The sequence below is a fragment of the Globicephala melas genome, chromosome 20, assembly GCF_963455315.2.
Source record: "Globicephala melas chromosome 20, mGloMel1.2, whole genome shotgun sequence".
NCBI lineage: Eukaryota > Metazoa > Chordata > Mammalia > Artiodactyla > Delphinidae > Globicephala > Globicephala melas.
This window is the reverse complement of record NC_083333.1, coordinates 37070139-37646854: the sequence shown is the minus strand read 5'-3', so window position 1 is coordinate 37646854 and position 576716 is coordinate 37070139. Positions and strand designations below refer to the sequence as shown.

The 576716-nt window shown below is 47.5% G+C and overlaps 6 protein-coding genes and 3 long non-coding RNA genes across 55 annotated transcripts; 5 read left to right on the top strand and 4 right to left on the bottom strand.

The window, feature by feature from the left end:
- Positions 1 to 17883: 17883 nt before the first annotated feature.
- Positions 17884 to 65163, top strand: WNT3 (Wnt family member 3). The gene is made up of 5 exons (XM_030850029.3): positions 17884 to 18104; positions 56370 to 56611; positions 60104 to 60369; positions 60966 to 61453; positions 65033 to 65163. Exons 1-4 carry the CDS (start codon positions 18025 to 18027, stop codon positions 61443 to 61445), a joined length of 1068 nt encoding a protein of 355 aa, XP_030705889.1. The 5' UTR covers positions 17884 to 18024; the 3' UTR covers positions 61446 to 61453; positions 65033 to 65163.
- On the bottom strand, positions 21215 to 27269 carry LOC115849113 (uncharacterized). Its single transcript, XR_009560341.1, has 3 exons — positions 27196 to 27269; positions 23669 to 23756; positions 21215 to 21416 (listed from the first exon to the last, which is right to left on the bottom strand). It is a non-coding gene; the product is annotated as an uncharacterized lncRNA (long non-coding RNA).
- Positions 65164 to 70691: 5528 nt separating the features above from the next.
- Positions 70692 to 227372, bottom strand: NSF (N-ethylmaleimide sensitive factor, vesicle fusing ATPase). Of its 2 annotated transcripts, none has more exons than XM_030850057.2 (21): positions 227240 to 227372; positions 202037 to 202122; positions 199999 to 200098; positions 197631 to 197670; positions 182637 to 182803; positions 179797 to 179904; positions 179249 to 179324; positions 176449 to 176604; positions 140789 to 140988; positions 126963 to 127128; positions 125812 to 125886; positions 125439 to 125626; positions 118712 to 118807; positions 115140 to 115296; positions 111913 to 112046; positions 100701 to 100767; positions 98397 to 98476; positions 78061 to 78195; positions 76633 to 76746; positions 72807 to 72862; positions 70692 to 72353 (listed from the first exon to the last, which is right to left on the bottom strand). In XM_030850057.2, exons 1-21 carry the CDS (start codon positions 227249 to 227251, stop codon positions 72308 to 72310), a joined length of 2259 nt encoding a protein of 752 aa, XP_030705917.1. In that variant the 5' UTR covers positions 227252 to 227372; the 3' UTR covers positions 70692 to 72307. The 2 variants fall into 2 exon arrangements, with proteins under 2 accessions (XP_030705917.1, XP_030705915.1); XM_030850055.2 differs by having other exon boundaries at positions 70692 to 72318.
- Positions 227373 to 237071: 9699 nt separating this feature from the next.
- Positions 237072 to 436350, top strand: LOC115849110 (ADP-ribosylation factor 2). 36 transcript variants are annotated; one of them, XM_060290060.1, is made up of 16 exons: positions 237072 to 237158; positions 239010 to 239176; positions 242214 to 242324; positions 248007 to 248131; positions 408080 to 408167; positions 417590 to 417709; positions 422323 to 422408; positions 429436 to 429542; positions 430326 to 430446; positions 430654 to 430807; positions 431101 to 431161; positions 433520 to 433592; positions 433806 to 433942; positions 434166 to 434301; positions 434489 to 434530; positions 435032 to 435318. In XM_060290060.1, exons 2-16 carry the CDS (start codon positions 239029 to 239031, stop codon positions 435170 to 435172), a joined length of 1650 nt encoding a protein of 549 aa, XP_060146043.1. In that variant the 5' UTR covers positions 237072 to 237158; positions 239010 to 239028; the 3' UTR covers positions 435173 to 435318. The 36 variants fall into 36 exon arrangements, 23 of the variants coding, with proteins under 23 accessions (XP_060146043.1, XP_060146052.1, XP_060146059.1 ...); XM_060290059.2 differs by having other exon boundaries at positions 237121 to 237479; XM_060290058.1 differs by having other exon boundaries at positions 237121 to 237544.
- On the bottom strand, positions 340741 to 349811 carry LOC132594102 (uncharacterized). Its single transcript, XR_009560241.1, has 3 exons — positions 349712 to 349811; positions 343141 to 343304; positions 340741 to 342835 (listed from the first exon to the last, which is right to left on the bottom strand). It is a non-coding gene; the product is annotated as an uncharacterized lncRNA (long non-coding RNA).
- LOC132594101 (uncharacterized) lies at positions 366823 to 385441 on the bottom strand. 2 transcript variants are annotated; one of them, XR_009560240.1, is made up of 6 exons: positions 385144 to 385441; positions 382853 to 383209; positions 379782 to 380001; positions 371952 to 372079; positions 371431 to 371714; positions 366823 to 370615 (listed from the first exon to the last, which is right to left on the bottom strand). It is a non-coding gene; the product is annotated as an uncharacterized lncRNA (long non-coding RNA). The 2 variants fall into 2 exon arrangements; XR_009560239.1 differs by having other exon boundaries at positions 371431 to 372079.
- A 130-nt stretch (positions 436351 to 436480) lies between the features above and the next one.
- SPPL2C (signal peptide peptidase like 2C) lies at positions 436481 to 445088 on the top strand. The gene has a single exon (XM_060290057.1). It carries the CDS (start codon positions 443067 to 443069, stop codon positions 445077 to 445079), a length of 2013 nt encoding a protein of 670 aa, XP_060146040.1. The 5' UTR covers positions 436481 to 443066; the 3' UTR covers positions 445080 to 445088.
- A 24750-nt stretch (positions 445089 to 469838) lies between these two features.
- Positions 469839 to 572615, top strand: LOC115849115 (microtubule-associated protein tau). 10 transcript variants are annotated; one of them, XM_030850040.2, is made up of 13 exons: positions 469839 to 469995; positions 526527 to 526646; positions 530205 to 530291; positions 532832 to 532918; positions 536754 to 536819; positions 544416 to 544471; positions 547082 to 547279; positions 548351 to 548501; positions 551477 to 551742; positions 561479 to 561571; positions 565518 to 565599; positions 567515 to 567627; positions 571878 to 572615. In XM_030850040.2, the coding sequence occupies exons 2-13, from the start codon at positions 526544 to 526546 to the stop codon at positions 572091 to 572093; spliced, it is 1518 nt and encodes a 505-aa protein (XP_030705900.1). In that variant the 5' UTR covers positions 469839 to 469995; positions 526527 to 526543; the 3' UTR covers positions 572094 to 572615. The 10 variants fall into 10 exon arrangements, with proteins under 10 accessions (XP_030705900.1, XP_030705904.1, XP_030705906.1 ...); XM_030850044.2 differs by lacking the exon at positions 532832 to 532918; XM_030850046.2 differs by lacking the exon at positions 547082 to 547279.
- Positions 540938 to 544409, top strand: LOC138842467 (microtubule-associated protein tau-like). The gene has a single exon (XM_070044472.1). The coding sequence runs from the start codon at positions 541053 to 541055 to the stop codon at positions 542199 to 542201; it is 1149 nt and encodes a 382-aa protein (XP_069900573.1). The 5' UTR covers positions 540938 to 541052; the 3' UTR covers positions 542202 to 544409.
- Positions 572616 to 576716: the final 4101 nt, after the last annotated feature.

Sequence of the window (576716 nt, the reverse complement as noted above, 5' to 3'; positions counted from 1 at the left end):
GGGAAGTGACCGGCCCCCAAACCTGGATTCCAGGAACCTCCCTGCCAGCTAATCCCAGAAAGTGGGGTGGGAAGGAGCAGTGCGGGAAGACGAGTGACCCGAGAAGGCTGGGAGGGACGGAGAAGGGAGGACCTTCCTGTTCTGACCCCCTGGCCAGGCAGACGGAGCCGAGGGCGGCCGCGGCTGCCAGCCTTCTGCAGGAGCGCCCCCTGCTGCTCAGCGGTGCCGCCCGTTGCGGAGGCAGCCGGTGGAGGACGATGCTCCGCGCTGGAAGGGCTGTTCTCTAGGCGAGCCGAGACGCCCCCAGAGTAGAGAGCAGGGAGGACCCGGAGGAGTCGCCCCAACCTCTTCACTTTGCACATGGCACGCGAAGCTCGGAGGAGGAAGTGACTTGCTCAAGGGCTCTCAGCGAGCCAGCAGGAGGCGGGTCTCTCAGATGTCCTGCCTGACACCGCAGAGCCCATCTCCCCTCCTCTCCTACTTCGAGTTCCTGAGCCCAGAGGGCGCCTCCCTCCATGCACTGCGCCTGGCCAGCCCCCCCCCACCCCCACCCATTCCTCCTCTCCAGTCCCTACCCGCCCCACAAGCCCATCTCCTCCAGGAACCCTCCGGCACTGCAGCCCCAGAACTCTCCCTTCTCCGAAGCCCTATTGCCTCCAGGGGCCGCGATGACTTTCAATTCGGAGACATGGCTTTGTCAGGCAGTTGGCACGGTCTTGGGAACCATAAATGAGGCCTCTTTCTTTGGAATTCTCTACTCACCTCCCCGCCAGCCTCTCCCCACGCAGAAGTGCCTGGTATAGGGCTGAACTCACTGGGTGATGAATGTTGATGAACGTCTTTTTCTTCTTCCCACTGCAAAGCAGCCCAGCAGTATCTGTAGCCCTGGACAGCCAGGATGCCTGTGCTGGCATTGGGGATCTCCTTCTGAGCCAGTGACCTTGGGCAAGTCACTTGAAATCTCTCAGAGCCCTGGTTTTCCCGACTGTAAAATCAGGCAGGGATAAAGCTATTCTTTGGGCTGGTTGTGAGGATTAAATGAGGTAACGTGTACAGTGTGCCTGGAACATTGTAGGTGCTCAATAATTGGCAAGGTTGATCAGTCAGGCTTCCAAGGAGCCTTAGCTTGGTCTCTCTGGCCTCATCCTTCTTCTAGCTGGAATCCTCTTTCCTAGATGTGAACCTTCCAACCCTAAGCTCCCCACCTCCTGTCCGCTGTTGTAAGCGGCATCAGGGAAGGGGACACACAGTGGCTATGTAAGGATCATAGGAAAGGAGGGTGCTGTTGGAAGACAGAAAAGGCTACACAGTGGGGGGTAGTCAAGTCACACTGCCAGGCTGATGCTTCTACTAACAAGGCTCTCAGGTACCTGGGTCTGCCTCTCTCGCTCCCCTCTTTGTGCTGGCTTCCTCCCCCTGCACTCTTTCTAAACAGGTCTTTCTGCTTCTGCTTCTATTAACTCCTCGTTCCTGTTTCTCTCAGAACTTACAGCCTGCACATGGCTCATCATGACTGCTGTGACACCCCCATGGTGCCACGGCCATTCAGCTCTGGGGCCCAGTGGCATCTGCCATGTATCCTAACACATGTCTGAGGGGAAAAGGGGGACCCCACACTGGCACTTCCGGGATCTGTCAAAGGCTGTGGCCAGTTGTGAACTGGCTGCCCAAGGGTCAGGCAGCCACACCTGGTCCAGTTGGCTGTGGTCGTGGGGACAGGGTATCTGCTGCAAGCATGGCCACCAACATAGTTGCATGAATAAATATTCAATAGACACTGTTATTATTAATAATAACAATAATAATAGAAACTCATGGAAATTCATTTGAAATTCATTAGTAAAGGAAACAACCTCTTGTGAGCTGTTCTAGGTGGTGAACAATTCCCTCTACCTGCACAGACCTCATGCCATATTATCTGTTCTGTACACCCAGACTTTATGGACTGCATCTGCTTGAAGCTTGATATACTCATATGCTTGTTACAACAAATACTGCTCCAGGAAGCAGTCCCAGGGTCCCCAAACTTGACCGAGGCTATTGAGAGGACTTTCCCCTTTCCCCAAATGATCTTTGATGTTATTTTAAAAATGAATTTGTGATGTGAAAAAAAAAAAAGGCAGTCCCTGCTCTACATCTTCCCTTGGGCTCACCCAAGGAGCTCCAGACTCTTCCTTTCCTCTCCCTCCTTCCCTTCCCTCCCTCCTCCCCAGTTATGAGGTCCTGCCCCAGCAACCAGAGCAAAAGCCTGCACCTTCAGCCAGGAATCTCTGAGAGGAGACAGCAGGACAGGGGGACAGTGAGGGCTTTCACTCCCTGTTGCCCCTCTGATGAGTGCTGGGAGCAATGAGATGGGGCAGAAAATGTTCCTCCACTTCCAACACCTGCTCACTCCCTTGGGCGGAGGTCTCAAGGAAGATGTGATGTACGTGTGGGAAAGGCTGGCAGGACGCTGCCCAGCCACCATGAAGTCCCCCCGAATGATTTAGAAACAGCTATTTCCTCCTCCAGGCATTTTATTTCCAACTGTCAGAAATCGTCACTGCAGATATGCCTGTGATGCGGATGGTGCCCTCCTATGTGGGGTACCCTTTTGCAGTGCACAACCTGAGCAGTTGTACATGGCAGTCCTAACGGTGTATACCCGATCGTCCTCTGCCCCATGAGTGGGAAACTGGGCCTTGCTGACCATTAGCTATCTATCCCCCCAAACATTCCTCCATACCCATTCCGAGCGGGGTCACCACCACCTTTCTGTGTACCTAGCCCCAGCCCTTTGGAGTCACCCCTCACTCCCTGGCTTCAGATTGAGGTGGACCTGGATGCATGTCCCCGTTCCAGCACTTACTAGGACTGTGGCCTTGGCTAGGTCACACAGCCTCCCTGGGCCACAAGTCCCTTATTTGTTGTTGTTGTTGTTTTGGCCATGCTGTGTGGCTTGTGGGATCTTAGTTCCCCGACCAGTGATCAAACCTGGACCCAGAGTTCTAATCCCTGGACCACCAGGGAATTCCAACAAGTCCCTTATTTGTGAAGTGAGAGTGGTGCCAGGTCTCATGTGGGGCTTTACTGAGGATTAGATGGGACAGCAAATGAAACCCACCAAGACCAGGGCTCGGCGCCTGCTGAGTCCCCAACATTAATCCCGCTCCCCAAATTTCCCCATTTACACTCCAAACTCTGGCCAAGGAAGAGCATCAGTATCTGGCTAAATGGGTAGGTTATCTCTGTAGCCCTGTCGTTGCTGGTGGAGTTCGATTATCCAAGTTAAGGGGTGTAAGAGCAAAACAGATGATATGTGAAATACTTGCAAGAATCCTAGACTGGGTTCTTCCCGAAGTGAAGGTTACTGAAATCCTTACCCCTGAATTTCTGTATTTGCACATCTGACTCTATTTATCCCAGGGAGTTACTGAGCAGCACACCTTCACGTTAGAAGGACACAGCTCAGCGGGTGGCTTCCAACCAAGACATCAACCAACCTGTGGCCCTGGGCACCTCTGCTCCCCTCCAGCCTGGCTCACCAGGGAGGCTGATCACCTTCCACCGTGGAGGAATTGCCCTAACATATTGAGTATTTATCAGGTGTCAGGCACTGTGCTAATTCATTTCACTATCTTATTTACTCCTCCCAATTTCTTCAGAAATTGACTTTACAGTGATCACCTGAACTGTTTTTTTTTTTTAAAGGGCTTCAAATGCTTGGCTTTTTATTTATTTATTTTTGGCTGTGTTGGGTCTTCATTTCTGTGCGAGGGCTTTCTCTAGTTGCGGCAAGCGGGGGCCACGCTTCGTCGCGGTGCGCGGGCCTCTCACTATCGCGGCCTCTCTTGTTGCGGAGCACAGGCTCCAGACGCGCAGGCTCAGTAGTTGCGGCACACGGGCCTAGTTGCTCCACGGCATGTGGGATCTTCCCAGACCAGGGCTCGAACCCATGTCCCCTGCATTAGCAGGCAGATTCCCAACCACTGCGTCACCAGGGAAGCCCTGAACTGTTTTTAATCATTGACATTTGCAGTATTACATACTTTTCTTCCTCTCATGAAAAAGATAAAACACAAAGATATACAAAACGTGTCCTTGTTCTTTGCCCTTAAAACTCCATAGAAATGCAGAGAACAACCTCAGACTTCCTCTGGGTACATCCCTAGAAACCAGACTCTTCATTCAGAGTAGTTCAAAAACTACCACCGGTTCCGAGGAATGCAGCTCGTGTCCCTGGGAGCCCCAGGTGGAATTCGCCACGCCCTGTTCCCTCTGCATCTTCTTGTGCTTCCCTCCTGGAAAGGAGATGAGGGTTTACTAGCTGAGGCAAATTTCAGGATCTGTGGTGAGCTGTTACACCAACTGCCCCTAACCACCGCCCCGCACCCGGCAACACTCATTGTCTGCGCCTCACCAGCTGCTGTTCCTAGAAGCCCCAGCAGGTGTCACTGTGACCCCGGCCATCCTCACAGGCCCCGGTTCTGGGTCGGTGCACACACACGTTTGTGGCCTGGGGGACTCTCAGAGGTGGGACCTCACCGCTAAGGAGTCCCACAGGGAGGGTCTTGTCCCAGAGAGAAGGGCCCTGTCTCTGCTTCACTCTTTTCCAGGACCATTTTAGGGAAGGGCTGTGGTTCAGTGAAGGTTCAACCTCATGGTCAAGGGGCTGAGGGTGCAGAGGGTGGAGAGTGAAGGGCACAGAAGGGATCTAGACCCTCCTCCCTTCCCTCCAACCCAGCGGGATCTCTTCTTCCATTGCATTAGGAGAGTGTCCCCCCCACCAAGCCCCCTCCCCACTTCAACCTCCCTGACCACCAGCCCCGAGCTTTGGGGACTAATCTTGGTGACTGCTGAGGGCCCCTCAGGATCAGGAATCACTATATTGATGAGGAGCTAGAAGGCACAAAGAGGGCTGTAGGTCAGGGAGGCTTCCTGGAGGAGGTGAGTGTGGACCCAAGAGATTAATTCATGGCTCTGCCCCACATTGAGAACAAGGGAGATGAGGGGCCAATCTGGGGGATTCAGTACTGTCTTGGGGGAGAAATGCCGATGGGTGAGTTCATCAGTGGCCATTTGGGGAGATGTTTCTGGGGTCAGGGTGGGCTTCTCTCCCCCCACAAGTCAGAGAAGCAGGAGCCACAGAATAAGAGGGTGTGAGGGGATGGGAGAAGCTGGGCAGGAGTTATAAGGGGAAAACAGGACGCTAAGCTGTGAAAGCGGAGAGGGAGACTTTCCTTCGAGGCTAAAACTGGGTCCTGTGAATGGGGGAGGGGTGTGACAGCCCAGGGAGTGGGAGGGGGCAGGGAGGAAGGACTAAACCCCATGCCCAGCCTTTAGAATAGCACTGAGCCACCAGGGGTGTTTGCTTCCTTGAGCCCTTGGCCTTTCTTGGAATAGAACGTCAGTGACAAGCCAGGGAGATGGGCTTTTCCACGAAAGACTCTCAACACCTCCCGTTGTAAAACCCAACCAGAGGACTTCCCTGGTGGCGCAGTGGTTAAGAATCCGTCTGCCAATGCAGGGGACACGGGTTCAAGCCCTGGTCCAGAAAGACCCCCCCATGCCGCGGAGCAACTAAGCCCATGTGTCACAGCTACTGAGCCTGTGCTCTAGAGCCCGTGCACCACAACTACTGCAGCCCGCACGCCTAGAGCCTGTGCTCCGCAACAAGAGAAGCCACCGCAATGAGAAGTCCGCGCGCGGTAATGAAGAGTAGCCCCCGCGCGCCGCAAGTAGAGAAAGTCTGCGGGCAGCAATGAAGACCCAACACAGCCAACAGTAAATAAACAAGCAAACAAATAAATAAAAATTTATTTACAAAAGAAACCCAACCAGACCTCAGAGGGCCCAGCAGAACTTCCCGGATCCCCTAACGGCCCATCTCTCCACCCCTAACCCTAACCCGCCTGCCCTCCCCCAGAGGCCCTCAGGCAATCAGTACTAGTCACCACCCACCCCTCCAGCCACTGAGCAGGACACCACCAACCCCCTACACCCACACCCCATTCTCCCCTCTGAGAGTTTGCAAGTTTGTCCTTTTCGTTATCACCTCATGGAGATTTGGCCCTTCTGGAAACAAGTCTTGACACCTGGGGTGGGGCCTGGCCCCGGGTGGATGAGGACAGGAAAGAAGAGAACCAGGAAAAACACACGCTTCAGTAGGAACAAGATGCAAAAGAAGTTGGAGGAAGAGCAAGCCTTCGCACCAGGAGCCGCAGCAGACCGCTTCTAGTGAGCAGTCTCACCCGCCTGCTTTCTCCAGGAGTCCTGTTTTCCTGGACACTGCCTCGCATGGAAAACATCTCAATGCAGACACACATGCAGAGTAAGAGATTCCTTTGAAGATGCAGCGACTTCTCCATTTTGTGCAGAACTGGCCTCTGCTGAGCTATTTCACTCCCTCATTCACTCCCCGGGGGCCAACTCTGAGGGGCAGCAGGGGATGCAGGGCTGCCCACTGCCCGGGGCAGGAAACAGGTGTTGGAGCCCAGGCAAGCCTCCGGCAGTGCCCCTGAAATTCAAACAGAACTTCCCAGACGCCCAGCTGGGAGGTTGGGGCGGGCTGGCTAGCTGTGTCTTTCCAGCACTAACACTTTGATGCTTCGAAGGGGGTTGGGAAGGCTCACAGGACTAGAACTCAGACCTTAGCGGCTTCCGGGGGAGCAGAAGAAACCCCTCCTCCTCTAATTTGACTGCTACACGAAGCAACAGATATGGCAGCCTGTTTTCAGGGGGGCACAAGAACACAATGTTGAAGGAACCCTTATACCACGGAGCCCACACTCAAGTCCATCACGACCGGTCGGGCCTTCAGATGAGCTGCCAGGCGCACCTAGCAGAGGGTGCCCTGGTCTCATTTACTGGCAGCCCTTGGGCTGAGCGCACCACGCACAACCCTCACGGTTGACATCCATCGATTGACCGCCGGGGCCTCGTGTTGCCAGCGGCCCTCACCCTCCATTTACCCCCATGGCTGTGTGGCAGACTCCTCATGGAAACAGACGCAGTCACCAACTGACCAGGCTGCAAAGACACTGTCCCCAGGTGCCAAGGCACAGCCTAGGGCAGCCTGTTCCCACGTGGGATATGTGACAAGGACCAAAGGGCCAGAGTGCAGGCAGGGGGACTTGTCAGCCCCCCAGCCTACCCTTCGAAGTCCCCGGTTGAGGATTCCCAGACACCTGGACACCCCCAGGCACTAAGGGCCCACCCTGAGCCCACAGAATACTGTGACCTGCCTTGTCGGATTCCCCCAGTAACCCCATCCCGATGCCACCGGCCCTGCCAGCTTCCTGGGGACCCTGGCTGGTGAGTTTCACCCCGGAGGTGGCTGTGGCATTTTGGTGGCCAGGGCCACCGCCTTCCCGAGTCCTTTTCCGTTGCTCTGTAGCCCAATCTCGTTCATCCATAACCCTCAGGAGCGGGTGGCAGGGCTGGGGGCTACAGGGGCTCTCTCCAGGCAGCGGCGGGGGCGGGGCCGGGGGCTCCCCTAACTGCAGAGGCTAGCCTTACACACCCAGCAACACATGTCCCCCTTTATGGACAGGGCTTTCTCTCCTTGCTTAAAGGCAACTGTGAAAAGAGCAGGGCTGATTCTAGCTGCCTAGCCGTCTCCTGGCAACAGGCCTGGCAGGAGGTCTTTCTTTCTCCACCCCCCCACCTCCCTTCTCTCCTCCACCCCCCACCCCTTTCTTTCCCCCCTGTGTCTTGTGTTGTGTATCATTAAAACTTCCCTCCCAGCCACTTCGCAGCCAACAACCAGGCCCTTCTGGGGCCAGTTCCCTTGGGGCAGCTCAGCCAGCCGGGCCCTGGGGGTGGGGGACCTGAGGGGTCAAGCCCCCAGAGAAGAGCCTTTGTGTTCTGGAACCAAGGCTTAAACTCAATTTGGCAACCTTCGGCATGTTCACGAGAGCAGCCACTAGAACTGCCTCCACCCAGGCACCTCTCCCTTCTCTCCTCTCCTCCCTCCTTCCCTCCCAGGGCTCCGTCTCTCCTGTTAGTACCTTAAGCCTGCCAGTAGGGCCCCTGGGCACTGCCCAGCCCTGCTAGAGCCTCACCGGGCTGGACACCAACAACCCCTCACCTAGAAGGACAGTCCCAGCCACAGGCCTGCAGCCAGCGCTGGCCAGTGTCCTAGTCCGCCCTGAAAGCGGCAGGAACGCAAAGGGTGGTGGTCGCGGGAATCATGGGGAAGGGGGCCATCCAGTCCATGATGTCAGGACCAGAAGGACTCCTCACTTGGCCACTGTAGTCTAGAGAGACACCGGGACCCAGAGAGGGTAAGTGCCTTGCCAAGGACACACAGCCCACTGGGGAAGGCTGAGGCCGCGGCCCTGGTTTCTGGTCTCCCTCTTCTGTAGCTCTTTACACCCCTTACGGGAGGGAAACGGGCGGCTCTCTGAGGCCGACGCACCTTCTGGGGCTTGATCTGCTTCCTCAAGTCCTTCTGGCTCCCCCATACAGAGAGCCTCTGTCAGGCCTGGACTGGAGACTCGGCTTCCCCCTCCACCCCTCCCCCGACGGGAGTATCTGGGTCACCAAGGCCTGGTGCCGGGCCACCCCGTCATCCAACACATTCGTAAGGCTGGACGGCCGGCCCCAAGGCTCCTATCTGATACCTCAAGGCAGGGATGATGCTGGGGTGGTTCTCAGCTCACAGCAGGGGTAGCTGCCACTGAGGACTCCAGTGCCCTCCCATTCTGCCAGCTTCTGGAGCTAGGTCACCCCCCGGGGCCCTGGCCAATCATCAGGTGCCGGCCCCTAAGGTGCCCTGACCACACAGTGGGACTTGCTGGGCACCCTGAGTGCGAGCGCTCAGCTCCGTTGTCCCCACGATCCAGTGTTTTCCAGAATCCAGGCATTTCCATGCCGCCTTCACTTCACGGGTGTTCTGCTATTACCACTTTTCTTTAAATTCATTTGCTTTCCTTTTAATAACTTCAATTACAGAGGAAACTTTAGATCACTATGATTTTCAACAATTTCTTTCTAACCAGAGGCTACGCCCCTCCAAAGACTGAACGTGTGACCTTCTCTCTTTATTACAAAGGGACCTCAGTAAGCGTTGCTTTAGCACCAGACAGACTCTCTCCTCCCTCGACAATAATCAGGAGGAGTGAAGGGAACCGGGATGGGAAATGTGAATAGATGAGATTTCTCACGTGTGACTCCACGTGATTTAACACCACGCTTCATCTCGTGGGGCATCCATGGTCCTCTCCGGCCTCTGAGAAACATTACCATTAGCCATGAAAATGCTCTTGAAATTCTAGCCTTTGGCCAAACTGTATTTCAGACTTTCTTAAATTCTGGAGCAGAAAAAAAAAAGAAAAAAAGATAAGAGAAAAGAAAGTAAAAGAAAAATATTTTGGTTATGCCACGTTCTCTGATTTGGGTTTCAGAAAATGATTTCTCCTCTTAGCACCACCCTCTTAAATATGTAGAACAAAAGGCAGAGGGGAGACGGTCAAACTCGGGGTAGGTAAGGAGGACGCGCGGAAGGAAGCCTTTCGGACCACGCAAAGCAGGGAAGCTGGGAACATCACCGTGGTCACCATCAGCCTTGAATCAGGAGACGGTCTGGTCAAGATTTTGCCACTTGTTTGGTCACAAGTTAATAATAAGTTTTGGGGAACCAGCATTTGTGGTCAACTGTATGCCCCCAGCTCTTGGGGTAAATTATGCCATTTGACCCTGTGAGCTGTGGTATTAGGACATGTACCCATTTGCCAGATAAGGAAACAGGCGCACAGGAGTCTAAATAACTTGCCCAAAGTCACAGCTAAGCAGTAGAGTCAGGGTTGGAAACTGCCCTTGTCTGATCACAGAGCCCATGCATCCCCACAGTACTATTCTGACACCCTCTCCCCCAACCCGAGGCCATCTGGCCAGTGCGGACAGACCCGAGGAGATCCTGGCCCCTCAGATAAAAGGGTGAGTCTGATGCGCAGAGGCCTGAAAACGGTGCGTAGAAAGTAGAACCCAGCTCTCTGTTCACAGATGAGTCTTCCGCCAGCCCCTCCGAGCAGCCCCAGAAAGTGGTGCATGGATGTGTGGGAGGGGGGAGCCTGAGGAGGCCAGCGACTGTAGGGCCGAGATCACAGGTGGAGGAGGAGAGAGTGTGGAAGGGAGGCAGGGGAGTTGCTGCAGCTTGTTTTTCTTTTTTTAAAAAGTGAAGATATAATTCGCACACCGTGAAATCCACCAGTTTACAGTATACCATTCAGTGGCTTTTGGTATATTCAGTAAGTTGTGCAAACATCACCATTATCTAATCCAAAACATTTCATCACCTCTAAAAGATACTCTATACCCATTAGCAGTCAAGCTGCAGTTTCTTAAGGAAAAGGAAAAGGCAACACCAGATGGAACGCTATTCCGGATTAGTTTTAAGCCCCACCTCAACCCTACACACCCTCCCTTTTGTTGTTTCCTTCTTCCCCCAAGCCATCTCCGAGTGAGTCTCCCAGCTCCAGGCTCCAATTGCAACCTCATTCCCAACCAGACTAAACCCCCAAACCAAGAAAAAGAAAACCAACCAGCCCTTAAATTAAAGCAACTCAATTTGTAAGTCAATGAACAACACTTTACCTAACTGCCCTATGCCAGACACTATGGGCAGGAGGATACAGAATTCAGTTAGAAGGACTTTGGGTGCAAGTAACAGCCTGAAGTAGCCTAAACAACAAGGAAAATATGTTATTTCACATAACAAGAATTTCTGAGGCAGGACTCCCCTGGGGTCAGCTAATATGTCAGCAATGGTGTCAGAGACCCAGCTTCTTTCTCTCTTTTTCTTCTTTTCTTCCTCTGCTAGTCAGCCTCATCCTCAGGCAGCTTCCCTCATGGCACAGAATGGCTGCTGCAGCTCCAGACATCACACCCAGACACAATAATGTCCAAAAACAGGAAAAAGGGACATGTCTTAGTATCATTCTAAGAGCCCCAGAAAACTTAGGGCAGAAAAGTTTTTGTACCCTCCAGCAGACCTCCCCTCATGTCTCATTAGCCTAAACCGGGCCCCGTGCCTGCCCTTAAACAAATCCCTGGCAAGGGGAATGGGTGTCCATGATTGGCTTAGATGAATCAGAATTTAACCACTGAGCCAGGCTGGGGAGCCAAAACAAACTGGGGACCCTTGCCAGCCTGGAGCAAGAGGCCACCAGCAGTGTGGGCTACACTACAGCCTAAATAGAAGTCTTTGCCTTTGAGAGGCTCAAGAAAGAGCAGCTGACTGTCACAGAGGAATGGAAGGGGCACTTACCCATCACTTAACATGTCCCAGGTGCCATTTCTGACACTGCAGGAATCACTCCACTGAACAAGCAACAGCCCTTTGAAGCAGGTGTTATTATACCCATTTTGCAGGTGAGGAAACAGGCTCAGAGAGGGTAGGTAATGTGCTCAGTGTCACACAGTTGAGAGGCAGCACTGGGATTCATTGGGGTTGTGGTGGTGCCATGAGATCTGGGCTCTAAGACCACCACTCAGACAGAGGGTCTCTCCAGACAGATATATGAAACTCCATTCAAGCCTTACCTGGAAGCCAAGGCAACTGAGCAGAGGAGGTGGGCTATGCCAGGTGTGGAACAATGCCAGACAGGTGCCCCTGGTCTGCCCAAGGACTCGCCTACACCTGTGCCAGCCACAGCTACCTGTTCCTGGGTACCTGCTGGTGAGGCAGCTCTGACCCCATTGCGAGCTCACTGGATCCACATCCACATGTCCAGGCTCCTTGGACCCAGAGCCAATGGTTGGGCCCATGTGAGTTTCCAGCAATGGCTGCTACTGGCTGCATTGTTTTGTGGGGAAGGTAATTAGCTGGCAGAACTCTGGAGGGTGCAAACCAGGATTTGACCAGAAATTTCTGTGTCATCTCCAAGGATAACAGCAGGCATTAGGCTTGCTCTATCCCATCTCCCTAATGGGCCCCCACAAAAGTCTCCCCACGAAGATGCCGGAGATGAAAAGAATCTTCACATCTCTTACCTTGGTTTAAAGGAAATATTTATTTGATCTTCTGTTGGAAAACTGTGTCTCCCACAGATGGCAAGGCCTGGACAGTTTTTGGTCATCAGCGCTTACCCTGTGCTCTATGAAAATGTGTTGAATGAATGAGCCATCCCCCCACCCTGTGCACATAGAGCACCTACTGTTCTCCTGGGGTCCCCTTGAGGATGGACCATTCCTCCCCCAGAGCTTGGCCTCAGGCTTTGCCCACAGCAGGCGGAAAGTATGTGTTTGTGGGTGATGGGAAAAACGGAAACACTTTCCTGCCCTGAAGCCCAGGTGAAAGGGGGCCACAGCCTGGCTGAGGTTGGAGACAGAAGAAAGCAGAGATGGTTCCTGGGTTGCATCTGGGGCTCCCCTTCCTGGTTATGTCTCACCCACTGGGGAATGGAAAGAACACTGGGACCAAGAGAAACTACGTCAGCCACGCACAGACAGCCACGCAGAGGTCTGGCTCGACTTCCTCAAGGAAGAAGCACTTCCCCGGGCAGGAATGGGCCTTGGGTTAGAGCCCCAAGGCCTCAGGCAGGCCCGTCATGTCTGGGTGTGGGCTCAGGGCTTGGAGGCAAAGGCAGAATAATGAAGGATGGAAAAAGACCGAAGAGTTGGAAGAAACGGAAAGTGGGGGAGGGAAAGAGGGGGCAGAGATGGGGGCTGGCAGCACGAGGCCCACCAAGCCCCAGGTGTCCTGTGTTGTGGTAACTTCCCGACAGGCTGCCAACCCCTGATCTCAGCCCGCTTGGGGCAGTGCAGGTGTCATCTGAGGGGGAAGCAGGTGCCAAAGCCGGAGTAGGGTAGCTAGGGGGGAGTGGCGAATTCCAGGTGCCAAGATCTCAAGATGGGGACCCCAAAGGGCCATAAGGAGCTCAGACAATGGTCCCCCATCTGAGGCCTCAGCCGCTGCCTCCCCCCTTACTCCCTCAGCCAGTCATCGGCGGCGTTTATTAGGGGCCTGGGCCAGATCCCGCTCTGGGTGTTGGGCCTTCAGCAGAACTGAGATTTTCGAGTAGGAAAGAGACAACATTAAATGGGCAACTTAACAGACACATTCAATATGGAATATATGAAATACAAGGTCAGTGTTTAGGGCTATGCAGAAAAATAAAGTGGAGTAAGAGGCCCAGAGGAACAAGGTGGGGGAGCAGCTAGGAGGATGGGGCTGAGGGTCTCGCCGAAAAGGAGATTTTGAGGTGGGTCTCAAGTTGGGGTGTCAAACAAGATTTTCCTGAACAAATCCTTCTGGCAGAGGCTCCTGGGCGCCTGAGGAGCTGCTTAGCTGAGGCTGACAGGAGCAGAAAAAGCAACCCAAGACAGCCACTTACTCCTCAGCCCCTAAGAGGAGGAGAAAGAAACCCAGTATTTATTATTCGCCATCCTCAGTCTGGCGTTCTGTCAGCACGGTTCTCATTTAACGCTGACAACTCCCTATGAGATATAAAGTATTGTCTCCACCTCGGATGGCACAGAGGAGGCTCAGAGATAACAGGCAGCTGGCCAGGGGTGCCCCCAGCCCATTTTTCTGTTGTCCCCTCCTTTCTAAAGGACTTTGACCCCAAATCCCTTTCCAAAATGCCCTTGGGGAACTAGAGATGACTAAGACAGGAGGAACTACTGGGACAGGGAAAACCCCTTACCGCCCCACAGGTGGCACCTGTGATCTTGGGGTGCTGGTGGGCCAGGCCAGGAAGGACTCAGTGACATCACCCTGCCGTTTGCAGCCTTCCGTGTCTCGACACAACGTTGAGGCAGCTGCACGGAACCCGCCTGATGCCCAGGAGTGGGAGCCTGGGGCCTCACATCACCCCGCCCGCGCCCGCGTCCTGCATCTCCGGCGTCCTGCGTCTGTGGCGCGGCCCACTCTCCCAGGGGAGCCACCTGGGTGGGGAGGAGAGGGGAGCCTGAAGCCACGCACACCTTATCCCCAGCTAAGCTCGGGGATTGCGAAGTAGATTAAAAGCATTCACTCACGAGGATGCCTACTTAACTGGGATCCCCAAAGATCCGGGCTGCTCACCGACAAAGGCTCCGGCTCCCAGCCCGCCGGGTCGGGGGCGGGGCGGAGCCACCTTCCTCGCCTGCAGACTTCCTGCCTTATTATCAGCACCGCCGCCAGGGGGCGCGCCGGGGCCGGGAGACCGAGAGGCTAGTGGGCTCCGGGTCGCCTTTGTGCGTTCGGTTGGCGTTTGTTGCTCACCTATGTGCTTACCCAGTGCACGCTTCCGGCATTTCCAGGACGCTGCCTCTACACTGGGCGGTTTAAAGAAATCTCGTTTGATTAATTCCTGCGCCACCACCCACGCTGTGGACCACCTGCCTCCTGGTTGCCCTCTCCGGTTGTCTAGCTTTCTTTCTAGTGGCCTCCAAGGAGAACCTCGCTTGAAACCGTTCTGCGGCTCCTGTAGCTCTTGGGGTAAAGTTAAAAGCCCCTCTCTCGGTCGGAGTCCGTGGAGGGAGCTCCCACGCGCCCCCTTCATGCTGTTCCCCGCGGGAGTCGCGAGGTTGCAGACCTTCCGCACTTGCTGCTTCCCCCGCCCGCAGCAGCTTTGCCCTCTCCCCTCACCCTCCCCAGGCTGGTCTGGGCTCCTGGCTCCTGGGCCCCAGCAGCCTTCGGGCAAGTTTCGAGCAAAAGTGAAGCGCACAGCGCTGGATCGAAGATGTCCTCCTCCTCCCTCCCCGCGATAGACGGGTAGCCCGCTGCGGGCGGGGATAAGGCTGGCTGCCCCGTCCTTTGTCTCGGCGGTGCCTCCGCAGGGGGCCCGGTTGAGCGGCGCTGAATACACAGCGGCCGACTGCTTGCCCCGGGGGAGCGCACGTAAAAGGGAACCTCGGGGCAGCTAGAGAGGTGGAGGTGGGATGGAGATGGGCGGTCACTCGGTCGGTCTGAGGTCCCGGACACTCACACAACACAGAGTGCTTCCCACGTGCCACCCCTCAGCCCCCAGGTCCCTTTCAAGAGGCCACCCTCCCACTCGGGCGGAGGCCTCGGGGTCCAACGCCCGGGAGCCTCCACCTCACCCGCCCTGGCTGGCCTTGGAGTGAATTTAACCCTTTCCCCACCGCGTGCAACCCTTCGTGCGGTTCGAGTGCCCATGGGAGAGGGCGTTTCCGTTCGTGACACTTGGCTCTGGGGTGCCCTCCCCCTCCTGGGCAGGGACCATTCCTGTGTTCCCACTGGCAGCGTTGGGCCGGCAGGAGGAAGGAAATTAAGCCTGTGTTGAAGGAAGGACGCCTGGCAGGGGAGGGAAAGGCTCAGGAATCCCCTCTTCTGGGGAGCTTTCAAATGGGGGGAAACCCCCACACAGTTTCCATTCTCCAGGGCGCCTTGCCCGGCCGCTAGCAGGTTCCCACATCGCCCCATCTAGTCCTCTCCTTCTTCACTTCCTCAGTGTGAGGCTAGCAAAAGTCTGGGACTCCACCCTACTACCCACTTGTGTCCCTGTCTCTCTTCCATTCTCTGCCCCATGCTCAGGATCGGGATCTCCGGGTGCTGGAGAAGGCATCAGGATAAACGCATCCCTTCGGGGAAAGGCCAGCCTTGCCTACACAGCCCAGGGCCACTGGCCAGGCGAGCCAACCCCCCACCCCACCTGCAGCCTCGGGCATCTCCTGCCCCCACCTCCCAGGCTGGCACCTATGGAATTTGGGGACCCAGAAATGACCCCGAAGAGATCATCTAGTCCATCCCCCACCTGCCTCCTGGCCACCCTGAATCTGCAGTGGTGTCTTGGTGGCCAGGGAAAGGTAGCCCTCCTCAGCTCTCAGAAAAACTGACAGGCAGGATTGGAGTTCCAGCGGGCACGTCTGATCAGAAAACCAGCTGAGAGCCCCCGTTGGGGAGGACAGAGCTCCGGGTAGGACTTAGGGTGTGTGTGGAGGGCTCTCTACCCCTAGAGTCGGGGCCCTGAGGCTCCGCAGTCAGGGAAAATGGCAAACCCTCCGCAACCCCCTTTCCAGGTGAATCAGAAATACGGCACACCAGAATCAGCCCGCCACGGGGCCATCTCTGAAGGTCCCCATCTCTGCAGCCTCCACCCCGTCTGCTGTCCAGGGCAGGTTGGGGTTTTCTCTTCGCCTTGTTCATCCTTCCCCATCTCTGCCTCTCCCTCCCCTCTTCTTCCCCTTCTTTCTCCGTGGGCTCCCTCTGCTAGTCTCCCCTCCCTCTCCTCTCTCTCTCTCTTTCTCTCTCAGGCCCTCGCTTGTGCTCTCTCTCTTTTTTCACTACTCTGTCTCTCCCTTTTCTCCCCTTCCCTCCCCTCCTCTCTTTCATCTCCCCCCCACCCCCCCTCCAGTCGAACACCGGGCTAGGAACGCGGCAGAAGCTGTGACAAGCCCAGGCGGCTCTCCCGACCCTCGATGCCCCCGGGCCAGTTTTCCAAGCTCCCCGCGCCCATCACAGCCTTGTGCGGAGAGGGCTCTCGGGATGGGCAGGGGCAGTGGGTTCAAGCTATGGGCACGGGTGGCCCAGATCAAAGGCTAGGAATGTCTGGCCCTGGCGTGGACTTCCTCCAGCCATGACCCCATCTGGCAGAGGGCCTGCCACTCCCAGCCTTGCAGCACTGGGGGTCAGCTCATTTGCTGCCCCTTCTGCCACAGTTCTGGGAGTCACTGCCCTCAATCCCTCTTACTGCCCTCGCTTTCTTTGCCCCAGGCCCAGGGATGATGCTCCAGCACCCATCCCTCGCCTGGGGTGCCTCTGGGGGCCTTGAGTGGCCTGGGAGCAGGGCTGCGGGGCAGGTGCCCAGGTGACAGAGGTCAAGGCCCCCCAAATCTGGCTTCCGTCTCAGCACCACTTAAGGCAGACCTAATTCCTTGACTCTGGAGAGGGAGAAGAGAGAAAGAACCCACGGAGGCCTTGGAAGGACTTCTTTCCTATGGCGAGGGGTGGGGTATTGGGATACATTTGGTGTCCACACAGGAAAGGGGGACGTTATCACCAAACCCCAGGTTGGAGCCCAGGGCCTCAGGCAGGAGAGTTGGGCAGGGAAGGGGGTCTCGATGGCAAGGAGGTCCTCCGAGGACCCCAGCTGCTCCCTATTGGGGCTACTGCGTTTCACGCGCCCCAAACTGTTCATCCACAAGATCCAAACGGGACCGCGGGTCGTCCTTCTGACCTGAGCCTGAGGCCGGGCCTGAACCCCTCTAGGAGGAGAAAGTGACCCGGCTCCCCGCGCAGGAAATGCAACTGGCTGCTGGTGTCAGTTGCAGGAAATGCAAAGGCAGCAGGAGGTCCCGATACCGATCTGATCCCTGACAAAAGACTCAAATGACACTCGGCTCTGTCCCCCGGCGCCGCCCGCAGCCAGACCTTCGAGCCTCCGCGGACCCTTCTGCGCGCCTCTCGGATACCCGGGAAGCGACCTCCCGCGGCTGGGTCGCGTGGCCGGCCCGCTCGCGGGCTCGGGAGGCTGGGAGGGGTTGCATTTTCCAACCCCCTCCGAGACCCTCGGATCCTGTCCTGCCCGAGCGAAGCTTCTGGAAACATCCCTGTGCTTTCTACTCTCGATTCCTCATAGGCCCAAGTCCCAAGAGGTCACGGTCTCCCGAGAGAAAAGGAGCCACCCATCAATACCCACGCCAACCTGGCACCACGTGAACGCCCCAGTCACAGCCCCGGCTCCCTAAACCTGGCTGGCGGGGGGCCGCGGCGGTCCCGCGCCAGCAGAGGGTCCAACGTGCCGTGTCCCCCCAAGTTCCCACTGTGTCCGGGGTGCGGGCTTTGCCCAAGTTTGCTGGGCGATGCCCTTCCCAGAGCCCGACTCGTGGGCCGGGCGGGAGGGGCGCGTGATTGACAGGCTGAACTACAGACTCATCTCTTACCTTAGGCCGCGGGCGCTGATTGGCTGCTCGCTGACATCCTCAAACCCGGCTGCTCCGCGCTGGGCTCGGGAGGGGGGCAGCTGCGGGTGGAGGTGCGCTTCTGACAAGCCCGAAAGTCATTTCCAATCTCAAGTGGACTTTGTTCCAACTATTGGGGGCGTCGCTCCCCCTCTTCATGGTCGCGGGCAAACTTCCTCCTCGGCGCCGCTTCTAATGGAGCCCCACCTGCTCGGGCTGCTCCTCGGCCTCCTGCTCTGTGGCACCAGGGTCCTCGCTGGCTACCCAATTTGGTGGTAAGACTCGCCTCTTATCTGCCCGCGGCCAGATTTCTCCGCGGAGCCCCAGGGAGGTGGGGGGCGCTAGCTGGGGGTGGGCTGCGGCAGGGCTGGGGCTCCTTTCTTCTTACCTCCCTCCAGCACCCCGACTCGCCCACCTCCCTGGATTTTCTGCTGGTGTCGCCTTCAGAATCCAACTCCTGGTTTCTCTGATAATCACCATTTTCCCTGCTACTCGCTGCAGAGGCTGGAGGACTTTCCCCGTCTCAGAATGTCTCTTATTCTTAGATCCTAACCCTCCACCCGTCCCAGTCTGGGGGCCCCGAAGACCCTCCATTTGCTTGCAGTTGGCTTTCTGGAAATCCAGCGATGTCCCTGGGGCCCAGCCACTCCTCTTCTCCATTTTGGGGTCTTCATGGGCAAAATCATCCTGTTCCTTCATTGCCACCCTCACCTCCTCCGGCGCCTCCCTCAGGAGATTTCCCCACAATAACCCCCCTGTGCCTTCAGATTTTAGACCCCAGTCGCTTCAGGGATCCCCCAGGGCAGGGGGGTGGGGGGTGGATTTCATCAGATTCTCCCCACTCTGCTCTAGATGAATCTGGAGCCTCAGAAGTGAATATGGTATTTGCTGATCCGAGATGCCATTGAATTCAGATTTAATTCATTTCTTGCTTGTCCATCCTGGCAAAAGCGGGGCTTCTTGAAAATGTAGTTGTTTGGGAGGGGGTGGGTTTGTTCTTTGACCAAAAACCCAATTCTCCATGTCAAATTCGTTCCTTTTGGAAAAACCCGAGGACCGAGGAGAAAGGGAGAGAGGGAGAGGAGGATCCCGGTCCCCGAGAAATGTGGATACAAAAGACATTTTTAGTAAATAAGGCTGGGAAACCAGGCGCGGTGTTTTGGCGGGGGCCGGGTGGGGGGCTGTGCGTGTGTGGGGGAACTGGCCGTGGAGTAAACAGCCCTTTGGGAGCCCCAGTTCCAGGGAGTCCCCTTGTTTTCCAAGCGGCCTCATCGACACCCAGCAGGTCCCAGAGGCCAGAGGGGAAAGACACACTGAAACCAGTTCTCTAAATTACACCCCGCCTCTCCTCAGTCTCCAGCCCCCTGCATTCCGGAAAACTTTAATTAAAGAATCTTCCCCTCCTGGATGTAGGAGAGGCTCGGCCAGGGGGTTGGGGGGGGGTGTGGAAGGTGAGGAGGAAGAATTTGGGATCTGTGAGTTAGCAGAGGGACTGTGGCCCTGGAATGAAAGTCAGAGAGGAGTGCCACCTGCGTGTCCCCCTTTCCCTTAACCACCCTTTGCCCAGCTTGGGATAGGGGGAGCAGAGCAAGGAGATTTGGGGCCACACCCCGAGTCTGCCTGCAGCTGTTTGGGGGTGGCAGCATTTGTGTCTGGGTGTTTGGGGGGGTCAGGATGGGAATAAGAGCAGGGTATGGCCAAGGGTCTCCATTTAGAGGGTACTGAGAGTTGCTCCCAGGACAGACATCCAAGGGGAGGTCTTTCTTCTGCCCAGCCCTTCCTTCCCCGTGGCGATGGGCTGGCCTGAGGCCTCCTGTACATAAAGAAGTCCCCAGGGTGGCCGGGGCAGCCAGGGATGCCAGGTTGGGGACTTTGCCAGTTGCGAGGAAGGCTGCTGCAGAAACCAATCCTGCCCCCCTGGCCCTTCCCGACCCTCTTCCCATCCCCTGCCCAAGGCCATGCTGTTCTCTTCTTTCACAGGGACCTTGGGGGTGGGCGGGGAGGGTGGGAAGAGAGGGCTTGGAGCCCCATAGGCTGCAGGAACCAAGGGGGGAAGACCAGCTTCCCCTATCCTATGAACTGGACAAGAGCACTTCCGGGGTCAATGCTGGTGGCTGGGGGGTCTGCTGTGTAATGGTGTATTGGGGAGCATCCCGATAGGGACCACCCAATAGGAAGATGTTGGAAAAACCTGGAAAGCCAGGACATTGGCCCTAACATAACGCTGGACACATGGCTTGTTTGGGGTTGGCGGGGACAGGGATGCTGCTTTGTCTGAGCTGTGTGTGTGTGTGTGTGTGTGTGTGTGTAGGTCTCTGACCCTAAGGAGTGTCATCTGTACACTAGTGTGCCTCTGTGTGAAGGAGTGTCTGTACCTGCAACTGGATGACTGTGGACGTGAACTTGTGTGAGACGTGCCTGAGGGTCCCATGGCCCGTGACAGGGTGTACTGTGTATCTGCACACAAGTGTCAGCAAGTGGTTGATTCTATGTGAGCGTGTGTGTATGAGACAGAGAAAGTCTAGAAGTATCTATGCCCATGTAAAGGTCAGCACCTGTGTCTGCTTATGACACCACATGACTATGTTCATGACCAGGCATGTGAGCGGTGTGTGTGTGTGCGCGTGCGTCTGCATGCGCGCGCGTCTGCATGCGTGCACGTGTCTTCATGATTGTATGAGGGGAGAGCTCCACAGATGTCTCTGTGCATGGATATCAGTGCTCATGGCCATGAGCTGATTGTGAGTATGAGTGTGGCGAGGGCTATGTCTGAGTTTGCCTGTGACCCTGTCCTCAAGTGCTAGTGACCATGGCTGGGCCCATGGCTATGGATAGGTTCGCAGACATATGACCTGTAAGTGTGAACGACATCCCAAACTTGGGTGCTTGGTGGGCGTCCATGGTCCTGGAGGGACAGTCCAGCAGACACAGACAAGGGTCTAATGAGGAAGCTGCAAGGGCCACAGTGACCTGGGATCCAGGGCTGGGCAGCATGGAGAAGGGGGACGGCGCAGAGCCTTCTTTGGCACAAGCTCATCCTGTCTGTCTGAGGACTGTGGTCACCAGCCCTCCCCTCTTACACCGTTTGTCTTTGGGCTTGGAGCTAGGGTGGTGGGTGTCATGTTCTCAGGGCCGGGGCAGGGGGCCAGGGCTGGGACAGTGACAGTAGAGTAGAGGGGCCTCAGATTCCTATTCCTGCTCTGCCCCCAGGGCAGCCAGATACCAGTTCTTTAGCCCATCACGGCCTGCGCTCTTTGGCCCTCCCAGCTCACACATTCCCTAGGAGAGACTTTAGGGGGAAATAGTTCAGCTGGGATTTCTGCCCCCATCACCCCTCAAGGAGGGCACCCCCATCCCAAGCGTTCTGTGCTGCTCAGGCCCCAGCCCTGAGAGAAGGTAGACCAGAAGCCTGAGCTACAAGGGGCCTCAGACAGAGGCTCATGGAAGGAAGAGACACGTTCCAGGGCCTCGCAGCCAGGTAGTGGCGGAGCTGGGACAGGAAGCAGTGGCAGCAGCATTGATTTCTATAATTCTTCTTGTCAGTCCCAGTTAGCGCCTGGTAGAGGAACTTGTCTTTCTTTTCCTTCCTGGGGGAAAAATGAACGATCTTATTAGGGCCCAGCCTAGTACTGCTGCATTCCGGAGGCAGAGGCCCTGATGGAAGGGGCCTGTGCTGGGGGTCGGGAGCCCACCTCTGTGGGACACCTCCCTCTGGGTCTCTGTTTCCTTACTCAGGAATCACCAGCCTGCCCCTGCTTCACAGCTTGGGTGAAAGTGCTCCGCAGAAGTCAAGGGCAGTGAGCTGGGCAATAACAGCTGAGTTCTCTCTCCGCCATCCTGGGAGCCATTTCCCCACTCGAGCACTTGCCCTAAGCCCTGCCTCAGTTTCCCCATCTGTCCGATGTCCCGCTGCCTCCCCCACCCACTCCCACCTCCACCCGCCTTTCAGAGGCTTGTGAACATGTTCAGTCAAACCCCGTGGGGGTCAGTGGGCTGGGCCCAGGGAGGCACCTGGAGACTGCGGGGGAGGAAGGCCCCAGGCCAGGTGTTAACACTTGTAACAGGCAGGAATTACAGCTGGCTGGGGCTGGGGCTGGCGAGGAGCTGAGCTGGCTGGAGGCTGTTGATCCCACAGACAGACAGACAGACAGATGGGCAGATACCAGATCGGATGGCCAGGCTTTAACCGGGTGGTCTCTCCCTTCCAGTGCAGGCCTTACCCTGGGGGGATGTGGTGGGGAAATTAATCCAGGTCTCTTGGAAGTGAGTTAACAGCCCTCCTGCCCACCCCACCCCCCATTGTGGGCGGGGCTTGCTGTCCAAAGGGAGCAAAATTGGTTACTGATCTGTTTGTCTTCTGATGGGACCACATTTTCCCTAAAAAACAAAAACCAAACCAAACCAAACAAACAAACAACGACAAAACGCAGGTCAAATGTTACTCTAATACCAGGAGCCTGGAGCTGAGTTATGTTCTTGGAAGAACCTGCTTTAATATGTGGGGGGGAAGGTATGGGGGGTGGGAAGGGGTAGCAGTCGGGGAAAATTCTCCCAGAATCTCAGAGCATTTTATCAACAGCTCTGTGGCCATGAGGTGAGGGATGGGTAGTATCTGGGCCCTGAGCATCTCCCTCACCCCAGGTATCCTGAGGGGCTCTGGTCTGGGGAGGGCCTAGGACAGCTGCCTGGTGGAAGGAACTTTTGCGGGGAGGTCAAGAGAGGCAGGAGCTGGACTGCAGTGCCAAGTCCTTTAGTGGGCACGCTCCCCTCCCTTCCTGCAGCTTTCCCAGTGGCAAACCCGGCCAGGCCCTGCCAGCACCCACACCCTGTGGCATCTAGGTGCTTGCTCAATCCCTGGTGCAGGTGGAGAAACTGAGGCAGACAGAGAGGGCCCTAGGTAGAAATCCCCAAAGAATAGACGCAGCCAAGCAGGTATCTCCCATCCTTCCCACTACAGAACTTAATGCTAACAAACCTGAATGGTACTCAGGCAGATGTAGGATGGAGAAGGTGTTATGGCCCAAGCGGGCGAAGGGAGCTATGAGCTTGGGGTTTTCTCTAGACTTTGAATAGCTCTCTCCTGGGTCTGGGCAGGAGACAAGGAGCTTGGGGTTGGGGCAGGAGAGGTGACTCTTCTCAGAGGATGTAGCTATCGGACGCTTCCAGGGAGCGTGGGAAAAACCAAGACCTTTCTGGCTTCAGAATGTGGTCAGCCCAGGGGTTGAGGAGGACCTGGTCTTCTAGCCTTTTCTGCCCACCCTGCCATGAGCCACAGGATCCTTCTAAAGCCACCAAGGGGGGAAAGGACAGTCTCTACTCCCTGTCCCTAGCTGGGGGAGGAGGTTAGCCTGACCCCTTCCTCACAGGTTAGTGCCATCCTGATGCTACAGCTACACGTTCATGTTACTTGGGTGCCAGGAAGTGGGTAGAGCTTGAATGGAGGGATCTGTGTCTGGGTGTGGCGTTTACCAGTGACTGGCTGTGTGACCCAGGAAGAGTCCCTTTCCTCTTCTGTGCTTTAAGCCCTGTCCTCCCTCTGGGCTTCATTTTTCTTGAGCAGCCTGAGGGATGCCTTCTGCCTCTTGGAGTCTACAGGGCTATGACAGGGAGCTGATTCACGGCCGTGAAGCAGGGAGCTCCAGGTGGCCCCAGTGCCACTACCCCCGGGAGCCTATCTCCCCCAACCCTCCCTCGCCATTCAGACAGTCAGAGCCTGCCTTAAGCAGCCCAGCCCTTTCGTTCTGCAGCCCCATCTGACCTACATCCCAAAGCTGGCTGCCCCACTACTGCCAAGCCTGCCTGCTTGCACCCCCAAACCTCATTTCCCCCAAACACTCACGTTCCTCTGGAGCCAGGCTGCCTACGTTCACGTTCACACGCTGGGTAACCTAGGGCAAGTTCACCTCTCCGAGCCTCAGTTTCCCCATCTGTAAAATGAGAACAGTGACTGTTTCTACCTCACAGGGCTGTTGTGAAGATTAAATGAGTGAGTACACATAAAGCTCCCTAAATAATGCCCGGCATGCCGGAAGTACTATATACATGTTATCTTCACCCCCTGTGCACAAGCTATTTTGACTCCTTTAAGTCCTGGATCTAAACTTGCCTCTTCCAAGAAGTCCTCCCAGGTTGGCCCCACGTGGCTCTGTTTTCTCCTTATCCTCAGAGGCAGCTTGCCCTGTTATACTTGGTACTGGTGACCATGAGCCTGTGGCTTTATACTTAACCTGAGGAAGTTAGGCTGGGCTAACCTAAGCTCAGCTGTTTGCCTGCCCAGGAAAGGGGTGGGTAGAGAGGGCACTGTAGTCTCCCCTAACCCTCCTCCCATCCTACAGTTTGCTGGACTCTTGCAGCCACTGCCATTTCCAGCTGAGCCACCTTGGGCTAGGCCAGGGAGGGGTAGGGGAGGCAGGTTCACGGCAGGGGGGTTGGGAGGGGGGGAGTGGCACTGGGGCCGCCTGGAGCAGCCCGAGCAGAAGTTACTCCTCCAGGAGCTGAGAGATGATTCAGAAGGTGATTTATAGACGGAAGGCAGAAAGCTTGGCTCCTGGCAGAGGCCTGCTGCTTAATTACATTCTTTGGGGGGTGGAGGTATGAGTGGGGCAGCAGCAGGGGAGCACCTTCTACTCCTTCCCCCTCCAGATCTTGTCCCTGTAGCTGCCCCAACTCCAAGCAGGGTCCCTTGGTCTCATGCTGCTAGAGAGGGAATTCCCTGTTCTCAAGAGAGACTAGGCCGGGGGGCAGGAAGAGCTTCTGGGGGTCAAGGGGGTGGAGAAAAAGGGAAGAGGCCGGAGTCCCAGCTCCTGGGACTCCTGCAGGGGAGTCTGGGATGCAGAGGGGGCTGGAGATCACTTGGTCTCCTCCCTGCTCCTGGGCAGGTGAATAGCTAACCCACCTGGGCAGAGGGTTTCTAGAATCTTCCTGAGGGTGCAACCCCATACTTTCCCCCCAGTGGCCTATCCTACAGCTGCTTCAGGGTTCTTCCTTCAAGTTGGCTTCATTTCTGTTGCTTGGTTCTCAGTGGGCTGGGGGCTGGGGATCTGGCTCTGTGCTCAGAGACTGAAACCCAGTTCTTCGGCGTTAGGCAACCTGTGGTACGTGGCACAGTGGCCGCCTTAGATCCAGAAGGTTCTCCAGGCAGGGTCAGCCTTGCATCGGAGGGAGAGAAACTTTCTTATCCTCACATTAAACTAATGTCTCAGGGAGTTGCCACAATTCAACTGCTAAAGCTAAAATCACTTCTGTGCCGCTAACAAGCAGTCCCCGTTCTGTCGGTTACCGGCTGTGGTGATGTCTGGGTTCCCTCTATGAACACTGACCCGTGCGGCAACCAGCCTGACATCTCTCCACTGTTCCTCAGTTCCCATGCAGCCTCCATCACAGCTTTGAAACCCCCAAACTCCGCCTCTAGTTCTTGAGGCCAGCAAGGTGTGTGTCGGGGGCAGGGGGTAGGGAAGCCCAGGCCGATGGAGTCTGTTTAGCGTGCACAGCCGGGAGGAGTTGGCAGGGGTCAGGATGGGGACACTAGACAGCTCTCTGGTTCCCCCTGAGGCGAGCCTTCTCAAAATGGCCTCATTATGTGTGTGGAGTGAATTCCAGAAATGTCAGGCACACCCATACATCTAGGGGAAGTATGTTGGGAGACAAGAGGGGGCAGTGTGGGGCGGTGGGAGGTTTCTGGGCAGGGAGTTAGGAAACCTGAGACCCGGCTCTGCCACTGGTTGCAGTGTGACATTAGGCAAGTCCCTTCACTGTTCTTGACTCAGTAAATAGGGGAGTTGAACAAGCTGCTGGCCTTGGACTTCCAGCTATTCGGATTATCTGTGTCTGGTACGTGGGTGGGGGCGGTCACTTGAGAGCTGACCTCAGGGCAGTGTGGGGAGGACTGAGCCCAAAACTTTATACTCAAACAGCTGTGAGGTCATGGATGAGTCTCTAACCTCCCCGGGCCTCGGTTTTCTCATCTGCAAAATGGGCCATGATAAGGCTATTAAGAGCTTCAGAGGAATACTCTTTACGAAAGCCCTTGAGAAACATGAAGTTCTTTCCAGAGAAGCTCTCTATCATTGCTGGTCCTACCAGAAAAGAGGAGTAAGAGCCAGCCCCTAGTCAAAGGGTGCTAAGGATGGACCTGGCAGGACCCTCTGAGTCTTTGAGCTTGAGATTTGGTATTTCCAGCAGAGGAGGAAGGAATGGGAGCCGGACAGGGGAGTTCTCAGCTCCTTCCTGAGGGGGTCTTGAGGTTCAGTGGGGAACACCAAGGGGAGAGAGCAGAGGTCGGAGGTCAAGTGGCCACAGGGCATGCCCAGGTTCACCCGAACTAGTGCAGAGATCACAGGCCTGACCTGGGCTTAGCCAGGTGTAGGATTTCTAAGCAGGGACACAGTGGTGGGAGATGGGAGTAGAGGTTAGGAGGAGGAAGGGGAAAGGGCCAGGAGCTGGAAGGGGCTCTTCTGAGGTCTGTGGCCGTCAGGAAATCCAATCACCTGGATGGGCACCAGCAAACTGGGAAACCATTCACTCAAGCTAGGCTGGAAAAACAGGAAGGACCGTGTGTGTGTGTGTGTGTGTGTGTGTGTGTGTGTGTGTGTGTGTGTGTGTGTGTGTGTGTGTGTGTGTGTGTGTGTGTGTGTGTGTGCCTCTCTCTCTCTCTCTCTCTCTCCCTCTCTCTCTCTCTCTCTCTCTCTCTCTCTCTCTCTCTCTCTCTCTCTCTCTCTCTCTCTCTCTCTCTCTCTCTCTCTCTCTCTCTCTCTCTCGGTGGTGAGGGGGATGGGAGCAACAGGACCAAACGCCCTGCCCCTGGGCACAGAGTCCCACTTATCTGCCAGAGCCAGCTGGGCCAGCGAGGAAAACCAATCTCTCCTCGCAGGGCCCATTGGGAATGCAAATAGGGGCTGCGGCAGCGGGAGTGAGCCAGCCTCCTGCATCCTGTCCGGCTCACCACGAATCTCCCTAACCTGGCTTTCTGAGGCTGTCTCTCCCCTGCTCTAAAACCTCCCATGGTTCCCCACTCCTTGTCTGGCACCGAAGCTCCCTAGGCTTGGCCTCCACCCATATCAGCTGTACCTTTCTTAATCCCCCACGAGCCTCCCAACATCCCTCTGTGCCTGTTCATGGAAATACTTCGCCCCCTCCTCTCTCCCCTCCCCACACGCAACTGCTGAAATTCCATTTTGCTTTCCAGACTCAGACCAAAATCCTCTTCCTTTGGGAAGCCCTCCTAGATTCCCGAACCATTGCCCTGCAAGCAGGGAATATGTCATCACTCCCTTCCCTCCCCACCTCCCCCCAGCCATGCCATGTATTCCCACCACCTTCTCCCACGGGCTGTGGGCGTCTTCTGCTCCTCTACCAGACTACAGATACCTTTTAGCCGCCTCGTGCTCTCCTCCCCCAGTGCCGAGCATATGGTGGGGGTCAGTAAACAAAAACACAGCTCCGTGCTGCATGTAAAGGCAAGCGGGCAAAAGAGGTTCTGAAGAGAGCCAGCTGCACACGGTGAATCACGACAGTGCCGTGAGCGGACTGGAGGAGCAGAATGAATTAAAACCTCGTCCCTGGGTGTGACCCGGGGTTCAGGGCTCCGAGCACAGTGCTTCTGCTGACTTTGAAAGGCAGCTGAAACTGATTCCCATTGCTCAGCTCAGGCCCCACGTGGCTAACAGCCCCTAGGTTCAGAGGGTACCCAAGAGGATGGGACCCTGATCTGAGTAGGCTGCCGTCCCAGAAGCTGAGGTGCACCTTGTCTCCGTGGGCTCAGTTCCCCTGGGGTTATTTTTTCCATCCCAGCTCCATTTGCAAATGTTTGCTATCCGTGCCATATTTCTCCCTCACAGCTCACACGATGCTTAGGTGTCTGAGTCTTTAGCTTAAAAATCCCATTCGGTGGGACTTGTTTCCCTATCCAGGCGTGGGTCAGTATGTTTGTTAATGGTGTGTATGTGCCGGTCCCTATACACCCATCATGATTTGGAACGAAACCCTGCCCATTTTACAGATGAGGACTCAGGTCACAAAGCCTGTGCTCTGAACCCAGGCTCTGTTGGGCCCAAAGCTTTTTCCTTCTACCACCATTCAGACTCAAAAGTGGATTTCTTGGGAATTCCCTGGCAGTCCAGTGGTTAGGATTCCACGCTTCCACTGCAGGGGACCCGGATTCGAGCCCTGGTTGGGGAATTAAGATCCTGCAATCCGGCATGGCCAAAAAAAAAAAAAAAAAAAAAAGTGGACTTCTTACATGCGGCAGGAATTTACTTATTCATATTCTATGTTGGTCCTCAAAGGATGGCTTTGAGTCAAGATTACATTTGACCTTCAACTTGAAAGCTGCTGCTTTGTGTTTGTTGATACTATTTCTGAACCTCTGGGAGGTCTCTTATTTGGGGACATGTGCAAGTCACTGGCAAGCTTTCCACATCTACGAAACTGGCAGTAGTGGCGCTGTGACTGTTTTGTTGCCTGGGTGGGAGTGGAGGGAGGGTGGCCTTGGGCAAGTCACTACTTCCCGGGCCTTCGTTTTCTCACCTGTGAAATAGGAAGACGGTAGAGTCATGACCTCTCACCCCTCACATTACTTCCAGCTGTAAGATTTCTCATTCTACTTAATCCCTTATGCTCCTTTGCATCCAGCCCCCATCACACATACCAGAAAACAATAGGACAGAATCCTCTTTCTTGCCCCAAACAATTCTTGTGTTAGTATCTCTGATATAGATGATTTTTTACTTGACCTTTATACTTCAATATTCACCTTGATCTCTCTCTGAGGAGCTAGGATGATTCCTCCTTGCAGTTAAAGTATGTTTCCCTTTCTGTCCTGACTGTGAGAAAACTAAGTCAAACGTGAGCTCAGTCCTTGCACCTGTATTGACCTTGACTTGGTGTATTTGTCATCTTTTTCACCTTAATCCTGATTTTCTATTTTCATTTTATTATTCAATCCCATGTGTTTTTTTTGTTTTTTGGTGTTTTTTTTTTTGCGGTACGCGGGCCTCTCACTGTTGTGGCCTCTCCCGTTGCGGAGCACAGGCTCCGGACACGCAGGCTCAGCGGCCATGGCTCACGGGCCCAGCCGCTCCGCGGCATGTGGGATCTTCCCAGACCGGGGCACGAACCCGTGTCCCCTGCATCGGCAGGCAGACTCTCAACCACTGCGCCACCAGGGAAGCCCCCAATCCCATGTGTTTTGTGTTATAAATTCCTTGAGGGCAGGCACTGTCTCCACACCACTGTCTTCTCTGTGACTGGCAAGTACGTAGTAGTTGCTCAATAAATATTTGTTGCCTTTGGAATTTGTTGCCTCAGGCACTTCAAATCCTTCTGGAAAGAGGCAAGGCATACATAAATTTAAAATACTGCTATATCAGAGAGCTGGCCCTCACTGGATTGTTTTGGGTTGCAGGAATTCTGATCAGTTTCTTTCTGTTTCTTTATCGTCAGAGTGTCCTCCAAGTCTACAGAAGCTTTTTCTTTGGGGAAGTCACCATCTTTTCTTTTCTCCATGATCTTCTTCATCCTAAACTTGAAGCTGATACACAATTTTCCTCTTGGGAAGCTCTCTTATTTCTGGCCAATGATTGTGCTTTCCTCTTTCCCTGTCTCCCTTCACCCCTGGTTCCTCCCACCTTCCTTTGCCCTGGAAGGCAGCCAGTGCTATTGAGGCCATTCTGCAGGTGACGGGATGCCCTGGTAGCATCCACCCTGTCTCTCCAGCTGGGCTGCTCCCACCTCCCGCCCCCCAGCCATCGTGAGAACTGCTGTCACTGTGGGCACAGGTGGGAAGGAAGAGAGAGGCCCTGCCGAACATCACACACAGCCCTCGCTGCCAGCCAGGCCCTTCCCATCAGCAAAACCCTAGCGGGGCACTGGCTTGACCTGGGAGGTGCTAAGCCCCCATCAGTGGGGGGAGCTTCAAGGAGGGACAGAGAATGGCTGGCGAAGGGGGGCCAGGCTGGCCTCACCCATCCGCCAGCAAGGTGTCCTCTTAGCCTCTCACCTCCTCTCTGCTTCTGCACCTCTGGGACCACCCTCCTCAGCCCCTAGACTTCAGGAAGGAGAGTGCTGAACCACAGGCCGGGTGGTCCTCCATCCTAACTGAAGCTTCTGCAGGAGAGACTCTGCAGCCTTCCTCAGCTATCAGTAAGGAAGGAGTCTATGACCTTGGCACTGTCCTTGAAGCTAAAAGAGCCCCATGAGATTGGCATCTTCATCCCCATTTAATCTGTGAGAAAATGGAGACTCTCAGAGCCCAAGCAAGGAGCTGGGAAGCAAGTGGGGAGGCAGGATTTAACGTCCAGCTAATAATTTATTGTGTATGGTGTGTGCTGAGGGAACACAGCACACACTTGAACTCATCCTCCCAACACCCTCGGGAGGCAGATACTCTTGCTATCCCCATTCTACAGATGAGGAAACTGAGGTCCTGAGGAATCCACTCCATTGCCCAAGGCTCCACAGCTGGCAAACCCCAGAGCCCCAACCATGACACAAACTGCCTGGAGCCGAGCTCGCCAGGCTTTGACACAACATCTCAACAGTCAGGAAGTTCCTCCTTAGGTCTGACTGCAGTCTTTCCTGACTTAGTCCAAGCCCAGATTCTCTCATTTGGTCTCCTGGGGTCATGAGCTTCATCGTAGATTTTCAGCTTGACTCAAGGACCAGGATGCATTGCTCACTGAGTCTTCCTTTTTCCAGAACAATCCCTCCCAGATGACCCAGTCTCCTGCACACCTTTAACCATCTTGTTCTCCTTCTGATCTCTCTCCAGCGTCTCTACGTCCTTTTGCCAGTGCTGTGACTCATAGCACAGCTGTTAGAACAGGGCAAAGGGGTCCTGCCAGGCCCTTCAATTTAGACGGCTCCACCCTGGTGTCCTAAGGCTGCACCCCTCCCCGCAGGGCAAGGAATCTGGGGCCCAAGGGGTCATACCCACACCACCTCACCCCCAGCCATGCTCTGGGTACTCCGAAGTATCTGCAAGGCACCCTGAAGAGCCTGGCTTCAGTGGCTGTGAGTCTACTTCTGGGCTGGGCGGACCTCTGCCTGGGGTTCATCCTATCAGGTCAGGCCATGCTGCTGGTGTGTGTGCCCCAAGGGATGAGAGTGGTAAAGGAGAGGCCGTTTGCAGGGCCTGTGAACGGAGCCTGGCGGTTCAGTCGGGGTGACCAGTGTGGATGAAGCAGGGATGAGGGGGCTGCTGGCTGTGAGCTGGGGGCTGGTTCTCTCCATGTCACTTTCTAGCTCAGAACGCCGTGGAGAACCTAGCCTTCCAGGTGGTGAATAAGACGATAGAATTTTTTTAGCTTATTATTGAAGAATACCTAAAGAAAAGTACATGAATTATAAGTGTACAGCTCATCGAGTTGGATAGAATATATATATATATTTTAATTGAAGTATAATTAATTTACAATGTTGTGTTCGTTTCAAGTATACCACAAAGTGATTCAGTTATACATATATATATATATATATATATTCTTTTCAGATTCTTTTCCATTATAGGTTATGAAAAGATATTGAGTATAATTCCCTGTGTTATACAGTAGGTCCCGGTTGTTTACCTATTTTATATATAGAAAAGATATTTTATTTAACAGTTTGTTAACCTGACATGAAATTTTTAAATATTGGGCGCCTGGTGGATGAGGCTTCCTTTAGTACTCTCACCCCAGGTCCTGTAAGTGTTCCAGCCAGACCTGGGGACTTGGACAGGAAACGGGGTTCCCCGGGGTCTGACTAGCACAGAAGCTGGAAGAAGCCCTGCTTTCTCCATCTCTGCATCATCTTATCATCTTTCTCCATTTCTGCATCATCTTCCTACCTTAGTAGGCTGACTTCCTTCTACATCAACACTTCTACCTCCCTTGTAGTCTGTGGTCACCTCTTAGCTTCAAATCCCTTTTGATAAACTGGGACCTTGTCTTACACAGTCTTGGCCTCAAAGGATTTTCCTTCATAGTTGGTCAGTTTTGTCTTCTTTCTTTATTTATCTGTTTAATAAAGACATATAATCCAGGCTGGATTATATTCATTTTTTCTCTTTCTGATTTTTTAAAAAATATTTACTTATTTATTTATTTTCTTTCTCTTTTTTTTTTTTTTGCCTGTGTCGGGTCTTAGTTGCGGCAAGTGGGATCTTCGCTGAGGCATGCGGGATCTTTCACTGCGGAGTGGGCTTCTCTCTAGTTGTGGCACGCGGGCTCCAGAGTGTGTGGGCTCTGTAGTTTGCGACACGTGGTCTCTCTAGTTGAGGCATGCGGGCTCAGTAGTTGTGGTGTGTGCGGGCTTAACTTCCCTGTGGCATGTAGGATCTTAGTTCCCCGGCCAGGGATTGAACCTGCGTCACCTGCATTGGAAGGTGGATTCTTTACCACTGGACCACCAGGGAAGTCCCAGTTTTGTCTTTTTTTTTTTTTTTTTAAATTTATTTTGGCTGCATTGGGTCTTCGTTGCTGTGCACAGGCTTTTCTCTAGTTGTGGCGAGCAGGGGCTACTCTTCATTGAGATACATGGGCTTCTCACTGTGGTGGCTTCCCTGTTGCAGAGCATGGGCTCTAGGCGTGTGGGCTTCAGTAGTTGTGGTACTTGGGTTCAGTAGTTGTGGCACTTGGGCTCAGTAGTTGTGGCACATGGGCTTTGTTGCTCCGCAGCATGTGGGATCTTCCCAGACCAGGGCTCGAACCCGTGTCCCCTGCATTGTCAGGCAGATTCTTAACCACTGCACCACCAGGGAAGCTCCCAGTTTTGTCATTTTTAAATGGCCCAACAGAAGAGCATTCAACCAGCAGGTCTGACTGTGATGTTCCACCCTCTTTTTTTTTCTTTTTTAATTAAAATTTTTTCTTTACTTCTTTTAAAAAATTTTTTATTGAAATATAGTTGAGGGCTTCCCTGGTGGCGCAGTGGTTGAGAGTCCGCCTGCCGATGCAGGGGACACGGGTTCGTGCCCCGGTCCGGGAAGATCCCACATGCCGCGGAGCGGCTGGGCCCGTGAGCCATGGCTGCTGAGCCTGCGCGTCCGGAGCCTGTGCTCCACAACGGGAGAGGCCACAACAGTGAGAGGCCCGCGTACCGCAAAAAAAAAACCCAAAAAACAAAAAGACATATAGTTGATTTACAATGTTGTGTTAGTTTCAGGTGGTGTTCCACCCTCTTTAGCACGGCCTGTGAAACCCGGAATGATCTCGCCCCTTCCTGGCTCTCCACCCTAACTCACCTCCCACCACCACATCCTCACCCTATGACCTACTTTCACTGCACAGGCGAGAGCCTGGACGTTGGGTGACAGCAGTCCTGGGCTCTAGATCGTTCTGCCTTTAATATCTTGGTGACCTGAACCTGTCTGAGCCTCAGCTTTCTCTCTGTAAAACGAGGAGTACAGGATGAGGTAACACATGAGAGACTTAGTATAGTGTCTGCTGTCCACCCTTTGCCATCAATGTTGCTTTATCATTTGGGTTGTTCTTACACTACCTCCCACCTCCAGGCCTTTGCGTTTGCCCCACCTTCTTTGGAATGACTTCTGTGAACTCCCCTTCGTTCTTCAAAGCACAGTCCAGGCACCACCTTCTCTGTGCTTCCTTCTTTCACACCTGGCCCCAGCGCAGCCCCTTCCGGGTGTATCCGTTTCATTGATTAGACTGTGAGCGCCCCGCAGGCAGGACCGGGTCTCCATCACCTCTGCGCCCACATCACAAGGATAGCGCGGGGCACACACTGCATCCTCTATGACGGGTGGTAGGATGAAGGGACACCATTGAGAGTCACCTGCCAGTTGCAGGCTCAGTCTGCAGCCCCAGCTAGATTCCCATTGCCTCTGTGAGGCCCTCCTAGGAAGACATGGGGCCCCTGTCACTAGTTACCTCTTCACGTGCATCTGGCTTGTCTTCCCAACTAGAGGGTCAGCCCCTTGAGGGCATGATTCTGCTCTGTATTTCTTCATATCCCAAGTGAGCCCCACACGTCATCCTGAATATTGCAGGAGCACAGCTGGTAATAGTATTGGTTGGTTGGCTAATGCTCCGGGCTCCTTCCCAGGCAAGCTTGAGTCCAGGCTCAGCTGGTTCCCACTCTCTGGGACAGTTTTCCCCTCACTCTGTGATTTCCCAGAGAGTCCAGCTCTGAGCTTCTAGCGTCTGTGCTGGAAGGCAGCATGGTGTTCCAGGAAGAGGAGTCAACCCGGCCTTGATGTGAATCTCAGAAGTGCTACTTAATAGCTCTGGAACTTTGGGTTGTTAAAAAAAAAAGTGAGCCTCAATTTGTTCATCTGTAAAATGGGAGCAAAGATTCCGATCTCAGGGCAGTTGTGAGGAAGAAATGAAATAGTACTCAGGAACTGAGTTAAAGATGAAGAAGTATTAAATGAATTAAGGATGTTCTGAAGTCATTCCAATGTATCAAGGGTCATAAGATATTCTATCCCAGACCAGGCTTCTTTGGAATAGGAAGATCTGAATTCCTTCCAACACAGGAAAGGCCATACTCAGGGAAAGCTGTACACTTCGTGGCTGTTGGAATTTTTTCGGGGGGGGGGTCCTAGGACTGGTCTGTGTAGGTTTAATGTGTCCCTAGTTAATAGCTAGACACTGGCCATTTCAGCCCTGCTAAGCACAGTGAGAAAGTTTGACTGGGGTACCAGGCGGCCTGGGTGGGATGCAGGCTGACCCAGGGATGGCAGTCACTGTACACTTCCAACCTTTAGGGGAGAAGAGCCTGCTGGACCATAGGAAGGAAGGGGAGGAAACCGAAGCACAGAGTGGCCACATAATGCTTTTTGTTCTTAAAAACATTTTTGATTGCAGACTGATACCAAATGTTTTTTTATGATGTGACGCTTGATGCACATGAGAGAGTGAGCATACCATAAATACAGGATATAATAACAAGATAAAAACAACCTGGGCCTTACCACACCTCTGAAGAACCAGAATATGATCAAGGTCATTGCATCTATCTGTGGGGTTCTCCCTGTCCCATCCCCGTATCTCCCTCCAGGCATGATCACATTCTGAATTTTGTATATTTATTCCATCACTTTATTATTTTTTTAATTTTTATTTCTTTATTTAATTTTGGTTGCTTTGGGTCTTTGTTGCTGCATGTGGGCTTTCTTTAGTTGTGGCGAGCAGGGGCTACTCTTTGTTGTGGTGCACGGGCTTCTCACTGTGGTGGCTTCTCTTGTTGCAGAGCATGGGATTCAGTAGTTGTGGAGCGCAGGCATCAGTAGTTTTGGCACGTGGGCTCAGTAGTTGTGGTTTGCGGGCTCCAGAGCACAGGCTCTGTAATTGTGGCTCACGGGCTTAGTGGCTCCGCAGCACGTGGGATCTTCCCAGACCAGAGGTGGAACCCACGTCTTCTGCATTGGCAGGCAGATTCTTAACCACTGCGCCACCAGGGAAGTCATTATTCCATCACTTTAAAATAATAGTTATTCCAACTAGGAATGCCTAGACAATATATATTTTTTGTTTATTTTATTTTATTAATTTTTTTTATTGAAGTATAGTTGATTTACAGTGTTGTGTTAGTTTCAAGTGTACAGCAAAGCGATTCATTATGTGTGTGTGTGTGTGTGTGTGTGTGTGTGTGTGTGTGTATTGGGTTGGCCAAAAAGTTCGCTAGGGTTTTTATCATAAGATGTTTTTCTGTTCCATCTCCTGTCAGTGGGCGAGTGTCTTGAGGTGCACATGAGGGAGAGTAGCTCTCTGGGAGGGGTACCTACCCAGGAGTAGAAATTTGGGGCTGCAGGACGTGTGAAAGTTCTACTTTGCAAGCTGATGCTAAACTGTTTTCCAAAGAAGTTGTGCCCATCTGCACTCTCATGTTTGCTCTACATTTTCACTGACACTTGAACTCGAGTGAGTTCACTCTTGTCAGTCTGGCAGCTGTAGAATGTGGTCTGTGGTCTTCGTTGGCAGAGGTGGGACTGCTTTAAGGTCCCAGAGTTGGGAGAAGCAGAGGCAGGGCTGGGACCCCGGGGATCATGTCAACACATAAAAATGTGCATTTGGGGGAATTCCCCGGTGGTCCAGTGGTTAGGACTCTACTGCTTTCACTGCCAGGGCCCGGGTTCAATCTCTGATCAGGGAACTAAGATCCCACAAGCCGCACGGTGCAGCCAGAAAAGAAATGTGCATTTGGAGGAACATATGGCCACGGCTGGTGTGTCTGGTGGACATCCTCCCCGACCGCCAGCTCCTCACGTTTTCGGCCCAAGGGCCAGAGGGCGCCACTGGCCATTTGGTGGCAGGGGCAAAAGTAGCTAACAGAGCTCCAGCCTTCACTTCCCTGGCTCACCTCTTCCCCCCACCATCTTCCCCTTCGTACCCTCACTGGGCGTGAACGCCCTGCCCAGTATTCAGAGATAAGGCCACTCTTCCCAGGAGTCCCCATCCCATCAGCCCCACCAGAGCCAGGGCACATTTTCCTCCTGGCCCCCTCTCTGCCCTTCTGTCCCAATGGGCCACCCTGCCTGAGTTACAGCAATAGCATCTCTCAGGTGCCAGTTTATGCTTTTTTTTTTTTTTTTTTTTTGCGGTACGCGGGCCTCTCACTGCTGTGGCCTCTGTGGCCTCTCCCATTGCGGAGCACAGGCTCCGGACGCGCAGGCTCAATGGCCATGGCTCACGGGCCCAGCCGCTCCGCGGTATGTGGGATCCTCTCGGACCGGGGCACGAACCTGCGTCCCCTGCATCGGCAGGCAGACTCTCAACCACTGCGCCACCAGGGAAGCCCTATGCCATTGTTTTCTTTTGGCTGTGCTGTGCAACTTGCGGGATCTTAGTTTCAAGCGTGGAGTCCTAACTACTGGACTGCCAGGGCATTCCCTCAGGTGCCTTTTCAGGGAATACCAGCAGGTGACCTTCTTCCCCCAAGCCTTCATCCAAGTGCTGGGACTCCCTCCTGAAAGAAAAGCCATGAGCTCTTCAGTGCACATCAGAAACCAGATGCGGCTGCCATCACCTACTGGCATCTCTGTCCTCACTGTTTGGTCCTTATTCATCCTCCCTTCCTGCCCTGGAGCAAAATGCTACTTCTTCCTCGGGCCTCCATTATAAAGATAAAGGGGTCTTAGGACCCCTTTCCTGACCAAAAAATTCTTTTCCATCACTCCTCTATCTGGCCATGACCTTCCTGGAATTTTTCAAAATCCCGTTCAGAGCTGTCAACTTCCTGGGAATCTTCCCAGTCTAACTTCCACCCTCTCTCCCAGGTCTTCTGCACACCTTTTGGGTCAGAGCAGGAAGTTGCAAACTGTGTTTCTTACACCAGTCCCACGTAATCCTGCTGAGGAGGGCTTTTGGTGTCAAATAAGTTTGGGAGGTGCCACCTGCTACTTCCAGCCTCTAGGTGTTTGTGGTGCTCATTAGCATATTAGCATCTTGTATTAGCAACACAGAGAGGCCTGCAGGCATGATCCTTGTTTTCATTTGTTTAGTCTGTTTTCCAAAAATATTTACTCTCTCAAGTAACAACTTACTACCTGTTTGGAAAATGTGATCTAGGAGATTCTCCTGTCCCTTTTAGTGTCAGTTTGTCCTTGTGGTCTTATTCATCTCAGCAATTGGGCTATGATTCCTCTGACTTTTAAAAATCATTCTGTGTGAACTAGTTCAGTCCAGAGCACCCATCCCAGAGGGTCTTGAGTTGAATGAATGCATGAATGGATGAATGAAGCAATCAGCTAATCAACTGATCAATTTAGCTGAATCCCCTTTCCTGTGAGGCTGGCAGAAACCAGGCCCAGCTGATCTTTGTACCCTGGGGACATGGGTCTCTCTGGCCAGTGTCAGACCCTTCCCACAGTATTTCTACAAAGCCTAACCCCATCACGCCGGTAGAATGCATCTCTTACATTAGGTCTCCTATCGTTTTCGTTTTAGGCATCTGTCTCCCTATGAATCTGGGAGCCTCTGCAGGGCAAGGACCATGTCACACTCACCTCTCTGTATTCCCATGAACGGGTGCTCGGTCCCCACCTGCTGAGTGATGAAGCTCTCCACCGACCTCTTCCAGAGAGCCGGTAGAGCACTGTGGTTAAGGCTGAAGGCTCTGGAGTCAGGCTGGATGCGCTCCAGACTACCTGGGTAACCTCCAGCAAACTACGTAATCTCTGCAGTTCAATTTCCCTCCCCGGTGAAGGTGATGATAACAGTACCCTCCTCACAGGGTCGCTGGGAGGATTAAATGAGTTAATACGTGTAAAGCACATGAAATAGTAGCTGGAATGGAGATGGCATTGGTCTGGGTTAGCACTTATAACAATAGCAACTACCATCCATTGTGCCAGGGATCGTGATAAGGGCTTTACCTACATCCTTTCGATGACTCCTCCCTCCAGCCTCTTTGAAGTAGGTGATGTTTACAATTTTCCACCTCATGCACTGGTGGTAGCAAAGGGACCAGGACTCAGGTCAGCCAGATCGACCCGTAGTAGGCGACGCTGCTCTCCACTCAGGGATTGGGCGTCTCCTCTACCTCTTTTCACCTATAATTAACCCTAATGAGAACCTGACTTGTCCTCTAGGCTTCCCAATAAGACGGAAATCCATCGCAGGGTGGGGGTTTACGTGTACGCATGCGCATAACAGAGCACGTTCGCGCGAGAACGAGAGAGGCCGCGGTTGTTGCCAGCACTTTCGTGGCTGACCCAGAAAGACCAAGATACTGAGGCAGGACTTTGAGACTACACGGCGGAAAGTCACCCGTGAGTCAGCAATGCTGCTGAAAAGGCAGAGAGGTCCTGGAATTGCTTGGTATCACCGCCCCCAGCACCTCGCCGCGGGCCCCGGGTGAGCCTGGGAAATGTTCGCAGGCAGGACGCCTGTGGTGGCGTTGACCCGGTTTGGTTATCCTGGTGAAAGATGGAAAGATTCCTGAGGGTTATAAAGGGGCACCCGGATTTGCGGGGGAGGGGGCGCATCTCCCCGACTTCTGAAATGAGCAACCTGGAGTCCCCTTCCGCACGTGGCAGCTGGGCTTCTCAGACCCCGGAGGCGGACTCCATTCTTCCCCAGCGGTCGCGGGGTTGACCGTCCTCCTCTTTACGCGCTGGCCAGGGCTTTGTTCTAGCACCTTCCCCGGTCTGGCCGCACAACAGAAGTGAGAAGTGGGGGCCTCGGGAGAGGGGCTGAAGCTGGTTATGCGAACCGGGAGATTTAAGATGCACATGCCAGAGGCTGTTTCTCTTGGAGCAGAGAAGGTTGGGGGACTTCATTCCAGGCAGGTGAGCGGCTGCTGCCTCAACACCTGAGCACAGGTCACGGGGGCCCAAATGGCGGCCGGAGGGCTGGCGGTGCAGTGAGCGGGGGAGATCTCCCACCAGCTGTCATGAGGCAAAGGCACCCCCGAATGGAAGCAGCCAGTGGGTCTGGCAGAGGGAGTGAGAGAAGGGGGTGCTGAGATCTTCCCGGCCTGGAAAGAAAAGGGAATTCCCAGGGATCCCTCTACTGACTGGGCTAGCAAAAGCTTGAGTCTGGTAAGGTGTCAGCTTTTAGATTTTTATCCTCTCCACATGGTGCAGTGTGTTTGTTCTGTGAACAAAGGAGAATCTGAATTCCCTGAAGGCTTGGAAGCACCCCCTTCCCCCAGTTGGCTGAGTTGCCCAGCACCTCAGCTTCTGGGACCCCAAGTGAACTCCCCCATCGGGGCCATGGAGCCTCCTGGGGGCCTTTGTTTTGTTCCAGCTTCCCCCAGCCTTCCTTCCAGCTCTGAGGGACCCCTTTCTAGCGGGGCAGCCCTGTGTAGGGCCCGGGCCTCTTTCAGGTCCATAGGTGGTCCCCACTTCCCTGACTATGGGATCTAAACTCATCAGCTGGGACCTCAAGCCCTGGCCTCCTCCCTCTTTGCTCCTCGGGTTTCAGTGTTTTGAGTCACATCACTGTCTCAGAAGTGCCCTTCCTCTTCCTTTTCTGTCATAAAGATCTACCCCAGAGCACAGCCCTTTGAGGTCTTGTGGATTACCCGCACCCATCCCACTCTGCGTGTTCCTTCCATCTCCACCAGGACGGTCCGTGTGCTGGCTGGTCCTCTCTTCCTGTGCACGTGGCCTGCCCGTTCCGTTTTACCCTCCTCCAGGTCAAGGACGTGACACTGTCCTGTGCCCAGTTCCGTACAGAGCACACAGTGGGTGCTGAACCAATGCGTTCTGCTTGAATGAACTGGTCATCACCAGTGGGTGGAACCTCCACAGTGGAGCAAAGTAGCAACAGTACAGGATTTGGGGTCAGACAGACAAGGGTCAAACCCCACCGCCACTTACTGGCTTATGGTGCCCTGTCTGAACCTCAGTTTCCTCATTTGTAAAGAGACAGTATTTACCTCCCAGGGCTGTTGTGAGGATTCACTGAGATGCCATTGATGCTTTGCAAACTGGAAGGTGCTGGAACATGTGTCATCTACCCTGACCTCTCTTGGAAGAGGTCCTGAATTCATGTGTCCTGTCTCACACACAAACCTCTTCAGCCCTCAGATGGAGGTCTCCTCTCCCCGGGGAAGCCTTGAGTGTGGGTCTGGCCTTGTCTGAGATACAGAGAAGTAAACCTGGAGTGTGGAAGATGCATGACAACATTCAAAGGAAGAAAGATCAATAGGCAGGGGCCCCCACATTTGAATTTATAGGGCTGTAAATCCAGGGAGCAGCCTGAGTAGCCCCCTCCCCCTCAGCCTTCCACCAGCACACTCCATACAGACCTTGTCCTAATGTTTCACCTCATTGCTCTAGTGGCCAACTCAGCACCACCATATCCTAGCTGTGTGACCACAGACAAGTTACTTAGCCTCTCTGAACCCATGTCAGATGGGGATAATAATAACCTCATAGGATTCTTTGGCAAATTAAAATATATGTTCTATGTTAAGAGCTTTACATGGCTCCTGGCACTAGTCAGGGCTCAATAAATGTTAGCTATTATTAGTAATAATAATAACCATTCTGAGTGCCCCAGTAAATTGGTCCCCTCACTACCTTACACAGTTCAGTAAATTATTTCCTCATGACCTTATTAACCACTCACATTATCTTATGCACCACTGGGTATGCACCTGTAAAAGCCTTCCGCTTTATTTTATTTACAGCTCTGCATGTCCCCATTACATCTCTCTGTTTTGTGGCTACCTTCTCCTGTCTGTGGTACTCAGGCCTTCTCTTAGCCCAGGTGATTTATGAAGGACCCTTAACTGGAGCTAATTGCTATGATATTTTTCCCCTCATGTTGAACACACATCCTATTAGTAGAGAAATTGGTAATTAATTTTTAATTTTTTTTTACTTTAAATGTCTGCTGTGTGTGTGTGTGTTTGTGAGAGAGAGAGAGAGAGAGAGAGACTGATTTTATCCTTTCTGTCCAAAGTGTATTTCCCCTGGAAGAAATACTTTTGTAACAAATGTGACTAGGAACACAGGACTGAAAATATGGAAATTGCCTGTGGCACCAGCACTCGTGCAGGGATGCAGCTGGTCTGGTGGGACAACGGCGTATGCAGTGAGCAGAGGTGAGGGAGGGGAAAGTGAGGACAGACCGAGAGGAGGCATGTGGACAGGAGGGCTCCACCATGGACGTGTGGAGAGAAAGCACTGCCGGTGAGATATGAGTGGGGAACTGGAAATCCTAGACAAAAACAAAGTAGCTGTGGTCAAGAACAAAGAAAGATGGGGAAGAAAGGAGGAGAAAGGCCTTGGTACCTGGAACCCCAAGAATGTTTGGTGGCGTCCTGCATTTCTGCAGAGAGAATTTCCGCTTAACAGACATATATCCCACCACTGCAAGGCTAAGAAAAGGACACAGGATTGAAGGCTTGGGTGGGAGGTCACTAGATGAGGCTGTAGGAGGAAACGATTCTTTTGAAATATACTTTCTATCTTGTCTTTTTCCAGTGCATGTTAGCGTGTGTTTTGTAATGCACCTGACAGGTGAGCATGGTGGCAGGCTGGCGTGTGATTTAGACCTAATGTATGTAAATGGGGGGGCATGCCCAAACACTTTTTACTGATGTGTTGCCGGATCCAAAAAGTTTTGCTTCCGTTCCCATAAAGATGGAGATCTGTTGGGAGGCCAGGAGAGAGACGATGAGGGAGAGCTGCTTCATGAGAGGATGTGGACAAAACCGTGGTTGTAAAGGATGGGTTAGTGCTGGCGCAGGAGGAGGTAGGACCCCTGGGGATGGATGGCAGAGGGCTGAGGAGGCCCAGCTATGCCCCCGCCCGACCCCCGGTGACCACTGGCAGGTTCTGAGCCTTGTCTGTGACCGAGGACAGTGTTTCTCCTCCATCTTGCCTCCTCTTTTATTTTTTTGGTCCCCGACCAGGGATCCAACCGGTGCCCCGTGCAGCAGAAGCGTGGAGTCTTAAACACTGGACCACCAGGGAGGCCCCTTGTGTCCTCCTCTTATAATGGAGGAAGGGAGGCTACCACAGAGAGGAGGGGGCACCCAGACCAATTAAATCCCTTTCTCTGGGGATGGGGCCCCAGCATCAGTAGTTTTAAACTCCCCCGGGGCCATGTGACATGCAGCCAGGGTTGAGAGCCGGTGACCCACCCCTCTGAGTGCTGGAACATTTAAAGGTCCTGCATGGGTCTGCGGTAGACCCGAATATGACTCCTAATAGGTGCTGAGTAGATGCTTGCAAAACTCAGGCGCCTGTGGCGAGGGGGCCCTTGAGAAGAAAGGACAGGGGGAGTGAGTGCAACGACACTGCAGAGGAATTGGCGGCGGGACTCCGGGACTGATGAATTTGGAGGGGCGCAGAGGAAGATGTTGAGGCTCGCTCGGGCTGCCTCGCCTGAGGATGGGGATGGGGCCGGGAGGGAGGGGCAGGCACCGCTTTGAACTTGCGTGGAGCCTCCCTAAACAGAGCTGGGGGTGGGGTAGGAGTCCAGGTGCCGGGCAGGGCTTTTTCCCACCTGCGCGTGCTCAGCGCCGTGGGGGGACCAGGCTCAAGGAAGCGCTCCTGGGAACGCGGTGGACGTACCCGCCCTGAAAGGCGGGGAGTGGACGGCGCCTTGACCGCCCAGCGATGGCGCAGCGCCCCCCCACCCGCCCCGTCGGGTGCACCTGCTGCCGCAGGGGCCACGGCGGGTCCAGAGACTCGGCCACCCTCCGTGCTCGGGGCGGGCGAGGCCAGGTGCGAGCCCCACGCGGGTCGTGTCCAGAAGTCCCCACGAATTAGTTGGAGTTTATGTTCCTTCTAACTTTTATTATGAAAATTGTTAATCAGGAAAACAGAAAAAATAATTCCAGGAGCACCCACGTGCACACCTCCTAGTTCAAGTGTTTTTCATTTTGCCGTAATTGCTCCCCCCTCCCCTTTCTCTCCTCCCTCCCCGCCCCCCATCCCCTACACAGTGTTTGGTTTGCTGAACCATTTCAAAGTTATAGTCATCATGACTCTTCACCTCTGTATTTTACAATGTAAGGATGACGCCTATGACCACATACCATTATCACACTTAACCCAATTATTAATGATTCCTAATGATTCACATTTCCCCAATTATCCTCAAAATGCCTTCATGGCTAGGATTTTCAAACCAGTTTCCAGTTATTTGATTGTTCTGTCTCATAAGTTTATTTTAATCCAAAACATCCCTCCCCTCCTTCCCCCAACACACACGCACACACACGCACACACACACACACGCGCACACACACACACACACTTTTTAAAAGTAACTTGGACTTTGGAGAGTTCAGGCCTGTAGCCTTGTGAATTTGTCTGGTCGCTTCCCCATAGTGTCATTTGGTTTGTTCCTCTATCCCTCGTGTTTCCTGATAGCTGAAAGTTACTTCTAAAGGCTTGTGGAGATTCAGGTTAAACATCTTTGGCCAGAGAACTTTCCAGGGTATGCTGGATACTTCACATTGCATCATCTTATACTGTGCTGTTGTCACACTCTGGAGGAGGTTTTTAACGATCCAGCTTCCTGGACTCCTCCCCTGATAGTCTGATTCAGCAGGGCTGGCTTTGGAGCCCAGCTGTCTGTATTTTTCAAAACCACTGCAAGTGATCTGAGTCCCGTAGTGCCATGGCCGCACCCACGAAGAGCAGCCAGCTGGTGAAATCATGCTCTTGGTCCTCCAGAAGGCGTGGTGTGAGGGAGTGTGGGTGGGATGGTCGAGGCAGGTGAAGTCCTCAGGGCCCCAGCCCTCACCAGGGCAGGTGGTCCTTGCTGTCTGGGTGTGAGGCAGGGTGGGTGGGCACGCCGGCCCCGGTCAGGGAGGAGCACGGGCTACCTGGGGCAGTGCCCAGGCTCAGCTGGGAGCTCATGCAACACCAGGGGTGCCCCAGGCACCACAGGGCCTGACCTACCATGAATATTTGTTGAGTTGAAGACATAGGGCTTTCAGAGGAGCCCTAGGGAGCCACTGTGAGAGTGAACTCCCAGCCAAGCAGCTCTGATTTCCAGGTTCCCTCCTGGGCTTCTTCCTAAGATGCAGATAAAGGATCTCCAGACAGTGGAAGCAGAGGCTGTGTGATAAGACCCAGAGGACCAGTGCGGCCGTCACCTGCCCTCAGCTTGTCCTGGTGGCAGCCTGTGGGATTTGGGGGAGGTGAGGAGGTTGGGGTAGTCAGGTGGAGCCGCTCAGTGTGGCGGAAGGAGGAGGTGTGCTGGGCCTGTTGGTGAACAAGCACTCTGCCCGCCCAACCTACAAAAACGAAAGAAATGGTTCCTCCTCTCAAAAAACTGTTTTAGTGGAAAAACACAGCGTCAGTGGACGATTCAATGGAAAGTGTCTGAGTTTCCCTCTGAGGTATATATAAGAACTGGGAAATACCCAGAGGGAACAGTTTAAACTGGACACATTAAGAGGGGCTTTTAAAATTGGATCTTGATGGATGAATAGGAGCCCAAAGTAATAAATAAGAGGGCTGATGGGCTTCCCTGGTGGCGCAGTGGTTGAGAATCTGCCTGCTAATGCAGGGGACACGGGTTTGAGCCCTGGTCTGGGATGATCCCACATGCCGCAGAGCAACTAGTCCCGTGTGCCACAACTACTGAGCCCACGTGCCACATCTACTGAAGCCCACGCGCTCTAGAGCCTGTGCTCGGCAACAAGAGAAGCCCGCGCACTGCAACAAAGAGTAGCCCCCGCTTGCCGCAACTAGAGAAAGCCCGCACGCAGCAACGAGGACCCAACGCAGCCAAAAATAATAAATAAATAAAAATAAATAAATTTATCAAAAACAAAAAGAAAGAAGAAGGAACTGCGTGGTGGAAGGGAAGCAGAGTTGTGGCTGGGGGCATCTCAGGCCTGGACTGTGCTCCCTGTACTGTCTCAAGCCTGGAGGTACCCTGGGCAAGTCTGGGCTTCAGCTGGAACTGGACCAGATAGCGGCCAAGGTCCCACCAACCTGGACACTGTGCGGCCTGGTACTGTGATAGAGTAACTAAGGCCTGTGGCCGCTCACAGAAGGCTTTATAAAGCCTCTCTAGGGCATCTCATGTCCCTCCCCCGCCCCGCCTCCTCCATCTAGCAAGAGACGGCAGGGGAACCTTCTCAGGCGGACACTCTCATTCCCCAGGCTTTTATCAAGCATCTACCTTTGTACTCAGTGAGCACCCCAGAGACCTGGTCCCACCGTGGTTTCTAGAACGCTCAGCGTCTCTCAAGTTGCTAAGGCTGGACTCATTTGGAGAGAAGCCATTTGGTTACCTTTGTACCCAGTGAGCACCCCAGAGACCTGGTCCCACTGTGGTTTCTAGAACGCTCAGCGCCTCTCAAGTTGCTAAGGCTGGACTCGTTTGAAGAGAAGCCATTTGGCAGAAGTATCCTGAACCCCAAGCCAGTCATTTAACGTCTTCAGGCCCCAGCTGCCTCCGCTGTGAAACAGCATAACCACCTGTGCGGGTCTGGGGGCAGAGACTGGGCCGCAGCTTCCAGCTCTGAAGGGTCAGGACTCAACAAGTGTGACGTGTTTTGTTTTGTTTTAATTATTTTATTTATTTATTTTTGGCTGTGTTGGGTCTTCGTTGCTGCGTGCAGGCTTTCTCTTGTTGCGGCGAGCGGGGGCTACTCTTCGTTGTGGTGCGCAGGCTTCTCATTGTGGTGGCTTCTCTTGTTGTGGAGCACGGGCTCTAGGCGCGCGGGCTCAGTCGTTGTGGCGCACGGGCTTAGGTGCTCCACGGCATGTGGGATCTTCCCGGACCAGGACTTGAACCCGTGTCCCCTGCATGGGCAGGCGGATTCTTTTTTTTTTGCGGTACGCGGGCCTCTCACTGTTGTGGCCTCTCCCATTGCGGAGCACAGGCTCCAGACGCGCAGGCCCAGCGGCCATAGCTCACAGGCCCAGCTACTCCGCGGCATGTGGGCTCTTCCTGGACCGGGGCACGAACCCGTGTCCCCCGCATCGGCAGGCGGACTCTCAGCCACTGCGCCCCCAGGGAAGCCCGTGACATGGTTTAAAGGGCTCGCCTGTGAGTTCCAAAGTGCTCGAGGAAGCCGGTGCACTTGGGAGTGCGTCCCTCTGTGTCACCTGGAAACATTGTCCGCCAGGGGTCTTGGTGCCCCTCGGGAGACCCTTTGGGGGTCTGAGGAGTGAGGCCCTGGGCCCCCTTTCGCTTCTCTCTGGACACCCACCTGGGCTCAGGCCTAGTCTTCCCAGGCTAATACCTGCCTGAAGGAAGAGGCCGAGAGCTCGTGTGTCCTCTCCGTGCGAGGAGGACACAGCCCTGAGGACCCAAGCTGGAGCTGCTGACGGGCCAGAGAGGCAGGAGCCCCTCCCCCTTCTCCAAGGCCTCTGTCCCCCTGCTTCCTCTCAGTTCTCACCCTCTCTTCCTCCTCCCCAGGTCTGACCATCCCGCCCTGTGCCACCCCCCTCCCCCTGCAATTTGCCTGAAGGGGTCGATCCCTCTCTCTTACCTCCTCCCCTTCTCCACTCTGATCAACTCCACTTTCCTATGAAATTGAGAAGGCAAAAAAAACCCCTAACGCTCACAACACAACAAAAAACAGGTTTCAACATTTTACAGGTTTCAACATTTTTCAGGCCGCCTTGTCACATCTTATCAGATCAGCCAGGAGCCTCAGGCCAGGCACTCTGGGAGCCGCTTTGGAGAACAGAAGCTGTAACATTCCAGCCGAGGCCCTGCCCCACCCTCTGCACCCCTCTCTTCCCTCCCCCCTCCCCATCTTCTCCCCAAAGAAACGTCCCACAGGGCCCGCCCCTCCCTTTTACTGGGAACTCTGCAAGACCTTGGCTTTGAGTGTCCCCCCACTCGCTTCTCTCCCTTCCACGGCTGTGGCCCCTCTGAGCTCTCAGGTGGTCTGAGGTGCCCACTTGGTCCTGAAAGGTGGCTTCTAGAAGTTGGGCAGCAGAGGGGAGTTGTCATAGCCACTCACAGAGTGCACAAGTGGCCACTTGGCCAGTAGGGCCCTGAGTTGTGCTGGAGAGTTTAGGGCACCGTGGCCAGTCCTCAGGGGCTGCTGCCAATGGGAGGGAACGGCTTTTCACTTTGGTTCCATTTGGGGGGGGGGGATGCGTGGGTTTTGTCACCCATGGCGATGCGGACTGCTGGCCTGGAATACCCCCTTTCCCCCACATTCACACCAGTACAGATCCAGGAAGTGCTGACCGAAGTCCAAAGGGCCAGATTTCAGCCAAAACAACCTGAGGGAGCGACCCAGATCCTGGGTCCCAGGGCGAGCGGGACGAGCTCCCCGGGGTGGAGTGGGGGGCAGGCTGGGAGGTCCCACTGTGAGCACGGAGAGGTACCTCCACCCCACCCCGCAGGAGGACAGGGCTGTGAACTGAAGGCTTAGGATGCATCACCCAGGGAGGAGGGTGGGGACAAAAGTGGAAGAGGGAAGGAGCAGAGGAGAGGAAGGAAGGAAGGGCGTGGTGACTCGCTCTGTCCAAGTCTATTGGCTGCACGTCTCCTGCTCAGGAATACCTGCAAGAAAACAGACCCGGGTGCTTGGTGCCCGTGTTGGCAGAGCCCAGCCCGACCAGCCTGCCTCCTGCCGGGTTTTGAAAAGCCCTCTCCACCTCTTGGCCTGAAGTTCTAGCCCCCCTGGTGTGAGGGCCCTGTCTCCACCCTCGTGCCTCCTCCCTCCCTCCCTTGGCACATGGCATCCACCGCCGCCACCATGAGGCTCCCCGATTGTCTCACCCTTTTTCTGGGTGCCCCCTGGGGGAGACAAGGCCTCGAGTACTATTCAACTGTTAGCTCCGGGACGGATTCCTAGATCTGAACTTCTAGCCTTGCTCTTTCCCTTGGGCTCCAGCTCTGCACCCCCGGTGCTGTCTGGACCTCGGTGCTTGCAGGTCTCACCAGCCCCACAAACTTCCTCTTTTTTCCCCAGACTGCTTTGCCTCTTACGTCCCCTTTCTCGGTTGACGGCATCTCCATCTTTCTGGTCATCCTGGCTCAAAATCTTGGTCATCCTTTCCTCCTTCCTGTTGTTTCCATGTGACCCATCCTTACTCACTGCTTCTGTTTTTTTTTTTTTTTTAATTTATTTAATTTATTTTTATGGCTGTGTCGGGTCTTAGTTGGGGTGCACGGGCTCTGTAGTGTGTGGCCTGCGAGCTCAGCAGGTGTGGTATGCAGGTCTTAGTTGCCCCGCAGCATGTGGGATCTTAGGTTGGGATCGAACCCACGTCTCTTGCATTGGAAGGCGGATTCTTAACCACTGCACCACCAGGGAAGTCCCTTCCTCTCTGCTTCTAAGGCCACTGTCCTGAGACCCAGAGCCACAGGCCCTGCTAAACTAAATGGGAGGTGCTCGGGCCCCAGGCCAAAGAGGTCACCCCTGACCCCTGAAACCTGTTCCCCTGGGGGACTGTAATACGCAGACAGGCCTGAGACTCTCCTTAGCATAGAGTGTCACCCCGGCCACCTCACCCCCACTCCTCTCCCAGTCTTGGGTCTCTTAGTGCCCACCCGCTGGCCCCATTCTGCAGTTAGACGTTGTCTAATAGGTTAATATTCCAAAGCCCAGCTCAGGAATCTTCAATGATTGCTCATGTCGCCAGAGTAAAACTTGGCACTTGGGGCCCCCTTCCCCTCCTCTGCTCCTTTGTAAGGTCCCTGGACTCCAGATGGGGTGGGCCCACCACCGTTCTCTCCCACCTCTTGCCTGGGGGCTCTTCCCGGGCACCCCAGCTCCCCCTGGGGGAGCCCCAGCCATCCTTCGCCAGCTCAGTGCCTGCCAGCGTGCTTCATGGTCACCACTGCCTGGGACTCGCTCGCCCCTCTTCCGGGATGCCCCCACTCTTACCATGTGCTTTCTGGCATGAGGGTTACTCGGGTGCTAAGCTACAGGTGGCTGGGGACCCTTTGTCACTCATGGCACCCAGACCTAGTAGGTGCTGGACAAACGCTTGTTGGTCTGTAACTGACAGATGCCTCCTGGTCTGGGTGCCCCATGGGTGTGGCTCAGTTCATCTCCATGTTTCCAGTGCTTGGCACTCGGCCCCATTCAGTGGTCACTTAAATGTGTGTTGAGTGAATAGGTGGGGAATGAATTTGTTTACCAAGGGAAGGCTTTAACCTACTCTGCTAAGGGCAGGCACCTCTATGCACTCCACATGTTTACTGCTCTTGGGGTCAGGTTCTTGCAGTTGCTTCTTCAGTGACTCCTCTCTGGACCTTGGGTCCCAGCTCAGTGTGTGGATGCTTTCTACCCTCACCCTTCCCTTCCTGTGTATAAACAAGGGTGGCCCTGTAGCTCTTCTTGGGACACATGAGAACCAGAGGACCCATCCATGCCTACTGAGTGAATGGACCAGCTGCTGACGGGAAAGGTCCAGGGAGATGTTGATGAAAGGCACCTGCTGGGGTATCTAGGCCCGCTCTGAGGACTACGGGACCACGTGAGCCCTTTGGACTCAGAAGCAACTCCCTCCCCTTGGCTCGTACTGAGATGGGTTCAGGGTTGGGTTGGGTTGGGAGGGTGTAGAGCTGTGCTTAGCACCCGTGGGGCCCACATGTGCTCCAGGGAGGATAAGCGGATGGGTAGAAAAAAGTGGGAGCTTGTGACCCTTGACCTAAGGCCCTCCTCTTGCTTTGTCACAAGCTCCCTGCCAAAGCACCGAGGTGAGTGGCCCTTGCCATCGTGTTTAAGCTCTTTGGAAGTTCTAGGAGTTGGGTGCATCAGGGCCCACTAGGCCCTGCCCTCCCCTACCGCACTGGGTACATGTGCCCCTGAACTTGCCAGGCTCCCCTCATGACGTCCACCAGCCCTGAGTGGCCTCTTGAGCTAAGTGGAAAGGTAGTAACCTTGAGCTCCAAGGCCAGTGCTGGATCTTTACTTTCTGCCCATTTTCAAGATCTTCTTTCCCGTTCTGGAAGTTTCCATCTTGCCCCAGGCCAGGGTTGGGCCCCTCTGGACCCAGGAACAGGAAGGCCATCTGTCCAGTACTGTCCAGGAGCCAGCTGGTAGAGCACCAAGCACTGGGCTATTGTTTCCAGAAACACGGTGGTCACTCTGGAGGAAAGAGACAAAGGACCACAAAGGAGGTGGTTCTGATTCCTCCCTTTTTCCATCTCCTTCCCTTCCTCCTGAACTCATGGCAGTCAGCTTAGGAGGCACCGGTTCTTTGGGTCAGCATCTTCAGGTGGCCTGTCTGGGGCTAGCAGAGATGGTCAGTCCTCGCCGTTGGAAAAGGTGAGGCCGAGAGGACCATGACTCCAAGAAAGGCATGACCAGGGGAGGCTTGGCCACGGAGCTCACGCTGAGACTGGAGAGCAGAGGTGGGGACCCCGGAGCCTTTCCCTGGGCTGCACCCTTGGATCCACCTTCCACAGCCCCGCCCATATGTGACTGTGTGACCTGGGAAAATAACAAACTCTCTCTGGGTCTCAGTCTTCCCATCCAGGGGAGGAAGGAATTAGATAAGACCAGTGGTTCTCAGACTGCATCCTGCAGAGGGGCCACAGGTGAGAGCAAGGGGGAAGGTCAAGGGATAGGTCTCTGGGCCCCTGCCCTTCTTTTTTTTTTTTTCCTTCAATTTAACCATTTTTAAGTGTACAAATCAGTGGCATCAAGTAGGTTTGCAATGTTGTCCAACCATCACCACTGTTTCCAGAACTTTTCATCGTCCCAAACAGAAACTCATACTCATTAAGCTGTGACTTCCCCTCCCAGCCCCCAGCTACCGCTAACCTACTCTTGGTCACTGTGCATTTGCCTGTTCTTGGTACCTCATGTAAGTGGAATCATACTATATCTGTCCTTCTGTGTCTGGCTTGTTTCACTTGGTATAATGTTGTCAGGGTTCATCCATGTTGTAGCCTGTATCAGAGCATCATCCTTTTTTGTGGCTGAATAATATTCCACTGTGTGGATTTACCATGTTTTGTTATCCATTCATCTGCGGATGGACACTCAGGTTGTTTCCACCTTTTGGCTGTTGCGAATAGTGCTGCCATGAACGCTGGTGTACAAGTATCGCTTGGATCCCTGCTTTCAATTCTCCAGGATCTATACCCAGGAGTGGAATTGCTGGGTCATATGATGATTCTATCTTTAGCTTTTTGACGAAGAGTCCCTCTTTTTATCTGTTTTATGTACCAGGGAGGGTGGGGGGAGGATGTATATTAGGAAAAAATGGCTAACAAATAAGAAACACCCTAAACTAGATGACTCCTGAGGCCCCTCCAATCTCTCAAATACTATAATGTTGGAAGAGTCGAAGGTCAAAAATGTAGGAAAGTGTGAGTGCAGGGGAGGGCACCTGGCTGGGTGTAGGGCTCCAACCCACGTGGCTCGTTAAGGGGAGCAGGGCGGGGACAGCACGTGGTCCCTGCCGGCAGGTCATTGCTGGGTGGACGGCAGAGTCTGTGGGTCCACCGCGCCACGGTCACTGAACAGGCTGCGCCGCGCGGGACCCTTGTAGGCCTCTCACTATATGCTGTGTGCCTAGGCTGGCTCAGCACTGAGGTGGCCTGTGCTCACCATGCAGGCCCACCTTCAGCTTCTGGAGGCCGAAGGCGCTGAGCGGGGCGTTGAATGGCTTGATGGGGCTGGGAGGCTGATTAGACCGTGCATGGCATTTAAGCCTGGCCTGTTTGGAGAGGGGGTTTCATCCTCAGAGGTCAACATCGAGGCCTCTGGAGCAGCCTGTCGCTGGCTGGCACCTGCCACCCATCCGCCTGGCTGCCTGTGTCTGTCCTCGGCCCAGCTGGGCAGTGGGTGGTTGGGCGGAGGATGAACTGTCCTTAGGGGAGGGTGGCAGGGCCCTTGGGCTGGGCAGGGCCAGGAGCTGGGTATAAATAGGCCTGGCGGTGCCCTCCCCCCTCCCCCTCACCAGCTGCCAGTGCCAGGCAGGTCCCCACCTCCCTTGGGAGCCCAGCCACTCTCTCGGGTCCTAAACGTAGGAACTTCCTCAGCGGAACTGAGGAATCTTGTCCTGTATGTAGGTGGAACCTCCGGATGCCTGGAAGCCTGGGGAGTTTGGCTGCAAGACTGGGGGTGGATCAGACTGGCCTTTGGGGAAGGAGTCGTTCTTTTATTCCTCCCCTGGAGAATCAGCGAGTACCTGGCATGGGCCTGGCCCTTTGGTCGGCCAAGTGTGCTTGTGTGGGTGCTTGTGTGTATGCGTGTGTGTGTCTGTGTGTCTGGTATGGTGAGAGGTGTTGGTGGGGGATGGGAGGAGATGCAACACAACCTCTATCCTCAGGGAACTCACACTAGCACAGCCAGATGGAATTGGAAACAAGTCAGTTCAGCCCTTTGAGATAAGGTCTGAGTGAAGTAGAGGAGAAACAGAGGGAGGAGAGGTTACTTCTGTCTGGGGGCCCACGAAATCCTTCAGAATGGAGGCGGCCCAGGAACTAGAGGTTGAAGGATGGGTAAGATGTTTGCCGGGGACTTGGGCAGTGGAGAGGCGGATGGCGGGCGCTAGTCAGCCAGCAGGCCACTCCCACTTGGGTGCGAAGAACTGAGGGGCATGAGGCTCACCGTGTGGCCTCCTCCAGGGGAACATGCACTTCGCTGGTGGGGACAAAAGGAGCTGTGAGTCAAGTTAACGCATCTGTGGTGGTGGAATCTCAGACATGCGCATGTGTGGGTAGGAGGCTCACCGGTCGGGTGGCAGGGCGTATTTGGGGGAGGGCAGCTCTCCTGCAGAAATCCATCCCACGGCCACAGCCCCATTGGCCCCAGCACCAGCCCTCAGAGCTAAACCCCCATCCCTAGAGGCCCTTGCTCATCACCGGCAGGACGTCCAGATCTGAGCTGAAACCCTTGAACGGAGCATCCTGGAAAGGTCCCTATGCCCTTGCCCTTTGGGTTAACTTTAACACTCGGCCAGATCACAGATGTCCTTTCAGCCACGCTGGTTAGGACTGAGCTTCCGGGAAAGGGGCCAGCCTTGCATCCTTCCCAGTGATGGATGGGAAGGGGCTCTGAAAATTCCGATGTGTTCTGTCAAGTCAGGGATGGGAGGGCTGAGAAATGAGGTTGATGACGTAGCAGGGGACAAAGTGCTGGGGACAGCCCCTAAACACATGGTAACCACCATGACCACCACGACTTGAGGGCTTCCTATGTGCCAGGGGCTTTCTATCCTTTATCCCTCCCATTATGTCTATTTAACAGGTGAAGAAACTGAGGCACGAGGGGTTAAGTAAACTGCTTGAGATCAGCAGCTCGGAAACAGCAGAGCTGGATTTGAATGCAGGCAGCCTGGTTCCAGGTGCACGATGGACCTGGACAGCAGGAAGGAGACAGGGTTTGGTGGGAGGAGGGAAGAGAACTCATCGTCTCTGAGGCTGGGAGTTATTCTTGGAGGATATCATCCCTGGAGTCAGACAAATCTATGGTTGCCCAACTTCTCTGCCTCAGTTTCCTCATCTGTAAAACCGAGATGACAGTACCCACGTCATAGAGCTCTTGTTGAGGATTAAGCGACATGATATCTGTGAAGCGCCTGGCATACACGTGCTGAATAAGTGGTTGTCGTGATGATCCTAGTGTTGAATGCGACTACAGAGGAAAGGAAATCTGCTTGGTCAGAGGAGAGAGTGCGACTGTCCAGGAGGAAGGATTCACAGTCAAGGGCTTGGTGCCCTGGAGGGGAGCGCAGGGGACCGTGGCATCTCCCTACTGGGAGATGTTTGGGGGACGGCTCTGGCCTTTGCAGCCAACCAAGCCCTGCCGGCCAGTGTGTAGGGCTTGGGCATTTTGCTGGGCTGGGTAGGCCCACCTGGGACCCACTGGGGTGGGGATGCTGGTGAAATGAGGGAGCAGGGAGCCACTTGGAGGGCTGGGATCAGGGGCAGCCTCACGGAGTGGAAATGAAGAGCCAGCCGGGGCTTCCCCCCAGCCCAGGCCCCCCCCCCCCCCGCAGCGGCACCAGCCGCACCTGGCTCCATGCATCTGGCTGTGTGGCCTTGAGCAAGCTGCTTCTCTCTGTGGGCCTCTGCTTTCTGATCTGTATGATGGGCTTTGTGCTCTCTAAAGGCATCTCTTGTAGGTTCTTATTCTGATCCAGCTTAAGGTGCCCAGGCCTGCAGAAGTGCCAACGGGTGTAGGGCAAAGGCCACTAGAGGGCAGGGAAGGAGGAGAGGGACAGAGGATGTGGAAGGAGTAAAGGAAGGAGCCCTGGGGCCCTGGTGTGGTTGGTAAGCAGACCAGTAAATGGGGGACGACATGGGACAGAGCCCCCTGGTGCCAGAGGTGATTGTGACACAGGCCTGACCAGGTTGGAGTTTGCAGTGGGTCCAGGAGGCCAGGTTGAAGGAGCGCGTGGGCTCCTCAAGGTCAGTCCATCCCTCTAGAGACAGGCATGGATGGAGCTGCCTTTTGGGGGGAGACCGGGGAGGGCTCTGGCCGAAGGGGAGGGACACGGAGGCTGGGCAGTTGGTGCCAGGTCTCCCCATGATGCTCTGGGACACTCAGGGACCAGGCCGGGTATGAGGAGGTGGCAGAGAATCGCCAAATTCCTTTAGAGGGGTCCTCAAGGCCCACACTCAGAACCAAACCCAGGTGAGGCCATGGGGCTACCTGGCAGCGACCTCCATCCGGCCCCAGCTCCCCTCTCCAGCTGTCTGCATATAGGGCTTTGGGGCCTAAACGTCAGAGGAGGGAGTGGGAAAGGCATGGCCTTCTTCCCTTCCTCCCATGATGGCCCAATGCTGAGTCATCTGCACTGAACCCTGGCTCGGTTTCTCTATCCGGTGGTTGCAGTGCCCCTGGGGCAGCTGCAGGGCAGGCCTGGATGTGCTGGTTAAGAGCACGTGGAGAGGCAGCCTGAGCTGGGGCGGGAGGCTCACCTCTGCTGCTGCACAGTCCTGCAGACTTGGGCAGTTTACTAAGCTCCCTGGCCTCAGTTTCCTTGTCTATGAAATGGGATGTTGACGATGATAATGAAGTTCCTACTTCACAGACTTGCTGTGAGGTTTCCATAAGGTAAGACATGAGCACTCAGAACCGGTCCAGCACATAATAAATGCTAGGTGTTTGATTGTCATTATTATCACAGTAACCAGTTTATAACTGTAAACAGGGCAGGGGCTGGAGAGGGCAACCTGCAAAGCCCTGTCAGATGCTGTGTGTGTCTTGGTGCGCATCAGGGGGCTCTGGGCTGACCTGCTCTATCACTCAGGTCCAGTCTTAAGGCCCAGGGTGCAGACGGGCCAGGCCTGCAGTCACTCCCACCCCTCAGGACCCAGGCAGGCACCGCAGAAGGCAGGGTGGTCCGTGGTTAGCCCCACCTAGACTGACAGACTACTGACTGAAAAATGAGGGACATTAGAGTGACGTGATTTGATCAAGGTCACTTGCATTGGATGGGGGGAGTACGATCTGAGGTCTTCTCCCTCCTGACCCTGAGCTAGACTTTCATGAAACAAAGCCAAGCTCCAATCTCTGGTCAGAAAAGAGATGGTGCTCCAGAAACTTCTAGGGAGCTGCAAAGATGGTCACAGAGGCCCTGGCGGACAAAGACCTGGGGAGAGACACTGGGAGGCTCTGGGCTGGGCAGGCATCGTCCCAGGGAAGAGGCTGAGAGGCATGGCCACAGGTGGTATGTGTGTGTATGTGTATGTATGAGTGCAAGCTTGCACATGTGCAAGCTCCCTGCTAGGACTGAGGCTTCTCTACTTCCTGCTTTCTCTGAGATGTGATGGGGATCAAGCCAGCTCCTGCCATCTTCATCTCCGTAGATTTTGTTTCCTTCTGATGGATCATTGAAAGTCTCCATGTGGCCCTAGAAACTGAAACTCCCAACCTGACCTCTCCCCATCAGGGAAACTGGCCCAGAGCCTGGGAGGGACTTGACCTGGGCCTCTAATACCATCTTTCCATCCAGGGTTCTTTTCATAGTATTGCATTGCTCCCAGGTGCCCCTGCAAACTGGAAATGCCCATGGCAGAGGGCCGACTCCCTGGATCAGAGCTCTGCTCTTCAAGGGACAGTATACACGCCAGGTCGAAGGTAGTGCGTTCAGATGCCAGGTTTCTCAGGGCCATGGCTTCAGGCTCACAGGCCCTCCATGGCTCCACCTACCCTGAGTACTCACGGAGAAGAAACGATGCCCACAGTGGGCCGCGTGCTTTGTGCCTGCAGTGCCACTGCCTTCTGTCTGCCTGCAGGTCCCTGGCCCTGGGCCAGCAGTACACATCCCTGGGCTCACAGCCCCTGCTCTGCGGCTCCATCCCAGGCCTGGTCCCCAAGCAACTGCGCTTCTGCCGCAATTACATCGAAATCATGCCCAGCGTGGCCGAGGGCGTGAAGCTGGGCATCCAGGAGTGCCAGCACCAGTTCCGGGGCCGCCGCTGGAACTGCACCACCATCGACGACAGCCTGGCCATCTTCGGGCCCGTCCTCGACAAAGGTACCGTCTCTGGGTGGGTAGGAGGTGTGCGGGGAGGTGGGGGGAGGGCATCAGGGCACAGTCACTCTTCCACATCAGGGCGTCTCAGCTCTGAGCCCAGGGTCACCAGGGGAGGGCGATAAAGCTGGTCACGACCGGCGGCCTCCACAGAAATTGGGCCAGGTCCCTCTCTGGCCTGACCCAGGCTGTTGTCGGTGGTTGCCACACCTTCCCAGGTGCTGCTGGGGGCTGGGCAGCCTTGAGATCCCATCCCGAGATCCTAGGGTAGGCTAGGAGGCTGCAGCCTTCCTTTCCTCCTGGCCGGCACAGAGGGTGGCCCCAGGCTTTGATGTGGACTTTCCTGACGTTTTCCCAATGCTGTGTTAAGTGCTATGTAAATCTAGTTTTGGGGTGGGGTGAGAGCATTGTCCCCCTTAGGTCCCTCCCATGTAGAAAATTCTGGAGTCGAGGAAGCTGCCTCGTGCTGGTGGCACTGCATTGCCCCCAGGTGCTTCCGTGGGAAGCTTCAGCTGGTCCCCATGCCCCTGATAGCTGGATATGCCCACGGATTGTGGTGGGGCTAGAGGGTGTGCTGGCTTTTGGGTAACTTGCATCTTGCAACCTGTGAGTCGCATTGGCTGTGTCGCAAATGAATGGGATTCACATTACTCGACTTTGAACATGAAGGCACTGGGAGAGAGGCATGAGAGGCACAACTACTCCCAAGAAGGGGATTTTGGGGCTGGTGAGTTCTGGGCTGAAGTTGGGCTACTATTTGAGCAATCGCAGTGTCTAGGAATGTAATGACCCAGCTGGCCTCCCGGGAGCTACCATTCCTTTTCCTCAGCAACTTGAACCCTCCACCGACCACCACCAGGGCTTTGACACCCAAACAGGTGAACCGGGCCCTCCCTCCTTTTAGAAGAGTTGCATTTACAGACAGAAAGGAAAGGGATCTGAGAACCAGCTGGACCTGGGGAAGGGTTGGGGGGGAGTGGCAGGGAATGAGTGGGGCGAAGCCGAACCCCCATTTTAGAGTGGAGTCCCCCTTTACTGTGTCTCAGGTGCACCTCGTAAGTCCGACCTACAGGCTATTGTCATGGGACAGAAGGGCAGTTAGCGAATCAATGGATGATGATTCCGCTTACGCTTCTATTACCAAAGCTAATTATTCCTTGTTTACATAAAAGGTTTGGCCTCCAATTGGGGCCAAGTGGCGGTGGTTTGCAGGTTTGCATTTCAAACCTGATCTTGCCGGCGTGTCAGTCTCCTCGCCTTCCGGTGCCCCACCTCGGGCCAGGTAGTGCTTAATCAAACAGCCTGGCGTCTAGACGCGCTCCCCAAAGCAAGACTCACCTTCTGATTGCTCTTCCCCGCGCGGGACGTTAGCCTGTGAAAACCGGGTCTCTGAGCTTATTATCCCTTCACGTCTGTGTTTAACGTTTTAAATCACCGTTGTAGGTTCTAGGACTTGCCTACATCTCGAAATTGCAAGAGGGCAGTTTTGTGTGGGGGGAGGGAGGGAAGGTGTCAGAGACACTGGGAATCTGAGGGAAGCTCTGCGGTCTCCGGGAGGAAGGCCCCCGCATGCACGCGCGCCCCAGCGCCCAGAGCCCGGCGGGAACGGGTTCGAACGCAGCTCTAGGCTCCACGCTCGGGCCCCGCTTCTGGCGAGTCCCGCACCCCTGCCGTGTGGGCCGCCAGGGTAGACCTCTGCCCACGGCTTTGAGACCCAGGGTGGCAGGGAGGCGGTCTGCTCCGGGGCGCGCATCTTCCGCGGACGCCGGGGACCGACTCCCCGGGGATGGCCCGCCCGGAGCGGAGGCCGGGGCGGGGCTGCACCCGGGCGCGGGGGGCGCAGGGGTCAGCGGCCGGAAGGCGAGGCTGCGACGGCGGGGTGCGGGCGGCGGGGGATCGCGGTCCCCGGGCGGGGCGGGCGGCCCGGAGGGGCTTAGGCGGCTTGAAAAGGGGCCCGAGAGCCGCCCCCCACCGCGCGGCCCATCCCCGCGCCCGCTGCGGCCGCCGAGCCATTCACACGCCCTCTGGCCATTCGGCGCGGCGCGGGGGCGGGGGGCGCCGCTTCAATGGGGATTTCGCGGGCCGGCGCCGGGGCCGGGGGCGCGGCCCGGCCGCGGGAGCCGCCCGTTGCTACGCGGTGGCGGCCGGCCCGGCGGCCCGGGCCCGGCGGCCGCATTATGCGGGTAATGCGGTGTGACACCGCGCGAACAAAGGCGGATTGAGCGGCCCAGCGGGCCCCGCCGGACGGGGACCAGCACAGCAGGGCTGTCAGCGCCGCTCCCAGGCTAATCCCCGCCCCGCCCCCGCCGCCCCCGCGTCCCCGGGGCTGGGAACCGAGCGCGGCCCGGGGCCCGGGCGCCGCCGCCGCCGCGAGAGGCCGCGGGCCGGCCGGAAGCGCGGCGCTCGCCCTCGGCGCCCCCGGCCCCCGGGTCGCTGAGGGGTGGGCAGCCGGGGTCGGAGCCGGGGCGCAGCGCCTCAGGCCTCGGCCGCGCCGTGTCGCAGTCGGCGCTGGCTGCGCGGGTCCACTGCCCAGGCGGGGACCGCTCCCACTCCCCGCCGGCCTGCTCGGGAAGGGGGAGGCACCCTCCTCTGCAGGTGGCCCACGAGGGCCCCGGGGCCTCTGAAGAGATGGCAGTGGCCACGAGGGGTTACCAGGCTCCCTCGTACGCCGGAGCTGCCCTCAGCGCTCAGGACCAGAGCCACAGCCCAGGAAAGGAGGCATCCAGGCCAGCAGCCCGGCGTTTTGCAACCTGCCTGGCCTTGGGCAGGTCACCTCCCTGCTCTGGGTTCCTCACCAGTAAGGAGAGAGATGGTTGGACTGCAGGTCTTTCAGGCCTTTGCCTCCCTAGTTGTCAATGTCTGTATCTGCTAAATGGGCCTGTAATAAGACTTTCTGCCTCCCAGGGGTGAGAGGATTAAATGGGGTAAAGCACACGAAGGGCAGAATCTGGTGCAAACCCAGCACTCAAAGGTAGTTATCATTATAATGATGTCGGCGGGGTTGGGGAGGCACCCTGAGAATCTCTTCTTTCTCTTTGCTGTACCCTGGGACAGAAGCAGGGAAGTGCCCTGTGTCCCTCCATCCTCCCGGGAGGGGCTTGGCCTTCTCAGTCCAAAACCTTGGCTTTGTCTGGGTGGAGGACAGGAGAATGGAAGGGGGAAGCTGACATGCTGACCACTGCACTCCTGGTCAGGAACTCTGGTGGCAGAGGGAAGTTGTACCCACCTGCCAGAGTTGCCTTTCCACCCCTGTTTCTAACAGGCTCCACTCTGCCAGCTGTTAAAGCCCTGGGTTAATCAGTTAGCAGCTCTGGGCCTCAGTTTGTTCATCTGTAAACTGGGGATACCCACTAGGGGCTAGGCCAACCAAAGAGGAAAAGGCACTTCTTCTCCCTTGGGGCTGCAGAGCCCCCTTTCGCAGCTGGGGAGGTCAGGGCAGGGCAACCGCGTCCCAGGGCCCGGCCTGAGCAGCGCCTCCCAATGCCTTCCCCACAGCCACCCGCGAATCGGCCTTCGTGCACGCCATCGCCTCAGCCGGCGTGGCCTTCGCCGTCACACGCTCCTGTGCCGAGGGCACCTCCACCATCTGCGGCTGCGACTCGCATCATAAAGGGCCGCCTGGAGAAGGCTGGAAGTGGGGAGGCTGCAGCGAGGACGCCGACTTCGGGGTGCTTGTGTCCCGGGAGTTCGCGGACGCACGTGAGAACAGGCCGGACGCGCGCTCGGCCATGAACAAGCACAACAACGAGGCTGGCCGCACGGTGAGTCCTGGCCGCCCTCACCCCAGCCCTGCCCAAGACCCCTTTTCCGGACCTGTCCCTGCCCCTCCCTGTGGCCCTTGTGCATTCCTGGCTCCCTGCTCTCCTCTTTCCCCCTCCTTTCTCCTCGGACTGCTCCGGGTCCCCACCCCCACCCCACCCTGGGGATGCGGCAGCCCGCGAGCGCAGGTACCAGCCAGCCCATCCGGTGCACTTCAGCTGCCTGTGTAGGGCTGTGAGACCCATGGACCTGGCTTTGAATTCAGCCTCCATCCTTTCTTATGGTTGCTTGACCTAGGGCTAGTCACTTAAGCTCCCAGCCAGTTTCCCTATCTGTTACATGGGAATAACAATTCTTATTTTCTAGGGCTTTGAGAAGTGGATGTGATTTCTGCCAGTGCTTGGGGTGTGAAGGGGAGGGAAACAAGGTCATCATCCTTCAGGTCTGAGCCTCAGTCCCCAGTCAGTTCTCACCCTGGCATGGTGTAGGAATAGAGAAGGCTTCAGCGATGGGGGTGGGTGGGTCAGAGTGGGAGGGCCTGGGTGTGCTCCCAGGTGGGGTCAGTCTGGGGACCAGCTGCTACTCGTCCTCTTTCTAGACCATCCTGGACCACATGCACCTCAAGTGCAAGTGCCATGGGCTGTCGGGCAGCTGTGAGGTGAAGACCTGCTGGTGGGCCCAGCCCGACTTCCGCGCCATCGGGGACTTCCTCAAGGACAAGTACGACAGCGCCTCGGAGATGGTGGTGGAGAAGCACCGGGAGTCCCGTGGCTGGGTGGAGACCCTCCGCGCCAAGTACGCGCTCTTCAAGCCGCCCACCGAGAGGGACCTGGTCTACTACGAGAACTCCCCCAACTTTTGCGAGCCCAACCCCGAGACGGGCTCCTTCGGCACCAGGGACCGGACTTGCAATGTCACCTCCCACGGCATTGATGGCTGCGACCTGCTCTGCTGCGGCCGTGGCCACAACACAAGGACGGAGAAGCGGAAGGAGAAATGCCACTGCATCTTCCACTGGTGCTGCTACGTGAGCTGCCAGGAGTGTATCCGCATCTACGATGTGCACACCTGCAAGTAGGGAGCCAGGTAGGGTGGCCCGGTGGGGAGGCTGGGGTGCCTTGATGCAGGGCACTGGGTTTGGCTGTCTCCTCTTCTTGGCAACCCTGTTCTGTTTCTGGGCGGTCCAGGACACGTTTCCAAAGCCAAGGTAGGAAGCCAGGATTTCCCAAGCTTCAGTGGGAACGGTCCTTGGGCAGTGTCTTGGTGGATTACACAAAGCACAGATAATAACCAAGTGTGTACACACGAGGCTGCAATTGATTAAATTTGTGTACAAGTTAGTAAGTAAATTAGGAGCCAGGTCAATTTTTCGCACAGCCACTAGCTATCATTATTTAACATATGTGGAGCCAGAGGAGGGACTGTGGGGTTGGAGGCTGGGACGCCCGACTTCTGGTCTTGACTGTGCTTCTAACTTCCTGTTCTTTCACTTCTTTGGGCCTCAGGTTTCTTACTGTAAAGTGAGGGGGTTAAAATACTTGAAATAGCAGGCCAAAAAGTCTCTTGTGCCCCTGAGGCAGAGTCGTTTTGCATCCACCTTGAACTTAAAGGGCAGGTTTTTGTGCAAGCGTTAACTCCTACCATCCTCAAGGAGGTGGGCGGGAGGAAGCGGTGTATAAGCCCATATCCCGGCAGATCTGAAGCTTGGGTGGAGCGGGGCACACTCTCACCGTGTTTATGGACGGTGATGGGGAGGAGGAAGGAGTCAAGCTCAGAGTGATGGTGGTGAGTAATCAAGGGATCAAAGGCTGGTGGATTAGGCTCCCACGCTCCCCAGAGGTGGCCTGCGCGGGAGACACTCTTGCCCGGCCCTCGGGTCCATAGGTCCCCAGGACAGGCCAAGATTGGCGTGTGGTGGTCCTAGTCTTGGAGGGTCTCTAAGGCCCAAGGGAGGGTTTCTCCCCTTTCTCTGCCCTGAGAAGGGGCCTGATCTACAGGGGTCCGAGCCCTGGTCCAGCTTCCACCACTCGCCCACCTTGTGACCCAAACAAGACCATCTCCTCATCTGTCATCCTCCCCAGAGGTGCCGTGAGGAACAAAGTGAAGGACACTGGAGACGGTGCTTGAACTGTTGTGAAGGACTCCCCTGCCTGGGTCATCGCTGCCTGGGGCTGTGTCAGCGAGGGCACCCCACTGGGCGATGCGGTCCCACACAGGGCGGGACTGGGGGAGGGGTCGGACTTCTGTGCTGCATGGAGGGACCTCACGTGCTGGGGAGAGCTCTGCTGGAGGGGTGGCTCAGCCAGTCTGGGAAGCCCCTCTGTGTAGCTCAGGTTCCGTCCTGGCAGGGGCAGAGTCTGGGAAGACAGCAGGAGGTACCACTTTCCTTGGTGTCTGAATAAAAGCAGTGTGGGGAGTGGAAAGAGGACAGAGGCGGTTCTACCTCCACCACTTTCCAGCTGGAAGCCCAGTTTCCTCATCTGTACAGCAGTGGTGATGATGTGGGCCTAGCAGAATTTTCCTGCGGTTCAAGCAAGCCAGCAGATGTGAATGCTCGTCTGAATAGGGTGCTAACAGAAAGTGATAAATGCCATGAGAGCCAGGACATGAGGGCAGTCATCGTGCAAGGAAACGGTGTCATCACTTGGGCAGTTTCATCTACTGCTTTTCAAAACGGTGGAAGAGAAGTCAGTGGATAAGAGAGAACGCCCAGGCTCCCTGTGGCTTGTCAGGTGGAAGAAATGTTTGAAACCTGCGGTGCTTCCTTCCTCTGATGTCCACTCTGGCCAGAGGCAACAGTGTCCCCGCTGTCAAGCAGGACACGGCTCTGGCCATTCTGAGAGGAGGCTGGGGGGAAATCGGAATTTCGGAACACTAGCCCTGGAGGGGGCACAGAGGGCCGTTTGTCTAGCCTGCCCATTGCACAGAGCCCAGGGCTCTGCCTCCAGAAAGGCCCCATATGTGGGTCCTGCAGAGGCCGCAGCGGCAGCAGCCCAGGCCCCGGCAGTGGCTCTACGGGGCTCCAGGGTGTCACAGCTCTGTTCCAGCACCTCCCCTCCCCTCCCCTCCCCTCCCCTCCGTGAGCAGCCGAGAGAAGCCATCTGCCAGGTGGGAAGGAGATGCTGGGTTTGCCCTCAGTGTCCGTAAAAATCCCCCGCCTGCGATCTGATACTGATCGTAAGAAGAGGCAACCCTCTCCATCAGCCTTCTGTTCCCCGTTTCTGAGACAGAATGGCATTGCCCCCAGTCTTATGGAAAGTACTACGTGGATGTGGTTTCAACATGCCACACCCAGGTAGAGGGTGGCCCCCCGGGCCCTCATATATGGACACTCTGGAGTCCTTGCTCTGGGACAAGTGGAGAATCATCCCCCAGTGTGGTGCCTTTCTGACAAACACTCAGTTTGGTGAGTGATTTGGGGCAAGTTGTTTTGCCTCCGAGCCCCAGTTCCCTCACCTGTGGACTAGAGGTCATCCATACAGACAGCCCTGGCACAGGGTCCAAGGAAGCAGCAAAAGATTCCAAGGCTGAGTGGAGCTGACCTCCAAGGGCGACTTTCCCCCAGGCCTGCTGCTGGTCTGGAGCCACAGGCTGAGACCAGTTACCTTTCCTGTCCTTTCATCCACACCGACACTCTGCAGGCAAGATGAGAACTTTGGAGACAGGCTGGCAGGGACTTCAGGGAACAGAGCCTGCAGCCTTCCTCTTGGCTGCACTGTCTCCAGTGCAGGTGGGAGAGAGAAGGGCGCCCCAGAGCAGGACGTGTACCCTCCACACTCTCGGGGAGGAGCCCCAGTCAAGATGCTTTATGCCACAGGAAGGCCAGAGTCCTGGGCCTTCCTTGTGGGGAAACCTCTTTCCATTGCTTGTAGATTTTGTCCGGTGTCTCAGGCTAACCACTGATTTCCTACCTTACGAGTTCCAGGTTTATTCCTTGTTATTCAGATTCTGTGAGCACAGTAAGCTGGAAAGGGCTCTGCGTGAGAGTCAGGTGGCCTGGCTGACCCCAAGTCCTGGGTCTGTCACTATCTTGCAGCGAGACTTTGGACGTGTCCTTTTAATCTTGCTGAGTCTGTTTCTCTCCATGTAAAAGTCTACTGGCCAAGGAGTTGGGGTTGATTGGGAACACCCGTCAGAGCCCTTTGGGCTTAAATCCTTTGTGACATGTAAATACAAATACAAATGAAGAAAACGTACACATCGGTGCTCCTATGAGAAGGAATTATTCATAATGTAATAGATTATCTTCTGTTTGGACAGCTTGATACAGAAACACAGTGTACAGGAGTTTATGAAGCTGGGAATTGGGCCCTAGATCTGCAAGGTTTCTTCCAGTCTCTATGCAAGACAGGTTCCTATGTCAGTCTCGTTACCTGCTACTGGGCTTCCTGTTGCCCAAGCCCCAGCTAGAGGGTGGAGAGGTAGGATGTGGATCCCAGCGTGTAGACGCTGAAGCTCTACTGCTCTGTAGCTCCCACGCCCTTCCTCAGTGGTAGACCCCAGGTAGCGGAGGGAGCATGGAACAGCCACTGGAGTCTCCTGTTACCTCCAAGTTCAAGAGAAATGCTGAGACACCTGATCAGCAGCCTCTGAGCTTTGCACCCTGTGGGTGGTCTCTCTGGGAAAATAATCATGTTCCTAATTCTTCCTCTTTACTTTCCAAAGGGCACTGGGAACGGGTGAAGCGTGTGGCTGGGCAGATTCACCGAAGTCCTCTGGGAAGCGGGACCCAGAGCCGGGCTCAGCCCTCAGCATCAGACAGCAAGGAATCCGGACTGTTGCCAGATGCACGTGTGGTAAATTACCTGGATCCAACCCGCCCGCTGCCTGGGAGGCCTCCCTCCCTTCTCTCTCATCTTAAGTTTCTCACCCTACTCTGGATGGTGTGTGGTTTTTAAAGAAGGGGCTTTCTTTTTAGTTCTCTAGGGTCTGATAGGAACAGACCCGAGGCTTATCTTTGCACATATTAAAGAAAATAAAAATGGAAAAAAAAAAAACCCCACAGAAAACCACTTCTACTCCAACAGAACAGGCTGGGCTCATGTGAGCGCTCTGCCTGGTGGTAAAGACATCAACGTGGGCAAGATTCTGTTTCCCAGCTGCTTCTTCTGGTGACATTCCAAGATGCCTGCGAGGTGAGAGTTAGGAAGTAGGACAAAGCCCTGCAGTCTCCTTTTCTCTGTCTACTCCCATTCAAATCTGATAGACTTTCACATTCTGATAAAAGCCATAGGTTTAGCTGGGATCAAGTGGTAGGGAGGCCCAAGGCAATCGTTAGAGTCAGGTTTTGAGTTTGAAGAACCGGGAGTTCCAGGCGGCCTGGTAAAGCTGTTTGAAGAGCAGCGGTATGTTCTTCTCAGTCCCATTTTCTCTGTAACCCTGTTCTGCACGAGAGGCTCTTGGGAACTGCAGTCAGATCTCAAAAATCTTTTTCTACCATTCTGCAGTTTCCACCATTAACGCAGTACTTTTTTTTTTTTTTTTTTTCTGTAGTGAACGTTGTAAATAGGTTATGTGTGTGGGGCAAGCCTCCTCTAGCTCCAATGGCTTCCTGAAGAAAGTGGTATCTTTAAAGGGGCCATTCTGTCCCTCCCAGCCCTGCTCACCTGCAGATTCTCCATAAAAACAAACTCCAGGTTGAGCAGTTGGACTGTAGGTCACCTTCGTATAAATTAGACAAAGGGTCAGAGGGAGAGTAGCAATATATTCCTGAAGTTCCAATGTTGTGGCTAGTAGATGGGGAGGATACCGATGATTCCTTCGTTTCCTCTCCTATAAGGACACGTCGTCCTGCATCCTTGTCTTTCGTTGGCCTGCGTGAGGAAACAGAAATGCAGAGTTCCTTCACACAGGTCTTCCGGCCTCACCTGTATGCTGACAGCATCAATCCGTGCAGACACCAAGGATCAGCATTAGGTGTTCAAAGTGGGGCAAGCCGTCACTTGCTCCCTTGGGTAAAGCATCTCACAGCTGAGTCCTCCTTGATCCACACGGGTCCTCTGGAGTGTCCTAGAGGAAGCGAGCACAGTGGAGGCAAACGGGTCTGATGGTACGAGTCAGTGCAACAGCTCTGCCTTAAGAGTCAGAAAGAAGAGATGCAGCAGGGGCACAGTACAGAACACAGTGATTTCTTCCTCTTCCCCCTTCTCTCTTTGCCTAACACTGACCTAAGGTACCGGGTCAAGCCATCTTCCTATGTGCTCAGGCAGGTTCGCCAAGACGACTGGCTAGAAGCCATGCCTGCACTCTTGAATCTGCTGGCAGTGAGCCCTGCTAAAAAGATACACATCCCATCCCCTCTAGAGAGTCTGAAATGCCCCTCCCCATCTCAGACTGAAGTTTTAAATCATGTCAACCAGATAATGCTTGCTTTATGTGAGAATTCTTTCAGCAGAATGGATACAAATTTTCAAAACAGTCTTTTCATATCTATGTATTCTGTATTAAAAGTGATAAAGTCATGTTTCTGGGGCGTATTCAAGTAGCTGACAAGTAATTATTTAATAATAGTACATTGAGTGCATTGTAATTATTCTCGCCATAGTCAGGTAATAGTATCCAACAGAAATTTCCTACCAACCTGCTGTATCCAAAGTTTTGTAAAAAGTTGTAGAAGTTGTTGATCTTTTTGATTTTATATTCAAAAAGTCTCTTTTTATAAATATTATTTATTATACAATGTATATACCTTTGAGTTAACTAAGATTATATATTATATAAATATATATATATTTGGAGAAAATATATTTCATCATGCAGTTTTTTTCTGTTAAGTCATTAAAGAGAAGGTAAACAAACTTAAAACGGATACATTGTACAATGTGTGGAGTTTCCAGATTAATGCTTAGGAGGTCAAGAATATGAGATTCTGAATGTGGTTGCCTCCACTTTCACTCTGAAATTAGTGGCCCAAATTAAGGTAATTTCCTTTGTTTTCTAAGCAAGATCATCTGAGACGTCATGGTCAGTAAGTCTGATCTACTAAAGGACTTTCTTACAGGCTTACTTTGTTCTAAATCAGCTTCTAACAAAGAAAGAATTTCCAGTTTTAGAAGTCAGCAATTGGGGCAGTAATTCACCTCATACACCCCAGCACTTCCAATGCACAAATTAATGTCACAAACAAACACTGAGATACGGCTCGAGGCCCACAGACCATGGGGTTGGCCACCGACTTAATCCCTTTCTAACCCATGTTTTCAACTCCATTTATTGGGAAAATAGGATTTGCTTTACTGAAAATGAAACTTGAGTGGACATGGCTCTCCCCTGCTAGTTCCACTTGAGAGCTAAGCTTCGGAAAGGGTAGGTTGGCGGGAAAGAAGACATGGTGTGCCCTGGGCTCTGGAACAGGTGTCGTTTGAAGGTTTAGATCTGTTTGGGCAGAACAGACCCACTAGTGGGCATGCTCTTGGGAAGGCCATTCTCTCCGTGGACTGAGGCTCCTAGAGGACTCACCTGAAGCTAATAGGTAACGCCTTTTCATCAATGAGATGCTGTAGCTCAGTCTTATGACCACAGGCAATCCTTTGGTCTTCAGACCTACCCATAAAATGTCACCTTCGGTTTACTTGGCACAGCAAAAATGTTTTCTCTTCCTTTTTCTTTCTCCTGATTTACCTTTAGTAGGAGTAAGTAAATTCATCTCACGTCACAGAAAAAACAACAGAAAAATAGAGGGGTCTGCCTTGTGCGGTGGAGATGGGCTGCCTGTGCTCTAACCTTAGATTAGGGATGGCTACTAGAAGTTCATGAACTTGCTTTTGCCCGTGACATGTCTTTATTTAGTACCTGAAAAGCTCAAATCACAAAAATGGTGGTTTCGGCTGTGCAATGAATCAGACGTGGAAAGGATACAGATCTCCCCGTCTCATGGAGCTGCTCATCTTTGTATTTCACTTTTACATGAAGCTAATACTCATCTACCCCAGTATTTTGGGCACTTTTTTTTTACCCTATAAAATCGCCAAATATTTAAATGGCCCCTGGTCACACTCACCAAGGCCATTGGTAATCCTTTCTATGATTAATTATATTCTATGATTTAAGAGAATACAGTTTATAGCAGTGCTTGAACATTTAGTTTCTCCATAAGCATGAATACTATTAAACATCTAAAAACAAGAGGAAGATCCGCCCCCCCAAAAACAATCCAAAAGAAAGAAAAGAATATAATGGGAATCATTGTTATCTTTCAAAGCAGTATTATTTTATGAAGAAAGAAGGGAAGGGAAGTGTGTGAGAGAGTTCAAGGATGAGGGGATGAGGAACAAATAAAGGCAGAAGGAAGAAGCAAGGCTAGGGGAACGATGATGGTGAGATTATTCTAGGTGCGTCAGATGGTGGTGTCCAACGAGCCAACGGTGTATCCACACCGGCCCTGGGGATGTGGAAGTGTGCTAATGTGCGTGGCTCACCTACACGCACACACAAGTGAACTTATTTCAGCAAAATTATGGCTGCTATAGTGTCATCATTTCTCCTAGCTCAACAGAGGACTTTCTAAGAGGCAAAAAATGATCTTACCATTAATCTTATACTCCCCAAATGGAGTGACAGGGTCAGCTGTGTGGAGAAAATTTCAGCTGGGAAAATTTCAAACCTGAATCCCCCTTGCAAACTGTCTCCGCTCCTTGGGATTCTTGCCAATCGCAGGCGCCATCTTCTGCGTCTTAATGTCACGGTGTCCACACAGCACACGCCCTCTGTGGGCCCAGCTCCAAGACCCAGTCTCGGCACTGCTTGCCAGCTGAAGAGAAACTTTGGATCATTTTGCAATAACTTCTGAAATCTACATGCTTTTTCGAACTCTCGTACACACCTTTCCCAGTCACTTCTTTGAAGAGGCTTATGGATCAAGTTGCCAGGCAAGGAAGATGAAATCTTGCTTTTTCCTTCTGTGTTTGGGCTGGGTCGGTTGTTTATAGCTGACTCAGTGCTTCAGCAAGTCTGTTTACCAGGATTTGATTATTATACACACTTAAATCTGCTTCAAGACTTGTTGCTGAAACTTAGGGAGGCTGTTCACTGTAGTTTTTAGGATATGAAAAAGCCTTAAAGTAAAACAAATTTCAGGTTTGACCTTCATTATCCAGGTTTTCTGTGTTACATTAAAAAAAAAAAAGGTGTTTCAGGGAAGTTGTACAACTTTAGAAAGGATAAAAGAACCTCCTTTTCTGAGGTTTTAATTACATCTTCTGATAAAAAGTAGCCTGCTAACAGTTCATCCACAGAAGAAGAAATCTAAGGCAGCAGGTAGTGGAGTCTCCTTTGCTTCCTCACCAGGCCGTGCTGCAATCTCGAACGCTCTCTGCCCAGCATCGGCTTTGAAGAGTTCCGGGATGGCTTTAAGACGTTCTCAAGGCTACGCAGGGACCAGGTGACCTCAGGGTCCTCCTCCCAGGAGGGTGTGGACAGCTCCTGGGGAGCTGACCCTGCTGTTGGAGGAGCCCTGAGGTTGACCTCTCCCCACAAGCCTTGCCGATTTTCTGGGTGGCTTTTACTCCTAACCCGAGCCACCTCTAAGGATCAGGGTTTAGGCTGAAAGATCTGATAGCTCAGAAACATGCAAATGGATGAAGGATACCAAAACGAACCATGTGAAGAAATCTCACTGAGAGTGTTTGAGTCCCTTGGCTTGTACGTATCATAGGAAGGAGTAATTCTACTTGAGAAACAATTTTCCCTTCCGGTTTATTACTAACCCGCTTACGGCTTTGGTACACTTCAGTTTTCTAGTAAAGGGAAATAAGTAAAAGAGGTATAAAGATTCTTATTGTGCACTAACCTTATAAAATATGCTATCAATCTGCATTTCCTTTATTTATTTATTTTTAACATCTTTATTGGAGTATAACTGCTTTACAATGGAGTGTTAGTTTCTGCTTTATAACAAAGTGAATCAGTTATACATATACATATGTCCCCATATCTCTTCCCTCTTGCGTCTCTCTCCCTCCCACCCTCCCTATCCCACCCCTCTAGGTGGTCACAAAGCACCGAGCTGATCTCCCTGTGCTATGCGGCTGCTTCCCACTAGCTATCTATTTTACATTTGGTAGTGTATATATGGCCATGCCACTCTCTCACGTCGTCCCAGCTTGCCCTTCCCCCTCCCCATATCCTCAAGTCCATTCTCTAGTAGGTCTCTGTATTTCCTTTAAATTAACTATATTTTCTGAATGATTAAAATCAGAGATTTTAAAATAAAAATCATCTATCTCCTTACACTAGTTAAAACAAGGAGGGGCTTTTCTGATCCCTTTCTTCATACACTCATATCAGTTATGTATATTGTTTTGTACAAAATATTTGGTCTACAGAATGTTTTCAAGTATATGTACTCTTTATTGCATTCCTTCATTTGCATTAAACAATATTTATATTTTTTCAATATAGTTTTGGACAAAACACAAAGACATTAACCTTATTTAACAAGACACATAAGTTAATACAATGTGTGCTGCTTTCATGGGAAGAGAAAAAAGAGGCAAGATCTAAAACAGATAAGGGAATCCAGGATATTGGCCACCAGCAATCACAGAATTTCACAATACAATCCACCTAAAAAAACACAACAAAACAGCCACAATATAAGCTAGGGATGAAAACCCAAAAGAAAGTAGTTGTGACATACAAGTCTACCGAAAATATACAGAGAGCAAGACCTAGAGATAATTTACCTTCTACCATGGGGACAGATGACATAGCTACACCCAAGTACCTGATGCGTGACAAGCCTTACAGGTGGTGTTAGGTACCTTCAGGTGGCTCCTGATTGCTTGTCCTAGAAGTTTAAGCAGCAACGGAGAGAGAGTGGCATGTTCCACAAGTCTCCTCACCAAACATGACGACCTGATCAAATGTCTTCAAACTCGGCTTACACCACCGTCCTCCTTCTCTTTGGAAGAAGTGCATAGTGGGGAAAGGAAATGTCTTCAGTGTATTGGAATGGATGTTAAAAGACTGAGGGGAGAGGACTAGAAAGTGGTTTATTTTTTCTGGAAAATAGTGTTTTATTTATGCTAGGTAGTACAGATAATTTAAAGGAAGGATACATTCTAAGTAAGTCATTAAGCTAAGGAAAAAGGAAAAGTGGTGATACTAGATAAGCCTTTAATATTAAACTAAGGGGTTGACCCATTCAGAGTTGGACACTAATGAGTGCTGAGAGGGTTTTAAGTTACTTTCATGAGGCCTTTCTGTTTAGGGGTGTGTGCTTTTTCCATACACATCTCTCACAAGCTGTTAACAACATCTACCAAATGGTAATGATTAGCATATCTCTTGCCACAGAGCAAATTACTTATATTAAGGGGGTGTCACAGCCAACATGGTAATAATCTGACTTTCTGTTAAGAAAGATCTCCTGACTGCAACTTGGAAACATCTCTGAAAATGACTGAGAACAGCATCTTAGAAATTCAAAGCCCTGTTTCTTTAGGCAAAGATAACCAGGCTTCCGGGAGAACCTTTAACCGTATATCCAATTACCTTTAGTGTTAGCACAAGGAAGTTACAAAATAATCCCTTTGAACCCATACCTCTATTCACTGCTCCTGGTTTACATGTAGAAAGTCTTCCTTCTACTCCGTGAACTGCTGTGTTGCAACATCGTTGCGTTTATTGAGAGTCTTTGGCTGACGGTGGTGGTAGGGAGCTTAGAATGTGTAGTGTTCACAAGCACAGTATGTTTCCCACGTTTAAAGACTGAGCAAGAAGGAATCGGCTTGCACGGAAAGGTGAGCACAGCATATTCTAAAGCAAATCTATACCTTCCACGAAACTGGGTATCTCAATAAGCACAAGGAAGCGAGTTTCACTGCACTAATCATGCAGAGCGAGCACGTGTTGAAGGTAGGGAACATTTCACTTTGTCCAGTATCTTGAGTAAGTCGAGTGAAGATCCCAGGCCACCTTCACCTTGGTCCCTTTCCTTGGTCACTTTGTATCTGAAAATAGTTCATTTTCAAAGTCGAGGGGGCTACTGAAAAAGACATATCCAAAACACAAAAAACAGATGACGGTCTGCAAAAAGCCGTTCATCACAAAACCACACTAAAAGCTTCTTAGTGGCTTTTCTACATTTTTCACTATGTATTTGCTATTAGATGAGCATTTCACAAAAGAAAGTGGTTATGCTCCATGCAATTTAAAAGCAGGTTCCAATAAATATGTACCACTGAGCTTTTTCCTGCCTTGTGACAAGGAAGTTTTGCAAAGCAGGACAGGGAGAGCAAACCAAAAGTACAACCCATTTCCTTGCTTGGTCTCCTAGACCTACAACACAGCCAAGAATTCTAATAAATGGAAACAAACTTGTCCAAGAGAGGTTGAGAATTCAAATTCACATGCACTGTACAGCAACTCTTAGAATAGGCACATGGGTTTAAAAGAGTGGGAAGTCTGGCTGGCGGTCTTAAGTGTCGCATGTACTTACGCTCCTTCTTCTCTCAAGAGGGCCAAGAATTTTCTCACACGGTATTCAGGATCCATCTAAACACATCAGAAGAAATAAAGACAACGGGTTAGTGGTGCCTTCTAATAACGATGCACTTACTTCATGCCAAGAAAATGATCGGGTTTATACTTCCTTAGCGCTTTGCTGAGTCACAGAAATGTGTTACCTCCTCCTTGACCAGTATTCTGATACACAGCAAAGCAGACTGTGTCACTCAAGGGAAGTGAATGGGATTTCCCAGCATAGAGAATCGCCATGCACGAGGTTGCGAATGACCCAGCTGGTCATCCACAGGCACCTCAGTTGAGCGCTTCCTTAGCTAGCACCGGGTGAGGAGGCAGCACTGAGAGGCACCAAGTGTGAGACCGGGGCTGCCCATTCATGGGGGTGCACACGGCATCCAATCCACAGGGTTCATCGAAGGCATCAAAGTAAGACCAAAACTGAAGAAACCAATTGGTGTTGATTAAGCAACTAGAAAATAGCTTATTAACTCTATATAATGGACACTTGAGCTTTTCTTAGCCTTGGTCTCTCTTGCATAGTTTCTTCTTTGCAATTAATGAAAAAAATTGTGCTGAAACTAAAAAAAAAAAGAACAGTGGGGCTGATTCCTCTGACATGCTCTCTGGATAATCCGGGTCTCTTGTGACTGAGAACCACATTGTGAGTCTAAAAAAAAGATGGGGGAGTTAGTTCTGGCTCAGGTTGTAGGTTCAGGTTGTTATTATTAATTATCCCTACTCATTTTCATTTCATATTCATATTTCTACTAATTTGTTTAATTATATTCTCATTGGTCCACCAGAGATGTGAAGTAATCTAAAAAATGATCATTAGAAACATCTTTAATGGGGCTCCCCTGGTGGCGCAGTGGTTAAGAATCCGCCTGGCCAATGCAGGGGACATGGGTTCGAGCCCTGGTCCGGGAAGATCCCACATGCTGCGGAGCAACGAAGCCCGTGCGCCACAAATACTGAGCCTGTGCTCTAGAGCCCACGTGCCGCAACTACCGAGCCCGCGTGCCACAACCACTGAAGCCTGCGCGCCTAGAGCCTGTGCTCCACAACAAGAGAAGCCACCGCAATGAAAAGCCCGCGCACTGCAACGAAGAGTAGCCCCCACTCGCCACAACTAGAGAAAACCCTGCGTGCAGCAACGAAAACCCAATGCAGCCAAAAATAAACAAATTTATAAAAATTTAATTCCTTAGGATTAATTTTTATTGTAAGAAACACAATCAATTTTTATTGTAAGAAACACACCTAACTTTTAAAAAATGTTCCAGGGCAAGGAGTCTGTTTCCCAAGAGGGAACTCCCTGCCCTCCAGGAATAGCTTTCAAATGCTCAGTGCAGCTGTGGGTAAATGTGCAATTGGACTCCCCCCTCCAACCACTATTTTTTCTTTTTTTAAGATTTCTTCTCTTCTATCCCAGAAAAACATCTGAACAGAAGTTTCAAATGTATCAAAGTTAAGAGGTCAGACTACAAAGGACTAAGAAAAAGTGTGAATATTTAACAAGAGAAACATTTTTCCTCTTTGGGAATAGAATTACATATGAGTCAATTGTCAAGTTCTTTAAAAAAAAATGGAACTGGCTGGAGTTCCGCTGTAGTCAGTACTTGCAGGTCTTTGCCCATTAAATATATTTAATATGTGTGAGCAAGGACTTACTGACTTGCCTGTAGCTATGGAATTAAAAGTCAAGAGAAAGGGAGGAAAAAAGTAATCTAGATAAATGACTTTATTCCCTCAGGTGACATCCAGTCAGAGCAGATCCTCAGCACTGTGCAAGTTTTAACAGAATTGTGTATAGTGAACAGAGAGGTAACATGACTTACATTCTGCTAAACTACATGCCTCTTCACTTAGGCTCGGTCTCTCTAAGGCAGATCTGAAGAGAATTCACTCAGCTGCACCAAATCCATTTGATGTGAAGGGGTTCAAACTCAGAGGCCTATGAAGTGTCAGTCGCTGAAGATTAGGCCTGAGTGCCCCACTCTCACTTTCCACCCCACATACAGAGGAAGCATTAACTTGATCACTGACCGGTGGGCATCAAAGGAAGAGGAAGGGGTAGGGATTGGGGAGAAAAACCCACATAGTTTCTTCTATGCAATTATTGAAAAAAAATTGTGCTGAAACTTAAAAATTGAAGAGTAGAGCTGACTATCTGACAAATTTATCTTTTCCAAGGAAAGAGCCAATGTATATGCACCTTTACCAAGAATAATCCTAAGCAAAGTGGTTTGTCTGTAACTTTAATTTACTGCTCAAAATGAAAAATAAATAAATTGGCTTTAAAAGAGTCCAGCTGAAAGTTCAGTAAATTAAACTTTAGGTTTCTGAAAGCTACAATTTTATTTTAAAATAAGTTTACCGGACTTCCCTGGTGGCGCAGTGGTTAAGAATCCGCCTGCCAATGCAGGGGACACGGGTTCGAGCCCTGGTCCAGGAAGATCCCACATGCCATGGAGCAACTAAGCCCGTGTGCCACAAATACTGAGCCTGTGCTCTAGAGCCCACAAGCCACAACTACTGAGCCCGTGTGCCACAGCTCCTGAAGCCCATGTGCCTAGAGCCCGTGTTCCACAGCAAGAGAAGCCACCGCAATGAGAAGCCCACGCACCACAACAAAGAGTAGCCCCTGCTCGCCACAACTAGAGAAAGCCTGCGCACAGCAATGAAGACCCAATGCAGCCAAAATTAAATAAAAATAAAATAAATAAATTTATATAAAAAAAGAAATTCACCAGCAAAGATTAAAAAGCATTTGCTTCGTGATTCCAATTTGTTATTGGTCCAAGAGCCTATTTCAGAAGTAAGTGAAACTTAAATTTCACCTCATCCACCCACAGCTCGCACTGCTGGAAGAGCAGGACTGAGCATAATACATGACTCTCAGAATGCAGCCAGCCTGTCCACCTAAGACCTGGGAGAGATTCATTCAACGGAAGTTTACTGAGTGCCCAACTATGTGTCCAGTTCTGTTCCAGGGGCTGTGGATTTAGTAGGGAGTGAGAGCCAAGGTCCCTGAACTCACAAAGCTTGGAAGTGATTTATTATCTAACTAGTATGTCAGATAAGGACAAAAAGACACAGGATGTGCACACGGAGGGGTGGAGTTACAAAAAGAAGAAAGGGAAGTTGCCCGTAGACGTGAGAAAGTCCCAAAGAGGTTTCATCTGTTTTTGCCCAGGCAGTAGCCAGGGGCTTAGTTTTCTATGTGATCCTGGAAGCTTCAACCCTACAGTAGTTTGCATAAAATTTCTAGGAGCCCTGCCAGGGGAGAATATACACAGCTTAAGTCTAATCTGTACACTCAATTACCTTGTCCCTTGAAACTGTCTCCCAGGCCCCTTTTGGTGTCTGTGCGTCGCTTCCTGACCTCTGATGGACAACGCCATCCCACCCCCCGACCCCTGTAGATAACTGGCTGTGACCCTGCATAACTCATGGACAAACCGGTGGGACACTCAGGACCCTCACCTCTAAAATGAGGGGGCAGCAGAACAATTGTTCTTTTAAGTCCTTTCTAGTTCGAAGATCTAGTGACTCCCTAAATTAAAACTTAAAGTAACTCTATATTCTTTTCTTCTATTTTTGAATTTTAAGAAGTAGGAAAGAAAAGTACCAATAAGTTATTGTTTGATCTCAGAAGCAGGCTACTAACACCAACCTGATTCTGGAAATAATATAAAAGAATTATAATTTAAAACCTCAGCGAGAGGGAATGATAAAAACTCTTGGGATATATCGTGAAGCTTCTATGTCTGAACCATACGGAGAAGCAAGCATCTTACCTGTAGGGACATCTCGATCAACATTAGTAACTTCTTGATTCCTATCCACACCTTCTTCCCTTTGACTTGCTGTGCAATTGTGGTGCGTTCTTTATCCCTGAAGTTGCCCAACAGCTACAAAAACAACAAAAAAAAACGAAAGCACTTCTGTAAGTGCATCAACAACATTAGTTAATTCCCACATTTACCCTTAAAAGAACAGTGATAAGAACTACCTAACTGGTTCAAGCTGACAGAATTCTCTCATATTTTAAAATCTAACCTGACTTGCCTGAGATCCATTAGCTGCAATCATGAAAATGAAAACTGGTATCCTAAGCTCTGTTTTCTTACGGACCTTGATTATAATTTAGAGATATATTTGCTGGGGGAAAAATAGCTCCAATCCATAATAAATATCAGTTAAAATTTTTAACATTCCTTTCTAGGAATAATCTGTTATGTGTCAAAGCAGACTAAATTTAATTCTCTTACTCAACCCCAGCACAAAAACTGCTCAAACAGGTAAGCTGGAAACATTTATCATATAGATAGTTTCTATTTTGTTGGGAATATGCCCCAATTGTATGGGTCTTGAGGATTTTAAGAAGCCTTCCTGGGCTTCCCTGGTGGCGCAGTGGTTGAGAGTCCGCCTGCCGGTGCAGGGGACACGGGTTCGTGCCCCAGTCCGGGAGGATCCCACATGCCGCGGAGCGGCTGGGCCCGTGAGCCATGGCTGCTGAGCCTGCGCATCTGGAGCCTGTGCTCCGCGACGGGAAAGGCCACAACAGTGAGAGGCCCGCGTACCGCAAAAAAAAACCAAAAAAACAAAAAGAAGCCTTCCTGACTCACTGCTGAACAAGTCACTAGATAATATTTTCTAACACCTCATCAAGTCATTTGTGCACATTGATATTAATCAAAAGTTTAATAAAGGATATATATTTTTTAAAATTAAAGACTATGTTATCCTCAAAAAAATATTTCCACATTATGAACTTGTTAATAAAGGGGTTGCTTTTACTTCTATAGCTTTTTTCAAGTTTCTAAGGCTTTAACCATTGCTCCAATTTATTAAATGCAAGTAAATGGGCTGAAAGCAACTATGAATAACTGAATTTTCTATTTCTTGATTACTCTCCTCCCTCGCCCCATTCCAAGTTTCTGGTCCATGTAATCTATATGCATTAGTGATGCTGGGCACAAAGTAATTCACTCCTGGCAGTTTGTATGCTGCTTCCACCAAGGAATGAGGAATTACTTCACTCTCACTTATATTTATCTCTTCTTCCTCTAATTCCTGAAAATGACTGCAGGTGTATCCCAGGTTCCGTGTTCTAGGTTAACACAGAAACTAAACACCAGGTGCGATGTCTGGGGCACCCTTAGCATTAATCCAGCCTCAATTCCTTTCTTTGAACGGTGTGCACTCCACTGGCTCATTCTCACCTCCAAAGCCTCTAGCAGCTGCTCTCCTGTGGCAATGCTGGGCACATGGATGGTGGTGCTGAAGGCGTTAAGCATTTCCATCTCCTGAAGGACATCTTTGCGGCTCGTGGTCCCAATGATAAGAAGCTTGCGGCCCTGATCATAGGGAGAAAATGTGTTAAAACACATGCGAAACGACTGATTAGGAAACTAGAGTAAGCCTGAACAATATCCATTTATTTAATCGCAGAAATGCAAATGATTAGGCAAAAGAGAAGGAAAAAAATTCAGAATTGTCCTCTTGAAAACCCTTCTTTTTGGGGCCGTGCTGCGCGGCATGTGGGATCTTAGTTCCTGCCTGCAGTGGAAGCGCAGAGTCTTAACCACTAGACCGCCAAGGAAGTCCCTTGAAAATCTTAAAAAAATGTATCAACAACATGATTCAGAAAGAGCAACACTTTCTTCAGCATGTGGTTCAGAAAGAGGCAACTGTTCTTTCTCCTTATCCATATCAATAACATCATCGATCAGTAAATCAGGAAGATACACAAACCAAACAGCAAGATACCTGAGTATATGTTTGTAATTCATTTTTCACAGCCAACATAGTATCAATATATGTATGGTTGGGAAAAAAATGAAATGAATGAATGGAAACCCCATGCCACCCACTTAGCAAGGCTTTATTACGGTTTTTAGGAGAGGTAGGATAATAATAATAGCTTACATTTATGCAGCAGTTAACTGTGAAAGGCATGGTGCTAAGTGCTTTACATAATTGTCTCACTTAATATCTTTAATTTCTTTTTAATTTTTAACCCCAAAATATACAAGGCATGTTAAAACTATAGCAGGCCTAGGCCACCATTCCTGATTCCCTCTCTCCAGAAGCAACCATTTTCTACTCTCTTAGTTTTTCTTCTTGTATTTACTTCCTTATCTTTAAATAACAATGGTACACTATTATTTTGATTTTTCTTTTCAGCTCTAAATATTATTTCCTGAATTCCTATTATGGAAGAGGGAGAGTTAATATTAATTTTGCACAGCCCCCCACCCCAATATGTCCTTTTTCTCATCCTTCCAATTATTTCACAGTCTTTAGTTAAATCTATATTCAGTATTTATTATGATTATATAAATATGATTTACAGCTAAGCCATGTAGTGTACTATTAAATTTCCTTTCTTGGGCAACATTTTGTTTTTATTAGAGTTAATAATTGCCATTCCCCCCCTCAACCCCTTTGCTTAGTTTATCAAATACTTACCACACGTTCATCCCAAACAAATACAGACACGGATATCATACCAATATGTTCACACATGTTAGGGAATTTTAAAGTTTTGGCTGTTTTTTCTCAAAGACATTCCCCTCCTGGAGTCCTCTGTTCTCAAAGTTCAATCTGAACTGACTGTTCTCTAGGCCTGCTGCACAGCTGTAGCCCTAGAACTTTCTTCTCTCCTCTGTTAGATCCCCTGTCTCCTCACCTTCCTTTGTTTTTTCATTTATTCTCTCTTTCCATGGTACATATACTTCAAAAGCTTCCTGAGAAAGGGTGTATGGGAGGTAAAAATTTTAAGACCTGGAAATGCCTTTATTCCACCCTTAATACTGTACACTTTATACTTGATAGTTTGGCTAGGTATAGAGAACAAGGTTAGAAACAATTTTCCCCACAGAATTTTCAAGGCATTGTTCTATTGTCTTTTAATTTTCAGTATTGCTGACTAGAAGACTGATGCCATTCTGATTTTCTGACTCATTGTTTCTAACTTTTAAAAATAAATACAATTTTAAAAGAATCTTTTCTTTATCCGTATGTTCTATAAGTTATGAACCTTGAGATAAGTCACTCTTTCTTGTTTACTGAATGTTTCTTTTTTTTAAAAATTACATCCTGTTATATTTCATGGATACTACCTTATTTTAGATCTCTGTGAATACTACACATTTTAAAAAATGTTTTCTTCTTTTCTCTGCTTTGTCTCCTGTGAGTTCCTTTTTCTTTTCTTTCCTTTTTTTTTTTTTTCTTATTTGTTCATTGGTGGTTTTCTTCAAGTGTCTGGTGATTGTTGGATTACTATTCATACTTAAGAGTTAAACTAGTGACTGGAAGCTCTGAGAGCTTCATGATAGGATGATAAGACTTGGCTGATTACTGGGCGTCTCTCAAAGGTCAGGATGTGTACATTTTCCCCGGAAAATCTTCCAGTCTCCTTCCTGAGGGTTATGGAGACTAGTTCCCAACATACTGCATGGGAGTCGATGGGGGAAGGAGTCTGGGTGCCTCACCACTCAATATGGAGACTTCCATTTACTCCTATTTGCAGTATGGCACCTCTTTAGATCAATCTCTCATTCAGTGTCCATTATAATCCTAAGAATTAAGTATGAGCATTATCTCTATTTTACTGATGAAGCTACTGAGTCTTATAGATTTAATAATTTGTTCACGGTCTAATAACTAATAAATGATGGAGCCAGGAATGGAAACCAGATCCAGAATCCAAAATTGTATACTGCCTTTTTTCACGAAGAAAAACACGTTTTAAAAATGTTTACTCAGAAAATGGAAGAGGAATGGATTTTAAACTATGTCACTAGATTTACGATACACACTCATTCCACAGATGAGCCTTTAATACAATTAAACCTTTCACAGATCTTAGAAGCCAGGGCATTAAAATAAATGAGAAAATTTAAAAATTATGTGAAAATTAAATGTAGGAAAAGATTTTAAGAAATTGAAGATCAGATGCCAAAACAATTTCAATTGGGGTTTTGTAAATATTAAACCACTATTGCTAATAAGGTGTGCTAGCCTTCCTCAGTCTTACTGATTGCTTTTGTCCATCTGTTGTGCCAAGAATGGATGATGCACCAACATAAACAAAGGCCTACCAAAGAAACAAGGTTGAGGCTTTCTGGTATAATTAGTAATTGGCATACCAAATGCCTGTGCAAAGACTGTGAGAGAGAAGTATACCTCTGAAGTATACACTTAAAGGGTAATCATTGTTATTATTCAAGAAACCCACTAGCTAAAAATCAAACACATTGTCAACAGACCTTTACCAAGCTCCTGGATGAATACGGAACAGACCTTGTATATACAGAGAGACAGATACAAAACAGATCATTATAATACAATACGGAAAGGTAGAGGTATTGCACATAGAATGTCATGGTAGAGGGAAGAAACGTGTGGCAGAGAAACATCTTCTTTTTCTCTGGAGGAGACAATATCTGAACTGAGTCTTAAGGAGTGAGTGGGGTGATTAGGAGACGAAGGGGAAGGACATCCAAGCCAGAAGGAGCAGAAACAGATAAATCCAAAGGCAAAAAAACAAAAACAAAAACCGGAGTGCTGGGGTAATTACGAACACATAAAGACATATAAGCTTCTACTATGGAACAGAAAAGTGGTGCATTTACACTCGAACTATTTTTCAACTATTTTAAAATTCTGTTTGTAAACTTAGGAACATATCCTTGAAGGCTCATAGATGCCAAAAGCCACATAGACTGGTATATCTTCATTACAATTAAAGATAACTGTTACTTTGCTTTTTTCCTTAGGTTTTTAATGTTCCAGAGTCCATAATTCAAACCCCCTCATCTTGCCCCTCTCTTACAGAGGACAACACTGGCCCTAGAAGAATGGCTTCTTACCCATTCCCAAAGGTTGGAATTGCCATTTTCCTAGTGAAACTTTGTCTTATGTTACCAGTGACTATGCTCTCCAGAGTGTTAAGACTGGGAAATGTAGAGCAACTTATAATGGAGATGTTAACTTATGTTCTGCTTTTCTTCTTGTTTAACAAGACTGCAAACACTGCAGAGAGGTCATGACCCAGGGAAGTTCAGGCCTTGACTTGTTGGCATCATCTTTAAGAAAACACTGAAAACATTACCAAATAATTAAATTGTGCTGGGTCATTCTGTATATTAATTAGTGGTAATACTCGTGAGGACGCTTTACCATGAAAAACCAGCTCTGAATATATTATCATAAATCACACTGGAGAACATTTTGGAGAAAAAGTTGCTAGCAGCATGAAATGAGAAGGCCAGCTTTAAAAATAAAAGTAGAGCTTAACCCAGAAAGAGAAATCCAACTACTAGTGGCTACTAGTCTGAGTCTATAACGCCAAAACATGCCCCTTGATGGAAAGAAAAAAAGCTGAGCGACAACTTACTTGGAAAAAATTGTTCCCAGCATACTCTTCACTGAGATTTTCTAGTCCTGATGCAATAAAGAAAAGGCCTAAATAAAACGACTATCTGCCAATCGGATTATGATAAACATTGTTCCAAGGTTAAATAAGTATTAGTTAACTAATTCTTAGTACCATAAGAAGCAACTCAGGTGAAAACATTACCATGAAAAAGGCAGGGCTCAGTCAGGTGTTGATCCTTCAGAAAAACCACTTCTTTACATGATGAAGAATGAGCCAAGTACTAAGCAGTATCTAAGCCTTTTGCCACACAAAGGACTAACCAGATAATCCACACCCTTTCATAGGTCCTGCCCATTGATTGGCCCCAATAAACTGATTTGCAACAAAAGTTCATGTGGAAGAAAGCTTTTTTTTCCCTCCCTTAAATAAAAATGCCACCAATATAATACTGCAGTGAAATGGAAGGGCTGATTTTAACCTGCTAACAAAAGTAAAGTCAGTTATGCAGTAAAGAAAGGCCAATTATTTCCATATCATTCAATGCTGAGCAAGGGCAATACACCCTTGCTAAGAAGAATGAACTGTGAACAACTGGAAACCCTGAAATGGATTAAGAAGTGAGTGTGCCGGGGGCCTTAAACTTTATTTTCTCGTTGTTAGAATTTGAGGCTTTTGTAAACAAAAGTGAAATTTTTCAGAATTCAGAATTTATAAGCCAAGTTAAAGATAAAATAGGTTAGTTGATCAGACCATTAACATGAATTGACTTTGTTCAGGTATTTATGGAATTATGAGATTCAGTTTGTGCCTCTAAAGTGAGAACAATCTGGCTGGGGAGACCAAGTAAATATTCAGGGACCACTGCCAAGTAACACACCAGCAAACACCAATGAATAATGGCTGAGGGGACACAGCTTATGGGCACAGCTTCACTGGCATGGGGTCATCCGGGAAGATTCCTACAGTATCATAGAGACACTGATGAAGAGGAGGCCCTGGAGGAGAAGGGACAGGCCTTCCATGCTCCTAATTCCCATGTGGGTGGTGGAGGCAGCTGAGCCAGAGCCCTCAGGGCTGAAAACGAAGTCTTTTTAGAGAGATGGGGAGTAGGCAGCGGACAAAATGAAGACTCAGAATGCCAAAGTAGAAAGGAGATTTAGTATAAAAAGCAACAGGAAACTAAAGAAGGTGCTGGAGGAGGAAGAACTGTGATGACGAGAAAGATGATCCCAGCAGCTTCATGCCGGGCAGTCCAGCAGCCTGTGAGGGGGCTGCTGTGGGAAAGACGGCTCTGAGAAAGGGTCTCAGAGTGAGCGCGCCTGGGAAGGGTCGGCGCCTCATCATCAGTGATGCACACACGTGCCTTCCATTTCAACGCAAGCCCAGGGTGGGCAGAAAGCAAGGGAGGAGAGGCAAGTCCCCTGATGGACAGGTGGCTTGGTACCATACAAAAAGTACAGGCTCCACCATTCATAGCTGAGTGATTTGGGCTAGATTACTGAACTTCTCAGCACCTGCTTCATCCTTAACCATAAAAACGGGATTAAAAATCCTACCTACTTGTCAGAGTAGAGCATGAGGTGAGAATGTGTGGGAGAGGGAGGCCTTTGCCATCACTGTCAGAGGAGGCAGGAGTGAAAGGAAGTGAGTGCTTGAACGATGGTCTTGAGAGGAACCTGAAAAACTGTCCTCTGCCTGGGATGTCAGGAATCTATGACATCGGGCTGGGTGGGCGAGCAGTGGGGCACCTGAGAATTCCTCTCTTCCCAACAATGCACGGCACTGGCCGCAAACGATGCCAAGAGAGTGCATTCTCCCAGAAGGCCAAGATTCACTCTGCGTTAGGGGGAGATGAGCGCACCGATCTTCAGCTTAACGACAGTTAGTCAAGGCCCAGACGAGGCCTGAAGCTAAAGATCAAACGCGCCTCAGAAGCAGCCGTGACAGCAGGTTGAGGGTGAGGGGCCTCGGTGAGAGGCAGGGACTCTGAGGAAGAAATCAGCTCAGGGCAGAGGATGTGAAGCTTTTCTGGTAAGAGGTGCTTCAGTTTGTCACACTAGCTTCATTCTTGAAATGGGAGTAATGTCTGATATTTTAACTTAGTTTGTTATTATTCAGTGCAGATTAAATAAAAAATTCTATCCACCATAGAGCTTATACAACTTTACCACTGCATTTATTTGCACGTCTGAATCTTGTTTCTAGCTTGTCAGCTCCCTGGGGGCGGGGCCATGTTTTATTCATCTCTGTCCTTGCAGGTCTTTAGCACAGCATGCCTGGCACACAGAAGATACTCTGATGTTCCCTCTACCTAGAATGCTCTTCCCTTATACATCCACATGGTTCTCTGCCTCAAAGTCAGGGCTCTGCTCCGGTGTCACCTTTCCCACAAGGCCCACCCCCCCCCCCCCCCCCCGCTTCATCTCCCTTTATCCTGCTCTTTCTCCCCACAGTAGGATCACCTCTTAACATACTATATACTTTACTCATTTACTGTCTTTACTTATGTATTCTATTTATTGCTGGTCTTCCCTCATAAGGACAGGACTTGTGCCTGTTTGGTTTCACTGATGGATCCAGGGCTAGCATAGTGCCTTGAACATAGTGACAGGTTGATACATTTGTGTTGAATGAATGAATGGTGATCTCAGTGTAGGTTTCAAGGGCTGCAGATCACTTCTTCCTTGTTACACGTCTCTTCTGGCCCTGAATAATGCACACTATACCAAATGTTCAACAGGAAAATAACTACCATTTCAGAGTCTATACATCTGAGCCCCAAGATAACAAGTCAACAAGTTTTAAAGAAAACAATCCAGAATGATCAGCATGTATGCTTCATTTACAACATAACTAGATGCAAAGGATGTCATACCGCTTTCTTTTAGCTAATCAATTGATCGTCAATAGTTAAGCTATTCATAACTATTCATAATACAGACTTCTCTGACAGAGAAAAGATAAGACTCATTAGAAGCCATTAATTTAAGCTAGCGAGATAACTATCATTAAGCATCTCCTACAACTCTTGGTTTCCCCAAATCAAGGGAAAAATTTGACTACTATTAAAAACAACCAGAAGTCTGGACAGCGAAAGGAGAGGAATGGGGCCTCTTTGCATATCCTGCATGCATTTGATTTCTCACGCTCAAACGTCTGTAACTTCTTTTTTTGGTAGTTAAATGTTTAAGTTGAATACCAAAGGAAGGATGTTTCAAATAAATCATGTTACAACTAGGCAGACAACTACATTGAAACTCTCCATTAGATTTTACCCTGAAGCAAATTCTTGGCCTACTGTCTTTGTAACCATCCTCCTGGTGCTGTAGGCAGGACAGAGGACAATAAAGAGGGGGAATTCATAATACATATTGAATATGAAATGAGGAACTTCACCCCAAATAATTTTTTAAAATTACTATAGGCAAGAGCAGACCACTCTGAGATATTAAAGAATATCCTAGTACCAGTTTGTGAAAAAGACATGGAATCATCAGATTTTATACTCGGAGCAGCTCTGAAAGCTTGCCTAGTTCTCTCCTCCTCCCTCTCCTCTCCTGGCTATTTTGTAGGTGAGAAACGGGGGTAAGATTTTACATCCAGGGAGGGAGCTGAAACCAGAGTTCAGGCCTCACCGATATTCCCACTATGCTTTGCTGTCCACTCTTTTTTTTTTTTTTTTTTTGCAGTACGCGGGCCTCTCACTGTTGTGGCCTCTCCCATTGCGGAGCACAGGCTCTGGACGCGCAGGCCCAGCGGCCATGGCTCACAGGCCCAGCCGCTCCGCGGCATGTGGGATCCTCCTGGACCAGGGCACGAACCCGTGTCCCCTGCATCAGCAGGCGGACTCTCAACCACTGAGCCACCAGGGAAGCCCTGCTGTCCATTCTTATTTGTGTAATTTTTAACTTATATCAGCAATGGCTGATCTCTTAATTATGAGTTAGATATATCACCTAGAAATTACGACCTCTGAGCTCTTAGGAGAAAAGGTTAAATAAATTAAGAAAATAAAGACGTACTGATGTACGGTATTCTTAGTGCCCAGTTTTGTAGGTGCTCTCTCATTAGAAACGTAACTAAGATGATCACTGACTCATCAGCAAATCCAAACTCTTCCACCTGGCACCCACAGTACACTTTCCCTCCCTCCCTCCGCTTTTAGCTGAGATGCCCAAAAATGACCCCTGTGCTCTGATCAGTTCAATTCTCTTCTTCTTTCTCATTTAACTTCTACCTCTGTGATTTTTATCCATAGCATTCCTCTTTATTAAAATGCTTTCCAGAGTTTTCTACCAGTTCGCAATTATCCCTTATGTTCAAGATATTTCAGAACTTGTCTTCTCTCCACATTCTGCCCTCCTTTAACCCTACACAACCCAGTTTGCTCCTTCAGGCTCCACCCTCTCTGAGCATGGATTCAATGTGCCCAGTAAAAACACCTCATTTATCTGGAGGCCAATTTACTGAACAATTTCAACTATCTAGAACATAGCCAAGAACCAAGATACATGCAAAATTCTCTAACTTCTAGAACTGAAAAAACAATAAATTGAGGTTCAAGTGACTACTCACAGGTAGTACCAACTTATCCACTGGGCACAGCGGGCACAGGGGCAAGGGCCCACAAAAATATTCTAATTTCTTCTAAAATCAGAAGAAAAATAAAAGAACTTTCAGGTTGAGGAAAATGTTTTAAATTCCAACAGTTGGAAAATAAAAGTTTAACATTTTCTTTATGAAGAAAGGGATCCACGGAATTCACGACATGGCCCTGCTGGCAGGAAGCTCCTCCGCCTCTCATCAGAGTCTAGTTGCTCTCACTTTACAGACAACTCAAGGGTCCTGGAGGTTGCCTTTCTTAGCTCACAGCTAAGAAGCAGCAAATTAGACGAGGGGGAATTGTCAGAGGCAGGCAGACTGACACAACTGACTTGAATTCCTCAAGTAAAAGCTGATAGCAAAACCATTAAAAACAAGAAAAAGTACAACAAACTCAAAAAAACAGGGCACACTAGGTCTACTTAATGACTCCCAGGGCAGAGTCCTCTACATTCCAATAGTTCTTGCATAATCGCCATGTGATTATGGTTTGTAATGAAGATCCTTATTCATTGACGTAGTGTTTATAATACTTCGCTTCAGACACCAAAGATGTATGTAGCATTTCTTTCCTTTTAAAAAAGGCTAAAGTATAACAGCAATTAATATTTAAAGAGGTTCAGCTTCAGTCATTTCGGAAAAATGAAGCCTTTGATTTCTTACTAATTCCTATTCTTCCCTCCAGTGAAACTGAAGATGCCATATGAAGCCTAAGATAAGTAACTGTACACAAAACGTATCCTTAAATTCCCAAGTATCAGTTCGTATGTAAATAATAAAAATGTGCTAGTTCTGGCGCAGGCATATCCTTCACCATCTCTGCCCACTGCTGCAGAGCTGGAATTCCTCAGCACAGCATAATGGTCCTGATCAATCTCCCTTTTACTCATCTTTCAAGACCAGGATCAAGAACTACTGTTTGTGAAATACTTGCAGATTTTCTCGGGTAAAATGGACCATACTTTCCTCCATAGTCCACTGGAACCCACATAAGTTATAAAACTTAACTATTTACATCATCATGTTTACAAATCTTTCTCCCTCACTGGATTGTGTCAGGGACACTAGTTGGCCTGCATACAAAGAAGAAAATAAATACCCCTCCTAGGTGGATGAATTAGAAAAAAGCAGTCATCTAGGTATATGTAGCCACCCTTGTCCCCATCTCCTAAAGCCCCAGCACCTTATATGAGTAAAAAGGCACCCCTTTTCCTCTTCCTCAGGCTAGGGTTGCCAGATAAAGCCCTGAGTATAGGTATGTCCCAAACAATGCATGGGATATACTTACACTAAAAGATTATTTGGTGACTTTCTGAAATTCAGATTTAACTTGGCATCCTATATCCTCATCTACTAAATGTGGCAACCCTACTCAGCTGGGCAGTTACAGCCCACGTCAGGGTACACGGCTCACAGGGCGACTGGAGTGTGGGCTGGATGTTAACCCCCACTTGCCAGTTGACCTTGTGCACAGCTTGTGCCCAAACTGCGCAACTGAATAGGTGGTCCTGGATTATGAGCTCTTTGAGGGCAGGTAGCATGTCTTACTCATCTTTGTTATTTCTATAGTACAGAACAAAAGTTTATGAAATGTACATCCTAATAAAAGCATATAGAAAGAAATATTTCAAACTTGCATTTCAAAAGAAATATTTTTGGATAGAAAGAAACTTCTTATCTCCTTTCCATGAAGCTTAGTAGAACTGTCACCATCTATCCTGGTCAACCTTGGTCACATTGGCATTCAACCATCGTTAAGTTCAGACTGGAAGCACAGCACTGAGCTGTGTCCAAGGACAACCGTGAGAGTCAGGAGGCACTTACATACACACTTTTACTTGCAGGACCACAGAGTATCTTACAGACCAGACCTTAAATTAAATCAGCCTTAAAGAAAAAACAAGGCTAACAAAATATATTGCATACAGACAAGCTTAGATACAAAGGTAGATTCATTTAACGGTTATTGTTAGTCAAGCAGCAACTTAGTTGCAAAGGACTGGAATTTTGAGAGTTATACTGCTGAGTTAAAAATAAAAATGCCTGGGCTTCCTTGGTGGCACAGTGGTTGAGAGTCCGCCTGCCGATGCAGGGAACACGGGTTTGTTCCCCCATCTGGGAGGATCCCACATGCTAGGCCCGTGAGCCATGGCCGCTGAGCCTGCGCGTCCGGAGCCTGTGCTCTGCAACGGGAGAGGCCACAAAAGTGAGAGGCCCGCGTACCACACACAAAAAAATAATAAAAAATAAAAACGACTGTATACACATTAAGTTTTTATTTTTCCTGATTATAAAGTAACAAATGCTTATTGTAGAAAATGTATAAAATGTAAGAAATTATAAAGCAGAAAAACCCACCTACGATCTACCATCTAAGAGCAGTTGTTTTTAAGATGGAGAAATAATAGAACTTCCGTTAACTTTTGTTTTTCTCTTCATTCTTTTCAAAAATTCCTTTTTTGTACATTTTAAAATGAACATCAGCTAATAGAATAATAAATGCATTAAAATATTGGGAGGATGAGCTCAAACTTTATTTTCAAAATTTTGAGGCAATCACAGAAAACAATTTTGGCATATTTCCTCCAGTCCTTTTTTCTTCATAACTGAAATCACACTTGGAGAATAACTGAGGATTAAGTGGAAGGTGATTTGATCCTTAGGCAGGCAGTTTCTGACACGGGCCCACTTTATATAGATAATGGATCACTAGCAGGGCGGCCACCAAGCTTTTCATCTCCCTGCTCTGGCTGGTATTTCTCCCTGTCCTCCCTTCCCATTATTACTCCTTACTTGGGGAACTGGCACCCTTCTTCTACCTGCTCCAGGGCTGGCCCCAGCAGTGTCTGTAGGAGCCCGATGGCTGGCAGCTAGAGGGAAAGGAAGCTGTCATTCCTGCTGACATTTCTAGGGCTGGCTTCTTCCGTAGCAGCCACCTGGAGCCTAGCTCCTTTGATATGGGTTGGTTACTTTGTTGGTTTTACATATTTTTTGTGTGAGGAAAGACAGAGTCAGAATTTTCTTTAAAGTGAATAATAAACTAACAATTGAGTTGTGATCTGCAGTTTACAAAGAACTATAATCAACATTTATCTTATTTAATTCTCACGATCTAAATATTAGTTAAATATTACTACTGTTCCCATTTTACTATGAGAAAATTGAGGCTCAGAAATTAAGTGACTGAATTCAAGTTCACGTCTTCTAATTCTAACTCCTGAGCTCTTATTTACGCTGCCAATGCCATTCTACATGTAGACTCACCATCTTCAAGATATCCATTCAACAAATATCATCATCTATGTAGCCTAAATAGGTCTGCAAAGAGAGAGAGAGGGGAAGAGAAGAAGAGAGGAAGAGAGGGAGGAAGGAAGGGAGGAAGGAAGGAAGAGGAGAAAGGGAAGGGAGGGAGGGGGGAGGGAGGGAGGAAGGAAGGGGGGGAGGAAGGAAGGAAGGAAGGAAGGGGAGGAAGAGAGAAAGAGAAAGAAAGAAGGGAAGGGAGGGTCTAGGCAGATTGTCTGGAGCTTTCCTTGTGAAAAGCACTCTTGACATTTGCCATTCCCCAATGTGAGAGGTAAGCAGGATTGTCAAGATGAAAACGTGGTTACAGACCAAGCTGTGACATGAAAAGATCAAGGCCTTGTTCCATCTACATTCCAATAACTATCAGGAATACTGACAGATTGTTTTGGACCCTCTGTAAGGTTCCTCTTATTGGTTCTTCTCACCCAATAGTTGTTATGTCATATAGTATAAACCCTTACGGATCTTCAAAGATCTGTGTATTTGTTTTGGGGAAAGGTAGGTAGAAGAGAAGCTGTGAAATGCTATCCTGTTCCACCTTGGATTAGAAAAAGAGGTGAACTTTAGTCACAAGCAACAGGTAGCTACAGGGAAAAAGGAAGGAGGGCCAGTCCCTGGAGGCTAAGGACAAGTGTAATGGGTAGTGTACTTGGGATCCCACAATGGCCACAAGCCCTGGCTCTCTCTCTACTCCTCACGCTGTTGAACTCTGAAATTCCTGTTTCTACTTCATTCTCCCTTTTATAATAGGGATCTCCAATCCCCAGACCAGAGTATTTGTCTTAGGACTCAGGAAGCTTCTAAATTTCAGTGAATGGGCGATGGGGAAGCAGGGTGCCTTTACTTCTTTTTCCAGTATTGCAAATGAGAGAAGTTGAACCTGGGCATTCCAACTTGAAACACTAAACTCACTTTCCATGGAAATTTGCTATATACAGTTACATTCTTTAGTTTTCCTATCTTAAATGCTAAAGAGGTTCTGTGGACTATCTAAAGGCACCTCTTTTCTTAAAACAACAGCTGGGAAATACATTTCTAGTTCTATACAACAGCCTTAATAAAATACTAAACCCCTAAGAACTTTGAAACATTAAGAAAACAGGAAGAAACAGAATCTTAGATGTCAACCCCTAGGCTCCAAGCAATGGGAACATTCAAATCACGCAAGAGAAACATTCATCCTTTTTTAAGGATAGGACTTTATAAACTGATTCTTTACAAATGACATTCTCTGTGGAAACAGCATACTCTTACTTCTCAGTAACTCTATGCTTTTCACAATCAGGCATTAATACCTTATATCTGTGCAGCCCGCAGGTTTACATAGAACTTACATTATGTGAGTTGGCCGTCACTGTGGTAGGTAAGGAGGAATTATCTTCATTTTACAGATGAAGAAATAGACACAAAGGTATTAAGGGACTAGTTCAAGACTAAAATGCCAGGGCTGTGCTAAGACTCAAACTCAGGTTTTCTGACTCCAAGTCCAATACAATGAGTAAGTTGTGCAGAGAGGATACTCATAACTAGATTCATGGCCCCATGGAACATTATGATGGTATAACCAACACTTTTCTAATGCTGATGTCAAGTCACAGTAATATATTTAAGGCAGTGAGAGGATATTTTGTCTCAGCACCATTAGCATTTTTCTATGATTAAAATTTAGATATTTAATTTTGAGCTACCTGAAAATGGTGTATGTGTGTATATATATTTATCTTATAATTTTTTGCATTAATTAATACATATTTTAGATGTGCTCTACTGAAAAAAACAAAAAGCCCTATTTTGAAAACATGGTTTTATTTAGCAGATATCTGCAGCAATGTTTCATGAAAGGACTCAGCAAATTTCTTTCACTGTTTTTTCTTTTTTTTTTTTTTAACATCTTTATTGGAGTATAATTGCTTTAAAATGGTATGCTAGTTTCTGCTTTATAACAAAGTGAATCAGTTATACATATATTAATGTTCCCATATCTCTTCCCTCTTGCGTCTCCCTCCCTCCTACCCTCCCTATCCCACCCCTCTAGGTGGTCACAAACCACTGAGCTGATCTCCCTGTGCTGTGCGGCTGCTTCCCACTAGCTATCTATTTTACATTTGGTAGTGTATATATGTCCATGCCACTCTTTCACTTTGTCACAGCTTACCCTTCCCCCTCCCCATATCCTCAAGTCCATTCTCTAGTAGGTCTGTGTCTTTATTCCTGTCTTACCCTTAAGTGTCCATCAACAGATGAATGGATAAAGAAGATGTGGCACATATATACAATGGAATATTACTCAGCAATAAAAAGAAACGAAATTGAGTTATTTGTAGTGAGGTGGATGGACCTAGAGTCTGTCCTACAGAGTGAGGTAAGTCAGGAAGAGAAAAACAAATACCATATGCTAACACATATATATGGAATCTAAGAAAAAAAAAAAGGTCTTTCACTGTTTTTTGATGAACTTGAAATTGTTCTCTCTCCCTCTCTCTCTCTCTCTCTATATATATATATATTCAATTTACATAGAACTTTCTGAGATAACCTAGTAAGTAAAGTACACTTTTAGAGAATTTTTTAAACTATAGTAGCCATCTAACGTCACTGACTTAATAAATGAGAAAACTGGGCTACTAAACAGTCAGTCATCACACAGATTTTTTATAAAGAAGTCCGATGCAGAAGTCACCACATCAGTGATTACAATTAATGTGTCTGGCAAAATTACTAAACCTCTCTCTTAAAGTGGTTATATATCTTCTTGAGTCATACTGTAGTCATTAGCCAGAGTTAATTTTGAACAGATAGACAGAGAGATATTCATGTTTAGGCCTGTGTGATTTGGAATCTCTTCCATTATTTGGTTATTTTGCTAAAGCAACCCAAAGACTGAACAGTTGCTTAATATCACCAAGACTCCTAATAACATATCCGAAGTAAGATTGCACTGAGATGTCATATAAGGATTACAGAAAAAGCAATCTTGTAGAGAGACTGGTGATCTTAAATTAAACCCATGGAGAAACAAATATGTCTGCCTGAGTTCCCATCAGGAATTTACTAACAGTCTTATTGTTAGTTATACCCTTCCCAGCTCTAAGCCCTACTTCTTTCTTATCAGGTAATATTCCTAAGTGCCAGAGCAGTAAGGAAGTAATTTTTTTCAACAACTTTATTTTTCAGCTAAAATTCTAACAACTGTCAGGTCCAAGTTCTACTTCAGTAATATTGCTATTAATTTAGAGTGATCTTCTTTTGTAAAAGTTTACAGTTTCCAAAGAATTTTCCAGCTGGCATGTTGCGAATGAATTATAAGTGTTCTAAGATACCAATTCTCGTCAGCCCTCCTTGGGAAGGCTGGGTGGCACTTGGCGTGGCTGCATCTCTGGCCAGCTGTGAATGGCCTCATCCACTTACCCAAGTACATCATCAGATGTTATCATTTTCTACATGCCATGATATGAAAAAGGCTGGGAAGCACTGAAGTGAAAAAGGAGTGGTTCTCCATTAGTTACAAGGTTATTCTGGTACATATGGATGAAGTCTTCCAAACTGATTTGCAAAAGTGTCAGGTAAACATTAAAGCAGTCAGGTTAATGGGCTTAACTACTCTCACACTTGTTGAGGAAACTGGAAGTCATGTCATTTTACAGCTGAGGAGTTCCTTTTCAGGCACTTTGTCTCCCAAAAAGAAAAAAAAAGAAGGTGCCAGAAGAGACCTATGAGGAAAATCATAAAGCCGCTGGTGCTGCAGTTTCCAGGAAGATTTACCTGGCCTCACTGCATTACTACTGCCTCTTCCTTGACACGAAGACTAAGGCTTTCATCCTCCTGATCCTGAAAGGCACATTCCCTTCGACTTCCATAAATCTGCAAAGCTTGAAAAGAGCCCCAGTGTCATCAAGCAAAAGAGCCGGCTTTAGGAATCTCACTGGAAGGAGGGGTGTCTTCAAGCCTCTCACTGCTAAGCCGGACATTTCCTAACACTGGACAAATTGTACGTCCAGCTCAGGGAGGGTGAACTGCAGTGGTCTTTTACCCTCCAAGCCAATTGTTAGCTTTTCACAAGAATCAGCAGGGAAGCACATGTGAAACCTCTGTGGTGATGGTGAGCACCCCCATGCCTTGTGTGACTCTGCATGTAGATGAAGCAGGCTGGGAGCTTTCTTAGCTACTGCTGCTGAGTTCTCAGAGCAGCCCTTTTCTGCGGCGTGGCTCCCTGCTGGGACAGCCCTTTTCAATTTTTCTATCCCCCCTCGATCTCTTCTCCTGCAGAACACAGGGAAACTTGATTGAAATAAAGACTTAGGGAACATGTTTTATTTTCTCCTGTTCAATCCATTTTAGAAAAGCTTTTAATTGGTTTTAAAAAGATGCTAAACAAAATGTGATGATGTTTTTCAGTCTTCATGAACTACAGATACCACTTTTTATACTTTCAAAGGGCTAATAAATCAATCATGAAATTAACTCTCCAGCTAAATCCACTGAATACTGGGTTCATTAAAAATCTATGCATTAACTTGGAAAAATTTAAAATTCAAAGAAAATTATCCTAGTAACTGAAATCTGACTTGAATTTTTAGTCCTACACTGAAAATCCAAGACCAAAGCAATCACAAAGGGAAAAAAGGAAGGCTTGTGAACCAGTTTTAATAAGCCAATTTACAATGAGGGAGGGGAGATGGGGGAGGGGAAGAAGTAGAAAAAAAGAATATCTTGATACATAACAACATAGTACCCCTGAAGGGATTCTTTTATTTGAGCATGTGCACACATGCACATACAATTTTTCTATGTGAAAGCTGAATTACAACAAATGCAAAACTAAGGATTCTGTGACTGATATGATTACTGTATTGTATGCATGTACAGTTTCTCTTTTGAAAGAAAAATGCCTACAACTTTTCTGTTTTCTTGACAGTGATAAAATAATAGCTTTCTACCAGTCTATGCATCTCTACAACATTCAGATTCATATACATTTAATATTTAATTGAAAACATCTGAAAAACCTACATGATAATGGTTTGGTAAAGTGAATGCTTCTACTTTAGAATGACAAATAGTCTTGACCCTGGATCAGCCTGAAAAATTTTCCCTTATTGTCCTGAGAGAATACAAACTAATTTAAAAAAGCAAGGTGGTACAGAGAAAGCATATTTTTATTTTGTTAAATATATGCCAACTAGAAATATTTTAAATGTTACCTTCTTCTGCCACTGATTCACTTATACAGCAGGTCATCTAGCAGTCCAGGTCAGAGTCACCAAATTCTGATTAAGGACAGGCTGGTATTCTCTTAAAAGAGAATCCCCACCATTTCCAATCACTAAGGCAACTAGATCTATCTTCTACTTCTTACATGCTCCTATATCCTTCCTTTCCAATCCTTAGAGAAATTCATTCCACAGCCCTTTTTTAAGGATTCAACTCCTGTTTCTAAGATTTTTTCCAATCTGGGCCATGTATGCTGTATGCTCACTCCTTACCTCTAGCTCTGCATGGAATCCTCCTTTCACCATTTAAGCTTCTGACACTATCTATCTATGTATCTATCTATCTATGTATCTATCTATTGTAACCATTTTATCAAGATGTAACTCATATAACACATGGTTCACTGACTTAAAGTGTACAATTCAATGGTTTTTAGTAGATTGCACGGATATGTGCAACCATCACTGGAATCAATTTTAGAACGTATTCATCATCCCCCAAAGAAACCCCGCACCCATTATCAGTCACCTCTCATTCTCCCTATCCACCCCTCCAGTCCTAGGCAACCACTGATCTGTTTTCTATCTCTATAGATTTGCCAGTTCTGGACATTTCATATAAATGGATTCATACAATATGTAGTTGTTTGTGACTGGCTTCTTTTGTTTAGCATGTTTTCAAGGTTCATCCATGTTATAGCATGTATTAGTACTTCATTTCTTTTAAATGCCAAATAATACTCCATTGTATGTATATACCATAGTTTATTTTACTTGATGAACATTTGGGTTGTTTCCACTTTTTGGCTATTATGAATAATGTTGCTATGAATGTTCATGTACAAGCTTTTGTGTGGATATATATTTTCATTTCTTTGGGGTATATACCTAGAAATAGAATTGCTGGGTCATATGGTAACACTATCTTTAACTTTTTGAGTGCTAGACTGTTTTTCAAAGGCTGCACAATTTACCTATTCCCACCAACAGTGTATAAGGATTCTAATTTCTCCATATGCATATCAATACTTGTTATTATCTGACTTTTTGATTATGGTAATCCTAGCTGATATAAAGTGATATCTCACTGTGGCTTTGATTTGCATTTCCCTGATGGCTAATGATGTTGAGTATCTTTTTGTGTTATTGGCCATTTGAACTTTACTTATTTTTGAATGTTTTCACTTTAGTCATATCTTGCCAAATATAAACTACAGCAATACTAAATACTCAATCCCACCAAAATGAGGGGACACTCAAAAAATATTTAAAAGTTTATATATATATGTGTGTGTGTGTGTGTGTGTGTGTGTGTATATATATATATATTTGAATAAGTTATTCATGAAGCATATCTGTATAAACCTCAGTGCCAGATGCTGTAAGATTTAAAAGCATAAGATAATGTTCCTTTCCTCAAGGGTGTTAACAATTATTTTTATAAAACAAAAAGTTATTCCTAAGCCTTTATTCAAGATTTTGCAAATCATTTGTCAATATGTTCTATTTATTTCTATTAGTATCTATTTTGGATTACAAATAATTCTCAGGGGATGTCTCTGTTTAAATCCATGTGTATAGTATTTAACAATGTAAAGGGATAAGCAGTTTAAAAAGTACCATTGAAAAATTATTCTTTCTTCTCTCAAATGGCTTGTAGCATAAATTATTTTTAGCTAAAAACCTGAATATTATAAGAAGTAAATTTTAATACCTGGGAAAAGTCTCCTAATCTTATAATTTTTTAAATGCTGATTTCATAAAAAGGATTTTTTTTGTGTGTGATATATATATTTTAAAAATTTATTTATTGGGGTTATTTTTATTCTAGAAACTTTAGATATATCTATATACATTAAAAATTTTTTAACATCTTTATTGGAATGTAATTGCTTTACAATGGTGTGTTAGTTTCTGCTTTATAACTATATACATATTTTTTGAAGGAATCAGAAAAGAAAAAAATTCTCACTTCTCTAATTTCAGCTTCAATATAAGCTAAAACTCCAACTCCTGGGAATAACAGTTTACAGAAAAATGATTTGAAAAAATCCTTTCACCGTGCAAATATGTAGTAAATTTTCAAGGTTGTTGTATGTTTCTTTTCACTAGTTTAGGGAAATAAAAAAAAACCCTAGAAAGTCAAGACAAGTCCTTTACCTTTAGGCCTAACACATACACACATATAATTTTAACTGTTAAATTAAATATTAGATTCACCAGCTTAACACTAAATATTTTCCATACAGCTTAGTTTATATCTCTAACTTCAAATATGAGATTCCCATACAGACATTAAGATGTTTTTTTAAGTTAGTGCTTCACCCCTTTGTATCTGCCTTTGATTGGCATTTCTTCAAGGTTACAACATGCAGAATCAACCAAGAGAATTCATGTCTTATGTCATAGCCAAACATGCTCTGGCAGCCTCTACATAATTAACATATTTAACCAACCCTCATAGGTTAGTTTAAATGTGTTAACCTATCAAAATCACCAGTCTCCAACAGCCACATGAGTAAAAACTACAACCACATGAACCAAGGTTCTGGCTATAAACTCACTCTTCAAAACTGCCACATTACACAAGAAAAATAACTCAAGCTCATCCTTAAAAACTAAAAACAAAACAAAACTCCCTACAGAATGTAAATTACCCCAAATACAAATTCTTAGGAAAACTTATGAAACGAAAAACAAAACAAATGGGAACATGTGTTTAATCCCTTCTACATTACTATCATGTATTAATATCTCTCATGGGAAACGGAGGGAAGTAGGGATGTGTAATATGGTGGTGAAGTTATAAAGCAACACAGAATACTAACTGAAACTGGGATTTTGAGATCTTCAGAAAAAGAACAGAAAATTTCTCTGATTAAGAAAAGTGATTAAGAAAATCATTTACCTTAAGGCAGAAGGCCAGACCAGACAACCTTTCAAAATCTCTTCAACAAGAAAATTTTATATGTTTATGATAATCTGCTTATTTAGAGAGTGCACCGTTGTATAATTTACTGGAGAAACTCTGTGAAAATGTTCCTTATATTATTTTTACCTGAGGAGGCGCCTTTTTCAGTAACACAAGAAGAGCCTGTAATACCAGATTAGAAAATCGAGGGCCAATAGGGACATAATCTGGAAGAGAAACATTGCTATGTTTAGGGATTCGATATACATATGCACATATTCCAAACATTCTGATTTTTCTGCATAAAGAGTCCTGGGGGGTGGTGGTGGGATGAACTGGGAGATTGGGATTGACATATATACACCAATATGTATAAAATTGATAATCAATAAGAACCTGCTGTATAAAAATAAGATAAAATAAAATTCCAAAAAAAAGAGTAAACACAGTCCTAAATAACAGTCATGCAACTAACGATAACAAGACAAAATATCTACAGTAACTTAAATGCTTAAAATAGTACGTAAGAACTCTTATCTGTAAATTTTTAAAAAGCATCTAAATATCCATTTTGAGTTCATGTAGACATCTCTGTCTGATATTCAGAGACAGTTTTTTTTTTTTAAAAGAGGAAAAAAAAATCCCCAGGAGTATTTACTAAACATTTCCAAGAAGTTACTGCAAGCCATGGTAATACAGTGAGTACACAGGCAACAAAACATGATACTAGAAAATGGGTAGAGGAGGAAATGGCAAGTAATAAGAATGTAAGTAAGGTACTTCAATACAACTGAAATGATGGTAAAGCCACTGAGATTGGTCCACAGATGGTGAAGAACAGTGAACTTCTCAAATAACTTTCTACCTGTTAAAACTCCTACCCATCCTTCAAGATTTGACACTAATGCCACCCGCTTTGCTTTCTCTGCATGTTGCACATGCACCCTTGCCCTGTGCTTAGAGCTGCCTTCAGGCATCAGCCCTCTGAAGTCAAAAGTGATCCTCCCCTTTCTGAATATCCAGAACACATGGCACATTCTACTTTGTATTAATTTTTGCCAATGTATGTCATAATGACAGCATCTTACTACTTATTTTTCTGAAACCCTAATAATTCTAGCACAGTGGTAAGGGCTCAGCAAATGCTTACTGAATAAATGAACAAATAAGTACGGATAATAACTATTCATACAAGTGAAAATATACTCAGAGGGCACACATTCCTGACATAGTACTGTTGCTATGACCACACATCTCAATTGTGTTTAGATAAAGGACTTTACACAGAGCTATGAGTATGTGCCTAAAAGCTTTTAAAGAAATAATCCCAGAAACTGAGCTGAAGTGTATCAAAAATAGCAGACCCAAAACCCAGGTCACTAGATAAAACTATTGATTTAAGAAGACCTCATAGATATACCTGCTTTGCTTTGTAATAAACATTGCCTTAGGAAACAGGAAAATAAAGAAGTAATAGAGGATGTAACACAAGTCTGAAAATCATGGGAAACACGTAGTAAGAACAGTTAACGTGAAATCATTACTACACCATTATGGACCCCTTAATGAAGAAGGGGTTAGTTAACCAGGTGTTGGCAGTATTTTCAGATATTTATTAAGTTACCAGGTAGGTTCAATTTCAATCAAGTTTATTATAGCATCCTGAGCCATTGTTACAATGAATTTATTCCAGATTTATCTATTTTTTTGCAATGAAATAAAATGTAAGAGTAATAACACTGTTCTGGCATTTATTTGTAGAATACCTCTTATGAGCTGAGTACAGGGACTGTTTTATTCATCTTTGTATTCTGTAGGAGTGCACTTAAACGTAGGAGATGTTTAATAGGTATTTTAAAAAATTACTGTAGAGCACTTTTAACTTTCAGAATGTTTTCAACTTTCACAATATTATCTCATTTTTGTCTTTACAATTACTCTGTGGGATGAGTAAGGAAGAGAATACAGTCTCTTTTTTATGTGAGCAGAAACTGATGTACAAAGAGATTACAACTTCTGCCCCAAGTGTTACAGCTAACCTGTAGATTTCACTCCAGCCCTAAACCCTTCTTTCCTTAGTTCTGTCAAAGTTCACAAATGGAATCCCTAAGCTACAGGCAGCTCAGAAATAGTATACAGCAAATATATCCATCAACGAAAATTACTAATCATTTATTATGGGCAGGGAACTCTGTGGAAGATACAAAATAATATGAGACATGGGCCCTTATAGGAAAGTAGTTTATAATGCAGCTACGGTCATAAGGCATATTTAACATGAATACCATTGTTGACTTCAGATATAAGCGATAGTGTTATATTTCCTTATTAGACAAAGAAAGGTATTTCTATTGCCCTATAGATTATAAACACCTGTATTTTCTCTTGTAATTTGTGAGACATTAGCTGTAATGCGGCAAGGATAGTACGATGGCAAAAGTCATGACTCACCAAGCAGTCTCTCAATGTCATCCACAACCACACAACTGAGCTGGGATTTATATGCATCATCAAAGATCTAGAAGAAAGCAAAACCATTTATTATCTCACTGCCCTCCATAATTATGACAATTTCCAAGAAGATAAAATTTAGCTAATTCCTGACCAATGCTCAAACAAAACACAGTAAAACACCCAATATTTCTGACTACACAAAACTAGAATTTAATAGAGCTTCAGAACTTGAAGAGTTCTTACAATTTAAAAAAATAAATTAATTTATTTATTTTTGGCTGTGTTGGGTCTTCGTTGCTGTGTGTGGGCTTTCTCTAGTTGTGGTGAGCAGGGGCTACTCTTCGTTGAGGTGTGTGGGCTTCTCATTGCGATGACTTTTGTTGCTGTGGAGCATGGGCTCTAGGCACGCAGGCTTCAGTAGTTGTGGCTTGGGGGTTCTAGAGTGCGGTCTCAGTAGTTGTGGCGCACGGGCTTAGTTGCTCTGCGGCATGTGGGATCTTCCCGGATCAGGGATAGAACCTGGGTCCCCTGCACTGGCAGGCGGATTCTTAACCACTGCCCCATCAGGGAAGCCCAAGAGTTCTTACAATTTAAAAGGGAGGAAACTGAGGCCCAAAGCAGTTAAATGACTTGCCCAAGATGTCACAGCTGGATCATGGCTGAGCAAGGGCAGGGTAATGCTGCTTTCAGCTCTAAGAGCTGGATGTGTCACATTGGGGCGTGCTGAGGAACAGCTGGAATTAATCAACTGACAAATCCATCAAGTTTATCATAATGGTCTCTCCTATCTATGTCAGAAGCATGACTTCAGTGTTATGACTCAAGAGCTAGATGGAGCCACAGGGATGTGCAGGGTAGAACTGAATATCATTTTATTATCTATAAGAATTGTGGCCTGTCAAACAGGAATAACACAGAAAGCAGAGAATTCTGTCAACTCAAATCAGACCACAGCAACCAAAGTGTTTACAAAAGAATTAAAGCTGGTATAAAGGATCAGATAGATGCATGTTAGAACTAGACAAAAGATAACAGGACATTATCTTAAGATAACCAAAGAAATGCAAATTAAGCAAACAGTGAAGGAAGCTGTTATATGCTGGCAAGGATGTAGCAATTTCAAGCCAGACAGAAGAATTAATTTATGTATAAATTTAATGTAAGTGCTCAAGGCCTTGAGACCAGCCTTTTTGTAAATGTTGGGCATTCCTATTCCAGTGACCATAACTGGGGCTCAGTGATCCCACTGGTGTCATCTGTAAGAATTAATTCCTGTATCCCAGCCTAATCTGATTGATAAGTAACCTCAGTGCACCAAGATGGTAACCACGCCTCTCCCAAATTTGTTTGTAGTAGCACAATATTCCTTACTGGGTATCTTTTAACTATAGAAGATTAAGAATTAGGTATAGAAATAAAGTAAATTAAACCTAAAATATTAATCTTTTTCATATTAAGTTTAAAGACAATCTGTGAATAGTTGGTCTTTAAACTTCTGTAACAATTAACTTACCATGTTAGATTAACAGATTAGCCTTGCTAGTTCAATTTAAAATATGCAGTTGAATAATTAATTTTGATAAACTTTTATGTTGGAAGGTAAAATATAACTTTAATAGCCCTCCAAATGGTAATGGTAATCTGAGATTCACCATAGTTATATTATTAGTTTTAATTTATTACTAAGTAAATGTACTTATAGATTTACTTTGAAATTTAGAATGTTTTGTTTGTTAAACAACTGAAGTACGTCAAAGAGAAAATAAAATATTTTAAATGTGTAAATATTGTTTAAAATATTTAAAGAAATTTGTTATAAAAGTCTCTTTTTGAACTACCTTTTACTAGACTTACAAATAGAATAAAAGAAGTGGACTTAATTTATTTTTATTTATTATGTATTTATTTATTTTAATTATTTGTTTTTATTTTTGGCTGTATTGGGTCTGCATTGCTGCGCGTGGGCTTTCTCTAGTTGCAGCGAGCAGGGGGGCTACTCTTCATTGTGTTGCGCGGGTTTCTCATTGTTGTGGCTTCTCTTGTTGCACAGCACGGGCTCTAGGCTCGTGGGCTTCAGTAGTTGTGGCGCACAGGCTCTAGAGTGCAGGCTCAGTAGTTGTGGAGCACAGGCTTAGTTGCTCCCCGGCATGTGGGATCTTCCTGGGCCAGGGATCGAACCCGTGTCCCCTGCATTGACAGGCGGATTCTTAACCACTGCACCACCAGGGAAGCCCCAGGGGTGGACCTTTTTAAAGTTTAAGTTTTCTTTTGTGTTGAAATACTGGATTTTAAATTATATAATTTTAATATGTTGAATTTTAATTTTTTAGACCTCAAATTAGCTACACATGGTCTTTTCTATGCTCAAAAGTCGCCCTCAGAGATGCAAAAACAACAAAAACAAAAGCAAAATAATAACTCATGTTGACAATCTAGATGGTAAGTTCCTCCCCAACATACTGTGTATATATATATATATATATTTTCTTTTTTTTCTATATTATTTAAGGTAGGAATTGTCTTCCTCAGTATTATGTTTTCAGGATCTGATGCCTCACTGGTGCCTAATAAATGTTTGCTGTATGCATGCATGAAAGAATGCCTCTGTTGCTTTCCTTTGCACCATCCCCCATACCCCTCAGTCACCCTCCCACATTGTATCAAAATCTCACCTAGCCTTTCGTCCTTAGCTACCTGTCTCCTCACTGGACTGTGAGGTGGAAAAAGAACTTTATTCATGTTATCCTCAGTACCCAGCATAGAAGAGTATTTAATAATAATATTTGCTCAGTGGATTCAATGGTTGAAACAACACAAGTTCTAATTCCATCTTGCCGTAAGTCACTTGTTTCTCTTCTCCTTTGGTATAGCATTTTGTATATTGTGTATATATTAACGGATTCATTGTATTCTTCCCTATATTACACTAGATTTTAAGCCCTGTGAAGGCAAGTACTATTGTATTTATCTCTGTATCCACATCACTTCATATAATGCCTTATCAGAAAGTAATCAATAAATATTTACTGAAGGAATAAATTTAAATTTATGCATTAAATTCAAGTAGAAATACCAAGTAAGTAGTTGGAGATGTAAGATTGAAGTCAGGGTATGGACATCACCCTCAGGGCAATGACTGCTGAAACCATGAGAGAGGCATGTGATCTTCAAGGAGAAATGGTAGAACTAGAAGAATAAAGAGCTAAGGACTGAATCTTGGAGTGTTGTTCTATGCATTCATTCAACAAATATTTTTGAATTCCTATTATGTGTCAAGCACTAATGAAGGCAATGGAAAGAGTAATGAGTAAGGTCACATGTAACTATAATAAAGCATGGCATCACGATGTTAGAGGAAATACAAGACGATGTGCTGGTATACAGCACGGGAGCGGTGGTAGTCCTTGGGGATACCCTACACATCCTGGTTCTCTCTCTGGCACATGGTAGGATTGTACTTCCTTACCCCCTCTTAAGTTAGGGATGATTATGGGGTTTGCTTTGGGTAGTAAAATGTGAGTACAGAGTATATCACTTTCTGAAAGGAGCTTTAAGAGCCACTGCTTGATTCATCATACATCCTTTATCCTGCCTTGGCTATCATGGAATCGCATATGAGATGGAGTCTCTATTACCTATTAGCTTGAATCTCTGAGAAACTATGGCAGAGCTTCCCCTCTGAGTCATGACGGACATGTAATGTGGGCAAGAAATAAACTTTGTTGTGTTAAGCCCCTGAGATTTTCAGCGTTGTTCATTATCGCAGCATAACTTAGCCTATTGTTACTGATAAGAGCTTATGGAGTCAACGATGGTCTCCTAAATTTAGGAAGTGACATTTAAGCTGAGACCTGAAGGATGAACAGTGCAGTAAAAAACAGGAAAGAAAGTGTTCTAAGCAGAGTGTACTGATTATTACGAGGCACAGAGATGAGAAAATTTAGGAGCACTGCAGGAACTAACATACAGTCAATAAGAATTAAAATGAAGAGGTGTCAGCGTTGGTGCTGTGTGTATGGGGAGTGGTGGGTGAGAGATGAAGCAGAAGAGAAATGGAAGAGACAATGGAAAAGTTTAGAAGCAGTTCCACTGTGGTTCTTTGCTCTTTTTTGAAAACTGGACCATATAGCAGCCAATGTGGTATCCTGCGAACTCCGGTGATTTTAAGAAGTCACTGAAAAAAATGCTTGGCTCTTTAAAACATTTGTTCAGAATTCTACTAAGGGCTCTGATGCAAGCATATCATTCTGTCTGACAGGCTGTAATATCGTGGATTAAAGCCACAGGGGCCCAAGACATCATGGACTGGCTACTTGCATTAGTTTTACACTTTCCCTGAATCAGCCCTTCTCCCTTCTTAAAGCTTACAGGGCTACAGGAACCTTATTCAGGACTCTGCTGGGGTCTAAACTGATGATAAATTTATATGCAGTCTCACTAACTTATCTCAGATACTGTGATTCACAAAGCATTACAAATCACTTCACAGCTGACCACATGGGTTACCTATAACATTTTAGAAGAAAAATACCTAGAGCAGTCTTTAATTTAGTTTTTTTTACAGACAGCTCTTAATGTACTAATTACTACCACGGGGATAGGAGTACTCACAGCAAACTCTCTTAACAACATACTAACCATGACAAACGCTATGCAATTCCAGTTGTAATCTGACCAGTTTCAGTTAACTCTGCTTTAATTTAAATACACACACACACCTTTCACTTCTTACACACCCATTCTTTTCCTTATGTAGTCACGAGTGTAATATAAGGTCATCACTCTTTCCCTGAATCCATGTTTCTGCCTAGTCTCCTCAGCCTCTTCCATTCTTGGCTTCCTGGCCCAATGCTAAATAAGGAGATACTCAGATTCCACTGGCAAATATATGCGTTTAGCTGCCAGACTAAAATCTAAGTGAGATATTTACATACTGAGCTGGGAAGTTCTACCATAACTTTAGGTAGATAAACCCAAAAAGGAGGAGAGGTACAAGAAGGAAAGATGAAAGAAAAGTAAAATTGTACAAACTGCCGCAGCTCGAATTGAAGAACTGAAGTGCCAAACTTGCCGTCAGTAACAGCACACAGCAAATACACAGTGCATGCTCCAGACCAAACGCCCAAACAACATTTAGCCAGGCGGGCTGAAGCTGGGGCTACTAGTGGTATCTTACAGACTCTTTAAAAAATTAACTTAAATTTTGATCCTTTCATTTAGTAAGATGAAAGTATGATGCTCAAGTCTTTTCTTGCTGAAGAGGTTATCAGAAGGGGATCATAGAAGTTATCATGCAAAGCAGGACACTTGAAAGGTGGGAGTTGTTAATAATCATGCTGGAACAACAGGTAAAAACCATGATTGCACACAGCACATTGGAGTGTACGGCCATCCTAGTTCTATCAGGGAGTTTCCTGTAGAGCAGGTAAAATTAGCAGAATAGACGTATTCTTAGAGTCAGGTGAGAAGTCTGAAAGAGAAGGCTAAAGAAACAGAATGGAAGAACGGAAGAAAGGAAAAGTGTGGAAAAGAGTGTCAATAGTCAACAGGGAAAAAATGAGAGGTCTATTCTAGAAGATGAAGAACGTCTCTAGAAAACAGAGTTCCATAGTCTATCTCTAGCTGTGGACATAATGAGGTTGTCATCGTTAAACTCTCTGGTGCCTCCACTGTTGGGTGCAAAGGCAGGTGTAGTGGGTCATGAGAGACAACGTGGAATGTGTGGGGCCTGGGACTGCAGCAAAGGCATGCTGGAGGCCCTGTGAGAGGAGGTGTGGGGCTCCTGCTGCCAAGGGTTTAGGGGCAGGTCTGTTATGGTCCTGAAGGACACAGCAAGCTCTCAAGGCACAGAGCCCACTCCTGGAATCTTCAGACAAGCTGGGAGCCACCTGTGTGCAGGGGAGGGGCAGCAGCTGCAGACGCTGGAGTCTACACGAATACAAATGGGAACACGACAGCATTAGCTCCATGTTAATCCCAGCCTTTCAGAATCACAAACCACAGCAAAGCGTGTACTAAGTAGATTCTGTCCTCCTTTTTCTATAACCTCTTTAGCGCTCTGAGGTAAGTGAAGCCAAATTTTCAGGTTCTTTGGGGGCTGTAAGAGCTCATCTCAGTTCTGAAGTGGCTAGCATGAAGTACCTAGTTAGTAGAAATCTGATGACAGTAGGAATTTGATGACTTAGAAAATCCCTAATGTAGTAAATCTGTCAGCAATTAGTTGAAAGAATACTCTAATCATATTTGGTAGCACATAAAAACGTAAATGAGCAAATTCAAATTGGTGCTATCAGTAATAATCTCTAGTTTCTAAAAATAACTTGGGAGCAGACCAAGCAAACATTAGTTGTCTTCTAATGAAACTGCCTCAGGAAGTGGACCTAAACTTTTGGCAAAGCACTCAAGCTTCCTGGAATGACCTTAAAATCCCTTATTTGTTCTCCCTGCTTTTCAGGAAAAATTCTTAAATTTTCACAAGACATGAGCGACAGAGTGGGGTATTTTTAATAATATAAAAAGTCACAAGATCTGAAAGTTAAATTCCACTATAGAGCTACATACACCATCTTCCTTTGTGTGCCAAACAGATACAAACGTCAAAAGACAGAGTGTATTAAACAAAAACAACAAGTGCTCGTCCCCCAGCAGTACAGGGACCTGTAGTCACTTCCGGGGTGTCCACTTCTCTCAGTTAATGCATGCACAATCTTCAACAAATCAGCTACATGATATATTAGGATGTTAACCAAAAACATCCAAATTCTGTTGCTTAGTAACTGCTGTCAAAAGATCCAATTTCCAGCTCTGCTCTTTGTATGGACTAAACCATGAAAAGAGGAGGATTAGGCACCATGATTCTGTTCTGTGCAGACTACAATTTGCAGTGGGATTTACAGGAGGATATTCAAAGAAGATTATTTCTTTCTTGCAAAGCTAGTGGAAAGGAAAATTTCTTCCATTAATTTTCAGTCCTTTTAAAAACAAGACTATATTATGCTATTAATGGGTATAGTTTTATAAATCACTAATTTTCTACTTAATTTTGTTCAAACAATGTAGTCACATCGGATTGTTCTATTTCACCTCTGTACTGATTGTATACTCGGAAAGCACCAACATTAGGTAATTAGTTAAAATCAAATTCTACTGCTTTGTTCTTTTGTTCATTTAATGCCATTAATAGAACTAGTAAAATAGGGTTTTTTTTTAAGTATAGATGCAAAAATGGATAAAGGAATGAAAATTTTTAAACAGAATAAAGTTGAGGAAACAAAAATAAAATGGGGGAGAAGAGAAAGATCTGTGAACACTTCAAATATCTTAATGGAACACATAGTATCCCCCCCAGAATGTAAGGATAATACTTCATACAGACTTTGCTAGTATTGAGGAGTTTATCTATGGAGAAAGGATTTATTAAGCAGATTAAGTATAAGGTGAATTTTAAATTAATTGAGAATAAACTACTTTCATATATTTTAGCACCATCTGTATGTGAATAAGAATACCTTAGTTGCAATTAAATCTTAGATACTCATTAAAGCAAGCCTAATGGCCCTCTCTACTAACAAAAACTCATCTCTTGGTTTAAGTAATAAAATGGTATATAAAGATATTCTATGACTTAAGTGTTCAGACCACCTCTCTCTAAGAAAAATTAATGTGTTATAATATTTCTGAGTTTCACAAACTATTGCCATTGCAAAACATTTTGAAAAATCTTTAAAACTGAGGATCTAGTCATTAAAATGTAGGTGAATAAATGATTTTAATGCCAATCTTTTACCTATCAAATTTGCAAAAAATATATATATATTTTTAACATCTTTATTGGAGTATAATTGTTTTACAATGTTATGTTAGTTTCTGCAAAAAATATTTTAACAACATCAAGTTCGGGCAAGAGCCCAAGGAAACGGACATTCTTATATGATGGGGCCGCAAGTATAAATTAGCACAACTTTCTTAAGAGGTGGGCTTTATAAACATTAGTATTTTTACATAAGTTTTAATAGCAATACTTATAAAAATTTGAAAACCATTAATATTTTTACCTTAGCAATCTCAATTCTGAGAATTTATCTTAAAGAAATGTATGTGCAATAATAATAAGTAAAAACAACCACTATACTTTACTGAGCACATATTATATCCCAAGGCACTATGTGATACCGTACATAAATCACCATCTCATTTAATTCTCATAACAACCCAATGAGGCAGCTATTAATATTATCTTCATTTGGTAGATGAGAAAACAGAGGCTTATATGTTAAGTGACTATAAGAGCTGGTAAGAGCAGTGGAGCTGGGATTCAAATTCAGGTCTATTTGAAACCTAAGTCCAAATTCTCAGCCAGTAAATCAGGATGCTACTCTCAGAAAAATGTAATAAGAAAATGGGGGCAGTGATTGGGAGTTCTACAGAATATTGTTTATAATTGTGAAAAAACCTGGAAACAACATAAATGTTCAACAAAAAAGCAATGTTTAAATGGATATTATACAGCTATTAATTTAACATAATATTGAGATACATTTAATGACAATGAAAAAATTTCATATTAAGTGAAAGAACCAGGTTTAAAACAGTATGTCCAATGTGATCCCCAATATATGTGTGTGTGTATGTGTATCTGAGTAGAGAAGAAAATAGAAGGACAAATATGGGCTTTATTTTCTTCTGTATCCTTTTCTGCATTTTCTAAATTATTTTTGAAATTGGGAAAAGCTACATTTTGGGGGTGGGAGGGAAGCACTTAAAAGGAAAGAAATGTCTTCTCCCTAATGATAAAGAATTATAAATTATTTGTGCTTTGAAAAAAAAAATCTTTCCATCTTCACACTAAAAAAAAAAGAAGGGAAGAGAACAATGGTGGGAGGGAGACTAGAACTACTAAAGAATGGCATTAATATTTCATTTTCAAAAGCAAACTGGAAGACTTAGCACCTTTAGATGGGTTTGAGCCCTCAGGCTTTTGTCAATCTATCATTAGGCAACAATGTGAAAACTATTTGCAGGGAAAGATTTTGCAGTATTTCTAATATATTTCTAAGACACCTATGCTTCATTCTTTTCTCTGTTCTGTTCTTTAGTCACAAGGAATAATATTTTTCCCCAAGGAAAACCCAAAAAGTCTTAATATGAATTTATTATACTGTTGAAGAAGAAATGATTTTTGTAACTTTAAGGGTACAAGGATGATCCAGACAGTGAATCATGAATCCAAACCATTTCAAGTAAGCTTGTATAGACACTTATTTTTATACACCTTAGCCTTCTACTCATCTGAAACCCTACCTTGAAAGGCTTCAACAATTTAAAGATTAAATCATAAGTTATTAAGCCATTAATTTAACCATTTAAGCCTCTAAAATCAGCACATATTACCTTCCCCCCCTCAAGTCAATTTGCAAGAGATTGAAATAATAAAAATGATAATATCTCACACTTGCAAAGCAGCTTTGATGTGCAGGAGCCTAAAATACTTCAAAAAAAAACTTTATAGAAAAAACCAGGACCATCCACCCACATCTCAGAGTACATGTGAGGTAGAAGCTGGCAGCTGGTAGAAAGCAGTGGAGTAATTTACCATATGCACAGAAGACGACTACTTTGAACAAGTATAAGGAATAGATGGAGTTAGGAAAATAGAATCAGCTGTTCAATTAAATGCTAAGTTCAATGGCCACCAATTCCAAAGGCTATTTAAATTTTCAACAAAAGCGGTTTAAAGGTTCCCTTTAAAGGGAAAAAGACCAAAAAATAAAGAAAAGCAACCCCTACCTACATTAGGGAGGTTACCGGTCCTAGTGATTCTGTCCAGATTTTCCTGGGAAGGATAGATACTACAGGTCTCACTTCAGACACAGAATAAACAGACTATGATATTTAAGTTCTTGTATCTACAACATTTCCCTCGCTTTCACACTCAACTTCAAAGACCTTACGCAGAATATTTACCTTGACGTTTTGGTGTGGAATCCTGTTCCAAGCTCCGCCTCCTCTATCCATTTCAAGCAATCTACACAAATGATTTTCTGCTACCTGCACAAACATGAGACTAACTTCTCAAACTTATATTTTTTGGGAGTCTGCTTTTGAAAGAATGTATTTTCCTCTTCAATCTCTTCCCTAAAGAAAAACTAAGGTAATTCTATCCTACATCTTTATAAAGTGAGGGCCTAAGAACAAGGTAAAAGAACATCTGAGCTGTCTTTACTAGGCAGCAAGCCCATTCTCAAGATTCTTTCCCCTCATTCTGATTTTCTCACATCTCTTTAACTTACAGTAAGTTCTTATTTATAAAAGATCAAGCATGAAAAAAAGGATTTAAGTAAAATAAATACTTCAACTAAATATATAAAAAATAATCTTTCTTCACTGTCTGGGAGTACGCAAAATCAGAATATCAATGGAAATTAAGTGAGGTGAAACAGGCATTAAGAGTGTTCAGCATTGATTTTTGTTGTTTTTCTTTTCTGTTTTTAATGAGCAACCACCTACTATCCTAAATGCCTTACATGGTACCTGCTTGAATGTAAGAGCGATGAACCAGACGATCTTAGAGTTCTTTCAGTGCTAGGATTCTATGTTGTTCTAACTTTCACCAGTGGTTCAAAGCAGCTGTATTAAGAAGGTGACAAATGGCACTTGGAGAAAGGCAAAAAGACAAGGACCGCACTAAGTCTGCCAAGCAGACTGATTACTATCTAATATACCACCATCTTTCTGTAGGGGTTTTGAGAATATCTTTCCAATGATACACCTCTGTTCTTTCCCAAACTATACAGTCAATTTAATTGACCCTAGTCTGACTTTATACATTGATGAAAGAACTTAAAAATTCCTAAATGAATTTGCTCCACTCTACTCAAACAATCTTAACTGTGATCTTTCAATCAAGTCAATACAAACTTAAGAAATGAAAATTAATCATAATACACACTAAACAAAGCATAATTTGGAAGATAAGGATACTCTAATAAAAATGCATTACGAAGTTAAATACTATGTCTAAAACAGTTGCTGTTTCCCACCAAATTCTGCTGATAATTTAATTCTATTTGAGAAGAACATAACTGCCATGGCATATATATATACACACACAAGGACAGATATATATGTACATGTGTACGTACACACGCACACGCACGTGCACACACATCTAAGAGATAGGAAATTAAAATGAAAGTAAAAATCCTGATACCTTCTTCATGGCCTGACACTTGGCTGTCTCAGAAAAGCCAATCATCTTATCAGGAGAACAGATCTTGATGAAGGGGAAGTTGGATTCCTCTGCGATCTTTGCAGCCAAAGCAGTCTTCCCACTGTGAGGAGGACCTGCATAACAATACGAGCAAGTCAGGGGAAAAAAGCCAACCTAAGCAAAGAGGAATAAAACAAGTTTAAACTTTTATCCACAATGTACTGAGGCCTCAACTAGTTGCTCATTAACATTTCCTGACACAATTTCACGGCAGACATGTTTTCTCTTATTTATTAGCAACTAAATTTAATGAACTGATTAGCACTTCTCAAAAGTATACTGAAATATATTCCTTCTTTCTTTCTCACATAACCTTAATCTTTCAAACTTCTGGCTAAATATACAAAATGCAAGCGTTTTGCTTCTTTAAAAAGAAAGAGAATGCATTCGAATGCATATCAGTACCTATGTTACTAGTTCTATCAAATCATTTGTCTGACAAAAAAATACAATCTTCTTAGGAGGTGATATTAGGGGCAGAGAAAACTGCCTTATTAGAAGCAAACGTGACTTAAAGAGCTAGGAAACTAAAGACTCAGGTCTTCTCATGAAAGCAACCAAAGCTACTTACTTATATTTAGACATCTCCTCCTTCCATTCTGTGTAATAAAAGATGTGCCCCTCTTCCAACCATAAATTGACCAATCATTCTTTCCCATCTTCTCAGGAACCTGACATTATTATTATTTTTTTTAATTTTATTTTTTATACAGCAGGTTCTTATTAGTTATCCATTTTATACATATTAGTGTATACATGTCAATCCCAAGCTCCCAATTTATCACACACACACACACACACACACACACACACACACCACTTTCCCCCTTGGTGTCCATACATTTGTTCTCTACATCTGTGAGGAACCTGACATTATTGACTGTACCCTCTCCCCTATATGTTCCACCCCTCCCTCTTCCCTGGAGCCTTACCAACGGCATTTAAACATGCTCTAGTCTACTGACAGTTTAATAAACAAAACAAAAAAAACCTCTTTCTTGACTTCACTACTCTCAACACTACTCTGCCTTCTCCCTTCGAAATGGAACCTCCCTAAATAATCATTTACACCAGCTGCCTTCACTCTTCACCTTCCATCCATCCTCAAACAAACGCTATGGCTTCCATTGCCATTACATGGGACAGGCTCCCATCAGGGTCACCAATGACCTCCACGTCGCCAAATCCAACACTTTATCTGTTGGCCTCTCAGGAATATTTGATACAACTGATAACTCTCCTCTTTATTTATTTTTCTTTTTTTCATAATCAATTTTTATTGGAGTATAGCTGCTTTACAATGTTGTGTTAGTTTCTACTGTACAGCAAAGTGAATCAGCTATACCTCTCTTCCTTCCTTAAATACTTTTCTTGGCTTCTGTGACAGCACATTCTCTTTTTCCCCCCTCTTACCTCTCTGGTTATTTTTGCTCAATCTCCTTTGTCAACTCTTCCTGCTCTACTTAGTCCTTAAATGTTGACACACCTCAGAGATTAGTCCTAGGCCCCCCATTTCTTCTCAACCTACCCTTTCTGTAAGTGACTTCATCCACACCCATGGATTCAACAACAGTCTACATACTGACAACTCATGAATGTATACTGCCAGCGAGACCTCTCTTCTAAGCACTAGACCCACATATCCAGTGGGCTACTCAACATTTCCCATTCAATTATCCTACAGGAACCATGAACTTAATGTGTCCAAAACTGAACTCATGATCTTTCTTTCTGAAATGTACTTCTCCACTAGCGTTCCCAGTCTTAGTAAACAATAGCATTTACCAGCCGTGAATACCAGAAACCTGGGGATCATGTTTGATCTCTCCCCATTTTCAATCTACTTACTATTTCTAAGCTTCAGCTTCCTTATCTACAAAATAGGGATAACAGCAGCATCTGCCCCCACAGGATTGAAGTGGGGTTTAAATGAGAAAGTATATGTAAAGTGCTAGTAGACTGACTGGCAAATAGTTAAGAGTTCAAAGAATGTTAGCTTAATTATGCTTAATAATTAATTAATCATTATTATAATTATCATAAAGTCTCTTTTATTCTCCCTCCTAAATATTTCTCAAAAGGGTCTACATAACTCCATCTCTCCTACCACTACAGTACTTCAAACCATAATCAGCTCTCATTAAAACTAATGCAACTGCTTCTCACCATTGGTCTTTCCTGTGTATTTTCGCCACTCTAATCCTTTCTCTATCACAAAGCAGTCATGACGTTTTGAAAATATAAATCTGATCATGTCACTTCACTGCTTAAAATCCTACAAATGGCTCCCCACTGCCCCCTGGACAGTCTAAATCCTTAACATGGTCTACAAGGCTTTGCACGAACTGGCTCCTGTCTAATTCTTCAGTCTCATGTCTTAGCCAATCTCCCTTTCTGGTTCAGTCTCCTTCCAGCCCAGGGCTTTTTCACACGCTGGTCCCTCTGTTTAGAACATCTTCCGCAGTTACTATGCACGCCCAGCTTCTCCTCGTCCTTTAGGTCTTGGCTGAATGTGTTTCTCTCAGGGAGCCCCCACCCCTAGCCCTTTGGAAGGGGCTGGATTCCCCTGTCATGTGGACTCACTGAACTTTTCTGTTGTTCTACTAATTATAACTATAAAAAATAATTGGTAGAATGTCCTTCCTTTTTTGTCTACTTGGTAAAATCCTAACTGATCCTACAAAATCTAAATTGAACACTTTCTTTGACCACCCCTGGGCAAAATGACTTGCATTCACATACCCTTACACACATACATGGTAGTTAGGTATTTGTTTACATGGTTTTTTTCATGACCAGACTCAACTCTGTGAATGTCTTTGTGTCTCCAGCAACCAGTTCAATGCCTAAGACACAGTAAATACTCAGTGAATATTTTTTTAATTGAATTGAATATTATGTGGTATCATAGAGTCTATTAAGTAACATAGAAATTTAGATACAATCTTATAAGAAAACTAGTTGCTATCATTCATTAGTAACATTCTAACCCAAGAAGATTTAAATTCGTGCACAATATCGGAACACAGAATGGATTGCTATTTTCAAATCATGAACAGGTTTAGAACTGAAAATAATTCATTTTTCTGGAATGTGCTAAATGGCTTTGTAAAAGTGCTTCTTTTTCTTTTTTCAGCTTTTGATGCTATCACATCATTTTTTCTCACCTTCCAGAAGGACGCTAACCAATGGTGTGCGGTCACTGTTTTTAGTCTGTTGGACCAGCAGCTCCCCATCTTCTAGAACTCGAGTAACTGGATCACCCCATTTGATGATACCATTCATAATGTAACTTGCATAATCCTCTTGGTTTGTGCCAAATGCCTATGAAGGAAAAGGACAGTTTAAAGCATTTTCAGCGTCAGTATTAAAAATTAAATATTTAAAGGTATAAAGGATGAGTAATAATTCCTACATGCTAGGGCTATAGCAATATCCCATATTAATATAAAAAGCCTGAAAAGAAAAAAAAAACTTTTATAATTTCTCATTTAACTTTTTACCCAATTGGAGCAAAAACTGCTTCACGTGACTTAATGGAATAAAAAATATATTTAGGCTCAGATTCTGTGAGGGCTCAAGCCCTCGCAATCCCTGAGAAAGGGTATGTTCCAACGTGCTTGTTTCTATAAGGAGTACATGGGTTGTGGCCTTCTGTCAAGAGCAAAGAGAAAGAGAGAATATGGATTTAGAAATTAGAAACAGTTGGCTCAGCACACAAAGATACTATCCTAACACTGACTGTAGGTGTCAGATATTAAAATGGAAATATGAAATGGTAATGAGGAGATCTTGTCCACATACGCTTGGTGGTAGGGGGTATAAGTCGAATCGCACCAAAAGGTAAGTGTGTGTGTAAATGTAAGATTTAGAACGAGCTAGAAATGAGCAGAGGTAATGAAGATTGAAGGGTTAGGGAAAGGAAAGAAAAGCAATTGCTATATATAATCATTTCATTTGTACTATATATGGGGGCATAAATCACAACCCTTTTCATTTTCAACTTCTAATCTCAAATTGTAACGCTCATCAAACCAGCTACCAAAAGTAGTTAAAAACTTTAGTACTTATTTACTTAATTGAATAGCACTTCCACAAGGTTAACAGGAGAAAAAATGAGTAGGAAAATATAACCCAATGTAATATAAAGCTCATATAGCTTGACAATTTCTAATTTAAAAAAATTATCACAATCCTAAAGTCAAATTTTCACTCCCCAATGTATGGAATAACTTTAACAGTTCTTTAGAACTTGCACCTAACAGAAAGTCATCTTTTGTAATACTGTTTATAAACAGTATACAGTGGTCTCATCACTCTATTACTTTGCCACCAAATCATTTTTCAGACCACTCTTTGGTCCTTGCATACACTAGTGCTTTGATTCCTGAGTACAGAGTAAAGTTCTTATTCCCTGGTCTGAATATGGTAAATGCAGTGGCTGTGTAAAAAGTTATAAAGGAAGAGCCTAATAAATACTGGTTGGAAGGCTGTTGTAGGAAATATGTAGATTGGCTGGCTTTTGTCTAACAGAGCTGAGATACGTGAACCAGAAAACAGTGACCCTCCCAAGCTATATAATATGTATGAGTCATCCTTACTTATCCTGTCATTTCAGTTTTTGTTTTATCCCCCAGACCCCTGGAATAAATAAAAGTTACTGCTTACTTAACTAAGTTATCTTAGTTGCCCCTTTCCTTGTAGCCAAATTACCTGCCTTGAAAAAATTTTAAGATAGATCAGTTAGGCTGGGCTCTAATATTTTTGGTAACTATTACAAATAATAACAGCAAAAGATTAAACCATTTCCACTGCTGAGTAACTTTTGAAAAGTCAGTTAAAAGTCAGAATAGTCATAAAAAAGCAGACAGTGGGCTTCCCTGGTGGCATAGTGGTTAAGAATCCGCCTGCCAATGCAGGGGACACAGGTTTGAGCCCTGGTCTGGGAAGATCCCACATGCCACAGAGCAACTAAGCCTGTGCGCCACAACTACTGAGCCTGCGCTCTAGAGCCTGTGCGCCGCAACTACTGAAGCCAGTGAGCCACAACTACTGAGCCCGCGAGCCACAACTACTGAAGCCCACGTGCCTAGAGCCCATGCTCTGCAACAAGAGAAGTCACCACAATGAAAAGCCCGCACACCACAACGAAGAGAGTAGCCCCCGCTCGCTACAACTAGAGAAAGCCCACACGCAGCAACAAAGACCCAACGCAGCCAAAAATAAATAAATTAATTAATTAATTAATTTTTTAAAAAAGCAGATGGGCTAAAACAAGTTGATTTTTGTCTTTAAAGGAGATACTTGCAACAAATAATTATTATCAAGGATATATAAAGAACTTATACAGATCAAATAAAAATAAACAATACAACAGAAAAATAGGCAAAACACGTGAATGGCATCTCACAGAAGATACTCATATGGCCAATAAACATATGGAGAAATACTTCACAGGTAATCAGTGAAATGAAAATCAAGACCAAAATGTGATCCCATTTTACATCCAACTGAATGGCAAAAAGTAAGTCTGACAATACCAAGTGTTGTATAGGATGCAGAGAATAGGATCTCTTTTACATTATTGGGGAAGTGTTTATTGGTTCAACCACTGAAAAAAACAGCTTTAAAGTCTTAGTTTGAATTGTACATTCATATACCCAGCAACCCAGCAATTTAATTCCTAAACATATATCTAGGAGAAACTCATTCAAGAATGCTTTAGCAGCAGTTGTTTGTAATAACAAAAAACTGGTAATGTTCCAACTGCCCATTGACAGGAAAACAGACAAATTGTGTTAGTCACACAATGGAAGGCTATCCAGCAATGAAAATAAATGAGGCATAGCACAATCATATAGATGACTTGATAATAAAATACATAATAAAATAGCAAGTCTCAAAAAATCAATACATACCATATTTTATTTTACACGCTGTAGACTAATGACAGTATGTCATGAATTAAAGATTAAGGTTAATCCAATTCTGTGCACCCAAGGTCCATTGACGAAAGAAAAACAACATACACACCTTTTTAAGGTTCTACAATTTGTTTTTGTATTAATATAGGACTCCAAGTAATGGTTACTCAAACATGAGTGGTTGTTTTATAGAAAAATGGGTTAATGACCTTATAATGTATTCTAAAACTCCAACTATGACTACTGAGTTTTGAGTATATTTTAAGAAAATTGACACCTTTTTAAAAAAGGGCACTGAAAATGGTTAAAAGTTTTAGAAACTATAGCAGTTAGAGGAACTGGAGGTATTGAGCAAGAAAAAGGGATGCCTTGGAGGAGGGTGGGGAAAGGGAGAGAGAAAGGAGATGAGAATTACTTTTAAACATAATAACTAACATATGAAGGATGGATGAATTAGGATGAATTTAGGTTTCCGTAGCTTCAGATTATATAAGAACTAATGAGAAAACTATTTCTAGTTCAAAACAATTTAAGAACTAATAATTAGAAAGTCTCAAAATTGAATGGTCTGCCTTACAAGATGGTGAGCTCCCTATCATGAGAAATATTTCAGTAAGTCTTGGTTAATTACCCAGCCATCAGAGTTACTGAACAGATGTTTCTTATATTGGACAGTTCCAGTACTGAGATTTTATGATTTTTTAAAAACTACACGTGATATAACCTTCCAAAATATTGAGTAAAATGGCACTTATTTTTCCCCTGAATTATTATTATTATTTTTGGCTTATACATCACTCAGTATTCATACTCACTGGTTTGATATCATTCTCCAAAGAAGCAAGGAAGTCTCCTCTTGTCACCTGCAGGCTCTCTGCTTTCTCCATGTCCACTTCCACTTTAGTACTGGCCTGATTAGAAATGAAAACAAAACGTTAAGGACTTCCAAGATTTAAGAATACTTTCAGCCTAAGAATATAACACCTGAGGATATAAAAGGCATATTTCCACAGACAAAAAAAATCTCTCTCAAATTCACAAACATACATACACACACACACACCTACATATACATATATTATGCCTTTTGCCTGAACAACTCCACTTCTAGGTGTTTATCCCATGAATATACTCACAAATGTGCACAAAGTTATATGTACCAGGATATCTACTAGAGTAATTTGTAATAGCCGAAGACTGGAAGCAAATTAAATGTCCATGAAGAGGGTACCAGTCAAGTAAATTATCACATATCTTTACCAAAGGACACTGGATAGAGTTTTTTTTTGTTTTTATTTTTCAAAATGAGGCACGAGGAGGAGAAACTATATAGAGAGGGTCTCTAGAAACAGTGGTTTTCATCCTCAGCTGCCTATCAGAATAACGCCTAGAGTCTTTAAAGATATACACACACACACCCCTACATACTTATACAGATGCCCAGCCCCACCCTGCAGGATTTTGATTTAAAAGGTCCAGCAGAGGGTCCATGCATTTACATTTTTATAAAGTGCACAGGTGGTTCTGATGCTCAACCAGGTTTGTGAACCATTATCCTAGGAGACCAAGGACCTACAACTTTGATTTTTACTCATACTCTCTGCTTGAGAATCTATGTGCCAGCTCCAAATATTCTGCTTATTGCACCTGAAGCTACCACTTAGAACAGACATCTGGAGAAGCATCAAGGCCTTTATCAGCACTTGGAGCTGCCTGGACCTGATGAGTGATTGAGATACCAACACACTTTTTTTTTTTTTGTTTTTTTTTGCGGTACGTGGGCCTCTCACTGCTGTGGCCTCTCCCGTTGCGGAGCACAGGCTCCGGATGCGGAGGCTCAGTGGCCATGGCTCACTGGCCCAGCCGCTCCGCGGCATGTGGGATCTTCCTGGACCGGGGCACGAACCCGTGTCCCCTGCATTGGCAGGTGGACTCTCAACCACTGCGCCACCAGGGAAGCCCCCAACACACTTTTTAACGTGACTGGGCTCACTCCCAATAGCACAAGGCAAGTGAGTCTAATTTTTAAAATGGTACTATGGGCTTTAAAAAAACATATCTTCAAAAAAATCTGACTACAAAACCAAAGCATGTTAAGCAGTATCAACCTTCCAAAGGTTATTATAAAATATGAGTCATGTTCCTTTAGGAATGGACTGCTGAGACAAATAAAATGACAAACATTCTGTAAAACTCAGCCTTATGGGACAAAAAGAACTCCGTCAGAAAACTAGATCAAGATGGCAAACAGAACACTTTTATTTGTCTCCCTTCCTGCCCCAAATCCCATGAAATGACAGAAAGTGAGAGAGAATGGTTAAAAAGCATGGAACATGTATCTGGAAGTTTTAACACTGATCTAAGAGGAGTCTCAGAAGGAAAGAAGAGAAAGAATGATAGAGAAAAAAACAATAAAAGACAGAAGAAAAAAAAAATTTCTCCGGCTGAAGAGAGGTGTATCTTTGCAATTTAAAGGTTTCAATGAGTGATCAGGGTAAATGAAAAGAAACCCACATCTGTCTAGACACAGTGTTGTAAACTATCAGAACACCGAAGGTGAAGAGAAATTTCTAGAACCTTTTTGAGAGACAAAAACAGGTCACCTGTAAAAGGAACCAGAATAAACACTAGAAACTAGAAGACAATGCAACCATGTCTTCAAAAATCCATCTGGCTATCTATCTATCCTAGAAAATGATTCTCGTATGTACACAGGGAGGCACAGGCAAGCATCTTCATAACAGTGTTATGAAATACTATTATGATTTCCTTTTAGAGTGAAACTGAATTCAAATGACAGAAACATATAGCAATATGAAGGGAAAATCTTGTCTATCTTTCAGCATTTGCTGAAAAAAAAGGACAGATTTCAGGACTGCAGCTGGTATGAACCTTGCATTTTTACTACTAAGAAAGGACTCACCCAATGGATTAGAGTGAATTAAGATGGCTGGGGGACAGTTATTTTAGAACAATTTGTTTTTAGACACTCCAGGAATTTCAGAAGTCACATAATTGTAAGTAATCAATACTACAATGATAAACCTTTCATACCTATTCATTAAAATAAGTTTAAGGACTTCTCTTGGCCAACTTTTACTATTTTACTATTTTGTCAAAATCTCAAAATGTTATTTAAAAAAATCTACAATTCTGAATTTTTATTCATTCAGAAAACCTTTTCTTATTTGTCTGAATTAGTGTGATTTTTTCTGCATTTTATTTATAACAGCTAATCAATATGGAAGAGGCAACATCTTTCAGCTTATACCTGCAGAAACTAATAAACTTGTATTTCAACACTAGCAAATATCCAGTGGTCACACTTAAATTTCATAACCTTTTAAATCTGACCTTTCAAAGTTCTTATCATTCCTCTTAAATTAAGGGTAGAATGACCTTAATCATTCAAAATTCTACAGAAAATAAAAAAGAATTTTATTGAAATTCTGAAAACATAAATCAGCTGATTCAGTTGTAAAGTGTGTGTGTGTGTTTGTGTGTGTGTGTGTGTGTCCTCAATTTATTTCCTTACAACAGATTAGAGCAGAAGAAATTTGTGTTATCTTCTCTACCTGAAGCAGAAATTCCTTTCAAGCTAAAAACAACCAAATGTCACATGAATTTTAGTTGACCACAAACATGGATTCAAGCACAAATGACATGCACATCAGGTGTTCATGACTGGATTTTCCACTTGCTTCAAAAAACCTGAAAGAACAGTTTAACAGGGAAGACTTGTTTAGTTTATTTCACCTGACTTTGTTTAAACCTAATTCTTTTGAAAAGGAAGCAAAATAACACTAATAATGGCTTTTTTCTTGGCCATGCCAGTAGACTTGCGGGATCTCAGTTCCCCGACCAGGGATTGAACCCAGGTCCTGGCAGTGAGAGCACCGAATCCTAACCACTGGACTGCCAGGGAATTCCCAATAATGGCTTTTTATAATACAAACAAAGAACATCATAATAAACAGATGAATGTTGTGTATAAGTTCTACACCAACTGAGGCGCTTCCACAAACAGTATTTGATTTCATTTTTACAAAAACTTGATGAAATAGGTAGTTATTTCCCCTTGACAAATCAGAAACAAAAAAAGTGGGAAGAACTGTAACACATAACCACACCTTCTGACTACAAAACTTGTGATTTTTCCACCGTTTCTCATTGCCTCGTGTGTAAATAAATCCAATACATGCTTAAAGAAAGCACGTTTCTTGACAATGGCTTAGAGACACTTTGGGATAAGATTATTGTGATAAAAATGACAAATGACTAAATAGGATAAAAAATCCAGTGGCTAATGCATATGAAAAATCTGATACCTAATAAACTAGCTATTGTGGATTATAGTATCAAGAAGCACTGATGTGGTCTGAGGTGAAAGATCGGTATGGTGGGAGCAATTTTCACATCATTTATACAATTTTTCTTGAAGTCACCATCACTTTTTCTAAGACATTTCTTACGACAAGGAGAAAGAATGGATGAATGAAATGAATGGGTCCATTCTATAAAGGACCCAATACTATATTTCCACACTATCCAGTCCTTTGGCATTCTCAATTTTTTTTTGTTTTGTTTTAATGCAGTAGTACTAGTATCCTCCTCCCCACTGGGCCTCCGGTATTTTAAAGAGGTTTACCATCTTGTCTAAAGTGGCCTCTTCCATTATGGCATTCTTGAGCTAGAACAAAGTCAGTTCCATTATGTAGGGGTATTATGGCTTATAGATAGAGTTTGATACAGAATACATATTTACTAATTTAAAAAATATTTACTAAACAGCTACCATATTCTCAGTATTAAGACCTATATGAAATACTGTGGGAGATTCAGAAATGAATAAGATGTGGACTTAAAGTCTACAACAGGGGTTGACAAACTTTTTCTGTAAAGGGCCAGATAGTAAATATTTTAGGCTTTGTGGGCCATGCAGTCTCTTTTGCAAATACTCAACTCTGCCATTGTAGCATGAAAGCAGCCACAGACAATACATAAATGAACAAGGGTGGCTGTGTTCCAAAAAAACTTTATTTATAAAAACTGGTGGTTGGCTGGATACGGCCCATGGGCCACAATTTACCGACCCTTGGTTTAAAACCATTGCCAGGGTATACCCGAATAAAACATACTCAACCTGACTGTTCAGGCTTTTACTATTTCCTGTGTGAATTGTTATACAAGTTCCCCTCTCTTGTCTTATGTCACCAACTTCACTCCCCTAAATACTCCACTCGACAAAGCTGCCAGAGTGAGCTTATGTTTTAACACTATGTCACTGCTATTCTTAAAACTCTTCAATGGCTTAGCACTACTCACAGAAAAGAAGTCCATACTTCTTAGCACAGTATAAAAGGCTCTTTGTGCTCCATCCCCTGCTTTAGCCTCCTGACTTATCCCCCACGTCTCTTTCTACCTCCCCTTCCCTACCTTTTATGCTGCAGCAGTACTGAATTACTGTAACACACCATGCTGTTTGTGTGTCTCTGTTCCTTTGCATATTTGTTCTTTCTACCTAAAATGCCTGACTCCATCAGGAAACATATCCACCCAGAAATTCCTCTGTGAAGGCTCCTCTCACCCGACAAGCTGACCACACCTGACACCTTTTCACTTCCTTACCCCGTATGTACTTTCTATTACTGCATGTGGCGGATTAGACTGTGAGCTGCTCAAGGGTAGGCAATTGGAGCATTAACCCCTAGTACAGTGTCTGGCACACACTAGGCTAGATAAATCCACTGATCGAAAGTCAACAGAAGGTATTGTAAATGATGCGCTACTATTTCTTTTTTTTTTTTGGCTACACTGTGTGGCTTGCGGGATCTTAGTTTCCCCACCAGGGATTGAACCTGGGCCACTGCCGTGAAACCACCAAGTCCTAACTACTGGACCGCGAGGGAATTTCCGATACACTACTAGTTCAAGAAGGAACAGAACATACCATTCTTGAAAGGGAGAATGAGAAAAAGTTTGAAGAAAGTGGTGGTATATGAGCCAGGTATTGAAAAGATAAGTAAACATAGAGGGTAAACGTTCTCAGTGAAGAAAAAAAAAAAAGAGGTAACAGCAGAGAAGTAGAAAAATACATTAATATCTGATGACTGGTAAATATTCAATATTTTAGTTTGGCTAAAGTGTATGGAGGGTTTCCCTGGTGGCGCAGTGGTTGAGAGTCCGCCTGCCAATGCAGGGGACACAGGTTTGAGCCCTGGTCTGGGAAGATCCCACATGCTGCGGAGCGGCTAAGCCCATGAGCCACAACTACTGAAGCCCATGAGCCTAGAGCCCGTGCTCCGCAACAAGAGAGGCCACCATAATGAGAAGCCTGGGCACCAAAACAGAGAGTCCCCGCTCGCTGCAACTAGAGAAAGACCGTGTGCAGCAATGAAGACTCAACGCAGCCAAATATAAAATAAATAAATAAATAAATTTATAAAGTGTATGGAGAATAACTGGGAACACATCAGGAAAGGCCAATTTAGGGTCAGATCTAAGAGGACCTTAAAGACCAGACTAAGACTTCTGTACTTTGTTCTGTAGATCATGGTGAGTCACTGAAAGTTTCTGAAGAATAGAATGGTGTGAAACAGGAAGGTTAATCAAACAGAAGACAGGTGGTGGCAATGAGAACTGAAAGATACTGCCAAGATAGAACTGACAAAATTTGGCAAATAACTTGATATAGGACACAACAGAGTGGTAGAAATCTTGGAGTTTTAAGCTTGGGAAATTGGGATAAACAGGGAAGTAGGAGCAGGAAGGAAAGTAGTAAGAAAAAACAACAACAAAAAAGTGAATTTGGTTTTGGAATATTAAATTTGAGACCTGATAACATATCCAGGTAGAGGTATTTGGTATAAATCTGAAAGTGAGAGAAAGATACTTTCAAGAGATGAGACATAAATTTGGGAGTCATCTAACTACAGGTGATAAGTAAGAAGAGAAGTGATGGTAAAGGATCAAATGCACTTTATCAAATTTTATTTACCAAAATGAAAGTATCCTTTGTATTTCTACCAAAGTATCAATAACATTATTGTATTAATTTGCAAACATATCCATTTCCCTGACTCTCTACTCCTTGTGGGAAAAGGTCGTGCTTTATTATCTTTGTGTCTCCTGCTTAATACCTTGAAAATAGCAGGTATTCAATACATTTACTTAATGAAGCAGCCCCCGTAATTCTAGCATGTAGAAAATCCAACTTCCTATGTCATGATACAAGTCAACACAGCACAAATTTTTAAAAAATTCTTCAAAATCTTCATCTTCACATGTCTGTATCAAATGGTGGCAACCTAAGGTAAATGGGTCAGTGGTTACCATGGGGCAGATGCTACCATTATCTTTTTTCCAACTACTCGGAAGATTTAGCAGTTGACAATTAATCCCTATACCTTTTACCATGTCTATTCTCCATCAAAAGTCAGTATTACCCTAGTCCTTAGTATGCTTAAAAGGAAAGAGAAAGAATACTGGCATGGTATTTACAGGGCTGCAGACTCCTAATATATGGTAGTTGATTTCACTGACCTTTATGTGTCTGTTCATAGCAGTGGACTGCGCTGCTCGCACCAGACCCTCGAGCTCAGCACCGCTGAAGTTCTTGGTCTCTACGGCCAGTTCTTTTATGTCTACATCAGCAGAGAGCAACTGATGCCCTCTCATCCTTGCTGTGTGGATGTGAAGGATCTGGAGTCGGCCTTTCTCATCTGGTAAGCCTGATAAAATTGAAAATAAAATAGACATTATTATAATCTTAATGTTTTTCTTATAGGTACTCAAGCGTGTAAATACCTGCTTCTGATATACAACTTTTCTAATAAATATTAAGTTATATGACTTTGCTCCTGCTAATGAACTCTAATTACACTCCCCTCCCCCAATCAGTGACAGATCTATTTACCTATCTCCATTTTAACTTCCAGTCTTCCAGGTCGAAGGAGAGCCTCATCTATGAGATCTGGTCTGTTGGTCATTCCTGAGCACAGTTGTTAAAACAACAAACAAATTATCAGAATTCAAAAATAAGATAAAATGCCCCTTCAGTATGTGTAAGAATAGCATTTTCCCTGACAAGCTAAGAGGACATTTTATAAAAGTCAAATAGAAAAGCAATCATTTTCAAAAATATCATTTGTTCTCGACCTAATGAAAATACCTGGGGACTTTGCTTTAGTATTTCACTACTGTACAGGCCAGTGGAATATAAATGTAATGAAATCTTCACATATTTAAAAAGAAAATTTTAGGTTCAGAGAAGGTAAGTAAACTATCAAAGTGAGAGAGGGGCAATGTGAACATGATCTGTCTGACCCCAACATCCCTTCTCTTTTTTGTAGGCCAATGGTTTTCAACCTTCATAAACGGCAGAATTATTGTTTTGTTTTGTTTTCAAAGTCATCTTAAGAAGAACTTCAGTACATAAAGCAGTTAAAAAGATAAGTTATAATAGGGATGCATGATCTGAAGCTCAAACCCTGGCCGCACAGACCCTGAAGTAGCTCTGAGGACTCCTGGAGGCCTACAGGACCCAGTTTGAAAACCACTGCATTACATCGTGCAGCCTTTTTCACCTGTTAACTATAAGTTTAAAGCCATGAGTTGGGACTTCCCTGGTGGTCCAGTGGTTAAGAATCCGCCTTCCAATGCAGGGGACGCGGGTTCGATCCCTGGTCGGGGAACTAAGATCCCACATGCCACAACTAGAGAGAAGCCCATGTGCCGCAACGAAGAGCCCGCGTGCCGCAACGAAAGATCCCACATGCCACAACTAAGACCCGACGCAGCCAAAAATAATAAAAAATAAATTTAAAAAAAGAGTGAGGAGTTTTATTAAAAGAAAAAAAGAAGCCATGAGTCACTAAAACCCATTTTTCATTTGTCCTATTAAGGCTAGACATTAAAATAGTGAAATTCTTCAATATCACTTGATTCTAATTTGGAAACACTGGCAAAATAGTATAATTACAAGCTACACAAATCTGAATTCAGAACCTAAGTATCTAATGTTTTTGAAATCATAGTACCTTTTTTTTTTAAACCAAGCAAACATACCAATGACTAAGATGTTGTTTAGTTGCTCTACCCCATCAATTTTGGACAGCAACTGGTTGACGACAGTGTCATGAACTCCTGTGCTACCAGCCATGCTCCCTCTCTGTTTGCAGATGGCATCAATTTCATCAAAGATGATGATGTGCAAACCACTGTTAGCACCAAGCTAGTGAAAGAAATAACATTAAAGATCATAATTTGAATATATTATTAAACAAACTAATCAAAAGAGCAAAACAAAGCTTTTGCGCTTTTTGACTAATAAATGTAGCCAGTATAATCATGATTGCTGCCCTCTCAAAGGTGTTGGAACTGCAGTCTCAGAATTCTGCAAAGTGAAAAGGCATTCCAGAACCTCATATTTAATAGACATAAAACGAAAACACACATTATATACTGATGAAAATGAATAGTCCATCATAACTAACTATTCATTCACACACATTTCTTATCTCACTCTTTGAAAGAAGAACTGTCAAGCATTTCTTAGGTCAATGAACGGCAGCTCCCTCCCATTTTCCCTGAGTTTTGGTGAGAGGATAGCCCCCAAAGCAGTAAGTTTAATATTTGTCACACTATATAGCTGAAGAGTAACTCCACACAGAGGTAGACTGGGAATTGGGCAAATGGGAGAAGATACTGAACTTGATTCATATTCAGTTATATCGTATGAAAACAGATTGCTTCTTCTGAACAGTAAAGTGAGAACAGAGACAAAGTTTATAAAAAGAACATGGTCAAGCAGATGCTGTTTCTTCTACATAGTGATTTCTGTTTTACTTTGTCAGATATAGAGTTATCATTAAAAGAAATCAGTTTATATATTTTGAACTTTTAATAGATGCAAATACTTTTAAATGCCAATAGTTCACTAGGTTAAGTTAACATGGACCTTCTAGCAATTTATATTTAAGTAATTAAGCCTCTTGTTAGGAACCAAAGGGGGAAGTGCATTGCAGAGATTTTTTTTTTTTTTTTAACAAAAACCATTAGGGATTAGCAAAACAAAACAGGTGAAAATGAACATAACCTAAATATGACAACATACGGATGGTATAAATGATGGGCATAATGAGATTCAAGATTAGATATGGTTGGTATTCACTAAAACTCTGGCAAGGATATTTTTTTTTTAAATAGACTTAAAAATTTTACTATGAAAGTATTAGATGTTAACTGAGCAAAAGTTATAAAACAAATAGAAATAAGTTAAAAATAAACTATATTATGTTGCTTAAAGATAAATGCTGTTAATGCAGATTTATTTGTTTTAATTTTATTTTAATTAAAAATTGGAAACTCACTGCATCTTGCATTCTCTTGAACATTAACTGTTTTTTAAAAACAATTTAAAATTGTTATTTTGGGTTCTAATTGCAAAATACATGATCACTATAGAAAACTTGGAAAAAATACCAAAAGATGTAAAGAAATCTCAATCATCCAAAATTCAACTAGCTAGAAATAACTGATATTATTAATTTGGTACTACATAAAAAGTTTGTATCTCTTTTTTCCAGCCCAGATATTATCTTAAGCCCTTTCCCATGTCTATAAATACAGCTATACATTATGAGTTTTAATGGCTCCATAATATTTCATCATATGACTGGTTTCACAATTTAATTCCCCTACTCCACATTAATTCTTTACTGTCACATATTTAACAATTTCTAAGTTTTTAGTATCAAGAAGTTGTTGCAATGAACATTTTTTTTTTTTAAAGAAGATATTGGGGGTAGGAGTTTATTAATTTATTTATTTTTGCTGTGTTGGGTCTCGGTTTCTGTGCGAGGGCTTTCTCTAGTTTTGGCAAGTGGGGGCCACTCTTCATCGCGGTGCACGGGCCTCTCATTACCACGGCCTCTCTTGCCGCGGAGCACAGGCTCCAGACACGCAGGCTCAGTAGTTGTGGCTCACGGGCCTAGTTGCTCCGCGGCATGTGGGATCCTCCCAGACCAGGGCTCGAACTCGTGTCCCCTGCGTTAGCAGGCAGATTCTCAACGACTGCGCCACCAGGGAAGCCCGCAATGAACATTTTTATACTTAAATCTTTGACAATATGTATGATTACTTCATGAAGGCAAATTGTTATGTTAAAAGGTGTTTTGAGTATTTTAATGCTCTTGAAATAGGCTTTCAAATATTTTTCTAGAAAGGTTTTTATCATTTTGTAACAATCCTACCACCGTATATGACAGTGACTATCTTGGTATATCCTCGAAAGTAATGAATACTAGAAATTTTTTAAAGTAGTTATCAACTTGATGTATGAATAATGGTATTTTTCAATCATTTTAAATTGGCATTTGTCTAATTATTGACGAGGCTAGCACTTTTTAAAATCATTTTTTTTACCACTGATAATTTTTCTCTTATTTCTTCATGTCCTCTGTACATTTTTCTGTTGGGATTTAATAATTTTTATTGATTTATAAAAATTATTTATATATTAAGGGTATTATTATATTTGTTATAAACGTTTTATCCCAGTTTGCTATTTGTCTTTTAATTTTATTTATGGTATATTTTTGATAAATGGAAGGGTTTTAAAAAATGTATTTTTACTATTTAAATAGCCAACATTATCAATTTTTATTTTTATGATGTTTTCCATTACTTTTATCCTTAAAATCCTCTCCCATTACAGACACTGGTAGTCACCTACATTTTCTTCTCTTGTAAATTTTTACTTTACATATAATTCTTTAGTCTATCTGGAATTTTATTTTTGTATATGGTACAAGTGAAGTAAGAATCCAAGTAATTCTTCAAAGAGTTAACTAACTGATCCAATATTGTTGACTAAATAAACTTTTCTTCATTGACTGAGATGCCATTTCTATCAGGCTTTATATTTTCATATGTGCTAGACTATTTCCAGCCTATACTATGGACCATAGCAGTGGTTTGGGCAAGCTCTTACCCTCCACACGTTCTTCTTCTTTTTTATAACTGTCTTGGCTACTTTCAACCATGTTTACTTCCTGACGATTATTAGAATCATTCTACTAGAGCAAAAACAACTTTCTCCAATGAAAAACAAACAAAAAAAGTAAAAAATAAATAAAAAAGCCAAGCTTTGATTGGAATTAGATTCAAACTCTAAATCAGTTTAGGAAGTACTAATATCTTTATAGCACATTCAGTTCTTAAGAATATGTCTCCAATTATTCAAGTCTTTTACATCTCCCAATAAAGTTTTGTACTTTTTGTCATACTAATTCATTCATAACATTCCTAACTATTTATGTTTTTTGGTTGCAGTTGTGCATGGGATTTTTACATTATATTTCAAAAACAGTATATATGAAGAAATATTAATTTTATATCTGGCTACTTAACTTTCTTCTAACATCTAAGTTTTTTTAGTTGATTCTTTTGAATTTTCTAAGTAGACAATCATATTACCTGCAAATACAACTTTGTGTCCTCCTAAATCACAGGTACACTTGTTTTGGGGTGTGAGAAATTATTCCTGAACAAAGACATGCAGAAGGAGAAAGAGAGGGCCTAACAGATAAGAATTTAGAAGCATGCAGGGCCACTTGAGCAAACGGCTAAGAGGCAATCCAGGCCCTATAAAAGGGATAATAAAATTTACCTAACGTGAGAAACAAAAGTTATAGTACTATCACAACAGGGAGCAGGCCTTTCTATTGAACTCTCTCTCTCTCTCTCTCTCCCTCTCACACACACACACATACACACACACACACACACACACTTGCAAAAGCAGAATGCTCTTTATGTAAGATGATTTTAATCCTGACTTTAGGATGGAAACGGAGAAATACTTAGTTGGAAGGTCAGTGAGAAACAATGGTATGTAAATGAGGTAAACAGAATCTGTAAGAGAGTTTTGGTGATGGGAGTAGTGATGACTAAAAAGCCAAGTCGTAGGTTTGGTTACTGCCTGCAAGTAGAAGGGGAAGTAACAGCAAAGGTAAGAAATTATCTTGTAGTTATGATAAGAAAGCTGTAGAAGGGAAAAGATGGAAGGGAAAAAATTTTTTTTAAGTTGCTACCATAAGAAGATTAAAGAGTTAACAGGACATCTAATTAGAAATGTCCTCCAGAGAATAAGATATAAACTGAACAAAACAGGTGAGAAAGATAGATCTGAGAGTCATCTACAAATGGTAAAGAAGAGTATAGTAGCAAACTAGGTTCTGTAAGAAGATGAATCATATAATTAAGCTGGAGGCATATAAAAGCAAGACAGATTCTGGGCTACAACACCAGAAGATGACTCCAATAAAGGCAACCCAAAGGAAAAAGGATCAAGCAAACATGACAAAGATAAAAGATGAAATGTTACATCAGAAGTAGGAAGAAAAACAGTTCTAAAAATGACCTGAAGGAAATTGGATTGGATCTAAAACACATCTGAATATATATTTAAAAAAATAAAAAACAGATAAAACACTGTATGATCAAGCAATTCCACTCCTTGGTTTATAGCAGCTCTACTCATAACTGCCCCAAACTAGAACCAACCCAAATGCACTCTAGTGGGTGAGTGAATAAACAAACTATGGTACATCCATAAGATGGAATACTACTCAACAGTAAAAAGGGATGTTTGATACATGCGACAACTTGGATGAATCTCAAAGGCAATATGATGAGTGAAAGAAGCCAGTCTGAAAAAGAAGAAACTGGTCATAGTTACATACTATGATCCCATTTATATGACACTGGAAAAGACAAAAGTATAGGGATGGAAAACAGATCAGTAGTTACCAGGAGTTATTAGCAAAGGGACAGCATGAGGGAATTTTGGGGGGTGATGTAAATGTTCTGCATGTAGATTTTGGTGGTGGTTACATGAAACTATACACATGTTAAAATCTATAAAATGGTACACCAGAAAAGTTAGTTCTACTTCATAATAATAAACAAAAAATAGATACAGTATCTTATAATACTTACATTTTATTATTCACTATTTGGAGTACTGTTCATTCTTTAATGCATTCTTATGCAAGATGATACTCATGTGTTCATTAAGGTTCCAAAATTTAACTAAGTTTCATTATATTTTTTCCTGAACATAACTTACAAATTGTTCTCTTTCCACAATTGTTTTAAAACTAAATTAAAACCTGAAAAAATTAACTTTATTTCTCAATTACTGTCATAATTATTGAACAGATGTCTGATAAGTGATAGCTTGTTGCTTAAAAAAATTTCAACACCAAAAACTATTCACCTTTCCATCTGTAGAGAAGACAGAGAATGAAGAATTGGAACTACAACCTTAGCTTTGCCAAACACTTCTATATAGTAGAGCATTAATACTTGCTGTCTTCAAAGAAAAACTAGGACACTCCTGTTTGTGACTAAGAAGCTGTGAGATTCTACATTATTTTTAGAAAACATTTTTATTCAAAGTTGTCTGTCAATACAGCATAAAACAAAAAGCTGTTATAATGTATGAATTTTGCTATCAATGTGCCTTACGTTACCACTGGAATCATGACTTCCTTCTCAGTCGAACCTCAAAAATCATCTATGTGGAAGGGAAGCCAGAGACAATAAGGATACTGTGCTTGATTTAATGATCACAGGAGCAATCTTCCCTAACCATAATTCAGTACAATTCTGACCTTTTCAGAACCTTGCTAATCTTACGACTTGTCATCAGGTCCCTTCCGCCAACCTACTGAGTATGATAACATCAATTTCTACAGGTGTGTTACTTAAATAAAGGCAAGTTCTTACTGCAATAAATTAAGAATCAGGTAAGGAAGATGTCAAGATTAATGTTCACAGATTAATATAGCTGAATTATCAATAAACCCTTTACCAAAGAGTTTAAAGTTCCACAATGCAATTCTCTTCAACTCACTGACTTCTAGCTCTGTTCTTACCATTTGCAAAGTCTTCCCCCATAGAAACAGAGCTGATGCTGTTGAGCCCCTGGCAACAGCCTTGGAAAATGGCTGTTCTATATTTAGCTAGTTTGACCTATATGCAAGTGTTCATCTTTGTCAGCCTGGACTGTCCAGAATCACAGAGGTGATGCTTTTCTTTATTATGTAACATATATATACTCTCCATGGGGTCATTAACCGAATATACCAAGCCTTTCTGGATGCAAGGATTGAGAAAAGTATATCAGAAAAAGCTGCCTATGATTAATATCTACCTAGAAATTCTTTGCCAACTCAGTTTTATTATTAATAGTGTCATACTTAAACTGTCTGCAAGTTTAAAAACAGCACCAAAGATACCTATGCAGCCATGTGGAAACTATCACAACAAATTTTATAAAATGCTTCTCACCTGCACCTAATAATTTAATCCTCAGTATACCATTAGGGTCCACTTGAAAAACAATTTCAGTTTTTAATTTTCACTGTTAAGCAGTTTTAACTATTTATAAAGATTGATATCTCATGACTACGTTTTTTCTAGAAGTATTCCACAGGAACAAAATGGAAAATATATTTTTTTAAAAACAGAAAAAAAACCTCACTCTATCTTGCAATTACTGTATGGGTCCACTGGATCTTTTCATAAATCTAAGATATATTATACTATTTCAAAATTCTAGAAATTATGTCATCATTACTCATGTGGGAAGATCCCACATGCTGTGGAGCAAATAAGCCCATGCGCCACAACTACTCAGCCTGCACTCTAGAGCCCGCAAGCCGCAACCACTGAAGCCCATGAGCCTATAGCCCGGGCTTCACAACAAGAGAAGCCACTGCAATGAGAAGCCCACGCACTGCAAGGAAAAGTAGCCCGTGCTCGCCACAACTAGAGAAAGCCCACATGCAGTAACGAAGACCCAATGCAGCCATAAATAAATAAAGTTAAAATGATACTTTAAAAAAATTAGATTGGGGCTTCCCTGGTGGCACAGTGGTTGAGAGTCCGCCTGCACATGCAGGGGACGCGGGTTCGTGCCCCAGTCCGGGAGGATCCCACATGCCGCGGAGCGGCTGGGCCCGTGGGCCATGGCCGCTGGGCCTGCACGTCTGGAGCCTGTTCTCCGCAACGGGAGAGGCCACAGTGGTGAGAGGCCCGCGTACCGCAAAAAAAAAAAATTAGATTGGCCATTCTAAAAGGTGTATACAAATCTAAAAATAAAAATATTTTGCAATTATGGAGTGCCTGGTGTCCATCCCGTCTTCAACAAAATTATAAGCCAAAGATTTTTTTAAAAACTCTTCAAGTATTGTCTTGACGACGCAAGTAGAAGAACAAGAAGTAATGATAAGCTATAATCTATGAGAGATGTATTTGAAATGTAGAATCAGTGTACAACTTCACGCATGACAACTGATGAACAATTAGTTACATACAGAGGCTCCTGCGCATTTTGGGTATATATCTATCGATCAATCAGTAGATATCTTCAAACCCAGGAAAATATGGAATAAAAATTTGGTTTGCTATATTTAAGCTCTATTAAATATTTTAATAGTCTCTGCTTCCCTTTATTTTTGTTTGTAAGTGATCTGTAATCAACTTAAAAACAATTTTTAAAAAGAAGTTCTTTCAACCCAGATAGTAAATGGTAATGACTATTTTTCTTGGTATTCTGAGAGGTAAAAAGATATCTGAAACAAAAAATATTGTAGTATTAGGAACGAATTGTAAAACTGAATTGGTTCTGGGACTGTCTGAAGAGTTGAGATCAGTTATTAGACTTGCAATAATATACCAGGATGCAATGGAGCTGAGATGGCTAGAGATCTGAATATGAACAAGAACTTAATGGGATATAGGGAAGCAGGGGAGAAAACCACCTTGTGTAAAACTGAAATGATTAAGCACCCAACAAGTAGATTTGAAGCAGCAGAAGGGTTGTTATAAAGGCAATGTTTAAAATTTATTTTTACCATCAACAAAAATAAAAAGTAGGAAATGACAGGATAAATTAGATTTAATAAAGCTTACTAGATTAAAAAATATATATTATGTTTCTGGGTGTTATGCATATTGATCCATGTAAGTCTGTTATTTATTTTAATGTCTAAGATGATATTCCATTTCCTACTGAGAAGAATCAAGATGTTTCTAGCTTTCCCCCCATTGCATATAGTGCGGCAATCAACATTCTGGTACATGTCATTTGGTGCACAAGTGCAAGAGTATTTCTCTAGGGTAGAACTTGAAGTAGAACTTGAAGTAGGGTTGAAGTAGAACTCATGGGTCATGAGGTTTGTGCATCTTCATTTTTGTAAGATGTCAAATTAATCTGCACAATATTACTATTTTTCTAATTTATACTATGACTAGTAATGTATATGAAGCCCTGTTTCTCCATAACCTCATCAACTTCTGGCATTATTGGTCTTTGTAAATTTTATCAGGTTGTTTATAAGGTGATTTCTCTTTTATTATGCATTTTCCTGAGCATTGTTTCATCTGCTTATCGTCAGTTGGGTTCTTCCTCTGAGAAATTGCCTATTCATATCCTTTGCCAGTTTTTTAAAAAAATTGTGGTGTTTGTCTTTTTCTTACTTATTATACAGGAGTTATTACAGAGAATTTATTATAGAGGAATACCAATTTTTTGTGGATTATATGGGTTGCAAATATCTCTTCTAGTTTGAGACATTTGTATCCAGTGTAATTTGTCAGAGAGAATTTTCTTTATATTAATGTAGCCAAATAAACTTTTTTTTCTTTTATGGATTTAATTTCTATATCTTATTAAGAAATTCTTCCCTAGCCTCAATTCTTAATGCCTTTCCCTAGTTTTCTTCTAAAAATTTTCTCTTAAGTTTTAGTTTTGTTTTTTGCAAATCTATTTTGTAATTCTGTATGAAGTGAGACAGGGACTGCATTTTATCTTTTTCCAAACAGAGAGCCAATGATCTCAGTCCCATCTTGGAACAGTATATCATTTCCCCTCTGATTTGTATTGCCACTTTTCACGTAACAAGTTCTTCCTGTGTTCCTCTATTTCCATGGTCTGTTTTTTCATGAATATATAAAATTGTTTCAATTACTATAGGTTTCCAGTAAGTCTTGCTATCTGAATAAGTAACTTTTCATTATTCTCCAAAATTTTCATGACTCTTCAAGCATCCAAAAAAAAAAAAGTCAAATTCCAAAAAAGTCCTGTTAGACTTGACTGGAAAAGCACTGAACTTACAGATTAATATGGGCAGAACTGTCATTTTTATGATAATGTCAGGATTCCCATGTGAAAATGTTCTATCTTACCATTTATTAGCTCTTGAAAAAAGATTTTCAAAAATGTTTATAATTTTCTCCTTTAACGTTCCTGTTAGATTTAATCCTAGTTATCTTATCATTCTGAATGCTATTCTAAGTGAAATCTTTTTAAAAGTTACGTTTTCGGTATCTTCACATTTTCTTCGAGTCTTGTTATTCCTTTCTTGCCTTCTAAAGTATTTGAGTTTTCTTTATTCCTTCCCCCACTCCTCCCTCATGCCTTGGAAAAGCTTGAGAACTATAAACAATTTTCACATAAACATTTACTGAAGTTTTATGTTAATTAATATGTCTAACTTCTTCCCAAATAATACAAGGATCTTACATGGATTCAACCCACTTCCCACGTTTTGTTCCATATTTTAGTTCTATCCTTAAAAAGATATATTGATCATCATTATTATTTTGTACAGTGAATCCTTCTTAAATTTAACCTCTTTTAAACGTTTTTATTGTGGAATATGACATACATAGAGGGAAAGTTCCACAAATGTGAATGTATGTCTGAAGGAACTGTCACAAAATGAACATCCATGTAACCATAACAAGACACAGAAGAGTGCCAGCATCCTGGCAGTGCCTCCTCACCACCCTTCCCCAACATCCCTCCCCTCCATGCCCCAAAGGCAACCACAATCTGATTTTTAAGGTAATTATTTCTCACTTTCCTTTATAGTTTTACCAACTTAGAAGCATGCATCATTAAACACTGTACTTTAGTTGAGCTGTATATAAATGGAATCAAATAGTATATATGATCCTTTCTTGTGTTTTCTTTTGCTCAACATTTATTTGTTAGATTCACAACTGTGTACAGCCAGTCTATTTTTATTACAATACAGTACTTTATTGTATATTTACATGACAATGTAAATTCTAAGTTGACAGCTATTCTCTTAAAAAATGACATTCAACTGATTTCTGATTTTTGTCATTTCTGTTGAGAAGACAGCTGCCAGCTAATTGCTGTTTATTGGAAGGTAATCCTTTTTTTTCCTCTAGCTGCTTTTAAGATTTCTCTCTCTCTCCTTTTTTTATTTTCAGCCATTTAACAATGATTATAAGTGTAGAATTCTTCAGTATTTCTTTTGCTTGAGGTTTATATCACTGCTAGAATCCATGGACTGATGTTCTTCACCCATTTTAGAAAGTTCTAAACCCTTTTCTCTTCAAATACTGCTTTTGCCCCATCGTCTTTCTCCTGACTTTCTGGAAATTTAAATTGTGCACTAGACTTTCTTGTGGTATTTCTCTCTCTTCATTCCTTTCATCCTTTGTCTGTAGTTATTTTTGTCTAACATCTTTCAGTTCACTAATTCTCTCTTTAGATGTGTCTAATCTGTTGTTTAAACTTGAGTTAATTTACTGAATTTCTCATTCCCAGAATTTCCATTTGATTTTTTTTAACAGTTTCTAGTGCTCTGCCAAAATTTTCAATCTTGTTTCTCTTTGAATGTAATAAGTATACTTATTTTAAAAGTCTGTATCTGAGAATTCCAGTATCTTGAGGCCCAATTTCTATCATCTTTTGTTTCTCTTTCTTCATGTTGTTTATGTCTTTGTGTATCTGATTGCTTTTGATTATAAGCCAGGCACTGCATTTGCAAACTATAGAAATAGTTTATGGCCTTGCATGATACTACCTTCCAGCAGGAAGGATCTACAATTCTGCCAAATGTCTGGGGGCACTAGTGGTTTAGGAACCCTCAGCCTAATTTTAGAGAATGACATGACTCAAAGCTGATCTGTAGCCTCTGTAACAGCATGTCTGCTTCTGGTTAACGCTTGCTCCTATGGTGTAGCCCTTCAGAGTCCCAACTCAAAATGAGGCATGTTCATCAGACGTCCCCTCTTTGTGGGCCATAGGCTCTAATCTCTGTCCCCCTTATACCCACTAGCCCGTCAAGAGGGCTGCATAGCTGTTTAGCAGCTCCCTCCAGAAATGGCTAATTTCTCCAGAGGAACAGTGACCCCCATAAACTGGGACCTTTTTTTCTGGGCCTCCATTCTCCCCCTAGATCTTGTAAGCTCTCTGATACCTCCAAGCACATTAAAAAAAAAAAAAAAATTAAACATTTTGTTGAGCTTTTCCAGTAGTCTTCAGCGGCAGGCATGATTCAGACTACCTAATCTGCCACAACTAGAAGTAGAAGTTCCAGATTTTATCTACATTTTTACCAATTTCATTGCTCACCATTGTTTCTCGCATCCACTGCTTTCCTTCTGGGTTCAATTTTCTTCATTCTCAAATATATCCTGCTTCACATTCTTCCAACAAGCTTCTGTGACTAGTTAATTCTATTAGACTTTGTCTGAAAAAATATCTTCATTTCATCTTATTCCTGAATGAGAATTAAGCTGGGTATAAAATTTTAAGTTGACAGTTATTTTTACTTAGCTCTGTGAAGATATTCTTCCACTCTTTTCTGGTCTCTCTTGCTGTTGTTAAAAAGTTTACTGTCAACATAATGGATATTCCTTTGGATGTCATCATCATTTCTTTTTTGTTGATACTAAGACATTTCTCTTTTTTTCTTTGGCATTCTCCAGTTTTACTACAATGCATCTAGACATAAATTTCTACTTATCCCATTTGGGCTCATGGTGCTACATGAATCTAAGTATTTATGTTTATTAATTCTAGAACATTCTCAGCCATTCTATCTTTGAATATTGCCTCTACACTATTCTTTCTATTTGGACTTCTCATTTTAACTCTGTTATCTCAACTTCTCTTTCATATTTTCCATCTCTCTATCTCTCTGTGCTACATTCTGGGTGATTTCTTTAGATCTATTCTACTGTTCATCACTTCTCTCCTCAGCTGAAACTACTGCTTATGTTTAACCTAGTTGCTGAGTTTAAAATTCTGATGATGACATTTTCCATTTATTGGAGCTATTTTAGCTTCCCCTGTGAGAATCTCTTGTGGCCTGGCTTTGTTGGAGTATCCCTTGGGGTGTGCTTATATCTAACAACCCTATGTGTTAACATTGGCCCAGGATTCATTTTAAAATTAATTTCTCAATTTTGGGGCCCCAGACTACATAGTGGGGTGTTTGTGTGTGTGTGTTTTCAAATCCTAAACATGAGTTAAAGATCCATGGGTTAGAATTCCCATGGCAGATTCCTCATCTCCCACTCTAGAACCCAGGCAAATAGTTAAAAGGTTTTGTTATTTCTCTGTGCTGGTAGGGAAATATTTTCTAGTCATGCTTTTCATTGATGACAGAGCTGCTTTGAAGGTTCCAGTTCCTAGGCCACACCTTAAGTAAGTTCAAGGACTCATTTTATGTCCCCTATTGGATGATAAAACCCAAATGCACACATTACCAGAACCAAAAGCTGCAGCTCATTATCTTTACTACTCTAGTTTTCAGTTTTCTTTTGATTTCTGAAGACTTCCTTTTCTTTCCTGAGAGCTCAATTGTGCATTTGAAATTATTTTAGCTGGATTATATTTTATCCAGCTTTTGAAGATTTTTGTAGAAGGAAGATTTTCAGGTTACCTAGTCTACTGTATTGTCAGAACCAGAAATCCCACAATACTGTTTTTAAACTTTCCTTTAATGAAACAAATATATTAATACTAGTATATTAGTCAAAGTTTTCCAGAGAAACAGAATCAATAGATCTATAGATCTAGTCTATCTATTCTATTGGTACCTGAAAAAAAAAAAGAATATATATATATAAAATCTATCTACCCATCTATCTATCTAGAGATTAAATGTAAGGAGCTGGCTAACATAATTATGTAGGCTGACAAGTCCCAAGTTCTGCAGCTGGCAAACTGGAGACACAGAGAGCTGATGGTGTAGTTCCAGTCCAAAGGCCTACAAGCTTGACAGCCAGGAAGAGGTGTTTCAGTTTGAGTCTGAAGGCAGGAAAAAACTGATATTCCAGGTCAGGCAGTAGGAAATTCCCTCTTACTCAAGGGAAGGTAAGCCTTTTTGTTCTATTCAGGCCTTCAACGGATTGGATGGCATATTAGGGACAGTCTACAGAATCAAATGGTAAACACAACCCACACAGAATAATGTTTAACCGATGTCCGGGCACCCTGAGGCCCAGGCAAATTAGCACAAAATTAACCATCACAATTAGTAAACTCTGGCTTGATTTTTAGTTAATTTTATTTTTTTCTAAGACCCCAATCAAGTTCTCCTTTGAGACCTAACAACTTATACCTGTCACTACAGCTGAGTTAAGTCAGTGGTAAGTAAACTAGCTTTCTGCACATGAACCTTACACATACTTAATTCTACAAGTCTCTTTATGGATTTAATTTCTCTCTTTTAGGATAAATGAGTTCAAGTCTCTGGAAGTAATGTGGAATAAAAGTGTCACTTAAATACATATTCATGATCTGTTTTGCAAAACCTTTGGCTCATATAATCATCTATCTTTGTATTATGAACATGTGGATATTGACATCTGCTCACAACATGTAAATCTCCCATAATCCCAGTTCAGTGACATAACTCGGTTCAAAATAAATTTTATCTGCAATTTCTTCAAACTATAAATCACAGCAACAAGTCTTCCACCATATCTCTGGGTTTCAATCATCATATAAGTGATAACAAACTTTCACTAAATTGTACTTATGTTAACATTACCCTCCTTTGCTCCTCTTCAGCATCAGCAAAGAGTTTACGAATGTTAGCCTCTGATTCTCCCACATATTTGTTGAGGATTTCCGGCCCATTGACCACTTTAGGCTCTCTTGCATTCAACATCTTGCCAATCTGTCGAGCCAAGAGAGTCTTACCACAACCTGGAGGCCCATATAACAGGATGCCTTTAACATGTTTGCAACCTAAAAAGGAAAAGAAAACAGTCTTACATCAACTAACTAAAATCCAAGTAAGACATCAAAGTTTTCTTTCTTCTTCACATGAATGTCAGGAAGAATACAGCAATAGCATTAATATATATTAATACCTAGGTGCTATGAACAGAACAAGAATGAACTGAAGATCTTTTTAAAATAGAAAATCCACAAACAATTCCTACACCAATACCAAAAGTTGAGGGGGAAAGCTGCCAATTAAAGGTCTTTGGAAAAGTATATTTGAATTATCATTGAGAACGAATACTTTTAACTCTGAAAATGTCTCTTTGACCTAAATACCTAATTAGGAAATATTACTTCTTTTTCATTATCCTTTACTTTAAAGCCAGGGGGAAAAAAGATCTGTTTTTAGGCAAGTTTAACCCAACACAGATCTATTATGATACGACAGGCTACGGAAACTGTATCTTAGTCAAAGAAATTACAGGTCTACCTGTCAATACAAGCACTTGAAGAAAGGGCAGACATGTCTGAGTTGGGTGGGTATAGAGCAATCCATAGGATCCAGATGGATGTTACAGACTTTGTGGATGAAGTCGAATGCCCTATTTCACGTGACTATGCCAAGTGAGAAACGTGTTTTCTCAGAGCCACCAGGATGAAAATGAAACTGAAGCTTTACGAGAATAGTATTCAATTCTTTTCTAGGCAACCATTGCTAAATGCCTTAAAGGTATCATTAACGATAGCAAAATAGCAAGACTAATGATTTAGACTCCCTGGGATTTCTTTAGCCCACTCTACACAAGCATTTACTCCATTTCTTAAGATTAAGATGAAATTTGGTTTCTGTTTACTCACTCTAGGAATTCTCACCTATTTAAGTTTCACACTTAAGATGCATGACTCTTTACTTATGCGTTTTTTTCTTTATACTACACCAAAAAAGCACTCTGTGAAATAATGAATTCTTAGATTTCAAGCGTTACACTCAAAACTACAGGTGAACAAGAAAATTTCTGGAAATGGGATACAGTGTATTTTTATGGAAAATGTCCTCATTTGGAACAAAAGCCTTAAAAAATTATATCTTTAAGAAAAATTACGACAATACATCAAATGACTCAATAAAGGAAACCACAAGATTCAACCAACTCTACTAGAAATTTTAGATTCTGAGAAGGAAGATATTTTGGGTTGCCAGTACAGCCATTGCTTCTATCTTTGTTTCAAAAAAAGACTCCCTTTTAAATCCTTAAAAGTAATGAGATCTGTGCTTCTGGTTAGACTTGTAGAGACAGGGGGAACTTAGTGGAAACCCTTAAAGGCTTAGATTCTTAACCCTTCTCATCACAGAGTAAATTCCTGTCCTAAGAACTGTGGCCCAGGGACTTCCCTGGTGGCTCAGTGGTTAAGAATCCGCCTGCCAGTGCAGGGGACACGGGTTCGATCCCTGGGCCAGGAAGATCCCACATGCTGTGGAGCAACTACGCCCGTGTGCCACAACTACTGAGCCTGTGTGCCACAACTATTGAAGTCCACGTGCCTAGAGCCCGTGCTCTGCAACAAGAGAAGCCACCGCAATGGGAAGCCCGGGCACCACAATGAAGAGTAGCCCCCACTCACTGCAACTAGAGAAGGCCCGAGTGCAGCAACAAAGACCCAATGCAGCCAAAAATAAATAAATTAAATTAAAAAAAAGAACTGTGGCCCATAAAATGTCTTTGCCCTTGTCCCACCCTTGGGGCATGAGGGGTAAGGAGATAAGGGGATAAGCCTTGAGCTTCTCCTAGAGGCCAACACCACCAGGCACTGTCAGCATCCAAGCCACTGGGACACATCTGATGAGGACTTTGGAACCTGGCTCCTAGCCTTCCTCTCCAAACCAACTGCTACTATCTTGATTTGAAACTATTTGTATAAACCATTAAAGAGGCAGGTGGTGGTGGAGGGAGTGAAACAGGCACAAGGAGGGGAGAGCCAGGAAGGATAAAATGAAGACTTGCTAAGTACCTACAAAGTACCAGCCCTTAGACACATCTCTCCAGTCTCAACCTTCTCCAAGTTTATCAGCTTCCTTCTAACCACACTTCCTTCCATATTAAGCCATGCTTTCTTTCAAAGACTCTCACCTCCTCAGCATTCTTATACTTCTGTTATACCTACCCTATGAACCCTGAACACAATATGGCTTTACTGCACCTAAACATTGGCCAGAGCATGACCAGAGAAAATTACACCACTGTGCTGACTGATATCCTAACAGTCTCATGCTATCTGATTTCAGTTCTACTCTCACTGCTTTCTCAATATTGCATGCCACCCCTTACCTGTTTCTGTTCATCTCCCATATCTCCTTAGTTATTATCCAGACTTCACTGTTCTCTTCTCAAGCACTACCCATGCCATTAATTCTTAGAGATGATCTAGTTTCCTACTTTTCATATTAAAAAAAAAAAAAAAAAAAGACTATCAGGTATGAACTCCCTTCAGCTCCCTGCTTCTTTTTTTCTCTTTTTGGCCCCCCTCTTTTTTTAAACACTGCAAATTTATTATTTCACAGTTCTTTAAGTCAGCAGTTTGGGTGGGTTTGGGTGGCTCTGCTCCATTTTTCATAAGACTGAAATCAAGGTGTGGGCCAATGGGGCTCTGGGAAGAATCCACTTCCAAGTTTACGTGGGTTGTTGACAGAATCTATTTTCTTGTGACTGTAAGACTGAGATCCCTCTTTCTTTGCTGGCTGTCAGCTAGGGGTCAGGTTGATCTTTTCTCCTAGAGGCTGCCTACTTTCCTTTTGACACTTTCCATGTGTTCCCCCTCCAGCAAGTGACTGAGTTTCTCTTATGCTTCAGTTCTCTTCAGCTTCTCTTTCTGACACATCTCTCTGCCTCTTCTGCCTTAAACTACCTTATGTGATTATGTTGGGCCCACCCAGATATTTCAGGTTAATCTCCCTATCTTTTGATGAGGTTATTAGTAATCTTAATTACATCTCCAACCCCCCTTCACATCCCTGCTTCTTTATCTACAAATTTATCTGCAGGCATCTCTTTTCTCAACCTCAGCATCAGTTCTCAAAGAAGGAGCTTCCTTCCTCTTCTCCAAAGTTTAAATTGCAAATATTTGTTTATATACTTTCTTTTCTCTTAAGACTATAAACTATTCAAGGGCAGGTACTGTCTCATCAATCCTCAATTGCAGACACCCAGCCTAATGCCTAGTACATAATATGTACTCAATAAATGGCTGAATAAGTAAATTATTGATTCTTTTCCTAAAAAACTCAGAGAAAATGGGGGGATAGAAGATGGTTTTTAAAAATTATTTGAAGCTCTTAAATTATGAACAGTATGTACTTTCATGGCTGAACTAATTTAAATACCTAAAAAACACCTTTGCAATGACTGCGACTTACAAATTTAGCAAGACAAACTACATAATACATAAATACTAGATTTTTAACTCTGTAACTCTGTTTTTGTATGTGGGAAATGCTCAATTTAATGTGTTTTGAATTAAATTGACTCAGATGTCATAAAATAAATAACCCACAAAATATTACCATGAAGCTTGAAAGATAAAATGCATATCCGTGGAACTTATATATAATACAGATCTGTGAAATTACAGAATCTATTCAATATAACATCAATAAGAATGTCATAGAAACTCTAGTCTGCATGAGAACCATAATTCCTTTAGGCTGTCAAGAAAGCACATCAAAAATATACAATGGGGCTTCCCTGGTGGCGCAGTGGTTGAGAGTCCGCCTGCCGATGCAGGGGACACGGGTTCGTGCCCTGGTCCGGGAAGATCCCACATGCTGCGGAGTGGCTGGACCCGTGAGCCATGGCCGCTGAGCCTGCGTGTCTGAAGCCTGTGCTCCGCAACCGGAGAGGCCACAATAGTGAGAGGCCCGCGTACCGCAAAAAAAAAAAAAAAAAAAATATATATATACAATGACGTGAAGATTTTCAAAATCCACTTCCACAAAGGAAGCAGTTACTTGAATAAGCAGTGGAAATGGGACTTTGTTATTCGTATTATTATCATAGCCTTTCTGACTTATTAAATAAGCATTGGTCTCTAATTTAAATGAGTCATAAAAACTCTGCATAAGTAATTCCATTCTACAAAAGTGTATTAAGCTCCTGTTTGGACTAGGCACGAAACTAGGTGTTTGGGATACAAACATGAAAAAGGCAGTCCCTACCTGCAGGGCATTTCTGATTTAGTAGGAAAGACAAATAAAAATAGGTTATCTACAATATAATATGACATTATCAGAGATGTGCATGAAATGTTTTTTGGAACCTAGCCAAGAGAGACTGATTCTGCTAGAGTGATGGCAGAAAATTAGGGATGGACACAGGGGAAGAGGTAACATACAGTCTGGGTCTTGAAGGCCAGTTCGAGGTTCATGGTTGGGCAAGTGAAGGGAAATGGCACCCTAAAGAGAGAGATTAGCATTAGATTAGACATGGCAGTATGGACCTAGAAGCTGTCCTCTCAGAACAACCAGTTATCACCTTCTGTGGCTGGGAGCCTTGGAGGTGAGTGCCTGAGTAAGGGGGATGACAAGTTCCCAACTAAGGAAGGCCTTGACACCAAGCCCGGGAGTTTTTGTTTTGTAAAAACCCAGTGTTTTTTAATCAGGGAGGATACATAATGAGATGTGTGTTTAAAAACTAACCGGCGGTGGAGTAGACGAAGGACTAGAGAACAAAGATCAGAGGGTGGGAGTCTAGTTGGAGGTATGTTCTTAACCTTTTTCTGGGGACACTGCCTCACTGGCTGACTCTGGATTTTTGCCAATTAAGTTTTCCTTTTCCTATCCCTCCAAGTCCCTCCAAGCACATGAACAACTGGGTCCAGAGGCCTCAGAAGGCTGCCTCCCTACTGATACCCCAGCTTTCCCCTGAGCTTCTCCAGGACATTAAGGCCTAGCTCTGATGCTGGGGAGCCTCTGATCTCTGGCTGCTGGACTGTCTGACTGCGAGCTGTACTGTTCCTTTTTTTTTTCCCTTTATGTCTTACATGCCCCCTCACTACTCAGAGATCAGTTCCCTGGGTTAGGGAACTACATAGCAAAGGGCAGGCACAGAAGAATGAGAAATCAGTGGAACTGACTTGTTTAAAATGTCATATTCTCTCATTCTATCTCTCATTTTCTTTCCCATGGAATAGTCTAATGGACCTGCCCAGAAAAAATGCCCATGTACAAAAATTTGCATGCAATTTTGAGAAGATTTTTTGATCCTCTGGGGTCCAATCATGAAATTCAAATTAAAATCCCTGAATGTACTACTGAAATAATCCAGACAAGAGACCAGGAATGGAAAGAGGTAATAATCTTAAGAAATAGTAGTAGGAAAAGAATGGAAGAGAGGAGAGATATTCATCAGAACTTAGAGACCAAATGAAAATAAGAAAAAGAGGAAGAGTCAAGGATGACCTTAAGGCATCTAGCCTGGGGGCACATGGGAAAAATGATAGTAATCTCAGAAAACAACCAAGAGGTTAGCAAGAGGAAATCATAACTTTGTTTTTGGCTATAAGGCATTTGAGATTCAGGCAGTAATGTCCATTAAGAAAGACTTGTTGAAAGCTCAGAGAAGATATCAAAACTACTGGTTCGATATTTTTGAATGTCCGCTCTGGGCACATGAAAAGCCTCAAAAAGCTTTAAGCAGAGGAATGTGACAATAGGGACAAATGCTCCAGAGACAAAGGATGAGGCCTGGAAAGAGAACATCAGATTTAAAAATCAGAAAGTTCATGCTGATCTGGGTCAGATCATTTTGGGTTGTGGTAGGAGAAGGAAGCTAAGTAGCATAAGCAAGAACAGACAGAGATCACACTTTCAGGAACTCTGGCAACAAAGAGTAGGGATTTAAGGAGACAACTGCAAGGAAACTTCTTCTGAGACTAGTTAAGTAAAGAGAAGAAGAAGAAGAAGTAAGAAGAAGTAAGCTGTTGGGTTCTGTTTACTATGTGAAGTAGGGGGCTTAGGTCATCTACAAAATGCAGGATGAGGAGATGATATTGGGAAACATGGTAAAGGTTTGGAAAGAACGTGGGGAATTGGGAAAATGTGTGGGGAAATGTGCTTGAGCAGACAGATGCCATTGGGTAAGTGAGCTCAGCATACGAAATTCAGGTTACTGAGGGACTCTCCTCTTTGCTGTAATTATATAAGCAACTTACAGTTAGGTAAGGTAGGTTCTTACTCAATTATATAAATATAAATTTTATCAAAGCTGGCATAAGAATATTGACTTTTTTGGTTTTAAACATCTCTTTTTTTCAAAACTGAATCTTAAGGTTTAGCAACACAAGGTAAAGTATTAATTTAATTTGAAGTTTATTATCTAATTTTAGCTAGAGTCTATTATCTAATTTTTGCTCAAGTCTATTATCTAATTTTCCATCCAAAAAAATCCAAAACTATCACATGGCCTGTTTTCAACATTCTCCCTCCATTCTCCACCAAGTTTGAGGCTTTAGTCTTCATTTCTAAGTCATTCGCACCTTTTCTCCTTCCTCCATAACTCATATAAGTAATAACTAATGTGGGCTAATAGTATAATCACATATAGTGCCAAAGCAGTTCTTCTCTTCATTTCCTGAGTTCAGTTATTTAACTGCTCCTGTTAATCATCTTCCTAAAAATAACTAATTTTTATTTGGATGAGGCAAAACATAACAACTCTTGGTTACAGTAACATAAAGGAAGGTGGTAGTGAAAAGTGTAATTCAAAATGGCCAAAAATGGCTTTATATATTTGGTTTTGGAATTTTAAGTTGCTAATTATATTTGAATATAGGAGTAAATGAAGTTCTGGGATATCATGTTCTTTGATTCATTCAACAAATGCTACATTTGGAGGTGGGAAGATGAAGCAGTTCTCTTCTGATTATTTCTATTTTCTCAGTGAAATAAAGATTCCAGGTCATCAGCTGCTGGTGAGGATGGAAGGATGGAAGAGGTGGTGTTGGATGTTTGAGAAGAATGGAGAGGAACCAGTCATCTCAGAGAGTAGGTGAGGAAACTGATGAGACTAAGGAAATACATCCCTTCTCAGCCTTTTGGCTAAGTTCAAGTGTAGATTAAGTAAATACAGAAGGAATGCAAGGAAATACTGACTCCAAGAAATACTGAGGGCTCGCTTGAGATTTGGTTCTTAAATTTAAAGTGAGGTCTAATACCATGGTTTTGTGTTTTTCTTAAGCCATATTTAAGTCTGGGTACTGATACAGAGTAAGCAGGTAGCTGAGAAACACCTGACATATACAAGATGAGGAGCAAGGCTGTTAAGGGTGTATGTGAGGAGGGTGAAGGTGATAGACCATGGAATCTAAGCTGGGTAAAGACGACAAAAAGGCTGGGAAGTGACAGAGTAAATTAACTGGAAGGTCCCCATGTCAAACTTGCTGGAGTTGGGGTAAGGGCTATGCTAGAAGAAAGCAAGGAAAAAACGGGAGGTGGCTAGAGAGCAAGATGCTTAAAACTGAGATCCCCGAAGTAGTGGTTATTAGTGATGGTGCAGTCTTGGGTATGACCAAAGAGTGAGCAGCTGAGATGGAGTGAAAGAAAAGTTAAATGGAAATGAGAACTCCAAAGAACTGTGAAGACAGACTGTTGAACAAATCACCAACAAGGATACTGAAGTCGCCAATGACACACAGATAAATAAAGCAAACAATGAAGATTACAGTTAGAGCAACAAGTAAGCCAGACAACTTCTTTGTCTGGCTCCCCTGTTCATTCGTCTCTAGCAGGGCTACTCTTGTTCTCTTCCATTTTGTTCTCCATATGTTAGGGACAATGAAAAGTATTAATATCTATTAATATATCATTATGTAATAGCTATTAATAACAGTACAAATAATGTAAAACACCAAAGAAATAAACATAGCAAATGGTAACGCCATTGTTTACTAAGGATTTAAGTGAACATGACACTGGAACCTCACTATAAGACTACATTCTGTAAATAATTTAGTATAAGGCTTGTTTGTATCTCATTCTAGAGCCCTTGTCATAAAGTATTTTTAATGATTTCCTAAAATATGAACCGCAAAGCTGCATTTCAATTATATTTCACAACAGATATTTGTCAAATGGATGAAAGTATGACTTGTGGTCAGGTGCCAGATAGGTGAGGACTGATTGGATTAAGTGCATTAGGAAATAAATCAAGTGAAAAAAATCTCTAGAGAACATTAAAAATTACTAAGAGTCCCATTTTTCTGACCAGTGATTCTCAGACTTAGATTTCCAAAACTAGCTAAACAACTTCTTTTTTAAAAAATATCTGGAGATTAGTGTTGTCATTGGGTTGCTTAGTTTTTAATTTGCAAGGTAAAGATTTCTTAAACAAAAATATCAAACCTGGCATCTTCTATCAGCACCACTTCATATAAGAAAATATACTGTAATATCAAAAGGTAGGGTGGACATAATCTCAGAATAAAGGACAGTTTTTTGTATTAAATAAATTCAAAAGTGGGGGCTCTGGAGTCAGCTTGCCTGGATTCAAGTCCTGGTTCTTCCACTTACTAACTGGAAATAATAGCAACTACCTCAGAAGATTATTATGAAGGTTAAGTATAATGCACATAAGGCACTTAGAATACTTCCTGGCACATAGGAAGATCTCGTAAATATTGGCTTAATAAATATTAACTTATTTTTTATCACCTTGCTATAGAGGAGTGATGAAATGGAACCAGACTCCCAACTGTTAATGTGAGAATTAGATCATTGTTAGGTGACCATAAAGCTTGAAAATAAGTGACAATCTTGCTTGTGAAATTCTTTCTGAGACTATTGTGACCATCTGGCCCCTTAGGCACTTTATCTAAAACACGAGTGTCACTTGGACACTGCAAATTATAGTACCCATTCCTTTGATGAATCTCAAACTCCAAATTAACACTGTAGTAAATGAGTTGTAACACAGCAGTTTCACAAAGATTTTACTAGTGTTCAGTAGAGCAGGATTCTCTGTAGCTCTAGTCTCTCTCTTCCAGGTGGATTACTATCAGAGTCAATCCTGCCTGCTTCTCTTATGCCTTAGGCAGAATTCAATTCACACCTATTTCTCAAGCCTTCCAACTTCATTTAGGGTCAAGATGTAGCTCCATCCATAAAAACCAAGCTACCACAACTATCAGTTCCATGTGTACACATCCTTCTATCATCTTTCTCCCCAACCTGTTCTATTACAATAAATATTTCTTTTCCAAAGTTCCCCTTATCCTCCCAATTGCACCCACTCTCATAGCCCTTAACTACCAGATATTAGAAAGCTGCCTCTCCTCTTTCTTACGGGGGCACACACCTCACTCTGCTAGCACCCACCTGGGATGATTTGGTTCTATTGAGAGGAACTGGGGCTATTTCTGGGTTCTTCACCCAAAAGGTCATTTGCAATGCTAGATTACCACTGCCCATCCTTTGCCTCTTAGTTTGAGGTAGATTAGTATGATATGCACTTCTCACCTTAATTCTAACTACCACTCTCTGCCAGTTGAATTAGCAATTCTCCAACAATGTAAAAATTTGCAGCCCCAGGTATTGATATTCACTGATACTGATATTCAGTGATTATAATCATACAAATTTTGGTGGAGAGAACTTTAGGAGGCCTTAAGTGTGTGCTATGAATAGCTTGAAATGATTTTTGACCTAAAAGTCTAAATATAATAAGAACTTATCCATTATAATAAGGCTTATGTAGCCCCTCTGATGAAAATACATGAAAATATGTATGAGACGTAATATACTAATTGTAATCTCTTTTCTTAAAATAGCTCAATGAAAAATACATAGCCTATTTCTGCAGTAAAATGAATAAATAGTAATGTTTATAATCTTTCAAATATTATCCATAAAAGTGACAAATTTGTATTTGCTAATCTCTTCATTTTTAAAAAGCAGTGAATTTTCTTTGCTTTCCTGAGATTATATCAAAGGCAAGCTGCACTGAGGAAAAATTGTCAGTCAACTTTTAGGTATCCAAAAGAGGAAAACATTACAGCAAACACTAACTTTACACAAGAGTAAGCAGAATAATAATAAATTAGGAGGAATGTCTGTCAAATTAGCATCAGGATAAAGAGTGTTTAATTTATTTTGTGGGAACATGATCTATAAAGAGAGAGAAGTGTGAAGTGGGTTTTGTGATGTTTAAAGGGGAATCCCAAGTAGCTTCCAGTTCAAATGCAGACAGATTTGCCAAGTTTGCCAAAATAGGGAGGCTATCAACAGACTAGCAGCAAGTCAGGACATATTCACAAGTCTTGCAAGCCTCTCTCTGCAGTTGTACAAACCAGATTTGAATGCTTATTTTTAAATCATGCATGCACTTGCAGAAAACACAATCACAAATTAACATCAATATTTAATCTTTTAAAGTTTGCATAATTCTAACTTCTCCTAGAATTATGAGTATTTTCTTAGTTCTATTCAACTTCTCATTTTAGTAGTACAATATGATTATTTACACTAAGAAACAGTTTTCCAACCATGCAATGAGGACCTGGAGAATAGCTTCCATCAACTCATAATATAGGAGGGCTTTTTGTTTGTTTGTTTCAAAGATCGTCAGTCAGCCTCTAAAACAAGTTATCTATATTTGCTTAGCTGGGCACTTAGCAAATCTTTAAGAAAAGGAGATACTTAAGACTAAAAACACAACTTCTGACCCCATTTGAGCAGTCAGGTCTTTGATCGTCTAATCTCTGGGTATCATTTTGTCCAGCAGAGACCTGCTGTTGCCCCATCAACTTTAAAATGCCAAGAGCACCTTGAGTTCCGTTATGATAAAGTGGAAAAGGCCTGTGCCCTAAGCACCAAGCATCTATGCAGGATGCCTACCACCCAACTAGTCTATATCCAAATTAGTCACCTGAGATTCACTATAGATCCTCTCATTAGATAGCCTAGAACTAAAGATGGGGTATGTGTAGTAACTCTCCAAACTAATCTTTGCTGACACCCCCATCCGTTTTTTACTCCCTCAGAGGGTGTGGCCTGGTATTTCACAAATTCTTGATGACAAAGATCATGCTTCTACTATAGCAGGTCCTGCCTTGCTGCCATCTGGCAGCATGTACTCTATTAGTTTCAGAATTTTACAGCTTTTCCTTTCCTCTTTTTTTCCCTCTGTCTCTTAGCTTTAAACCCATTTTACTTGCAGTCCCCAATGGAGCCTCTTAAAATGCAGATTTTCAAGCACTACTCCTAGAAATTTGAATTCATTAAGTCTGGAGTGGAGCTGGGGAAGCTATTATTTAACAAGCACCTTCCAGGTGACTGTAATGCAGGCCAGAGGACACTTTGAGAAACATCATTCATAGTTATAACTGACACTACATTAAGCTGCCTTCTAAGAGTTCTTAGGTTTTTATTTTATTTAGTGTATATGTTCTATAGCATTAATTAAATCATAAACTAATAAGGATATTTTTTTATTCCTCGACAAGTTGTAGCTGTTGAAGAGCAAAGAGCTATTCTAACAAGATAAAAGTTACCAAGAATAAATGTAAGGGACTTCCTTGGCAGTCCAGTGGTTAAGACTCCATGCTTCCACTGCAGGGGGCACAGGTTCAAACCCTGGTCTGGGAACTAAGATCCCACATGTCACGAGGCGTGGCCAAAAAATTAAAAATTAAAAAAAATAAATAAATGCGGGACTTCCCTGGTGGCGCAGTGGTTAAGAATCTGCCTGCCAATGCAGGGGACATGGGTTCGATCCCTGGTCCAGGAAGATCCCACATGCTGCGGAGCAACTAAGCCCGTGCACCACAACTACTGAGCCTGTGCTCTAGAGCCCGTGAGCCACAACTACTGAGACCACGTGCCACAACTACTGAAGCCTGTGTACCTAGAGCCCGTGCTCCGCAACAAGAGAAGTCACTGCAATGAGAAGTCCGCGCACTGTAACAAAGAGTAGCCCCCACTCGCCACAACTAGAGAAAGCCTGCGCACAGCAACGAAGACCCAACGCAGCCAAAAATAAATAATTTTTAAAAAGAATAAATGTAAGATTTCTACACTTGAGTACAATTGGGGGAGATATGGTTTTGTGAGAGATGACTTGGGGGTTTTACTCAACAATAAAGTCGGTATGAGTCAAGATAGAATGTGGATGTCAAAAATGTTAATGCAATTTCATCCTGCATTGAAAGGAGATTGATGTTTTGAACAAAGGATGGATAGTTCTGGTCTACGGCATGCCACGGACTACACTTGCAGTACTCGAAGTACTCCACTGATTTCTGAGTTTCACAACTTAAAGCAAACATAAACAGATGTTAAAGTTCAGAGAAATGAGAATAGAATGGTAGAGGAATAAAAATTAAGTTATAAAAGAGTTTACTAGAAGAACCAATCAAGCTGGGAGTTTTAGCTTAGGGAAAACATGAATCTGAGGAGAGTTTTGTTCTGGACAGAATAGCTTTCTTCACATACCTAAAGGGCTTTCACAGGGAAGCAGGATTATCCTTGTTCTGTATAGTCTTGGGGAAGAACTAGGGTTTGCAGAGAAGCTACAAGGACATGTATTTCATCTTAAGTTAAGGAAGACTCAAATCAACAGCTGTCCAAAAAATGGAACGCAGTGTTCAGAAAGAATGAGTTTCCTGTTATTGAAGGAATTCAAGCTTAGCCTAAAGAACTTGGCAGAAGTTATTCAACAGAAATGGAGAGAAAATGTAAACAAAAGACAAGTATGTGAATTAAATGACTTTTAAGATCCCTTGCAATGCTGAGATTCTATAATTCCTTTGATATTCTGATAGAAACAGCTAGTTTTGCAAAGATAGGAATATTTAAAATAAATACTCCAGGATGGGAACAAAGGAGACCGAAGGCTAGTAAGACAATAAAGAAGCTATTGCTGTAATTCAAGTGTAATTTACTGAAGCTATGAAAAAGATAAGAGGAATGATCCAAAAAACAAAGCAGAAACAAAATTAGGAGCTGTCAATAATGGATTTGAAAAAAATGCATGCACACATGAATAGAGCCAACTGATCTTTGACAAATAATCAAAGGCAATACAATGGGGCAAAAATAGTCTTTTCAAGAAAGTGGTGCTAGAACAATTGGACATCAACATGCAAAAAAAAAAAAATTGATACAGACTTTATACCCTTCACAAAAATTAATGCAAAATCGCTCAAAGACCTAAATGTAAAACGCAAAACTACAAAACTAAATGTAAAATGCAAAAACTACAAAAGTATAAAACTTCTAGAAGATAAAGCATGACCTTGGGTATGGCAGTTACTTTTTTTTTTTTTTTTTTTTTTGTGGTACGCAGGCCTCTTACTGCTGTGGCCTCTAGTTGCGGAGCACAGGCTCCGGAGGCGCAGGCTCAGCGGCCATGGCTCACGGGCCCAGCCGCTCCGCGGCATGTGGGATCCTCCCAGACCGGGACACAAACCCGTGTCCCCTGCATCGGCAGGCGGACTCTCAACCACTGCGCCACCAGGGAAGCCCCTGGCAGTTCCTTTTTAGATACAACACCAAAGGCAAAATCCATGAAAGAAAGAATTGATAAGCTGGACTTCATTAAAATAAAAAACTTCTGCTCTATTAAGAACAATGTCAAGAGAATGAGAACACAAGCCACAGAATGGGAGAAAATATTTACAAAAGACACAACTGATAAAGCATTATTATCCAAAATACACAAAGAATGGGACTTCCCTGGTGGCACAGTGGTTAAGAATCCGGCTGCCAATGCAGGGGACATGGGTTCGATCCCTAGTCCGGGAAGATCCCACATGCTGCAAAGCAACTCAGCCCATGCGCCACAACTACTGAGCCGCACTCTAGAGCCCGTGAGTCACAACTACTGAAGCCCACATGTCTAGAGCCCATGCTCCTCAATAAGAGAAGCTACCACAATGAGAAGCCCACGCACAGCAACGAAGAGTAGCCCCCACTCACTGCAACTAGAGAAAGCCCGTGCACAGCAACGAAGACCCAACGCAGCCAAAATAAAATGAATTTAACAAAAACAAACAAAAGAACCCAAAATACACAAAGAACTCTTAAAACTCAACAATAAGAAAACAACCCAATTAAAAAGTGGGCCAAAGACCTTACAGACACTTTACCAAATAAGATAAAACAGATGGCAAATAAGCATATGAAAAGATGCTCTACATAATATGTCATCAGAGAAATGCAAATTAAAACAACAGTGAGATATCACTATACCTATTTGAGTGGCCAAAACCCAGAAGACTGACAACACTAAGTGCTGGTAAGGCTATGGAGCACTGGGATTCTCATTCATTGTTGGTGGGAATGCAAAGTAGTACCGGCACTTTGGAAGACAGTTTGGCAGCTTCTTACGATCCTAAACATATTCTTTCCATTTGATCCAGCAATCGCTCTCCTTGGTGTTTACCCAAAGGCGTTGAAAACACATCTAAACTAAAACGTGCACACAGATGTTTACAGGAGCTTTATTCATAACTGCAAAACTTGGAAGCAACCACAATGTCCTTCAGTAGGAGAACGAATAAATAAACTGTGGAACATCCAGACAATGGAATATTATTCAGGACCAAAAAGGAATGAGGTATCAAGCGACAAAAAGACATGAAGAAACCTTAACTGCAAATTACTAATCCAAAAGGGCTACTATATGACATTCTGGGAAAGACAAAACTATGGACACAGTAAAAAGATCAGTGGTTGCCAGGGATGGGTGGGCGTGGCACAGAGTATGTTTAGGGCAGTGAAAATACTCTGTATGATACTATAATGATGGATACACATCATTATATATTTGTTCAGACTCAGAGAATGTACAACACCAAGAGTAAACTGTAAGGTAAACTGTGGACCTGTGTGTGATTATGACATGTCAAAGTAGGTTCATCAGTTGTAACAAAGGTACCACTTTGGTGGAGGATGGTGATAATGGGGGAGGCTGTGCATGTGTGGGAACAGGAAATCTCTGTCCTTTCCCCTCTATTTTCCTGTGAGCCTAAAACTGCTCTAAAAAAAAAAAGTCAATTAAAACATGCATACAAAGCAAAAATGATATGACTGATAAGGGATTAATATCCAACATAAACAAACAGTTCATACAACTCAACATCAAAAAAAAAAAAGACAAGCCGACTGAAAAATGGGCAGAAGAACTGAATAGACATTTTTCCAAAGAGGAAATGCAGATGGCCAACAAGCACATGAAAAGATGCTCAACATAGCTAATCATCAGGGAAATGCAAATCAGAACCACAAAGAGGTATCACCTCACACCTGTCAGAACGGCTATCATCAAAAAGAACACAAATAACATGTTGGTGAGGATGTGAAGAAAAGGGAACCCTTGTACACTGTTGGTGGCAATGTAAATTGGTGCAGCTACTGTGGAAAACAGTATGGAGGTTTCTCAAAAAACTAAAAATAGAACTACCATATGACCCAGCAACTCCACTCCTGGGTATATATCCAAAAAAAACGAAAACACTAATTTAAAAAGATAAATGCACCCCAACATTCCTAGCAGCATTATTTACAACTGCCAAGATATGGAAGGAACCTAAGTGTCCATCAACAGATGAATGGATAAAGAAGATGTTGTGTGTGTGTGTGTGTGTGTGTGTGTGTGTGTATGCACACACATACATACACAATGGAATACTACTCAGCCATAAAAAACAACGAAGTTTTGCCATTTGCAGCAACATGGATGGATTTGCAGGGCATCATGCTAAGTGAAATCAGTCAGACTGAGAAAGGCAAATACTGTATGATATCACTTATATGTGGAATCTAAAAAATACAACTAGTGAATATAACAAAAAAGAAGCAGACTCACAGATATAGAGAACAAACTAGTGGTTACCAGTGGAGAGGGAGGGGAGGAGTAATACAGGGGCAGAGGAGTGGGAGGTACAAACTATTGGGTATAAGATAGGCTCAAAGATGTATTATACGACATGGGGAATATAGCCAATATTTTGTAATAACTGTAAACAGAAAATAACCTTTAAAACTGTAGTAAAAATGTGTAGAAAAATAAAAATAATAAAAAGTTAAAAAAAAAAAGCATGCAAAGCAAAGGAAAAAGGGGAGAAAACATGACTCCAAGGACCTAGAAAATAAAGGTAACTGGGAAGACAGAACTATTTGTGGGATGGGGAAAAAAATGTTTAATAAATGTAACAAAGTTGTGAACATTTCAAGAATTCACTTCAGTAAGAATTCTAATGGGAGATGGTGAAAGCATCTGGAGATACAGTCATACATTACATACATCTAAAAATCACCACTAAATGCTTGGATAACCTTTTATAAGCCTCCGGAAAATAGTGAAGCTTATTCTAGAGAATGGGTAGTGTGGCTTCACATCCAAGTTGTGAAATCTAGAAAGGAAACCTAATAGTAAATCAACTCATTTAAAATGCTGAATCAAGAAGCCTAAAGAGCACCAGACTGGGAGTAAGGCAACCTGCATCCTAGCCCCTACTGTGACTCTAGCTTAAATAAATTGTTTACCCTCCTGGGGCCCCAAAATCCTCATCTATGAAATAAGAATGACATAAGCTTTTAAATAAGCTTTTCTCAAACTGGCGTTCCTTGAAACATTAATAGTTATATCTTTATGTCCATATGTTTGTTAAGTAAGTTTAAGTAAATTTGGAAAATGTCAGACTAGATAATTTCTATGGTCTGCTGCTCTAACATGGTGTAATTCTGATCCAAATATATAGTTACCTTAATGAATTTAAATCTAATGTATATACAGATATACTATTTGCTTTTGATTATCTCATAGAGAGGAGTATCAACGAATGTAAAATGGGTGACAATCCTTTTGAGAAAATTTCATACCTCGACAGTGGCGATTGAGAGCAGAAAGCAAAGAGTCTAATAACAAGAGGGACAAAAACTGAGAAAGGACTGGATAATTAACGTAATAAATGTAAATAATGCTTTTCATTCTGTTTGTCTATCCTTCTAAATGATCTTTTCCTTCAAATTCTTAGACAAGGTGCTAAGAACAGAATTACCCAACTACAGGTTCAACCCATTTGATTTTTTAAAAATTCATTTTTAGGCAAAATGGAGAAAAGGATTCAATATTTTGACTGTGGCAATAAACTATCATCTTTATGTTACACACAGTGTCTCACCTGGAGCCATTACTACATATAAGACAAATATGAATTTTGAATGGCTGAGTTCTATATCATTTAGTATGACATATGGCCAGCCTTCTGTAGCCAGATAAAGAAAGATCAGACTACAGAGAATTTTTAACACAATAAAGTGGGTCTTCCTATCTCCCTTTTTCTAAGCTTTCACAGCTACAGTTGGTTGCCTAAATGAAGGGTTATGTTCTGGGCAGTTTTTTGCTAACATTATTGTTAATTCTTTCTTCCACTTCCCTTCCTACAACAACCTATTCTCTATAGTGTCTATCAAGATGGTGGTTGTTTTTCTAAGTCAGTATACCACATACAAGAAGAAACTGATGAGATTTATAGAAGGAAGTGATAGAGCATTTATCAGCTCTCCTCTGATGGAATGTGATAAAAAGTAAATATAAATCAGCCAAAGTATGAGTTCACAAACAAAGAAAACATATTTCTAGGTGTTCCCTTGACTACCTTATCAACAAACACTGTTCAAAATAGGTAATTACAAAATAGCATATGAGGATAATCTAAGGCGTAAACTATTTTGAACAGCAACAAAAGTTTAAGATAAGGATTTGATTAAAGGGAATAGATTAAATATTTTTGTCTTTCATAAAATTACTTTTTGGCAATATAATCATACCAACCACCATCTACATTGTACCTTGCTCACTGTGAACACTATGTTAGAAAATTTATACACATTAATGCTATACTGACGATAAACATACAAAGTAAATAATTTTGCAGGTGAGGGTACCAAGACTCAGAGAGTCTAGGGCCCAGGGCCCTTAAATATTAAGAGGCCCAGGACCATACAAGTGACAAGTGGGGTAATGGTAGACTCAAAGCGAGCCTTGTTTTGGCATACCCAAGAGACTTCTTACTGCTGAGGAAGAGATGCTAATTTACCAGTACAGGGCTTATCTGGATACAATTTTGCTAATACTATTTATCTTAAAAAAAAAAAAGTTATCTACCTGTTCTTTCTTGGAAAAAAGCTCATGACACACTATTAAGTAGAGAAAAAAGTTACAGAAAAATGACTAGTATGATCCTATCTAAACAGAAAAATAACCTATACATGAGTACAGACAATCAAAAATACATATGTGTATAAATGCCTAAGCAAAATACTTTCCCCTTCTTATTTCTGTAGTCTAGTTCCATCTGGGGCCAATAAAAGAGGTCTTTCCTAGATTAAGAAGGAATCTCAGAGGATCAATGTAGATTTAGTAACTTTTTAAAGACATGGCTCAAGTCTTTACTCCTTGAGTAAAGTGCATCAGCAGTGCATCTGCTGCTTCCTCATATTGCCTACTTCGTTAATTTGGTTCACAATGTGCCTTATACTTTACACAACACTGCTCTGCGGGACTTCCCTGGTGGTCCAGTGGTAAAGAATCCACCTTACAATGCAGGGGATGCGGGTTCGATCCCTGGTCGGGTAACTAAGATCCCACGTGCCGCAGGGCAACTAAGCCCACGCAACACAATTACTGAGCTCATGGTCCTCAACTAGGGAGCCCGCGTGCAGCAAATTACAGAGCCCGTGCGCTCTGGAGCCTGCACAACACAACTAGAGAGAGAAAACCCACACGCCACAACTAGAGAGAAGCCCGCGCGCCGCAGTGAACGATCCTATATGCCTCAACGAAGATCCCATGTGCCGCAACTAAGACCCATCGCAGCCAAAATAAATAAATAATAAATAAATCTTAAAAAAAAATACTGCTCTGGGATGTGCAAATATAGTGTTAGTCCCAAATACACTGTAAGCATCTTGAGGGCAGGACTTGGGTCTAACCAACTAAAGTGTTACACAACTGAGATTAATCAAGTTCTCGGCGTTTATTCTTTTCCTGAAAATTTATACTATGAGCCAGGCACCAGCACAGGAGCAGAACATACACTAGTAACCAAATAAACAAGGTCTCTTCCTTACTGAATTTATATTATGCTTGTGGGGGGTAGGGGCATGCAGGGGGCTGGAATATATGTAATAAGCAGTTATGCTACAAGGTAATAATGCATAAAAGAACACATGGAATTACTGGAACACCTAGGAGGACACTAAAGTAAAAGCATTCTGAAAAAAGTGAGATCAAAGCTGAGGCCTAAAGGATAAACAGAAGTTGGATAAAAAGATGGTGAAAAAGTACCCTCGGATATAGAGGTAAGAAACAGTAGCATGGCAAATTAGACGAACTGAAAATAGCACAGGTTGGCTGGAACCCAGAGCATGGGAGAGGGGGCAGAGGCTGAAAGAAAGGGTGGGAAAGTCTGGCAGGGGGCAGACCACATAGGGCTTGTAAGCCATGGATGGAGTTAAGGAGAGCTACTAAAGAGTTTTAACCAGTGGAGTGACAGGATCAGACTTGCCTTTTTATAAAAATCGCTCCAGTTACAGTGTGGAGAATGGATTAGGGAAGGGCAAGGCTGAAGGCTTAAGGAGCAATTCAGGCAAGAGATAATGGTGGCCTGAAGGAAGGCAGTGGCGGGGGAGATGGAGAGAACTGGACAGATTTGAGATTCTGAGAAGACTGCAGCACTGACAGGAAATGGGAGGTGAGGGAAAGAGACGAGTTAAAGAGGGTGCCCAGATTCTCAGCTAGAGCATCGCCTGAGCTAGAAAACAGAAGTATGTTTAGGGAGGATGGAGGGGGCAGTTGAATGAGTTTGACTGTGAATTTACTGTATGATCATGAGATAGCTAAGAGGTTATGCTGCTAAGAGCTCTAAGTTAAGACTGTGATGGAATATGCATATTTGAGAGTTAATGGCATAAAGACACTAATTTAACCTGTGGAAATGGATGTGATCAATTTGGGGGAGAACAATTACAGTGAGGAAAAGAGTAGCTCTAAGACAGACTCCTGAGGAACTCCACTGTAAAGGACACAAAAGAGACTGAGAAGGGACACCCAGAGAGGTAAAAGGAAGATCAGAAATCCTTGGAGGGAGAAAAATCAAGTAATGAGATTATTTCAAGAAAGAGTGTTCCACAGTGTGTTTCTTAAATGTGTGTAGACTGACTGAAGCTCTCCTTCAGTAAAAGTAAATATCAGCAATTCTTCCTTCTATCCTCAATTCAGCTTCCAGCTTTTTTGTGGTGATGAAAATATGTGCAATGATTATTCTCCACTCCCCCCAAATGAGGTCCTCCTGATTTTCTTATTTCTAACATTTCCTCACTGAGACATGAGTCTCACCTCCAATTTTGTCACCACAGTAAATAATGACCAAACTCTGCCAATTTCATCTTTGTAATTGTTTTCACATCTTTTCTTCCCTTTCCATTCCCACTGTCACCGCCCTAATCCAGGTTCTAAGTACCATACAACTGGACAATTATGGTCTACTGGTCTCCCACTTCCTCTCTAGAGCAATGCTTTTCACATAGAATAACCATATTAATTATTTAAAATATTAACTTTAATTGCTTTATGCCACTGCTGAAAATTCCCCAATGATTTCCCATTATAATTGTTCACAAATTTCATTCATTTAGCAAATATTTATGTAGGGTAGTACTTCTCAAACTACCTATGCTAAGGTCCTGTTGTTTTTCTTTTTCTTTGAAGTTTTCAATCCATTGCAGACCAATATTGTAAAATGCAATAAAAAACGTTGTGGTAATGTTAAATTCCTAAAAAAAGTTTCTAAATTCTTGTTTTCAATTTTGGTATTTATCTTATCGTGGACTGGTAACAACAGTTCATGGTCCAGCAGTGATCTGTAGACCATATTCCAAACAGCCCCAGTGTTGATAATACATGGATAAAAAGACATTACAGTTCTGCCTTCAATGCATGCACTCAATGCAGGGCAATTCTGCAATTCAGGGGAGACATTTTTGATTGTCACACAGGAGGAAGGAGGGAACTACTGGCATTGAGTGAATAGAGCCCAGAGATGCTGCTAAACATCCTATAATGAACAGGATATACCCCCTCCAACAAAGAATTATCCAGCCTAAAATGTCAAAAATGTCAAGGTTGAGAAACTCTGCTTTACAAGTGTAATGCAAATGAATAATTAGAAGACATTAAGAACAGAGCTATACACCCGAGAACTTGCAGTGTGTTTCACTGGCATAGTTTCACCCATTGTTGGAGCCCGTTGGGCTGGCCAGCCTCCCGCCTCTCCACCAGTGTGTCATGCATTCCTTCCGCATCTACCTACTTGAAAGCATCCCTCCGTGATGAGGATGGGGTGGTGGTCCACAGAGTCCAGTGCCAAGAGGGAAAACCGTGTGGCTGACAGGGTCTTGGTGCTCTGGCCGGGTGTCAGGCCTGAGCCTCTGAGGTGGGAGAGCCGAGTTCAGGACACTGGACCACCAGAGACCTCCCAGCCCCATGTAATATCAATCAGCGAGAGCTCTCCCAGAGATCTCCATTTCAACTCTAAGACCCAGCTCCACTCAACGACCAGCAAGCTCCAGTGCTGGACACCCCATGCCAAACCATTAGCAGGACAGGAACACAACCCCACCCATTAGCAGAGAGGCTGCCTAAAATCATAATAAGTTCACAGACACCCCAAAATACATCACCAGACGCAGTCCTGTCCACCAGAAAGACAAGATCCAGCCTCATCTACCAGAACACAGGCATCAGTCCCCTCCACCAGGAAGCCTACACAACCCACTGAACCAACCTTACCCACTGGGGGCAGACATCAAACACAACAGGAACTACGAACCTGCAGCCTGTGAAAAGGAGACCCCAAACACAGTACGTTAAGCAAAATGAGAAGACAGAGAAATACACAGCAGATAAAGGAGCAACGTAAAAACCCACTACACCAAACAAATGAAGAGGAAATAGGCAGTCTACCTGAAAAAGAATTCAGGGTAATGATAGTAAAGATGATCCAAAATCTTGGAAACAATGGAGAAAATACAAGAAACGTTTAACAAGGACCTAGAAGAACTAAAGAGCAAACCATGATGAACAACACAATAAATGAAATTATAAGTTCTCTAGAAAGAATCAATAGCAGAATAACTGAGGCAGAAGAACAGATAAGTGACCTGGAAGATAAAATAGTGGAAATAACTACCACAGAGCAGAATAAAGATAAAAGAATGATAAGAATTGAGGACAGTCTCAGAGACCTCTGGGACAACATTAAACTCACCAACATTCGAGTTATAGGGGTCCCAGAAGAAAAAGAGAAAAAGAAAGGGACTGAGAAAAAATTTGAAGAGATTATAGTTGAAAACTTCCCTAACACAGGAAAGGAAATAGTCAATCAAGTCCAGGAAGCACAGAAAGTTCCATACAGGATAAATCCAAGGAGAAACACGCCAACACATATTAATCAAACTATCAAAAATTAAATACAAAGAAAAAATATTAAAAGCAGCAAGGGAAAAGCAACAATGACATACAAGGGAATCCCCATAAGGTTAACAGCTAATCTTTCAGCAGAAACTCTGCAAGCCAGAAGGGAGTGGCAGGACATATTTAAAGTGATGAAAGGGACAAACCTACAACCAAGATTACTCTACCCAGCAAGGATCTCATTCAGATTCAATGGAGAAACTAAAACCTTTACAGACAAGCAAAAGCTAAGAGAATCCAGCACCACCAAACCAGCTTTACAACAAATGCTAAAGGAACTTCTCTAGACAGGAAACAGAAGAGAAAGAAAAGACCTACAATAACAAATGCAAAACAATTAAGAAAATGGTAATAGGAACATACATATCAATAGTTACCTTAAATGTAAATGGATTAAATGCTCCAACCAAAAGACAGAGACTGGCTGAATGGATACAAAAACAAGACCCTTATATATGCTGTCTACAAAAGACCCACGTCAGACCTATGGACACACGCAGACTGAAAGTGAGGGGACAGAAAAAGATATTCCATGAAAATGGAAATCAAAAGAAAGCTGGAGTAGCAATATTCATATAAGATAAAATAGACTTTAAAATAAAGAATGTTACAAGAGACAAGGAAGGACACTAAATAATGATCAAGGGATCAATCCAAGAAGAAGATATAACAATTGTAAATATTTATGCACCCAAAATAGGAACACCTCAATACATAAGGCAACTGCTAACAGCTAAAAAAGAGGAAATCGACAGTAACACAATAACAGTGGGGGACTTTAACATCTCACTTATACCAATGGACAGATCATCCAGACAGAAAATGAATAAGGAAACACAAGCTTTAAATGACACAACAGAGCAGATAGATTTAATTGATATTTATAGCACATTCCACCCAAAAGTGGCGGAATACACTTTCTTATCAAGTGCACATGGAACATTCTCCAGGACAGATCACATCTTGGGTCACAAATCAAGCCTCGGTAAATTTAAGAAAACTGAAATCATATCAGGCATCTCAACACTATAAGATTAGAAATCAATTACAGGGTAAAAGAATGAAAAAAACACAAACACATGGAGGCTAAACAATACGTTACTAAACAACCAAGAGATCACTGAAGAAATCAAAGAGGAAATCAAAAAATACCTAAAGACAAATTACAACGAAAATACGACAATCTAAAACCTATGGTATGCACTAAAAGCAGTTCTAAGAGGGAAGTTTATAGCAATACAAGCCTACCTCAAGAAACAAGAAAAATCTCAAATAAACAATCTAACCTTACACCTAAAGGAACTAGGGAAAGAAGAACAAACAAAACCCAAAGTTAGCAGAACGAAAGAAATCATAAAGATCAGAGCAGAAAGAAATGAAATAGAAACAAAGAAAATGATAGCAAAGATCAATAAAACTAAAAGCTGGTTCTTTGAGAAGATAAACAAAATTGATAGGGCTTCCCTGGTGGCACAGTGGTTGAGAGTCCGCCTGCCGATGCAGGGGACGCGGGTTCGTGCCCTTGTCCGGGAAGATCCCACATACCGCGGAGCGGCTGGGCTCCTGAGCCATGGCCACTGAGCCTGCGCTTCCGGAGCCTGTGCTCCGCAACGGGAGAGGCCACAACAGTGAGAGGCCAGCGTACCACAAAAAAAAAAAAAAAAAAAAAATTGATAAACCATTAGCCAGACTCATCAAGAAAAAGAGGGAGGACTCAAATCAATAAAATTAGAAATGAAAAAGGAGAAGTTAGAACGGACACTACAGAAATACAAAGCATCATAAGAGAATACAACAAGCAATTCTATGCCAATAAAATGAACAACCTGGAAGAATGGACAAGTTCTTAGAAAGGTATAACCTTCCAAGACTGAACCAGGAAGAAACAAAAAATATGAATAGACCAATTACAAGTAATGAAGTTGAAACTGTGATTAAAAATCCTCCAACAAACAAAAGTCCAGGACCAGATGGCTTCATAGGTGAATTCTATCAAACATTTAGAGAAGACCTAACACCCATCCTTCTCAAACTCTTCCAAAAAATTGCAGAGGAAGGAACACTCCCAAACTCATTCTATAAGACCACCATCACCCTGATACCAAAACCAGACAAATATACTACAAAAAAAGAAAATTACAGGCCAATATCACTGATGAATATAAAATCCTCAACAAAATACTAGCAAACAGAATCCAACAACACATTAAAAGGATCATGCACCATGATCAAGTGGGATTTATCCCAGGGATGCAAGGAATCTTCAATATACAAAAACCAATCAATGTGATACACCATATTAGCAAATTCAAGGATAAAACCCATATGATCATCTCAATAGATGCAGAAAAAGCTTTTGACAAAATTCAACACCCATTTATGATAAAAACTCTCCAGAAAGTGGGCACAGAGGGAACCTACCTCAACATAATAAAGGCCATATACGACAAACCCACAGCAAACTTCGTTCTCAATGGTGAAAAACTGAATGCATTTCCTCTAAGATCAGGAACAGGACAAGGATGTCCACTATTGCCACTATTACTCAACATAGTTTAGGAAGTCCTAGTGACGGCAATCAGAGAAGAAAAAGAAATAAAAGGAATACAAGTTGGAAAAGAAAAAGTAAAACTGTCACTGTGTGCACATGACATGATACTATACATAGAGAATCCTAAAGATGCCACCAGAAAACTACTAGAGCTAATCAATGAATTTGGTAAAGTTACAGGATACAAAATTAATGCACAGAAATCTCTTGCATTCCCATACACTAACAACAAAAGGTCAGAAAGAGAAATTAAGGAAACAATCCCAGTCACCACTGCAACAAAAAGAATAAAATACCTATGACACAAACAGATGGAGAGATATACCATGTTCTTGAATTGGAAGAATCAATATTGTGAAAATGACTATACTACCCAAAGCAATCTACAGATTCAATGCAATTGCTATAAAATTACCAGTGGCATTTTTTACAGAACTAAAACAGAAAATCTTAAAATTTGTATGGAGACACAAAAGACCCCGAACAGCCAAAGCAGTCTTGAGGGAAAAAAACGGAGCTGGAGGAATCAGACTCCCTGACTTCAGACTATACTACAAAGCTACAGTAATCAAGACAATATGGTACTGGCACAAAAACAGAAATATAGATCAATGGAACAGGATAGAAAGCCCAGAGATAAACCCACGCACCTATGGTCAACTAATCTATGACAAAGGAGGCAAGGATATACAATGGAGAAAAGACAGTCTCTTCAATAAGCGGTGCTGGGAAAACTGGACAGCTCCATGTAAAAGAATGAAATTAGAACACTCCCTAACACCATACACAAAAATAAACTCAAAATGGGTTAGACACCTAAATGTAAGACCGGACACTATAAAACTCTCAGAGGAAAACATAGGAAGAACGCTCTTTGACATAAATCACAGCAAGATCTTTTTTGATCCACCTCCTAGAGTAATGGAAATAAAAACAAAAATTAACAAATGGGACCAAATGAAACTTAAAAGCTTTTGCACAGCAAAGGAAACTACAAACAAGACGAAAAGACAACACTCAGAATGGGAGAAAATATTTGCAAATGAATCAACGGACAAAGGATTAATCTCCAAAATATATAAACAGCTCATGCAGCTCAACATTAAAAAAACAAACAACCCAATCCAAAAATGGGCAGAAGACCTAAATAGACATTTCTCCAAAGAAGACATACAGATGGCCAAGAAGCACATGAAAAGCTGCTCAACGTCACTAAATATTAGAGAAATTCAAATCAAAACTACAATGAGGTATCACCTCACACCAGTTAGAATGGGCATCATCAGAAAATCTACAAACAAATGCTGGAGAGGGTGTGGAGAAAAGGGAACCCTCTTGCACTGCTGGTGGGAATGTAAATTGATACAGCCACTGTGGAGAGTAGTATGGAAGTTCCTTAAAAAATGAAAAATAGAATTACCATATGACCTAGCAATCCCACTACTGGGCATATACCCAGAGAAAACCATAATTCAAAAAGACACATGCACCCCAATCTTCCTTACAGCACTATTTACAATAGCCAGGTCTAAATGCCCACTGACAGATGAATGGATAAAGAAGAAGTGGTACATATATACAATGGACTATTACTCAGCCATAAAAAGGAACGAAATTGGGTCATGTGTAGAGACGTGGATGGATCTAGAGACTGTCATACAGGGTAAAGTAAGTCAGAAAGAGAAAAACACATATTGTATATTAACGTGTATATCTGTAACCTAGAAAAATGGTCCAGGTGAACTGGTTTGCAGGGCAGAAATAGAGACACAGATGTTGAGAAGAAACATATGGACACCAAGGGGGAAAGCGGGGGCTGGGGTGGTGGTGGTGGGATGAATTGGGAGATTGGGATTGACATGTATACAGTAATGTGTATAAAATAGACAACTAATAAGAACCTGCTGTATAAAAAATAAATTTTTTTTAAAAAAAGGAATCCTAATTGAGACAGTTTGTCCACTCAAATTTTAAAACCCAAACAGAGAGAGATCTTTATGCTTTCAGTCAATACCCTCACTGCCTTGAGAGAAATCTGAGATTTTATAAAATACCTCTACTCTTAAAAAGAAAAAAGGGAAGAAGGAGGGGTTGGGGGGAAGGGGGAGAAGCAGGAGGGGGAAAAAGAAGAGGAGGAGAAGGAGATGAAAAGGAGGAGGACAAAGAGGAAGGAGGAGAGGTAGTTTAACTCTTTAGCAGAGGAAGAGAGGCCAGAGAAGTTTAAACAGTTGTCTGATATCTAAATGCAAAGGTCAGATTTCTGTAGTTATTAACTATCTCTATATATTAACTATCTCTATATATACTCAATATGTAGAATTCTACCAGATCACTAAAGTACTGGATAATTTCTGAGTTTGAAGGCTGTCATTTATAAGTGCATATAGGAAATGGTAGGGGGTGAGGCCAGACCTATAGAGCTTCAGTGTTTTAATAATTCCTCCCTTCCTTTTCACCCCCAAACCTATTTTGTCTAAGTTCTCACAACCTTTACATACATGGAAAGCTTTGTAAATTTCCTTGAGAATTAATTCAGGAAGAAAGGCAAACATGGAACATATGTACTCATCATAGGATATTCTCTGACATAAAATTCAAGGCTTTATTGACTACTTGATTCTTAGATCTCTTCAATATCTGGAGAGGCAGTTCAGAATATAGACCCTGGAACCAGACATCCTGATTTCCAAACCCAGTTCTGCCAATTACTAGTTGTACAAACTTAGTGAGTCATTTCCTTTACCTCTTTTTCTCCTGGTTCCTGGACCAGGAGAACCAAGTTCTAGTCCTAGTTCTGCCTGTGACTTGCTTAGTGACCTTGGGGCACAGTTTCTGCATCTGTACAGAGAAGGAGTCAGGGGACTGTAGTAGATCAGTTCTCAACCAAGGGTGATTTTGCCCCCAGGGGATGTTTGACAATGTCTGGAGATACTTCTGGTTGTCACCACTAGGGGTGAGATGGGGAGTGTTACTTGGCATATAGTGGGTAGAGGCCAGTGATGCTGCTAAACATCCTACAATGCAAAGGACAGCCAGCACCCCATGACAATTATCCGGCTCAAAATGTCAGTGGTGTCACAGTTGCAAAACCCTTGGCTCCAGCTCCCTCAAAGACCACCACAGAGGTCCCCAAGAAGTGGGGCTGAGAAAGCCCATTTTAACGGTTTTATGTTATGGGCTTTCATGAGAAAAGAACAATGTAAGAGTTAACAGCATGGGACTTTCCTGGTGGTCCAGTGGCTAAGACTCTGGGCTCCCAACGGAGGGGGCCCAGGTTTGACCCCTGGTCAGGGAACTAGATCCCACATGCCGCATCTAAAGATCCCTCATGCCGAAATGCAGATCCCACATGCCGCAACTAAGACCCGGCACAGCCAAATAAATAAATAGAAAAAAAAAAAAGAGTTAACGGCATGGACTCTGAGGCCAGACTGCCTGAGTTCAAATGTGACTCCACCACTTACTAACTATATGTCTTGGACCAATTACTCAACCTTTCTGACACTCAGTTTCCTTCTCCATAAAATGGGGACAATATAGTATCTACCTCATAAGGTTGTTGTGAGGATTAAGTAAGTTAATATATGTAAAGCATTTAGAAGGGTGCTGGCCCTATATAGGTATTAGCTAACATCATCATCACACCTAAATATGGGGATAAAATGGAAAAAAACACCAACCATTTCACTTTAGGAGTCACATGAGTTAGGTTCCTCAGTGGAAAGGTTTTGAAGGCTGAACAAATTCAAGCACAGTTCCTCACACTGTCAGAAACTCTGCTCTCCCTCCTTCCCATCTCCCACTCTTTCCTCTCTAATGCTTTCGCAGCTGCTTAAGCACTCAGATGCAAATGTTCTCACGGTTTGGAGGCAATACAAACTACTTGTACCCATTCTATAATGCAAAAAGTAATTGGAGGAAGTAGTTTGTTACACACCAAGAAATTGTTTTTATCTTTTAGTAGAAAAGGACAGGCACGTCTGCCTATGCTCTGTAAGGAGCTGCAATTAAAGCCCTCGGGATCCAGGCCTCACCCTCTTCTCCACTGAAACCTCATGAAAGGAGTGGGTCATATCCGTCCCCCTGCTCCTTTGCTGTGCTGTCAGGGGAGCCGCCACAAGACAGAAACAGCCTGTGATAGTACCTTTTTGTTTGTTTTTTAATTACACAAGTAGAAATATAATATCCCAGTTAAACATTCAGAGAAGGGGTACACAGAGTGAAAGAACAAAAATCTCCCTCTATGTCCATCCTAAATTCCCTTTCACAGAAGTAAACAATTTTTTCAATTTAATGAGTCCATATGGACTTCTGTAATGCATCTGCTTCAGATTTTTTAAATTACTAAAACATACCTGTACATTTAGAGCTATACCATTTTAAGATTCGCCTCCCTCTATTTCATAATGAGGATGGGAGGATGCAGCATAGTTTATTTAATCATTTCCTTACTGGTGGACATTTAGGTAAAAACTTAGACTTCAACTTCAGAGTGACCCGATTATTGATTTATAAGTAACTCAACTGTAGTTGCCAGCAAATCTAATCCATTGGTGATTCTACAGAGAGCTCTGCCTCCCCAAAAGAAAGAAATCACTCTAAAAGTCTGTTTATAAATAAAAAATGCCAACTGAATTTACATATAATTTGACTCTGAGATATAAGCACAACTACATTATTTCTATTCAAATGTAAGTAAATTTAACCTGAAAAATTAAAACCAATGGAAAAATTAATTCAAGGTTAAATTTTTCAGCTTATTAAAAGGCACCCATAGTATTTTTAGGTTGTCTGCTTTATTTCTATATCCTGCTCTAGAGATTCTGGAAATCACATGATCATAAGGCCATTTTCTTCTTCTAATTAAAAAAAAAAAAAAAGATAAATTCCCCAACCTGAGTTAGAATTAGTAAATTATTACATTCTTCATATTCAAGTATCATCTATAAGTACTCTGTGGAAAAGCAGAAAGGGTAAGTTTTGCATCTCTGACTAGTGAGCAATTGCTTTCTTTTTCTTTCTTAATAAATTACAGGCAGACTTGAACAGATGTCAGGTTGGCATTCAAAACCTAAAATATAGCTGAAAAGCAAGTTATGACTAATACAAGGAAAAAAGATGAATGTCAGGAAGCTTCATTTTTTTTTTTTTTTTTTTTTTCAAATTTCAGATAAGCTCTTTAGCCTTAGGGTTCCTTTTACAGAGCCCTGGAGTTCGGTAAGATGTCTTAACCACCATGTAAATTGCAATCTCTCCTCATGAGTTGGGGGTGTGAAAATGCATTTTAAGAGTGTCAGTGTTTATGTTAATCTTAGCAAGAACTCCCTCTCTCCCAAATATGGCATGTACAAAACCGTAGTGCCCTTTCTTCCACTGTATTTTATTTGCACTGTTCTTAGCATGTGAAAGATGTCTGCATGTGACTGAAAGGCTCCTTATCTTCTCCGCAGCTCTACTCACAGAGTAACTGCAGTTTCACTTGTGATATCAGAAATGAGTTGCTTTCCTCTAGAATTTCAAAAGAAACCTTAAAAATACAGATTGAAAATGGGCTTAAAGAGGGAGGCACAAAAAGGGGGACCAAAAAGAACAGTGTCAGTTTCAAAGAAAGGGCATACAAAACTCTAACCAGTGGCTTTCCTCCCCACTGGTCAGCCTGCAATATCTACAAGGTACAGGTCCACCCAAAGACAGGACAAGGCTTGAGGCCTTTAAGTCTCTACACTCTTTTCCTTTCAGCTCTAATACAGATAACTTCTGCCAAAGCCCCTTTCCTTGGATACATGTGAACCTAGTCCTAAAATTATATTACAATTCTTTAATTCTTTAACAATTATTTCACTGTTCTTTGAAAAAAAATTGTTACTGTTGTTTTGCTCTGACATTTATAGTTTAGAGGTAACTTGCCAGGGATGCCAAAAAATGAAGTTTCTCTGTGGAAACTATCTTTTCCAACAAAAGAGCTACAATGAGAACTGAGGTAATCAATTATTTATCCAGAGCACTATGCACAAAACTGCACACAAGGGAATAAGCGTGGTCAACGTCTGAAGAGGAGTACATGCATATGCCATCGACACCTGGGTGCACCCAAGGACTGCTGAGTTTATTCACCCATACTTCCAGATGCTGGTTTTTGATGCCCACATTTCTATCCTGGGACCCAAAAGGTACTTCTATATTATCCCACAAAGGATTTAAGGTCTTTCCTAACTTAACGGCTATCACTGTAGGCATTAGAGGATATTCTAACTAAATTGCTGAGGGTATCTGCTAAGTGCAAGGTTTAGGTCTAGTTTTCCTTGCTAATGCTTTCATGTGCTTTCAAGGAAGAGCCGCCCCATGTGGGTTTGGGTGAGTCCAACTGCTCCAGACAAAGAAAAAGTTAGTTACACTGATTAAATACTTACACTGATTAAAACAAGAACAACAAAAGTCTAAACTGATATCCCCCCAAAGTAATCCCTTTTCATACTTCTGCATATGACCTTTCTTCCATTCTCTATAGGGTGGCTGTATGTGACTTCTTCTTTTCCCTTTTAAGGCCTTCCTTGACTTTAATTCTATAAAAATGTTACAACAAAAACAGGAAGTACTTGAATGCATTTCAAGAGAGAAACTAACATTTTGGAAACTCTAGGACACTTATTTCATGGGTATTACCTCATCTGATCCCTATATTTTCTGCATAAATGTGTGCCTCTGGTTAGTCCTTTAGTCTCTCTGTATCTCACTGGCAACATTCTGTATTACCTAAGGTATATTTGCAGTTTTCAAAAGCAACATGAAGTTTTTCAAGCAAAAGGAAAGAACTATATTACTTACAATTCTCAGTCTCATAAACACAATGACAGAAGATAATTCTAAATTTATCACTTTGTGAACTTGAAACTTTGATATATAGGCAAAAAGATTCATTTAGTTAAGATTCCTGTTTACAAAGTAGACATAACTCTAGACTCCATGGTAAAAACAATGATTTGGTCTCAAGCCAAAAGTAAAAATGTTCTCTGCTTAAACAAAATAAAATAGTCCCATAACCTATGTTAATTATTCTTTTCTAATCCCTATTTTTTTTCCATTTGAATTGATTTAACCAATCATATCCAGTGTCCAGTGAGATCTCACAACCATATAGGTTGACGATTTAGTTAACAGAGAGAATGAGGAAAAAAATTAGCCAATTTTGTTTCCACCCGGCAGGGTAAAAGAATACAGGATATATATAAAAAAGGACACATGTAATGTCATTTTATTTATTTATTTATTTTTAATTAATTAATTTATTTTTGGCTGTGTTGGGTCTTCGCTGCTGCGCGCAGGCTTTCTCTATTTGCAGCAAGTGGGGGCTACTCTTCGTTGCGGTGCGCGGGCTTCTCACTGCGGTGGCTTCTCTTGCTGCGGAGCACGGGCTCTAGGTGTACGGGATTCAGTAGTTGCGGCGCACGGGCTTAGTTGCTCCGTGGCATGTGGGATCTTCCCGGACCAGGGATCGAACCCGTGTCCCCTGCATTGGCAGGCGGATTCTTAACCACTGCGCCACCAGGGAAGTCCCTGTAATGTCATTTTAAATTAAATGTAGCAATCTGTTCTTTTATATACCTTCATCAAAGCCCAATGAGAACTTTAAAATCACACTGCACTTAGAAGGCAATGAAATATTCTATTATGTAATTCCCCCAAAATTCAAACGAAAAAAGAACATTCTATTGGAAAATAAGGAATGATACGTGCACAGCAAGAGAATTATTTTTCAGCCATTTTACCATAAAATAAAGTAGCATAAGGACACTGAGAATCTTAATTCAGAATAAAGAAAAAAATGTCTTTCAGTTCAGCTCAAAAGCCAATGTACCTTTAGACTTAATGTCTTTTAAATCAAATTGATAACACAAGCTTCTGGATAGCAAAATGCCATAAAGCAAAAAAAATTTACTACATTAAAATAAGAACTCATTTATGCCTAACTAAGTCAGTATAAAAGTATTAGAAAAGTAAATCCATAAAAAAAGGTTCTGGGGATTTCCCTGGTGGTGCAGTGGTTGGGAGTCTGTCTGCCAGTGCAGGGGACACGGGTTCGAGCCCTGGCCTGGGAAGATCCCACATGCCGCAGAGCAGCTGAGCCCATGTGCCACAACTACTGAGCCTGCGCTCTAGAGCCCGTGAGCCACAACTACGGAGCCCACGTGCCACAACTACTGAAGCCCGTGCAGCTGGAGTCTGTGCTCCACAATAAGAGAAGCCAATGCAACAAGTAGCCCACGCACTGCAACTAGAGAAAGCCCAAGCACAGCAACGAAGACCCAATGCAGCTATAAATAAATAAATAAATAAAATATAGTAATTCTTTGTTTGCCTAAAATAAGTTAATGGTTAATGTTCCAATTAAATAAAAGATTTATTTAAAAAAAAGGTTCTGGGTAGTAGTACTCACCAACAAAACTGAAATTCAAGGTCCTTGGTCAAAAAGCACATTAACAACAACAAAAAGCATACTATATAATTCAACTAATTTCAATATGGATTGCAAAAACAGATTAAAGTCACTCAGAAATCCCAAATCTGTTTTTTTTTTTTTTTTTTGCGGTACGTGGGCCTCTCACTGTTGTGGCCTCTCCCATCGCGGAGCACAGGCTCCGGACGCACAGGCTCAGTGGCCATGGCTCACGGGCCCGGCCAACTCCGCGGCATGTGGGATCTTCCCAGACCGGGGCACGAACCCGTGTCCCCTGCATCGGCAGGCGGACTTTCAACCATGCGCCACCAGGGAAGCCCCCAAACCTGTTTTGATTTAATTTCAAACTCTTCAACAGCTGGCAGAGTCACAAATTGACTGAAATGAGTTTACTCCTTTACGTGTTATCTCCTCAACCTCAGACAGAGGCCCTAATGAGCAGGGTTTGGATAATGCACAAACAGGAACCTAGTATCTGAATAACTGAATCCTCAAAAGTTTCTAAACCGTGAGAAAATACTTATACTATAATTAAAAGATATAACTTATAGAGGCAGTAATTTTTCTACTTGTTGGCTGAAGAGTATACATGCTCAAAGAAACAATCATTAGACTATTTCTATATGGGGCTCAGGCTTGAAAACTAGTAAAAATATTCCACAAGAATAACTTAGAACATTTGGAATTACCCTTTAATCTCTGCTTATACCCCAAGTATACTTAAACAATATTTCCATGTCTTTATTTAAAAGTTTTATGGATTTATTGTGCCTCAAAATACACATTACCAAGATAGTGAACTACCATACTTTTAACTATTTTCCAAATTAAAATTCTGTTTTTTATGGACTTGGCCTTTGTATCTTTCAGATAAAAAAGTATGCTATTGCCATTTCAAGGTGTATAAAACTCAGGTGATGAGGGTCTCTGTCATTTTCGCTTAATCCAAATCCAAACTCGACCTTTAGCCAGTGAACAGGTGTGTGCTGTGCCTGTAATTTATCAGAGTGAGCAACCAGGCAGAAAAGCTACCAACAATAGGAGGTTGATAGAACCAAGCACTTAGTGCCTGGAAAGCAGTTCTTATCCCCACCATGATGAATGTACTTTTATCTCCCAGTAGCAATTTAAAGATAAAGAATGATGGAGGTGAAGGGAGTAATACATTTGTATTCCTTCAGTTTTTTTGGATACTGTTTTTAATACTAATAGTCTTCCAGAAGCTGTTATGTTATAAATTCCTTTCTCAGATATTCTGTTGCTCACATTCCAATCCAACCTATGATATGGATATGAAAACAGTCATGACAGCATTTCCACCAGGGCAAATAAAGCCATTTCACACACACAGATAAATTAAATAAACCTTCAAGAAAAAAGTGATAAATGACTAGTGCATTTCTTTGTATGCAACATGGAAATTCCAATGTCTATCCTGCATCTGTCCTTTTGCACAAATTTAAAACATGTCAAGTATCCATTTACTAGGTATGAAGATGCACCAACTGGGTAATAAAACAGTACAATAAGAAGAAACAACAGCTAATATTAGAACAATGCCCATAGTCTAATCGGTAATGACTATTCAGCAGGGTAAATCTGACCTCTAGTGAATCTTTACAGTCAGATGAAATCTCTAAATATGACCTATTAAAAGATTCATAAATATATAAATAAAATGAAATTTATAAATATGTCCTATAGAAAAACATACTTGAATACATAAAATCAAGCAACCACAAATATTTCTATGATTTCCCCATAAAATTAAAATGTAATTTAAAAAATCCTAATACTTCAAAGTTTTTTTTTTTTAACTTTTTTTTTTAAGTTAAAAATACTTTGTCGGGTCTGAAAAATAATTTCAAAACATTACTGAAAAGAGACTATCACATCCATTTTTTTAAAAAAAATACAAAATTTTATCAAAATTTCCTTTTTAAACTCACCCATCTGCTCCACAATCTCTGGAGGAAATACCCGGGAAGCAAACGCTCGTCGAAAAATATCTGAGAATTCCTTGTCCAGACCTCCTATTCCCATTTTTTCAAAGTTCCAGTCAGGATTGATAATAGACTGGCGATTTTCCTTGGTTTTAGCTTTGCCTATGTCAAACAAAGATAATCAAATGTGAGACAAGAATTTCATCACTAAATGTAAAAAGATAGAACTCCCTGGGTATCCTCAGTGAATAAAGAAAAGCTACCCTTATACAAAGATGAACAACATGCTCTTAGCTGATTTCTAAGAAGGATGAGTTTTGCTATATTCACTACTTTGTCTGGTCCCCATTTAGGGTCAGTAAAACACTTTCAAAATGACTAGCTAAACTCATGCTGTAGTCAATCCGTGGAGTCTGGTCTTATTAACCTCTAATCCTAACCAAGTTAACTAACTTGGTTGATTAGAAGAAATCAACCATGTGCATGTCTGATGAAGAAAACACTAGTTGCCAGAAATGCAAATGAAATCTAGCAGTCCCTCAAGGCTCCTAGAGCAAGATTTTAAGATACATATATTTATCTAGACTAAGTATATAATTGGGAATATAACCCCTCAGTCTGAAAAGATGCACTAAGTTTGATGCCTTATTTTTGCTTTTTCTTCATTTGCACACAAAAGTCTAAAATCATCCTAAAGTCTTTCATGATTTCAAAATTCATGTTTTCAAATTCTTTCGCAAATGAAAATTATCTAACTTAAAGGTCATAGTGCCCCCTAAAGTAACTCAAGAGAACCACATTAACTATCTCAAACACAAAGAATAAAAGTGCCTTAGTACATTCCACTATAAACAAAAGAAAGAAATATTATAGTTTTTTTTAAATTAGGGGATAAAAGGTCACATTAGAAAAAGTTTACCCTAGATGCTATTTGTATGGTTAGTTTTGTGGACTTAAACATTTCCTTTATGAAGCTATCAAAAATATTTTTCTTACACTCTACTGCCCTCTTGTGGTCAAATTTCCTGCATGTTAAATCACTACACAATTTTACTTTCCAATGGAAAAAAAATTATCAATTACACCTTTGCATGAATTACTTAGAAATATCCACATTGTACGAAAGTCATGCGACTCTCTTGGGATAATATACCTTAACGAAATGTGTACAGAATATGATATACAAAGAAATCACTCCAGAAATGTATTGGATCAATAATAGGAGATTATGATATATCCTACATCCATGAAACAATATGTATAGTCATTAAAAATTATATTGTAGAAGTGTATTTATTAAGATGCTTGAAATATGTTAAGCAAAAAAGAACAAATTATAAAACAGTATGAAAATATAATCAACTTTAAAAATTTTAGAGTGTGTTATTTTTGAGTATCCACATTTCATGAGCTAAATATTTTATTTTATAATTAAGAAAAAACAGTAAGGGAGGAATGATAATTTATGGATCAAGAGAAAGGCCACATATTCGAAGTTAAATGACTTTGGATATAATGGTGTGCAACCATTGAAAATCATCTACCTTGTACTGGGTTAGACATCACATAGTTAAGTCAACCAAAAATAAGAATTACTACATAATTAACAGCATCATTATTCTGGTGAGTTACTATTTTTAGAGATCTTCATTATTTTAATATAATAAAAGTAGGGCTAACGTACAAGAGTAGGACTGAACTATGAATCTGTTGGAAAGATGCTCTTTACCTGTACATTCATCATTTAACTCAATCAGTAACGGATGTGATGCTAGTACTACATTTAACACACAACCAGCTGAGGGACATCCTACAAAATAAGTGACCAGCTCTCAAGGTCGTGAAAGACAATGAAAGACTGAGGAACTGTCAGAGACTGGAGAAGACTATGGAAACTAACCCACTAAACGCAATGTGGAATCCCGAGTTAGATCCTGGAACAGAAAAAGAACATAATGAAAAAACTGGTGAAATCCAAATAAAGTCTGTAGTTTGGTTAGTAGCAATGGAACCACGTTAATTTAGTTTTGGTAGCTGTACTATGGTTATTTAAGATCTAACATCAGGGGCTTCCCTGGTGGCACAGTGGTTGAGAATCCGCCTGCCAATGTAGGGGACACGGGTTCGATCCCTGGTCCGGGAAGATCCCACATGCCCCAGAGCAACTAAGCCTGTGTGCCACAACTACTGAGCCTGCACTCTAGAGTCCGTGAGCCACAACTACTGAGCCCACGTGCTGCAGCTACTGAAGCCCATCCGCCTAGAGCTCACGTTCCACAACGAGAGAAGCCACCACAATGAGAAGCCCGCTCACTGCAACGAAGAGTAGCCCCCGCTCGCCGCAACTAGAGAAAGCCTGCGCGCAGCAACGAAGACCCAATGCAGCCAAAATAAAATAAAATAAAATAAAAAGATCTAACATCAGAGGAAGCTGAAGGGTATACAGGAACTTTCTGAACTATTTTTTATGGAACCTCTGTAAGCCTGAACTTACCTCAATATTAAAAGTTTAAAAATTAATTTTATCTGTATCTTTTCCCTTATTTTTAATGTAGTTACTAGGAAATTAAAAATGACATACATGGCTCACATTATATTTCTATTGGACAACACTGACCTAGTGAAGGTTTTAAATTCTTTTCTACATCATCACATTTGACAGATATGACACTCCATGATTTTGTGATAAGCCTTCTCAAGGGAGGTGTCCCTATTCTCCTTCCCTGCTTAAAAATCACTGTAGTTGAGTCACATAACAGAGATAGTCCCACTTTACTCAGAATCTTCTAAAAACTGTAAATCTTACCAATAAGATTGAGTGATGAATTTTCTGCTTTTTCAAATGCAACTTGACTGTTTCCAACAACCAGTCCTACTTCAATCTGTATAGAAAGACAGTAATTAGTAGTTAGTCTAATAGCAGACTTCTGGACTTCTCAAAGCAAGGCAGAAAACAAAGGGGAAATGAGGTCTCTCTGAGCAAAGTAAATCTTCCAAACTATCAGCTAAGTTACATTTATTTCTGTCATAACTACCTTCTATTATTCCTATTTTATTTCAACACATATATTTTTGATAACACCTGTCTTATTATTTATTTACAATAAATATCACTTGCATTCAACCAGAATTACAAGTATATATACAAATTTCAAATTACTATTAGATCTGCAAATAAGTATATTTTACACTATATTTTAATAAATATGCTGGCTAGAAAAGCAATTTTTTCCCCTACTATCTTAAAAGAAAGAGCGCATAATATAAAAGAAATCACTGAGGGAGAGAATGGCTAGGAAAATTATATTAACTTGCATAATGCACATCATAAAGATTATTAAAAATAAAACATACCTTTTGTCTTTTACCTGTCGCAGGCTCTCCCTTCAGGATGCTAGGATCCATGGCTTCAATGTCTTTTACCAGTAAGCCAAAAAGCTTTTCATTGAAGCTAAACACAAGCTATGTAGAAAAGAAGGGGAGAAAAATCACTTCACGATTCAATGGCTTGATTCTCACATCATCATCAATGTTTTCCAAATGCAGGCAAGCAGCTTTCTCTTGTATATCACCACGAGCAAACTACCCACATAACCAATGAGAGGTAACCACTCGTTACCATAACCAACTAACATTTATTGAGTATCTGCTGTGTGCCAAACAAACATTACAGGAGGTTGTGTAACTAATACTCACAAAGTCTCTTGCAAACAGAAAGTATTCCTCAGTTTTACTAGGAAGGAAGCTGAGATCCAGAGAGGGGCTAAACAATGGGACCTAGAGTCACAGTAAACGACAGTGCCAGGATGTAAGCCTGGGTGTGTGACTCTAAAATAATGCTTTTCTACAACCAATACAAAGTGCCTGCCATTCGAGTGCAGAGACAGCTTCTGAATGGTCGTTCATTCACCAAATATTTATTGAGTACCTTCTACAAGCTAGGCCCTCTTCTAGGTACCGGCATATAACAAAAATATAATAAACAAAGCTGACTGTCAATCCTGCCACTACTAATTACTACGAATGAGAATAAATACTAAGAAAAATGATTTGAAGTAAGATGTTTACTTCTTCTCTGTATTATGGAGGATTTTGTTTCATGGGTTTATAGACATCTGCATGTTACTGGGTTTTAAATTATTACAAATACCAAAGCATTTTCTATTAAAATACAAAAGCTAAAGGAGAAGGTAAAAACAATGAAGTTTAGTCAGGCAATTTGAGCACAACTATCAGTCAGAAAGTGTAGGAATCCAGAAGGACTACGGAAAAGCCCCCAAAACAATGGACAGGTAAGTCAACAAATTATCAGCTAATCTCTGCCATCCTGGGGAGCCTCCTCAATCCATCTAATCCAAAGTAGCAGCCCAGTGGCTCTCCAGTGCATCATCCCATTTTACTGACATCAAAGTACTAAACAGTACGTGGCATTTCTTATTTTCTGTCTTTCCCAACTAGAAAGTAAGCTCTATGAGGGTAGGAATTCTGTTTATTTTGTTCACTGCAGATCCACCGGGATACTAAAATAGTATGTATTGAACACATACTGGGTGTTCAATAAGCATTTAATTAATTAATTGATCAACTGACGAATAGGTTCTTGTCTCAGCTACAACCCTGGCTGAGAAGGTCATGGACCTTCGCTGGACCTAAATAAAATTCCTCATTTGCAAAATGAGGTTAGACAAGATAACCTCTGAGATTCATTCCAATTCTAGTACTTTTAAAAACCATAATAAATGCTCTACATCCTTTTCCTGTCTACCAGTAATTGAGTTTACACTTGTAAAAGTTTGATATTATGATGTATGGTGTATGTATGTATGTACTCTCAAATCATTAGAGTCTCATTTCTCCAGCTAATGACACTCCATTCACTCCCACAGGTCTTTCCTTCTACCACTTCTCTCATTCCCCATCTTACAGACCTTCCCACGTGAGAGACGCAGAGACAGTCTACATAACTCGTTACAGATCAGAATTCTATAAGCTGGGATTCTCAAACTTTTTGGTCTCAGGATCCTTTTATATATAAGCCTAAACATTTTTGAGGACCCCCAAAATTTTGTTTATATGGATTATATCTCTTGATAGTCACTGTATTAGAAATTAGAACAAGAAACTTATTTTTCAAAAAACAATTAAGTACATTATGTGTTAATAACATATTTTTGTTAAAAAAAATCCCTCCATTTTCCAAAATAAAAAATATAAATGGGAAGAGTGGCACTGTGACATTTTCGAGAATCTCTTTAATTTCTTGCTTAATGGAAGACTGATGGACACTCATGTCTGCTTCAGCAGTCAGTGTGCTATGCTATACCCATCACACAGTCTACAACACTCCACTGTAGACTTGTGAGAGAATAAGAGGAAAAGGGCACATAATGTCTTGATATTATTATGAAAATAGTTTTGACTTCGCAAACCCCTTGAAAGGGCCTCAGGGACCCCCACAGGTCTCTGGACCACAGTTTGAGAACAGCTGCTACTAAGCTATGGGAGGAGGAAGGAATTAGGAATGATTAAGAAAAGTCATAGAAAACGAGACAAATGTAATGGTGAGGTCAAAAGAGCAATGATTATTTATGTGTACAAAGAGCAATTTATGAACTCATACATTTTTTAACTAAAATTTTAAAAGAACAGAATTTCTTCCTAGGAGGTTAAACAATATGATATTAACTGAAGTCCAAAAAAAGGGAGCAATGTAAATATCATTTTCAAGAAAAGAAAATCTGGGTTTCAAAAGTTCCATGAAAAAAACTAAGTATATATATATATACACATATACATACACACACACACAATTTTCTTAAGATTCTCAAAGAAGTTCATAACCAAAAAAGTTAAGAATTACTTTTCTACAGAAATATATCAGTAAAAGAGAAAGACATCCAGAGACAAATGTCCCACAATAAGAAGAAATTTGAGACATGTGTGTCTATAGTATTTCCAAATTTACAGAAGGAAAAGCTGCTGTAATTATATATGACACTAACCTAAAAGCTACTTTAGAATTTTTCTGAACAGACTGCTAGAGGTTCAGCAAACATATTTCCCTCACTTTTTATCATTCATCTTAGATATAGCTGTTCACATGCAAAGCTCCTCTCAGTTTTTAAAAAACAGAATTAATTTTCCACAACTGCAGAGATTAGAATTTCTAGAAATGAAAGAAAATTTAAAACTACCTGTTGTCCCACTGAGAATGCCTGGTTGTTGAACTGCTGAATAAATTCTGCGGCCATCTTGTCAGTATCATAAGGGTTAGAGTCGATACTTTTTTTCTGCAGGAAATCAATTTCGATGGTCATTGTGCCAATACATTGTTTGGCTTTGTCAAATGTATATAAGAACACTAGAGAAAAAAAGAAGCATTTTTTAAATCACAGAGACACCAAATACTTGCTGTGCTTCAAGTAACTAAAAGTTTCTATAAATGAATTATAACAGAACTTGACCAAAAGGGGATTTTACATGGCCTTCACTGGAGAGACACATAAGCACAGATTTTTTTAAAATAAGAATAACCACTAGAGATGTTCTTCCCTCTGACTTAATTAGAACATACTGAACAGCACTGTCCTATACTTCTACCCCTCACCTGACTCTTCTAGGGAAATCACAGCCCTCCCTACACAGCCTCTGCATCTTCCTCCTTCTCATTAAACAAAGGACAAAATGACAGTGGGAAGTCCCAGTGGAGTTGGCATAACATACTGTTTCCAAACAAGATTTTTGTTTGACACAAGGGAGAGCTAAGGTGAGAGGTGTGTGAGCTCTTTTGCCCTAACAAATTAGAATGTAGGACACACACACACACAAAAACCTTGAGAAAAAAAAAATGTTTACTAGAGGGATTTCCTCCAGAGCAACAGAGTGTAACATTTCTTTTTTTAATACTACAGAAATATTTACTGAGCACCTATGATATGCAGGGAACTACAGTAAGTTCTACATGTATAACAGGACAAAGGCCAGGTTTTTAGCTCTTCTTTGTATTAACAGCACCCAACAGTGCCTGTAGGATGCTTAATATATTCATGAACTGTTTAAATGAAACAACAGCAGCAAAATACCTATCGTCTCCATGCTAATAACAAAGGAGGCAAGACAAAGGGACTTTGGAGTCTGTGTGCTTCAACAGAGTCTGTTAGTAACTAGAAGACTCTTCTGTGCCTTGATTTGTCGGTAAAATAAGACTGCCTAGATAAATCTTTATGGTCCTTTCATACTCAATTTCTGTTCTAAACTTATCTCTTACAGTCTAGCCACTTGAAGAATGTAAAAGGATTTTCTGTAAATCCTCTGAATGAAATTGCTTGAGTAATCATATTTTTATATTTTGGTTTGCCATAATAAAGGAGACACACATATTTTAAAGACAAACATTTCAAAAGCAAAATAACAAAGAAAGCCAGGGTGAGGGTTGGGAAATTCACCGAAGATTGAAGAATAAGTTCAAATCTCAGCTGAAAGTTTCAGAATACTCTCTGACCTCCACTTCTGGGTGTTTTGTTCTTTAACATTTCCTAGAAAGTACAGGTTACATTCTGAGTACCTTTCATAAGCAAGAGAGCTTAGTTATTTCCCAAATAATGAAGATATTTATGGGATGAAATAATGTGAAAAGGAATAAGTTGATTTAGCAATTCCATTTCTGGGTGTCTATCCCAGAAAGACTCTTGAACATTTGTCTAAAAAGAGATTTATAGGGCTTCCCTGGTGGCGCAGTGGTTAAGAGTCCGCCTGCCAATGCAGGGGACATGGGTTCGTGCCCCGGTCCAGGAGGATCCCACATGCCGCGGAGCGGCTGGGCCCATGAGCCACGGCCGCTGAGCCTGCGCGTCCGGAGCCTGTGCTCCGCAACGGGAGAGGCCACAACAGTGAGAGGCCCGCGTACCGCAAAAAAAAAAAAAAGAGATTTATAGGGAGGTTCACTGCAGCATTATTTCTAATAGTCAAACACTTAAAAAATGCTGATCAGTAGGGAAATGATTAATAAAATGTGGCATATTCATAATGTGGAATAATGTATAGCAATTAAAATTAAAACTTGATGTATATTTAATAAAAACAGATGGTCCATTAAAACATAATATTGAGTGAAAAAAGTACACTTCAGAAAGATGTGCACAATATAATACCATTTTGTGCATTAAAGACTCCAAAACAATTCCATAATGTCATAATGCATATATATGTATGCATATATATACATATATGCATTTATACACGTGTATATACATGTGTACATCATCCTTATATCAAGAACTTTGAATAAGTGTATTAAAATATCATCATCACTGACTATAGTTTTCAAATGCATTTTAATTTAAGGTCAATGTTCCTCAACAGAAAAGACCAAACTGTTATAATTTCAAATGCTAGAACAGTACCATGGACAGTTTCATAGGCAGCACCATGGCCAGCACCATCATCAGCCCCAAAGGGACAGATGCCCTGAAGGTTTCAACCAGAAGCAAAGGGCCAGAAGGTTGAGAATGTTTTCTTATTTTATGATTAATAGCATTTTAATGTCAGACTAATAAAAAATATTTTTATAAACAAAAGAATTATAGCCAATGCTTTGAATAAACAGACATTACAAAGACAGGTAATGGGCAAAAAACATGTGCTAATTGAACATCAGTCTGCAGTACTTAAAATATGGCATTTCCAGATGGAAAGAAGACAATGATTCTTCTAAGAAGATTTAGTCTGAGGACTAAAATCATTGACTTGACTAAAAAAAATGTCTCCTTGCAGACAGAACTCCTGTTCAGAATCTTTGAATTAGCACTTCCCTTCATACCAACTTCCTACCCTTTCTTTGCCTACATCTCTACTTACACTGAACCAGCTTTCTATCTTTATGCTACATCATGACATCACTCAGGGCCCCAAATCCTTCCTTGCCTCATGCTTACTCCACCTTAGTCCCACCTGAACACTTAGTTTTATAATTTTGCCCATTAGGTCTGTTTGAGTTGCCTTTTAAAGAACTGACTTTACAATCAAGATAAGCATTTCTGGTAGCAGGAGAATGCTTTAAACACAATTCAGGCCACAAAACACATTTCTCATTTCATCTTGAATTTTCACTTCTTCACAACAGAATTTATCTGCATTAAAAGTTAAATTTACGCACACTCCACTCTATATTTAGAAAAGTTTAAGGAAATTAGAAACCTAAGCTACTTACACACCCATTTTCTCATTAGATTTAACAAGTGTTCATTTTTATTTCTGCCACTGTCCACAAATAGGGAACCCTGGCTTCAGGAACTGACCTACTTCCCTTTGGCACCAAACTCCTCCACTGTCTCAGCTTCACACTATGCTTCAGGTGAGGCAGTGATAGTTAAGGGAATTACTTATGTCAGTGTTTCCAAAAATGTGGCTGATAAGAGCTACTTAAGGGTGATTGTTAAAAACACAGATTCATGGGGCTTCCCTGGTGGCGCAGTGGTTGAGAGTCTGCCCGCCGATGCAGGGGACGCGGGTTCGTGCCCCGGTCCAGGAAGATCCCACATGCCGTGGAGCGGCTGGGCCTGTGAGCCATGGCTGCTGAGCCTGCGCGTCCAAAGCCTGTGCTCCGCAACGGGAGAGGCCACAACAGTGAGAGGCCCACGTACCGCAAAAAAAAAAAAAACACAGATTCATGAATCAGACTTCCCAAGGGAGGGGCCTGGGAATCTTTTTCTTTTTTAAAAAACAAATTCCCTAGGTGTTTCTCTGAGGTAAGTTTAGAAAGCACTAATTATGCAACTACCAGCTACCTATATCTAAAGTAATTTCCTTTATTTTCACCCCAAGTCAAAAAATTTTCTCTCTCATCCTACTTCTGCAAAGAAAAGGCCAAATAAAGATATTCCCAATATTTAAGTTCCCTCTAACTCAGAAAAAAAAAAGTATAAGTTGCCATGTTCCTAAATGAGGAACAAGATATTCTCTCCTTCCACTTTACCAACTTCTCTTCTCAGGCATCTCGACTACAGACAAACCTCGTAATGTGTTCCAAGCAACTGCTTTCAGTATTTGTTTTCTTTCAACCAGTTTAAAGTTAATATATCTTTGAATATCTTCAAAAGCATTGGATCTAGAGGATCTGAATGTGAATCTGAACATTCCCACACATCTTCCTAAAACCCCGTGGAAACAAAAAGGTGAACAAATAATGCTACATACGTCCATACCTTCAGCATTACTTGGAGACAGAGAATACCATGAAACTCAAATTACTTGAAAGTAGAGAAATATGTAACAAAATTAGACAGAGCTCCCATTGAGGAAATAAAGGAGAAGGGAGAGCACTACATAGAGAAAATATAGAGAAAATCACCCCTCGAAAGAGAAAGTCCAACACCAAAAGCCAAAACACTACACACAGGTTTGGGACTTGGTAGTCCATGACTCCAGGTACAGGGAAAGGACCTGAAAGTAAGTAGTACTGGAAGTGACAGCATCAAAGAACCACTGGAAAGAATCAGATAAATAGAGAAGGGATGGTGTCCTTTGAGATGTGGCAATGAAGGGAAGAAGGCAGTAAGAGAGGAAAATTAAGGATCATGCAGAAACCAAAGAGAAATAAGCTATGCCAACCAACCTCTCTACCTTCCCCTCCACCTCACCATTATTCCTTATTAAAGAAACTGCACTTCTCTGCACTAACAGAAAAGAATGCTCTTGCACTAGTAATTTTGTCTACAAATCATGTGAAACAGAAAAAAATAACTCCACAAAGTTACTGTAAAGAAAATATAATAACAAAATATTGTAGCATTTCAGCTCATGAAGCATCTTCCCTAAAAAGATCAACTATGAAATAGAAAATGTATGTAACATTTTAAACTAAATTAAGTATCCTCAAATAAGTATTCAGACATATAACAAAACACCTAAAATCAGAAGTTTAAAAACTAAGACCAGAAATAGACAAATAAAAGAAATGCAATGACAGCTTATCAAACACAGGAAAGAAATTGAGGAAAAAGACAAACTACTCAGAAGTGAATAATAAATTACAAAGTGCCCATGGGAGAACAGATTCAAATTAATATTTAATAAGAGGCAGTGAATAAAGACAGGAAAATAACCAAGGTAGTAAAAATAAGGCAAAGAAAGAATTTGCAAAGAATAGAGAGAAAGTAGTTGAAATGGAAGACAGGCTGATAAGGCCTAAAATACATTTATAATTGGAGCTCCTGAGAAGAAAATCAAAACAACTGGGCCAGAACTAATACTTAAAACCATAATCTAAGAAAATTCTCTGGAAATAGAGAAAACTTAAATCTACATATTGAAACAAAGCATTGTATACCTGGGTTGTTGATCCTAAATGACCAATTCCAAGAAATATCCTAATTAAGGATATTAGAATTTAAAGACAGAAAAACCCTCAGCGTTCCCAGGCAGAAAAATCAAATTCCTTATAAAGATAAGAAATTTAGACTGGCATCAGCCTTCTCAAGAGTTTCATACAAAGCAAAGCAATGCGATGCACTATTTTCAAGAAATTCAAGGGAAGAAAACAAGCCAAGAATTTTATATCCAGCCAAGCTGTCCTTAAGATATCAAAGGTATAAAAAAAATCAGTTTGAATATTCAAGAACTTAGTAAACACTGTACACATATATACTTCCTGGAGGGATCTACTCAATTTATCCAACTAAGTAGAAACTGGCAAAAGGACTGATCATGATCATTTAAGAGATTTAATTGCAGAGTTAAGGCTAAAACAAGTGTGGGGTCGTACGTGGAAGAATAGCATGAAAATACCATGCTCTTATAGACAGAAATCAACTAGCATGGTCGCTATAATTAGTGATACTGTACTGCATATTTGAATGTTGCTAAAAGAGTAGATCTTACAAGTTCTCAACACAAGAAAAAAAAGCTGTAACTATGTAAGGTTACAGATGTTAACTAGACTTATTGTGGTAAGCATTTCACAATGTATACAAAATATCAAATCATTATGTTGTATACCTGAACTAATATAATATGTCGATTATATTTCAATTTTTAAAAATTTGCTTCTTCCAGTAGAAAAAAAAAGAGAAGACTTAAAACTTGAAAAAAAAGAAAACAATTAACAAAATGGGAGGAGAAAGGGGAAGGCAGAATATTACAGTTAACTGTTGTATAGGTAATAGATGAGAGTCAAAGGATATCATTTAGAACGGACAGGACAGTTTTTTGAAAAGGTTAAGTAAGGAAAAAAAGAGGAAGTACTAAGGGCACTACGAGAGGTATAAGTGCAGATGTAATCACTAAAACAAAAATGTAAACATTCTTAAATACCAAAATAAATTTTAAAAAATAGCAAAGAGGTTGGTTCAAGATGGCGGAGTAGAAGAACATGCTCTCACTCCCTCTTCCGAGAACACCAGAATCACAACTAACTGCTGAAAAATCATTGACAGGAAGACAGTGGAACTCACCAAAATAGATACCCCACATGCAAAGACAAAGAAGAAGTCACAATGAGACAGTAGGAGGGGTGCTATCACAATAAAATCAAATCCCATAACTGCTGGGTGGGTGACTCAAAAACTGAAGAACACTTATACCACAGAAGTCCAGCCACTGAAGTGATGGTTCTGAGCCACACAACAGGCTTCACAACCTGGGGGTTTGGCAACAGGAGGAGGAATTCCTAGAGAATCAGACTTTGAAGGCTAGTGGGATTTGACTGCAGGACTTCGGCAGGACTAGGGGAAACAGACACTCCACTCTTAGAGGGCACAAACTAGTGTGCACCTCAGGACCCAGGGGAAGGAGCAGTGACCTCATAGGAGAAAGAACCAGACCTCCCTGCTAGTGTTGGAGGGTCTCCTGCAGAGGCAGGGGGCAGCTGTGGCTCACCATGAGGACAAGGACACTGGAAGCAGAAGTTCTGGGAAGTACTCCTTGGCGTGAGCCCTCCCAGAGTCTGCCGTTAGCCCCACCAAAGAGCCCGGGTAGGTTCCAGTCTTGGGTCGCCTCAGGCCAAACAACCAACAGGGAGGGAACCCAGCCCCAACCATCAGCAGACAAGCGGATTAAGGTTTTACTGAGCTCTGCCCACCAGAGCAACACCCAGCTCTACTCACCACCAGTCCCTCCCATCAGGAAACTTCCACAAGCCTCTTAGATAGCCTCATCCACCAGAGGGCAGAGAGCAGAAGCAAGAACTACAATCTTGCAGGCGGTGGAACAAAAACCACATTCACAGAAAGATAGACAAGATTAAAAGGCAGAGGGCTATGGACCAGATGAAGGAACAAGATAAAACCCCAGAAAAAGAATTCAGAATAATGATAGTGAAGATGATCCAGAACCTCGGAAAAAGAATGGAGGCAAAGATTGAGAAGATACAAGAAATGTTTAACAAAGACCTAGAAGAATTACAGAACAAACAAACAAAGATGAACAATACAATAACTGAAATGAAAACTACACTAGAAGGAATCAATAGCAGAATAACTGAGGCAGAAGAATGGATAAGTGACCTGGAAGATAGAATGGTGGAATCCATTGCTGCGGAACAGAATAAAGAAAAAAGAATGAAAAGAAATAAAGACAGCCTAAGAGACCTCTGGGACAACATTAAACGCAACAACATTCACATTATAGGGGTCCTAGAAGGAGAAGAGAGAGAGAAAGGACCAGAGAAAATATTTGAAGAGAATATAGTCGAAAACTTCCCTAACATGGGAAAGGAAATAGCCACCCAAGTCCAGGAAGCACAGAGAGTCCCAGGCAGGAAAAACCCAAAGAGAAACACGCCAAGACACATAGTAATCAAATTGACAAAAATTAAAGACAAAGAAAAATTATTGAAAGCAACAAGGGAAAAACAACAAATAACATACAAGAGAATTCCCATGAAGTTAACAGCAGATTTCTCAGCAGAAACTCTACAAGCCAGAAGGGAGTGGCATGATATATTTAAAGTGATGAAAGGGAAGAACCTACAACCAAGATTATTCTACCTGGCAAGGATCTCATTCAGCTTTGACAGAGAAATCAAAAGCTTTACAGACAAGCAAATGCTAAGAGAATTCAGCACCACCAAACCAACTCTACAACAAATGCTAAAGGAACTTCTCTAAGTGGGAAACACAAGAGAAGAAAAGGACCTACAAAAACAAACCCGTAACAAATAAAAAAAATGTTAATAGGAACATACATATTGATAATTACCTTCAACGTGAATGGATTAAATGCTCCAACCAAAAGACACAGGCTCGCTGGATGGATACAAAAACAAGACCCATATATATGCTGTCTACAAGAGATCCACTTCAGACCTAGGGACACATACAGACTGAAAGTGAGGGGATGGAAAAAGATATTCCATGCAAATGGAAATCAAAAGAAAGCTGGCGTAGCAATATTCATATCAGATAAAATAGACTTTAAAATAGAGAACGTTACAAGAGACAAGGAAGGACACTACGTAATGATCAAGGGATCAATCCAAGAAGAAGATATAACGATTATAAATATATATGCACCCAACATAGGAGAACCTCAATACATAAGGCAACTGCTGACAGATCTAAAAGAGGAAATCGACATTAACACAATAACAGTGGGGGACTTTAAAACCTCACTTACACCAATGGACAGATCATCGAAACAGAAAATTAATAAGGAAACACAAGCTTTAAATGACACAATAGACCAGATAGATTTACTTAATATTTATAGGACATTCCATCGAAAAACAGTAGATTATACTTTCTTCTCAAGTGCGCATGGAACATTCTCCAGGATAGATCACAACTTTGGTCACAAATCAAGCCTCAGTAAATTTAAGAAAACTGAAATCATATCAAGCATCTTTTCTGACCACAATGCTATGAGATTAGAAATCAATTACAGGGAATAAAACGTAAAAAACACAAACACATGGTGGCTAAACAATATGTTACTAAATAACCAAGAGAACACTGAAGAAATCAAAAAATACCTAGAGACAAATGACAATGAAAACACGATGATCCAAAACCTATGGGATGCAGCAAAAGCAGTTCTAAGGGAAGTTTATAGCTATACAAGCCTACCTCAAGAAACAAAAAAAATCTCAAATAAACAATCTAACCTTACACGTAAAGGAACTATAGAAAGAACAAACAAAACCCAAAGTTAGCAGAATGAAAGAAATCACAAAGATCAGAGCAGAAATAAATGAAATAGAAACAAAGAAAACAATAGCAAAGATCAATAAAACTAAAAGCTGGTTCTTTAAGATAAACAAAACTGATAAACCATTTGCCAGACTCATCAAGAAAAAGAGGGAGAGGACTCAATTCAATAAAATTAGAAATGAAAATGGAGAAGTTACAACAGACACCGCAGAAATACAAAGCATCCTAAGAGATTACTACAAGCAACTTTATGCCAATAAAATGGACAACCTGGAAGAAATGGACAAATTCTTAGAAAGGTATAACCTTCCAAGACTGAACCAGGAAAAAATAGAAAATATGAACAGACCAATCACAAGTAATGAAATTGAAACTGTGATTAAAAATCTTCCAACAAACAAAAATCCAGGACCAGATGGCTTCACAAGTGAATTCTATCAAACATGTAGAGAATAGCTAACACCAATCCTTCTCAAACTCTTCCAAAACATTGCAGAGGAAGGAAAACTCCCAAACTCATTCTACGAGGCCACCATCACCTTTATACCAAAACCAGACAAAGATACTACAAAAAAAGAAAATTACAGACCAATATCACTGATGAATATAGATGCTAAAATTCTCAAAATACTAGCAAACAGCATCCAACAACACATTAAAAGCATCATACACCATGATCAAGTGGATTTATCCCAGGGATGCAAGGAATCTTCAATATACACAAACCAATCAATGCGATACGCCATATTAACAAATTCAAGGATAAAACCCATATGATCATCTCAATAGATGCAGAAAAAGCTTTTGACAAAATTCAACACCCATTTATAATAAAAACTCTCCAGAAAGTGGGCATAGAGGGAACCTACCTCAACATCATAAAGGCCATATACAACAAACCCGCAGCAAACATCATTCTCAATGGTGAAAAACTGAAAGCTTTTCCTCTAAGATCAGGAACAAGACAAGGATGTCCACTATCACCACTATTATTCAACATAGTTTTGGAAGTCTTAGACACAGCAATCAGAGAAGAAAAATAAATAAAAGGAATACAAATTGGATAAGAGTAAAACGGTCACTGTGTGCAGATGACATGATACTATACATAGAGAATCCTAAAGATGCCACCAGAGAACTACTAGAGCTAATCAATGAATTAGGTAAGGTTGCAGGATACAAAATTAATGCACAGAAATCTCTTGCATTCCTATACACTAATGATGAAAAATCTGAAAGAGAAATTAAGGAAACAGTTCCATTTACTAATGCAATAAAAAGAATAAAATACCTAGGAATAAACCTACCTAAGGAGACAAAAGACTTGTAATGCAGAAAATTATAAGACACTGATGAAAGAAATTGAAGGTGATATCAACAGATGGAGAGATATACCATGTTCTTGGATTGGAAGAATCAATACTGTGAAAATGACCATACTACCCAAAGCAATCTACAGATTCAATGCAATCCCTATCAAATTACCAGTGGCATCTTTTACAGAACTAGAATAAAAAATCTTAAAATTTGTATGGAGACACAAAAGACCCCGAACAGCCAAAACAGTCTTGAGGGAAAAAAATGGAGCTGGAGGAATCAGACTCCCTGACTTCAGACTATACTACAAAGCTACAGTAATCAAGACAATATGGTACTGGCACAAAAACAGAAATATAGATCAATGGAACAGGACAGAAAGCCCAGAGATAAACCCACGCACCTATGGTCAACTAATCTATGACAAAGGAGGAAAGGATATACAATGGAGAAAAGACAGTCTCTTCAATAAGTGGTGCTGGGAAAACTGGACAGCTACATGTAAAAGAATGAAATTAGAACACTCCCTAACACCATACACAAAAATAAACTCAAAATGGATTAGACACCTAAATGTAAGACCGGACACTATAAAACTCTCAGAGGAAAACATAGGAAGAACGCTCTTTGACATAAATCACAGCAAGATCTTTTTTGATCCACCTCCTAGAAGAATGGAAATAAAAACAAAAATAAACAAATGGGACCTAATGAAACTTAAAAGCTTTTGCACAGCAAAGGAAACCATAAACAAGACGAAAAGACAACCCTCAGAATCGGAGAAAATATTTGCAAATGAATCATCAGACAAAGGATTAATCTCCAAAATATATAAACAGCTCATGCAGCTCAATATTAAAAAAACAAACAACCCAACCCAAAAATGGGCAGAAGACCTAAATAGACATTTCTCCAAAGAAGACATACAGATGGCCAAGAAGCACATCACTAAGTATTAGAGAAATGCAAATCAAAACTACAATGAGGTATCACCTCACACCAGTTAGAATGGGCATCATCAGAAAATCTACAAACAACAAATGCTGGAGAGGGTATGGAGAAAAAGGAACCCTCTTACACTGTTGGTGGGAATGTGAGTTGATACAGCCACTATGGAGAACAGTATGGAGGTTCCTTAAAAAACTAAAAATAGAATTACCATATGACCCAGCAATCCCACTACTGGGCATATACCCAGAGAAAACCATAATTCAAAAAGACACATGCACCCCAATTTTCCTTACAGCACTATTTACAATAGCCAGGTCATGGAAGCAACCTAAATGCCCACTGACAGACGAATGGATAAAGAAAATATGGTACATATATACAATGGAATATTACTCAGCCATAAAAAGGAAAGGAATTGGGTCATTTATAGAGATGTGGATGCATCTGGAGACTGTCATACAGAGTTAAGTAAGTCAGAAAGAGCAAAACAAATATCGTATATTAACGCATATATGTGGAACCTAGAAAATGGTACAGATGAACCAGTTTGCAGAGCAGAAACTGAGACACAGATGTAGAGAACAAACGTATGGACACCAAGGGGGGAAGCGGCAGGGGGTGAGGGTTGTGGTGTGATGAATTGGGCGATTGGGATTGACATGTATACACTGATGTGTATAAAATGTATGACTAATAAGAAAAAATTAAAAGTAAACATAAAAAAAATAGCAAAGAGGACTCACCACATAAATACAACTAAAGCATAAAATGAAGGAATTGAGGGCTTCCCTGGTGGCGCAGTGGTTGAGAGTCCGCCTGCCGATGTGGGGGACGCAGGTTCGTGCCCCGGTCAGGGAGGATCCCACATGCCACAGAGCTAGGCCTGTGAGCCATGGCCACTGGGCCTGCGAGTCTGGAGCCTGTGCTCCGCAGCAGGAGAGGCCACAGCAGTGAGAGGCCCGCGTACCGCAAAAAAAATAAAAAATAAAAAATGAACGAATAGAGAACAAAGCAGTCATATCAATAACTGAGAATGGGCTTAACAAACCTATTAAAAGAAAAAGATCTTCAAATTAGTTCATAAAGCAAAATCCAACTCTACGTTGTATACAACAGACACATCTAAAACAGTGATTCAAAACGGCTAAAAGTTAAGAGATGGGGAAAGGTATTTTGAGCAAATTAAAAACAATAAAAAAGCAGGGATTATGATCCTAATATCAAAATATAATTCAAAACACATTAAACAAGATTAAAAAGGATACTTTATAATGCAAAAAGGCATAATTCACAATAAAAATATAACAGTTATGAATATCTACATACCAAATAACACAGAAAGTACTGTGTAAAGTAGAAATGACAGGAGATGCAAGGAAAAGTAGAAAAACACTAATAATAGTAGATTTTAACACACCATTCTCAGTGCAAGACAGGTCAAGTGACCAAAAATAAGTAAGAATATAGAAGATCTAAACAGCAAGATCAATAAAGTAGAGCTTATGGATACACAGCAAACAGTACACGCTGATAACAGAGAATATATCTCCTCAGTGCACATGAACCATCTTCTTTCCATGTGCGTGTGTGTGTGTGTGATGAGAACACTTAAATCTACCCTATTAGCAAATTTTAACTATCCAACACAGTATTGTTAACTACTGTCATCACGCTGTAACTAGATCTCCAGAACTAATTTATCTTGCAAAACTGAAACGTTGTACCCTGCGACCAACAACTCCCCGTTACACAAATGTATTCTTCAAAAATGTCACCATCGGGCTTCCCTGGTGGCACAGTGGTTGAAAGTCTGCCTGCCGATGCAGGGGACACGGGTTCATGCCCCGGTCCGGGAAGATCCCACATGCCGTGGAGCGGCTGGGCCCGTGAGCCATGGCCGCTGAGCCTGCACGTCCGGAGCCTGTGCTCCGCAACAGGAGAGGGCCACAACAGTGAGAGGCCCGCGTACCGCAAAAAAAAAAAAAAAAAAAGTCACCATCGTGAAAGGAAAGAAAACTGAACATTAGAGAAATGATGACTAAATGCAATACACGATCCTGAACTGGATCCCACACTGAAGGGGAAAAATACTATAAAGGAGATAATTGGGACAATTAACAAAATTGGAATATGAACTATAGATTAAAGTTTCAAAGTTTCCTGAATTTGATCACTATTACGAGCACATCTTTTTTCTTAAGAAACACACACTAAAGTATTAGAGGTAAAGAGGAATGATTTCTGCAACGTAACCTCAAATGTTCAGGAAAAAAATGGGTGTGTGCAGGTGTGTGTGTGTGTGTGTGTGTGTGTGTGTGTGTGTGTGTGTGTGTGTGTGTGTGTGTGTGTGTGTGTAGAGAGAGAGAGAGAGAGAGAGAGAGAGAGAGAGAGAGAGAGTAAGGACAGAGAGAAAAAATGATTTTAAAAAATGACAATTAGTGAATCTGGGTAAAAGTAGTACATAAGAATTCTCTGTATTATTTTTGTAACATTTCCATAAATATGATTTTTTTTTAGGTCTTAAAAGCTGGCAGAAAAAAAAGCTGACTTAATCACACTTGCATTTTCTTTTCTCCCCCTACTGAACCCATTAAGTTGACATGAAATTACCTGACAAAAAGACTCATACTCCATTTTCCCAACTTTGCCACAATGCCTAACTAACAATCCCAGTTTTTACTTATTAGCTCCTTAGTTTATAAACCACAAGTGGTTTAGTCTTTTTTTCCCCCTGAAGTCATAAGTTGCCTTCCATGCCCTTCCCTAATGAACTATGATGACTTTATAACACATTTCATTTTAAAAAGTGCATTGTTTTCTTAAGTATTGTCACCCTTTCTTCTCCTTACCCTAAATCATATTTATCTTTCCAAACAAAGACATTAGGAAACATATCTCAGTATACAGTAAAATGGAATCACCATGTAATACCAATTATTCCTCTTCAACATAACTTTGACTTTTAAAAAAATTTTCCATAGCCATAATTTCACCAAGTCCTATTCAGCTTAATTCTAGGCAAGTCAAATAACCTCCCAGCTATTTTCCTTCACTCCTGAATTCTCCTCACTCCTCACTAGACTCCACAATGATACTAGAATTCTTTTCTAAAGGTAGGATTTTGTTGGGCTCGTTCAGAAATTCTCAGGAGCTCTAAGTGTCTTTGTGTAAAATCCAAAAATCTCAGTATGTACTTCTAGGCCCTCCACTAACTTCACACTCTACTCTAATCACTTAATACAATCCATTCAGGCAAATCATTTCAGTCAGACAAACATACTTATGAGCACTGCCTATGATTTGCTTGCTTCCAACTCAATGCCTTTTATTTATGTTATGTCTCATCTTAAGAGTCTTTCTTCCTTGTCTCTATCATGTCATGCTTTTCCCCTACTTCATAATCATGCTCAAAATTCCAGTGCCTAGAAAGATTTCTCTGGCTAATTTTCCAATCAATTCATCCACTCCTGCTCCATCTTAGCACTTTTACAAAGAGCTCCTAAAGGTAATATTTGTGCACAAATTTACCTTGTACATCTTCTGTGAGGTATGAACATGTGGATATTCCTTTCCCTACTAGACTGTAATTTCCAGATAGAATAACAAGTAGATAAAGAGGTAGGTTCCATAACTATTTACTTTCCATTCTCATAGACCTAACTGTAATATGGATGAAAGTGTAATGGCCTGAGAAGTAACAGAAAATTGTACAGATATCTATAACTATGAGAAAATCATAAAGAAAATCTACCTCAGGTAGCTAAAAAATATACCTACCTTCTATTTCTTGCCCAATAGAAAGTCCAGCCCATTTACGCTGTGAGATAAGAGAGACAAAAAGACACTTAACACAAAATCAATCAAAATTAGAGAAATGAGGAAAAGAGGATTTCTTTGCATTTCATTAACACGTTCCCAGACCAAAACATGGCTGTTAAGTGTTGAATTGTATCCCACAAAACAATATGTTGAAGTCTTAGCTCCCGACACCTGTGAATGTGACCATATTTGGAAATAGGGTCTTTGCAGATGATTATCAAGGTAAGATGAGGTCATACCGAATTAAGGTAGACCCTAACCCAATATGGCTTCCTTATAAGAAAAGGACACAGCATACGGGGAGAAAGTCATGTGACAATGAAGGCAGAGACTGAAGTGATATATCTACCAGTCAATGAACATCAAGGACTGTCCGCAACACCAGAAGCTAAGCACGGAACAGATTTTTCCCTAGTGCCTTCAGAGAGAGCCTGGCCCTGCTGACACCTTGACTTCACACTTCCAGCCTTCAGAACTGTGAGAGAATACATTTCTGTTGTTTTAAGCCACCCAGTTTGTGGTACTTTGTTACAGCCACCCTAGGAAACATATGCTATAGTTTATTTATGCCTGAACATCTATCCTCAAAACATATAAAGCTTGCCTTTTTACAGTAAAGCTGGCACCACTGAATAGGATGCTCCTTTGCACAATATAATGCTCCTGAAAGACTTCATAGTATCAGATATTCCAGCGTTCTAAATGTACTGTGGATAGTTATACTGTTTGATACAGTAGCACAAAAAGAAAGACGTTCAATTCATGAAAACTAAATTAAAACTTATCAGATAATCTATACTGAAACCCAAGCAGGGATTCAAATCATTAGATGGTCATGACTATTCTTTGTGTACTAGCCAAAAGAGTGTCAGGCATTTGGCTTTAGCTTCTCTCCAGTACTGACTGGCAAGAATGTATGGAAGCAGGACAGACTGTGTTCAGGCAGGAATTCAAGACTGGCTTGGTATAGATTCAAAATTAGCAGTTACTGACAAAACTCCAAAGAACAGTGAGAAAAATAATTTTTGACTGGAAATCAAAAGTTTGTCTACTCATCTGAACTTTGTGGATTTTGTGGTGGGTAGTTAAGAAGATGCTGCGTTTTGAATATGTGCAACAAGTGCTCTACCTTCCAGCTTTCTTACCACCTCTCCACCCTTCACCTCTCTCTTCTGTAGTACCCTATCCCACTTCTGGCCAACTGGAAATTTAGTAGCATACTGGTTAAGCCCAGACTTTGGGTCACAAAGCAGCCATAATTAGGTTCTACACCCAGAGACAGCCTCAAGGACGATAATAACAGTATCTATCATTTGGGGTTGTTAAGAGAATTAAACGAGTGAACACAGGCAAAAGCACTTAGAATAGCACTTGGCCTAGAGTAAATGTTGGGAAAATTTTTTTAAAGCAGAGACAAGGAAAAATAGTTAGAAACCCCATTTCTGGCCAGCAGAATCTCAAATGCAGCTCTGTAAAAGCTGGTTAACTCTAGAATATTCCAAACCTTTGATCTATAAGAAGCAAATGCGAAAGGTAGTCCTGATATTGGAGAGGCATCTGAACAGAGAAAAAGGGAACAGTGAGTGAACACTTCCCATAATTTTTGAGGGATTCAAGAGATCTTTAATAGTTCCCTAACAAGTGTTTGATCTCCTTCCCTAAACCTCCAGGTGTGGGAGGGCAGAAATCAATGCTTATTAGCATACTACAAGGAGGTAAAGGTTGCATTTGCATCGTTTAGGACTGGGGACCAGCAGCATGAGTAAGGTGACAAGGGAGGAAAGGATACAGACTCCTACTGGCGATGCTCCTACATTATATATTATGTGCCTGCAATAGTGCTAGGCAATTTCCCCTCCATAGAATCCACCAACGGTTATAAATGTAATCATAATCCTTTCACTTATTACAGAAGCCCAGCAAGTTAGGTTGTAATTTGAGATAACAGCTACTCATATCATATTCTTTAGCCTAACATCATTGCATTTTAAAATCACTATTAGATGTCAATTTTAGAAGTAAATGCTATTTTTATATATTTTATACATTTTCTGTTACCCCGTGAGCTAACATTAAAATAACTTGACACTTTGATAGTTGATATCACTGCAGAATTCTTTTAAATTAGGGGGAAAAAGTCAAGGCAATAAAAGGTAGACACAGTAAAAATTGGCAATTAAGAATATATCTTTTAATTCCTTACATAATACCTAGATGGTTTTCCTCAATATGAATCAATACAGTTACAGTGTGACACAGCTTGCTTTAAAATGAATTGATTCTTCTACGACTTTCAAGAATAGAAGAGAATAAATTCCTGAGTTACCTGAGGTAAGCTGAATGCAATGCTCCCTGGAACCACAGATGGGTGGGTCCTCAGTGTAAACGTGTACCTGTGGTTGGGGGAGGTCCTAACCATCACGTGCCTAAAGGACAGAAACACAGTCAATACTCCACATCAAAGGAAATAAAGAACATTAATTCCAAATGTGCTCATTTCCAACAAACGATGTTTGATGAGTACTGGGTGGAAACATGGCATTATATGAGTCCTGAAGAAACAGGACCACAAATTTCATTTCCAAAAATTGTCAGCAATTCAAAACGTTTTCCAGGAATAAGGACCACCTCAGGCCAAACAGACATCAAGCAGAATCAGGACCAAGTTCAAGAGAGTACCTACCATCCAAAACCTCAACGTCATTGCATTTCCAGTTTACATAAAACTGAAGACAGTAATTTACTTGATATTAAGTAAAAATTAGATGAATTTCCTCTCCTGAGACTTATTTCACATTCTAACTAGACTAAAGGAAGGAGAACCAAAGATAGAATAAAGCCAGGATATAGCAGTCAAAAAAAAAGTTAGTTTTTAGGACTATTCATTAAATCTCTTTGCAGATTCCCACAACAGGTTGAAATAGTAACAGCCTGTAATATTAAAAAGGTGGTAAAAATGAAAAATTTTCACAAAATGTATCAGCTTCCATACAGATATCAATATTTACTATTTCAAAGCATTTTGTGCTAATTCACCCTGCTCAGAAGTTACCTGTAAACAGATGAACTATAGTTATCTCATGGTCATCTCCTATACCAAGAAACTACCAAGGACTGTGTGTGAGATAGAAGCTTCAAACTCTGCTACAATAGCACTATCTTTTTAAAAGTTATCTTTTAGAATGCTATAATTTTTAAAATATTAATGGTTAATGTTTCTAATGTTTCTAAAATATTAATGGTTAATGTTTCTATTCTATATGGTTAATATTTCATATCGTTTTGTCAGTAGGACACAAGTTCCTTGTATCTACTATACTTTACGTAACCCCCTCATGTGTACAGTGAACATCTAACACGTAAAAGTATTCCATAAGCATATTCTCACACTGATTGTCTGTAGTGCAGTTTATATGTAGAAAGTTCTATGTTCAACTTAGAATCACAGAATTTTTAGGACTGGAAACAATGTTAATACAATTATGTAGTATAGTCCTTTACTCTGAAGCGGAAAACCACAGATGATTAGCAGTTCTAACCCTGTGAAACTCATGTATTTCTCAGATAGCTTTAGAAACAGAAAAAGGCTCAGTTAAAATCCCACTTCCTTCCTCATTTCCCTAGTCTGCCTTCTGGAACAGCCCCTTCATGTCCTTATCTCCACCAACCTTAGAAGCACATGGACGGCAATGAACTTGGTAGCAGGGTACTTAGAAGTTCTGCCAATGGTGATGTGAATCAGTTAAAAATAAATGACAGTGAAAAATGCTTGTAAAGATTCTACAACTGTTGTGCATCTTCCAATTTTCATGTCTCTTGGATTATCATAGTAATAATGATCAAAACAGCTAATATTTATTGAGGACTTATTAATGTGGTAGACTCTGTTCTAAGTGCTTTATTTGTGTAACTCAATATTCACAAACACCCTGAGGAAGATAGTACCACCGTCCCCATTTTACAGATTAGGACACTGAGGCACAGTCAGGGTATATAACTTACCCATGGTCACCCAGTATATAATTGGCAGAACCATGATCCAAACTCAGACAATCTGACCCAAAGCCAAAAACCTAATGACTACGCTATATATGATTCATATATCCAGTATGTTTAGTTCTGCTAAGAAAACCAATGGAAAAATAAAGTCATATATAAAAAACTATATATCATTTAGAAAACATTTATCAAAATTTGATACAGTAAATACATGACTCTTTCTCATCTCCCATTTTCCAATTCAGCAAGAGGAATTAAAAAAGTATACTCAAACGTTTCCCAAAATAATTAATTAAATACGGACTCTCTAGAAGTTTCTAAAATACCATTTAGCAGGTTAGAAGAAAACAAAGTCAGATACTCACTGGCCAGACTGGAAATCCTTTTCATTCACAACTGCACAGTTAGTTAAAGATAATTCATCTGTAGGACATCTTGCAGCTTGCATACTCTGTAAGAATCAATGATTAGGAAAATAAAATTAAGTCACCTTTTATTTTCTTAAAGAATATTTTATGCTTCCTTGTCCTCTATTCCCCATCACCTGTAGTAAACGCTTACTGTTTTTGACCCCTAACTCTGTGGTAACAATAAACCCTGCCTTTCGGAAACTGCTCCCTCCCCATTCCACGTGCTTCTGTGGGCCTGCCAATCACAGCACACGTGCAATCACACAGAGTACTATCCCATCCACGGGACTTTATATAGACAGGCGCTAGAAGACAGGCACTCTCCCTCGCATCACCACCACACGAAGGAAGCCTTTCTGCTCTAAAAGAAGAAAACTATCGCAGAGAAAGCAAAGGTGACAGAGACACAGACAGACACCTTGAGACTCAGACCTGACAACGAAGTTAAAACCCTTGAGACCAGTTCTGAAAGTTGGTTGAGTCAATAAACTCTTTTTTGCTCAAGCTTATTTGAGTTGGTTTTCCATTTCTTCCAAAAAAAAAAAAAACAAGATTTTGACATAAAAATGCAATGATGTAAATTCAATACATTTGAAAAAGTATCTCCTCATAAGAGATCTCAAGTGGCTATGAACCATTTCTTCTATAGACTAAGAAAAGCTATCTTCCAAATACCTCCCAACAAAAATAATTACAGGTATATTTAAAATAAAATAGCAATTAACAGTCCTTTTGATCAACATTGATCAACAGCTACTAGTAAAACATTCCTTCATATAATGTATGTAACCAATAATCCTTCCACCATCCTCTAGGGTTTCCTAGTTATTGAAATATGACACTCATAGTCTGTTTATGACTAACGTACTCACTCTTCAAACCTCAAGCCAAAGCTGATTCTTCTTAAATTTGTCTCCCAAATACAAATTTATAGAGGAAAATAAATTACTCTTTGTCTTGCTTTTGTTTTTAATAAAAGGCTAGTTTCAATACAGCTACCCCAGTTGTTCAGAGCAGTGGTCTCTAAAGTGGGGTATGTGCACCTGAAGGGTTTGCTGGATAATCCTTTGGGGTATAAGAAGAAAATATCAGTTCTTCTATTTATATTTATTTATACCCATTTTTATTAAAGATGAACCCCATGCTAAGTGTATATTCTGCCTTAAGATATAACCTAATGACACTAATAATATAACCTAATGACACTAATAAAGTCTTCATAATCTGCCAGGCCTTTAAAAATTCAGTATTTACAGCAAGAGATAAACTTCTCTAATTTTTCCACCTATGTTTAAAGTCACATCCTATTGAATCTAGCAATTCACAGCATTGTATTAAAGTTAAATAACTGTTGAAACTGCTAAGGTTTCCTGAGAGAAAAGACAAGAAGCTATGACCCACAGTAAAAATGACTAAAATGATACATGGAAAATAAAATGGTGACAAACTAGTATTCTTCTATTGGTAAAGATAGCCAAAATCTCTTAGAAAACTCTAAAGAGCTGAAGATATCAGGACATGTTATAGAGTGTAGGAGGTCTGCTATATAGTAGAATTAAAATATAGTTATTTCTTTCATCTTAGAAGATTTGCTAGGTAATTGCAAAACACACCAAGAACTACAATTTTGCGAGTCACTAAAGGAAAGATGTAGTGAAAAAGACACAGTCTAAACTATAAATGAAACAATACGCGTTATGGGAAAACTGTAACCACTGATGGAATGGCTGTTTTGACTGGAATAAAAAGAATAATTCCAGAATAAAGTTACAAAGACAGCACATTAAGTGAAAGTTGTTCACTGTTTCATTCACAGGTAAACTGTTGCTGCATACAAGTCAGAGCCAAAAGTGTGCACATGTCCTTCATGATGTCACTGAGGTCAACTTTATCAAAACAAGACCTTTACAATATAGAATCTTTCCTACACTCTGTAAAAGGCCAGGAAGCAGTGTAAAATCTTTTTTTTTTTTTTTTTTTTTTGGTAAACCATATAGGGATTCACTGGTTACCAAAAGGTAAAGTGCTACCAATAAGATATTAAAAAAAGAAAGAAAAAGAAAAGAAAAATTCACCTTGCTCCTACAAGATAAAAATGAACAAAAACAAAAAGTAAAAAATACCTTGTGCTAACGAATAGAGCACATTTCAAAAATGGTTACTGAGAAACATTTCCATTGCTAAGCGATTCTGCTATTGAAAACAATGTATATTACCTAAAAACAAGCAAGAAATAAAAACTCTCATATCTGCATGCTTTAAAAAGTTAGAGGCAAACTTTTCTAATCTTTAAAAAAATCATCTAAATGATTTTTCAATGATTTTTGAACCCATTTATTAGTACTATAAAAGTACAATACATTCTGATTAGTCTGCAAGAAAAATAGATGGAAATTTACCAACCACATTTCACACATTTCAATAAAACATTTCCATAAATGGTACACAATCTGGGGGAATTTCAAAAGTACAGCTAAATTTCCCCCATTCTTATCTATGCTTTGATGGCCATTAAAATCAAGTAACAAAAAACCCCTAAATTTAGGGCTTCCCTGGTGGCACAGTGGTTAGGAATACGCCTGCCAATGCAGGGGACATGGGTTTGAGCCCTGGTCTGAGAAGATCCCACACGCCACAGAGCAATTAAGCCCATGCGCCACCATTACTGAGCCTGTGCTCTAGAGTCCGCGAGCCACAACTACTGAGCCTGCGTGGCACAACTATTGAAGGCCGCGCGCCTAGAGCCCGTGCTCCGCAACAAGAGAAGACACCGCAATGAGAAGCCTGCACACTGCAATGAAGAGTAGCCCCCACTCGACACAACTAGAGAAAGCCTGCGCACAGCAACGAAGACCCAACACAGCCAAAAATAAATAAATAAATTTATTTTTTAAAAAAACCTGAATTTAGAAATAGACCTCTGAATAGCTGTATTACAAAATATTAAACCTAGATTTTAAAGAATAGTAAAGCATCACTTTGCTTTCTGAATTATTAATAAATAAAATTAAGAGAATTTTCTACAGTTCATCTTTAGCTCATCCTTCTTTTTTGTGTATGTTTTACTATGTATATAAACTATTAGTGTATCACTTAAAAATAAATAGGTATATATACTGGGGATATAGGATCAAAACGTATTTTGTGTATGAGATCTATGAAATCACTAATTTAGAACATGACACAAATAAGGTCATAAGTTTGCTTTCCGAATGAGATAGTATTTTTGCCCATGGTCACCATTTGACCGGCCACCTGACCAAACTGTGCAGAACTTTGTTTCCCTCTTACCCTGGGGTCTCTCTCACATACAAGCTTCTTTCTTTTTTTTTTTTTTTTCAATATTTTAACCCCGAGGCCCTGCAAAATCCAGAACTGCTTTCTATGACATTCAAGTTCTTTTTTTTTTATCCTATAAATTTATTTATTTTTGGCTGCACTGGGTCTTCGATACTACGCTCAGCCTTTCTCTAATTGTAGCGAGTGGGGGCTACTCTTCGTTGTGGTGCGCGGGCTTCTCGTTGCGGTGGCTTCTCTTGTTGCAGGGCACAGGCTCTAGGTGTGTGGGCTTCAGTAGTTGTGGCTCGCAGGCTCTAGAGCGCAGGCTCAGTAGTTGTGGCACACGGGCTTAGTTGCTCCACAGCATGTGGGATCTTCCTGGACCAGGGCTCGAACCTGTGTCCCCTGCATTGGCAGGCGGATTCTTAACCACTGCACCACCAGGGAAGTCCCACTTCTTTCTCTTATATTCCTCTCTTCCCTAACTCTGAGCCCCTTGTCCAGCCAACTCCTACTTATTCTACAATTTCTCAGCTCAGACATTACATTTTCTAGAAGACCTTCCTAGATATCTTCTCCTCCTATAAGATAAAGGTCAAATGGAAGAACTTAACTGTATTTTTATTATCTGTTTACACTGCGTAAAAGACATAAGGTTCTCAAGGACTGAGACTACATCTTGCTCGGATCTATGGTTCCCAGGGCTAAGACAGGGCATGGCACACAGTCAGTGCTCATTAAACATTTGTTGAATAAATGAACTTACAGATCAATACAATCTATCCCAACTTCAGAATAAACAATTCAAAGAACATGGACACAAAGGACATTTCAAGGTTACTTAGGAAGTGATATAATTTAAATAAAATTATCTAATAGTTCAAAATTACACAGAATTGATATAGCCAAAGTTACGTAAAAATTTACAAAATGCTAAGTTAACCTTTTCATTTGTAAACTTGTTTACTTGTCAAAGAGTTGGTGTCCTTTAAATAAGAGTGAAAAAATCTGTAAAAGTCATCTGGCTGGCCAACTAAAACAGATGCTGTGAGCAAACGGCCTCCCTACTGGAGTCTAGAAGCATCTGTGTTTTTATGGTAAGCCAAGCACGGTATCTCATTTTCTCATCAAAATATGAGACCCTATAAATAGTAGCTGTTTACTTATCACAATAATGCCAAGGGAACATTCCACAATTTTTCTAACACTGACCTTGCCTCTAGGAAACAATGATAAAAGCCCAGCCACGACGGCCACATAGCTATTATGAAATGAAAATACGAAACTGACAGGCAAATTTATATAAGTTTAGTTATCTGAGGTACTAGAATATTTAACTGTCTGAAGGCTATAAAATGTTTTCATTAACAACTTGAAATGTAAAAAATTATTAACTCATTGCTACGCAAAAGAATGAAAATCTCAACAAATTTTTAATGAAAACTTCAGCAGAAGTAATTATATCATTACTTTGAACCCTCTTGCACTGTTGGTGGGAATGTAAATTGATACAGCCATTATGCAGGTTCCTTAAAACACTAAAAATAGAACTACCATATGACCCAGCAATCCCACTACTGGGCATATACCCAGAGAAAACCATAATTCAAAAGACACATGCACCCCAATGTTCATTACAGCACTATTTCCAATAGCCAGGACATGGAAGCAACCTAAATGTCCATCAACAGACGAATGGATAAAGAAGATGTGGTCCATATATACAATGGAATATTACTCAACCATAAAAAGGAATGAGGGCTTCCCTGGTGGCGCAGTGGTTGAGAGTCCGCCTGCCAATGCAGGGGACATGATTCATGCCCCAGTCCTGGAAGATCCCACGTGCTGCGGAGCGGCTAAGCCTGTGAGCCATGGCCGCTGGGCCTGCGCGTCCGGAGCCTGTGCTCCGCAGCAGGAGAGGCCACAACAGTGAGAGGCCCGCGTACCGCAAAAAAAAAAAAAAAAAAAAAAAAGGAATGAAATTGGGTCATCTGCAGAGACGTGGATGGACCTAAAGAGTATCATACAGAGTGAAGTAAGTCACAAAGAGAAAAAAAAAATATCGTATTAACACATATATGTGGAATCTAGAAAAATGGTAGAGATGATTTTTTTTTTTAAATAAATTTATTTATTTTTGGCTGCTTTGGTTCTTCGTTGCTGTGTGCGGCCGTCTCTAGCTGCAGCGAGCAGGGGTTATTCTCCGTTGCGGTGCATGGGCTTCTCACTGCAGTGGCTTCTCTTGTTGCGGAGCACGGGCCTTAGGTGCACAAGCTTCAGTAGTTGTGGCACGTGGGCTCCGTAGTTGTGGTGCACGGGCTTAGTTACTCCGCGGCATATGGGCTCTTCCCAGACCAGGGCTTGAACCAATGTCCCCTGCACTGGCAAGCGGACTCTTTAACCACTGCACCACCAGGGAAGCCCGATATAGATGATCTTATTTGCAAAGTAGAAACAGAGACACAGACATAGAGAACAAACGTATGGATACCAAGGGGGAAAGGGGGTTGGGTGGGATGAATTGGAAGATTAGGACTGACATATATACACTATTGATACTATGTATAAAATAGATTACTAATGAGAAACTACTGTTTAGCACAGGGAACTCTATTCAATGCTCTTTGGTGACCTAAATGGGAAGGAAATCCAAAAAAGAGGGGATATATGTGTACATATAGCTGATTCACTTTGCTGTACAGCATAAACTAAAACATTGTAAAGCAACTATACTCCAGTGTAAATTTTAAAAATACTCCTTTCTTTTCCAATTACATATCTGCATGAGACAACAGATTGAATGCAGATGCAGATGTGTGAGAATTACAGCTGTCTTCTAAGTCAGAGATTTGCAAAAATGTAAAACAGTGCCACTCACTATTTTTTTTTTTTGCCTTGTAAACTATAGTTATCTTTTCATAAAGATAGGTTCTTTTTTTTTAAACATCTTTATTCGAGTATACTTGCTTTAAAATGGTGTGTCAGCCTCTGCTTAAAGATAGGTTCTTTATGATAACCTGTAATGGGCTTTAATGTTATTTTTAAATGACTCCATCAATAAATATTAAAAAATTTTTTAAATATATAATCCTTATGCCAAAGGAAAAAAAAAGTTATATCATTACTTACGTGAGAGCCTTTAAAGTGCAGAAAGAGAACTGGCTTCTTCCCATCAAAAAGAAAAAAATTGGGCGGGGGGGAGCAGGTAATCAGGACTCCTCTGGGCATCACTGCATAGTTTTCAAATTTAAATAACATACTTTCATCCAAAGGTCCACTTTAAAAATTGGATTTTTAAAATATATGCTTTATTGTTTACCAAAGAACTCAGTAGGGCAAAATAAATAGAAAAACCCAAAGCGTGTAGTACCTGATTATAAGACCTCATTACAGATAACTGCAACACTCATGAATCCATTGGTCTTCTCTGTGGTGCTTCAGGCCTAGGTTACATCTGTCTAGAGACACAAATTCCCCCACAGGAAAGGGAAGTAGGACAGAATATACGAACTTGCCCCAGAGCCAGCTCAGCTAACAAGTCTCACTCAATTTTGTGCTTCCTGAAAAATAACATTTTATAACTGCACTATTCAATAAAGTAACCACTAGACACATATGGTTATTAAAATTAAAACTAATTAAAATTTTAAAATTCAGGTGCACTAGTCACATTTCAAGTGCCACATGTGGCTATTAACTGTCACTGAAGAAAGTTTCATTAGATGGTGCTAGTCTAGAGCAGTGTGAGAAAGGCCATCAGTAATCCGTGTCTTCAGGCCTATGGAACCACTCTGCTATAAACTCCTGAAATAATAATTTCTATTAAAATTGTGAAGTCCTGTGGGACTAGAAGTGATGGACAGAAATAAGCTAAATTTGTGTGTCCTATAGTAATCTTGCAAAGAGCATGGAGGGATACCCTTCACATTATCCATCTCAAATCAGTAACTATTCACATAGGTGACATCCCTTAGGGCCTTAAAATTCCTTTCCAAACTTATATTGAAAAAGAAAAAAAAACCTGAGCTCCCATTTTGGTTTTTTGAGGGAAAAAAAAAACACAAAGGAAAATATAAAAGGCTGACAGCACTAAATAGTGGCAAAGATGTAATGCAGTTTCTTATAAGGTTAATGTGACCCAGCAGATCTACCCCTAGGTTTTAAGCAAAGAGAAATGAAAACATACAGCCACACAACGACTAGTACACAAACGGTCACAGCAACTTTATTCATAATAGTCAAAAGCTGAAATAACACGAAGATCTACCAACAGTTGAATGGATAAACAAATTGTGGCACAGCCATACAATGGAACACTACCCAGCAATTAAAAAGAAACTACCTACTGATATATGCAACAACATGAGTAAACCTCAAAAACATAATGCCAAGTAAAGCCAGATGCTTATATAATATAGGATGAACTCTTTTGCATCACCTTGTAATTACATGAAATCATAGAAGAAGCAAAATTAATCTAGAGTAACAACCACACACACACACACAATCAGTGATTGCCTGGGGCCGGGGTGAAATGAACAGCAGAAAAGCATGAAGTAATTTTTTGAGATAACAGAAATGTTCTATATCTTGATTGTATTTTATTGTATATAGGTTATACCTCAATAAAGTTGAGAAGTGATGGTCTGATTTTTTAATGGCTGGGCAATCACCAATAATTCCCATGTAAAGACAGTATAAATGTTCAAACTAGAAAACATAGTTTAGGTACAAGGTACATACACACATGCAACAAAGACCTAGACCTTGGTACATCTGTACTCAGGTAGGCCTACTGGAAAAGAAAGCCAACTAGGTCTGCAGAACAGATTCAGTTCTCTCCCCAACCAGTCCTCATCCAAGCTGTAGGAATAAACAGAACTAGGAGAATGGCCAGATCTACCTCTAAAGGCCAGTCTAAGGTTGCTGACCATATTGGCCTGCTAGTCCTGGGCACAGGATGTGAAAAGAGGAAGTATAAAACCTACAACTCCTGGCATGAATGTCCCATACTAACCATCAGATTGGCAATTCTTCCTCCTGAGAAAAGTAAGATTGTTTGTTTTCCCTGTAATAATTCTTCCACTAAGACGCAAGGGAATTTGATCTAAAGTTCTACTCTCCCTATGGGCAGGAATGGAAACAGGAGGACATAGGAATAAATGCACAACCACCCAAACATACACAAGAGAATTAAATGAAGTATTCTTATTCACTTGATATAGAGTAAATAATAAATCTCAGCTATTATTATGACCATCATAGAGATATTCAGTAAAGAATTATTTGTAATAGAAAAAAAAAATCACAGTCTAAAGCTAAATAAATGCCGTGAATAGGCGCATGGTTAAAAGTATCACAACTATGCAGCCATTTAAAAGGTCAAGGTACCTCTGTATGTACTGACAAGGGAAATGTCCACAATATAGAATTAAGTTTTAAAAAAGAAATAAAATAGCATGTAGAGTAAGTTTTTAATAAAAAAGATACACACTAAATTAGTTACCACTGAGGTGAAACAAGAAGGTATAAATGAAACACCTTCGCTTTTCACAATTCTGAATGGTTGGAACTGTTTTTTACAATAAACTGTTTTTTACAATAAATAACCCTTATCTTAGGAAAATAATTTTAAATATAGAGAACTTTTATGTACAAAGTTGTCCTCTACAGGATTACTTTAACGGTGATGAATTAGAAGCAAACTAAAAGTCCTATTTCAAAGTGATGGTCAATGAAAACTAAAACATATTCACTTAATTAAATATCATATCCTCATAATATTCAAATCACAGGATAGTATATGTATACATGTATATATATACATATATATATATATAAATTTTACTTTATAGTTTTATTTTTTTAAGTATAGCAAAGAAATTAAATAAAAACACACCAGGGCTTCCCTGGTGGCGCAGTGGTTGAGAGTCCGCCTGCCGATCCAGGGGACGCCAGTTCGTGCCCCGGTCCGGGAGGATCCCACATGCCGCGGAGTGGCTAGGGCCGTGAGCCTGTGCTCCGAAACGGGAGAGGCCACAACAGTGAGAGGCCAGCGTACCGCAAAAATAAATAAATAAATTAAAAATAAAAACACACCAAAATGTAAAACACAATTGTGATTGGACAATGGGACTATGAGTGATTTATTTTCTTCCTTTCTGCATTTTCCAAGTTAAAAAATATAGATAGCTGCTATTTTACTACCCAAATTAAAATTTTTGTATTAAAGTTAATTGATGGTATATTTCATTTCAGACCTCTGTTTCTGCATAGACAGTGATGACCTCACACATTAGGAAAATAACTGGAAGGACATGCTTAATAAAAGGACACTGTCATTATTCATGAAATATAAGACATGGTCTCATAATTTGCTTATATGTGTTTTTTCTTCATAATTAAACCATGTAGGTTAAATCTAATTCTCTTTGACTACAGTGTGGCAAAGATTTTTGTATATAAATTAAGAAAACATACTTTTTAATAAACTCTGTAAGAAATTACAAGATATGGTCTGAAACACAGAATCTTTTGATAGATATACAAAGAGTTAAAATTTTATTTATACTGGGCAGATTAACCAATGACTGAGCATCAAAATGAACACCAAGTCATAAGCCAGTTAACTAAATCCTTGGCTCTGTGAATAAATAATTTCCTCTCCAAGACTGCATTAACTTGGGAACATTCATTAATGCCTCAAAATACATTACTTTAAAATTTGGAGAAGTACTTGGTACAATAGTTAGCACATAACAGACACTCAATAAATATTTGTGGAATTAAAAAATTGGTAGGGCTTCCCTGGTGGCGCATTGGTTGAGAGTCCGCCTGCCGATGCAGGGGACACAGGTTCGTGCCCCGGTCTGGGAAGATCCCACATGCCGTGGAGCGGCTGGGCCCGTGAGCCATGGCCGCTGAGCCCGCGCATCCGGAGCCTGTGCTCCGCAACGGGAGAGGCCACAACAGTGAGAGGCCTGCGTACCGCAAAAAAAAAAAAAAAAAAAAAAAAGAATATCCAAGTAAATGTAGAGATATATGATGTCATTCTATGCAATGACTTAATACTGTAAGGATATCATCAACTCCAAATTAACCTATAAACTTAATGTAATTATAAGAAAATCCAATGGGACTTCAGCAAATTCAATCTAAACTGTAACTGGCAAAGTTTTATAAATGTAATAGACAAAATGAGAAGGGAACAAAATTTTTTTTTAATTTGTGAAAGTAGCCAAGAAAAATTTCACAAAGAATGAGACTGGCCCTACTAGACATCAAAACATGCCGTACACAGTAATTAAAACAATTTAGTGGAATTCCCTGGTAGTCCAGTGGTTAGGCTCCACGCTTTCACTGCCGAGGGCCGGGGTTCAATCCCTGGTTGGGGAACTAAGATCCTGTGGCCAAAAAAAAAACTAAAAATAAAATAAAAATAAATAAAATAAAACAATGTATTGTAGTATTAGTACAGAAACAGTTCAATGGAGTAGAACAAACAATCCAGAAATAGAACCAGGTGAGAACTTGATATGTGAGATTTAGAATCAGTAGAGGAAAGCTGAACTATTCAATAAATGGCACTGAGGCGAATGATTATCCACTTGGTGGCTGGACTGGAGGAGAGTCAATAATAACAGTTAATGTGTTTTGAGAGCTTATTACACGCCAGGCGCTGTTTTAAAAGCTTTACACACCTGCAAACACCCGGCCCTCGCTCTAGCTAACATTTTTGTTTTCTCATAGGAAAATTACTTCTCTCTAAATGATTTTTAAAATATGACTCATTCTGAATTTTGTATACTTAGAAGATAAAAAAATCTAATTTTAAAGTGAATAAACTAAAGATTGTGTGTTTTAATCCTATAGCTACCTCTAATTTGATTCAAGCTCGTACTGTAGCTCCATTTGGTCACATTCAAGGATCACAGCATTCTATTCTTAACCTTACAGAAGCATCTTAAGGCACATATCTCAAATGTATAAGGAGGTAGAATCCCTCATCTGTAGGTTTGATGGCAACCCGCCTATGCAGCCTTTGGTCTTTCGCCTCTTGGGTCACTGACAGTAAGCCTCTCTCATTCCAGAGGCAGGTCCACACCCCTCATAGTGACTTAAAAAGCAAAAGTTCCTTAATTCTCTTACCTCAAATTATCAACCTTTCTCTCTTCACTTTACAACCAAATTTCTCAAGTCTCCTTCCTTGCCTCCCATCTTCTCATCCTCTGGCAATCTTCTTTGAAATCCTCTCCAGCAACTACTTTACTGCAATGGCTCTTCCAAGTCACCAATGCCTTTCTAATTGAGAAATTCAGTGGTATCTCCCTCTCCTCAGTATTCATTTTAATTTGTTTCTCTGGCTGTCCTAACGTCATCATTAACCTTTCAATTCATTCAAATTCACAATTTCAAGGTCATTCTCCCCTTCACCATCCAATACACTCACGCACGTGCACACACATACATAAATTGGGGCCAAGACCTATTAATTCTACTTCTGCACTGTAACTTCCATTTGATTCCTCCCTTCCATCCTCACAACTGTTGATCTATTTCAGCCAACATCACCTCTCTCCTAAAAAAACTGCAATAACCTGATTGGTTTCCCTGACTCTAATTTCTCTTCTCCAATTCAATCTTCTGTCTGCCACCAGACATGACCTAAAACTAAAAATGTGATTCCTAAATAATAAAGCCCATGTATTGATACTTCATATTCCTAACTCCATACCTTTGTTTTATACTACCCCTTTTGCCTGAATTTCCTATTCCAAACCCCTTCCACCTATGGAATCTTACCCATCTTACAAAGCCAAGTCTATACAACTCTTTGTTTGGTTCCTAGTAAGACTGGGTATCTCCCATATCTCTATTATTTGTGCTTCTCCAACAGCCTTATCACTACTTATCACCAGCTGCCTTAAACTACTTAGTTGAGTACCACTATTCTAAGCTCTGGCATGCCTGTGCCACCCAGTATATGCAACGTTAGTTGAAGTGTTTATTAGCATTTTTTGAGATACACTTCTGCTATGGTTTGATGTTTGTCTTCCCAAAATCCATACGTTGACAACCTAATGCCCAAGGCGATGGTATTAGAAGGTGAGGCCTTTGGGAGGTGAGTAGGTCAAGAACCCCCATGAATGGAATTAGTACCTTTATACAAGAGGGCCCAGAGAACTAGCTTGTCCCTTCCAGCAGGTGAGGATACAATGAGAAGTCTGTGACCCAGAAGAGGGCCCTCACTCAACCATGCTGGCACCCTGATCTTGGACTTCCAGTCTCTAAAACTGTGAGAAATAAATTTCTGTTGTTTATAAGCTACCCAGTCTCTGGTATTTTGTTACAGCAGCCCAAACAGACTAAGACAAGTTCATATAACATAAAATTCATCACTTTAAAGTGTACACTTCGGTGATTTTTAGTATATTCACTACATTGTGCAATTATCATCACTATCTAATTCCAGAACATTTCTAGCACTCCAGAAAGAAACCCTGTACCTATTAGCTATTTAATCCCCATTCTCCCCTGCCTCATCCCTTGGCAACCAGTAATCTACATTCTCTTTCTATGGATTTGCCTATTCTGAACATTTCATATAAATAGAATCATACAATCTGTCATCTTTGTGATTGCTTCTTTCAATTAGCATAATATTTTCAAGATCATCTATGTTGTAGCAAGTGACAGCACTCCATTCCTTTTTGTGATCATATTCCACTGTATGGATAACCCACATTTGTTTTATCTATTCATTAGCTGATGGACATTGGGTTATTTCCACGTTTTGGCTATTATGAATAATGCTGCTATGAACATTCATGTACAAGTTTATGTATGAACATATATTTTCAACTCACTTGGTTATATAGCTAGGAGAATTGCTGGATCATTCTATGTTTAACTTTTTGAAGAACTGCCGAACTGTTTCCCACAATGGCTGCTCCATTTTACATTTCCACCAACAGTGTATGAGGGTCCCAAATTCTCTACACTGTCACCAACACTTTTTTTTTTTTTAACTATAGCCATCCTAGTGGGTGTGAGGTAGTATCCCATTGTGGGATTTGATTTATATTTCTCTAATGACTATGATGCTGAACATCTTTTCATGTGCTTATTAGTCATTTTCACATCTTTTTTGGAGAAATATCTATTCAAATCCTCTGCCCATTTTAAAATAGAGTTTCTTTTTATTGTTGAGTTATAACGGTTCTTTATACATTCTGGATACTAGACCATTATCAGACATATGATTTATAAATATTTTCTCCCATTCTGTGGGTTGTCTCTTCACTTTCTTGATGCATGATAATTTTAAATTTTGATGAAATCTAATTTATCTATTTTTCCCTTTGGTGCTTGTGCTTTTTGTGTCGTATCTTTTTTTAAAAAATCACTGTTTAATGCAAGGTCATGCAGATTTTCACCTTTGTTTCCTTCTAAGAATTTTATAGATTTAGATCTTTGACCCATTCTGAGTTCATGTTTGTATGTGGTGTGAGGTAAGGGTCCAGGTTCATTCTTTTGCATGTAGATATCCAGTTGTCTCAGCATCACTTGTTAAAAAGACTATTCTTTCCCCACTGAATGGTCTTGGCCCTCTGTTGAAAATCAATTAACCATAAATGTATGGTTTTCTTCTGGACTCTCAATTCTATTCCACTGGTTTACATGACTATGTGACTATCCTTAGGCCAGTGCCATATCATCTTGATTACTGTACTTTATAATAAGTTTTGAAATCAGGAAGTGTGTCCTCCAACTTTACTCTTCTTTTTCTTTTTCAAATTGTTGTGGCTAAAATGGCTTTGCAACTCCATATGAATTTTAGGATCAGCTTGTCCACTTCTGGGAACAAAGCAGTTGGAATTTTGAAAGAGGCTGCACTGAATTTATAGATCAATTTTGGGAGTATTCCGATCCATGAACAGATTTTCATCTACGTTTCCTTCTAAGAAGATGTCTTTCCATGTATTTAGATCTTTAATTTCTTTCAATGTGTTTTATAGTTTTCAGTGTACAAATCTTACAATTCTTTGGTTAAACTTAGTCATAGGTATTTTGTTCTTTTTGATGCTATTGTAAATGGAACTGTTTTCTTAATTTTATTTTCAAATTGTTCATTGCTAGTGTATAGAAATGCAACTGATTTTTGTACATTGATCTTGTATCCTGCAACTTTATGGGATTCATTTTTTAGCTCTACGTTTTTTTCTTGTAAATTCTTTCATCTGTATATAGATATAATTTTCTTTCTTTCTAATTTGAATGCCTTTTTTACTCTTTTACTTAACTGCCCTATCTAGAACCTCCAAAATAGTGTTGAATAGAAGTGTAAGACAGCAGACATCCTTATCTTGTTCCTGATCTTAAAGGGGAAAGCTTTCAGTGTTCACCAGTAAGTATGATGTTAGCTGAGGGTTTCTGTGTTAGTTGAAATATATTTGTTGAACTGAATTTTGAGAGTGCCAACTCATAAGGTTGCTCTGAGAGTCTAACAAGAAAGGATCTGTGAAGGTGTTTTCAAAACTGTAAAATACCATTCATTCAATTTAAGATATTCTTATTTAGTAACTTAGTGTTCTTACTCTGAAAAGTTTACTCCAAATGTTCTTAAAGAAATCAAAACAATATTTGTGAAGCTTTTTTTTTTTTTTATTCCCAACATCCTGATGAAAGTTTGGCACCTACGTTCTTTTGAAGGGTGAAGAAGGAGAGAAGAATTTTTGCAGAAGGAATCAGAACAAGGATCCCAGGCCTTAGAGCCTCTCCCCAGTCCCAACCCCTAAGTCCCACAGCTCTGGGCTCTTCCCTTAGCGAGACACAGGGCATTCAGGAAAGTATAAAGTTAGAGATGCAAGACAGGCAAGAAGCAAGAGGCAGCATGGTACAGAAGGTGGAACACAAGTTTCAGTAGAAAAAGTTAGCTGTGATTTCAGTTGTTCAGAAAAAAAAAAGAAAGAAAAAAGTGAGATACCCGAAAATATTAGAAAGTCTACTAAATTTCACATCTTCAAAGCTGCAAAATCTATTGATTTACATCCATATTAATCTAAATTGCTGATGTTAATCTGAGTCACTATAATTAAACATGCTAATAATTCATGATGCAAGTGCCTGTAATACTGAGAGGTTTCTCTGTTTAATAAACTCAGCTTGATAGTATAAGAATAATATAATGGTATTATTTATATTTTTTGGTTATTTAGAAATAATTATTTATAAATAATTGAGTAAAAGATTGGCTGTCGGAAGGCAAAAAGGAATTACTACCCTACGTTTGTTCAATGGAACAAATATTTAATGAATACCTATAATGTTCCAGGCACTGTGCTCTGTGCAGGAGATGTTCAATTAACAATGAAGTAGTGGCTACTTTTTATATTTTTTGAATACTGAATAAAAATAAAATATTTATTAAAAACGTAAGATATAAAATACCAAGAAACAATCACCATGTTCCTACCACCTAGTTTAAGGAAAAAAACATTACCACTTCTTTAAATCAACTTTTTATTAAAGAAAACACAGATACAGAAAAGTATCTGTGTTTGGCTCAAAGAATTTCTGCAAAGTGAACACACCCAGAGTAACCAACACCCAGTTAAAGAAAGAGAACATTACCAACATCCCATACTGCCCCCTCCTTACCACTAGCTCTTCACCCCCAACCACAGATAACTGCTATCTTGTTTCTACCACCAGAGATAGAAATCAGAGTTTAGCCTGTTGAAAACTTTATATAAATGGAATCATATAGCTTGTATTATTTTGTGTGTGACTTCTACCCATCAATATTATGATTGTTAACACTCATCCATTTTGTTGCATGTAGCAATAGTTCATTTTCCTTGCTTTTTACAATATATAATTATATGAATATACCACCATTATTTATCCATGAGTTGTTTCCAGTTTTTAATTATGAATACTGTCACTAATAACATTACATGTCTTTTGAATAATATATGTATGCATTTCAATTGGATAGCTATACTCCCACCCCCACCCCCACATACACCCACTCCAGAAGAACTGCTGGATCACAAGCGTACATGCACACGCTCAACCTTAGGGAATTTTGCCTAAGGTATACAAAGTGATGTTTTGATATAAGTATACTTTGTGTAATGATTACCACAACAAGCTAATAAACATATCCATCACCTCACAAAGTTACTTCTGTGTGTGCGTGTATGGTAAGAACACTTAAGATCTACTGTCTTAGCACACTTCTTTGGCGGTCCAGTGGTTAAGACTCCGCGCTTCCAACACAGGCAGCGCAGGTTCGATCCCTTGTCAGGAACTAAGACCCCACAAGCCACCCAGCACGGCCAAAAAAAAAGAAAGAAAAAGAAAGATCTGCTGTCTTAGCAAATTTCAAGAATACAACATCTTTTAATTAACTGTAATTACCATGCTATCTAGCATTGCAAATATTTTCCATGGAAAGGTCTGTCAAGGTACCTAATTCTCCATACTGCACGAAATAACTTACGCTTTCTTAAACGTCTGAAAATTGGATACAGGTGAAGAAGGTATTAAAGGAAAGGTAAGACAATAACGCTAAAATCTAGAAATAACAAGGTTGAGTATACATTTGGAAGGAAATCTGGAGAAAAAAATCTCGAACAATTTGTTAAAGTAAATTGGAGAGCTCAAAATCCTAAGTCAATGGTCCTCAACTTTAGCATACACCATCTTCAGAACTGTTAAGGGATTGCAAGGGCCCCACCTCCAGTATTTCTAATTTAATCAACCTCTGTGGGGTAAGAGAATCTGCACTTTTAACAAGTTCTCAGGTGATGCTGATTAGCTGGTCTGCAGATTCCACTTTGGGAATCATTGCACTAAGAGAAATAAACTTCATAAAAACAGAAATAATGGCAGGTTCATTTCCTTCTATAATAGAAGAGAAGAAAATACGGAAAAGAGACTTCAATAATGCTCTTGGTCCATTTCATCCTTTAACTTGGTAAAACTTTATAGTTAAGTTTATTTTGATGCTTTATAAGTAGTAAATTGATTGGAAGTCTATATAAACAAAAAAGTTATCAGACTCAATATTTGCAGATCGAGAAAAGGACTGTATCGGAGGCCAGCAGCTATTTAAAGTTAGATCTATGCTATATTAATGACTTGGATAACAGAATAAACAACAGTATTCAATAGTTGGCAGAGAACATAACATTAAAATCCAACTACAGACACTGTCCAAAATGATAATTTACTAAGGTATACAGAAATAAACATTCCCCCATTCAACAATCATTTACTAAATAACACTTTCATGCCAGGCTTTGTTCTAAACAGTGGGATCTAAGTCTGCTATCATCTCAAAAAATTTTGTCAATATTATTCTCTAGGAGAAAAGTAACTAGGATAACTAAATCGTTTTAATCTCCGCACTCAGATTTTTTTTGGAAGACCCAGAATTAGTGATAAGTTTTATTTTCATTGCTTGTCAAACCAAGTAAGAAAATGTTTGCTCATATGCCCATAACACTAAAAACACTTTACACTTTTAAAAAATCCACCAGCGATGGGAATTCCCTGGCGCTCCAGTGGTTAGGACTCTGCGCTTTCACTGCCGAGGACCCGGGTTCAATCCCTCATGGGGGAACTAAGATCCCATAAGCCACTTGGTCAAAAATAAATTAATAACAAATTAAAAAATAATAATCCATCAGTGAAATCCTAAAATTCTCTTTAATATTTAGTGATTTTATAAAGAAGTGAATGTTGGGTTTCAAAAATGACAACTTATTTCTTACTTTAATAATTTTCCTATTTTCTCCATTACCAAAGATCTACATAGCTAGTGCAAAATACATCAGAATTTTAGCACTTCATTCCGAATTTAGCAAAGGACCAAAACACCCTGCATTACTCATAAACAGCTAATGCTAATTCATCTGATTGCAAATCTATAGGGCACAAAGTTGCAATAAATTATTAGCACTTTTTGCTTAATGGCAAAAAAAAACAGGAAAGAAAGGAGAGAGGGAAGAAAATCAGCTTATCAGCTTCCTAGAGTAATTCAGCTAAATTTTATTGAAATGATCTTTGTATCTGCCCGTATAAAATACTATAAAGAAAAATGTAAATCAATGGCAAAAGATAAATATAAAATTTTTTTTAAAGGAGGGATTAAGTTGCTCATAAACTTCATATGGAAAGGGCAAGAAATGCCAAATGAAGAAAAATGAGGGGGACTAACACTACCAGATAGCAAGAATAATTTTAAAGCTATGGTAATTAAAACAGTGGTATTGGTGCACATATAGACAAACAGAATAATGAAACAGAATAGAGTCTAGACTTACAGTGGATATAAAACAGAGGTAGCATTACAAATCAGTGGGAAAAAGGATGGAGTCAATACATGACATTGGGACAACTGGTTATACATATGGAAAAGATAAAATTAGCTTCCTAATTCACACCAAACACAAAAATAAATTCCAGATGAATCAAACACCAAAACCTTTTAAAAGAAAATCTTTCTAATTTCAAAGTGGGAAACGATCTGTTTTAAAACATACAAGTACACTACTTATAGAGGTTTAAAAAAATGGGTAGTTATAACTAAAATAAAATTTAAATCTAAAACACTGCAAACATGAAAAGATCACCACTGAACAGCCCAAAAGAAAAAAAAATGGGCAAAGGATATGCAAACGTAATTCACAGAAGAGGAAACTCCGAAGACCAATATGAAGAATGCTCAATCTCACTAGTAATCAGGAAAAAAATGCAAATTTAAACAATATTATTTTACCCCTATCATATTGTAAAAATTAAAACGTCTGCAATATTAAGTGCTGGAGAGGACATGAGTATCAGGTACTCATATACTGCTGGTAAGACTGCAAACTGTTATAACTAGGTAAAGATAAAGGTCACTGATCACCCAGCAATTCTATGTAGCTATTCTACATAGGGTACATGTCCACGTCTCTAGACCTATACCTTAAAGAAACTGTTACACTCATATGTAAGGAGACATATACAAGAATGTGTGCACCAGGAGAAATAAAATTGAAAACCACCTAAATTGTCCTCTGATAAGAAAACAGATAATTGTGGTATATTTACAAAATAGAATACTACACAATAAACAGAATTAACTAGCTCTATGTAATTTCAACATGACTAAATCTCAATCACAATTTTAAATGAAAAAATGCACGCTGTAGAAGGAAATATACATTATGACACCACTATATACATTTTTAAAACACAAAAAGCAATATATTAGTTATGGGCACAAACATACGTAGATGTGAACAGAAAGGATTTATACCAACTTTAGGGTAGTGGTTACTTCTGGAAAAGGTCAGTGGAATCAAGAAGGGATACAAAGGGGATTCAATTGAATCTATAAGGTTTTATTTCTAAAAGTTAAAAGATATAGAGCAAATTTCACAGTATGTAAACTTCCCTGGTGGTGCAGTGGTTAAGAATCCGCCTGCCAATGCAGGGGACATGGATTCAATCCCTGGTCCGGGAAGATCCCACATACCGCGGAGCAACTAAGCCCAGGCGCCACAACTACTGAGCCTGCACTCTAGAGCCCGCGAGCCACAACTACTGAGCCCTCGTGCCACAACTATGGAAGCCCATGCGCCTAAAGCCTGTGCTCTGCAACAAGAGAAGCCACCGCAATGAGAAGCACGTGCACCGCAACGAAGAGTAGCCCCTGTTGGCCGCAACTAGAAAAAGCCCGCGCACAGCAACGAAGACCCAACGTAGCCAAAACTAAATAAATAAAATAAATTTTTTATAAAAAGAAGGGATACAAAGGTGATTCAACTGGATCTATAAGGTTTTATTTCTAAAAGATACAAAGCAAATACCACAATATGTAGACACAATCTGGATGATGGGCACATAGATATATGTATGTTATACTATTTTCTGTACTTTTCATCATGCTTGAAATCTCTTAAGGCGCATATGAATTATTCTTGTTTAAAGTGCATAGAGCTAGAAATAGTTATAGTCACACAAGGAATATTTAGTTTGCATCATAAAAAAAATAAGTTGAAAATGAGTTTAAATCACTAGGAAATTGAAGGCAGTGTAAGGTAGGTCTCAGAGCCCATTCAAGGGCATTAATACTGAAGTAGGATAAAGGACCTCATTAAGAGATTTTTACCTATACACATACCCAGAGTATGGACCCTTAAGAACAGCCTTATAGCAAGTGACTAGTATATTGCCAATGTAGCTGTTTCCAAGGATTCACTGCTCTAACAATTCAAGAATTTTCAATAGTAAAATAATATACTTTCACCTTACACCTTTGCACCCTTACTTAAATACCTGAAAAAAGAATACATCCATCTTAAGCATAAATTCCTCTGGGTTTCAGAAAGGAGCTAGTTGATAGTGCTTAAAGAGTTCAATTTTATTTTCTAAAATGTATTGCATTTGAACATACTTTATAAAATCTCCACTAGAGTGATACACAAAAGCAATAACTACTGCATACAAGATTGCAGAGAGCTGATATGTTCCGGACAGTAAAACTCTTTTTTAGGAAATGGGACTACAAAACATTTTATATTATTTGTTTTGACTTGTGGTACTGCCCATGAGCTGTCCCCAATCTAGGACTTGTGTTCCAATCTGAAGGTTGGTTATTTGGTAAAGATGTCATTCACCCATAAAAATGTTATAAACGATCAGGTTTCTGGACTAGGTTACAAAAATTTTTTCAATATACTGATACTAAATATACTAGCCTGACCTAGACAAACAGCCAGATTAGGTAAAACTTACCTCTAACATCCTTCTAAACCCCTTTCAACAGCTAAGAGAGTTCCCTCTCTTAGATTCCTATTTAACATCATCTTACTCCTATTTCTTAAAACAAATTACCTCCACTAGATGTAAGAATTTATGAAGAAAACAATCCCTTGGTTTTATTTTCATTAATGTATGTGTATTTTTAGAAAGGGACTGCTAAATTTCCAGTAAGTGAGATTTCTGGCAATTTTAAAAGAGAGAGTACAAAAAAGTTCAGGCACTGTGGAAAGCCTATCTTCTTCTCTTTCCTTTTTCTTCAGGAGTGGGGTGACAGTGGTAGTCTAAGGGGTCTGGAAAGCAACACCAAACAGAGAAGCTTTACTAAGGAGCTTCTCCCTGCCTAGAGTCAGCTCTCCTCAGCTATTAAGGCTACATTTCAGATTCTTTCCTCTGCTTCTGATTCCCTGATTCCAGAGCAATTGCAGCACGAGAGTTCTGAAAGACGGTGTGGAGGCCTAGGGCAGTGGCAGCCATCTGTACGTGGAGGTCTTTTATAAATAAGAGTCTATAGTCAATGTAAGTAATAAGAATTATAACTTTAGAATCTGATTTATTACTAGCAAAAATTTAAAACAGCTGAGAAAAACCTATTACCTAATTGAATCTTTTGAAAGGTCAAAAGGAACCAGATACGTTTAAATTAATTGATCGTGTTATAAAATGTATCCAACTTGTCATTCCATATTTTTCTCATATAATAAATACACTAAAACAATAATGACAAAAATTATTTTCTTTTAGGTTCTTTAGTTTTGAGATTAGGGGCTTCAAAGTATTTTAAGGATTAACCAATTTCTGATGACCTAGATGCTATATTGAATAACATCACACAGTTTATTCTTCAGTTTCCCAGATGGACTAAATATGATGCTTTCTTTTTTGGTCAGGAAAAGCAAAGGCCAAGATACACAGGTTACTAATGCTATCATCAGCAACACTGATACAAATCTTCAATAACAGAGTGAACATAAATACCGTTTACAAGCTGATGTCAGAATGCCAAAATTAACTAAACCAATCAAAAGCAGTAAAAACTCAAAATAGCTTTTCTCCCATAAAAAGAGAATTACAACAAGGCTGACTGTATTTGTTAAACATGGATAGGTAGTTGTTAGACAATTATGGCTATAGGAAGAAAAGATAAGACCACTCAAGATGGGCCAAAGGTGCTTAAATTTTCCGAAAGATAGAAGGTAGTTTTTCAAAATTAAACTTTGACAGCAGGCAAGTTCTAGGTAAAGTAAATCTACTCTTCTTTATACCCTTGCAACTAAGTTGATGAACTGACCTGAATTCAAATGCTAATCCTGCTTCTTGCTGGCTGTGAACCTGGCAAGTTACTAAGTCCCTCTCTCTGAGTAAAACAAAGTTAATACTACCTATCTTGCAGGGTGGTTTTGTCATGATTAAATGAGATACATTTGTAGCTAAGCAATGGTACCCAAAGCACTAACCCTAGGCCCCAGGCAGGTGCAAAGCACTGATGATAGTAAGTAAAAAACTAACATGGTCTCTGCTTTCATGGAAAGCAAAGTCTAGTGGTAGAGGCAATCACACTAATAAATTTTAAATGACAGACATAAATATCTAAGGAAAGGAATTCAGTTCTTCAAGAGCATATTAACAAAGGATCCTGACTTAGTGGGGGATCATCAGAACAGGCCTCCCTTGAGGAGCTGAGTGATCTATGAGTAAGAGGTAAATGGTTGGGAGCAGAACATCACAAAGAAAGGAAACACACATGCAAAGACCCTGTGTTCAAGGAACTGAAAGGCTTATATAACCTGAGCATAGAGAGTAAGGCAGTGAGTAGAGATGCAGGAGCAGAATCACAAAGGGCCTTCAAGGCCCAGTTAAGGATTTAGTCTTCTCCCAAAAGTAATGACTGTTACTGAGGGAGGGGTTTAAGTAGCAATGGGCACGGGAGGGAATAATCAATGTGGTGAATGGCATAAGGAGGCCACTCGGGAGCTTCCCGAAGTAGTCCAGGCCAGCAATGATAGTAGTTTGGGAAAAGGGGGTGGAAATGAAGTTGTAGAGAGGTTGACAGATTGGAGAGATTTTTAGGATGTTAAAATGACAGAACCCATGTGACTAGTCCAGTGGGTGTTTTGGATACAGTTTAAAGCAGTAATGCCCAACCCAGATTCTTTGGCCCTAATAATTAATAATACCCTTTTCTGAGGGGGGAAACAGAACTCAGTGATGAATTTTCCTTGAGGGCAGAGGATATGGTAAGAGACATAAGTATAAAGAATGACCCACTCGCCCCCTCCTCAGGTTTCCAGCTTATATAAGTGGAATGCATTGTGATGCCATTCACTGAAATAAGAAACCCTGTAAAAATACTAATTAGGTGGGCTAAGACCATGGGTTTGAATTTGAACAAGTTGAGTTTGAGGTGCCTTGATTTTAAATAGTCAGTTTGACATACTGATCTGAAACTTAAATGATAGGTCTGCACTGCGAGTAAGATACTGAGAATCGTTGGCATCTAGATAGTAGTTGAAGCTGGGCTTAGAAGAGATTGCCTGGGGAGAAAACAGAGTGAGGAGACAGCCTTGAGGAACATCTGCACTGAATAACAGAGTAGAGGAGGGTGAGTCTGCAAAAGAGCAGTCTGACTAAAAACAGGAGGGAGGCTGAAGCCAAGGGAAGAACATTTTCCATGAAGGAGGCAACGGTCAACAATGTCCAACGCTGTTGAGGCATCAAGTAAGACAAGGAATGAAAAATGTCAGTTAAGTTTAGGGGCACGTTTCAGTGGGATGATAGGGCCAGAAATCAGGCTGCAGTGGGTTGAGGCGTGGGTAGGTGGCAAGCAAATGGGAGACAAATAAATGGAGACAAGATTTCTAGCTGTAAAGTGGGAAGAGAAAAGGTGACAGCTGTGGGAGTGGAGGGAGGGTTTACGATGGGAGAAGCCTGAGTTTGTTAAGAGGGAGCAGGTGAATATAGAGGAATGGGGCTCCTTAGAAGCGGGGGAAAGAGAATCTGAAGCACATTTGGAGCAGCTGTAGATAAAAGGAGAGGCTGCGGGGAAAAGAAGAGAAACAGGCCTAATTATATGACCTTTAAGGTCTCTTCTCACTCTAGAATCTCCCGACTTAACAATTTCCTTTAGGGAGAACATTTGCGTGTATGCATAATCTATGCAAATTTATTCAAATATTCCAGTAGAAATAAATCAGTCAAGCACATCCTTATCCCCTAATGACGCAGTTAACGTCCCCAGGTTTATGACCAGTGTAATCTCTGGGCAGGATCCATCCCTCAGAGAGGTTTTTGCTCAACGCACACTGCAGTACACGCCAGAACAGGCCTTATCTCCCCTCGCCAAACCCATACTACCCCGCGATCTCAGAGGCTAAAGGAGGAAGTAAAATTTAAAACCCTGAAACTACAACATATCCTGCTGCATTCGAAACGGCTGTCATTCATAAAAGGAAAACGCGACACTCCAAATCCATCCCCACTCCAAGCTCAAGGCATTTCTGCCTGAGCCGGCAGTGACACGTCCCCCAGATGGCCGGGGTTCAACACTAAAAGTCATTTGCACCCCCTCTTCCTTTCTCAAGACCTTTTATTGTGAAGAACCAGAAATGGGTTCCTTCTGGTCCCTGTCATAGCCCTCGCCCCAATGCAGCAGACGGATCCCCCGCAGTTTTTCCAGAGGCGGCACCTAATAAGCCCTCGCAAGAGGGTGCGGAGAAACCCCTAGAGCCCTCAGACCGGCCTGGGACGGCCACGAGCCTGCCGCTAGCTTGAGAAGAGAGGGGGACAAGCCCCAAGGGATGTAAAGGGAGGATTAAGGGAGACCTAGGAGACCCGGGTAGCGAGGTGGTCTCCTCCCTCGAGCTTCTAACGGGGACGGAGTTTCTGAGGAGGGCTAATCCCCTGCCACCGCTCCCTCTTCCCAGCTTCTCTGGCCTGCCACCCCCCTTCACCGCCCCGTTTGCTCAGGCTCATTCCCCTCCCCTGGGGCTGTCTGGACCTCCAGTTACCCGTGAGCCAGGCACCCCCGCCTCGAACCGCGGCTCCTCGAACTGTACTCACCCGGCCCGCCATCTTCGCGAACACGTCCGGCTCCGCCGCTGCAGCCCGGCGCTCTGAAGAGCCCGCCCCCGCCGCGCGCGCACTCGCTGCCCGCTCTCGCGCAGGCGCGCAGCCGTCTAGACGCCGCGCACGCGCCCCGCCGCCCCCGCCCTGCAGTGCACGCGCGGGCTCGACGGCAGCCCGGGGCGGGCGGGGCGGTGGCGCCATTTTGAACGCGAGCTTCCGGGGCGGAGGGGCTTCTGGGTCTTTCACGTGTCTGCTGCCGACTTTGTCCAGAGCTCGTTTTGCGAATCTCATCACAACTGGCCGTTTGCGCCGGACTTTATAGGAAGTATAGGACGTTGATGCTTTTAATCACTGAGCCCCTGCTTATCTCTGCCCTTTAATGGCCTTTTAACTTTATGCTTCCAGACCCACTTAAGTGTGAAAATGTACGTAAGAGCACCCAGCACGGTTACTGGCCTTCGCCCCTGGAAAGATCAGTAATGTGTAGTTGGTTCTGAATTCAAATTCTGCGTGAATTCAGGCTTTTGTTTGTAGGCGGATGTGTTTCCTAGCTCCTGAAAGTGATGAGCCTTGGCATTTACATTTAGCTTATGTGTAGCCTGGAGAACTCAGGTTAAGATTTTCTTCAGGGGCTTCCCTGGTGGCGTAGTGGTTGCGAGTCCGCCTGCCGATGCGGGGGATGCGGGTTCGTGCCCCGATCAGGGAGAATCCCACATGCTGCGGAGCGGGTAGGCCCGTGAGCCATGGCCGCTGGGCCTGCGCGTCCAGAGCCGGAGCCTGTGCTCCGCAGCGGGAGGGGCCGCAGCGGTGAGAGGCCCGTGTACCAAAAAAAAAAAAAGATTTTCCTCAAATGTGTAAGTGAATTGTGACTGTTTGTATATCTTTATATATTAGTTTATTATTAAATATATTTATTAATAAAGGTAATTTGTGTCTAACAACTTTTGTCAATTCCCAGTGTTCATTTTAGACAATATATACACGGTGGAATTTGAATAAACTGTGCCCTAAATTCGGCCTTTTTTTTTTTGACCTTGATGTTTCCTTTCTACCATACCATTTCCTCAGAATAGATAATAATAACAGCTCTCTACAAGAGGAGAGGTTCTCCCAAATAGGGTCTCTGATGATCTTATTGCTTCTACTATCTTATATTTCTCTTTATATTTACACAAGACAGTAATAAAAATTGATCAGATGTGTTACCTTTTCAACAGTTAATTAGAAAAAAATAGTTTTTTCTAATATGAGGAAAGGAAAGAAAGAATTAGAAGAGCTGGGCAGGCTTTAGCGATTTAAAATGGAAAACTAATAACAATAAGTGACCTGAAGATGGGCAGGGGGACAGAAGAAAAAGGTCAGGTAAGTTTCGTAAACTCTCACACTGTACCTGAGAACCAGAGTGTGCTCTTGGACAAATCAGATGTTAACTAAATCATCGATGGATCAGAGAGTTTATCAGGAAGGACAGGGAACTAGTTGAACTCTGATCTATTAACTTGGAAAAGCTATAAAAATAATTTAAATAGATTGGGGAGTTGGAAGATTCTCATCCTTTTCCTTTCTCTGCCACTAACTCCCCACCTCCCTTCACCTCTCTGAGCCCCAGTTTCCTTACTTGGAAAGTGAGAGGTGTAATTTGATGAGCTTAACAGGTTGTCTTACATTTTTTGATACTTTGAATCTATAAATCAAGAGATTTTGCCCAAATAATTACCAGATCCAGAAGATGACATTGGCTCTCAGTACAATGATCTGACGTTATTTTCAAGGCCAGAGAATAAGCAAACGTATTTACCACTGCTTTGTTGTCTTGTTTTGCTAGGTAAACTAGATTGCAGGTGAAAATGTCTTCAATCTCTACACCGAGGAGGAGTGTTTATCACGTAGGAAAGACAGGTTTGCTGGATGCTGGAGAGGTTCCACTGTGTCAGCTTACAAGCATATCTCTGCACGATAAGGGACTCTTTGTATCCTCTCACAAGTGGTATAAATTCATTAGAATCATGTGCACAGCCCTCTGCAGGGTCTACCAAAGAAATCATAAGAAGACATGAGCTGCTGCACTTGAGGTGCTTAGCATCCAGCTGGAGGGGAGACATTACCCCAGGTTGTCACATGCCTGTGCGTCCCATCTGTGCCTTGCTCTAATATTCAAGGTTGTCTTAGAAAGAGAGTGGAACTGATTCTGCATCCCCTTCTGGCAATCCTTGCAGTTATGGTTGATAGATAACAAATATTTTTGCTGCCCCAAATTCATTCCCCTTTTTTTCTGGTCACAGCTACCCTGGTTCATGCAGCCTTGAAAGCATTGTCAGTCAATGCACCCTGCCGTCCCCTGGCCTAGGAGGGAGCACAGAACCCAGGCTCGGTCAGTCAGATGCTCTCTCCCAAGCAACTACAATCTGGACCATCCTGAGGAAGAAAGACAGAAAATAGCAAGAGCTGATTTACCCCAATGGTGATATTCTGAAAGGCCATCCACTAATTATCTAGACCTGGAATTTACCTGATTTCTGTCTTTGGCAAAATCTGGTTGTCTCTCTTTGTCTTGATTTCTGTGACTTAATCAGTCTTTCCTTTCCTCAAAAAACAAAAAGCAAAACTAAACGAAACTCCTTCAGTTTGTCATTGATCCCTGAAATCCTTAATATACTTTCCTCTCACGGTGATGAGAAAATAGGTAAGACAGCCTTACAATGATTTAAATTTAACCTAAAGTGCAAATGTCTAAGGTCATTTTCTAAGGTCTGGAGGGATTTTTCGGGGTAGAGGAGGTTGGTGAGGTGAGACTAGGGATAGACTAAGAGAGGAAAAGGGGACTAGGTACCTGAAAGGTGAGGAGAGAAGATGACGACCTGATGAAATGGAGATAACAGTGCCCAGGATAAAGAACAGTGAGGCACGTGGGGAGAGGGGTAAGGGTTTGACCAAGGTCAGCTCTTGCTGATTACAGCTACTATGTGACCCATTGTGATGGTTAATTTTATGTGTTAACTTGGCTGGGCCCCGGTGCCCAGATACTTGGTCAAATGTTATTCTGGATGTTTCCATGCGGGTATTTTGGGATGAGATTTACATTTAAATCAATGGACTTTGAGGAAAGCAGATTGCTCTCCATGAGGCCTCATCTAATCCACTGAAGGCCTGAATTGAACAAAAGGCTCATCTCCCCAGAGCAAGAGAGAATTCTCCAGCAGACTGCCTTTGGACTTGGACTGTAGCTCTTTCCTGAATCTCCAGCTTGCCAGCGTCCCCCATCAGATTTTTGGACTTGCCAAGCCTCCACAATCACATGAGTCAATTTCTTAAAATAAATCTCTCTATATATACACATCCTGTTGGTTCTGTTTCTCTGGAGAACCTGACTAATACACTATGTTTCCTGTCAGTGACAAGGAAGCGATTCCAGACTTTTATGTAGTGAAACTTGGTATCACCTGTTGCTCCCTGTTAGGTATCGGGCATCTATAGGTGGAGGCCCAATTCGAAGTCTTGGAAACCCCATGGATATAATTCTATTGATATGTTCAAATTACGTCCAGTTAAACATCACTTAACAAGTGCTCCATTAGAATGGGGCTGAGTAACTTTGGGACATTCTGGTTGTAACAGTGATGCTTAACTAGGGGGAAGTAGATTTCTTCTGTGTTTTGAGGAGTGAGAGCAATAGTAAGCTACATAAAAGTGAACTGATTCACTGTTACCCAGTTTATTTAACAAAGCAATGTGATGTTTTGCTGATTTCCACAGTAGTCAAAGGAAAACTAACTTTAGTCTGTGGAAGCCTAGGGTTAAACAAATGGCACTGGGGATAGAAAGGAGTTTTAATCACTTCAAAGTGTAGGTTTCAAAGATCTTCCAACAGGACTGCATGCAGGAGTTTCGGGGAACAGCGCTGTGCATTGAATTCACCACTGCATTGTGACTGTCAGAGGGTATCCTCCAGGGGGTGTGTGTGTGTGTGTGTGACAAGGACCTGCACTGACCCCTTGCAGAAGATATCCCTGTGAAGCAGACAAAGGTGGTCTTAATAAATCCTTTGATACCCTCCTCCTCTTTCCCAAGTTCTTTCAGCAATAATAACCTAATATATTACTCTTTCCAGGAGTGTATGCAATTGAAGAGAACATTGCTGGGGAGCAATAAAAAAACAAATCTCTAAGGGCAAAATTTCAGAGACTGGGACATCTCTATGTGGACAGCGATCCTTATTCTTGCCCTTCCAATCATAACCCACAGGCCAGCCACCCATGTCCTCAGCCCAGGCTTTCAGAGAGCCCTGTTGAAAACTTGATATTATGGCCCCATCATAGCCAGTTTTAGGAAGATGCAGCTGCCATCTGTTTGTTTTCTGTCAGAGAAAACTAGTTCCCAAAAGGATGGATAAGGCTAGAGAACAGAGCATAATGGAGAAAGAATATAGAGTTCTTTTAAAAGAAGGAAGACCAGCTGATGCAATGCAGCCTTTTAGCTGCAGTCAGGTATTTTATTGTTGGGTTATTTATTTATTTATTTTGATGAGTATGTCTTTTCTCTTTGGAGGATCAAGGACAAACACCTATACTCACAAAAATCAATTCATTCTGGAAAGTCTCAGTGGGCAGAAGAGATGATAGAATCCTACTTGGAAAGGAATGAATGTTGCTATGGAAACCAGCTGATCCTTTAGTGCAAGCCCCAATGCACTTGCCAGGCTGCATAACCCTGCATAATAAACATCGTGGGTCCAGAGAGCTGCCTGCATCTCTTTGAAAAAGAATCATTCAGATACTGGTCTGATGAGCTTTTATGCATCGTGAGAGAAGGAAGTCACAGTCTCCTGGGAGTGGCTGAGTTGCCTAGAACTTCAAGACACCAGAGGCCCACAAACCACATTGCGGGTGACTGTATTTTCTCCAGAGGACTCCTGAGAAAAAGTGAAGGGTGTCTTAAGGTTTCTCCTAAGGGCAAATTTACTGGAGAGGTTTGTTTCTAGGGCAAGGAGTATGTACAGCAGGACTTTCCAAGGGAGGGAAAATACATCTCTCCAGCAGGAGCATGACCAGAATAGAAGGATAAGTTTAGTGATACTTGAGGGGAGGTGGTCCCGGTATACTGTGTTGCATTTAAACTCTCTAAACTTAAATATATTCATGTGAGAACTGGATGAGGTAATTATCATACAGTACCTAATACATTAAGCACCTGACCCAGCAATTATAAGGCAAATACTAACTACCACTACCAAGAGTGCTAAAACTAATACTAATAACACTATTAACCAATTTTAAAGTCGAACTCAGAGGCAGGGAGCTATCTCCAAATAATATGCTTCTCAGGATGAAATTATCTCTCTGCTTCTCCCAAGAGCACTTTGTACTTTCCGTGCTGCACAAATAACATTATATTGATGAGAAGTGTTTTCTATTAAGAAAAAAAAACCCCACTCAATCAATATCACCATAAGCAATTTGTATTTATAGAGTTGCCAGAGTTTGAGCTTGTTAAATTTCCCGAGTACCAATCATGATTTCTATTATTCTATTACACTTCCTTCATAATTATCAAAATTTTGTATTTTTTAAAAAATAAGTTGTTTTGCCTTATAAAGTTAGTACAACATTTTCTCACAATCACTTAAAAAAAAAAATCACAACCTCAACTCCTGAATACAATCACTAGTAAGTTAGGTCTCTTTTCCTTCTAGCCTCCTCCCATGCATGCCCCATGGATATTCTTTTTTTTTTTTTTTGGCCAAACCAGTAGCATGCGAGATCTCAGTTCCCTAACGAGGGATTGAACCCGGGTCCCTGGCAGTGAAAGCATGAATCCTAACCACTAGACCACCAGGGAACTACCCCCATGCATGTTCTTATTAAAAAAATAAGCTCTTCCTCAGCTAACAATGTGGTTATGTCCCTATAAACCATCATAAGTTGAAAATATCGTTATGTGGAAAATGCATTTAACACACCTTACCTACCTAGGCTGAGCCTAGCCTATTTTAAATATACTCAGAACACTTACATTAGCCTACATTTGGGCAAAATCATCTGACACGAAGCCTATTTTGAAATAAGGTGTTGAATATCTCATGTAATTTATTGGATACTGTACTGGAAGTGGAAAACAGAATGATTGTAAGGGTACAGAATGATTTTAAGTATATCAGTTGTTTACCATTGTGAACGTGTGCATGACCCACTGACCCTGTGGGAGCTGTGTGGCTTCGTGTTAGATGATTTTGCCCAAATGTATGGCATATCACTGGCCCAGAAAAAGATCAAAATCCAAAATTTGAACTATGGTTTCTACTGAATGTGTACTGCTTCCCCACCATTGTAAAGTCGAAAAATCATAAGTCAAAACTGTAAGTTGGGGGACTTCCCTGCTGGTGCAGTGGTTAAGAATCCGCCTGCCAATGCAGGGGACACGGGTTTGATCCCTGGTCCGGGAAGATCTCACATGCTGCGGAACAACTAAGTCCGTGCACCACAACTGCAGAGCCTGCACTCTAGAGCCCGCGAGCCACAACTACTGAAGCCCGCGAGCCTAGAGCCCGTGCTCCGGAACAAGAGAAACCACCGCAATAAGAAGCTCGCACACCATAACGAAGAGTAGCCCCTGCTCGCAGCAACTGGAGAAAACCCGCGCACAGCAACAAAGACCCAACACAGCCATAAATAAATAAATAAATAAATGGACCCTATTTTTTTTTTAAAATTGTAAGTTGGGGACCATCTGTTTATATATATGAAATATATATGTATATATGAAACATATATATGTGTATGTATGTACCTACATAGTTGTAATCCTTTAGCAATTGAGTGCCATATGGACTGGGACTTTGTTTTATTCACAGGCTTGATGCAGCTCATGTGAAAATAATGCATATTCTCAGGCTGTGAAGGTTGGAGGCAAAAAGCTCTATTGTTATCAGCCTAAACATTGCTTCTGTAGGCACAAACAATGGTAGGTTAAAAAAAAAAATCTTATCTTTGCTGTTTCACCTTTTTTTCAGGTTATGATGACTCCATTCGAGCAAACAAACTTCATAGTTGCTGGCAAAACTTCTTTACATCTTTTCTTGCAAGTCATCAGGACATAAATAGATCATTCATAGTACAGGAAATAAAAATACTAGTAAACATTTGGGGAAAAATAAACCAAGTAATCAAAGAATTGAAAATTAAACCAACATAAGATACTCTTTTTTTTTTTGGTTATCAAGTTAGTAAACAAAACAAAAACACTAAAAACCCTCTTTTTAAAAAGAGCTTACCTAATGATGAAGTAAGTAAATTTGGCTTTCACTTGGTTGATGGGAATGGAAATTTTTATAATATACTCAGAAAATAGTTTGGCACGTAATATGTATCAAGAACCTTAACAATTTTAATGTTTTGACTGAGTGATTGAACTTTTGGAATTCTTTTTTTTTTAATTAGCAAGGAATGCAGGAAGGGAAAAAAATGTTAGCTGCAGTATAATTCTTAAGAGAAAAAAATTTTTAATCTAAATATTGAACTATGATGAAATACAAATTTGTACTCTAAAGCAAGTCAAGGAAAATTTAAACTTAAAGTATTTCCTCAGGAATTCCCTGGTGGTCCAGCGGTTAGGACTCCGAGCTTTCACTGCCGAGGGCCCAGGTTTGATCCCTGGTTGGGGAACTGAGATCCCACAACCTGCGTGGCGCGGCCGAAAAAAATTTTCTTTTTCTCTGCCCTTGGGCCTCCTCTCTCCCCTCTACTAGGGATTGTGTATCTGCGTTACACATTCACCAAACCTCCTTATCAGCAGAAATACCTGCTCAACCATAAATAGCAACATTCTCCTAGCATCACCAAGACAACTCCCCTCTCTGCTTAATTTTATAAGGGGCCACTGTGACCTATGACCCACTACTCGCTTTGTCCATGTAGATCTGGATTCTGTAAACTGTCAATAATATGTCATTTAGGGACTTCCCTGGTGGCGCAGTGGTTAAGAATCCACCTGCCAATGCAGGGGACACGGGTTCAATCCCTGGTCCGGGAAGATCCCAAATGCCTCGGAGCAACTAAGCCCTGGCGCCACAGCTACTGAGCTTGCGCTCTAGAGGCCGCAAGCCACAACTACTGAGCCCTCGTGCTGCAACTACTGAAGCCTGTGTGCCTAGAGCCCACGTTCAGCAGCAAGAGAAGCCACCGCAATGAGAAGCCCGGGCACCGCAACAAAGAGTAGCCCCCAATCCCTGCAACTAGAGAAAGGCTGCACGCAGCAACAAAGACCTAATGCAGCCAAAAATAAATAAATAAATAAATTTATTTTAAAAACCTATAAAAAGTAATACGTCATTTAATGTACAGCCCCCTCTGTCTCAAAAAATTTATATAACTGTGCTTTGAACTTTAACGGGCAGAACAGTTCTTGGAGCTTTCTGAGGGGCTGTTCCTGGGTTATGCTCCTTAATTTGGCTTTAATAAAATTGTCCATGTCTTTCTTAGATCAACCGATTAATTTTTTTCTTTGACAACTACATGAAAATGATTAAATAAATCAGAATATCCATATGATGGAATATCACACAGCTATCAAAAACGTTTGTAAGAAAAATGTTAAACAATCTGGAAAATGCTCAAATTAAAATATTAAGTGAAAAAGACAAAATTGTACATATTCATAATCTGAACTATGTAAAAATTTCATGGAAAAATGACTGGAAAGGAATAAACCAAAATGGTAGCAGTGATTGCCTCTGGATGATAGGATGATGGGCAATTTTTTTCCTCTTCCTCCTCTTTTTCCTCTCTCTCTCTGGTGGGAAGTGTCTTTTTTTTTCATTATATTTTTTAAAATGACTTTTTTTATAGTTAGGAAAAAATATAATTTGAAAGGAGTCATGTAGAAAAACCTCTCATATGTACTTATATTTACCCTCATATATACAGTCATTGTGATCAGGAAAGCATTTGATTAAAAAGATTAAGGTATCAGACAGACCTAGGCTTAAAACTCTGCCCGGTTACTTAATTTTCCCCTTTGTAAAATGGGAATAATAGTAGATTCCAACTAACGGGGCTTTGTGGTCACGCAGGTGAAGTCCTTAACATATTTCCTGGCACATACCACGTTCAATAGATGTTAGTTTCTCTGTTTATGTACCATTAGGAACAGTTATGTACCATTTACGGGCGTTTGTAAACTTTTTAGTGAACCAAGTTGGCATTAGGGGGCTGAGTTATTGAGGGTATTTCTCAGGAATTGAGGACTGTGGTTCTGTGCTCCTGAACGCAGGTGCAGGTGGCTAGTATTTTCCCCAACTGTTGAAAACCTGTTCAAAAGCAGGGCGGCTGTCTAGCTTCAGACTGAACAGGAAACCTTCCTTATGCCTAATTTCGGTGTCTTGTCTGGATGTTTCCCACACAAAACAACGCCCCAAACTAGTTTCTACTTTTAGCTCAACCTCAGCAAATTTCCTTAAATAGCACTACGAGCTTGGCCCCGCCCACATGCCCCTACCCAGTTGGTCCGAATGGGGTTAGTTCAATCCTTTGAATTTTTCCGAGTTGATTGGCGGAGCAAACCGGAAATCTTTTTACTTTTTTGATTGGTCGTGCACAGCCTAGGGGCGGGGCATGTGGGCGTGTCTCGCCAGGACCCGGTGAGCTGTCATTGGAAGATTAAGCCGGCATTTCCAGAGCTTCGTGCCGTCGCCTAGGTCGCGAGGGGCGGGTGTCCTCCCTCCCCGGCTCCTATTGTCCTTTGCATTGGCAAGATTTGTTGTCACTCACGGAACCTCGCGCTCACTGGTACAAAAGCTCCAAGAGGCGACGGGTGATTGGTTGGTTACTGTTCCCGCCCCAAGCCTGTCGCCATTTCGCAGAGAGGATCAGAAATCCTTTAAAGGCCGCGGTATTGGTACCCGTGGTCAGTTTGGGGACCGGTGAGTCGCGGAGTGGGGAGAGCGGGTTGCGGCACTCAAGGCCTGGCTGGATTTCCGCACCGTCAGAGGTCGGGAAGCTAGAGAGCAGCGGGTGGCTTGCAGAAAAGGATCTTGTCCCTTCTCCGCCCTCGTGTAGGCCAGGGGCTGCGGGGATCGAGAGAGGCTTGGCTCGTCCGTCGCTGGGCCCTCTGCTCTCCCCGGGGCCCGGAGGTCGAGAGGAAGCGGCCTGGCGGCTGGGCAGAAAGGACACTCGGACGCCTTCCCCGGGGACCCAGCGCGCGTGCCTGTCCGCTGCGCACGCCCACTTGGCCACCCGCTCTGGTTCGTGTCCTGGAGATCTCCACGCAGTTCTCCCTGATGGACAGCTGGTGCTTGTGGTAGGGGAGGTGAGCGTGCCAAAGAGGCGCCAGGGTCGCCGGCGTCTTCCAGAGGGTCTCTAGCAGCGCAGCGGGCTCTGGCCGCCTCTGGCAGATGAGTAGGAAAAAGAGGAAAAGAGAAGCAGGAGGGAAAACCTTGGAGGTGTGCTGTAGTTGGGAGGAGGAATCAAGTATTTGCTTCATAGGACATCTAAGTGGCAAGTACCTTCCCTCCCCCAGAATGTTCCTCACTGTTTTTTTCTAATCTGTGAGATTTATCTTTTTTCGGAAACGAAGATAAGGAATCTTTAGTTTTGTCGCCCAACAAGATTTTGAGTGCCATAGTGCATTGGACTTCTATATACTTTCTGTATGGCCCCTCTATGAATGATTAAAACATTCATCATTATTCTTTGGTTGTAGCAGTTCCCCTGTACCTAATTTATGTACAGGATAAATGCTCTGCTCTTTTTCCCAGGTCGTAGAATAAAATGGTATGTGCTTAGACATCATCCATGAAGTTAAGCTACTGTAGGACACAGTTGAATTTCAGAGGTGGGTCTCTGGAACTTGGTGACCTCCCCTCTGAGGTCCCTAGGGTCCCAATGAATAGGAGATGGGCTGTCCTTATTCTGTCTTAACCCTGCTCTGCCCAGGAATAAAGTTTTCCTATGGTTAGCAGTTTAAAGGGAAACGAGGATTTTTTATTTCTCTTTGAAGGATCTTTGTAGACTTCCAGGAGCAAGGTTAGAGTTGTAGACAGTACAACTGGGAAGGGGCACAAGGAGATCTGGGTCGCTGGTAATCATCTTTTTTTGATTTGGTTCATGACATTTCACTGAACTGTACGTTATCATTTATGTTTATATGTGCGTGAATTGTTTCCAAAAAAGCTAAAAATAATTAAGAGTAAGGTGATGGTCGACACTGGATGCTATGGTGTCTCCTCTACTCTTTGCCTAGTTAATTTCTCTGTTAGCAGTGCAGTTTCCCAGTGCTGTATTTCCTCACCTCTGAAGTTTTTTAGGTTCTTTTCTGGGTCTTGATACTGTCTGCTAGCCAAAGGCAGCTACTGAATTTCTAAAAGGTGCTGATATTTAACCGGCCTGAAAGACTTTGCTTCACATCGGGTAAAATAAACTGGTTCTCTGCGTCCCGAGTTCTCCTTTCAGAAGTGTTAGTTGTGTCTGTTGTGACATTGCTTTCATACTTAAGATGACTAAAGCCTGCCACCATTGAGACTGTGCTTCACGTATCCCACTTGGATGCTGCAGTGGAAAAGAGAATTTTTTGGCAAGGCATCAAAAGGCTTAGTTGAGTTTCCCTGTGAAAACAAGATACTCTACTCCTTACTGGCCAAACTATACTTAAAATTGTTCAGTATTTACTAGGAGCCACCTCTAATGGAGACTTGTATTTCATGTATATATCTTGTATTTATGTTTCTATATCTCTGCAAAGAACAATTACTTGATTTGCCTTTCTTTTCCTTCAGGTCACAGAATTCAGTTACAATGGGGAACGTTTTTGAAAAACTGTTTAAAAGTCTATTTGGGAAAAAAGAGATGCGGATTCTTATGGTGGGTTTGGATGCCGCTGGAAAAACCACCATCTTGTATAAATTGAAGCTGGGAGAGATTGTGACTACCATCCCTACGATAGGTATGTTAACGACCTATGACAAGACCAGTTTACACTTTAGTATGTTATACTTTTACATACTTCTTGCATTATTGAATTTTTGGGGGGAAAATCTTGTCTGCCCCAAGAGCGGTTTTGAGGCCAAAACCAGGTAATATACAATTTCCTAATTGCTCCCTGGCATCTCTGGCACATTGCTAGGTTTACAGGGGAGTCATACGAACACATTTAGGTGGAACAAGTTTAACCCTATCTGCTTGGCCAAAAAAAAAAAAAAAGATAATGATTATTAAAATCCATCTTTCTTCCAGCTGGCTTTTCTAAGTGGAAGCATCTCTCCATACCAAGTATGTTCCTAGTGTTTAAAGATGTAGTATGATTTTTTTTGAGCTGGTGGTCAAGTGAAGAATCTGATTTGTTCAAATGCTGGAGGACTATCTGGCGGTGTAGTTATTCCTGCGAATCAGCACTGTGTTTTGTCAGCTATTTAAGACTTTTGCAAAGGCAGGGGTTTTTTTTGTTGTTTTTTTACAAATTTATTTATTTTATTTTATTTTTTTTTGGCTGCATTGGGTCTTCGTTGCTGTGCGAGGGCTTTCTCTAGTTATAGTGAGCGGGGGCTACTCTTCATTGTGGTGCACAGCCTTATCATTGCGGTGGCTTCTTTTGTTGCAGAGCACGGGCTCTAGGCGCTCAGGCTTCAGCAGTTGTGGCTTGTGGGCTCTAGAGCGCAGGCTCAGTAGTTGTGGCTCGCGGGCTCCAGAGTGCAGGCTCAGTAGTTGTGGCGCACGGGCTTAGTTGCTCTGCAGCATGTGGGATCTTCCCGGACCAGGGCTCAAACCCATGTCCCCTGAATTGGCAAGCGGACTCTTAACCGCTGCACCACCAGAGAAGCCCCTCAAAGGCAGTTTTGACAGCACTTAGTCTGTGCCTCATCAGCTGCCTCCAGATCCAAACTCCTGAGCGAGAATAGCCTCCCCAGGATGGCATGTGAATGTCAGTAGTGTTCCGAATGTTGGATTAGGCACAGGAGCCAACGATCAACTTCCAACTTGGGCAGTTAGCTGCAGAGATTGCAGCACTTAAAGGAACAGGAAACCAGATGGAGAAAGTGTTCATACCCATAATTTTAAAAATGTTATTAGTCCAAAATGAAATAGCATAATTACTTGGTTTTCTCCAATTATAAAAATAATTCATGCTTCCATAATGTCATACATACAAAAAAAATCTAAACGAGTGTTAAAAAACACTGTGACTTTGGTGAATATCTTTGTGAAGTCATATGCATGCTGTCTTCCAACTTACTCTGCGTTAAACAATGTGTTTGGATCTCTTTCTATGTCATTTCCTCTCTGTGGAATGCTTTCCTGCCTTCTTTTTTACCCCCCCTCCCCGCCTTTACGTAGCTAATGCCAGCTCATTCTCTCCCTCTCAGTTTAAGCATCATTTCTCAGGGTCGCCTTTCCTGATCCCTTGGACGGGTTTTCCCCTGTTTTAAGTTTCCATAGCAACCTGAACTTCTTAGTAACTCTGAGCACATTTGTCATTGCTTGCTCACTGTCTCTCTTCCAAAAGTGTGAATAAGAGCAAGAATCATGTCTGCGTTGTTCACCACTGTCCCCAGGCGCCTAGCAAAATGCGTGACACATAATAGATGTCCAGGAAATATTTGGTGAATGAATTGGATACTGATTTTGTGGTAGATTGTTAAACTAATGGTGCCCAATGAATCATGCCACTCAGTAGCCATACCCCTGTGCAGTCCCCTTCCACAGTGGTGCTGAGCTTGGTTGGCCGTGTGACTTGCTTTGGCCAAGGGCACATCAGCAAATGTGATTCACACAAAGATTTGATAAGTGCTGTGTCTTGGGGTTTGTTCTTTCGGAACACTACCACCACCACGTGAGGAAGCTCAGTGCTCCTTGGGAATAAAAAGACCACCTGGAGAGAGAGACGTCCAGCCTAGCCCCCAAAGGACTCAATAGTTGAATGCATCTACAAGAGGAAGCCCAGGCAACCCACAGAATTGGGTAGGGGGGAAAATCATTGTTCTAAGCCACTATGTTTGGGGGCTTAATAATCAGTACAGATCCACATGAAATTTTAGTAACTAGATAGTATTCCATTATGTGGCTATATGTTTAACAAATTTCCAGTGATGGATGTTTAGGTTATGTGCAACAGTTCTATGTAAATGATTTTGAACTAAGCATCATTTAAAGATCAATCAGATGTGGCTGAGCTCACTAAAGAGACTGAGAAGGTACAGCCATGGAAACAGAAGAAGAAAAATGGGAAGCCAGGGAAGAGTTTCAAGGAGGGAGTGAGCAGTAGTGTCAGATATAAAATCAAATCACATAAAAACTGGAAAGCATTTGTCAGATTTATTGACATGGTGACCTTGGTGACCTTGGCAAAACCAGCGAAACATGGTAAAGTAGAACTAAGGTGTATTGGGTGAGAGCTGACAAAGTTGGCACAGTGAAGGTAGCTAAACGTCTTAGAGAAGTTTGACTTTAAAAGGGAGAATAGAGGGTGGTGGCGCGTGAAGGTGTGGAGTCATCTTTTTTGAAAGATGCAAAAGACTTAAACAGGTTGGAGATTTTGAAGGTTCCGGACAGCGTGGGTGAATTGGATCCAGCACATGGGGGGATGGGATTGGCATTAGCTAGTTGCCCCCTTCCATTGCTCCAAGAGGGAGGGAGAAAAGGGTGGGTGAAGATGTAGTTGGGTTTCTACAGTGTGTGGTGGGAAGTGGAAGCAGTCCCATTGATGGCTCTTGTTTGCTCTGAAGTATGCAGGAAGAGCTGCTGGGAGGGGAGGGGAGGGGAGGTGTGAGGAGGGAGGCCGGAGGGAGTGGAGAAGGTTGGAGACACCTGTCACAATGCATGGGGGAGAAAGCTGACTAACACATTCTGTTTTGTAAGCTATGGATCTTTGACCGGCAAGCTGCGTTGTAAATGAAAAGTACTGTCCGAATGTTAGCTGAAATTATTTCGAATTGTTGAACCAGGAGAAGTCTTCATTAAACACTTTCTCCACCTTCCCAATTTAGGTTTCAACGTGGAGACGGTAGAATATAAAAACATCAGCTTCACAGTCTGGGATGTTGGTGGCCAGGACAAAATCAGACCTTTGTGGCGACATTATTTCCAGAACACACAAGGTAGAGATTATCCAGTTCTAGCCTTGCAACCATTTCTGTTAAACGCACCTAAAGGTCGACGCTTGAAGCAAAACCTTGCGGCGCGCTGCTTTATTTGGACTGTCAGTCATTCCTTCTTTTCTGCTGACCCACTTACACTTACTGGGGAGGTTTCTTTTTGAGAAGTGGTCCCTGCCTTCCTTGAAAAAGTACTTGGGCGTTAATGCCTTATATAGGAATCTCCTCTTAATCCAGAACAGTTAGAAAATGGTTGTTCTAATGAATTTCATCTTTTGGTTAATTGAAAGTTGTATGTGCCTTTGATGAAGTACCAATTTTTGAAGAACTTGAACTCAGTACACTCTTTTAAACCTGTGGAGAATATTTGAAAATCATCCCTATGGAGAGAAAGAAGTGAACAGGGATGGCTGGAATCCCAAATCCCAGCATCCTCTGTGGCCACAGTGCCTCCCTACTGCGCTGTTATTCTACAAGTGCTGGAATAAGCATGAATATCCCAGATCATTACCTTATTTCCTTATCACTGGTTTCTTAAAATTTGGGGTTTTAACGTGTCCCAGTCCCCTATCAATCTATTTGAGTTTTTTTCATTGATTGTATTTTGGATAAATGATATACCTTACAGAGTATCACCTGTCAAGATATCTGTAAGCTGTTCATATGGTTTTTACACCCTGATTCTCACGTAGAATCATAACCACCTGGCATCTACATACTTATTTTAGAATTTATTTGGACTCTTTTAATTTTGAAGATTCTACTACCTATGGTGTTTTCATTGCATGTGTTTCATAGTAAAGACCCATATTTATTGATATTTTCAGATCAAATACCCGAGTCGACTGTCCCTTTATATTTTGTATCATTATTTTAGGTATTACCTTTAACACTTAACTCTATTTGTACTTATTTCCTTAGCCTATAGATTTAGAATGTCTTTCCTCAAAATAGAGCGTTTATCTTTTCTTTTTTCAGTTTTGTTAGTGGAAAATTTAAAGCAAAAAAGGAAGAGGATACTTAACAAATCCCCACGTACTCATCACCCAGCTTCAACAGTTATCAGCGTTTTGCCCAGAGTGTGTTACAGCAAATGCCAGACATGATGCCTTTTATTCATACATCCTTCAGTGTTTATTTCAAACTGATAAAGACATTTTTAAAACATAATCTCCATGCATTATCACACTTCCAAAATTAACATTCTTTCTTTAGTATCTGGTACCCAGTCCTTATTCAGATTTTTCCAGTTGTATCAAATACGTCCTTTTCACATTTGATTTGTTTGCGAAGGAATCAAAGTTTACACGTTGCCTTTCATTGTTATGTCTCTTTAGTTGTCTGCTACTCTCCAACAGTTTATCCCTCCATTTTTTTCTGTCATTCCATCTGAGTCTATTAAGCTGAAATCCTTCTAAACAAAGAATCCCTTCATCAGGTATTTGCTTTCTCTGAAATATAGTTTATATGAGAAAGGCAGGAAAAATGTTTAATTCTTTCCCTTTATTGATTTTTAGAGAAACAACTCGATACCCTAGCAACCTTCCATGATGACTCTTAGATTTTTATGTCTTTGTGTTTCAATCCGTTGCAGACAATATGCTTTTTGATACTCAGAGTGCCCATTTAACCTGGATTGGCACTTGCCATATTGGTCAAACTATTGTAATTCCTCACCAGTGATAAAAGTAGAAAATGTGGGTTTGAACCACAGCTCTGCTATGAAACCTTGGGAAAGTTAGGTAATCTTTCCTGTCTCGATTTCCTCATCTATAAAATGGAGGTGAATACCTACTGTGCTGGATCATTTGGCTTGAATGAGATTAATTTTATAAAATGCTTAGTTCTGTGGTTGGAAGGTAGTGGGCACTCAGGAACCTGTATTAGTCTGGGTTCTCCAGAAAAACAGAATCAGTATGATGGATGGCTATCCATACATGTTTGCACATATGTTTTTGTGTATATATATGTGTGCTTGTATGTGATTTCTTATAAGGAATTGGCTTACATGGTTGTGGAGGCCGAGGAGTCCCGGGATCTGTAGTTGGCAGAGGCTGGAGACCCGGGAGAGCTGATGATTAAGTTCCATTCCAAAGGCAGAAGATGCATATCCCAGCTCCAAGACGACTGAATTCTTTCGTCCTCTCTTTTGTTCTAATCAGGCCTTCATTGGATTGGACTAGAGCACACTGAGGAGTGCAATCTGCTGTACTCAGTGTCCTGATTCAAATGTTCATCTCATCCAGAAACACCCTGCCACACACACCCAGAATACTGTTTGACCAAATGTCTGGGCACCCTGTGGCCCAGTCAAGTTGACACATAAAATTAACTGTCACAGAGTCCAAATTACTAGAGGTTTTTTTGTCCTCATTCTCAGGCAGGGTTCCCTTTACCCACCTTATTAAGAGTTGTCACACTCAGTCACCAAGTAGAAATGCCTGTTTGTTTTCAATCTTCTATTTATAACAAGCCTAATTTTTTTTTTTTTTTTGCTGTCCCTGAAAATTGCATAATACTAAAGTGCTGCCCACATTTTTCTGTGGATGTATAGTTCCCTGGGCTTGTGGTCATAATTAACGTGGATGAGAAGGATTACTACATTTCTCTTCTCCATGCCCCTTCCCTACGCCAAAGGGAAGGTGATTTTTATTACAGAAAAATTCATACTTTTTCCTTTCGTTTTTATTTTATTTATTAATTGGCCTACAATATTATGTTAGGTTCAGGTTACTACATAGTGATTCAATATTTTTGTGCATTACAAAATGATCACCATGACCCTCTAGGTCCGTCCTATTGCTGCAAATGGCAAGATTCTTTTTTATTTAATGGCTGAGTAATATTTCTTCCTTTTACTCTTCACATATTAGAAAATCCTGTTGGCTTCTCTCCAAACTATATTCAGAATTGACCACATCTCCACCACTGCCCCTCCAGTCCCCTGGACCCCAGCAGAGCTGCCTAAATGAGCTCCTTTTCACTCCATTGACCCTTTAAGGTCTTCCTCACAAAGGAGTCAGAGTGATCCAGTTAGAATGTGAGTTATATTACATCAAAGGAGTCCTATAACAAGCCTAATTTTATTGAGTTTCAGTAACTCCTGCTGTGATGGTGGAGAACTAACTGGCTGTATTCTAGGACCTTGTGGTGGGTGGTTTAGACGCTTCATGAAATTAGCAAATGGTGACTTTTGAAGAATGGATTTGCTGTCTGGTGGGTCCAAACACTTCAGCCATTAGTAATCTTGCATGTTGCCCCTATTTTTCCTGCCAACTTCCCAACAGTCAGGCTGTCCTTTTTATTTTTTAATTTATTTTTATTTTTATTTTTGCAGTACGCGGGCCTCTCACTGTTGTGGCCTCTCCCATTGCGGAGCACAGGCTCCAGATGCGCAGGCTCAGCGGCCATGGCTCATGGGCCCAGCCGCTCCGCGGCATGTGGGATCTTCCCAGACCGGGGCATGAACCCGTGTCCCCTGCATAGGCAGGCAGGCAGGCAGGCGGACTCTGAACCACTGTGCCACTAGGGAAGCCCCAGGCTGTCCTTTTTAATTTAAATTTTCTTCTCCCCACTTCTAAAAACAAATTACAGCATACTATTCATTTGTAAATTTACCTTTTCTAGGTTTTCTTAGTTCAGAAGTGTAGTCAGTCTGATGGCTAGGTTCTTTTGTTTCTCACATAAGGATCTAAATAAAAACAGTATAAAATGGAACCTAATATTTATAAACCTTTCTTTCTATTAGAAATGGCAAAGGGATGATATGTCAGCTTCCACCCTGTCAGTTTTGCATTGGAGACTAAGGATCTCCTCAAATTTCAGGATAACCTCGTTTGCTTAGTTATGATCAGAGTCCAGAACTTACTGGCAGCCTGTCAAATCTTTGGGGGGGAGTTTTGAATGTTTTCCATTTTTTTGGTCTGATGTGATGTAACAGACATGACTTTGAGTCTCGTGTAAGCCCCAGACATTCAGAAGCTGTGGGCACTCCTGTCTGCCAGAGTGGGCTGCTCCAGACAGCTGGTCAGGCAGCTGTTGGGTGGGCCTGGGAAGCACAGAGGGAAAGGGCCGAGGGCCAGCACAGATTTTCCCTCCTAGACATGGTGGTGCGATCTCAGTGTCAGAAGGAACCCAGAGGTCCTCTCATTCCACTGCCCTTCCCGTCAGCAGAATCCCTTCTGCAGTGTCCCCACAAGTTGCCACTTAAGCTGGGCACAAGCATCTTCAGTGACAGGCACGCTCCTGAGGCAGCCCATTGCACCTGCATTTCTCTTGACTCCGTATCGCCTTGACCTCCTGTAATTTTACCCACTGATCTTCCATCTCCTTACAAGTCGAACCTCTCTTTATGTCACAGCTTCTAGATATTTGAAGACAGCTGTCAGTCCCCTCAATGAATCTTTTCTCCAGGCAAAATATTTCCAGTTATATAAATTTGTTTTTCATATGTCATGGTATCTAATTCCTTTGCCATCCTAGTCATTCTTTGTCCCTCCAGTTCACTTGTGTCTTAGAGTGTGGGGTCCAGCACCAACCACGTAACATTCCCAGGATGTTCTGACGGACGCACTGTAGCATCGGCTTTTTGTTGCCCGTATTTTAGAAACTGAGCTGCTGTCACTACTGTTGATACAGCCTAGGGTCAAGTTAGTTCTTTTGGCAGCCACTTCCCATTTTTGTCTCACAGAAGGCTTATTGTCAGCTAACCATCCAGTTGTTATTACGATTAATGTCACGTGGACTACTGCTAAGAGAGTCTTTTGCATCCTGTGTCTGGAGTGTGTGCTGGATCCCTCCTGGGCACCTCCTCTGAGATCCTATTGGCCCCGCCTCTACCTCCAGCCAATGTGGCAGTGACCAGATCTGAGCAGGTTTCAGCCACCTTTCCTGAGATACAGTGTGGTGGTCCCTTTCTCTGACCTGTCTTTTGCTTCCTGGGATTCCTCTGCTGCTGTATAGTGTGGGATGCTGGGAAGACTTCTGATACCACTACCTGGGGTTGGGCCATACGTCACAGGTTAAGGGCACAAGACTCCCTCACTTCAGACACCAGCTGGAAATTCGGGACTCCCCAGACCACCCTCACTTCTTTCCAGCTGTCTGCAAATTTGGCAGTTCCAAATATCCCCTCAGGTTCAATATTCATTAAAACAACTCACAGGACTCAGGGGAGTGCTATACTTACAATTACAGTTCTGTTATGGCAAAAGGATACAAATGAACCAGCCAAAGGAAGAGCTGCATAGGGCGAGATCTGAGAGGTACCACCCACAAAGCTTGCATCGTCCTCTTCCCATGGGGTCAGAATGCATTACCCTTCTGGCACATCGCTGTGTGACATACGCAGAGCATTGCCAACCAGGGAAGCTTATCTGAACTTGGATGTCCATAGATTTTTATTGGGTCTTCATCATGTAGGCATGATGTAGAAATGAAGTGATTAAAAATAAGCCTAACCTTTTCTCTCTCTATTCTTATTATTGTTAATCTGGTGAAGGGCTATGATGCCTCTGAAAAAGGCTAGTTGGGTGTACAGGAGGCTTCCCAACTCTAAAGATTATATATCCTTCTGTATTGATTGCTTTCGGTGAAACCACATGTGTAAGCAGGGAGACGCTGTAAGGATATAAACAGCTGCCTTCCCAGGTTCAGATTACTAACACACTTGTGCTTTCTTTCTAGGTCTGATTTTTGTGGTCGACAGTAATGACAGAGAGCGCGTCAATGAAGCCCGAGAAGAACTAACCAGAATGTTAGCCGAAGATGAGCTCAGAGATGCAGTTTTATTGGTGTTTGTGAATAAACAGGTATGTCGCTAGCTTTCCGAATCCTGGGACTGAAAGGTACTGCCAGCTGCTCACTTAAAAACAGAGATATCTAATTAGCTGCCTGCCTTCCTCTCTCCTGTCCTTAGCCTTTCTCTCCACCTCTTTGTTAACATGTCTTAGATTCATTCACTCGCTCAACAAATATCGACTGAGCATTTACTAAGATCTAGGCATTGTTTTAGGTATTGGTGATATAGATATAGCAGTAAACCAGACAGACAAAAACCTGTGTTCATGGAGTTTATGTTCTAGTGGGAGGAGAGTCAGTCAATAAACCACAGGTAATATGTCTGGGGGGAGTGTCGTGGAGGAGGGGGCAGATGCGGGGAAGGACTAGAATGCCTCTGTGATAAGGGGACATCTGATAAGATGACACCTGAAGGCCGGCAGGAAGGCAGCCAGTGCAGCTGGGACGGGATTGGGGATGGGGGGAAGCAAAGGAGGAGATGAGATTGGATCATCTGGGGCTATCCTTGGGGCAACTCGGCTTCTGTGTAAATATAACCAAAAGCAGTGAAAGAGGAGTAGGAGGAGGTTGTAGAAACATCCAGCCTCAGGCAGCTGAACTAAGCGTGGAAAAGAAGGCAGAATCCCGTGGAATGTACCAGCCTGAGATAAACCAGGGGCATGTTTTGATGTGTGTCCCCGCACTTTCTCCTCCATGCGTACATTCGTTATGTAATCGAGATCTTACTGTTTGGACAGTGTTGCATCCTGTTTTGTCCCTTTATTGAAGGCATTTTCTCTTGTCATCTAGCCCTTTGTAAACATGGTTTTAAATGGTGGGTGGATCATCATTCACTCGGCCATTAGATTCGATGTCAGTTTGAAGTTCACTAGTGAACACAACGGACTTTCATAAAAGAAAATGACATTTGTTCTTTTTAATTATAAAAGCAGAACATGCTCATGGTATAAATATGCAGACAGTTCACAATATCAAGTGAAACATTCTAGCCCCACTCTTCAGGGTAAAACATATATTCCTTTGCAGAGATAAAACTTTCTGTGCCTGTATGAGCAGTTATATGATTGTATTCATATTTAAATTCTGGAGATCATATTCTGCATTCTGGTTTTTTTTTATATAACTTTTTTTTCCCCCAAATGTATTTATTTATTTATTTATTTATGGCTGTGTTGGGTCTTCGTTTCTGTGCATGGGCTTTCTCTAGTTGTGGCAAGCGGGGCTCACTCTTCATCGTGGTGCGCAGGCCTCTCACTATCGCGGCCTCTGTTGTTGCAGAGCACAGGCACCAGATGCTCAGGCTCAGTAATTGTGGCTCACGGGCACAGTTGCTCCGCGGCATGTGGGATCTTCCCAGACCAGGGCTCGAACCCTTGTCCCCTGCATTGGCAGGCAGGTTCTCAACCACTGCGCCACCAGGGAAGCCCTCTGCATTCTGTTTTGTAACCTGCTTCTTCACTTAGCATATCTTTGATGTCCTTCCAAATCATTGCGTCTAGATCTACCTTGTTCTTTAATGCTAATTTATTCAAATTTGGTTTGAGCTTACTACGTGCTAGGTGTAGTTCTAGGCACTTGGAACACATCAGAGAACAAGATAGAGATTCCTGCCCTGGTAAAGTTTGCATTCTAGTTACAAGAGGCAGATAATAAACACACTAAGTAAGTCAATTTTATAATATAGTAACTTGTGGTGAGGGCTGTAGGTAGAGCAGAACAGTTAGGAGGGGTCACGGGGCTCAGGTCACAAAGGCCTTGCAGAGCATCCTGAGGACTCGGGCTGTTACCCCGAGAGAGACGGAGATATCACAGGGTTTTGATAGAAGAATGACTTTCACTGACTTTCACTGACTGCTGGGTTGTGTTTAGACTTTCTGGGAGCAAGAGCAGAAGCTTGGAGACCAATTTGGAAGTAATTTCAGTAAAACCCAAGTGAGAAGTGATGGTGGTGGGATCCAGGTATAGCTGTGCAGGTGGTGAGAAGTGGCCAGATTCTGGATATATTTTGAGGGTAGAGCTGGTAGGATTTCCTCATGTGGAGTTTGTGAGAGGAGAGAGAGAGAGAGAGAAAAAAAATTAAGGATGATTTCAAGGTTTGGAGCCTGAGCCACTGGAAGGCTAGAGATAAGACTGTGGCTTAAGGGCAGATGTTGGGGGAAGAGCATAATGTTCCATTATGAGGATATAACATTTGTCAACTGACTTTTGAATATTCTCTCTCAAGGATCTTCCCAATGCTATGAACGCAGCAGAGATAACGGACAAGCTTGGTTTACATTCCCTCCGCCAGAGAAACTGGTACATTCAGGCTACTTGTGCTACCAGTGGAGATGGGCTTTACGAAGGCCTGGACTGGCTCTCCAACCAGCTCAAAACCCAGAAGTGACGGGCAGCGCTGTGTTCCCTGTGCGTCGTGGCAAAGTCAGCTGGCCTCTGCTGTGTGCGTGTGTGCGTGTGAGGAGCTGAGCGTGGGCGCGTGGCCGGGCGTGGGAGCAGCTTCCCACATGGTGCCTTATACGCCCTCTAAGGAAACCAGTCCTACATGGTACAAACAGCCAGCGTTACATTTTATATGCCACCTTCCATTTCCATAGCTTTGGTGACCAGTTTTGCAGTCGACGGAGGAGTCCCGAGGGCTCCCTGGTGCCCGATAGCCAGAGTGGTCTTCGTGGTGGGAAGAAGGGGGAGGGTGGGCCGTGGACTGACTTCCTTTGTGTGGTTCTAGTCCAGGTGTGGGCTCTCTGCATACCTGGGGGTCCTGTCAGACTTGGCATCCTTTCGTAAAAAGGAAGGAACTGTCATTCTTTCCCATCACTGCCAGAGCTAGCAGCTCACTTCTCAGTGCTTTAAGGCAAATGATCCTCAAAGACAAAAAGGCCCTTGCTTACCGCAGATGTTAAGTTGTTAAGATGTTAAGATGTTAAGATCTGAGCTTAAGTTATTTTCCAGCCCAGACACCCTGGTTTAATGTACTTCATTGGGAGGAATCAGTGATCTTTTTTCATTAGAAAAAACCCCCGTAACACTAGACCCCGTAACAGTAGAAATCATCTAGCCCTGCCCTTCCTTGCCTCGTATTTGCCAAATGGAGACCGTTTGGGGATGGGAACCCAGTGCACGGCCAAGGCTTTTGCTCGCAGGGCCGCTTTAAGGAGGGGAGGCGCCGTTGTGTTTGTGTCCCTACATGGCTGTGTCCTGAGGCTGCTGCCGCCACGCCTCTGCGCTGAGTGTTCTCGCTCCCGGGCTGGAATCGTCACCGTGTACAGTATCTTAGCCCAACTTGCAGTTTAGGTTAGCTGTGTTCCCAGAACCACACACCTGTGAGTTCTGAGAGTTTGTGAGAGAATCAAGAGGTTCATTCGGGGAACGAGACTCCCAGCAGCCGAGTTGGTTGGTGCTAAATTTCGCTATGAAGAATGTCTCGTCCAGACCACTCTCCGTGGCACTGACTCCTTCTTCTGGTTGGCAGCAATGTCTTCCGTGGAAACGTGCTTTATGTTATCCTCAAAATTGTAACAATGGCCTGGAAATGAGCTGGATTCACTCAGTAGTCTAGAGCTCTTTTGCTCAGACACCTGTTGGCCACATTTGTACCTAAGCTGTTCCACGACTACCTTTTAAAATTCCTTTTTCAAAAAAAATCTTCATTTCAGATTACAGAGGAAGAGAATGTAAGATGAATTTTAACAAAAGTAAACCTTGTTTACTGATAACAATGAAGTTGCTCTTACTAGGAAGAAATTTCGTGCCATGATAAATGTGGAGTTTTTTTCCTTAAAACATTGACTTTAAAGAATGTTCCTTGCAATACTGGCAATGAGGTCCAGATTTGATTTTTAACCATGGAGTTAAGTCCTGAGAAAGATTTAGATTGTACGCCTCAAATTGGCAGGGACCGTGTCTTAGACGTTTGTGTTTATGCTTAGTACCGTGTATGTGGTACGGTGCTGTGCCTCATTAAACACTTGTTGATTGGTTGGACAGTAAAGAACTTGCTCTGGAGGAGGAGAGGACAGCCATGTGCTGGATGTCTCGAGCTACTACTTTAAAATCCCTTTCCCTCTCCATCTTAGCAGACTTGCTATTGAAAACTCCCAGGGCACTTGGTACGAAAGGCAGAGCCCGCAGAGGTGCTGTCCCAGCCCTTCTGCTTTCAGCAGTGCTCCCCATTCTTACCTTACATGACACTTTCAACTACTGTCTTTCTCTTTCTGTGAATTTGGAGCTGGTTATTTGGGGTTTATGGGGGGGAGCACTTCAGTGTACTGGGTTTGAGCAAAGACTTGGGTCCCTGAAAGCCATGTTCACATCCCAGCTGTGTCCTCACTAGCTGCTTGGCCTCAGGCCTGTTACTCTTTGACTTCATATCTCTGAGCCTCAGTTTGCTTAACTGTTAAATGAGGATAATACCTACCTCATAGGGTTGTGAGACCTTTGTATGCCTTGCCTGGTGTTTCCCTGGGGATATCTTGATGTCTAAGGTGTGAAAAGCAGTGCTGGCCACAAACTGATCAGTATTATTTACAGGAACAGTTAAGTGGGGTGGGATGGGGGGCTATGTTTAATCTTTCCCACTCTATTCACCTAATCCTGCTGAATCCTCTGTCCTTTTCTAACCATGGGAAGTGCTAATAAGACCATTTGGGATGCTTGTTTAAAAAACCATATTGCTGTGTCCCACACTCACTGTTTTTCTTTTTTTTTAAAGTGTGATTTTTAGCATGTTCAGAGAGTTGTGCGACCACCCTACTAATTGTTCATCACCCCCAAAAGAAACCCTGGATCCATGAGCATCCAATGCCTATTCCTCCCTTCCCCACGGCCCCCGGCCACCACTAATTTACTTCCTGTTTCTGTGGATTCACCCATTCTGGGCAGGTGAGGGGTCTGGGGAGCTGGTGGGTGCTTTGGGAAGTGCTGAGGTGCTGTTGGCCTGAACACAGCTTCAGTCCTGAGGCATCAGCCTGATGACAGATGAGGCAGAGCCCCAGGGAAAAGACTGCCCCAGAGTTAGGTGACTGGAATTTATTACCTTGAGAGAGAAAGAGGTGCTTCTAATAATTATGCAGGGACGTGGGGCATAAAAGGGGATGTATGGTTGTCCTATCAGAATGACGAGAGCTCTGAATCTGGAATCAAAGGCCAAGGCTGAAATTCGAGCTCTGCTCGTTCACTAGCTGGGTTCAACTGGACTCAACCTCTGACTCCCAGTTTCCTTGCCTGGAAAGGAAGTTCCCAGGCTTACCTGGGGTGCAGCTCTGTGTGAATACTAAGAATATGGGGGTAATGGTGGGGGGTCCATGAGTCAATTCTGTATATTGTGGGTCATGTACTTTGATCTATTTAAAATGCCTTAACAGGGCTGAGAATATTTGCATGTGAGTTTCTGAAGACAGGTAGCTTTATACTCCTGTGGAGGTAGATTTCAAGTGAAAGGAAGCATGACATCTTGAAGTGACCTGAGTCCCTTGTCCACGGGTATCTGGAGGTTGTCAAACAGTACACAGAAAATCTGACAATATGCTCTGAGGACCCTTTTTTCTTTTGAAATTTTTGATATTCTTTTCACCCTTTCTGGCAGCAACCTTACTGAGATACATTTCCATAAAGTTCCCCCATTACACTTCGCTGGTTTTATTCGATAGTATCCTCCCAGATTTGTACAACCATCACTGCAGTCAATTTTAGAACATTTTCATCACCTTGAAATGGAACCCTGTAGCCTGTAGCAGTCACTCCCCATTTCTTTCATACCTCTCGGCCGTAGGCCTTTACTAACCACTGGTCTGCGTTCTATCTAGATTTGGTGGGGACCCTTTTTTTTTTTTTCTTTAAGCGGTACGCGGGCCTCTCACTGCTGTGGCCTCTCCCATTGCGGAGCACAGGCTCCGGACGCGCAGGCTCAGCGGCATGTTAGATATTCCTGGACCGGGGCATGAACCCGTGTCCCCTGCATCGGCAGGCGAACTCTCAACCACTGTGCCACCAGGGAAGGCCGGTGGGGACACTTTTTAAACTTTGCTTTTTACCACTAGGTGAACTTGGAGGAGTATCACAGTTAAGAACTTTTCTCCTATTTTGATTTTCATTCTTTTACTCTAATGCACGGCATGGGAAGGCTTCTAGGAGGATGCTGTGACCAACACGCAAGCGTTGGAGGGACCCCTGAACTAGGTGACTTCCAAGGTTGTGTCCAAATCCTTAGACCAGCTACTAATTTGGTCAGTAAATAGCTTGCTGCAGCTCACTGCCACTAGGTGGTGCTGCTGCGCCACCCCACTGACACGCAGCTCTTGCCGGGGTGGGTCGCCGGGTTCCCAAGTGTGGGAGAATCCATCCTCTTGCTTGGACAGCAAGAGTGACCCAGAAAACTACAGCCAGGGATATGCCTGGAAGAGAAAGACAAAGTAGGCACTCAGAGCACCCAGGAATTGACTGCCAATAATTATAAAGGTGGCCCCGACAATTGTAATCGTGAAGCAGTAATCTCTGCTATTTACTGAGCATACTGGGTACTCTTCTAGGCACTTTGCACATATCATGTCTAATCATCACACCCAGCAAGGCACTTGTATTATATCTGCTTTGCAAAGGGGAAAACCAAGGTTCAAGGATACAAAGTGATTTGCTGGTGGCCACGTGATCATGATTCAAATGCAGGTCTGGGGCACCAGGGCCCATGTCCTTCCAGTACATACTACTGCCGTGGGCTCTGGCCTCCAGAGGTTGCCAGAGGTGGAGGGAAGGCAGCAAAAGTGCCCAGTGGAGACGTCTGGGGAGGGACACAGCAGCACGCGCAGAACTGTGTCAGCTGACACGCCAGGGGAATGAGCGGTGGATGAAGGGGAAGAGCCAGGGCACAGACATGCGCTGAGGCCAGTGGAGACCCAGACCTACCCTGGATGCTGATAATGTTCTTGGGAAGCAAAAGTGATAATCACAGTGTTCTAAAACTGGATTGTGGCGGTGGTTGTGTAACTATAAATTTACTAAGAACCATCCAATTGTTTGCTTACCGTGGGTGAATTGTATGATACATGAATATTCAGTAAAGCTGTACGAAGTTTATAATCAGGAAACCAATAGCGATGAGGGTGCCAACTCGGCAGGTCTCAGCAGTGCTGTAGGCACTTTGAGAAGAGAGGGAGAGTAGCATCTCAGAGTAGAAAGCCTGACCAATGGCTGTCCAGCATCTGCTTGAACGCTTTCAGTGTCAGGGAGCTTAGTACCTCATAAAGCAGCCCATTCTAGCTTGAGATGACTCTCTCTAATCCTTAGAAAGTTGAAATCTATCTCTTAGCCTGTTGTGCAGAATAACCCTCTTTGCGTTGCCATATACCATCTCTTTCAGCGCTTGAGGACAGTCGTTGCATTCCCCCCAAGTCATTTTTATCCTGTATAGAAGTCCCCGAGGTTTTTCATAGGACAAGATTTCCAGCCTCTCCTGTTCTCCTAGTGGCTCTCCCTGCCATACTTGCTTTGATCTGTCAGCATCCTTCCTAAAATGCGGGGCCAGTGGTGGGCCCGATATTCTGCAGATGCCAGCCCAGTACTGTGGTTAACAGATTGGATCCTAGAGTTAAGGCTCTCTGGATTCAAATCCTCACTCCACTACAGGCCAGCTGTATGACCATGGTTAAAAGTACAAACTTCTCTGAGCCTCAGTGTCTCCGTCTGAATTATTGTCAGGGTGGTGCTGACTCTCATTTTCTGAAGGGTTCTGCTGTCCAACCCCTTTAGGTGGGCTTGGCCTGGCTTGGTGATGGCTAGAGTAAAGGACAGCAATCCAAAATAGCAAGCTGTCACAACTGCTAATCAGCCCAGTGGATACACACAAACCAATAGGGGAAGGGGATCTGCCATCTCTGCCTACAGGGCTTTCCTCCCAAGGAGCTTTGGTCCCTGGTAGAGGGGGTGTGGCGATGGGGAAGGAGTGGCAACCAACATCAGCTGATGGGCCCGACTCAGACGCTCAAGGAGTTGCTTCCTTACATATTTGTAACTCCCTTCTTTTTCTTTCCTCAACATTTTTATTTGAAAATTTTCAAACATACAGTTGAAAGCAGGATTTAGAAAATCTTCACCTAGATGCAACAATTGTTCACTTTGTTCCATTGGTTCTTTAGATCTCTGTTTATATACACTTCTTTTGCTGATTCATTTGAAAATAACATGCAAACACCATGACTCTTTACCCCTAAAAATTTCAGCCCAGATCTCCTAAACGTGAAGATATTCTGAACATAAACACAAGAGAATTATCACACCTGAGAAAAGCTGTACTCATTTCGTAATATCTCATTTCCAGTTCATATTTAAATTTCCTCAATTGTCTACCAGTTGTCATTTATAGCAGGTTTTTTTTTTCCAAACCAGAATCCAATCAGGTTTTATCCATTACATTTGTTTATTTTTTTAAAATTTTTATTTATTTATTTATTTTTGGCTGCGCTGGGTCTTCATTGCTGCGCGCAGGCTTTCTCTAGTTGTCGCGAGCGGGGGCTATTCTTCGTTGCGGTGCGCGGGCTTCTCATTGTGGTGGCTTCTCTTGTTTCACAGACTCTAGGCACATGGGCTTCAGTAGTTGTGACGCACGGGCTTACTCGCTCGGTGGCATGTGGGATATTCCCAGACCAGGGCTCGAACCCGTGTTGCCTGCATTGGCAGGCAGATTCTTAACCACTGAGCCACCAGGGAAGTCCCTGTTTATGTTTCTTTAATCTTTTTTAAGCTGTAGCAGTCTGTCCACCTATTTCTTTTTTCTTGGTGTTTTTTTTTTTTTTTTTTTGGCTATGCCGTGCGACCTGCGGGATCTTAGTTCCCCAACTAGGGATCGAACCTATGCCCCCTGCAGTAGAAGCATGGAGTCCTAACCACTGGACCGCCAGGGAAGTCCCCATGGCATTGTTTTCAAGAGAGTGTCTTCTTAATCTCACCCTTTATCCACTGCACAAACCCCTCTCCCAAACAACCCCCAGGGTGGGGCTCACTGGACAATGTGTTGCTCCACAATTTAGTTATTGTTATTCCAGCCCTTTGCAATGCATTCACTTGAGTAAGAGGACACCACACTGAGACCCCTAGGCTGGGTCTACATAATTCAGCCTTAGTCAGGTCAATGGCTCCATTTGGTTGAAATCTAACTTGATTCACTGCTCACCTCCCCCTGAGGGTCCCAGGAATGTAAACACCCTAATTCTCCCACCACCACTGTTTGTCTCTTATGATGTTGCCCTCAATTCACGGACTCCACACATTATATTTCTGCTCAGTCTTACATACAAACAGACTTTTCCCTCTGCCAGGATGATTGACATCCTTTTTGATCAAAACGATGCAAGAAGTATCAAGAAATCACTCATGTAGGCACAGCACAGTACTGGCATACAGTAAGCACTCAATAAATATGAGCTGTTGTTGCTGGAGCAGTGTGCGCTGGGACCGTTCTTCCTCGAAACTCCTGTGTAGCCGAAGGTTGCCATTGTGCTTTGGCAGATACTTCATGCTAATGTAACACATTAGCTTCTGATCATTTCCAATCTCTTTGTCAGATCTCTTCCATGAACTGCCATGAAGCCACATCCCTCTTCTACATTTGTTCGGCTGCTTTCAGGAACCTCATTAATGACACTTGTCTCTTTTCATTTCTTCTAGGCCCTGGCCCATCATCCCAATCTGTTGGCTTCATTTTTTTTTTTTTTTGAATTTTTGAATATTATTTTATTTATTTTTTTATACAGCAGGTTCTTATTAGTTATCCATTTTATACATATTAGTATATATATGTCAATCCCAATCTCCCAATTCATCACACCACCACCACCCTGCCACTTTCCCCCCTTGGTGTCCATACGTTTGTTCTCTACATCTGTGTCTCTATTTCTGCCCTGCAAACTGGTTCATCTGTACCATTTTTCTCAGTTCCACATATATGCGTTAATATACGATATTTGTTTTTCTCTTTCTGACTTACTTCACTCTGTATGACAGTCTCTAGATCCATCCACATCTCTACACTTGACCCAATTTCGTTCCTTTTTATGGCTGAGTAATATTCCATTGTATATATGTACCACTTCTTCTTTATCCATTCATCTGTCGATGGGCATTTAGGTTGCTTCCATGACCTGTATATTGTAAATAGTGCTGCAATGAATACTGGGGTGCGTGTGTCTTTTTGAATTATGGTTTTCTCTGGGTATATGCCCAGTAGTGGGATTGCTGGGTCATATGGTAATTCTATTTTTAGTTTTTTAAGGAACCTCCATACTGTTCTCCATAGTGGCTGTATCAATTTACATTCCCACCAGCAGTGCAAGAGGGTTCCCTTTTCTCCACACCCTCTCCAGCATTTGTTGTTTGTACATTTTCTGATGATGCCCATTCTAACTGGTGTGAGGTGATACCTCATTGTAGTTTTGATTTGCCTTTCTCTAATAATTAGCAATGTTGAGCAGCTTTTCATGTGCTTCTTGGCCATCTGTATGTCTTCTTTGGAGAAATGTCTATTTAGGTCTTCTGCCCATTTTTTGATTGGGTTGTTTGTTTTTTTAATGTTGAGCTGCATGAGCTGTTTATATATTTTGGAGATTAATTCTTTGTCCATCGATTTGTTTACAAATATTTTCTCCCATTCTGAGCATTGTCTTTTCGTCTTGTTTGTAGTTTTCTTTGCTGTGCAAAAGCTTTTAAGTTTCATTAGGTCCCATTTGTTTATTTTTATTTCCATTCTTCTAGGAGGTGGATCAAAAAAGATCTTGCTGTGATTTATGTCAAAGAGTGTTCTTCCTATATTTTCCTCTAAGAGTTTTACAGTGTCCGGTCTTACATTTAGGTGTCTAATCCATTTTGAGTTTATTTTTGTGTATGGTGTTAGGGAGTGTTCTAATTTCATTCTTTTACATGTAGCTGTCCAGTTTTCCCAGCACCACTTATTGAAGAGACTGTCTTTTCTCCATTGTATATCCTTGCCTCCTTTGTCATAGATTAGCTGACCATAGGTGTGTGGGTTTATCTCTGGACTTCCTATCTTGTTCCATTGATCTGTTTCTGTTTTTGTGCCAGTACCATATTATCTTGATTACTGTAGCTTTGTAGTGTAGTCCGAAGTCAGGGAGTCTGATTCCTCCAGCTCTGTGTTTTTCCCTCAAGACTGTTTTAGCTGTTCAGGGTCTTCTGTGTCTCCATACAAATTTTAAGATTTTTTGTTCTAGTTCTGTAAAAGATGCCACTGATAATTTGATAGGGATTGCATTGAATCTGTAGATTGCTTTGGGTAGTATAGTCATTTTCACAATATTGATTCTTCCAATCCAAGAACATGGTGTATCTCTCCATCTGTTGGTATCAACTTTAATTTCTTTCATCAGTGTCTTACAGTTTTCTGCATACAGGTCTTTTGTCTCCCTAGGTAGGTTTATTCCTAGGTATTTTATTCTTTTTGTCGCAATGGTAAATGGGAGGGTTTCCTTAATTTCTCTTTCTGACCTTTTGTTGTTAGTGTATAGGAATGCAAGAGATTTCTGTGCATTAATTTTGTGTCCTGCAACTTTACCAAATTCATTGATTAGCTCTAGTAGTTTTCTGGTGGCATCTTTAGGATGCTCTATGTATAGTATCATGTCAAGTGCACACAGTGACAGTTTTACTTCTTCTTTTCCAATTTGTATTCCTTTTATTTCTTTTTCTTCTCTGATTGCCGTAGCTAGGACTTCCAAAACTATGTTGAATAATAGTGGCGAGAATGGACATCCTTGTCTTGTTCCTGATCTTAGAGGAAAAGCTTTCAGTTTTTCACCATTGAGAATGATGTTTGCTGTGGGTTTGTCATATATGGCCTTTATTATGTTGAGGTAGGTTCCCTCTATGCCCACTTTCTGGAGAGTTTTTATCATAAATGGGTGTTGAATTTTGTCAAAAGCTTTTTCTGCATCTATTGAGATGATCATACGTTTTTTCTTCCATTTGTTAATATGGTGTATCACATTGATTGGTTTGTGTATATTGAAGAATCCTTGTTTCTCTGGGATAAATCCCACTTCATCATGGTGTATGATGCTTTTAATATGTTGTTGGATTCTGTTTGCTAGTATTTTGTTGAGGATTTTTGCATGTATATTCATCAGTGATACTGGTCTGTAATTTTCTTTTTTTGTAGTATATTTGTCTGGTTTTGGTATCAGGGTGATGGTGGCCTCACAGAATGAGTTTGGTAGTTTTCTTTCCTCTGCAACTTTTTGGAAGAGTTTGAGTAGGATGGGTGTTAGCTCTCCTCTAAGTGTTTGATAGAATTCATCTGTGAAGCCATCTGGTCCTGGACTTTTGTTTGTTGGAAGATTTTTATTTTATTTTATTTTATTTTTAAAATTTATTTATTTATTTAGGCTGCGTTGGGTCTTTGTTGCTCTACATGGGCTTTCTCTAGTTGTGGTCAGCGGGGGCTACTCTTCACTGGGGTGTGCGGGCTTCTTATCGCGGTGGCTCCTCTTGTTGCGGAGCACGGGCTCCAGGCGCATGGACTTCAGTAGTTGTGGCAAGTGGGCTCAGTAGTTGTGGCACGTGGGCTCAGTAGTTGTGGTGCACGGGCTTAGGTGCTCCACGGCACGTGGGATCTTCCCGGACCAGGGATAGAACCCCTGTCCCCTTCATTAGCAGGCAGATTCTTAACCACTGTGCCACCAGGGAAGTCCTGGAAGATTTTTAATCACAGTTTCAATTTTATTACTTGTGATTGGTCTGTTCATATTTTCTATTTCTTCCTGATTCAGTTTTGGAAGTTTATACTTTTCTAAGAATTTGTCCATTTCTTCCAGGTTGTCCATTTTATTGGCATAGAGTCTCTTTGTATGGTCTCTTAGGGTGCTTTGTATTTTTGCGGTGTCTGTTGTAACTTCTCCTTTTTCATTTCTAATTTTATTGATTTGAGTCCTCTCCCTCTTTTTCTTGATGAGTCTGGCTAATGGTTTATCAATTTTGTTAATCTTCTCAAAGAACCGGTTTTAGTTTTATTGATCTTTGCTATTGTTTTCTTTGTTTCTATTTCATTTATTTCTGCTCTGATCTTTATGATTTCTTTCATTCTGCTAACTTTGGGTTTTGTTCTTCTTTCTCTAGTTCCTTTAGGTGTAAGGTTAGATTGTTTATTTGAGATTTTTCTTGTTTCTTGAGGTAGGCTTGTATTGCTATAAACTTCCCTCTTAGAACTGCTTTTGGTGCATACCACAGGTTTTGGATTGTCGTATTTTCATTGTAATTTGTCTCTAGGTATTTTTTGATTTCCTCTTTGATTTCTTCAGTGATCTCTTGGTTGTTTAGTAACGTATTGTTTAGCCTCCATGTGTTTGTGTTTTTTTAATTTCCCTGTAATTGATTTCTAATCTCATAGTGTTGTGGTTAGAAAGGATGCTTGATATGATTTCAATTTTCTTAAATTTACTGAGACTTGATTTGTAACCCAAGATGTGATCTACCCTGGAGAATGTCCCATGTGTACTTGAGAAGAAAGAGTAATCTGCTGTTTTTGGAAGGCATGTCCTATAAATATCAATTAAATCTATCTGGTCTATTATGTCATTTAAAGCTTGTGTTTCATTGTTAATTTTATGTCTGGATGATCTGTCCATTGGTGTAAGTGAGGTGTTAAAGTCCCCCACTGTTATTGTGTTACTGTCGATTTCCTCTTTTATAGCTGTTAGCAGTTGCTTTATGTATTGAGGTTCTCCTATGTTGGGTGCATATATATTTATAATCGTTATATCTTCTTCTTGGATTGATCCCTTGATCATTATGTAGTGTCCTTCCTTGTCTCTTGTAACATTCTGTATTTTAAAGTCTATTTTATCTGTTATGAGTATTGCTACTCCTGCTTTCTTTTGATTTCCATTTGCATGGAATATCTTTTTCCATCCCCTCACTTTCAGTCTGTATGTGTCCCTGGGTCTAAAGTGGGTCTCTTGTAGACAGCATATATATGGGTCTTGTTTTTGTATCCATCCAGCGAGCCTGTGTCTTTTGGTTGGAGCATTTAGTCCATTCACGTTGAAGGTTATCAATATGTATGTTCCTATTAACATTTTTTAAATTGTTACGGGTTTGTTTTTGTAGGTCCTTTTCTTCTCTTGTGTTTCCCACTTAGAGAAGTTCCTTTAGCATTTGTTGTAGAGCTGGTTTGGTGGTGCTGAATTCTCTTAGCGTTTGCTGTCTGTAAAGCTTTTGATTTCTCCATCGAATCTGAATGAGATCCTTGCCAGGTGGAGTAATCTTGGTTGTAGGTTCTTCCCTTTCATCACTTTAAATATATCATGCCACTCCCTTCTGGCTTGTAGAGTTTCTGCTAAGAAATCTGCTGTTAACCTTATGGGGATTCTCTTGTATGTTATTTGTTGTTTTTCCCTTGTTGCTTTCAATAATTTTTCTTTGTGTTTAATTTTTGTCAATTTGATTACTGTGTCCCGGTGTGTTTCTCCTTGGTTTTTCCTGCCTGGGACTCTGTGCTTCCTGGACTTGGGTGGCTATTTCCTTTCCCATATTAGGGAGGTTTTCGACTATAATCCCTTCAAATATTTTCTCTGGTCCTTTCTCTCTTCTCCTTCTGGGACCCCTATAATGCGAATGTTGTTGTGTTTAATGTTGTCCCAGAGGTCTCTTAGGCTATCTTTATTTCTTTTCATTCTTTTTTCTTTATTCTGTTCCGCAGCAGTGAATTCCACCATTCTGTCTTCCAGGTCACTTATCTGTTCTTCTGCCTCAGTTATTCTGCTATTGATTCTTTCTAGTGTAGTTTTCATTTCAGTTATTGTGTTGTTCATCTCTGTTTGATTGTTCTTTAATTCTTCTAGGTCTTTGTTAAACATTTCTTGCATCTTCTCGATCTTTGCCTCCATTCTTTTTCCGAGGTCCTGGATCATCTTCACTATCATTATTCTGAATTCTTTTTCTGGAAGGTTGCCTATCTGCACTTCATTTAGTTGTTTTTCTGGGGTTTTATCTTGTTCCTTCATCTGGTACATAGCCCTCTGCCTTTTCATCTTGTTTATCTTTCTGTGAATGTGATTTTTGTTCCACAGGCTGCAGAATTGTAGTTCTTGCTTCTGCTGTCTGCCCTCTGGTGGATGAGGCTATCTTAGAGGCTTGTGGAAGTTTCCTGATGGGAGGGACTGGTGGTGGGTAGAGCTGGCTGTTGCTCTGGTGGGCAGAGGTCAGTAACACTTTAATCCGCTTGTCTGCTGATGTGTGGGGCTGGGTTCCCTCCCTGTTGGTTGTTTGGCCTGAGGCAACCCAACCCTGGAGCATACCTGGCTCTTTGGTGGGGCTAATGGTGGACCCTGGGAGGGCTCACGCCAAGGAGTACTTTCCAGAACTTCTGCTGCCAGTGTCCTTGTCCTCACGGTGAGACAGAGCCACCCCCTGCCTCTGCAGGAGACCCTCCAACACTAGCAGGTAGGTCTGGTTCATTCTCCCCTGGGGTCACTGCTCCTTCCCCTGGGTCCTGATGTGCACACTACTTTGTGTGTGTCCTCCAAGAGTAGAGTCTCTGTTTCCCCGAGTCCTGTCGAAGTCCTGCAGTTAAATCCCACTAGCCTTCAAAGTCTGATTCTCTAGGAATTCCTCCTCCCGTTGCTGGACCCCCAGGTTGTGAAGCCTGATGTGGGGCTCAGAACCTTCAGTCCAGTGGGTGGACTTCTGTGGTATAAGTGTTCTCCAGTTTGTGAGTCACCCACCCAGCGGTTATGGGATTTGATTTTATTGTGATTGCGCCCCTCCTACCGTCTCATTGTGGCGTCTCCACTGTCTTTGCATGTGGGGTATCTTTTTTGGTGAGTTCCAGTGTCTTCCCGTCGATGATTGTTCAGCAGCTAGTTGTGATTCCGGTGCTCTCATGAGAGGGAGTATATTGGCTTCATTTTGAATCTTGGATTTTGCCATTGAATGTATCAGTTCTCCCTCCAAGTTTGACTTTCTGCAAATTTGATATCATGACTCATAAGTCATCATCCCAATCACTGATAAGACATATTGAACGAGATTAGGGCATGCCATCAGAAACCTCCCTCTAGCTTGATTCATTCATGTATTTGTATAAATAAATAAATAAACAAATATTTACTGAGCACCTAGAATGTGCTCTGGATTGGGCACTCTTTGATTATTATTTTTTTTAATTTATTTTTTGGCTGTGTTTGGTCTTCGTTGCTGTGCGTGGGCTTTCTCTAGTTGCGGCAAGCTGGAGCTACTCTTCGTTGCAGTGTGCAGGCTTCTCATTGCGGTGGCTTCTCATTGCAGAGCACGGGCTCTAGGTGCGAGGGCCTCAGTAGGTGTGGCGTGTGGGCTCAGTAGTTGCGGCGCGTGGGCTCTAGAGTGCAGGATCAGTAGTTGTGGCACACAGACTTAGTTACTCTGCGGCATGTAGGATCTTTCCGAACCAGGGCTCGAACCTGTGTCCCCTGCGTTGGCAGGCGGATTCTTAACCACTACACCACCAGGGAAGTCCCTGTTTAATTCCTCAGATGTGGATATTCAGCCACCTACAATTTGGTAGTCATACTTTAAACCTAGCCCTTATTCTTCATCTTGCCCATCAGAAATCCTGAAAAATTCTGTCAGGTGCTTTGCTAAAATTAAGTATACAATTTGTATAGCAATGTCTCCATGTACCAATCTATTAATAAGGAAATGAGGTCAATTTGACCAATTACCCTTAATAAGCCACCTTGGCCACCAGCAACACCTGCCATCTTTGATAAGGGCTCAAAACCTAGCTGACTACAGATCAACAGCAGACATACCAATCTGTAATTTCTGGAATCCATTTTCTCTGTCAAATCTGGGCATCTCCAATTTATCCCCACCCCTCTCAGCCTCCTGATTTCTCAAGATTTACCAGTAGGGGTTCTATAGCATACTGGAAAATTTTCAGATATATTTAGTTGGAATCAAGAGCTCGTGCAAAGCAGCAAGAGTGCTGCATTGTCTATCTTGGGTCCCCATTATTCCATAATCATGTTTGTTAACCTTTCCAGGTTGAATATTATTTTCTTTAACAAAGGAAGTGGAAGAAAATTAGGAGAAATAAGGCTTTAACTTTTTTCAGTGTTTTATTAACATCACATTGTCTGCCTTGGACTGTTATTCTTGCTCTGAAAAAAATTTTAGCTTTTAAAGGCTGCTTTTGTTACATTTACATTTTATTATAAACTCTCATCATTCTGAGATTCAATACTACTACTACTAATATGAATACCACTTAATATTTATTGAATACTTACTGCGTTCTAGGCACTGTGCTAAATGACTTAACACATATTCATCTCATTAGTAAACATTTCTGAAACTATCCATTCTCATAATTTGTCCTTTAGTTTTTCTCATTCTCAGCCTCTTAAAATCTGGGTTTAGCCGTGAGCTCCTGGTGCAACCACTTGCGTTTCTTTTCTTTTTCTTTTTTTTTCACTTATTTATTTTGGCCACACTGCACAGGTTGTGGGATTTTAGTTCCTCAACCAGGGATCGAACCCAGGCCCTTGGCAGTGAGAGTGCGGAGTCCTAACCACTAGACCACCAAGGAATTCCCCACTTGCATTTCTTTAAAAGCTGCGTCTCATTACCCTCTCGTGGATGGGTGGGTCCTGCCTCTGAAGCCAGAATGATCCGGGTTTGGGAGGAGTCCTGCCTTCCAAGACCTGCAGGAGGGGTGGTTCCCTGGGGCTGAAGGGATGATGCAAGGTCATGACTCAGGCTAAATGTTGTCTTTGTAAGAGAAGCGAGAAGCTAAAAATTAACCAAGGAAGGATGCAGAAGATGGAGAGGTAGGTTGAGCATCGAGACCTAGGCCCTAGGATGCAGGGAAAGGGAGTCCAAAGGTTAAAGTTTGGGAAGCTGGGCGTGGTCAGGAAGTGGAGGGACATCATTCCAGATGGGGGCTGTACCGCTGTGAGCCCATCTGTGAAAGTTCATTTTACTAGTCAGCTTGACTGGGCTAGGGGATGCCCAGCTGGTTGGTAAAACGGTGTTTCTGGGTATGTCTGTTGAGGGTATTTCCAGAAGGGGTTAGCATTTGACTCAGTAGACTGAGTGAAAAAGATTCATCCTCACCGGTGTGGGCTGGCATCATCCATTCTATTGAGGGCTAGAACAGAATAAAAACGTGGAGGAAAGGCGAATTCTTTCTCTTCTTGAGCTAAGACATCCATCTCTCCTGGCCTCGGACATCGGAATCGGAGGTCCTGGTTCTTGGCCTTGGTCTCCAGGACTTACACCAGGTTGACCCTCCTTTGGCCTTCTTTATGCCACCAGCTTTCCTGGTCCTCCAGCTTGCAGACAGCAGATCACAGCACATCTCAGCCTCCATAATTGTGTAAGTCAATTCCCATAATAAATTTCCTCTCATATATCACTCTATATCCTACTGGTTCTATTTCTTTGGAGAACCCCACTGCACCATCATTTCTTCTTTTCAACAATGAGGGTCAGAAATGAGTCCAGAGGAGTGGCTCTCTCTACTATTTCTCAACTTGCTGAGGACTGAGGCCGGCCATAAACAGGTAGAAACTTACAGGACGCTGTACTTTTAGCAGAATGAGTCTTTCTTATGACTTCCCCAGAGCCGAATTTCCTCACCACTCCTGAATCTTGACTCTGTTCCATGCTGTGATTTGCATTTAAAAAATCCTAAAGATATAGCCTCCTTGCTGTGCTGTCAACTCTTGGAGATAAGGGCTCGTTTTTGCAATCCCTTTGTTTTTGTGAAATTGCCTCCTAGGACCTGGCACTGGGTAGGTGTTTAACAAATATTTGGTGAGTTAGTGAATGAAATCAAAGTTCTCTCCTTATGCTCTTCTGGCTGGGTCGTGTAGAGAAAAGTCCCAGGGCGATATCATTTCTAGTTCTTTCTCCTTTAACGACCTTAGAAATTCTCCACAACGGATCCATTCTCAGATGTGAGGATTTCCAGGCAAGTGATTTGCACACAAAGACTGCTCAATATATGTTACTTGTTCGTCTAACTAAAGACCCCAGAAGAGGCTAACACCCCAAAGGAGCAAATATTTCTCTTTTAGAGCTTCCATTCCAAAGCAAACATCATAGGGATGAGCAGGCAGAAGGCAACCAATAAATACTTGGTGACTAATTAGGGAGTATAAATGTGCAACAGTGGAAATTAGAAAGAAAAAGAGCTGCATTACAGATAGTCAGACGACAAAGTTATCCAGAACAGTAGAATCTACCTCTGTGAGCTCTGGGTGTAGGAGAGGAAGCGTTGGCTGGCGAGGCCGATCTTCCTTGTAATTGGCTTCCATTAGGATAATATTGCAATTAGCCTGGGATATTATAGCAGCTACCTTCTAGTCTTGGGACAAACTCCTGGGGGATTTAAGTTGGGTGGTAAAAGCAGGTTGTCCCAGGAATAAATAACTTCACTGTGAACCACTTCTGAGTCAGCCCTTCCCATGTGGCTAACGGATGCACAGCTGTCATTGTAAACTTGACTGGGTCGCTTTGTTTTGTATCAATGACACTTAAACACAAGCTCGAGAATCTGGATGGCCAATTAACAGAACATGGCTCAGGAAATTCGAAGTTTCAAATTTCAGAAAAATCAGTGAGTTTAGACAACTTGAGTATTTTCTCCTCATTAGGGCAGACAGCATCAGCCTCCAAGTTCTGGCTGACGAGGACTTGCTGTGAAGACAGGCACCAAAGAGAGTAAAAAAGAGCGTTCTCAATTATCTTGTCAGTTATTGAGGTGTTTAAAAACTCCGCCTCACCCCCCTCAACAATCCCACTTAAACAGCTCAATTTCATGTGTTTAATCTGCTGACAGACCCAGGAGAATGGGCTGTCTGGGGATGTCTGGTCTCCCTGGCTGGGGTGCGTATGGTTTGGCAGGTTCAAGGTCCTCTCTGCCTGTGACAGAACCAAGCCACCAATTCTTGCTCTCTGACCCCTCCAACCAGCAGATTTTCACTTCATTCATCCCATCTCATCCACCACACTTCTTCTCTTTCTTCTGTGACAAGAGAGACAGCTGTAGTGCACAGAGTTTTTTGTCAAAGGGTCTGAGCTGGAATCCCTGCCTGGCTCCACTGCCAACTAGTTAGGTTCTAGCCTTCTGAGACTCAGTTTCTCCATCCATAAAATGGGTACAATAATATCCTCCCGAATTACTCAGAAGGTTGCTGGAAAGGAGTGGTGACTATGTGACTGCCCTAAGCTTTAGACAGCTGCCTGGGCGCTGGTTTCTGGCCTACAATCATTACCAGACACTGACTGATGATCAGCAACCCTTAAGATCAGCCCCAGTAGCCTCCGTGTTGATGCAGGGTTCCCTGTAGATGGCACTCTGGCCCTGAGAGTGGTGCTAGTGATAAACCAGGGCAGGTGGGACCACACCCGGGAGTTTGGCAATCCGTGAGTCCAGCCTGGGTTTCCACTTCCTGTACATCCTGAATCTGTGCCCGCACGAAATGTCTCCCACTGCCACCTTTGTCTTCTTGTAGGGCCAGTTATCTGCTAAAACCAGCAGTCCTCTATTTCTCGTTTTCTGCCCTCTCCAGTGGATGGAGCAGTGGGTGTCCCCGGCCTCCTCTGCCCCCGCCTCTCCTACTTGGCCATGCCCTTTGACCCCTGTGAACCCCTGCAGCCCATGATGTGTCTGCAGCTCCTTCGATCCCTTTGGGGCATCTTAGCACTTAGATGACTCCCATGGGCTTCCTTCCCCTGTGACAGAGGCTGCCATCTCTGCTCTTGGAAACGTCCTTGTTCGGACTTCATTTCTCATCTGAGATGAAGCTTTGTAGTCTGAGAAGGTATCTAAGCCAGTGCTAAAAGAGAGGGCCCCAGGACCCCTTGCGTCACTAAGAAGACAAAGGCTGAAGGGCATGGCTTGGCTCCAACAGGTAGGTTAGGTTGGAATCCCAGCCCACCAGGGGATGCCCTACACCTCCCTTCCCTCCTGCACGGAGAAGAGAATGATACCTGCCCTCTAGGATGCAGCAACAAAGACTCAACGAGATGAGTCACGCAGTGGGCTCGACAGAGTGCCGGGCACAAGGTGACATTCAGATGAGGGTGATTACTATTCAGTGAGGAGTAGAGGTGATGGCTTGGGACATCAGACCAGGGAGAATACAAGGCCCAGGTAGTGAGGGAGGACCGTGGGAGGGAAGTGATAGTGGGTTCTGGAGAGGAGGGTTTCTTGGTGGCCTTTGAAAGCCACTGTGGGAACCCACCCTCACTCAGCTGACCCCCTGGGGGCAGCCCGGCTGGCTGGGATCTGGGCACTGGGCAAAGTGAGCTGACCGTCTGGATGGCTGTTTTTGTAGAGATGGTGTCCGAGGCTTTGAGAGCCGAGCTCCTTTGACCCACAACTGGCAGTGGAGGCCAAGGCCCCCTAGAGACCACCACACTCCTGATAGGGAACGCTCAGGCCAGCAGACTGCAGGAGCCAGTGGGCGCAGGATCGGGTCTGCAGGAAGCCTGTGCAGAGGCCTGAGGGCCCGAGCCTGCGCTGAGCAAACCGCGAGGGCACTGTCTCACCCTCCTGGTCAGTGATCCCCGTCCCCCAGGGGCGCCATCTCCTCTGTGTCCCATGAAGATCCTTCCCTTCCCCGGCTGCGGCGTTTCTCACACGGCGCGGTTAGAAGAGCGGGTTCTGAGGCCAGGCCCCCTGTGCATTAGCAAGTTGACCTTGAGTGAGTTACTTAGCCCTTTTGGCTTCAATTTCCTCAACTGCAAAATGGAATTGTTGTGAGGGTCTGTGGAGTTAATTCGTGTAAGGTGTTGCAGTAGGGCCTGGAGTTTAACACGTGCCCCGTATGTGTGATCTGGAACCACTGTGTGCCCGGGGTCCTCGGTGCTCTCAACACCTCACCTCGTTCTCTCCCATCTGAACATCAATCTTTCTGTCTGTCTCTCTCTCTTACTCTCCTCTTCCCTTTCCTAGCACAGTTTTCCTTCAACAAACACGTATGAAGGGCCTGCCACATGCCAGGCACTGGGGAGGGGAGGGTTTTGGGCCACAGAGATGGAATACACAGTGAGTCCTGGACAAGACTCTCCAAAGCTGTGATCTGTCCACCCTGCTGCTGTTTTTACCATTGCTACCATGGAGCCGGTCACCCCAGCCCTGAAGACTGGTCCAGCCCAGCCCCCACAGAGACAGGGCTGCCCCCTCCCTTAGGCTCCCGGGAGAGCTGGCGATTCTGCGGAGGGGCAGGGGGCAGCGGAGGTAAGCGTCTGGCTGGGAATGAATGGGGCTGGTGGCTGACAGCACGGCCGTCAGATCCTGAGCTCCTCATCCAGGGACAGCGTGCCTCTGCCCTGCTAATGACAGAGCTGTCACTCACAGGACACCATGGAATCATGCAGGACCAGACACGGCTGTCTCTCCCCTGACAGGGTGACACATGTCACAGGGGCCTGGGGAGCTCCGAGGGGAGAGTTGGGATACCCTCCCCCCAGTTGGGTCACACAGAAATGTCCTTACACACCTCAGTGCCTTTGCACAGGCCGTTCGCTCTGCCAAGCCTGCCCTCCCCTACCTTGGGCCTTCTCCATCCGATGGTGACTCACGTGTCCTTCAAGACTCGCTTCCCGGGTCACCTCCTCTGGGAAGCCTTCTTCAGTGCCCCAGGATGGAGGGAATCCCTACCTTCTCCGCGCTGCTTTGGCGTCCACAGTGGTCATGGTGAGTGATGGTTATTTGTTTAGGTGTTTGTTCCCCTGCCACACACAGTGAGTCCTTGAGAATAAGGGCCAAGTCTCAGGTGTCTCTGTATCCCAGGGCCGAGCCCATAGTTGGCACTCCACAAATGTGTGCTGAGGAGTGGATTGTTCTTGCTGCCACCATCCACCCTGCACAGTCTCGACGCTAAGCAGGATCCAATCCCTGCCTGATGCCTGGCCTAGAGCCACAGAACCGCTTTAGTGAGGGCTTGGGGTTTGGAAGGCCAGCTGGGTAGAAGGATCAAGAACAAGGGGATCTTTTCCTATTGAGGACCAAATTTAAGCTCTTTTTTCCTAATGAACTAGGAGAGACCCATTTGGAATTGTCTCCAAATGTACACGATGAATTTGAGCTCAGAGCTAGCTCTTATTCTCGTCTGAGGTGATCCACAAAACGTGAACTGCACCCACCAAAGGTGGAAATGAGACAGGATCTCCCAGGCAGAAACCCAGGGAGAGTCCTCCCACAGACTACAGAGGGAAAAAACAAAAAGCAGCTTTATTTCAATTTTGTAATCAAAAACATAAAGTGTTCCGTATGTTTGATCTTAAGATGGAGAAGAGAGAAGAGAAAATGACAACAAATGAAGGAAGCAATTAAGAAAAAAATTCCTCCCGTTCTTTGTGATGGTCAGTTAAGGAAGAAAGACAAGGAGGAAGAGAGAACAGGAAGGGGAGAGGAAGGAGGGCAGTGTGCAGAAAAAATGACGTGAAAGAAGAGAGAGGCCCTGAGAGAGAGGGTCTTTGAGAAAGCCAGAAGAGATGAACATAGAAACACGCATCCCCACAGACACACAGACACAGACTCACATACACACCCCCACAGACACAGACTCATACACACAGACACACACAAACACACACAGACACACATGCACACAAATAGACACACAGACACACACAAAGACACACAGACACATACACACAAACACACACACATTTGATCTCATCCAAGACTTACTTTCTAAAATTAGTTTTGTTTGTTGTTTTTACCATTGAAGGGGGCAATTCTGGATGTATTCCTCTGTTGTTTTCTGACCTCTAGAATGAAAAGTTGCTGGTGAGAAGTCTGATGCCATTCTTAGTATTGATCTCTTTGTTTTACAATCTGATATTATCCCCCCCTCTGGAAACTTAATATCTTCTTTTATCTTCATACACATCACCATGAAAGAAGTCTGGGCCTCCATTCATTCATGTGTTGGATGCTCAATGGACTTTCAAAATCTGGAAATGCAGGTCCTTCAGTCCTGGGAAATTTTTTAGTGTTATTTCTTTGATAATACATTCCCTTCCATTTTCTCTATTCTCTTTCTTTTGTTGGGCCTCTCAGGTAGATCTTCTGCTTTCCCTATTTTTTGTCTCTCTTATTTTCCATACTTTTATTTTTTTCCACTTTCAAAGATCTTCTTGCCTTTATCTTCCAAACCCTTCTATTGACTGTTTTATTTCTGCTATCATATTTTCAATATCTAAGGGTTTGCTCCTTTTTTTTTTCTGATTATTCCCTTTTATACAACAGTATTTTGAGGGTTCAATTTACATACCATAAAATTCATCCATTTTAAGTGTATGATTCAATGATTTTTAGTAAATTTACAGAAATGTGCAACATCACCACAATCCAGTTTGGATTATTCCTTCTCGTATAGTCTTTTGTTCTAGTTTCAGGGTGAAATATGTCCTTTTATCTCTCTGAAGATATTCATGACCACTTCTTTTTTTTTTTTTTTGCGGTACACGGGCCTCTCACTGTTGTGGCCTCTCCTGTTGCGGAGCACAGGCTCCGGACGCGCAGGCTCAGCGGCCATGGCTCACGGGGCCCAGCCGCTCCGCGGCATGTGGGATCTTCCCAGACCGGGGCACGAACCCGTGTCCCCTGCATCGGCAGGCGGACTCTCAACCACTGCGCCACCAGGGAAGCCCGTGACCACTTCTTTGATGTTTTCTTTCCTCCAGGTTCCTCTCTTTGGTTGGTGATCAGCTCCTGTCCTTCATATTGCCGATGTTTCTCAAGTTCTTGGTTATCCTTTGCAGTCCACTAATATTTAAGAGTAAAGTATTAAGAAGCATCTGGACATTCTCTGCACGGGTGTCATTTGTCAGTTGATGAGCTTCACCATAGGAGCTCTATAGAGGCCATTTCTTTGGGGTTCCCCAAATGTCAGTAGCAGGTCTTTTTTAGGGGCCATTCAATTTCTCCAAAGAAGAATCCAGCAACTACCTCTCTGGGGTGGGGGTGGATGAGTGGGGTGGCGTCGCAGATCAGTTGCCAATATCCTCGGAGCTGTGTGGCCCTGGGGGTACAACCATTTGTAGATAGGGTTTCATTTAGTCCTCCTATTTTCCCTCTGGTGCCTGGCTCCTCTCCTGTTCCTGTGCTTTCTTTTTTTTTAAGAGGTATTTAATTTTTTAAAATTAATTAATTAATTAATTTATTTTTGGCTGTGTTGGGTCTTTGTTGCTGCGTGCAGGCTTTCTCTAGCTGCAGTGAGCGGGGGCTACTCTTCATTGAGGTGCACGGGCTTCCCACTGCGGTGGCTTCTCTTGTTGCAGAGCACGGGCTCTAGGCATGTGGGCTTCAGTAGTTGTGGCACGCGGGCTCAGTAGTTATGGTTCACGGGCTCTAGAACTCAGGCTCAGTAGTTGTGGCACACAGGCTTAGTTGCTCCGCAGCATGTGGGAATCTTCTCGGACCAGGGATCAAACCCGTGTCCCCTGAATTGGCAGGTGGATTCTTAACCACTGTGCCACCAGGGAATTCCCGATTTGGGCTTTAGACTCTCAATTTCTCCACTGAATAAACCCCCTGCTGGGGTAGGGAAAGGTGATCACCTACCTGTACCAAATGGGTGTGGGGACCTTGGGCATCTTTCTACTGATCCCCCAGTTTCCAGTTGGGCTGAACTTGTCCAGTTTCCATTTCTACAACTCATCCTTGTCTTTTGTGGTCCCCGGTCAGTACCTGCAATCCCTTTGTCTTGCCAAGATTCCACAGCTTGAACTGGCTCCATTCTCATTAGCATCCCCCCTGTGTAGGCACATGGTATTCAGATTTCTCAGCTCTGATAATTCCTCCACCTGCTTTCCATCTTCCAAAAATCTGTTGACATCTTTTGTCTTCTGCTAGTTTTTTTTCTCTTATTCTTTTCATTCCTGTGGGCTTATACCTTTTTTATACCTTGACGCACATTTTAGTGGACTTTCAGAAAGAAACAATGATAAATCCATGTGCTTGATTTGCCAGGTTTAACCTGTGGGATTAAAGATTTTTCATGCTATGTTGTGTTTTTGCAGCTATAGACATAAGAAAAAACAAGAGGAGGTCTCCTGTATTCTATACCAAATATGTTACAGAGTCTCTTCTTATCAGAGCGATCTTTCTAATCTGGGTCACTGGTTCTTAAAAAAGATGTGGGAAACTGAGGGAAATCCTGAAAAAGGAGGCTTAGATGATCAAAGGGATGGACTTTGGATCCAGGGGAATGTTTGAAGGTGTTGGTGATGTTTAACTGGGAGAGGAGGCTCAGGGATGGTTTAGTGATTCATTTGAATTCATTTTCCTTAAAGTGATTTCTGTCGTGATGCATCCCCCACTCTCCTACTTTGTGTTCGTGTGAACTTCTAAGTTGCCATGGAAGAGGCAACCTAAACTTGAGAGAGTGGGGGCTGGGGGGAGAGACCAAGACTGTATTAATCAGGATAGGTTAGGCTACACTGCGGTAATAATTCAATGCTGGAATTTCAGTGTCTTAACACAGTAAAAGTTCATTCCTCCCTAATTTCTCCATCTTGTCCCTGCTTGGTAGCTCCCTCCAAGAGGTGGCTCAGGGACCCGGGCTACATCCATCTCACAGCTGTATCGTCTGGAATACACATTTTTCCCAAGGTTCTGCAGAAGGGGAGAAAGGACTGGAAGTTCAAGCAAGATGTTTTTAAGGGCTGAGACTGGAAGGGGTTTATATCACTTTTACCCATAACCATTGGCCAGAACTCTGTCATATGGCCCCACGTTACCTGTAAGGAAGGATGGGAAAGGAGGTCTTCCTGTGTGCTCTGGAGGAGGACGCAGTGTGGTAAGGACGTTGCATTGTCTTTGCCATCTGTCTACTAGGTTTTCTGAGGGAGATGCCAATATTCTTAGGGGAAGGGGAAGTATGGTCTCTGTATCCACAAAGCCTGAATGGAGGAAATGATGTTCCATTAAAGTAGGAGGCAGCAGTCAGACTTAAAGAGAACTTTCTTGATTTTAAGGGAATCAGACATTAGAAAGGCAATTGGGAGGTGACATCTACCCTTGCAGATTCCTGAGAAAAGAGGTCCTGGGAGTTGATGGGTCTACCTGCTTGCGGGATGAACCAGATAATCTTTTGGAATTCCACCTAGTGCTGGGATTCTACTTTCAAATATGCAGGCCTCAGAGTTTGTAAAGCTGGAGCACAAGGACCAGGGGTGGATCCAGGTTTTGTGAAGCCTGAAGTTTATACCACTTTGGGTGCAAGTAGAGGGCCTCAAGCATAAACTCCTCTGGCCAGGAGAGGCCCATTGTTCACTGGAATCAATCGATTCCCACACACCCGCCCCCAACAGACTTGCCCTTCCAGATTCTAGATCACCCTCATGATTTTTTCCCAGCTCTTTAACTCAGCAAAAAGTTGTTGAATGCATACCGTGTACAAGGCACTGGGCTGGGCCCTTCAGTATCTGCCTCTGTCGCAGGGCTGAGTTGGGCATCAGCCCAGGGGGTGTCGGTCCTGATCTGAGAGGCTCCTGGGTCTGTGCAGGCAGCATCAGGGCAAAGGAGGAGGGGGAGGACGGGCACAGAAAGCCAGAAGGGAGAGCAGGGCCACGTGTGACCTGAGGACAAGGGCATTCTTCTGTGGACGTCAAGGCCCTGTGCTTGGAGGAGAAATCCATGCTGCTCTCTGTCTTGCTTCTAAAAGGAAATGTTCCTGCAGAAGCCTGCTGTGGATTGGGAGGCTCGGCTGTTCCTGCGGCGCCCCCGTCAGACACATCACTCCTCTCCAGGGGCTGGAGTAGAGTGTCACCGCAAAGAGTCAGCAGTCTGCGCTCAGACGCTTGGTCTGGAGCCCAGCTGTCAGCCCTGTCCCCACTGCTGTCCCCAGCACTGTCTGGGCCTTTTTGAGCTGATCAAACTGCGGTGTCTGGGAAACTCCAGAGCAATGCTAAGTCCTGTATACAACCTCCAAGTGTTTTCTTTTCTCTTAGAATTTTTAACCAACAGAGTCACAAGCCAGCAGTGGTTTCTGAGGCCCCCTCTCTAGTCAGAAGACCAGGCCACTGATTTGCTGGACAACTTGACAGACACTTTCATCTCCCGGGGCCTCTTTTTCCTCACCTGTAAAATTGAGAAAATAACCCCTGTGAAGGGTGATTTTGGTCACGGTGGCCAATGTCACTATGGGTCTGGGGGACAGGAGGGGACATTGACATCTCATAGTTTATCCTTTGGTCCAGCCGCACAGGTGCTAGCCAGGGGTCCCAATCAGTTAGGTAGAATGGAGGTAATTGGGCAGGTAGGGTTCTTGGAAGCCCCAAATTTGCTTTATGGTTTGTGATGTTCTCACATGGTTTGCACTGGGCCGTGGCCTGGCAAGGTTGGACGGAAGGAATAAAAACAATCAACTTCCTTAAAGTGACTTGCTTGGAAGTTTTTACATGGAGACACACTGTACTGAACAGACCCGTAAATGCATTTTTAAAGCCTTCCTGATGAAGCAAATGCAAAACTACTCACGTTAGCTATACCTCCATGTAAGAAGACTCTTAGGGAAAGAAGAGAGGTTTTCTCAGCCAGAGAAGGTGGGCAGAGGAAGAGGCGGGGGAGATGTCAGGGTGGCCAGAGAAGGCGTGGGGAGGCTGATTTGGGGTCTCCTCCAGGGTTCACTATGACACCGATTTCTACCCAGAAGCCTCAGAGCCCTGCCCTCTGCTGTTTACACTAGTTGCTTCCCAAACTTCTTGGGTGGACGTCTAATTTGGGGTCTAAATGACTTTGGGGCTTCATTGATGGACTTTGGGAGATGCCAAACCATTGATATATGCAAATTTCCTGTACGTGAAAAAGTTTCACGTGGCTGGGCTTCGAATTTTTTCTGCAAAGAGGGGCCTGACTTCTCTCCCGATTCTCCCACGGGTCAGGACCCAGGACAGAAACCCTCACTCTAGACCAGTGGTCTCCAACCTTTTTGGCACCAGGGACCGGTTTCGTGGAAGATAATTTTTACACGGACTGGGGAGGGGTGGGAGAATGGTTCAGGCAGTAATACGAGCCATGGGGAGCGGCAGATGAAGCTTCGCTTGCCGTCCGCTCACCTGCTGCCGCATGGCCCGGTTCCTAACAGGCTGCGGTACCAGTACTGGGGGTTGGGGACCCTTGCTCTAGACCATGCTGGGGGCCAGAGAAAGCAGGCAGCTGGGTCACTGGGAGGGTGGGAAATATAGGCCACTCCCAACTTTAGAGGGAGATGGGGTACCCAAAAGAAGATGGAAACTTGAACCTCAGAACGCATTTTCCTCTAAGAGGCCTGCCCCTGTGGCAGTGACGCTCCCTGGCAAGTAGCAAGAGCCTCCAATGTATGGACCCATTCAGAGCCCCTGACTGGGACCCAATGTGAGCCTGGGACTGTATTGGGTGTGGGGCACAAGAGGAAGATTAGACATGGTTTTTGTCTGCCCGTGTGGGACTCTCAAGTCTAGGGGCCTAGGTGCCCAGAGAAATGACAATGCGATGTGGTGAGTGCTATAAAGGAAGGTAAAGAAAGGTCAGGCCACACCGAGGGAGGAAAGGTTAGCTCAGTCTGGAAGCTGGAAGGCCACCTAGAAGTGGGAGCGCCATGGGCCTTAGGGCCAAAAAGACTGGGGTGTGAGACCAGGCTGTGTGACCTCTGAGAACCTCAGTTTCATTTTCAGTGGGATGTAATGAGAACTATTTAGAGTTGTTGGGAGAGTCAGATGAAGTCGTGGTCACGCAGCACCTCCCTGGATTGGACCTTAGAGTGGGATTTGGCTTTTGGAAAGACCTAGGAGCAGCAAGGGCAGCATGGGTAGAGGCATGGCTCAGGAGGGAACATTGCACTGACTCAGCAATGCTTCCCACTTGGAGAGACTGCTCCCTTTTGATGGTCCTGCCTGCTGTGGATTCAATGACTCAGCAATTCAAACATTTGTGCATACTGGTGATTAAGCAAGAGGACTGTTTATAAGATAGGGCTACCGGCAATCATAATAGTTGTCGGTTACAATGAATGAGAGCTTCCTACGTGCCAGGCCCCGCATGGTGTCTGTGGATTAACTCACGATCATTTGATCATGTGAAGGGAAGAGATTGGGACAACCCCCTCACCAGAGGCCTCCGGTCACCTTCGGTTCCAGTTCATTCCTGCCCCGCCCCCATTCTCACCCAAGCCTCCCCACCCCTGCCCCGCATAAGCCATGATCCTCTCCTGAAAGTCCTAGGTCAGAGCCAGGAAGGACTCTGGAGATATGCCTCATTTTATAGAGCAGGAAACTAAAGCCCTTGAAAGGAAAGGATGTGTTTTCTAGACCACAGAAAAAAGCCTCAGAGCCTAGCAGGTGCTGGATGGATCTAGGCAGGGGGCGGGGGTTAGCTTGAATTTAAAGCCCACATGATCTGGGTTGGAGGTCTTCTGGGTAAGCTCAGACCGGTGATACGCTGGGCATCCATGTGTTCCCCAGATTCACATCCGGGCCACTCCTTCCGAGCAGCCCTTGTCTTCAGTGACCCAGGCCACCTGGTTTCCCCTCAGGTCAAGCAGCTGAGGTGGGAGGCCCAGGCCTGTCCAGGGCTCCATCTCGGGCCTTGTGGATGCAGGAGACATGGTCTGGGTGCCGTGGACATGGTGAAGTGTGAGGTGATGGGAGCTGCTCACTGCAACACTGTGTGAGGGACCAAACTCTCACCCACCTTGCGTCCAGCCTCGGTTCTTTTGGGGATATACCTAGGAGTGGAATTGCTAGGTCAAATGGTAACTCTGGGTTTACCTTTTGAGAAACTACTAAGCTGTTTTCCACAGAGGGTGCACCATCTTACATTCTCACCAGCAAAGTACAAGGGTTCCAGTTTCTTCACATCCTGGCCAGATTTTGTGATTTTTAAAACAAGATTCTTTTTCCTCTCTTAACAGCGGCCCCTGCAGGGTCACCCCCAGCACGTTTTGTTCTCTTTAGGGCCTGATCTCAAATGGCCCCATTCTCACTCCCGAGTCTCCTCAGCCCAAGTGTCGCTGCAGTAACTCAGGAACAAGGTGCTAAGGCAGCAGTTCTCAAATTTTGCACAAGATCCCCTGGAGGGCTGTTAAAACACAGGCCGCTGGGCCACACCCCTACAGTTTCTGATTCAGTAGGTCTGGGCTGCGGCCCTGGAAAATGCATTTCTAACAAATTCCCAACTGGTGCTGACGCTACTGCCAGGGGACCGATCTGAGAACTAGGCTTCAAGGTAGTACTTCGTACATTTTGTCCTAGGAGGTCCCTGCTTTGTCCTTTCCCTTCCTCATTTATATAACAGTAGCACCCCCATACCTCAATTATACTTTAAACTCTCCCTCCCCCAGATCTTGTGAGGCTGGGGGTGGGGAGGGGAGGGGACAGGAGGGCAGTGATTCTTCGTCTTCTCAGTTCTCAGACCCTCAGCCCAGCCGCGCTGCTCCATCTAGAAAGCGAGTGTCCCCTGGCTGCCAGCATCACAAACATTGAGGTCCCAGTGTAGCCTTGGACCAGCTTCAGTTGGCTTTCCGCTTTGGATCTATTCTTGGTGAGAGACTGGTATCTCATTTAGTGTGTTAAATGGATGTTGGGAGTTGAGTGTGATGAAGATTGCCCTGGGAATACTCCCCCGAGGCCTGGTGTGAGGGAAGAAGACCAAAAGCCTGGCCTCTCTTCTGGGGTGAAGGGCCTCTCATCTGGGCTCCCCTTCCCCCAACTCTAGCATGGAGACCTTGACCAACTGTTGGCTCCTGGATTTGGCAAACAGATTCCGGCATCTCAGCTCCAGCCTGGTTGCCCACTTTGCACGACAAATCACTTCCTTTATTTGGGCCTCTGTTTCCCCATTGGTAAAACGAAAGACTCGACTACAGCAATCATTTTCAAAGCGTGTCCCACAGAACCCAGGGTTCTGCTGAGGGTCAAGGTATGTGTCAAATCCATCACCTCTGCTTAATTAGAGTGGCCTCACTTGCCTTTATGTCTTCGGGTTCTATATAAACATCTTGATCTCCAGTGGCCTCGGCCTGCAGCATCTTGAAGCAGGATTTCGGTTCCCTGGCCAGAGATTGAAGTCAGGCTGCAGCAGTGAGGGTGCTGAATTCTAGCCACCAGATCACCAGGGACCAGTGGCCAGTGACGATAACCTGACCTGTCGGCTTTGTAGAAATGAATTCCCACAAAGAGACAGAAAGTAGTGAAACAAGTAAAGTGTTTATTAGAAGGAAAATGGGTACGTGTGAATAGACACACAGGGGCGACTCAGAGAGAGAGTTGCGCCCTCGTGGTAGTTTGAATCACTTATATGGGGCATTTCTTCTGGGTTTCCTTTGGCCAATCATCTTGCTTTGCCTGGTTCTGAGTCCATATTTGGTTTATCTCAGGATCCTCCCCTGTGTACGTGCGCATCTCTCAGCCAAGATGGATTCTAACGAAGAAGCCTATGGGTAGGTTGCCATCACTTACTATGGGGGAGGTTGACGTCCCCTCCCGTTTTGACCTCCAAGGAGCCTTTCTGCTCATGTGGAGTCGGGGAGGTCTCCTTGACTTCGAGAGTGAGAAACATGTGGCCTCTTGCCCGGGCAGGGCTCAGCGCCTCTCTCACTCCTGCTGTTGTCTTCATCTTGGAGTATCTGGGGCCCACCTATCTCCTGCCTCAATCTCATTTGGAAGACCAAATTTCTGCTGCTGAAACGTAGTTTGAAAATCACCGGCTTAGATGGTCTCGAAGATTCTCCCCATTCTGGTTTTATCTTCTATATTCTGTAGTTCTTTGGCCTCTGTATCTTTTTTCAAGTCCAACCTGTGTGTGACTCAACCTTGAGATTCTTCCTTGAGCTTCTGAAATTCGGTGCTCAGGAGTGTGCTTCTTCCAGGACAGATGTGGGGGGCAGGCCTGGCAGGTTGGCCTCTGTTCCAGTCGACTGATCTGTTTAGGGGGGCGTCTCCAGGCCAGGTGGGAGGGACTGGGGTGGGGAAGGAGGTTTGAGTGGACACCAAGAGCCTGTCAGTGTGTGTGTGTGTGTGTGTGTGTGTGTGTGTGTGTGTGTGTGTGTGTTTTCTACTAAGAAGAAGCCATTTGCAAAGGAGTAGGAACCCATTTCACAGCCCCTGTGACAGGCCTATGTGAAACCAGCAGACTCCCAGGCCCAGGGATGGTGAGAGGGTGAGAGTGAAGGTCGAGGGGGAGCCATCCATGAGGGTGTTTTCTGGATATCAAACTGACCTCCCTCGAGTGAAATTGGTACAGGGCAGCCAGTAAGCATGATTAAAGAGCTGTCATCAGGACAGAAAAAGGCATCCATGGAATACTTCTTTGAGAGCCAGAAAGGTGGTAGGAAGATGGTAAACGTCACTGAATTGAAGGAGCTGAGGCCATTTCTCCTGGAGAAGAGTAGCAGGGGGTTGGGGCAGTCAGGGGGAGCTATCTATTACCAGGCTCAGGTACATAAGGTTGAGTATCCTTATTCCTGGGAATGTGATGCACAGTCTTCTGGAGTGACTGTGAGAGAGAGGTAGGGCTAAATCATTTTACAGACCCTGAAGCCGCAACTGAAGGCTTCTCAGGCTGGAATATATTATGCGTGGGAGCACCTCCTGTGATTCGCCATAAATTGTGGCACCATGGCCACTCTGGAGACACTGAAAATATTCAAAGGGGAGAAGGAGGAAGGGAGTTGGATGACAGGAATGTGTGTATGAAGGGAGTGCCCAGGCAAGGGAGAAACAGGCAGCTGTGGTGAGAATAACGCTCCCAGCCAGGACCCAGGTTCTAGCCCTGCCCTGGCATTCCTTAACTGCGGCAATTTGGTCAAAGGCCCTTACCATGTAGAAGAAAGGGCTTTGCAGCCAGACAGAGCTGGATTTGAATCTTAGCTCTACCAATTCTCAGCTGGATGACATCGGGCAACTTATTTGAACTCCCAAGTCTCAGCTTCATTATCTGTAAAGTGGGAAATAATAATACCTGTGGATGTCACCGTGTTTGTTGCCCATCCAAAACCTAATCTCTCCTTTTTCCTTAGATTTTGTTTAGATGGAACATGCTCTGGGAAGGAGGGTCCCTCCTGAAATTTCAGTGGATAAAGTACAATTGGTCTACTCCAAGCATGGTCATGTCATTTTCTTTTTGTTATTGATTAGTTTCAGGGTGGGCATGTGACCCAGTTTTAGGCAATGAGATATAAAGGGGAGGCTACTGGGGGACTTCTGGGGAGGATTTTTTTTCTTCACATGCCAAGAAGTCCTGCTCTCATTTTCCTGCCATGAATGAGATTGGGTGCTGATGTGATGCTTGGAGCTGTGGCAGCCATCCTGCAACCATAAAGTAATAAGCCTGAGAAAGAAAAGCTAACACAGCAAGGATGGTGGGGCAGAAAGATAGGAGGCTGGGTTGTTTTTTTTTTAACTTTTTATTTTATACTGAAGTATAGCCAGCTAACAATGTTGTGATAGTTCCAGATGCACAGCAAAGAGACTCAGCCATACATATACATGTATCCATTCTCCCCCAAACTCCCCTCTCATCCAGGCTGCCACATAACATTGAGCAGAGTTCCCTGTGCTATACAGTAGGTCCTTGTTGGTTATCCATGGAGACTTTGTTGGTGACTTTGTTGAGATGTTGCATCAACCCTGGGATCTCTCCAGACTTCTTTTCTGATCTGGTGAAGAAGCTTTATTCCATAAGACATTAGCAGACACACTGTAATCTACAGCCACAGCATTCCTTCCAGTAACACAGCGATCTCGGGTTCGTTGTGAGAATCGAATGAGATAATAATATATGGGAAAATTCCAAGCCCAGGACTTGGCTCAGAGTAGATGTTCAGTGTGTGCTGGTTTCCTCCCTCTTCTGTATTTTCATGTCTTAATTTTAGATTTTATTTTTCTACTCTACCAGCCTCACAGGATTGTGATAAGAAACAAATGAGATAATTGTTTTTTATTGCCACAATAATGCTGTAGTAAAAGATAACCACAAAACCTCAGCGACACACGACAATAAACATTTCTTTAGCTCGCAAGTTTGTGCCTTCGTGATGTAGGCTGGCTTCCTCATAGGGCTGGTGATTGGCTGGCTGTTGCTGAGGTGATGGGGCAGCTGGACCACGTACCTCTCTTTCTCCACAGGGCAGCCCAGGTATGTTTACAGGGAGATAGCAGAGGAGCAGGAGAGGAAGTGGAAACTTGCAGCACTTTCTCAAGCCTCTGCTTCCTTCCTGTTGGCTAACATCCCACTGGCCAAAGCAAGCAGGAGCCTATTTGAATAACAAAGGGAAGGAGGAAAAATTGGGCTAGTTTTTGTCTTTGTGTTTTTTGCAATTAGTCTACAACAATAATATATATGAAAGGACTTTGCAAGTTGTAAGGGGCTCTACAAAAGATAGTGATGATGAGGATGATGATTTAGACAATGGCCAAAAAAAAGAGGAATGTTACATGAAATGTCCAGAATAGGGAAATCAATAGAGACAAAAAATAGGTTAGTGGTTACCTAGGGCTGGGGGAGGGGGTGGGGAGTTTTGGGGGTTGATGGCTAAAGGGTGCAGGGTTTCTTCTGGGGGGTCATGAAAATGTTCTTTAAAAAATTTTTTTTTTTTGGCCGTGTGGCTTGTGGGATTTCAGTTCCCTGACCAGGGACTGAACCCAGGCCACAGCAGTGAAAGCACTGAATCCACCAGGGAACTCCCTGAAAATGTTCTAAAATTGATTGTGTTGATGGGTACACAACTTTCTAAATCCACTAAAGGCCATTGAATTATACAGTTTAAGTGGGTGCGTTGCATGGCATGTGAATTATAGCTCAATAAAGCTGTTTCAAAAAAGGAAAAGAAAGGAGGGATGGGGCTTCCCGGGTGGCGCAGTGGTTGAGAGTCCGCCTGCCGGTGCAGGGGACACGGGTTCGTGCCCCGGTCCGGGAGGATCCCACATGCCGCGGAGCGGCTGGGCCCGTGAGCCGTGGCCGCTGAGCCTGCGCGTCCGGAGCCTGTGCTCCGCAACGGGAGAGGCCACAACGGTGAGAGGCCCGCGTACCGCAAAAAAAAAAAAGAAAAATGAGGGATGATCCTGGATTAAGGAGAGGCGCTGTGACTCACTAGGTGGTGGCAATATCTCCCATTTCCTATAAAGCTGCCAGGGCACCACGATGGGAGACCATTGAAAAACCAACTTGTTAAGGTTTTCTCCACCTCCGTTGGAAATAATCTCTGACTTTATAATGGATTCTGTGCAGAAAATAAGATTCTGTTTGCAGCAATCCACTGCTTGGCCAACTTTAGGACAGCAAGCCCCCTAAGCCTGGAGAGGGACCCGGGGTCTCAGGCATGTGGAATGTGGAGGCTTTTTACAGGCACCACGTGAGGTGTGGGGACATTAGCCCCAGGCCTGTGGAGGGAGGAAAAAGTCTTCTACACTCTTAGGGTCCCTGGCTGGGTCTGAAAACAAAACTGACAAAGACAGAACAACAGGAGAAAAGCATAAAAATTTATTTAACCTAAGTTTTACATGATTCCAGCACCTTCGTAAGGAAATGAAGACCCAAAGAAACGTTAAGCCTGGGTGTTTTCATGCTAGGTTTGCTGAAGAGTGGACAGTCATGTTGAAATATGATAGGTCAAAGAGTATGAACAAGTGTAGTAAACTGGGGGAGACTTAGCAAGGCCCATTCGTCCAGATTCTTCTCGGTGTCCCTCTGTCTTGGAGATAAGGATGCTCCTTTCCTCTGGGTATAGGGAGGGCACCTCTCATGGGAGGATCTTAGGACCTGATTCAGGGGAGAAAGACGGGGGAAGGTCAGAGATACTTTCCTGCTTCTGATGTTTTCTCAAACTTTCAGCTTAAAATATTTGATATGCCAAGGTGCCGTATTTTGGAGCAGAGTGTCCAGAACCCGTCACCTGCCACCCCAGCTGGAAGGAGCATTAAGGACTTCTGTTCTGTTGCGTGTTTGCAGAGGTAGGGTGTGTGGAAAGGGGACAGGCTAGAGCATGAGGACCTACAGGGAGAGATGAAAGCCATTGAGTTATGAGTTGAAGAAGGCAAGCTCAAAGGGTGACTTAACACCATCTTCAGGAAACAAGTGGGCCACGTCCAAAGGCAACTCTGCTGACTCTTTGAACTTGAGTCCTGACCCTGCAACAGGCCCTGTGCTTTGTCTGGAGATCCACAGCTGGCTGGCCTGGGCGGGAGGGGAGGCTCCAAGACTGACAGCATCCCAGCAAGTGCATGGGTACCTGGTTCAGGCTGACGTGAGCTTCCCCTTTTCTCTAGAACATCTCCCTCCACCCTCTTTGGCTGCCCAGCTCCTACCTGCCCTTCAGGACTTAAGGAAGACATCTCCTTCTCCAGAAAGCCTCCCCTGATGCTCTGGGTGCCCCTTTGAGCATCCGCGGCACCCTCTAGCTGAATGCTTATCAGGCTGAATTGAATTGTTTTCATGTTAGACTGTAAGCTCCCTGCCCTAATAATCCCAGAGCCCTTACATCTGGCATAATGCCTGGTCAGAGAGGGAGGAAAGGGAGGAAGGAAGGAGGGAAGAAGGTGAAAGGAGAGGGAGGGAGGGAGGAAGGAAGGGAGAAGGAGGGAGAGAGGGAAGGAAGGGCTCCACTGAACTCCGGTGAGGGGCTGATTAATCTGGCACGTGGTGCCCATTTCTGAGGCAGGCAATGACCATCTGATCAACCACTGGCATTGCCTTGGTCCCCACGGCCCCAGCACTATGGTTTGCAGACATCTTGGACCTGCTGGGATAACCCAGGGAAACTGGGAGCTGTGGCAAAGTCTGGACCCAGGGCCTATTGCACTGGTTACATTAGCACAGAATAATGACATATGTCATGGGTTGGGTTCTCCAGAAGCAGAGGCTGGGACAGAGTTTACTGGGGATCAACCATAGAGGGAAGGGGAAGCAGCAGGGCCAGGCAGAGGGAGAATCGGGACTGTGAGGCCCGACAAAGTTTCAGCCAACCCGGGGTGGGGTGGGGCTCTGAAGCAAGCAGTCAGTGTGCCCTGCACCCCAAAACATGATGGCGCCCCTTCTTGCTCAGCTACCCGATGAGGGCTTCCCTGGGAGGGGCTTGACCTGGGGCAAAGCCACTCTCTGTAGCTGAAGCTGTGTGCTTACCCGGCACACCCCGCCTCCCAGCCCCCTGAAGCTGGCCAGCCACCCCTTCCTTGAAGGGGTTTCTGGGTGGCAAGTCTCCGTGTCTCCCACAGTAAGAGAGTCACTGAAGCTACAATTCATCGAGCCCTTCTGCCAAGCTGTACAATAATCATCCTTTACAGGTGAGGAAAGTGAGGCTCAGAGAGGTAAAGTAACTTGCCTGAGGTCACACAGCTAGGCCAGAAAGTGGGGGAGCTGGACAACCAGACAGGCTGATTTCAGAAAGTCCACTTTTAACCACTGATCTTAATTGCTGAGATGAAGGGGCATAGTTATACACGGACAAAATGGATACTTTTTCACAGTGAGTTCTTAAAATAGAAGCACTCTTAAGGGTATATACGGGTGGGGTGTTGTTCACAGGAGACCCCTTCACCTGTTTACCTCACTGCATGCTTCTCACTGTCCCCAGCGGGAGTGGAAAAAACTGTTGGTGCCCTTCCCCCATCGCTATCATCAGCTGATCCCACTGAGGGAAGGGACAGCCTTCCAGTACGGCCCCCTTTCAAAGCCCCATTCTGCCCACTGAGCTGGGGCTCGGGAAGCACATTCAGTGAAGAAAAAGCCTGCAGTGCAGTTCCGAAGATGTGGAGGGGCCGAGGGAAATTGCCTTGCTGAGAGAATTGCTCACATTTTCACACTTTTGCAGAGAGGGCGGCTCAAGGCGAGGGGGGCTGGGGGCTGGAGGGAGGCGGACCTGGGGGCCAAAGCACCTTTCTTTGTCCTGGGTCTCACTGGGGGGTTGAGGCAGTCTTGCCTGAGAACCACTGCCCCAATCCAGCGGCATCATCTTATATTGCAGGAAACCAGAGCCCAGGGAGAATAAACACGTTGTCCAAGTTGACACCATCAGTCTGAGTTGGAGGACTCATCCAAGGTGGCAAAGTAGCATTAGGATCCGGTTTTTTGACTCTAGTCAGCCCTCTGTCCGTGACCCGAGGAGACTCTCAGGGCTGAAAAGAGGGCACCTGCTGTCTGTCTGTAACTGCTATGATTTAGATGGCCTGTCTATGAACTGGGTTGAAGATGTGATGTAGGGGACACCCTGAGGTGTCTCTGGAGAAGCGGAGTTTCAAGCTTACCCAGTTTGGGAGGCAGCACAGGCGGCAGTTGTAAATGCGGGCTTTAGCGGGAAACAGAACTCCACCGACTAGCTGTGTGACTTTGAGCAAGCTACTTTACTTCTCTGAGACACACTTTCTCCATTTATAGGATGGGGACAAAAATACCTTCCTTGTGAGACTGTTGTAGGACTAGAAGAGATTATGCATGTAAATGTTTAGCGTTATTCCTGGCACAGAACTAGTGCTAAACAACAGGCACTATTACAGTATTTTTATCTCCTCTTGGTATTAGATGCACTTCTGAGCCGTTCATAGCGTCATGTGGGGTATTCTTAGCAAAGCGAGAGGCAGGAACCCAATAGGAAGATAGAGGGCATTCCAGGCACGGGGAATGGTTACGGAAAGGCCCCAAGGTGGGAGTGACTGAGCTGTGATGAGATCTGGCTCTGAGGGGCCATTCAGATACCACCAGCCCTGCCCGCCTCCAGACTTTGCCTCCCAGAACCTCTCCCCTGTCCCAGTTGCTGAGCTCTGTTCAGCTGCGGGTGGAGTTCTCGCTGCCTTCTGTTACTTTGGGGAAATGGCCTCTGTGTGAGGGCAGGCGTGCCGTTTACATTGGTAGCACCCTAGGTGCCTAGGCCCCTGCGTGGCACACAGTAGGTACAGCCAGTCTGGCTGAAAAGAAAGTGACTTCTGATAAACATCAAAGAGAGAGAGGGCAGGGAGGGCCGTGGCGAGAAGGCTAGAGAGCTCGCATCCGACGCTGTGGGAAACAGGAAGCCGTGGTTGGCCAAGCTGAGACTTGTCAACAGGAGCCCTCCAGGGGTTCCTGGGGACCCGGTACTTCTCTGCCCCTAAGGCCAGCTGCCCTGGGCGGAAACGTGCCTTGGCCCCAGGCTGGGCTGGGAACGCTCCCTGCCCATCATGGTCACACCCTTCCGCGTGTGTCTGATGCAGCAGCTCCTACCCCAGAGCTTGCAATCCGTCCCCTCGCTCACTGCCAAGGCTGGGCCCAGGGTGTCTGAGCCCACAGCAGCCACCCTGCCTGATAGTGCTGGGCAGCCTGCCCACGGCCCAGGGAGGCGGGGAGGAGAAGGAGGGGACCGGCTAGGGAGAGGCAAGGGCTCCCCTGTGTCCTCACAGGCAGGTCTCAGCCGTGGGAGAGCTAGTGGGTCTGGAGGGGGAGCAGCTACGGGTGATTTGGGGTCCACCCAAGCCAAAGCGGTTACAGCTGCATTCAGAATCCCGATGTCACTCTGTGCATCTGTAATAACAGCATAACAGTGTTGACAAAATGCTTTCCCGTGACTTTCTCATTTAGGCTTCTCAAGCCGTGTCTTAGCCTCTCTACTTGCGTTCTCGGGGCTCGGAGATGTTTTGCCAGGTGGGCCACCGGGGGAAAAGTGTTGGCTTTTCACCTGTTGCTTATGATCCCTAATCTACCCGTGCCTGACCTACCCCATCCAAATAAAGGGGCACAAGGACCCCTGCCGCGGCTCTCCCATGCTCCTCCTGGGATCAGGGTGTCATGGGGCCGGTACAGGGAGCACACTGTGATTTTCATCCAAGGCCATAGACCCAGTCTGGGGGTGCCACTCATTCTCTGAGCTCCCAGGTTTGTCCTCCCCCAGGGACCCCTCCCCAGGCTAGTGTCTGCCCCACCTCCAGCCCCCTCAGGGCAGAGAGGCTTCGGAATCCATCTGGAGACAGAGAGCATGGGGTAGATGTGCTGTTTTTAGTTCCATGGGAGAAGTCACAGCTGGGGTGGTAATTTCTCTGCGGTTTCTCCCCTCCACGGGACATCTGTTGGCACGCTTTGAGGAGACTCTCATCAGAGCCGGCAGAGCCTGTATTTGGAGCCAGCCCCACAGGTGTGCCTGAGCCTCACAGCCCCTTCCGCCTCTCTGAGGCACTTGGCTTTGCTCTGAATCAGGGGAGCCCTTTCGGGGCCTGTGGTCAGGCCTCTCTGCCCTGAATGGCACCTGCCTGTGTCTTGGTCACAATCTTGTTTCACGCTCTGAGCCAGGTGGTCTCCTCGATACAACCCCTGACCCCCGCTCAGTCACCTCTCTGACCCTGCGCCAGGCCCTGTGCTTTGTCTGGAGACCCACAGCTGGCTGCCCTGGGGGGGAGGGGAGGCTCCGAGACTGACACGGGATGCTTGGGCTCACAGGGGGCCTCAGAGCTCATAGAGGGAAACCCTCATTCCTCGTGGGGAGTGATTGTCAGGGCTGGAATCCCAGACTCGTCAAATAGAGAGACTGGGCTTCCCTGGTGGCGCAGTGGTTGAGAGTCCGCCTGCCGATGCAGGGGACACGGGTTCGTGCCCCGGTCCGGGAAGATCCCACGTGCCGCGAAGCGGCTGGGCCCGTGAGCCATGGCCGCTGAGCCTGCGCGTCCGGAGCCTGTGCTCCGCAACGGCAGAGGCCACAACAGTGAGAGGCCTGTGTACTGCAAAAAAAAAAAAAAAAATAGAGAGACTGTGATATTTGGGGAAAAAATGATTTTAGGTTTTGTAATGAAAAATGTTACTATATTTACCTGATGACAGGACATGCCTCCTACACAGCGAGACACTTGGTAGGAAGAATGGTAATTTAAAATAGGCAGCTTCCAGGTGCATATACTTAATAATACCCTGCTCCCCACCCCTGAGCCATATCCGGGGCTACCAAGCTGGTCTTTGTTCTTGCCCTGGGCACCAAGGTTGCCAGTTACGGTTCCGGTGGTTGAGGGTGCACCAGAGAGCAGGTGTTGCTTGAGCTGAGTCCTGAAGGGGGCCAGACCTGGCCAGGGAATGCGGGATTGGGGGTGGGGGATTCCGGGTGGGGGATGGAGGTGCGAAGGCTCACACCGTATTCAGAAGATAAACATGGTCTGGCTGGGCAAAGGCTTAAAGGAGAGAGGGCAAGAGATGGTCCTCCAACGGTAGATGGGGCCAAATCCCGCGGGCCTTGAACGCCACGCTAAGGAGGTCACAGCGTCCCGCCTTCAGACCTTTGCTCATCCTGAGCTATGAGTCCCCCAGGAGGAGGGCCGGGAGTGGGGTGAGATGGGCAGGGTACCCAGGGAGCAAGCTTTCAGGAGGCTGTCATTCTCAGAGTCATGAGAGGGCAGGGCTGGCCCCTGAGAGTAAGTGATTCGTTGTTTTGCCCTCTCACTGCCCACTGGCCTCACCCTAAACCTGACCCGCTCAGGAGACAGGTCCCATTCTGTAAACCTTTGTATCCCACGGACCTAAAACAGTGCCCGACCATAGTAGGTCAATAAGTGCTCACTGAATGGATGAATGAACTTTTTTTTTTTCTCTGTCTGGATTGTGTTTGCCTTCCTCATGGCCAAAGTGTCATTTCTTTCATGGCTTACTTCTTCCCTGCAGCCCCTCCAGAGAGCCCTTCCCTGAGTCCTCAGCTCTTACGTTGAATACACGTCTCGCCTCCCAGCCAGACGGTGGTGTTCTGCCTTGGACAAAGGTGTAGACACGTAGGTGCTCATGCTAGGGGCATCATCAACCTCTAAACCTTTCCTGGGCAGGCTCAGTAGTTCTAGAATATCCTGGCCCCTTGGATGGGAGGGACCAGCTGCAGCTGCTGCTGAGACTTGAGGTCTCCCTTCTTCCCCTCTCCTTCTCTACTCTTCCTAGGGCCAGACTCAGAGAAGGTTCTGGAGGCAGTGGCTCCAAACTGCCCCTCCACAGTATCACCCTCTTATCCAGCCTGCTTCCTTTGTTCAGCCCCCTTGGACCACTCCCAGCTGGCTGCTACTCATGCAATTATGAAGGTGCCAGAGGTCTTCTGATATACCCACCCCCCCCGCCTTTCTGACTGATGGCACTCCTCGCCAGGCTAAGAAAGGACGTTCTTGGGCTGTTGAACGTTCCTGGACTATTGAATCTGGGGGATGATTAATGATGCTACTTGGGAAAGGTTGAGGCGTCGCCCTTCTGTCCAGTGGAGGGTCTGTTTCAATCAGGGAGTTACTCTTGCTGCCCAGAGGAGCCGATCATCAGTCCCCTCCCACGATTACTGACTGCTGAAGGGAGGACAGGCGTGCGGCATCGAGTGGGCACCAGGAAGGGGGCCACTGCTTTGGCATCCTTCAGGAGCTGGCATCCTGTGGATTTTATCTCAGAAGGCACCAACCTCTCAGGAACGTTGTTCCTAGAGGATCTGTTGCACAGGTGAACCTTGAGCAGCTGCAGACAGAGGACGAGACCATCTGCAAATAGCAACAAAGGGCTGGAGACAATGCCAAACCCCAAATTTCCTGTATGGTGAAAACAGCTTGGGGGTCCCAGAGGAGTTCCAAGGTCTGCAAAACGAAGAACAAATTCTGCTTCAATCAAGGAAAGAACTGGAGTGTCCTCTGCCAATCCTGACCATAATAGGTACCTACAAGCTGCTCTGGTTGTTCATCATGCTTGAGCTGGGAGGCAGTGCAGAGTCCTGGTGACGAGCTCTGCCAGTTTTCTAGCTGTGCACCCTCAGGCAGGTTGCTTAACCTTGCTGGAACATAGTTTCCTCATCTGTAAAATGGAGACAATAATTGTACCTACCACAGAAAGTTGTGATGATGAAATAAGCCCTTCGAAGAGGGCCTGGCCCATCGCAGATGCTGTGTGCAGATATCAGTCTGTGGTTTGTCTCTTCATTTTCATAATAGTATCTATTATGAAAATAATAATAGAAATAATAATAATAATTGAATGGTAGAAGTTTTAAAAAAATTTATATAGCTCAACTCATCACTTTTTTCTATTATGCTTGGTCTTTTTTTTGTGCCTTGGATGCAGAATTTGAACCCAGATCTGTGGGCATCAACGTCCTCCTTCCTATTACATTTAGTGTAGTGTTTCCTCAAAATCTATCCTCAGACCAGTGCTATGCTGGTACCACCAGAATCACCCAGGGAGTGTGTTAAAACGAAAGAGTCCTGGGTCCTCACCCCAGGGAATCTGCCTCGTTGGACCAGGGTAGACTTGGGAATCTGTATATTTAACAACTCCCCAAGTGACTAGGTGAGTGGCCATGTGTGGAATGGACTTTACTCAGGGCCCCAGGCATCCCTGAGTATTCCCGTTTGGCTACGTCTTGGCTTCTAGCTGGCTCCTGCAAAGCACTGCTGACAGTGGTGCTTCTTGGTCTGTTTCTTACTGTATCCCCGCTTCTTTCTTCCTCCTCAGTTCCTTGGCGCTGTATCCAACAATCAGCAGATGATCAAAGCATGCTTTTGAACTAACCAACCTACTCTCCACCAGTAGTGGGGAAAGGCAACCCCACTCCATGACTGGCACTAAGTGGGACCAAGTAGAAATTGTGTAATTACTGACCTTGGTATGAAGTGCTCCCATGCAGCCCCGTCCGGAGCTGTGGATGGCCGCTTAAGCCAGTTTCCTCAACCTCTAGCCCAGTCAGAGGGTCTCCCACCTGGAGAGACTGTTATGTTAAAGTAGCTCCAAGATCGGCACACTGGAGCGGAGCAGGACACTTCTGCAAGTGAACAGCTGTGCCAGCCTCCGAGTAAAAGAAAACTCTATGCATTTGCAGCAGGGAGTGGGGAAGTGGAGTGTGTTCTGGTTTAAGAGCGAAACAAGCACGTAGAGGTTTTAGCAATTTTTCTCTGACGTGTCAGATTGTGACCTGCTTTCCCCAAGCACACTGGGTAGTGGATAAGGGAACTAGGATCTGTTGAGCCCCTTCTATGAGCCAGGGATTCATATTTTTAATTCTTCCAATAACCCATAAGGTTGATATTATTATTCGTATTTTACAGATGAGGAAACTGAGGCTCAGAGAGGCTATAGAACAGCCAGGAAGTGCTGGCACCAGGAGTTAGAGTATAGCTGACAGGACTTCCCTGGTGGCGCAGTGGTTAAGAATCCGCCTGCCAATGCAGCGGACACGGGTTCGAGCCCTGGTCCGGGAAGATCCCACATGCCGCGGAGCAACTAAGCCCGTGCACCACAACTACTGAACCTGTGCTCTAGAGCCTGCGAGCCACAACTATTGAGCCCACGTGCTTCAACTACGGAAGCCCACGCTCCTAGAGCCCGTGCTCCGCAACAAGAGAAGCCACCGCAATAAGAAGCCTGCGCACCGCAACGAAGAGTAGCCCCCGCTTGCCACAACTAGAGAAAGCCTGCGCGCAGCAACAGAGACCCAACACAGACAAAAATAAATAAATAAAATAAATAAATTTATTTAAAAAAAGAATGTAGCTGAAGCTAAGCTACTGTAAAAAGAGACCTCAACATACCGTGGCTTAAACAATGTTGGTTGATATTCTTTCTTCCTCATATAACAGCCCAAGGTTAGTAAGAAAGCTCTTCTCCAGGCAGTCACTCAGGGACCCAGGATCCCACCACCTGTGGTTTCTACAACTGGAGTGGCAAATGTTTTTCCGTAAAGAGATAGGTAATGAACATTTGGGGCTATGCAAGGCATATGGAGTCTGTCCTTACTACTCAACTCTGTTGTATCATGAAAGCAGCCACAGACAATATGTGGATGAGTGGGTGTGGCTGTGTTTCAATAAAACTTTATTTATAACAAACAGGCCACAGGGTGGATTTGGCCCAAGAGGCTTAGTTTGCTGACCCCTGCCCTAGAATAGCGGTTCTCAAAATGTAGTCCCAGGGACCCAGCAGCATCAGCAGCATCTGGAAACTTGTTAGAAATGCACCTTCTTAAGCCACTCCTGAGACCTACAGAATTAGAAACTCTAGGGGTGGGGCCCAGCAGTCTGTATTTTAAAAAGCCCTATGGATGATTTTTTTTTTTTTTTTTTTTTTTTTTGGTGGTACGCGGGCTTCTCACTGTTGTGGCCTCTCCTGTTGCGGAGCACAGTCTCCGGACGCGCAGGCTCAGCGGCCATGGCTCACGGGCCCAGCCTCTCAGCGGCATGTGGGATCTTCCAGGACCGGGGCACGAACCCGGGTCCCCTGCATCGGCAGGCGGACTCTCAACCACTGCGCCACCAGGGAAGCTCACCTCGGGATGATTTTTATACATGTTGAAGTTTAAGAACCACTGTTCCAGAGCCCTGGCTGCACGAGAGCATCACCTGGGGAGCTTTCAAAGTTCTCAATGCCCAGGCACATCCCAGAGTAATTACATTAGACCCTATGGAGTAGGACCCAGGCATCAGCATTTTTAAAGCTCCCCAGCTGAGGCTAAGGTGCAGGCAGCATGGAGAAGCACTGCCTTAGAGCACTGTCACCATCTGCATGGTCACTGGCTTGCCACCTGGCCTACTGCCACACCTGCCTCTCCAAGGATGATGTCCTTTGCTCCCTGAGATCTGGGTTTTGATCTCTTCCTTCGTCTTACCTCCCAAGCCCCCAGCACCCTGGCCCTTTCCTGGGGACTCTACATGGGGCTTCATGATATGAGAGGACCTTGGTTCAAGTTTGTCAAAGTAACCCATCTCTGGCAGGAGGTGGGCAGGAGGAGGGGACGACTTCATGGGGGGTGAGTAGTGGAATGGAAAGCAACCAGAAGAGGAGGGAGGTGACAGCAGGAGGAAGACTTGGATGTGGAAACACCTAGCACAGTGGCCTGTCGCTGGGGCTCAGTCAAGTCCAGTTTTCTTCCCCATCCATGCTCTAGGGTGACCGAGAGCAGTTTCCATGTATCCCGGAGCCTTCCTTTATACGGAGAGCACGTACGTGGCGCTTACTGTGTGCCTGTACTCTGAGTGCTTCACATAACTGAACTCATATCCTCACAGCAACCATCTGGAATAGGAACTATCATTACTCCCATCTTATAGTTAGTGAGACTGAGGCTTTAAGAGGTTAGGTACAATAAAGATGTTTAAAAAAAAAAAGAGGTTAGGTGACCTGCACAAGGTTACACAGGTAGTAAGTAGCAGAGCTGGGATTCAACCCAGGAAGTCTGGCTTCAGAGCTGAGCTATTGGCCACTATGCTCTGTTACCTCTCTTCGTAACAGTCACAATGATATTATTATTCCCATTTCACAGAGGAAGAAACTGAGACCATGAAACTGGCCCAAGGTCACAGAGCCTGGAGGTGGTAGAGGTAGGATTTGAACCCAGGTCTCTCTGCCACCAAAGTCCTTGGATTTGCCAGTTTGCCCCACAGGCTGGTTTGGGTTCCCTCCCATCTTCCCTCCATCTGTCCACCCAGAATATTCTGGGTTTGCATGTGTGTGGCTGACTCACGGGGGAGAGGAGGGTGCATCCTCTGGAGTGAAAAGGCAGATTTCTTTTCTGTTCAGAGCCTTCTTGGGTTGGTGCTGGGAGAGCTGCCAAACCCAGCTGACAGATTTCCTCTGCCAGAGCTGCGGAGTGGGTGGGCAGCCCCCAGGGACCCCAGGAGGCCCTGTGACACCAACTCCTCAGATGAGTCGCAGCACTCAAGAGAAAGACGGGCATGCCTGCTTCACCTGCCTTAACTACAGTCTCTTTCCCTGAGGGAGTTTACTGGTTCCAGTTGCCAAAATCTCTCCACACTTCCTCTCTGCTCTGGTCCAGAGCTGAAAGGAACCCCAGGAAACCATTTGTTCCAGGCTTGCCTTTAGGCAATTGACATAATCCTGGTTGTTCCCATTTTACAGATTCAGTAACTGAAGTTAGCTGTGGCTCCTCATTGGATTGTCCTCTTTCCATCAGCCCTATAATTTCCCAAACATCCCTGATGGTAAGAGTCACCTGGGGTACTTTGTCAACTCTCTAGATCACTGGTCTTCTGCTCTGAAAATTCTGATGCAGTAGGTTAGAGCTGGGGCACACGTGATTCTCATCATCAGGGATGATGGGAAATACTGACTAGAGGGACCCCTACTGGGTGCAAGGATTGTCCCGCATTTCAGGTGCAGCCCTGACTGGCTGCCTCAGCTATGCCCCAAATAGTAGTAATTTGCCCCTTGAAACATGGATGAGCAACATTTCACCCCCAGTCTGACTCAGGAAATCAGGAAGGGGCTGGAAGGATGGTGTGGGTGGAGCCTTCACCCACTCTGGCCAGTTCTGCTGTGTCCTCCAGGGGATGTTTGCTGAGGGCTATTAGAGACCTTCCAAATGTCCTCAGATTTTGGATATCTTATCCCCACTTCAACCAAGTCCTCCAGATGCTGAGGGGCTCCTACTGGCTGGAGGGTCCCTAGCTCATTTGTTTGTGGTCTGTGTAGGGAAAGCCAAGATGTGGTGGTTTTAAGATATGTATGCAAATTCTTTGATACTCCATCCTGTAGGTGTGGAGTTTGATTCCCTTCCCCTTGAGTGTGGGTGGACTTAGTGACTTCTCTCTAATGTGTAGAAGAAAGTGGAAACAGCAGCATGTAACTTCTGGGACTAGTCATCAAAGGTGCCATGGTGGCCTTCTCTTTCTTGGGGAGAAAGCTGACTGCCATGTGGTGAGAACACTCAAGCCACCCAATGGAGAGATGGTCAGAAACTCTCACCTGGTGAGAAACAGGGGCCTCCTGCCACAGCAAGTAAGAACGGAGGCCTTTGGCCAATAGCCACGTGAATAAGCCATTTGGAGCAGAACCACCAGCCCTGGTCAAACCTTCAGATGACAGCAGCCCAGACCAATGTTTTGTCTGCAGCTTCATCAGAGACCCTGAGCCAGAACCCCCCAGCCAAGCTGCTTCTGAACTCTGATTCACAGAAGCTATGAGATAAGAAATATTTGTTGTGAAATAATAGGAAAAAATATATCTTGGTCTTTGTCTCTGGTTCCTGACACAGAGCTTCTAAATCCCTTGGACATTCCCGGATGATAGGAAAGTCTTTTGTTCTAATGAGGCAACTCTTGGTGGGCTCCTGGAAACCTTCAGGATGGTGGCTGGTCACCGGAAAAACCAAGGCACGATTAGATGTTTGGAACTTGCAGCCCCATCTCCCCATCCTTCAGGAAGGGGAGAGGGGCTGGAGATTGACCTGGTGATCGATCATGTCTACATGAAGAAGACTCCATAAAAATCCCCCAAATCTGGGGTTCGGAGAGCTTTCCAGTTGGTGAACAAATCCACGTGCTGGGAGAGTGATACACCCGAACTCCATGGGGACAGAAGCTCCTGCACTCTGAACACTTCCAGACCTTGCCCTGTATATCTCTTCATCTGGCTGTGTATCTGTACCCTTACCATATCCTTTACTATGTAATAAACCAGTGAATGCAAGTAAGTGTTTCCTTGAGTTCTGTGAGCCATTCTAGCGAATTATTGAAGATGGGGACCAAGAAGGAGATCCTAGGAGCCCTGATTTATGACCAGTTTGTCAGAAGTACAGGAGACAACTTGGGGTTTGCAATCGGTCTCTGGAGGTGTGTGTGTGGGATGGGTCAGTCTTGTGGGACTGAGGCCTTTATCTGTGGGATCTGATGGTCTTTCCAGGTAGATCCTGTCAGAATTGAGTGAAATTGTAGGACACCAGCTGGTGTCAGACACTTGCTTGATGTGTGTTTTTCCTGTACAGTTGTTTTAAGTTTGGGGTAATTTTTTTTTTTTCCGCCATGGGACGCGGCTTGCAGGGTCCTAGTTCCCCGACCTGGGATCGAATCCATGCCCCCTGCAGTGGAAGCTTGGAGTCCTAACCACTGGACCCCCAGGGAATTCCCTTGGGTAATTTTTTTTCATACAACAATAGATAACTAATACACAAAGCAAAAGCAGAAAGACCCTCTACAAGCTGAGAGGGTAGTGAGAGAACTGAGGCAGGTGTGATACCGAAAGACCTGCCACCGCTTGGTGGACAGGGAACCAGCATTTGCAGGGCTGGAGATCAGCGCTTTTAGGTGCGCCCTTTCCTTTGCTGTTAGGGCTCTTATCCTGCCTGCTGTGCACGTGAGGCTCAGAGAGGTCAAATCACTTAACCAAGGCTGCTCAGCTGGTCGGTGGAGGCGCCAGGACTTGAGAGCAGTCTGTCTGCCCTTGGCCGTGCTTTTTCATCCTCCACGCTGCTTCCGTGATCTTGGTGACCTTGGGCAAGTCTTTCTGAGAGCTTTGCACAGAATTTGAGCAGGCGGCTTACACATCCATGAGAAGATTGAAGCTACCGCTCCCTGGCCCTCAATGCTCTGATACAAGGTGCGTGCACAAGGCTCACACAGCCTTCGCAGTGTAGGGTGCCCCGGAGTAGGGTGGCCCTGTGTGCTAGAGATCTAGTGACCCAAGGATGAGTTTCAGCAGCTTGGCTTTGGGGGCCCCGTGCAAACTCGCAGCAGCCCTCGAGAGCACCCTCTACCCCACCCTTGCCTCCCCCTGCTGGACACACAGACACCCGCACCCAGGCATCATCCCCTGCCCTTGGCCTAGCTCCTCTGGTCACCTTTATCCACACAGAGGCCAACAGCGGGCACTTGTTCAAGAAACATGTGCTTGGGGTGATGAACCTTGAGGCCATCCTGTCACCTGGACCCTCAGGTGTGAGGCTCTCACCACTTACGGGGACACGACGCGGGAAGCATTGGCCGAGGGGCAAACCCAGCCTTCAGGGGTGGGTTCTCTCCTGGAGAGTCAGGTCAGGAGCACAGGGATCTGGGGCAGTCTCGGGAAGTAGGTTGCTTAGCAGTTGCCGGAAGTTTCCGTCCATCTCCCGGGGCCTTGGCCATCACCCTTGGCATCTGACTTCTTTCTTCCACACCTCTTTCTGCAGGCCAGGACAGATGCCACTCCAGGACCCCTCCCCACAGCTCCATGCAGGCCTTCGATGGGCCACTCCTCAGCCATGTCTCTCTGATCCACAGCTTGCATCCTGGCCGCGACCCCCGCTCCCACCTCAGCGCCCCCCTGCCCGCCCCAGCGCACATTCTCACCCCCTCGGCTGACAGCCCCCATTAGCTCCACGCTCACAAGTAGTGGAGCTCCCCCAGGGAGCTTCCTGCAGCCCCACCCCACCTTGCCCCCCACCCTCTTCCTGAAGAGCCCCCACGGGCCCCTACGCCTACTCTTCCAAGCCCTCCGCTCTTCCCCAGTCCACGTACTGCGTCGTCCTCTTCACCAGCCTCTCTCCAAGTGGGTTGAGTCCGGGGTCGCTCCCAGGGCTGAAACCCCTTCTGTAGACAGCCCCACTCCCCTGCACCCACTCCCACACTAGGAGTAGAAGAAAGGCAGATGGATAGGGGTGTCTGCACAGCTTGTGGGGGGGTGACGTGTGGAGACAGGCAGGTAGGGCAGGCCCCAGGATGGACAGATGGACAAGGCATCCAGCTTTCACCTCTCCCCGAATGGCCACAGGAGGAATGAGGCTGCCGCCCCATGCCTCTCGCAAGATGCTGAGAGTGTGAATGAGAACAGCTTGTGAGGGGCTCTGACGGGCAGGGCCTGGTGAGGAGACCTTTTGTAACCTTCCGGACCTGGCGTTGAACCAGCGGACAGGTCACATGACCCAAGTTGCTCTGTCCCTTTAGCCTTCCCAGCTCACGTCCCAAATGCCCCTTCTCTCTGCAAGGACTCTTCAGTCTGGGGAGGGGACATGGATTTGTCTGGGGAGGGAGTGGTGGTTCTGGGATGCATGGTGTATGTGAAACCTTATGCGTATGTGCGCACGTACGTTTTTTTTCCCCAGAGTGTCTGCAGCTTCTCGAAGGGCGTCTGTGACCCATGAAAGGGCCCACCTTGGTACCAGGCTATCCAGACTGGGCTCCCATGTATGTTTAGTCCCAGCAAATCTGGTTTCCAAGTTTAAGGGCTGTCAGCATTCACCCTGAAGAAGCGCTCACCTCTTCACGTTGAAACCCTAACACTTAACCTGCTTTGGGAGATTTGAGATCAGACCTGCCCGGCAGGTGCATCCTCTATCCTTCTCACCCTCCCAGGCACACAGGTTTCCCTGCATTTCAAAGTGGACCAGCCTCGCGTTCCAGCCACACCCCAGGCTACAGGAAGTGTTCCCAGCAACAGGGAAGTCATCTGCCCCCTGCAGACATCCTGCATCTCAGCAGCCCCTTCTCAAAGGCTTTTTTAGAAATCTAATGGCCATGGGTTCTGCGTTGTGTAGGAGTTTTTGTATGTTTCCGGGACCTGAATTCAGCTCCCTAAAATGAAGTACAAAGAGGATTGCTCTTTGGCTAATGGCCTTGATCACGGCAGAAATGACTTTTGTCTTGATCTTTTCTAAATTCTTCCTCGATTCTGCTTTGATATGAGGTCTGAAAGTTGACCACAGCGCGCTCATGAAAGCCAAGTACAGCAAAGAGGGAGCTTTCCTCAGGACTGCGCTGTCCCAGTAGAACTTTACCTTATTTTTTTTACATGTAACAAATTCCTGAAAGCGTCTATGAATATCAAATGTATCAAAGTTGGATGATGCCCTTATTCTATACAAGAGGCAATGCGGTCTAGTGGTTCAGAACATGGACAGCCGCCCTGGTTGCATGGGCATAAATCAGCCACTTCTTGGTGTTTGGCCGAGAGCTCTCTGTGCCTCAGTTTTCTGAAACTGAGAATGATTATAGTAACTACCTTGAAGGATTCTTGTGCAAACTAAGTGACTGAATACGCTTAAAGCCTTAGAACAGAATCTTATTGCACTCTGTGCATTAATGATTGTTGTTGTATGTTTCAAGGTGTATTCTTTACTCAGAGAGCTGAAAAGAATGATCGACTCCCTAATTATATCTTGCCTCTAAGACACAACTAATGACAATTTATTTCTAAGACTTTTTTGGAGGGCTGCTGCCATGCGGCTTACAGGATCTTAGTTCCCCAACCAGGGAAGGAACCCGGGCCCTGGCAGTGAAAGTGCTGAGACCTCACCCCTGGACCAAAGTCAGGGAATTCCCAAGACTTTGTTTTCTTTCCCTCACGTGTGAATCCAATCAATAGGCTCAGGACCAATGAACACTCATTGAACCTAAAGATTTGATGCTTTCAGCATCCTGATGATTTTCATCTTAGTTTCAAAATTATATTAAGTTTGTGAAAACTTTTGTTTTTTATTACTAATACTTGCACTTTTAATTTCCTGGTTTTGCTCATTTTTTGCATCAATAAACACAACAACATATTCAAACAATTGCACCAACATGTCATATGGCACAGGTCAAATGGGATGCGGATGCTTTAAGAATGGGATTGTTGGCTGGTGGTTTGTGTCACCTTATAACAGCTCAACATGTTTGCCAATATACGTGCAAAACCAAATCTGGCGAAGGAAAATAAATTTAGGGATGTTAAAGTCCAATGTAATATGATGATGGCAATGGCTCGAGAGGCAAAGACCACTGAGGCTGGCACATGTTTCTGGGTTCAGGTCATGATCTGTTTGTTGAAAGCACAATTTGTTACCATGAACTTGGAGACAGGTAGCCTTCCCTTTAATAGAAGACCCATTCCAAGAGAGCTGGCTATAAAGCAACCATTTATAAAATGTCAGATTTTTTTAAAAATTCACTTTAAAATTAAGATGGTCTTCAAAGGAAAATGGACTACTTTGAAAAGTTTTGGTGATGGGCCAGGTCTATGTCATGCTGGATTGCGGGGAGAGAGATTTGAGAGTGCTTTTCATAATTGCTGTTCCTTCCTGTAGCAGAAGCTTCAAAGGAGGTGATTCTTAAGGGGACTTGTGGTGAGTTCTGCTGTGCACCCTGCTTAAGAAGTTACAGGGGACAGCACATACTCAAGGCTGCTTCCTCACTGTGGCCTGGACCCCTCCCTTCTTTTGTTCCCCTGGAGAGTGTCTTGCATCATAGCTGATAACTCTCACTAACATCTCTAATTCTTTTATCCCTCATTTCTTTGACTTCTCCTGTGATTGTGGTTAGTTAGGTCGAGTTGGAGTTCTTCATTCTCCTCACAATTAGGGTTTATGTGATCTTGGTATTCTCCTTACTTTGTTGGCTAGATTCTAGAAGCTGGAGAAGACACATGTGATGTTGAGCGGCATGAGTGGCAATGAAACATCAAGAGAGTCCTGATGGAGACTTTCACATAATAATGGGATGGCTTTGTATATAGAAGCAACCACTGGGCCCAGAGACGGAGTACCATCACCAGAGAGCGCTTCATAAGGACAAAACACAGAATTCCTTCCTTCCCCTCTTGTGGTAATGCCCCCTACTTTTTTTTTTTTATAAATTTATTTATTTGTTTATTTATTTATGGCTGTGTTGAGTCTTCGTTTCTGTGCGAGGGCTTTCTCTAGTTGCGGCGAGCGGGGGCCACTCTTCATCACGGTGTACGGGCCTCTCACTGTCGCGGCCTCTCCTGTTGCGGAGCACAGGCTCCAGACGCGCAGGCTCAGCAGTTGTGGCTCATGGGCTTAGTTGCTCCGTGGCATGTGGGATCTTCCCAGACCAGGGCTCGAACCCGTGTCCCCTGCATTGGCAGGCAGATTCCCAACCACTGCGCCACCAGGGAAGCCCGCCCCCTACTTTTAAATTCTGGGATGTGAGTTGTTTTAGTGACGGGGGCTTGCTAAATTGACAAGGGATGGCAGCTGTCATAATGTCAAGTGGTGTTTGGATCATATGAACATTTGTGAATTTTTTTTCTATTTCCATCCCCTATGCCTGTCATGCCAGTAGGCATGTGAGGTCAATCATACCTTCTCAGCTTCTACAGGTCAGCCTGGCTACCACTGTCCCTACATAATTCTGGGGACTCCAAGGAGGTTCCAGAGACCAAGGGAAGTCCAGTATTATGGTCCTGGCCAGACTGGGATTTCACCCTTGACCTTCTTCTCATCCTTATGCTTCTCCAGACCATAAAGATTTCTCCTACTCGGAACACCTCAGCTGTATCCTTGCCAACCTCGTTAGTCCCAAGGCCTCAAGTCCTTAGATTAGGTGGTTCCAGGAACTCCTGCCTACCTCCTCTCCCCCGGACCCCTGGGCATTTGTCATAGCTGACAGAGCCAGACGCCATGTCATATTCCTTCCACCAGTGGGAATGGGCAATTAACATGTGCAGTGCTGCCCGTTGAAAGCACCTGCCCTCGAGAGTTCTAGAAAATAAACTCTTGCCCAGCTTTATCGATCCTGGAATCTCACATTTTAGTAAAGTTCACTGACTTCCAAGGAGGTGTGAAAAATTGTTCAGGCCCACTCGGAAATCCATTATAAGTGGTTCTGGCATTTACAAAATTTTATTATTTTCCCGACTATGAGAGTAATACATGCTCATTGCAAAGAATTAAGAAAATACAGAAAGGTGCTCATGGAAAGAAGCAAAAGCTCCCAGAATCTTCTCTCTCAAAAATAATCATTATTAGCATTTAACGTGCCGCCCTTTTTTCTTTTCCTGTGCACAACTATTTATAAGATTAGGTGGTACGTTATATACAATTCTGCATCTTGCTCTTTTCATTTTATACTACCAGAGCTTTTCCCTATGTCATTATCTAGTTTTCAGAAACGCCATTTTAATGACTACATGATATTTCATTGTCTGGTTGTATCAGAATTTACGTAGCCAGTTCTCTATTTGCGGGCGTCTAGGCGGTTTCCTATTTTTCGTGATTATAAATGGTGCTGTGGCAAATATTCTCGTCCAGGAAATCTTTATCTGGGTTTCTCATAATGGCCTTAGAAGAAATTCTCCGAAAGGAAATTATGGAGTCCCAGCTCTGCTGTTTGGTACCTCTCTCTTTACAAATGCCCTGGGGAAGTGAGTGACTCCTGTCACCCCCTGAATTGGTGGCCTTTGCTGTTGCCTCTGAGGCCTAGACAGGAGGACCTTTTATTCATGTCGGAGAGAGATGCAAAGGGGGCCCCTGCAGCCTCCCCAGGCTACTTACCTGAACCCACTCCATGCAAAGCAGAGTTCCCCCTGCAGGAACCATTTCATAATTAACTTAGAGGCTAAAGCATATTTAATTAGCCATGAAAACCCTCCCAGCCATCTGCCTCTGTTTTTATTTTGAGGAAAATGGCAGATCTTTTTTTCCTTTGCACTCTCTTTTTGGGGATGGAGCTCATTTCCAGCATCTTGGTTCTTTTTTTTAACGTCTTTATTGGAGTATAATTGCTTTACAATGGTGTGTTACTTTCTGCTTTATCTGAATCAGCTATACATATACATGTATCCCCATATCTCCTCCCTCCCACCCTCCCTATCCCACCCCCTAGGTGGACACAAAACACGGAGCTTATCTCCCTCTGCTATGCGGCTGCTTCCCACTAGCTCTCTAGTTTACATTTGGGAGTGTATATATGTCCATGCCACTCTCTCACTTCGTCCCAGCTTACCCTTCCCCCTCCCCATATCCTCAAGTCCATTCTCTACATCTGCGTCTTTATTCCTGTCCTGCCCCTACGTTCTTCAGAACCATTTTTTTTTTTTTTTTTTAGATTCCATATATATGTGTTAGCATACGGTGTTTGTTTTTCTCTTTCTGACTTACTAAACCCTGTATGACAGACTCTAGGTCCATCCACCTCGCTACAAATAACTCGATTTCGTTTCTTTTTATGGCTGAGTAATATTCTATTGTATATACGTAGCATCTTGGTCCTGTATGGAGCAGAGCCCCTGCTCTGCTGTGGTGCACCAGAGTGGCAGAGCTAGGGGCTTAGCCTGAAGTGGCAGTCAGGGTCAGAGGTCACGCAGGCCTCTGCGTGCAGGAAGGCACTTTAAAGGAAAAGACCAACACCCTCATTTCTCAGGTGAGGAAACGGAGGCCAGGAGAGGCTCAGGGTGAGTCCGAGGACACTGGGTCTGAGGCCCTACTTCTTTGCTCCTTTGTTGTGCCCTCCAGGGAAGGGGTATGGCTTTGCTTTCAGCTGCACTCCAAGGCCAGAGGATTTAAATGGAATCCTAAGGGCTATAATGGCCCACAGTGTCGGAGCACTTTAAAATGTGCAAGTTGCATTCCCAGATCGCATCTTGCTGGACACTTACCCCAGCCCCAGAGCACTCAAGGGAGACTCAGGAGGTCACGTGACTTGCCTGTAGCCACACAGCTTGTGAGTGAGTCTGGAGACTGAGATGGAAACATTAAGTGCTTTGATCTGAATTGCTAATATGTCAAAATGCCTTTCATTTCCATGGTATTCCTTAGAAGGCCCTGACCAGGAGCTCACGGAGGAAGGGTCCAATGGAACGTTAGTCCAGTTACTTCTCGTGACATCACCTCCTCCAGGAAGCCTTCCTGGAGTCACCCCCCTACCCAACTGAGTTGGGAGAGAGGACTGATTCTCTGCCCCTTTGTCACCTCACATGTACCTCAGTATTACAGCTTAAAGCTCTCAACTTCCTATTGTCCCCAGTTCTAGCAAAGAGCCTGGCTTACACTAATACATCAATAAATGAAATTGAATTCAATGAGACTGAAAGTGGACATAGGAGTGATTGCTTCAGTAGTTTCCCCTCCTCCTTCCCCTTCACTTTGGCAGGGGGTCATCTGTGATCCTTCTGGGGGGTGAGCATCATGTATGCATGGGGATGGTCCCTGAGGGCTGCCATATGGACCCACTCATGCTGCCAGGCTGGCCGTGTGCCCCAGATCCTGGAACTGTCAGCAGAGATGGGGATCTAGTCCACAGACTCCAGCCAGGTAGGGGGTACTGGGGACATCCACCACCAGGTAGACTTGTGCTTTTTGGGCAAATCATTTCCATCCTCTGAGACTCGTTTTCTCCTTTATCAGGCGAGGCAATTAGCCTGGACCCTTTCATCCCCGATGTTCCATGTCCTGTGACTCTATTTATCATGACCCCTGGGAGAGTCCAGGAGTGACAGGATGAGGGCCAGGACAGAAAGATGGAGAAGTCAATTCCAGCAAGAGGTCGAACGGAGCGCTGGACCCGATAACCTAGCAAAAAAGGCATCCTGCATATCAAAGTTCTGAGCCAAAGAGGAAAGTGCAAACCTTCGAAGAGTTCCTGGATCTAGTTCAATGTTCCTGCCAGGCTGAAAATCTCTCTCCTTTTTTTTTTTTCCTGTGGTACGCGGGCCCCTCACTGCTGTGGCCTCTCCGGTTGCGGAGCACAGGCTCCGGACGCGCAGGCCCAGCGGCCATGGCTCACAGGCCCAGCCGCTCCGTGGCACGTGGGATCCTCCCGGACCGGGGCACGAGCCCGCGTCCCCTGCATCAGCAGGCGGACTCTCAACCACTGCGCCACCAGGGAAGCCCCTCTCTCCTTTTAAGATGTAAAAGATTTGCTCCCTGAGACTATCTTCAATCATATTCTATCCCTCTCCAGCCACTACAGGCAACACTGAAGAAGGGGGAGTCTGTGGTGATGAATTAGGAATCCGTAGATATTCCTCCAGAGCTGCCTGTTAAACTCAAAGCACGTTTTGGCTCCGATAAAATCAGATCAACCAAGAAAATCCCTCAGTGGCAGCGCACTGGGGCACCCCCAACCCAGAGCCTCACTGCTGTCTCCCCAGCGTTACGCGCCTCGGTGCCTCCACACCCCCTGGGCCTGGGCCAGCTCGTCGCTGAAATACAGCGAAAGGACAGTGGAGAACTTATATTTTTTTCCTCTCAAGGGATGACCCACAGAATAGAAAAATAAATCAATGGAGGAAGATGAAAGTAAAATGCAGCTTCCTTCAGGGAACATTAGGGTGAGAGAAATAGAAAACGTTTCCATCAATTGCTTTTAAAAATCAAGAATGGGGAGCATGTAACTCTAGTCGGTAAATACAACCAGTAATAGAAATACACTTCAGTTATCTACTGTGGTCAGTTATTGAGAGAGGCTAAAGACAGAGGAGGAGAAAGAGGTTCAAGGAATGGGGAAGGGGGAGAGAAGCAGACTCAGAAACAGGTGACTAGAAATAAGAAAAATATTGAAACCCAGAGAGAGGCAGAGAGAGAGAATGCGAGCAACAGATTCAAAGAAACAAAAATGCAGACAAAAAAAGAGAAGCGTGTACACACAATGCACACGCACAGGCACTCAATGTGAAGAGAGACAGAGGTGGAGAAGCCAAAGCAAGAGAGAGAGACACCTAAAGAGAGGTATGAGAGGAGATGGCAAAATGAGCTCATCAAGGAGAACATCTATTTAAAATAAACAGGGCCATCTACAGTTGGTTATTTTTTTTTTAAAAGAGACAAACATTACCAGAATTACTTCTTTTTTTTCAGAATTCCTTTGTAATGTGTTTTCATTCCTATCTAACTTTGAGAAGCACGTACACTCTTTCAACCCCATTTTCCTCACGTGCCACAGCAGGAAACCCCTCGTTCATTGTTCTGGGAAGGAAGACATCAACCTCAGATGGTAGCCTTTTAAGATGATGCCACTGCTATGTTTTCACAGCGGCAGACCCAGGGAGTCTCACCTTTCACTGCAGCTCAACGGCCACATTCAGCTCAATCCTGTACACCCGTTGAAGTAAACCTTGTTTGCTCAGAGATCACTAATTCGGAATCGGGGATGATTCCAGCAGGGCCAGAGCTGCCCGTGCCACTCTGTCAGAGTTTGCTGATCAAATGAGTGAGGGAATAAGATGGCAGCAGATGTGCTGGGTGGAGAGCACCAGGCACTCTGGCCACATTGTGCTCAGCAACAGCTTCCCAAACCTGCCAGCCACTCTGACACCTCGCAGCCAGGAACACCCTCTCCTTCCTCCCTGCCTCTGCCTGGTAAAATCTTCCTATCCATCGCTCATCAGTCAGTTCATATGTACTGAGCATCTCCTCTGCGAATCCGTCTCCAACACCCCTATACTCCCTGGGAGTTAATCGTTCCTTCCTCTGGGTTCTCATTAATAACATCGGTCGTTGCTATGCTGCAGGTTTGGCAAACTCTGTTAGAGCAGACTTTCTCAACCTCGGAACTGTTATTTGGGGCTGGGGGCTGCTTTGCTGTAGGGCTGTCCTGTGCGTTGTAAGATGTTTAACAGCATCCCTCGCCTCTACCCACTAGATGTCAGTAGCCCGACCACGCCAGTTGTCACAACTGAAAATGTCTCCAGTCACTGCCAGATGTCCCCAGGAGGCAAAATTGCACCCAAAGATGCAGTATTAGAATGAGCTGTTTGGTGTGTCAGCCCTCAGAGAGGGTGCATCCTCTGGACCCGCAGTGCTAGAATGGTGCCTGGCGTGGAGAAATCACCTGGATCCCATGGAGGAAGGATCCAGACCCTTGGACTGGGACCCTGGGCAGGCAGACGTTGAACTGGCCAGCTGTGCACATTGGTCATGCTAATCATCGCAATAGGAGCGTATTGGCACTTGAGGTCTGTAACCAAATCCACAGGTCTCTACTGAATGCTAACCTACTATGAGCTGTGGGGGACACATACAAGGAAAATAAAAGCTTCTACATTTAAGGCACATGCAATGATCTAGTTCATCAGAAAAAGCCTGTAGCCACGGGATGCTGAGGTAGGAATATCAGGCAGCTTAGAATGAGGTTCTGAAGCAGTGCGGGTTCCTCTATAAGGGGTTAAGGACTTAGACCAGAGTGGTCTGCTACTCCTGTGGAGGGCGTAGGACACTATGTAGAACTCGACCTGGGCCTTTAAAGATGGGTAGGACTTGGATGAGGGCAGTGGAGTTGGGATAAGTGTGGCGTTGCCTCAGCAGGAAGCATCCACCCCGTGGGGCAGACCTAGCCAGCCTGGCCCAAAAGTTGGTTCTTGATTCAGGGAGGTCAAGTGTCTCCAAGTATGTCCGGAACAGCTTTCATTGGGGTCACCTGGGATACTGGTCACAAATGCAGATTCCTGGTCTGCCAGGCTCAGTGAATCAGTTTCGCTGGGGTGGGCCCAGGACTCTGAATTTTTCACACACACACCCCCAGATGATTCTGATGCTTGGTTGAGTTTGAGACCTACTTCCTTGAGGGGAGGGCCATTGAACAGGCTTAGTAATAACCTTGGTCTTCCATTGTGTGCAGCCTATAGGGTTTACACAGTCTAACAGAGCATATGAGTAAACAGGAAGTAGAGCCAGGCTACCAGGGTTCAAATCCTGGTTCTGTCATTTCTAGCTGTTCAATCTTGGGCAGTTCAATTGAAACTTCTGTGCCTCAATCTTCTCTTCTATAAACTGGAATCAACAATGTCGCTGCCTCGTAAGGTCTTTGTGATTACATACATGTGTATTTGCTTGGCATGGTACCTGGCAGTTAGTAAATGCTCGCGTGGTAACTATTAGTCATCGTCATCATTATTTTAGCATTTGATGCTTGCTAAAGGTTTCAGAGGGCTGAAGCCAGCTTTCTTTAAACTATGGTCTGTCGGGAATTCCCTGGAGGTCCAGTGGTCAGGACTCTGTGTTCTCACTGCCGAGGGTCTGGGTTCAATCCCTGGTCGGGGAGCTAAGATCCCACAAGCCTCTTGGTGCAGCCAGCAACAACAACAAAGTATGGTCTGTTACCCACAGCTCTCCTCTTCTCCCCTACCTTGCTGCTAGTTACTCCCAGATCTGAAGTTACACGGGCCCCTCCCTCCTCCGGTAGAAAGCTGAGCTCTGAGGCTTTCTGATGAGGTGAGAGGCAGCCTTGGGACACAAAAGAGTGTCCTGGTGGGGTCAGGTCCCTCCCAGTTTGCAGTGTGAGAGGAGACACTTCTTGCCTCCCCGGCTCTGGGGTGGATGGACATATTGGAGGCCCAGAACCTCCTCTTGTCATTGCCAGATGGCAGTGTCACTCCTTAGCAACTCTCACCCTGGGGGGTCCCAAGTCAGAGCAGAAAAGAAGGGAGGGCAGCAAACTGCTCCATTGTATGAAGAGCCATGGCCCCAGACTTCCTATTTGTACTAACATGACACGGTGTCTAAGACCTGCACAATGTCCTCCTCTGAGCCTCACAAGAACCCTGAGAGGTGGGTGGGGAGGTCTTGCCCACCCCATTTAAAAAATAATGGCTTTATTGGGCTAAAATTCACAGACTATGCGATTCACCATTTTGAAGTGTACAATCCAATGATTTATATTCTATTCCCAGAGTTGTGCAGCTGTCACTACTGTATAATTTTAGAACATTCCATCACCCACCAAAAAAGCACATTTTCCTCACTCTTAGCCCCCAACCTTCCCCCAGCTCTTGGCAACCACTTATCTACTCTCTGTCTCTATGGATTTGCGTACTCTGGACATTTCATGTAAAGAGATTCATATAATATGTGATCTTTTGTGTCTGGCTTCTTTCACTTAGCATAATGTTTTCAAGGCTCGTCCATGTTGTAGCATGTAGGGAATTCCCTGGCGGTCCAGCGGTTAGGATTCCATACTTCCGCTGCAGGGGGCATGGGTTTGATCCCTGGTGGGGGAATTAAGATCCCACAAGCCTCGCGGTGCGGCCAAAAAAAAAAAAACAAAAACCCAAACATATTGTAGTGTGTATTAGTACTTCATTCCTTTTTCTGGCTAAATAATATTCCATTATATGGGTATACCACATTTTGTTTATTTATCAGTTGATGGACATTTGAATTGTTTCCATGTTTTTGGCTATTATGAATAACACTGCTAATAAGCATTTGTGTACAAGTTTTTGTGTGATCATATGTTTTTATTTCTTTGGGTAGAGCCCTGGGAATACAACTGCTGGGTCATATGGTAACTCTGTGTTTAAACTTTTGAGCGATGGCCAGATGGTTTTCCAAAGTGGCTGCACCATTTCCCATTCAATGTGTATAGGGTTCCAGTTTCTCCATATTCTCACCAACATGTGTTATTACCTGTCTTTTTGATTATAGCCATCCTAGTGGGTGTAAATAGGCATCTCAGTGTAGACTGATCCCACTTTATAGATAAAGAAATCAAGGCTCAAAGAGGTGACGCAACTTGTCCAAGTACACTCAGACAGACAGAGGTGAAGCCAAAATTCAAACCAGACATGTCTCACTTCCAAATCCACATGTTTTTCTATTACATCAGGCAGCCCTCCAACTGGACAACTTTGTCTGGGCCTGGCCCAGTCCCTAAGTCCAAGTGGTTCTTGGGATTCACACCTGTCACGGGACAGGGACACTCTGGCCACGAGCTGGTCGTTGTCTGCTCTCCTGGCCAGGCTACCAGCCAATGCTCATTGAACCCCTACTATGGGCCCAGCTCCAGAGATGTAAGTAGAATAAGAAAGGCATAATCCCTGCTTTCAAAACGGACGAATTCCTCAAGATGCTACGTCAAATAAAAGATGGATTTTTTAGCTTCTAGATTTACAATGTGCCAGCAAAGGGCAAAAAGGTGGCCTGGACAACAGGCAGGAAAAGAAGAATGGAGAGACCCCTGGCAGGAGGCGTGGAGGATGATGGTCTGAGCCAGCTTAAGGAAGATTTGGTGCCAAGGCTGGGGGCATGGCCAGAAAGGAGACGGCCAAGTTAGAGAGGTAGGTTGGACTGCTTTCCAGGATGGGGTTTCGCATGTAACTGAGGAGTGATTAAGAGGGAGAAATAAAGAAGAGGGTTGGAAGACGGAGGGGAGAAAGAGTGAGGGCTGGTCAGTGTAACAATATCACATACATACCTTCCATTTACTGGGCACTCCAGGGCTAGGTACTCTGTTGAGTGCTTTGCATATCCTACTAGGTAAATGTGAATATTCTTATTTTACAGATGAGGAAACCTAGGCTCAGAGAGGTTAAGTGCTCCAGCTAAGGCCACGCAGCTGGTAAAAATCGTCTGACTTCAAACCCCGTTCTCTTAACCACTGAAACATCTACTGAGTGAATAACTGAGGGATCTGATGGGGGACATGCTGCCAGGGGTACTGGAAATGGCGACCTCGTTCAGCCTCCTTTCTAGAGGGCTGGTAGTTTTGGAAATAGAGGGGTTTCCCTCTATTTAGAGCTGTGGAGCTGAGGGGTTTTCCTGTGATGGTTTCAGCCTGTTTGGGCTTTCACACTTCAGTTTATAGCCTCAGCCACGGAGGTTTGCTTACTTATTTATTCTTTTTACAGGAAAAAAGCCAATGAATTTTCAATAAATTGGGCTTGAGTATTTGACCAGTGACTCAGAAAGGTTTCCAAGTCTTAGGGTGGTTGAGGGGGATAGAACATTCATCCCCATCTATCCCGAAGGAGGTGGTGCTGCGGAGAGTGGGAGGGCCTGGGGGTTCCGTCCGGGGCCGGCACAAGAGGGCTGAAGATCAATCCCACAGGCTCTCTCTGCAGGATCTCCAAGCTCTCTGGGCATCGTGTCTCTCAGGGGACAGCAGCTGGTGAAGGCGCTGCTAGTGGATAAAACATCTAGCTGCACGAGGATGGAGTAGCCCAGGGGCAGCACAATTTTCCTGTAAAGGGCCAGATAACTTTAAGCTTTGCAGGATGTCTGTGGTCTCTGTTACATGTTCCTGTCCTCTTCCTTCCCCTGCCCCTGCCCCCTTTTCTTCTTCTCCTTCTCCTTTTCCCATAACCATTTAAAAATATAAAAACCATTCTTAGCTCATGGGCTTTACAAAAACAGACTGTGGGCCAGATTTGCCTGCAGGCTAGTTTGCCAGCCCCTGGTTGAGATGTATCTCAGAAACTCGCTTGGATGCATTACTTAACTTCTTGGGGTTTCATATAATATATTTATTGAACACCTACTGTGTGCATACCAGAGAATGTTCACATTCATTGTAATGGAAAAAACATGACAATAAATCAAGAAGCTTAGTTCTAGTGGATGTAGGGATGAGGTAGGAGGAACAGCAGTGGACCTGGAGAGAGCAGACCTGGGTACCTGACCTGCTTCAGTTCCCCTGGAGCCTGCAGAACCACATCTGTAAGATATGTTAAAAGTAATGTATTCTTTGAAGGATTAAAGAAGCTCGGGAGGAAAATAACTTTGAAAAGCACTATATAATAGGAGCTATATTTAGACAGTTGGAGAGACACAAACCTATGCATAGTTGATTGACAGTATAAAGACTGTGTAAATCTATGATATCAGAGATGTCACAGGTTAGGAGAGAAAAGAGATTGACTGAGATGCTGTCATATGGGACTTACTATTTTGGGTACTTTCACCTGTGTTAGCTTGTGTGTAATTTAGGCAGTATATCAATTAGGATTGGGTTTGGCTGCTTCCTATAAGAAGCTGAAAATAATAGTGGCCTAAACAGGATAGAAGTATGTCTCTCTCTCTTTTAAAATGCATAGGTAGGCAGTCCAGAACTTGTAGTATAGCCCCATAGTGTCAAGAACCCATACTTCTCCTTTTGCTCCATCATCCTTGCATGTAGCTCCCGTTCCCCAAGGTCATCTCATGGTCCAAAATGGCTGCTAAGCTCCCTACCTTACATCTGCATTCCAGGCATGTTAAAGGATAAAGGAACAAAGAAGAACAGGGCTAAAGGACACACACCGGCAGACTTTTAAGGAAGTTTCTTAGAAGCTGGCTCTAAATACTGCTGTTTATATCTAATTGGCTATACCTAGCAGCAAAGGAGGCTATGAAAATCAGTCTTTATCCTGAGTGGCCGTGTGCCCAGTTAAAACTAAGAGGTTTTGTTTTTAAATAAGAAGACAGCGGATACTGGCATAGGCAACTAGCTATGGCTACTGTAAGTAGCAAATTCAAAGAAAGGACAGGTATCTAGGTGGCCAGATCAGCGAGGGCTTCATCAGGGGAGCAAGACTGAGCCTGGCCTTGAAGAAACTGATTGTATTTTAAGTGGTAGACATGAGTGGAATGGGCATTCCAGGCAGGGGAAAGAATATAAGCAAAGGGAAATGCACTCTGTGTGGGGGAAGATAGTGCGATATTAGTCTAACCTGGAGCACTCCTCTAGAGGAGGTTTGAGAATTAGTGCTGGAAAAGATAATATAAATAAACAGTAACCAGCGATCCTACCACCCTGGGTGAGGTATGGTCCTTGACCACTCTGTGACTCCCCAGAAGCTCCTCCCCTCGTCACTCACATAGCCTCCTCCTGCCAGGGCCGCCTCCCCGCCCCAGGAGATGGTCCTTGGGGCCTCTTGGGTGCGCCGTCTCAACACAGGTCCTGTCCATCCACCTCCCCCTGCATCCACCTGGTCCTCGGAGAAACTTGGTATCTTTGCCCCACTAAACTCAGCAGGTGGGGATTGTTCCCTGCTCAGTGGTCTCTCTTAATTGACACAGTCTGCTCCAGTAAGTCTCTTGACTTTAGACTTTTTCAGGGGCGAGCTGGGCCCTAGTCTCTATATTTTCTCAGCTCTGGCGGGGAGGGGAGGTCACAGGTCAAGTTTTTCCAAGATATCTTTGATTCCAGGTCCACAGTCGTGTCTGGCCAATGGAGTGCCTTCACTTGGCTTGGGGAGATGGAGACAGGTGGGTCCGTGGTTACCCCAGCTCTCACCATTAGCTGAGGAGTCTAAAAAAACCCACCTCCCTCCCATCACCTCCATCTCTAGCCTTCTCTTCCACATGGGCCGAAATGTATAAGGGGCAAGCGTTGTAGAACCAGCATGGGGCCAGTCTTAACGAGTCCTACCCGGGTGGCTAGGCATCTCCCTTCAGAACGTGTGGGCACTTCACACCTGAAGTCCTCAGCCTTGGGGCCTCAGGCGAGATTCCAAGACAGCAGAGCAAGCCCTCACTGAACATCTTGATTACATTTATTGAGCGCTAACCATGTGTCAGGCACCGTTAGCTCATCACCTATGATGTTATTACAGGTGAAGAAACTGACAGTAGAAGCGAGTGAGGACTGGAATATCCTGGAAAAAAGTCTTGAGAAACAAGGCCAAGAAAGAGAGGTGGGGCCCGACCGCAGAGGCTCAGAAGCTCAGACTTTCTCCTCGGAGCACTTTGGATTTTGAGCAGGTTGTGATGGGGTCTCAGTTGTACTTTTGAAAATTTGGTCTCAAAGCAAAGCGTGGGATGGATTGGAAAGAGAGGGCAGATGTCTTCCCATTAGAATGTGAATACTGGGCCGGGCTGGGGTTTGGGGAGGAGAAAAAGGAGGAGGAGGAAGGAAGGGGAAGGGGAAGAGAGGAAGGAGAGAGGAGAGGGGACCGGGGGGTCAGGAGGCAGAGGAAGGAGAGGCAGGAGGAGGAAGGAGAGAGGATTTGGGTGTTCTGTTTCTTTCTTCATTTGCTCAACAGGAAGCATACAATTCCTGAGCGCCCACCACATGTGAGAGGGGCTCAGATAAGCAATGCAAGGATCATCCGTGGTCCTGGCAGGAGCTCACAAAGTGGAAGTGGACAAACGCAAGGCCCTTGGGGGCTTACATAGAGCCTTCACAAATATAACCTCACTCGATCCCTGCACCTGTACTGTGCAGTAAGCGGGATGTGTATTCTCATACCCATTTCATAGATGAGAAAGCTGAGGCACAAGCAGGTTAACTGGCTCACAGTTGCACAGCTGGGTGGGGGCAGAGCTGGGGCTCAAATTTAATGCTCTTTCTGTTACATCAGGCACATCTGGGTACAGGAAATGTACCCAGAGCTCTGGGGGATGTGGAATTGGGCAGAACGATTAAGGGCTAGGTTCTAGAGTCAGATTGCCTGGCTCCAAAGCCTGACTCCATCTCGAACTAGCTGTGTGAACCCTGGGCACGTTTCTTAACCTCTCTGTGCTTTAGCTCCTTCACCTGTAAAATGGGAAGAATGGTGTCTACCTCGTAGGGCTTCTTGAGCGTCACTCGTGATAGCACACACAAAGTGCTCAGCACAGGCCTGGCCCAGAGTAAGCACTCTTATGTGATTCTACCATTATAGAATCACTATAAAATATAATTATTTTGAGGTGAGTGACACAGGGAAGACAGTCCAGGCAGAAACAACGAGCCAACTCAGGGGGATGTGGCAGAGACCCGGGCCACTGTTAGGACATGTCTTCTATGCCCAGACCCCCTATAATACCGTGTATCTAACCTTTGCTTCCTCTCTTGCATCCTTCTCCCATCCTTCTCTTCCTATCCCTTTCTTTGTCCCATCGATTTTTCCCTTTCTTCCCTGCTGCTCCTTGCTCAGTTCTGCTGGGAGCCCTGAGGGCTAAAGACCTTGCTGACACCTCCGCACCCGCTCCATGTGACTGTGGGCCAGGAGCCAGCCTTCCCAATTGCTTTGACATCTACTGAGGGGCACTCTCCAGAAACATCAGCCGTTCACCAGGTCTGCTAAAGGACATGGCCGAAGCATCTGGTTTTCCTGAGGGGAGAGCCTTCTGCAGGCAAACGTCTCCCTTCCTTCTGCTATTTCTCCTGATCCTCAGCCTATATGATCTCCTTTTTATTAAAAGGAGGAAATGAGAGAGAGGGAGAGGGAAAGGGGAGGGAGAGGTGGAGAGAGAGAGAGAAATATTCTTACCGTCTGCTCTGTGGTTTCACAGAAGGTAATCAGGAAAGAGAGGAGGGTAGGACCGGGCTTTGTGGTTATCACAGCTATTAGCAGGAGCTCATCTGTTCATCAGCCTGTAAAAAGTTCCCAGCGTTGGCCAAGGTAATTACCAGCCTAGGTGGCTGGCCAGGTTGGGGCATGGGGGAGGTGAGACTGTCATTTCCAGTTCACCAGCCTCCATTTGCTTCTTGGTCAAGGGGTTCAAATGAAAAGGTTGATTAAGAATCAGAGGATTTGTTCTTCAGGTTAAGTCACATATACACAGCACAAAGGCCATATCCATACACGATAACTGCTTTTAAAAACCAGTCCAGTTCCACATGTACGTATTGACATACGCACCTCCTCTCCCACCTCCACCTGCCAACCACATCGCCATCTTCTCTGGACCAGGTGTCTGCTAGGCTTTTATCATTACAGAGGCTGAGCAGCAGGTGCGGCATGGGTGCTGCTTTTTTGGTGCTCACTTGGGAAATGCGGCTCATACCCCAATGGCAGCCCACAAATACCTGGGCTCCTTTCATGCTAGCCGCTCACCTGCTGTGTGTCCCTGGGCAAATCACCTCCTTTGTCTCAGGGCAGGTGGGAGTAGATCAGCAGTTCCTAATCATGATGGCCTCTGTGTGTGTGGGGGTAAGGTTGTAACAGAACGTCTTGGACAACTCTTTATGCCTCCTCCTGGGATTCTGATATGTGCCCTCCACCCAGTGTGGTCCAAACCGTTGGTCCAAGTTGTCGGTCCATGTAGTGGATGATGTGAGGTGTCACCCTGATCTCTTCTTCAGGACCAAGGTCTTCATTCCTCTAGCTGTTGGGAGTGCTGGCAGATGCCTGTCAGCTGAGTCCCTCTCCAGGACTTGCCCTCAGCCAAAACAGCCATCTCACTCAAGGTCATGCCACCTTCCTGCTTCCTGGGGGCAGCCGGCATCCAACTCTGAATGTGGGGATGTAAATACCCATCGCTTTTGCCTCAGCACAGGACAACTCAGAAGTGTCATCCCAGCTCCAGAGCTCCCTGTAGAACTGGCTGAGAATTTTGTTGACGCTTCAGCCCAGTTCAACTCCTCTCTCTGCCCAGTCCCACTTTGTTCGCTCTCCTCCCCAGCCCTCACTCCCAGGTGTTGCTGCCAAAAGTACTTTCAATAAGTTTCCTATGTGTAAATTTATTGAAATTTACAAATCTCCATTTCAGAGTCTGTTTCCCAGGTAACCTATTATAAGACAATACAAAAAAATTGAGAATCACCAGATTCGATGCTCACCAGGGCCATCCATTCATCCATTCAGCAAACAAATGCTTGGCTCCTAGGCTAACTCTAGCCCTAGAAGTCTTCCTGAATGAGGAAGTATTCCCAGTGGGCCTTGAAGGGCAGGCAGAATGTGAAAGGAGGAGGAGAGGCAATAAATTTAATGGAATTGGTGTGTGTGTTGTGCTGGTTCTATTTGTTTTATCTCAGCCTGTGGAGCATCCACCACAGTGGAGATGCAGTAAGCACACGGATTTTTGAAATGATCATGGATTACCAAATTTACTAATTCCAGCTTTAGAATGGTAGTATCTGACCTCTACTGGGTGCTGGATTATTGCCCACTGAAAATTCTATCTTTCTTCTGCCATGTGATGTGTCACATTGGCACCCCTTCTTTTTTTTGTTTGTTTTTTTGCGGTATGCGGGCCTCTCACTGTTGTGGCCTCTCCCGTTGCGGAGCACAGGCTCCGGATGCGCAGGCTCAGCGGCCATAGCTCATGGGCCCAGCCACTCCGCGGCATGGGGATCTTCCCGGACTGGGGCACGAACCCGCGTCCCCTGCATCGGCAGGCGGACTCTCAACCACTGCGCCACCAGGGAAGCCCGGCACCCCTTCTTTAAAGTGGTGACCCATCTCCACCCCACAGCTAATATCAAAAAGCCAGAGGAAACTCCCAGCCCCATAGTATTATTTGCAACCTTTGTCTTGAACCTGCCAGCACTTTCCACTTCGAATCTTCTCTGAATTGTCCCTGCAGGCCTCAGCTGCTGGCCCCTTGTCTTGTCCCCTGCCCAGGGCTTTGCCGACTTTAATGACTGAGGTTGCCTTCCCAATCAGGCTTTGACTCTCTCCTTATCTGCATCCCAAATGTGTTCTTCATCCCGTCCGTCTTCTGCCAAGCCAAGGGTCTCCCCAGCTCAGGCCAGCCCAGGCTCTATCCCAGCGTCACCCCAGGTGGCCAGGTGTTCTGTTGGCCTATAACCCCGTGACTACAGACCATGTTGGGCACTATTGAGATGGGTATCTGCAGCTCTTTGGGGTGCTTGGGGACTGTGGCTCTGGCTGGGACACAAAATTCAGGTGGTCTTCTCATTCTAAGCACAGCAAGAAATGTAGTGAAATCCCTTCCTTTCCAGGGTCCTTCTCCCACGTTTTCTTCTCCCACCTGGCATGGTGTGGCTTCTGGCTCCCGGTGCAGTCCCCCCAGGAGAAAGGTGTGTTTGAGGGGAGCTGAGCCCTCAAGGAGGCAGCTGGAGGCTTTGTCTTGAAAGAAATCAAACAGCCTGGGAAAAGGAGGAAGAGAGGAGAGGTTCTGTCCATGGTGCTGAACAACAATCGCAGAAATAATTAGCCGCTGAGCTTCTATTCACGGATTGGCACTCAGCTGTGCACTATGAAGAACCCAAGGGACACAGGGAACCCAGTTCCTGCCATAAACAGTCTTTTAATCAAGCTGGAGACAATAAAACACGCATGTGAGAACACACAGGATTAATCCTAAACAGTCCATATAATGATGGGTCTCAGAAAACTGCACAGGGGGAAGGGCTCTGGCCATCTTGTTAAAGGGATCCCTGAGACAAGCCCTGTTTTAGGAACTATGCCCTTTAAGGGGGGGGAACCCCACTTTATAATGAAATGTTCTTTCTTTAGTCACCATATCATTCCCTAGAGTATTTAAAGCCTAAAGGTCTTGGATATAAAATCAGTTGATCTAATTGCAGCAGTGCAGTTTAAATTTAAGTGCTAATGCTACGTTTGAAATGTAAACATATGATTGGTTTCTTAGTTATGTCTTTAAAAAGGATTGGTAGGCAGGGACTTCCCTGGTGGCGCAGTGGTTAAGAATCCGCCTGCCGGGCTTCCCTGGTGGCGCAGTGGTTGGGACTCCACTTGCCGATGCAGGGAACGTGGGTTCGTGACCCGGTCTGGGAGGATCCCACGTGCTGTGGAGCGGCTGGGCCCGTGGGCCATGGTCGCTGAGCCTGCACGTCCGGAGCTTGTGCTCCGCAACTGGAGAGGCCACAGCAGTGAGAGGCCCGCGTACCGAAAAAAAAAAGAAAAAAGAATCCGCCTGCCAATGCAGGGGACACGGGTTCGATCCCTAGTCTGGGAAGATCCCACATGCCACAGAGCAACTAAGCCCGTGTGCCACAACTACTGAGCCTGTGCTCTAGAGCCCACGAGCCACAACTACTGAGCCCACGTGCCACAACCATTGAAGCCCGCGAGGCTGTAGCCCGGGGTCCACAACAAGAGAAGCCACTGCAATGAGAAGCCCGCTCGCCGCAACTAGAGAAAGCCCACGCGCAGCAACGAAGACCCAATGCAGCCAAATATAAATAAATAAATAAATTTATATAAAAATACAAAAAGGATCGGTGGGCAATTTTTGTCTGGGTGCCCAGCCCCAGACTGCATGGCCATGGTCTCAAGCCCTGCTTGTCATAGTCACGCCCAGCTGTCCCTCTCAGCAGGAGGCTCCAGAAGGTCATTGCTGAGAGAGTGCTGTCCCTCCTCAGTCCCTCCTCTGCCCGCAGCATTCTCAGGACCTGAGCCCATGGCGACAGTGCCCGTCCCCCTTCTCCACCCTCAGCATGTGCCCTCCCTTGCCTTGAACGGAGAGAGGCTGCAACTTGGGACTCCCTCTTTAGCTAGGGACCTCCCTGCCTTCCCCACTCATTTGCAGGAGGGATAGGAGGAGGCAACTTGCCCATGTCTTCATCCAGACTGTATCTTTGTGAAGGTCTACTACTCACAGAGGAAAGGAATTGCTTTAGCTCTATCACTGGAATTGGAAAAGTTGGTATTTCGTCAGACCAAAACACTGATCCCTGACTAACTTGCTGAATGAGGGGCAGGTCGCACGTCTATTGGTCTCAGTTTCTCCTTTAAACTAGAGGAATTGACTGGATGGTTGAGCAGTGTTCCTGCTGGTTCATCCTTGTAGTCTGTGAATCAGAAAATGTTGGCTAGGTCGTTACTCACCTTGGACATGTATGGAACCCGTTCATCGAGCTCACTCCCTGAAGTCTTAACTTCCTGATAGCTAACACTCGGGAAAGTTTCCATCCATGGGCATACTCTTTATTCTCATATGGGACTGTTGCTTTCAATTTTATTTCGTTTCTTACCAGTGGAGCTGGGTTAGATAACACGGACCCTAAAGGAACCCTACACCCGTCTCTTTCCTGAAACCTTAACCAGAGCCAGGCTCACTAGCAAGACCCTTTTTAATTTCTATTAACTCTCAAGAGAAAAGGCAGTGGGTATGACCAGCCCCAAAGCCTCATCACCTTGGAAGGAGAAAATAGAGAAGAAAGAATAGATCTTCACCCCTCCAGACAAAGGTTTCACTCTCAAGGCTTCAGGAAGGGACTAAGTAATGCCAAGAGGAGGCTTGTGCAGGTGGGAAAGTGGGATAAGACATAAACCCTGATTCAGTGTGTGACAAGGATTCCCCAAGAAGGTTTCTTCATAGAAGCTTTCAGAAGAGGCACTGAATCAGGATTTGCAGAGAGATGGGGGTCCTCATACATTGTAAAGACAGAAGCAGTCACTGGCAAGTTGAATGTGTTTGGGGAGCAGGACAGCTGAGTGGGCTCCAGAGGGCTGCAGCAGTGCAGTTTAAATTTAAGTGCTAATGCTACGTTTGAAATGTAAACATATGATTGGTTTCTTAGTTATGTCTTTAAAAAGGATTGAAGAGAGTGTGAGATGTGTCCGGTGAGGTGCAGGACTGTGGGGTGGGCAGACGACCAGGGCCTTGCATGCTGGAATCTAGAGTTGCTCCAATAAGAACGAGAGAGATGTTGGTCCTGATGCCATGTCTCTGTGGGTTGGGTTTTTGTCCTGGGACTCCCAAATTTGGGGAGACTTTAGGGCTCAGACATAAGTTGGTGTGAGTGTGTGAATATGTGTGGAGGAGATCATGGAGATGGAATTCATTTGAGTCATTTTGGTTTGATCCAAATTAGTTTTAATTTGGTCCAGAGTATTAGTTCAATGTTTATTAGTAATTAGCTCCAACTCAGCCCAGGCCCCAGGGACTGGCTGTCAGGCTGTGTAATTGCTTCCCTGCCAGGAAAAAAGAGAATGGGGCTTCAATGTTTGGTAAATACTGGGTTGGGGAAGAGAAATGGAATATTTTTCTCTTCAGTCCATCAGTTTCATTATTCTCAACTGCTGTCCCAGTGGATTCTGCGTCCCCTAGACATCCCTGAAAATTCTGCCACATTTGGTATGGCTAGCGACAGGAGAAGAAATGCTGGGAGGGGAACCTGGGAGAGAGTCTAAGCCCTTCTCAGAGGAAAGTCAGCCATATCTGGATGGGCAGCGGGACTGCACCAGTCATGTAAATCCAGCCATCTCTGACTTACCGCCTCCGGCCCCAGTTTCTACCCTACTTTTCCCCTACTTTCTGCCTTTAGCAGAAATCCATGAGCCTTCCCTTTCGGGGGCTCCAGAGACTTCATTTCCAGGTCTCCCTCTTCCTGCCCAGCAGCATCAACACTGGAGCCAATGCTGAATCTCCCCACTCCCTGCCCCCTCCAGCCCCATATGCACCAGGGGCCAGTCTTGGGAACTGCAGGAAGGGTAGGGAAAGCATGCAGGGTCTGTTGACATGAGTGAGTCACTCTGAGTGGGAGTAGATGACGAAGAGAATATGACTCAGGGAAGGGAATACAGTGTGGGTGAAGGCAAGGGGTTTGCACATTCTTACCTGCTCAAGGAAATATGGAAACTCAGGGGTGTTGGAGTGGGGGTACCCACTGATGGCTTGACATTCTCAGGTCTCTCTTGAGGTCACTCGTGTATATGGCATTGTCTTCCTGATCTTGTCCCATCTGCATTCTTTGGTGCTTCCCTGTGTATTTTGTCTTCATCTCTTTAGTCCTTCTTAGTCAGTGAGGTTGGTGAACAGAAGTTTCAGGGAATCTGTAGCCAATGACCCCCAAGCTACTGAACTGGGTGCACATCCATCAGAAGAAGAGGGAGCTAGTGGCCAGTGTCCTGGCCTGAGTTTTGGAGCAGAGTCTGCCATGGAAAAATACTCTTAAGGGTCTGTCTTAGTCACTGGACATAGCAATAGCCTGTCTGGGACTCTCTTTTTGGAAAATAGGGCTAGGAATATTATCTTGGCTACAATAAGATGTTGCCTTCCTTCTGTGGCCAGCACCTTGAAAGGAGAAGCAGGACAAAATAAACTGAAGAGGCCAAACTATACAAGGAAAAAGAGCAGGGGGTATTGCTACAAGCCACGCAGGACTGGCAATCACCTGCCTCAGGGCCTTTGCACATGCCATTCCCTTCAAATGGAAGGCTCCCTTCCCACCCCCAATATATCTGGGTGGCCAATTCCCTTACCTCTTTTAAATATTTGTTCATATTTCACCTTCTCAGTAAGGCTTCACTGATCACACTATTTTAAAATGTCACCCCACACCCAGCATTTTCTATCCTCCTTTTCTACTTTATTTTTTCCCCATTATTACTTATCACCATCTAACATGCTGTATCTTAGACTTATTTCTTATGTTTATTGGATACCTCCTTCCACTAGAATGCAGGGTTCACAAGGGTAGGGATTTTTGTCGGTTTTAGTCATGGCAGTATCTCCTGTATCTAGAAAAGCACCTGGCATGAAGGAAGTGCTCTATAAATCTTAGTTGAATTAGTGAATTAACAAAGACAATTCTGAGTGCTCTTAGGACAAGTTATATGCCCAGCAGTGAGTTACCCACTGTAGGAGATGAAGTGGACAAGGTCTCAGAATGGGATTTGGGAGAGCTGGGCTTGAGCCCCAGCCCTGTTCCCCCCCAGCAGTAAAGAGAAGATAAGGCAGCTCCCCGCATCCTCCCAAGTAGCTGTGAAACTCAGGCCCTGCGATGGAAGTAAAAGCATGTTGCAAATTATAAAGGGCTGCCTCTCATGGCCCCTCTCATTCTGGCGCTACCATTTTGTCTGGGGCTTAGTGATGGTGTCGTCAGGTGAGGATGGTGTAATTAGAGATTTCTTGGGGGAAGTGAGTCTTGAGCTGGGCTCTAAGTGTACAGGGAACAACAGTGGCAAAGGCCAAGGGGAACAGCCATTTGGGGTGGGAGAGCAGCAGGGCCTCTATGGAGATCGTTTCTTTTAAAGTCTTTTTTTTAAAAAAATATTTATTTATTATTTTATTTATTTATTTTGGCTGTGCTGGGTCTTCGTTGTGGCATCTGAACTTCTTAGTTGCGGCATGCGGACTCTTAGTTGTGGCATGCCGACTCTTAGTTGTGGCATGCATGTGGGATCTAGTTCCCCGACCAGGGATCAAGCCCGGACCCCCTGCACTGGGAGCGCGGAGTCTTACCCACTGGACCACTGATGCTAATTCAAGATGCAGGGGACTAGGGTAGCTTCTGCTGGGGCCACAACTTCTAAGGCTGGTTGCCCTGGCTGAGCTGTGTTCTACTTAAGGCATGCTTGTTACCAGGAGCTGTAACTCACTGACTGCCTGGGTGTGTTGCTGCTTGGCAAAGAAAACAGGCAACCTCAGGGCAGCAGAGATGGGCCTCAGAGGCTGAGCTGGAAGGTCTGAGACTCCAGCCCTTCTCCTGGGGCCCAGCAGACTATTCACTTTGCACAGAGCTATTTTAACTGCCCCTGCCTTCTCCCTACGTTACAGCTTTTTGGTTGCAGTCCCCATTCCTGACCATAGTTTCTGTGTGTCTCAGTGATGTTCTCAAGAGAGCGCATTTCTGGTGCCCTTGAATCAGACCACGGATGAAGCAGTCACTCGTCCACCACTCATCCAAGCCCCTGTGGCCTGGAGGGGGGCGAAGTCACATGGCACATGGCTGGCGGGCGTATGGCTTCCCCTTTCATGTCAGGGGGCGGGGAGAATTGATTTAGAAAGGCAGTCGGGCAGAGAAGGCCAAGTGGCTGGGGCTGAGTACAAGTCCTCAATACCACTTTGCAGGCAGGGCTCCCAGGGTAGATCCTGGGAAAAGGAAACAGGGCCCTTCCCAGAGTGACCCTGCCTGAACTTTAAGCTTTACCTTCATTGTCGCTTTACTCACTCACGAACCCTCAATGTCTACCTCTGCCCTGCCCACTTCTGCCCATGCCGTCTCCCCGCCGGGCTCTTCTCCACTGATTGAAATCCACCCGTCCTTCAAAGCTCAGTTCTGCCCCATCTCCTGCCAGAATACTTCCTTAGTCTCTCCGTTCCCTTGATCCCACCCCTCCTCTCCTTCTCTCTTACGGCTCTTCAAGAATGATGAAGCAGAAGAGGAATTGGATAGGAATTTGGGTCCTAACTTGCTGTGTGATTTTGTCCAAACATTTTACCTTGTCTGGGTTTCTTCACTCAACTGGGGAGGTTGAACCAGATGAATGACTTTCAGTCTATCTTTTTCCACCCACGAGTGCACATGCTTGCCTCTCCCTCTGGCTACTCCAGGACTACTCCAGGGGCTGTAGTAACACAAACCCTTATCCCCCTCTCCAAAAAGCTCATCAGAACGATGACCAAAAATGGCATTGCAGGGATACCCTCGCCTCTGTCCTAACTTACATCACAACATTCAAAGCTTTTGCACCTGATATTTAGGAATGATTTACTGAGCACCTGGGTCACTGTCTTGAGAAACTCCAGGCTTCCCAGGTCTCTCCACTCAGGGGCTAAGATGCTCTGATTCTGGCTTTCTGGGTGTGCCCAAGCACTGGTCTACTCAGGGAGAAGCAAAGCTGGGCCAGAGCCTGGTGTCCAGTGTGCATGCCCTTCACTGCCAGGGACCCCATTGCCAACCCATTTCCCCCATTGCCACCTCCCCCTGCCTGAACCCCAGACTATGGCCAATGGCAGGGAAAGTGGGTCAAATGCCCAGATTCCTCCTCTGGGCTCGAGCAGATCCAGCTCAACGTGCTCCCCAGCCCTGCTCCCTGGGGCTCTGAGCTGCCTTTTTCCATATCTCCACGTCCCTTTCTCTGGTCTCCAGTGAATACTGCCATACAGGGAGACTGATTTACCATGCCTTGCAAAAGTTGAGAGATGCTAATAGACCCCCTGCGGATGACAGGATGGGGCAAAGGCTGGCATGGAGAAGGCAGACTGCACAGAGGCTCCCACCCTGGCACTGAGCACTGCGGGCTGCGCTGGCTCCCACACTTCAGAGACACCCTCATCAAGGTCATTCCTACCTCTGGGTGAACAAGCCAGGCTCAAGGGCACTGCTGGCTTGCGCTGCGGGGGCCTCTAGGCAGCACAGAGGGCCTCCCTGGCGAACCCAGGTTGGAAATTTTTCCTGCTCTAGGCACAGTCCAGCACTGATTTCAGAGCCTGCATGTGGTGCTTGCTGGTGCAGGGTGCTCTGCTCTGATGGAACTTAAAGCCCCAGGAAGGAGGAAGAAAAGTACACTTACTAGGACCTGGGGGGTAATGGTGACTCCTTCAGGCATCATCTCATTCGTTCCTCACTTCCCTACAGCCCTGAGCTGCAGGCAGCACTATTCTATATATTTACAGGGACATTGCCTACAACCCAGAGACACCAAGCAGCTGGCCCAGGGTAACACAGCTGGCCAGAGGCAGTGCAGGAATTCTGCCAGGCCCATTGCCCAAACCAGGGTGAGAAAAGCCAGGAACTGGAACCCCGTTTAGGGTGGACAGAACGGGGCATGTTTCTTCCTTCCCTTGCCCTGGGTGGGGGTGAAGAGCCTCTTCCTGCACCAGCTCCCACTTGCCTCTCTTGAGACCCCAGCCAGGGCAATATCTTTTCTGTTCAAGAAGGAAGAGAATCCTCATCTTCTGAAGGCAGAAATCAATAATTTACGAACTACGGCTCCAGCCAGAGCAGAGAACAATTTCTTTTAAATGCTTCTTAAAACACAATATTAACAAGTCTTCTAATGGGTGAAAATATTTGAATTAGGGGAAATGAATGTTTTACGAGTTGGCTGGGGAGCAATCCCCGGAGATGGGCAGGAGGCAGGAGACAGTCTTGGATCGGGACTGGCTGAGCTATCCTGGGGCTCCAAGCCTGAAGCCACAACTCAAAGGGCAGAGCAGGTTCAGAATCAGGTGCAGCAAAGGGCCCCAAATGGCCTCCATCCCCGACATTTGTTAGGTGATGGCCACGGGTGTCCAGGTCTAAAACTACTGCAGATTTTAAATTCTGGCTTCTTGGGACCTGCTCCCCTAGAATGGTCCTCCAGACCTTCCCGCCCAGGTGGCTGTAGGCAGAGTCATGCTTTATGGAATACTGTGTTACGTTCAACATATATCACTCTCCCGGCGTCACTGTGCAGCCGAGGATACTGCCCTGCCCTGCTGACTGTGGCTTTGCCGATAGATTGTAGCTCATCCAAGCAGAGGTCTTAAATGTGCTTGCTTGGATGGCTTGGCCTCTTGGGCTCCAGCCCTGCACCCTGAGAAGAGCATGCCTCGTGCAGCCACTGCTCCTTCAACCTGGGTCCCGGGACGAGAGACAGGTGGGGCAAAGCTGAATCCCACCACAGCTGGCCTGCAGACTCGTGAGCTCATTGTAATAAGACACTGAGATCTGGGGGGTGGTTTGTCACAGAATCAGCATCATCACAGAAGAGTGAATACACCTTCCCAGCCCCTCTGCCTCCACCCCCTTGTTGAAGCAGTATCTCCTTGCCCCTTTGTCCAGGCCCCCCATTGTCAGATGCATTCCCCTGGAAGAGTACCCACTTTCCTGCCAGACATGCTCCTACCGAAGAGGGCAAAGCAAGTTCCCCCAACTTTTTCCATTATGAAAGCCCTTTTACATCATCAACCCATGTCTCAGACCCCCAAGGTTCAGCAGTTTTATTCTGGTCACCATCGACTGGGACCAGATTGGGGGGAGGGACACAGTGTTAGAAAAAGCAACTCTGAATTTGTTACCCTTTAAAACTGAGTTGTTTTTCTCCAATGTAGCAGCAGGTTACAGACATTTGAAAATCACAAACAGGAAAGCCGTAGTAGTTATTCTGTCGTCGTTGGATACACTACAGATCTGTGGATTCTTTGCAATCTGAGACTCCGAGGTACCGGGAAAAAACGTGAATTTTACTGTAACATAGACCACTCACCAGCAAGCCCCTTAAACACTCTGGTTTTCAGTTTTCTCTTCTGTAAAATGGTGAGAAGCACACCCGTGCTGTAGGGTTTTCCTAAATATTACGTTTGTGAAAACATTAGTGGCAAAGCACTTGGCGGACATGGGAGGCGCTTGGCTAATCTTCTTTCTGTTCCGTCTTTGCTGCTTATTTAGCCCTGTGACCTCGGGCCAGATTCAGAGCCAGCTGTGGGCCTCAGTTTTCTCATCTGCAGAATGGGGAGCACATACTTATCTCCAAGTATTATTGGGAGGATGATCCAGAGTTCTGAATGTAAACGAACCTGGTGCACAGTAGGCACTAAACTCGTTTTCCTCTTTCTTTCTTCTTTGCCATCCCCACATATCTTTTTTCATGACTGTGTGCAAGTCACACCTTCTCCAAACAGCTTTCCCAAGACCCCCACTCTGCCCCGGAGCCTCCTTTAGGACAAAGCTCTTCTCCAGGAATGCATTCATCACAAGCTAAAGACCCAATAGCTGATGTCAGTAACAGAGAAGTCCTAATCACAAATTGATTTAAGACCCTGTTTACACCCCTTAACCATGATCATGTGTTCCTTTGACCTGCAGTCCTGAACCTTAATTAAAGCAATTAAGCGCTGGGCAGTGAGTGACAGTCTGGATTTCTCAGCCCTCTGCCAATTTCACACTTGCCTCCGCTACCGGAGGCCAGACTGGGTCAGCCCAGCTACACCTGGTGTTCATAACGTGGCCAGGCTCTCACCTAAGTGACTTGATCACTCTTCAAAAGGGAACTGGAAATAGAATCTCACCAGGCAGGGACAAAACAAGGCAAGAGGAGTGTTTTGCTGAAGCAGGGACCACGCGACTTTTTTTTTTTTTTTTTAGCACAGACCTCCTATTTTCACATCAGTAACTGGGCCACAGTGACCTACATCAGCCTCCTAGGGGCTAAGATATGTTCTCCTCTCCCACATGTCCTCACTAATATCCTCTTACCCCGAACTTTGCTCTCTGTTCTGAGGACAGAGGCAGGATATTAATATTACTAATAGTTAGGATTGGCTCCGCATTCATTTGTGCCAGGCATGGCACTGAAATGTAGTTCAAAGTGTGGTGGCTAAGAGCTCCATTTCTGGGCTTGAGTCCCAACTCTGCTGTGTGACCTTGGACAAATTACTTAACCTCTCTGAGTCTCGGTTTTCTCATAAATCAAATGAGGCAGTAATAGCACTGGCATTTAGGGCTGTTGTGGGGGCAAAAGGAAGTAATGCTTATAAAGTGCTCGGTGCAGTGACTGGCACATCAGAAGAGCTCAAGAATTGTCAGATATCATTATACTTTGATGACGAAATGACTTCTCCCAATAACCTATGGACTAGCTGAACTTATACCTCTTTTACACACGAGGAAATGGAGACTCAGGGACGTTAAGTAACCTGCCCAAAGTCACACAGCAAATAAGAGGCGCTGAGCCCAGCTCTGTGTGGCTTCAACCCTTGCTCACAGCCCTGGGAAGCCACTCTGTGTCAACGAAGGAACAAATGCCTCCTGGGTGTCCAAGGTGGGATCCCATCTGAGAGCCCCATCTGGGGAAAAGCAGTCAGGCCGTGAAAAGACTGAGTTCAGAGCCACAGACCTCGGGGTTGACAACAAGCTCCATGCCTCACTGGCTCCGGGCCTTCACAAGTTCTTGGCATTACTCAGCCTCAACTTCCTCCTCTGTACAATGGGTGTGAACGCCTGCCTGTGGTGGTGATCGGTACACGCACGCTGGGGGCAAGGTGGTGCAGCACAGTGCGTGGCACAGAGCGGATGCTCATGAAATGTGAACTCCTCTTTCTGCTCCTCTAAGGGTTTTGGAGTTGAGAGTCCCTGCAGTCACACCTCAGCCAGGCCACCTCCCACCCTGCTGATACATGGTGCTGGTCTTAAGTGAGACTGCAGCCCATCAGTTCCCGGACACTTCTGTGCTGAACGTTCACACAGCACAAGCTCGACTGTGGGTGACGCTCTACCAGCTCTCTGGGTGACCTTGGCGAATTACTACTCTATGTGACTCAGTTTCCCCACCTGTCCCATAAATGGTTTGGCCTAGATTGGGGGCCCAGTCAGCACATCTTGGACGGTGGGCTGCATCGGAATCATCTAGAAAAATATTTTAAAATACAATTTCCTGGCCCCATCCTCTGGAAGATCTGCTTCACTAGGGGGGGAGGGGGCCTGGGAAACTGTATTTTACTTTTTAAAAATTTTATTTATTTACTTTATTTATTGGCTGCATTGGGTCTTCGTTGCTGCACGCAGGCTTTTCTCTCCAGTTGCGGCGAGCAAGGGCTACTCTTCATTGCAGTGCGTGGGCTTCTCATTGCGGTGGCTTCTCTTGCTGTGGAGCACGGGCTCTAGGCGCGCGAGCTTCAGTAGTTGTGGCACACGGTCTCTAGAAAACAGACTCAGTAGTTGTGGCTCGCGGGCTCTAGAGCACAGGCTCAGTAGTTGTGGTGCACGGGCTTAGTTGCTCCGCGGCATGTGGGATCTTCCCAGACCAGGGATCGAACCCGTGTACCCTGCATTGGCAGGCAGATTCTTAACCACTGCGCCACCAGAGAAGTCCCTATTTTTTTACTTTTTATTTTATTTTTTAAAGATGAAAGGGTGTTTTTTTTAATGAAGTATAGCTGATTTACAATGTTGTGTTAGTTTCAGGTGTACAGCAGGTGATTCAGTTATACATACCTATGTATCTTTTTTTTTCAGATTCTTTTCCCTCATAGATTATTATAAAATATTGAGTATAGTTCCCGGGAATCTGTATTTTTGAATGTTTCCCCCCCAGTGATTCTGTTGCTCAGTCAGGCATGGGAACCATCAGCCGTTTCTAAACTCCTTGTGGCTCCCCCAGGCTGCTGTTCCAAGCAGGGCCACGCTGCCTCTCTGTGTGCTCCCCTCCCTCTGGTGCCACCCTGCACCCCAGCCTGGGCTGGCTGGTGAAGCAAGGGATTAGGACATGATGGTTGGAAGGAGGAATGACTTTCCAGGTCAAACAGGAACTTTGCCAGATGCCTTGGGGCAATCACATGCTCCCTGGGAAATGTTCCCATTTTCTACTGGGGATGAGGTACTTCTCAGCTGGGAAAATTCACGCCCATGTGGTTAGATTCCCTTCATTCCCCGCAGACCATCCCACCCCAGACACACATACCAAGGAATCGAATCTGTCCAGGCCTTGGCTTTGCCCATGCTTTGAAACAGCTGGGGGTTTGGAATTTGCTAGGGCTGGGGTGGTGGGAGGGGCAGCTAGACTTTTTCATTAATTTCCGAGAGGTGGGTGGGGTCCCACGGGAAATGTTTTGGTTTTTTTTGCTTTTGCTGTTGAGAGTAATGGGCACCAACCATCAGAGTGGGGGTTTTTTTTGTTGTTTTTTTTTTTAATATTTATTTATTTAGCTGCGCCAGGTCTTAGCTGCCTCATGGTAACGTAGGATCTTTAGTTGGCATGCGGGCTCTTTTAGTTGTGGCATGAGGGATCTAGTTCCCTGACCAAGAATCGAACCCACGCCCCCTGCTTTGGGAGTGCGGAGTCTTAACCACTCGACCACCAGGGAAGACCCCAGAGTGGCCTTTGAAATAAGAAGACCAACACATGATGAGCAAGAAATAAGGGTCAATCATGACAGGAAAGCTGTTAGACTATGGAAAGAACTGGGTTTGGTTTTGTTTTCAATGATTTTATTTGTTAGAATCAGAACAAAATCCAAAACTTACAAAAACGGTTTCCTCTGAAAAGTGCCACCTTCAGTTCACACACTTAGGCCCGCCCCACAGGCAGCCACCACTCCACTTTCTTACAGATCCTTCCAAAGACGGTCTATGTCAATCAGTGCACGTAGGAGGAAATTACTCTTGTTCTCCCAGAAAAGGTAACATATTATACACATTCTTTTGCCCCTTGATTTTTCTAGTTTACTTGTCTTGAAAATCTTTCCAGTTTGGCACAGAGAAGCCACATTTTTTAAACAGTTTTGAGACAGTTGCTGGTATTCCATATTATGGACAATTCATTTAGTAAATCCTCTATTAACAATTTAAATCATTTTCTAACCTTTTGTTTTACAAGAGGTGCTTCAACACAACAGCCCTGCAAGTACCCACTTCTGTGCTTAATCTGTGAGATAAATATTTGGGAGCAGAATTTCTGGGTCAGAGGGCATATGAATTTTTAATTTTGTTAGGGTCAAATTGCCTTCTTCAGAGATTGTACCAATTTACACTCTTTTATATAGCAATATAAAAGTGTGTTAAATATTTTTTATCTTTGCTGATTTGATAGGTGAAAAAAAGTGCTGTCTCCTTGTAGGCTAATTTGCTTTTCTTTCATGAGCGAAGTTGAGCATCTTTTCATGTGTCTGAGAGCTGTTTGTTCTTCCTTCCTTGTGAACTGTTTATACTCTTTACTTGCTAACTTTGCATCTGGAGTGCCGTTCCTTTTTCTTATGGATTTGGAGGAATCTTTACATATTAAGAAAACAACCCCTTTGCCTGGTGCTAAGAGATGCCAGCTTGTTGTTTGCTTGTGGTATTCTTTCCCATGGCAGAAATTCTTGACTTTTATGTAGTCCAACTTATCAACCTTCTCTTTATGACTTCTAGGTATTGTATCACATTTTAAAGGTCCTCCTACCTCCAAGTTAACGTTTAAAATCTCAATATTATTTTTCTGGTGTCATTTTCTTCTTTTCTGTTTACGCCTTTGATGGATATGACATTTATTTTAGTATAAGGTGTGAGACAGGGATCTAAATTTTTTTCCAGTTGTTCCATGCTATATAATAAATAATCCATCTCATCTCCAGTAATTTGAAACACGATCTTCACCACGTACAAAATTGCTGCTGCTGTCTGTTTTCCTGATAGAGTTGGGTTATTTTTTCCTGTTCCATTGATCTGTTTGTCTATTTATGTTGTTTTACTCACCATAGCTTTACACTGTTTTAAATATCCCATCGGTATGAGCCCCCTCACTATTCTCTTTTAGGTTTCTGCCTATTCTTGCTTGGTGATTCTTCTGTATAAACTTTAGAAAGAGCTTGACTGATTCGCAAAAGGAAGATGTTTCAGTGGTGGTGTGGGTGGTACGCCGCTTGCCCCCTCTGGTCCTGACATGGAGCGCCCAGCAGAGAAGACGCGATGGTGCCGGGCAGTTACGTGTGACTCCTTTTTCCTTTCTCTCCCTTACTCAGGTAAGGCTTTCTGGAGGAAGAGGAGGGGTAGCAGAGAATCTCAGAGCAAGGGATAAAAGAGGCCTCCTGGCACCACTTTCTGGGGAAGAAGAGACAGACCCAGAAGAGGCTTCTTGGAAGAGGAACCAAAATCAAAGCTGCAGAGAGGGTTCCTTGCGGAGATTGGAAAGGAGTGGGTGGGTGAGGAGCTCAAGGCCAGCTGGGAGGCCCTTGCCTGGCCGGGGCTGGCCTGGAATTGATGAAAGGTGTGGTCAGAGAGAGGCAGTCAGCCTATGAGTTAAGAGGCTGGCCTTCAGTGAGCCAGCTGCCCAGGCTGCCTGGAAGATGGGCAGAAATGGAACGGAAGCCAGAAACCCCAATGGCCTCTCCAGGCCTGTTGGCTCCCAGAGGCCCTGTCTCATGTTCCTTCTGGTGACACAGGGCCCCTCCCTCCAGGGGAACCATGACATGGGGTTTTGACTTGACTGCTGTGACCAGGTGGTTACATTTACTCATGGAGAGGGATCAGAAGCTGGATTTTGAGAGCCTGTGATGGGGTTGTGTGTCCTGGGCTACAACAGAAGCACCTCGAGGGGATGTTGCAGTTTTATGAGAAGCTGTGATTCTCTAGACCAAAGAAGGCAGCAGGAGCTCAGTCCTGGGAGCAGGGGGTGTGGAGTCGGAATGCACCACGATGGGGAGATAGCTAGCACCGGGGAGAGAAGGGAGGCTGGATGAGCCTGAGCTTGGGTCCCAATCACAGCCCTATCTTCTTCCGGGAAAGGATGGATGAGGAAGGAAATGAGTGCATGGGTGGAAATGAGCCCAGATGGTTCTCTGTCTGCCCAGGGCTTCACTCATTCCCAACCAGAGGAATTCTCACTCCGGGAAGTCCTCCCAGGTGAGGACCCCCTCTGCCCCGAGCAGGCTGGTAGACACTGCTGTAGACATGTGCAATGAGCTGCTTTTGCCCCGCTGCAGCGGCCTCCTTCATAGCCCCTGTCCGGAGTGGCTGGGACCATCTCCTGCCTCTATCCATCCTAAAGCTGGTTCTTCTCTCTGCTCACTTCTGGGCTAGGCTGGGCTGGGAGTAGAGTCCTTCCCTAGTCTCTCCCTGCCTGTAGCCAGAGTGAGCCTTTAAAACACAAAATGGATCATTTCACTCCTCTGTCCTCAGCCTTCCAACAGCTTCTCATCACTTTTAGAATAAAATCCAAGTGCTTCACCAGGGCCCACAGCAGAGGCTGTCTGTGCTCACCGAAGCCTCCGTCCTCCCCTTGGTCCTACACGCAGAGCTGCAGCCTTCCTCAGCCTCCTTGCACAGTGGGGGATGGGGGAGGATGGGGGCATGCAACTGGTTTTTGCCAATGGAATTCGAGGGGAGGTGACACGTGTGCCCCCCCGGCTGAGGCAGTTGAGAGGGGTGTGCCCTCTCCCCCCTTTCCCCATCTGCCAGCTAGAGATGGGGGATCCAATGAGGACTCTGAGAAGTTGATAGAGCCCCAAGATAGGAGGCACCTGGATCCCTGGGCGTGTGGAACAAACACCCTCTACTCCAACTCTGAAGACAATAACTGAGCTGTTGCCCAAGCCATAAAAAATGAACCTTTATTGTGTTTAGCCATGAAAACTTGGGTTACTATGTGTTACAGCAGCTGGCTTACCCTGACTCGCACAAGACCCGACACGGTCTGGCCCCCCTCTGCACTCACCCGCTTCTCTCCCTCTCCCTCACTCTGTCCTGGCCACCGGCCTTCCTGCTGCTCCTCAGACACTCCAAGCTCATGCCCACTGCAGTGCCTTGCCATGCATTGTTCCCTCCTCCTGGAATGTTCTTCTCCCAAAGGTTTTTTTTAATAAATTTTTTAAAAATTTATTTTTATTTATTTAGTTTTGGCTGCGTTGGGTCTTTGTTGTTGCATGCAGGCTTTCTCTAGTTGCGACGAGCGGGGGCTACTCTTCATTCCGGTGCACAGGCTTCTCATTGCGGTGGCTTCTCTCGTTGTGGAGCACGGGCTCTAGGTGCGTGGGCTTCAGTTGTTGTTTCTGAACAAATATCACCTCCTCAGAGAGAGAACCCCTGGCTACCCTTTTAAGCAGCTCCGCCATCACTCTGCATCCCCTGACTCTGCTCTATTTTTCTCCAGAGCAGTTATCATTACTTGACATTCATTATCTATCTCCTCCTGTGTCTGTCTGTCCCTGGTGCCTAGAACAGTGACTGGTACATGGTTAAGTACTTAATCAATAGTCTTTGAGTGGAGAAATGAACAGTCTTCTCTCTGATTCTTTATGTATTTCATTCTCCGTTTTCTCATCCATAGAATGGGGGGTGCATGTTGAGGAGGACGATGCAGGTTAAGTGTGCGGCACAGAGACTTCACACGGATGCCCCAGGAAGTGCAGTTTCTAGTGTCCTTAGGGATATAGAAGGCAGAGGCTGCAGAAAGAAAAGTTTGAATGGTGTGATGGCACCTGCCCTCCCAAGAGAGGGGGTGGGGCTGAGCCAGCAAGCTCCGGATCCTTGGCTCGGCCGCCAGCTGCCAACACTGACAGGCACATGGAGCTTCACCGTTGCAGGTAATTGAACTAATGGAGTGAGCTGATGGGAAGGAGGGAGGTTTAGGCTGCACTTTATGCGATAAACCACAGACTTGGCATCTGAGAGGCTGTAGCCACAGGTGGAAGGAGTTCACCTGCCAGCCTTTCCAGCCTGCAGGGTGGCGACCCAGGGGCTCCTGCACTTGTGACCTGAGGGAGATGCACAACTTCAAGATTGCCCTCTGGTTGTTGGAGATGGAGATGGGCTTTCAAAGAGAGAATAGCACAGGTGAAGGCATGGAGTTATGAAATAACAGAATAACGGAGTGCTTGCCAGTTAGGATGGTGAGAGGAAGGTGTCATTGGTGGCCCTAGGATGGTGGGTGGAGTCAGGAACTGACCTCAGAAAAGCCATGTGGAGAGGGCTGAGCGCTAGACTAGGAGCCAGGAGACCTGCCTTTCAAATCCCAGGTCCGCCATGAACCATGGATCCTTGAGCAGGTCATTTACTTCCTCTGTGCTTCAGTTTCCTCATCTGTTGAACTGAAGATAGAGCCCCTTACATGAGGCGAGGTGGAGAAGGAGGGGGTGCCTGTGCAGCTTGAAAATTGCAGAGTGTTTGGTTACTTGGACTGAGAGGTAGACAGGAACAGCTGAGACATTCTCCTGGGGCAGCTGTGGTGGGAGGGCTAAGGGTCAACCGGGAAATGACTTTGCTGAGAAGAGAGAGGGAGAGAACAGAGAGAGGAAACCCAAAATGGGCTGCAGGGGGGAGGAAAGGAGCTGGAAGCCGTTCCAGCAGGCGACCAGATGTGGCCAGTGGACAAGATTGCTGGTGTCTCATGACAGAGTCCATCCAGCCGCTTTCTGTGGAAGCAGTGAGAGTGCAGACTGGGTCCCTGTGGCTGTCGGTAGGCTGTGCACCAACACCCTGGTGTCCCACCATCTAGGTACATGGTAGGACTGCGTCCTCCATGCCTTTGAAGCTCTGCATGACCACGTGACTGGCTTTGGCCAATGACAAGTGTGTGGACATGAGAGCATCACTTCCAGGCGGAAGCTTGAAGAGCTAAGTATGACTCCCCACGGAGGCGGACTCCATCAGCCCCCCACCCATACCCCCTGGACCTTTCTTTTACCTGCAGCGTCTGCATCTCGGTGCCTGAGCACTTTCTCTAGAACCCCAAAGACAGTCTGCCTGCATTCTCAACAGGCCCGAGCGCCCGGCAGTTACAAACCACCACCCCCATCAGCCCCCACCAGTGACTGGGGAGTTGAGATGTAAATACCCCAGCTCTCTCACCCTTCAGGTGGGCTCACCCTTAGCAGGCAGGTTCCTCATCACATGCTGGGGTTTTCCATTGGGATTAAGTTCGTCCACCCACAGGGGCAGCTGGCTTCCTTTCCCTGTTGCGTTTTCCCACTCCACACCAGTGCTCCGTGCACCTCCCAAATAAACTCTTTCTATGCACGTCTTTGTTCCTGGGTCTGTTTCTGGAAGGCCATGTTCCTCTTTCCTGCTGTCATGACAACCCCCTGAACAAGGAGAGAGTGGCTGCGTTGTCATGCCAGGCCTCGGGGCGCAGATAACTAGAAGCAGAGCCCCCAGTGGACTGACCGTGGACAGGCTTCAGGAGTAAGAAACCCAGGGGCCGCCATTTGTGCCTCTCACCCGCTATCCTCTCGGGTAAAAAGTTCAAATTCCTGGCAGGAAGAATCTGGCTGGCTAGCTCCAGTCAGATGTCCTCCTTTGCTCCAATTAGCTAAATCCAGGAGTGGGGAAGAAGCTGGGGCATGCTGGGGCCAGGCCTGAGGGTGGCCAGTTCCTGGAGGATGGGGAGGTGTGAGTCCGCCATCCACTCACACCTCCTCTCCGAAGGTCTTGCTGTTCATTTCTCCAGAGAGCAGGGGTCTCTGTCACTGAATTCAACCCCCACTGAGGTTCTAATTGATGTGTCCCAGGCACCAGGTGCCATAGAGACAATCCTCACACCCCTTGTTAAGACAAGGGGGTCCACCAACCACAGCATTGATCTGACTGAGCTAATCAGCACAGTTGCATGTGGACAGAAAGTGCTAGAAGTTTCCTTCATCTGCTCCCCAGGTTCCTACATGGAAGGCTTCATGTTTGTCAAAAATTCCAGAGCTGATTTTCATTGACTCATCATATTAAGATTCTGTCAGTGGAGGGGATTCCCTGGCGGTCCAGTGGCTAGAACTCGGCACTTTCACTGCTGGGGCCCAGGTTCAATCCCTGGTCAGGGAACTAAGATCCCGCAAGCTGCGCAGTGAGGCCAAAAAAAAAAAAAAAAAAGAGATTCCATCAGTGGAGTTTTTCCTGGAGATGGAGGCCTGCCCTTTGACTCAGCTGTGGAGCTGCCCACAGTGTTCCCTCAGCTCAGTCTCTCCCCCCACCGCCCCTCCTCTCCCTGGGGACTCCCTCTGGGGGCCTCCAGGCCCAAATATCCTCCTGCTCTTGGAGGGAGCCTGGCCAGAGGCCCTGTTGTTATTTTCACTCCTGTTCTCATAACAGTCCCTGTGGAAGGAAAGAAAAATGTCACCTAGATAAAGACACAGAGCATAAAGAAGAAAAAGACTGAAGAGCGACATGACATTTGGGAAAGTTTAGATAAGAATGGCCTGGGCAGGGCTGAGCTTGAGGGGAGGAAGGTCAGAGCCTGGGGGAATGGGGACGTCAGACGAATGACAGGGTGACAGGAGCTGTCTGGCCCTGGGTTCCTCTTTCATAATGATCAGAGATTGCTCCCTGAGCTCTGCCAGAGCGCTTGCTATATGCTAAGAAGCTTCCATTCATTGTCACATTTAATCCACATGACGACCCTAGGAGGGCGTTACTATTATTCATTCAGTGGATGATGGGGAAACTGAGGCTCAGGGAGGTAAAGGAACTTTCCCAGGGTCCCCTATCCAGCCTGGACACTGTCTGACATCCATCTGACACCAAATCTTACCCACCAAGGCCCTGAGCTACCAGGACCCCTCTGGTTTTCAGGTTCAGAGTAACTGAGATGTCTGAGATAGTAAAAAGCTTAACCTAAGCAGGTGAGACTTGCTTAGCGAGCAGTCCTCGTGCTCCTGGAGAATAGGGTGGCAAACTGGAAAGAAACTAGCTTGCAAGTCAGAAATAACAGTGTCCACCCTGGCTCTGCGTCTTACTATCATGTTACCTTGAGTAACTTACTGTACTATTGTGAGCCTCAGTTTTCTCATCTGTGAATGGACTAATAATACCTACTCTGTAGGGTGTGCTGTCTGGCCCAGCTCAGGTACTCAGTAAGTGGGAAGATTGTCCCTACGTTATGGCTTCCCCGGCATCTTCTTCTCCAGCGTGCAGGGTTTCAGAGCCTCAGTACAGCCCCGATGACCTTTTCGCAGAACTTTCTGGTGGGGAGCCAGCTGCACACACACACAAGCCACCCCCTCCCCCTGGTACAGACCCATCTCTGCTCCAGCTTCTAGAAAAGGGGAGGGAGGGGACTTAACGGCTCAAGTAGCCAAACCACTGGCTGGGCAGAAATGCAGCCGGCCTCAGCGGTGACTAGAACCACCAGGCCTCACTCCTACTGTCTTATCTCTGATCCCCTGGGTGTCGCCTCCTGCTCAGGCACCTCCTCCCACGCTGCTGTTCCAAGGCCTAATACTCCACTGAGGACCAAAGCTCTTCTCTCCAATTCCAGTTACAAACACACTAACAAGGAAAGACTCCAACTGGCCAGACTTGGGTTACCAATCTGGGTTACCAATCTTGGGTTACTCGACCAATCATTGAGACCCAGAGGCAGAAAAGGACCATGAATGGCCAGGCTTTGATCAGGTGATCACACCCAGACCAATCATTTTTAGCAAGATGGCCACTCCCATGCAGATCCCCTAACTAGAGCAGGAATGGACAGTTCTCTGTCCAGAAAAAAAAGGGGATGAAAGGTTCTGGACAAATTAACACATGTCTTGTATTTTTCAAATCCCAGTTCTCTCTGCTTCTAATCATTTCCATCCAATACTGAAATTTACATCCTGCCACCTCCTGTCCCCTACCCTGGTGCTCAGGTCTCTGCTTTCTGCTCGCTGGACACAGCTAGCCTGAACCAGCCTGGCTGAAAAACCTGACAGGTTTTCCTGAGTTCAAAGAAGTCCTCCCTTCCTTTCAAGTGTCTTCAACGCCTTCCCTCCTCCGCTGCTTTAGCAATTTCACTATTGGAGATTCACTTTTTAGCTTAATAGGGCTTGTTCCCATTAAAATGCACATCCTCTGTGAGCAGGCACTCGCTGTCTGAACAATTATCTCTGATTTAGTGCTAGAGGTTTTTTTCGCTTCTCCCCATTTGGGCAGGGGAAAGGAGAGAGAGAGCGTGAGAGGACTTGCCTGAGGCTGGAGAAGGGAAGAGATCGGATGCAGAATGAGGAAGCTGACCACTCTCCTGATTCAACGAGTCTATCCTAGGTGAGTCCAGGTGCCTGTCTGGAAGCCTTGGCCATTCCTATTTCATCTTGGAGAAGTAGCAGCTATTTTTCCTTTTTCCCCCTCTCTCCCAAGTTTAAATTTATTTATTTACACCTTTCAGTCTTGAGATAATTGTACCTTCACATGCAATTGTAAGAATTAATTCAGAGGAATCCCACGTGCCCTTTGCTCAGTTCTCCCCAATGGTAACATCTTGCAAAAGCATACAAGAATATCACAACCAGGATACTGACATTGCTACAGGCAAGACACTGAACATCTCCATCACCACGAGGATCTTCATGTTGTTATTTTATAGCCACATCTACTTCCCTTTCCACCCTACTCTCTCTTTAATGGGTGTCAACCACTATTCTGTATTCATCTCTATAATTTTGTCATTTCAAGAATGTTATAAATGGAATCATACAGTGTGTAACCTTTGGGGATTGGCTTTTTTTCACTGAGCATAATTCTCTGCAGATTCATCCAGGTTGTTGTGTGTATCAATAGTTCATTCCTTTTGATTGCCTAGTATTTCATGGTAGGATATGCCACAGTTCAACCATTTCCCTTTGAAGGACAACTAGGTGGTTTCCAGTTTATTATAATTAAAGTTGCTATGAACATTTGTGTACCCGTTTTTGTGTGAACATGTCTTCATTTCTCTATGCAAAGGAGCTGGGACTAATTATTCCAAAATGATTTTTAAAATTACATATATACAATATACATTATTTACATTGGATATATTATTTATATTATGCAATTATTTTGGAAGAATTTTAGATTTACAGGAAAGTTGCAAGGATAATATAAACAGTTCCCTTATGCCCCTCATTCAATTTCCCCAAATATTAACACCTTCCATTACCATGATACATTGTCACAACAAAGAAATGACATTGGTACACTACTATTAGTAGTATTTGGATTTAGTATTTATTTGGATTTCACCAGGTTTTCCACTAATATCCTTCTTTCTGTTCCAGGAGCCAATCTTGGATCCCATACTGCATTTAGTCATGGTTTAGTTTTATGGTTTTTGCACTAAGGCCTCAGGGATGTGGCAGAAAGCTACTGTGGAGGTGAGGTGGGGACATGAGGGAGGCTTTAAAAAAAAAACTATGGTATAATTTACATCCGGTAAAATTCAGCCTTTATAGTGTACATGTCTTTGAGTCTTGATAAATGCAGACAATCATGTAATCATCACCACAATCATGACACAGAACATTTCCATCACCCCCCAAAATTCCCACCTGCCCCTTCATAGTCAACCCTTCCCCCATCTTCAGCCCAGACAATCACTGATCCATCCCTACAGTTTTGCCTTTTCCAGAAAGTCACATAAATAGACTCACACGACATGTAGTTTTTTGGGGTCTGGTTTCTTTCACTTAGTAAGATGCACTTGAGATTCATCCATGTTGTTGCGTGAATCAAAACTTCATTTCAGGACTTCCCTGGTGGTCCAGTGGTGAAGACTTCACCTTCCAACGCAAGGGGTGCGGGTTCAATCCCTGGTCGGGGAGCTAAGATCCCACACGCCTCGCCGCCAAAAAACCAAAAACATAAAAGAGAAGCAATATTGTAATGAATTCAATAAAGACTTTAAAGCTGGTCCACATGAAAAAAAAATCTTAAAAAAAAAAAAAGACTTCATTTCTTTTTACTGCTGAGTATGGGTATCCCATTGCATGGATATGCCAGTTTGCTTATCCATTTACCAGTTGAAAGATCTTTGGGGGGCTTTTTGATGATTATGAATAACGTCTCTATAAACATTCATGCACAGCTTTTTGTATGTATATAATTTTCATTTCCCTTGGGTAAATACCTATGAGTTGGATCGCTGGGTTGTATGGTGAGCGTATGTTTAACTTCATAAGAAACTGACAAATTGTTTTCAAAAGTGGCTGCACCATTTTGCATTCCCCAAAAGCAACGCATGTGAGTTCCAGTTGCTTCACTCAGCCAGGCTTTGGTATTGTCCAGTTATTATTATTGTTGTTGTTGTTATTTTAGCCATTCTTTTTGATGTGAGTCAAGAATTTTATAGCCCTTCTTTCTGTCTCTGCTGCCCCCCTCTCCCCGCCATGGGTACCAGAGAGGAGGGGGTGTGGTCACAATCCGGAGAATGCAATTATTTTAGATTTACAGGAAAGTTGCAAGGATAATATAAACAGTTCCCAGAGCCAGAGAAACAGAGGACTGGCTCTCAGAATTCCCCTGGACACTAGAAAGTTCAGGACTGCAGTTTTTAGGAAGGCATGACCATCAGCAAGTATGTCAAGGAGAATCAGGACAAGGGCTAAGGTGGGAGGGGCACTAGGGCACAAGGCTGGCAGTGAAGGGCCTGGGAGCATCAGTACAGAGTGGCAGGACCTGGAAGACCTAGCCTGTCCACTCAGGGCTTGCTGGTAGAGGGAAGGGGTCTCCTGGGGCCCAGGGTAGGCCCCATGGTCTCAGCACCCTCCCACTGCCCTCCGAGCCTCCCAGCCATTTCCTACAGAGAGAACTGAAATCTCCTGGGATCCCAACCGGCTTGAGAGGGAGAGGGAGGGAGCCTGGGAACCAGAAGCCTGGCTTGGGGCCCAGTTGTGTGACACCTGAATCTTGGGGAAGGTGGCTGAGGGGCCAGGCCACTGGAGCCTCCCAGGACAGCTGGGGACAGGGAGGGGCAGCTCAAGTTTCATCACTGCTTGGTGTGTTACCTGGGCCCTGACTGGGCAACAGAATAATGCCAGGTCCTGGCCCCTGAGGGGTGATACCTTTCACCAAGAAACTGCCGTCCTTCCACGCTCCACAGGGACTACTCTGGCCCCGACTTTGGGTCCTGTGGCCTAGAAGTAAAGAGACCAGATTTAAGTCAGGTCCCAGGACATGAGCCTAGACACTCAGCTCTGGAGGGGATATGTGGGGTGTATACGCGCCTCTGTGCCACATGTGTCTGCAGCATGCAGAGGGTGTCATGTGGGGGATGAGTAGCCTCCAAATATTTGCTTTCAGTTTATTAGCTGTGTGACCTTGGACAAGCAACTTAACCTCTTTGGGTCTAGGTTTCCCTAACTTTTGACTCAAAGGTTTGGTGATTTTCAAATTTCACTGAATATCAGCGTCACCTGGGATTTTTAAATACCAGCGTCACCTGGGATTTTAACTACAGATTTCTGGGCTCCACCACAGACTTAATGACTCAGCATCTCTGGGTGTTTAACAGGTTCCTCAGGTGGGTTTTTCTGTGGCCAGCGAGGCACTGATATCTCTAGAAGCACAGCCCAGTAGTCCAGTAAGTTCAGCCTCGGGCAACCTCTGTCGAGAAGAAAAAAAAAAAAAAAAAAAGGTCATGAAGAACCTAGGGGCAGGACGGCAATAAAGACGCAGACCTACTAGAGAATGGACTTGACACGGGGAGGGGGAAGGGTAAGCTGGGACGAAGTGAGAGAGTGGCATGGACATATATACACTACCAAATGTAAAATAGATAGCTAGTGGGAAGCAGCCGCATAGCACAGGGAGATCAGCTCGGTGCTTTGTGACCCCCTAGAGGGGTGGGATAGGGAGGGTGGGAGGGAGGGAGACGCAAGAGGGAAGAGATATGGGGACATATGTATATGTATAACTGATTTACTTTGTTGTAAAGCACAAACTAACACACCATTGTAAAGCAATTATACTCCAATAAAGATGTTAAAAAAAAAGAAGTTATGGAGGCCGGTCCAGAGAGAGAGAGAGAGAGGAGCCAGAGAAGGGGAGCCAATCAGAGACCAGGAAGGAGGAGGAGCCAGAGGGGGAGCCAATCAGCGACCAGGAAGGAGGAGGAGCCAGAGGGGGAGCCAGTCAGGAGAAGCAGATGCTTCAGGACTGGGTTTTGATGGGGAAGGAAGATTTAGTCTGTACAGAGAGAGAGCTGGGCTGGGAGCCCAGGAAGAGAAGTTTCTGAGAAGAGAAGCCAAAGTAGTTTGGCTGTTACTGTCTGGGTGTGGCTTCTCGCATCACGAGACAGTAAGAAGGGGACCACCTCTGGGTTTCAGGAGGAGAAGGACAGGGAAGGGCGGGCAAGGGGGCACCTTCCTTGTCTGCTTGGAGACTCTGAGCAAGTCTAGGAGAAGCTGCCTCTGCCTGGAAGGACACTGTAAACCCTGCAAACCCCGAATAGCTCCTGGGACATAAATGGCTGCTTGGACCCTGGCCAGGCCACCCCCTCTGTACCTGACTCGGTTTGGAGGACCCAAGAGTCCTGGTTTGCTGCTTCCTGGCTCTGTGACTATGGACAAGTCCCTGAAGCTTTCTGACTCCGTTGCCTCATGTGTAAAATGGGGATAATAATTACAACTGCCCTACCCCTCATGGCATTACTGTGGGCATCACCTACGATGAGGGAGGTAGTAGCGCTGTGGGACCGGCAGCATGGGAGTGGGCACTATTGGAACCCTGGGAAGGAAAGGATTGGCCTCACTGCTGTGCCCCATAGTTGGAATGTCCGTGCTTAAAATAAAATCACACAGGCCAACTCCTTGTAAATTGTTATACAGTTACAGATCATCTCCCCTTTGATGCCCCACTTTCAGGGGTAACAATTACTATATGAATTTGGTGTGATCCTTCCACTTAAAAATATTTGGGCCCATGGAAAATATACAGTATTTTGTGAGTGTGTGTGTATGTGTGTGGTTCATTTCACATAAAGAGTGTCACAATGTCGTATCATTCAGCAAAATGCTTCTTTTAACTCAAGATTTTATGTCTGAGATCTAATTAGGTCACATCCTTTTATCCGACGTGTAGCATTTCACTGCGTTTCTCTTCCACATGCTGTTTGGCCTGATCTCAGAGCTTTCTTGTGCCTTTTCTTGTCTCAGGGCAGCCAGATGAGCTGCCTTTAGCCAAGCCCAGCAGGGTCAGTAAGAAGCCGGAGGCTGTCGAGGAAGCCTGAGGGTGAGTCGTCACCTCCGAGCCTGGAGAGAGCATCCTCTGTGCCTGACCCTGCTGGTTCATCCACAGCCAGCGGGAAGGAGAGCGAGAGTGAGCCAGAGAGAGAGAAAGAGAGAGGGAGGGAAATAGAGCTGAGGCCCCTGCTGCCAGAGAAGACCTTGGGTGGCCATCCTCCCATTGTAATAGCACTGCCCCCTACCCCTTCAGACGAGGGTCAGGGACCTTTGTCCGGAATCAGGGCAGGGGACATACTTTGTAAGACCCAGTGCAAAATAAAAATGCAGGACACCTGTTTAAAAAGTATGACGACTGCATTGACCCAAAGGCAGCCTCCTTCTAAGTGTGGAGCCCTGTGTGACCCTATGGAAGTGCTGCCTGAAACCGTCCCCCGGGGTGTTGGGAAGAGGGAAATTACTGTCATTTCTGAAGTGCTCGGGGACTTTGAGCGCGATCACACGGAACCATGGCGGTCACTGCTCCGAACAGGTTGGGAAGAAGCTCTGATTTGCTGGAACAAATAGACGCCTCAACAAAAAAGAGGCCTCCCATCCCTGGGAGGCTGGGGAGCAGAGAGGGTGCAGAGCCAGCTGGTAAGTCAGAAGGCCCGGGCACAGATCCTCCCTCTGTCCCTGTTGTGCTGAATGACTGTGGGTTTGTTGCTCAGCTTCTCTGTGCCTCAGTTTCTCTATCTGTGATATGGTGTCAATTAGGCAGGATTGCTTTGAGGATTAATCCTAACACTCTACCGAGAGCCTTAGAAGAGTGCCCGGCATGTGGTGAGTACCCAGTCAGTGTTAGGCACTCTTTCCTAGAAAAACAGAATTGGGGATGAGGTGGACAAAGACGGAGGGAGCCCTGGATCTGGAGTGAGGAGGCCTGGGTTCCACCCTCAGCTCTACTACTGACCACTGTTGACCAAAGGCAGGCCACCCTCCCTTCTGAGTCTCACTAAAATCCAAGGGGTGTGTGTGTGTGTGTGTGTAGGGGGGTGACATGTCCCTTCCAGCTTTATTATTCTGTTTCCAAGGGAGCCTACCCCTCCCTCTCATTGGCTTATTCAGTTATTTATCTTTCTTCTAGATTTAAGAAGTTCTTCCTCTTATCTGACTGCAAATCTTTCTGCTTTGGTTAAAGTCCGTTTCTCCTTGTTCTGCCCTTCATGTGAAAACAACTGGTCAGTGACCCATTTTATAGACTAAGAAACTGAGGCACATGAGCCATCTGCTCTCCAGATGGAATAATCCCAGTCCTTGTCTTTGATTTCTCCTTTCATTGGCCCTTCACTGTATCCCCTCCCCAGGAACCTCCACCTCGTCCTACATTTAGAGACACACACAGGTCGCTCCTGTGAGCCAGGCACCGAGCTACATCCCTCCCTGCGTCTTCCTGTTCAGTCCCTCATCTGTAAGGAAGCAGATCTTGTTCTCATGTTTATAGCTAGAGAAGCAGGCTCCTGGAGCCTGGGCTGAGAGTGTCCTTTGTGGATGACTTCTAAGACCCCCTAATGCTGTGAGGCTGAGCCCCCGTCCTGTGGGGCCCATCCTTCCCTGGAGAAAGTCTTCCCCTCAGCAGTCATGATGGAAGTTGTCCCTGCTAAACCCACGCTTGGGCATGCGCAGCTCTGGGCATGCCAGCTGCAGCTGTGGCCCCCTCGCTGACACTCAGGAAGACCCATGAGAATGCAGACATCTGTGAGAGACCTTGTTGGGGGAAATCCTCAAATCCGGGCTTCTCTCCACAAACCAGGTCAGGGCCCCCATCAGCTCCAGCCCTATTACAATGCAGTTTGAATATTTATTGGTGGGGATTGTTTAACGTACATCTCCCCCTAAAATACAACTCTTGGTTGTATTGGGTCAGGGGGCTTGGCTCGTTCACAGATGCCTGGCATGTGGAAGTGCTTAGTAAGTGTTCACGGGTGAGCAAACCATCCACTGTGATTTCTTTAAACTTCTGGTAAATGTTGGCTTTTCACTCTTACTAACAAACTCCTAGAGGCACAGCTCTGACAGGATCACTACGACCTCATACCAATTTAGAAAAGCGCTGTTTCTGTATCACGTTGTGATGATACATTCATTCGGTCAGTAGGTACTGAGCACCTACTAAGAGCCGGGGCCCCGGGGAGAGAGCAGGAAACTAGCCAATGTCCCTGACCACATGGAGGTCACATCCTAGTGGGGAGACTTTTAAAAAGCAAACACCACTCACGGCTACGCGATAGGGTTAGGCAATGCTTTATGCTATGGAGAAAAATCAAACTGGGAAAGAAGACAGGAGAGGGGTGGGGTGGATGGGGTCCTATTTTAGACCCAAGGGTCCATGAAACCCTGCAGAAGAGCTGGTATTTGAATCAAAGCTGCCACTGAGAGTGAATCAGGGGATTTGGAGCAGGTGGCCAGGAGGATTCAAAAAGAATTCCTTGAAGTCTCAGGCTTCTGCATGAGCCAGTGGGGACACACTCGGCTCACCATCAAAGTGAATTAGAAACTCATCCAGCTCAGAGCCTGTGCCAGAGTCATCCAGACAGCAGTGGCCTCTTTCAAAGAAAAGAGTTTACCGAAAAAGAGGGCAGCATGGCATCCTGATGAGGACCGGGGGCTTTAGAGTGTTAGGCAGAAACATGTTGAAATCCCAGCTCCAACAAGATTAAGTTTCATGTCTTAATCACCCTGTGCCTCGATTTCTTCATCTGCGAATGGGGCTAACAATAGTGTCCCCCACCACAGGGTTGCTTGTTCAGAGAACTAACCTGTGTAAAGCGCTTAACATTCTCTTCGCTCCCAGTGGGGCTCTTCTCACTCATTCATTCCACAATTCTCCCACCTCCTAGTTGCCAGGTACTAGGTACTAGGCTACCCAGAGGAGAGACACTTGAGCTGTCCAAAGGTGGGACAGAGGGAACACCCATCCAAGAGGCAGAGCCCTGGGCTTTAGGCTGCCATTCCTACCTGAATGAACTTGGCCACGTTGCTTTGTCTCATTGGGCCTTAGTTTCCCCGACTTGGCAATCACTAGGTAGTCAGTGGTGGGGCCTGCCACCTCCAAGGACCCACCCCATTGGCCAAGGCCCCTCATGGGGACGTGGAGGGAGCAGCCTACACGGGGGCAGAGGGTCCGAACATACCTTCACAGGAATAGGGCATCTGGGGCATGTTCAGCAACACTGAAGGTGTCGGAAGTTTCGAGGGAGGCTCCTGAAGGAGAAAGCCACCCGGGGAGGTAGCCGGCGGGGTCAGATTGAGGAGGAGGACCTCAAGGGGGAGAAGGGACTTGTCTCATTTCTTCCCAAGTCCTGTTTTCCCTTCTGGTTCTGGGAGTACTTATCAAGCGTATTTGGGGGCTCCCACACTTTGGGCATGCCCTCTCCTCCTTTCCAGCCCCCTCTCCTCGGAGTGCCTCATTCCCTGGTACTGTCCCCTTCTGATTCCTCTTCCTTCCCTCCACATCAAAACTTACCCATCCTGTGTACCTCTCCCTCAGGGTTATGGGGAACTAGGCTCTAAATAGTGTTCATTCACTTATTCAAAAATCTTCCCACGAGTTTTGTGCCAGGAACTCTTTGGGCACTGATAGCATAGTAGTGAACAAAACGAACAAAACCCCTGCCCTCTGGGAGCTTGCATTCTAAAAAGTTAAGGGACAATAATGATTTAGTGCAGCATCTTGTTAAAATTCGGTCTCATTCGGTAGCTCTGGGGTGGGGCCTGAGAGTGGTCCAGTGTTGCTGGACCACAATTTGAGTGGCAAGGGTTTACGTGTTATCCCTTGCAGGGGGATTAAAAACTGGAAGAGAACTCCCTGAGATGAAATGATGGCGTTCTCCCTGGAAGAGAATTCTCTTATCCAAAGGAATGGCTATCTAATAGTGGAGCCCTGGATTTGTATAAGTGGTGGTAGGCAGGTACCTGAGGACATATGGCGGCCATTGGCCTGACCTTATGGGTGGCTGCTTTCTTTGCCTGTGTAAAAGGCTGGCTCAGCTTTCCAGCTCTGGCTCTTTAGGTCCCCACTGCTCTTGTTCAGCGAGGTTGTGGGTGAGAACATCTGGAAGGGATTCCCTGGAACTGGAGGGAATTTCCAGGCAAATGAGGCTCTGTCACCCCAGCTGGGAACACCCACCCCTGCCATCTGCTCCAGACATCATTACAGAGTCTGTGTGAGAGGAATCCGGCCGTTTCCATCTCCTCCAAGGGAACATGCGTGTCCTGCCTGGGGCACATCAGCAGACTGCCCCTGCTGCTGCTGTGGCCCTGCTGGGAGCCCGGGTTCCTGAGCGCATGAAGCAGGTTCCTTTCCTTTCTCCCTTTCTCTGCAGGGAAGTAAGGTGCCTTGGAATTCCAGAGATGCTCTGAGTGTCTTTCCAAGAATAGTGATGGAGGGAGAGACTGCCCTGGTTGTCAGAAGCAGTGCCGTCAGGCCAGAATTTTCTCATCCTCACGAGGCAATGTTGGTCCAATACCCTCTGTGCTCTGCCTTATGCGACACCTCGGTAATACCCACTTCTGTGTGCAGGTGGCCCTGTGTAGCAGGGGCTTTACAGCTTGACCTCATTTGATCTGCTGGAAGCTCTGTGCAACTGTTCTTATTCTCACCTTCATACAGATAGGGACGTGGCAGCTCAGAGAGATCAGGTTACCCACAGGAAATGGCAGAGCCAAGATGTGAACCCAAAGTCATCCAATGCCAAGGCCCAGTGTTAACCCCTCGGCCGTATTGCCTCCCTACATGTTCCGAGAGCAGGTGCTGCCCAAGAGGGACAGCAGGGCTGGGTGGGAACTCACCGAGCTGAGAGTCTAGCCTCTCCCTCTCCTCCAGCCCCGCGGGCAGCTCCTTGCCCAGGGCTATGGGTGGCTGTATCCGCCACATTTGTCACACGCATCTGCAAGAGACGAGGCAGCACTTGTTAATGAGAGTGACAAATGACTGTCATCAAGCCTGGGAGTCACTCAGCACCAGAGATGGGTCTCCAATTGTGACGTCCTCATTAATAGCACATATTAGAGCAGAACGCCTAACCCAAACCAGGAGGCCCGGGTATGCATTCGGGAACTCCCAGGGGACCCCAGGGACGCTTGCCCGGTCACAGGGCAGCAGGGTGGGGGAGCCAGGGCTTGGGGTCTGCTCTCATGGAGGGGGTCTGAGACCGCAGTGTCTCTACCCTCCATCCCCAAGCCCCACCGCCATCAGAGGATATGGGGGGCAGTGAGTACCATATTGATGCTAAAGTTGTTATTTTCTTATATTCCCCTCCCACCACCACCACTGTCTTCCACTCCTTCCTCCTAGCATGGATGCCCCTGGCCCGGGAGCCCTCTGCTGAGCCGGCAGGTGGATTAACAAGCCTTGATGTGTAGAACTTGTGCCCAACCACGGTGAAACAGAACCTCCTGCCCCTCCCAGCTGGCTGGGACCATAAGACTAAACAGGCAACACGATCGCTCTGTCTTCACCTGCTCCGCTGCCCTCTTTGTCTGCTGTGCCCTCAGCTTTAAACCCGAGCCGGGCAAGTGTGATCAGGGAGAGAGGGCTCCGTGACCACGATTGGCCGGAGATTAGGGGCCCCTGAGGAAGGGCCTTTGTCTCTGTATTTTGGTTTCACAGCTTGGGGAGATTGGAGATAGAGTGCATTCCCTTGAGCAGACTGGCTGTGAAGGTTCTATAAAAGCCAGGCAGCGCTCTTGCCTATAAATGGAGGACAGACACTGTCATTTTATGGGGCTGAATCATCTCCCCTGTGGGGGAGGGAAAAGAAGACAGGCCTAAACTCCCCCCTCCGAATGAGGCAGCTGTTGGGGTAGGGAACAGGGTCTCGAGATGCTTGGAGATGGGTCCTGGCAGTGGACTGGCTGTGTGTCTCCAGGCCGGTGAGCCACCTCTCTGGGCCTCAGATCCCAGAGGGAGGAAGGAGGGAGTGATTTCGGAAGATGAGGGTGCAGGGTGTTGGTGACAGACGTAAGAGTGACTGGGGAGGTGGCTGCAGGTTGGAGGGAAGAAGGAAGGGGGACTGGGAAGTAGGTGGCGGGAGAGACAGGACAGGCTCAAGTGTGCTGTTCGCAGAGACTGGAGGGCCCCCTTCCACTGGCCTCCTCCTCTATCTCCTGCTTCTTCCTCATAGCCTGGGTGCTGCCGTGCTGAGTTGGCAGATGGGTTGAGTACAGGACTTGTGCCAACCACTGTGAAACAGACGCCACAGGCCTCCAAAATCCTGCCCATCTCCCTGCCCCCTCCAGCCCTCCCCCACCCCACAAGGGGGGCTACTCAACCTCCATCTGCAGGGTTGCCCCCTCTCCAGGCTTTGCTTCTGACTCTGTTCCCAGATTGAGGGTCAGAGGGTCCATAGATTCAAAATCAAGTCACCTCTTACCTTCTTTTTTCCATTGAAACCTGACCTTCATCCTGGGCCTGGTTCCAGGCATGGGTTTGGATCCCAGCTCTACAGCCTTTAGGTCTACAACTACCTTCTGCCCTGAGTCCCATCTCCCTCTTTTGTAAAATTATTATAATAATAATGCCTCCCTCCTAGGGCTCTTGAAGGATTAAATGAGAAAACCAGAGGTCCCAGCAAAACGCCCAGACACGGTAGGAGTTCCTCTCCCTCACCTCTCCTGATCAGCTCCTTGGGTTATGTGGCTAAGTGTGCTTGTTTACAAAGGCCTGGCCAGGCAGCACACAGCTAAGGTGCACGGAGAGGTTCCCCGCTGCCGCTGTCAGCAATAAGGGTGAGGGCGTGCCACGGGCTGTCACGTACTGACTGCTGTAGACGGCCAGAGCCATGCCCTGCAAAACTGTAATCCTCACATCAAGCTCTCAAGGAGGGTTTTATTATCCCGGCTTTGGAGATGAGGAAACAGAAGTTCTATCTTCTTAAACACCCTGCCCAGGTCCCAGGGCTAGTGAGAGGTGGAGCCTGGATTCGAATCCAGCCCCCATTTCCAAGCTGGCTGAGCTCTCTCCATCACCTCACTCTGTGAGACAGTGTCACTCAAGCGATGGGTGGCTGAAGGTTGATGGGCCCAGGTGAGGAACGTCGATGGTAGAAGCAAAGTACCCCAATGTCAAGGCCAGGGCTGTGAGGAATGCCCAGGTGAACAGAGACCAAGGGCAGGGCAAAGGGCCCCTGGAACCCAAGATCAGATCCTGAACTGGATCAGAAAACAAGCAGACAGAAACCCAAGCAAAACAACACCTGGGGACACAGCCGTGACCGTGGGAGCAAAGAAGCATGGGGAGGCCTCTGTGGTGGGCCGTGGTGGTCAGTGGGCGCTCAGGGTGGGGGCTTATGCGATTCCTTCTAGACACATTTGTCCAATCTGACAGCGGCCAGCAGGAAAAACTATTTAATCTACAAAAGCCCCGTGTATAGATATGACCCACCAGTGTTTCAGGGAGCCCCCAATCTCTTCGTGTTTCCAAACAAAGCTATTTCTCCCAGAATCCCACAAAATGGCCAGGCACTTGGGCAGACTCGCCCAAGGTCAAAGACACTATTCCAGGTATGAATTTGATTGTTAACCAGGTGGTGCTCGAAGAGGCTCAGAAATCAAGGTGGGAGGGCTTCCCTGGTGGCGCAGTGGTTGAGAGTCCACCTGCCGATGCAGGGGACATGGGTTCGTGCCCCGGTCCGGGAAGATCCCACATGCCGCGGAGCAGCTGGGCCCGTGAGCCATGGCCACTGAGCCTGCGTGTCCGGAGCCTGTGCTCTGCAACGGGAGAGGCCACAACACTGAGAGGCCCACATACCGCAAAAAAAAAAAAAAAAAAAGAAATCAAGGTGAGAAAAACTCCCCGGTTGTTATTACTCAGTACAGCCCGGGAGGAAGAAAGAGCTCTTTGTGGAGCAATGAAAGGGATCCACAGAGAGGCAAGCCCCTGCCCTCCTGAGCAGAAATCATCTTTTCCATCGCCAGCTTCTGCTGTGCACGGCCCAACCTCATTGTTCCCCTGCATTCCGCCAGGGGCGAGAAGAATACAGCTGGATAACATTGCTTTCTCAGTGCAAGTGTAGGTATTTCTACACAAGGACCTGAATGTAGATCTATTCTAGCCATCTAAATATTATTGAGAAATATTCTGACAAATAATTTCTTTAAAGGTACTGCTGTTCCCCTCCACTCTTTTTGTTGTTTATCTTTTTTTTTTTTCTCCTCCAGGCAAGGGTATAATTCTCCACCACAATTTGCATTATAAAGCCACAACAACATTGAATTGAAATGTAGCAGTGGAGGCCTGGTAGGCAGAGGTGGCATGTGGCAAGAGCATAAATCCAGGTGGCCACCAGCACATACGGCTCCTCCAGACCTGGCCTGCCATGGTCACGGTCACGCCCCCCCACCCCCACCCCGCTCCCTGGTCGTTCTCCTCCCCCTCTGTCCACCCCAACCGTCTGTCCATCCCACCACTCTGTCCTCCTCCTCCTCTGTCTGTCTCAGCACCACAGCTATGGTGGTGAGTCAAGGAGACCTCTTTCCACGCCAGGGGTGGTGGGGCAGGATACTTAATAAGGATGTTTCTGGGAGCGCTGTGTGGCGGGCGGTATAAGGCTGATGGGACCAGTTGAGGAGCACTGATTTGGGAAGGGGAGCACCCAAATAGTCAAGGCCAGGGCTGCAAGGCAATAAAAGAGGCATCTCAACTCCTTGAGGGCTTATGTTCTGGCTAAGCGGGTAAGACGAGCTTTTCAATGTGTCACTGAGGCTGTGGCCTCCGTGCAGAAGGCAGTGACAGTAAGAGAAGCTTGTTGGGCTGATGAATGTGGGCGAGCTGGTAAGACACACAGCTGCCCTACCGCGGTGGGTGGGCCTGGTGGTGGGTAGCTTGTCCCCAAGGTGGCTGCCGCCTACACCCTCCTTTTCTATGGATATGTGCCATTCTCCCATCTGCGCCTCTTGAATCTGAGCTCTCCTTAGTGATTTGCTTGACCTGTAAAATGTGGCAGAGATGACGCTCAGGATTTCTCACCAAGATACCAAGACTCTTGCAGCTCCTGTCTGAGCCTCTAGGGACTTGGAGGCTTAAGCTGCCATGAAAGACCAGTTTCCCTGAGGCTGCCATGCAGTGAGGAAGTCCAAGGTGCCACGTGGAGAGACTGAGCCAGGCCACCTCCATAGGTTCCAGCTCCCAGCCCTCTGAGTCACCTGAACTGCAGCCATGAACACCCTGGAGCGGTGATGAACCATTCCCTCTGTGCCCTGTCCAACTGTCTAAATTCCTGACCCACAGAACTGTGAGACATGATAACCATAAATTGTTTCTTCAAGCCACTGAGTTTTTGGATTGTGTATCATGCATCAATAAATAAGAACCTGGGCAGGGGGTATGTGTGTAAGTGCCAAGTATGTCTGTCGACCCAACCATCCCTCTTTAAGACAGTACCCAGGACTTCCCTAGTGGTCCAGTGGCTAAGACTCTGCATTCCCAATGCAGGGGCCCAGGTTCCATCCCTGGTCGGGGAACTAGATCCCATGTGCCACAACTAAGAGTTCACATGCCGCAACTAAAAAAAGATCCCGTGTGCCACAACTAAGACCCAGTGCAGCCAAATAAGTAAATAAATAAAATATTTTTAAAAATAATAAAAAAAAGACTGTACCCATCTCCTCTGCTCCCCCAGACCTCCACCGCCATGGCCCTCATAAGCCTTGGAACTCCCACCCCCAGGACCAATCCCGATTCCTACCAAATTTCCTTCTAGAAGCCCAGTTTGAGAATTAATTTGCTGCTTGGGGAAGAGGTAGGAAACACTGGGGGAATGGCAAGGATTCCGTGTGGCCTGTCTCTAAGGCAGTCCTGATGGACTGGCCGGTGGGACGGGAAGCAGTGGGAGTCTCGTGTGCACAGTGGCTATGTGATTCCTCGATGGAAATGATTCCTCAAATGAAAGCTCGTTCCTGCCTCCCCTCCAGAACTCCTGTCCAGTGTTTCCAGCCCTCAGCTGGACTCTCCTCAGCACCTCCCTCAAGTCCCTCAGACCCAGCACACCCCAAACCAGAGCTTTCTCTAAACGCACCCTTAAGGCTATTTCCCACCCTGCCCCATTTCTGGAGGGAAGCAGACGTCACTGGGCCCATCCAGGTGTCGGCAGCCAAACCTCCAGGGACAGGACCTGCCCAGTGAGAGCTGGGGCCAGCAAGAGTTTTCTCAAATGGCTGGAAGTTGGTTCTAGGGACCCCAAGGGGGGGGTGGAGGGAGGCTTCTGGCTATGGGCCAAAGTGGGAAGACTTGTGGCTAAGGAGCTGGGCAGAACCCAGACAAGGTCATAGGATTCCTCCTGGAGAGGAAAGGGGTCCTGAGGCTGTGTCCTGGGGGCTGGGAGATGCCCACAGGAAGCTACCAAGGCCGTCTCCAGTCTTAGGATCCCCTCTGCCCTTTCGGCCTCCTTCCCTCCCACTGCTTCTGCAGCAGCCATCAGGAAACGCTGTGGCTTCCTACTTTCAGGGTTCCTCACACCCCTCCTGTCCTTTCCATCCCCCTGTCAGACCCTGGTTCAGCTTGTCATTGCCTCATCCCTCGCTCTGGTGTCCCTCTGGTCCCCTGTCCCCCACCCCCCCCTCCAGCCCAGCCATCCCCCCCACGAAGTCACTCTTCTGAAGCTCCGTCTCCTCACAGCACCCCTCTGCTGAAGACCTCCAGTCGCTTCTTACTGCCTGTGGGATGAAGCCCCTCGGTGGCCCAGTGGTCCCAGAGCCTTGACCACTGCCTGTCCTTCAAAGGGTCCCCACATGAGCTCCTGGCTTCTGCCACTCTGGCCTCCCTCTGGGGCTCCTGACCCCCTCTGTGCAGTAGCCCCCTGCCTTTGCAGACCCTAAGCCTGCCGGGTCTTCAGGTCTGCGATCTGGTCTGGTAGCCAGGTTCCCTGCACCCCCACGGCTGTTGAATGCTTGGAGCTGTCTAGTGCGGTTGAGGAACTAAATTTTTAATTTCATTTACATCAATTTAAGTTTTAAACACGGATAGTGGATTCAGTTATTGGAAAACTTTTAAGTACGTTTGGAACAATTTGGGTATGTGAACCTACTTTTTCAACTGTACATTTAACGAAATCCAAACGCAGACCTAATATATCCAGTGAAACACACTTGTGTCTGAATTTAGCATCTACGTTGGGATGTGCTGTAAGTGTAATATACACATTGGACTTGGAAGATTTTGTACAAAATTTAAAACGAATAAAGTATCTCAATTTTTAAAATTGATTCCAAATGAGATGATCATAGTTAGGGTATACTGAGTTGATACAGAGAGCAAAGAGAAAAAAATCTTTGGTTTCATCTTTTTTTTTAACTTTTAATCTGTGGCTACTAGAACACTTAAAATTATCTATGTGGCTTGAAGTCTATTTCTGTCGGACAGCACTTATGTAAGCCCCTGATCTAGCGCTTGATTGACAGTTTCAGCCCCACCCAGTCTCATCCTCCCCTACAACCTCAGGCTCAAATGCCAGCGCCCTTGGGTTTATGGATGGCCCATACCTGGCATGCTGATCTCAGTAGGACACACACGTTTGCAAAGAACATGCGTGCATTCATGAGGTTGTGTGCACATGTGTCCCCACCCACATGTATGTGTGTGCATGTGTGCGTCCAGACCTCTCCACGTTTTCAGTGTGTAAACACCCGGGAGGGCCCCCCGCATGAAGGCGTTCTCAGGTCAGTGTCTGGATGGGAGCCCAGTGCCTATGGGGAGTTGATATGGGGACAAGGCCTTGGGCGTGAAGCCTCAGGCTGCTTGTCCACCCCCGGGGGACGCTGGAACAGACAGCATTTCCTTGGCAAGCTGATGAGAATGTCGTGTAGGAGAGAACCCAACCGCCGCCCTGAAAGCAAGATAGATGACAGCTCCTTCTCGCCCCTCGCCAATGAAGCCCGTCACTCTATCACTGGAGAGGAAATTAAATTGGTCTGGCACAGTTTGCTGTTCCCAAAGCCAATTCGGTCATTGCTGTGTAGTGCGTTACGCACTTCTGGGTGGTGTCTAATTGAGCATTTGGTTTACAGAGAAATTTCCAGGGTACAGCCTGTGGCACTAACCACACCGTAGGAAACCAGGAGGATGTCCTTGTTCTAAAGATATGACACAACCCCGCCCTCCATCATTCATTCATCCACCCATCCATTCATCCTCTGAGTCACTCAGTTATTCAGCCAATGCATATGGAGCACCCACTGTGCAGTGGGCAGTGTGTAAAGTAAAAAGAACTGTGAGGTGAGAGTCTGGAAAACCAGATTCCAACACCAGCCCTTGGGTAGGTCTCTACGCTCTTGAAGCCTCAGTTCTCCTCTGTAAAATGAGGGGGTTGGACTAAAGATCTCAAGGCCCCTTCCAGCTCTGGCACGTCAGGGATCAGGGCCGATTTTCTGGGCAGAGATTTCTCACTTCCAGGTAGAGCCCAGGGGCTGCTTCGACACTATAGTGGGATGAGGGGGACACAGAAGGATACCAGGGTCATGGGCATCACTAACCCCCACAGGCTGAAAGCCTGATTTACAAGAATGGGGGGGACCCAGAAATATAGAGGGTTTAGCTCCAGGGGGTATTTGTGTGTTTGGTTGTTGTACCTCAGGGATTTGCAGGCACCAGGCAAAGTAGCAGTGGCTTAGTGTGTTTGGGCTGCTATAACAAAGATACTACATTCTGGGTGACTTAAACAACAAACATTTATTTCTCAGTTTTGGAGGCTGGGAAGTCCAGGATCAAGTTACCAGAAAATTCTGTGTCACAGACGATGGTCTTCTTGCTGTGTCCTCACTTGGTGGAAGGAGTGAGGGAGCTCTCTGAGGTCTCTCTGATAGGGGCACTAATCCCGTTCATGAGGGTTCCACCCTCGTGACCTAATCACCTCCTAGAGGCCCCACCTCCTAATACCACCACATTGGGGACTCAGTTTCAACACATGAATTTTGCGGGGGAGGACGCATACATTCAGTCTAGAGCAAGCAGACTCTGGCATTAGTATTTTGGAGACTGTGGCTTGTCTTGTGATGTGCCTTAGCCCCTGGAGCACATAGGGTTGCTGGAAGCCCTTTCTGGTTCCTAACCACTTCCACAGGCAGCCTGTGTCTTTGGGCAATTCCAAGTCTCCCCTTTCTTGCACCAAATAAGTTTTCACCATTTCCTGCCCTGTCTTCCCTGCTTCCCTTCCACCCTGGGCTGGTTTGGTTTCAGGGTCTGCTTCTCAGTGCTCCACATGTTGACCGGAAAGCCCAGCCCTGGCGCTCTGAGGCATCTCGTCCAGCTGGCTGTCCCCGGCTCCCAGGACCCATTCCAAGCCCTCCTAGGAATCCTTTGCCTCAGCCTGGCTGATTGGTGCAGATTAACGGAGACGTGCTGATCTGGTTACTGAGGGCGCTAAATTTCCACCACGAAAGTCAGACAAGGCAGAAGCTTTCTCAGATCCCTGTCTGCGTACCATCAGTCTTCGTAATGAAGGTGCCTGATTGCAGGCTGGCTTTTAGGAGGGCGGAAGCAGAGGGACAAGGACAGGGAGAGGGGAGATTTGTCGCTGAGCTTTGCCTGCTACGATCCTGCCCGCAAAGAGCAATTTCCTCGGGCTCCTCCTCCAACATTCAAAACCTGTCAGAAAACCCCTAAACCAAAACCACAACGATGATGGCATGTTGGAACAACCCGAATTCAGAAAAAAAGATGGGAGGAAAAGCGGGTGTTGAGAGTATCCATACTCACCTCCCAGAAAAATATCTCCCCCCAGCTAACCTCCTCTCTTCTGTAATTTAGACCATGAAGGGGCTCTGATTTCCGCTGTGTCCCCTGAGCCTAGCACAGTGCCTGACATGTCATAGATGTTCAATAAATATCATTGAATAAATGGATTTCTAGCCCTAGGATTACACTGAGATTTCTTGGTCATAAACCAATTCAGAAGTGGCTGACGGCATCATCTATTCATTCAATGAGCATTTGTTAGGCAGCTCCAGGCTCCTGACACTGTGCCAGGTGTTGGAGACTGGGATGACTAGACAATAAACCAGTCAACAATAACAGTAAGCTCCCATCCTGCACCCTGCACCCTGTGCGGGGCTCTGGACATAGAGAGATGAGCAGGACAGATATCCCCACCTCCACGGAGCTCAAATGTTCCCCTCCACAGGAGACAGACAATAACTAAGTACATAATTAATAAGCAAGATGATCCTAGATTGTGTAGGTGCTGTAAAGGAAATCTGTAAGTGTTGTGATAGAGAGCAGCTGGACAGGGGCAATCTAGGGACGGGCTCTCTAGGACCTGAAGACTGAGGAGAAAGAACCAGGAAAGAGCATAGCAAGTGCAAAGGCCCTGGGCTGGAAACAGCTCAGTGGGTTTGAGGAACAGAAAGGAGGTCAGCACAGTAGGAGTGCAGGACTGAGGGGACAGCAGGGCAAAATGAGGTTGGACAAGTCGTTGCTCTCCAGTGGGAAAGGCAGACAAGCAAACACTCAGAAAAGAATGGTGGATGTGGCAATGGAGGGGGGGAATGTAAAGAGAAGCCCTGAACTCAGCCTGGAGGAGATAACACTGGCACCAAGTCTTGAGACTTCACCCCCCACATCTCTCTCCAGTCCAGCGTGGCCTTCCATCCTTCTATCTTCATGGACCTTGCTCCAAATCCCTCCCTTTGCTTGCTAGGAGCAGGGTGCCCTGGAGTGGTGTCAGCTGCACCCTGCTCCAGCCCAGCGGAACATCCTCTGAATGATTTCCCTGCGCTGAATCTCCTCCCAGTCTCTTCCACTGTTGCAGAAAACTGCTGGAGTTACCTGGGGCGAGCAAGTTTGGCAGATGTACTGCGTGGGGTGATATCGCCAGCATGGCGAGTCTCTTCCTTTCATCTCCCTGGTCTCCCTGGAGGTTTTACTATCATTGAGCCGCGCATCTAGCAAATAGCTCCTTTTATCTGGCTGGCTTTCAACTTGAGACACCCTCTCCAGGGTCCTTGCTTGGCAACAGCACTCTTTGGAACTACCGTCCTCAGAGTAGGGTATGCCAGGTGCTTGAGTAATGATAATAATAATAATAATAAATGATGTAATAAAAACTGTATCATCAGCTCCCCACTTATTAGGGTCTGGGCATGCCAAGCACTCTGCTAAATACTTTTCATGTAATTCTCACTACCACCTTATAAGGCAGGTGTTGGTATGAGGCTCAGAGAGGTTAAGTAACTTGATCAGGTTGCACAGCAAACAAGAGCTGGAATTGACATTAGACCTAGGGAGGTCCAGTTCCACAAACACTTCCTATTGGTTCCCAGCTCCAAGCTGGCTGCATCGGAATCATCAGGGGAGCTTGTTGGAACTTAAGATTTCTGGTCCCTCATCCTCAGAAATTCTGATTCTGTAGGTTAGGAGTAGGGCTCAGGAATCTGGTTTTATTCGTTGGTGTTTTTTTTTTTTTTTTAGCAGGTTCCCTCAGGAGATTCAGATACAAGGCCAGGTGTATACAGGTACACCTCCTGTAGGTGTCCACTTAATCTTCATCTTCATGAGTAGAAGGCAGAGAGAGGAAGTGGGTTGGGGGAGGGGGGGTGTCCCTGAGGGGCACATCTGACTCCGCGGCCCCTAGCTGTCCTTTCTCCAGTCAAGAGCCAGAAACCAAACCCTTCTCAAGCTCACCTCTTTCTCCCGCAGTGAGGAACAGCAGGGAAAACACTGTTGAGAACAGACCGAATAGAAGGGCTTTCAGGGATCACAGGAGGGACTTGGGGAAGGGTATCTAAAGCTGGGAGCCAGGCAGGTAAAAGGCATGAGAGAAGGTGGTGAGGTGATCTGTGGGGTCACTGGTCTACCACAGTGATGGTAGACCAGCATGACTTTTCAATCACCGAAAACATTTTTTTAATAATTTTTTTTTTTTTTTTTTTGTCGCGTGTGCGCGGCACGCAGGATCTTGGTTCCCCAACCGGTGATCAAATCCACGCCCCCTGTGGCAGAAGCGCAGAGTCTTAACCACTGGCCCTCTAGGGCAGTCCCTGAACAAATTTTTATTAAGCAGCAGTATGAACTAATACGTCACTGGAAAGGTGTCGTACGGCAGAGAGGAGCATAAACGCTATCCTTGCCCCAAGCCTCCATCCCAGCGCCTAGCATTTTTTTGGTCCATATTAATCTTCCTAGACAATTTTGTCACAAGAATCAAGATCTTCAATTCTAGTGGGAGGGCAAGTGCAACATCAGGAATAGCAGAAATGACTATTGGGACCAAATAAAATTAAGTGTTAACACATGTGACTGCATGGACGGACCTTGCGGACACTATGCTAAGTGAAACAAGCCAGTCGCAGACAAATACTCCATGATTCACACTTACAAGGTACTTAGAGTAGTCAAATTCGCAGAGACAGAAAGTAGAACGGTGGTTACCAGGTGCTGGGGTGGGGGAGGGAGAATGGAGAGTTGTTTAATGGGTAGAGTACCAGTTCTGCAAGATGAAAAAAGTGCTGGAGGTTGATTGTATAACAATGTGAATGTACTTAACACTACTAAACTGTACACTTCAACATGGTTAAGGTGGTAAATTTCATGTTATGTGTATTCTACCCCAATTAAAACAATTTTCAAAAATTTTTATATAAAAATAGTTGCGTTACATTGTGTGTGGGGACGGTAGAGGTTGTTAGTTTCCCTCCAATATCCATTCACCCCTTTTCTTTTTCTTTTTGGCTGCACCACACAGCTGAGGGTCTTAGTTCCCCGACCAAGGATTGAAGCCAGGCCCCAGCAGTGAAAGAACCAAGTCCTAACTGCTGGACAGCCAAGGAATTCCCTTTCTCCCCTTCCCTAATGGAAAGAAATTTTAGGGAATTCCCTGGTGGCGCAGTTGAGAATCTGCCTGCCAATGCAGGGGACACCAATTCGAGCCCTGGTCCGGGAAGATCCCACATGGCGTGGAGCAACTAAGCCCGTGAGCCACAACTACTGAGCCCACGTGCCGCAACTACTGAAGCCCGCGTGCCTAGAGCCCGCGCACCACAACAAAGAGTAGTCCCTGCTCGCCACAACTAGAGAAAGCCCGCGCACAGCAATGAAGACCCAATGCAGCCAAAAATAAAAATTAATTAATTTTAAAAAAAGAAAAGAAATTTTAGCTGGGTGCAAGGTCACCCAGAATAAATATTACATTTCCCAACATCCTTTGCAGGCAGGTGTGGCCATGTGACTAAGTTCTGGCCAATGGATATAAGTGGAAGCGTCCTTTGGGAGCCTCTTGGACTTCTTTAAGAGATTGCACCAGTGCACCCTTTACCCCTCCTCTTTGTCCCTTCCTCCACTGGCTGCCAGGAGCATGGGGGCTGCCATATTGGAGCGTGAAGTTGGGAGTCATGAGCGCATGGAGCTCACACCTGGTAGAGCAATAGGGTGTGAGGCCCTGGAATGAAAACAGCATATCAACCCGGATCTATCGGCACCGACTTCTGCATGAGAAATAGACTTTCATCTCCTTCGAGCCACTCCTTTTTTTTTTTTTTTTTTTTTTTGTCATTTGTACTCAAACTTCATCCTAATAAAGAGAAGGGTAGAATGAAAGATGGTGGGAACAGAAAGGACCATGAGGGTTAGAACATTCAAGGAAGGCTGTATGGGTGAGGTTGGACCTGAGCTTTCCTGATGGACAACGAACGGGCTGCAAGATGAGTAAGGTCTGGTCCACGTCCTCAAGGAGCTGCCTGAGTAGTGGAGGGAACGGACATTTATACCTTATCTATAGTCAGGGCCACTGCAATCAGCTGACATTCGAGGACCACTTGCCATGTGTCAGGTCACATGCATGAACTTTTATATTTAATCTTCACAACAGTCCTGTGGTGTCAGTACTGTTATTATTATCTCCGTTTTTTCAGGCGGAAACAGCTGGTGGAGGTTAGGCAGCTCATGAAGGTCGTACAGAGCAGTGGCAGAGCAGGGATGGTGACCCAGGCGGTTTGACCCTTAACCACGTAACTAGGCAGAGTATAAAGGAACTCAACAGAAGGAGGATTCATGGTCATTTGTAGGGATTTGGAAAACTCTATGCAGGTGGTGACATTTTTTCTGAGCCTTGAACGGGGCACGGTGGGGAGGGGCACTCTAGACTGTGGGCACAGCAGAGGCAGCGGCGTGGCAGGGAGCTGGTGAGGCTGATCCAAGAGGGCTGCAGTGGGAGACGAGGCTGGAAAAGGGCTCCTCCTCCAAAGGGTTGGAAGGAAGCCGTCTCATGGGCCTGAGAGTATTCCCAGCAGAAAGGCTTGAATTACAGAAGACTTGGACCTGGGATGATGGGTCTTCCCATGATTATTTTTAAAAAACCAAATTTGGGAATTCCCTGGTGGTCTGGTGGTTAACACTCCACGCTCCCAGTGCGGGGGACCCAGGTTCAATCCCTGGTCAGGGAAGTAGATCCCGCATGCCACAACCACATGCTGCAGCTAAGACCCGGTGAGCCAAATAAATAAATATTTTTTAAAAGCCTAATTTTTCTTGTGAAGAAAGAACCGGACAGGTGCGACGGGGAGTAAAGCACGTGAATTTCTGTCTGGATAATTAGTACTCGACGGCTTGATTCGCACGGCAGGCAGAGGAACTGGGAAAGGCTTTTTTAAAAGCAGAATTGAAAACTGCTTACAAATGTCCATGGAGAGTTCCAGACCATGGATTCTGAAAACTAAAGTATTTCCAGAGAGGCTAAGGGAGGGGCCAGAGTTAATTTAAGCAGAGATTGATAATAGTTTGTTTGACAGAAGGCACCCATCTGTACTCAGGGGTTGGGGGTACTTTAAATCTTGCTCCAAATGAGATTTTATTTTAAATTTAAGGGACAAAAGAAAGGAGTTTGATAAGCATTTGTATCATTGTTTTAATGTTGCTGCTTTATGGAAAAAAAATCTAATTACAAATAGAAATGTGTGAGTTGTGGTAGCCCCTGAGGAATAACCCACCCCTCTGACTTATGCTCTTTGGGGGTGTCTACTTGATTTGGGGAATGGTGGCCAAAGAGAAATTAACCAGTCCCTCCAGGGCACAGTCCTGCCTCGCCAATGCCACGCCCATATCAGGAAGAGAAAATGGGTGGCAGGATGGGGGGTGGGGAAGAGAGTTTGAGTGAGGGAGGTGTCGGACTGGGGAGAAGCCTGCCCTGCAGATGGGTGGGAATCAACAGCCCCTCCCCCCCCACCCCGCCAGTGGGAGAAACTTCAGGTTCTGCAAAGTGCTTTTATTTTCTGTGATCACAACTTTCCTGTGGAATAGGAACAGCATCCACAAAGTGGCATTATCCTCGTTTTGCAGACAACGTGAATCCCGGAGCAGTGATGTGGTCTCTCCAGGTGGTGCAGGAATGACCCCCAACGTCAGGGAGGGGGATGTGGGTGCAGGTGTCTGAGCAGAGGACTCATGACTGACAGAAGTGGCATGTGATCCAACCCCATCTGGATTGTGGGAGGGAAGGGGTCAGGCAGGGACTGAAGCCTGGGGGAGCTTCCTCATCCCAGTGTCTTTCTCATGCCCCTCACCCGCCCTGGGCACACGCCTGCACCCAGTGGACAGACAACCCCCTTCCTCCAGGGGACTGTGCCCGACTGCCCACGCAGAACCATTATATCATAGCATTTGCAGCCAAGCTCCCTGTCTCCGCATGCATTGTTCTCATTTTTCTTTTTTAAAACATCAGAATGAAATTTTATTTTAAAAAAATCAATACCCATGACATAACCCGCGGCAGATAAATCAGAGAAGCTTATGTTTCACGGTCTGAGTGCCTTTTGCAAGGATTCCCCAGTGTCCCTTCCACTCCCTTGCCAGAAACTTTCTGTCATGGGGTCTCCGATGAAGCCAGCCCCACCCTCCGGTCTTGCCAGCAGCTTTGCTCAGCAAGTTTTCTCTCCTCTCATTATACCTCTGTTCCCCAACCTGGCTGATTCCCCCCAGCCCCAGGCAGGCCAGCCTCCTACAGACTCACGCCCCTCAGCCTCAGTTCACCAGCCTCTCCAGCAGTCCCGCCCATCACTTCCTTCAACACCTGCTGCGGTGTCACCTCCTCCAAGAAGCAGGCACTTTGGAGTCAACAGCCTCTGGTCTCCTCTCACTCCCTGTGTGATCTTGGGTCCACAGCATAACCTCCCTGAACCTCAGGACCTCAGTTACCTCAAGGGTAAAAATGTGGATACCGGCACCTCTTTCATGGTATTTTTGAGCTAAGAAAATTACCTAGGGTATGTAACAGCCCTTAGCACGTGCTCAGCACTAGTAAGCTCTCTGTGACGCCTGATTCCTTTCTCTGGGCCTATCTGCGCCCTGCTCCTTCATCCCACCTCTCTGGGCACTTAAATGCCAGAGTTTATCCTGGGAACAAGCATCCTACCCTTTCCCCCTCGGTTTGGTGCATCCACGGTGGTGGGCATTGAGCTCCCCTCTAGATGGTCAGAACTGGAATTCTGTCTGTCATGAGCACACAGTGCCTGCCCTAGGGAGATGGGACCAGAAAGGCAGAGGAAGGAAAGGAGGGAGAAGGGAAGGGAAAGAAGGAAGGGGGAAAGGCAAAAGAAAGGAATAGAGGGAGGAGAAAGAAAGGATTCTTTCCTTTCCTCCCTGGGAGCAGGAAGGAATCCTTTATCAGCAATAGACGTCTGGTGAATCCCACAGTGACTAGTACAGAACAGGGGCTTGAAGCACTTTGAACTGGATGGGTAGATGGATATGGTTAGATGGAGGGAAAGAAGAGAAGGAGGGAGGAGGGAGGTAGGAGGGAGGTGGGAAGGAGGAGGGAAGGAGGTAAGGAAGAGAGAAGGAGAGAATGTGGCATTAGTCTGTGTTCCCCTGGTCTGGAGTCCCCTTCCTGTCCAGCTCTGCTCTCCCTTGAGGCAAGATGGGGCTTCCAGGTACGAGACCTTCGCTCCAGAGGCCCTGTGCTGCCCAGTAGAATCAGAAATGCCCCACGGCCAGGTGCAGCGAGGGGCCAGGGACAGCAGCTGCCAGACACAGGCCTGGCTGGTGAAAGATGCTTTTGCCTTCCTCCTCGGCTTTCCAGCTACCCCGCAGCTCTCCATCCTGGGACTGTACTGAGGGGCAGGCCTGTTTAGCATGCATGGGGCCTCCGGCCTGGCTGTAGGTGGGGAGGGAAGCAGGCCGAGAGCCCTCTGGAGATACTGGGCTTGTAAAGGCCTGTCTGGATGGATGGATAGTCAGCTGCATCATGTGCATGGTAGGCAGGGGCTGGGAGCCAGCCCAGGCCTCCGTGGAGTGCCGGAGTCCGCGCTCACCTGGAAATCTCCAGGAGAACCTTTCCAACTGGATTCCATGGAACTCTTCAAGATGAGGAGAGGGAGGAAGGGAAATCCTTAGTCTCTCTCCCCTCCCCAGACGTTCACAATGAAGTGAGTACAGTAAAGGGTCTGAGGAGTCCCATAGCAAGGGAGACTGTTTAATTTGAACTCTTTGCTTCCCAAACCTCTTCCATCATGGAAACATTTTTTTCCCCCTGAGGGCACTGAATTTACATCTTGAAGATACTAGAGTTTGTGGGATGCAGTTTGGAAATGCTGAGGTGGCCTGGGGAATAGAATTTTGGCGCTGGACTTACTGAAAGGATCATTGAGGTCCCTCTGGAAAACTCCTACCTATCCATTGAAACCCACTTCAGATGCCCTCAGTTTCTCTGTGGTGTTTCTCTACTCCCCGCTCAGGGAGAATTAACCAGTGTGTGCCCCATGATGCTCACATACCACTTTACTCTGTTCCTTTTTTTTTTTTTTTTTGCGGTACGCGGGCCTCTCCCTGTTGTGGCCTCTCCCGTTGCGGAGCACAGGCTCCGGACGCGCAGGCTCAGCGGCCATGGCTCACGGGCCCAGCCGCTCCGCGGCACGTGGGATCCTCCCGGACCGGGGCATGAACCCGTGTCCCCTGCATCGGCAGGCGGACTCTCAACCACTGCGCCACCAGGGAAGCCCTGGAGTGGGTACTTTTTGTACTGATGCCTGGAGGTGGGAACGGGGCACAACGGAAGCGCCAGAGGTAGTTTCCTTTTAGGGAGCTTAGCATCGAGTTACCCCAGACATGCTTCTGGACCTTTTCTAGGGCTCAGCAGCTGGGAGGGATCCTGCAGGGGCAGATGATCAGGTGTCAGCCTGGGGTAGGGCAGCAGGGTGGGGTGAGGGGAGGGGTATTAAGGGAAAGGGGACTGGGCTTGCAGAAGAGCCACGTGCCTTTGGTGAAGGAGTAGGGCAACAGGACACCCATGTCTCTGGAGGAATCTTACCCTCACACCCCCACTAGGATAACGCTGAGGCACGCACCCCACACAGGCTCCCCAGTTTCCTCCGTGGGATTAAGCTCCAGTCACCACTGGGGTTACGTGCTCAGCTTCCTTCCCCACTCCCCTACTAGAGCTTCCTGGGATCACCCCCCAAATAAACTACCTGCTCTAAATCCTTAGCCCAGGATCTGCCTCTGGGAAAACCCACCCTAAGACAGTGTAAATTTTGCAATCTATCTGGAGGATGATTTGGCAATAATCAAAATTATACATTTGGCAAGTATCAAAATTATAAATGCACACGTTCATGGGCCATGGACATGAAATCTATCCTGTAGATATACTCTTATAAATGCCAAAAGATTTATGAACAAGGTTATTTTTTGGCAGCACTGCTGATAAGAGCCAAAAATGAGAAACATCTAGATGTCCATCACTGGGGACAAGATAAGTAGACCATGGTTCATCTAACACATGGAATATTATGCAGCCAGGAAAAGGAATGAATGGGGACACTCTTTATGGGCTGATTTGGAACAATCTGCAAGATAAATTAAGTGGAAGAAAGCAAGGTATAGAAAATCATGTTTGTATGAAAAAAAATCATGTTTGAAACAAAAAGAATATACAGCCATAATTGCTTGTTTATGTAGATAGACAGGTGATCTCTGTCAGGAAACTGATAACCGTGGAGCCTCTGGAAAGAGGAATTAGGAGGCTGAGAGCAGGGAAGGGAAGGAAATTTTCAGGCTATATCCTGTGCACCTTTTGATTTCTGCATCATATGCAAGCTCTGTGGTAGCTATTAAAAATATATATATATATATACATATATATATACACATACAACTTAAAATAATTGTAAAGAATAACCATATACCTGGATGCCTGATCACAGAGTTTTGCTATAATGATCAACCCAACTTTAGCTCGTCTCAGGAAAGTTGAACCCATGGCCAGCGGCGTTCAACCTTCCTTTTCTCACTTCGCTTTCCCATAAGGTGGTTCTGCATCATTAGTCCACGTTTCTAAATAAGGAAAGTAGGCCTGAGTCCAGTCTTCCCCCAAGATACCGAGAGTCCAAGCCGTCCTTCCCCTACCCCTTACCTGGGATGACAGAAGCTTCCTAAAACTTCCTGACACAGGGAAGTGCGCAGCCCTTCCTTTATTGAGCTGTTTGCGATGCAGAGTGCCCTCTTTGGAGAGGATGAGGAGAGGCAGGGGGCTAGATGAAACGACCTCTCCACGTGGGCTCCTTGTGGGCAGACGCCATGTTCTCTTTCTATATTCCAGAGGCTTGCTGCAGCACTTGGTACATTTGTTGAGTGGATGGTTGGATGGATGTCTTTTTGCCCCAGAATTCCAGGTATGGAGGAACAAAGGGGGAAAGGACCCCCTCCTTCCAGCTCCTAGGATCCTAGGTCAGTAAGCAGAGCTCTGGAGTTGAAAACATTCTGCTTAAAATTCCAGTTTTGCGGGCTTCCCTGGTGGTGCAGTGGTTGGGAATCCGCCTGCCAATGCAGGGGACATGGTTTCGAGCCCTGGCCTGGGAGGATCCCGCATGCCGCGGAGCAGCTAAGCCCGTGAGCCACATCTACTGAGCGTGCGCTCTAGAGCCCGCAAGCCACAACTACTGAGCCCACGTGCCACAACTACTGAAGCCCATGTGCCTAGAGCCCATGCTCCGCAACAAGAGAAGCCACCTCAATGAGAAGCCCACGCACCGCAACAAAGAGTAGCCCCCGCTCACTGTAACTAGAGAAACCCAGCGCGCAACAACGAAGACCCAACTCAGCCAAAAATTCAATATAAAAATAAATAGATAAATAAATAAAATTTTTTTAAAAATTCCAGTTTTGCTCCTCTGGCTGCCATGTGACCTTAGGTTACTCTCTTCACCTGAGCCTCAGTTTCCTTATCTATGCAATGTGCAGTGGACACAGTCCTCCTCTGCAGAGGATTAAATAAGATTCTGTCCAGGTGCCCCCAGTGTGCCTGGCACAGAGTAGGCTCTGCTAGGTGTTTGCTCTCCTCGCCCCCCCTCATTTTGGCAGAAGAACAACCAGCACCAAGACCAGACGTTGTTGCCTCTGCCCGCATCAATCACTCTCATGTCAAGGGGGTCCTCCTTCTGTCTAACTGACCCATCCTGCTATAACCCAAGTCTGCAGCCTCCTGTACTGTGGTCCATGGGCAAGAGTGAAAGCTGTCAGCATGGTCCCCACAGGAGGCTTTTCCAGATCTGAAGGCACAAAGCAAGTCAAGGTTGAGTCTTGCTGACTGGGGGCGCAGCAGCCCCAGCCCCTCCTGCTTGGCCCGTCTGTTTTAACTTCTCTACTTCCTCCTGGGCTCAAGGACTCTTCGCACAAGGTCAGCTGAGGATTGCCCAGGGTTCCAGGGCACAGCGCCTGCCCCTTCTGCACCCCACTCCCTTCCCCTCCACCCAAGCAATCAGCAAATAGCTCAGATTCCCAGAGCTGGGAGATTGAACCCGGGCATGGAGCTGATGAGCTGCATTTTACCATAAATCTCCGCAATTAGACCCTTGCAAACATCTTCACTGTCGCTTCCCTGATATACAGCAGGGAATGAGCTTAATGTCCCTGGCAACCAATTCTTGGACTAAAAATAGTTAGCTTGTGGGTTCACCTTTCCTTGTTTAACATTCTATCTCTGCTGGGGCCATGGAGGGAGTGAGACTGGGGTCTGGGTCCTTCCCTGGAGCTGGGCCGGGTGTCAAGGGTTAACCCAGTTTTAACTAATGTGACTGCCAAGGAATTAGCCAGCAGGGCAGGGGCGGGGCCGCCTTCTTTGACGGAGGGGAGCCAGGCTGAGCTGTTTTATTTTAAGTGTGCAGGCTTTTTGAGCAGGCAGCTACCTTCCCAGAGGACTCGTTAGTTGGCCTTCTGAAATACCACCTCTTCCTACACCCTCACACTCCCACGCACCCCCCAGCAGACACCACCATTCAGTGGACCAAGAATGGGTTCTAACCCACTGTGTCACCTTGGCCTGGTGCCTTCTCTCCGGTTTGCTGTTTCCTCATTTGCAGAAGGAGGGATTAAATGAATCCATCTGTTTATGTATTGGATTTTCAGATATCATGGACTCACGGTTTCCAGTATTTTGTCCCAAATGTCCTCAGAAACATCAAGCTCCTGAAATGCCAACACCTCAACGTGCAAACTCCCTCAGGGACCATCAGGCAAGTCTGCAGCCTCCTGTACTGTGGTCCATGGGCAAGAGTGAAAGCTGTCAGCATGGTCCCCACAGGAGGCTTTTCCAGATCTGAAGGCACAAAGCAAGTCAAGGTTGAGTCTTGCTGACTGGGGGCGCAGCAGCCCCAGCCCCTCCTGCTTGGCCCGTCTGTTTTAACTTCTCTACTTCCTCCTGGGCTCAAGGACTCTTCGCACAAGGTCAGCTGAGGATTGCCCAGGGTTCCAGGGCACAGCGCCTGCCCCTAATTTTTCCCCTGGAGGGAGAAAAACAAAACAACTTTAACATTACCTTTAAAGTCCTGTCCAGAGCTAAAAATTCTAAAATCCCTCTGTCTTAGAGCCACTTGCCAACAGTAAAACACCTATCCCCATAAAACAGCTTGTTCATGAAGTCTTATCAGTCAGTCACATCTTAGTATAAATCAGCCTATAAAGTCCTTTCCTGGAAGAGGAGGAGCATGGAGTCTTGGGGTCCCTCATGGGGCTGTTAGGATACTGAAAGCCTCGCCTGGTTCCCCACCACCCCATATGAGAAGCCCCCATGTGGAAGCCAGGGGCCTCCACCAGCTGTGGCCCCAGCCCACCTGTCTAACCTCAGGACCTCCCAGTCACGCTCTGCTCCAGTGTCACAGGACTCCCTGGAGCAGACCAAGCAGAGTCCCACCACTGGGCCTTTGTTCACAATGGTGCCTCTGCCTGGAATGCCATTTCCCCTTCTCCCCTCTGTCCCCACACCACATTTCTCGGTTGGTGGAAACCCTACCCATTTTTGAAAGTACAAATGCCTTTTGTGAAGGCGTTCCCTGTCCCATGGCGAAAATGAGTCCCTCAGGGTCCCTCGTCCACCGGCATTTGGAACCATGTATTAGAGACAGAAGAGCCTTAGGGACCATCTACACCAGCATTTCCCAAAGTACTTTGACTGTGAACCATTATAAGAAATCCGCTCCATGTTGTGACTCATAAAACATACATAAGTGCACATATGCACACAATGAATACATGTATACACTCAACTATAGACACATGTAAACACACACAGATACAAAATACACACATGTACACATACCCATGTCTTTTTTTTTCTTTTCTTTTCTTTTGGTTGCATTGGGTATTCATTGCTGCATGCAGACTCTCTCTAGTCGTGGCAAGCGAGGGCTACTCTTCGTTGCAGTGCGCAGGCTTCTCATTGCGGTGGCTTCTCTTCTTTCGGAGCGTGGGCTGTAGGGCGCGCCAGTTTCAGTAGTTGCGGCTTGCAGGCTCTAGAGTGCAGGCTCAGTAGTTGTGGCGTGTGGGCTTAGTTGCTCTGCGGCATGTGGGATCTTCCCGGACCAGGGATCGAACCCGTGTCCCCTGCATTGGCAGGCAGATTCTTAACCACTGTGCCACCAGGGAAGTCCCCTCATTTCTTTATGTACTACTTATCTCTACTATGTGCAATGCTCTGATTCTGATATAGTTGCTTTCCTTTTTTTTTTGAATTCTGGTTCTGACTCACTAAATTTATTTCACCATCTTGTAATGGATTGCAAAACCACAGTTTAGAAAATGCCGACCTAGTTGAACTCCTTATTTTACAAATAGAATTACCAAAGTCCAGAGAGAGGAAGGGACAAGCTCGAGGTCACAGGGCTGGCTGGCGGCAAGACCCAGACCAGACTGCAGTTCTGTCGGCTTCACAGGGGCGACCTCTTCTCTCACACAGGTTGCAGCTGTTCCTGCAAGATTATAAATCCAGGAGGAAGAGGGCGTGTCCCCAGCCACCCACCCAGCCCCTCCCCCTGTAAATGTCTCGTCCACAGCAGGTGCCTAATAAAGGGCTGCATTGGAATAATGATGAGAAAGTGTCTGGGAAGTCAACGACGGCCCTGCTGGAGCGAGGGGTTAATAAATGCAGCAGCCTCGGCTTGGAGACCAGGTCAGCTTTAGCTCATTAGTGGGACTGGGCTTTCCCAGGATTTCGGAACGCTGAAATTCGCGGGGGGGAGCAGAAATCCCGCTGCTGAGTTGGGGTGGGGGCGGGGAAGCCAGGAGGGAAGGATGGAAGACGGGTGGTGCCCCATGGGGAGGGGATGTTGGAGGGACGGTGGGCGGGGGCGCGGTGTCAGGGCGCGAGCAAGAGGGAATCTGAACAAGCTCCAGAGAGAATGGAACTCAGTCTCCTTCTGCCTCGTCTCCTCCTGTCATTCTGGGAGAAGTGGCTCAGCTCAGGAGGTCGGAGAGGCGAGTCAGGGATGTGGAGAGGGAGAGATGAGAGAAGGCGAAGACGCAGAAACGAGCAATTTGGGCACAGTTAATATCAGACGCGACGCTGCTCAGGTAGTCACTTGAGGCTTCCCACAGCCCCTTCCCCCTCCACTGCCAGCCACACTCCACCCCCGCCAGAGCTCAGCCACCCTGGGAACGGGGGTGCCAGTGGCTCATCCACGCACCAGAGCGCCCCCCTCCCCAAGTCCGTGGGCCTTGTGGGAAATCAGAGCTGGGGGCTGGGCAGCCTGGGAGGGACGAACACTCACTCACGGACCCCATGAGCCACGTTCTCGGCCTGAGATAGACTTGGAGTCTGCGAGCAGCGTCCTCAGGGGTCACCTGGGCCCACCTCCTGTGTACCTACACCCCTGTGTACCTGCGATCAGCACAGGCTAGAAAAGGAGACAAGTAGGGTGACCTGGCAGGAGCAGGGGCCTGGCCACTGGTTTATTCATTCATTTGACAAGTATCTAGAGTTCCTGCTGCATGCTGGGCCCAGGGCTAGGTGCGCCGGAGTGGACTTGTCCACAAGGCATAGAGCCGAGGGTGGAGCAGGGAAAGCAGACTCTCGACAGGGGTGTTTTGAGCGGCCAGGAGAAGACCAAAGAGCTGGCCTGGGGTGCTGGTGAAGGCTTCCTAGAGGGGGTGAGGTTTAAGGTAAAGTTTCCAGAGTCCAGATGAGGAGCTGACGTGTGACAGGTGGCCTGGGGGGTGCCCCGTGTCTGCGGTTTGGTGGGGTCGCCTCAGCCCTGTGTCTCAGCCTCAACTTTGCAGCGCTGGGAACTTTGTTATTTTAGCCGTCTCCAATGGGACAGAGCTCGGTGGGACTGACTCACGATAAACAAACCTTCCAGAGACTGAGTCATACATCAAAATGCCAGTTTGTTTTTCTGTAATGGAAGTATATTTGGCAAACTGAGCCTCACTGGCAGCCTACGTTAGGGCTAGAGACCCATAGTGTGAGTCTCAATGCTACGTCACACCAACTAAGGAACTTGGGCAAACCTTCAATCCTCTGTGCGTCTTGGTTTCCTCATCTGAAAATAGGGATAATCATGGCTACCTAGGGTTGTGGTGAGGATTAAGTGAGCTATTGCATGTAGAAGTGCCTCATTTCTCTGTGAGAATATCTATACATGGGTTAGTGATTTCTTAAATTTGTATTTATCTTTTAATAGATGGTGAACGCACATGGTACGAAAGTCCAAAGGTACCAATGGATTTAAACTGACAAATGAGTCTCCTCCCTGCTCCCCACCCCTGCCTCAATCATCAGCTACCCAGTTCCCCTCACTGGAAGCAAAACAAATAATTATCATGACTTAAAAAATTTTTTTTAAGTCAAAAAAATTATGACTTTTTTTCAAAAAGATTTGTGTTATATTATAAAAGTAACTCATGGATTTAAAAATAATCCAGAGAGAATACAATGAATACTTTTTCTTTCTCCCAAGCCACCCAAGCTCACACCCCAGAAGTAACTATGGTCGATCGTCTTGTGTTCCTTCAAAGGATAACGATTATTGCTTGTTCCCAATGCACCTTTCAAGGGAGGGTCTGCACAGGAGAGGTTACAAACGAGAACGTGCTGGATTAGTCAGGAGGTGAGCAGAGGTGGTAGGAAGTTCTCAGGAGACATTTCTGTCACTTTAGGGCCGTGGAATGAATTGCCTTTCTCCACTACGGGGAGATTTATCATCCATCCACCCACCCACCCACCTACCTACCCATCCATCCGTCCAACCCTTACCAGCTGGGCCCTCTGCTAGGTGCCGTGGGGAATACAAGGATGAATGAGTGAAGTATGCTCTCCTCTCTTGCATCATCAGTGGGACAAAAGACATAGATCCATGGATTTATACAAGTCTGAAAGGGACAGGAGTGGTACCTTAATATACCACCTGCCACCACTACCCTTTCATAAACAAGGAAACTAAGATCCAGAGAAGAAGTGTGACTTGCCTAAAATCACACAGCAAGTAAATGGCTGGGCCAATGCTGAGAGGCAAGTCTGGGGACACAACCCTATGTAAGATGGGAACTGATGGAGGAGAGAAGTGGCCTGGAGTGGCAGTCCAGGAGAGAGTCTAGCTGTCCTAGAGAGGGTCAGGGCACTCCAGGCAGCCAGCAGAGCTTGAGGAAAAGTGCCAAAGCAGGGAGCTTGGCAGTGTCCAGGATTCATTCCGGCTCCCTCAGGATGTTTACAGGGGAGGACCCAGAGCAAGGCGGGGAAGGTAGGTTGGGCAGAAGTTCCTTGTCCGGTGAGAGGGGCTCATCCTTGGGAATTCAGCAGCCATGGGCCCAGACCCCTAGAGCACCGCTGCAGTGGGGTAGTGCATAGCTGTCTTCTTCAGCACAGCTGGAGAGGAATGGGCAGAGCCTGGTCTTGCTGCTTTTTGTACTGGACCCCTCCGCCTCTTGCCCTCCCCTGCCCCATGACAATATCCTTCCAGTGAGGCTTGGGGAGACCCTCAGTTCTCCTTCTGACACCTCTACCAACCACACCTCCAGTTGGATGCCCTGTGCTGGGGTCTCTGCTCATTTGTTTTGGGTTGTCTCACATCCCTCCTTCACCCTTTGCCCTCTGGGTCCAGTCAGGCCCCCTGGGGAGGCCTCACCATCCCTCCAGTTCACTAGGGTTACATGCAGAAAAAGACTCATTGTGCAATCAGTTTGCAAACTCAGCTTCTGAGCAGCCTGCATCGATCAAGGGCTTAGCAGGGAAATAAATGACGGGTTTATTAAACGGACTGTTTACAAAACTTTGCACAAAAGGGGGGAAGCACAGGGTTTCCTGTAGTTAACCACATGCAGTATCTTGGGGGACAGGGGAAGGTTACCAGAACGCTGAAGGAGAGTCATGGAGAGAGGCTGCCATGAGAGCTTGGGGACCCTCAGTCAAGGGACATAGCTAGCCCATGGCCTCCCCACAGGGAGAGAGCTGGTGGGTTAAATACCCCAGCTCACGCTCCTCCCTTCCTCTCATCTTCAGCCGGGGCTTCCTATTGGCTAAATCCAACTGGAAGTGGGAGGGTGAGGAAGCCCATTGGTGCACTTCACACCAGTCAGCCCTGGAGTGCACGGCAGGTAGGGAAAGGTGGAGGGTGGGTGTAGAGGGGCAGTTGGGAGATCGCTTGCACAGCCACCATGGCCTCCTTCATCTCTGACACCCCTGCTCTTCCTTTGTGCCCTCCCGAGCCCTACCAGGCTCTGTTTCCTGTGAAAGGATCACCTACCTGTCTCACAGGCAATTTCCCCTCTTCCTCCCCTCTTCTGCCTCGTGACTCAGGAGCCCTCTGTGCTTCTCTCCCACGTGGCCTGCCGGTAGGACCCAAGACCTTCAGCCTTTGTCACCCCTTTCCCCTGACCACATCGGGATGGAAACATCTGGCCAGCCTCAGGCCAGTCCTCTCGTGCAGTAGGGACTCGGGAAGGAGCGAGCATGAGACCTTCTTCCGGAACAAGCTGCTGCTGTGTGTGCAGTGGATTGAGCCCTGGTCAGCACTTCTTTGGCTCAGGCCTGACTGGAGGTGCTGGCTCCCACCCAGCTGAGCCACGGGGGCTTGGCCAGATGGCAGCCAGCAAAGCTGAGGCTGGTTCTGAGCCACAGGCCTCGCTTTGGAAATCAGGCAATGAGCGGCCCGTGGAGGCTGCATACCATAGGCACCTCAGGTCAGGGGTGGCATGGCCCGACCCCCAGCTCAGCTGTGGCTCCCTAAACCTAAGCCTCAGGTCCTCCCGAGTCTCACAGGGGCTGTGGGGCATCAGCTGGGCCTGAGGAAGGCTGTGTGGTACAGTGCGGAGCACAGGAGGCTGAGAGGCAGGAGACTGGGCTGTGTCCAGCTCTGCCCCCGACACAGCTGGTCTTGGAAAAATTTCTTCTCTCCTGGGCAGAACCCTTTTCCCAAAATGAGATCTCCCGTAGAACTCCAGTATCTAAAACTGGTTCAAACAGAAGTGCAGCCTGAGAGCCCCCTAGCCAGTCTCCTTAGCACCACTTTCTCCCCCCACCCCATCTCCAGCATCACTCCTTGGAGAATCTTTTTAAAATCTTGGGTTTGCACAGAAAATGATTTGGAAACCCTGGCCAATACACTCCCTGAGAGGTCTCAGACAGCTCTAACGTGCTGTGAAACTTTAAATACATAAAAATAGACAAGGACTTCCCTGGTGGTCCAGGGATTAAGGATCCGCCTGCCAATGCAGGGGACACAGGTTCGATCCCTGGTCCGGGAAGATCCCACATGCCGCGGAGCACCTAAGCCCGCGTGCCACAGTTACTGAGCCTACGCTCTGGAGCCTGCGAGCCACCCTACGGAAGCCCGCATGCCTAGAGCCCGTGCTCCGCGACAAGAGAAGCCACCGCAATGAGAAGCCCACGCACCACAACGAAGAGTAACCCCCACTCTCTGTAACTAGAGAAAGCCTGCATGCAGCAACGAAGACCCAACGCAGCCAAAAATAAATAAAAACTAAATAAATAAATTTATATAAAAATAGACAAAATGTTACCATAACCTCCCATGAGCCCATCACCCAGATTCAATCATTAACAACTCATGGCCAGCCTTGTTTCGTCACTATCCCCACCTGTTTTCTCCCTTCCTGTATTACTTCAAAGCAAATCCCAGACATCATGTCATTTCACCTGTAACTATTTCAGTTTGTGTCCCTAAAAGATTAGGACTCATTTTAAGTATATAACCACAATGCCATTATTACACTTTAAAATATCTAATCAGAATTCGTATTTCCAGTTGTTTATTTATAGGGTTTTTGTTTGTTTATAGTTTGTTAGAATCAGGGTCCAAATGAGGTCCGCATATTGCAGTTGGTTGATAAGTCTCTCTTTGTCTTGTTCTATGAATTGTAAGTGGCCAGTGAAAGTCAGGGTGGTCAGTTTTTGTGGGCTTCTCTGGGGGCAGTGAAGACATTCCCAGGGACCTTGAGGGAGAATCTGTTCAGTCCTGAGCCTCTAAGGGAAGAGGCGGGAGAGAGTGAAAAGGCCAGACAGAGGTTCAGTTCTGTGGTTTCCCACCAAGAAGCTGTAACTGTCTGTTTGCAGGGGGCGGGGGGGCGGTGAGGTCAAACCCCAGAAGAGGGGGTGCCTCACCAGTGATGTGAAGGACCCTGAAGAATATGGATGCCTACAGAGTCTTCTGCCCTGGAGGCAGGAGCCTGGGGTCTAATCCACTTGTAAAACTGACCATTAACTGAAAACATTTCCTTTAGCATCTCCTGAGACACAGGACTTTGCCAGAGGCTGAGACTGTTGAGATGAATGGGGAAAGTCTGCCCTCCAGGAACTCATAGCTCTTCAGTGAAACAGATAACATTGTATATTTAACCTCTAGACTTCAATTAGTGATCTGTAAAATGGAAATAATAGCACCTTACTTATTAGACCAGCAGGTTTCTATGAGAACACTCTGAGTTATAAATGGGATTTTATGAATAGGAAAAAAGGGACAAACTATACCTATAAAAGAGGTGGAGGGGAGGGCGGGCAGGGTGCTAACCTGGTGGCGGGACGAGGAACATTCACGAAGACCCCAGAGTCCTCTCAAGTCCTGGCTTTACCAACTACCAGCTGGGTGGCCTTAAGCAGGATGCCCCCACCATTGGTGTTACCCCAGTGTTTTCCCTGGGGCCTCAGTGTTTTGGAAATGATGGAATTCAGGAAGGGTAGAGTGGGAAACCCTTGCTCTCTGGTGATTCTCAGACAGAATAGAATGTCTGGGTTTGGATCGTAGCCCCATGGAAAGCCAGGGTTTCTGCTGTCCATGGTACCAAACTCTTGTCTAGGTTTCAGTGCCCCTACCTCAGCACTGTGGGTGTGTTGAAAGAGATAATTCTATGCTGTGGAGGCTGTCTTGCACTTTGTAGGATGTGTAGTGGCATACCAGGCCTCTACCCACGAAATGTCAGTAGCTTTCCCTCAGTTGTGAAACCAAAAATGTCTCTAGTCTTTGCCAAACATCCTATGGGAGACAGAAGCGCTCCCAGCTGAGAACCACTGGTCTAGGCTAAAGGGATGCTACTTCTCTGTAAAGATATGTGAGTATGTGCCCTTCCTTTCGACTCCACACTTCTGACTGATGCCTCTGATCTGTTTTCACGTCCAGAATGTTCCCAGGGTGTCAACACTTCTTATTTCAGTGCACCTTTCAAAAGTTCTTTTAGCGGGGGGAGGGAGACGCAAGAGGGAAGAGATATGGGAACATGTGTATATGTGTAGCTGATTCACTTTGTTATAAAGCAGAAACTAACACACCATTGCGGAGCAATTATACCCCAATAAAGATGTTAAAAAAAAAAAAGTTCTTTTAGGGATTTCCCTGGCAGTCCAGAGGTTAAGACTTTGCCCTCCAATGCAGGGGTGTGGGTTTGATCCTTGGTCCGGGAGCTAAGATCCCACATGCCTCGGGGCCAAAAAACCAAAAAACATAAACAATATTGTAACAAATTCAATAAAGACTTTAAAAATGGTCCACATAAAAAAAATCTTAAAAAAAAAAAGTTCTTTTAAAGACAAACAACTTCAATGGCCCTCTTGGCCACACTTAATGCTTGCAAAAATATGGTAATTGTGGCCAAGGTAAGCACATTTGCCCTTGATTGATACAGACTCAGTCTTGGGAGGAGGAGCGGGTAGGTCACCTGATGAGCCTCTGTGACCTAGCGGCCCACCTAGCAGACAGTGTCTGCGGTCAGGCTGTGTCGTGTAGCTTGCCTTTGCTCCTCCCTTTTGTCTGTCCACTGGGGAAAGACTGGTCCTAGAACGTCATATTTCTGGAGCCGGGGCCTCCTCTAGGTGATATCACAGCTCCCTGCGGGTCTAGGCTCAGGTCACCCCTCCACAGTACACTGGGAAATACCTGAACAGGAGCTGAGGTCATGGGGCTGGAATCCTGCCGTGTGACCCCGGGCAAGCTATCAACCTCTGAACTCATCCGTAAAGTGAGGCTATTAATACCTCCTCCGCAGGGTTGTTACAAGGATTAAATGAGAAAATGTTCGTGAAAGAGCTGTGTGGCAAAAACTGCTCCCCACATCCTAATTCGTACTGTTATTATCTGTTGTTCTAAACGAGGGAATGAATAGTATCACCCAGTCACTGCACCCGCATCACCTGTCCCCATCAGACCAGTCTCCTCCCCTGTTCCATACCTGTGCCTCTGGCTGTATCTCTAACGGACGCTCCTGCCTTGAAGGTCTCCTTCTCTCTTCATCTGTCCACATCCACTTCCTTCAATATCCAACTCCTGGGACTTCCCTGGCAGTCCAGTGGTTAGGACTCCAAACTTCCACTGCAGGGAGTGCGAGTTCGATCCCTGGTCCGGAAACTAAGATCCCACAAGCCTTGTGGTATGACAAGTGCCGGGTAGATCTAGGTGGATGAAGATCAGGATGATGACAATAATTTATAAGATTTTAATAATAAAAACAGCTAAGACTTTTGAAGCACTCGCTCTGAGCCAGGCACTGCACTAAGCACTTTACATGAATTAGCTCATTTACTGAGTGCCAGTAGCCTACATGGAATTGAACGTCTGCCTCTCTGCTTGCAGACCCCAGCACCATATCACTTACCTGGTAAGTGATCACTTACCTTCCAGACCCCAGCACAATATCACTTCCCCATTGGCCCCGAGCAGAATTAATATGTCTCCCTCCATGCTCACCATGCCTGGTTTATTACTGACCTAATTTCACTAGCTTTCAATTATTCATTAGAGTGGCTGTCTCCCCTTCCAGTCTGAATATCTTGAGGGCTAAGGCCCTGTTTATATTAATCTTTATTAGCTTCAGCGTCCAGTGGTGACTGGCATATAGTTGCTGCTCATTAAATGTTTGTTGGATGAAGACACAGATGAATTGAGTAATTAACACCATCTCCCACGATGTTCATGCGATTTTATAAGCTTCTCCCTCCGTGAGGCCATTTTCAGAAGCATTCTAGTGCTATCCAAGTATGATCTGCCTGCAAACTATTTGTTGCCAGTTGTAACAAGGTAGGTGCAGAAATAGAGTAAGCATGTAAAAAAATTTAAGCAATTTTAGAGTAGTTTTAGGTTCATTGGATCTAATAATTTTAAAAATTGAGCTTTTCTTTTGTATGTCTTTATTCTTTTTCTTGCTTTTGCTTGATTTAATTTTTAAGTCATGAGATCAGAAACTGTAATAGATTACAGTTACTGAGCTCTTATGTTCTGAATATTAGGCTTGTATGTCTTTATTTTTAATAATTCATTCCCACTATATTTTGCAATGGTATCATTCTGCAACAGATTAGAAATTTAAAAATCAAGAACTGGTTCTTCATCACAAGTGGTCTGAGAAATACAGTTCCAGACCATCGACCTCACTGGGATGCCCATGGTTAAGCCAATGGCAGAGGGGACATACTCAGCCCTCCCTCGCTGGGTCCCACCCATCACGACTTATTCTCATATCTGTTTCTCCTACTGTTTGGAAAGACGTGGCATTGTCTTTTAGTCCTGTTTGGATTCCTCATTATTTCTCTTTTCTTCCAAATCTGGCAGATTCAATGGATGAAAGCTGACTCCGGTCTGGGCTTGGACAGGAAAAGGAGAGGGCAAGGGAGGGGTCCGAAGAGAGTTTGGGAAGGGTCTGGCTGGGATGGAGCAGAAGGTGGTCCTGAGGAGGGTTGGAGAGGTTGCTAAGGAGACCGTCCTGAGCCATCAGGGCTGGTTGGCTGGAGCGGCTGGGGTTGATGGGGGGGAAGGGCAGCGAAGGCGCCTGAAGGTGGAAGGAAGCAATTTCAGGACAAATGAAAGGGGACGTGAAATCCTTTTACAGAAGGAGTGTTAAACCTGAGGCTTTCATAACCCCCCTGAGGTGGTCAAGGCCAAAACTATAAATAAGTAGGTCATGGAGTGATACAGGAGGCCCCCTTCTCCTGCCCAGGGGTGGGGGCAGTGTGGAGGTTAGGTCAGTGAAATCAACACAATCAACTGGATGGGGAGAGAAAGGGGGATGAAATGTGCCATCTGTAGATGCCCTTTTAGCGAGAGAAGGTCTGAATCCCAGGCCAAAAAGGCCGGAAGCGCAAGACTTGATTACAGCCTGATCGATGGCATTAGCATATTTAAAGATCACCTCAAGGAGAGAACAAAGGGGCTCCGAAAGGGGAAATGGTGTTTATTAAGCAGAGAGAAACAGAATCTGGAAATCTGGAGCTGTCTGGTCCTTGGAGAGCCAGCTCCAAGGTCAAGCAGGGCTGGGGAGAAAGGGCTCTGCGGGGCCTGGGCAAACTTCCCTTAGGACCCGCCAGCTTCTTCTCCTCTGATTCCACAGTCCATCGCTGCTGTGACCTTCTAATCGAGAATTCAGCTTTCCATAAAAAACTGCCTAGAGGGAGGGACCACTCTGCCCATTTGAGCATCTGGTCCATTCGGTGATGGTTATGATGATGATGGTGGTGGTGGTGGTGGTAGTGGTGGTGATGATTACAGCTAACCTTCACTAAGCCCTTGCTACGTGCCAGGCACTGTTCCAAGCCATTTACAAATATTAACTTGTTTAAATCACCCAACCTGTGAGGTAGGTAGTCCTACCTCCATTTTTTTTTTTTGTTTTTGTTTTTTTTGCGGTACGCGGGCCTCTCACTGCTGTGGCCTCTCCCGCTGCAGAGCACAGGCTCCGGACGCGCAGGCCCAACGGCCATGGCTCACGGGCCCAGCATCTCCGCGGCACGTGGGATCCTCCCGGACCGGGGCACGAACCCGCGTCCCCTGCATCGGCAGGCAGACACTCAACCACTTTGCCACCAGGGAAGCCCCTACCTCCATTTTATAGATGAGAAATTTGAGGCAGTGTTAAATAATTTTCCAGGTTTATACAGCTTGTAAGCGGAACAGCCTAGACTCAAATTCAGGCCGACTCCAGAACCTGCACTATACTGGACTGCATTTAAGTTTTGCTGAAAACAATGAATTGGCAATCTGGTTGGTGCATCCATCTCTTTGGGATTGGTTGGGATGAGTCTGTGCCAAGATCAGCACCGCCAGCTCTGGGGCACTAACCAAACGGGTTTTTTTTAAAGACTCCGGACTGTGTGCTTCATTTAGAAAGTGCTACCCAGTGTGGCTAAGCCAGTGTGACCAGCTGGTTTCCTGGGCACGGCCCCTCCCCCACTTCAGAGCCCCAAACCCCATCAGGGTCCAGCCCTCCGGGCACTTTGAGCTGAATATCAGGAGGTTGCGGACTAGGCTTACCAGTTACGCCACTTTGGGCCGGTCACCACCTGTCTGTGCGCCCCAGCTTCCTCGCAAGACCTCTTAACAAAAACTCCCTGTCTAAATGAAGAATCAGTTGGCCCCATGAATGTGCTGGCTTTTGCTCAGTGTGCTGAGAAGTGGGTGGAAGGAAGACGGCCGAAGGTGGAAGGTGGGCGCGGCAGGGCACAGAATCCAGGGCGGTTAGGTTCAGAGTTGCCTTGCAAAGCCGGCTGACCACCACTCCGGGAGCGTGCTCCGCCCGGAGCGCTCCCGCTTCCTCGGGAGGGTCTGCGGTTGCCGCTGCAGGCCCAGGCTCAGCGGGGTAGAGTCACTTCTCTACCTCCCCCTTCGGCTCTGGCGGAAGGAAGGAAGAGATAGAAGTCAAAAGTTCTGTCCGCCTGGAAGAGCTGGAGGGGAAAGTCTAAGGGGCTGGGGGAGGCGGGAGCTGCTTGCCAGGGCTGGGGGCGGGATGAGGGGCTGGATGGAGGCCAGGAGGCCTGGCGGGGCGGCTGACCCTACCCTGAGGGCTCGGCCGAGAGGGGGCGCTGTGACCTCCTCCTCGCCCAGCCTGTTGGATTCCTAGCTGCTGTCCCTTTCGTAGCGCAATGCGCGCTCGACTTTCCCCCTCCGCGGCGTTCAGAGGCCGGCTAGTCCTGCAGGGCACCGCCATCTCCCCCGGTCTTGGGGTTCCCAGGTTAAGCTCCTTGCCGGGACCAAACTGGGCAGGCGCTTAGTTTGTACAATGAATGAAGGATGAACGAACGAATGAAAGAAAATGAATGAATGAATGAATGAGAAGGGTTCCTCCCTCAGAGCTTTCGCGCCTCAGCGCGCACCTGGCGTGCCAGTTCCAAAGGCGCGGGGGGTCTGGACCAACACCTCGGCCCTGCTGAGGTGGGGGCGAGGGGACCTTCCGGTCCGCCGCAGGGCGGGAACTGCCCGAACGCAGTTCCCAGCTTCACCAGCTTTCCGCGGCGCCTCTGCTCAGTCCGGGCTGCCCTATTCCCCAGCCTCCAAGAGCCTCGCTCTTAGAGATTCACCTGAGCCCCCCAAGTCCCCTCAGACTCCCCAGGCCCCAGCCTGAAATCCGGCGGGAGGCGGGAAGCTGCCTCCTCTCCCGCCCCCGGCCCCCCACCCCCCAGCTTCTCCCCGGGCTGCGGCGGCCGCCAGCGCTGCCAGCGCGCCCAGCCGACTGCCGCAAACCCGGGCTCGGGGAAAAGAGGGTCAGCGCCGCGAGGGCGCAGGGAGCCGGCTCCGGGAAGGACAGGGGGCAGAGGAGGCGGGGCGAGGGAGGGAGCAGAGGGGCGAGGCGCGGAGGAGGGACCGGAGGGGAGGGGAGAGGAGCGGAGGGGAGGGGACGCCCAGGCGAAGGGGCGGGGAGCCGAGGCGACTAGCGGCGCGGACCGCGGGGTAGGCGGCGGGGGCTAGACGGGCTCCCGGCGGGGGAGAGGCAGCTGCGGGCCGGGCTGAGTCAGAAAGCGGCGGCCGGACTCGCCCGGGAAGGGGAGAGCGAGAGCCCGGCGGGCCGGGGAGCGCGGAGCCGGGCGCCTCAGCCACCCGCAGCGACACAGGAGGCTGGCCGCCCACCCACGCAGCCCGAGCCCGAGCCCGCCGGCCGGCCCCTCTGGGATGTCCGAGGGACCCAGGCATCCAGGACGGTGACCGAGCGAGCCCGAGGATGGGACGGCGCCTGCAGCTCCGGCTCGTCAAGGTAAGAGCGAACCGGTCAGCCCTCGAGCACTGCGGGCCCGCAGCTCCGGGCGCGCAGAGCTAGGTGGGCTATGGGTGTGATGCGGAATACTAGATGTCACTGAGCAGAACTGTGCCCAGGTCCGGGGTCGGCCGGGGTTTGAGGAGCAGCCCAACTCCCTGCCTCTGGACCTTTGGAGCCGGCATTGGGCGGGGGGAGGAGGGGGACGACACTGGCGAAAACAGAAATCTTTGTGGCGAAGCTGCCGGGAGGTGGGCGTGGGGTGGGGGGGTGTCAGCCCCCCCCGGGTAACCAGCTCAGTGAGGGGAATCGCTCTAGGCTGTGGGAACCGACGCAGGGTTCCCCCTCCCACCCTCCCGGGTAGACTGGGGTCCCGAGACAGGAGGCCCGGCAGAGGGGTTCCCCATCCGCCCCAGCACCGTCTTATCAGGTCCCCCACTCCGCACGCCTCCGCCCTGTTCCTGGGAGCTCCTTCCTGCCCCTGCAAGTCTGGGGAGATAAATGTCCCCGGTGCCTGCGAGCCCTGAATCAATATCGCAATCTCCGGGGTGCAGACCGAGCATCCGGCGGTAGTTACCGTTCCTCCGCCGCCGCCGGCTCGCCCGCAGGAGCACGACGCTGGCTCTCCGAGCCTTTGCACTAGCGGGTCGGTCCCCGCGCCTGCTCGCTCCTGCCCGGGCTCTGGCGACGCGATTCCTGCGTCCGGAGTTTAGGAAAGTCGTCAGACCGCACGTCCACAGTCTGTCCGCTGAAGTTCTGGGGCGGCGGGGTCTGCCCCGGGGCCCGGGGAAGGGCTGGGGCGTCGACACCCGGGCCCGCCGCTAGTGACAGCTGCCACTTCCTGGTGCCGGGCGATTCCCAAAGCGGTTCGGCTTGCGGGGTGTAGGCAAGGAGGCGGCAGCGGAGGGAGGGGTGGGTGGGCCTCGGCGCCGCCGCGGGGGACGCCAGCGCGGCTCTTGCCTGACCCTCCGCAGGGTCAGTGGGGACCGCCAGAGCACAGACACCAGCTTGACTGGATTCAGCACTTTTACAAGCTATTAACTTCAAAAGAACTGAATGGATTGGGGGGAGGGGTGCGGATTGACTGAATTTCATTTTTCCATCAGTTATTAAACCAACTATACGTATATCAGCACACAAAGTGGTTTGAGTTAAACCACCAAGATTTAAAAATGCAACAGCTGCCGGCTCATCAGTTGAGACATTACTAGTTACCGAGGCTTTCTCCATTCTCTCCCTCCCTCTCCCGAATATATATAAGTTGGTTTTTAAAAATGACTAAGGGTTGGTCTGGTTGAACCCATAGCCCCTCCCCCACTCCTAAACTGAGGACTGGGGGTGAACCCAGAGATTATTTTCTGGGTGATGAAGGAGACCCGGGGAGGGAGAGAGGAGGAGAGACATCCAGAGAGCTTGACTAGATGGCACTGAGCGGGTATATTTTCCAAAAGACTAGAGTGTAGCAAACCTGGGTCTAAATTCACAAATTAGTTAGACCAAATTCAGCGTTTTAAATGGACTCAAAGGATTGAACTGTAGGTTTTTGTTTTTGTTTTTGAGTTTACGTGGTAATAGGTAAATGTTCTTTCTCTGGCCTTTCTTAGAATCATGTGCAAGTTTCTGCTTAGAATTATGATGCTCGTCTAAAAGGAAAAACAGTTGTGTTGTTTTTCTGTTGCTGTGTGTGTGTGTTTCCTGCTAGGTGGTGAGATGTGTGCCCTTTCTGTCTGGCGTAATGAACTCAGTAGGTGCTCAGTAAACGCATACTGAATGAGTGAGAGGCAGTGAATGAATGCGCAGCCAATGCGGTTTCAATTAAATGGTTGCTTTTTCCTTTATTCACGTGGCATATACAGCTTGTTGGGTAGTGTTCTACCTGCCTTGCAAATATTAAGTCATTTAGTCCTCATAACCGTCCTGGGAAGTAGGAATTATTACTGAGGCACAGAGAGGCTAAGGAACTTGTTCCTCACTGATCCAGCCAGTGAGTGGTGGAGCCAGAATTCAGAGTCAGGTACTGTGGCTCGAAGGCTTTGCTTTGGTAGCTTTTATCAGAAAATCTTTGAAGCCACTAAAATCTCACCCTAGACTTCTGCCAGATGAGAGAGAGCGCAGGCGGTTTTGTTGGTATCAAAGTCTGAATCTAGGTGGGGTTCATCCAAAATCCGGTGCTGTCCTCAACAACTCAGCCAGGGTTGGCAAGGATCCACTCTGGGGCCCTTACCATGGGCCTCACACTGTACTGGTTACAGAGAACTGGGGGAGAGTGTGTGTGAATGTGTATGAGTGAGAATGTGTGTGTGCATGGGAGGGTGGTTGCGTATGTCAGTGAGGGAGAAATGATGTGCGTGTGAGTGTGCGTGGATGCCAAGGAGTCAGGTGAAATATTGTCTCTGCCCCCACGGGAGGGCCAGGGACCGACCACCTCCGAGTCACCTACCCACCAGCCACAGCTCCTCGCGGGGAGACCCAAGTGTGGCTCAGAGTGGTGGGTTTGGCTGAGTGTGAAGAGTGGAGAAGGCAAGTCCTGGTGGGCGACTAAAGGAAAGTGAGTTCTGCGAAGAGAGAGCTGGTTTTATTGCTTTTGTCATAAAAGCAATCTAGCAGTATTACACAAAGTTTGAAAACCAGAGGGGGAAATTATTACAGTCTCACCCTCCTAACACAGCTATTGTTGCCATTTAAAAAATAATCCCTGGGCTTCCCTGGTGGCGCAGTGGTTGAGAGTCCGCCTGCCGATGCAGGGGACACGGGTTTGTGCCCCGGTCTGGGAGGATCCCACATGCCGCGGAGCGGCTGGGCCCGTGAGCCATGGCCGCTGAGCCTGCGCGTCCGGAGCCTGTGCTCCGCAACGGGAAAGGCCACAACAGTGAGAGGCCTGCGTACCTCAAAAAAAAAAAAAAAAAAAAAATCCCTGCAGGCCTTTTTTTCAAGTGCATGTTTGGGCACAGCTGTGTCCACTGGGCCCCCTCACTTACTGTCACAACCCAAGTCTGTCCCATGTTATTCCGGAGCCTCCAGAAGGAGATCGTCAACATCTGCATATTCCCTGTGAGGGGATGCTCTTCTGCCACGTCTATATCTGTGCACATTTGGGCCATTTCCAAATTGCTTCTTTGACAAATAATATGGAGCCGGGTTCTGAGAGGAGCATGGGCAGGAGGGAAAACAAGGGCAAACAAGTGAGCCATGGGGTGTGGGGACTATTGGCATGGCCACAGCCCAGGGGCAAAGTAGGAGAGGGGTACTGACAGCCAGGCCAAGCCGTCAGGATTTGATATGTCCAGCTCTGGGGAGGGGCATGACTTGGGTCCGTCCAGTTCTTAAGGAGGGCATAGATTTGTGGAAAAGCAGGACACTGACCAAGGGCCGCTGAGGACAAGCTCAAGTGGAAAATCCATTTCTCACCCTCTCTAACATTTGCATCCTCGGAGAGCATCAGTGGTGTTCAGCTGCACAGAAAAAGGAGTTTGGAGGGTCGAAGGTGCCCTTGGCAACACCCCAAGTGCCCGTGGTGCTTACAAGCCCATGGGCCTGAGCCCTGGACATGATGTGACCTAGACGGAAGGGGTTAGGTATAGGGCTGATCATTTTAGAAGCTATTGGGTTGGAAAGACCATCAACCTGGGAGTTGGCAAACCTGACATCAGTCACAGCTATGCCTCTAATTAGCTGTGTGACTTCAGGTAGGTTACCCTCCCTCTCCGAGCTACCGTTTCTCCGTAAACAGGGGTATTTGACTAGATTGTCTTTTACCTTTCACGTCTCTGTGCAAGATCTGTTTCCAGAAACACTCCTTAGGGCCACGACCTCATATGAGAAGAGTGGGGTGCAGCAGATTCAATTCCCAGCTCTGCCCCTTCCCAGCTGCAGGACCTCAAAACTCGGACCCAAGTACCATCTCTGAGCTTGAGTGTTCCCAGCTATGAAATGGAGGCAATACCTAACTCGAAAGGTTGAGGTAAGTGTGAAATGAGTTAATATACACACAAAGTGCCTGGAACAGCACCTGGCACAGAGTTTGCTTTCAGAAAAAGTTGCAAGGTGCCTGCTCTTCAGAGAAAATGAGATAATGCAGGAAAAAACAACTATAGGAAAAGCTCTTGGACGTTCAACAGGTAGCGTTTTTGCATCTTTCACCCGTCATAGAACTGGGCCTAATAATCAACTGCACGTAATAAGCGTTTCACAAATGTTAGTTGGCTGGCTGGCTGGTGTTATCATCGCTGCTTCCTTCAGTTTAGTATTGCATGATCAGAGTGGACCCGTTGCTGTTCCCAGGAGGTGCAGGTGTCCTGTCCAAACAGACTGAGAGATGCCAAAACCATCCTGGCAGAAAAGCCACCTCTGATGCAGAAAAGACTGGAACTGCCCCCCTTAGGCCCACTATGGTTATGTTAAAAAGAAAAGAAAAGAAAAGAAAGCAACAAAGAGCCAATGTAGCACCTGGTGATTTGGAGAATCCATTGAGGGTGGGGCCTTGTCTGGTCTGGAGGAGGGCAGGCTGTCAGCAGGTGACCTGGGGCCTTTCTTGTTTCCTCCTCTGTGAAAGGAGAGGGTGGGGTGATCTCTCCCAGCTCTGACTCTACCTAACCATTCATGGCATCAACAGAAGGAAGAGTGAGCCCATTTTGGAGCTAAGGCCAAGTCTTAGCTGCAGTTTTATATTCAATGAATGAATTTGTTAATTACAAATGACTCCTGTCTACTTAGATCCTGGGGGGCGCCTGTCAGCAGAGTCCCTTGAAAGTAACATCATCAAGTCCTTTTTATTTTTTTTTATTTTTTATTTTTTATTTTTTTCTTTCTTTCTTAGCGGTACGCGGGCCTTTCACTGTTGTGGCCTCTCCCGTTGCGGAGCACAGGCTCCGGACGCGCAGGCTCAGCGGCCATGGCTCACAGGCCCAGCCGCTCCGCGGCATATGGGATCTTCCCGGACCGGGGCACGAACCCGCGTCCCCTGCATCGGCACGCGGACTCTCAACCACTGCGCCACCAGGGAAGCCCCATCAAGTCCTTTTTAAATGCTTGTCTTCCGACTTGTCGCTCTCGGCCAGCCAGCCCTCACTTCACCCAACGTGGCAATCAGCATCTTCTTGTGTGGGTGGGAACATCAAGTGAAGCAGATGTGAGCTTGAAACCTGACTCTGCTATGAAGCTAGGTTATCACTTGGAACCTCAGTTTCTTCATCTGTTTAAAAAAAAAGAGGAAAAATAGTATCTACTTTATGGGATAATCATAATGACTTCATGAGATGTCAGGTGTGAAATTAAGCACAACTGCACATTGTCCGGCACACAGTAAGTGCTTAATAACTATTAACAATAGTAGTCACTTAATAAATCTTTACTGAATTTTATCAATTCGAGGAAGAACAGCAAAAGGAGGAGGGGTGAGGGAAAGGGAGGTGGAGGAAGGAGTACTTAGCAATGTAGAATCTCCTCCTGCCCCAGGGTCCTTTTCTTAGACCCTGGGGAGAAGGGATGGGGCCGCCTGCCATCAGCCAAGCTCAAAGGGCAAAGGACAGAGGTGCCTGCTGTTGGCCCTCTGAACATCTCTGACATGTGAAAACATTTGGCATTAGAAGTAGAGACATGGGGACTTCCCTGGTGGCGCAGTGGATAAGAAGGCACCTTCCAATGCAGGGGACACAGGTTCGATCCCTGGTCCGGGAAGTTCCCACATGCCACGGAGCGACTAAGCCCATGCACCACAACTACTGAGCCTACGCTCTAGAGCCCGCAAGCCACAACTACTGAGCCCGCATGCCACAACTACTGAAACCCGCACGCCTAGAGCCCGTGCTCCGCAACAAGAGAAGCCTGTGCACCACAACAAAGAGTAGCCCCTGCTTACCACATACAACTAGAGAAAGCAGGCACGCAGCAACGAAGACCCAATGCAGCCAAAAATAAATAAAATTAAATCTTTAAAAAAAAAAAAGTAGGGCTTCCCTGGTGGCACAGTGGTTGAGAGTCCACCTGCTAATGCAGGGGACGCGGGTTCGTGCCCTGGTCCGGGAAGATCCCACATGCCGCGGAGCGGCTGGGCCCGTGAGCCATGTCCACTGAGCCTGCGTGTCCGGAGCCTGTGCTCCGCAACGGGAGAGGCCACAACAGTGAGAGGCCCGCGTACCGCAAAAAAAAAAAAAAAAAAGTATAGACATGTAAGGAGGATAATACAAAATGATTAAGTCACTGACGCAAACAATTATTTTAAAACAACTAACTAGATTCCATTAAGCAACAGATTATTAACCATTTCTTTTCAGAGTAATTGGTGTCAACTTCAACAAAACTGAGAAGCTAGAAGGCAGGAGGGGAGGAAGGGAAGGAGGAAGATTTGGGGAATACGGACATGCACTTCCTTTTCTGTGAAATGGGTGTGTTGAGATGCAGTTCTGGGAGATGGGTCCCATGTACACAGAACCCCCGACTCAGTGCTTTAGCCGAATGTGTTTTTTCGCAACTCTCCACCCAGGAGGCATGAATCCATTTCAGGGACAGATGAAGGTGTTTGTGGGTGCTCTTTCTTCCCTATAAACTCAAGCAATATCACAGTCCCTCCCCTGGCCCCGCTGGTCCCCAGGGAGCAGCCCCAGTGAGGTGCTTAGAGATGAGGTTTGTGGGGTGCACACCTGCCCCCCCTTCACCTGTCAATCTGTTCCCATCCTCCAGCCAATCTGGCCGGGAGCCAGGATGCCTAGGTCAAAGCCCAGGACAGAAACTGGCCAGACTGGTCCAGCTGCTTCTGTGCCTGAAGAAGCAGGGAGACGGGGGTTTGTTCTAGGCTGACCCACTGCAATTTGGAGCCCACCCATAGCGAGTTTTAAGAGGTAGTGAGGCTACCCGGAGGCACAGTGGGAGACTTAGTTGAACCTTTCAGCGCTGGGAGGTCAGGCCTTTGGGACAGTGTATTGCTCGGTACCCCTGGCAGGAGCATGGAGCCGTAGAGCTGGAGGGGAGGCTGCCCAGGGTGATGGGCTAGGGCAAGCGATGGCTGCGACATTTCCATTTACAGCAGGGTTTCCCCTGCTTTCATCCGTGTCTCCCCAGCCTCCTTGGCAGGATGTGTGAAGGGCTCCGTGATTTCCAGAGATACCAGCTGTTCCTGGAGCAGCCCCGCCACTGTGCAGACAGAGCTGGGTGGGTTAGGGAGGGACGGCCAGGGATGAGGGGCTGGGCTGTGTAGGCTGGAGACGGAAACCAGGCCCAGGAGGGCTTTGGCTACCCTGGGGAAGGGTCGAGGGAAAGCCCCGGGCTGTCTAAGGGGCAGAAGGCCCCCCTGCACTGAGGGCCCCGACCCCACAGTCAGAAGCAAAGGCCCAGCTAGGTGCCCATGGGCCTGCTCAGGATAGATGATTTTATTATTATATAAAATATGGACATGCAGAAAGACAGAAAGAAACCAAAGGTGATGCAGAGACGGAGACCACTGGCTAAAGTTGGCATGAGAGAGAGAGATGAGGACAGAAGGGCCTGGAGGAAAGTGAAGGGAGGAGGGTGGAAGGGAGGGAGAAAGATGTGATAGCAAGAGAAAGACCTGCGTGTCTTTTTTGGCTGTTCTTGTTTAGTACTTTCCCTTTAGCAGCTAAGTGAACGTGTGCCTCTGGTACTGAGGCCAGAGATGGCCTTTACTGGAAACGCCCCTCTCCATTTCTTTTTTTTAAGAGTTTCTTTCTTTCTTTGTTTTTTTTGTCTGCGTTGGGTCTTGGTTGCTGCTTTCTCTAGTTGCGGCGAGAGGGGGCTACCCTCCGTTGTGGTGCGCGGGCTTCTCGTTGCGGTGGCTTCTCTTGTTGCGGAGCACGGGCTCTAGGCGCACGAGCTTCAGTAGTTGCAGCACATGGACTCAGTATGTGTGGCTCACGGGCTCTAGAGCGCAGGCTCAGTAGTTGTGGCACACGGGCTTAGTTTCTCCGCGGCATGTGGGATCTTCCCAGACCAGGGCTCGAACCCGTGTCCCCTGCATTGGCAAGTGGATTCTTAACCACCGCGCCACCAGGGAAGTCCCATTCCCCCTCTCCATTTCTTACAAGAATTCCCCCCACTCTCCCTAATCTGTTGCCAGGAGCCTTCCTCAGCCATCAGGGTCAGCAGAGCCCCAGAGAGCAGGGATGCTCTGAGGCGTGCCTTGTGGAGGCTGCGGATGCCTGCCCACGGGAAGGAGCTCCCCCCAACCCCACACCCTCCAGTGACCCCAGGTCTGGGCTCTCCGAACCCAGTCAGAAGGAACAAAGCCTGTTGCCTTTGAGGATCTACCTGGCCCCCAGTGTGCAGTCTGTCTCTTTCTTTCTTACACACACACACACACGCACACATGCTGGGATCCTCAGGGAGTCATCTGCAGTGTTTCTAATAGCATCCCCCCAACTGCTACCTACTCAGAGGCTGCTGCACAGTTAGACCGATGAGACAGGTGGGCAGCGCCCTCCTGCCCGGGCCAGGGCTGGAGGATTGACTCCCAGAGTAGCAGCTGGGCCCCTGGGGCCCTGGGGTCAGTAGTGGGGGTGGATGGCAGGTTGGACAGCCTCCGTGACCACGCCCCAGGCCGCACATGCCTGGCTGGGAGCCCGAGAGGCTGGGCCTTGGAGGGAGGCCTGTGTCCTGGGCTTGGTCTGAGCCGCTGCCTGTCCGCCTCCTCCTGCCCTTTCCCTCCACTTCGCCCAGCTTCTCTGGCTCTTCACCGAGCGGCCTCTGTGCCCACGCCCACACACGCGACCCCATGGAGTTTTTCTCTCCTACTCTAGGGGTGAAAAAACCAGATGTTCCCCGCATCTCTCCATCGGCTCTTCTGGCCCTCTGCCCCAGCCCTCCTTCCTACCTCCACAGAATACTCATTTCTGCCCGCCGCCTGCCTTTGGCCGTAGTATTCCTCCTTCTAGGGCTTCTGTCCCCCCAGTCTCTCTACATCAATCCTGTCTAATAGGCCCACCAAATTCTCCCTGACCCACCACTACCCTCTCCTCCAGGAAGCCCTCCAGTCTAAGTCCATCTCTCCCTGGTCGTTCCTTTGCTTGCCCTCCTCCCCATCATGTGACCCTCTGGCTCACGGTGGAGCCTGGGCTCTCCAACAACAGGGGACCCTGCAGCTCTTTGGTCTGTCCCCCTACAGGATGCTCAAAACATTTACCAGCCAGACCCCGCATGGACCTTGGTCACTCTCACCTAACCCAAGCCCTTGTCCCACCATAGATTCTGAGCTCTGCCGGGTCAGGAGGATTCCCTTAAAAATGAAAGCAAAAACAAGACTGTGTCCCGAGCGCCTAACCCAGTACTCCAAGCTCCGAAGGCACACGATAGCTGCTGAATTTGATGGAAGGCATCTCCCCGCTGAACATTTATCTGTGTGTGTGGAGGTGCTATGGCGACAGGAGACATGGAAATGACAAGCTAGACAGATAGATTCCCCCCGGCTCTGCAAGTGGATTTATGACGCAATGGCTTATCGAGTGCTACGCTGTTGGCGCCATTTAGTAACATTTAGCGATTCCAGCCCTGCCCCACGTTCCATCCCTGGTTCCCGTAGCATTGGAGGCATTTGTCCACACGTAAAAGCAAGGGCAGGGCTTCCCTGGTGGCGCAGTGGTTGAGAGTCCGCCCGCTGTTGCAGGGGACGCGGGTTTGTGCCCCGGTCTGGGAAGATCCCACATGACGCGGAGCGGCTGGGCCCGTGAGCCATGGCCGCTGAGCCTGCGCGTCCGGAGCCTGTTGCTCCGCAACGGGAGAGGCCACAGCAGTGAGAGGCCCGCGTACCGCAAAAAACAAAAAACACATACCCCAAAAAAACAAGGGCAGCATTTTGCTTCATGAGGGGTTCGGGCAGGGCTGGTAGGAGACATTGCCAGAAGCAGGTTTGGAGCTGGGCTGAGGACAGAGATGCAAGAACTTTCTCAGAACCTGGGGTCCCCAGAGAGCAGGTCCAGGGCACTTTAGTCCCCAGGCAGGGGCTGGGGAGGAGGCTTGGTGGCAGCCTGGGCCTCCCTCCCCGCCGCTGTCCCGGTTCTGCTGGTTACAAGGCAGGAATAGCCAGACAAGGCAGAGGTGGGCAGAGGACGCTGGGGGAAGGGAATGAGCCCATTGTTTTTTTGTTTGTTTGTTTGTTTTTTTGTGGTACGCGGGCCTCTCACTGTTGTGGCCTCTCCCGTTGCGGAGCACAGGCTCCGGACGCGCAGGCTCAGCGGCCATGGCTCACGGGCCCAGCCGCTCCGCGTCATGTGGGATCTTCCCGGACCGGGGCACGAACCCGTGTCCCCTGCATCGGCAGGCGGACTCTCAACCACTGCGCCACCAGGGAAACCCCAGGAATGAGCCCATTCTTGGCTCCCTCCGTGGGATCTTGTCTCTCAGTCTACATCCCTACCCTCTAGCTCCCTAAGGGTGGGTGTGGGACAGACTTTGGTGTCTTTCTCTCCAGATTGCTGGGCCCCAGTGACCTCACAGTGAATATCACTGCCAGGCTGTGAAACTCCGGGCCCATGCAGTGGCACATGTACATCCCTGAGAAGCAGAGCATCCCTGGGGGAGGAGAACTGTGCCTAGAGCTGAGGAAGCAGGAGGCCTGGGATTGGGGCCGGCTCCGCCACTTCCTGGCTGGGTGACCTTGGGCAAGTCACACAACCTCTCTGGGCTTGGTCTTCCTCTGGACCATGATGGAGAATAAAGGAGGAAATGCCTGTGTGCTGAGGGGCCTGTCCCCCCTGAAGCTCAATGAGTGGGACCTGCTGCTTTCCCTGGTGAGGTCCCTCCCCCAGCCTCCACTCTGTCCCCCATCCCCCCGACTCCTCCCCTTGCCACTGAGCCCAACTAGTACTCAAGACCCTCTTCCTCCATGGGGCCTTCCCTGATGAGCCGGCCATCGTGTGCTCTCCTCCAGCCAAAGCAGGGCTTCTCACACTAGCTGTAGGGAAGGCCCACGTGGGTCTTTCCAGTCCATGTGGTCCTGTTGTGCATGACGACCATGCAGCCTGCATCCCGTGATTCTTCTGGAGCGCTGGACAACATCTGAAGTGGTCTAGACCCTGTTCAGTGAGATCACAGCCAAGACAACTTCATATCGGAGTTTCCAGATGCTCACTCTCAGTAATGAACAGTCTGCAGTCCCGCACAGTCCCCACCACCCTTTCAGCAGCGCTGATCTAAACCCCTCCTTTGGGGCCAGGATTCATAGCCCAGAGTCTCTGGTTCACTTTTCAAGGGAGTCTGGCTGCCGGCCAGCCCTGTACCTGGGCGCCTCCTGCTGTAAGACTCGGTGCTGTAGCAGCTGGGCTGGGCTGCCGGAAGCAGGAAGAACCCCTGTCCAGGAGGGTGGAAACCTTCGGTTTATTCAGAGCCCTTACCACCCGGCAGATTCTGGGTGGGCCCCTTCCCCCGCTTCGTTCTCACTCATCAACCCGCACATTATCACCCACCGAGGTCGGGCAGGGGTTGGGGAGACACATGACAGTCACAGAGCTCTGGTGAGACACGGGAAGCCCTTCCTCTGTGGTGGGCTCATCCCAAGGCTCACGGGACTCAGCCCCACGCTGGTTCTAGCCCTCGTCCCTGGACTCACCCAAGATGAGGGAGCACGACTTCTCCAGGGTCAGCTCTGCCTTCTGCTTCCGAGGAGCTCGCCCAGGGGGCACACCGGGCAAGCCCTGGTTCACGGCTCCAGGAAAAGGCTGCGTACGTGCCCTCCCTATGCTGCTTGATCCCCAGCGTTGGCTGTACCCACAGGTGGCCACCTTCCTGCTTCGTCTGCATCTCCTGTGCACACCCTCCAGGAGGAGGCCTGGGGGCTCCAGGACAGCAGTGAGGGGAAGGACCTCCCATCTCCCCACCTGGCCAGGAGGGGTCATTCCCAGCAGTCTCCTGCCTTTGGGCTGAGGCTAGGAGGTGGGGGAATGCCGGGTCCAAGGCCACAGGGTGAGATCAGGGCCTCTTCCTGTCCTGCAGGCTCCTCCCTCGTGTCCTCTCATTCTTTCCAGCATTCTCCTTCCCATCACCATCTTCCTTCCACACTCCCAGCTTCCATGATGGGCAGGCAAGTGAGCGTTTTCAGAGCTCGGAAGGAGCTGCAAAACCCTCCACCCCAGGGTTTCCGCTGCTCAGCGCCGTTGACATTTGGGACCAGGTAGTTCCTTGCTGTGGGGCTGCCCGTGCATCTGAGGTTGCATCTGAGTGTCCCAGGTCTCTAGCCACAAAATGCCAGTAGCTCCTCCTAGCTGTGGCAACCAAAACTGTCTCCAGATGGTGCCTCGTGTCCCGTGGGGGACAAAATTGCCCCCACTTGAGAACTACTGGGCTAGTGCAGTTCCCCTCAATTCTGGTGACCCTTCAGAATCACTTGGAGAACATTCAAAAAACGGAGAGGCTCCCAAGTTTCCCCTCAGGCCTGCCGAGCCCAGCTCTCTGAGGTGAAGCCTGAGAAACAGAATTTGTGTCTCTAGGCTGCCAGGCATTGTCTGAAACTTCTGATTGTGGCTAATTCACTTCTTTCACAGACAAAGAAACAGGCAGGGCCATTGCCCCGCTTATGGTTGATTAGACAGCTATTCCTAGTCTCTGCCCTGAACCTCCCTGCTCGCTGGGGTTGGGTGGTCCAGCAGCCCCCTCTAAAGCACCCTCATGGCCTTGGAAGGCAGTCACTTGTCCAGGAAAAGCAGCCTCAAAACCTTTCGCAGTTTTCTAACAGAAATTAATTTCCAGCCGTCAGATCGTTTCACTCTACCCCCCCCCCCCGACCCTCTTCACATCCCTTTTAAAACGCAGCTTCTTAAAGGACGTCACTTTGCTGCTGACACTGAAATCTCCCTCACTTTACACTTGTCAGAGAGCTGACTGAGCGAGAGCACAGCTGATAGTGGCACCTGCGTGGCTGGCATCTCCGTGCTGTCCCCAACCTCGGCTCTGTCTCTCCGAGTAGCAGATGCCTCTCCCACCCCCTCAGGGACCGGTTCCCAGTGTCTGGGAGAAGCTTACAGCTCACGGCTGAGCAGTTCCCAGGGTTAGGGGCTGGATCAGAGCCCCGGTCGGGCTCCATTCCCTTGCGAGAACCAAACTCCACCCTTCCTGAGCCCCCAACTGACAGGGCCCCACTGGTGTCTACCCCCCAGTTCCCACTGCCAGCTTTCGGGGATCCAGGCTGTGGCCCGGAGCTAGAGGTCAAGAGGCAAAGTAACCTGTCCCTCCTCCTTTGGAGGATCCATGCAGTGGTGGGGCCTAAGAAGGGAGGCCGGACAGGCAGGGAAACAGGCTGACCTGCCCAGGGGTACAGCCCCAGGATCGGAGCATCTGTATGGTGGGTAGATAGTAAAGGCTCCACTTCTTGGGGTTGAGAAGGATTAAATGAGAAAAATCACAGGGTCTGGCCCTGTGCAAGTCTTCAGTCAAAGCTGGAATTTAGAAGAAGAAAGGAAGGAAGGAAGGAAGGAGAGAGGGAGGGAAGAAGGGAGGAAGGAAAAAGAAAGCAAGGGAAGGGAAAGGAAGGGGAGGAGGAAGAAAAAATGGAGGCTAGGGAAGACTGAGACCGGCGGAGAGCTTAAGACCAGGAGAGAGAGGAAGATGTGTAGGAGGGACACCGGGAGGCCGAGAAGGCACGAGCTATGAGAAAATGTTAATGAGTGAATTGAGAGCGAATCATATCAAGAGGAGGAGAGGAAGAATGTGTGAGCAGCAGAAAAGGAGGCTAGACCAGGATGGGAGGTCAGCGGTGCTCCAGGGCACTGCCCGCCCCCCACCTCCCTTCCCCGCTCTCAGCAAATCTGCATCAGCGACAGTGATGCAAACTTTACTTTCGCAGGTGTCTGCTGGCTCCTGGGAATGGAGTGGTGGTGGAAAGTGGGTGTGCACACCCTGGGTGGAGAGGCAAACCAGTCAGGGGGCGCTTCTGGAGAGACAGGCCGAGTCAGGAAGGAAGCAACTTATACATACGTAGTCGAGTAATACTAATCACTACCATTGGTTAACAGCTTACCGTGTGTTTGGACCTGTGCTGTGTGAAACGCACCATATTGTTGAATCTCTCCAAAAGTTTTAGAATATAAATACTTCATCCCTATTAGCGCCATTTACAGATGGGGAAACTGAGGCTCAGGGATGTTAAGTGATTTACCCAAGGTCGCATTGGTAGGAGGGGGCAAATAAAAGATTCCAGTGTGGATCTCTCTGGTCTCAAAGTTAAAGGTCTGAATTTCTACTCTCCTGTAAAACCTGGAGTCAGAACATATTCAGACCTGGAAAGGAGTGTAGGGAACACTACCCTCCTCATTTCACAGGTGAGGAAACTGAGGCGGGGGGGGGGGCAAGGGAAGGAGACTTGTCCATGGTCACAGAGCAAGTTTGTCAGATTCGGAACAGGAGCACAGCCCTGCACCTTCCACCCCAAAAACACTTTTTCCTTCAGCACAGCCTCCTGGAGTCCAAGGTGGAGATCAATGCAGGAAGGAAGACCAAGGGCAAAAGAGAGCTCCTGGTGGGCAGGGGGAAGAGATGCAGGAAAACGTGAACCCATCAAAATGTCCAGGTGCGACCCCATGGTGAGAGGGGACAGAAAATGAAAACCCATCCATTCATTCACTCTGTCAGTCATTCATTTATTCATTCAACAAACATGTATGGGGGCCCACTCTGTACCAGGCCCCAGTAAGGGTACAGAATTAGCCAAACACAGACCCTGCCCTCAGGGAGCTTATAACCAATGGGACAGCATATCTGGGACCCTTGGAGGGGAATGTGTGAACTCCAGAGCTGGGGTGTCTCAGGTCCTCACTGCCCTTAGGGTGGGTGAAGCAGGTTTCAGCTCTGCTGTGGGGCCTCGTTGTGTGAGCAGAGGAGTGAAGTAGCAGGGAAGGGGGCAGGTTGTCTCCTGAGCCCAGGGCTGCAGGGAGAAGACCTGAAGGTGGGAGCACCCAGGTGTGCCCCACTCCCTGAAATGTAGGCGGGAGATCTTCCTTCCCATTTTTTCCTCTCTGCACAACAGCGATTTAAGTTAATTAAGTGGAACAATAAATTCTTTCTCAACTGCCTAGAACAGAATAATCTTTCACTGCTCACCCACTTTGGGGAAAGCACAGGCTCTTTGCTTTGAGGTGGCGACAGGCTGTGGCTGTCCTGGGGCAGGATGGGGAGAAAAGGGTGGTTGGGGGCAGAAGTCCTGGGCAGTCAAGAGGGCTGAGAAAGGACATCTAGCATCACCACCCTCTGTCCCAAGTCTCGTTTTACCCTGGCTAGTCTTTAGAGCACCTCTGCGTGGATTAGAAAACGCCCCCCCCCGCCCGAGGGTCCCGGCTCTGCTGATGCAGAGCCTGCAATTCTAGCCCCCAGAGACCTCTCCACTTGGCACCTCTGTGCAGGGCAGAAATTGCACAATTGCCTGTGGGCTCTGTACCTCCCCTGTACTGTCATTCCGTCACTACAGATACATCCCCTGTAGGCACACAGGTTTCAGGAGAGTTGATCGCATATGTTTTATTTCTGCAAACCAGATCCTCATTTTTAAACCCAATGGGGAGCCAGCTTTCTAAAGAAATCTTGATTTATGATCCCTCTTCTTTTTCATATTTAGATTTTTTTTCTCTTGGCTTTGCTTAGAACAGGCTATACCTTGAAAACCACATCTCTGATAAAGGGTCACTATCCAAAATATATAAGGAACTCATACAACTCAATAGTAAAAAAAAAAAAAAAACCCCAAAAAACAAAAACAAGCCCCACAAATAATCCAATTAAATCTGGGAAATGCAAGTAAGAAACACAATAAGATGTCACCTCACATCTGTTAGAATGGTTATTATAAAAAAGCCGAGACAAGCGGCAGGGAGGATGTGGAGAAAAGGGAACCCTTGTTCACGGTTGGTGAGAATGTAAATTGGTGCAGCCACTGTGGAAAATAGTATGGAGTTTACTCAAAAAGTTAAAAATAGACTGCCATATGATACAGCAATTCCACTTCTGGGTATGTATCCAAAGGAAATGAGATTATTACCTTGAAGAGATAGCTGCATCCCCGTGTTCATTGCAGCATTGTATACAATAGCCAAGCTGTGGAAACAACCTAAGTGTCTATAAATGGATGAATAGATAAAGAAAATGTGGTATATACGTACAACAGAGTTTTTTTTTAAATTGGAGTATAGTTGCTTTACAATGTTGTGTTAGTCTCTACTGCGCAGCAAAGTGAATCAGCTCTATGTATACATATACGCCCTCTTTTTTTGGATTTCCTTCCCATTTAGGTCGCCACAGAGCACTGAGTAGAGTTCCCTGTGCTAAACAGTAGGTTCTCATTCGTTATCTATTTTATACATAGTATCAATAGTGTATACATGTCAGTCCATACAATGGAATATTATTCTGCCATAAAAGGGAAGGAAATCCCGCCATGTGTGACAACATGGATGAACCTTGAGGGCATTATGCTGAGTGAAATAAGTGAGACAGAGAAAGACAAATACCATATGATCTCACTTATATACGTGGAATCTAAAAAAGTCGAGGGCTTCCCTGGTGGCGCAGTGGTTGAGAATCCGCCTGCCAGTGCAGGGGACACGGGTTCGAGCCCTGGTCTGGGAAGATCCCACGTGCCGCGGAGCAACTAGGCCCGTGAGCCACAACTACTGAGCCTGCGCGTCTGGAGCCTGTGCTCCACAACAAGAGAGGCCGCGATAGTGAGAGGCAAATAAATAAAAAGTCGAACTCAGAGAAACAGAACAGATTGGTGGCCACCAGGAGTGGAGCGGAGGTGTGGGAATGGGTGAAGGTGGTCAAAGGTACAAGCTTCCAATTATGAATGAATACATTCTGCGGGTATGATGGACAGCATGGTGACTATAGTTAACGATACTGTGTTATATATTTGAAAGTTACAAAGAGAGTAGATCTTAATAGTTCCCAACACACACGCGCGCGCGCACACACACACACACACACACACAATTGTAATTACGTGAGATGATGCATGTATTAACTAATCTGATCGTCGAAATTTTTTTGCGATATATACATGTATAAAATCATTATGTTGTACACCTTAAACTTATACAATGTTATACGTCAATTACATCTCAATAAAGCTGGGAAAAAAAGCCACGGCCCAGAGCAAAGCAGACTCAGGATGGTCAGATACTCGGGTTGTGGAGCCAGGGGACCCCAGGACCCAAGAGGAGTGGGCCTTCCTTCCTCGGCCAGCAGACGGCAGTGTCCACTGGGGGTCTTGCCTCCCAGGGAGGGTTGCAATCTTGGCTTCACTGGGGAGCTGGGGGGCCTCTCTGTGCTCCAAGTCAGAATCTGCCACAGTCTCGTGGGCCAGGGAAGGCAGCCAGGCTCAGGTTCATCCCCAGCTACTGAAGTTCCTCCACTGAGCCGGTGCCTCCGAGGTCTCACTTCCCCTCTCTGGGCCCGTTTCCATACCTACAAATGGTGAACTGACCGGCTGTGACAAACTGATGCTCTGGAATCCACGTTGGCACTCCAGGCCTGAAGGACCCACCGCAGCCCGGTGTCTGGGCCCTTCCGCAGATGGCCTGGCCAGTCTCCTCAAGCTCAGGACCCTCCCCTTGCCTGGAAAGCCCTCTCTTTCCTTCTTACAGTCTGTGCCCACTCTGCCATTCTCAAACTCACCTCCCCCAGGAAGCCTGCCCACACCATCCCCTTGTGCTGAGCCCTCCTGTAATCCCATGGTCCGCCTGTGCTCAACAACACCTTGCCTTGCCATTCTCCTTTTAGTGTGTGTGTGTGTGTGTGTGTGTGTGTGTCTGTGCATCCTTCCCTGCCTCTTCTGAGTTCTTCTCCTTTTTTCCAAATCAAGGAGTCCTGGACTCCTTGAATGTAGAATCCCAGTTCAGCAAGGGGCTCAGTGAGATCACTTAATCTGGTGGTTTAAAAAAACAAGAGACAAAAATCAAAACAACTTTCCTTCTAAGCTGAAAAATCCCTTTTCAAAGGAAAGCTTACAGAGAAGGTAGAACAGTCTGACAGAGTGAAGCAGAAGGCCCTGGTCCTGCTGCAGCCCCACTCCCCGGGGCCTGGAAGGAACACCAGGACCAGCCTGCTCTAGTCCAACCCTCTCTGTAACCAAGGAAGATTCAAGGGCCCAGAGTGACCAAGTCATGATAGTGACCCCATGGGCGCTTCTAGAAGACTTTAAATTTCAGAAAGCATCTTCCTCCTTTTCTCCCCCCTCCCCAGGTGAGCTGCGTCCCTGTGATGCAGGAAAGAAAGATCACATTGCCCAGAGGGGCCAGGTGACTCGCCCAAAGTCACACAGTTAGTAGTAGCAGGATGGGGCTCAGAACTCAGCAGAAGGGGGAGGAATCTTGCTGAAAGATCGCTCGCAAATGCTGCAGCTGTGGTTCTGCCCGAGGGCCAGCTCAGTCCCTGGCTCCTAGGGAGGGTTTTCTTGGGGCCTCTGAGGGCCCTCCCAGGCTGAGCATCAGAAGGTGTTGTGTAGGGGAGGCAAGGCAGGCCCCCGTCTCTTTGCTCCTCATGAATCTGGGGAGATGAGCGCGGCCCCTGGTGCCTCCAGTGGCCCTTCAGGATTCTTGCTGAAAGGTTAATTACCAGACCATCCCATCAAAGGAAATTGCACTTCTGTGCCTTAAAGACCAAACTGAGCTTCAGCAACGTAGTTATTTATGGACTCTAATAAGCATTTTCTGGGTGTGATTAACCTTTATGCCAAAGTCACACTGGGAATGGGGATGGCAGCTTCAATTCTAGCCACGCTGTGTGCTGGCCGGGGGGTGGGGGCATGTACGGCTGCTGGAGCAGCCTGGAGCCGGCAGGCAGCTGTCACGCTCCGGCCCGCCCACCCCGCCCTCTCCGTGGCTCCTGCGCCCTTCCCTCCCTCTCTGCCCATCGCTTCTTCCCCTGCCCTGCCCTGATCCATCCCCCTCCGTCCTTCATCCACTTGAAAGACAGACCTGATCGCCTGCTTCCTGGGCCCTAGTCTCCACTCAGCTGCTAAAAACAGTTCCGTGACCTTGGGCACCTCAACTATAAAACCCCTGTAAAATGGGGAGCATGGAACTTGCTCTGTGTGCTTTCCGCAGCACAGTGCCCCTTCCGTGTCAGCGACCCCTGGGTCCCAGGACGGTCAGTTTATGCGATGCTGTGATCGAGCCACAGCACGCCCTTGACCTTCTCAGAGGTAACATTCCGGCTTTGGCTCTCTGGCAAGGGGAGAGATTTGCAGCTGAGGTGCGGGTTTTATTTGGGGGCCTCGGGGCTGCCAGGCTGGCACACAGAAGTGAGGCTCTACCTCCTGAGTGAGCCTAGCGCCTGCCAGCTTCAGATCCTCAGTCCCATTTTGGTTTTCTCTCCACCTCACCAAGTCCTGAGAGCTTGGTTTGTCAAAAACGGTTCTGAAAGGAGAGCCAGCGGCTAGGGCTGATGACAGAGGGGTCCAAGAAAGTGGCGATTCTTAGGTCAAAACCACTTTTGGTTTACTTTGAGAGAGGATGACATGTCCAGTTTGGTGAAGCCCAGGCCTCTGATGTGACCCTACTCACCACATGCTCCAGCCATATATTTTGGAGTGCTAGACCTCACCACAGAGCGAAGGAAGCTCTTCACCCTCCCCAGGAAAATGGCCAGCATTACACGCAACATTCTGCATTAAATTACAGGGTTTCATCCCCTCCCCTGCCTCGTATTTGTAGACACCAGAGTAAGAATTCACAGCTTTAGCAGAACACAGACAACAACCTTGAAACTTCGGGGGCTTGTCCCTACAGTGCAATACTCTCCTGTTGCTGGAGTTGGAAAACTAGTGAAAGTTGAAGAGGAGATCAACGTACGGTAGAAGGAAATACACAGGAAAACTCTGGACTTTTCATGAAACTGTGATTCAGGAATAAGCCAGGAGCCTTGACAAACCCTTCCGCAGAGCCAGAGGTGTCACAGGCCCAGATTCTGTACAGAGCCAACATTTCCTGAGGGGAGAGATTGGTTTGGGAATTTTAAGAAACGTTTTTCTGTGCATAGTGCAAAACCGGCCCTCTATTGGGAGAAAATGACTTTGTGAACCAGCACATCCAAGGAGAGGTAAGGGTCAGGGTTACAGTTAGCCAGCCAAGGACAGGCTCCATCCCGTGGCATTTGCTTTGGATTCATGATGAATCTGCACGCGCCCTGCTCCTCTGTGAACCCCAGGACATTCAGAGGCGAGGCTAAGACCTTCTGGCTGGTGTATTTGCCATCTAATTAGAACCCTGGGGCGTAAGTGCATTGCACTGAGGCAATTCCGTGCATTTGGGACTAGTCTGAATTCTCTGATTGCCAGGGTCTAGAGCATGTACGGAGGGGACCTGGGCACATTGACGAGGGACCGAGTTGCTTTGCTTTGGAGGGTCGGGGAAGGTGCTGCCGCGGGGAGGGGCTCTGGACCTGGCGTTTGAGGACTGCAGACTTCACCAGGTGGGCCAGGGTGATGAGGGGGCAAAAGTGTGCAGACACCAGCAGGACCCCACGTGCTGGGGAAGCAACAAGTAATTCAGCGTGAATAAAACGTGGTGTGCTTTCAAGGAGAACGGGAAAGACCGAAACACAAAGCACAGCTTCAGGCTTAGAAGGACAGCGATGGAATGCCAGGCAGCAGGGCTGACATTTTCACGTCTGGTGTTACCGGTGCCTTTAATTTGCCTGCGGCTGAGCTGCCTCTGGGAGCCCCATTTCCACGCTGTGTGTGTACACGTGTGTCTGTGCTGGGAGGTGGCAGAGGCAGGGGTGGGTGGCAAGCCGTGGGTGGGGGTCTCTCGTCCCCTTCTAGAAGAGGCCTCTGGCCATCCCAGCTGACTGGCCCTCTCTGGGGACAGCTCAGAGCTGGGTCCCCGCTGCCTGTGCTGAGCCGAGCAGCAGGTCTGTCAGCGAGGACACAGCTCTCCGCTCGGCGTGCAGGAGCCAGTGGCAGGCCTGGTGGCTTCCTCCTCTCTCCGCTTCTGCGTTCTGAAGTGGAAAAGGAGGGTAAAGATATTTCGCCATCTCTCCGGGGACAGTGAAGTTTAATTAGTGATTAATAAAGTGTTGGAAGTTCCTTGGGGCCAGAGAGATGAATGGGTTTGTTCTAAGCACTCCCGAGTCCCAGGAGCGAGTTAGCTGACCCCAGCGCCGTGGGCTGAGGCCAAGCGCTGGGCATGGGATGGGGGTACAGGGCCGGGGGGTGGACCTCGGAGCCTGGACCTTGGCCCGGAGCAGAAAGACCCCTATGATGTGACAGGAGGAGTGTGCCAGCGAGGGGATAAACCAACCCACTGCGGACTCGGGCACAGCACTGAGGGGACAACGTGGGGGAGTCATCGGGGTCAAGGGGGCTTCCTACAGGAGGTGTGGGTGGAACAGATCCTGACCAGGAGTGGGGAGCATTCGAGTCCATCTTGGGTGGGAGAGCGGGGAGCAGGGTCTGTCTTTGTCATCAGACGGCGGGAGTGGGCAGGTGGGTGGCACAGGTCGTGAGGGTCTGGGGCGCAGGGTGGAGGCCAGTTTGGGAAGAAGGTACGGGAGCAACAGGGTCAGGACTTGGGTGAGGCAAGTGAGGCACTTTTCTCAAGCATGGAATTGAAAGAGCTGCCCCAAAGTGCAGTGTCAAGATAAATCATATTTTAATATTATTACTGATTTTTCCTTCTACCCGAGGCTCCAGTATGGCCCAGCACTGTTAGTGATCCTGGCTTTTTAAAAAAAGCTTTTGATATGTTGTTCATCATGGACTTTTTTTGCATTAATTTAGAGTTTAAAAAAATATTGCATTAAAATATTATGTATCTTGACTACTATGTTTTCTGGTGCCCCCTCCTTAAATTTTGCACTGGAGGTGAATGCCTTGGTCTCCTCACCCTAGTCCTGGCCCTGCGGTTGAGGTCTGCAAATGAGGGCTGCGAACGTGTGCTGCTCGTGTTGGCCACCACCCTGGCTCTACTCTAAATTAGAAACTTGCTCACGTGGGACTCGGACAAGTCGCTACCTCTCTCACGAGCTCATTTTCCCCTGTGAAATGGCTAAGGCTGCTTCCAGATCGAAGTGTCCCTGTCTGAAGCTCTGCAGTGAATTTTGCAGAACTGTTTGGAAATGGGCTGGTGCTGAGACACCATGGCAGGTTGGGGGGCAGTGGGGAGGAGAGGAGATGGTCCCGGCGAGGGGACCCCAGGAAGGAAGAGCAGAGGAACAGGGGTGGTGATGCGGAGAGCAGCCTCCCATGAGGTCAGGGAGACAGGGCTCTGCTGGTCCTTGGGCTCTCATGTCCTGACAACTGGAGGGGGGGCCGGTTACAATCCTCCACTACCCCAACCCCCCACACGCTCCTTAGCCCTTCACAAATCAAATCCCAAGGGAAACAATACCTCGCCACCAACCCCTGACTAAATAAGAGTCACCAAGTTCAAATCAATCAGCATGACCTATTGAGTGCCTCTTGTAGACCTGAAACACAATGTAACTCGTTAATACATTCAGCAAATTAGAATGCAATGAACAAAACAAAATCCCTCCCATCTTGGATCAAGCTGTGCTGCTCACAGAGGACTTCTACTTACACTGCGTCCTGTAAGCCTGGCGGAGTGGTGGTGGGGCGGCTATTACACCCGTCTTTACAGGTGAGGAAATCGAGGCACAGAGAGGTCAAGTAACCTGCCCATGGCAACACAGTGAAACTGGGGCTGGATGCCAGGTCTCTTTTGACTCTAAATCCACAGGGAAGGTGTTGACCTTAAGGGAGGGGACACAATGATTATGTGCGGGTGTTAGTTGAAGAAGTGGGCAGCCCTCTAGGTGTGAGACCCATGCTACTCTCCCCAGGTGGGCTGAAATTTTGGAATCAGAGTGACACAGAGTCCCCAGGGAGGGTAAGAGGCAAAGATTCTCCCTGGATTAGGGCAGGCATCTTTCCAGACACATTTATCCCTTCACCTCTCTGGGCCTCAGCTTCCTCATCAGGGACAGCCAGCCCCACAGAGAATGAAGTACCGTCGCGGATATAAAATGACTTGGGAAATGGTGAGGCACGATCTGTAGTGACCAGTAATTAGCTGGGTGGGGATGAGGGCCCGGGAGGCAGCTCATTAAACCACAGGGCCTGAGCTCCTGCAGCTGGGGAGGGAGGGAGGCTCACCAATGGGGGTCTTCTGTGAGCCCATGCGGGTGGGGGGTGCTCGGGGGGGGGGGCAGGTGGGAGGGTGTGGGTGTGGGTGTGTCGGGACACGCCTGTGCCACCCTTGAGACCCCGTGAGGATGGAGGTGGCTTGCTCAGGCAGAGCCGCTCTGGAGGCCCCCAGCCCTCAGGAAGAAAGTTCCCCTCTGTCCTGGGAACCTGGGCTCCTGCTGTCACCTGCCTCCCTTTCAGGCCCCTCAGAGAGCAGGGCAGCCCCAGACCTCGTAGGCAGAGAGGACACGGAGGAGGGGGGAAGGGAGGCTGGGCCGGTGGGGGAGGGGTGTGTGTCTGGAATGAGACGCGTATGAAGGGGGCAAGAGGGGCAGCAGGAAGCTCCAGGCCAGACAGCTCATGACACAGTCTAACTGTGTCCGTCACCTCCCTGTGCCCACAGGCCCTTCTCCTCCTGGGGCTGCACTCCATCTCCGCCTCCCTCCAGGACCAGCACTGCGAGAGCCTATCCCTGGCCGGCAACATCTCTGGTGAGCACCCCCATCTGCCTCCTGCAAGATTCCAGGTCCCCACCCCCCCACCCCCAGGGCTCCCAGAGCCTGCACACAGAGCCATGCCCTGGGGCAGGAACAGCAGAGAGATTTCCCCTCTGGGGCTGCAAGCAATCCATCGTCTATCCACGGAGTGCTGTGTCGAGCGGGGTCCTGAAGGTGGGTGTAAGTGTGGTGGGAGAGAGAGCTGCGACTAGGTGACAGCATCAGCCAGGGGCACAGAGGGGCTCGGGGCAAGCGTGCCAAGTAGCTATCCTCCCTGCTTTGGGGTGGACCACAGGGGAAGTCGCCCCAGCCCTTGCAGCCGTGAGAACCAACAGAGCGGAGGGCTGGGCTGACTCAGGCATCAGTGAGGAAGGAAACCTGCTGTTTGCTGCTGCTAAAAATGCCTGAAGCATAATATGTAGGGCGCTCTGTGTGGGGCACTGTCCGAGGTATTTGAGATACAGCTCTTCCTTGACTTACAATGGGGTTACGTCCAGATAAACTTATCATAAATTGAAAATATCGTAAGTCAAAAAGTCATTGAATACACCTAACCTACCGATCAGCATAGCGTAGACTAGCCTACTTTGAAATGCTCAGAACACTTACATTAGCTACAGTCGGGCAAAATCATCTAACACAAAGCCTATTTTATAAGTGTTGAACATCTCTTGTAATTTATTGAATAGTGTACTGAAAGTGAAAAACGGAATGGTCGTCTGGGTACAGAGTGGTTGTCAGTGTGTCAGCTGTTTACTCCCATGATCGCGTGGCTGACTGGGAGTTGCTGCAGCTGCCGCTGCCAGCATCACGAGAGAGGATTGTACCACATATAACTAGCCTGGGAAAAGGTCAAAATTCAAAATCTGAAGTGTGGTTTGTACAGAATGCATATTGCTGTCAAGCCATTGTACCGTCGAAAAATCATTAAAGTCGAACCATCGTAAGTCGGCGACCATCTGTATATTCACCGAGTTTTTACGACCTCCTGAGGCAGGTGCTGTTATCTTCCTTTTACACATAAGGAAACTGAGGCACAGAGCAGAACTAGTAAGTGCTGGAGCTGATTTGAGCCCAGGAAGCCTGGCTCCCAGATACGTTCTTTAGCACCGTGCTCTACCCCTCCTCGATAGAAAATACTGCTTAACTGCAAATATTACTAATACTTGTATAACTTCACCTTTTACAAAGTGCTTTTGTATAATAATCTTATTTCATCCTCACAAGAGTTTAAGATGAGATATTTGTACAGATGAGGAAACTGAGGCGTGGGAGAATTCGGTTTTTGGGCTCCTCAGGCCATGCCTTTTCTAATCTGGGGTGTGGTCCTTGAACCCCCATCCTGGTCCCTTTACCCAGGGTCCCGGGGATGCTGCTGCCCAGCGAAGGTGGAGAGGTGCACCTGAGGGTCTTTGAGAGGCTTGTTCTTTGGTGATTCATTTTCCTCTGCAGGTCTCTCTCCTTGATTCAATCCAACTCATTAACTGAGCACCTACTGTGCGCCGGGCCCCATGTTCCCTGGGAGAACAAAGAGGAGCTCACAGTCCGGTACGGGAGTCAAGTGCATAGACACACGTGCTATGAGGCGCAAGGCCCGTGCTGTTGGAGAAATGGCCACCACGTGCTAGCAGGGAAGCAGGGAGTTTCTGAACCTGGGCCTGCGGGGAGAGGAGGCTTCCACAGCTCCAGGCAGCTGCCCCCTGGCCTGCTGTTCCCTCAGTAGGGTGGGGGTTGGGGGGCGAGAGAATGAGCACCAGAGCTGGAGCACCGACTGGGTTCCCATGCTCATAGTGGCGCTCAGTCTTGTCCTGTGTGCCCTAGGGCCCCCCACCGACAGCCACAGGGATGAGTGTGCCTTTGACTCCCTTGAGCCTCACTTTGCAGTTATAGAGTAGGGCTGACACCTGCCTCAAGGATCTGTTATGATTAAATGCACTATGTTTAATGGCAATATTTCACAAACTGTAGAGTGCATACCACTACTGAGTATTATTTATTATTGTTGGTAAGAGCAGGCTTTTAAAGTGCTTACTGTGTAGCTGCAATGAGGGGCAGGCACTTGCCATGAAGTGCTCACTACAATGGAGGTGGCAGGGAGGTTAGATCGGGGTGGTGTGAATCCAGGAAGCCTTCCTGAAGGAAGAGGCTTCAAGGTGAGTCTCTGAGAGACTCTGAGCAGGGACTGGCAGAGAAGAGCCAATGCTCTGAGCCGAAGCTAGAGTTGACTGAGGACTAGCAGGTGGGTTTGGTGGAAGAACAGGGGAGGGGTCGGGAGGGGAGAGCAGTAAGCCTGGGGAGGTCCTGGGAGCCCAGAGCATCTGCCTGCAAAGTTGGCTAAGCTGGGCCATGAGGAACAGAAAGTTCTTGAGCAAGAGTCTGGAGAAAGATCGGGAGGGAAGAGACCTGCTCGGAGGCCTGGCCTGAGAAGAAGCTACCCCCGATCCCAGCCCCTTGCACGGCGGCCAGGTCAGTCTCCACTGACTCGCTTATTGTGCTCCTGCGCAGTGACATCCCTGAGCCCACGAAGGTGTCACCTGTCCTTGGAGGCAGCAGGCCGTGATGAATGTCGTTCATTTCCCGATGACTTGTACTCTGTGCCCCTACCCCCAGCCCAGCCCAGCCTGACTGGCTTCAGGGCACGCAATCCATCACCCTCCACAGCAGCCTCTGAAAATGGGCTGTCTGTCTCCAACACTAAGACCTACCCAGACTGATGGGCACTGGTAGGGACAGATGGTGAGGGTGGGGTGGAGGGACTGAGACAGATGGATGGGCGTCTGGCCGGGGTGGCTGGCACTGAGCTGGGGCATTTGGGGGGCCTCTCACATGCCAGGAGCAGGGAGAAGGTGGGTCCCCAGGGCTGAGGCTCCATCCTGTGGCAGATCACAGACCTGACAACTCATAAAATCATGGCATGAATATGACGATGCCAGAAAGTAATAGAATTATTGACCCATGACATCAGAGATAAATGGAATCATAGCACTGACAAGGACCCAGGGTCATCTCCTGTCTGAAGGTCATGAATGATAATAATAATTAATGTAATAACTAATAATAACAACTAATGTTTACTTAGTGCCTATTGTATGTTAGACACCATTCTAAGTGCTTTAATCTCATTCAGTCATCAAACAATACTGTTAGGAATTTTATTTTATTTTATTTTATTTTTGCGGTACGCAGGCCTCTCACTGTTGTGGCCTCTCCCGTTGTGGAGCACAGGCTCCGGACGCGCAGGCTCAGCGGCCATGGCTCACGGGCCCAGCCGCTCCGCGGCATGTGGGATCTTCCCAGACTGGGGCACGAACTCGTGTCCCCTGCATCGGCAGGCGGACTCTCAACCACTGCGCCACCAGGGAAGCCCAGGAATTATTTTTATCATCATCTTACAGAAGAGAAACGTACAGCTCAGAGACGTTACGTAATTTGCTCAAGTACACATGGTTACTAAGCAGCAGCCCCAAGATTTGAATCAAATGGCCTGATTCTGGACTTTCCCGTCACCATGTATGTGGTCACCTGGAAAGTCGCAGTACCCAGGGCCCACTATGGTCAGTCCTCCAGGGGTACAGAGACGCCCCTGCAGTTTCCCATACCTATACTGGGTTTACACACAGCTCCCAGTATTCCTCAGAACCTACTATGTGCCTGACACCATACTAGGTGCAACACTGAAGAGCCCATAGACCCACAGGACCGGAGGCTCCCACCCACTTGTCCTGATGAATCACACACCCTACAAAGGTTCTTTTCTGCCCAGCCAAGGAGAAGACAGTCCAATGACAAAGTGGCTGAGCAAAGAGCAGGACTGTCTACCTGGCCTCTCTATGCCAGGTGACCCAGGCAGAGCCCCTGCCCATTCATCCCAGCAGCACCTTCCTGGAATGAGCAGGCATGTGTGTGTCAGAGGCTGCCCTTGGGCCCCTTGGCGCAGCCTTGGCTAAGTCTCCCCCGTGGGCTTAAACCAAACAGGGGGATGGGCTTCCCAGCTGCAGGGCTGCTGCCACGTGCCCACCTACCCTAGTTCATTCAGAAGCCCCCGATGGGAGACCCGACATAACTGGGGACAGGAACCAGGTTCCAACCTTTCTTGGAAGTTATCTGCTATGGAAAGATCTGCTGAGTACATTTGGACCCTGAGCCTGATGGGAAGGGAACTATATCATCTATTTGGGGGAAGAAACTACCCTCAAAGGGTTCTTTTCTGTTCATTAAAGCAGTCCCCCCAGGACTCTGACTCAGCAGGTGTTTTTCAGAGGCAGGTGGGAGCCCTTCCTACTGTTCCTCTCTCCTCTTCCCTCCATTCGCAGGGATCTGGGGCGGGCTGACCACAGTGCTCCCATGAACACCTGGAGTGTCGGCCCCCATGCATCTGCTTTGCGCATGTGTGGGGAAGGAGGAAGATACAGGACCAGTTTTATGGGTTACTTTTGGCTGCACCCACCCCAGCCCCAGAAGAAACTCTGTGGGGATCTAGCTGCCCCATGAGTGAGGGGGGTGAGCCACCAAGCGACAGGAATGTTACTGCCTCAGACACACTGAGCACACACCTGCCTGAGGGCCTTTGTAGCTGCTGTCCCCTCCAGAACCCTCTTCCCCCAGGTAGGCACACAGTTACCTCTCTCACTTCCATTGGGTCTCTGCCTAAGTATTAGGACCAAATTAAAATAGCACTCCTGTCAGTCTTTATCTCCTTACCCTGCTTGTTTTTTCTCCATAGCATCTCTCACTGGTTAACAGGTACGTCTGTCTGTCTGCACACACAACCCCAACCCCCAACCCCGTAGACTGACAGCAGGGCATTTTTTTTTATACGGCAGGTTCCTATTAGTTATCTATTTTAGACATTAGTGTATATATGTGAATCCCAATCTCCCAATTCATCCCACCCCACCCCCACCCCCACCCCCGCTTTCCACCCTTGGTGCCCGTACGTTTGTTCTCTACATCTGTGTCTCTATTTCTGACAGCAGGGCATTTATTTTATTCATTACTGTATCCTCATCTCCTAAAACATTTTTTAGGTGGTCAGTAAAACTTGTTGAATAAAGAGCAAAGTCTTTATTTCTCCCCACCTATTACTTCGCTGAGCAGGAGGGGATCCTGGTGACGGGTCTGCACGGGGAGGAGTTGGGTCCTAATAGTAACTCAGGCTTCGTGCTGCTGGCTGGTAAGTCTACCTGGCTATTTGCAAGGCTGGTTTACTCTGGTCCAAAGTGCTTCTCAGCCCAGAACTATGCTACCCAAGGGGGAACATAGCCCCCAGGAGAGCAGGAGAGACTGCACATTTGTATCAGTGGGACCTGGGGAATCGCAGTCCAACAGCCCTGACCTCTAGGTCCTTATAGCCCCCATGCTGAGTGACACCAGGACTTCCTTTCCTTCCTTCTCCCCTTCCCAACTAGGAAATCCAGTCCCTCCCCACCCACAGCACCTCTGAAATTATTTTTCTCTGTACCTTGTTCTCCTGGCTTTCTGTCTGCTTCTCCCTGTTTTATTCTCAGTGTCTTTTGTCTTCTGTTTCCTCTCTCTCCCCCTCTCTCCTTCTCCCCTTGTCCCCTCCCTGCTTTTCTTCTCCTCAAAGAGTGATGGAGTGAATTGAATGGGTGGCATGAATTTCATCAAGTGCCCTTCACATTGCCTGGTACAGAGTAGTGTTCAACAAAGGCCGTTTCCCCCGGCCCCCCAAATCCTGTACACCCTTCCTTTCCTCCTCTTTTCCCTCCCTACCTCTCTCTTGTCCGTCTACTCCCTAAAACCAAGAGGCCAATTCCGCTTAGAACTTTCTAGCCTGTATTTGCGCGTCGTAGCCCGGTCGCCACTCCTGATTGGCCCTGTGCCTCTGGCCGCACCCCTGCTTGGCTCTTCTCTCCCTCGGACCCCGCCCACCCAGTCTCTGGAGCCCAGGCCAGCGCGCAGGGGCCTTTTCTTTCGGAGGGAGGGGCAGTGTTGTCCCCTGGCCGCTTGCATTTAGTTTCTCTTCTCCATTCTTGCAGCCTCTCTCTCCCTTTCCTCCCGTCTCGCACCAAGACTTTCATTCCCTCCAGGATTTTCTGGGCTCTTCACGTAAAGGTCATGTCTGATGCAGTGTTCCCCCGCACCACCTCCACGCAGCCTTCTGTGAGCGTCGAGGGACGGGAGGAAGGGAGAGAGGGAGGCACTACCGGAGGAACCCAGGTCACAGAGACCAGTGCACCCAAATGCTGAGAAGGCCAGTTGCCCAGACTGGGGACCGCTGTGGTGCAGTGGGAAGAGCCCTGGGCAGGCGTCAAAACCCACTTCTGCCTCTTAATGTCTATGCGACTAAGGATAAGCAATTTGCTCGGCCTCAGTTTTCCTATCTGTAAAACAGGGAGAATTAGCACCCACATTGGCAGATGGTGTGAGACCCATAGTAGGTGGTATGGAATCCTAATCTGTACCACGGACTAGAGGCAGAAAGCTCTACCCTGCCCATTCCCACCTGCATATCCCCGACCGGCCGTGGCTGGGGTCAGGCCTCTGGGCATTGGCTGGTACCTGGTCCTTGAGACCAGGAGGGCCATTGGCTCAGCAGCCGGTCCCTGCCTTGGCTGTGGCCTGGTCTTGGCTGTAGTTGGTGCCCAGTCCTGCCCTGCCCTCTGTTCTTTTCTGAAGGGACTCTGGGGAACTCTCCAGGGCAGGGGAGAGAGGGCGGATGCTACACTGAGAGTGGGCCTTAGGCAAGTTCCAGGTACCACTGTGACATTCCATTTCATCTCCCAGTGCCTAGCTCAGGAGGTAGTGTGAATGAGTGAGTGAATGAACAACCTACTGAGGAAGGTTATGAAGTCAGATGGTATATGTAAAGCGCCTGGCAGGTGCCTGGCACACAATCAGCCCTCAGTAAATACTGCCCCCTTTCCCTGCTGCCTCTTTGACTGTTCTCCTCCCTGTATTGGCAAGCAATGTGCTGTAATAGAAAGAACACTTGATTTAGAGTCCCAAACACCTGGTTATGAGTCTTAGTTCTTTCACTCATTGACTCACGACCCTGGGCAAGTCACTTACTTCCCTGGGCCTCAGTTTCCTCATCTGTAAAAAGGGAATAATGAATCTGTAAATTAAAAAAAAAAAAAAGGGAATAATGACATTGCAGGGTGAATGAGGAGCAAACAAAATACATGAAGAAGGCCTTTGGAGAAGCAGAGCACGGTCCGTAATACTATCCCTCCCTCCTGACGGCCACATGCCTCCGTTTCTCCCCTCCTCCAGGCTCAGCACGACTGGCATGACCCATGGCAGATTAAAATCTCAACCTGATTTCCTCACTCCCCTACCCCCATCACCTCTCTGTGATGTCATTCGTGGGGGCTCCACTGTGGTACAGCACCAGGGCTTGGCCCACCCCTGCTGCCTAGCTGGCCGACTCCTCGTGTCCATTAAGCCCCAATCCAGATTTCTTTCTCTTTCAATTAAACCACTTAGCCTCGAAGCCTTTGGCCCTTGAGCCCAGATTTGCACACACGTCCTATGAATAGCTTTGATTAGAAAGAAAAACCAGAATTTGGTACAAGTGTTGCTCAGCACTGCCCTGCATCCAGCAAGTAAGGGATGCCAGTCTAACCCAATGCTGTTTCCTGAGAGACTGGGCACAGGCTCAGCTGGGGGGAGATGGCAGGCGGGCCCCAGCCAGGGCTTAGCAGCTGCTGATGCCCTGGACTGAAGATGCCACCCCTTCATTGGCTCGTGGCTCTCCCTGGCTTGTCTGTACACTCTATGGCCAGTCTCAGGTTATTAACCTCTCCCATCGTGATGGACACACTGGGTCTCCACAGGACTGGTGTGCCAGCCTTGAGAGGAGAGGGGCATGGAAAGTCAGAGAAAGAAGGAGCAGCATCAGGAGGGATGCCAGGACTGTCCTCAGCCCAGCCCCCACCCATTGGAGACCAAAAACCCCCCACCTTCCCAGAAGTGTTACTGTGGCTTCAGCTCTGCTCCAACACACACACACACACACACACATACATGCACACGCACGCTCCACTCCAAAAAGCTCTTAATTAAGGGCAAACATTTGGAAGGGGATTTTGACATCCTCTCTCTAGTCCAGTTGTTCACATCCTTTTCTGAGTCACAGACCCCTTTGAGAATCTAATGAAAGCCATGGTGCCTTTCCCAACTGCATGTATAGAACAAATTTTTCATTTAATTTCGAAGTCTCTATGAACCCTTAAAGCTTCCAGTGGCCTGAGATTAAGAATTTCTGATCAGATCCAACTACTTCATTATCGATAAAACCTAAGGCTCAGAGAAGGCAAGAGACTTGCCTACAGTCACACAGCAAATGAGTAGCAGAGCCCAGTCTGAAGCCAGGGTTCCAGATTACTGATTCCTTTCCACTCCCCCACGTGGTGTCTCCCTCCCTTTTTTCTCCATGGTCCCCTTCTCAGTCAGTCCTCTCCTAGGTCCCAGCACAGACCAGAGCACGAATGTTCCGTAAAAGTGGTTATCAGGTGAGCTGGAAGGTGGGCCAGCTTCCTTTAGCTGGTTCCTCCCTGCAGGTCCAGAGCAGATGTGGTTTGGTTCTAGAGACATGTGAGGGAACTGGGTCAGGGGTTGGCTGGGTCTCTGCCGAGCCATTCCAGGCTGTGAATTCTTTTTTTTTTTTTTTAATATTAAATGTGGGTTTTTTCTTTTTCTTATTTATTTAGTTATTATTTTGGCTGCGTTGGGTCTTCATTGCTGCACGCAGGCTTTCTCTAGTTGCGGCGAGTGGGGGCTACTCTTTGTTTCAGTGCGTGGGCTTCTCATTGTGGTGGCTTCTCTTGCTGCGGAGCACGGGCTCTAGGCACGCAGGCTTCAGCAGTTGTGGCACTCAGGCCCTAGAGCACGCGGGCTTCAGTAGTTGTGGCATGCAGGCTCAGTAGTTGTGGCTTGTGGGCTCTAGATTGCAGGCTCAGTAGTTGTGGCGCATGGGCTTAGTTGCTTCACGGCATGTGGGATCTTCCCGGACCAGGGATTGAACTCATGTCCCCTGCATTGGCAGGCGAATTCTTAACCACTGCGCCATCAGGAAAGTCCCATGCTGTGAATTCTAAGAGCTGCGGTCCAAGTAAAGGGCCAAGAGAAGTGTCCTCAGGCTGCAGAGCAGGGGACCTGGAGCACGTCCAGCCTTCCTCTAAATGCCAGCCAGGATCTCGACTTTTAACACCACCTCCAGCCATCTCTGTTCCTCCTCTGCTCTGGAACCCACATTGTCTCCCTAGTGCCATAGCATCAAATTCAGATTCCTTTCCCTGGTGTCTCCTCTTGAGAAAAGGAGCTCATCTCTGCACTGGGGTCATTGCTCCTGTTCTGTCCCCAGATGGCTTGTGAATGTGGCCCAGTGGGGAGGGGGGTGGGACACTGCAGAGGGGATGTTGCTCTGCCTCACCAGCCGTCTCTGCCCCCAGGACTGCAGTGCAACGCATCCGTGGACCTCATTGGCACCTGCTGGCCCCAGAGCCCCGCAGGGCAGCTGGTGGTTCGACCCTGCCCTGCCTATTTCTACGGTGTCCGCTACAACACCACAAGTAAGGGAGCCTGTGGAGGGCAGACCATCTCCTGGGAGGTGGGACAGGATGGGGAGAGCTTGGGACTTGTTGGAGGTGGGGAAAATAATAACGACAATGACAGTAATAATAATGCCATTCATGGGTACAACCGCCATTGACCAGTGGCCAGCTCTGTGCTCTGCTGGGTATTCTGCTCATTACTACTGATGCTCATGATACCCTGGAAGAGGCTACATGTGACTATGTTATATAACTAAGGCCTCCGAGGCTCAGCGAGGTTAGGGAAGTTGCCCAAGGTCAGCAGCTGGTAAGAGGTGAAGCTGGAATTTGCATCCGGGTCTGTCTGACACTTTCTTCTGCAGTTGACAAACTGGGTTAACGTTGGCATGAGCCGTGAGGTAGGGCAGAAATCATCGGAAAGCCCTAACTTTGCTCAGAGAGGATACCAGGCCTATCCAGGGCCCTCCAGCCACGAGATGGGGGGACTCAGAGTTTTCGATCCGTAGGCAGGGGGCTTGTCCTTGCATGTAGGCCCACAGGTGGGGTGGGGGTGGGAGACGACTGCCCCGGGCAGGGTTTGTTCAGATACTTGATCCCCGTGTAAACACCCTGCTCCCCTGGGGCCCTGAGCCTCCACCTCCAGGCTTTGCGGCTTCTTGCTATGCCACCTGTCACCCTCAGAATTAATTTGCTCTCCCCTGTCAGTGCCTCACAGCCCCTGCTTATCAAGAGGCAACAGCTGCAGGCCAGGGGCCCTGAGCTGTCTGAGGGGAGGGTGGGGGGTTCCTTGGGTGGGCCCTTGGGATCTGGTGGGCCTGAGCTCAGAGCCCCCCAAGAGGTGACAGAGGGGGACCGCAGACACCAATTGTGACCTTCAACACAATTTTCCTCTCTTATGGCCCTCTGGCCCCTCCTCTGAGGATGGAGAAGGCTCGATGACGTGGCTTCTTAAGACTCTGTCCAGCTCAGAACTCCCAAGTTCCTTCTCCTGCCCCTCTCTTTTTTTTTTCCCAGCTGGATTAATGGGGTTCGGGTTGGGGGCCACAGCCAAGGAGGGGTGGGAGGGCCCTGGGGAGGTGTTGGGACTGGGTGGGAGGCTGGAAGAGCCAGACCATGCAGCTTCGTGTGTCTGCAACTGCACCCTGGACACCAGGAGGAGAAGAAAGCCTGGAGGAGGTGTGGGGAGAATGCAAGTAGGAGGAAGGGCAGAAGGACCTAAAGGAGAGTTTGTGTATCCTGCCAGCCTCTAACTTGGGCCCATCGTAGTTGGAAATGCAGGCAAAGAGGCTAAAAATGCCCAAGGTCACAGGCTTGGAGGCAGCGCCGGAACTGGGGAGCCAGAGCCCTCCGGCTGTTCCCCTCAGCTCCCCAGAGAAAGGCAGCGTTAGGGCTGGTGCTTGCTGGGGCACGGGAGGGCTGCTTCCAGGAGGAACCCCCCCAAGTCCCCTCACCAGAGCACCAGGTCCTGTCACTTCCACCTCCAAAGTGAGTCTCATGTCTGACCCTCCCTGCCCTCCATCCCCAATGCCACTGCCCCGGTCCAGGGTACCCCAATCTCCAACCCTAGTTTCTCATCTGACCCTGTCACACCCTTGCTTGGAGTCAGCCCTTCTGTGGGTCCCCATTGCCCCCATGGTCAAGTCCACCCGCTAGCTACAGTCCTGCCTACCTTTGCAGCCGGTCCCGGCCACTCCCCATGAACTACCCCCACTCTTGTCCCCAAAGGTGACTTGACGTGCCCCAAATAAACCTTTAGTGCCTGGGCACATATAACTCAATTGGGCAGCCCTGCCATAAGTGGAAGCCGGGAGTCTTGGGTTCTAGTCCCAGCTCCACCTGTACGCTGGTTAAGGAACCCTCTGCACTGGCTCTTCCCGGGCCTCAGTTTCTCCACCTGCAGGATGGGTGGTGGGAGGTTTGGGTGAGGTGCTCTCTCGGCTCCCTTGCGCTCCCCTCTGTGATCCCAGGAGGGGAGATGGAAGAGGTGATGGTTACTTGACGTGGGGGCAGGGCTGGAAGACTGCCCTTTCCAGGTGCCCCCAGTGCCAGAATGACGAGGAACACCCGTGTAATCAGTAGCGACTGGGAACGCAGAATCGTACCTAATCATTAGGCGCTCTTTAATTCATTACCGACGAGGTGCTGCCAGGACCTCTACGCCTTCCCCTTAATGGCCTCCTTCCCACTGCATCTGATCTTCAAAGGAATGGGAAGCATTTCCCAAAATATCCATTTTCCCATGACTCTCCAGGAGGACTGCTCAGCTCAGCAATTAAAGACAAGGAAGTCGCCTCCTCCCTGGCAACGACTCGCGGCTTGTTGGGCCTGTTTTCTTGCAGGATCGCCTCCTGTAAGCCTGCTCCCTCTATGACCCGGCCTGGGAAGGACTCCAGGCTCCTGCCCCACCTATGGGATTCAAAGGGGAGCTTGAGCCAAGGGGATGCCTCCCGGAATCCCCGCCAGGGCCCTCTATGATAGCGACAAGCGACATGTTCTGAGTCTTAGGTAAGGTTATAGAAATATAGCTCCAAGACAATAATGGTAAGAATAACAGCTCACACCACATGCCAGGTAGAGCTCCAAGCACCCTGTATACGTCAGCTAAAAATGCCACTCAACCATTGAGGTAGGAACCCTTGTTAGCACCATTTCTGTCTTTGCAGATAAGGAAGCTGAGAAGTCGTGGGACTCATCCAGGTTCACACACAAAGCTAGTGGCAGCTGATGGCAGGATTCGAACCCAGGCTGTCTGGGTGGCGAGCTCGGAACACGACAGTATACTGCCTCTCTTAAGGCAGCAGCTCCCACCCCTGCCCTCATGCCCCTTCGCACCAGATCTCTGACCCCAAGTCCCTTTCTTTGAAGACACTATGGAGCAGCCTCTGGTCCCAGGCACCTTCTGTCCATGGCAGACACACTGGTTTCCCCTGCTTCCGTGCCTCCCCACAGGCGTCCCCGAAACCCCAGCCACCGAGCCCTCAGCCCTCTGGTAGCTTTTTCCTCATTCAGCAGTTAGGAGGGAATCGGCAGCATCTTCAACTCTGCCCAAGGGCTCAACTCTGCCGAGACTCAGGTCCACTGGCAGGGAAGCTGAGCAGAGCTTTAAAAATCCAGTTAGCCTCAGTTCCCCACTGGTGTGCTGTGCGAGAACAGCCTCTCAGCAGAAGGGCTGAGGGGCAGCGTTAGAGAGGAGGTCTCAGCCCGGCAGCCCTGGAGGCCAGGCCGGGGCTGCCTCTCCTGGGGAGGCAGCCGCAAACCCACCTCCCACCCCATCCTCTCCCTCCTGTGTGGTGCTGCCAGCAGAGAGGCAGGTCCCAGGCTGGACGGCCTCTTGGGGATCAGCTGGTCCAGCCCTTCCTCTTACACGTTAGGAGAGGGTCCTGAGAGGCCAGCTGGCCGATGGCACTCACGCAGTGGGGGCCCCCATTCTGCCTCTCTCGTGGCGCTCTGCCACTGCTGGGACTGGGACTCAAGCAGCTTCCGCAACCTCCTTCGGCCCTGCTGGGGGGGTGATGTGAGGTGAAGGTCAGTGTGAGCCATGGAAAGGCTGCAGCAGGCGAGGGGCTCCGGTGGAAATGGCTCAAGCCTCTTCCAGCCAGTGCTTCCTGGTGTCAGGACCAGAATTTACTCAGGGAAACATAGTTAGAGCTACCCATGCCTGAGAGGGGTACAGGGTGGAGCAGGGTGACCTCCGCCAGCAAAGACGAAAAGACTCCAGATTTGAATCTCCCTTGGACCCCACCCTACTGGGTTTCAGGGCCCTGGTGTCCCCGGGGGGGCGGGCAGGAAGGAGGGTGTCCCAGAGCCCTGAAGCCAGGCCTCAGTTCAGACCACAGGCAACTCCCAGTCTCCTTAGAAGGTGACACGTTCTGGCTTCCAGGCTGATGACTGCTTGGACCCCCCCACCCCTTCCCGGGCCACATTCCTGCCTTTTTTTCCCAAGTGCCATGTGCCAGGCTGGGAGCCAGTTGGAGCGGATCCTAATTACGAAATAATTGCTACACGAGACCCACTCCCGTGACATCCCCCAGCACATCTCCCATCTCCTGCCACCTGTCATCTTCTGTCCCGAGAGACCCCCACCACGGATGCTCCCACTACGTGACCCTCCAACATAAGGCCTGCCGTAGGGAAATGCCACCCTGGGGACCTTCCCTAACAGCTGCCCTGTGATCCCCACCCCCGTGAGACACTGCTACCCTGTGAGACCCCAAAATGGGAGATTTCTCAGAAGGGTGCCCACTGTAATCTGCCCCACATAAGGGCTTGCAAGGAAGCAGGAAACGGCCCGGTGAGCTGGTCAGGCCTCTGCCCGTGGGCCAGTCCCATGGGCATGATTGTGCCAGCCTGGGTGGGCAGAGCCATGGCCCCGTGGGCACGCATTGGGGTCACCACTGTACCTCTGTGGGGGGCCAGTGGGCAGAAAGAGGCAGGAAGGTGGAGGTAGTAAGAAAGCTCCTCCCCCCAGCTTCACCCCAGAGCCCCCCAGCTTCACCCCAGAGCCCCCCAGCAAGCCGGCTCCTGTGCTGGCCCAGAAGGACGGTTAGATGGACAGTCGAATGGACGGACAGATGCTCAGTTACTCTTTGGGAGAGGAGCCACGGGTCACTTTGACTCTCTTCTTTTTCCAGACAACGGCTACCGGGAGTGCCTGGCCAATGGCACCTGGGCCGCCCGCGTGAACTACTCAGAATGCCAGGAGATCCTTAGCGAGGAGGTGAGGCTCCGAGCCAGCTACCCTGTTGAGGGCTGGGCCTGGGCCCCCAGCACGGCTCTGTGCCTGCTACCAGCCAGTCGGATGGGAGAGCCAGAGGCTGAGAGAAGCCAACTGGGGAGCCAGAACTAGGCCAGCCCGTGAGTGGGCATCCTCAAGGGAGGGTGAGGCCAGAGGGCAGCGGGCAGGCTCTGACAGCGGTGAGTTGAGTCTCCCTCCCTCCCTCCCTCCTTCCTAGCTCACTGGGACCGGTTCTCATCCGTTTACACCCCACCCACTGGAGTGACACATCCAGGTCCAGCCAGGGTCCTGCGTTCGAATCCGGGATGTGGGTGGGAGGAGCCATGGAGCTGGAAAAAGCCCTTGAAGAGCCTTTCAAATATTTAAATGTTTTTGAGAAAGACGTTGCTTAGACGCAATACAAAATTCAACAGGTACAAATGGGAAAACAAAATAATCTCGCTCCCAGCCCTGTCCCAGCCACTGGGCTCCCACGCCAGAGGTCACCATTTTGCCAGTTTCTTAAAAGAGTTCTTCCAGAGGCAGTCTCTGCATAGGCAAGCAATTATGTATATATATTCTTTTTTGTTTTTCACCCAAACGTTGCCTATTATACACTTCGTTCAACACCTTGCTTTTTTCATATAATCGTCCGTCTTGGCGATTGTTCCGTATCAGTACGTAAAGAGCATCTTCGTTCTTCTATTTTACATTTGCATAATATCACATTGTACAGATGTTCCATAGCTTAGTTAACCAGTCTTTATTCTCATCTTTGCTTATGACAAACAGTGCCGCAGTGAATAACGGTGATGTTTGGCAGACGCATGGGCATATCTGTCGTTCTGTGTTGCTGCCACCTCCGTCCCCCTTGTCTCCTCCCCGACATCTCCACCCACCCCTTTGGCGGGTGCTGAGGAAGGTGGGAGTCATGGAGAGGGAAGAAGGAGTGAGCAGAAAGGAAAGGGCAGATGGGAGATGCCCTCAGTTGTCCAAGGGCCCCAGGCTGCTGGGGCGTGGGAGAGAGGGGCTGGTCTAGGCAGTTCCAAGAATTCCAGTGCCTAAAAGATCTAACCTGGAAGGGACCTTGGAGACCCTCCATCCCATCTCGATCTGCCTGGGGATAAGAATCATCCCGCGCGCTTGTTCAAATACAGGGCTGCACCCAACATCCGATAAACTCTCCAAGGACAACCTGGGAATCTGTATTTTTAACAAGTGCAGGGGGGAGTGTGGGGGAGGGGTGATGGGGAAAAAGTGAGAAACTCCGATCTAGGGTAACCCATTCACCTTACAGCGAGGGAGACTGAGGCCCATAAAGGGGGAGTGACTCACACAAAGTAACACAGCCAGCGTGAGGCAGAGCCTGGACCCCGGGGCTTTGGAGGCGGCTCCCTTTGCCCAGAACCAGGGACTTGGCGTGCAGTGAGGTTGATGGTGGGAGAACAGCTCTCCCCACCTAGCACTCTGCCCATCCCCCCCCACCCCACACATGCCTGGGTTAGCCGCTCCCCCAGGCTGCCTGGCCTCACATCACTGAGATACTGGGGCTCTGCTGTCTCCTTGTAGAAGCTGCAAAGGTAGGGCAGTGCTTAGCCCAAAAGAATGACACGCTCTTTAGTAGTTCTGCTTTGGCAGACGAAAGAGTTACTTGGGATGCAGGGCGAGAGGCTTCCTGGCATCTAATGTCACACAGGCCAGGCCGTATGGTCCACCCCAGGCCGGGTGGGTTGGCCCAGCTCCCCAGTGACCTGACCTGAGCAAAGATAGCCCCCAGGTTGCTAAGCATCTACATGGTGAGCCAACCCCAGAAGTCCAGGGCTGGGGAGGAAGGAAGTAAGGTTCCCATGTTGGGAAACGTAGTCAAACCAGAAGAGATGGGCTCGGGTAGGGCTCGGGTGGGCAACTCCTTACCTAGCACACAGTAGAGGAGGCAGGGGGATGGGAAAGGCGGGTCAGTGTTGTCTGCAGCTCTTAGGACCGCAGTTCACGCCCAGAGAGGGACAGTGTCGGGGAGCACAGCTAAGGCAAGAAGCCTGCAGCCCCTCCGTCGCACCCCACCCTGCGCTTTGATCATCCTGCTGGGTCTGCAGGGCCTGAGGCTGACCGTGTGTCTCCAAGGGGAGGTCAGGTCTCCAGCCTCCTGCCTTAGGACAGACACCCCTCCCCCACCCCAGAGAAGCGGCCGTCTGTCCCCTTCTTGGACATCACCAAGCTGGAGACGTCACAGCTGCCTTCAATCTCCCTCCCTGCATTGGCGCCTCCTGAACGTCAGAGGACATTCACAGGCCCCCAAATCTCTCCTGCTCTAATTTAAGCCCCTTCCTTCTAGTTGGCTGACGGGGGACACTCAGCAGCCCCCCTTGCCCCCAACACCCTTCAAAGAATCAGGGGCAGAGGCCCTTCTCCACTCTGCAGCTCCCACCCCTTCTGCCTGGACTGGGGTCTCTCCCTCTCTCCACCAGCGGGTTGGGGGGAGAAGGCGGATTAGGGGGCACCAGCTTCTCATCAGGCCCCTCTTAGGCAGTGTAACGGGAACAGCACCGGCTTTGGAGGGGTTTGGATTCTGGTTCCAGCACATGTGCTGTGTGACCCTGGGCAGGTAGCTCAGCCTCACTAAGTCTCAGCTTCCTCGTCTGTAAAAGGCCGGAGAGCCGTTCAGTCTGCCTCCTGGGGGAGGGAGGGCGGTGTCCGCCTGCGTCTTGGCCTGTAGAGGGCGCTCCATCTATTCGCCACCCCTCGGCCTCATCACCTGAGCTCAGGGGAGGCTGTTGTGTTCACCAGGGAGGGGGGATGGTTGGGGGGGTCACCAACCATCGGTCACCCCCGATGGGGTCACGGGCACCCCCGTTCGTCTGGTTGCAGCGCTCACCCCCACCCGGGCTGCCCCGCCCACCCTTTCCCCGGCAGCCCCCGCTGGCCACTTTGCCTAGCACTCTGGGTAATCAGTTAATTTAATTAGTGAAAATGCCATCCCCTTCTGCCAGCCCCCAGCCTCGCCAGACCCCTCCCCATTCCCAAGACTCCCCGTCCCCTCCTGGAACTACTGGGAAAGAGCAAGAGGAATGTCGCCAATTAACCGAGCAGCCGATTTCTCAGCTCTGGGCCCGGACTCAGCCCTAATTAAGCATCAGCGCCCCAGGAGCTGCAGATAATGGATTCGCAGAACCACTGCCTGTGAAATGAGACTTGTGAGGGCGCCCAGAGGCCAGGCCAGGGAGGAGACCTGCCCACAGCCATCACCAGCAGGGGACAGGCCCCCAGCCGGGGAGCTTGCTCCATGCATGGCCCAGCCCCTGCAGTGACCCCCACCCCGGCACCAGCCTGCACCCTCCCCACACACACACTTGTCTCCCTCCACTGCAGAGACACCCCAAACTGCCCCAGACAGCTCTCCCGTCCCCCCACCGCTCCCTTGACACTTGCACACACTCTGCTTCCCTCCCCTACACTCTGCTGAGCTCGGAGAGCCCTGGCCTCCGGCACATCCTGGGAGGGCACACACTTTGATGGGACATAAAAGGGGCTCTGGGGGTGTGGGCTCGTGGGCCGGCGTTCACTGCTCGCAGAGGGCGTTGGTTCGACCAGGGCTTCTGGAATGCTTAGGAATCATCTGGACTTCTTGCTAAAATGAAGATTCTGACTCAGTGGATCTGGGGTGGGGCTTGAGGTTCTGCATTTCTTAAGATTCCTGCAAGCTCCTAGGTGATGCTGACGTTGCTGGTCTGGGGACCACACTTTGGGGAAGCAAGGGGCTGGAGTGCCCAGGGTGGGGTGAGGGAGTAGCTCAGGAAACCCAGGTGGAGAGGGAGAGCCTCAAAACGGGGTGGATGGGGGTGGGAGAGAGGCTGGGGCAGTGGGGACCAGGCGGGGAGAACCCATCATGCCATCCTGAAAAGGCATCAGGACAGGTCTGACACTGCCACCACTTGGGACCAGGTGTGCCTGCAGAGAGTCTGGTCAGAAATACTTATTGGATTCTGGTCCGTGAGGGTGCAGAGGAGTGGCTTCTGCCCAGTGCCACACTGCGCCACCCTCTTCAGGGTACTTACCTGCCAGTCTCTGGTCTCCAGACTGGACAAGGACAGAGTGCTGGTCAGGTCCCCAGGGACTGGCTGTGTCCATGTGACCTTCAGGCGTCCCAGCTGCTTTTGCAGTTAACGGTGGCTTTCTCTCAGGAGGTCACCGACTGTCTCTCAGGGTGTCACTGGGTGTCTCTTAGGATGTTGCCGGCTGTTCTTTCCGGGTATCGTTGAACACCCCTCAGGGTATCACTGACCGCCTCTTGCGGGTGACTGGCCATCTCTCCTGGTGATGCCGGTCATCTCGGGATGGCACTGCCACCTCTCCAGCAGTCTTCTCAGGCTCTTGCGGCACCGTAACCCCCCAGCTGCCTTGCATCAGGCTGATGTGGCAGCTGAGAAGCAGGGCTGGGAGCCAGCCTGGGCCCTGCAGCTCAAGGAGTCAGGCAAACGTGGTCCCCTGCATGGTTCGGCCCAATTCTCCCCGCTCAGCCTCAGTGGAGAAAACCCCTCATGAGCCCCCCACCTCCCCGTAGAAGCTCCCTGAGAACTCTGGGCCCAGGACGAAGACAGTGCTTCTGTTCTCGGTCCTTGCTTATCCCCCAAGAAATGCACCGCGGGAACAGAGGAAGGAGGGTCTTTAAGGCCACGCAGACCTGGATGCCGATGCTGGGCCGATTATGCAGCCCCTTCACCTGGAGAAACGGGGACAGAAGGACACTCTCAGAGGGCAGTTGTGAGAAAGAAAAGCAGTGATGTCTGTAAAGCCCCTGGCGCAGTGCCCGGCATACAGTCGGTGCTTAATAAATGACTCATGCCACCCCAGACCAGAGGACCCCGGCTCGGCCTGCTGTGGGGAGCAGTGAAGGGCCTCCCTGCACACTCTGCTCATCTTGCCCACCTGGGCCTGTGTGTGAAGCTGGGGCGTCACACCGTTCTGGGCTCCACAGACTCTGCCATTACCCAGGGGCTTCGCAGCATGGATTTGTGGAAAATTTAATAAGAGGAAATTAAATGTCAGTTCCAGACAGGCGGGATGTGTGCATATCTGCTGGAGTCTCTGGACTTGGCATCTACCGCCAGGCACTCAGAGATGCTACCCCGCCGCCCCCCGCGTTTATTTGATGGCAATGAATACCCTCTGCCCCTCCCGCCCTCTCTCCCCACTGCCATTTACACCTCGCTGGGTCTCAGCGCTCCAGAGCCTGAGCTGCTAATGTGATTTCCTGTCATGTTCCTGAAAGCTTCTTCCAGGAAAACCAGCCCCTAGAACAGAGCTGCCTGGGCCTCAGAGCTTCTTCGGTGAGGATACCCCTTCAGAAGGGGGAGAGCAGGGGCTGGGAGAGCAGGGGAGCGAGGGCCTCACCCCTTCTCAGATGCCTGTTAGGTGTCCTGCTTCAGAGGTGCACCTCTTGTCCTTGGGTGGGTGAGTTTAGGCCTCAGTTTCCTCATCTGGAAGATGGGTAGGGCTGGACTTGATCCCTTGGGACCAGTTCTGATGCCCGTGGATTCTGTAATTCCGACAGGAGGGTCCACGGAGAGCCAGGAGCTCCGGTGGCTCTGAAAGGGTGCACAAAGTCTCCTGCGAGCTTATCTTGTTCTCAATACTTGCCAGTTTCCGGGCATCATCATGCCCGTGCCCCACCCCAGAACCTGGAAAGGGTGAGGGAGGCAGGGGTTACCAGGGACCCTCCCCTCGCAAAAGCCAGTGCCTTTCCAACATCCATTTTTCCTTCCTGCACTCGACACACAGTTCCCAGCGCTCCACCGTGTGCCACCCTCTGGCTCTTTAGCCCCTGCCCTCTTGGGACCTACAAAAGGGTGAAGGGGGCCTTTGCTCTCACGGGGTCAGGAGTCTGCAGAGAGCTGGGCCCTGGAGACCCCAGTCCACCATCATGGGGTCGGGACCCGTCTTCTGCCTCAGCATCTTGTCAATCTGCACATGAAGGTGAGAGGTGGTTTGAAGCTGAGTGACCTTGAACGAGTCCGCGTACTTTGGGGCCTGTTTTTCTGCAAAATAAGGTACAGACCCCCTACTGGCTCTTCCCCCAGTGTTGCCTTGAGGGTTTGAGAAGATAACAGATAGGAAAATACTCTGTAGGGAATTCCCTGGCGGTCCAGTGGTTAGGACTCCTAGCTTTCATCACTACCGAGGGCCCGGGTTCAATCCCTGGTCGAGGAACTAAGATCCTGCAAGCCGCGCAGCGCGGCCAAAAAGAAAAAAAAAAGGAAAGAAAATACTCTGTAAGCGGGAGGGCTTCCACACTCATGGAGCGAACTTTAATTGGAAAGGGGCCTGCCGCGTTTCCCAGCTTCCATCAGTGTATGAAATGAATTAAGTAATAACATTGGGAACTTTGTTTTAGTCCTGGGAGAGGACCCCACTGACTTCAAGCAGACCCCCCTGGGCCAGGGGTGGGACCCGGGAAGCAAGTCAGAGAGCCTAGAGAGGTTGTTTATGGTTTCTAATGGTTCTGTGGACGCTAACCCACGGCAACGGCCCTTCCCCCTCCTCGCTGAGAGGAGCGGGCCTCAACTGCAGGGAGGGATTTAGGGGTGATGGAGAGCATGGTGGCTCAACTCAGAAACGGGAGGAGGAGAGAAGTCCTAGAGGGTTGGTCTGCACCACAAGGGCCACCTGGTGTTGGGACTGAATGGAAACGTGAACGTGAGAGAACATCCGTGAGCCGTGCATGCGTGTTTGTGCGCACAGGGTGGGGAACCCTATGTGATGTGGAGATTCAAGTTAACTGACAATTTTCCCACAGCACGGAGCAGTGCACAGAGCATGGGATTGGGGGACAGACAGACAGACATAGACTCAGATTGGACGGCACTGCTCTAGGACAACACCTCACGCATAGCAGGGGCTCCGGAAGGGACAACTATTGTTATCATGGTCCACTTTGTCCCAGGCACCTGTGGGGGTGGGCTGTCCCGGCACATCCAGTGGGCACAGGGGCACAGCTGTGAAGGAGCCTCACCTCTGCCCCTCTCTTCTGCCTCAGAAGAAGAGCAAAGTACACTACCACGTTGCCGTCATCATCAACTACCTGGGCCACTGCATCTCCCTGGTAGCCCTCCTGGTGGCCTTTGTCCTATTTCTGCGGCTCAGGTGAGGAGACCCTGGCACTGTCCCCCGCCACCCCCCCCCCAAGCCTTGAGCAGCGGGGAGAAGTAAGATACAGGAGGCAGCGGTGGGCTGGAGGAGTCCAGCTCCCTCACCTCAGTGGGAGCAGGTGACAGATATAGATGTCCCAGGTCCCTTGGAACCTCTGGCAGGGTCACTTCTGCAACCCTGCCCAGTGACTGCAGAGGGGAGGGGGATGGCCAAAGCCCAGGCTCACCTGTGTCACCCACACCCAGGCCGGGCTGCACCCATTTGGGAGACCAGGAAGGTGGAGCCCACTTTGGGTTTGAAGCTGCCTGGGCCCAGCACAACTGCCAAGGATGCAGGTGGCGGTGCCAGCCAGGTCTGTGCCAGGAATGGGGGCTGCCAGCAGGGGCTGAGCATCAGGGCTGAAAGCTGGGAGGGAGGCCTAGTGCTGCAGGCCTTTTATGTTTTCTGAGCCTCAAACTTGGAGCTACAGGGAGGGAAGAGTGCTCATGGGAGAAGGGGCGTCCCTAGCAGCCAGCAGCCCCTGGTCCCTGCAGCATTGGCCATGTGGCAGGCTCTGCCCCGGAGCTTAGGTCTGGGTGGGCCACAGTTAGGAAGGGGCCTGTGGGACGTCAGGAGAGCCGCCGCTGCCGCCTCCCAGTGTGACTTAGTCAGCCCGCCCCGCTCGGAGCCTCGGTTTCCGCATTCATGCATCTGGGCTGGAGTGACGCTGGTGACCTAGCCGTCATCTCCTCTCTCCTCCTCTTCCGCCTGTCGCCCACCCTCCCCTGCCGCCCACAGGAGCATCCGGTGCCTGAGAAACACCATCCACTGGAACCTCATCTCGGCCTTCATCCTGCGGAATGCCACGTGGTTCGTGGTCCAGCTCACCATGAGCCCGGAAGTCCACCAGAGCAACGTGGTGTGTCCTGGAGGGGCAGGCCCAGGGTCAGGGGAGGGGTCTGGGTGGGGCTGCCTTTGCAGAGGAGGGACCAGAGCCAGGCCTTGGAGCCCACAGCACAGGAGTGGACCCTGGGGGGTGCCCCATCCTGCCGGGAGGAGGCCCCAGGCTGCTCCCTCCCATCCCCCCTCCCTGGTTAACCGTCACCTCTGATGGCGCGGGCGGCAGGGCTGGTGCAGGCTGGTGACAGCCGCCTACAACTACTTCCACGTGACCAACTTCTTCTGGATGTTTGGCGAGGGCTGCTACCTGCACACAGCCATCGTGCTGACTTACTCCACCGACCGGCTGCGCAAGTGGATGTTCATCTGCATCGGCTGGGGTGAGCGGGCCAGCCCCCCGCCCTGACCCGCCGTCCTCTCCCCACCCACACTCAGACCGGCCGGCTGAGGGCCTGAGACTGAGGCCAGGTTAGGGTGGTGGGGTGTGCACACAGCCCTCCGCCGCTACCTGGGGGGCAGGGACGATGGGAACATCTTAAAGGAGGCATGGTAGGCCAGTGAGTACCTGGGGAGGCCCTGCCCGCCTCTAGGCCCTGGGCTGCGCTGGGGTCTTCCAGGCCTGCATCCCCCAGACTCCACCGACAGGCCCTGTGACAGCCGGTCTCTCCCCCAGGTGTGCCTTTCCCCATCATCGTGGCCTGGGCCATTGGGAAGCTGTACTACGACAATGAGAAGTAAGTCACCTCTTCTTCACTGTCCTCAGGGCCCCCTGAGCCCCGAGATCCAGGCTTCCAGCCCCGCTCTGCCTGATGCTCCTCAGGGACCTTCAGCCATGTCACCTTCCCTGTCAGGGCCACAGTTTCTTCATCCACATAGGGAGGGTGCTGGAGGTCAGATTCAAACCGAGTCTCCCTAACAGTGTTCTGCCTGAGGTGGGGCTGGACGGGCAGGTCCAGGCTCTTTTGTCTGTCTCGGGCTTTCACCACAGGCAGAACAACCTAAAGGTTACTGGCAGTCCCTGGAGCCCAGCCACCCAGGTTCTGAACTGTGGCTCCCATCATTAAGTAGCTTTATGACCTTGGGCTAGTTACTACAGTGTGCCTCAGTTTCCTCATCTGTAAAATGGGCATCCTCATAATAGTGCCTCCCTCAAAGTGTGAGGATGACATGAGTTAATATATGTTAAGCATTTAGAATAGAGTCTGGCACATAGTAAATGTCATATAAATGTTTTCTATTAATAAAGACTTGTTCTAACAAACGATTCCATTGATTTAATAGGAACTGATCCAGACAATCTCAGACTCCTTCCAGCTCTAAAGTCCTGAGGGGCTGTTCTTAAATGGAAGTAGGTGTTCCCAATCACCCCTGAAAACTGCACGTCCGCTGCAGTGGTTCTCAGCCTTGGCTTGGGTTAGAATCACGCAGGAAGCTTTAAAAAGTACCGATGCCCAGGTCTGACCTCCAGAGAGTTGGATGTTATTGGTCTGGAGTGTGGCCTGGGCACCAGGATTTTTTAAACCTGCCCAGGTGATTCTAATATGAAGCTAAGATTGAGAACCACTGAAAAAGAGAGGCAGAAAAAGTGGACATAGATGGCCAGGGGAGGTGCCAGGATCTTCTTTGCCAAAGTGGCCTCAGGAACCCACTGTCTGGCCGGGGTTCCAGGCGGCCTCCATCACCATGGCTATTCCTCTCCACCCCTGACAAGGAGCCTGGAAAATTATATTCACGTTTAGGAAGGATCGAGGTGATCCCTCCTGACTCCGGCCCAGCCTGGCTGGCGCTCTCTGCATTTGCACAGCCGGTGGTATGGGGACCTGAACTGGGAGTGGGGGGGCAGCTGACAAGCAGGACTGAGGGCTTGGCAGTGATTCCAGAATGGAGGCCAGGGTCTCAGAACAGGAGCATTGTAAATCCTGGGCGATGGAGCCTGTGCCTGCAGGTGTGAAGGTGAGTACAGGGAAGGAAGAACAGGTTTCCAAAAGCTGCGCAGTGTGTGCGTCTGGGCGCATCTTGGAGCAAAAAGGGTGGCTGAGCACAGAGGAAGGTTGGTCTGAGCGTCTCTGGAGCTCCACCTTGTGGTAAGATTCTGACACTGCAGCAGAAGGGATCCAGGTGTGAGACCTGAGAGAGACTGCAGGCTCTGGGGCCAAGGACTGGACCTGGCCCCAGGACAGCTTGCGTTTGGTCTGCCTCGTGTTTTTTGAAAACTTGAATTGCTTCCAAACTTTGAAAAAGTCAAGAGGTTTCACATAAAAATCTCAGTTTAGGGCTTCCCTGGTGGCTCAGTGGTTGAGAGTCTGCCTGCCGATGCAGGGGACGCGGGTTCGTGCCCCGGTCTGGGAAGATCCCACATGCCGCGGAGCGGCTGTGCCCGTGAGCCGTGGCCGCTGAGCCTGCGCGTCCGGAGCCTGTGCTTCGCAGCGGGAGAGGCCACAGCAGTGAGAGGCCCGCGTACCGCAAAAAAAAAAAAAAAAAACTCAGTTTATTGTTTATGGAAGCAAGCTGAGATCTAAGTACTGCGGATCTGCATGCCCGAGGGTCCATCGTTTCTGCACAAGGACATGGGACTTCCTATGTGCCTCATCCCAACCCACACCCCGAGCTCCCTAGATCTTGCTGGAGGGAAGCTCAAGAAGACGAAAAGCAAGTCTGCCTCTCACGACAGGTGGAACCTGTAGAGTCTCTGCCTCTGGGTCGTTCAGGCTGCCATTAAACAAATTCAGAGATTGTTAGCTACTGAGCGTCACTGCATGACATGTACAGGGCAAGGCCCCCCTCGTGGGCATGCACCAGAGACACAGTGGGGACTGAGGCGAGCAGTGTGTGTTGGACCCATGCCCGTTCTATTCAGTGGTCTTTTCCCCAATCCCCCTCCCTGCCACAGTGCCTGCTTCCAGCTTTACATCTCAAAGGACGCTATCCATTCTGCAGATGGAAAGCTATCTTGACCTTCTGCTGGGGTTGGAATTGGGGCACCCAGATCCTGGGTTTTGGCTCCAGTCCTGGCCTGACCAAGCCCTGTTCCTCCCTCATGCCACTGAACTGGACCCAGGTGACCCTCTCCTCTCACCTCTGTGGCCCTCTAGGTGCTGGTTTGGCAAAAGGCCTGGGGTGTACACGGACTACATCTACCAGGGCCCCATGATCTTGGTCCTGCTGGTAAGAACTTGGGTAGGGGGACAGGAGAGAGGGGCTCAGTGGGGAGGGGCAAGCAAGGCTTACAGTGGACTAAAAGGATCCCTCTACCTAGAAGTGGCGGGCAGAGGGCCAGGAATATATAAGGGCTCATGAAGGTAGAGGGAGAGCAGCAAGGGGGCAGAGAGCGGACCTGGGACAGCTGAATCCCTGCCCTGTCCCCCACCTTCCCTCCAGCATCTTGCACACACCCATGCCCAGGCCATCCCACCGTGTGTCAAATTACAGATCAATTTCATCTTCCTTTTCAACATCGTCCGCATCCTCATGACCAAACTCCGGGCATCCACCACGTCTGAGACCATCCAGTACAGGTAACCCGACCCGCCACCCCCACCCGTGGGGCGCTTCAGAGATCCCAGCCTCGGGCCTGGGATGTCCCCCCAGGCCTGAGAGTCCCTCCTGAAACCCCAGCTCCCCTTGGGGAGCTGCTACAGCCCTCCCCCAGACCCGGTCCTTCTCACCAAGCCAGAGGCCCCAGGCCCCTCCCGGGTGGGCTGTGACTCTGGGCCTCCCCCCCTACCTGCCCCACCCCAGGAAGGCTGTGAAGGCCACCCTGGTGCTGCTACCCCTCCTGGGCATCACGTACATGCTGTTCTTCGTGAACCCCGGGGAGGACGAGGTCTCCCGGGTCGTCTTCATCTACTTCAACTCCTTCCTGGAATCCTTCCAGGTACAGCCGTCCCCCACCCCAGCCCCTCGCTCCAGCCCTGACTGCCCCCTGCACCTCTTCGGGTGGGAACTCTTCCAGGCAGGGGCCTGGAGGAGTGGGAGGCTGGGGACAGAAAGGGGTCAGCCCCGAAGCTGGATGGGGCCGCACCTGCCCCCGTGCCTTGACCCACCTTCTCCCTCCACGCCAGGGTTTCTTCGTGTCTGTGTTCTACTGCTTCCTCAACAGCGAGGTAAGGACCTGGGGCCCCAGGACTCGGGACGGCAGGAGGCCTGCTGGGACCAGACTGTCCGTAGCCTCCTCCTGCCCGAGGTGGCAAGCCCACTTCTTTGCTCTCATAGGCAGTAGGTGTGGGAGCCAGAAGCCGGGGCTCCAGTCTCATCCATGAGTCTGTGAAATGGGCTGTTGAAAACCAGGAAGCGGAGCCCCGGGACAAGGGGTGTATGTAGGTTGAGGGCAGGAGGTGTGTATGGGTTGAGGGTAGAGATTCTTCACGGCAAAGGCCATATGACACCTTTGGGTGGCTTTGAGAAAGGTACCCCTTGCTCAGAACGCTTGAGAAAATTGTCCTAACAAATATGCGAAGCAACCGTGTTGATGATGTGAATGTTGCCACCTCCGACGTGGCCCCCTGTGCACGGCTCCCCTGTACAGCTGCTTGTGGAAGCCCTGGGGGAGGGAGGGGGGTCCTGAAACCCCGGCTCAGACCTTGTGCTCTGCTCTGTGCCCACAGGTCCGCTCTGCCATCCGGAAGAGGTGGCACCGATGGCAGGACAAGCACTCGATCCGCGCCCGCGTGGCCCGCGCCATGTCCATCCCCACCTCCCCCACCCGTGTCAGCTTTCACAGCATCAAACAGTCCACAGCAGTCTGAGCTGGAGGGCCGTGGAGTGGCCCCCAAGATCCACGGCTGGGGAGATGGTCGCCGGGCTCAGCTGGCCGCCCTGTCTGTGGAGGGGACCAGCTCTCTCCCACACCCTGTGCCCCCAGGAGCAGCTGGCTGGCACTGAGAGCCCGGGAGGCCCCTCCCGCACCCCCAGCCGAGCAGGAGTTCCAGGCCTCTGAGAGCAGTCTGGGCCACGGGATGAATGGAAGATAACCTATAGGCCTGCGCCGGGCCCAGGGCCTCTGGCTCCCCTTTGCCCCAAGAATGGAACAGAAACGGAGTGGAGATGGAGAGCAGGGAATCCAAAGCAGCATGTGGGTCCCTCCAAGAGGTGTTTGCGTCCAGAGCACAAGATGGCAGCCCATTGGAGACCCCGGGATGTCCTCAGCGACTGTGCGGGGCCATCCACTCCTCCAGGAGCATCATGGGAAACTCTTGTGACAGCGTTCAAGCCACCGTGATGATGCCTCCAGGCCTTAGCAGTGCTTTCCAACACCACTGGGAACCAAGGCCATGTTGTCAGAAGCCCTGCAGACATTGTTAGAAATCAGGTGGCATCAGACATCAGGCCATGTCACCGAAACCCTCCCAAGCCACCGGAAATTCATGTGACCCTGTGGCACTGCCACCAGAAACGCCCTGCCTCGCTGCCTTGCACCCTTGGACCTTTACTACCCCACAGCCCACATGGGTTCCCCCTCCTTAACCTCCTGCCCCAGGTGTCTCCCCCTTCGTGAGATGATGGGGAGGTGGGAGGGTGACAGAGTGTCCTTGAGCAAAAGCCAGTGTGTGCCCCAGCCAAAGCCAGCCTCCCTTTGAGGGGCAGAGAATACTGGGGGCCACCCAGCCTGCTGTTTTCGGTGACCTGGCCTCTGGGGCAACCCCTCTGCTGGTCAAAGGGACCCTGTGGCCCTTGGATGACCTCATTGGGAAGCATCATTAGCTAAGCAAAGATAGAAGAGGGTGGGGCACTCAGCCCCTCTCTGCCTCAAGTTCCCCAGAGCAGGACAAGTGGCTCCTGGGGCAACCAGCCAGCTGACCGCTTACACCCCTGGTAAGGACCCAGCCACATCCAGAGATACTGGACAGCCGGAGCAGGGCTTTGGGGGAGTGGGGCTGGGAGATGGGGGTGGCTAGTGTAAATAATAATGTTTATCTTTCAACCAGCACTTGTGGAGCCTGGTATGTGCTAGGGCTGGGTAGGGAGGGTACCCCAAAGAAATGGAGGCCACTTCCAGCCTTAGGGTCACCGTGTGGTTGGGGAACCAGTGGCACTCAGACACACGCCAATGATGGGGCGCTAGGGGAGCCCCTGAGGTCCAGGAGAGGACTTAGGAGAAGGGCATGGGTCTGCGGGGACCAGGTAAGAGCAGCTTTTGTAAGGGGGCGAGTCGTAGGGAGAAGGTGGCAGACACCACGGGCCGGGCACAGCTTGAGCACAGGTGAGTCAGTGGGACCAGACCGAAGTGTGTCCCAGCCCCAGGGGAGGAGATAAGCTGGGAACAGGAAGGAATTAGGAAGCAGGGGAGGCCGAACAGGCTTGAATGCTGTCTTAGCATGGAAACCCCAGAAGCATACCAAGAAACAAGGCTTCGAGAGCCAACTCCAGGGTAGGGGCGCACACGCCCACCACCATGGGCAGCTGCAGGCAGTCCTGCTGCGGAAGCTGGGAGAGCCGGCTGGGACCCACACCTGCGTCGTCCCACCTGAGGGGCGAGGGATGTGTATCCACCAGCTCCTGGGGGACAGTAAATCCCTGCACCTCCTGCGGAGTCCGGGAGCGTGCCGGGCACAACGTGGGCCACGTCCTCGGGGCAGGAGGTGGTTGGGGCACAGACGCTCCACCCAACACACTCAGGCCCGGGCCTTGCCTCTGAGTCTCTGACCCGGAAAGAGGGCCACGCAGGGGTGTGTGTGTATGCACGAGTGCATGCGCACACGTGCACACGGGTGCGTGTGCTATCAGGACACCAGGACAGACAGATGACCGCGGTGCTGGGAGCCCCGCAGCTTCGACTGGGGCAGGGGAGGTCCAGCGGGTGAGGATCTGACTGCTCCCCGAGGGAGGAGCTGGGGGTGTCCCTGAAGGCCATTGTGGGGTACCCTGCTCTGCTAACTCCCCAAGCGCTGTCCCCTTAAGGAGGGAGATGGGGGGACCAGCTGAGCAGAGGAAGCCATGAGAATAGGACCAGGGACACCAAGACGGAGATATGCTGACAGCTTCCAGAGCAGCTGGGGTGGGACAGCCACACAAAGGGTCCTAGCTGACAAGGGGGACCAGAAGTGACTTGAGTCTCAAATGGCCACAAGTGAGGCACCTTTCTCAACATTGCCTTCCACCCAATGAAGGAGAAGTTAGAAAGCAAGGCATTTCATGGACAATGTTGGGATGTGGGGGTCTGGGGGCATCCCAAGGACAGAGGAGCCTGAGATGGGCTGGGGGCGACTGTGAGGGGGTTTTATAGGCAAGGGGTCTTGAAGGGGCCAAGCTGGGGCGGTGCCCCTGTTCCTGCTTGTGCCTCCGGGCTGTTTTAGCTGATGGGCACCCTTTGCATGCCTACTGTGCTCTCAGCTCCGTGGGCGGGGGCAGGTGAGCAGCACCCCCAGGACGTACGCCACACAGGCTGCAAAGCTCAGAGCTGCCGGCTCTGGAAGGTCGTGGGAGGACATCCAAGGCGAGGCTGGGGCTCATCACAGAAGCCGCAAGGGGTCCCTGGGCCGTGGGCGCTGTTTCAGGTGAACCTCAGGATCCCTCTCGTCCAGAGACTGGAAGGGTGGAGGGGCTGCTGCAGCACAGCCGGAAACAACTGGGCTGCAAAGAACCGCAGCCCCTCCTGCCAGGGGCAGGTGTGCCGAGTTTAACCCTTCCATGGGCTGCAGGGCAGGAGTCAAGGCAGGCCCCCGATGGGATTTCTGAGTCATTCTGCCCCGAGCTTCGACTTGTGGGTGGGTGGGAAGGGAGGTCCCTTGGGGCTGTGGCTGTGTGATGGGCCAACAGACACACATGTCACCCCACTGTGGGAAGGGGCCGAGCAGCTGCAGGGTGGAGATCACTGCGGGACAGGCCCCTCTCTCAAGCTGGGAAGAATTTTTCTCCATGCCACACTCAGAGGCTGCAGTTCCCTAAAAGTTCCCCCACCTGAGCCCTTTTCTCCTTGGGTCCCTCCCTCATGGGCACAGATCACCAGTACAGGAAAAACCACCCTGTGGGGTTTGGGTTTTCCAGTTCTGGCTCCCCCCTCCTTGAGTGTGAAGCTATAGCCCCTGCCTTGGGGTCCTCGGCTTCCCCTGCAAGGCCTCCTCAGTCCCCCTGCTGCTGATGGGACCCAGACTGGGACCCTGACAGACACCCTGGGACCGGAAGTCAGGGCAGAGGGTGCAGATCGAGGAGGGAGGGAGGTTTTGGAATCCAGATAATAATTAATTGAGGACATTTGTAGATTGCTTTGCAATCCACAAAATCCTTTATAGCATTCACGGAAGTAGGGAACAGAACCAGCCCATTTTACAGCCGAGAAAACTGAGGCCAAGCGACTCCCCTGAGATCAAAGGTCTCTGGCTCCAAATCCAGGCCTCTTTCTACCCCATCAGTTGACTGAAGTCACTGGGCTTGGGTTTGGGGAGGGCAGGACTGATAAAGCAGCTCTGGAGGGAGGGGACAGCGAGGAGGCCTCGGGGATTCAGATCGGGGCCGTGTCCCAGGCAAAGATGAAACCGGCCCAAAGACGGCCCGGCCAGTGTCTGGCTGCTGAGCCCAGCTGGGTGGGAGCGATGAGGGTTCTGTATATCCGGCAACCCCTTCCCCACCTTCCCAACATCCTGCTCCCCTCCACTCCTTAAAATGATGCTTAACTGCAAACAGTACAGCCCAGGTCACCAGAAGCCTCTGTGGGTCTCCCTGCCCAGCCCATGTGAGGGTGTCACTGGCCTCCAGCTCAGGGGTCTCTCAAGCTCATCTCATCCAGCCCCCTGACTTCAAACTGACCTGCCCACCCTTGGTTCAAACAGAGGGGGTGCTTCCTACATTTCAGCAATACTATCACTGACGCTCACCGGGAGCCCCCTTGCTAAGCCCCTTACATACTGGTCTCATCTACTCTTCATACCACCCTATGAGGAAGGAGCTGTTATCCCCATTTAACATATGGGGAAAGCAATGCCCAGAGAGGTTGGGACGTGCCCAGCAGTGGTATGGCTGGATGTGAACCCAGTCTGGCCTCACTTGGCCCCCACGGTGTTTAACCCCTGTGCAGCAGGAGTTCTTTGCAGAGTTCTTCTCCCTGACCCACTGCTCCGTCCAATCCTCTTCCTACGGAAATTCTTCAGTTTCTCCAATTTTGTGGACGAACGGTGTTCAGAGACGAAGCTGGATGCAGGAGTTTGCGCCCGCCAAGCGTGGCCTCAGGTGGGCCCACTGCCTAACCCGCCAGCCCAGCCTCCAGGCCAGTCCCAGACTGCCTGCCTCCCGGCGTCCCCAGCCCTGTCCCTGCTCCATTTCAGAGCATCACCTCCTCTTTCCTACCTTCCACGGCCCCACTACCCCGCAGACCCTGCTGGGCAGGCTTGGGTCAAGAGAGTCCTGGACCAAGTATAGTTTTCAAAGCTCTCGGTGTGTTGAAAACACCAATGAGATCATCATTTGGAAATAACTCCAGAGACCACCTTTGGCCACCAGGCTGCCACCCACCCCCTCTGCCCCTCCAAGGGGTCCAGGACAGATGCCTGCTGCCCAGCCTCATTGCCCACTGGTCCAAGGCAGGTGGGGGCAGAAGCAGCGTGCTCCTGCCTCTCTTGCTTTCATTACTGGGGTTTCGGGGGAAGGAGAAGACGGTAATCTGGTCCCTTCTCGGGGTCTGTACCATCTCTAGAACATGCAGCTAGGACAGATCTGGGCCAGGAAACAAGGGCAGTGCACGGGCCCGGTGAGCTGGGCACCATCCCACACTTCCTGAGCAACCCCACTGGGCTGAGACCCATTGCCTGGGACCTGCTGCCCTCTCTGCCCTGAGTGGATAAAGATAAGTGTTCCAGGTGCCACCTACATCCCCACACAGAAGGCAGAGACACTGCCCCTGGCCTGCCCTGGGCAGCGACCCTGAGAGCCCAGGCCATAGCTAAGGGGGGCAGTGGGGAAGGAACAGAAGCTTCAGATCAGGGGGCTGCCCTCAAGGAAAGGGGTGGAATCTGGGGAGGGCGCAGGGGAGAGTGGGTGATGCAGAGTCTTAGAGCAGAAACACAGCCTGGGGAGTGGGCGTCGGCCACTTGTGTGACCACGCCTACCAGGGCGCCTGCAGGGCGTGGTCAGGGCAACAAGCAGCCACAGAGAGGAGCAGTTCCATGGCTGGGGGCTGGGGGCTGGTGCTGGGAGATGGGATGGCGCGATCTGGGGAAGCAGCAATTGGACAGACACCCTTCTGTGAGCTGGGTCCCAGGAAGAGCCTCAAAGGAAATGAGCCTCCAGAGAATTCGTTGAGCCCAGACCACCAGGAGCCTAAGGGTAGATCGGGGTGGGGGAGAGGCAGGAGCAGGCTCTGGGGGGCCCATGATTTTGAACCCCAAATGGGGGCATATGCTGGTCTGATTGGGTCCAGAAGAATTACAATGAGGCCTGTCCTGAGCACAGTGCCCTGGAGGGGACCGGAGCTGCTCCTTGCTTTGTTCTTTTGAAAATCGTGGTAAAACACACACAATATAAAACTTACCATTTCATCCGATTCAACATATTAAATACACTCACGGTGCTGTGCAACCATCACCTCTATCCAGTTCCAGAACCTTTTCATCACCCTAATGAAACCCCGGACGCATTGAGCAGTCACTCCCCATCCCCCCCTCCCCCAGCCTCCAGCCCCCACCAACCTGCTTTCTGTCTCTACGATTTGCCTATTCAGGAAATTTCATAAAAGTGGAGTCATGTGATATTTGTCCTTTTGTGTCTGGCTTCTTTCCGCTGCTTCATGTTTTCAAGGTTCCTCCACATTGTACTGTGCATCAGAACTTCACTCCTTCGTAGGGCAGAATGATACTCCATTGTACGGGTAGACTACACGTTCTTTATCCGTTCATCAGCTGAAGGACATTTGGGTTCTTTTCATCTATTCCAAGTTATTGTGAAGAGTGCTGCTACAAACATTCAAGTACAAGTTTTTGTTTGAACACCTGTTTTCCATTCTTTTGGGTATATGCCCAGGAGTGGAATTGCTGGGTCACATGGTGACTTTCTGTTTAACTTATCAAGGAACGGCCAAGTGTTTTCCACAGTGACTGTACCATTTACAATATTCCCACCAGCAACATACGAGAATCCCAATTGCTCCGTATCCGTGCCCAAACCTGTTATTATCTGTTTTATTTTATTTTTTTTTATAATACTACCCCAGTAGCTGTCTTAGTCTTTGGTTTTTTAAAAGACCCAGAGACTTCTCCGGTGGCACAGTGGTTAAGAATCCGCCTGCCAATGCAGGAGACACGGGTTCGAGCCCTGGTCCGGGAAGATCCCACATGCCGCGGAGCAACTAAGCCCGTGGGCCACAACTATTGAAGCCCGCGTGCCGCAACTACTGAAGCCCACGCTCCTAGAGCCCGTGCTCCGCAACCAGAGAAGCCACTGCAATGAGAAGCCGGCTCACCGCAACGAAGAGTAGCCCCTGCTCGCCACAACTAGCGAAAGCCCACGCACAGCAACGAAGACAAAAAAAAGAACAGGGCCTAGAGTCTCCTGGACGTGGTGGAGCTGTCCTTGGAGGTAGGGCCTGAAGGACAAGAACGAGCAGCGGGTGAGGCCTTGGGCCAGAGATCAGAGCTGCAGTCAAGCCGTCAGGGAGACGGGCAGGCCCTAGGCAGTTCCCTGGACAGGGCAAGACCTAAGGGTCATGTCCAGTGTGAGAGCTGGATCTGGGAACCGGGGCTGGGGCCCATGGGGTGGCTTCTCTGAGCCTCGGTTTACACATCCGTGAAGTGGGGGTATTCAGGTAAGTTTAAGCTGCCATAACAAAGAGACTCAGAATAAGCCAGTGGCTTAAGGAAGATAATGTATCTAACAGTCCACGGTGAGCCTCCCATGCTCCATGCAGACATCCAGGGACCTGGCTCCTTTCGCTCCCTTTCTCCCCATCCCTTAGGACAACGCCCTCCTCTCCATAGCCAGTGGCCTGTCCATGACTGATTTGTAAGAAAAGGAAAGGGATGGACGAGGAGCCCCACAGTCTCTGTCTGGGTCCCCGAGGGACTCACATCATTTCTGCTCAATTCCATTGGTGAGAAATGGCCACGTGGCCATTCCTAGGTCCAGGGGAGTCTGGGAATAAAACTCCAGTCATGTGCCTGCCCAAAGGGGCGTGATTTAAAAGACAGCTCGCAGCCCCGTGCTGGATGGGTGTAGTAATACCTCCTTGCAGGGTGCTGTGAGTACAGGTAAAGAACCTGGCACTTAGTAAGAATTCAATAAAAGTACACAGTATCACTGAGGTCAGGGCTCCCAGGGGCCTTGGAAACTCTCTGGTCTAATGTCCTCATTTCTCAGGCACAGAGAGGAGAGGCCTCTGCCCGGGTTGCCCCGTGCGTAAAGGGCAAGGTGGCTCCAGCATCCTGTCTGGGGTCCTCAACCCCATCCTCTCGCCTCTTGTTTCAAATTCGCTGGTCCAGCTCCACTGGGAGCCAGGCAGAGTAGGGGGGCCCAGATGACCTCTGCACCCAGAGGCAGGGCTGGGGGACAGGATTCCGAGAGGCTGCACGGCTTTGTGACTCCATAGGTGTGGCCCTGGTTTCCTGGACGGAAGACAAAGCTTCCGCTCTGTGACTGAGGGCCACACCCAGCCCCCAGAGGGGGCAGCGGGCTGTGGGCAGCTGCCACACGGGACGCGGCAGTAGGTACCTGAGGAGCATGGCGTGCCCGGGCTTCCTCCTCTTTCTATTCCTCTTCCTCTTTGCCAGCACCGTGGCCCGGGGGGAGCGTGCTGTGGTCCACGTGGTGTCAGACAACTGGAGCAAGGACTACTGCGTCCTGTTCCGCTCCGACTATGTCACCCTGCCCCGGGACCTACACCACGCCCCACTCCTGCCCCTGTATGATGGTACCCATGCACCCTGGTGCCCAGGCGAGGACTCCCCCCACCAGGCCCACCCCGGCTCCCCCAGCCAGCGGCCCCTCCGCCAGACCACCGCCATGGTCATGAGGGGTAACTGCAGCTTCTACGCCAAAGGCTGGCTGGCTCAGGCCCGAGGAGCCCACGGGCTGCTCATCGTGAGCCAGGTCAGCAGCCGACAGCGCTCAGACAGCACCCCGGCCACCCAGGACCGCCACAAGCCCCTGCCAGACCTCACCATCCCCGTGGCCGTGCTCCGCTACACCGACATGCTCGACGTCCTGAGCTACACCCATGGCAGCACCGGGGTCCGCGTGGCCTTGTACGCACCCCCAGAGCCCATCCTTGACTACGACATGGTGGTCATCTTCATCCTGGCTGTAGGCACCGTGGCCGTGGGCGGCTACTGGGCCGGAGTGACCGAGGCTCACCGGCTGCGGCGGCACCTGGCCCAAGGGGGAGGGGGGCCTGGCGGTCAGAATCAGCAGGAAGCAGTGGCAGCCCAGCAGGGGCACAAGCAAGAAGACGCAGCAGTGGACTTCACGCCGGCCATGACGGGCGCAGTGGTCGCCGTGTCCTCCTCCAACATGCTGCTGCTCTACTTCTTCTACGACTGTTTTGTCTACGTCCAGATCGCCATCTTCGGCCTGGGTGCCAGCACCGGCCTCTACAGCTGCCTGGTGTCCGTGGTGCCGCGATACCGGTGGCTCCTGCCCGGCCGCCGGGCCTGTCTGCAGCTGCCCTTGCTGGCCGGCCTGTGCGTGGTGGTGACGGTCCTCTGGGTCGCCTACCGCAACGAGGACCGCTGGGCATGGCTCCTGCAGGACATGCTGGGTGTGGCCTACTGCCTTTTCATCCTGCGGCGTGTGCGCCTGTCCACCCTCAAGAGCTGTGCCTCCCTCCTGCTGGCCCTGCTGGCCTTTGATGTCTTCTTCGTCTTCGTCACGCCCCTGCTCACCAGGACCGGCAACAGTATCATGTTGGAGGTAGCCTTGGGCCCGGCAGACTCCTTGAGCCACGAGAGGCTGCCCATGGCGCTCAAGGTGCCCCGGCTGAGCTTCTCGGCCTTGACCCTGTGTGACCAGCCCTTCTCCATCCTTGGCTTCGGTGACATCGTGGTCCCCGGCCTCTTGGTGGCCTACTGTCACCGCTTTGACGTGCATATCCGCTCGCGGCAGGTCTACTTCGTGGCCTGCACCGTGGCCTACGCTGTGGGCCTGCTGGTCACTTTTGTGGCCATGGCACTCATGCAGATGGGCCAGCCTGCCCTGCTCTACCTGGTGTCCAGCACCCTGCTCACCAGCCTGGCCGTGGCTGCCTGCCGCCAAGAACTCACCCTCTTCTGGACTGGCCAGTGCAGAGCCCAGACCCCCGCCCGGCTGGTGCCAGGGCTCTGCGGTGCCCCTTCAGTTGGCTCTGAGCAGAAGCAGGAGCACGCAGCAGATGTCCACAGAGCCAGCGAGCTTGCGGGGGCCACTGAGCACCTGGCAGGGAACTTAGACGGCGGCCTTGGGAAGGACACGGCTGAGATTGTCACCATATCTGAGGATGAAGCCACCAGTCCTGAAGGCCACAGTGACAGCTCTGAGGGCTGGAGTGATGCCATCCTGGAGGCTGATGAGCTGCCCTGTACCCACCCTGCGGCCTCAGAGGAGCTGACACCACTGATGCCACTCATGCCGCCGCCCTCGGAGCTGGGCCACACCCACGCCCAGGCCCAGGCCCACGATGCTGGCCTGCCCCGGACAGGGCTCCACAAGAAGAAGGGCCTGGAGGTAAAGAAGAGCATGTCGACCCAGGCTCCTTTGTGAACCGGGGGCCCCGGGACTTGTGCCTCTAGACGATTGCAGAACAAAGCCATGTGTGGCACAAAGAAATCGGGGCATTAAAGATATTCCATATCTACCCAATGGAGCCTCTTTGTTTGTTGGGACTGTAAGAAAGCAGCAACCGCGGAGTAAGTCCATGCAGATACTGGGGGGCCCTTAGGACAGGCCCCATCTCCCCCTGCAGCCCAGCCCCGACCTCACTGCCCAGCTTTTTCTCATGCTCAGGTCCAATTGAACAATTACTCTTCCTTGATCACACCACGTCCTCTCCCTCTCTCTTTGCACATGCTTTTCTCTCTGGCTGAGACACCCTTCCCATCCCAGACAGATATATCACAGCCCAGCTCCCTCACTCATTGGAGAATTTCTAAGCAGCCTTCAAGTGTCAGCTCACTACCACCCTTCCTGCTAAGCATCCCTGCTCTAGGCATCCTGGACAGCAACACCACGCCCAGCACGTGCCTGCTGTCATCCACCTGCTGCATCCACAGACACCAAGTGTGTGCCTACTGTGTATACCACCCTGTGGTGGGCACAGAGGGAGACTGCTGTCCAGCTGGGGGAAGGGTGGGGGATGGAGAACAGACAAGAAACAACTTGAGACTCATCTCAAAACGGGGATGGAGAGGTTGGAGCCGGAGTGGAAGAATTTAGGAGACCACGGCTCTAGTTCCCGTGCTTCCTTCTCTGACCCTGGACGATGGACCAATCTCTTAACCCCTTTGAGGTTCAGGAGTCTCATCTTCAAAATGGGACCTATACCATGTCCACCTGGAGGCAGGGTCATGGACAAAATGACCTCTTGAGGACCCCACAGTTTCTTTAGTTTTATGGTGTGTTTATACGTTGCTTAAGCAGAGCAAACAAACTCTGGGGTGAGGGAAGGCTTCCGGAGGAGGCTATGGGGGAGGGGCGGTGTGGTACCGTGGTTAGGGTTCTGGAACCCGCAGCCTACCGGAAATTCCAGCTCCACCACTGACCTGTCCTGTGTCACTGAGCAAGTGATTTAACCTCTTAGTGCCTCGGTTTTCTCACCTGTAGAATGGGATAATAATAGGACCTACTGTGGGGGTTTGGGGGAGGTATGACCGCATTGGCTTATATACGAGGGCTGACGCAATGCATGTAGGGAGATCGATATGAATGTTAGCTCTGTGTATATTACTCCCCTTTGTGAAAGGAGCTGAAAGAATCAAATCCAACCCCTACAAGCCTTTGGGTTCTGGCCCCAACTTCCTCCCCTCCTCCCCTCCACACCCAGCATTCCTGCTCTTACCACCACCAGCGAGCACACACCAGTCCCCATCACACACACCTTCCCTCTGCACCCCCCAGGACCTTCCCACGTGCTGGGTCCTCTACCTGCAACTTTCCACTCCTCCTACCCCCAGAATCGGGTCTGGCCAGTTTCTTGTCCGTCCAGCCCCAGCTCAAACGCCCCCTCCTCATGGAAGCCTACCTTGATGACCCTTCCTAAAGCAGCCCCTGGCCTCAATCACATCACCCTATACCCGGTTCATTAGTCTTCTCGTCTCCCCCAGTCATGTCAGCTTGGTGAGGGCAGGGAACCCTCTGTCTTGTTCATCTGTGTAGAACAGGGCCTGGTATGTAGCAGGTGCTTGAGTTATATTTGTTGGAGGAATGAATGAATGAATGAATCATCGAATGAATGAATGGAATAAATGAACCAATGAATTCTGGGCAAAGCTTGGCCACTGCCTGGAGTTCTGACCCAGACAATGAAGTGAACCTGGGCAAGAGAGGCAGCCCTCCTGGGAATCCTCACCCACCACAGCCTTCCGGACCATGCCCTGCTGCAGGCACAAGAGTGTGAGCCAAGGGTAGGTCTGGTCTCAGCCCACCTCACTTCATTCTTAAAGCTGGTTGTAATGAACGAATGCATGAATGAGTTGCTCCAGCCTGAACACCATGAGCGAACACCCCAGGCCGCCTCCCTGGGGTACTGCAGGGCCTTGGTCAGTGTGGAGATGAGACTCTGAGGGTTCTGGCTGGGCCCTGGGGGTGGGGAGGAAGGGGGCCAGGGAAAGGGCATCTCAAAGAAAGTCCCACTCACGGGGGACGAAGTGCAGCCCCCTAGGCAAACGGCATCGGAAGGCCGGGTCTGAACAAGGGCAGAGAGAGGAACCCGGGCCAGGACACTGACCGGAGAGGTTGGCAGCCCCTTCTGCTGGAGCCAGCGACCATCTGGCCTGGACAGAGGGGCCTCCACAGGCTCTGGCTCACCTCCAGCCAGGGCGGCCTCCCCACTGCTGACCTGCGTCACTGGGCCTGCCAAGCGTGGGCTATACCCCTCTGCCAGGCCCAAGGGGGAGGCTGAACAGAGCTGAGGCCTCTCGGTCCCCCTCACCGCCTGGGGGGCAAAGGAGCTCTGCTCTCCCAGGAACTTGCAGTCGGTGTGGCTCTGAGGACGCTGGACTGGAGCCCCCTGGGCAGGGCGATGCCTGCCTCCACGGAGAGGATGCTCATGGGAAGCCCTCCGCATCTCACCCCCCGCCACGTCCAAACAGATTCAGGGAAGAATGAATCCAACTCTTGTCCTCACTCTTCTACCCAACAGGGGCTAACATTCAGAGACTGTTCTGTCTATAAAGTGGGGGGAATGATACTGCCTCCCTCGGGGGTTCTGGCACGTATTAAAGCATCCGGGGAAGGCGCCGAGCCTGGGCTCCCGACATCTTGTAGCGCTGCTGTCGCTGCTCTTCTCTGATGACCCAGCATCCCCTGCTCCTGCCCTGACTCCAGAGCCAGGATCCTCTCTTAGCTGCGGGCTGTGTTTCCCTTTGCCAGTCTGCTTCCCAGGGATTGGGCCGAATCCAGGTGGCTGTCACCTGTCAGAGGTGCCCAGAGTTGGCAACCCCCATCTGAGTGCCAGAGGGACACAGAGTACTGCACATGTGCGTGTACACACACACACACACACACACGGGTACGTGCAAGTAGACATGCACACACATCCGTACTGCACCCTCAGGTAGCTAATGACAGAGCAGTACAGTGGGACCAGGGCCTGACCCTCTTCCCCTGGGCTAGCAGAGGCGGTGGCAGGCAAGCCTGCGCCCCGGTCTGATGGCTCCCCTGCCTTCACCTGTTCCGTCCTCTGCTGCTTTTGCACTTTGAACCCCATCTCAACATCTGCAGAGCCCAACCTGTGACAGGTGAAACCTAAGATGGGGAGGTGGGGAATTCTCTGGCAGTCCAGTGGACTCTCTGGTCAGGGACCTAAGATCCCACAAGCTGGGCAGCGCAGCCAAACCCCTCTCCCCCCCCCCCACCAAAAAAAAAACACTAAGATGGGACCAGGGCAGGAATGAACTCCTGAGCCATGCCCAGGGCTCCAGGTGGCCCAGTCCCAGCTCTGGGGCTGCGCCGTGTTCAGGCTGCCCAGCATTTTTCTCTGTGGCCTCATTTAATCCCAGCAAGAACCCCATGAGCTGAATAGTCACAGCCTAGTTGTTTTCTAGTTGGTGAGAAGTTTGGTACCAGAGCTTTTGGCTTCCCTTGATAGTGGGAACCAGCAAGGACCCAAGAGATGCTCTATCCCACAGATGAGGAAAGGAAAGCCCAGAGAGTGTCAGGAGCCGCCCAACATCACACAGCAATGGGACAGCATAAACAGAACACAACTCCGGTCTTCTGCCTCCCAGCCCAGCGGCTGGGATCAGTTCCCATCCTCAACACCGTTCCTCTCTGCACACCCCGATCTGCAAAATATGCCTCCTCCAGGAAAACCCAGGGTCTACCCATTCCTTTGCCTTGTGCCCCTCAGGACGTTCAGCCCTCTATCCTCTCTGAGAAGTAACTGTGTGTGGAAGGTTTGTGGTTCACCATCAAGCATCTCTTCCGCTAGCACAGGAGGACACAGCTGCGCTCTGAGTCACTGAGACTTGGATTCGAAGTCCAGCATTGCTACTCACTTGCCGTGTGCTGCTGGACAACTGAAGCCACCCCTCTGTGTCTTGATATCCTCATCTGTAACCTGGGCTGCAAAGGTTTACACTGTGGGTTTGTCGAAAGGATTAAATGAGGTGAGGTATGTGTTCACACAGCTGACACGTGTTAAGCACTAATGATAGGCTAGATACACATGTTATTACCTGATGCCCAGGTTTCAGAGCAAAATTTCCAGGACAGCACTTGTCACACCTCCAAATGCCGTCTTTCCCAAATCAGCTTACGATTCTTCCTGGCTGAGCTCCCAGAGGGGGTGTCATCCTCTTCCCTTCCAAGGGTTAGGATGTCCGGCCATGCCCAGTGAGGTGCAGTGTGAGGGTGGGTGCCTGGCGGCGAACAAGGGCACCACCACATAACCAGAAGAGGAATCCCTCCTCAGTTAGACCGAAACGCGGAAGGTTTTGTGCCTTTTTTCCTGCAACGCTGAACTTTGTGCGCTCCTGTCCTGCCATCTCCTGGTCAGTAATGTAAGAGCAGGCGGACTCACACTCCGAAGGCCAGGGGCATTCTGTCAGGGAACTTTGGAATAATTATAGTCAGGGGTGATATTCAAAAACTGTATAATAAACTACCCATCAGCAAAGCTCTGGAGTCCCTACTGGGCCCAAGGTTAACTCTTTAGAAGCTGGCTATGAGGAAGGGGAGGTGTCCTGGAGAAGGGTCTGAGAGTATTTTGATATTTTATGAAATGAAGTAGCCCCAAGGCAGCATCACAAGTCCCGATGCTTGAAGGGTCCCTGCCCTGGTGCTTACCCCACCCCCATAGAGTCAGGTCACCTTAAATAAGTGACCTTATTGTGAATAACGAATCCTGTGTTTCAAGACCCCCAGGACGTGGACCGTTGCTAGGTGAGGGGGACTCCCCATTTTGTCCCCTGGTCCCCCCAGTACTTGTTCTTGTAGGCCCACAGATGCCCCTTCCCACACACAGCACAGCGATTATTCATTGTGTTTGTGAGCACGTCCCTGCCCATCACTGGTTTACTTTCCAGATGCTCAGTTTTATCTTTGGGAATACCTACTCTTCAGCCTCTGGGACTCTTGGCTAGAGTTCTTCCAGCCACATAAGTCTGAGTCCCGGTCTCACATCTCACCTCTGAGCCTGCCTAGAAATATGGAACACAGTCTCAGAGAGACCCCAGGAAGGGGAAGCTGGAAAGGAAAACAGGCTCCACTGGGAGAACCCTGGGCTGCTGACATTGGGAGGAGTAGTTCTGAGAAATGCCTTTAAGTGGCTTCCCCAGCCTCTTAAGGACTTGAATGGTGCAAAAGACTCGGGGGAGGACGGTGTATGAGGTCTGAGTGAGGGTGTTGGCAGAGCCTCCAGGGACCTTTCAGAACTCTCCATAACTGAGGACAGAGAGTGAGAGCTGCCTGCCCGAGGTCACACAGCAAGCCACTGACAAGGCGAAGGTAACTAAGAACCTGGAAACTAACCCAAGAACCCTTCACAAACAGGAAGCTCTTTCTGGAATGCAACTGCTTGCCTTTCAGGGATTGTTTCACAAGGTCCCAATTTCCCACCACATTCTCGGTTTTCTTAAAGCAGGAGGCTCTTCGATCCAGAGAGCAGAGAATTTCTCTGGGCAAAATCCTCAGCCCCTCATAAATCATCCTGGGCAAAGCCTGGCCACTGCCTGGAGTTCTGACCCAGAAAATGAAGTGAACCTGGGCAAGAGAGGCAGCCCTCCTGCAAATCCTCACCCATCACAGCCCAGATTGTCTTCCCGGCCATCCCCTGCTACAGTCACAACAGTGCGAGCCATGGGTGGGTCTGGTCTCAACCCACATCACTTAATTCTTAAAGCTGGTTGCGATAAATTGAATAGTGTTCCCTCCAAAAGACAGTCACGTCCTAATCCCTGGAACCTGTGAATGTTACCTTATATGGAAGAAGAAAAAGACGACTTGGCAGGTGTGATTAAATTAAGGACCTTGAGGTAGGGAATCTGTCTTGTATTATCCAAGTAGGTCCTAAATGTAATCACAAGTGTTCTTATAAGAGGAGGATTACACACACAGAGGAGGAGAAGGCAATGTGAAGATGGAAGCAGAGCTGAGAGTGACGTGGCCACCAGCCAAGGATTGCCGGCAGCCCCCAGGAGCTGGAAGGAGCAAAGACCAGATTCTCCCTGGGAGCCTCCAGTAGGCCCACTGGCCTGCCGACCTCTTGCTTTCAGGTCAGTAGTCCTGATTTCAGACTTTTGGCCTCCAGAACTGTGAGAGAATGAATGTCTGTTGTTTTACTCCACCAAGATTGTGGTAATTTGTTACAGCTGCCCCAGGAAACTAGCACACCAGTCAGCAGGTAACCCTGACACAAGCTGCCTGAGTGCCCAGCCCTGTGCTTGAGAATTAAATGTCTCACAGAGCAGACGAGACAAAGACACAGCCCCACAGCAACACACCTAGTCCTTCCCGCCGGGGAGAGCTGGGCACCCGGAGTCAGTGAAGGAGAGACCGGAGTTGGGGGTCTCCGTTGCCATAGCCAGTGAGTGTTTCCCAGTTCCAGCTGCTTTATCAGGCTCCAGGGGTTTCTTTTTATCGTGATTTTATTGTGCTTTGGAGAAAAAGTGGAGAGCACAAAAAAGTAGAAAAAAGGCATAATTCCTGTTAAACTTCGGTATGTTTCCAGGCAGTCATTTTTTTCCCCATTCACAGGTTTTTATTTGTCTGTTTCACTTACATAGTTATTATCAAAATGGATATATACATTGGTATTCTGCTATGAATATTCTACGTACCTTTTGAACCTTTATTTGGAACGGGCTATGTAGTATTCCATAGCAGATATAACTTCATAGACTTCACATTCTCTTTATTGGATGTTTGATCTGTTTCCTACAGCACCGTGAGGAATATCTTTGGCAGTAAGTTACTTTACATGTTTTAGGAGATTTCTGTAAGATAGATCTAGTCATTTTACTTCTGGGAAACTAGGGGTATGAAAATCTTTAAAGATGGTAATGCATTTTGCTAAATTACTTTCCAAATTGTGTGTGTGTCAATTTACCCTCTGCGTGTGCTGTAAAACATGGAAGTAACCATTTTACCACACTTCCACCAGGATCTTTTCTAATTTGCTATGATGAAAAACAATATCACTTTCAATTTGCATGTCTCTACTTAACAGTGAGGTTGGACTTTTATTTCCACACTCTGGTTTATTAACAGAATACTCTCCACTCCCGGGCTTAGCACGGTGTCCAACCAGTCGCAATTTCCTGTTGATTCTATGCTAGGAAAACCTCTGGGATCTATTTTCTCCTTCCCATTTTTACAGGCTGATTTCAAGATGTCACCTCTCACCTGGGGATGAGAGGTCATTACGATCCTTGAGGAAAAAAAAAAAAGCACAACTATTCTTGGTCGTGTCCTTCTGGCTGAAAGACCTTGGATGCCTCCCTCCTGCCTGTCAAACCAAGCCCAGCTCCTCGGCTTGGTGTTTAAGGCAGTCCGTGATCAGCCTTCCCTACAGCCAAGCTTGCCTGCTATATCCCCCAGCCACCCTGTGTGTGTAGCCCTTCACACATGCTCGCCCAGCTCCGTGCCTCTGATCCACCTTCCACTCACTTGGAATGTGCTCTTGCACCTTCCCCTAATACCTATGCACATCGTATATCCAGAGATCCACGCCACACTCTCCAGCACCCCTGTGCAGGGCCCTGTCCAAGGTCCTGGACACAAACATTACCCGGGATGTCGTTCCTGCCTCAGAGGGTTTCACCATCAGGAGTGGGTGGATGAGGGCATAGATTCATACATTCTGATTCATTCAGGCCCTTTGGCTTCAAGGAACAGGAACCCATTCAAGGTATCTCAAGCAAAAAGAGGAGCTTATTGGAAGGACACGGGGTTTCTCAGAGCACCAGGGCAAACAGCCCAGCTGGGGCTCATGGGAATTGGGAATTAGAGAGCTGTCAGAAAGCAAAGGCGTCCTCTGCCTCTCCAGGCTGTACAGGCTCTGTGCGTCCGCTTCCCCTCTCCCCCTCCGAGCCAGCTGCCTCTGCACGCTCATGTTTGCTCTTGGCTCCTCGTGGCACTGGTCCCGACTCTGCATCGTGGTCTCTGCCCAGGGACCACCACCCGTGGGCAATGGTCTCCATTCAGACACCATTCTGATTCTCAAGAGAGGGACTCGGCGGGGCTTAGATTTACTCTATGTGGTCGGGGTCTTTTCATCGGTTGTTGGTGAGCCCGTGGGCCCTTGATTCAACACCTGATCCTGGTCCAATCAGCTGCGGCTTGAAAAGGACAGCGAGAGGAGCAGGGTCAGATAGTACAAAGGGTTGTCAGAATCTGGATTATATCACGATCCCAAGGTGAAGCCTCTGCTTATTAAGGTCTAAGAAGCACTGCTTTAGAGCAAGGGCTCTCAAAGAGTGATCCCTGATCCAGCAGCAGCAGCCTTGCCTGGGAACTGGTCAAAGATGCAAATTCTGTAAATCAACTATACTTCAGTTAAAAACAAAAATCGGGCTTCCCTGGTGGCGCAGTGGTTGAGGGTCCGCCTGCCGATGCAGGGGACGCGGGTTCGTGCCCCGGTCCGGGAAGATCCCACATGCCGTGGAGCGGCTGGGCCCGTGAGCCATGGCTGCTGGGCCTGCACATCCGGAGCCTGTGCTCCGCAACGGGAGAGGCCACAGCAGTGAGAGGCCCGCGTACCGCAAAAAAGAAAACACACACAGACACACACACACACACACACACACACACACACACAAATCATCCAATGTCTTCTTAACCAAACAAAGAAACAACCAAAAGAAATGCAAATTCTCGGGACCCTCCCCAGGGCCTGGAGGGGGCCTGGGAAGGAGCTGGGCGCTTCCCACAAGTTCTCAAAACAAGCCCCACCCCTGCCCTCTGTTTTCCACAGAGAAAATTCCCACCTTCCTTCCATGGTGAAGAGCCAGTGGCTTGCTCTCCACCTGTCCCCTGTGGGGCTGACAAAGACATACCACCACACAGGCTATTGTGTACAAATGAAACAGGCTGATGTTTGCTTATGCTGGTCAGAGGCGGGGCATCCCTCCCTGCTGTCCTCATTTTCCTACTCAGGCAACAATGGATGACTTCTGTAGTCCCTTCAAGGATTATGGGTTTTAATGGCCTGGTTGGTTCCCACCTATATTAGTTTCCTGTGGCTGTTATAACAAATGACCACAAACCAAGTGGCTTAAAACAACAGAAGTTTATTTTCTCACAGTCTGGAGGATGGGAGTCTGGACTTCAGGTGTCACCAGGGCCACATGCCCTCGGAAGGTTCTAAGGGAGAAGCCTTCTTTCCTTCTTCCAGCTTCTGGTGACCCCAGGCGTTCCTTGGCTTGCGGCTAAATAACTCCAGTCTCTGCCTCCACGTCCACATGGCCTTCTCTTCTCTGTGTGTCTCCAATCTCCCTCTGTCTTTATCGCGTGACAATATGTGTCATTGGATTTAGGGACCACCTTGGTAACCCAGGGTGACCTCTTCTTGAGGTTCTTAATAATTACATCCTCAACCACCTAAATGGGAAAAGAATTTGCAAAAGACTAGATACGTGTATATGTATAACTGAATCACTTTGCTGTACACCTGAAACTAACACAACATTGTTAATCAACTCTACTCCAATATAAAATAAAAAGTTTTTAAAAAATTGCATCCTCAAAGATGCTTTTGCCTAATTAGGTCACAATCACAGATTCTGGGTGGACATACATTTGGGGAGGGGGGCACCGTTCAACACACTACACCACTGGCCCTGCCAACTATTTGGGACCAGACTAGGGACAAAGGGTGTCTCCACCCCATCTCCTGCCTTATCTAGAGTAACCACAAGTGACAAGATTTCTGTTTAGCCCCATTCTAGAGCCAGAGGGAGAAGAATATCGAGACACAGCCCCCCTCCTCAAGGAACTGATGGTTGGGTGGAAGGAAAGCAGCCAGGAAGGGCGCCACCTTTGCACCCCCGCCCACGGCAGTGCCCACCTCGGCCTGCCATCTCCCATCAATTTCCGGAGCTGTGGCTGGAGGATGAGAGAGTGGCCTAGAGGGGGCTCGGAGCGCCCTGGGCGGTGCTCTGGGAATTGCAGGGGCCCCAGCGATACCAAGATGCACACTCCTTCCTTCTGCAGTTTCCATTCTGCCAGGGCAGGAGGTTTTATGATTGCCAGGACAGCCATTAAAGAAGGAACAATCAGCCAATGGCACGTTCTTGGGCCTTGGCGGCCAGCGTTCTCTGCAGCCTGCCTCAGAGAGATGAGAATTTCCAGAAAGCAAGCTGGTGTCCAGAAAAGGCCCGTCCCAGACGGCCTCTAATGTCATTAGCCCAGCGATGATGAGTGAAATGAGGTACAAGCGAGCAGCCCTGGCCCCACTTGATTCTCTGAGGGATGCTGATAAGAACATGGCCTCCCAGCTGGGGACCACAGAGCATGGACCAGGAGAGAAAGGAAGCCATGAGAGGCAGGAGAACTGAGGACAGGGTGTTCGTAGTGGAAATAGGCAATCGATAGACCTGGGTTTTCATTTCACTAATTAGCTGTGTGAGCTTAGAAGAGTTCTTAAATAAAGAGCCTCTGCAAATCATTATAAAAAGACAAACAATCCAAGAAGGGAAAAAATGGGCAAAGAATTTTGAACTGGCGTTGTACAGAAGAAACACAGATGGCCAAAAAAAAAAATACAAGAAGGTGTTTGATCTTTCTAGTAATTAGGGAAACAAAACTTAAAACAACCAGAACACAAGTGAGAAAACTGGTGATATCCGAGTAAAGTCTGCTGTTTGTTAAATAACTTTGTACCAATGTTAATGAATGTCTTAGTTTTGATCACTATATGAGGTTATGTAAGATGCTAACATGAGGAGAAGTTGGGGGAAGGGACTATAAGAACTCTGTATTTCCAGAACTTCTCTGTTAGCCTAAACTTATTTCAAAATAAAAAGGTAAATAACAACTACTATAACAACAGTAACAGAGGTATCACTGTCTTCCCAACACAGGGGCAAGAATTATAAAGATTAATAAGACCCAGCATTGGAGGTGGTGGTGCTGAGAAGCAGGCTGTCATACATACCGTTGGTGGGAAGGTGATTTGATACATCCTTTTTGGAGAGCACTTTGGAAGCATTGATTACAATTTCATTATGAGTACCCCTGGACCTGGGAATCCCATGGCTTGGTATTCAAGGTACCCAAATCCTTGCACTTGTATTCAGAGAGGCATGTCCAACGGTATTCACCACAGCCCTGTTTCTAATAACCAGGGGCAACCCAAATGCCCAAGAGAGGAAAGGTTAAATGATATAGTGCATCTAACCATGAAATACTATGCAGCAGGTAGAAAGAATGCAATCCATCCACGTGAACAAAAGTGAAAAGGTTTCCAAAGCCAGAAAGTAGAATTCCACCGATGTGAAGGAAAAGCCCAAATAAAGCCGTACATTTCTAAACGTACATATACAAAGGTACAGGCTGACCCAAAAGTCAGGAACAGCACCCTCTCGACTGGTCAAAGTTCCCTCTGGAGAGGACGGTGGGGCAGAGATTGGGACAGGCACGGGTGTGTGGGGCTGCGCCCAAGCGGGCTTTTTCTTTTTCCGTATTCTCTGAATGTTTAACATGAAAGGTCATGTATTACTTCTGCAGGTTTTTAAAATAATTATTTTTAAAAGCTGCCCGAGTGATTTAACCTTCTCTGACCTGCAATTTCCTGGTCTTTAAAATAAAAGAGTTAGTAATACAATGTTATATGTCAATTATGTATGTATAAAATAGAAAAACAACAAAGATATATTGTATAGCACAGGGAATTATAGCCATTGTCTTATAATAACTTTTAATGGAGTATAATCTGTAAAAATACTGAATCACTATGCTGTACACCTGAAACTAATATAATATTGTAAATCAACTATACTTCAATTAAAAAATAAATACATAAAAATAATAAATAAATTGAAGGGGTTGAGTTGGGGCCCCTCCGAGGTTGCTTCCAGCTCTGAATTTCTTTAACCGGAATCTGAGGCTGTGTCCTATGCTGCCCCCTCCCTACACTGCCCCCCAACACACACACACCTGCTTCTCTCCAGTCCTCACGCTTTCCAGTTCATTCCTGACTTAGGGCCTTTGTGAGGCCTCCCAGACCGCCCAAGATAACAATGAGGGAGGAGAGAAAGGCAGCGCCAGACCAGAGAGGGCCTGGGAGACCCAGGAAAGGAGTTAGGATTTCAGCATCAGGCAGGTAGGAAACCTCAAAAGGGTTCTAAATGCTGGGGGTGGGATAGGGTGGGAGGGGAGGAGGGGGAAGGGGGAGGGGTGGTGTGAGGCTGCCTCCACCATCTCATCAAAGCCAACAACAGTCTAAGTCTTGGTAGAACATGAAATATAAGGTAGAGCCTGGCTTTAAGCAATTGGGGGCCAGTCTCAAGGTAAACAGAGCTTGAAGAGAAGTGAAGGGTCAGAGTGAATCTATTTCAAGTGAGTCTCCCCTAAGTCCATTCACACTCTGCAGTACAGTGTTCTTCCATCTCCTGAATACGTAATGTCCCTCCCAAATTCACTTAAGGCATAGACTGTCCTGTTTTGATGTCTTCTCAGATCCTTGCGCTGAAACCCAAATTCACTCTCAAAAATGTCTCTCAACACCATGATATATCATTCCTCCCCGCTTTCTCTCTTTTTGTCTCTCTCTTTCTCTCAACCTCTGTTTTCCACCCATCTTCTTTTCGCCAGACTTCCTAAGATTTTGGCCCCTTCTCTCTCTTTCCCCACTTAGTGAGATTTGCCATCCTTTGATAAACCGTCTTTCCAGCGGGACTGTATTGCTGGTCTAGCCTGCCCTTCCCCAATGGCCTTTGGGCCTGGCCTCATCTTCCATGCTTTGGCTCCACGTGACTTTCCAAGGCTGGATTCCCCAGGCTGAACGTACAGAAAATCTTCCAGGACTCTCTCCTTCTTCCTTCTTTCCCTCAAGTCCAGCCTCATGAGGTACAAATGGTTAACTGCAACTCCCTTGGATGGGGGGTTGTGGGTTCAGAACAGGCTACAGGGAAGGCAGGGGAAGGTCCTGGTGGGGACTCAGACCCCTTCAGATCTCTCCCCTTCCTGTTTCTGTTTCTCTTGGAGGGACTTTCTCCACAAGGCTAGAACCCTGGCCACCGGAGAGGAAGGGAGCCTCTTCCTCCAGTTCCGACTAGAAAGAGGCCTACGGGTCAGCCCCGTCTGGATCAGGTGCCCAGTTGCAGGACCAGAGGGGTGGACACCATCACAGGGACCTCCGATCAGAACCACATGGTTCCCCAAATAGAAAATAGTAACAAATATGACGAATATTAATCCAACTCTTATATCAACAATCACATTACACATCAATGGTCTAAATGCACCAGCTGAAAGACAGAGATTGTCAGAGTGGATCAGAAAACATACTGCATGATTCCAACTAGATGACATCCTGAAAAAGGAAAACGTTAAGGAAACACTGCAAAATCAGTGGTTGCTAGGGGCTGTAGGGGAAGGATGAACAGGTAGAGCGTAGAGGATTTTTAAAGCAGTGAAAAGTACTCAGTATGGTACCATAATGACAGATACATATCTTTATACATCTGTCGGAATCCATAGAACAGGGGTCTCCAACCTTCCGGTACCAGTCCAAGGCCTGTTAGGAACCCGGGCTGCACAGCCGGAGGTGAGCGCGCGAGTGAGTGAGGCTTCACCTTCCGCTCGCCACCGCTCGCATCACCCGCCTGAACCATCCCCCACCCCCGTCCGTGGAAAAATTGCCTTCCACGAAACCGGTCCCTGGTGCCAAAAAGGTTGGGGACCGCTGCCTTAGAATATACAACCATAATGCAAACTATGGACTTTGGGTGTTTATAACGTGTCAGTGCATGTTCATCAACTGTAACAAATGTACGACTCTGGTGGGGGTGCTGATAATGGGAAAGGCTGTGTATTTCGTGGGAAGCAGGGAGTATATGAGAAATCTCTGTACCTTCCCCTCAATTTTGCTGTGAACATAAAACTGCTCTTTAAAAATTGCCTTGGGCTTCCCTGGTGGCGCAGTGGTTGAGAGTCCGCCTGCCGATGCAGGGGACATGGGTTCGTGCCCCGGTCCGGGAAGATCCCACATGCCGCGGAGCGGCTGGGCCCGTGAGCCCAGCCCACATGCCGCTGGGCCTGTGCGTCCGGAGCCTGTGCTCCGCAACGGGAGAGGCCCGCGTACCGCAAAAAAAAAAAAAAAAAAGTGCTAGGAAAAAAAAAAAAGAGAACCACATGGTTCCCATGCACAAAAGGGGCATTTCTCCTAAAGAAGAGGACATCCATGCCCTAGAAGAAGAGAACAAGTTTTAAGCAGAGAGAACAGGGGGTGTCCACATTGCCCCACGTTCAGCCCAGGGGCTGGCCTTGGTAGGCATGAGGTCTGGTTCCTTAGCAGCAGGAAGACCTTGGGAGACCTGGCTGGCATCTCCAGCTGTTCTTGCTTTACCGTCTCCACCCAGATGCTGCAGTTGACAGCAGGTGCCCAGAGCGCACTGGCTCCTGACTCCAGCGGCCCCTCCTCAGGACACCAAACGCCTTGGATGCTGATGACTCTGACTTTTTTAGGAAACCAGCCCTATCTGGAAGGAAGTTATTTTCTATTTTAAAATGTCAGATTTGGAATGTCAATTTTCTCAGAAAAGGTATCCTTTATATACAAAGGATGGGCCCACGTTTTCCTCCAGGGTGCTACTTTTCAAAAAGTCAGAATTTTTTAGAGCTGAGAGGCCCCTGGAGGGTCTTTTATTCCAACCCAACTCATTTTACAAATGAGGCAACAGGTACAGAGAAGTCAAGCGTTTTACCCAATAATACCTGCTAGTTAGTAGCATTGGCAATAAGGAATCCTAATAATTAATCAACACTCAGGGATTCCATGTGATGTTTGCAAACTATTTAAGAAAAAATGTAGTAATGAGAACTTATCCTGGACAGGTATGCTTTTTTTTTTTAAGGCTTAAAGTTTAAGCCATAGGGTTTTTTTTTTAACTACATGAATATTAAATTGAATTTTTCTCTTTTGTGCATTTATCTACAAAATGTTTTATCTTTTTTGTCAAATGGTAATGAATCTTAGCTTCACATTTCTTTGCCATTTACCTCCACCTCTGGAATCTCGGGGATCTAGAAGCAAACACCTCGGGGCGGGCGGGGCACCAAGGGAATTAGGACAGAAGACTTCTTTGTAAAAGAGTTGCTTTAGTCATTGGTCACTCTTTCTGGTTTATCTAGTTTGAATATTCACATTTGTCTTCCTTAAAGAGACATGCACCCCTATCGTTATCATGTTAGGTACAATTTTTCTTCTCTAGCCTGTTCATAATTTTGATTCCACACCCCAAACCCAAAGTCATTGGCCTGAACTTACAAGAAGAAAGTAGTTATTGTGGATGAATATGCAAAGCTCATGGGCCCTGAGATGCTGTTGGTGGACACAAAAGCCCCTCTGTGACTTTGTAATAGCCGGTCCCCCACATCACACAGAGAAAGAAAAAGGGCACACACTGTGCTCACGCTCTGTTTCACCCTCTTGAATTTGTAAACAACTGAAACATAACACAAACAAGCCGTTTCTTTTTTTAGCTTTGCTGGTGTTTTTAACTCAATAAAATGTTTGTTAATTAACTTCATGAACTTTTTTTTTTAACCCCAGATTATCTTGGCATTTGAATGGACTCCACTGGCTGGTGTGAATGGGATGGTTTCTTGGAATATGGGTTGATTTCTGTGTATGCCCTTGTAACAGTCAGAATAAGCTAGATTGTGGTGCAATAACAAAGGATACCCGAATCTCAATGGTTTGACAGAAGTTTACTTTCCTCTCATGTTACATGTCCCATGAGGATCAGGAGGGAGCTTGCAGTTTATGGTAATCATTCAGGGGCCCTACCTGAAGGGGGCTCCATCTTACCTGTGCTTCCGCTCACCTCAGTGGACGGAGAGAACTCCGGAGGGACTCACGCAAGCAGTCAAATGCGCCAGCCTGGAAGTGACACCCATCACAACTCATTGGTCTGAACTAGTCACGTGACCCTGCACATCAGTTAAGTCCATTGCCCTGTGTGCTCACCAGACCTCAGCATATACACACACCACTCACAAGAACCCCACCTCGGTACCGTGTCCAGGGAAAAGCCTCTCTAAGGAGAGCCCAGTGCCGAATCAACTGGTCAAACATTTAAGTACCAATTATGAGCAAGGCCTGGGTGGAACTAAGGAATAAAGACAACCAAAGTCATAGAAAATGTTCACCTAATTTTATGGTACATGAGTTATATTTCTTTTTTTTAAACATCTTTATTGGAGTACCATTGCTTCACAATGGTGTGTTAGTTTCTGCTTTATAACAAAGTGAATCAGCTATGCATATACATATATCCCCATATCTCCTCCCTCTTATATTTCAATTAAAAAAAAAATTGACGTGTTCTTCCATGGAGGAAAAAAGTCGTAGAGGTGCTACTGATATCTACCAGGTAGAGGCCAGGGGTGCTGCTACATGTCCCACAATGCACAGGACAGGCCCCACGACAAAACTTGTTGTCTAGAGTTCTTCCAGGCACATAAATCTGAGTCCGGGTCTCACACCTCACTCCTGAGCCCACCTAGGATCATGGGACAAGTTGATTGTCCCACGGTTGCCATGGTTGAGAAGCCCTGTATTAGAATAATGCAAAATTCACATTCTGAAAACACAAAACAAAAATAAATCCCCAAACCAAAACAAGCAAAAGTCTGCCTTGAGTTCGGCCCCTGCATGTTGGATTAGCTGGGAGGTTGTGGTTCCCATCGCTGAAGCCACATGGACATCCATTAGATGGGCTGCAGCTGGGGCCCGCATGGGGTGGTGACCAGATCCCACTTCTGATAAGTGCTTACAAGTGGCCTTGACTCTCCAAACACTTGTTAGCACTCCTTCCCAGCAGTGAGGGCAAACAAAAATGTCTCCAGACGGTGTCAAATGTCCCTGGAGGCAAAATCTCCCCCAGTAGAGACCCTGTTTTAATAAAATTTTCAAGTTTGCAGAGAGTACCATTCCAGGTGTGCTGCAGAGGAACAAACCCTGGACCAGGAAATGGAGGGCCTGATTTTAAACCCAGCTCTGCCATTAATCACTCAGCGCTTCCCTCTTTGGGCCTATGCTTCCCTACCTGTAAGATGAGAGGCTTGAACAGGACGATTTCTAAAATCTCTTCAGAGCTTTCTAAGGCTCTAGGGCTGGGGTGCTGGAGTTTTTCATTCTAATATGTTTCCAGTCATAGCCTCACCCTCTCCCCAAAGAAACAGTGGAGTGAGGATTTCAGCTGCACGGTGACACAGTTCATGTGACAGGAGGGGGCTGATAAAGGGACCAAAGAACGTGGAGGGCTGACAGCCAGTGGGGTGGCTGGGCAAACAGGAGGAGAGGGGAGAGGCAGCGGAGGTCCTGAAACCACCAGAAGGCAGTTCCAGCGCTGACTCTGCACTAAAACATCATCTGCGATCCAAGGAATAAGAAGAGGAGGCAGGGGCTGCTGAACGGTTTTTGGAGAAGTTGAGATAAATAGCATGCAAAGTACACAGAGAAAAGAGCAATGTACCAAAAATGGGAGGGAAGTGTGTGTGTGTGTGTGTGTGTGTGTGTGTGTGTGTGTGTGTGCATGTGTGTGTGACTCAGCTGTTTCCTTGCTAATGGCAAGAGAAATTGAACAATTTCAATTCAGCTTGAATCTGCCTGTGAGGTTTAAAAAATCATAATCACAGGATTATTAGATTTGCTGGTCTTTTACTGGTCTCTTGACTCTTGTTCAGCTGTAATCAAAAGACAGGGGCGAGGGCTTCCCTGGTGGCGCAGTGGTTGAGAGTCCGCCTGCTGATGCAGGGGACGCGGGTTCGTGCCCCGGTCCGGGAAGATCCCACATGCCGCGGAGCGCCTGGGCCCGTGAGCCATGGCTGCTGAGCCTGCACGTCCGGAGCCTGTGCTCCGCAACGGGAGAGGCCACAGCAGTGAGAGGCCCGCGTACAGCAAAAAAAAAAAGACAGGGGCAAGAGGAGAAAAGAAAGAGATGCCCCCTTGCTCCTTGCCATCCACATTTCCTCCCGGTCCATCTCAGAATCCAATCAAGCTTTACAGTGAAGTTGAATGGGAGTGAGAGGTATTTAATAAAAGGCTGTTCTGTCTAAACAGTGATTCAGGACTTTTTGGAAGCTGGGAGAGACGAGCTGAATGGCCCACTCCAGGTTCCCTAAAGAGGGTTTATGCATATTTTTTGTCTTAGGTTTGTACCTGTTCTGTTTTTTTCTAGCCACGTCAACACCAATAAGCTGAGCTCTCAGGCTCTGCTGTATCCCACAGCCTGCACCTGTTTCTCAGAAATGTTTCACCCAGTTCTTCTTTTATCCATCCAGTCTACAGGCCTCTCATCAGCTGTTTATGAAGCACCTACTGTGTGTCAAGTACTGTGTTATGCAGTAAGGTGAATAAAATACAGTTCAGGCCTTCCAGGGCGTCACACTCAGATGGGATAGACAGGTACCCAAGCGATCCCCCGCCTCCCAGTGTGGTAAGTGGGCCTCCCGGGTAACACCCGGCCCTAAAAGGCAGGTCTCAGGGGAGGCCTTCTGAGGAGGGGGTATCGGAGCTAAGTCTTAAAGGACAAGAGGAGGGGGTATCAGAGCTAAGTCTTAAAGGACCAATAGGAGCTGTTCAGGCAGAGATGAGAGAATGATCTAGGCTTATGAAAGGTTTGAAAGCAAGAGAGAGTTTGGTGATTCAACGACCTGCAAAGAGTACAATGTGATTGGATGGTAGGGCTCAGCGAGGACCCAGGCTGCATTTGCCAAGCCAAGGCAGTGTGTGGCTGCTTCAAACCACCTTATCGAATATATGGCGTTGGTTTATTAACATTGAGCTCACAGCCAACAGCCCCGTAACTCGTGCCCACATGATGCTTCCCTAATGCACATGTTTTCTCCATGAGGCGCATCACAGCCTTCTTGTGCTTAGAAACATTAGAGCCATTTTAAACAGCAAAATCAGGGAATTCCCTGGCGGTCCAGTGGTTAGGACCCCGCGCTTTCACTGCCGAGGGCGCGGGTTCAATCTCTGGTCGGGGAACTAAGATCCTGCAAGCCATGTGGTGTGGCCAAGTAAATAAATAAAATAAAGGACAGATTTTTAAACCATAAAAAATAAAAGCGAAATCACCAGCAAAACCCACAAAACTAAAGATAGCATAGCAAAGCGTGGCACTAAATAGATGGAGGAAAGGACACTTGCTTACAGGGTGAGAGCTGAAGGCAGAAGAGAGCAATGCCTTGCTAGACCTCGGCTGGGAACATGCGAAGTTGGACCAATCACATTTTTTGCCCCCTGCACATATCCACAAATGACCACAAAAGTGCCACAAGTATTGATTTGGGGGGGTACAAATACATTTAGGGAGTGGGCAAATTCACAGATATGGAGTCGTGAACAATGAGGATTATCTGTATTTCAAAAACGTAAATATGAACCCCTAAATTCTCGGTACTGCCAATGACCACTGTATTCAGTAAAATATTTTGATTTCTCCTAGAATCCAAGTGAGTTTAGAGGTATCTATGAATTTAAGACTAAAGATCTGGGGACATTTGTGCACTGTTGGTGGGGATGTAAATTGGTGCAGCCACTGTGCAAAACAGTATGGAGGTTCCTTGAAAAATTAAAAATAGAACTGCCATATGATTGGACAATTTCACTTCTGCGTATTTACCAGAAGAAAACAAAAGCACTAATTTGAAAAGATACATGCACACCAATGTTCACTGCAGCATTATTTACAATAGCCAAGATATGGAAGCAACCTAAGTGTCCATTGATAGATGAATGGATAAAGAAGATGTAATATATATATATATATATATATATATATATAGGAATATTACTCATCCATAAAAATTTAAAGAAAATCTTGCTATACGCGACAACATACATGAATCTAGAGGGCATTAAGCTGAATGAAATAAGTCAGACAGAGAAAGACAAATACTGGATGATCTCACTTGTATGTGGAATCTCAAAAACAAAACAAACAAACATAAACCAAAAACAGATTCAGATACGGAGAAAACGTGGGTGATTGTCATAGGGGAGGGGAGTGAGGTTGGCGAAATAGGTGAAGGGGATTAAGAGGTACAAACCTCCAGTTATAAAGTAAATAAGCCATGAGGATGTAATATACAGCATAAGGAATATGGTCTATAGTATTGTCATGACTCTGTATGGGGACAGAGGGTTATAAGACTTTTATATGGTGATCATTTCATAACATATGCAAATGGCAAATCACTATGTGGTACCCCTGAAACTAACATAATATTGTACGTCAACTAGATTTCAATTTTTGAAAGAAGACTAAAGATCTGGGACTCATGGAAAGCTATCTTACACTGAAGCAGTGTTTAAAACAGACCATCCTGCGTCATTCTAGAAGGACAGCCTGTCAGAGGGTGACTTACAGCTCATGGCCTGATGCTAGGGAAGCCAGACTACTGAACTAGCAGACTCATTTCCGACTGGAGCAAAGCAAAGTGCCTCAGAGCCCCAGAGGGCTCTCTGCTCTGTCAGCTGTCAACATCCACACTGTCTGTATTCGCCTGTGCAGGAGCGTCAAGAAATCATGGGTCTTGAGCTGCCACTTGCTGACAGAAAAGCAGCAGGATTTGCCCAACAACGTGTTACGAGAACAGTCTCGGTAGTCGGTGCTTCAGAATTTTCCAGAACAGTGATAAATAAGTTCCTTAAGCTGCTAAATCCCAGAGACCCTCTGGGGCAATTATTTATGTGAAATGCTAGACATGGGACTGAGAGGTTTTATTTAATATTTAAAAGTATAGGTAGTCTCTTATATAGGAAAAAAGTAAAGTTATACAACACAGTTCCCTCAGAGTCTCATCTCGTAGCTGTCCCACTGACTTCATGGGGACTTTCCTTGATCAAAAAAGTATCACTAATGCTTAGAATTTTATTTTTAAAGAATGCATGCCACGAACTGCCTGGGTGGTACCTAACGCCAGAGGTTTTTTTTTGCATTTCCCCAATTTTGTTTGAATTTGTAAAAGGTGGATTTTATTTTTAGAGTAGTTTTAGGCTCAAGCAAAACTGAGTAGAAAATACAGATAGTTTCCACACACCTCTTGCCCGCTCCCAGGCACAGCCTCACCCAGGATCCACATCCTGTATCAGAGTGGTAACTTTGTTACAATCCATGAACCTACACTGACACATCATTAGCACCCAAAGTCCACAGTTCAGAGTTTACTCTTGCTGCTGTGCATTGAGTTTTGACAAACGTATAACAATATAACAACGTGTATCTACCATTAGAGCATCATACAGAATAATTTTGCCCTAAAAATCCCTCTTCGCCCCACCTCTTCCCCCTTAACCCCTGAACAACTACTGACCTTTTTACTGTCTCCATGATTTTGCCTTTTCCAGGATGTCATATAGTGGGATCATATGCACCCTTTCCAGATTAGCTAACCCTGAATGTGTAAGATCAATATCAATTAATAAATAAATCACTATACTGAGAGCAACTTACAGCCTTGGTTATCATTGTTTTCGCCCCATACAGTTTGTTGAAAGGATAAACAACCTCCTTCTCTGATTAAAAAAAAATCAGGACACTAATAACAGTCAGTAATAGTACTTAGAACTTGGTATTACTTAGAAAAAGAAATGATAATGATATTTACTCTGAATAAAGAACAGCTTGTGGGCTTCCCTGGTGGTGTAGTGGTTAAGAATCCACCTGCCAATGCAGGGGACATGGGTTTGAGCCCTGGTCCGGGAAGATCCCATATGCTGTGGAGCAACTAAGCCCGGGAGCCACAACTACTGAGCCCATGCACCTAGAGCCTGCGCTCCGCAACAAGAGAAGCCCTGCTCGCCGAAGTCTGTGCGCAGCAATGAAGACCCAACTCAGCCACAAATAAATAAATAAAATAAAGTTTTAAAAAATGCTTAAAAAAAAAAAAGAACAGCTTGTAAAAAATAAAGTACAAACGCCAGACTATAGCTCATGAGATGCGACTCAGGTCTCAATATTTTGGTAACTTTTAGAATTCTTACTTTTTTCAGTTTTATTAAGATATAATTGACATACAGCACTGTATAAGTTTAAGGTGTACAGCATAATGGCTTGACAGATATATATTGTGAAATAGCTACAACAATAAGTTCAGTTAACATCCACCACCTCATATAGTTACAAAAATTTTTTTTCCTTGTAGTGAGAACTTTTAGGATTTAGTCATCATGTTGTACATTACATCCCACTTTTAGAATTCTGACTACATCTTCCATAGAGTGGGATTTTGCCAGTGATGGTACAGTTTAAGTGAAAGTTAATATTTAAGTTGATTTCAAGTTCTGTATTTGGGGCTCCCCTTTGAAAACTCCCCAAATTACCTGACACTCCCCTAGGCAGGCAGATCCAGAGTGTCTGGGCAAAGCCAAATATAAGGAGAGGCTGATCTCATGGATCTGTTATGCCTTGTCCCTATTTCTGGGTCCCAGGATGACCTTCGCTTTTTTGACAATAGAGCTACACCGCTGAGTCATGTGTAACTGAAACCCTTGTCTGCATTTCATCCTGCTTCTTGCTGGAATCCAGAAAACCTAGACAAGGGGCAATGTTCTCAGCAGGATAATGGAGGGAAGGAGAGGTGGGTATGAGGCATTCAGGAAATATAAAGACAGAAAGGAAAATTTGGGCCTAAGCGATAATTAGCAAGAGGTAAGTCCAGAGAAACTAAGGCATGGATCTGCCTCCTTTTATATAATTGAGGTGTTTACAAATTTGCCTGTAAATCAACTTACATTTCAAACGCATCAGGGGAACTGACATTTAGGGGAATCTGGATATGGTTCCCTTTGCATAGTAAAGCATTTGTCTGTAATGTTAATACTCACTTTCTAATCTAGCTGTATTATATTGATACTCCCCTACGTTGGCTTTGAGAGAGGACTGTAGGTGTCTCATCAAAGCACCTTGCCTAGCAGACAATTAGGCGGAACAAATACACTTCAGGCTGTCCAAATACTCTGCCTGGTTGTAAATATGCCTTCCAGTTGGAATGATTAGGGGAGGTTTTGGTAAAATTTGAGCTAGGTTTCGAAAGTTAGGTAGGATATTGGTGAAGAAAGAGCAAGGACTTTGCAGGCAAAGGAAAACCCCAGAGTAGAGCAAGAGTTCCAGTCAAACAAGCTCAGTTGGCCATAGAGTAGATGAGAGAGAAAACTGGAAAGGACAGAGGCTCAGATGATAGGCTGGGGGCGGGCTGGGGGGGGAGGTGCAGATGAAGAGAAGTTTAAGGCTAAGGAGTTTAATTTCACTTAGGGAGAAATTAGAAGCCTTTAGGCAGGATGAGCTGATATAGAAAGAAACAGAGAAGGGACACCAGTAAGGTCACTACATATTGAGAAGCAAGATAAGGGTCTTTAGGATGGTGGCAGTTGGAACAACAAAAGGTCAATTCTAGAGACTCAGAGCTTAAGAAATTGGCCCCCATCTCCATCATCCACTCAGTGCTCCCGATAATACATTAATTAAACCCCTGTGAATAAAGCATCTTTAATTACCTGCTTTTTGTATTAATCTGTAACATACAATACTGCTTTGAAAAAATATATGAGCTATGCAAATTAAAGCTCTAAGACAAATTCCCATCTTAGGACAAGATGGCTGTCTCCAAGCCCTCATACACTTAAAACCTCCCACTGCCAGGGCTTAAATTAGATGTTGAGGAGACAAAGCTAAGGACAAAACCTAGATGTTGGCTGACTGAAGAATGAAAGCCCCTGGTCAGTTTCAGTCGAGGCCGTGTTATCCAGGTGAGAATCTCCAGCAGCATTTAGAAATTCAGATCTCAAGCTGTTTACAGTTTTACAGTGTTTCCCAAACAAGGTAAAAATAACTGTATATGTGAAAATGCTCTGTAATGTGATAAGTGCCATTTGAATCTTCATCTAATTTAAGATTTTATTCTTGGGTCACAGATGAATAATAGATTCGAATGCTCCTTGTTAAAACAAAAAACCAAAACCTTGCACTACCGTATTACAATTGAGTTAGCCTGTTTTCAGCATATCTGCTAAGGAAAGAATTCACCTTGATCCGTAACAAAAAAGGTGGACAGATTGAAAGGAAGCAGATCCGGGGAACTGATCTCCAACAAGGGGAATCATTTCGGGAAATTCAGGGGAGGGTCAGGGTGCCAGCGATAAGGAGTTCAAGCCCGAGGGAGGTTTGAGGTCCAGGGTGGACGGACTGGAGGGCTGGCCATGTGGAAACCCGCCCAGAACCTTTCCCAGACAGGACATCACCCCAGGACGACAGGGAAAAAAAGGGGCAGCGGACCTGGGGGCGGAGCACCCAGCCTCTTCTCGACCCAGAGAGCATCCAAGCCTCCCTCCCAAGGGAGGAGACCCCTCAGACAAGACAAGGCTTCCCTAGCAGGAGAAGGGCCAGAGTGCGCATGCGCATTGCGGTCAGCGCCGCGGCCCAAGTCGTGGGAGGGAGGCGAGACCCGGGAAGGGAAGCTCAGAGAGGAGAGAGCCGAGAGGCTAGGATGGGCCGATCCTTGGAGCTCTCTCGCGCGCCCACTGGTGGCCGGAGGAGAACACGCCCGCGGAGGCCTTACGGCCCGCCCCTCCCCTCGGGAGGCTCGTGCTCCCGCTGCTCGCGCCTGCGCTGCCCGCCGGTCTCGGGAGCGCGCCCTCTTCGCTCGTGCGCGCGCTCGCAGTCTCCACCACCCACCAGCTCAGACACCAGCAGCAGCGCCGCCGCCGCCGCCCACCTCCTGCCACCGACACCACAGCCACTTTCTCCTCTGCTTCCCTCTACTGTCCTCGCCCTCTGTCGACTATCAGGTAAGTGCGAGGCTCCGAAATTGGCTTCCCCGTCCTCCCTCCTGCAACCCCATGCCGCCTCCCCTCGCCTCAGAGATGGGTTTCATGAGGTGAGCATTGGTCGGGGGCAAAGGCGGCGGCCCCTCCTTGCGCCCTCAGCGCTCCGGCGCCTGGATTGGGGCGACTTGGAAAGGGACCCATGCAAGGGATGCACGCGCGCGCGCGCGCGCTCGTGTGTGTGTCCTGAGGGGGGGGTTGTCTACACGACCCGCTTCTCGCGGACCCGTCAGATGTTGTGCCCATAGGGTGGGGCGCGGATGGCGGTGATCTGGGGGAGGGGGCTGCTATGCACTCTCGAACACCGCCTTTTGCCGCAATGGGCGTATGACTGTGTGTGTGTCGGGGGGTGAAGGGGAGTCCGGTGACGACCCCCGAAACCGAACCTGTAATCCAATTTCTCTGCCTCGGTTTGCCATCAGCTCTAAGGAAGGTATTGATCGGGTTCTAGAAAAGATGACTGCCTGCCAGCCCCTCCCCGGCAGCGATTCCAGTGGGGCTTTCGCTGCCCTTGGTTTAAGGCGGTGGCCCACCCTCTCCTCGATTTCCTCCTTCAGAAACCCGCTGGGGACATTTGAGGGCTGGGAGTGGAATCGGAGAAATGGGGAGGGGTCCCGGCGCTGTCACTTTAGTCGCCCTTCCCCCTGCGCGCTCCTGGCACCGAGACGCAAGCAGCGCCGTGCCCGAGAGAAGACAGCGCGCGGATCCCAAGGTGGACGCTCGAAAAGGCAGGGGTCACCTGGCCTTGCGTTGTGGAAGGATTCGGCAGCTGCCGATCCCGGCTCGAGGGCGCACACAGCCGCAGCCCGGCACCAACCCGCTCAAGGGCTGCAGGTGCATTTCGGGGCGGGCCCCATTCTCTGCGCTCCGCGCCGGTCGTCCGGCTTGTGCGCTCCCTGCCGGAGGCGAGGGGCTGGCGCGCAGTGCTCGCCCCTCACTGCGGCAGTGGGTGTGGACCCGGGTGGGCGAGGAGGGGGAGGGAAGGCTTTGCCTCCTCCCACTTCCACCCCTGCTTTTTTCCCCTCCGAACGCGAGGTGCCATCTTTTTGCGGTGTGTCACGTCTTTACAGTACCATGCCAAGCCGGGTGGCTGGGCTTAGGAGGACAGGGCGGGGACTGTCATTAAAGGGGGGAGCGCAATTAGCGCTGAAGTCTTGGCATTTTGCTGCTGCGGTCTTGAGCACCGGGGTCGTTCACCCGGAATCTTCCTCGGGGGCCCGATGCTTTGTTTGTAGGGCTACGTGATCTGCGTTGCCAGCACTGGCTTTTGGCTTTTATTCTACGAGGGTGTTTAACCAAGGTTCCCACCCCTCCTCCCGCTTTTTGCCCCTCATTTCCGAGCCCTTTGTTAGCTCTCAGAGCTCGCTGGGGTCGAGGAACTCGAGTTAGCCTCGGGGCACGCATGGAAAGGGCGTCACCCCGCGCAGCCCCCTCCCAGAGCCGGGCCACGCGCCAGAAAGCATCCGCGGGGCTGAAGGGGTGGGGTTCGAGGTCTCCGCGCGCCTTGCGGGTCGCCGCGAAGGATCGATGCCCCTCCCCACACCCGGAACGTCCCGGGGGCCATGCCCCACCAGGCTGCCCACCAAGCAGCACCAGTGACTCCCGGTGGGAGCTCGCAGGCGGGGCCCCGCTTCGCTTCAAGCCCTGTTGCTTCGCCAGGCAGGAGATTGTGAGGAGGGGCCGTGAGGTTTCCTCGGGTGCTGCGGGCCACACCCATTTTTATCGGGAGGACTGAAATGGGGGGCGCCGAGGGGAGGTTGTCATGGAGACCACACGCTCCCCGGGCTCTTGGGGCGTGCCCCGCCCCTTCCCAGCAGAGATGGAGAACCCTGGGACAAGCAGGGCCGCCCCTTCTGGCTCCTGGAGGACGCTGGAGGGAGACCCGCACCCCCAACCCTGAACCCGTGCCTGTTTCTAATTGGACTCCGGCGGCCGCAGCCACCCAGATAGGCATCTCTCATGTGTTTTTATTATTATAGCCGAATATTATTTTAGAACTGTGCGGGATTTTCACTTAAGATCCCGAGTTCGCCGCCGCCTTGAAACCAGGAGGCGGGGGTGGGGAGGGAGGGCTAGAGAGGCGGGTACGGACCCCGGCGAACAAATCCGAGCCTCGCCCTCCTTCCATTAGCCGGAGCCTGGCCGGCTTTCTGGTTAATTCTATCGCTGGAAACTGGTGCGGGGGCGCAGTTCTGAGAGGGATGAGCATTTTAGGGGCCAAATCGTCCTCTCGAGCCGCGCAGGTTGATCTGAATATTCGGGAATGACTCGGCTGGGCGTCGAGAGGCTGCCCGGGGCCAAGCCGAACCTTCTCTTGGCTTCAGGATCAGAGCCTCCCTGCAGAGCTGGGCTCGGCACGGGTGGGTGGGAGAGGTTCAAGGATCAATTCGAGCATCTTCCCCGCCCCTCCCCACAATAGAGCTGGACAGGAGATTCTGGTACCAGAGAGAGCGAGGGTCTTAGAGCGGCCCTGGGAACGGGGAGCCCGCGGCCGCCGCTGCTCGGGATGGACCGGGGGCAGAGAGGTCATCTCCTGTCGGTTGGGGGAAAAGGAGGGAGGCAGAGGCAAGCGCGTTTAGCTCAGTGCCGGGAACAAAGCGCAGTACGGCATCCGCGATTTTACTCTTTGGAAATGTGTTGGCGGTTTGGTAAGGGCTCTCTGGTCGGCAAGGCCGGGGTTGGGGGGCTGTTAACGGAGGAATCCCGGGGGCCTGGGGACGGTCCTTCGTACGCGTATCGGGAAATTCCATCCCTGGCTCTGGGCGCGCTTTAATTACACGGCTTCCTACCCGGGAACGCGAGAGATGCCCCGTTTGCGCCTATGCTCCGACGCTGAAGCTGGGGCCAGCCGCCGCGCCTGGGTTTCCTGGGTTTCCCATCGACTCCTGTCACCGAATCTCCAGCAGGTGGGGGCTGTTTTAAGTCCCGGGAGACCCCACTTGGCGTCAGGCGGTCCGGACCCATAACTCCATGCGCGAGTCTCCGGCTGGTCCGGGTTGGGATGGATGGTGGGACCTGGGACAGCGAATGCCCGCCTGCTCCTCTGGGCCACCGCGCGCTCAGGCTCAACAGGACAGCTTTGAGTTTTATCTGATCCCCGTCCCTCCAACTGACCGATCCTACGACAGAAAGAGAAATGAATGCCTTTCCTACCATAATTAATTAAGGTATTTTTTGTGTTTTATGATGCTGCTTATGTTTACCACATAAGAATTGCTTATCCATTCCTCCATCTCCAGACCTTCCCCTAAATAAATTAATAACATGCTTCTCCCAGAGCCCGCTTCAGAGTGGCTCTTGAAGCTAATCAATTTCTTGACCAACATTTGCTTCTGTAACAGCTTGTGTTTACTGCAGTAACCTAGCTTGGCTCTTGGCGTTCAACGTTGGACAATTTGCGGGAGGTGTGTGTTGGTTATGCTGGTTTTGGGTGAATGACAGTCTGTGTCTGTCCGACCTCCTCTGCACACGCCCGTCTTTGAGTGGTTTCTAATATCAGGCACAGATCCCCCAACAGGAACAAAAGAAAAGTGTTATTCCCACAAATTACAAGAGGAAAACTTACAATCAGTTTGATTCAAGAAGGGTCAGATTTATTCCAGTTGGGAAAGTGTCCTTTCTGTGGAACATGCCCTTTGACCCACATGCCCTTTGAGAGCTGTGGCAGCCTGCAGATGTGGTAGGATTGGGGTGCCCTTTGTTTAGGCTGAGTTTTCCTTCTGCCCTTTTAACATCAATTCATGAAGCCCATTGGTTGAAAATGTTAAGGAATTGTTTTATTCTCCCTTCCCTCGGCATTTATGTACATAAATGTATGTATATGATTTGGGTGGCTCCACAGCTGTGTTCATGAACATATGTTAGTTTTCAGTTAGATTGTGCTTTCTATTTAGTTAATTACTGCCTTCCTTCCTCTCACCTTGAAATCAAGAATCACTCATAAATAAAAGCACCCCTAGGGGCTTAGTACAGTGCTAGACATACAATAGGTCTTTGGGCCCTGCTCATTTAACAAATGAATGGATAAAACGGGAAAATGCAGGTTAAAAAAGGTGGTGGAAAGAAAGCAGAATGGGAGGAGGGCTTTATTCAAGGTCATGGCATCAAGAAGTTTTGGGGACAAATCCAGTCCAGTTTGTCCCCTGCTCTGTGTCAAAATGACACCCAAAAGCTGCCTGTACCCCTTGGTGCACCTCCATGCCCTCCCCTCCCCCACTGCTTCCCTGCCTTCTCCCTTCCTGCTGCTTATGGCCCCACAGCCTGGTCACCACTGCTCACCTCACCCTCATTGGCCAGCAGAGTGGAAAGGGGAGAGACCACACTCCACCCCCAGGGGGAGGAGGACCCTGCCCTGCGACCTTTAGCCCTGCAGGTGCTGTTCCTGCAGGAGGTCAGAGGGATGGAGGTGGGAAACCCCCTTTGCCTCTGCTCCTTCTTCTTCCTCCCACTTCTCATCATCCCACTTAGAGGACCCCCCAACCCCTCCACATCCCCAGAAACACCCACCTGCCCGACCATTCCTAACTTGCCAGCCTAGATGCTTCCACTAGTGACTTGGAGCTGGCATGGGAGGGCCACCTCAGCAGGTGAGAGGAAGGGAAAACCCCAGCCTCACCATCTGGGCTACAGCGGGGAGAGGAATCCGATGTTCGAGCTGGGACTCTCAGCTGGTTTCCTGTAAAACAGTGGTTCTCAAGCCCTGGGGCCACTTTAATGTCTAGAGACATTTTTTTTTGTTTTCACAGCTGGGCAGGGGTGCTACTGGCATCTAGTGGAAAGAGGCCAGGGACGCTGCTGAACATCCTACAAGGCCCAGGGTGCCTGAATGATCTGGCCCCAAATGTCACAAGTGCCAGGGTTGAGAAGCCCTGCTCTAGAAACATTGTTACCCTGGCACCATCATCTTAGTGGCATCTTACATTCATTGAGTATCTTCTTGGAGGCACTGTTCTAAGTGTTCCCCAGAGATGATCTCATTCGATCCTCACAACAACCCCTTTAAGTAGCAGTTTGTATTATCTCCGTATTACATATGGGGAAACTGAAATACAGAGAGGTTTAGTAACTCACTTAAGGTCACACAGCCAGTGAGTGGTGGAGCTGGGTGTCTGACAGGAGCCCCTGCCCCTTCTCAGCTACATGTGGGCTTAATAGGCTTTTGTGGGCTAGCGGGAACCACAGCGCGATCTATAACATTGACCCAGCGGAATATACTAATTCCAAAACCACTGACGCGCATGTGAACTTTTGTAAGAGTCTGTAATTGGAGCACAGCCTAAAGCTCGGAATTTCGGCCTTGACACGTGGAACAAGAGATTTTACTCAACCTCTGTGATTCTGTTTATAAAACAGGGAAGATATCCTGGGGACCTTAAACCTCTTCCCCCAAATCCAGGATTTCAGGACTGCTCTGTCACACAAAGGAGCAGCCAGGTCTGACTGTCTTAAAGAAGTCTGGAAATCAAGATCGGGGGATCATGACATAGACTCAAGATCAAATCACTGAAGTTTTAGGGACATTAGCTCTCCATCTTAGGTTCTGCACCTCAGAGGCTGAAGCTTTGGTAACTGCCACTGGGACCCAGCTCGGAGCCTGTGGGTGAGAGGAGTTGGGCGGGCATAGGAAGGACCTCAAGCCAGAATCTGTCTCCCTTGGCAAAGGTGGGCCTGGGAGCTTTTCTCACTTCCTGGGGCCCAGGCTCTGCAGTAAATATTCCGTTATACTGTGGTGTAGAGGGACAGCCTGGAATCCTCCACCCACAGGACTTACTGCCACTCCACCCAGCTACGATTCTGCTGCTTCCCACAAGCGCCTGTGTGGGCGATCGGACACACACCACACACGCCGGACTCACTTCTGTTCCCTTGCCAAAGGGGTTGCTGTCCAAGACCTCTTTCCCTGCCTCGGGTGCCATGCTCCTGCCATCTCTGCCAGGTTCCTGTCTTGCACAGATGGCCCCCACCTGAGGGTGGGGAGGGAGCTTGAGGCCAGCTCGGGGTGGTTTTCGAGCTTTGGGGATTCTTTGATTAGGAAACATTCTGTAGGTGTAGGAATCGGCTTCCACAAAATGCCAGCTTGGATGACCTCCAGGCGGATTATCTGAAATTGTGTTTTCTTTGTCGACATTTCTGTGCTTGCCTCGATCAGGAAGGCTAAGAATTAACCCCCAAGAAATGCATTTTGTGCCTCAGCTATTCAAGGAAAGTTTGTGAATGCCTGGAGGGCAGATGCTGGTTTTCCCTGGACGGGTTCCCCAGTGCAGGGCAGTGTCCTGCATGTAGACACAGTAGGTTTGGCCTAATGGTTGAGGGTGGGGCCTCGGATCAGAACTCCTGGGTGCAAATCCCAGTTCCCCTACTCACTGCGGGGCCTAAGCTGTGTTGTTTAGCCTCTTGGAGAGTTTTTTTATTGTTTGTAACTTGGGGTACCTATCTCACAGTTGCTGTGGGGTTTAAATGAGGTAGTGCTTAGCCCAGGGCTAAGGGCCAGGGCCCAGGGCTCAGCACATAATAATTGCTCATTAAATGGCTTCGTGGGCAGCAGCCTGTGAGCAGACCCTTGTGATTGGATGAATGTGCAAACTACTGACCTTGGTGATGGAGTTAGTTGGAACAGATACATTGTTACACTGAGTAGGGATCAAGATAGAAGTAGGCAGTTCTTCCTGGAAGCAGGCGCTGTTGTCTGGGTGGTACTGGAGCCCCCGAAAATCACACACACCCACGTTTAACTGCACACAACAGAACTCTTGCCACAGGCAAGCAGAGTGACTTGTCATTTGTTGTCCCTGCTTCTGCCCTCTTCCTTCCTGAAATCTGCTACACGCCAGGAATAGCCTGTGTACTGTCCACGCCAGCCTGAGCTGAACCACCCTCCCTCCCACCAGCCTGGGACTGGCGACCTGGCTTAGCAGGTCGGTTCCGAGATCTTACTAGTTTACCGATTGAATAAAAAGTGAGCACTGATGAGATTGAGAAAGTAACAACTAATGGAAGACAATGGAGGAGAGATTCTACAAATGAAATAATGAAGCAGTGCTGAACTTGGTAAACTCAGAAGTAGGCTTCATGGTGGCAGCTGAGGGTCAAGAAGAAAAAATGTTAAATAAAGCAAACTCAACGTGCTCTGAATCCAGGGAACGCCAAGCATTCGATAGCCATAGTTATATCTGAATTAAGAAATCTGGTTTAAGAAGCTTTCTTATCCATGGAGTGAATACTGAGAGTCATAATACATGTTTCTTTAAAAAAAGTCATTAAATCAGAAAATCAAAGGGACTTCCCTGGTGGTCCAGCGGTTAAGAATCCACCTTCCAATGCGGGGGACACAGGTTCGAACCCTGGTTGGGGAACTAAGATCCCGCATGCCGCGGGGCAACTGAGCCCATGCGCCACAACTACAGAGCCCACATGCTGGAGCCCATGCTCCACAACTGGAGAGAAGCCCGCCTGCTGCAACTAAGACCCAATGCAGCAAAAAATAAATAGTTTTTAAAAGATCATAAAAATGATACATATATATTTTAAACATTTAAATTAACCAGATAGTTGTGCATTTATTCCTCCATCTTTTGCTGTAGGGCCCAGGCCTTCTTTTGGTGTTTGGGTCAGCTGGTTGGAATTCCTTGTCTTTCTGGCCTAAGCAACACCCATAATGCATTGTCTAGGACTTCCAGCTGGTTGGAGCGAGGGCTTACACGGTGTATAATCTGAATGCAGAGTCTCTCTAGAGTTTTACTATTTTTTTCACAGTCTTTAACATCCTATTTGATGGTTAAAAATTGACTCACCTTTATGAAGTCTCTCCAAGTATTCAGCTTGATTTTCTTAGAGTCAGTGAATGATTTTCAGAATTCATCTTACATTTGACACTTGCATGTCATCAGCTTGCACTGCATTTAAGTTGTGTGACTACCGTAACAAATATGATGGACCTAGAAGGCTGGCGGTGGTAGGAGGAGGCCCTGGCTGTGGACACCAGGCCTGGTGGACCCAGCCTTGAATATTTACACTCCTTCATTTCTGCTCCTTACGTGGTGTCAGGCAGGAGAGGGCCTGCTGTGGAGACTTTTGTGTTAAGTAAATGATGGGCATCGTCTTCCCCGCACCTCTTGCCTGTCTTCCAGGACTAGCACGGCACTTGGTGTTCATTCACCTAGAATCCCAGCTAAAGGGGGCATTGCAAAATTCTCCCCATAAAACTCAACATAAATTTAAATTCCCTTTACCATGTTAACTCCCCTTAGTGAAGGAGTTTTAGATCAAGATCCAACAATTAAAAAGCCGTTTTCAAATCAGCAAGTTAGAATTAAATCTGAAGCCATTGATAATGATGTTTCATTCATGGGCGGCCTCCCTTTGGTCCTGTCTGCTTCACTGCTAAATCAGGCATCAAAGAGAAGAGGGACATCAATTATCTCTGGTCCCAGCTGCTGGTTTTCCTTGCAGCCTATCGCCCAGTTTTCTGGTTTCCCGGGAAGGCTGGGTGATGTCGTCTTGGGACCTAAGCTTGTAGTTCTACAAAGAACCTCAGGAGGCGCTTTCATCCTTGTGTCCTCCTCTTCAGGACATTAAGGATATTAGAAGACCCCTGAGTCCATAATCGCCTGTGATGTGATCCACTGCCTAATGCCAAGAAGGAAGTGGCAGAAAGGACCAATTCATGGAATCCTAGAACTGTGCCCCTCACCCAGGATAAAGGACAGCCCTTCCTCCGGAAGTAGAACCAGAATTCTAAATTATGTGTCCACAGAATTGTCCTGGCTCAAATCCAGTTCTGCCATTGATTTACAGATCATTTCAGAGGTGCTTATTTTCTGTTGTTCTTGATTGGACAGTGATACCAAACCACTGTGTTACCTCATTCCCTCTCCCATGATCTCAAAAAGAGGCTTATTGGATAATTAATAATCTAAAGGCTTAAGGACTCCCCTAGTGGTCCAGTGGTTGAGACTCCGCACTTCCAGCGTAGGGGGCACGCGTTTGATCCCTGTTCAGGGAAGTTCTGCATGCCATGTGGCACAACCAAAAAAAAAAAAAAACACTATAAAACTCTTAGAAGAAAATACAGGATAAAAGCTTCAAATCATTACACGTGGCAGTGATTTCTTAAATATGATACCAAAGGCACAGGCAACAAAAGAAAACATAGACAAATTGGAGCTCATGAAAATTTTAAAAATTAAAAAATAAAGGCTTAAGTGCCCAAAAGAAGGTTACAATTTACAGAGTCTCTTTGGTTTAATATTTAAACATGAATATTCACTACCTTATTTATTTTATGTCTGGGCTTTTTATATTGGGTTTGCTGAAAACTGGAACAGCTTTCAGCTTTGGTACTGGTCATGCATCAGAATTTAAGTCAATGTATATTGATAAGCCAAGCAGAAGTTCTACATACAAATAAAATAGTTGCATGTAACCTGCTACTTTGGGGCAACGTAATATTCGTTTGGTTATTGGTATTACTTGATAATAATGGTTTGATTCGTATGAAACCTGTCCCTTTCAAAGTTGCCACTTGCCAAGAATCACCAGGAATAGCTTTTGGAAGAGTCGCTAACTCTTCTGCCATCCATTTTCTGTCTTGTCTTTTTCCTAAGAACAGGGAAATTCTACACTGTCCCCACTCCATGGCACAGCAGTTCAACTTCTGCCTCTGCTGTCGCCATGAGGCTGGCTTAGAAACGAAGGATTTTGCAGAACATCCCTAAACCTGCTTGAATAAAGGACTGATCATTCAGAGACTCACCGGAACCTTCTTTAAACCTGTTTAATCTTTTCCCCAGGGTTAATCTTGTGGGGATAACATGCCTCCTGGGTGTCTCTCCACTGGGTGCATTTCTTCCCCCTTTAGTTCTGAAGTCCCTCCTTTCTTAGCAGCACGGTGAGTGATGGCTGCACTCTGTTCCCTGCAGAGTATTAATACAGACTGAATACACTGAAATAAATCCCTTTCAGTGTCACTAACGTGCTATGAATAATTATGAACCAATGTTTGATGTCTCATGGCAAATGCAGGGAAAAAATTTTTTTAACCGACAGGATTCATGTTATAAGTTGACAATCTGGGCCAAGTGAAAATCTTTTTAAAACATCTCCTGATCTGAACAATAAATCTTGCCAGCAAGACTGAATTCCAGAAGTTAGCCATCCTCTTATTTTGTGGGGCCTCTGTTATCACTCACTGCTTGGGCTTACCCAGCCCTGAATTTAATTGCAATCTTCCTGTTTACCTACCAGTTGCGGCAGTAATTAAGATTTCCTGGAATTCCCTTGTGGACCAGTGGTTAGGACTCCGAACTTTCACTGCCAAGGGCCCAGGTTCAATCCCTGCTTGGAGAACTAAGATCCCACAAGCCATGAGGTTCGGCCAAAAAAAAAAAAAGATTTCCTGAACCTTCATTGTTCCATCTGTAAAATGGGGATTATTCAATCTTCCTTCTCAAAATGGACAATAACGTGGTCTTTCTTCTCACTGGATAATCACAGAACTGAAATGAAACAATCTAGGAGAATTCCTTTGGGCTTTTCAGAAAACAAGTGCCGCAGGGGTGGGGGACGCCTCCTGGGAGCCACAGTCATGCACCTGATCTGAAGTCTCTCTTGGGCTGAGCCTGGAACAGTATAGCCGCTGCTGCTACCTCTCTCCTTTAGCACCAGCCAGACGGTGCACACTGCTTCCCAGGAGTGCGCACCCAGTCAGCTGGGCCTGAGCCCTGGATGGATAGACAGATGGCCGCAGTCCAGCCTGTCCTGGTCTTATCTGCCCCTTCTTTGGAGGGGAAGCTGATAGCCAGGTGCAGGACAGTGGGTGGGGTTCCTTTAGTGTGACCTCAGATGATAGCCCATCCTGCCAGTGGGACTTCCTGGGCTTATGCTGTGACCTTCAGAGGGAACTAATTTCCTGGGAGCCTTTCTGTTTTCTCAGGGGGTTTCAGTTTCCTCCTAATCAAGCAGGGACTTGGTGCAGAATCTCATATTCTAATTATGCCCGGGGCAGCCTCTTCCCACCACTGTGTTTAGCATGTGCAGGGGATCGTTTAGGTCAAGAGCGATTAAGGTCTGGAGTTGACTTTGATGGTATAATATTCTGATGGCTGTTTGGCAGCAAGAGGCATAGTGAAGGCTCATTAATTGAACGCTTGCACTTGGAACTTGAATTGAGCTGGGGCTGGGCTGCAGTCTGTTTGCCTTTGCTCTGGGAATGGAGGGTTTCTCATGCAAGGGGACAGTGGGGAGTATTTTAGGGGCTGTGTGTCACCCCACCCTGACAACAGCCCGGCTGTTCTACTGAGTGGCTGGCCTTGAGCATCAGTCCTGGGTACCTGGTGTCCCCACATCATCAACCTTTGTTTACCCTGCTCTCCCCAAAGCTGTCCTTGTTCCACCATGGTCCTGTCCGCTTTGGTCACTGGAACCCGCCATCCTCAAGTCCCCATGTGGCAAACCTTGGAGTCTTACACTCTTCTCCCCGCTCCCCCTGCTTTTCCTGAAACAGACTTAACCATCATTTCCTTCCTCCCAGATGTCACCTGGACCTGCCCCTCCCTTTCCAGTGCTTCCTCACCAGCACTAAAAGGAATGTAGGTCTTATCACCTCACCCTTGGATCATTGTGGAAACAATAATGGATTGTTCCCAAGTTCGGTTCCGAAATTTACATCCAGTCCATTTTGCAGACCATTGCCAAACTCTTCTTCCCAGAGTAGCCCTGTCCTCTGCCCTGCCCCATCCAAGCATGAGTCCAAGATCGCCTTTTCTGTCCCTTGCTGAGTCACGTCCCACCTCTCGCTGCCTGCCCAAGTCCGCATGCCTCGGCCTGGCCTCCCTGTCTGGTCCTACGGGTCCGGTCCCACCGCTGGCCAGCCTGCCTCTTGGCTTCTTCATAAACAGCATGCTCTTTCTGCCCCAGCTCATCCATGGTACCTTTGCTGAGAATGTCCCCTCCTCCTTCCCCTCTGCCGACCTTCCCTAATCTCTGTCTCCTCTGAAAGCCTTCTCCAGCTACTGCACTCAACAAGATCCGTAGATCTACACGTTTCATCTCTCAGCAGTCATCAGCACTGCAGAGGTTAACGCTTAATGGTTTTACCTCTTGCCTTTCTGTGTGTGCAAGAGGTTGTATGTTCTCTGAGGGCAAGGCTTGTGTCTTGTGTGGCTTTCCTGCTCCCCTGGGTCACAGAGCTTGCCCAGTCACAGAGCTGAGCACATACATAGCTCAAAATAATTACTCTGGAATCATGAAGCTGGATACTAATAAATCAGACAGGCTGATGTCAAATGAGTTTTACCCTTTTAAGTAAAGTACATTCTCCACCTCCTAGTACATGGTTCAATTGTTCTATATACTTAAAATAACAGAAGTCACATTTCCTTTAATATATTCTATAATTGTTGCTTTGCCTTACTTCAGACCAACTTAACTGTTATTCCATATTAGTTTTGCTGTATGAAGATGCTGATAATAATGGTAGTAACAGGTTGCTTTTATTTTCCTAAAAACATTGCTGCGTTTAACCCTCACTCCCCTACGAGGCAGGGATTACCATCCTCATTTTGCAGAGGAGCAAACTGAGGTTCAGAGATTTCACAGCTGGGGAGGGAGCCAGATGGTGCCTCAGTCCAGGACCTTGTCTTGCTGCCTCCATGCCCTCAGAGCCCCCGCATGGTTCCACCCTTCATGCCAACGGACATGTCTTTAGTGCTAATGACCGGAGAAGCCGTGCCCTCCGGCCTCGGTGATCGGGTCATATGTAATACGAGCCCGGGGAAAATATTTTAAACTGAAAGCTAGCCTCTAAACTGGGCTGCTGCTTCATGTCCGCGGTGACGGCAGAACCAAATTTAGTGTCGTGGGCGCGTCTACACTTACCAAATAGTGAAGCTCATTTTTCTGCCAGCATGGAAAATGTTCACACCTGCCACACTTCCATGGAGGGGTACATGGGACCAAAAGCCTGGAAAATGTGGCCCCAGAGGAGCCCTGGGGTGTAGACTCAGGGAAGATGACATTCAGGTTCCCAGGCAGTGTCTGCAGGGAGAAATTTAATTCAACGTGAGTGGTTTCCCTGGGCCGCCGAAGCAAGTCCCCGGCCGTTAGGGAAAACGGGTTACAGTGGGAGGAGAGGGAGGGAGGGAGTTACAGTGGGAGGGGAGGGAGGGAGGGAGGGGTTGGGGCCAAAGCTGCGGCACCAAGCCCCCTGGGTACTGCCCCGTCCTCCTTACTCAGCAGTCCACTCTATATCCCGCAGGTCCACACCACTGCAGTTCACGCTCTAGGACCAGGAAAAGTGACGGGGATCAGGGAAGAGAGGGACAGACAGCCACGAGGTTGAGGTTGCACATACTACGTTACTTAAAGCCGCAACCTCACCGGGCACTTTGATGGTGTTGAAATACACTTCCCATAGCCACCCTTCCATCTAACTAAAACAAGAGTCTGGTCTCAGTCCTGTTCTTGCCTCCTACTTTCTCCCTCAAATTAAAAACAAAAAAACCACCGGCTATAAAGCCAAGATACCACCTGTGAGATCCTGCCCTAGTTTCTGATCTGTTGGGATTTTTGTTTTTTGTGTTTTTTGGCGGGGGCAGGCACAGGGATCATTTCAGCCTATAAATTGCCTTCAGGGTGAGTAGTAAGTGTTTCTTCAAGAAAATTCTTAAAAACACCGCAGACAGAAAGTTGGAGTGCCTGGTGGTACTTGGTGCTGGGCACAGACCTGGTTAGCTGCGTGGTTCCGGGCAGGAGCTGAGGGGTGTGGGCCCCGTTGCACACAGACCTGGATGCAGAGTTAGGAGGGGGAGGGATAAATTGGGAGATTGGGATTGACATATACACACTGCTATGTATAAAATAGGTAACCAACAAGGACCTACTGTACAGCACAGGGAACTCTACTCAATATCTTGTAATAACCTATAATGGAAAAGAATCTGAAAAAGAATAGATATATATGTGTATGCATAACTGAATCACTTTGCTGTACACTGCTTCCCTCCCCGCCCCGCCCCGACAGGGACAAAGAAAATGGTTTTTTTTAATTTATTTTATTGAAGTAGAGTTGATTTACAATGTGTTCGTTGCAGATGTTCAGCAAAGTGAATCAGTTATACATATGCATATATCCACTCTTTTTTTAGATTCTTTTCAGGCAAACCATTTAAATCCCAGCCATTTCAGAAGTGGCTCAGGCCCAGGTAGGGCTGCCAGAATTAGCAAGTTAAGACACAGAGGGCTTCCCTGGTGGCGCAGTGGTTGAGAGTCCGCCTGCCGATGCAGGGGACGCGGGTTCGTGCCCCGGTCCGGGAGGATCCCACATGCCGTGGAGCGGCTGGGCCCGTGAGCCATGGCCGCTGAGCCTGCGCATCCGGAGCCTGTGCTCCGCAACAGGAGAGGCTACAACAGTGAGAGGCCCGCGTACCGCAAAAAAAAAAAAAAAAAAAGACACAGGATGCCTAGTTAAATTTGGATTTCAGATGAACAATTTTTTTTTAAGTGTAGTAGGCTACATAATGCCCCCCCACCCTGAGATATCAGATCGTAGTCTCCAGAACCTGAGAATATGACCTTATTTGGGAAAAGGATCTTTGCAGATATGATTAAATTAAGGATCTTGAAATGAGATTCCTGTATTATCTGGGTCCTAAATGCAATCACATGTGTCTTATAAGAGCCAGACAGAGAGAGATGAAAAACATGGGAGAGAAGATGATGTAATGATGTAATGAGGCGGAGATGAGAGTGATATGTACGCCTGCAGCCGCCAGAAGCTACAAGAAGAAAGCAAAGATTTCCTCCTAGAGCTTCTGGAGGGAGCATGGCCCTGCCAACACCTTGCTTTCAGCCCAGTGACACTGAGGTTGGACTTCTGGCCTCCAGACCTACGAGTGAATAAATATCTCTTATTTTAAGCCACTAGTTTGTGATAATTTGTTAACAGTAGCCACGGGAAACCAATACAATTAAATACGTCTCATGCAATATTTGGGACACACACTCAAAAAATTATTTGTTGTTTATCTGAAGTTAAAACTGAACTAGGCATCCTGTATTTGATGTGGCAATCCTAATTCCCAGGACCAAAGAAAGGGGCTTTTGAATTTGCAAGAAAGCTGGTTGAGCCTGTCAGGAAGTGTACCTCCTCATGCTAGGAGTCTTTGTAAACACAGTCCAAGGGAACCAATTTGAACTTTACTAACTACCCTCTGGACAAAAGAGGGGGGCAATTAGACAGGTGTTAATGATTTATTTTTTCAGCAGTCGTTTGAGCTCTTCCCATAAAACAGAAGCTCTGTGTAAGGGTGGAGGAGATAGCCGTTAATCCGGTACATCTAGGCTAAGTTACAAACCGTTCCAGCTACATCACATGAAAAATGGCCATTAGCAGAGCCTGAGTGACGCCGCAGTGCATTGCTGATACTTGAGCTGCCCTTGGGAATCTTGTACCCTTTCACTGTTGGATGGTGGGGCCCGAGCAGAACAGCTGGGTAAATCCCAGTGGCTGAAGGAGAGGACTTCATGGCAGACCTGAAATGGAGGGAGGGGGCAGATGTTGCAGGAATGAGCTAGCTCTGGATTCCCAGGAGGAGCTCTCAATGGAAGTAGATGCAAAATGTCTCCATTGTGTCTCGTGGCATCACACCCTAACACGAGTTAAAGACAAACTGGCCCGTTCTCCCATGCAGAGAGGGCTGCCACGCCCAGGCCGGGACATCTATCTTCAGAGGCTCAGGCTCAGGCTCGAGGCGGGGCCGAAAGTCGCAGCTTTCCCTGCTGGGCTGCGGAGGGCTTCTCTTGCTTACCATTGGGCTCTCTGAAACTTGGACAGTCCCTGGACCCTCGGGCTTTTAATGATGCTCCCAGAATCCACGGTGTTAGAGCTTCAAGGGACCTTGGGTCATCCAGAACTGGCAGGGGGTCCTAGGACACCCCAGAATTGCCCCCAGATGCTTTACCATGCCTCGGAAAAGAGAAAAGCAAGTAGTTTACAGGAGAAAAAAGAAAGTGGGGGGGGGGGTTACTAAACATGAAAAAGATGCTTGACCTGGCCCACAATTAAGGGACTGCTGATAAAACCACAGTAAGATGCCACTGTTACGTGGGTGAGATGGCCAAGATCCGGAGGGGCGGTAACCCTTGGCTGGCTGGGGTGTGCTGTCGGTGGGAGTGGAAAATCACCACTTCTGGAGAGAAGATTGACCAGATGCCCTTTGGCAGACCATCACTGCTTCTGAGAATTTGCTGTTTCTGTGCGAGCAAAGGCTTATATATGGAGGTTCATTGGGGAATTATCTGTTATGCAAAAGTCTGGAAAGAGTCGGTATGGAACTGGTTAAATAAACTGTGGTCCCTGGAGAAATGCACTAGGTCCATAGTCGCCGCTCTGGCTGCTCCCTCAGATTCCTTGTTAAGTCGGGAGCAAGGTAGGCATCATGTGTTACCATCTGTGTAAAAGGCGGGAGCGTACATGGGAATGAGTCATGCATGTGGAGTCTGACACTGGAAGGAAAGGTGAAAATCAGGTTTTGATGGCAGCCTCTGGGGGGAGAAATTGGGGGGTGGGCAGGAGATGCCATTTTCACTCTGTACTCTTTTATCTTGTGTACATACTACCTTTTTTAAAAAAACTAAATTTATTTACTTTTTGGCTGCGTTGTGTCTTCATTGTTGTATGCGGGCTTTCTCTAATTGCGGCGAGCAGGGACTACTCTTCGTTGCAGTGCACGGGCTTCTCATTGCGGTGGCTTCTCTTGTTGCAGAGCACGGGCTCTAGGCACGCGGGCTTCAGTAGTTGTGGCACGTGGGCTCAACAGTTGTGGCGCACGGGCTGAGCTGCTCCGTGGCATGTGGGATCTTCCCGGACCAGGGCTCAAACCCGTGTCCCCTGCATAGGCAGGCGGATTCTTAACCACTGTGCCACCAGGGAAGCCCCCATATTACCTTTTTTAAAGGTAAATTTATATATGTGCTCAGGCCCTAGATCACTTCAAAAAGATAAGCACATCTGGAAGAAGGTTCTTTGAGAGCCTCCGGTGTTGCATGACAACCCCTGGTGGAGAAGCTCTGATCTGGCCTCACCCTCATTTCCCAGAGGGGCAGAAGCTCTGTTACCTGGCCTGCTAGCCTGAGCACTGCATGCCTCAGACAGGGGAGCCTTCCAGATAAGCTGGAGGAATAGGATGTAGCAGGAGCACACGCACAGTGTGTGTGTGCAGTGTATATAAAATGTGTAATGGAACACAAGAGAGCACCTTCTAGAATGCTCCCTCGAGAGTAGAGGAAGACAGGGGAAGGTGGGCTACTGTGTTATGTAAGTGTCGACTCCTTGTCGTGGTTTGTGACAACCCAGACTAGCCCCATGAGCCCCCCTGGTCCCCAGAGTGCCTGGTGGCCTGTGTTGCAAGTGAGACCCCCGTGGCCGCGTTCCGAGGCCAGGCTGCACGATGTGCCGCTTTACAGTGTCAGCGCCCAATCGTTTTATATCAAAAACAACCTCAGTGTCATTTTTTCTCTTGGTGCTTCACGCGGATGACCTCACTCCGTCCTCCCAGCGGCTCCAGGCCGGTGGTACTTCCTGTTGGGAAAGGGAAGTAGCGGAAGCTGCCACCCCAGAACCTCAGCAGTGGGACAGGGTGCGGGGTTCCTGGGCCCAGCCCTGCTGTGGGGCAGGAGCCTGTCTCTTCTGGAATGGCTTCCGTGGTGCAGGTTCCAGAGTCCCTCCAGAACCCCCGCATTCCCTGAAGGATGTGGGCCACAGCCCCTGCTATTTGGGGACGCCTGCCACGCCCAGAGAAGCAAAAATGCACTGCTGGGCTTCTCCTTCAGACGCAGGACTGCAGCCCTCAGGGGCGTGGCAGCCAGTCCTCTGAGGGCCTCGTTTCAGTTTTAATTATCATGTTGTCCCATCGGCTCTCTCCAGAGAGGCCGACGGGCGTGGCCACGGCTAGAATGTAAGTTTCCTGAGCCCAAGGCCTGAGCATCTCCTACTGTTTGTTAGTTAAGGGTCACTCTGCCTGGCCTGTGGGCCCCAGACCTCCCAGTACCATGGAGGGGCAAGAGCCCCCAGAGCCCACCCAGTCCCACCTCCCAGCCTCCCTGCAGACCTCCTCCTCTGTCTTCCTGACAGAGTCACCCCAGCTTCCCTGTGACGGCAGCTCACGGCCTGACAAGGGGGCTGGGAGGCAGGAGAAAGAAGGGGCCAGAGAGGAAGATAAAAGTGTTGGGAGCAGCCCCCAGACGGGTGACGTCCTTAGAATGAGTCACCACCGTCCCTTCAACTCTTTCTTCTCCTGTCGGGACCTCCCTTCCCCCACACCTCCCCGCTTTCTAAAGTTATACTGCGACAAATCCACGGAGGTGCCAGCACAGGTGACAAGGACCACAAATCTGGCATTTTAACAGCTGCCAGAGCCACTTGAGAAATGAGGACGCAGCCCAGAGAGGTAAAGTGACCTCCCCAGAGTCACACAGTGAGTTCTTGGCAAGGCTGGGCTAGCCCAGGTCTCCTTCCTCCCCACACAGATGCCCTCCCGTGCCCCATCTCGCCCCCTTCCCCAGAGAGGGACCCTCAGACCCACCTGGCCAGTGCAGCCGACCCATGGTGGAGGCCTGGCCAGGAAGCACCAATATTTGAGATCCCAGCAAGTGAAGTTCACCTTCACTGGAGGCCAGTCTCTGGGACACGCGATCTGAGTTACGGATGCGTCCCTTGAGCAGCAGCTTTCCAGAACATTCCCACTTTCTTGCATACTGAAAAGACCTCTTCTCCTGCAGTGTCCTGCTGGTCTCCTCCCAAGGATCCCTTGTTTCACTGATTTTGACAAATCATTTCACTTCACAGCAAGTGTGAGACCTGCCTCGGGGGGATCACATGAGCCTGTGTTGAGTAATCAGCTCTGAAGCCCAGTAGTTACCCCTCAGGGGAGCAGCAGCGGGAGCTAGAGTGGGTATTGTGCCTGGGTGTGCCCTCAAGGAGAAAAACAAAAGCAAAAACAACGAAAAGACGTCTCTCAAAGATGGGCTCTGAGTCAAGGCTAAGAGACCTTTCACTAAAGCAGCCAGGCTGGGGCTTCCCTGGTGGCGCAGTGGTTGAGAGTCCGCCTGCCGGTGCAGGGGACGTGGGTTCGTGCCCTGGTCCGGGAGGATCCCACATGCCGTGGAGCGGCTGGGCCTGTGAGCCATGGCCGCTGAGCCTGCGCATCTGGAGCCTGTGCTGTGCAACGGGAGAGGCCACAGCAGTGAGAGGCCCGCATACCGCAAAAAAAAAAAAAAAAAAAAGTAGCCAGGCTGAATTGTCTTCACTCCTTTCGAAAAGACAAGCATACACCCTGCTTAAAAAGAAATGCTGATTTTCCTAGAGAACGTCCACCATTCCTGGAGGATGCATGGGTGTCCCTAGTGGAATAGCCTTCCCCTCCGGCTGCTTAAATAACAGATGCAACATTTGTTGCTGGAATATATCAATTAGGTTAATGAGGTTTTTCTTGCCCAGAGAAATGAAGCAGTTCCCAACAATGGACACACTGTATGGGAAAGAAGGGCAGAACTGCCAAGCCATTTGGCCTACCCATGGGGTGAGCCCCAAAGCCCTTCATTTTTCTGTCCCCTTTGGTTATTTCCCCCCTTGCTGTCTCCTGGAACCATCTTCCCTTCCAAAGTCAGCCCATCCCACTATTAGCACAAAAGCTGCTAAGGGGGCTCCTCAACGGTCATCTCTCCCTGCACCTGCCTGGCCTATTCTTAGCCACTCAAACAATTTTCCCCAAGTGTTGTTTTAATCATTATATTGTTACTATGTCATACTTAAGTAATGGACATGAGATGCAGTTTACCCACCTCTCCCTGCCATCCTGGATTGTGGATGAGATGTAGTGGGAAGCGCCCAGGCCTTGGAGGAGGGCTGACAGGGGTTGACTCTTGGCTGCTCCCTCCTAGCTGTGTGACCTTGGGTAAGTAGCTCGACCTCTCTGAGCCCGGTTCCTCATCTGAAAAATGGGAATAGTAGCACCTCTGTTTCAGGGCTGCTGTAAGGAGTGGTGGTGATGTCTGTAAAGCACAGAGCACAGTGAGTGACTGGCCCTTAGTTACACTACTGAACACCCACCATGGTAACCAGTCATCACGGTGGACCCATAGGTAGCGACCTGGAAACATGCTCCTGCTTTGATAAGCGTTTAGAAGGCGGTTGTAGAACTGAATGGTTCTACATGGTTGTAGAACCATTGGTTCTAGAACCAATGGTTCTAGAACCAATGGTTGTAGAACTTTCTACTTTCCGCACTTGCATTTTTTCTTAAATTCAATAGGTCTGTATTTCTTTTGTGTGTGTGCGTGGAATTTTTTTAATATTACATAAGTAATACGTGAACAGATTCTCATCAGAAATTCAGACAGCAGCATGAATTTTATTTATTTTCTTTAAAAAAAATTATTTATTTATTTAGGCTTTGCCGGGTCTTAGTTGCAGCACACGGGATCTTCAGTTGCATGCAGACTTCTTAGTTGCAGCATGCATGCGGGATCTAGTTCCCTGACCAGGGATCGAACCTGGGCCCCCTGCATTGGGAGCGTGGAGTCTTACCCACTGGACCACCAGGGAAGTACCATGAATTACTTTTATAATCAAGAAAAAAGAAACAAATAACATTTGGAGAAAATTCATCTCATCAACTCCACTTTCCACCCTTTTGATGTTATAAGTCTTTACTCCTCCTTCCACCTGGCCCAGGGGTGCCTCCCCAGGAGATGTTTCTTCCCAGGTAGATTGTGTTTCCTCTTACATCCAGCATGCCAGGACTCACAGAACAGGAGGAAGGAAAGGTGCCCTCCTCCCAGGGCGCCCTCACCCCTGCCGAGGCCAGAGGCCCCATCCCAGCCCCTCACCTGCCACTACCTGTGAAGGATCCCGACGTTTCCTCAGACCTGGTGCAGAGAGCCCTGCTTACCGTTAGTTCCCATGGCTGCACCCACAAACGACCTTGTGGGACACGGTGGGCTCGTCACCGGAGCTGGCTCTCATTACTCTGCCTGGTTCACATTTCTTTCCTCCCCCTCCCCACCTGCCCCCACGGCTGGGCTCAACTGGAGGCAGGTGGGGCTTAAAGCTCAGAGGAGTTTAAAGGGGCTCAAGATGGGCCCGGCAGCTCAGAGCCCCTAAGGTCTATCTCAGACACACGCTGTGTTACTAGGCTTTGGTGGGCTGGCCTGGGCACCTGTCTGCCTTAGACAGAAGAACCTTCCAGATGAGCTGTAGGCAGAGAACACAGGAGCCGGGAATGTTTTCCTGGGTTCCGTGTGCACCTGTGATGCGCTGGGCACCACACTTGCTTTGTACAGATCCTAGGCCTCGGGTTCCTTTTTTTTTTTTTTTTTCTTTTTTATGTGGAGGGATGGATTTGGCTTTTCTCCCAACCCTCTGCTCCCCTGTCACCTGTCTGGTACTTGAAGCTGTTGACCAGCTGCCTGGCCGGAGTTGGCAGTGGCGATGGGAACAGAACTGTGATGGCTGGCGTGCTCCTGCTTCATCTCCTTTCATCACTCTATCGCCTATTGAGTTTGCAGATTCTACCTCCACTGTTTCACCTGGGGAAACCGAGGCTCAGAGCGGCTAGGTAACCTTCCCACACTGTCCCTCAGCTCTCAGGGGCCACACTCAGCAGCACAGCCTGGAGGACCCTCCAGCCCGAGCATTGCTTCCCCAAGGGGCCTCCTCTCCCCAAGCTGTGGACCTCCTGCCTGCCTGGCGGCTCCATCATCCTGCCCTCTTTCAGTGGCTCAGATCTGGCCCTGGACCCTCCCCTGTCCCACAGGGATACCAGACTGGAGCACCCTGGCAAAGCCGGGGGTGGCTGCCCAGTGCCTGGGAATCCCACAGACACGCCCCCCTCAGTCACCCACTAACTCGCGGGGACGCGTCTGAAGTCTCCGAGGCAGCGGGGGTGGCCCTGCAGGGGCGCTCGCGGCAGAGCTGAGCGGTTCTAGCGACAGCTGACTGGCGACTCAGGGCCTGCATCACGTCCCACTCCTCACCTGGCATTTTGCGCCTGGCGCACTGCGGGTACTTAATGATAATTAAATTCAGAATGAACTCAGAAAGGCCAGCATGTGGTAAATGTATGCGCCTTTGCGCAATTGTTATACAGCATGATGAACAAGCCATTAACAGTTCATCAGGAATAAAAATGAATGTGGGAAAAATCTGAGCGCAAAGATTTGCACTCCTTCCTCCCCTCCCCAGACTTTTAAATGAAAGTTTAGTGACAATTGCTCTTCAGCGGTTCTTGTAGTAGGATTTGTCATGAAAAGAATTGGGACTAAAACCTTTATGCGCTTCTCCGTGTAGATTTGGGCAGAAGGTTGGAGTGTTTCTCGCTGGTGAGGGCCGTTGCAGAGCAGGCTGTGGGAAGTTCTCCGGAATGGTAATCAACATCCCTTGCAGAAAAATTCTCTTCTCCAGACCCAGATCCCGTGGCCTGGCAGCCATCTTGGGGGTGTGTCCTGCAAGACAGTGTGGGTCAGAGCACCTCTCGGCCCAGAACGCCGCAGCCCCTCTTTGCCTTCACGACCCCATCAGGACAGCTTGCCCTGGAGGAAGCTTGGTGCCCGGCCTGGGGTCACCAGGCGTGGAGGAAAAGCTGAGGGGGTTCATGCGTTGCTTAGTTAAATGGGTGACAACGAATCACTTGTTACCAAGGGACAAGGAGCAAAGAACCCAGACAAGCATCCTGTCACCAAATGCCAACGTGGGGGGGGGCCTCCAGACAATGATAGTGTCTTGTGGACCTATCGTAGCCAGATCATTCCAACTTTTCAAGATACATCAGAAGCTGTCCTTCAGTCAAATATCCCTGTTTTCAAGTGTGGCTTACTGATTTCGCAGCTTTAAACTCTGTGATATACTCCTGGGCTCTTGGTCTGGTTTAAACTCTATCTGGAGGAATTCAAGCCAGACAGCACTTCCTGGGGTGGGGATTTTGAGACCTTGGGGAAAAGGGGTCTGGTGTGTCTTTGGGGTATTCTGGTACCATCCAGCTGGAAGTAAGGGGCAGGGACTAGAAGATTCCTCAGGGAGGTTCAAAGCACCTAGCCCATGACCCTCAGCAAGTGTTTTTTTGACCGATGGACACTCCCTGAGTCCTCTCTCTGGCTCTATATAATGGCAACTCTAGGCAGGTCTGTGACTCTCATTCCAAAGGCCTAATAGTTTGCTCTTTGAGGATTCCTTTCATCGGATGCCTGTTGGTTGCCATCTTTTAACTTTTAAGGTTAAGGGATGTTTTATCAAAATTCCCAGCCAAAGTGCCCAGACAAGTTATACTGTAAAACGTGAGAAGGTCCAATGTGTCCGTTTGGATGTCTGCTATGCGCCGGATACCAGGCTACTCGGGAACCACTCAGTCCTGGCCCGTGAGGAGTTCAGAGTCTAGCTAGGGTACACACACACATATACACCCACACACTCACACGCACTGTGGTTTTATAAGTCAGTTTTATATGTACGATAAAGGTGTTATGTTATTATGTTGAGACATCTTGATATACAGACTCTTAAAAGATAGGACGCCTAGAACAGGCGTTACCTGAAGCCTTCTTCCAGCATTGGTTGCCTTCTATCATGGTTCAGATGTTTCACTAATGGGAACGGAATGTGGTCCAAAGATGGGGCTGACATTGGGACTGGATCCCCACCAGGAAGTCAGGCCAGGTTAGGGCAGATCCCCGGAACCATCAGGAAACAGCAACCCTTCCACAGCTGGTTTAGCTCAGAAGCCCCATAGAGTTTACTCCTGATTCAAGAGCACAAGACATGCCCGGGAAAGGGCAGCCTGGACATGCTGGCCATCCTGGGTTTACTTGTGGGCACTTGGGTGAATGCCCAGAGCCAGCCAGCCTTCATTTTAGGTTCTGTGTGGTTCTGAGTTGCTCCCGTAAAAGGTAACCAAAGTCTTTACATCTACAACCGTCTTCCTCACTCTGCAGCACATGATGGGACTGCAGCTGTTATTGACTCAGCCAGTATCATGTTGCATGAGACCCTGATCTATGCACACACTGTGGAGCCAGGTGGCCTGGACTCAAATCCCAGCACTGCTGTGTCCTAGTGGTGTAAACTTGGCCAGGTCATTCAGCCTCTCTGCCTGAGTTTCCTCACATATAAAATTGGAATAATGATAATACCTACCTCATAGCGCTGGGAAGAGAATTAAATGAATTAAGATTTGTAAAGTGCATAGAAAAGAGCCTTGCGTGTAGCAAGTACTAGCTGAGGGTTTAGATTTAAAAGATCCTTAAGTACACTCTCTGTGGATTTCACAAGCCCTTTATTTTGCACTTCACACCCAAGCCCGCTCTCCCTTGGGATCCAGCCCTAGTTCTGCTTCACAGCTGTGAGACAGGCCTGGCAGGTCTACACAAAGAGGAGAGAAAGCAGCCCCTCGTCCAAGATGGTGAAACCAGGAGATAGCGTCCTCACCACCCCATCAGGGGCTCCAAGTCTGGACTCTCCAAAGCCCGCTTCAGATGCAGGTGTAGAGCTCGTGAGTGCAAGTCACCTGGGCCTCTGAAGGCTCCTTTGCTCAGTGCATCACCATTCAGGGCCGAGGGAGTAGAGGGGTGCTATTGGAGAGCGATGGGCTGGCTTCCCAGCCTCCGCCACACCACTCTTCTTTGCCTGTTCTTCCATCACTTCCTCTTTGAAGGTAAACGAGGCCAAACAGTGCGCAAAGTAGGAGAAGAAAGGCCTCAGAACTCCATGACGTCGCAGACCTGGCTTTTCTCCCAGGGTGACTGTGATGTCACGCCCGGCCTCCCTGACCATGCAGCCCCTGGGGGCACAGCGCGTCAATTCCATCACACGTGTGCGCCTGTGTGTGCCCATAGCCCCCCTGCAGGCCCTGCTCAGCCCATCTCACCCAATATGGGTTGCTCCTGCCCATGTAGACAGCCAGGAGTCGCTTATGGAAAGCCGTCCCGATGGAGTGACAGCACGTCCGCGACAAACCGCTGGGCCGGGAAACTGCCTTTCATCTCTGTAGCCACTCTGTCAACCGGCTCCTGGCCGAGAAGCAGCTGCGAGAGACCCCCGCTGCTTCCTTAGGTAACGTCACTGCCCTTTCCTGGGCGGTGCTGGGGGAGTGGTACTTAATTCACCCCTGCCTCTTCCCTCCTGCCTCTTCATAGCTGCTGGGATTTGGGAGCTGAATTAGATCGGGGCTTGTCTTGTGGGGGTGGGAAGTCTGTAAATGATCGGCCTAAGCAGAGGTCAGACTCTCCTAAGAAAACCTGCCGTGTTGCCCATGGGGTGGATTTTCTTTTGACTCCTGTGTGCCCGCTGTCACGGTTCACCCCATGAACTCTTGCTATTTTCTTTTCTTTGTATCTTGTGTTGGACATGTGATGGGAATGCAGAAATACATGTTTGTGGATTTGTTTATTCATGGAGCAGCCGTGTCTCGAGTGTCTGCAGTGGGCCAGGAGGAATGGGAGGCCTTGGGAGGCTGGGGTTTCTCCAGGCCCCGCCCCCCGGTTTCCACTGTGGAAGGTGATTTGTGACACGTTCTCCCCTTGGGGGTCACCCCCTGTCTCCATCTGTGCCCCTCAGTCCTTCCCGGATTCAACAGTAGCATTTACTCAAGTCTGCTCCCGTACAATGCTAGTGGGAGTAAAATTTGGACCAATTTCCAAGAAGCGCTTTGGCAGGATGTAAAGAGAGGCTTTAAAATGTTTGCTGCCCTTTGACCAGAATTTCGCTTCTAGGAATCTGCCCTAGAGAAATAATTAGAAACATGAAAAGGACGAAAACACTAAGATGCTCACCAGTGTTTACACTAGGAAATTTCAAAAGCCGGCTACATGTCCAATCTCTGGGAAGTGGTTATGTAGAATATAGGTAGCCATTAGAAAATGATGTCTGTGGAATTTTAAATTATCGAGAAAATACTTGACATAATAAAAGAGTATGGTAAAAAAAAAAAGAGTATGGTACAAATCGCATATTCAGAATAATCTTGACTGTGTTTGAAAATGCATGGGAGGGCTTCCCTGGCAGTCCAGTGGTTAAGACTCCGCGCTTCCAATGCAGTGGGTGTTGGGAGTCGATCTCTGGTCGATCCCTGTGGCTATCCCATATGCTGCGTGGTGCAGCCAAAGAAAAAAAAAAAAGAAAGAAAATGCATGGGAAAAACCCAAAAGAAAGTATATGAAAATATTGATAGTGATGTTTCTTGTGGTAGGATTATAGGTACGTACTTCTTTATACTTTGCCGGTGCACAGAGTCCTAACCACTGGCCTTCCCCTAACCAGGGAAGTCCCCATGTGTTGCTTTTATAGTAAGAAAAATATTGTTTAAAATTAAGTTTTGTATATAATTATACATACACATGCAGAGACTGACAGAGAGAAAGCAAATGTTGCAAATATTAACAGTTGGTGAGTCTAGGAGAAGGATTTCGAGGTGCTGATTGTATTATTTGTGTAACTTTTCTGTAAGTTTGAAAAATTTCAAAGTAAAAGATTGGGGGAGGGGAGAGGACCGGGCCACCCCTGAGCTCTCTTTTGGAATGCTGGAAACATAACCAATGTGATTTTTTCTTTTTTTAACCACATAATCTTTATTTTTTTAATTATTTTATTTTATTTATTTTTGGCTGCATTGGATCTTTGTCGCCATGCACGGGCTTCCTCTAGTTGCGGCAAGCGGGGGCTACTCTTTGTTGAGGTGCACAGGCTTCTCATTGGGATGGCTTCTCTTGTTGCGGAGCATGGGCTCTAGGCGCACGGGCTTCAGTGGTTGTGGCTTGCAGGCTTTAGAGCGCAGGCTCAGTAGTTGTGGAACATGGTCTTAGTTGCTCCGAGGCATGTGGGATCTTCCCCGACCAGGTCTCGAACCTGTGTCCCCTGCATTGGCAGGCAGATTCTTAACCATTGCGCCACCAGGGAAGCCCAACCAGTGTGATTTGACAATTTAATTTGTTTTCTGTTGTAGGCAAATGGTCCTTAAATGTTGGGGGGATACTGGGATTTGGTAGTCTTAGGAAGTACCCCCAGGGGTCAAGGTGTTTTGCAGGGTTGACCTATGTGGGCAGCCCAGAGCACCTCACATGCTAATCAGCACTGTTCTGTACTTGGCCAGAGTTCGCTGTGTGCACCTCTCCAGCAGCTCTTGGGTGACTCTGCTAAAGCCAGACCCTCCCCCACCCCATGCCCTGGATTCCATCCCTCCACCTCTCCCACCATTCAGGAAGCTTGCTTAGCTTTTATTTCCCACCTTCTCCTGTTTCTGTCCTCTCCTTCTCTCCTGACTCCTTGCTGTTTTTCTTTAAAACAAAACAAATGCCCCCATTCAGTCCACCACACTAGCTCTGTCCTCCTCTTCCCAGACAGATTTCTTTTCAAAGCATCATCAACACTTCTGCAAACTCCATTTTCTCCCCACATGCCTGCCCTCCTTAGCTGAATCCAAGCTGGACTCCACCCCCTATCTTTCTACTAAAACCACTTGTATTAGTCAACGAGGCCAGGTTTATGCTGCAGTAATAAACAAGTCCCAGATTCCAGTGGCTTCAACCTCTGGCACCACCACTTTCCTCATCTTCCAGCCTCATGGGTCACCTTTTAGTTCCTTGAAAACTCTCTGCAGTTTCCTGCCTCAGGGCCTTTGCATGCACTGTTCCCTCTGCGTGGAATGTTCCTTCCTACCCCCTCCCTTCACCTTGCTCACTTGTACTCATCCTTCAGGTCTCAGTATAAGCATCACTTTTTCAGGGAAGTTTTCTCCAACCCCCCAAGACTAACAAGCGCCCATCTTAGACTCCAGTGACCTGCTCTCCTTTCCTTGTGACACTTGTCTCACTTGATTGTCGACTATCTCCCTCATGAGATGCCTTCACAAGGGCAAGGACATGTCTGTGTCACTGCTGTGGTCCCAGCCCCTGCACCCTGGTTGCCAACCTTAACTACACATTAGAACCACCGGAGGAGCCTTTAAAACTCATCATACCCAGGCCCCATCCCAGGCCAAATGAATTCTAATTTGAGGTGGGCCCAGGTAACAATAGGTATCTTTTTAAAGCACTGTAGGGAATTTTATTTTATTTTATTTTCGGCCCCGCCGCACGGCTTGCAGGATCTTAGTTCCCCAACCAGGGATTGAACCCAGGCCGCAGCAGTGAAAGCACGGAGTCCTAACCACTGGACAGTCAGGGAATTCCCACTGTAGGGAGTTTGAATGCACAAGCTTGAGAACCAATGACCTGCATTGTGCTTAACGCTCAACTTTTCTTGAATGAATAAATCAATCTCTGAACATTTAATCTCCCCAAACCCCTCCAAAAGACAGGAGGCTAAGGATATTCAGCTTAGGTAATAATGTGTTAATTTCGCATTTTGTGAAATTTCATATTTAATTTCAACCAAGCTTTATTATGCACCTTGCATGGGGCAGGCCCAGTGACTGGGAAGGGTATAATTTATACCCACTGTACAGACAAGGAGAAGTTACTTTAGGTGAGGGAGGCATAAATAGGTAATAAAGGATTTCAGGGCTCAGCCAGGGTGTATTTGTCTTTCAATTGCAACTGACAGAAGCCCGAAGAAACTGGCATCAACACAAAAGATAATTTATTGGTTTCCAGATTTTAAAAAGTCAGGGATAGAGCTCAGTTCAGGTACAGCTGGATCCAGTCACCCAGATGATGTCACCAAGAACCTGGAATGCACCCTCTCCTGGCTCCGCTTTCTACGATTCAGATAGCCTTCCCCAGGCGGTGGTAAAAAATGGCCACCCATACCTCTAGACTTGTGTCTTATTTAGTAGGGATATATAGAAAGATCTCGATAAACGTTCTACCACAAAACAAAAACAAAACCTTCATTATGGGACTTCCCTGGTGATCCAGTGGGTAAGACTCTGCGCTCCCAATACAGGGGGTCCGGGTATGATCCGTGGTCGGGGAACTAGATCCCACATGCATGTCACAACTAAGAAGTCCACATGCCGCAACTAAGACCCGGCGCAGCCAATATAAATAAATATTAAGAAAAAAAAAGAGCTGTGTTGAAAAAAAAAAACCAAAAACCTTCATTACTTTTAAATCACAGCTTAGACCTTCCTTCTTTCCATCTTCCTTCCTTATTATTCTCTCCCACCTGCAATCTAGTCTCGTAATTCCTAAGTATGGAGTGTTCTGGTGATTTATTCTTCGTTACCCACAGTTTGCACATGTTTATTTAAAATACCAGGATTACCTGGCCATGGTTTGCTGCTAACAGATGTCTGAAGCCCAGGTTCCAAGGGGAATTGGTAATAGGTACCCAGCCCCTGCTGGCAAACTATCCACCTTTTGGCAAGCAAAGTTCCTACCTGGATAAACTTTGGTATACTCATCATTCTTAGAGAAGTTTCTCTGCCTGACCACCAATGCAGCCCTGAGATCGGATGCCTAGGCCCTACCAGGCTTTGGTTCTGTGTCTGTAGAATATTTTGTGTCATTGTTGAAAACTAAAGGAGAGAGAACTAAGATACCGACTGCCAGCGACTCAGAGAGCAGACACAGTTCTCCTTCATCTCAGGACAGCCTTTAGAGGTGGGGTTATATCCCTAAATTACAAATAAGGAAGCTGAGACTCAATGATTGTCATGCGCTCAAGATCACAGAGCCAGTAAATTGCAGAACCAGAATTTGAGCCCAGATCTTTCAGCTCCAAAGCCTGTTCTTTCTACGACCCCCTGATTAATATTTTAATTTCCAAGATTGGACTCTTCCTCTCTCCATGTTGCCTGCCTCCCATCCCCAGAAAACGTTGCTCACTGCTCAGAGTTCTTCTAGCATGGGCTCACTTCAGATCCGCTTAATTTTGCTTCGTCACAGCTGCCCAGTTCCCTGCCGGTAGACTGGGAAGTAGGTCATGGCTGCAGGGACCACACACTCTGGCTGCTGAGAGGGCCAACCTCTGGTTTCAGGGCTGGGCAGGGGCCAGACTTTGCTGGGAGCATCACCCTCTGAGGGCCCTGCTTGGATTTCTCATCCCTGGCCCTGTGAAGTCATCACAAACCTTCACATCATTGAACTTTACATTGTAGAATTCACTGTCATTGTGGCTGCTGTGTGAGGTGGTGTTTAGAGAAAGGAACGTAGGGATTAACAGGGAAATTGATGGTCTGGGGAAAAAAAATAATCTTCATTCTGTTGTAGATCTGTGGGTGATTGAGACTAACTGATTGTTGAAGGGGTTTGCCGGGCCGTCACATGCCACTTTACAGAACAGAGGTACCGAGCCACTTGACACCGAGCCATTTAACTGTCCCCTCCTTTATGTGACAAAATTATCTTCAGAAATAATCGTGAAGGGCTTCCCTGGTGTGCAGTGGTTAAGAATCTGCCTGCCAATGCAGGGGACAGAGGTTCAAGCCCTGGTCGGGGAAGATCCCACCTGCTGCAGAGTGACTAAGCCTGTGTGCCACAACTGCTGAGCCTGCGCTCTAGAGACCACGAGCCACAACTACTGAAGCCTGCGCACCTAGAGCCCGTGCTCCGCAACAAGAGAAGCCACTGCAATGAGAAGCCCGTGCACCGCAACGAAGAGTAGCCCCCGCTCACGGCAACTAGAGAAAGCCCACACACAGCAACGAAGACCCAAAAATAAATAATAAATAAATTTATATAAAAAAAGGAATAATCATGAAATGAAACAATCATAATAATTGCCAGAAAAGAAACACAGATAATATTTCTCTTATTGAACTCTGTGCATGTAATTACGCCAGGATTTTTAAAATAAAAGTAAATATTATTAGTACAAAAAAGGAATAAAAGCACAACTGTTTATTAAAAATTTTTTTCTTTACTGAGTTTTGATCCTTTGGTTGCAGCCTTATATAATGATTACATAAATTATTATTTGTTACTAATAGGTGAACTTTAATAAAAGTGAGACATCTACAAAAGTTGCCTATAATTTAGCAACTACTAAATCGTACCACTGATGTACTGCTTTTTTTTCTTGCTTAATTTTTAGTTTGTTTGTTTGTTTGTTTTTTTTCGGTACGCGGGCCTCTCACTGTTGTGGCCTCTCCCGTTGCGGAGCACAGGCTCTGGACGGACGCGCAGGCTCAGTGGCCATGGCTCACGGGCCCAGCAGCTCTGCGGCATGTGGGATCTTCCCAAACCGGGGCATGAACCCATGTCCCCTGCATCGGCAGGCGGACTCTCAACCACTGCGCCACCAGGGAAGCCCTAATTTTTAGTTTTAAAAGCTAAAACTCACAATTTTAAAGAACAGATTTCCATTTTAAAAAATACTATTCAGGGCTTCCCTGGTGGCGCTGTGGTTGAGAGTCCGCCTGCCGATTCAGGGGACACGGGTTCGTGCCCCGGTCCAGGAGGATCCCTCGTGCCGCGGAGTGGCTGAGCCCGTGAGCCCTGGCCACTGTGCCTGTGCGTCCAGAGCCTGTGCTCCACAACGGGAGAGGCCACAACAGTGAGAGGCCCGCGTACCACAAAAAAAAAAAAAAAAAAAAAATACTATTCAAACTCAGTAAAATATGTCACGTATGGAGTAAACGTTGTACTTACCGAGCAAAAGTAATACACTTTGCAGTTCACATCCGGTGTCACTGTTTTCAATTTTAAAAACAAAATCTCCAAGTGGCCATGTGGAATGACAAAATTGAAGTAATTCAGCTTCTTTGTGATCACGGCACTACCACTGTTCAAGCTTAGAATCTACTGCTTAAATGCAGGAGTATGTGGTCTCACAGAGGTTGGAAATGCAAACGTCACCTGAAGCAGGCTTGAAATTCTGAACAGTTGAGGATTTCTCTCCAAGCGGCTGTGTGTAGCCGACTCCGCATATGTTGGGGCCGACTGTGTAACTAGGAGTTCTCCAAATGACGTCCATGGAGAAGACAAGGTTTAGTAAAGGACTCGTTTTTACACGTGCGAATTTGAACTTAAATATGTATTATTGACAGTCAACAACATCAGTACCAATTGTTCATAACTTGGACCAAAAAGACGTTTTTCAGGGAGGAGAATGTTATCACTGACGTTGTTGAGGATTTCCAACACCTGATGCTCATAAAAATCATTTTGACTTTTCGTTCGTTTATTATTATTTTTGGATTCTCTACAGACAGTCCACCCTTTACTAGCTTGCCATGTGTAGGCCTCCCTCTACCCTTCACTGGTTATATATTATATATCCAGCCCCTGGTTCTGGTGGAGGTGAAGGGAGATGGTAGAACATCTCTGGCGGGAATTCCCTGGTGGTCCAGTGGTTAGGACTCCATGTTTTCACTGCCAAGGGCCTGGATTCGATCCCTGGTTGGGGAACTAAGATCCCACAAGCCGTGTGGTGCAGCCAAAAAAAGAAGAAGAAGAAAAAAAAAAGATCTCTGGCAATCCTCCTAGGACTGAGGACACCGAGGCAACTTGCTAGATCCCAGGTCCCTTGACCTTCTTCCTGGACAGGACCAGCTCTCCCCGTGCGTCCAAGAGTCTCTGCATCTTAACATGGTTTCCGATGGAACTTTTGCTCTGTTATATTGACTTCCTTTATAAAAGAAAACAGACAAGCAATTAAATGTTAGGTTTGAGAAGGTTGATGTGAGCCATTGAGCTAGAAAGTGAGCTTGCAGTAAATTCTAGCAGGTTTTTCTTAGGAATAATATCATCTCCAGCCACTCGCAGTAGATTTATTCTGAATTCAGAAAGAGGCTTCATTTGTTGTTTATACTTTGTGTTATTGGTGTGTTTCTTTAAATTATGATCCTTAGTCATTAGGATATTTCAGTGCCATGTGTTGGATCTAAATGATGCATACATTTGTTCTTTTTTGCAGAGTAGTTTATATTGTGGGTTTTAATTTAACTTAAAAATAATAGGGCTTCCCTGGTGGTGCAGTGGTTAAGAATCCGCCTGCCAATGCGGGGGACATGGGTTCGAGCCCTGGTCCGGGAAGATCCCACAGGTCGCGGAGGAGCTAAAGCCCATGCGCCAAAACTACTGAACCTGTGCTCTGCAGCCCACAAGCCACAACTACTGAAGCCCGTGCTCCGCAACAAGAGAAGCCACCGCAATGAGAAGCCCGCACACCACAACGATGAGTAGCCCCCGCTCACAGCAACTAGAGAAAGCCCACGTGCAGCAACGAAGACCCATTGCAGCCAAAATAAGTAAATAAATTTAAAAAAATACTAACCTTTTCTTGGACAATTGCCCAAATGATATTATCAGCCACACGGTTGAGAATGTGTGTTCTGCAGGCGCCTTCTAGCGTTTTGCTTTCTGAAGGCCACTGGCTAGAGACTGCACATGAACAGGCATGGGCTGGAGCACAAAACAACGCTGATGTAAAGTCATCAGTCCTCCAAAGTGGATACCAGCTTTCTGAGCCTGTGGTACAGCCAGAGGAGCTCTCTGTTAAATTAGCGCAGTGTCAGAGGCAGAAGCTAATTTCTTGCCTTGCTTGGCTGTTGACTAGCTGGGTGGCTTTGGGCAACTTGCTTAGCTTCTCTGTTACCTTCTCTGCAAAGTGGAGTCATCTCCTCACCAGACAGAAGGTGGACCCTGAGCCCGAGGCTGTGTAATGTCCCCCTCTTAGAAGGACCTCTGATCCTACCAGCTATTTAACCACCACAAGTTAATAATTGGGAAAAGCAGAGGGAACACTTCTGTTCAGATAATCATGCGTGGTTTTGTCCTTTTCTGGTTGGAAAGATATAAGTGTGACTGGGGAGGTAACCGCATGCAGTTGCAGCCTTCCAGGGCAGACCTCTCTGGGGAAGGTTGCTGTGCCCAGAGCCCGTCACCAGAATTTGAAAACTGACTGTCGTGGGGTCTGCTGACCTTGACAGCTAATGGTGTGCTGAGAAGTATCCCTCCAAAGAGGCTTTTCCATTCGGTCGGGAGTTTCTGGGCATCCCTTCCTCGGCGCCGTGATGCTGTCTCCTCCCTCAAGCCCCCACCCCAACTGGTCCCTCTCCTTCCCTCCCCAACGCCCTCAACTTTCTCACAAGCCTTTATGCTGCTGCAGCCTTTTCTAATGAGGAGGTTCTGGCCAGGGCCTCTCTGCAGCTTGATCACGTGGTCCAGGGATCACCCTGAAAAGGGTGTCAGAGGTGGGCACACAGCCAGGGCCAGTCTATTTACCGGACGCACCTCCTTTGAACTTGGAGGCGAGGCGGTGCAGGAATTTGGACTCTGCAGGAATTAACAGCTCCAACACCAGCCCCAGAGCCAACGTGTGAGGTGCATGCTTTGTTCTTTGTTAAATTCCAGCAAACAGGACTGTCACAGAGAAGCCTGTTGGGAGCTGTTCCCCTGGTGTTGGCTCAGGGCTCCTAGCTGGCGCTTGGCCTTAAGTCTCTCAGAACTGGGTTCCACCAAAATGTCTAGTCTCTCAACCATCACCCCTTTGACCAATGATGTCCCTTTGTCCGGTGATGACACGCCCCCCACCCCATGCCTGATAATGACCCTGTCTCTACCCCCTCTCCAGCCAGAGGAAGGAATTTGTCCCTCCAGGTCTGCCTTCCCTTCAAGTCTTAGCTCAAGCTCACATTCTTTCCAGAGCCTTCTCGACCCCCGTCTCTTTCCGGCTGCTACAGCTTTGTCTCTAGCACCTATTCCACACTTAGATCACAGAATCACAGACTCTTGGGGCACAGGCCAATCTGCCTTCTATCTTCTGACCTGTGGCCTTGAACTGTATTTATCTCTTTGTCTCCCGTCCCAAGCCAGATCCCAAGAAGTCTTCCATCCCTTTGTCCAGGCTGGAGACCCCCACCCATGGGAGGCAGCATTCCGAAAATGGAGTTGACCATGGGGTTGCCCTGAAATTATCCCTGTGTTGTTCAGTATTTGCATATGTATCTCCCCGGCCAGACTGACTATATCCAAGGGCAGGGGCCACATCTGCTCCCTGCTGGGGGCTGGTACATGACTTTCTCATAGTCTGCTCACTGCCCTGGTCCCTGAGGTCTCCCCAGCTGCTCCGCCAGGGCTGGGCCAGTGGGATTGCTCTGTCCTGTTTATATCATCTCTCCCTGCCTGACTTACCCTCCTGCCCAGAGGTATGCCTTTGAGACTGGAGGGCATATATGCACATGCATGGGCGCGGTGCACATAGGCACAGCCCCTAAGCTCAGCGTCAGTAATGCATTTTATACACTGAAAGCTGCTGTAAACTTTATTACACAACTGACGTGTCTGAATTGGCTCCCAAATCCACCACCAAGCGTGTGGTGCTTGGTGAGCCTGTCACTTAGGAGCGCACTTTTCTCTCTGTTTGTTAATAATAGATGCTTCTTACAGCCTCAACTTGACAGCTTTGATTTAAAAGGGATATTAAACCGAAGAGACTAATGGATGCGTCTGAATTTGTGCCTTTTAAGCACAAAACATTGCTCTTCTTAATTAACTGGATTTTGTCCGCTGGTTGGAAAAGGCGCTCTCCTCATTGCATCATTAACTACCGACATCTGGACAGCGCCTGGAGCAAATCTCGGGTGTGTTCCCCGAACTCTCGGGCGGCATCGAGAACCACCTAGATACACAGAGCGTGTATGCCTGGGGCTGTCTAGCAGCGTGAGACACCCAGAGAGATGACTCCCATCCCATCTCTCCCCACCTGGAAGAGGAGATTTCTTCCATCCAGTTCACCATTCAAAGTGGAAAAGGAGTCTTCCCTGAGCCGCACATGCCCACTCCTGGTCTGCAAATACATAATGTGGTATGAGAGCATGTCAGTCAGCCGTCCTCAGCGTGGGTCATGGGTCGGACTCCCCACTCCCTCCGCGTCACTTCCTCCTCCCCGCACAGGCTCAGGTGCAGTGTGCTTCTGTCTTTGTGCCCCTCCAGTGGACAGTGCAGAAGGTGGGACCATGGAAGGACCAGAACTGTGGGGAGAAGCCCCCCTCCAACCACTGCCCTGATCTCCAGCCCCGTTCCCTCCGGGAAGCTGGTGGGTGCTGACACGGGGGAGGAGGGAGGAGGGGGTCCAGCAGGGCATGTGGAGAGGATGTGACCACCACTCTGGGGCTGTCCATGTGCACAGTCAGACAGACCAGGCCCTGTGGGCTTTTTGTACCATTTGGCTGGAGTGGAAAGGAAGGCGACACCATCTAATAGAAAGCACTCTGGAGGCAAACAGACCTGATTCACACCCTGGCTCGGCCGCTGTACCAGCCGAAGTGTTAGCGCCTTGACCTCTTGGAGATTCAGAGCTGTGGGCTGCACACTGGTGCTATCAGTGCCTACCTGGCCAGAGGGTGGAGGAGACTGTGCGGTATGTACTACAGGGCCTCACACGATGCCTGCCACATGGCAGGTGCACCCTCCACGTCCATCTCTTTCCTTTCTTTTCCCAAAATCAAGTTGTCACGTGCTGGTCCACCTTAATGAGCAGACTTACAGAAATTAACTGTTCGTTTTCTATTTGCTTCTGTAACAAACTACCACAAATGTAGTGGCTTAAACCAACACAACCGTTTTATCTGACAGTTGTGGAGGTAGCAGAAGTCCAATACAGGTCTTACTGGGCTAAAATCAAGGTGATGGCAGGGCTGCATTCCTTTCTGGAGGGTCTAGGGGAGAATCTGTTTTCTTGCCTTCTCCAGCTTCCTCGGCTCATGGCCCCTTCCATCTTCAAAGCCAGCTTGACTGGTTGAGTCCTTCTCAAATCACATCACTCTGACACTGACTCCCCTGCCACCATCTTCCACGTGTAAGGACCCTTGCGATTACACTGGGCCCACCTGGATAATCCAGAATAATCTTAAAGTCAGCTGACTAGCAACCTTCATTCCGTCTGCAACCTTAACCCTCCTTTGCCACATAAAGTAACAAAGTATTCATAGGTTCTGGGGATTAGGACATGGATAGCTTTTTTTTTTTTTGCGGTACGTGGGCCTCTCACTGCTGTGGCTCCTCCCTTTGCGGAGCACAGGCTCCGGACGCGCAGGTTCAGCGGCCATGGCTCACGGGCCCAGCCGCTCCGTGGCCCAGACCGGGGCACGAACCCGCGTCCCCTGCATCGGCAGGCGGACTCTTAACCACTGCGCCACCAGGGAAGCCCCAGGACATGGATATCTTTAAGATGCTGTTCTGTCTACCACATTAACTAAATGCAAATACATATTTTTACTTAATCGAAGAAGATTTAATAACTAATTTTTTTCAACAAGATCTGGAAGAGGTGGTGTAAATGTATAAATTAAGATGCAAGTAATCTGAATATCCTTAGTTTCATTGCACATTTTTAACCAGATTTTACTAAATAAAATCAGCTTCTCTGCAGCCCTTTTGCAGTATCTTATCTCATCTTGCATTCTTTCACATAGAACAAGCCTTTAAATCACAGGCTTAAGGTGTTTAGACATTCTTTGTCCCTCGGATATTGCTTATAAATCAACATTTCATGGCTCCCTGGAAAATGCTTTCTAAACAATAAGCCCCAGGACGCAAAGGAAAGGACAGTGCTCTTTAATTGCAGATGGTCTTTTGCAAGGCGGTTTCTAATTACTTTGCTCTTTCTCTTGAGCTGAGGCATTGAAGTGTGCGTGACAGAGAATCCTATGATGTGGCTTCATCCTGAGCCTCCGAGGACCCAGTCACAGAGCAGAAACACCCACTCCCAAAATGTCCCTGGGGCCACATCTGAGAAGGACCCTGGAGTTCGTGCAGGGCCTGCATTGGTGAGGGTTCCCTCGAGTATGTTTCAGATTCTGATGTCCTCTTTTTCCTTCAGTGGAAAGAGGCATTCAGTGATCTTTACTCTTCTCAATGAACTCACTTTCTCGTATTTTTGTTCATCGTTTGTGTGACTTGAAGGAATCAGATTGTTTTCCTCCTCCTTGACAGGAAGCAGAGATGCAATGTCCTAAAATTGTGGTGGGGACTCTAAGAGAACAGAGAGTCGTAAAATCTATGAAAAGGGACAGTGACGGCCTCTATACTACAAGTTTCTAATTTTATTGCAAAAACACTGTGGTATTTTCTAAGTAAACGGAATTGCATTTGACCTTCAGTATCAAATGCATGGATCTGATGCTTAGAAAACAATGGTTTCTGCTTTACTTGGGGTGTGTTCAGTGAAATGTGCTCCTGACTTAGGTTTGAATCCTGGCTTCGCTGTCGACTAGCTGTGTGACTTTGGGTGAGTTACTTCACCTCTCTGTGCTGTCGAGGGCCTCTTTTTTTTTATTTTTTTTTTTTGTGGTACACGGGCCTCTCACTGTTGTGGCCTCTCCCGTTGAGGAGCACAGGCTCCAGACGCACAGGTTCAGCGGCCATGGCTCACGGGCCTAGCCGCTCCATGGCATGTGGGATCTTTCCGGACCAGGGCACGAACCCGCGTCCCCTGTATCGGTAGGCGGACCCTCAACCACTGCACCACCAGGGAAGCCCGAGGGCCTCTTTCTTTAAGGTCCATTCTAAGCTTAGAACCCAGGATTCTATGATTCTGACCTGGTCAAGCAGGGGCACCCAGACAGATGCCTGGAGAGCAAGTCTGTTTTGGGGAGAGGAGAAGGAACCACAGTGGGAGAGACCTTGATGACAAATTCAAGGTCATTCCTGGTTAACCCAATGCCCAGATGACTCAGCAGTTATATCTCATTTATTTTGGTCATTTGAGGTTTGCAAAGCGGGGAGAGAATTTGAGTTCCCTCCCCTACCCCATTGGAGAGGAATATTCTCTCCAGTGGGGTGTGAGAGGTAGTTATCCAGGGAGCTGGGGTAGCCCACACAAGAGAACAGGTCTGCTGTCAGATTTGCAACTGACAATGAGCTTGGGAAGTGTTATCGATTCATGCTGTCACCTCTCCTCCTCCATCCCACGGGAGCCCATCTCCCTGCCCCCCAACTCCTTCAGCAGCATTATTGGGGCCTTCCTCCTGCCAGGTGTGGGACCAGGTGCTGAAGAAATGATGGTGAAGGAGGTGGCTGTGGCTCTCCCATCCTCAGGGCATTAGCATCCCAGAGGATTACAGCACCAGGCAAGTGTCTGTGAGGGGCACACTCGAGGGAGTTTGGCAGAGTCAAGAAGGGCTTCTAGAAGCAGTGGCTGCTTTGCTAGAGCCTGAAGCTTGAGTAGGCGTTAGCCAGACAAAGGGGAGGGGACGTGGAGGACAGGGCTTCCCTGGCAGGGAGACCAGGCCTGGCAAAGGCCTGGGGGGGAGAAAGTGTAGCAGTTAGGGTCGCACAACTGCACAAGTGTAGCCGTCAGGGTCGAAGAAGCGTGAGGGGCGGCTTTCAGTTCACAGTCATTCGTTCGTTCATCCTGAGCGCAGACCCCCTACCAAGCACTGCACTAAGTACTGAGTTGTTTACAGGTTTAAAAAAACAAGTACAGGAGAGTCTCCACCCTCGAGGAGCTTGCATTCTAATGGAGGGACTCATGGGTACAATTAGGGTATGATGTGACAGGTGCAACAGGAAAGACCGGCCCCAGTGTTGAGTGGAAGGAGGCCAGAGAGGTAATAGATTCTTACCCATGTCTCGGGAGTGCATGAGTTTCCAGGCTAATCCCGGAAGTGGGGTCAGGGAGATGTGGTGAATTCTTTGGAAGTGAGGGAGTTGTGATGTTTCTGTTTCCCCAAGGCACCTGGTGTGTGTGTGTGTGTGTGTGTGTGTGTGTGTGTGTGCGCGCGCGCGCACACCTCCCCAGCAAGCCCTGCCTCTCTCAGCCTCTGCCCGCCCTGAGCTTTGTGGGGACAGGATGGTGAATGCTGCCTGGGCTCTTGGCCTGGAGGGGCCCCTAAGACACCCGTACTCCACCTCTGCAGTACAGCAGCCTTCCCAAGCAAGCAGTTCATTCGTTCATTTTCCCTGTTTTTGCTGTGTGTATCCAACTCCTGGTTTTAACAGGGAGGACGCTGCACCTCCCATGCAAGGATGTTTTGACCTGCCACCCCCTGACAGCCCGTCCACCTGGAAAGGTACCCTTCGGCCCAGCGCTTTTTCTGGTGCCCCTCTGCACCCTGGTGGGCCACAACCCCCCAGTCGACAAAGGCCAGGACCGTTGAATGGGGTGGGGTCGTTGCCCACCGGAAGGAAAAGCTCAGGTCATACAAACAATGCAAAGCTACCTTCGCGGCTTGTTTGTCACAGATGCCCCCGGGGGTTAGATCTGAGCCAAAGCTGGATGGCCCAGCAGAGGGAAGGTTTGTGTACAAGCCGCTTCATCTCCGCTGTTCCTCAGAGAGAGCCGCTTTCTACCCGCCCGGGCGGAGGGCTCCACCTCCCCACAGGAAGGTTGGAGGGCATCTGTAGTTTTAGATTTAGCAAAGGAAAATAAATTTGACTTTGAGCCTCTTTCGCAATGTTTTAAACATCTTTATTGAGATTACGGTTCATGTACCATAAAAACCATCCCTTTAAAGTTACAATTCAGTGGGTTTTAGTATCCCTGTACAATTTCGACTTTGATGGTAATTCCTAAGACACTAGGAAGACCCAGAAGCAGCTCAGATGGGGGCAGGGCGACAGCGCCGAGGCAGCCGCCCCTCTCTGTTCTCCGGATGCGTGACTCCAGGTGTAGTGTTTTCTCCTTTTCCAAGAAGAATTTCACTTCCTATCACGTTTCTAAGTTCTTTGTACTTCTTTCTCGCCAGCTTTTTCTCTCTTATCTGCTCATTCTGTCCTCCTTCCCTCCTTGACTGTAATTTCTGTTTCTGAACATAATGTCCAGGCCTTTCTGCTGGATAATGAATATTTTGCGACCAACAGAGGCTGCCTGGGCTTTTCCTGAAATACGTACTTGGGGGCCCAGAGCCTAAATGTATGCCCCTGGCTTTGCCCTCCTGTCTCGCCCGATCTGAACTTCTGCTGTGTCCCTTTTAATTGAACCAGATATTTGTGTGCCTGGATTGGATCTCTTTCCAAAGCTGTGTTGAAATTCTTTCTTTCAAGATCATGTCCTCACTCCAGAAATTTTCTGTTTTCCACTGTACTCCACTTTGTCAAGCATAATTATTTTATCCAAATAAGAGAGCATGACCCAGGGTCCCATGCTGGATAATATTTGCATTTTCTTATTTTAATTTTAATGAGAAGTTTTATTGATAAATATTGACACTACTTTCCCAACCTCAATAGATGCAGCAAAAGTGTCTGGTTTCCCCTTTATCTAAATAAAGAGCCTATATTTTTATATTCTGATGTGGCCACGAACCCTTACCGTGCACACTGCATTGGGAAGTTACCTTTTCTAGGGCTCGTAAGGCTGTAACTTCAGCTCTGGTGGGGCTTCTCACCTCCCTGCTTCTCTCTAAATCCCTTTTCGGAACAAGCTAGATATAAATACATGAACAATTACAGCCCCCCAATGTGTTTAGACTTTTCACTGGATCTTAGAGAATCACACTTGTGATAGGCAAGGGTTTGTGACACCAGAGTGCTATGTCCAGGTGTCCCTGGCTCTCTGCGTTAATTGTGCACCTGAAAGGCTGCATGTCAGCTGTTAGTGAACCCCATCTCTTTGCGTCATGACTCCTCCCACTGTGTGAAGCCTCCCCATCCGGGAACCATCACTGGCTCCATAGGGCTTCCCCCACTACCCCCATCAGGCACCTCTGGTGGTGTTCCTCCGGCCCCAGGTTAAGAATGCCCCCCACACATTGTCCCCCTAAGCGGCCTCTGTCTTCATGGTTGATCACAGATGTAGTTGAACACAACACACTGACGCCTAGAATCAGTATTAAGCCTCTTGGTCACCTTGACCCGTCAGCCATGCCGGTGCCTACAGGCAGCCCACGATTTGTGAACAAAAGGAGCAGCACACTGTGGACAAATCCTTGACTTTGTTACAGGGTGTTTTGTTTTGCCAAAAGCGGAACATATTTATTACTTTTTGTCAGATTATAAGCACATGTTTAGAAAACAGTATGATAAAACAAAAATGTACACAACAACAAGAGAAAGTCTCCCTAATTCCACTTCCCTTCCCAGATCACATGTCCTTTACAATATCTTTTTTTTTTTTTTAAGTTTATTTTTGGCTGCGTTGGGTCTTCGTTGCTGCGCGTGGGCTTTCTCTAGTTGTGGCGAGCGGGGGCTGCTCTTCATTGTGGTGCACGGGCTTCTCGTTGCAGTGGCTTCTCTTGTTGTGGAGCACGGGCTCTAGGTACACAGGCTTTAGTAGTTGTAGCTCACGAGCTCTAGAGCGCAGGCTCCAGTAGTTGTGGCGCACGGGCTCAGTAGCTGTAGCTCGTGGACTGTAGAGCGCAGGCTCAGTAGTTGTGGCGCACGGGCTGAGTTGTTCCACAGCATGTGGAATCTTCCCGGACCAGGGCTCGAACCCGTGTCCCCTGCATTGGCAGGCGGATTCCCAACCGCTGTGCCACCGGGGAAGCCCCCTTTGTGACTTCTTGTCTGCACATATGCATATATATGCTACTGTCTTGTTTATAAACATTCTGTGCGTGCACATTTCTAAAACTGCCTTTTTCCCTCGGTGATACAGGATGGAGCTCTCTCCATGCCAGTGTGTTCGCTTCTCCCCTGTCCTCCTCACAGAGGGGTCAGCTTCACACAGTGTGCTCCGGGACACGGTTTTGGCCCCGTCTCCAGGAGTCACGGGACCAGGGGATGACCTCACCGGGTACACCATCTGCCCTGCCTGGCCAGAGGCTGCATCGGGAGGGCCAAGGGGGCACCATGTGTCGTTGGATCCAACGTGGGGTGGGGCTCTGGGCCCTGAGAAGCTGTTTAGTCTGAAAATACGAACAGGACGCAGAAAGGTTTGGCTCAGATAATGGGTGATAGGTTGTCATGATGATAACCACAACGGGCACTTCGATCGCATTTACTGTATTAACTCGTCTAATCCCCACACCTTACAGACGAGGCAGCGGAGGCTCTGAGAGGTTGAGTGACTTACTCGAGGCCACCCCGCTAGTAAGTGGCGGATCTGGAGTGGAACCCAGACAGCCTGACCCCAGTGTGTTCTCCACGCCCCAGAAATGCACTGTCAGCTCCGCCCCTGATGCTGTGTGGGCACCTCTGTCAAGGGGGTAATTCAGGGACGGTGTGCCTGACCTGGGTGGCATTTCTCCCATGGGTTCAAAGGACACTATTTGTTTTCCATCTTTCCCGCCGTGCTGAGTTCAGGTTACTCATTACTGAGGGACATTGCTGATTAGAGACAGACTACGCCGTCCTCCTGTGCCCCGCGTCCTTCAGGGTGTGTCCTCAGACTCAAAAAATAGAAATGAAAGCATCCTCCAAACTACCACCTTCCCTTCCTCGTTTCCTCTCCCCTCCACTTCTTCCTTGTTGTCCCAGCTAATGAAATGTTGTGGCAAAAAGAGCCAATTTCTGGTCATTGCACGTGGCCTCTCAGACTCCCGCCTCCTTCGCTGCCAAGACTGGTGCGGACGCTTCGTCTCTCCCCACCCCCCCGGCATCACCTTCTCCGCATCACCTCCCCTGTCTCCTCTGTGCTCCGGGTGCCAGTGCTGGGAGGGGTGGGGAGCAGAGACACCCCAGTTCTTCCCCGATGCTTACCTTCGCTCCGTCACTTCCGAGACCTTCCTGGAAGGACCCCCTCGTTTCTCCTCCTCTCCCTGGGCCGACCCGGAGCTGCCCCTCACGTCTCCATGCTCTGTCTCCCCCTCCTTCAGGGCAGAAGCACAAAGGCTCTTGTATCGGCCCCTGATTTTATCCCTTCAGGTTAGGCCTCCTCTTCCCCATCCTCAGATATCTTCTCCTTGCTCAGAACCCACGTGTCATAACAACAGTACCGAGTATCAGTCTAGAACATCGCAGTTCACTGAAGCACTCTCTCTCACATGCATTTTTCCAGTGACCCCCACAGCCACCCTGTGACACAGGTGTCCTCGTGCCCATGTTACAAATGAAGAATCTGTGATTCAGAGAGGGCAAGTGACTGGCCCAGCATCGACCAGCCAGTGAGTGGTCCCTCCTAAGCCTAGAACCCAGGGCTCTGGACTTCACACCACGTGTCCTTTCTACCCAAATCCATGGAGAGGTCTGAACCGGCCATAAGGTCCTCAGGAAGATTTGGAGCCAGTGCACCGAGGGCACAAGGAGTCCAGCCGTTCATGCAGCTAACAAGGCTGGACTTGGCGCGTTCCACGAGAGGCGCTAGGGCCGAGTGGCCTCGCAGGGTAGATGCAAACATGGCATCTCTGGATCAAGAGACCCTGCTTCATGGGAGAGACCCGGGTCCAAGGGGAAGTGAAGCAAGGGACCCTCCAGGCTCACCTTTGGGGGCAGGATGGAGGGTGCCTCCCCAGCCCCTGCTGTGAGGGTGAAGCCGTGTAGTGTTCTCAGAGGGCCTTAAGAGGGGGCAGCCTAAGTGCTAGTCATCAGTGTCAGGAATGGCTCATGGAGAAGGAGGTGCTCCCGAGAACCCAGAATGGTCTTTGGCAAACGGCCCGAGGTGCCTCTGAGAGGCCTCAAGACCCTGACTGTGGGGGGCCCATTCAACATCGGTTACAGCCGTGTCCTCACGCCCCTGACATCATTCCGCCCAGCGTTCACTCCCAGCGACTTCCTAGCCCTAAGGTGAGCTTTCCAGGAAATCACTACCCGCCACACTCTGTCCCCCGCTCTGGCACTATCTCTAGGTCCACTTGATCCTCTCTGTGCCTCAGTCTCCCCAGCTGCAGAATGGAGCTAAGATGACCCGTGCATCTCACAGAGGTGCAGTTGGAATGGCTCCTCCTATATCAGGGCTTCAGAGTGGGGCTTCATGATTTGTCAGTGAAGGTCTCCAGAGACCCACCCTGTGTCCAGCTGCAGGCTGGGACTGCAGATTCAAAGCCACGCGTGCATCCTCCCTCAGCCGGGGCTACGGAGCATCAGTGCAAAAATGGGGATAATAAGATAATAACATTTCCTCCTTCACATAGGCCGTTGTGAGGACTAAATGAGGTGAAATGTGTAAATAGTGCCTGGCTACAGAAATATTTATTCAGGGAAGATCATGGATGGCTAAAAAAAAGGGCGGGGTGGGGGGACTTTAAAAGTCCCCCTCCAGAGCTTTTTAAGTGCTCCATTTGCTGCCTGTTAGAGCTAGAGGGCAGAGAGATAACAGCAAATCTAGACATTGTAGCCATTGACGATCAACCAGAAATTAATGTAAAGCTATTAATATCAGTATATTTATTACACAAATAAAGTAGACTACAGAACAGCTGGTACGATACGGTCTCATTTGGAGAAAATTATATGTGTGCCGAGGCGAGGTGTTTGCACAGAAGCTCCCTAGAATGTTAACAGTGGCGACTGTGCTTTCCTCTTTCACACTTTTGTATTTAACTTTTTAATAATGACTATGAATCACTTTTATAAAACAATAAATTCTCTCTCTCTCTCTCTCTCTCCCTCTCTCTCTCAGGATTAAGAGTGGCTTGCCCTAGAAAAAAAAAAAAGCAATTTTTTGCTGTGGTTTTCCCAGCTTTGACATCAAAAGAGACTGCTTTTTATCCATTTGGTGCTCTGAGTTGAGGGGATTCATCTCAGATACAGTTAAGTGGTCACCAGGGCCACTGGCAGTCCCTGAACGGGACAGAGGCTCAGCAACCTGCCGCCACCCCCCGTAGGGGTGTCACATGGCAGTGCTGTCCTCGTTGAAGGCTAACTGATCAGAAAGGGGGTTGGAGGGAAAACTACTGCAGTTCTGAAAACAAAGGCCACCCAAGCACGCCGTATCATCCTAACAGATGCTACAGCACTGTTTGACTATACCAGCAGTTACAAAGGAGGTCAAAAAAATAAAACAGAATCCTTGAGCTTAAAACCAGAATTGTCCTCTCCGACACAGTCTGTGGATTTTCTTGGTGGTGGACGTCAGCCGGCTGACATCAGCCATGACACATGGTGTGTGCACAGCAACACCACCTCCCCCCAGAAAGCGGCCTTCATTCATGCTTTCATACAACTGTTGATTGTTCTCTTTGGATTGAGGCCCGGGATTATTCCAGTTTCTTCTCACCAACCTAAGTCTTTCCTCTCTGTGGGCTCCTTTATCTTCTCTGCACTTAATTTGGCAGTTCTGCCTGAAATCCGGGTATTATCATTATTATTGTTCAGATTCGGTTCTAGAACATTCTCTGGTACCCTGTGATAGGATGTGAGCACAAGCTCACACTTTAGAGTTCCTCTGAGGTTTGCCAGGCCGTCTTCCCTCCAGCAAGTCTTCCTGAGAACTTCCCCGTGGTGTCTGGGTGCTGGGTGCCACCTGCCTGTCGGGGGCGGGAGAGAAGAGGGGCAACACAAAAGGAGACTAGCTGTGAGGGAAGTGCATCTGAAGCAGCAGAGTTGCCACGCGCCAGCCCAGAGTTCTCTTGAACCCTGGAGGCTCTTCCTCTTTCTTTAGGTACAGCTGGCTCCCCGCTTCATAAGTATAGGGATTTCCTAACGACCTTGGGCCCAGACTTCACCTCTGCCAAGGAGACTACTATGCCTGCCCTTTCACTAATCTTTATATCTTAAAGTACAACAGTTGAACCGTAAGCATTAAAGAATAGACTGTAAATACAAAGAGAAAGTTGTCAAAGGAAACGAAAGCTTTCACTCAGTTGAGTGGGTCCTTATGTTCCTGAAATGGGTGATCTCAGTCACTGCTTGATTTAATCACTGTGTCAGTCGGCCTCACAAGGTCAGATTCTGGTGCCAGGCTGCTTAGGCTTTGAGCCCTGACTCCATTACATGTTTACTGTGTGACCTTGGGCAAGTTACTCGACCTCTCTGTGCCTCGGTTTCCCCCTCTGTAGAAGTCGACATAATAATAGGGGCAGTTGTGTTGATTAAATGAGTCAATACCTGGAAATGCTTGAAACGTGGCTCCTGTCATGAGGAATCCTGTTTTCCACCTGAACGCACTGGCAAATTCATGATGGTGCAGAAAAGGGACCAGAGCAAAGGAAAGATGGGATGTGGGAGCCAAAAATAACCTTGGAGATCAAAGTTCATTTTAAGGTTATTTTTTTAGATTTCTCTCTACTTGATCTTCAGCTGAGAGATCCATTTAGGGTGTTTGTTTTTTTAATAACAGCTTTATTGAGATATGTCACATGCCATAAAATCCACCCTTTGAAGTGTACAATTAAGTGATTTAAGTATAGTCACAAAGTTGTGCAATATCACCACTCTCTAATTCCAGTTGAGTTTTTAACCTGAGGGAGTTTTAAGGGCCAGCGTCCTTTTTTTGGACGGAGCCACCTGTTCTGGTGGCGGTGATTCCGCTGAGTCACGGCAGCGGCCCCGGGAGCCTGCAGTGCTGCCTGGGGGAGAAGCTGTCCGGTGGCTGGGCTGCAGCGAGCGGGCACCGCGCCCTGGCATGTGCTGCCCCCTAGCGAGGGCTGCAGCTCCGCCCTAAACAGCCCACCCGGCGCCTTCAGGGAGGGGGCTCTAGGATACAAAAAGCTCCTCCCGGGCTTGGACTGCACAGGCAGCGCGTCCTGCTTGGAGCCTGGTAAGCCAGGGTGCGGGACCAGCCCCTGACCCGGGCTTTCTTCTTACCTCCTCGGCTCTAATTCCATCCAGCCGAGACAGGGTCATTTCTCTGGGTCCTGGAGGGGAGAAAAGGGCTATGTTTTTAAACTCTCTGTTGGGAAGGCACTGATATGATACAATATCCGAAAGATGGGTTTTAGCATCAAAAGATCAGAGTTCACATCCTGCTCTGCCTCTTACTAGCTGTGTGACACTCAGCAGGTTCCTGAACCTCTCTGAGCCTGTTTCCTCATCTACAAAGTGAGGATAATTCCTCTCTTGGGGCTGTTGTATTACAGAGATTTGCTTTCTCTCTCTGAAGCCCCTGAGACTGGCTAATAGTCACGACTCAAATAAACAGATGCTGTTAATATTCCCAAACTGCCCAAAATGGTGTCCACTGTTGTCCTGGCTTACCTGAGGAGCTTTCTAGAATCAAGATGCATTGCTGTAAGAAAATTAAAAGGAATAGGAAGGGTGGCAGTAGGTGTAGGAAGGCTATTTGGTCTTCATCTCCTTCAGGTAGAGACTGCCCCAGGTCAGCTGAAACCCTCAGACACCCTGGAGAACCGGGCAGGAGCAAAAGCCTGGGTGGGCAAGCAGACAGAGGCATCAGAACTGCTGGGAATCTGTGTTCCAGAGGGGAGTCAGGCCCCAGGCTGCCTTGCTGGCCTTGGGCAAGTCATTTAGGCCCTTGGGGCCCTTTACTTGGCTGGGATTTGCATCCTGCCCACGTCATAGGTTTGTGGTGAGCCTATATGTTCTGTCATGGGAAAGTGTCCAGGAAAATGGCAGACGTGCTTCAAATAGTGAGCAGGGTTCCCTGATGATGCCCCAGACGTCACCTCTGGGCTGGGCTAGGTTCCTGGGCTTCCCTCATCCACCTCTGGGTGCCTCAGAGGGCAGCCTGAGATGATCAGAAACAAAGCTGACTCTTCAGGTAAGACACACAGAGCAGGTGAACTCTACCAGGCAGAAAATTTATCCACCTTGCAGCCTGGGAAGACCCTCTTCTTCCGGAGCAAAAGGGACCCGGGGTCTCACTTGCACATCCCTGGGCCCCTGAGGGTCTGGAGGGGCCGGGGGCCCAGCCTTGGCAAAATGAGGAAGAAGTTGAAGGTTGTCTGAGGGTCCCTGCCATTCTTCTCTTCCATCATCCTACCCCTTCCTGCCCTCACCTTTCCTCCCCCTCCACCCCGATTTCAGCATTATCAGACAAACATCACAGTAAAAAATTCCAGGGCTTCCCTGGTGGCGCAGTGGTTGAGAGTCCGCCTGCCGATGCAGGGGACGTGGGTTCGTGCCCGCTCCGGGAAGATCCCATATGCCGCGGAGCGGCTGGGCCCGTGAGCCATGGCCGCTGAGCCTGCGCGTCCGGAGCCTGTGCTCCACAACGGGAGAGGCCGCAGCAGTGAGAGGCCCGCGTACCGCCAAAAAAAAAAAAAATTCCATATTATCTTGTTTCCAAACTTAAAAGACTGTGGGTAATCATCAATGGATACATGGATAAACAAAATGTGGTGTGTCCATACAATGGAATATCGTTCCAGGAGCGAAGTCCTGACACGTGCTGCAACATGGGTGAATCTTGAAAACATTACACGAAGCGAAAGAAGCAAGACGCGAAAGCCCAGTGTTAGATAATTCCATTTATTTGAAATCTCCGAAATCGGTAAATCCATAGAGACAGAAAGGAGATTCGTGGTTGGCAGGGCGTGGGGGGAGGAGTGGGGAGAAACTGCTTCATGGGCACAGGGTCTCTTTCAGGGGTGATGAAAATGTTTTGGAACTAGACAGAGGCGATGGTGGTTCACTTTAAAACGGTCACTTGTGTGCTGTGTGGATTTTACCTCAATCAGGAAAGTAAATAGAAAAGACTGGGTTGCAGCAGCCGCGGTTTGATTCAGGGGGTTCCTCCCTCCCTGTGCCTTCACCCCCTTCCCCTCTCCTGCCTTCTCTTTTATGCTCTCATCACCTGCGCTGTCCTCTTTTTTCCTCTGTCTCCCTCTCAGCCCCGCACACACTTTTCTCCCTTTCCCTGGCTTGCCCCCCCCACAAGCCATTGGCAAGGCAGCATGGGGTCTGGGGGTGTGATCTTGTAGGACCAGGCACTGTCCTACAACTTAACAAGCCCCTTCCCCTCAATTTCCCAGCTACCAAATGACAAGGACAGACTCCAGGACCCTCTGGTTCTCATTTTCTCTTGTCAGGAGGCAGTGCTTTTCCAAGGGTCCCTAAAGAGTGACCCGTTTTCGTTTCCAGGTGTAACTCAACTTTTGTGCTCCTCCTCAAATTTCTTCCTTACCTCACTCCCCACTGCCTGTAGGTCACTGCCTGGGAAAATGGGAGGTAGGAAATCAGAGAGATTGAAAAAGAGATTGGTTGATTTAGAAGAATAAGAAGGCAAAGCATGGCCTTAGGACAGTAGCTCCTGGCGTGTTTATTTTCCTGTCTGTGTGTCTCTCTTAGGCTACAGGGATCCGTGGGGTGATATAACCACGTCTAGTCTGGACTGTGTACCCACCTCAGGGCTACGCTTGTTTTTGTGTTTTCAGTCTGCTGTCTTTGCATGAAAGTCCTAGGGCTGGGACGTATGGCTGTGCTGTCTGTCAGTTGCTTTACATGTTCTTTGCCCAGTTCTTCCAGAGAAATCATCCTGCCCTTGGCTCTCGTAGAGGAAGACCACAGGGGTCAGAGAAGGAGGCAGGGCTGAGCTTTCAGACCCTTGGCTGGGATGGCAGGGCCCCCTGCCTCTCAGCCAGGCCTGGGCTAGAGACTCCTGCTGCCCTGTGACCAATCTTCCCAGGGCTCTGAGCTGGAGGACACAGGCCTAATCGATCCGCTTAAAGTAAAATGTTGGAGCAGGAAGGGAGCTCAGGGGTCACTGGGTGACATGAAGGAGGTTGAGAGAAGTGACTTAGTCACAGCTTTGGGGTGTGAGTCCTGGACACTGCTGCTTCCACACCCCAGATCTGTGCCCCAATGGAAAATTGGAGAACATTTGATGGTCCTGGATGGAAGGACTGGCAGTGAGGGCAGCTGAGTGCCCCGTGAGGACACAAGCTTTGCATCCTGGAGTCGCCTCTTCCTGGGTATGTGACCTGGGCAGAGTACCTCCCAGATTCCTCATCTGCCTGTAAGTGACCCAGACAGGTCCAACCCGACGGGACTTGCGTTCTCGTGCGCAGTATTTGTCCTAAGACTGAGAAGAAGAACTACTTCATTTTACTCTCCGAGCGCATCTCCTCTGGGTTCTATTTTCTGCTTACGTCGAGCAGCCTCTCAGAGATGCTCCAGAGATGACCTATAGGTACCAAAACATTAGCACGGGGCAAGTGGCCCAGCCCAGATGAGTTGGAGAGACAGCACTGGTGGCCTCATTGAATCAGGAGGTCCATGAACCTAAGGCCATTTGCTGGGGTCAGTGGGAGGGGCGGGGTGGGGGGGTGCCTCCCTGCTTAGAGAGTTCTTCCCATGCATTCCTCTTTTTACCCTAAAGGAAAATAGTGGCACCTGAGATGCACACGGTTTATTCATTTTGCATAGTGAATAGTAGCCTATGTTTTAAAGGATGATTTAATTTCTCCAGAGGCCCCTGTAATTTGTTCAGCTTCCTATTAGTGCTTCTGACTTTCTCCAGCCATGCAGGGGTGGTGCTGGTGGTAGGGAAGTGGGGGGATCATTAGAATCTGGGACAGAGAGACCCATTGCCTTGCCTTTTGCTCTGTGGCACTGAGCGAGGCGGCCTGGCAGCCGAAGGGCTTATGCCACGGATGCTGTCTCCAGTCCCTAGAACAGTGCGGCACTGCCCCAGGCCCCAGAATGACCCTTAGTTCTCCTGCTCCTGACTTGAAACTTCTGGAAACTTCTGGAAGGATACCAAAATGTACAATGATTCTTGCTAAGACTTAATTACAGATTCTTTTTTTTTTTTTTGACTATTGAGAGAGGAGAAGGAATACTGGAAAAGCCAAAAGCAGGAGTCTGTAAACTGTAGCCGATGGGCCAAATCTGGTGTTAGCTACGAATGGTTTACATTTTCAAATGGTGGAAAAAAACAAAAACAAAAGAAAAATATTTCATGACACATAAGATTATATGCAACTCAAATTTCAGCGTCTGTAAAAAAAGTTTAACTGGGACCCAGCCGTGCTCATTCATTTACGGATCTATCATCAATGCTTGCTTCCCTGCCGCAGCAGCAGAGGTGAGTCGTTGTAACAGAAGGCACAGCCCCCAAAGCCTAAAATATTTACTATCTGGCCCTTTACAGAAACAAATTGCTGACCCTTGACCTGAAATTAAAGTGGAAAACTGTTTCATTGTAGATCTGTTTTAAAAAAAGATCCATAAAAAATTTAAAATTATAATGGAAATCAAGAGGGAGAGCAGAATCTGCTTCCTAGAACTTATTAACTCAAATCAATCACCAGTTGGTAAAATGCAGTGGGGGAGATTCTTCTTTTTTTTATTTTTTTTGCGGTACGCGGGCCTTTCACTGTTGTGGCCTCTCCCGTTGCGGAGCACAGGCTCCGGACGCGCAGGCTCAGCGGCCATGGCTCACGGGCCCAGCCGCTCCGCGGCATGTGGGATCTTCCCGGACCGGGGCACGAACCCGTGTCCCCTGCATCGGCAGGCGGACTCCCAACCACTGCGCCACCAGGGAAGCCCGAGATTCTTCTTTTGAGCAGGGATCTTTTAAAGACAGAACCCACCCTTGTTGACCAGCTGCCTTGGACCCTGATGCTGTTCCCTTTGACTGTGCTACCGCCTCCCATTTTCCCAGCCTTGCAAGCCCTCACCTCTAGTGTAATTCTGGATTCTGAGCTCTCCCTCTGACCCCAGCCCAGTTTTAAAGCCCAGTCTAATGTTATCTAAAGTACACTTCTTGGGTCTGTCCCTTCCTTTCCATGGCCTCTGCCCCCGCTCTGGTTCTGGCTTTTTTGCTGTATACCTGGATCAGTGCAGTCACCTCCCTGCCAACAGTCCTTTCTTACCCATCCAATTGGCCCTGCCGACTGCTGCTAAAGTGACCTTAGAGCACTTCTTTGATGCCGCCCTGCTCATGCCTGTGAACAAAGTCCAAACTGGCTACCTTGCCCACCTCCAGACTTTGAGTGAGAAGCAGCCACCGTGTCACGTGGTTCACCCCATCTGCCCCCAACATGGTGGTCGTGCAGATGGGCAGGGAAGAGACCAGGGCATGCGGAATCTTTTTAGTTGTGGCATGCGGGATCTTTAGTTGCCGCATGCATGCAGGATCTAGTTCCCTGACCAGGGATCGAACCTGGGTCCTCACAAGTCACTGAGAGATTTTCTGCTAAGGGATCTCATCTCTGATAAACAGAAGGCTAGAAAATGGTTCTCCCATTCATTCCCCAGAGACCTTGAGGGGAACCCGTTGCCTCTGTGCCAGTGTTAGAGCTCCAGCCATAATCATCTCAACTGTGGAAACCCAGAGCCCTTATTATTATATCATCAACACGATGAAGGGGAGGGTCCCACTCACAAAGGCAACGCCAAGGATGAGGAGACATCAAGAGTGGCTGCAGCAAGATTAGAAAAGATAAGAAAAAAAGAGACAAAAAATCAAATAAAAATTAATTAAATTAAATTAAATTAAATTAATTAATTTAATTTATTTATAATTAATTAAATTAATTAATAAATTAAATTAATTAATTTAAAAAAAAAGAGTGGCCTCAGCAACATGCAGGACTACATCTTTCCTTCCACCCCAAGAGATTTAGAAACAAGAATAAATGGGAAAACATACCTTGCTCTTGGGTGGGGACACTAAATATTGTGAAGATAGCAACTTTTATCGTTTTGGCTCGTCATGCAGTTCTAGCCAAAATCCCAATGGAATTTTGAGAATTTGAGGAAAAAGTGTTCTGAAGAGCATCTGGTAGAGAAAATGTGCAAGAAGATCAAACAGTTTTGAAAAAAGAAGATGAGAGTGTCTAAGCCCACCTAGAGAATAAGGCTGGAGATCCAACACTTAAATCGGGAGGCTCTAGCACCAAAATGGACAGGCGAATGGAGCAGAATAGATGGTTCACTCACCTGGGGAAAGAGGGAAGACCGTCCTATGAATAGGGCAGAGCCCATTGGTTTAGCTGTTGTATCTGGGAGAAAATTTTTTAGATTCCCACCTCATATCATACACTTAAATAAGTTCTAGATGAATTAATAAATTTAATACAAAGAATTAGATCACTAAAGACACAGTAGAAAATATTTATGATCTTTACGGACTATAGAGCAGCGGAATAAATCACAAAGGAAAATAGACTTGACTGTAGAAAAAGTAAAACCCGTCAGTAGAAGCCATCAGAAACCAAAACAGGGACCTAGTGGTTACGATTCGGGCTTTCACTGCCATGGCCCAGGTTCAATCCCTGGCTGGGGAACTGAGATCCCACAAGCTGTGCGGTGTGACCAAAAGAAAAAAAAAAAAAAAAAGAAAGAAACCGAAGTAAAAGGAGACGCTATTAGCCACAAATATGATAAAGGGTTCATGTCACTCATAGATTAAGAACTCATTCAGATCATTACAGTGGTCGCTGAGACATGACAGAGAAGCAAAGGATGTAAAGGGGCATCTTATAAAAGAAGCCAGGGCAGCAGATTTTTACTTTTACACTTCCATCCACCGCGTTCCAAATGGGAAAACTTAGTCCTTGAAAGGAATTGATCAAATCTACAAAACAAAACCACGGGGCTCATTACACTTCTTAGTGTTCACGAAAACCTTAGCTGCAGGTTGAACAGGACGGCCTGATCTGTCTGATCTGGCTCACCCGGGCCGGGTGTAGTGTCTCCAGCCAGTTTGGGAGGCTTGCGCTTCTGGGAGGATTCCACCGCGCTCGGGTGGGGCTCCCGGTGAGTCAGCAGGTGAGGTGACTCATGGACCCATCCCGGGCACGGGCACGAGCAGCTGGGCAGTGACCAGGGATGTCCTGAGAGAGGCGTCACCAGGAAGCAGCGAGGGAGGCGTTACTTCATAGAGTTGGGTGGGGAGCAGTAGTTGACGCCTTTGGTAATGAAACTTGTTCCTCTTAGCACAGGGGTTCTTGTTTTGGGGCTTTCTAAGGGAAACAGACCATCAGTGTATCTCAGGGTAGAGAATATCACCATAGAGAATATCACCACCAAATCCTAAGTCTTGAAGGATGAATGGGGCTTTGATCTTCCCAGGAAAGTCCTGCTCATCCTTGGGGAGATATCAAAGGTTTGGAAATGATCAGCCTCAGATGCCCCTCCCAAGAGCTCTCTGAGAGACAAGGGCCTTGGTCAGAGTGAAAAGTAGCTGTCTAGGAGCGCCCAGACCACCCACCCTCTGCCTAACCCAGAGGAGGGCTCACTGACTCATTCTTAGAACCATGCTAAGTCCTCGCAGCTTCTTATCCTACATCGTGGGTGGAGAAGAGAGCTCAGACACCCACACCAGCGTGTCTGCCTAGAAAGGAGAGAAATGGAGCTGGACCTGAGTATGCCAGTGGCCAGCTGGTATAAACACAGTGCCACTAGGGCTTCCCTGGTGGCGCAGTGGTTGAGAGTCTGCCTGCCGATGCAGGGGACATGGGTTCGTGCCCCGGTCCAGGAAGATCCCACATGCCGCGGAGCGGCTGGGCCCATGAGCCATGGCCGCTGAGCCTGCGCGTCCGGAGCCTGTGCTCCGCAACGGGAGGGGCCACAACAGTGAGAGGCCCACGTACTGCAAGAAAAAAACAACAAAAAAAACAAAAACACAGTGCCAGAGGCTGGCTGTCTCTCCACACCTTTGTCAGTCTGGGAAGTATTAGGTGGAGTGTCTGCCCCAGGTGGACCCTCCGACCCTGTAGCCCACCATTTATTTATTTATTTATTTTAAAGTTTTTTAAAAACTTTTTTAAAAGTTTAAAGGGAGGAAGTAGAAGCAGCTAGAACAGGGGAGTTTCAAAGATAAGAAAAAATATAAAGTAGAAAATAAATAATATGAGATAACTAGATCATTTAAAAGGAAGATATCAAAGTAAAATACAAGAGATTCAAATTACAGAGATAAAAACGTAAAACATGGAATAATCCAAAGTGACGTGAATGAACCACAGCAAAATGACACACTCAGAAGTTCAGAAATTCAAAGTTATTTTTAAGATAAAGAATTAAACATTCTCAGTAAGGAAGAGGGCAGAGTAGGATTAAATGATTGTTTCTAGTGGGCTTTGTTGAGCTGAAGCCACCTCTCAGCTGGGGCTTTTGGGGGAGGGGAGTGCACGCTGCTCTTCGGCCCCAAATTCATGCCCCCACACTGTGCCCTGTTAAGGACTTAGCCTGGCCCTCAGAATGCACACCCAAGGGTCCTGGTGGGAACCAGTGAGGTGAGTGAGAGCCCGTCCCTGACCCCGGGGGGCCACCTGACTCAGAGCTGGGGAGTCGGGACACCCAGGTCGAGTTGGTTCCATGGCCACAACTACTGAGCCCACAACTACTGAGCCCACGTGCCACAACTACTGAAGCCTGCGCGCCTAGAGCCCGTGCTCCGTAACGGGAGAGGCTACCGCAACGAGAAGCCCGGGCACTGCAGCAAAGAGTAGCCCCCGCTTGCCGCAACTAGACAAAACCCGCACACAGCAACGAAGACCCAATGCAGCCAAAAATAAAAATAAATAAATATATAAAATAAAAAAGAATGTTTAAACTCCATCAAACTACCAGTCAGCAGCATTTACTTTTTAATGAAGTGGAAAGAGCAGTGAGCATAGTAACAAGTTGGGCCTGCTGAACCTGCCCACCTGATGGTTTTGGACATGAACTGATGTGATGCTGGTGAATTGAAAGTGCACATACAAGTAAATAACACTTTGGCGATACGCCCCGCGGATGAGGTTGGGCATCTGGTTGTTGGGGAGGAGAGAGGGGAGGTGGAAATCTGCCTGCTGTGAACTGGGGAGGTGGCACCTCTCTCTCCCTGCCCCCTACCCCACCCCCAAGCACTTAGCCTCAGCACAGCATCCCAGCCCTCACCTCCCATCTTCATTCCCCAGGTGGGCTTTGAACCAGGATGGCTGAACCCCGCCAGGAGTTCAACGTGATGGAAGATCATGCTCAGGGGGACTACACCCTGCTGCAAGACCACGAGGGTGACGTGGAGCACGGCCTGAAAGGTTAGTGCACGGCCCTGCGTAACGGGCCCAGGCGCTGCGGGGATTGCGGCCGACCCGATGGCTCTGGAAAGGGCTGGCAGGAAAAGTTCGCATCCTGAGTTTTAAATACTTTATTGTGTTAGATTGTCAATGGGCTTGAAACCTCATTAATTTGAGCGAGCCAACAGAACTCAAAATGTGAGCTATTTGAAAATCTGCCTTTTGCAAAGGAGAGTTTGCCACATACGTGGATATAGTATGATAAAGATTGCCGGAGGCTTGTTGGTCTAATTAATACAAGGGTGCTCTGTTGAGTCTTTAACCAAACCCATTACCCTATAAATCAGCAGGGTTTATTGGCATGCAGAATACATGACTTTATACATTATTTTTTTCTCTTCCTTAATAGGCCTGTCTGGCCCCTTTTGGCCAGAGTTGGTTAGCTCTGGGTTTCTTACTGTCCCTGTTATACCTTAATAAACCACGTCAACCTCTAAAGGTTCTATAGTACAGTCTTTTGGCCCAGTTGGCTTGGCCTCCTCTCTCCCCTTCACTGCACTGTCTGACCACCGAGATCGGGGAGCCCCGTGGAGCACACAGAGCCCTCTCTCTGGCTCCGAACGCTAGTCCCTCCATCGCTGATGGGAGCACCAGAGGACCTGTAGGGCACTGGGTTGTACTATAAGGAACCCTCTCCCCACAGTGTCACTGGTGGCCAGTGCCCCCTGGAGCAGCCGACCGTGCAGCCCCGGGATAAGAAAGACTAGGTCCCTGTCTTCTAGACCCATTTCTAAGGAGACGAAATGGCAGTCTACTTTTCTCTTTTAATACTAAAATAACAAGCCTGGGGTGTGCAGTGTTGATGGCAGTGGTAGAGCTCCAAGGTGGGAAGGGAACTCTTCTGGGTACATCTATCTGGGAAGGTTCCCTGGAAGAGGCGGTGTTACCAGAAGGAGGCCTGAGTTGGGGGAGCACATGGAGAAAACATCCCTACCTTGGAGACGCTTCAGGACTTGTTGGGGGGCCTTGTTTCAAAGGCTGATTTCTCTGTACCTGTTTAAGCAGAGAACACATTAGGAGGCAGAGCTTGGGAATCAGACAAGTGGGCTCCACGGTGGGGGAGGTGAGGGAGGAAATGGGCTGTCCCCGGAGCTCAGAGGCCACCCTCTGGCCTTCTTGGGGGCACACCCAGCCCGAAGCTCTGGGTGAGGGGAAATGCCTGCTCCCATCCGGCTCAACCCAACCCTCCTTAGGCACCAGTGGTGGCAAGAAACGTGCATCTGACATCTCCCAGGCCACGGCCTGGCTCCAGCCAGAGCTGCTAATTTTCAACTCCCCAAGGGGTTGGAATGGCAGCTGGGCCCTAAGAGCTCCCTCATCTGAGGACCTGAGCCCACCATCCCTCCACATGAGAGTTCTGCCTCAGTATCAGTATCACTGCTTTCACTTTCAAGTGTCCCTATTTGGGTGGCAAAGTATGTGGCTACCCTACTTATAATGGGACTTCCTTAAAATGACGATTCAGGTGACCTCCCTGGTGGTCCAGCGGTTGAGACTTTGTCTTCCAAGGCAGGGGGTGTGGGTTTGATCCCTGCTTGGGGAGCTAAGATCCCACATGCCATGTGGCCAGAAAACCTAAACATAAAATCAACAGAAGCAATATTGTAACACATTCAATAGAGACTGTGAAAATGGTCCACATCAAAAAAAATCTTAAAAAAAAAAAAGATAATTCAGGCATTTTTGTAGGACTCTACAAAAGTTCGCAAAGCGCTTTGGCCACCGACGTCTCAGGTAGCGCTCAGAATAACCAGTGGAGGCGGAGGTTGCCTTCCCCAGTTTACAGATGACAAAGTTTCGTTTCTGAGATTATGGGGCTGGTATAGCCTTCAGCTCCATGTCAGCTGTTTTTGCCTCTGGTCACCCTTAGCCAAGTCTCCTTGAAGCTTCAGTTATTAAACTCTTGTGGGTAGAATCCAACTTAGAATCCCAACATACTGAACTCTGCCCCAGATGAACTGTGCCAGTGAAAAAATGACGCTCTTGGGAATTCCCTGGCGGTCCAGTGCTTAGGGCTCGGCGCTTTCATTGCTGTGGCCCAGGTTCAATCCCTGGTCGGGGAACTAAGATCCCACCAGCCAAAAGAAAAAAGAAAAATGATGCTCTGTTTAGGGTAGCCTGGTTTAAAAATTAAGTTAAAATATATATATTGTGTTGTCACAAATGTATCATAATAATGTAAGATGTTAAGAATTTGGGAAACTGGGTGTGGGGTATCCTCTCTGGTCTATCTTTGCAGTTTTTCTGTAAATCTGCATTGATGCTAAAAGTTGGAATAGGATTAGATAGAGCCCAAGAGAGCTGCAAAGTGGGTAAAAGCTGGTTAACTGATAAAATAATGCACCCACATGAATTAAAAGGTGTTAATGAGTTAACTTGTTAGACCTTCCAGAAGACCCTCAGAAGAGGCTTCTTCCTCCTTCCTTCCCTCCCTCCAAGAAATTTAACAAGGATAAAGCAGATGATGACAGTTGTAGGCTGGGGGTGGATTGGGGGAGGGGTGTTTGGGGGACAAGTGTTTGAGGCACCGTCATGCCCATAGGCTTCTGTGCTCTGACAGTCGAGGCTGGTCCGTAATAAGACCCGGCAGGCAGTCTGCATCATGCTCCCTCACCATGTGTCCAGAGCCTACTTGAGAGAGTTGGCAGGTTTTGGCAAGCTCCAGGACCGGAAGCTTCTTTAGAATCAGCCCTTCTTTGGCTGGATGGGTGCAGCCAGGGCTGCGTGTCCAGGGATGGCGTTCTAGCAGAGGGTGCGACGTGTCTGATCTCGAAGGGTGCTAGAACACCACTTGCCTCTTTTCGTCTCGTGAGTCTGCTTCATGCAGAACCAGCTTCCTGTCCTCTGTCTCCAAGGCTGCCCCCACCCCAGGTGGAGTGGCTTTTGCAGAGTCCATCAGAGCTCCCTTGGCTTTAGATTCTGAAAGGACAGTTTTCTTATACGTAGCGACGGCTGACATTTCAAGTGTAACTCAAGGCTTTCTGGGCGGTGCTTGGAGACACAGCCAAGTGTGCAGTTAGAATAGAAGTAGGTACTGTGTCTGCCCTGAGCTAATTCCTTTGCAGAGGAAGGAGTTGGATCTCTGAGTGTTTTCCCAGGTCGTTAATGGTCATTAATTCATGGCAGTGATCTCCCATGAGTCTCTTCAGTAGGGAAACACAAAGCCCAAGTTTACTTGTGGCTTAGCTTTCTGGTGTCTGCCGCCCGTTTGTCAATATAAGAGCCTTTGTCTCAATTGGAACCACAAGCTAATTAAAAGGCAATTTCTCCTCTCGTCCCAGAACAGGTAAACATTGCGTGCCTCTTTGCCTGCTGACCCTGGTGTGGGGGCCAAGCTGTGTTGGGGTGGGGGTGGGATTGGTCCCCTTTGTGGTTTTGTCATGTGGCCACAGTCCATCCATCTGGGTTCCACGCTGGGTGACTTCAGCTCCAAAAGACACTGTCCCCGAGGTCCTCTGAGGTCAAAGGCAGGGGTGGAGAGAGGCAGCCATTCTGAGGGGCTCATTGTATATGTTCCAGAATCTCCCCTGCAGACCCCGGCCGATGATGGATCTGAGGAACCAGGCTCTGAAACCTCTGATGCTAAGAGCACTCCAACGGCAGAAGGTGGGGCCTCCCTCTTCTCATGGTTTTATTCAAGCAGCTCCTTCCATGCTCCAGCCTGCGCTTAGCCACGCTTTGAGCTCATACGTGCCACCCTTCCTGGCTGCGTTTGCTGCTGCCTCTCCCTCTGGCTGAGAGATAGCTCGCTCAGTGCTTTGCAGGATGGAGCTCAGGCCCCGGATGTTGTGGGAGCCACGCTCTGTTTTGATGCCTTGCTCGCTAGGGTCAGGTATGGGCAGCTTCATCGTGTGTGAGTTTTGAGGCAGCCACACTTGAACAGGCTGGGATCTGTGGCAAAGCAGGGCCTGACGTCAGCTCCACCAAGCCCCTGCTCCTCGCCCATTGTCCTCCCAAAACTTCTTTCATGAGCCAGCAGGTCCTAAAGCAGCCCTTTGGCTGAGGAAAGGGCAGGTCAGTGCACATCTCCAAGCTCACACTTTGGGACGGGTCTTGGTTTAGTATCTTTCATTTCTTGAGCTCGGCCTGGGTGTCTGGACCTTGGCCATGGTGTTAGTTCCAGCCCATCTTCTAACCTGTCCTCTGTAGACATTTGGTGTCTAAGTTATTACAAAGCTGCTGACGTATTTCCTGAAGTGTTCCTTGGTCCTGATTTTGACCATCTTCTCTTGCTTCCCATCTATATCAGTCAAGACCGTGTTGATCGCAGGTAACGGAAAACCCAACTAACTGTGACATACATATGAAGAGGTTTATTTGTCTCACATAGTAAAATGTTTGGACTTGGGCAGCAGCTTCTCAGTGTCAACTGTTTTATCTTCTGCCATCATTAATGGCTGGATTGTTGCCTTATAGTTACAGAATGGCTGCTGTACCTCCAGGCATCACATCTGCCTTCAAAGAAGAAAGAAAGTAGCAAAGCCAAAAGAACCCTGAAACCAAATGTGTTCCCTTTTTATTAGGAAAGCAACAGTTTTTCTGCAGGCCCCACCGAACCAACTTCTGTTTATGTATCATTGGCCAGAACTGGGTCTCATGGCCACCCCTGGCTGTAAGGGAGGCTGGGACATTGAGCATTTTGCCTTCCAGGCTCTTTAGCAGGAAAAATCAAGGGATAAGGGCGTTGAGAATGGCTTTCGAGTAACCAGTCAGCAGTATCTGCCCCTCCTTCTCTCCATCCTCTCCAAGGTTCTATTCTCAGCACTTCCCTGGGCCCTGCCCATGACTTTGATGAGAACCTGGCCCCAGCATCTCCCCAAGCATCCACCTTTGGATGAATTCAGAAAGTGGCTGTCAGGTGCCTGCCAATTGATGGTGCATCTGTGGAGGATATAGTGGATGTGGCCCTTCCCCCACTTTGCCCGCCCCCCACCTCTGAAGTTCTCAGCCTAGTGAAGAGAATACCAGACCAAATGCTGTTTGCTCTCCTTCTTAGAGCCAGTGATGTTAAGACATAGCCTGCTGACCTTGTTAGGATAGTTCTGCAAGTTGCCTACCGCCCTGAGAAGGTCCTGAAACACTAATGGCAGATTTTCTGCCAGCCTTCCAAATCAGCTTTATTCTGGAAGAATCTACCAACCAAGTCTTGCTGCACTCTGGACCCTGTCCGTGTGTGCATCCCAAGAGCGTCAGCTCTGGCCCCGCGGGGAATGGGGGAGCCTGCTGTGGCTGGACTCTGCCAGGCTGCTCCCGAGACAACCATAATAAAGTGGACTCCTTCTGACGAACCTGAGTCAGGCGCTTGGGAAGCTTTCAAAGCTGACAGCTCCTCATGTCTGCCCAGAAGGGCCTGGGAGTATGCCAGGGCGTTGCTCAGGGAAGAATGCCGATTTGGAAGTGTTCACCTCGATGAGAGACCAACAGCAGCTCCTGGTGGTAGATCTTTCCCTCCAGCCTCTGCTCTGAAGGTGGACCCATCTGTGGGCCTGTTGTCAAGCACCTGACTCCTGACAGGGCCGACCTGTTCGTTGCCACCCAGGGGAGTCTGTGGTTTTAAACCATGGGTCATGGGCTCCGGGAGACAGGGGGATTAGAACTGGAAGAGAACTTGGAGGTCACCTGGTAGTGATACTCCCATTTTGCAGATGAGAAAACTGAGACCCTAAGAGGACAAAGGACTTGCCCAAAGCCAGCCTCCCGGCAGAGCCATAGACTCCGGCCCTGACTGCAGGGTTCCTGCACTGCCTTGGTCCCAATCCCATTCTCCTGTTCTGTCCTGCTCTAAGGATCAAACACCTGTGACCAGTCATCTGATTTTCAACACTTCCTCCTTAAAAACACTTGCGACCGTCCCCAGCCGTCCCTCTCACTGCAGTCTTTACAGGGGGGCTGTCCTGGCTTTCCTGGCAGAGGGCCTGGGTGTCTCGTGCATGGGTGCCACTCAAACAGAGTATTGCTGTGCTCCCTGGAGAGATGTCAAGGCTGGAGCACGACTCTGGGCCCTGCTCTGTGGGGCTGCTTTTCTGCATGTGGCTGAGTCCCCTCTCCCTCCCCATCCCTGCATCTCTGCATCCCCCAAAGAGCAAAGGTGAGGGGTGTGGCACAGCTCATCCCGGCCCCCTAAGGTGACTCTCCGTGGTTTCCAGATGTGACAGCACCCTTAGTGGATGAGGGAGCCCCCGGTGAGCAGGCGGCCGCTCAGCCCCCCACGGAGATCCCAGAAGGAACCACAGGTGAGGGTGACTCCCAGGTCGGGGTGCCCAGCTCCCCTGCTGGAGGACGGGTGCACGTGGGGTTATGCCCGTCTCCAAGTGCAGCAGGAATGTGGGTGGACACCAGCCTCTGGGAATCTCTGGTTGTTCTGAGCCCGATGCCCTTTTGCTTCCATGGCTGGCTGCCTGCCTGCCTCCCAGAGAACAGAGGACCTCTGGATTCCTTCTAGCTCCTCCTCTCCTTGTCTTAGCTCCAGAGAGTTCTCTGAGGCAGGCTGGTGGCAGCCTTCACCCCCAAGGTCAGTCCACCCTCCTGCTGCGACTCTGCCAGCAACAGGGTTACTTCCTCGGAGGTAAACAGCTCCTTGCGGGGGGTGGCAGCCGAGTGTGCAGCAGCATCAAGGTGGCCCACCCACACCTTTGGAGGATTGTAATTGGACAGTCCCCGAGGAACTCAGCGATGTCATCTAGCATCCATTTTTAGGACTATCCTTTCAAACGTATCAGCGTTGAACAGACGTGATGAGACTGTCCTGTCAACACAGATGATGGGGCGTAGCCCAGACAGGGCACTGACCAGAAATAGCACTGGACGCGGGGCCGCCAGAGTCACCTGTGAGCTGCCCAGGCCCTTAGGGAGCAGCGAGCACAGCCCAGAGCCCTGGCTGTCACTTCCTTCCCGTCCCCTTCCCTGGGCTTACGCACGACTCTGCCGTTGGCTTGGTGACTTGGAGGGTGCTCAGCACGAAATTCAGAAGAGCTCTGGACCGTACGTCACCAGCAATGGACAGCGGGGGACATGTCCCCCGGCAGGAGTTTTCTTTCCTTCCTGAAGACAGGGCTCAGGGCAGCAGTCTAGGAAGCCTGCAGCCCTCTCCCGGGCCTGTGTGCTGGGAGCGCTGGGCAGGCGCTGAGCAGTTCCACGGCCTCCTCCAAGTAGCTTCTGTTTGCAAGTTGGTCTTCCGAGATGGGTGGAGGGGGATGTTCCAGAAGCTGGCAGGCCCCGTCCTTGACAGTGAAGGTCGTTTGAAGGCCGTGGGACAAACGACTCTTGGTAACTTGGCTTTTGTCTCCCGCTGTCCCTTTACAATTGTGTCGGTGGGCGAAGCTCTTCCCCTGCCTGGGATGAAAACTCTAGCCACCTCTTGACTTTTGATCACTTCCGAGTTATCAAAAGTGTTTTAAGTTTCCACCGTCACAAAACCCAGTCTGCAAATGCTGATTAGAATGTCCAGTCCTGCATAAGAGCCAGAGCTGAAGCCCCTCCTCTCTGGGACTAGGGAGCGGGCGAGGACGGGGCAGGGGCAGGAAGGTTCTTGCTGTGCTGGCGCTGCTGTGAGCCAGCTCCACGTGGTCTGCAGGTGTTTAAAGCTGACTCTTTCTCTGTGGGGACCTTTCTGGAATTCTTCCAGACACCCCACGTTCACCATCCCCGTCATCCCTCCGAAGGCCCCTCCCTCTGCGTTGGATTCCAGCAGACATGTCTTCTCTCTTTGGCCCCTTGGGGTCTCCAGCCTCTCGCCTGCTGAGGTCGACTTGCTCACATCAGTGGCCCTGCTGCATGTGGCCCGAGGTGCCCCCTCCCCTGCCCTGTGCCCACAGCAGGTCCATGGGGAACATGGGTGTTCTCTGCCCCAAGAGACTGTGGATATGCAGACTGCCCGTAGGCTTTGCTCTGCCACCAAGGCAGGGCCAGCGTGTCTCTCCTCCTCTGATTTTCCCAGGTGGGCTTCTGACAGCCGTCCACCATGTCCCTAACCATAGAGAACTCACACCACGTGTCTCCCCCTGGTGCCTTGAAACCCTCTCGATGGGATGAGATGGGAGGTGGCCAGGCAGCCACCCCCCACCCCCCCAAGCTGCTGTCTCTAAAGAAATCCTCCTCAAAAATTCTCTCCCCCTCCACCCTTTACATCCTCAATGAAGCGGGAGGTTTTAGAGTTGGGGGGACATTTTTTCAGCTGGTGGCTTTAACAATAGCACCTCACTTGGGCATGTCCCCTTTGCTGTATCTTGGTTCTCCTGTGAAACTTCCCATTTGAGGTCCATTTGGGGGTGCAGTGTGGCCATCCCTTTGCAGGAATCCCTGCCTTGCGGGGTGAGCGTGGAGCCCTCTTGGGGCTCCAGGGATATGGAGAAGCCATATAGGGATGTGACGGCCCAGCCACTGTCACACACCCTCCCTCTCTTTGGCTTCTCTGAGCATCTCCCTTGCTGGGATCAGGGGATGTCAGAGATGTGGGCAGCAGCCCGCTGTTTCTGATTTGCATCAGGACCAGGATATCAAGACACCGCGTGGGAAAGCGAAAGCGGTGGGCTTCCCAGTGCCACGACGGTGATGTCGTCGGCACGCCTCCTCGTGTCCTCTGTCTCCAGGACTCCGTGCCATTTAGCTGGACTTGCTGTCACTCTGAGCCTTTCTTCCATAACCTTGTCAGAAACTCAGATCAGACCTATGCTCGGAGCTGTGCTTCCCAGACAGTCGGCTGTTGTCGAGTAACGCGGAGCTGTCACCGTTAGACCTCACAGGCCGTACAGTGTCAGCGTGCAGAGGACCCAGAGATGTTCCTGCCTAGGAACTGGCAGTGGGGGAGCTGCCCGAGCCCACTGCTGGCCCCCTGCCCCTCGCCACAGCTGCCCTGGGCCAGCCAGCGGGCTGGCTGTTTATAAGGCCATCGTGCGTCTGTCCAGCGACCCAGGGGCTCTTTCTTTTGCCTCCGCCGTGTTCTCTGTGGTGGACCCGTATGGCAGGTGGTGGTAACCTGGCATTTCTGGTTTAGGTGTAGAGACTGAGTCATTGCAGGACTGGCAGAGAAGACTGATGGCCCAGCCAGCAGCTGGTGGGCATTTCTCAGGGTGGTGGCCTGTCACTGTCCATCAGGGCATGTTGGCTCTCCTGGGATCATGGGGTCACCGCACGTCAGCGTGTGATGTGACCAACTTGCCTTTTAGGGGCCCTTTCTTCTGGACAGTTGTATCCATTGTCCTGCCGCAATATCCCGATTTTTTTCACGATGCAGAAATTGGTGTTGTATGAAAGCTTATTGATTTTGGTACCACTGATGATCAGTAGCTTTTCTCAGTCTTTTTTTGTTTGGGATGGACTGTGGCTCCCTAAGCAGGAGCCCAAGACACCCCAAAAGCTGCTCACTGACACTGCTGGCCTCCCTCCCTATTCTAAGCATGAGGTTAAAGGGCTTGCCCAGCAGTTTGGAGGAAAGAAACTGAACCGCCGGGGGGCCCCTGCTGTGTCCCAGGCACTTTGCTAAATACATTCACACCATTTTATATGAATCCTCACCACTCTTCTGCAAGGTGAGCCAGTGTCATCACCTTGGGATTCTAGAGTTGGAGACAGAGGCCCAGAGAGGCTGAGTAATGGTGGCACCTGGGTTTGAACCGCAGCCGGCCTCCACAGCCCGCGCCTAGTCTTCCCTGCACCTTTGCCGCCCGCCGCCCCAGGAGCGCTGGCTGGGGCTGGGAGGGCAGCCTCCGCCCGGACACAGCTCCCACAGCCGTGGCCGAGCAGCAAATTGCTTCTCTGACCTCACCTGTCCTGTGTCTTTGTTGAGTGGGGTACTGAGGACCCTGGGCCCATTGTGGAGAAGGTCTTTCCTACTGGACTGTGTCGCCCGTAAAGTGCGTGGTTGTGTGGGTTTTGTTTAGTGAGCTGTTTTCATCCACGTCCCCGGCAGTCACATTTGCAAAGAGCCAGAGGTGCAGCGCCCTGGTGCTGCTAAGGTGTGCCTTTCCTGAATGCTTTCAGAAACATAGCGGAAGAGGCAGGGAGCTTTGTCTCTAGCAAACAGTAACCGTCTTTGCTTTTATCTTCTTCATTTGCTGACACACAAACCAGCTGAAGAAGCGGGCATTGGAGACACCCCCAACCTGGAAGACCAAGCTGCTGGACATGTGACCCAAGGTCAGTGGGCTAGAATCGCCTGCCACGTGATGTGGGGGGCCGGGAAGAGGGGCATGGTGACACGGATGGACCCTACCTACCCTGAAAAGAGAATTTGGACCTGGGCCTTAATTCCTGGTCTTTAGGAGTTGATTTTTATCGAAGGTGGGCTATTCAGATAGAGAAAGAGCTCTAGCTCTATCTAGCCATTTCTGAGTCTTTCCTGAGGTGTTCAGTGTTCTGAAAGGCGCTGGCCCTGCCCAGCATGGGGAGTCGAGAATCAATGACCAGGAGAAACGCAGATAATACGTACGATGAGTGATTTCCCCTGTAGGCGGCCCTCTGGCCTGTCCCGGGAGCAAAGCCTCCACCAAATCACCACTGAGCTGTTTCTTTTCAACTCTCTTCTGTGCAGCCTTCAAACCTTGTTATGATTTTCTTCTCAGGGACCAAAACTGCTGTGCTCAAGAAAAGCAACTTCGTATAATCACTGAGCATACATGTTTTAAGAACTCAATGTTTTAAATCCTAGAGATTCCTGATCTTAGGAAACGGAGACCCCGCCAATACAGCCTAGCTGGGTTTGTTTTCCGTCATTTGCTGCATAAATGAATTTGACAGTCTACTGTGTAATGTGGAAGCTTCTAGATTGTAAGAAAGCAGGGAAAACACTGTTCTTTTCTCCAGAAAGTGATTTGGGATTTGTATAGCGCCACCACTGGGGCCATCTGACTTTAGGAAGACTCTGGGCCCTGAAGAAATGTCTCCTTGAAGGTGTTTTGAAGCCTAACTAACACACTTCTGCTCCCCAGGGGTCCCTGCCCCGCAGTGGGCTGGGGTTTCTCATCTCACATGTCATGGAAAGGCGTGTTTTCATTCTTAGGCTTACAAAGAGCTTCAGAAAATATTAGAAGGGATAATCATTATAAGGGGAAACCTCAGTCTATGTGTTAAATAACTAGAATCCTGCCTCCTGTTTCTTTTCGGTTATGATTTGCAGCTTTTAGGTAAAATGAGAGGTTTTTATAACCTCTGGAAATGATGATCTATTTCCATAAAAAGAAATGAATGAGTTTTTTCTACCAATTTTTATTGCAGGCTATGTCTCCATGCCCCTAAAACATATTCCATGCAACAAAAAGATCAGGCCATCCGCTTTCCTAGAAACTTTACTTTTGTGCTAACTGAATTTTTGACTTTCCCAGCACTGGCCTAGAGTCATATAGATATAAAGATGAACACCAGGTAACATCTGCCATGGGAAATTGGCACCAAATCTGTTAACACGTGGAGGTTTCCACCTCTACTCCCAAGGCCAGTATTTAATGTCTTGACTGGAGCTGCTGATCCACATGGCCAAGCCCAAGCTCCCTCCAGTGGAACCTTGTGAAATTCAGGCTCACTCGTGATCCGCAAACGTTTTATTTGACACAGGCCTGCAGTCTGTTCTGAACAAAAACAAGCAGCTTTAGGGAGAGCCGTGTATACAAAAGCACAGCTATTATCTCTCTCTTGCTTTCCTGCTGCAGAAGGAAAACCTCTGGCAGCCTGTGTTCATGACGTACTAAGACAGATAAGATGTTTCAGGATGGAGCTGCCATTGGCTGAGTATTAGGTGTGGGGAGACCCTACCCATCTCACCCCTGCTCACACCAGGGTAGACCTTTCTTCTGTGAGTGTCTCCAGGACCAGGTCTCCCAAGGGAGTGTGGGGACACAAATTTAACACATTAAACTGTGTTTTCCCAAATATTTTTTACCTTGGACCCACCCCCGGTGATTGCTATGTTTCATATTTACTGAGCACTTTACAGTCTTCTGGGAGCTGAATAGAATGTTCTCCCAGCCTGGCTCCTTCCTCCGGGAGTGCAATGGCATGAGCTAAGGTTCCTCACACACGCATGCACACGCACACGTGCACACGTGTGCTGTACTGTCATCTGTTGGTAACTTCTCAGGCTGTGTTTGGTGCCCTTGTTTCTATTTAATGAGGGGCTTTAAAGTCCTGCAGCATATCAGAGTACAGTAACATCCACATCACGAGCAATTTCCAGGAAGCTCTGGAGGAAAGCTTTTCCCAGAAGGCGCTGGAGACCTGGCCCGTCAGTGGGTGTTAAGGACCGGCAGCTGCTGCCGCTTCTGGTCTGTTGAGCAGTGGGTTGGGAAGAAGAGGCACTGAGGCACCTGCTCAGGCTGCCTGCTGCCCAGCTTGTTTCCTCCTTCTCTGTCGTTTGGGCGGTTCTTCCCTGAGACTGACCAAGGGCCCCCGTGAGGTGCCTGTAGACCCCGCGGAAGGTGGAAATCAGCACGTTTTCCTGACACGCCTTCATGTCCTGATCCCTGGCCTTGTGGCAGGCTCTGTGGCGGTGCTAGGAACACGAGATGAGTGAGATGGTGAGCTCAAGGCCCCAGTGTAGGGGTGAGAGGTAAGGGTGAGCCGGGCCTCTTGATAAGGGTCCAGTGGGCAACTGCAAGGACTCCGACTGGGTTGGGGCGAGAGGGACGTGTTACCCATGCGTGTGGACACCTGTGTTCTCCCACCTCCTTCCCCTCCCCTCATCCAGTCTCTTTCTCTTCCAAGACCCCCAATCCTTTGCGGTTCCAGATTTTGTTTAGAGGAGAGCCATGAAGTTGTTCTGGAACTAGGTAGGATGTTTGAAGAGTTGGGAGTTAAAACAAATACGGAATGTTTATTAGGAGAACCAATGAGCATACGACTACTGTCCTTAATACACAGATACTTTTTTTTTTTTAATTTATTTTTGTCTGTGTTGGGTCTTTGTTGCGGTGCGCGGGCTTCTCACTGCGATGGTTTCTCTTGTTGCGGAGCACAGACTCTAGGCGCGTGGGCTTCAGTAGTTGTGGCATGCAGGCTCAGTAGTTGTGGCTCACGGGCTCTCGAGCACAGGCTCAGTAGTTGTGGCGCACGGGCTTAGTTGCTCCGCTGCATGTGGGATCTTCCCAGAGCAGGGATCAAACCCGTGTCCCCTACATTGGCAGGCGGATTCTTAACCACTGCGCCACCAGGGAAGTCCCAATACACGGATACTTTAAGGAGGGATTCACGTGAATGTCGCATGAATGAAGCAGAAAAAAGGGCAGTGTGCCCTCCATCCACCGGATTGGCACATGGCAAGTGGTGTGATAGGGGTGAAGCAGTGGTCCCCGTGGGCCGCACATGTCTTTGCCGTGCAGACCATCTTTACTGCCACGGTGGTCGCCTCACCTCGTGCAGAAGGCTGTCCATAATCCACGATCCGGATGCACCTGAACCATGTTTCTGTTTACTGGGGTCTCGTGGCAGGTCTGGTAGTAAAGACTTGAGCCCTGATGTTGATACGTTTTGGGCTTTTCAAATCTGTCAGGGTGGGTTTGTAGGCACCTGCTGGTTTCAGTCAGCAAAGAGAGAGAAGGAGAGGAAAAGAGACCCTCACTGCGCCCCAGCCAGGTCCCAGCTAGAGGCCAGAGTCCTCGGGGGGCTCGCTGTCCCTGGAGAGGAGGACAAGCTTCGTGGCTGATGGAGTTAGCACGAGGCAGCCCCAGTTAATGACAGGATGCTCGGAGCCCAACCAGACCCACGATGGGCAGAGGGATAATGCTGCCACTAGACGGGGCTTTGGTCCAAAGATGAGAAAACTGAGGCCCAGAGAGGGGAGGTGCTCACTCAGCAAGTTGGTGGCAGATAGACCAAGAGAACTTTCATTCTGAGCAAAGAAAAGCAACGAGGGTGAGCCCAGAGCGTGGGCTCCTTTCTTGGTTAGGTGGGCTTGAGGTGCCGTTTAAATGGCCTTCTCTTCTTCCCAAGTGCGTCCCCTCTCTTAAACACTTAATGCGCTCTTGCTAACCTTTTGCCGCCTCCGCCTCTTCAAACCCAGGGGAGGGGAGAGTTCCGGGCCAGCAGAGGGAAGTGTCTGAGAGGCCCCCTGCTAATGGACTTAGCTCTCAGGTCCAGCCTGCACACGGCCAAGAAGCTTCTGGGGTCTCCGAGCTGCATCTGGGGGAGAAACAGCCAGAGGCTCCCGTCCTGGCGATCCCTCACCTTTCCCAGCATCATCCTGTCTGCCAGCCGCCTCTCCCACCAGGAGGCCCTCAGGAGCCCCACCAGGAGTGGGGACCAAAGCGAGGGGAGCAGGCCGAGGAGGGGCTGGCCTTTCTGAAGCCCACCTACCCTGGATGTCTCCAGACGGAGCCTGGGAGTGTCAAGGTTGTCCAGGAAAGCTTCCTCAGGGAACCAGGGCGCCGTGGAGGTGAGGCCATGGACCCCGGGACCCCAGGTCTGACCTGCCAGCACGTGTCTGACATGCCTGGGGCTCCCATCCTGCCCGAAGGCCCCAGAGAGGCCACACACCAGCATTCGGGGCCAGAACCTGAGGATGCAGACGGCAGCCGCTGCGGCTCTGAGCTGCTGGAGTGCCAGCTTCTGGGAGACCTGACCCAGGAGGGGCCGCCTCTGAAGAGGGAGCAGGGCAAAGAGAGGCTGGGGGCCGAGGAGGTGGATGAAGACCAGGACACTGACGAGTCCTCTCCCCAGGACTCCTTTCCCTCCCAGGCCTCCCCACGTCTGCAGAGCCCCACCACCCGAGGCGGGCCAACCCCCGACGCAGTTTCCGGAGAAGCCCCTGGGATCCCTGGTTTCTCAGCCATGGGTGCCACCCCCCTCCCTGTCGATTTCCTCTCTAAAGTTTCTGCAGAGACCCGGGTCTCAGAGCCCGATGGGCCCGGGGAGGGGCCCCCAGCGGAAGGGCACGACGAGCCCCCCGAGTTCACGTTCCACGTGGAAATCAAAGCCAATGTGCAGAAGGAGCAGGGACCTTCGGAGGTGGATTTGGAAGGGGCTGCAGTTCCTGGGGCCTCTGGAGCAGAGCAAGAGCCCTGGGGCCCCTCTGAGGGCAAGGACACAAAAAAGACTGCCCTTCCAGAACCATCTGAAAAGCAGCCTGCAGCTGGTCTGCCGGGGAAGCCCGTCAGCCGGGTTCCTCAACTCAAAGGTCTGTGTCTTGAGCTCCTTTGCTCCTGCCCGGCGACCTTGTGTGCCACCCAGGCTGCGGGCACTGCCACTGAGCTTCCGGCCCCTCCTTGGTTCCTGCCGCTTCCAAGGCCCCCGGGGGACAGCCACCAAACCGGCCACTGGGCCTCTGCTCACCCTCCCGCCTCCTCCTGCCCTCCAGGCTCCTCTCACGCTTGCCCGCCGTTTTGCATGTCACCAACACCCCCGCCCCATGCTTTCTGCCCCGTTCGCTTCTCTGGCCACTCAATTTATCCACAAGGTTCCATCGGCCCGCTGGAGGCTGGTGGGCCGCGCTCCACAGAGACCATAGCAGCTCCTCCCACTTCGGAGGGCTTGTTATGTGTTTCAGATTCATTGTCTAGAACCCTCCCAACCCTCCCAAGTGGGCATAATTAGCCCCACTTTGCAGATGAGGAAACTGAGGCTCGGAGAGGTAAAGTACCTTGCTGAAGGTCACTGAGTATTAGGTGATGGAGCCAGGTTCGGAATCCAGGTAGGTCTTGCTCCGAAAGGCCCTTCCTTCCCTATACACCACAGTGCCTTCCAGAAGGTTCTGAAGTGTGTCCTCCTAGCCCAGAGACTCAGAGGGCACGTGCCTGTCTTCTTCGGCTCTGTCAGTGGACAACACATCACATGTAGCAGGCGACACACACAAGCATTTGGAGGTGGCCCAGAGTCCCCACCCCCACTCCACTCCACCCTGCCTCGTGGCAGGATAGACAGTGAGCAGAAACAAAAACTGCCTGTGGAAGAAAACACCTCCTCCTCCCTCAGCAGAGCCCAGCCAGTCCCTGTGCTGGGATCTCAGGGGTCTCAGCCCTGGCTCAGTCTTGAGCCCTGGGAAGCGTCACTGCGGCAGCCCTTCAGGAGCTGGAGAGATGGGAGGGGAGGTTCCTAAGGGTCAGGGTCTGTGTCCTGTCAGTGAGAGGACAGTTTCTACTCCAGAGGGGGCCTCATGGATGGCCACAAGTCGAGCGCATTCATATATTTAGGTCCTGTAGCATTTTAGAATTATTTGCGGGGCCCAGAAATTGAGGCTACTTAAGCTGTCATTTGCAGACATCTGTTAAATGTGGATTACAGCCTACTCGCCGTGAAAACTTTGAACTGTTATAGATAAAGGAACCTGTATTTAAAATTTAAGTCAGAGAAAGAGTCCTACTTTAAAATATCCTAAACTCCAAAATAGTATGGGACAAAATACTGTGACTTGACAGATTACAACAGTGTTTCCTGAAGTGGCATTTTATTGAATACTGGTCCACTGGATGTTGATAGGTGTGTAAAGGGAAAAAAGATTTCCATGGTCCAATTAGTTTGGGAAAAAAAACAGGTGAAACAAAGTTAAACAGGGTTTGCTGCAGCAGGACTTGTCAGAGCCTTTAATATTCTAATGTACATTATGACCCTCTGAGAAGGACACATGGTATGCATTTCCCCAGTTCGCCAGTCAGCACTGGGAAATGCTGATCTAGCAGACGCTTTTGTTGTGACATAGATGATGATGGTCACTGGGGCAAAAGATGTGAACCAGGTCCACCTGGGGCTCTTATTAAAATGCAGATTCCCAGGCCCCACCTTAAGCTTACTGTCTCAGAGTGAGCCCGGGATTCTGTATTTTAGGAATCTCTCCCAATGGGGTTCTGCTGCATAGTAAAGTTTGAAAACCTCTAGGCTAGGTCATCAGTGCTGGTCACTCTAGAAATCTGGTCTCTAGTAACCAGTGAGATGCTCCAACCAGCCCCATTGTCCCTGGAGCAGGGAATATACAATATTGAAGCCAAAGACAGAAACCTATAACTAGTCTTCAATAATGAATGCCAATAACAGGAGTGAGTTAGAGGTGACACTGGTAGACAAGTGGATTAGTTTCACCAACGGGTGTGGCTTTCCAAACACAAAAGCGTCAATGGTTTGGTCCTAAAATCCAGAGGTTATCTGTAGGATGTCTGACAGTAGCTAGATTGTTGCTAGCTTGGAGAAATGGCAACATTAGTCCTCTTGGTAGAGCCTGTAAGTGGTGAGAAGACCCTCCAGGGTTGGGTCAAGAGTGGAATGGGCTTGTCAGAGAGCCAGCTGGGGCTGGTCACCAAAGCCTCCATTAGTGAGGGGCGGGCTCTGGGAAAACAGCCTACACCCCTTGGCCCTTGAATGAGCAGAGGGTCCTGCAGGGACCAGAGCCTGGCTGAGCTGCCCCATCCGTGGCCCTGGGTTTTCCAAATGCCCCTCCTTGGAGTGGGGTTGGCCCCGGCTGTGGGAGGCTGACCCCGACAGAGACGGGAAGGGAGCCTGTGAGAGGTGGTCCTGTACTGTCTACCTTCCCTGATGGCCCCTGTGCCAACGTATGCCCGGAACAGTTTCCCCTCTGCATGTCCCTGCCCTCGGCCAGCCTGCTGCCCCCTCTTGTCAGGGTGCTCCAAGCAGTGACTCCAGTGTGCTGTGTTGATACTAACAACGAGAACCTAACAGATTCGAGGGGAAAGAAAACCAGCTGGATTTCCACTGGCAAGACATGTTGTATGGATCCCGAGAAGTCAGCTCCGCTCCGTCGGGCACTTTGTGAGCTGTGCTCATGGGTGTAACGTACATTCTCGTTTTATATTTCATCAGCTCGCATGGTCAGTAAAGGCAAAGATGGGGCTGGACCCGAGGACAAAAAAACCAAGGTAAGCTGACAAAACCATGAAACCTCTCTGCTGCCATCAAGTTGATCAAGAAGCCATGCTTTGTATCTGAATTAATCTTTACATATAACATGGGGAGAGCGTTTGTCCCTGAAGTACAACTGTCATTCCAAGTGCTTTGTGTTTTTATGCAAACGTTTAAAATTCTAGCATTTATCCCTGGACACTTGGGCCAGGGAAGGGCAGTCAGCAAGTTATGAATTAATTAATGCTAATTGTAGTTGCATCAGCGTAGTTTGAATTAAGACGTTCACGGTAAATGAAGGTGTGTTAGAATTTTCTGCAATGAAGTTTGAAATTTGCGCGTTTTACACTTCCCGCTACAGGTCTAGGCTCAGCAAATATGTATCTATATACATACACGCACACAGATATATTTAAGATATATCTAGAAAATACCATTTCCTTAGGGGGCTGAGGGAGTACTGAGCAAGAAGGAGATCTCCAGCCTGAGGCGGAGGGTCCTGGAAAAGCCCTAGAAGAGCGGACCTGTGAGGCAGGCCGAGAAGGAAACATGAAGGGGGTTGGTGACGTAGGAGTGAGAAGAGGCGTTTTAAGGAATAGGAGCAGCGCAAGCAAAGGCCCCGGGGGCATGAGGAGACTGGGGAGCTCTGAGCAGATCGGCTTAGTTGCTGCCGAGCTCGGAGTGGGGCTGACACAGGCTGGAGGAGGGAAGCCTGACACACACCCTACATACTGAGCGGACACGGCCATGATGCCGTGGGCGCCGTCCTGAAATCCCGCCAGCCGGTCTTCAGAAACGCCCCGAGGACCAGAAAATGAAGCAACTTGCTCGCCACCGAAACCACACCCGGAACAGTGTGGTCCTTCTCAGGCTCCCTTTCTGCTGTAGTTTACTCTCCTCCGTGACTGTGCATCTTGGAAAAAGCTCCGGTAAATTCATGGTGGTGTTTTGCCAGGAAACCCTCACTGGGGCCCTAGGTGAAGACCTGTTTTCCTTACAGGCGTCTCAGATGTCCCATATGCATGCTGCCTGAAACGCCTGGGTCTCAATCAGTCCTGGAGGCCTGATGGAGTCCCCAGATGCAGAATGAGGCCCCAAGAGTTCGGTCACGTGTGTTGAGGGTCGCTGCCCAAAGTGCCTGCCCTAGAGGAAGTCGGCTTCGCCATCAGGACTCTGCCCATCAGTGGGGCAGCAGAGGGTCCTGCGGGAACTTGAGGGAAGGCAATAGCTGCTTGCCAGTCGTGAAGCCCATTCAGGGGAATCGCGTCCTCATGCCGGCATGCATTCTGTTCACTCATCCATCAGGAAGCCGTCCCTGCCCTGGAGCTGCTCACAGCCTCACAGCAAGGGATCAGATCTCTCACGAACCTTGGCCACTTGGCCAGGTAGGGAGCAGTGCCAGGGGAGGGGGACCTCACACAGCTGGGGAAAGAGAGGTTGCCAGTACCCACCCTCGGCTTTTCTTGTCAGCGGCCCCAGAGCTTCAGCCCGCATCCCTCCCCTCACCCCCGTGCTCCATCCCTTTCGCTCTCGTCCTCCCCAAGGCTGGCAGCAGAGAGGGTCTCAGCCACCTTAGTGATGAACCCCAGTAACAAAGTCTCTGGTCAGGACCCTGCTCTGTAGCTCTGACATCCTCCTTGGAACACCTCTGGGCTTGGCCTCTTGGTTGTATTCCTGAAGGCATGGCCCTTCCCCCTCCCAGGCCACCCTTCCCTACCAGGGCCACATATCCCCGTCCAAGGCCCCCGGAGGCCATCTAGACAAACCGCAGGTGTCGGCCACCGTCCTTCACGTGCTCTCATCTCCGCGAGGCCAGCCAGCTCACAGAGCCCTGTCCCATTGGCCGCCTGGCCCACCCAGCCTATTTCCTTAGGTGGACCGTGGCCAAGAGTAAACAGTGGCCAGATAAGATTCACCAGACAGTGTTTAGCTTCGAGACTTTATACAGAAAGTGTGTGTGTGTGTGTGTGCGCACGCGCATGCACGTGTGTGTGTGTGCGTGCGTGCGTGCACGCGCGTGATCTAAGTGGTGTCAGGCAGAATCTTCAAGACCTGGGGCAGGCACAGTTCTCTTTTTAGCAAGGACGATTCTATCGGTGCGGTGGGAGAGGGCCAGGAGTTAGGGGGCCAGCATGAGCTCCCCACCTGGAATTGAGCAGAACCTGGGGCACTTCTGACCCATGACACATTGGAGGTGTTTTCTTGAGAAACATCCTAAGAATCACGTACTTTTGGCGCCCTCCATGAACTCTTTGGGTGCGAGACACCTTTAAACCAGTGGTCTCCAAAGGGCAGCGCTGAAGTAGAGCCAATGGGCTGGAGAAAGAACATACCAGAAAGTCTATCCATTGTCCAAGGTCTGCCACATGCAAGTTTCATAACGTTCATCATATGTTAGCATCGTAGTATATGTATTAGCGGATGCATAACTGCAAGTACATGAGATGCATGGTCACTTTCTGTTCTTCCTGATGAGAAGGACTGATGAGGGTGCGTGATCCAGTTTGGCGATCACGGCTTTAAACCATTACCTGTTTATTTATTTGTAGTCACTGTCTTTTTTTCAGTTTGTTCATTTCTCCCATGTGCTGACTTTTATTTTGATTTTATTCATGTTTATGTTTAAGACATCCACACCTTCCTCTGCTAAAACCTTGAGCCATAGGCCTTGCCTTAGCTCCAAACGCCCCACTCCTGGTAGCTCAGACCCTTTGATCAAACCCTCCAGCCCCGCCGTGTGCCCAGAGCCATCTTCCTCTCCTAAACACGTCTCTTCTGTCACACCCCGAACTGGCAGTTCTGGAGCAAAGGAGATGAAAGTCAAGGTAAGGAAAGCACCTTTGGAAAGAATGAGGCTACTCTACTGTGGTTTTCAAGTGTATGCTTTTCTAGCTGCAAAGACCTTTCTCTGGATAAGCTCTTACCTAGAAGCGCCACATAGAACAGTTAAATTCTGGCTGAAACAAGGAAAAGGAGGCACCGTGCCATCCTTCTTGGCGCCCCGTCGGCCCTCGTGGCAGCGGGCCCTAAGGCACCGGAGGGGACCCCGGCTTGGAAATCGCCACTCTGTTTGGGTTCCTTTGTCCATTTCTGACTTTGGTAACCGGGGGGTGCTTCCAGGTTGCCCTCATTTTGGGTCGGACAGCGTCACTCTGCAGCCATGCCTGTCCCACCAGTTTACTCCTTCCTGAACCATCTCGTGGTCCTCAGTTCATGTCAGTTTCTTCTTTGAGTTTGTGTTATATGTCAAGGTCATCAGCTGGGTCCCCAGACCCAGTCATTGTCCCCAGTCAGCTGACTGTGCTTATGCGCCTGTGCTCCACCTTTGGCCAGTTTGCTAATTGACGCTGGTGTTTACCCGCCAAGGGCTCTTAGCACACCTGAGGTGGTACTGAAGCCTGAGGCTTGTTTGGGAGAGAACAGGAGGATAGGGCCCAGCTCTGTTAGCACTCTCAGTCAGTTTCAACAAACTGTCTCCTTGTCCCTCTGAAACTAACCACCACCAGTCAGATAAATCCCTAAGGGAGTCAGAGAATGGTGTCCACGTAGGAAGAGTCTACAGATGTCCTGCCTGCCGGCACTGGTTGGATGATGAACTCGATCATTGCTGTAAGCTCTGTTGACTTTTTGTTAAATACATTAGCTCAGCTCTTGCAGAGAACTCATGTAAAATGTCCCTCCAGGAGGAAAAGGTAGGCATTTGGGAGGGGCTGTGGATTTGTGTGCCCAGCAAACCCTCGTCATTGTAGAGGACGTTTGTTGTATCTGGCTGGCAAAGTGTCACCCCAACCTTAGCCTCATTTGGAGTCACGGTGGTTGAATGGGGCTGGCATTGACGCCGGGTGGCGGGAACCTTTCCCAGTCGTGAAAACCACTCTACCATGCTTCGTTTACAGGGGGCAGATGGTAAACCTGGAACGAAGATCGCCACACCCCGGGGAGCGGCCCCTCCAGGCCAGAAGGGCCCGGCCAACGCCACCCGGATTCCAGCAAAAACCACGCCCACCCAGAAGACCACGCCCTCCCCGAAGACCCCACCGGGCACCGGTAAGAGGGCTGTTCTCTGGAATCCGAGTCGGGGGAGAGCTCGCTGTGGAAGCCCTGACAGTTCAGCTCTGGTAGCTGATCGACGCCTGCAGTTTACTAAGCACCGAATGTTCATTGTCTAATTCTTTTAATTTTCTGAGCTAGATATTGAATCCCCACTTTTTACCATGAAGAAATCGAGGCTCGACTAAGTCTAACCAGACTTTTAAGCACGAGGAAAAAGCAGCCGTAAGACTAGTAACTGACGGAAAAGGGGCTTCTCTGAGATCCTTGGACCCCACGTCCAGGGCCCCTGGGAGGTGTTTTTCAGTCCCCAAATGAGGGTTAGGTCACTATAGGTGACCTCACACAGGGCACGGCCCCTGCTAACTTGCTGGGATGTTAGGGACCCTCGGACAGAACCTAAGAATCTTAGCTAAGCAGTCACACCCTGGGCCCGTTCCCCCGGGCTCCTGTGAGTAAAACCCACTCGGTTTTGAGTACCAGGCAAGGCTTCACTTGAGCCATCTTGCTTCCACTGGGGACAGCCAGGCTGAGTGCCCCTGTCTCACTGCCCTGGGGACTGTCCCAGGAAACTGGGTTTAGATTGTGCATGACTCGGGGGGCGTCTGGCCTGCGCTGGCTCAGGGGCCCCGTGGATCTTATATGGGCTGCGCACGAGGCCTGGGCGGGTGCCACGGGGCCTCTGCTGCCCCTTGGCCCCGGGGTGGCCGCTCAGAGCCCTTGTCTGCTGCATGTCTTGGCTGTGATGTTCCTCGAGGTTGCCGTAGAGTGGGGCCTGCACGGACGCCCGCTCGCTGAGGCCCGTACGTTGGTTTTCTCCCACAGGGTTTTCCCGCACGTATACGATACGTATGGTACGGGGTAGCTTCCAGACTTGGGACTGGGATTTTTACATGATTTTGACGCTGCTTATTTTCACTGGTCATTGTGCCAGTTGATTCACGCAACTGGATCATAACTGGAAACAAGAACGTGTGCTTCTCTTTGGATCTTACCTGCTCTTGGGTGGACAGATCTCCCCCAAGTTGGCCTTGTTTCCTGCCCGATGGAGCCCCTGACCCCGTTCCCCGCCTTGCTCGCCTCTGTGGATGGCCTGGCTGGGCATGACTGGGCGCCCATAAAAAAACACTCATTAAGGCCTCTTTAAGCTCGATGATAACGAGGCTTTCTGTGGATTTTTCTTTTTGAGCTACGAAGCAAGTGCAGAAAAAACCACCCCACGGAGGGGCAAAATCTGAGAGAGGTAATTCTGAGCCTGCTCCGCCCGCAGGGTCATGCCTTTGCGCACGTGCCTCTTGGGTGGCTTAGGTGTTTAGAGCCGGGAGGACGTGCTTCTGAAACGTAGGTGTCCCACGTTGAGCCTGACGTCGGCACAGTCAGAATTCCTGCTCCTCTCTTCGTGTGCTTTGTGCGGATGTGTCTGTCCAACGGGCCGTTCTAATCCTGCGTGCTCTCACTGCAGCCGAGGGCTGTGGTGGGCCCAGGGGAGGATGTGCCTCGAGCTGATACGGGGGCTGGAGGTCTGCACTGGCCCCAACCAGGTTACATGTGAGATCGCACCGGCATCCTGTGGGTGACGGTCACTGTGCTGGACCCGGGGAGGTCGAGTAACTTGCCTAAGGTCGCTCTGCAATTCAGTGGCGCAGAAAGAATCTGAAGCCACCACCAGGTCCACCAGCCAGCCTGTGTGCCTGGGGGCAGAGGGTGGGGGCACCGAGCCCTGCCTGCAGAGCTTGGCACCGTGAGGGAGTTCCAGCAGACACGGAGACTCCGCTAACAGCCACACGCTCCTTCTCCCCTCGGCAAGAGAAGTTGTCGCTTCCAGCAAAGAGCTGCCCTTCTCCAGCCTGGGGCCCGGCAGGTCCCTGTTTGGTACAAATGGTTCCTGGGGCGGGGGCATCAGCCACCCTCAGAGCTGGAGCCCAGCATCCGGCCCAGTGGCTCTCAGACTCGAGTCTGCTCAAGAATCCCTGGGAGCGTGGGAAGCACCAATTTTGCAGGCCCCAGCCCTAGAGATTCTGTCCTATCAGGTCTAGATGGGGCCTGGAGATCTGCATCTTACAGGTCCCACTCCTCCGTGGTGGCTCCGGAGATTCTGATGCAGGGGTGCCTGGGGCCACACTTGGTGAAACACGAATCCAAGAGGCAGACGGAATAGCCAACTATTAAAGTGTGATGGGGGATGAGAAGTGCAGGAAGAGACGCATGTTGGGGAACCCAGGGCTGTTCCGCTGGGAGAGGGGTGGGCCCAGCGGCCTTCCTGGAGGGCTTGGCGCCCGCATTGCACCTGGAAAAGTGCACTGCTATTTGCTGCGCATCGCTTTGGTGGGGAGAGGGTTCTCGGGAGGGCAGGGCGGCAGGAAGTGGCATGGCTTGTTTGGAGAGCCAGGGACAGATAGACACGAAGCAGGTATACCATTGTGGAGCCCAGGTACCATAGAGGAGCTGGGAGTTTGGATGGGGTCTGAGGGAAAAGGGGCCTTGAACTTGGAGAACAGCTTAAAATTCACCCTGTGGTTAAAGAGTCCAGTGGATCCAGATGGGCCCCTGGCCCACCATTGCATTGCCCTTGTTCAGGGCACAGGCCATGTAGCCCTGCCCGGCCTCACTCACTGCAGGCATTACCATTTTTTCCTCTGAGCTCAGAGTGGGTAAGTGACTTGTCTGAGACCACACAGCTCGCTGGAGCCTCTCCTGGCCCCAGGGCCACAGGGCAGAGTCGGGCCCCCTCTAGGGGGTACTGGGTGGTCCTTGGTGACCACTCTGTTGCTTCTCTGGGAAGCAGGATATCTCTGTCGCAAAGCAGCATGGCTGGGAAGTGGAGGCGTTTCTCTAGAAATGGGCAGCCTCCTGCTGGTGTGACTGAGCTTCTGACCTTGTTTCCACGTGCCTGATCCAGCCCTGAGTCTGGGAACGGACCCCAGGACAGATAGCCCTTTGCTAACTGGCCTCATGCCCTCCTTCCTTTCCAGGTGAATCTGGGAAATCCGGGGACCGCAGTGGCTACAGCAGCCCCGGCTCCCCAGGCACTCCGGGCAGCCGGTCCCGCACCCCTTCCCTGCCGACCCCGCCCACCCGGGAGCCCAAGAAGGTGGCAGTGGTCCGCACTCCACCCAAGTCGCCGTCTGCAGCTAAGAGCCGCCTGCAGACCGCCCCCGGGCCCATGCCAGACCTGAAGAACGTCAAGTCCAAGATCGGCTCCACGGAAAACCTGAAGCACCAGCCGGGAGGCGGGAAGGTAAGGGCGTGCAGAGGCTGGCTGTGCAAGAGGAGGCGGGTGGGTCCCCCGCAGCTGGGCTGGAGGCGGGCGAGCGGCTCTCCTCCCACCACCAGCCTGGGTCCCCCCACCCACCCCCCATAGCACAAGCACCTCCCCGGCCTCTTCAAGGAAAGACAGTAGGTTACTGTTCGGTTCTTTACTGGGGTCACCACCAGGCCGTGAGTGCCCTGCTCAGGGGAGAGAAAGTACCGGTTCTTCCCTTCCTCACTTCAGCCCTTGCTGATTGGACGGATCTGAGGTGACAGGCTTGTAGCTCCGTGACCTGGCGGTTCTCAAAGTGGGTGCCACAGGGGTTCCGTGGCTGCCTTGTGTTTCGAAAATGAGACAACCAGTCCATAGGTGGGTGTGTCTCTGGTGTTGGTTGGACATTTGTTTAGGTCCCAATTCTGGGGAAATTCGTGATTCTGTTTTGAACACCTGATTCTTCCAGGGACGAATAGGTGCTCATGACATTTCTGGGTCTCCCAAAGTTGGAGAAAATGAGCTTCCAAGGGCCAGAGGTGGAGAGAAATGGGGACGGCCTGGGCCGTCTTCCTCCTCTTCTTGACCCCATCCCCCGTTGTATGAGTTTCCTAGGGTTGACATACGAAATACCATGGCCTGGGCGGCTTATACAACAGAAATGTAACGCCTCATAACTCCGGAGGCTGCAAGTCCAAGATCAAGGTGTCGGCGGGGGTCGTGTCTTCGGGGGCCTCTCTCCTTGGCTTGTGGGTGCCGCCTTCTCCCCATGGCCTCACATGGTCCATCTCTGGGTGTCGCTGTGTCCCAGTCCCCCCCTCCCATGAGGACACCAGTCATATTGGATTAGGGCCCACCCTAATGAGCTCATTTTCACTTAATGAGCTCTTTAGAGACCCTGTTCCACATACAGTCCCATTCGGAGGTGCTGGGAGTTGGGACTTCAGCGTGTGGATTTTGGGGGACACGATTCAGACAATAGCAGTCCTCCCCCACCAGCACAGGGTGGGGAACAGAGAAGGAAGAAGGGAGGCAGGAAAGGGATTGGAGGACCAAGACCCAGCTCTTGTGTTGGGCCTTCCAGGCTGGGCCGTTTTGGGGCAGCGAGCCTCCTGGGGGGCAGGGGCCAATGTTTCCCTTTCAGTCGGGACCCCCAGGTGGGGCCTCCGCACTCTTGATTTTATTAATCACTCTTGTCTGGGGCCTGGGTCACCGTGGAGGGAGGGTGTCTCGGAGCACCTTTGGTCCATGTTGGTGCCATTGCCTGAAACCGTGCACTCTGCTTCCCGTGGAGCCTCAGGGACCCCTGCTGGCCTTTCCCATCCTTGGGACCCGAACGGTCCTGCCCAGTGGGGAGGTCTGGGTGCCTCTCGGGGCCTCATCGCACTGGTCTTTGGGCCACAGTGCTGGGCCTGAGCCGTGTTTACCTTCCTGAAGTGTTTGCTGTGCTTCGTAAAGATGCCTGTCTCCTTCCAGAAGGGGCTCTGGCGCAGCTGGCTGGGGCGCTGGCTTGAAGTTGACCCCTCTGTGAGGCTCTGGGGGCAGAGGGACCCCCAGGGAGAGGGTTTCCAAGGTGACGGGATGTTTCCCACTGGCGTTCGCACCCCTCCCTCAACGCTGTGGGTGTCCTGTGTGTGCCCTGTTTTCATAGCACAGAGCATTTGCCTGTTTTGAAAAATGAAAAACAAAGCCCCACACGGCCAGTTCTGCACCACTGAGAAGACTGTGGGGCTGTGACCAGCGTGCTCATCATGGCGAGAGGGAAACCATGACCATCAGTGCCTCCCAGCCTGCGGGGCTCTGTCACACACCTGCAACACCCGCCGGCTGCCCCCGCCCATTTGGCCCCGTTCTGGTAACTCCGCTGAGAACAGCAGTGACAGGGCTGACAGGGAGGAACCCACGCCTCGCACCTGAGCCGCCGGCCCCGAGGGCCAGCGACTTGATGCTCAGGGCGGAAATGGGGAGGGTGCCCCCAGGTTATGGCCGCACCGCGCTGGGGCGCAGACGTGTGTCCATGGCAACTGAAGGTTAAAGAAGAAAAGTGACTTTTCTTGGGGCTTTTTGGGGAGGAGATGTGAGGAAGTGGCAGAAGGGGAGGTAACAGCTTCCCCTTAAATTCCATGGAAAACCTAGAAAATTGTGTGAAACAAAGAAAACCTGACCCATAACAAAGTTCAACACATTAATCTCCGGGAAAAACGACAAGAAAAGGAAAAAAGGCACCTGGGATCCAAACAGAAGGCCTTTTAAAATGACTAGACTGGGACTTCCCTGGTGGCACAGTGGATAAGACTCCGCGCTCCCAAGGCAGGGGGCCGGGATTCGATCCCTGGTCGGGGAACTAGATCTCACATGCATGCCGCAACTGAGTTCGCGTGCCACAACTAAGGAGCCCGTGAGCCGCAACTAAGGAGCTGGCAAGCCACAACTAAAGAGCCCACAAGCTGCAACTAAGGAGCCTGTCTGCTGCAACTAAGACCCAGTGCAACCAAATAAATAAATAAATAATAAAATAAAATGACTAGACTGAAGGTCCCTCAAGGTCCCGTGAGATCTTTGGGTCCCTGTGTCCTCTCATTCAGCCCAACATACAATACAGTAAGTGCTCAATCACTGTTTATTCGGCTACAAAAGGGGCAACGAATGCTCCAAGAGTCTGAAGGATAACTCAACTCCCGGAACAGATGACACGTTGAAGAAGGAGAAGCAGGAGATGGTCATGTTTGTAAACCTGCAGAGACTGAAAACCGCAACAGATCACTGGTTGGAAAAAAATGTAAAACATCTGTTTTCTGCTTCGTACATTTCTCTGTTTTCATGATTTGCTACAGTGAACATATATTGCTTGAAGAGTCCAAAACGAAATTACTTTTAAAGGAAAATGCAGATGATCACTTGGCCACTTTAACAGAACCAGCTGGATCCACCAAAGGTGGGGAGGGAAGGAAGGAGTAGCAGTTCTCTTGTGACTGCAAAGGAGAATCACCTGGGGCAGGGAAGGGGGCAGATTCTTTTAAAAATCCTAGTGCCAGGGCTTCCCTGGTGGCGCAGTGGTTGAGAGTCCGCCTGCCGATGCAGGGGACACGGGTCCGTGCCCCGGTCCGGAAAGATCCCACATGCCGCGGAGCGGCTGGGCCCGTGAGCCATGGCCGCTGAGCCTGCGCGTCGGGAGCCTGTGCTCCGCAACGGGAGAGGCCACAACAGTGAGAGGCCCACGTACCGCAAAAAAAAAAAAAAAAAAAAAAAAAAATCCTAGTGCCAGAGCCTCTCCCTGGCCCGTGACAATCTTGAGAGGGCCTCCCTAGGGGTTCCCAGTGTGCAGTCCAGGCTGAGACCCCATGGGGAGCTAAGATCCCACATGCCTCACAGCCAAAGCATAAAACAGAAGCAATATTGTAACAAATTCAGTAAAGATTTTCAAAATGGTCCACATCAATCAATCAATCAATATTTTAAAAAAGAAAAAAATGGATAGAAATACAGTTGTGACTGGAGGTGTCACAGTAGATATTAGTAAAGTAAAAAGATAAAAGGACAAAGAAAGTCCATGTAATTGAAAGGGGAAAATGAACAAATGTCAGGAATTAAACTGTAGGGCCAAGGGTTTATCTGTTAAGAGTCCAGATATTATGTCAATAATCTATTTAGTCCATAAAGAAAAACACCTATAAATATAGAGAAGCAGAAATTGCTTCTAATCTCTAACCTCATTGTGATACACCAGAACTTCACTGTGTGCATATCACCAGTATGACCACAAATGCCTGGGAATTAAAAACCTTTCCTTTGTCACTGCTCATTCAGTTTGGAAATGAAAATGCCTTTTCCAAGTGCCTTGATAACAAATGCCATAAATTATGTGGTGATGCCCCCAAATTGTACTTAGAACAAATTCATAATTTTAAATGCTTTTATTATTTTAAAAACTTAATGATAGCAGCATATATGTTCTTATTGGAGGGAAAAAAGAATACAAGAAAAGAATAAGAATACAGAAACAAAGATAAGAGCAGAAATAAATTAGAAAACAACATAAAATAGCACCAAAAGCTGGTTCCTTCTCTCTTTCCTTTATTCATTGATCCAACATTCCTGCGGCACCTCTGAGCGCCAGGCCCTGTGCTGTGAGAGTTTCTGCCCCCAGGCCCAGGCAGGAGAGAGAGACACATGAGCGTATAAAAAAGGGCAAGAGGAGAGGTTGGCCAGGGAAGCATATGCAGGAGGGGGCAGCCTGCAACCATCGAGGGTCCCCCATACTGAGGGTCGCCTGTACTGCTGTCACCCACACTGAGGGGGTTACCTGCACCCTCAAGGATCACCATACTGAGAGTCACCTGTGTTGTGGAGTGTCACCCACAATATCAGTTGTTACCAAGTCAGAGAAGATAGGACAGACCCTTGTTTGGGACTGTCATTGGGTCTTTGAAAGGAAAGTCCCCCACGTAGAGTGCTGGAGACACAGAAGAGAGAATAGTGGGAAACTGCACCTGGAGATACTCAGAGCAAAAGCAAAATAAAGCTAAAACTGGTACCAGCTGGGGTAGCAGAAGGGCGTGGGTTAGGGTGGAGCTTTGTTCGTTCACGCGAGAGCTTTGGAGAGTTAACAGCTGATAGAGGGAGGTCCCTGCTGGGTGTGCTGTGAACCAGCTCTGTGTTTGCCCCGACAGGACAGGATAGGATGGAGAAGAAAGAGAGTAGTGGAGAGCACCCGCCGCAGAGCCTTTGGCCTGTCAGTGAGTCACGGAGGGGGAGGTGAATAAGAGGGCAGGTCTGGGCCCAGCCCAGGTGATGGCAGCACCAACCTCAGCAGCGTCTCTGTGTGGTCAGCGGAGAGCACAGAGGTCCCAGGTACCTTCCATCGTGAGAGAGAAGGAGCTCATATGGGGCTGAGGCTGCCAGGTAAGGAGAACTGGGGGTATCCTTGTGGCTGCCGAGGTGAGAAGGGACATGCAGAGTCATGACCAGAGCATGGGGGGTGGTCTGGTTGGCTTTGAGCAGATGGAGCTAAAGTCACTTCCTCCGAGGATGTCCAAGGCAGTAGCTGGGATGCGAAGGCCCCGGGCAGGACAGAAACCTGCCAAAGCTGCCAGGCTTGGAAAGCCTTGGGCTGCAATATTCCATGTGGCCACGAGATGGCGATGGCACGCTGCGTCTGTCTCCATTCTGGAGAACTGTTTCAAAAATTGGTTGCATCTGTTGAAACTTTGTCTCATTTTTAAAAGTACACATGTAGAACATTTATGTGGAGTAAATAAAGTGAGTCTGTACGTAGGATAGTTTGCTTGTCCTGGGTCAGGGCCAGGCACTCAGCTGCACTTGAGCTGAAGTATCAGGCTGTGCAGAGCCAGGCTGTGCAGAGCCAGGCTGAGAGCCTCCTCTGGGATAGCCGTGTAACTCTGAGACCCTCTGGGCATCTCTCCCTATACACAACATCTGTGTTTCTGGAAAAAAATCTTGTGTAAATCCCATCATTATAAAGAATCTTGGGGCAGTCACTGTTTAAAGGAACAGTATAAATAGTTCTAAAGGTGACTCCCCGATTACTTGATCTCCTGTGTCAGTTCTCAGGCTGACCACCTTGGACTTGAAGAGGAGGCTTGCTGTGGGCGTCCAGTGCCCACCCCAGGTTACATTCCCACCAGAGCATCCCAGCCCCCAATCCTCAGCACTGGGCCTGTTGACCCTAGCGAGGCCAAGCCAGGCCCAGCGCCAGGCAGTGCTCGAGACAGGCCTCACCAGGGGTGATCCAAGGACACTGGGCCAGCCTGGAAGCTGCTGGGGTGGGAGTGGTGAGGGCTGGGCGATCTGGAGCACATCAAGAAAGCTGAGCCCAAAAAGAACCAGAACAAGGTCTCATGAGGGTTTGGAACCATCTGGGGTTCTCTAGGAAATGGATTAAACCAAAGTGGACCCGCTCCCAGGCTCACACCACCCCAGCCTCTCCTCCAGGGTCGAACCCTGACCACAGGAATTTATCCCTTGACTAGGAGTCCCCGGGATCAAAAGTTGGAGCTTCCAAAACATTGTTTTTTTCCTTTGGCTCTTTTCAGTGTCTGCCCAGAGCTGAGGCTCAGGATCGTACATTTACTCTAGTTGAGAAATTAAGTTTCAGGATTCCAATTTCATAATACAAACCATTGCCCGTTTTTCTCCTTTCTGTAAATCTACCATTCTGAAAAGGGTTGTTGACTTAATTTGACAACTAACAGTAATTCAGGTCTGCTTTGTAAATATCCTTATGTCTCCTGCCAAATCCCACAAAAGCTCGTTGCCTTTTTTGTGGGGTTGGAACAAGAAAAAGCTGCACAGAGAAAACATTTCTGTGTATGTTGCACATCTTGTTATTGCTTAATGGCTCTTGAGTTTTTTTGATGTCCTTGTAAGGATTAATACAGAAAATAAGGCAATCCTCCTTGAAAAACGGGTAAGTTTTCTTTGTCAGATAAGAGAGTTATGTAACCCAACATGTTTTCGCTTTTTGCCTTGGCTTCCAGGAAGCTCAGAGTTAAATGTAATGATCAGTCCTATCATTGTCAGTCCTGATGACCTCCCGTTCTTTTACCATTGTCTTTTCAATCTTCTTGTTTTATTATTTTGTGTGTTGGTGTGTGTTTTCTAATTCTAAACTCCAGTTCTCTTATGAAAGCTGGAAAGTCTGCTTCTGGGACTTATCCAATGGAAAGTTATCAATAAAAAATGATCCCCAAAGCAGGAGTTCATGTGGGACTCCTTAAAATTTGAGGGTGGGATGAAATGATTCAAGGACATTGTGCAGAGGTTGATAGCAACTGCCTACAAAGCAGGGTGAGAAAACCTGTTCTACCTCTTCGTCCCAGCTCAAGCCTGGGCTGAGGCGTTGCCACGCTCTCTCCTATATGGCAGGAGAGACATCACCGTTCACCTTGAGAGAGTGTTGTTTTTATTTGGTTTATGAGACAACAGGCTTGAGAACAGCTCCGGCAAAATATTGTTGTTACGTAGGTAGCCGTGGCCGCAGAACACCCAGATCTAGATTCCTGTGTGGATTCTGCCACTGACTTGAGAAAGTCACTGAACTTCTCTGGGCTTTAAATGGCCTCTTCATCAGGAAGGTTGGGGGCGGGGCTGGGGGGATGGCAGGTGAGAAGGGTGACGTGGAATTAGGTATTTATCCAGCCTCTAAATGAGGGATGGTTTTTACATTTAAAAACCAGGGAAGTTACAAAGGAAGTATATAAAAATGTCAACGTTTGTATGTTAGAAAAAAAAATACAACTACTAGCAGAAAAAAAGGACAAAGGAACAATTTTAATAATAAGCAAAGAAATGCATAATAAGCCAATAACACAGATCCACTTATTTTAATCAAAGAAATAAGAAAAACAATTTCTTTTAATGCACAATGCTGGCAGCAACATGGTGAAACTGACTTTCTCAACAGTGCTCACAGGAGAAATTAATCTGACCCTTTTAGAAAGCCATTTGGAGAGCTGTGTGGAGAGTTTTTAGAGTGTTTGTAACTTTGGCCCAGAAATTGTACTTCTGGCGCTCTGTGCTATGAAAATAACCCACAGAATGGGAGAAACTCCTTGCAGAGCGATGTTCATGATGAGACTGTATTCTTCAAAATGGAATCAATATAAATATCTGATAGCACAGGTGACAGGAAATGGCATCTGACATCTTTTTTAAATTAATGCTTCTGATGACTGTAGAACGTGGCAAATAGTTGGTATAAAATAGTATGTACACAATAATTACTGCCATTTCGATGTCTGAGATGGTAGTTTTATTTTTGTATATGAGAATTGAAGAGAATTCAAGAAAGTGCAACAGTGGCTGTGCTAGCAAGAAAACGTTTTCTCCTCTTTCTGGAACCTCTGTTTCTCAAAATCGTAATGTCCTGTTACTTTTTTATGATGAAAAAAGGCATAGCTTTCTTTTTGTTTTTTGCGGTACACGGGCCTTTCACTGTTGTGGCCTCTCCTGTTGCGGAGCACAGGCTCCGGACGCGCAGGCTCAGTGGCCATGGCTCACGGGCCCAGCCGCTCCGCGGCATGTGGGATCTTCCCGGACCGGGGCACGAACCCATGTCCCCTGCATCGGCAGGCGGACGGACTCTCAACCACTGCGCCACCAGGGAAGCCCAAGGCATAGCTTTTTACTTTAAAGGAACATAAAAGAAAACAAAGTGATGGGTTAGATGTGTGCTTCCCAGGTTTTTTCAATTCAGAGCAGTGAAATTAAGGAAAAAAACAGGGATGGGGTCCAAGAGAAGATGACTATATTTTAAATTTTGCCAGGTTAAGGACATCTAAAAATAATATCTCCTATCGATGTAATTTAATAATTAATAATGTAATAAAGGAAAGGCCATTTTATTTTCATTTTTATTTTTTTAAATTTTATTGGAGGAAAGGCCATTTTTAAAACCAAAAAGTAGGACGGACAAATTTTGCTGTCACGTCCTCATTTCCTCCTTTGGCTGAGGACCTGTGGACCCCTTGATGGCCGGCTCTGGCTCTTGGGTCAGATTTGGGGCCCTTCACCCTAGATGAGCCAGGCCCCGGCTCTGACCCCCCAGCTACAGCTGCCCTAAAGGCTGCCCCCGGGGCTCAGGGGCAGTGGCCCCCACCTGGCAGCAGCTGAGGTCTTGGTGCCATTTCCGGCATTTCAGAGGGCAGTGCTGGTTCTTCATTGGAAACTTCAGTTGCCAGTTATGTATACCTGTGATTAATAGAAACTAAGGCCCACCGGTTCCAAATACAGCACTCCTGATGGAGGACACCCGGCGAGGATGTGATCCCTGCTCTGGCAGACAAAACGCAGAGTTTCTCAGCTCCCCTTCTCTGCACCATGGTTGTCTGTCTATGAAATGCACAGACAAATTGGGTAAAAATCATTCCCCCCTGGAATGTGGATAGCCCCACACCCTTTCCCTGGTGCCTGGAGAAGGAGAAGCCTCGCAGAGATACAGTGGGATCTCTACCATCTGGACAACACCTGCCCAGGAAAAGTTAGGGAAGGTCACCTGGGAACATCGCCCTGTTCCCTGAGCGCCTGGTGGTTTGTGGATGAAGGGGAGCCGATGGTGCAGGGCAGGCACTTACCCTGCCTTCCAGGAGGCCAAGGCCTCCCATGGAAGGGGGTCCAGATTTATCTTCTCCATAAAACCACCTGTGTCCTCCCCATGAAGTCTGTGATTCTCGAACCTAGCCATGCATCTGAACCAGGCACCAGGGGTGCTTTTCATAAGCACAAAGACTGAGATTCTAAGGTCAGGAGTGAGGTCTGGCATTTTAAAAATATGTCTGCGGGCGATTCCAGTACCTAACAGACTTGAGGACAGCCACCTAAAGGTCTCGGTGAATGTTCACAGGGGTCTGGTAGGTGTATGAATGAGGCCACAGTTGGGACTTTTATTTGTTCATTTAATAATGTAACTGAGTACATTCTGCTCCATCCCAACCTGGTGGACACTCCGAGTTTTAGGCCTCCAAGGTGCTCTCTGGGGGGGCCTCCCTAACGCAAGCCTCATGTAAAGGGAAGAGCTGCCTCCTGGTGGATCCGTTTTGTAAACCCAGTGCTGTAAGGTGGGGTCCACCTCCAGCCACTCACAGCTCTGGAATGCTTCCCGGGAGGTGTGAGTGAGCCCTGCCCTCCTCTCCCTGGCCTACAGCCAGACGTGTTTGTGCGGGGCAGGTGCATCTGAGTGTGGTGTGTCACTCATCCTTTTTTCTGGCTGTCAAAGGTGCAGATAATTAATAAGAAGCTGGATCTTAGCAACGTCCAGTCCAAGTGTGGCTCAAAGGATAATATCAAACACGTGCCAGGAGGCGGCAGTGTGAGTACTGTCACGCTATCCCTGCGCCGCGCTGCGGTTCCGGGTTTGAGAAGTGGCATGAGTTTGTACTTGCACATTGCATAGAATAAACCGTTCTCAGGCTCGGAGTCTGTCCGGGTCCCCAGGTAAATGTAGCTCAGGCTCCCCACACCCGTGCCCACCGTTCCGGGAGGGGCGCCCCAGCGCTGCATGGGTGGAACGGGGAAGGTGACTGGTCCTCTCTCCGACCTGTTCCTGGTGGCCGGGTCCTCACAGCATAAGCCCCATCTTCGCCCCCACTCACTGGGAGCCCCACAGCTCGTTTGAGTTTGGGCTGAAGGTGGCAGCACCTGACTGCTCCGTCACCTGGTCAGGTTCACTTTAAGGGGCTCCACTGGGGACAGCTGGCCCGCTTGTTCTGACGAGCCGACACAAAGGTCTTTACCATCCTGCGTCAGAGCAAGCAGAGGCCAGGCTCTGCGAGCCTTTGACTTCTGCATTTGCGAGGGATGAGCTGATGCTTAAGCCTCTCGGCTCATGTTTGAAAACAGCTCCACCCCCGGCAGAAGCTCCAGATGCGAAAGAGCCCCACAGAAGTGCACCAGGGACCTGCCCGCGGCCGAGGGTGGACAGAAACGCGGCTTGGAGCCCTTTTAGATTTGGCCTCCGCCAGGTGTCCCTGCGGACTCCCTGCATCCCCAGCGGATGTGTCCCTGAGATTTGGGCCTGGCATCCTCATTCTCGCCTGCCCACTTGGCCGGCTCTGCTGTTATCCTCCAAGTTCACAGACAAATGGGTGCAAACGCGGCATCCTGAGGCTCGGCCCCCCTTCTCCGCAGCCTCCCTCGCTCCCCCAGCCTTCTTGGTCAGCTGGAGGCAAATGTTTATGAACACGTCGGGGAACGGGATGTTCGAGACCCTTTGAGGTCCACCCGTGGGGAGGAGGATGGTTTCTGAGAGCAGGCATCTGGCCTCTGGCTGGCAGTGCCGGGGTGACAGTGGGAGAGACCTCCCTGTCTCTCCGGAAAGTGCCCAGCCTGGGCCCGCATATCTGCGTCCGGACCTGGGGGTTTATTCTTGCAATGCGCTGCTGCCTCCTGCCCTGCGCGCCGGGTCCTGGCTCTGCCACTGACGAGGCTGCTGCATGGCGCTCCACTCACGCTTCCTCACCAGTGTCTGCTCAGTATCTCCCCTGCTCTCCCGTCCCACTGCCACCTCGTCTTCCGCCAAGAGAAGGGCTGGGGACCACCCCAGGCTGTGATCCTGGGCTCCCAGGGACGTTGCTGTTTTAGCTTTGACTCGGGCTCTCGCTTCCCTGCAGATGGCAGGCTCTGGCCAGAGAAGGAAAGACATGTGCTTTCCGGTTTAACTCGCGTCTGGTGTGTCTGGTCAGCTGGTGGGAGCTTGTGCTGCTAGGGCCGAGGGGTGGGGTCCAGTGGCTGCAGTCAGCGCCCCGCTCCTTCAGGCGGAAGGTGGGGGCAGGGGGTACATTCCCTCTGCGGCTGGCGGTGCCCAGGACATCAAGGGACTTCCTCAGGGGCACCTCCCCTCCCCCCTGCACTCTGCCAGCTGGTGGCCTAGTCTGTGACCACGGCAGAGTGCCACAGGATGTCCCGGGCTGGCCCCCGAGCGCTGTCCGTGGCCTGTGGCCCCGGCAGTAGGAGCCGCCACAGAGAGCTCTTCTCCTGGTGAAAGGTTGGGGGGTGACAAGCCCCAGCACAATGTCAGCCTCAGGCGTTTTGGGGACAGTGGACCCTTGGCCTGGGCTCTGCCTCTGTTTGCTCCCTGCCCCTCTTCTCCTCAGCTGGGAGGTGACTCCCCAGCAGGCAGGCTCTGTTCCTTCTCCTAGGGATTCTCCCTGCCTCCTGGCCGGCTCCGGGATGCACTCCAGAGCCTGGCCTCCTCCCTCCCCCTCCCTGGCCTCCAGTCTGCCTGACCCCCTCTCCCTCCCCTCCCCGTTTCCTTTCCCCTCCTCTCCCTTCCCTCCATTCCTTTCCCCTCCCCTCCCTTCTCCCTCCCCATTCCTTTCCCTTCCCCCATTCCTTTCCCCTCCCCTCCCTTCCCCCATTCCTTCCCCCTCCTCATTCCTTCCCCCCCATTCCTTTGCCCTCTCTTCTCCTCCCCATTCCTTCCCCCTCCCCATTCCTTCCCCCTCCCCCTTTCCTTTCCCCTCCTCTCCCTTCCCCCAATTCCTTTCCCCTCCCCTCCCTTCTCCCTCCCCATTCCTTTCCCTTCCCCCATTCCTTTCCCCTCCCCATTCCTTCCCCCTCCCCCATTCCTTTCCCCTCCCTTCTCCCTCCCCATTCCTTTCCCCTCCCTTTTCCCTCCCCATTCCTTTCCCCTCCCCTCCCTTCTCCCATTCCTTCCCTTCCCCATTCCTTCCCCCTCCCTTCTCCCTCCCCCATTCCTTCCTCCTCCCTTCCCCCTCCCCCATTCCTTTCCCCTCCCTTTTCCCTCCCCATTCCTTTCCCCTCCCCTCCCTTCCCCATCCCCATTCCTTTCCCCTCCCTGCCAGTCCAGGCTCTCCCTTCTTCACAGCTCCACCCTCCCTTCTCCCCCACTGGTTACTGCATCCAGGCTGAAGGGAAGAGAAGGAAGCCTGTACACACCAGCCTCACTTTCATCTCCCTCCTAAAGGGAAGGAGGGGGGAGTTCCCATAGCCCTGCCCCGCCCCACCCCCGAGGGCCCATCGTGCTCAGAATCCACGTTAACTCACCAGCGCCCACAGGTGCGGGCTCTCCACACCTCCCTCCATGCACCCACGCACACAGGCCACGTCCACCTGTCAGCCTGAATCAACTCCATCAGTAATCGGCAGACGCCAGTATGATTTTGATTAACTAGCGTAATTTGGGATTGTCCCAGATGATTTAGACCTAAGTAAAAACTCCTTTTTTTCTGATGTCCTTGTTAACCCCGTTCTCAGGCACGAGGCCGTCTCTCTCCTGGGTGACTCCAGGGCAGGGCGCAGGGGCCGACTGGCTCCACGGCAATGGGCCTCCTGTACCCTCAGGTGACCTCACATGAGGGAAGTGTCACCCAGGGACCATCAGGGACCCCTCACAGCCATGGCTTTGTAGAGACTTCCTCTAGGAGACCCCTCTGCTAATGCTGGGTCCCCGTGGGTTTCTCCTCCGGGGCGCTGAGATCAGCAGGCGGTTGGGGCGGGGGGTGGCTGTGTGGCCTGGCCACGTGCTGGACCCTCAGGCTGGCTCTGAGCCCTGAGGCCCTTAGGCCTCCCCTACGTGTGTCTGCTGAACCTGCCTGAGACACTAAACCTGTGATTTCTGCTGTGCCGCCTGCCCATCCTGCTGGTGTTGCTTTGCTCCTTTCTGTAAAGAACCAAAATGTCCAGGACACTGTGTGCCCTGGGGCAGGGTGTGGGGGGGTGCGGGGAACAGCTGGTGCTTAACTCTTACTGGGCTGTGGGACTGCTCTGGGGCCCTCTCTGTTGTGGGCTGCTGGGTTTGTGAAGCTTCTCCTGGGAGGAATGCTAACAGCCCCACGCCGCCCTCTGCTCTCAGAGGCCCAGCAGATATGGCTCTCTTGCTTTTCCAAGATTTTTCAAATGCTGCACAAACAGATCGTATTGATCCCTTCTTTCTTTCTGTCTTCACTGAACGTGATCTGTGGATGTCATGTCAGGAAAGAGAATAACTTTATCTCGTGTAAGTGTTTGCTAAACCGAAGGTGTAGGCCCTGCACAATGGGGAAGTAGCCCTGTTTTTCCCCGAGGGTCCTTGTCCTGTGGAATTGAAGGCCACTCCATTTGTTTTGTGAAGACCCAGCTCCCCTGGGGCAAGGTTGGCAGAATTCCAACACATTTTCCCGCCATGACTAGGGTGTCTTCCTCGTGGCAGACAGGAAAACACCGAGCAGGGCCTGGACTTAGCTGCTTTTCATTGCGTTACGCCCCCAATAAAATAATCCTATTTTACTGTCCCTCTCATTCTCTCTCTCCTGCAGGTGCAAATAGTCTACAAACCAGTGGATCTGAGCAAGGTGACCTCCAAGTGTGGCTCATTAGGCAACATCCATCATAAGCCAGGTAGCCAGCCCTTGTGGAAGGCAAGGACGGGGCGGGGAGGCCCGAGGGGTGGGGCAGGATGGGGTGGTGCCTTCTCCGGAAGTGGTTGGGAAGGACTGAGGGGATGGGCCATCAAGGAGAGTGTTAAGGGTGGGACTTGCTGTGGCCTGGGAGGCGTGGCTTCGCGTGTTGTTCCTGAGCAGGGCCAGGCTGGCCAAGACGAGATAAGGAGGGAGGGCAGATGATGGTCTAAATCCTAACCCGCAGTTCTCCAAGCAGGCTGCACACGGGGTATGTAGAGCTGGGAAAGGGCCTGATCTGGCCCCCAAAGCCTGGCTAATGAGGATGTCCCAGTTTGGTCCTCAGCCAGCGTGAGGAGCATTTCACCAGTTGCCCCAGCTACAACATGGGGCCCTGGGCTGTTGCCATGCTCCCACTGTCATTTCATTTCAGCAGAAAATGATGCTGTTGGAACTCTCCTTTCCCTCTCCATCTCATGCCGTATAGAAATCAGTGCTATCTATAGATCTTTCTGAGACAGTGGAAATGTTCTATACCTGTGCTGTTCAGTATGGTGGCCACTAATGACATGTGACTATTGAGCATTTGAAATGTGGCTGGTGTAGTTGAGGAACTGAACGAATTTTATTTAATTAAATTTGGGGAATTCCCTGGCAGTCCAATGGTTAGGCCTTGGCGCGTTCACTGCCGGGCGGGCCTGGGTTGGATCCCTGGTCGGGGAACTAAGATCCCACAAGCCGCACCGGCGTGGCCAAAAAGATAAAATTCAATTAAAATTTAAAATAAATAAATACAATTTAAGTAGCTACAGGTGGCTAGTGCCTACCATCTTGGAGAGCTAACTTCCACCTGAAAGGCCAGAGCAGGGCCTTCTGCTTTAGGCCCTGTTCAGGGCTGAGGTCGTTACTTGAACTGTGACTGCAGGAAGAGAAGGTTGTCAGAAACGTACTCTAGAAGGTGTGTCATTACTTCCTGCCTCCCTTGGACATCTTGTGGGAGTTCAGTCTCTCCCAGTGAAAACTGTGCCTCTCCTGAGGCTACCATCCTACCACACTGGGAGCAGCTTTCTTTTTTTTTTTTTTAATAAAGTATGGATATCTTTTTTAAAATTATTTTATTTTTGGCCGTGTTGGACCTTTGTTGCTGCGCACGGGCTTTCTCTAGTTGCGGCGAGCGGGAGCTACTCTTCGTCGTGGTGTGCGGGCTTCTCTTCGTCGTGGTGCGCGGGCTTCTCGTTGCGGTGGCTTCTCCTATTGCGGAGCACAGGCTCTAGAGCGCAGGCTCAGTAGTTGTGGCGCACGGGCTTAGTTGCTCCGCGGCATGCAGGATCTTCGCGGACCGGGGCTCGAACCCATGTCTCCTGCCTTGGCAGGCAGATTCTTAACCTCTATGCTACCAGGGAAGTCCCAAGGGAGCAGCTTTCTTAAGTGGCTTTATCCTTCCAAAGAAAGTAATGTAGTTCGTCTCTTCCTCAGGCCATATCTCCCACACTTGGGCATGGCATCATGTGTCTGAGAAGGGAGAAAGGGTCAGGGCCCTTCCTTATTAAGGGTGCATTTTGCCATTTAGTTTAATTCTGAGGTCTTATAGGGCTGTAGCTTATAGGATGTTGGCATAGAAAGACTTGACTCTTTGGAAGCCAACTAATTTAGAATAATTTCTTGCGAACTGAGCTGTCATCTACCTTTGCATCATCTGAGGAGGAAGAGTTTGCTGAGTAAATATTTGATGTGCACCCTGATTAGAGAGAGAAAGCAAACTGCTTTCAAGCCCTTTGGAAGGACCTACTTGCTCCAAACTACGCTCTAAATAAAAGGTGGTCTTAGCTCCCCCTCAAGGTTGGCGTCTGCATGGACTCACTCACTTGCTTAGCCCTCACTCAAGGCTTGGTGCCCTTGTGTGTATTGTGTTCCAGGAGGTGGCCAGGTGGAAGTAAAGTCTGAGAAGCTGGACTTCAAGGAGAGAGTCCAGTCCAAGATCGGGTCCCTGGATAACATCACCCACGTCCCTGGCGGAGGACATAAAAAGGTAAAGGGGCAGGGCGGGGAGGAGGCTATAACAGAGTCAGGCAGACAAGGCTGGTCCAGTTTCCCACGGCAGGAGAGCTGAGGGTCCTGTATTGACTGGCTTGACATGGATTCTCAGCTACCACCAGGCCTGCAGGGCTCCACCTGGGCTGCCCTTTGATGTCCCCTGGGAGCTTTAACACTCTTGATGCCAGGCCCCACCCTGGAGATCCTAATTGGTCTCAGGTGCCGTCTGGGCACCTGGAGTGGAGCTTTTAAAGCCCCCAGGTGACTCTTTAGTGCAGTTAAAGGTGAGAGCCATTGCCCTAGGCCCTGTGGTGGGCAAGCATCCCCAAAAGGAAGTAGCCATCACCAAAGCCAGCCACGGGAATGTAACCTAACTCTCTAAATGGGTCACTAGGCAGTTAGAGGAAATCAGTGATGCTGGAATCCAGATTTCAGCAAAGCCTCTGTAAGTGTCCACGGGGAGGCTGCTAGACCAAGGACCTCAGCACTCCCTGCAGTTTCTAGAGGCCCTGGGCCTGGCTCTGGGTGTCTGTGTGCAGTGGGGGCCGGGGGACACCAGTGTCTCCCTCTGGGCCCATTGCAGAATGCCGTCTTGTGGCTGCACTTTTCCTCTTCTGCATAAATACAGCGAAGTACCCTCTGGGGTCTCCTGCCCACGCCTGCCCTGAAGTTCTGCAAGTGGCTCACTTTCCAGTCTTCAGTGCCTCTCAGCAGCTGACTGAGGAGTGGTGAAGGGAGAAGGGATGTCCGAGAACGGGTGTGGCAACTGAAACCCAACGCCGCAGTGAGCAGCGGTGCAGCCCAAGGGGGCCCCGCTGGTCAAAAGTGGCAGCTGGGCCTTGCTTGGAGGCCGCCAGGGTCCCCACGGCAGTCACCACCTTCTCCTCTGGTTCTGAACAGACACACCCCACCTTTGCAGTGAAAGCCCGACAGCCTAGTTTTGGAGAAGCCTTTGCTGGTGTGTTCTTAAATCACAGGTTGCAAACCGAGACCTCGGGGCCGACCTGACCCGTGATGCAGGCGCCCGAAGGCGGGGGGAGGACGGGGTCCTGGCTCCCCACAGGGCTCCCTGACCATCAGGCTTCCACATACTGGGCTTCCCCAGGGGCAGGACTACTTCTCAGTGCCGCCTGGGTCTCTATTAAAAGTGAGACCCAGGGAAATGAGGAGGTTTTCTGCAAAAGGCCGGCTTGTTTCCATCGCAGCCCCCAGCCTGTTTAATACAGGGCGTCCCTGCCCTGGGGAGCTTTAAAGAGACCACGTCCCACCCCCAGAGTCTGAATATATTGTATATGGAATGAGTCTGGGTAGGCCTGGGCGTTGGTGATTCCCAGTTGAAGGAAGGCCTCTACCCCTGACTCTGGAAGCTTCTGTGTCCTGGGAAAAGCTCTGGGCTTGACTGCTTGGAGGCGTGACCCAGGCAAGATCTGCAAGCCATCTCAGCGTCAGGTTCCCCTGCAGCAAAGCGGATGGAAACATTCCCGTCCCAGGGTGGTTGTGAGGCCCGGATGAGGCGGTGTTCAAGAGGATGCCCGGAGCTTTGTCGTCATCAAAGAACATGAGTTAGAGCCAGATCCGAGTCAGAACTTCTCCTGTTTTAACTCATCTCTGTGATGCCTCAGAAAGGGTGGGCTCTGCCCTGCCCACTGCCCAGGAGACACTGACCTGGTCCCAGAGGGTCCTCTTGTGTTCAGTCCCCTATTTCCCTCTGTGATGAGCAAAACTGCTGACAAGCAGTGGAGCGTAGGACCCCTGCCACCTGAGTTCCTTTCAGTTTGGGGGATTTGGGGACATTCCCAGGATGCTGTCCCGTTTTTCTTAAGAACGTAAGTGTTCTTATCAAAGCTTATGTCAAAATGGCCTTTCAGTTGTAGTAATAAGGAAAAGTCCTTTTTTCAGAGTAGTAACCCAACGTGAACAAAACAAGCATATGGCTTAAATGGGAGCCTGGTTTTTCTCTACACTCAAATGCCCCTGCAATAGGCCCTCTTTACCTGGGGTCCAGGGACTCCTGAAACTGTAGGGAGAAGTTGTCATGTGCGTATGAGAGCAGACACGCGTGTGTACACATTTTCCTGGTCTCACCAGATGCTCAAGGAGGTCTTAGGACCCAAAACAGGCTGAGAATTACTGTGTTTACCACTTCAGGACTCATCAGGAGAGAATTATGATGTACTACTGGCATCTCCAGCTAATGCTTTCTGCTTCTGAGCTTCCCAGGTATCCTTTGGAGCTGAGACCTCTGGGTCAAGGATGCTCTACTTCATTTTTTGTTTATTTTTAAATTGAAGTATAGTTGATTTACAGTGTCGTGTTAGTTTCAGGTGTACCGTACAATGATTCAGTTATACATACATACATATATATATTCTCAGATTCTTTTCTCTTACAGGTTATTGCAAAATATTGAGTATAGTTCCCTGTGCTGTACAATAGGTCCTTGATGGTTATCTATTTTATATATAGTAGTTTGTACATGTTATTCCCAACCTCCTAATTTATCATCCCCTCCCCTTTCCCCTTTGGTAACCAGAAGTTTGTTATCTGTGAGTCTCTGTTTTTGAAATAAGTTCATTTGTTTGCTTTTCTTTAATTTTTTAAATTGAAGTATAGTTGATTTACAGCATTGTGCCAATCTCTGCTGTATAGCAGAGTGACTCAGTTATACACAGACATTCTTTTTTTATGTTCTTTTCCATTTTGGTTTATCACAGAATATTGAGTATAGTTCCCTGTGCTATACAGTAGAACCTTGTTGTTTATCCATCCTGTATATAAGAGTTTACATCTGCCAATCCCACACTCCCAGTCCTTCCCTCCCCGACCCCTCTCTCCCTTGGCAACCACGAGTCTGTTTTCTATGTCTGTGAGTCTGTTTCTGTTTTGTAGATAGGTTCATGTGTGCCATATTCTAGATTCCACTTACCACACATAAGTGATGTCATATGGTATTTGTCTTTCTGTCTGACTTACTTCACTTAGTATGATCATCTCCAGCTGCATTCATGTTGCTGTGCAATGGCATTATTTCATTTTTCTATGGCTGAGTAGTATTCCACTGTATATATATACCACATCCTTTTTATCCATTCATCTGTCGATGGACATTTAGGTTGTTTCCACGTCTTGGCTATTGTGAATAGTGCGGCTGTGAACACAGGGGTGCATGTATCTTTTGAATTACGGTTTTGTCTGGGTATGTGCCCAGGAGTGGGATTGCTGGATAATGTGGCAACTCTGTTTTACTTGTAGACTTTCTGATGATGGCTGTTCTGACTGCAGTGAGTGTTAACCTCATGTGGTTTCGACTTGCATTTCTCTAATAATCAGCGCGAGCATTTTTTCATGTGCCTGTTGGCCATCTGTACTTCGTCTTTGGAGAAATGTCTATGTCTTCTGCCTACTTTGTATTGGGTTGTTTTTCTGATGGAGTTGTACGGGCTGTTTGTGTGTTTGGGAACGATGCCCTACTTTCAAAAGGGCTTTGTTGCACCGTGTTTTCTAGTATACCTGCCAGTGCTGCGCACAGCGGCTGCCACCTCCAGCATCCTCATCAGCCACTGGCAAAGGGGAGGCATGTGTGTGGCTCACAGCTGGACGGCAGGGGCTCCGGCCCCATCCCTGAATCTCCTCCAGCCTCTCCTTCCACACTTTCATTTGCAATTGGGCAATGTGTGTACGTCAAAATAAAACGCGCACGCCTTTTGACCTACTAGCAATTCCACTTCTGGGATACACTTACAGTACACGTGTGAAATGAGATGCCTACAAGGTTATTCGAACACAGCATTGTCTGTGAGAGCAAAAGACTGGGACAACCTAAATACCCACCCACAGGGGCGTGGATACGTTTTGGTTCATCTGCTGTGACAGGAAACCACACAGCCCTCAGCGAGCAGTGAGGGAGCTATGTACAGATGACGATGCAAGGTATTAAGTCTAAACACCCAAGTGCGAAGCTTGTGGATATCGTTGCCTTATGTATGGTAATTTTTTTCCTTTACTCACACAGACGCATGTTTGCGTGTGTGGTGGCCTATCTCTGGAAAGGTACACAAGAAACTCACAGTGATCGCTGCCTCTGGAAAGGGGGCCTGGGAGGCTGGCTGGCAGGTGACCAGGACCCAGCAGAAGCTTAGCCGTTGGGAAACTATGAAACTGTGGTCCCCACCACGCCTCCCTCCCACCCAAGGCCAGCAGTTGGCGGGGCCTCTCCGCCTCACCCTGCCCTCTCCTCTCTTGCAGATCGAAACCCACAAGCTGACCTTCCGCGAGAACGCCAAAGCCAAGACCGACCACGGGGCGGAGATTGTGTACAAGTCGCCTGTGGTGTCGGGGGACACGTCCCCACGGCACCTCAGCAACGTCTCCTCCACTGGCAGCATCGACATGGTGGACTCACCGCAGCTGGCCACGCTCGCCGACGAGGTGTCTGCCTCCCTGGCCAAGCAGGGTTTGTGATCAGGCCCCCGGGCGGTCAGTAATCGTGGAGAGACGAGAGTGAGAGAGTGTGGGAAAAAAAAGAATAATGATCTGGCCCTTCGCCCTCTGCCCTCCCCCAGCTGCTCCTCACAGATCGGGTAATCGGTTAATCACGTAACCTGCTTGTCGCTCACCTCTGGCTCGGGACTTCCAAATCGGTCACGGGAACGAGAGCCAAGTTCATCTTTCCAAATTGACGGGCGGGCCAATCATAATAAAATACTTTTAAAAACCTTTAAAAAGATGGCCCTACCCAGAATTTCCTTGGGCAGTTACTTTCGATTCTTTTTTTTTCCCCCCTCTGAGTGCAAGAGGGAGGAGGAGAGGCTCTGAAAGCTGCTTCTGGGGACTCTCAAGGGCCTGGGGGGGCGCCCCGTTCTGGGGGTGTCACAGAGGCAGCAGCGGCAACAAGGGACTCGACACTTGGTGCGCTGGTGCAACCACAGGCGTAGGGCCACCTTTGGAGCAGGACGGGGTGCAGGGGTGGGGGGGGGGGGCTGGGCGGGGCTAGGGCGAGGTGAGGGGGGGTGTGGGACGTGAGGATGCCAGAGGAGAAGCTCAGGGAGGAGATGCTGAGGACGGCCCGGAGGCGCAGCAGGCAGGACACAGCCTCTGCCGCCCACAGCAAACTCGGACCAAGTGGCCTCCGGTTCTTGGTGGCCCGGGGTCTGCTGCGGGTCGGCGTGCCACCCTCTGGAGGGAGGAGGGCTTACACCACGAAGGGCTGGGGGCGGGAGGAGAAGGAAGGTTGCGGGAGTGGCATCCTGTGGGTTACTTCCTCGGAGAAGACCGAGCGCTGGCCTCTTTCTCCCTCCCCGCAGGGTGGGGGTCCTGAGCTGAGGGGCTTCCCTCTGCCCCGCGGAAACCCTGTTTTATTGAGTTCTGAAGGTTGGAACTGCAGCCACGATTTTGGCACCTCACAGACCTGGGACTTTAGGGCTAACCGGTTCTTTGTAAGGACTTGTGCCTCTTGGGGGACATCCGCCTGTTCCCAAGCCTGGGCCTCTGGCATCTCTGGAGTGTATGGGGGACCTGGGAGGTGGCCCCTGAACCTCTCACGGCCACCGCAGCCACCTGTCTGCCCCACCATGCCTGTGTCTGCCGTGTGGAGCCCAGTCACTGCCTGTATCCCGCATTACATCACGCTGTCCCGAGTTCCCAGCCTAACCCCACCCCCTTTCTCAGTAACGGACATTGTTTAGATGGGGAGGCACCTCCTCTAAACCAAGGGGGAAAGTCAAGGAGGGTGAAGTCCGGACACGGCGGGGGGACCTCAGTCTCTCAGTCTAAGTTGTACTCATCCAGCTGGCATGTCCCTCACAATGAACCTGCTGACCTTACTCGGCTCCCTGCCCCTGCCCCCATCCCAGATGGGAGCCAGGGTGGGGTTCGCAGTGACCCTGGACGTTTATGCCTTGTTTACTTGGAGAGCCTTTTCTCCCAGAAGGCCTGGTTCCCTTCCTGTGCCGAGCTGGCAGCAGGTTGGCCGTCCTGGATGCCAGAGATGGCACGGGGACGGGCAGGCAAGGCCCCCAGGGCAGGACCACGCTCCCTCCGTTCCTTACGTCTGCCCCAGCTTGTGACTGCCAGCCTCTCAAGAGAGCCCAGCCGCTGCTCAACCCCAAGAGCATATAATCAGCCCTCACCCCAAAAAGGGAAACATGCCCCCTCGGAAATGGTTCTTCCCCCAGTCTCAGCTGGAAGCAATGCTGTCTTGTCCTCCTGGAGCAGCTGAACATATACATAGATGTCGCCCCTCCCTCCCCATCTGCACCCTGTCGCGTTGTAGTCGGATTTGTCTGTTTATGCTTGGATTCACCTGAGTGACTATGATAGTGAAAAGAAAAAAAAAAAAAAGGAAAAAAAAAAAAAAAAGGACGCATGTATCTTGAAATGCTTGTAAAGAGATTTCTAACCTACCCCCCACGGGAGTCCTAGATGTCTCTCACCCCCCAGCTGGGACTTGGATCCAGAAGGCCAGTGTGACTCTCTTCTGTGGGGCCTCCCAATTTTTGAAAGACTTTCATCAACATCTGGGACCCAGCGGAGACCAGATGCTGACATCTGAGAACCCTCAGCTGCAAAGAAGGCCTGAAGCACAGGAGGAGGACAGAAGCTATGGTACCCCCCCTCCCCGCACCCGGGGCTCCCTTCTGTCAGGCAGGGGGCCGTGTGTCTTGTGGTGAAGATGGCCCTGGAGAAGCCCCACAGCAGCCTTGAGAGAGGGTCGTACAACTAACTCCTTGCGTCACGAGTGCCGGCTGGGGAAAGGTCTGCAACCCACCCTCCAGCCCGGGGTCCCGCTCCAAGCTCTCCCGCAGGAAGGCTGGCCCAGGCCTCCCCACCCGGGGCCTGATGGCCACAGCAGGGGTTAGGATGCACTGCCTGCCCTGGACTGGCCCCAGGGGCCTGAGCCGCCTGACAAGGGTGACAGGTCAGGAAACAACCATTTCCAAATCCTTGGCCAGAGCCCCTGCTGACCTTGCATGAAACCCATCTCCTGCCATGGGGAAAGGGAAGCAGCCTTTGTAGAAATCTGCTGTTTGAAGAAAATCAGCAACCTCAGCTTGGTTCTGCCACTTCTGATTTGGGTACAGTTAAAGGCAACCGTACGGGGCTGGGTGGTTGGAGTCCAGGGCCAGACGCTTCATCTGCAGCCAGAGGATCACCTGGGCCCCAAACTTCCCGCAGTGCGGCGGCTCTCCTTTGTCCTCTGGGTCCCAGCTGGTCTTGGAAGGGTTCTGAGGAAGAAAGAGGAAACTTGGTGTGAAGATCTGGTAGCTGTTAGAGATGCAGCCCCTCATTACTGCCACCAATTCTGGCTGCATTTCTTGAACCTCTCCCTGCAGTTTCTTCACCCTGCCCTCCAGTACCTTTTTCCGAGGGCCTTACTCAGCGGGCACCTCGTGTTGCGTGGGCTGTCGGGAGCAGCCTAAAGAGCGTGATTTAGGGTCATCAGGTCAGTGCTGGCAGGGAGCCTGCAGAGCGCAACGCTGGCTTGGAACCGTAAAAGAGGACACGGCCCCCAGGGCTGGGCACTCCCCTACCGCCGTTTCTTCCAGGGCCGGTGTCCCTCGGGTGGGCTAGATGGGATACACTATCCGCCTGGTCGCTTCAAGCTCTGCATTCACTTTATCAAAAGTTCCATTTAAACTGACTTCAGTGGTGAAACCGTATCCTGTTGGCAACTGCGTGTTGTGCTCCTGGTGGGGCCGTGGGGGGGAGAGGAACCTGTAGGAGAGTTACCACTGGGCAAAGGGGAGTCTTGGAGAGCAGGAGTCCAAGGCCTGGTAATACTTTTCTTCCTGATTTCAACCACGTGTGCTAGAGGTCCCTTGGGATTTCACCTTCTCACCGACAGGTGCCACAGGCTGCCAGCTAGTTCCCATCTCCTTCCCGGCCAGGTGCAGGCAGTGAGGCTTGTGGAGGAATCCGGAGATATGGTTGCTGTGACCTGCTGCCCTTTCGCGGGGTTCCCAAGCCCGCAGTCATGCCTCCCGAACACGCTGGCATCCTTTCCTTTAAGCCGCTGGCACCTCCACGTCACCTTTCCCACCAGCTCCGGACACACAGCCTGTACTCCTAGTAGCTGCTAAGATCTCGTCACCCTTAAATCTCTGTCCTCCAAGGAAAGCAAAGAGGCAGGGATGAGGGCAGACGTGGAGGTCATCAGCTTGTCCTGTCTACAGATCTGTGGCTTCAAGAGACTTCTGGTTTCTCTTCAGCTTTGGAAAGGGTTACCCTGGGCGCTGACCCAGAGTCTCGCCTCCTGACGGACTCAGCCCCGTGAATTTGCAGTGTTGCGCAGGGCAATTTCTGGCACTTGCAAGTCCCATGATTCCTTTGTTAATTTTGAGGGTGGGGGGAGGGACATGAAACCACCTTAGCTTAGCTTCCTGTCTGTGAATGTCCATATGGTGTATTGTGTGTTTTAACAAATGATTTACACTGTTGCTGTAAAAGTGAATTTGGAAAATAAAGTTATTACTCTGATTAAATAAGGTCTCCATGTATGGATTCAAAGGACCAGAAAATGATGTATGATTTGCAGGTCCTTTCCCAGCCTTAGAGAACTTAGCTCAGGAAATGACAATATTGTTAAAACCTGGACATCAGGATTTACCAGCTGGGTCTGGGGCCCTGAAGGTGAAAGAGCTCTCAGACTTGTTCATTTTCAGGTGATTCTCTCGTTCTGGTGCTGGCAAACCATCCTGGTCCAACTCAAAGGGCAATACCCTTGTGGGTGAGCTCACAAGGCTGCACTCAGTTTGTAAGACCCAGCCCACTGTATTCAAAGCTGAGAACACTGGGGTGGCTCTAGGAACCCTTTCTACCCCTGGAAATTAGCCTAGGGGCCTGGGGCTGAGGCAGGACACTAGGCCAGTCAGCTGAATGAATGGCTAGATGCCTTGCAGGATTACAGAGCTGCTTTGCTCTCTCCTTTGAGCCTTATTATAGATTGGAGAGTGTTTGCTAGATCAAGATAGGGATACCAGGTAGCCCTTGGCAATGCTACAAAGGAAAACAGAACAGAACCCATCATATTACTGTTCCTTAATAATTAGGTCAAGGTCATAACACTCAGGCCTTTAATTTTTCATA

What these genes read in the sequence shown, in the direction of transcription:
- WNT3 (XM_030850029.3), top strand. Translation starts at nt 18,025, where the DNA reads ATGGAGCCCCACCTGCTCGGGCTGCTCCTCGGCCTCCTGCTCTGTGGC. An exon ending in CGGGCCCGTCCTCGACAAAG is followed by an intron (nt 56,612 to 60,103) that starts GTACCGTCTCTG and finishes CCTTCCCCACAG; the next exon opens with CCACCCGCGAATCGGCCTTC. An exon ending in ACAACGAGGCTGGCCGCACG is followed by an intron (nt 60,370 to 60,965) that starts GTGAGTCCTGGC and finishes TCCTCTTTCTAG; the next exon opens with ACCATCCTGGACCACATGCA.
- NSF (XM_030850055.2), bottom strand. An exon ending in AAGGATTTCCAGTCTGGCCA is followed by an intron (nt 200,099 to 202,036) that starts GTGAGTATCTGA and finishes TCTGTCCTTTAG; the next exon opens with GCACGTGATGGTTAGGACCT. An exon ending in AGTGTCAGGCCATGAAGAAG is followed by an intron (nt 100,768 to 111,912) that starts GTATCAGGATTT and finishes GCTTTCTTCTAG; the next exon opens with ATCTTTGATGATGCATATAA.
- LOC115849110 (XM_060290062.1), top strand. Translation starts at nt 239,029, where the DNA reads ATGGGGAACGTTTTTGAAAAACTGTTTAAAAGTCTATTTGGGAAAAAA. An exon ending in AGGAGATCCTTAGCGAGGAG is followed by an intron (nt 422,409 to 429,435) that starts GTGAGGCTCCGA and finishes CTTCTGCCTCAG; the next exon opens with AAGAAGAGCAAAGTACACTA. An exon ending in GTCCTATTTCTGCGGCTCAG is followed by an intron (nt 429,543 to 430,325) that starts GTGAGGAGACCC and finishes TGCCGCCCACAG; the next exon opens with GAGCATCCGGTGCCTGAGAA.
- SPPL2C (XM_060290057.1), top strand. Translation starts at nt 443,067, where the DNA reads ATGGCGTGCCCGGGCTTCCTCCTCTTTCTATTCCTCTTCCTCTTTGCC.
- LOC115849115 (XM_030850040.2), top strand. Translation starts at nt 526,544, where the DNA reads ATGGCTGAACCCCGCCAGGAGTTCAACGTGATGGAAGATCATGCTCAG. An exon ending in CAAAGGAGATGAAAGTCAAG is followed by an intron (nt 547,280 to 548,350) that starts GTAAGGAAAGCA and finishes CTTCGTTTACAG; the next exon opens with GGGGCAGATGGTAAACCTGG. An exon ending in ACGTGCCAGGAGGCGGCAGT is followed by an intron (nt 561,572 to 565,517) that starts GTGAGTACTGTC and finishes TCTCTCCTGCAG; the next exon opens with GTGCAAATAGTCTACAAACC.
- LOC138842467 (XM_070044472.1), top strand. Translation starts at nt 541,053, where the DNA reads ATGGACCCCGGGACCCCAGGTCTGACCTGCCAGCACGTGTCTGACATG.